The following is a 567,234-nucleotide window of genomic DNA, read 5'->3' as shown; positions in this document are numbered from 1 at the left end:
GTGAGTGCATGCTTCTTTAGTAAGGGAGTCACAAAGTTTCACGATGGAAGTCATCAAATTAAAAAAAATGTCTTGTCATCTCTTGCATTCTCATTTTGAAATGTTATGTAGGATAGGACGGATACGTTTAGGTGAAGCCATTGCTGTTACACTGGGTCAGCTTGGTTTTGTCACTAGCAAGAAGACTCTTTACAACCTCATGCTTAGCCAATGAATCTACTAGTTTACATTAACAAAATTGTTATCAGTCATTTATAAATATCGAAAACTACCTCAAACTGAAATAGTTTCTCTTTATTAAACAACCAGATGAATGCCCGGGTGAAAAAAGGTCTGTGCAGAATACTTATTTTTATTTAGCATATACAATTTTACCATTCTAACATTTAAACTTCATATCAGGAGAAAAGTGTTTTTGTGCTGTTCACATGAATCAAGAGAAAAAATAAGCAGTCAGTTCGTGGAATTCTGTGTATAAAAATTTTACTGTTGCGGCAGAAACTCGTATTCAAAGTTTTGATGGACAATATTTGCGCCTTTCGAAACTAATACAAATGTAAAAATGAGATATCGGACTGTCATTGTCTGACCAAATGGAGAAAGAATGTAAAGGCAATTCCTACTCCAGACAATACAATTGCCCATGTGAAACACATTTAGCTTTTACAAATTTACTGAAACCGGAAATAGGAGTGTAACGGCACATTTGAAACTGAAACGGCACATTTGAAAATTTCAAAATAAATTGATCGGTAATGGTGAAAAAATTATCTTTTAAAATTTTCTAAAAAATAACAATAGTAAAAGGTAATATTAATTAATAATAATGTGCATATTTAGCGTGTGCAATCGCGATAAGGATATACCTATAGTATATGTAAGAGTGTTGGTTATGATAAGAACGGCGTAGCCTAGTAGTTATGTGTGTTTGTAGACTTGCGATTTAAATGCCGCGAGTTGAAATCTTCTGCAAAGCGGATTTTTGATTGCTAGATTTTAATCGCTATAACTGGACACACGGATGAAAACAAAAAGACAAACACTAATATTTCAATTTATAGACTATCGCTCAAAGTTGGTTGTTTTTTATTATATTTCTTGTTATTTTCTTGTTATACATGCACATTGTTTTAAACTCTGAGTGTTGCTATTTCTCTACATGCATATTCATAATTGGGTTACACTTCACAAGTGTATCTTTTGTTACCTTTATTGTTATGGGACATGCGAAAGAAACAAATAAGGAAAATACTACTCACAAATTTATCAACCTCATCAATTGGGTTATAATATTATGACAAAGTTTGAGTCTCTGTCAATAATCATTAAATGCTGTGATAATAATGTCGAAGACAAAGCTGTTTGTGCTGCTGTATTTCTTACAAAATTAACATGAGTATAAACAGCCAATGAAATTCATTTTTGCAATGTGTTATGCTGGTTCATTGCTGTTCAGAGTAAGAATTGGAGGTCGGTGTTGCTGCAGAGCATGGATAATCTTGGTGTTCACAATTTATTTTCATCTAGTTAAAGCCAATGCTTTGTAGTCAGCAAGTAGTAGTTTCACCAAGTAGTCTCATGGACACTAATTTATTGGTTTAGGAAGTAGATATGAAACTTTTGTATAAGCACAGGTTTAAATGCAGCAGTGAGGTCATCGAAGGGATGACTCGAGAATAGATGCTAGTTAACTTTTGGTATCACCAAGTTTCGTACAATTACATTATGAATGTACAGGTTCATCTCTGGTATCAGTTAGTATCATATGTGGATGCTATGAGTGTACAGGTTCATCTCTGGTATCAGCTAGTATCACATGTGTATGCTAGGAGTGTACAGGTTCATCTCTAGTATCAGTTAGTATCACATGTGTATGCTATGAGTGTACAAGTTCATCTCTAGTATCAGCTAGTATCACATGTGTATGCTATGAGTGTACAGGTTCATCTCTAGTATCAGCTAGTATCACTTGTGTATGCTATGAGTGTACAGGTTCATCTCTGGTATCAGCTAGTATCACATGTGTAGGCTATGAGTGTACAGGCTCATCTCTAGTATCAGCTAGTATCACATGTGTATGCTAGGAGTGTACAGGTTCATCTCTAGTATCAGCTAGTATCACATGTGTATGCTATGAGTGTACAGGTTCATCTCTAGTATCAGTTAGTATCACATGTGTATGCTAGGAGTGTACAGGTTCATCTCTAGTATCAGCTAGTATCACTTGTGTATGCTATGAGTGTACAGGTTCATCTCTAGTATCAGTTAGTATCACATGTGTATGCTATGAGTGTACAGGTTCATCTCTGGTATCAGCTAGTATCACATGTGTATGCTAGGAGTGTACAGGTTCATCTCTAGTATCAGCTAGTATCACATGTGTATGCTATGAGTGTACAGGTTCATCTCTAGTATCAGTTAGTATCACATGTGTATGCTATGAGTGTACAGGTTCATCTCTAGTATCAGCTAGTATCACTTGTGTATGCTATGAGTGTACAGGTTCATCTCTAGTATCAGTTAGTATCACATGTGTATGCTATGAGTGTACAGGTTCATCTCTAGTATCAGTTAGTATCATATGTGGATGCTATGAGTGTACAAGTTCATCTCTAGTATCAGTTAGTATCACATGTGTATGCTATGAGTGTACAGGTTCATCTCTAGTATCAGTTAGTATCACATGTGTATGCTATGAGTGTACAGGTTCATCTCTAGTATCAGCTAGTATCACTTGTGTATGCTATGAGTGTACAGGTTCATCTCTAGTATCAGTTAGTATCACATGTGTATGCTATGAGTGTACAGGTTCATCTCTAGTATCAGTTAGTATCATATGTGGATGCTATGAGTGTACAAGTTCATCTCTAGTATCAGTTAGTATCACATGTGTATGCTATGAGTGTACAGGTTCATCTCTGGTATCAGCTAGTATCACATGCGTATGCTATGATTGTACAGGTTCATCTCTAGTATCAGCTAGTATCACATGTGTATGCTAGGAGTGTACAGGTTCATCTCTAGTATCAGTTAGTATCACATGTGTATGCTATGAGTGTACAGGTTCATCTCTAGTATCAGCTAGTATCACATGTGTATGCTATGAGTGTACAGGTTCATCTCTAGTATCAGTTAGTATCACATGTGTATGCTATGAGTGTACAAGTTCATCTCTAGTATCAGCTAGTATCACATGTGTATGCTATGAGTGTACAGGTTCATCTCTGGTATCAGCTAGTATCACATGTGTATGCTAGGAGTGTACAGGTTCATCTCTAGTATCAGCTAGTATCACATGTGTATGCTATGAGTGTACAGGTTCATCTCTGGTATCAGCTAGTATCACATGTGTATGCTAGGAGTGTACAGGTTCATCTCTGGTATCAGCTAGTATCACATGTGTATGCTATGAGTGTACAGGTTCATCTCTAGTATCAGATACTAGTATATGGATACACCAGAACAAGCAGGTTATTTTTGGCACTATTAGTGGTTGACGGTCAGCACAACCTTGTATCATATAGTTACGGTATAAGATTGCTGGCTCACCTATTATAGCATCACTTTATATCATGTGAAAATGTTTGGAGCATGACGCTACTCAGGTATGACAGGTGGAGACTACAAGTGTGTAACTAAAACAATGTACAATTTTAATTATGTTTGAATAAATAATCAAATCTGGAACAAGATTTTATCGTAACTATAAATTACCTTGCTAGTTTTACACATTGCTGAGGAGTGAATCTGCAAAGCAGCTCATGAGAACTGCTGGGGCATCAGCGCGCAGAGGAATGATATGTAACATATTTTGCTGATACAACAGATCATTGATCCGGGTGTTTTGACATAATCCGCTTGCGGATGATGTTCATGCAGTACGTTCGACCCCTGCTACTTCGAATTTCATTTCCACAAACTTCCGGTCATGCGAACAACAGCTGTGGTCCAGGCGATTGTCCGATGCAGCTGTCTGCCTGAAAAATGACAACTTTGACCAATAGGTGGCTCTCCAGACATACGATGTGTACGTGAGTTTTCCGTCAGAGTGTTGTACTGTAATCTTCATTTATTATTCTTATTTTATTAATACTATTTAAATAATTATTAACACGATTTGCTGTTAACATACTGTACCCTCTCGCAGGTATAACCATGTTTCACCATCTCGTGTATACTGTATACGAATATTGTACCAGGTTGTAGTCTAGGAGTATCTGCGTGACAATATAGGCTGTTCAATATGCCGTACCGTACTCAAGTTTTAATATCCGGTCATGGCCCAGTCAGTATTAGTACAAGGGGGATTAGTACAGACGAGGGATGTCTGGAGTTGAAACTGAAACACTGTCTTCAGAGGAACTAGAGAACTTGCAGAATACAGCACAGTTTATCCTGTCACTGCCAGGAATATAATACATGGTAGTATGTAACCTTTCCATGATATTCCATCATTGCTTTGAGCCGATCTACTGTATGTAGCAGTTTAGATTTTATTTTCTTGATAAGTTTAAAAGAATCATCAGAGCAAAGACCAGTCTTGGCAGACATTTGATGTACTCAGCTAGCGCTGTACTCTGGGTGTTAAGATTAAAAACATTGCTCGTATTGGTGGCTACTCAAATGCAAAACTGATGGAATGTGGTACTAACATAGGCATAAAGACAAGATAATATATTTGTCTTGGTTAAACATTTTCACCGCTTGACCAATGTGACCAGTGACAGCATTTGTGTCCAATCTGAACAAGGCTAATCTACATTTAAAACACTGTATGAACAGAGTGTGTTGATACCCTTAGTGTGATTGCTTTCTGTTGACAATAACAACATACTTTAACAGGTGTACTGTGCCAAAAATATTTGTAGATATTTTCCTCAAATTACTAGTGACTCAAATGAAATATTTTTGGTAAGAGTGTAAAGTTAATCAATGATATTTTATGGTGTTAGCTGGAGACTACAGTATTATAAGAGGTAATTGCCAATTGAAACAGAGACTACACGTACAAGTAAAGGTAGGGCCACACTTATCGTGTAATTTCAACTAATCTGGGAAGTTCCATTCGTATGAAATTTCTGACCTGCTACGCGGAGTTTCTCCACCACGGATTCGTACGAAACTAACTTTCAACTAGCCAATCAGAATGCGGTGATAAATTGAAGCCGATTCCGTTTCAATCATTTGCTTCAGTACAAACAGAAAAACCAAAGAAAACGACCTTCAACATTCAACTAACCTTTTCAACCGACCAATCAAACAACGATTCGTAGGAATTTCTGACGTTTTGTCCAATTCAGGATTCGTTCATCGTGCGCAACCAACGATGGACGAATTCGTCCAAATGTCAATTCGTACGAATCGTTTCATCCAAATTTCGCCGATTTCGTGAGAATTTTGTCTCGTGTGGCCCTACCTTTAGTCTTAAAATCAGATATATGAATAATTAATTTTTACACCAGAAGTGTTGATTAATGGAACTTTGTAGCACTATTTCAAACCTATTGCTGCCTTGGCTAGTCAGCTAGATTGCTATACACCCAATTAAGTTAATAGCTTAAATCAAACTAAAAAAAAGTTGTATATAAATGATGCAATGGATTATCATTAAAGCAAGAGCTACTGGAATAACATGAATTGTAATTGGTCAAGCACACTTTATGTAAAACAAACACACGTTTAGGGCAAACTAGGTGATACATTTGAGATAAATATTGTTGGTCTAAAATGCAAGTGAAACTAGGTTTGCTACATTAGCATGAAAGTCTACTGTTTAAATCACACTTCTTGGCTGCAACTTGTTTCCTATTAATTAACTTCTATATGTATTGTAAGTTCGTCAATTTTTTTATAGAATTTTTCACGTACTATTTGTGGGTGTTTCGGAATACGAGAATTCCGTGTTTATAATTTACATAATTCAAGAATTTCACTTTTAGTCTGGAAACATTAGAGCATTCCTTTTACTTCCTGTGTTTGTGGGCAATATAGATGCCGTTGTCAGTTGGTATTTAATTTTTTTTCTCGGAAGGGTTTAAAAGAAATAAGATATTTCATATCCTATATGAAATATAGGATTTTGTATTGCTCATATTTCATATCGCTTCATATAGGACATGATACTGGGTAATTCTGGCATTCAACGCTATCTTTGTTTCATTTATATAAGACATCAAACTTGGTACAGCAGTTATGGTTTTAAAATATGTTTTTTTGTTTATTCACAACGGAGACAACAAATTTATCTTGGCATTAATCATCTATTTAACCACCACCTTTGTTAATCTGCACAATAAATTTGATCGTTCCCAAGATAAAGCTCCGCATAATGCATAACAGCTCCAGGAGTTTATGAGACTTCGTTGCCACGAATATAAGTTTTAAGCGTTCGCTTTTGAATATACTGATTATGTTTGGATTCACCGGCTAGAAGTTGTCTGGGAATAAAGATTTTTGCCAAAACAGAATTAGCCACCTCTTGGTCAGTGTTCACAAACACTAAGGACACCTTTTATGTCCAAGCTCGACGTGTCTCCTCTCTCGGCATATTCAAGTCAACATTGGCTGATTTCTAGGAGAACATATTATCTAAGTGTAGCCACTGGAACATCTTTGGCAAGTTTATACAGCAAGTCATTGTTTCCTTTTGAATCTGTTTGGTGTACGATTGAGGATAGCATTATTCAGATATACTCACATATAAAGTCAACTAAAATTCAACTCAGTTAAAAGGTTTTACATCTTAACATAGTTACATCAAATTCTGAACTTAAAGCTTAGATTTATCACAGAAATAGCGAAGAACAGTTTTTTGGGTACAACACCAGTTTCTTTGTCGAGGCCTTTGCTTTTCGTGGCTTGCATCTCTAAAACAATTGAAATTTTCAGCTATAATAATTAAGGCCATAAAAATGCTTACAAATAACTTCTTGCAAAAAATTTTGGTTTCTCATAATTATGCTAATCCTTGATGTACATGGAATCTCTGATAAGGATCACATGTGTGTGAGAATTGTTCAGATTGCTTCACCACGCATAATTCTACGCATGGAGGCTGATGGATTGTGAGACATTGACCAAGCATAAATAAAGTTGCCCTCAAGTAGGAGTGGTCGGGCCTTCAGGAGCTTGGCCAAGATTGTCCTAGCAATGGCCATGTCAAGTAGGTTATTAATCATACATCCACTTTTCTAATGAAGGTCATTGAAACTCTCTCATTTACGAGTTGACAAACTTAGAATTTTCACTATTCTTAATTGTTCCACGAGATTATACCAGAGGCACTGGCGGTGGAGCTGGTTGACACAGAAGTCGAGGAGCCTAGCTGGCGTAGAGAGATGAATGATGTGACCAGAGAGATGTGACAAGTTGGATATCTAGGTATCTCGGTTTGATTGATGACCACACGCGGTAGCTCAGTCATTCACAGTTAAAAACAGGCGACAGGCGCTAGAGGCTTGCACGAAGCTATCCGTCAGGCAGTGCGCCCTATTGAAAGGATTAACTTTGCAGTTCCGTTGCTAACATTTTTTTCCCAAACAAGTGCTCACTATGAACATAACTTGTTTCCGTCACTTTGTTAGTCATCCGTGATATGCTGTGCAAATCGGGATATGTTTATGAGAATATGAATTTTAAGGAGTTATGTTTGTAGAGATAACAATCTTACCTCCGCATGTCATGAGTAATCTTTAAAAAACATTCAGTTTTATTTTGATGGCGAATCTTGTGAGTCAGTGGCAGAAGTGGACATGACACTCGCAATTTAAAGCACCTGCTCCACTAGCTTATGAATCAAATTGGTCCGCAGGAACTATTCAATACTGTTGCTGCCATCAATTATGTGGAGTCTCAAAAGAAATACACCCAACAGTCACTTAACTTCTGATTATCTAAATCTATTAACCTGACTCAGTCCAACAGAAAACCATGCAATCTTTACGGAATCAGGCACTTTGTTGAAACTGAGAAATTGAAGGAAAGAGAAAGGATAAGAAGTATAAAAAAAGATAAAAGTACAGTAAAAAATAACAGATAAATGAGAAAAACAGAAAAAAAACTACAAATGAGATAAAAAGAAAATATTTTTATTTCGTTTTACTGTTGTATAATCTAACAAAAACAATTGTAAGCTTCTGAAGGCATGGCAATACGCAGTGAAGCTAGCATTATTCTAATGCCCCCACCTCATTACCATGTAATGTAGTACTATTGTATAATACTCTGTTTAGTCATAATTAAATGGAAAAACATGGTAATCGGAGCAATCAATTTTCCTGCAGTTTATATTTTCACCTGCTGAAGTCAATGGAAATTCAGCGACTCAGCTAAGCAGACGCATTTTCTTGACTTCAACTCCCAGGGTTCTGAACTGCAAAGTGCACGAGGGGACACGAGCGCCGTCTTTGATTTCAATTCACTCTAGCGAAATTGGAATTTCTTTTTGTCGGACAAGCATACGCGTTTGAACTGATTGATCAGATAAGTATTTGTTCTAACGAGTCATTACTATTGAGGCTGGGCTGCAACGCAGCCCGCTTCATTAACAGCGGTGCCTTTTATTTAATTCTATAATCCACTTATCTTAAAGCAATTGAATATTTATTTATATGCCTTTTCTTTGGCATAAGTGTGTTTCATATCGCACACGCTTATGACTCTAGGGGCGGGCTGAGTATTTGTTAGAGCTTGTCTGTGATTGGATGTATTCAAGTGGAACTTGACCTTACGTTACTACTGTCGTGTGCAATATGTTTTGGATTTACCCTTTTAAACATAATTTACTTGCACCTACCACCAGTGAACAGAGCATTTGCGTGACAAGTAGCTGAATGAGAAGAAGGTCATTCTCATTTTTTTGAAATATCGATGAATTTATAACAACTGTGATTATGGTTTACTTTTCGATCATCAACATATTTATTCTTCTCGTATCTTTGCAAAGTTTTACAAACGCACGCAAAAATATTTTAAGAGGCACACGATGGTGGTAAGTGCAACACTTATATTGTATGTAAATATATATAATTTATGCTTGTTTTATCAAACATAAGATGTAACATTGCCCTTTTTATTGTATATCTCTCTTGCTGGTTGAGCACTTATAACATTAATATTCATACCAAAGACATCAAATGAGAAAAATGTCTGGTACCCAGTACATCTCATTATCTGAAATGTAAATTTAAAACAATTTACATACTGAGCTTAGAAGTTGATGTTACCCATCAACAGGTGTTTGCTATCACGCTGTCTTTTCACAGGACTCTGGCACAGGATTACCAATCACCTCAAACATATTTGGAGACAAATGAAGTTTCATCAGGAATGATGAATGACTACAACTCAGTTGAATATAATAGCGTAAACACACAGAAATTAACAAAAAAACAGCGTAAGTTAGTAGAGAAGAATTCTGGATCGTTGGAAGCGGTGGCGCAGGGAGCGCTTCAAGCTATTAAGGAGTGCCAATATCAATTTAGAACGAGACGATGGAATTGCTCGACGACCGAGGCTAACATCGGTGGTTCTATATTTGGTCGAATTCTTGATATTGGTAAGTTAGTTTGTATCATACGAGTAGTTTCTGTGTTCTAATTTCGGCAGAAATTAAAATATTGTAAATTAAATGAGACTTCATTAGGTAGCATTAAACAGACTGAAAGCTGGCAGCACTTGGTGATACCTATTAGTTTGCCCTTTGTAACATGCTGAAACTAGCGATAGCTAAAATTTATAGCAATTCCTATTGGAACCATCATTTCTCTTGACAGATATCCAGTTCCAAAAAATGTTTCGTATATTTATCATGCGTAACTGACGGGCTGGAAAATAACAGTTTCTAATGACTTAAGTCGCCAGTTGGCAAGGCAGATGCGATTTATATTACACAAATAGTTTTTTGTCATAATTAGATTAAACTATGTTTATACAGAGATTTATCACCGTGACAAGTTTGATAAAGTTATATAATCTATGGTCGTCCTTATCAGATTTCTTGAAGTTGCTAATGCAATGATAATTACTTTAAACGATTCAGCGCTGAACCATGGTCAAGTTATTTTAGTTCAAAAAACCGACCACCTGAAGGTAGATTTGAAACAAAAACTTTTAGGCTGAATTGCTTCTAAACATTTGTCACATAATTACCATGTATATTGAGAGTACAGTTTAGCCAAAGAAAACAACAATACAGGCCGATTATTTTGGTCACCATGTCAACATTATTTTATGAGCTAACGAAGACAATAGAGTCGCGATGGCCGGCTATAGGGTGTTCACCAAACAAGAGCAATTATTTAATATGCATATATTCCTAATTCTGGTTAGCTACAACATGTTTTAAAGTGAATTGGCTCATTAAATATGGATACAGAATTTCATTGTCTCCTGACCGCTAGTGACATTGTTGACCCTTGCAAAGAACTTCCTGTCCGGCTTTTTAAAATCTTTGGCAAATCATAGGCAAAAAACAGCTTGACGTTGTTACCAAGACTATAATTTCAGTGGGATAGGTTTCCTTTTGCTACTAGGTTTTTATTTCAATCGCAAGGCTGTTCAAAGATGACCTTTTCGCTTTTATTTTATTTTCACTTTTATGAAGAGTATTCTGTTAGAAAGAGGATTACAATCAATTATATTGTATTGAACTATCATAACTGTATTAGTCAGTATTAATGTATAAAAACTGTTACGATACTTGCAGGTTGTCGAGAGACAGCGTTCATTTACGCCATAACGTCAGCAGGCGTGGCGCATGCGGTGGGGAGAGCTTGTAGCGAAGGCCGAATACACACGTGCTCATGCGATTATCGAATGGAGCAACCTACAGGTGAAGACTGGAAATGGGGTGGATGCAGTGACAATTTTAAATTCGGTTATAAATTTTCTAAGCAGTTCATAGACTCTATAGAGCAAGGAGAAGATTTGCGATACATGGTCAACAAACAGAACAACGAGGCAGGGCGCAGGGTGAGTTTATCTGCGTATATACCTGTCAACCGCTTTGTAATTTGTCATGTATTTTTGGCAGTGTGTGCGTTTGAGCTTCCTATGCCTAAAACCTTAAAGTTAAGAAGAAGTCTTGTCAAACAGAACAAATAATATACATGTTTTTATCGTCAGCTTAATTTGAATCATAAAAAAATGTTTTAATTGGTGGGAAAAAACACGCTTTGCTGGACCTGAATCATTCTCCAGTTTCTCACTATGATTGCATAATTTACTTTGGTCTGACAGTGAATGCCATGAAGATTATTAGCATTTGACGACTTTCTTTCAATTTATTTTATTATCTTTAAACAGGTTGTTTGAGTAATTTTTAATAACTTGAAAAATGTTAGTTCTTTGAAGTCACTTTAATGGAGTTTTTTATAACACCTTTAGAGCAATCTGAAATATCCATAGTATGTTATAATCAATCACTATTAATCAATTCTATTGATCATTATTGTCAAGCAAATATTTGTATATAATTATTTTACACGTACTAAAAATACGAATTTAATATTCATTCAATCATAAAGCTCTAAAATGAATTGCTAAAATAACGCTTTTGATGTCTCCAAAGCTAACAAAAGTGTTCTAAAAAAAAAAGTATGACAGTTAGATTTTTGCTCAATTTTTTAAACATTAATTTCTACATAGTTAGCAACTTTCTGTGAGAAAACAGCAAATGTGAAACAGAAAATCTAAGCAAGTTTGGTTTGTCCGCAAAAGAACCAAAAGGCAATCCCTTTTCGACAAATGCTATTCACCTGTATCCCTGTTTTATTCACATATGACAATAGACAGTGGTATTTCTTTTGAGTTGCTGCTAAAATGTTCCATCCCGTAGATTCATTTTAAAGGATCGGTGTTTTGAGTTGAGTATCTCTATAAAGAGGCTGGCATAGCACCCGTTTGTCGAGTGTGTATTTTGCCTCTAATATAATATTATCAGTATGAGTGATCTTCGTGTCATCTAGTGTACTTCTCATCATCCCTCACCTGTTGCACATGTTCACACTCCGCTTTTGTTCTATGAAATCAGTTTAAGAGAATTCGTAACTTTGTAATCTGAGTGGATAGCCTTTCTTGATTCAACATTCAATGGCGTCTATTGTTGAAAATCAACAGTCTCAATATTCTCATCGCGAAGACTGACGAACGATATCACAGAGAATTACATTTACTCTGAACACGCACAGGATGTTTTCATGTTCGGCGTTTGGTCACATCTGTCTTGTACTTGAGCTAGTGATCGCACCAGAAGTTGAAGCAATAAATCGAGACAGGACGACATGGAACAGTTTAGGGCATTCGTCGTCACATTTGTTGGCTCTGACCAGCCTTCTAAGCGTTCAAAAACCCAAAGTATTTTGAACATTTTGACAAAGTGTGAATCTTGGGTGATTAGTTGCTATGACAATCCTTTGATCTTACACGGGAGAATTTTGCACCATATTTGTCAGTCTGGTTGTATATACTGAATAATGAGAATTTTTGTTAAAACCATCAAAAGATTTTAATATTTTTATCTTGAGAGAGACATCGGTGACTCGGGTTAGCGGAGAACTCCCGTATCTTCATAAACTCAATCATTCACTAATTAATCTTTGTTCTCTGTAATCTAATCTGTTTATTGATTCATTGAGAAATCTCTACCTGCTTTCCCTCGTTTACTCCAGTTAATGTGTCGGTGAAATATCTTGTCTGGTCTATCATCTCGCCATCCACTTGGCGTGTTTGTCTCTGGCATATACAGAGTTTCCTCCACAATGGAACAGTAGGATAGCGAGTTGCATACATAAATAATGCCATCATCATTTTTATAGTTATGTATACTTCAAAAAACTAATGGATTAATCTTTCTGATGGTTTTCTGAGACAGGTGCTAGGGTGAGCAAAAAGTCATGCCATGTTTTCTTTTTTAATGTAAACAATCATCTTTATCTGTGTTTGATCTAAGCTTGGAATAAAATGTTTGAAAGAAAGGTAGAATCTATCGGAATTGTTTAATCATATGGTCAACATGTTTGATAGGAACTCCAATCAATTGAACTCTTAGATTTTGGGTAATGTTGGTTAGTCAATGAATGCCAAGGTTCCATATCATATAGATCATCTCTATGTACTTATTCTACCAATTTGGTATTTGTAAGTAGTATGCGTTTTATGACAGGTAGACTGCTTTTGTAACTAACTGCATTTTAGCCAAGAGCCTTGTGATCTAAACACTCCTGAAAATATAAAGTTTTTGCTTTTCAATTCTTTTTTGAAACCCCCAAACTACTACCAATCTTATAACAACTTTTTAACAGTTTAGTAGTGTTCTAAAAATGCTACAAGTTATAGTAAACTGAAGTGTGATATATGATTTACTCTTAATCAAAATCGTTACCTAATTCGCCATGACACTCGGTCGGTATAACCACAGGAGCTGTTCTAAGTAGAACAACATGTACTTATTTGTTTCCTCTAAAGACTTGTATTGGCTGAATCATTTTCCAGTAGCAATCGCAAACATTCTAGAACATTCCTCCACTCCCATTAGTGAGATGAAATTCTGTTAGATGACGAGCTTATACACAGATGATGGATTATTACAATCGCTAAATGATGAAATATTTCGCTTAAAACCTGTCTGAACTCGCTTCACTGTCAGTGGATCTTCACACCAGAAGCTTTCATCACTAATTTGTTAAATTGAATCAACAAGTTTAAATTAACTTGTAACCGTTACATCTCTGAGCTCATATCTTCTATTAGAACTAATTTGAAGGTTTTTCATTGAGGTAAATTAAATGAAAACTCATAGATTATATTATCATATTATTATATTTACTTATTATTATATCATACACAAGCACAACTGCGTGTTGTTCTTAAGGCAAGCTGTCTAAGATAATATTTGTGGCATTGCAGCATGTGGTCAGTGAAACGACACAGCAGTGCAAGTGCCATGGAATGTCAGGCAGCTGTACTATGCGAACCTGCTGGATGAGAATGCCATCATTCAGGCAGGTTGGCGAACTGCTCAAAGAAAAATTTGATGGTGCAAGCAAAGTGTACGCCGGTAAGTTGATGCTAATCTTTGCTGCCTCTATTTATAGGTACACCATTTTCTCGCTGCTTCAATTCCCTGACTCACAACCTTATCGTTAATCTACTAACATACAGATGCTTGTCTACCGCGGTGTCTTACGCCTTAATAATTCAATTTCATTCGAATAATGCGAGAAATTTCAAATATCTCGAATATCTGGGGTAGGTGTTAATAGCTATACGTTAAAAGTTATTAATGCTTTGATGAAGCAGACCCGTTGAGAAATAAAAGCCAGTGCCGCCTATCAACAAAGTGTCTCGTTCACAATTAGTATGTTTCACAACAGTCAACCTTTTTATTTGTGTGTAGAGGTTAGTTGCAGGTAAAACAATGGCTTAAAGAGAACAATGAAAATAAGGCGGTTAGCGTTAAAAGAGACTTGAAACGTTTTCAAGCAATGCCGACCTAAAAGGGCTCTAACTTGTTTAGACCGATCAACTGTGTTTACGTTCACATTTGTATTATATTTATTCTACTCATAGTTTGAAAGAAATTGTCAAAAACAATATAGTTTAAGCGTTTCATTTTCCTTCTAATTGGCTACAAACAATGACAAATATCTTTAGAACTTTGTGTTGTTTAATTAACTGCGCTCTATGTCTCCTCGCTGCCTATTGGTTACTAACATTATAACTTTGTACTGAGTGGCTGTGCTGCGTTCTTGTGTGTGCCCAACGTTTGTATAAAACTCTTGGCTTTAGGTAATGACTGGGATTCTGGTGCCAACAAGGTTTCTTCCAACAGTAACCGACCTAGTCGGTCGTCCAACGGTAGATCAGTATCTTCCAATCGCATACGCGACAATGCTCTTGCTAAACCAGGTTGGTTTGCTTGTTTTGTAACCCTCTGAATGACAAGGTTCTTCATATAATGCTCGCACACTAGGCAAAGAAGCGAGGCTCAGACCATGTGTTTGGGTGATTTATTTCTTTGGCGCTAATAACGTCGCTTATATATGCTATCTTAAAATGTGAAACAATGAAGCAAAATATTGAATATAAAATTAAAGCATAAAATATTATACAATATTTAAATCTAATACATGTTGTGTACTTCATTCATAACAAAGTGTAAAATAACGTATAATGTATACTTTATAGTAAAATATAAAGCCTTGAAAAGCAATTTAATATATCATCAATAATTAGTATATTATAATTAGTAATAGTAGTATTCTTATATAACATCAGTTTACAGCTTTCACATATTAAATGCTCTGTTGGAAATATGGAATTGTCTTCTTTATATTGATAATTTTATGTGAGGATAGCCTTTAGTAACCTCAGGCTAATTACGTTATTTTATAGAAAATCACGCTAAGAAAAGTAAGAAGAACAAATTTAACTTCATTCCCGTAGACGAAAGCCATAAAACTCCGACGAGAAAAGATATGGTCTATTTTGAAGATTCACCAGACTTCTGCTCGTCTTCGTCGGAAAACAAATACAACTTTGGAGGTTTGTGGCTGATTATGCATTGCAAAAACAATATTTGGTTGTTAATTACCTAATTTATTGGCTTTCATATTTATTACATAATAGCGATGATTAAGCAATAGTCATGGTCTGTCTCTACAGAGTACTTTTAATGTCAATTTTTGGTATTAAAATGGCCTGTTGAAACACTATTACAGCAATAAAAATGCACTAAAAGTTCTTTTTTTGATTAACGTGAATGTTTGTGAGACTGTACGAACAAGTTCTGGAATAAAACTTTGAAATAAATCTATGTTTTTGTAGGAAAATTTCATAATGCTAATTAAAATATTTTTGGAATCTATAGCAACATGTAATAGTATGACAAATGCCTGCGTGCTTATAATGGAGATTCGCTCTCTTTTGCATTCCGTAAAACTTTCAGCTTGTGTTCATCGAGAAGAGTGTTATAAAACTGTATGGCAATTCTGTAAAAACCATGAATGACTTTAACATTTTATTTTCTGCCTCGTAAAATCAATGTTTTTAAGCTAATAAATGGAAAACACGGTCACCTCCAGAGAACATCACCTTAGTATTTAGTGGCAAAATTCTGGCCTGACCACTCTCAAGGTGTGTAATACTTCATCGTGATCATTGTAGAATATTTAATTTGTCTGTAAAAATACCCAAGGTTAAAATAGCGTACACTTGAAAGGGAGGAAAAAAGACAAGCACTCTAGCTAGTAACAAAGTCATTTAAACTGTTGAATATTATTAAATACGCAATTGAGTTTTTAGGAAATATGTTAGACTTTGAAATGTCTTATCTTCCGTTATAAAAAGGGAAATATGTGATAAATTAGAAATAGCGCTTAGTACAAATTTTCACGTTCAGCAGTAGGGTGAATTATTGTTGTTCCAAGGTTAAAACATGTATTATTTATCATACTTAATAACGAAAAAGTAATGTTCAGGCTAGCTGATTGCACTGATGCCATAAACCATGTACACAAATGCAGGAGTTCAAAGTTGATTGTGTATAGAAAGTTACTAACATAAGGTTGACCTAATAAGCAGTGCTAAAAACACAGCCATCACACTCCGTCCGTTGAAAACGAATAACGCTTGATACGTGTTATTTTAGGAACATCGGGGAGAGAATGTAATGAGACATCTTTGGGTATAGATGGCTGCAGTCTCATGTGCTGTCAAAGAGGTTATAGGACAGAAAAGTATATAGCCCAAACGCGATGCAGTTGTATATTCAAATGGTGCTGCGAAGTCGAATGTCAAGTATGCCCAGAGGAAAGGGTTCGCCACATATGCAACTGATGTCGATAGCGTTTCATATTAATCCTTCCAGGTGTTATCATCTTCTTTTCTTACCGGTGACTAAGCAAAGAGTGGGCCAGTGCCCAGCAAAAGCCATAGTCACTGTTATACTATGAATGGGAGAGCGCAACTCTTTAAAATAATTGGCAACCTGATAACTTGAATTTGTCTTCTCTCATTCCATGACAATAATACTCATTATATAGGGATGACAGAGTGTTGATGCTTATACACGGCCTAACTTTATCTTTTTTATATGCAGTTGTATGCGAATGTGTTTCGTTTTCTCAAAATCATTTGTGCAGAATAGTCTTATAAAAGTAACTCAAGAAATAATCATTAACTGCGACTGCATAGCTTGTAGAATCTCCACACCATCATTGTAAATAGTTTCAAGTTTTTGCATAATGCCACGGCCTTTGCTTGCTTATGTTATAATTCAAAATCACTGTTATTTGTAAATTTTATTTATTTCTAATGATCAACTTTTCGAGGTTATATTATATGCTCTAGATGGATGCAGCATTACTTCACGCTAGCCGTAACATGAACTGCGCCTAATGCTATATATTTATGCTGCAAACATTGCCTGTTATTCTCTTTTGATGGACTAGTCACAGTTGACTTTTACAGTTGGCAAATTAGCTAGATATTATTTCCTGATTGTATTGTTTTTCTGCATTGCTGTGTTAGCCTGCTAGCAATCTATAAGACTTATGACCTCTATGACAACCTGATTTCTGAGGTATGACCTTTGTTACTACAATAAATTTTTATATTTTTGTGATTAAAACTTGCCTTTGGAGTTTTCTTCTCTTGACTTGGTACGCTATTATACAGAACTTCCTTGAATTAAAGGCCCATGAATATCACGTCTCACTCTTACTTTTTATAGATAACTAAGCATACTCAGAAGGCAGCATAAGCTACTTTTATCTATAAAACGATACAAGAAGAATCTACCTGTTCAGATAATTTATTGGAAATCAAGCTAAAAAAACAAAAGTTTTAAAGCCGCAAGTTGCAGTCATTTGGTACTATTGACAGACCAATTATGATCATAATTTTCTCATCATTTGTCACTGATACATAAGAGTTGTCTTCTAATCGGAATAGATAACTCTAAAGTTTTTAACAAAGAATTTCTATGAACCCATTTCTATGGCTAACTGCATAGACCTATTAACTATACTAGACTGGGCAATGCGAAGCCACGGTTTCCTACATAAATAGCCACATTCTTTGCGACGTAACGTCAACGCTTTGTTCACTTGCAGCTGGTCAGGCAAGCGAGTCATCATTGTTTACATTGAAAAAATGACAGAGAAAGCGTTGTTGCTACATGTAATTTGACATAACTACTAAAGTAAACAAGATATTGGTTTAAAATTTTAGATGCAAAGCTTATACACTATGCATTTCCTACCCTGCAAATTTGTAAACATAAAGTTGAATATTTCATATGTAAAGTGCCAGTAAAAATGTATATTGATCTATTAAAAAAATATTGCAAAATTATCAATGTTGCCCTATGCTATGGGCTAACATGGCAGATAGCTAGGTGTACAAACTGATTTCAAATGCATACACACTGGTAAATGGTACACTAATTGCAGTTGCCATGAACATAAATGTTGGGCCTTAAGTGTTATGCAAACAGCATCAGAAAAATCGTAGAAAACAAACGACAAATGGTACACTTTTCTAGACATATTGTGACAGGCTACACATGACTAAAGACGACCAGTCGGCTGAGCTTTGATCTAAGATTACTCTTGTTAGCTGCTACCTTTGTAGCCTCATGGTGAATTCTTATTCTGACATATCTGGATGTGATAGTTTTAACTAACGCTGCGCTGTGACTTGAGGATGGAAATTCCTGATGCAAATTGCTTTGTAAAACCAATAAAAGAGTCTTAGTGACTACCAGCTTGTGTATGTCTGCAGTGATTCCTTGTAAGTTGACGCACTGCCAAATGATCTGTTCTGAGCCTAGACATATCTTTGTGATGACAGGATGAGGTGTAAACAGACCACCTCTATCTTTTACACTGATTAGCGTCGCATCATCCCTGGTGCGTAAACCTGAACAGGAGGCTCTAAAGCTGGTGCAATCATTGCAGTTGAGTTTTAAGCTCCGTACCACATAACCTGCTAAATAAATATCATATGTTAATATTATTATAAAAAGTATATGTATCAACCGTAAAATAAATTTACCTACATCTCACTGATTTGCTGCAGTATTATTTCAAGCCACTCTGCTACCTGTATATCTGTTCTATACACTAACAATAAGTGAAAGTAGCTAATACCAAAATACATGTACATACCTAAATCATGTACCACAATATGGGCAGTCATGCAGTTTAGCACATGCAGCAAGGCTGCAATGTGTGCCAGATCTCTTGTTTTGTAGAAAATTTGGAGGAATTGGTTGTATTTACCTACTAATGTACTCCACTATGTCCGAGACAGATTTTGACAGATCGATTTCCAGCCGTTCGCTTGATTCCAAATAATCATGGAAGTTATCGTCACTTTCTACATGAATTTTTCTTCGTTTAGATGAGAGAAGTAGGGAGCAGGAGCCATCTGGGCTATCACAATCAAGACAGTTAGCACTCGTGCTAGGTGTGATGTCTGTTTTCACTAGTCGAGCTTTCAGTGCAGATTTGAAGCTACAGACATCTGGATTATTGTTGAAACCTCCCTTGGCCTGAATCTTTGAGGGCAGTGTTTCTATATGCTCTTGTCCAAGCTTGTACAGAAGTAGATACTTGGCCTCTCGAAATGTTTGAAAAATTTAATTCCCTATTCCAAGGTACGAGGTACGCTTATGTAGAGGGTCGGGAATGATCTCTTCAGATTGCTTGGCGGCTGTTGGCTCTTCATAGCAAAGTGAAGGTTCCAGGACTGGCTCATCTCGGTCTGGTGGAGATGATTTAGATAGTGTTGGTCGGCATAACAGTCAGCTATGTTTTAGTTGAGTCGGTTGTAAATATTTTGGCAGAGAATCAAATACCCTTGGTACAGCAGTAGGCTTTAGCATGGCAGCCATCGTCAGACCAGAAGGTCTGCAGGAGATCACTGCCGAGCGCAGAGTATTTGGAAGGCATCCAGTCCTTACGTTTCACGGCGTCTATCCACTTGTTACATATGTCTAGGTGTTTTTCTTCCGATGAAAAGGTGTGAAAACTGAGTTAATTATCTTTTGCTGGGGTATTAGAACAACCAAATGCACAGCAAAAAATTTTACTTTTGTCCTGCAAAATAATCAGTAAATAATTGCATTCTTGTGAGACCATCATAAAGTAAAAATCTTTTCGTTGGGTTTAACTACAATTCTAAATATAGCACAGCCATCACCATACTCATTTACTAGCCTATGTCCACCTGCCATGGTGGTGAAAAACTTCATGAAATGGGCAACACTTCGTCTACTTCGTGGTTGGCACCTCTTTGTGCGAAGCAACTTTTCAAATATTAGTGCCAGCAATGAACTTCAAGAAAACATTTTGGAAAAAAACTATTATTTGTATGCATATCTCGGAAAAACCCGCAAGATTTCTTGCTCTTCATATCTAGGTACCTCTCACAACCACACTTGAAAATAATTGGAGTAAAATTTACCTTCGAATCATTTCCAGTGCTGGTAGTTGCTCCACTCTCCATGGCTTCCTACTTAAAACTATGGCCTGGACTAGGCAAAGTGAACAAAACAACAAAGTGAACATAAACCTATTTTCTGATGCTGTTTGCATAACACCTAAGACTCAACATTTATATTCATGGCAGACTGGAATCAGTGTACCATTTACCAGTGTGTATGCATTTGAAATCAGTTTGTACACCTAGCTATCTGACATGTTAGCCCATAGCATAGGGCAACATTGATAATTTTGCAATATTTTTTTAATAGATCAATATACATTTTTACTGGCACTTTACATATGAAATATTCAACTTTATGTTTACAAATTTGCAGGGTAGGAAATGCATAGTGTATAAGCTTTGCATCTAAAATTTTAAACCAATATCTTGTGTACTTTAGTAGTTATGTCAAATTACATGTGGCAGCAAAGCTTTCTCTGTCATTTTTTCAATGTAAACAATGATGACTCGCTTGCCTGACCAGCTGCAAGCGAACAAAGCGTTGACGTTACGTCGCAAAGAATGTGGCTATTTAAGTAGGACACAATGCTGAGCCGTGATGCATTGGATTGCCCAGTCTAGTATAGTTAATAGGTCTATGGGCTAACTGTTGCTTTTTCCCCTTTTTTGTTTTACTATTGTTGTATGGCCTAATTTGAAAAACCTTTCTATTTGTGAAATGAAATTATTGCCAATAAAGTACTATAGATATATAACTCATAGAGCTTGTTGAAGGGACAACTCTTAAATACTTATGGTTCTGTCGGTTACTTTGGGGAAAGATCAGAGTTTTAAATTCGCTAAAGCTATAAACATATTAATCTATTTTCACCAATAAAAAATTAATGTACTGACTGTAATAAGAAATTGAGCTACATTTTAGGTTTTTTGTCTATGAACTCCAAAACGACTCCGGCTATAATTTTTTTTTATTAAATAAAAAATCCAGTAGAAAATGAATCAAGTTTATTAAAATACTAAAGAGATAACTAAAGTATTAATTTTATATTATACTAAATGAATGCCCGGCGTTGCACGGGTAATAAAATAATTACCCAAAAAATTTGATTGATTTACCTGGTAAGCTAGTAATTTAAGCTAGTCTAAATCTTTACTATAATAGCAGCCGTTAAGCTAGCTTGACGCGTAGTTACGTTATGCGTAATGTCAAGCTGACCAATAATATTTTCGCACGCGCTGAATGAACCTCTTCCCTACTATACCATAGGATGACAAGAACAGCGTAGATCATTGGGTAGCTCGCAGGTCTGCAGACCCGGAGGGTGTCAGCTCAAATCTAGTGTGGAGCACATTTTCATATCTAAAACTTAATTGCTATAACTGGACAGATGACAGGTAGACACTGAGATTTATACATAATTATGTAGATTAATTAATTATAAACTCTTGTTTTGTAAGATTTTACTTTCACCAACTTGTATCCTATCAGGTTATATTAGTAAAGAAATCTAAAACACTATGTCTATGATAATACAAAATTGGTTTTTGGTTTAGAAAGGCTTTTTGCAAATCCAAACTCTCTCACACTACAGACCTTCTTTGCTGTTGTCTAGGACTTGTCTAGGCTTGTCTAGGACTTGTTGATAATAGGAAAATATCTAATCTCACATGTTTAAGCTGACTGAGGCATATATGCTGTGCCTATAAAAAACTTACTTTCCCCGATTAATTCTTTTTCTAGTATTAATTAAAGATTATAAAACACAAGAAAAAATGGTTGTTTCCATTTTCATGATCACACTCAACTCGTATAAGTCATCCAACATGTTTGCAGTGTTTGTAATTTTTGTGTAGCTTTTTTGGGACTGAAGTGAACGGCTCAAATTGAAAAACAGCCATCAATAAATTAAAAAATATTTAAAAGAAAATTTTTTTCTGGTCAATGATACTAGTAAGAGGTTTTTTCATGGGTAGCTGACCGAAATATCTCCAAGCTCAATAAACTAGGAGATTATGTTTCATGCATATATTTGAAATGAAAATGCTCAAATTGTATTGCATGCGATTTCACCTTTGGGTGGTGTTCAATAAAGCCAGAATTTGCTGAAAAGAGGAGAAAAATTATTTTTTAGTGAGTTAAAAATAAAATAAAGTTGCATCATACAGTGTCTCTTTATCAACTAAACAGATCATAAATCAGCTGTAAAAGTGCAAGGAAGGATAATTCCAACTACTACAAGTTTATGACTAGCTTATCACTGAACCATTTTGACAAAATAGACCAAGTATTTTAAACACTTTTTTAGCCATCATGAATATTGTGGAACAATGCTGACACTAATAAATGCTGACAAGAGTAGAAATTGAGAGAGATGCAGCAAAGCAAACAATATGGAAATATAGGACTGTCAAAAATTTGGCAAAACGACAGATTAATTATAAACTACAATTAAATGATGGCTGCAAAAGCCGGCTGTCAGAAGTGCTTTGATAGGAGTAACAAAGGTCTGTCGTTATAGATACAGAATTGAATTATCCTTGATGTCTGCCATAGAAACCCTGTCTAGCATAACGTTAACTTGTTCAGCATAAGTTTTAACACTTCACAGTGGACACCAAACAGTAGACAAGCTTGGCAAGTGATTGTTATGTGGCAGACAAAATGTTTACATGATAATGTAAAGGCACACAAAGAGAGATTGTGCTTTGTCAACAAAGTAGGAGACAGAAAACAGCAGCACAACATTAATGCTGGTTGGAATACCGATATAAAACAAAGCTATAAAACCAATACACATATTTTAAATAAATAAAAATAATACTATAATGGCCAAAGATCTTTCAGTCTTCTTTGGTAGGTTGAAGGAGAGCCTCAGTCTTTACGTGTCTTCTTGGAAGAGTGAGCGGACAATTCCAACGCAATGTTGTGTCTATTTACATAAATGTACTGTCACATTCACGTGGCAAATATCACATACCACTTCACAGCACCAAACAAATTTGCAGCTGCATTTCTTTTTTATTTCAAAAGTTTTTCTCTCAAAACCTCTGTTGCAGCACAAAATGTCACACGCATCGGTACCAAAATGGTTGTAGGATGTGCCATTGCAGAACCTTCCGACTGTTCCATTAGTGCCATACTTTTTATTCGGCACGCAAAAATCTGGTGACTCTTCTGTATAAACCAGATCTTGTGTAGTTGGTGGCTTTATAGTTGCTTTTTCTGGTATCAATGTTTTACCATCATTGTCACCGATAACTTTTGGTGCTCCATCATATCTCTCTCGCAAACTTTTACCAACATCAGAAAATTGAGGCATGTTAAGCCAACACGTTCGGAGAGTACAGGAACCAGACAGTCCATGACATTTACAACTCTTCTTCATGTTCTCTGTAATTGCCTGAAAAATTTGTTCATGAATCAGTTCTTATGTTTTACAAAAACAATCAACAATTGCCTACAAAAGGCTTTACGAAACGACTATACAACATAATAAGCTGGGGTGATGAGCTATCAAACAAATAAAATCGTATGTGTGTCAGTGAAATTTTAATAAGGCTTTGCATAAACACAGAGACATTGGCAATAATCCTGCATAAATAGTATGCTAACAGAAACCAACAGATAAATACAACAGTTTTTTAAATATACATTTACTTGCGCCCACAAATTTATATATGCCGGTGTACATATAATTTTTTCCTCACTCCGGTTAATCCAACTGGATGCTAATGTTTACTCGAGCTCGGGTTTCCTACCAAAAACCGGAAATTTGAGCCCTCACTAATAGCGGGCTTTTCTGCAACTGACCTGGGTTGAATATTGCCAGTATTTGGGTAAGCCACATTTGATGTGCAGGTGCTATTGCTCTCCCTTGCTAGGTACCCATTGCTCCAATGACTATTGGAATTACAGTTGTGACTATATGCGGGCACCTTTCAATCCTCTATTCAAGTGGGAGATATTTTTTCTCTTTTTCCTTTTTTTGCTGGTTATATTGTAGTCTTTGAGTGCTGCTGTATTAATAGTAGCAGCTCTCTTGCTCTCCTTGTCTACCACCACGACATGCGACTGGTTTGATATCTGTATCTAGACAGATGAGCACATCTTGGCAAATCAGTCATATATCACGGTGGCGAACAAGGAGAGCAAAAGGGCTACTGCAATGGATACATCAGCACTCAGAGACTACAATATAGCCAACAAAGAAAAGAAAAAAGTGGAGAAATATCTCCCACTCGGAAAGAAAATTGGAAGCTGCAGACATATAGAAATAACTGTAGTTCCAGTAGTCAATGGAGCATTGGGTGCAATAGCACCCGCACATCAAATGTTCTTTGCTTAAATACCGGCAACAATCAACTCAAGCAAGTTGCACAAAAGCTTGTTATTAAGAACGGCTAAGATCTGTAGTTGAGCGCTGAAAGTCCCAGGTCTTTAGTTAGAGACCTGAGAGTTTGAGTAGACATTACCAGTCACTTGAATTGAGTGAGAAAATAATTACATATTTAGAAAATATAGATATTCTTGAAACAAATTTGTAGTGATTGACTAACAGCCAAGTGCTCTTTATATTTCATATAATAATAGTATATATATTATATATAGGCTATTGTAAATTTGCAATACACATAGCGTATCGAGTTCTCTTTCTATATTATTCTTTATAAAACTATAGTGTATTTAACAATAATCTGTTTATTTATTAACATATTTTTAACAATCGATATGTTTTATGATTTGAGATTGTTTTGATGTATGAGGTGATCTGACTGCCAGGATGTTTCAAGAGTAAAATTGATAAAAACCTGATCACAATTAAAATGCTCAGAAGAAAAATGTGTGCCAATTGATGTGATTAGTTGCAAGCGTTGCGATAGCTGATATTGACTATTGCATTCAAGTTACAGCTTTACACGTCTCTGTTCTGTCAGTCTCTGCAACTATAGACGTCATAATCACACTTCTGCTTAATTTGAGCATTTTAACCGCAGTTTAGCTTTATTAATTTTAATTTTAGAACGTCTTGGCCATCAAACTGTCTCAAACACCAAAAACAATCGCAAATGGTAAAAAAATACCGATACTTTCTGATAAAATCAACAAAACTTTTGTGTAAGCTCATCTTTAGAAAAGGTAAGACCCATTACTGAAACAACATGCAACTTTGTACTATAATAACATATTAAACGCAGAAAATAGATTTCTGACTAAAATTATTTGAGACGGAATGTCTTAAAATTTAAGTCTAGCATTTTAACAACATTAGTCATTTCACTCGAGAACAAAAGTTGACAATTTTTATAACTAAAACGCTATTAGTGTCATTTCAGACAAGTGTGAGTATCTCAGCTATGAAACCATTTTTCAGTTGGGAACAAAATTGTGATGTTACAACAAGTAATTTGTCCAGACCAACTAAACTAAATAGCCCTAACAATTATGCTTTTGATTGGTTAAACTTGATTGCTGTTCTTTTTTGTCAGCAGTAGATATAGTCCCTTTTTATCAAACCTAGTCCTTTGGTGATCTGGTGCGCCGTAAGAGATTGTCAAGTGAAATAACTAACCGCACAATCTTTTCAACATATGGTAAGTTTGTACAGGTGGGAGAGGGTCGGTCTACTAAACTGAAAGTCAGGAGTTTGAATCCTATTGCAAGCAATTTCTTTTGCAACCTCTCAGCGAGGCTTTGGGCACTCAAATGGGCTTTTATTATGAGAAGATCATGCTCGGGCAGACAAATGGCTCTTATTATAATAAAGATCATGTCCGGGCAGATGGATGGACACTGCTCTTGTTATAGTAAACACTGTTTTCAAAAGAAATTATTATTTTCTTTAGGCTAATATACAAACTATATCTACACATTATATTATTTTTTATAGTTGCAGGGTGCATTATGGGAGACACGAGTTTCAACTGGCAGGGTAGTTAACAGAAATATATTTGTCTCTATTAAAAACAAGCATGATTAAAAGTGTTAATTAAATTGAGCCAGGTGCCTCAAATATCTTCTGCAGACACCGAAGGGGTGGATTTGATAAATGAGTTTTTACCTAACCACAAAAACTCTCAGTATAAAATAATATGCATTAGTAGGTGAGAAACCTTTTTCTAAACAGTCTCTCTTGTGCAAGAGTATGGAGTATAATGACTACTGTATCTAAACAGTCTCTTTTGTGTAAGAGTATGGAATATAATGACTACGTATCTAAACAGTCTCTCTTGTGCAAGAGTATGGAGTATAATGACTACTTTATCTAAACAGTCTCTTTTGTGTAAGAGTATGGAATATAATGACTACGTATCTAAACAGTCTCTCTTGTGCAAGAGTATGGAGTATAATGACTACTGTATCTAAACAGTCTCTTTTGTGTAAGAGTATGGAATATAATGACTACGTATCTGAACAGTCTCACTTGTGCAAGAGTATGGCGTATAATGACTACTGTATCTAAACAGTCTCTTTTGTGTAAGAGTATGGAATATAATGACTACGTATCTAAACAGTCTCTTTTGTGTAAGAGTATGGAATATAATGACTACGTATCTAAACAGTCTCTTTTGTGTAAGAGTATGGAATATAATGACTACTGTATCTAAACAGTCTCTTTTGTGTAAGAGTATGGAGTATAATGACTACTGTATCTAAACAGTCTCTTTTGTGTAAGAGTGTGGAATATAATGACTACGTATCTAAACAGTCTCTCTTGTGCAAGAGTATGGAGTATAATGACTACTGTATCTAAACAGTCTCTTTTGTGTAAGAGTATGGAATATAATGACTACGTATCTAAACAGTCTCTCTTGTGCAAGAGTATGGAGTATAATGATTACTGTATCTAAACAGTCTCTTTTGTGTAAGAGTATGGAATATAATGACTACGTATCTAAACAGTCTCTCTTGTGCAAGAGTATGGAGTATAATGACTACTGTATCTAAACAGTCTCTTTTGTGCAAGAGTGTGGAATATAATGACTACGTATCTAAACAGTCACTCTTGTGTAAGAGTATGGAATATAATGATTACTGATGATAAGTTGAATTTGAAGATAGCCAACATAACAATATTAACTATTCGATCAGCAAACTTTCTGAATTCTTAATAAATACCATTTTTGTCATCTGGAAACCATGAAAGTTTGATAGCAGTTTGATTAAGTATGTGTTGGATAATGTCAGCTTCTTATCACCAAGAGATAACTTTCTATGCCTTATTTAGAAAAGTAATATTTTAGCGATATTAGGTTTTCATGGCGTATGCATTGACAGTATGAGAGCCATATGTACTATATATAGACCATATGTACTATATATAGACCATATGTACTATATATACACCATATGTACTATATATACACCATATGTACTACAGTCTACAACCGTTTAATTGTTTCGATCTGTGAATGTCAAAAAAGAATATCTGTAAACCATGCCCATGATTTTTAGTTTAAACCAAAATTAAGAGCAAGATGTGAAATAAAACTATAATCATCAGCATCAGCTGATACATCTCAGCTGTACTGAAACGATGAAAAGTTTAAAAGTTTATCATTTTCAGATCGAAATCCCTTCTTGCAATTGCTATATACGATGTAATATTTCATATAAATGCTAAATAGCAATGCAGATAAATTTTCAAAAAGATTTATTTACACAAATATTTCTTTGCACAAACCTAATAGAATTATAATAAATTATCATATAAAGCCTATATTTGAAATTATTGGAGCATATAAGTTTAAATGGAGCTATACTTAATATATACATGTAGATATACATGAGAAGTTTAATCGTTTCAAGTGGCCATAAAGACAAACCTGCATAGGTAACCATGTCAAAATAACTTATGCCCCATGCTGTCAAACATATTGCAGTTATTACTGTTACTATTTGAATGCTCATTAGGTTGGAAACCATCTCATGCTACCAAACATATTGCTGTTATTAGTTGAATCCTTATACACTTAAAAACCATTCTACGCAACCAAACAGATTGCTGTTAGTATTTGACTGCTTATGTACATGTGAGTAGTGAGAATCTATCAGGCTGGTTCCTTTTTGCTGTTTACCACCTTCCGGAACTAAAAAATGCACGGAGAAGTGACACTCGCCTATTAGAAAATTTGCTTGCTCTCTCTATCTATGAGATGTTTAATTGCATTCGCTATGAGAATATTTAGCCTGCAGCAACCAGCCAAGTATCAATATTAATATTGTCAGTCCTTATCAGACGAACACGACGCCTTATTACGATCGACTACAATGATTAATTATGGAAAAGAGCAAACAAAGCCGCGATATGGTGAAATTTATTGCTACCGTGCTTCCGACTGTTACCTCTGACGTGGCTGTCATTTCTCTCCCTATTCTGTCATTTGTCAACTATAGGTTAGTTGTCATCTCTTGTCAACTATAACTGCTGACTAGACAACTAACCTGTTTGTTGAATCAATAATTCTTAAAAGTGCAAACCTCCTCGATATTGTTTTTATGAGTTTAAAGTTATTTTACAATTTTAACTTCACATTTAGCATACAAGCTTCACGATGGAATACAACATGTGATGTGACTTATATGAAACTTGGTTTTAGCAAATCCAAGCAGCCTTGGTGGTGCCTGACTAGCATTATTGTTTCTTTGTGACATTCAGGACTAACAGCGGATAGTACCAGCTTCTGAAGCCCAGGCTATGTGAAAATCTCTGATCAATAGCCAGACCTGCTGATGCAAAATGATTTTTCTGTAATTTATTTGAGACAATGAAATACTACTTGGTTTAAACCTGTTGTTTTACAAAATGTAATCAATTTTACCGCCAACAACTAAATGTAGAATATGACGAGAGACAATAAATACGTGGAATATATTTCAAACATTTCACTCTGAGATAGTGTTTTTGGTGTTATCTGCATCCAAATGGTCAAAGGAAGCAATTTTTTGGTATCATGTTTTTAAATCTTATTGTATAGAACAACTCATAGCAAGTTAACTACAACTGGTTGCGCGCTACAAGCGTTGTTGGTAGGACAAATACTAGGTCTTTTATGTTTGGACATGAAAGTTTTCGAGATTTTGTGACAAAAAAGATAGAATATATGACTAAGCTTGCTGCTTGTTGCCAAGGGTTTGGCCGGATACAAACGGTGTTAGGCATGCCATCTGTGAAATATATGGCTATACTCAAGCCAGTTGCATATGCTAATCAAGACTTTATATAAGTATTCATTCTCATGTCCTTCTTATTGAAACTACAGATCAATTCATCTTATCTCGAATTGTATAACGATTAATTAGGGAGGAAGAACTGAGTGGTATGCTTAGCATTTTCATTAGAGACCTTACAAGGGCCAAAAGAAACGGTTTTCCAGACAGAAGTTGACAGCGGTGACCTTAGGTAACAAATCGTCTACTTATTCATTCAGTTTTTTTCTATAAAGTTCACTGCATTAATTACGGTTCTTGGAAAATCGAATTGTGTTGCTCGATAGAATAGCTAAGGAAGACAGCCTTATCTTAACTTACCGCTAAGTAGCAGTAAGGAAAGGTAGGTAAGTAGCAGCGCCGCTGAAGGTTTAGATTCTAAGTTTATAATCCCCATTTATAGCCATACTTTGATGACAATAGCTTTTTTGCACAATGACATTTCTCGTTCCAACGAAATACGCATTTCTGATAATCCAACTTTTTTATTTAAACAATTTAATCAGCTAAATTTTAATCTGTTACGTCTAGTAACATTAACGGACTAGGGCAAATCATCGACGATTACAAATAACTTTTTAATAGAAGTGAAGAAAACATAATTAATCTAGATTACATCGAGTTTGACACAAAAGAAGTAATTTTATGGCGAGTGATAATAAAAACCGGGAGTCCAAATGACTGCTTTTTGTGAATCAACTAATTGTTACGTGGCAACCGACAAGTTACAATGTGATGTATTCCTTTGATATTACCTCATTTGCCTAATTTTATGAAACAAAACCTTGTGATGTGAGGTATTTGGATCAACAAAATACTTTGGCTCTCATGCAGTGTTCCACATTCTGTGTCATCACATGATTAATGATTAAACCTGCCTCAACACTGAGGCTGCAAAATAATGTGTTGGGAAAAAAGCAAAAGGAAATACATTCTGGTTTTGAATTAGTTTAATTTTCAAAAACGTTTTATGTATTTGTGTTTTTATATGAACAGCCTATGACTTTCACACAAAAAAGCAAATTTATGTAGCACTGGTAAAAACTACGCCACTAAAATATTTCTTAAAATATGTTAAGTAACACTATAGCTTTAGTTTTTGATTTGAAAAAGTGCTCACACATTTTTGAAGGCATTTTTTACCATTACTAGCAATGCCTGAGTGTTCTGTTTATATATGTATTTGTTTAAAAACGTCATGATAGGCTCTGCAATGCGAAGTTCTCTAACCCTTGTCACAACAATTGTCCTATAGTTTTTATTTGTTGAAATAATTTTATATTCTTACAGTTCAGAACTCAAATAATTAAAAAGTGTTAACAGTTAAACTTTGGCCAATCACTCTTGAGTCTCATAATACCTTTTTAACAAGACAACTCTTAAATCACAAAAGGGAATTACTAATCTCAAAAACTACGCAGCCAACAATTCGACGATGCCCTTGTAATTGCCATCAGGATTTAATTGTGACAACCAAAATTTGGTAGAACTGGCTCGTTCCTACATCAGTGATGCCAATTAGCGAGAATTTAATCATACCTCGGATTCAATCGAGTTCAAAATCACAGAATCAGGCAACACGCTAGCAGGTTGGTAAGAGATATATGAAGAATTGGTTCATGATAAAGAGAGCCTATAGACTGCCCTATTGATTGAATGTTAATGACTTAGCTAACCTAAATATTTTTAATAATATAAATTTATACTATATTATTATATAAAAAGTTATAATTTTTTTAATAAAGTGATCGACCCTATCTATGGTCCTTTATTAGTCTTAGAAACAGGTATAAGAGCTGAACAGTTATGAATGATGAATTGGGTTTTTCGTTAAAGAAAAGCAACGTAAGATTTTGGAAGAGAAAAATAATGCATATGTATTTTAAAAAGGTAGTAACTTTTATACAAAAGTAATGGTTGCCTCTGTTCATGTAGATATGATTATGCAGTATGGCCAAATCACGTTAATATATAAAAGTGATTTGGCCATATTGCGTATACTAAATACAGCCACTCATATATGATGAGTGGCTGTATTAAACTTCCTGATTGCAAACATCGGCTCTGTCTGGCACTAATTGCGATTTTTGTTTATTCATTTGGTACTTTTTTATGGCAGGCCCTATAAGATTTTTTACAATACTTTGCTATTTATTTTAATACTAAACTACTTATATTTTGTTGAAAAATTATAAAAACTAAAAATATTTTATTTACTATTTAGTTCTCATTACATAATAATTTTGTTTTATTCATTGACAAGATCTATTAAATCCTATTATAATTTTTTGATTCAAACATCTGTGTAAAACCTTAACAAAATAACTTACCAGTCTTCCAGCCTCATTGTTGTGATTTCGAATTAGCCCTTTGATATCTGTGCTTATGTGTTTCGTCTTTGTAAATTGTTTGGATTTGTTATATCCGAAAATGATATCATCGCTACAGCCGCCCCACGACCACATCTCATCTTCTGAAACATCTCGTATTGTCCTGTCGCAGTGGCATTGCCAAAGCACACCCATGGAGCAGGCTTGAGTTACCGAATATAAGATGCCGGCAGCAGTTATTGCATTTAAATAAGCAGCTTCTCGAGTATCTACAGAATAGTTTCAACATATTTCATCAGTAGAGAATATTGTTTACAAACAGTAAATGTAGAAATTAAAACAATTTCTATAAACCGCTAACTTAATACATAAAACATTAGCTAGTTATTATAAAGTATTATTTTAAACCAGAACATAGTTACATTTTACTTTACTGTTTGTAATTTTATTTTACTACTCTGTATTTTATTCCGCTTTTATTTTTGTCACGTGGTCTAATTTGTTTTTAGCATTGTAGACCAATGATAACAAAATGTATATCTTTCTAGATCCATTTTGAAAAGAAGATTTATTTAACACTTTATTTTACCCGAGTATTTCCCGCAAAACTAGATCAAAGGAGTAATTATACATTGCGCATTTAAAATAAATAATCTTTTCTCAGGAGCTTATATTCTCACAAACAACAACATAAGGCACGCGGCTGATAATTTCTGGTTGCTCGCACAACTAAGGTGACCCAGATTTTGTTGCCAGGAATATTTTTCTACATCATTGACAAAATAAAATTTTTGACGCAATTAATTAAAGATAATTAGCTGTGTCAAATACGTGTTATTTAGCATGAAAACATAAAAACACGTTGAACTTATAATGAAATATTTTTAATGTTGAGCGCTGTACAAATATTCATTTTTCTTAATATATTACACTATATTCTAGTTTTCAATTGAAAAAATAAAGGACCCAATTTTCATGACATTTTTTTTTTATTTTAATCATACAGCGGAATTAAATAATGTGATCACAATTAATATTATCAGCTAAGATTTTGCAAGAATAAAACTTTTATGCATTTAAGTGAGCTCAAGACCAGGCTTAAGATAACATTTTAGCAAATCATTTAACTGTAATGCCATGATTTAGTATGAGGTCCTATGACAGCTACATTTAGTACTGATACTATAACAGGCAGTATTTTAAAGATAGTCATAAAATCTTTTGATATTTGACTGGTTGTCATAACATAAAGTACATGTATTATGTTTAAAACAAATTGCTCTGTAAAACCCATTGCCTTTCAGACATCAAACATAAAATAAAAAAATGGAAAAGTCAGTAAGCATCCAATTGATGACTAGGCACTTTAGAACAGGCTATCATACTTTTAAGAAAAATATTAAAAATGCTGGCATGCCCAGTTTAGCTTGAATCTTGTTGGGCTGAGCAAGGGTATGCAGGCGAGCTTTTGTAAGAAATCTTAAGCAGTTTTAGTGCTAGCCCGCTTTAAGCCTGCTCCAACTATGGAAAAACTCTTTGTAAGCAGTGGAAGGCTTTGGAAAGTTTAAGAAAGCCTTAGAGGTTTGAAGAGAGCTGTGAAGGGCTGTGTAAGACTGTGGAGGTATGTGAAGGTTTGTGGAGGGCTATGGAGGGTTGTGGAAATCTGTGAAGATTTGTGGAAGGCTGTGGAGAGCAGTGGAGAGCTGTGGACAGCTAGGGGAAACTGTGGAAAGTTGAGGAAGATTGTGGAGGGCTGTGAAGAACTGTATTCTGATCGTTATCTGATAGATCTAGACTGTTGCTGAACATTAGTCCTTAATCTTATTACCAAACAGTATATCTGCGGCCATTAAGACAACTGGGTGCAGTGACTAGATTAAATATCATGAGAGAGTCTCTTCTGAACCCAACCGCATGGGCAAAACTTTGGCTTCTAATTCATCATTGCAAATATAATGCATAATTAATTTTTTCCCGTACTTGCGAGCTGACCGCGAAACATCGAAATTAGGGTTCACGGGGCAGTAGATGTGAGACTGCTAGGTGTGAAAAGGTAATAGATGTACATGTTGATCGTTTATCAAGTGTACAGTTGGCATGGGTGGCGAACCTTTCATTCATCAGATTAATAGTCCAACTGACAATTTACAACCACCGTTTGGAAGACATTTTATTTGATCTTAACAAGCTTAGTTCAGCGTCTGATTAGGCCTAATAATCATATCAGAATGCTGAATAATTATAAAGCTGTTTTTAACAAAACTGATTGTATTTCGTTAATGAATGCTTTTGAAATAAACAACCTATAGTTAAAATTTGAGTTCCAGCCAGTTCCAATTTTACCACAAATGAGTCAGAAAGTTTAACTTGGTTGTGAACTCAAGTTTCATTTGTCTTGTACTTCTGATGATTTAAAGACATCCCATTAGCTGATGCAATGTTTTCAGTGCACTAAATGATTTATTCTCCCAGCAATATTTGTTGTCTAGCTTTTAACAGGCTTTATCAAAAACAGATTGTTGTGTTTTTGGTACAAAGCGTTTGAGATGGCATCGATAAAGTACTAACATTCAGTATCAATACAATATTATTTTTCGCCAAGTATTTTAATTAGCACAAAAACACTCATAGCATCAAAAAAAGGGCCATTTCCAAAGATTAAACTGAATTAAACTTTTCGAATGTTTAAAAAAAATCAATTTTTCAACTTTGGCTCTAATGCCAAATATATTGATTGTGGCGCCAGTGACAAATTCACTCTGTAAAGCCGCCATTTGTAGCCATGGTTTTCAAGCTTGTCTACATCTACTATTTTTGTCACTACTACAAGAATTTTTGAAACCTGGGAGATGAAGTGGCACTCACTGAGTCAATTGTACAAAGGTTAAAAATTAAAGAACCATTCAGTTGGGCTATAAACAGATTACATCATTTTCCACGTAAAACAGACTTACTCTGATGTATGCTTTGTCCTATTTAGAACCCTACAGTAACTTTTGAACAAACATTTGTACTTATATAAAGCTTGGTTAAGTAAGAAATGGTTCATCTAATTCCCATGACAGGCATTGGATTTTGTCAATTAGTTTTTTAACTGCTGCCTGTACACAAGAAACAGGAATGATTCTTACATCCTCTAGTATTGATTTGTTTGTAAAAAAGACAGATTTGAATGTCCTGACAAGAAGAAACAAAAATATTCAAGATCTCAGAAGGAAACATTTATTTTGAAAGAATCTCTCTGATCATCTGCCGAATATACCAGCACTATCAGTCTGCCTTTAGTGTCTAATCTTTAATCATATAAACAAAGATCTGTAACTGGTAGAATCTATTTTACACTTTTCTTTGCTAAGAAGCTATATTTAAAATCACCAATCAATCTTATTTTAGCATTACGATCAGACTACATGAATATTTATACAATTCTTCATCACCAAATCAAAAGGAAGCAGAGAGTTGCGAGCTTTCACTCTCGTCTGACTGTATGGCTGTTAGAATTTGCTAGTAGCTATCTAAGATAACTTTGGCACTTAACAAGTTTTCTAATACTATCACAATTATTGTCTTATCATTGTTTTATCGATGTTGAGAGCGATCTTTGCTCCATAAATAAACAATGAATTTTAATTTTGCGATGAGCATATGCTTCCGATTCATAGAACTTATGAAATGATGACTCATTGACAAAAAACTGTAACAAGGTTTGTGTTACTAGTAAAGTTCTCTTAGCAACCGTATAATAGCGCGACTCTAAACATGTATGCATCACATTTCAGATGACGGACGGCTTGCCTTACCAAAGTAGAGGCATGTTTGAGATAAATATAACAAGAAATGGCCAAGAATATACATTGCTTAATGGATAGAGACTCTTTCAGTGGCTCATAGGTCAATGGTTTTGGCTTTTAATCAATTAGAGGATATTGTTCGGTTTATGAGGGTAATATTGTGATTTCTAATGATATATTGGAGTGAAGTTCTTATCATAATATCAGCTACAGTGCTAGGATATAATTATTAACTGGCCCAGTTTTTAGTTTTTACTTCAGCTACTAAATGAGCATATTTGCTGCAAACTGAATCAATGATTCAGTTTGCCCCAGATAAATGATTGATTTAATTCTAGATGAATGATATAACGGCTATTTGATTTAATAACTTGTTCTAAAACCACGCAAGAAAATGATGACTATATCATGAAATAAAATTGTTTTGTTTATAGAGAGCCATGTAAGACTGCACGGTTTTTATATAGCCTTATATCTCAAGCTTTGATAAGCCATGTAAAATGTCATGTTTAGTCCTTGCTTGCTTCACAAGTGTGTTGTATTATCTCTCACCTGTTTTCATTATGCGCCGAAAAGATGAATGAGTTGTGGTGCAATTCCATCTATGATCAGCGAAATTCTGTTGACAAGTTTCAATGGCTAACTGTTTTCCCATTTCTACCTCTCGTCTCAGTTGGGGTTGCTTTCGGCATGGATTCTTTTTGGACATGTTTGCCTTACGACTCTTCTGGCAGACCTCGTTCGTGTCTAGATTGTAACTACCGGCCGACAGCAAACCACTGCTGACAAAACAGAGAAGAGACAAGCTGAAATGTAGTGAGAAAATGCTTCATCATGTTAACATCTATCCAAGGTTACAATAAATGCAACAATGTTGTCCCACATTCATACCTTTTCTGTTCTCTCGAATTATGAAAGCAAAAACAGCAAAAAGGCAAAAACTTACACATTTGTAAAAACGCTGTGATAGAAAGTGAGATCACCTTAATATAAAACTCATTTCAAATCCTAGCGTAACGATTTATCTTGACAGATCTCTCATTCTTCTAGGCACTCAAAATCTAGCCATTCATGGAAAAACTTAGCTTGAAAGGAAGCGCAATGACCTATCGATAATATTCGCAATTAATTAAACACTATAGTGTAGAACAGATCCAAATGCTCTCTAAACTGTAGCCATGTTGTCTACTGATGCATACATATGTGTTGAGTCAGGAGGCAACCTAGAAACGTAAGTTGTCCACAGAGTATATGACAGAATTTCAAACAGGAAACATTAAAGCCTTTAATAATCATTTTCAATCTTCCTTTATAATTTAACCCAAATGTCATACAAAAGGTTTTAGTTGATCGAGAGGTTTTGTTAGAATTGAAACTTTTTGCAAATAGCTCATTTAAGGGTGCCCCTCATTTCTTGGTGGTCCTTATTTCTGAGTGGTCTTTCTTTCTGGGTGAACTTTAGTATGGATATTTTGGATGTCATATCAATAGCTGACCGAATATTGCATTTAAAGTAGCGTAACAAGAACATAACTTTTTCATAGTGATTACAAAGTTAGGCTAAGATATTTAAAAAGTTAACTCCTCACTCACATTCGAAAATCATAAATAATGCTCCTTTAGTTTATAAAATTTACATACGTATCTATTAGAGTACATGAAACAGTTACTAGTGGTATAAAATATATCAATGACATCTTTTATAACTGGTGAGGCTGATAGTTTTCATATTTAACAATACCTGCATGTAAACTAAACCAATGCCTGTCAGCAAAGGCTAATATTGAAATTGGTTTTGTAGATATAAAATTCTGTCAATGAATACATTTTATATTTACTAGTATACTGGCAGTGCGGAGCGCCATGAAAAATCATCAGGTGTAATAAATATAAACACAATCATTCTTCTATTAAGTGAGGTGGATGAGTGGTGCAGTTAGTGGCATACTTTGCAAAAGGGCACACCTGAGTTCAAGTCCCATGCGAGGAAACCTTTTTTCCAAATGCTTTTAGTGTGGCTTCGAACAGACGAAGGACAGACTAATAGGCAGACAGACGGACAGACACGGCTTTTGTTATAAAAAAGATTCTCATTCTAGTTCCATAAAGTAATTTTATAATTTTTTTAAAAGTCCTTATTTTACTCAAGCATAAGCATGTAAGCAGAGTCCGGAAAAGACCTGACCAGTTTATGAGCAGCCCGCTTTGTCTGAACATCTAGCGACATCCTTCAAGGCAAAATGAAGTTATTTGTTTGCTCTTGGGTTGGACCTTAGTGATTATCTAGAGCTACGCTCTCACCACTTGAAATAAGCTGCAGTCTAGGTTACCATGGCATACTTGGATATTTTATCCTCTTGTTCCACTATAGTAATGACCAAACTAAAAGTAGCGTGTGACAGATATCTGTACAGCGATCTCCATTTTGTCATTCCTGAGCTTTAATTATCAGATCAGATTTGTAGATAATATGGTGACTTTACAAGCCAAATCAGAAATCAGCAAAGTCTTTATTCGAATGTTTTGAAAAGTTCAAATTTATTTTTTGAAAGCGGGCTAGTATTTTCTATCTTTGAAGACTCAGCCATGAGCTGTACTCTGACATCATGAGAAGAGAAAAGGTATCTAGGCTCATAAGATGCATGAAACCACGGCATTGTGTACGGCTATAATTATACCCGAGTGTACGGATTCTTTGACTGATGACCGTTCAGTTGCGCAGGTGTGGATCTTATGTCATTAGAAGAGAGAGTTACGGATGAGATTCAAAAACCTCACACAAAGATTGATTATTCACAACTAGTTAATATTAGAACGGAGTAATGAAGATCTCAAAACTGGAAACGACGAGGAGGTCTACAGCCCATCCAGGGCAGCAGACAACTAATACAACCTCGATAAATTAGATATTGTTTTTTCTGAAAAAAACTGCGTCTCAAGAAACACAAGAGCTCTTAATAACAATTACAGAATCTGGGTAGTTGTTTCCGCATTGCGCTCTGCCACTCTTTAATTTGCTCACAAGAAGTCCTCAAAAGCATACGGTATGCTATGCTATATAGTGCTTAATAAGTTAGACTGAGAAACAAGGAAACTGTAATTCTCTGAGTTGATGTTGCTTTTGGATTACCTGAGAAGATTAACTCCGAATAAAAGGAGAAAAAGGAAACGAGTGGAGTAGTCTGCTCTCATGATCCTACGTGTATTGCAGGAGCTCTTATTGCTGGGAAAAATGGTCTTTTATTTCCTTTACAGCAGAGAAGAGGACGCCATCAAGTTAGCGTTAGTTTAATTTGAACATGTCATCTGTTTTACATAGGTCTAGGATGTCTACAAATAAAAATAATACATTATAAAGTTTCATTAAAAAGAATTTGCTGCAGCCGTGAGGCTCATATAACAAATCTTGCATAAACAATTACGGTAAATAGTTGCACCACCACAATTTATTCAAAACTTACGTACAGTAGATGAAAGTCTACTTTAAATGTAGGTAACCCATTAAAAAATGCTGCCGGCCAGACACCCTGAATCAGCAGCCTATTTATGCTTTTTTCTATACAAAGAAGTTCTGTAGAGCGACGACATACCTGGGTGAAATGAGATGAGTTGTAATAATGGGGAGAGCAAAGATGTATTTTCCCTCTGGGTCATTCGCCTCGAGTGTACACGAGTTGACTAATTAGTATTTGACTTTTAGGTTTTTATAAATATCGCTGTAAAGCTCCTTTTACCTTCTTGTTGCTTTACCTTTCAAACCTACAATACTATCAATTCGGCTCAGTAGCTTCGAACGCAGCCAGTTACGATTACATTCACTAGTCACGTGGACGTTCTTTTGACAAGCCCTGATTTTTGATTAGCCTCAGAATGAACTCACTTACAACAAGGGTGCATAATCAATGCTCCAAACCGATGACCATAAATCAAGGGCTATCAGACAAACCGGACACATCAAAGGCTGTAGTACAAACAAATAAATTGTAGCTATAGAGCACAGGTTGATGACGAGTTATTGATAATTCTGTGTACATAATCTGATTTTCACTGGTACTTTGTCTCTCGTTGAAATAATAAAGTTGATAGGAAAGATGAGAGAGATATTGTATTTACAACTCGATTCGTTGTTCAGGAGAATTACCATGCCCAATAACTATCGCTTTTATCTGCGACACACCTTGACATCTTATGGAGATATAGAGGCTGTCGATTCATAAACGCGCATGCTTTACCAATGCTTCTTCAGTTTTGTAACAAATCGATTATCAGCGTTACTCATATTACCTACTCTCATGTTACATCATCATCGCTGGCTGTCAATCGACAGTTTTTCATTGTTTTCACTTAATGCACTTAAATTGGGAAGGTGAGCTGATTCTCGTGTAGCAAGATTTACGTGCTTTATATCTTGACTAGCTGCTCCATCTAATATCACCTCTGCTAGCGATCAAAAAGGTCAGAAGACTGAGACAAGCCTATGAACATGTTAGCCAATGTCTAAAATGTGCAGTAAATGTTTTCTAGTCTAGACAAACTGCTTTTTGCTGCAATTACAGCTGCATGAACTAAACAAACAGAGAGCAGCATCACTGCCATGGCTACAAGTTGACTATAGATTGACTGCATTTTGGTCAAACGTTGGCTACATCCTGTTTAAATCTAAGTGGATGCAGATCACATGTTGACTATACACTGACTATATGTTGACTATATGCATACAGCATACTACACATACAGCATACTACACATACATCATACTACACATACAGCATACTACACATACAGCATACTACACATACAGCATACTACACATACAGCATACTACACATACATCATACTACACATACAGCATACTACACATACAGCATACTACACATACAGCATACTACACATACAGCATACTACACATACAGCATACTACACATACATCATACTACACATACAGCATACTACACATACAGCATACTACACATACATCATACTACACATACAGCATACTACACATACAGCATACTACACATACATCATACTACACATACAGCATACTACACATACAGCATACTACACATACAGCACACTACGCATACAGCACACTACGCATACAGCATACTACGCATACAGCATACTACACATACAGCATACTACACATACAGCATACTACACATACAGCATACTACACATACAGCATACTACACATACAGCATACTACACATACAGCATACTACACATACAGCATACTACACATACATCATACTACACATACAGCATACTACACATACAGCATACTACACATACATCATACTACACATACAGCATACTACGCATACAGCATACTACACATACAGCATACTACACATACAGCATACTACACATACAGCATACTACACATACAGCACACTACACATACAGCATACTACACATACAGCATACTACACATACATCATACTACACATACAGCATACTACACATACAGCATACTACACATACAGCATACTACACATACAGCACACTACGCATACAGCATACTACACATACAGCATACTACACATACAGCATACTACACATACATCATACTACACATACAGCATACTACACATACATCATACTACACATACAGCATACTACACATACAGCATACTACACATACATCATACTACACATACAGCATACTACACATACAGCATACTACACATACATCATACTACACATACAGCATACTACACATACAGCATACTACACATACAGCACACTACGCATACAGCACACTACGCATACAGCATACTACGCATACAGCATACTACACATACAGCATACTACACATACAGCATACTACACATACAGCATACTACACATACAGCATACTACACATACAGCATACTACACATACAGCATACTACACATACAGCATACTACACATACATCATACTACACATACAGCATACTACACATACAGCATACTACACATACATCATACTACACATACAGCATACTACGCATACAGCATACTACACATACAGCATACTACACATACAGCATACTACACATACAGCATACTACACATACAGCACACTACACATACAGCATACTACACATACAGCATACTACACATACATCATACTACACATACAGCATACTACACATACAGCATACTACACATACAGCATACTACACATACAGCACACTACGCATACAGCATACTACACATACAGCATACTACACATACAGCATACTACACATACATCATACTACACATACAGCATACTACACATACAGCATACTACACATACATCATACTACACATACAGCATACTACACATACAGCATACTACACATACAGCATACTACACATACAGCATACTACACATACAGCATACTACGCATACAGCATACTACACATACAGCATACTACACATACAGCATACTACACATACAGCATACTACACATACAGCATACTACACATACATCATACTACACATACAGCATACTACACATACAGCATACTATACATACAGCATACTACACATACATCATACTACACATACATCATACTACACATACAGCATACTACACATACAGCATACTACACATACAGCATACTACACATACAGCATACTACACATACATCATACTACACATACAGCATACTACACATACAGCATACTATACATACAGCATACTACACATACATCATACTACACATACATCATACTACACATACAGCATACTACACATACAGCATACTACACATACAGCATACTACACATACAGCATACTACACATACAGCATACTACATATACAGCATACTACACATACAGCATACTACACATACAGCATACTACACATACAGCATACTACACATACAGCATACTACACATACAGCATACTACGCATACAGCATACTACACATACAGCATACTACACATACAGCATACTACACATACAGCATACTACACATACAGCATACTACACATACAGCATACTACACATACAGCATACTACACATACAGCATACTACACATACAGCACACTACACATACAGCATACTACACATACAGCATACTACACATACAGCATACTACACATACAGCATACTACACATACAGCATACTACACATACATCATACTACACATACAGCATACTACACATACAGCATACTACACATACAGCATACTACACATACAGCTTACTACACATACAACATACTACATATACAGCATATTAAGCAACCCATAAAGTTGGTAAAACAACATAGACAATCACAGAGACATTTTACGGCTTGTGGCTAGGTTAATATTTATTTCTAAACATTATTAGCCACAAACCGTTTAATTTCTCTGTGAATGTTTGCGCTAATTTACTAACTTTAAGTGTTGCGTAGTTTCCTGTCGCAGACTTGCGCTTATTAATAAAAAATAAAGTTTTTTGTCTTGGAGCTGGAGTTGATCCACGTTTATGTAGCACCAAATCACACTCCCAGCCAGACTCATAAACCTACTTGCTGTTTGCTAAGTATACAAATGAAAAGATGAAAACACAATAAAATTACCTTGTCAAAAATTGGAAACCAAAAAACCTAGGTTTTTAAAACGGATGTTTGACAATTAAATTAAGCAATAATTAAACAACATGTTACTTTACGACAATAAATCATGCAGTGCTTACTGAAATGTGTCCTGCCAACAATAAATTCTTTGTTTGCTGGGAAAATGCTGCATCCTGTTTCAGTGAACTTCAGTGTGTGCAGCTAGCGCTGCTGGGTTTAGTATACGTAAACGTAAATATAATATTTATAATATTTCACCAATTTTATTTATGGAAAACTCAACACTGACAGTATAATTAAGTAGAAGTAATAGAGTGTATCTATATGACAGTCGCAGTTACATCACCAAAATTAGCTAAATAGGATACGGCAACAAAAATTTTAGGTGAATCTAATATTTTTAAGAAATTGATTACACTATTTACAGGAAGTACCTTATTTATAGTTGCGCATAGATATCAGTTTAAAACTTCCAATAATTATGTTAAACAATTTGTTTTTGAGTAAAGGTTTTCACCTACCATTTTCAAATGAATTTCTCTGACGATTTGTGAACTACTCAAATTTGAGTAACTGCTGTAAAAACTACTGATTTGAGCTGCTCAAGTTGAACACACCAGCTAGTTGTCATCTGTTTCGCTTAATATACTAACAATACAATAGCTAATGAGCCTTCAGTAACACGCCTCAGTTCCAAAAAGAATGATACAAAAGTGCTAAACATCTAACATAGAGAGTTCAAATAGCATTCACAGCACTGTGAATACATCCCACCGACTCAGACAAACACAAATGAATAGGTATAAGGCTACATAACAAAGTCTAAGATGTTGAGTATAATATATCAGAGGATTGATGAGTAGAAGGTGATTTTTGCTTGACAGACGAGACACCTGTCTCACTTTACCATAGTTTTGTGGTGTCTATGCTAAGCGTATCCCCACCTTCTCTCCTCTGCTTTTTTCTAATTGTTCCTATCTTTCTGTTTATGCTGTAGGGTTACTCTCTATCCGCCTAGCCATTTTGCGCCTATTCTCACCCTTCATCATTAAATTGCATACCTCCTTTCCATTTATGGTAATCAGGTAGTAGTTTGGCAGAAGAATGAGCAGTACTTATATATCTATTGTATGTTTGGCTCGTGTAGTGATGCGCCTTATTTACATATTCCGCTTTAACATGGAGTTATTGAAGGAAAACTCATTCACAGTTAGTGTCACGGGTTTGCCAAGTATTAAGTTGACTCCATGGCCCTTGGCTCTATAGCTTGTTCGTAATATGATATTTGGTTGTGTGAGCTTTCACGTTTGCGCTAACAGCGCAAGTGAGCAAGCCATCAGAAATTAAAGACATTAAAACTAGAGCTTTGCTGCTTTTGTGTATTGTTGGCTAAAATTATTCTTTGAAGTTGTAGAAAAACTGCCACCTTTACGTATGAAATGGCTAAAAATTCTTGCGAAAATCAAAATGTAATCTACGACAGTTTTTGATATAGTTAGCCTTAAAATGGTTGAGTGTTTGCAAACAGGATGAATGACAGTTATTCCTGTATTTGCAGTAAAAACTGCCACAGTAAAAATTTTTATCTGCCAGAAAAACAAAACATCGGCATGCTCATTTCCTAGGCTCTCATGTCGATTGAGAAATATGCTGAAATCAATAATCTATGAAAGAGGCCATGATAAAATTACTATAAAAAGCGCAATCAATGAGCCATCACTTTACCATGACTAACAAATGAACAACGCTTTTATCAGAATATTTGTCAATTTAAGATAATATGTTGTGCTTCAAATAGATGGATAGATAGTTAGATATATAGATAGATGGATATATATATATATATATATATATATATATATATATATATATATATATATATATATATGGATATATAGATAGATATATAGATAGATAGATGGATAGATGGATAGATGGATAGATGGATAGATGGATAGATGGATAGATGGATAGATGGATAGATGGATAGATGGATAGATGGATAGATGGATAGATGGATATATAGATAGATATATAGATATATAGATAGATATATAGATAGATAGATAGATAGATGGATGGATAGATAGATATATAGATAGATATATAGACAGATAGATATATAGACAGATAGATAGATAGATATAGACTTAATTACCACTGGTCAATGAGGTTTAAAGCAAATTAGATCATGGAACAAAAAATAAAATAAATAATAGTAAAATAAATCATGTATATTAAGAGAAAAGGCTCTTTTTGCATAACTCTGTTCTATAATGTATATTGGCAAGGTGTTGGTGTCTGGTATGAGATGTAGTAGTTTTTCTGGAAAAGTAGGAATGAAATGGATGGTCAGGTAGATCGGAAATGTGATTTGCCCATCTAGAGAGCAAATATCTAATAACTCAGTCACTAATAGGAATGAGTCAGCAGATTCTATAGTTGCAAAAGCTTTTTCTCAACAGGCCTATACTCATTTTAAAGCTTGTGCTTTCATGACAGTTTCGTATCTTAACAATTGCCAGAATTTTACAACAAAGAATATGACATCCCCTTAGAACACATACAGGATAATGCTTTTATATGTCACAGTAAGTTGACCAATGGCTAGCTAGCTTTAGCGATGCTACAGCATATATGGCGAGATGGTTGGTTACATTTATGCGGTACAACCAATCGTAACTGCGTGCTTCTTGCTACAGATGTAAGCTTTCTTCTCCAGCTTACGAAACAGGAAACACTAACAAACAAATTGAGGAAAAAGCTAAATCAGATATGAGATCTTCTGAATTTCTTGGAAAAGTTCACAAGACACATAATAATATGGTTTTAGCCTAAAACCTTTTCCACCACGCACTCTTATCCAGAGTTTAGGCTGAATTATTATATTATATCCATGGTTAGCACAGGAAGTCAACTACCTAAATATAAAATCTTCTACCATCTGGCACGTTGAAACTACTGAATAATTGATGTTTTGAAGTAAAAATACGCTTAGGTCCGTTCTACTTACCACCTGAATAGAGTTAAGATGAACTTGGTGTGTACGTCCTGTGGTTATCACAAGTATGCATGCAAATGAAAGACCAGCATGCTGATGAGCTAGTAGAAATAACCATTAACATCATCTTCATTCTTGGCTATGTCAATGAATCAATCAAACTGATGTCCTCCTAATTTCCAACGGAAATGCATATCTGGTCATTAGCACCCCAACAATGCTTTTCTTCTTAAGACAAGACCTCTACTTCTCTTGCTATTACATATATGCATATAAATAGATGAGAAATCATCGGTATTCCGTTATCTTGAAGTACCTCGTAAAACCGTGCAGAAGTTCCATGTATGAGTAAAGTTATATGGTATTCTGTTGCTTAATTAAACAGAGAAAAGAATGAAATAGCAGGCCATACATTTTCTTCCAAAGATATTTAAGAATTTTGTACCAAGTCGGAGCCCTAATGCAGTAAATATATTTCTGGTTTCTTTCCCAAGACAGCCCTGGCTTGCTCATAAAATATGCTGTAACTCTCTATAGAAGTGTTTAATAAACAATTAATATAAGCAAAGAATTAAAAGAAACAAAATCTTATAAAACAATTAAACAATGTTACCATCACAATTAATTTTTAATAAGACTAACGTATTTTTTATCTCAAAAGTATGAGTTGTTACAAAAAGGAGCTAGTTAGTTTCCATCTAAAAGCTAATATCTTTTGCAATATCTGCAAAAACAAACCTAACATTATCTCTAGTCTTGTTGGTCATCACTACCGATAGTGAGGAAAAATAATGTAGATATCTCGAGTTATAAGACTTGGGGGCTCCCTTGACACCAACGATCATCAAACATTAAACTCTAGTGCACTTTAACCACCAGTTCTCTTTGGTGAAGGTGGAGCCAAACTAGGGATAGCTAGGTACGTGTACCTGAATCAGTCAGTTATAATTAATGTACTAAAATGTTGCAGATACAGTGACCCTGGCCAGTACGGCAACAACACTTATTAGATGATTGTTAGAAGTGGTGGAGTAAAAGAGAGAGACATCCGTTGAGATTATTTTTTAAATGTTCAACCATAGATCCAGGGTAAACTTTACAAGTTTCAAACGATGTTGACATTGTGTAACTAGATTTAAAATGCTATTAAACTTGGCTTATGATTTCCGGATAACTCAAATTATCAATAAAAAATACATAACACTGATAAGATAATAAAAAAATTAATCGTTGCACTAACTAATGGAAATAAGACTATTAGAAGCTTCTGGAAAAAATATAATATCACACAAAACTTGATTACAAGCTTTGACATGAGAGTATATTTTAAAACGACCAAAGCAATTCTGGCTCGCAACTTTAAAAGCAACTGATTGTCTATGTTTAACAACCAGAAAATGCCAGACATCTTTTCAAACATTTAAGCGAGTAATCGTTATGCTTGTATCTGAGTTTATAAGGATGTGACTCCTGTTACAAGCAGATGAAAAAACTGATAAGACGTCTGGCAATATTTCGACATATGCTAAATGTCTTGACAATATTAAAATTCAACCAATAGATATCTTCTCCCAGGCTTGTTATTTGACATTACGTCAAGAGTTAGTTAAGGTGTGAGGGCCTGAGGCTTGCACCTTTGGTTTGATATTTTTTATGTATATCATGTTAAACTGTACAGGAAGCTCTTTGCTTCTCCTTTCAAGATGGCTCGAGTCACTTTTCCTCTCTAATGTCAGCTAAGAAAAAAGCTAAAAATATGTTCAAAAATGATACACAAGCTTTCAGATGTTTGTATATTTTCAAGTGTAGACCACAATTGTTTCCGTTTTTAGATATGCATAGATCCTTTTTGACGTTGGATGCATGAAACTATTTTAAACAGTTAAAAGTTTGTTGAACGAAATGAAGCACAGATGAAGGAAATTTCTACAGCTGATAATGAAATTAGAAATTCTCATCTGTACAGAACATCCTTATTTGCCGATAGGGTAACATTTGCATGAAGCGAAGAATTTACCAGCCAACAAGGTTTAAGCATCTGCTTATCAACAACAAGGTACCAAACTATGCGAGGCTTTGCAAGTTGATTGAAGTGTTTGGTTCGCACAAGAATTTGAATTTTCAAAGATCTGTTCGGGTACATAAAACATTTTTGTGATTTATTAAAATACACTCTAGACAGTATTGGCAACAGCAGAGAAGTAATGTGGCTGCAATATGCTATTTCTAATCATGTTTTTCATTTTTGAATGCTCTGGGTATAAATTAGGTCACATATCTAATTTTAGAGGTTGATGTTAGGTCACCTGAGACCACAGACTACTTCAAACGTGCAGCAAGCATCTGCAGTGACTTGCATCACTCTGCAGGTTTCATGCTTGAAGGTGCTGCTCTTTTTGCATAGCACAAACAGTACAAACATCCAGTTACTAGCTTTGTGTTGAAATATTACCATCTACATGCAGGTATTTTTGTATGGTATACTTTTTTGTAATCTATGACCTATATTTTTATTTCAAACCTTGAAACTGTAAACTTGCCAGCATTAACTTGTTAAAGTTAATTGTATACGTTTTCTTTTTAACCTTGTAAATGCTAAAATTAACTTTGTAACTGTAAACCTGTTAACATTAACTTGTTAATGTTAACATAAGTTTGTTAAGTTGTTAAGTTTGTTAACATTAACTTGTTAATGTTAATTAACCTGTTAAGGTTAGTTGCATGTTTTTATTAATCTTGAAACTGTTAAAAATAATGTTGTCGTTGTAAACCTGTTAACATTAAACTGGTAATATTAACTTGTAAAGTAATTGTAAATGTTTTCACTTTAACCTTGTAAATGTTTAAAGAAACCTTGAAGAACGAAAGAAAGATCTTTGTGCTGCATGGAGTTATCTTACCATTTCAAACGATTGAACTTTGACTGCTATACAACAGCAAACAAATCATAATCCTTGAAAAATATGGATTTTGAATTAATGAATATGTTTACTTAAAATAGAACATTATTTTAGCAAGGAATCATGTATAGATAATGATGTGTTGTAAATATAGAATAATAATATTGTTACTGTAGATATTTTTTGCCCTTTGTTTTGGCAACAAAGCAGAAACAGCAAGTTGAATTGTAACAAATATTGACAAAATTATAATAAAAGTTGACTATAACAAACCTTATCGACAAAGAATCCGGTAATCTAATACAAATATGCCTTTTAAATATATATCTGCCTTTTTGACCCTTCATGAACGTTTAAAAAGTACCAATATTTTTATATTTCAGATACAAAATTGATAAAAAAGCCATGATTTTACAAATACTGTAATGATGCAGTTATGAGAACAATAAACAATAACATTATATCAGGTGAGACTGCCCTTTTTCATAATAGTCAAGTGTTACTACTTTAATACTTAAATTAAAGCATCTAAAAGTTCTATTCCTTTACATTTTAACTCATTATTTGTGTTCTTTACTGACAAACCACATTCATCTGTCTATACTGGGGCTGCGGAGTGGTCCTCGGTAAAGAAAGCAGTAATTCTGTATTGCATGTAGTCAGATTCTTGACTTGATTAATGTTGGTGTGTACGGGTGATCCTGTCACGAGGTTTGGAAATACATCTGAAAGAGTAAAACATGATTATTCTTCTAAACTACTATGTTCAAACTGAGAAGGTTTTTATTTTTATTGCGAAAGCGAAACATAAAAACACATTAGGAAAACAAGTAATGAAACCAATTTAAAGACTGCCAAGTTGACCTTAGTTGACCTTAGCAGAAGACATCAAAAAACTTTTTAAAAACTTAGGGAATATATGCAATTTTATATAAAATTATCAATGATGTATCATTTTGTTAGGCAACACCTTATTTTGGCGGGCACAACATCTTTTTAAAATGTATCAACACCAGCTAAATGGATGAACACAAAAAACTAATTTAAACCATTACAAATGTAAAAGCGTATATGATGTTTAGGTAAAGCAATGAGACAAACTCATAAAAGATTTAAGACTTCACACAATGTTCGGAAATCTAATATATATTTGATCTATACATAATTAAAAACCAAATTCTACCGGCGTCTAACTATTGGAAATGCATAGAAAACTAATACAGTGTTAGCAGTAACTAAATATTACTAAGCAGAAGTGGTAGTTGATATTAGAATAAAATTAAAAAACTGTCAGCAATTAACAAAAATCTTTCTATCAAATAAAAAATTTGAGTTTTCGACAATAGAAAATAAAAAAGTGTTTTTGTCTCTCCACTTATTTGCTCTATTCAAAGCCAAAACTAAGCCTAATAAAGCAAGTAACAGAAGATAGTTTTTATTACTGTAGACAGTAAGTATTCAGTAGAATATTAGTAAGTACACAGTGGATATATTGTAATACTGCTAAGTGATAATACACACCATACCTTGACCTTTGCAACGATCCAGGCTTTCCATAATTAACACTAATACACAACACCGTTACCTACCTTTTAGCCGTCTGTATTGTAGTGCTAAACCCACTGACCTACTTTGGGATTGTTATGTATGATTACCAGTGTACTGTAATGATACTTTATAAATTTAGCTATTAGTTGCACCTCGTGAGCTATAATATTGTGTTGTTTAGGTAAAATATTGTGTTGGTTAGGTATAATATTGTGTTGTTTAGGTGTAATATTGTGTTATTTAGGTATAATATTGTGTTGTTTACCTATAATATTGTGTTGTTTAGGTATAATACTGTGTTGTTTACGTATAATATTGTGTTGTTTAAGTATAATATTGTGTTGTTTACGTATAATATTGTGTTTTTTAGGTATAATATTGTGTTGTTTAGGTATAATATTGTGTTGTTTAGGTATAATACTGTGTTGTTTAGGTATAATACTGTGTTGTTTACGTATAATATTGTGTTGTTTACGTATAATATTGTGTTGTTTACGTATAATATTGTGTTGTTTAGGTATAATATTGTGTTGTTTAGGTATAATGTGAATAAGAAAAATCGTAAATGTTTATTGACTTCAGATTTCATCAGCTTATAAAAATACTTTTTAAATTAACTCTTGGTTGCCCAGGTACTGACTCCTCTAAATATGAAGTGAGGTTTATTTTTACAATGCACAGTTCAAAGGATTAGAAATGCTTTGACCGAGATAGTGACCTCAAGTCAAAACTTTCAGTTAAAAGACCATAAAACATAAACAAATTGTTAAGTTTTTCATGTTGAAAGTTTCTCACAGACATGAAACAATAAAAGCAAAAAACAGAAAATTTATGCTAGTACAATTTTAAAACTGATTGTTTATTTTGAGCTGCAGCAGACTGAAGTCTGATGAATTATTGATAAGGCATGCGACAATAATTGGACTCGATCTCACTTGCAGAAGGTGCTTTAAAGAATCACAAATAGTGGAGTTAATAGGCGTGATAACAAGGCATGCTAATTCTTATATGCATCAGGAAACTACTGCGATGCATATATTGGCTATTGCATACCTCGCGGTAACTGCAGGTCAGGTGTGCACGCAATTTGTGTGTTTACTGATTTGCAGACCTTTTAAGAACCACCACAGGTGTATTATCATTAGTTCTTACCTCTAAATCTCTTGCGTGAGTATAGGGGGTGTTTGAAAAAAGTAAGTAAGTTTTTACAATTCAAAATATACTGAAGTAAACTGAAAGTTTGAATCATTGTTTTAGGATTTTTATTACCTTTGTGAAAATGTATAGAAATATGTGAATCAACGGTGTTTTTAAAATAACCTTTTGTCTAGTACTTGTATTGGTGTATCTAATTGCGCATCACATATTTTACTTAGACTTGAAAGTGGTAATGCAGGATTAGGGTTGGGGTACTGAGAGCCCCGTGACCTTATCACATGTTAGTAGTGAGAGAACAACCGACATAATTGATATAAAGTAATTGAAAAACAGATGAGGAATTATGTAATCTGCAAAAAAAGATGACCGACTTCATTGAGAAATGTCTGAACAATTGATTTTCAAGACAATTTTATTTATCAATTATTTGCTGTGTGATTAAAAAAAAACGTTTTTAATAATGAAATTAAAGCCGCATTACAGACAAAAGAAGACAACTCCAATAGGTAATAACCAATCCGACGACAACAACTTCTTCCCCACAAATGCTCATAAATTATTGAACAGGCTGAAAGAAGACAGCAATTTGCGTCAGTGACCAGAATGGGCAGGCATAAACACCAATGAAGCCATTAGTCACAGAAGTTACTGGCTATAATCAGTTGATGATATTAACCAATAACACACCGCAAGCTTGATGTAAGATAAATTCTCTTAAACTGAATTGCACACAAACATTCATTAATTAAATGCCATTATATTCAAATTTTGCACTAGGTCCTGAGCAAGTTAACATAACTAAAAATAACAGAATTCCAAATTTACCCAAAATAACATGAATCGCCCACTAATTTGTAATTTAAAACCTGATAATATGAGTGGCTGAGGTATTTTACGAGTAACGCTGAGGGAGGCACAATGTTATTTTTGCAAAGGGAGGTCTTTAAATAGCTTAAGGGAGGAATATAGAATGAGGAAAAGGAGGCGCAGTTGATGTTACGTGATCTCCTTGCATTGAGAAAAACTAACTAAAAGCTACAATTTTTTGGCGAAAGAAGCGCAAAGAAAATCAATGAATCATCGTACTTATACTGGTTACCGCTATTGCGAGGCTAGAGACGATTTAAGGCATATGTATTATAGCATATTATAGTATATTATATTAAGCGACTTGTTATAAAACTCTAGCATGGATTCCGATGAGCAAGTAAGATGTTCTAAATAGTTTAGAAAGTACCAGATGGCACTAAGTATACAAAATTAGCACTCGGGTAAAAGTACTTGCGAAAGATGATTTTCGTCTGACCAATAAGACGCCTGACACAAACATGATGAACAGTTTGGTAACGATACCATTCCCATTACATTTCCTTTATAAATTAGCCACTAAAATTAATGAGATAGCCTACTTGACAAAGTGCATCATGCATTGTCAGGGACAACTACGGCCCCCAACAGGGGAGTTTTATTAATACTGCATTGCTTATGTTCCTACTAGTTGGAAGTTGCATGTTTACTATTTTGATTTGCATGCTTGCTTGATATTAATCATTGACATTCTTGTTTAGGATGCGCTTAGTGGGCGATAAGAGCATGGTATGGGTCTCTGCTGACTAACCAATCCTCACTGTTCATCTAGGGAGGATTTGAAAAACAGTTAGTTTGAAATTTGGCTTTTTTTATATGTTAAATACATTGCAAAGTTATAGAGCCTCAGGCTATAAATTGCTGTGTTATATAGCCTGAGGCTATACATTATTTAGTTATATAGCCTGAGGCTGTACCTTACTGAGTTATATAGCCTGCGGCTATGCATTGTTGAGTTATATAGACTGAGGCTATACGTTACTGAGTTGAATGAATATGAACTTCATTTACGAGCAGTACACAAAGGCTATAAGGTCATAGAAATTATGATAAATTGATGAAGGTGATTGCTGTCAATGAAGGAAAGAATAAAATAGTTATTTGCTCATCAGAGAGTGCGGCAGTACGTATCAAATGTGTCACTCAATCTTGTGTGGTCTGGAGGACTGGCGAGGAGGGATATGACGCTTAAATGATGTTGTGGAGTGTGTTTGACCTTGAGCGCATATTTTGCACACATCCCCTCTGGATAGGTGTTTAGCTCTGCAATGTTTGCCATATACAACTGCTCAGTATTATAGAATTCTATCCATGGGTATATGATACGGAGGCAGGGCTTTGATGCCTCTCTAGTAGGTATTTTGATTGTTGTAAAACAGCTACACCAAGCTGGAGCTGCATAAGACAGTATTGGAATAATCCGTCCTTGAAAAGAATCGTAGAAGGCTTTACAAGAGTTACATAGCCTGAGGCTATACATTACTGAGCTATGTAGACTGAGGCTATATATTACCTAGTTATATAGTCAGAGGTTATACATTACTTAGTTATATAACATAAGTCTATTATAAATAATATATTACTGTGCATGCTTTACAACCATGTCAAGAATCTCCTATATTCATTGTTGAGGATGAAGCACTCAAGTGATGTTCACGAAAGTATAATTCGTGTTGAAGAAAAGTTCCAAGGTGCTCTAGTTTATAACATGTCATTGAATTGACCTTTTTATATACTGCCAGCTATCGAACTCTATTATATATGTCTTGCAGACCTGCCCAACTTGCCCCAACTTGCCCAACTTGCCTCAACTTGCCCAACTTGCCCCAACTTGCCCCAACTTGCCCCAACTAGAGCTATGAGAAGTACCCACCAATATACAAGTATAGCATTTTATTGTAGTGTAAGGTGTTCACCTCTAGTGCAATTTTACAGAGAAATTGAATTTTTTTATCAATATGTTGAATCATTTTCCAGATGAATTTAGCCGACATTATTAAACATTGCAGCAGCCTTGAGAATATTGCAAAAACCAATACTAGTTAGCTGAAAACAAGTGAATCACAACAACCTTTGAGGTTTAAGTTTGACAGGGACATCACTACATCTTTAAACGTTATTAAAACATGAAAGAAAAGCAAAAAACTTAAAAAATTTTCAAAAGTAAGTATCAATCTAAGTGGCCTGGTTGGTTATAATAGTAATAAAGTGGGAAGTTTTCATAGTTTTTGCTCATTTTGAACAGTTTTGAAAAATGTGCGCATCACCAAAGCAATAACATAAGCGAAGGGAGCTCCGGGAATGTGAAACCTGCATGTATGCTGTTATAAAAACAGCTACTCCTTAAAGCTGAATAGCTGAAAGAACATAGTGTTGCTAAAGAATACCTTGAAAAACGAAATTGTAGAAGTTGAGGCTAGTTATTTAAAAACATTAAAGTCAGCATCGGCAGCATTGTAAGCCATGTCATACTATAGAACATTTATATATTGTAAGTCATGCCAGACTATCAAGCGTTTATATATTGTTACACGATGTTGTTTGTTACTGAAATCATACAGAGTATGCGGCTAAATAATAGAGGTATCAGAAACTCCTACGCTACAGCTTCTTGCCCCCCCTTCTCTGTGCTCTCTCACCTATATATGTGCAATTCTTCTATTCTTTAACTATGGTCTCCAATTGCATATTTTAAGTAGAAAATAAGCATGACAAGGATTTTATGGCACTGTGGAGATCTATGGACTGATGTCTCTTCAAGCTCCATGACAAGGGAGGCATAATCAATTGGAGAAATGTTCAACTGCTGCTCGCAGCCAAAGAATACGAGTATGCTTTGTTTATTTGGCCATTTATCACTATATGAGAGGAATGCTGCATTCAATAACTCACACGGGGTTACACTCAAAATCAAATAGAATATTGTGTAAGGATGCTAGATGCTAGCGCTGCCATAAAAAAAGCCTTCCACAGTTTCCAACACAGTTTGAAAAACTGCGCCTTATATTATTTCATGAAAACAGCAAATGATTTTGATCTTGCGTGAATACTGTTGGATAAGTAAAACTCGCCTTTAGAAAACATGATGAACCATCAATCACCAGAAAACGAGCAAATACAAATACTAAAGTTATCGATTAGATAATTCTTTACGATGTCACAAATATTAGACTGACTCTGTTGCACATGTATGCATGTTGATGAATTTGTTACACTGAATATAAACTAATAGTTTGTTTAGTACTGTTATAGACCTCACATCAGACTAGCATTACAGTTGACACTGTTATAGACCTCACATCAGACTAGCATTACAGTTGACACTGTTATAGACCTCACATCAGACTAGCATTACAGTTGACACTGTTATAGACCTGGTATCAGACTAACATTACAGTTGACACTGTTATAGACCCCACATCAGACTAACATTACAGCTGACACTGTTATAGACCTGACATCAGACTAACATCACAGCTGACACTGTTATAGACCTGAAATCAGACTAACATCACAGCTGACACTGTTATAGACCTGACATCAGACTAACATCACAGCTGACACTGTTATAGACCTGACATCAGACTAACATCACAGCTGACACTGTTATAGACCTGACATCAGACTAACATCACAGCTGACTCTGTTATAGACCTGACATCAGACTAACATCACAGCTGACACTGTTATAGACCTGGTATCAGACTAACATTACAGTTGACACTGTTATAGACCTGACATCAGACTAACTTTACAGCTGACACTGTTATAGACCTGACATCAGACTAACATCACAGCTGACACTGTTATAGACCTGAAATCAGACTAACATCACAGCTGACACTGTTATAGACCTGACATCAGACTAACATTACAGTTGACACTGTTATAGACCTGGTATCAGACTAACATTACAGTTGACACTGTTATAGACCTGACATCAGACTAACTTTACAGCTGACACTGTTATAGACCTGACATCAGACTAACATCACAGCTGACACTGTTATAGACCTTAAATCAGACTAACATCACAGCTGACACTGTTATAGACCTGACATCAGACTAACATCACAGCTGACACTGTTATAGACCTGACATCAGACTAACATCACAGCTGACTCTGTTATAGACCTGACATCAGACTAACATCACAGCTGACACTGTTATAGACCTGACATCAGACTAACATCACAGCTGACTCTGTTATAGACCTGACATCAGACTAACATCACAGCTGACACTGTTATAGACCTGACATCAGAACTAACATTATAACTCCATTATTAATTTTCTTAACTCCAAATCTTTAGAAGAAAAGGATTTTAATTTTTGCTGAACGTTAGTCTTCTGTTTACAATGTCTTTTTTTAAATTATGTCTCAATGCCGCTTTTGCAAACAATTTTTGTAGTCATATTTCAAGCTTCAACTTCATCTAGGGTTTTCTCCAGTATGCATTATATGTCAGTTATTGGAATAGAGATAGCGCAACATAAGCTGAAGTGCTTGAATAAAAAGCAAAGCAACTTATAATCACATGTTTTCCTACACACTAAATACTTTAAAATGCTCTACTTTGAAACATAGACATATAACACTAAGCCTAGTTTGATAAAGGTTGTAAGCCTTTGCTCTAATGTTGAACAGGCATTTGAATTCTATTTTCTGGTTTGTAATAAACATGAAAGTTGTCTAATGGGTGGAGCAAGTTGTGACAGTTAAATCAAGTAGCAAAGTTGACAGTTAATTTAGGCCTATTTGTAAATTTGTTTGGAGGTTTTGGCATATAAATAAATGTTTTGCCATCAGAACAAGCAAAACATTTTTCGTTTCTGTCAAGCAATTAGCTATGATATATAAGTGCAGGAGGTTGAAGCATTAGGGGTACTTTATTCAAAACTATAGCTACAACATTCAGGATTAGTAGAACGATATTGAAATCTTACAGCAGGCTGATCACATGCATTGCAGTTTCTGATAAGCTTCACAAAGGTAAAAAAAGGTCATAGGTCAACAAAATTGTGGTGCATGAAAGATAAATGGCCTTTTTCACCAATTTCAATCTTTTGAAAAAATGTCATTGTACCAGAACTCTTCTAGGTAGCTACAAGAAAACCCCGTTTAAATCTGGTTGTATTTAGCTCACAAGCCTTACTTTAGATATCATTTGCATTAAAAACTAGAGCTAGAATTAAAATCCCTTCCAAGTTACTAACTAGTCTAGTTAATTTAAACAATTTTCAAAATGGGTTGAATTGATTGAGAAAGCAAAACTGTTTAATTTGCATTATGCGTTATGTTTCAAGTTGATTTGCTACCCAGAGTGATAGGCGTTTAAAATAAGGTTTTTTATGCTGATATTACAGTGGATAGTGGTTCTATATGCTATATCGTCAGATATTTACTTGAACTCATTGCTCAGTGTGCTAACAGAGTGACATTGCTTTGTGAAAAAATAGACAACTCTAATTTATGGAGGTAGTCGTTGCAGCTTCAGCTATTCTTGCGAACACCCACATTATTATACTTGTGTGTGTGTTGTGTGCGTGCGTGTGTGTGCATGCGTGCGTGCGTGCGTGCGTGTGTGTGTGTGTGTGTGTGTGTGTGCGTGTGTGCGTGTGTGCGTGTGTGCGTGGTGTGTGCATGTGTGTGTACATGTGTCTGTATATGTGTGCATGTGGATGTGCACATCTACATGATGTGCACATGTCTATGCACATGCTTGTGTGCATGTGTGCATGTGTGCGTGTGTGCGTTTGTGCGTGTGTGCGTGTGTGTTAGTCTGCGTAAGTGTTTCAATAATTTTCAACAGATACATATTATCTGTGCCTCCCTCCAAGTCGTTAGAAAAATTTGGTTTCAAAACTCTGTCTGGTTACCAGCTTCTTCAACATCAACCTACAGAGTAAATTGTTGAAAATGAAAAAAAAAGTGTTCGATATTATGTGCACCAGCTTAATGAACTCCTGCTAGAAGAATATTTAATATTAAGAACAGCCCCAGTGTAATATTATTTAGTATTAAAGTACAATATAAGATAAAAAAGAAGTTAACAAGATAAGGTAGTAGAAAATCACTTAATTTTGAATTTAGGTTCAAAAAAATTTCCAATAACCAGAGAGCAGTGTCGAGGCAATTAGCAAATTTTATCATAACTCATAACTATTTGCAATTTGTGATTTATTTTCATCAACAAAATTAGTTAAGCAAAATAAAAAAAGCTGGAAGAGTGATGAAGCCTTTAATACGCAATGGCAAAGCTAGTCGGGGTGTTGGGCTTGTCGTCGTCGGTTTTATTCACCTGTTAAAAGATGCAACCTAAGTTCTCTCTTAAAACTGGCCACCTTCTCTATGCCTTTAATAGACTTATGGAGTTGGTTCCAAAAAGTGGCCTTATGAAAATCCCCCCTGCGATGGCCTGTGCCGGAAGAAGATTGTGGAAGATTTAAACAGATTTTGAGCATCGGGTTTGATATATTGTGCGAGGGATGTAACTACAATAAAATTTTTGATGGGCTAAAAGTATATAATGCGATATGAATACATGTATAGTGAACTGATAGGTAGTATAGATGATGATTTGAAAAGAGGTTTGGTGTGGGTGAGACGGGGTTTTTTTGTGAATGGCCCTTATCATGCGTTTTTGAAGTGTTATTAAATTTGTAAGATGGGTGGGAGGTGCATTGCCCCATGCCTCAATGCAATATGAAAGTTTGGAATTAACCATGGAATTGTATAATAAAAGCACAGGTTTGCAGGGTAAATATTCAGATGTGCGGTAGAGTAAGCCTGATAAAGGTCTCAATTGTTTTAGTAAATATTCGATATGTTTTTCCAAGTGAGATTAGAATCAGTGAAAATACCTAAGAATTTAGTGTGATCTGTCTAACAAATTGGTTTGTTGAAAATGAAAAAGGGATGAGTGTTAGCTAGATGGAATTTACTTTGGTGGTTTTTAGTAACATGAAATTAGTCTTATCAACATTTAAAGTAAGTTTGTTAGACCCATCTACTGACCCATCTTCAAGAGGATGCTTTCTCTTTAGTTGGTTTGGTTTCTTAACACAGTTTAGGGTGATTGACCATAGTTCTATTTTGCCTTTAGCATAATCCAATGAAGCAAACTTCCAAAACAGAGACAGAAAATTGCAAAATATTTCACAAAGAGAAGCTAATGACTGCTGACACCCCATGTGTTGACTAACACCACAATCATTCATATTAAGTGGTGACCTCCTCATTGTAATATTAACATCTTATCGATAGAAAATAAAAAGAAGAAATATTGTGAAACTTTCTGCAATTCATGCAAATATCCGAACTTACATATACTTTTTACATCTGCACGCTTTGAACTTAAAAACAACTGTTAGTGAGTAGGTAGTGATGTTAACTCAAGCTCGGGTCTCCTACCAAAAACCTGAGTGTTTGATTACTTGTCTCAAGATCTTAGTCTTTACCAATAGCGTGCTTTTCCGCCACCGACTTGTGTTGATTGTTGGCGGTATTTGGGCAAGGAACATTTGATGTACAGGTGTTATTGTACCCAATGCTCCAAAGACTACCCAAATTTCCATTGTTCTTATACGTATACATCCAGATAAATATATGTACTAGCCAAATGCCTGGCGTTGCATGGGTAGTAGAATAACTACCCAAAGAATTTGAGTAACATACCGCACAAACTATGAGTTTCAATCGTTACTAAAATAATAGCCATGTTTAAAAAAAGCTTAATAAATGTTACATTAACGTGTAATGATCTATCATGCTGGTTAATAAACCTAAGCGCTCCAAGTGCGAGTATTTTAACCAATATAATCACAATCATTCATTATAGAGGTACCGAGATCAAATCCTCTGCAAAGCAGATTTTTCATTGCTAGATTTCCATCGCTATAGCTGGAAACAGATATAAGTAATAAAAAGACCAACAAAAATCAAACACTGAGATTTATATATATAAATACTTATATATATTTATATGTTTCAACTGAATCTGATTGGTTGGTGGTAAACCAGATTTCCATGCATTTGTAGAAAATACACAGAGTACACTTAATTTGTACGAGTCATGGTGTTAGACCAATCACCGTAACCTACCATCAAATTCTTGTTGTTTTTGGTCACCATTAGGCTTTATTTATTTCTACGTACCAAAAACTCTGCATTTTAGAACATATGGTATGAGACAATTAAAACTCTATAAGCAGTGCAAGGTTTATGTTTTGATAGTACTCAATGTATTTGATAGTACTCAATGTGTTTGATAGTACTCAATGTGTTTGATAGTACTCAACGTGTTTGATAGTACTCAACGTGTTTGATAGTACTCAATGTGTTTGATAGTACTCAATGTGTTTGATAGTACTCTATGTGTTTGATAGTACTCAATGCGTTTGATAGTACTCAATGCGTTTGATAGTACTCAACGTGTTTGATAGTACTCAATGTGTTTGATAGTACTCAACGTGTTTGATAGTACTCAACGTGTTTGATAGTACTCAACGTGTTTAATAGTACTCAATGTGTTTGATAGTACTCAATGTGTTTGATAGTATTCTATGTGTTTGATAGTACTTAATGTGTTTGATAGTACTCAACATGTTTGATCGTACTCAGTGTGTTTGATAGTACTCAATATGTTTGATAGTACTCAATGTGTTTGATAGTACTCAATGTGTTTGATACTACTCAACATGTTTGATAGTACTCAATGTGCTTGATAGTATTCTATGTGTTTCATAGTACTCAATGTGTTTGATAGTACTCAATGTGTTTAATAGTACTCCAGATTCACACGCCAACTTCAACTCAAAAGGGAAACAAACTCTGAAAAGAGTACGACTGGCGGGATATCACTACTTGAAGGAGAGTGTCCCTGAGAAAAAAAAGCACAATTTGGTAGAAAGCACAACTCCAAATAAAATACAATTTAGAGGAGAGCAGAACTCAGAGTGCACAAATCCAAATGAGTACAACTCAGGAAATAGCCCAACTCAAAACAGTGTATACATTAAAATACATAACTAAGAAGAATGTAAAATTCGAAGAGCATAACACACAGAAAAACACAATTCAAATAGGATGCTAGATAGGGTTTTAATTAGGATTTTGTTGAAAGTTCGTATCTTCTTAATAATTTTCATGATCAAAAGAAACTTTGCAAAGTTTTAAAATAATGTATAGAGAAAGAATATGTAAAGAAAAAATAGTGCGCATCATGAGCAAGGTAAATAATAAAGATGCCAGAGTTTCATTTCCTTGTTAAATACATGACCGACAAAATACGGATATTGACTAAAAATAGTCTGAAATCCTGCATACTGCTGAATTAGATGGGGTTGTGCTTAAAGAATATTGCCTTAGAACCAAAAGTTTTTCACCATGTTCACCTAAATATATATGTGTGTTGCATTATTTGCCAGCCATATCTGCAGGATATATAGCTTCTAGCTTCTAAGCTTCTAACCTTTAACAATCTAATCATACTTCTTTGTTTTAGGAAGTATGTCACGTGACCCTTTTTTACCTAAAGAAGAGCTGTACAACCAAGACTTCTTTTATTCTGTTCAAGTATTTGACTCTCTTGGCTGGCGAAACTTCCTTTACATTTATATAGGCACAATAACAAGCTATAAAAAAGAGTAAATTCTTCTTTTATATGCAATCGTTACTATAATAGGATCTGTGTCCATCTGTCTGTTTAAAGCCAAAGTTAAAAAATAGGAAAAAATTTTACATTGAGCAGGATTCGAACTCATACACTATATTTTTAACACAGCAATAACTGGCAAGGGATAACTTGTAATGTAAAACATTAATATGAAGTTGCCTTCTCAATAAAGAATAAATAACTCTAATTTGGAACATTGTTTAAGAATATATTTAACATACCTGCATGTATTGTAACTGTCACGTTTTAGCTTTTTCTGGCTACTTAAAACTAAATATTTTCAAAGCTGAAATGTTCATACATCATCGAATATAATTTATTTGGATCAATCTTGTTTTAATTTTAATTATTTTGTTTGCTACGCATCAGTAACTAATTTTTTTATATATTTTATCAAAGAGAACTATGATAGCTGTTTTCAACTTTTGTATGCATAGTGTAGCGTGGACTATAAAAGCGAGTGGGAGAGTTTGGAGTTCTAATAAATTTAATTATATCCTGAGCTATATTTCAGTAAAAATAATATTACATAATTGTTGCTTACAGCAAGAATTACAATTGTTAATGATATTAGAGCAAAATATATAAAACAGTGAAGTTTCCAGAAACAATAACACTATAAACAAATGTGTGTCACACAATGTCTATGGATAATGAAGTATTCCTCATGCACAGATCGGCGAGTAGATAAACACTAAATAAATGCATCTTCCACAGTGTTCAATTCTGATGAAATGACATAAGTATAAATAATCAAATGTTTGACTAAATGATAACAATTGGCCTCCACCGGGTCCCCAGGCCATCGAAGTGTGGATAAATACACTAAACCCTCATTTGTAGCTGTTAACTGATTAACCCAGACCATACCTTCCTAGATACGTAAAAATTCTTGGAAGAAATACAAATAAACTCATATCTAATAAAGCCACTTTTCAATAACCGTAAGTGTTTTTCTCTTTTTCTTACGTTCATGAGACTTTTTTAAACGTTGAGGGCTGAGGGTATTTAAGAGGCATGATGAAGGGTGCCACACGCACTTTGCACTTTTACAAAACGTAATCAGAAAACAGCCACCACCATGACTTCTATCTTACTGGGTGAGAATATGAGAGAGATTAATGTATTTTGTGTAGTTTATTTCTTTGTATAGTCTGATGATTTACCTAGCACTGCAACTAAAGTGCTTTTGCTGCTAACATATCGTTTCCTGCTGGATAGGTTGTTATTGTCACCAGTCTACTAAAAAGATGATCAAGTTCATTTTACTCTCAACTGAAAACATTTAAAGTTTTCATGGTAAAGTATTCGTAGCAGAAGATTAATTGCACTGATTTGGTTAGCTAGTTGGACCAAAAGCTGATGATTATGACAACTTTGAACAGCTATGGCAGTAATTATGTCAGCAATTGGTCTGGCACCTACCTATATTTTGCCTAGAGTGAGTTGGCAGATAACTTATTATCACCAAACAATTTTCAAAATGAGTCTGACATAGATTCAAGTCAATACAAATATTTTCCTATTATTGTTATCTTACAGCCAAGAGACCATTAAAAACTAGGAGTTGTGCTATCATTCAGAGAGCATTACGATTATGAGGCAGCAAGTTTTAACAATATGAACAGGTAAATAAAATAGTTAATGAATTGTAAGTCATAACGATAGATCTGGAAGCGCAGTTCTTTTTTAAAATTATACATTGAGTCTAGTTATGAGCTGTTGCCTACTCAGAATCACGAGGAACAGGCAGTTCTATTGCTATACACAGAACGTGTAGTCGACGATTGCTGCAAGTGTTAGGCGTAACGATTGCAGCAAGAACTTGGATATTATTAACAGAATATTTCATAGGCTGAAACAGTTATAGGTGCGCACATGTATGCTGCAATAATATACAAAGCATTTCATTTAAATGTTCTACACCTATCATTTTATGTACTATATATAATTGTGGAACTCTCAATCATCCATAAGAATCTTTTGCTTCAGATGTAAGAATTCGCAGATTGTGAAAATGCAAAGGCATAAAATCAATAATTAAGTTATTGCGATGTCAAACCCAGTCATACCTGATCGGTTTTTTCAAATAATTAAATATCTGAAAAGTTCACAAAAACATGCAAAGACTGACTCATTTTTTATTTTGCTCAACAACAATATAAAGTGCTATGTTTTTGTGTCTTTTTTAAACGTTAATATCACATCAGGCTACACCATGCCACATCATATAACATATCCCATAATATCGCATCATATAATGTCACTTCATATTACATCATAGTATATCATATCACATCATATCATATCAAATGGTGTCATACATGACATCACAACATTTTACCTAACCTCACAAAACTATCTAAAAAACTGTGTCAGAGCCGAGAAACGAACGCAAACAAATAAAATCACAAACTGTATGTCTTATTATTTCTGAAGGAAATAATGATCGAGACCACTGACTAAATCTATGAAAGGCTTTAATACATTTGCTTCTTGTTGTAGAGATAAACTTCTTCTATACAGTTTAATAATTATTCAGTATTACTTTGTGACACCATCCTGCTATCCACTATGTAGCTAAACTATTTTAACAGCCTCACCTTTTCTATTCCTTGAAAGTTTATTCTATCAAGACAGCTGTGAGTAAGGCATGATGCTAATGGAACTGCCTAAGTTCAATAATTGGGACAATCCCATACGGCACTTGAACTAAAGAACTGCTCTTTGTATGCGCGCAGAGTTACTTATGCTGACATGTCCCATATATTGTAGTAGGGCATTACGAATCATCGAAGTATCTAATCATGGCTGTTAACTGTTTCAAAGAGAACCTCATTTGCATTGTGAAAGAGTACTGAGCAACTAAGAACAGTCTGTTGGACAAAACAACTGAGGCCTTTGAGGCCATCTCTGAACGGTAGGTAATACTAACCTTTCATATTGTTTTATAATTGGCTGATGAACTATTATAGTATGAGCAGCCTTATAAATGAATCTGTATGTGAAAAAGAGACAAATGATGAATAGGAATAGGAATACATTTGCCTCCTCTTCCTTTTGCCTGCACATCCTTGTCTGCTCCTTCTTATATCTGCTCCTTCTTATACCTGCTCCTTCTTATACCTGCTCCTTCCTATACCTGCTCCTTATTATACTTGCTGCTTCCTATACCTGCTCCTTATTATACCTGCTCCTTCTTATACCTGCTCCTTCTTATACCTGCTCCTTATATCTGCTCCTTCTTATATCTGCTCCTTCTTATACCTGCTCCTTCTTATACCTGCTCCTTCTTATATCTGCTCCTTCTTATATCTGCTCCTTCTTATACCTGCTCCTTATTATACCTGCTCCTTCTTAAACCTGCTCCTTCTTATACCTGCTCCTTATTATACCTGCTCCTTCTTATACCTGCTCCTTCTTATACCTGCTCCTTCTTATATCTGCTCCTTCTTATATCTGCTCCTTCTTATACCTGCTCCTTATTATACCTGCTCCTTCTTAAACCTGCTCCTTCTTATACCTGCTCCTTCTTATACCTGCTCCTTCTTATATCTGCTCCTTCTTATACCTGCTCCTTCTTATACCTGCTATTTCTTATATCTGCTCCTTCTTATATCTGCTCCTTCTTATACCTGCTCCTTCTTATACCTGCCCCTTTTTATACCTGCTTCTTCTTAAACCTGCTACTTCTTATACCTGCTCCTTATTATACCTGCTCCTTCCTATACCTGTTCTTTCTTATACATGTACCTGCTTTTTCTTATACCTGTTCATTCTTATACCTGCTCCTTCTCAAACCTGTGCCTTCTTATACCTGCTCCTTCTTATATCTGCTCCTCATTATACCTGCTCCTTCCTATACCTGTTCATTTTTATACCTGCTTTTTCTTATACCTGCTCCTTCTTATACCTGCTCCTTCTTAAACCTGTGCCTTCTTATACCTGCTCCTTCTTATATCTGCTCTTTCTTATACCTGTTCTTTTTTGGATTTTATTTTTTCTGATTTTCCTTTGCCGTTTGTGGTGATGAAAAAATGTGATTACAAAGACAAATTCTCTACATTTGTTGTACTTCGTTGAAAAACTGTGATTGCATTTAGACATTGCATATACATGTATGTTGATAATATAACATGATATGATAATTCATAAATCCAATTTTTTCGTTTTAACTGGTAAGAGAAACGGTGCTTTGCCAATTGCATTATTGTGGAAAATGAGTCAAAGAAAATTTTTGTGATGACTTGAATATACCGCCTATACCCTAGGTAATGTATCATTTTCTGTTTGTTTTCATTTTGCTTAATTATAGTAACCATGAGACACACTTTCCAACACGTAATGTTACCTACCAGATATAGAAAGAAGATATTTATTAATACAACGCAGTCCTTGCTTAAAATTCAAAAATGCTAGCAGCATTGCATCTGTTGTGTTAGAATTTGTCCCTGGCGAGTCACCCCTCTAAAGTTTACTCTTCCTAATTACTAATGTGAATGCTCAGATTCTGAACACCTGGATGGCCTTGCTGAACAGGAAAGTTAACATGGCTACAGATTTATGGATATATCTGCCACTTTCACAGCAGCAGCTGTGTCAAGTTTAGCCACATACTTCTAAAGCCGAACAACTGCTTTATATTTACATGTGTTTATGGGTTTAACAGAGTTACATAAATCAACATGGATAGGATTTTTAAATATTTTTGGTAGCAAAAGTATTTTAAACTTTAAAAGTGTCTCTCACTGCAAATTTGACTGCTAGCGTACCGGTATATATTCATACACTAGCTGAACAGCCAGCGTTGCACAGGTAATACAAAAGGTTTTAGCACAGAAAATTCATTTTTTATCTATATTTATATATTTCTCAAAGTTGGTCCTGCGTATGTGTGCGTGTCCATCTATAGCTACTAAAATCTTGGATTGGAAATTCTGGGTTCTGATGGATTTGAACTCACAGTAGATGCGACCACAAGTTTTTTTTATCCAGGGGCTCTATACCGCTGAACTATACAAGGCATATTGATCAAAGATATTATCATATACCGTATAGCGTATGCACACGCTAAACGATGTATTATTTGAAACTTTACGAGTTTTATTAACTCTATGAAACACGATGCTTTTTTGTATTCTTGAATGTCTAATTTTTTATTTTTTTGAGTTCAATCGCTATATTGCGGTCAAGGCCAACTCTTTTCATGCATACAATTGTATTATCTCCTTAGGAAGAGCCTCGGAATTACCTCACCGTGCGAACAGACGAAGACAGTACGATATCTCATTTTCACATTTGTACTAGTATCGAAAGGTACCAGTATCGTCGTATTCAGAGTTTTGATGGATAGCTTCTGACAAAACAGTAACCTTTCTTAACCTTAGTAATCGACAAGTAATTGTTATTTTTAATTCAACATATTCATGATTTTCATTTTGTTTTCACAGTTCGTATTAATTATATCATTATCGAATCATCTTTTATTGTAACTGGAGCAAAACAGACTTAATTTAGCTATTACTTGCCAATTATTTCATGTTTACTTTTAAACCCTTTATAGTTGTTTAATTTTTTTTAAATTATTTGACATGCGCAAAACATTTTTTCATCCCACGACCAAACGAGCGGGAGCGAAGTTTGAGAGTTTTTATGATAAATGCATGTGCACAGAACTTACCAAAATTATTCGACAACAACGTCGCAAACCCTTGTCTCGAAATCTCATCAACAAATTTAACCATCACTTTGTAGAGTCGTTAAAGTATAATAATGATACAAAACACATATAAGTCTATTTAAATATGTTACCAAGTCTTTGTAAATTGTCGACAGTCTCTTAAAACTTACCCATCTGATCGGATTATACACAAATAGACAGATTAATTTTGCCAAAAATCGTCACAAAACGCTTGAAAAGCTTGGTTTAATAAAAGTTAAGACCAGCAAACGAAACACCGAGTGACAGAGAATAGAACCATTAAGTCGTGCGCACTTCACGAAAAAATAACGTGTACATTTGACCAGTCTATAGCATTGTCGAATTGCTGAAGGTTTCTGTAATTAACGTAGAAGTACAGAAATCATTTCCTTTTGCCGATTTTAAAGTAACTGACATTTTGGAAACTTTTGAGTGCTTTGGTATTCTAACTGATGTCCAACGCAGTGTAAGTAAAGGAAATGACGATGATATTTTTTTCTAACGATTCTTATGAGATTATTACAATATTTAATTATAAGTTTGGATGACTACAGAATAATGTCTATACGTAGTGCAGATTTTCTAAAAATCTATATAAATATCACAACTTCTTGATATTGCTAGCTATTACGTTTTGAAATGTAAACAAAATTGTGCATTGGTTTTATATTATTACTATGTTAATAATATTGGTTATTCTAATAATATCAGTGCATTTTACTTCTAATATTGGCCAATATTGCATTTCTCCTATTGCAGGGGGAGAGACATAAACATATAATCTTTTCCTTTCATTATTGCTATTTGTTGTATATAATAACACCCACACCCAGTTCATTATAGCTACCATTGCAGTTATCCTATTGCACTGCAGTGCCATTTGACTGCTAATATTGCATTTCTCAACCATCAGTACCCTTTCTTTTTTTCCAATATCTCTTTGGTCGTGGGCTGTATGACAGTGGAATTCCTAGTGGTATGAATTTTGAAAGTTAGAATAGCAGATGTTGTTATATGTTGAATGCAAATAAATGTAGTTATATGTTAAGTACAAATAAATTTTCTGTCCGAAGACTTTTATTACCCGGGCAACGCCGGGTAGTACAGCTAGTTTAACACGAAGAATATTTAGCATTTTAACTTTTAAATGAAGGTGTTTATTTATTTAAATATTTGATTATTTTTGTATGTGGCAAGTGTGTTTGAACTGGGTAACACTTATTCTTTTGCAGTTGGAAAAAATTGGCAGAAAAAATATCAATAAACTATAGATGTTGGAATGTGAAGTAATAGCAATTAATGAATAGATAAATTCTGTTCTACTGTAATGATTGCCAATAAAACATATTTGATAGCTACAATTAATACTAACTGAGAAATAAAAATAAAAATCATGAGTATGTTAAATTAATAATAACAATGAGTACATAGGAAGGTGTGTATAAAAATGACTGTTGCTGTAGAAGCTATCCATCAAAATTTTAAACGCAGCGATGCTGGTACAATTGTAAAAATGAAGTATTGTAGTTAAATACATTACTGAAGCACTCAAGGGTAAACAATGTTCTTTGTCTGACCGAGCGGAGAGAACTTAAATCATAAATTATCTATAAATAATTCGAGAATTGAATAAATGAAAAATATATATGATAGCTCAAGCCCATATAATAATATATACATATATAAATGTGTGTGAATGCGTACGAGCATGCATACCTGCTTGCGCGTGTTAGTGTGTGTGTTAGTGTGTGTGTTAGTGTGCGTGTGCGTGTGCGTGTGCGTGTGTGTCGCTGTTTCAATCTGATTGAGTTCTCCTCCCACTAAACTATTCACTGAAAAATCAGTAGTGTACATGCAATTTTTCAGCAATCTTGCAAAAATGTTTGTGAGTTTATACATTATTATATAAAAATCAAATGAACAAATGCACATGCAATGTATATCCAATCACCCACACAAACACATGCACGATCATGCGCATGCATATGCCACGCACAAACATGGATTGTGTATACGCACCCCCGCATGCACACACATACATGCACACCTGCACCTACACATGCATGCACACACATACATGAACACTTGCACCTACACATGCATGCACACACATACATGCACACATGCACCTACACATGCATGCACACACATACATTAATACATGCACCTACACATGCATGCATACACATACATGAATACTTGCACCTACACATGCATGCACACACATACATGAATACTTGCACCTACACATGCACGCACACAAAAACATGCTAATTCTCCTTCTTTATGTAAATAAATGACATTAAAACCTCTTTCACACTTTAGGTTAAGGATATTTTTCAAATATTGTTTTCAGCAGGAAGAAATGCCTTTTGATCCAGAACCACCTGAAGAAGAGAGAGATGAACAGGAGCACATCACACCTGAACAGGTGTCTGATTCATCAGAGGACAGCGAGCCTTGGTTCCAATAACATGCAAAGGAACCAAGAAACAAGCATGAACTTGACATGTACATGTAAGTTAAGAGTGTAGTGATGTACCGGCCCTTTTCCTTGTAGAAACCAGGCAAGTTGTTGTTTGAGCTAACCCAAGGTCAACACAAGGTCAAAAGAGGAGTGACATGTAAGTTTTAACAATTTAACACAGTAACCAATTTTGCCTACTTGGATTTATCCTTAAACCAGTTAAAGGAATGTCTTGTTTGGTTTTTCTTTTGTGTGATGAACTGTTGACCTGGCGATACCTACGTATTGTTTATGCGTATAATTTTTATAATGAAAATTGAAAATTGCAGATTCTTTATTTGCTGTTTTTGGCTTATTTAAATGTCAGGAAGTTTATCTCTATTATTGCAACGACCTGTTTTATGCTACATACTTAACTAATACCTACTTGGTGCCTGGCAGTTTGCTGGACTCAAAGAGTAGGTAACTCCCCAAAACTTCAAAAAGATGTAGATGAACTAACCAGTTGACAATGTCCAACAATCAAATGAAGTGGCCCCATTTTAAGGTACATACGTTGATCACTGGTCTCTGCTGTGGTCGTCCCTTTACTGGCACTCTCTTTTTCTCTCTTTTTTTCTCTCTCTCACTTTCTTTCTCTCTCCCCCCTCTCTTTCTCCTCTCTCTCTCTCTCTCTCTCTCTCTCTCTCTCTCTCCCTCTCTCTCTGTCTCTCTCTCCCCACTCTCTTCCTCTCTCTCCCTCTCTCTCCCTCTCTCTCTTTCTCTCTCTCCCTCTCTCTCTCCCTCTCTCTCTCTCTCCCCTCTCTCCTCTTTCTCCCTCGCACTCTTTGTCTTTCTCTCTCTCTCCCTCTCTCTCTCTCTCCCTCTCTCCCTTCTCTCCTCTTTCTCCCTCTCTCTCTCTCTCTCTCTCTCTCTCTTTGTCTTTCTCTCTCCTCTCTCTCCCTCCCTCCCTCTTTCTCTCTCTCTCTCTCTACCCTCTCTCTCTCTCTCCTCTCTCTCCCTCTCTCTCTCTTTCTTTCTCTCTCTCTCTCCCTCGCTCTCTCTCCTCTCCTCTCCTCTCCTCTCCCTCTCCCTCTCCCTCTCCCTCTCCCTCCCTCTCCCTCCCCTCTCTCTCCTCTCTCCTCTCTCTCTCTCTCTCTCTCTCTCTCTCTCGCTCAGATGTGCGGAAAGAAAGCTGTGAGAAATGCTTGAGCAATCTATAAACTAACCAAGCTTGATTTTTAGTTCTGTCAGAGATCTATAATATAATACAATAGGTTTCTCAGTTTAGTTACAACTGTCAACCACAGTTGACAGATGCTTGCCTGAACTTAGTTGGTAATAAAAGTTAAATTGGTTTTAAACTTTACTGACTTTTAGGCACTTGCCTTAGAAATGTAATTTTGCTCACATTGATTAAGAGTGAACAAAAACCTCTGATCAATACATAGATATCTCAAGAATTACTTGGAATGTACATACAATTATATGAGCGCTAAAATAAAAAATGATTTGATACTGATACAATTAATACGAACTGAGAAACAAAATAACAATTATGAATTTGCTGAATTAATAATAACAGAGAGTACATAGAAGTGTTTGTATGAAAAAAATTACTGTTGCAGCAGAAGCTATCCATCAAAACGTTCAATATGACAATGTTGGTATTGTTTTTATATCAAGCATTAGGCCATCTTAGAGAGTTCCTAAAACCCTCTAACTACAGCATATGACCTTGAGATAATGCTCTGTGGAGAAGCTTAAAACTTATAATCAGTTGATATTCACTATATAACTGTAACAACATGGACTGTGTTTGTCCTTGACCTGCATTACTGCTTGTATACAAGCTGGGCAAATAATTATTAATTGTTCCATGAGAAAATAGCTCCAGATTTTAGTGAAGCTGCCTGCTTGTAAACATTTTCATATTTTGTTGCTGTTGAGCTTCCATTTAGGTAGGCAGCATGCCTTTGAATGCACAAAAACCTGACAGCGCTCAAACATGTGTACATTGACAACATAAATGCAGTAATAGTATGATAGAAACATCACTCAAAGTACATCTTGTTCTGGTCTAGGTTCAACATAGAGGACTCTGTAGGTCAACGGCCTGAATCAGGCCAGCTGCTCTCTATTCAGTGTGAATACGCTTTCTGTATTATCTCAATTGTGGGTTGTGTTTGCTGCCTGTAAAAAGAACCAATGGCTATACTCTTCTAAAGAGGACTCATTTCGTAGTTATAGATTTATTTATCTTAGTCATAGTGAGAAGTAGTTTCATCCTAAAGTATGTTGAAAAAGTGGTTTTAATGCTGTTTTTGTTTGTTTTTGTTGAAGATCTGACAAGACTAGCAGATTGCTAAAGGCGTGACGCAAAAACTGGTAAAACGACCAAAGTACTGGTTACATGGGATCAGACGTGACACGTCACCTAAATGATTCAGATTCATCACAGGCTTGTTTCATTTTTATTATCTTTGACCTTTGACATTATTCATTGTAAACATTTTATTATCAGAGGTGTCAAAGTTCTCTGGACTCCTTTACACTAACATCACACTGCTTGAAAAAAGCGCCATTAATTAAATAGTAACTTTTATCAAGTAACTGTTAATAACTGCTGATGAGATTCAGTCTTTACACTTTATAAAGTTATAATTGTACTATTTCTATCAAAGTGATTAGCTAAAAGTTCTCTTCATCTGTATTCACTACGCAGCTTATTATCAATTCATCAGAGAATATAAATGTAAAAGTGGGACCACCATCTTGTTAGCATAATGATGTATTAATGGTTTTCACTTATGCTATGATGGCTTCAAACTACCATTAAAACTAGAGCTAAGGCTAAGGTGTGCGTTCCATTGTTGTGTCAAACTTCACCTTCATAGTAGTGAATAGTCACAGTTTATATAATGCTTTTATACTACTTGTACATGACACTATACGCTATGAGAGCTGTAAAGGAGGTTTTCCAGTTGAGTTAACAAGGATACATGTAGATAAACTGGTCAGCTTTGGTATAAAGTTTAGTTAGATTGTGAGCTCTGAGGATGTAGACTGGAGACTGGAATAAAACTTAACAAAAGTTCAATTACTTATTTCTATATTAACTGCAGTAATTAATATTCATGCCAGATAAATAAAAATATGGCTACAAGGAAAATTAGTAGATAAAAATCAATCCCCAGAATAATTTATTTGTAGCTTTGCTAAATAAGATATTTAAAATTAATAGTCAGACCTAGAAAAATAAATGGTCAACAGGTAAGCAAGCGAGTTGAAAAGCACAGACTAAATTGGAAAATGTATAAACACTCATGCCTAGGAACAGGATAATTTTTCATTAATGCTTTTTACTTACGCTATGCTTTTTAAGCTGGGACCAAGACTTTCTTCAACTCTCATGTAGATTGACCGAATTTCTTTGAGAAAGGTAGCTTTTCCATGCTGTAATGTCCAGGAAAAATTAAACTAGACCGAATTTTTATCATCTATAAATGTTTTATGAAAACTAGACTAGCTATATATGAATAGGTGCACAATGGTAAGTAGTGTGCAGCAAAACATATGGCACATGTACACTAAAACATACAGCATATGTGCAGCAAAACCTACAGCATATATGCAGTAAAAAATATAGCTTAAGTGCACCAAAACAAATGAAATATATGCAGTAAAACATGGCATATGTGCAGTGAAATATATGGTGTACCTACAAGAAAACATATAGCGTATGTGCAGTAAGACATATGGGGTATACACTAGGCTGTATGTGGTAAGCTGTAAGTTGTAAGTCATAAGCTGTATGCTGTATTGCTTACAGGGTATTTACCATACTATGGAATAATTGAGCACGTACTTACTACAACTGCCAATCTTTAGCGAATATTAGTTACGATGCCCACACTTCAGGCTTCAATTAGCATGCTTGAACTAATTTAAATTAAAAATAATCTAGAAAAAAAATTATTAAGAGAAAAATATGTGCCCAGACTTCTCGACAAAGTTATAAATAATATGTCTATATAACATAAACTTAAATAAACTTATAGCACACACAGAAATAAGCAAGCACTTTCATTTAAAAGCTAAAACGGTGAATGTTGTATATGTTGATTAAAAATAAATGCTCTATGCAAAAACTTTTTTATTACCCATGCACTGTAGGCATTCACCCAGTATAATAGTGAATAATCCATAGGGAATTGAAGGCTGTAGTAATAAAAAGTCTATAAACTGAAACATACAATAGTGGATGTAGCATGTTGGTGTCGCAGAATAAAAACAATGTTTTTCATGTGTGTAGAAAGATAAATACAAATATTCTGAGTATAGTTTATGGAGTATCTTGAAGCCTGTAATATAAATGTAGAAACGAGTAATTCCTATCCTTTAGTTTCTACTTAGTTGTACAAGTTAATCGCTCAACAAATGCTTTGAGTTGATCATGTTATCTGGCATCATTCTATTATGGAAACTCTACACTGCATTGCCACTACTCTTGTCTGTGTTTTGGCAGCTGATCACCTACACGTGTATAAGATCTTTTGATTATGACCATTATACTTTATTTTAGGCATGTTAAACTTTTTTCTCTATATCTGGCGTTTGAGATAGTTTATGGCTTATTATTCACTACTAGCTGAATGCCTGGTATGGCCCGGGTAATAGAAGGTCCTTTTACACAAAAGTTTATTTTTATTTAACATATACAACATTTTTCATTCTAACTATTACGAGAAAAAATAAAACAGCAGTAAAGGTGTTTAAATGTGAAATAATTAGCAAGTAATGGCTAAACAAAGTATGTTTTACTACAATGATTACAATGAAAAATGATTTGATACTGACACATTTAATACGAACTGACAAAACAAAATAAAAATCATAAATATATTGAATTAATAATAACAGAGAGTACAAAGAAGTGTGTGTATGAAAAAGATTATTGTTGCAGCAGAAGCTGTCCATCAAAACTTTGAGTATGACATTGGTATAAACATAGAGCAGTTAAGCACACGAGAGCACTTTTTTGAACCAATGGAGAAAAAACGTAGTGGCAATTCCTACTCCAGATAATACAATTGTCTACGAGAAAACTATTTAGATTTTAAAGAATTTGTAATTGACCTTAGGAGAATTTATGTTTATAGAGCTATTATACTCACATTATAGCCTTGACTGTGCTTGCGTTTAACCCTACAGCTTTGACCATATTATTCAGTTTTATGCTAGAGACCAGGTAATACAGTTGAATCTTGATAACACACAAACTGATAAAATATCGATAGAAGAACATTACAAGGAAAACCATGATCGCTTACTGTATGTAAGAGATGGTACTTAGAGAGCGATGTTATTTTACAATGAGATTGTGTAGCACTTTATCATCATCTTAAATTGCCTTCTTTCAGAGGACATTTAACAGCTTTTACTTCCGCAATCACATCACCCTTACAATCACGAGTTCAACTTGGTAGAACATACATTTCTCTTTTGTACTCTTAGCTAATCATATAAATTCTCTCTTATTATGGTCCCTCTAATTAAATCTCTGCTTTGAGAACCTATAATAAAATATGTTAAGGTAAAAATGTATTACAATGAAAAACGCTTTTCGTTACAGGAAGCAATTTTTTGAAAAAAAGGGAGTAGATAGAGCTAAATTTAAATTGTTAAATAAAATATAACAAAACATAGCAAACACAAATAATGAGTCACAGCTGAATTCTTCTCTCCATTTTTTGTAAATAGGACAGTTTGTGGCCTTCAACTGGTTGTTGAGTTTAAAATAACCAAGCTTGATATAATAGAACTGAACAATTATTTGACAGAGTGGGTGGCAATCCAGACGGCAAAAAATGTGAAGCACAATGGCCACATTCAAGTTGTCATCAAGACATGCTCATGAGGATTTCATTGCCATTGGTTACTTAAGGGGATTAATTCCGGCCCAGAAGATGTATATAATATAAGTATATATACATGTATGTAGCTGTATATATATTCCAAGAACTAATATTTGCGAGATGAATTGAAAGCTTGTGAACTCATGCTAAACTGTTATAGCAAAATTCTTTACAGACTCTGAACTAATTTTGTTTCCAGTTGATGAACCTTGGCTTAATAGAGCTCAACTAGGGGGCATCTGGGAGTCAACATCTCTTGTGGGTTTTGCTCTACAATTGAGGGCTACTAAAATTTATAGCAGTAGCGTCACTATTAGGAGTGTTATGCTGCCCAAATCATTTGTGGGGCGAACATTTTACGCTGAGAAGGCAAGCGGCAGTTGAGATCAAAGGGTAGAACCACACCACAGGATCTCCACCATCTGTTAGGTGAAATCAGCAGAGGTCAGACAAAGGTAAACCTGTACTAAAAGACATATGGACAGCAGCATTTTCTGAAGCATATTATTTAACTGCTTGTTGACATTATTTTATATTACGAATAATTGCAATATAAATAATTTATATTCATGCATGCTTCATGAAAAGTTAACATCTGAGAGGCTGCTTGTTCATATAAACAAGTTGACACTAATTTGGGGTGAATGAAACTGACAATACTAGCCATCAAACTCAATAGGTAATATAGTACAACATTATATAATAATACATATCAATATATAATAATATATAATAGTATATATAATATACTAAGTAATATATCACTTAATTAAATTATTGTCAAGGTTGGTTTATTGGCGTTGTCTATTAAGATGATTTGCATAATTTAACTGTTAAAGTATTGTGCCACAATTTTTAACAATTTTTAAAATGTCATTAAACTTTTGAGTTTGCTTCCCTTAAAGTTTAAACCTTCTTGAAACTCACTAAGCTATGCATTGAATTATTGTACAGCTATGCTGTCAGCACATTCCACTTGTACTTGTCACAAGTGATTCCTTATGTAAAACTGGAAAATCTCATAAGTTACTACTGAACAAACTGGCGGTTTTGTTTGTAACTTGTGAAAAAGTGTCATGCTGAAGTTTTGTTTTTTTCCTCAACACAGATGTATAAAATAAGTTAGTAAGTTGATACCAAATAAAAAGCAATTAAAAAATTGCTTTCTGTAAAATTTTAATATTTGAAGGCATTGCTAAGTGGAAGTCACATCATATAAAGTTGCTATTTAGTTTGTTCATCTTTTAGTTAAATACTAAACATGATAAAATATATACTATAAAGGTATATCAGAAGAATTGCAGTGCAATAGACTAAGAGGTCCTGGATCACAGTCTACATCTCTTATTATAGTAGTGTCTACTACTAATATCTAGTTGCAGTTATTTAGTTGCTGCCTTAGAAGTTAGGAAATTGGAATTAGGAATAGGATTTTCGGCAAATAGCTTATTGCCATTTTCATTATTTCGTTGTAATCAGTACACCAACTGCCAAATTTTAATTTTGACAGAAATTTTTGTTGATACTGTATGGCGGAAAAATGCAGAAAAAACATAAGATAAGCATAAAGATAAACGTTTAGATTTATATATATAGATTAAGGATATTTATTGTCCAAAACTCGGTACCAGCACTGACCGTGTCTGTCAACGGTGCAGTCGGTGCAGCCAACATGTCTCTCTGCAGGTCGAAGCTTTTTAGCAGAAGTTGTTTAATATCTCCTTTGCCATATTGGCTTGATGGGTCTCTGGCAGGTCTCCGTAGATTACCACTGTCACCCGGACGCTGATGCTTCAACCCGAACCACATGCTCCTGGAGAGTACCATCTCTTAAGGATTCTCAGTTCAGCAACAAGCCCTGAGCACGTCAAAGATGGTTTTACTTGGTTGGCTTGTTCGCAGTCCTCCACCACCTGCCTTAAGGCTCAGCACACTAATATGCGCCAATATGCGCTGGAACTCGCCCAGTACGTCGATGCTGAGCTATATCACTAGACTTTCTCTATCAGAACTTTAAAACGCTCGAGACGTATTTTGATTGGTTGTTTTCCCAGAATACAATGCTCCGGCTGCTAATTTTGTGCGTCAATGTTTCCCAACATACATCCACAACATTTTGTTATTTTGTTAGAATTAATACATCATCAAAATGAACACTGAATCCTTCATAGATTTAATAACGGCACACCCAATTTTGATGACATAACACACAAGAATTACAAAGATTCCCAGTTGAAAACCAACATTTGAGAGTCAGTCTCTGTGCAGGTTGACCACCTTGAGAATGATAAATATTTATTATTTTAAAAATTGAATAATACTATACAAAAAATTATATATAAAAACTAGAGCTGCACAACGATTAAAAAAATTGATCGCGATTAATAACTGGTCTGAATCAGTTAATCTTCGATTAATCTTAGAATTAATCTAGCAAAAACCTGCATATTCAAAAACAAATAATACAGCTACATATAGATTAATTATATTTTAAACAATTGTTAGCAGTAGTACATGTTATGTACAATGTACATAAGTTAAAATGTAATAATTATTGTGCGTATGAAAACTGTCTATGAAAGTCTATAATTAAGCCAGCCAAGAGTTGGGGCAGCACAGTTTATTCACATTATCTGAATAAAGAAATGCCCTCTTCCTACACACAATATTGCCAGCTTTAGAGAATAGCCGCTCACAGGGGACAGCAGTGCCGGTAGTCAGTAGTATTAGTTATTGTCTGCGACAGCTGGTGATGATTTCTGCGTGGTAGGATGAGAATTAGTTAAAATATATCTTAATGATAATGTGCTGTGGCGGTAAGCAAATTCTTTCTGGCATATACTGCACTTCACTTTTTTGTTTACGCTTCCAACAACTTACAGAAATGCGCTACCTAGGGTGGAAGACATATTTCTGCTTTCATGTTCCAATAAAGTGTCAATCTTATATTACTAATATTCTGAAGCTGAAATATGGTTGTGATTTTTTTGAAAAATGAAAATACATGTATAATTTACTTAAAGAGGTTTTTAAAAATAAACAAAAATAAACTGTATGATATTAAATAATACTGAAATCACTTTTGTTGCAAATACATAGAAACGTGTTCAAACAACTAACAACATGGCCGCTTACAGCTAGATCGGCATGGCGCCTGTGCATTGTATTGTATAAACAAGTTTAATGTTAGCGACTCACTGTGTTTTCATTGTGGAGTGCAAAATAATTGTGGTTTAATTTATTGGTAAGAAAGTGTTGCTTGTCATAATATTTGTTAGTAACTTAAATGGTAGTAACCTGCTACGTTAGTATAACGTATGGTACTAAACAGTACAAAGGAAAGGAACCACATCAAGATCATCACCTCGGTTGCATTTTAATTAAAGATTAATTGGCTCAACTCAGTTAATCGTTTATTTGTATTAGTTGCGTTAATCGTTTAATTAACGCGATCATTGTGTAGCTCTAATAAAAACCATAAAATATTCTTAAAATACAAAAGTGTTTTTTTTTTCTTATGTTTTATCGTAGTGTGCAATTCATAAAAGTGAGATAAGCCTGATAACAAAAAAGGAAGTTGTTTACGTTGTTGTCTAACAGACACCATATTTCCCTAAATTTATTTAAAACTTCGAAGAAACTGGTGATACGGAATTTTCTTGGCCGTTTGGCACATGCCAGCAATGTCTCTATGCTTCTTTGCACATGTCTCCATGTTTGCACCTTCAGAGCCTCTCAGAGCTGAAGCATTTTGACTGCTTCATGAGGAACCGAACTACTTTGGAGTACAAGGTAATATATATATACTTGAATATATATATATATATATATTTGAATATATATATATATCGCCTTGTACTCACAAGTAGTTCGGTTCAATATATATATATTTGAATATTTATATTCTATATATATATTTCTCAAACTTTGTCATATGTAGGTTTGTAGGATTGATTGTCCGGCTATAGATCTTAAAATCTTGCAATAAATTTTCCTTACCGAAGAAGTTTCGATTTCAGACCCTGCCATTCACCAGTCTGACGCCTTACCCATTAGACTACAGAAATCGAATTGCTAGCTTGCCAATATAAGTCATTATATGAGAGCAAATATCTAACTGCTTTGCGTATGACACGGGTCATAGCATAACATCACGAGAAGCTGTTCGCTCACATTATTAAACTGACTAATAGCGAGCAACTCTCACTACTTCCCATTGTTTATAAGACAAAACACTTTCTCATGATATGTAGTTTGAAAGTTAGAATGGCAAATGTTGTTATATGTTAAATACAAATCAATTTTTTTTTCAAAGACTTTTATATTACTCAGGCAACGCCGAGTGGCACAGCTAGAATATATATATATATATATATTCCTTAAAGTATGTGTGTGGACATGTGTGTCCCTCCGGCTATAGATCTTAAAATCTTGATATTAAAATTCTGTGTTCTGATGGATTTGAACTCACGGCGAATGCATCGGCAAGGTTCTTCTCCTGGCGCTCTACCACTGAGCCAGCACAACATAGTGATCAGTTACTTTATCATATACTGCATGCCCCATGAGCGTGCTAATTATTTTAGCTTTGCGTCCACAAGTTACGATGCTTCTGTTCAAAAATATTTTTGGACTTTGAGCATATAAATATCCTTTAAGTATATAATATCCTTTAGGTATATAATATGTAATGCGATGCTTATTTGTCTTTTTTCGTTAGGGCTAATTTATTCGGGCCCACGATATCGACAACAATTTATCTGAAACTTAAAATTTTGCGATTTGTGTACTGGTTATATACAGTGGAACCTTGACTCTTGGACACTTCGGTTCTCAACCAACTCAGTTATCAACCAAAGATTTTGAGATTTGTTCGTCTCAAATCTTGAACATAAATTCGAGAGCATGCGCATTGAAATTGGAACAGCTCCGAAAACAGCATGAAAACATTCGTTAATAAATGGAGAAGCAATTTAAGCTTCATAAATTCATTAACAAAAAGAGGAACCATCCCGGGCGAAGATATTTACTAAATAGATTTGCTAGAGAGATAACCCTTCCAGTCGAGTTACCGTAAATTATTTTGGAGAAGGAATCTCCTTCAAAGATGTGAAGTAAACGTGCCATTGCTGTTTATATTTTCCTTTTCCTACGATTTTTGACGCAACTGATCTGTTGCATTTTCCTCTGTTTCATTATTAATTTCTGCAATTTTGGTCATTTTATCTTAACCTTTAATATCTTTAATGTTTTAAGAACAAAACATAAAGAATGTTTACTTTTGTTTTCTTTTTCGATCATCATAAGTAGAAAACCTTTGATTGAAATTAAACACGATCTACATCTACACGTTTCTATGTATAGTATGCAGCATACAGTACAGTTTATGATGTAAAATGTAAAATACTTTACCGAAGTTGTTTTCTCGCCTTGGAATGGATTAAAATTTACATACATTCATTTCAATGGAAAAAATTGTATCGGATCTCGTACAACTCGGTTTTTGAACCAAGGTTCCACTGTACATCATTAAAAGATATACGTCGCTGAAAGTTATTAAATTTTAAATTTGCAGTGGTTTGAAAACCCTTACAATTGTTTTATTTATTTTTAATTTAATTGTCCCTCATCAAAGTTTTCCTCATGATATGAAATTTGAAAGTTGCTGTTGTTTGACAAAGTTTGAAAACCTTTAGAGTTGTTTTTATTTTCTCTTTTAATTTATTTCAACTAAACAAAACATTTCTCTCATGATAATTATGTAATTTGAAAGTTAGAATGGCAAATTTTGTTATATGTTAAATACAAATCAATTTTCTGTCCAAATAACTTTTTATTACCCGGGCAACGCCGGGTAGCACATCTAGTATATATATATGTGAATAAATATACCGTATGCATTCAGCAGACGACTGCAAGCAATGCGTCTTTTCCACGTTCCGTCATTCATTTCTTTTTGGAGTTCCTTATATACTATCATCACTTATAAGCCTCATCTTTACTCTAGAAGGGCCAACTCGGTAAGAGCTTGGCCTTTTGAAGGCCAAGTCAGGAGAGGGCCGGTTTTTCGATGGCCGACTCGGTAAGAGGTTGGTCTTTCAACTGCTAACCCGGTGGTAGCTTAGCCTCTCTATCTTTGGTTCGGTAGTCGCTGGGTCTCTCCATCTAATGATATGTGCCTGACTATTAGTGCTTCTGGTTGAGTTGAGAGCTGACTCGGTCTTTTTTCTCCGGTGCTCTTCTAGTTCAGAGAAGCTGAGCAGAGGTCTTAGTTTGAGCAATGATATACAGCCCCCAAGGATAGGCGACGGCTATCATATGGGCGCGGTTTAATGATCGCGCTCTGTTAGGTTTGTGCTAGCCTGGGTTTCGGAGCTAACACAATTTTCGCGGGACGGTCGCGTTGCCTTGTAAGGTTTTTGAAAACACGACTCGCTGTTATCATGTCATTAGCTCATTCAGTCAGTATGCCCACGGTTCAAAATAGCAAACTTTGAATTTCTACAATGTAGGGGTAACACCTAACTAAAAAAATGAATCCATGGAAAATAAAACATTTCAATTTATCTACTTTTACTAATTTTGAAATCTGTAGGTGTCGTAGTATATGCTTAAAGTTGAATATAATTTACCCAAAATCACTTGAACAACAGCCCTTTTTTCCTAGTTTTTGATCAATATTTTGCCACCCCTAATATGAAATGACAAAATATTTCACCGTTGTCACATTGTTTTACTTGGTAAATAAGATGGAACAGCAGGCAAAGCTGTGGAGTGTAGTTTTCATACTCAAAATCTAAATATAAAACCGAATTTAGGCTATTTTACGATTGCGACTATTAATATAATGAATGCTTGTGAGTGGCAACTGACTGATCATAACAGGGACAATATTGGGCAACTATATTTATTTGACAGCAAAATGAAACCATCAGACCAGTAAAATAACCGCTATTGTTCATAATATTTGTAAATTTACAAGGGGCTTTATTCAGCGTATTTGTTTGTTTGGGTGCTGTGTTCAAGCTCATCCCAACAGAACTCGATCATTAAGCCCTGCTGCCTACGTGGTGCCCGTTGCTTATCCTTGTGGGAGCTGCATATCATTGGTTTGAGCACGATCATATGATCATGAAGGCTCTCACCGGCCCTTGGTCCTGGTGTCCTCTGCTATTACAATAGGTAATATATATTATCACTTATTCCAATTACCGTGCCAAGTTCTAATAATTGGCATAGCTTAATAAAATTCTTTGCATAAGTTAGCTCTTAAAGTATGGTGTCCCAATTTTTGAACTCTATTAACAGTCTTAAATAGAAGCCAACTGTGGTGACTGTCAACAGCCTTGCTGCCCAATAAGAGAATGTTCCTAACCAATTTGATTGTTTGTTTCCTATACTCAACTTCAATATGAATTGAAAGGAGCATAGATGATAGCCAGGTGGCTAAGTAGAGGAAAAGAAAAAACTAGTAACAAATAATTTTACGTGATAAAATTATAATTTTATCATGGTTCTCTGATCTCAAAGACCAATGTGAAATAGTGTCAAGTCATTTCTACATACAAATAGAGTCTTAACGTACGCCATATGTTTTACTGCACAAATGTTTTATGTTTTACTGCAAACATGCCATATGTTTTACCGTAAATATGCAATATGTTTTACTGTGAACATGCCATATGTTTTACTGCACATACGACAGGGCTGGGCAAAGTGCGGCTCTAGAGCCACACGCGGCTCTTTGCAAATTTTGTTGCGGCTCTTTCAACTCTGAAAATTCAAACTCTTTTGACTTATATAAAAATATCCTTATAATATACTGTACAAAACTACATGCATTGTGACATATTAGGCTTATTTAAATGTGCACTATTACTGCATTATTATATAGTCCAAAAATGCATCATGAGTCACAATTCATGGCATTATGCACACGTAGCTTTTCCGATGTAATAACGCCTGTTGCTTACCTAATGATGACAAAATTAGAATGCTCTAGAAATGTTCATCAGGAAGTCATTTCATCATGATTTCATAATGCTGGCTTATATAAGATGCTGCCTCTTATTTGAACATGTCATTTGCACTTAAGCCAATTAATGCAGTGGGGGTAGCAATGGCATCTTCAACAAAATGAACCATTTCCAGAATTACATTGAGAGCCTCACAAAGTAAACGAAATAGAAACAAATCTACAAGAGAATTCCAAAATGAGTGGACTCTGGAACTTGCATTTATTTTTAGGCATGGCAAACCACAATGTCTGTTGTGCCAGGAAATGGTCTCCGCTAACAAGAAACACGAACATCAAACGACATCATGAGACGAAGCACAAAGAGTTTACTGCAACATCTCCACTAAGATCTGTAGCTAGACATCAAAAGGTAGATAAACTTCAAAAATCACTAAGTGTTTCAGAAAATATGCTAGCTTCTTTTACAGCTGCTGATAAACCTGCTACAGAAGCTCCTCTACGAGCCTCAAAGATTCCAGCCAAAGCAATGCTTCCCCATTCTCGCTCAATTTCAGGCGTCATCAGTGATTACAAAAAAGGCACTGCTGTACCAGTGATCTAAACCAACTTAAATAGCACTGCAGCAGCATATTTATACGCAGTGCTATCTTATTCTAGTGGTTGAAAAGTCTTGTTCAATTCAACACAGTTTATCAGCCATGTTGAGAAACATTCAGCATGTCTGAAAACAACCATGCATACTTAGTACTCTGGAACATTGCAACAATTCTCCGTCTTTCACTATGCTGTGTTTAGTGATTAGATGGTGCTGTCGCTAGTTGAATAAGTATAAGACTTCATATAACAATAAGTATAACACTTCTTCAACTTGCCGGTGCTGCCGGCTTTTGAAGTGTTATAATAAGGATATAGCAGCAGTACTGCATTGAAAAGAAGAATAATTGTGAAATGGCTATCTTACTATATTTCTTTTTTTACAACTTTCTTTTTCTTTCTTTATTTTTCCTCTGCTGCAAAGAACTAGTTTAAAGTTTGTGGTTTATAGAAGATTGAACGTGAAAGTTGAGAGCTTTTATATGATATTTTAGTTTATGAATGAGTGAGTGAGAGGATCTTATCCTCCTAATAAGTATGAGTTTTTATACATCTTCCAATTTAGTCTGTGCTTTTCAATTCGCTTATCTGTTGACAATTTATTTTTCTAGGCCTGACTAATTGATTATCTTATTTTAGCAAAGCTACATGTAAATGGTTCCTGTAATTAATTTTTATCTACTAATTTTTCTTGTAACCAAATTTTTATTTATCTGGCATGAGTATTAATTACTGCAACTAATATAGAAATAAGTAATTGAACTTTTGTTAAACTTTATTCCAGTCTCCAGTCTACATCCTCAGAGCTCACAATCTAACTGAACTTTATACAAAAGCTGACCAGTTTATCTACATGGATCCTTGTTAACTCAACTGGAAAACCTCCTTTACGGCTCTCATAGCATATAGTGTCATGTACAAGTAGTATAAAAGCATTATATAAACTGTGACTATTCACTACTATGAAGGTGAAGTTTGACACAACAATGGAACGCACACCTTAGCCTTAGCTCTAGTTTTAATGGTAGTCTGAAGCCATCATAGCATAAGTGAAAACCATTAATACATCATTATGCTAACAGGATGGTGGTCCTACTTTTACATTTATATTCTCTGATGAATTGATAATAAGCTGCGTAGTGAATACAGATGAAGAGAACTTTTAGCTAATCACTTTGATAGAAATAGTACAATTATAACTTCATAAAGTGTGAAGACTGAATCTCATCAGCAGTTACTATTTAGTTAATGGAACTTTCTTTGTCAAGCAGTGCGATGTTAGTGCAAAGGAATCCAGAGAAATTGGACAGATACAATGTTTAGAAGGATTAATGTCAAAAGTTAATGATAACAAAGATAATCATTGATAATCAAGTGTGTAATGAATCATTTATACAAGAGGCAGCATGTCACGTCTGATCCCAAGTAACCAGCGTTTTACTAATTCTTGCGTCACGTCTTTAGCAATCTGCTAGTCTTGTCAGATCTGCAACAAGAACAAACAAAAACAGTATTCAAAACTGCTCTTTCAAAATACTGCAGGATAAAAACTACTTCATTCAAGGATAAATAAATCTATAACTATGCAATGCGTCCTTTTTAGATGGTTGTAGCTATTGGCTCTTTCCATAGGCAGCAAACCCAACCCACAATTGAGATATTACAGAAAGTGTTTGCACACTGAATAGAGAGCAACTGGCCTGATTCAGACCTTTGACCTACAGAGTCCTCTATGTTGAAGCTAGACCAGGACAAGGTGTACCTTGAGCGATGTTTCTATGAGTACTATTACTACATGTATGCTGTCAATGTACACTGTCAGCGTACACTGTCAACGTACACTGTCAACGTACACTGTCAACGTACACTGTCAACGTACACTGTCAACGTACACTGTCAACGTACACTGTCAACGTACACTGTCAACGTACACTGTCAACGTACACTGTCAACGTACACTGTCAATGTAACCATGTCTAAGCACTGTCAGGTTTTTGGGCATTCAAAGGCATGCTGCCTACCTAAATGGAAGCTCAACAGCAACAAAATAGGAAAATGCTTACAAGCAGACAGCTTCACTAAAATCTGGAGTTATTTTCTCATAGAACATTTTATAGTTATTTGCCCAGCTTGTATACGAGCAGTAATGCAGGTCAAGGACAAACACAGTCCATGTCGTTACAGTTTTATAGTCAACTGTCAACTGATTATAAGGTTTAAGCTTCTCCACAGGGCATTATCTCAAGGTCATATGCTGTTGTTAGAGGGCTTTTAGGAACTCTCTAAGATGGCCTAATGCTTGACATAAAAACCTATTTTATCGCTAATATAATTGTGTGTAAATTCCATCTAATTCTTCAGATATGTGTTTATAAGAGATTTATGTTCATTCTTAATCAATGTGAGCAAAATTAAATTTCTAAGGCAACTGCTTAAAGTCAGTTAAGTTTAAAACCAATTTAATTGTTATTACTAACTAAGTTCAGGCAAGCATCTGTCATGGTTGACAGTTGTAACTGAACTGAGAAACTCTGCTGTATTATAGTTTAAAACTCTGGCGGGACTGAATCGGCTGACAGCATTGAAAAATCTGAAATTTTTCATTATATACGAATATAATTGTGACGGGATAACTCCCATATTGACTGGAATTGGTTGACAACAGTAGTTTATTTGAAACCTGTACCCTGAAATATGATATTTAAAAATAGAATAATAGTATTGTAAATAATAGTATTGTAATAAAACAATTCAAGCAAAATGAGATATTATAAAATGCTAATACTATAATATAATACATGTGCTTACTAATCTTAATATTAACTGAAATTAGTTCCCTTGAGTACACAGTTTAAAACAAGATAGATAGAAGTAGATAATAGATAAAAGTAGAAAAGGAATTAAAAACTCACAATTTCTGATCTCTTCCAGTCTTGTAGATACATAGAAAGTAGATGATTGTTTAGAATGATATAATACACATAGGAGTCTTTAGTCTACTTTTCAACCAGCTTCAGCTGGCAGCTAGCCTTTCACTGTCTTCTCCCTTTGAGCTATCATGTTCTATTGAACATGACCTATGACCTCATGATGAGTAGGTTTGATACCAAATATGGTCGCTAGAAAAGCTATCACATCAATGCTATGCATGACATGACACATAATAGTACTGACAGAAAATACTACTGATAGATAATACTGACAATAAGATAATACTGATAGAAAAGCTATCAAACCAATGCTCTGTATGTCGTGACACATAATAATACTGACACAATAATAATATATATTATGTATATTATTATATCTATTTATAATAATGTACATATAATAAGTATATATATAAAGTATATAGATTTCATAAATGGATATATGAAGTATTGCAGCCAACAACGAATTTATGTACATGTAGGTATCACCATGTCAACAGTCCATTATACAAAGGGAAGACCAGGCAAGGCAAATATTTAATGAAAGTAATTGTTATGAAATTGTTAAAATTCTCACGTCACACCTCATTTGACCTCGTGTAGCTTCAAATAATAACTAGCCTGGTTTCTACAAAGCAAAGGGCTGATCCATCACTATGCTCTTAACTTACTTGTAGATATCAAGTTCTCGCTTGTTTCTTGGTTCCCTTGCATATTGTTGGAACTAAGTCTCAGTGTTATCTGGTGAATCAGACACCTGTTCAGGTGTGATGCACTCCTGTTCATCTCTCTCTTCTTCAGGTGGTTCTGGATCAAAAGGCATTCCTTGTTGCTGAAAACAATATTTGGAAAATATCCTTGACCTAAAGTGTTAAAGAGGGTGTGTTATTATCTATTTGCATAAAAAATGGCTACTCTGTATGTTTTTGTCAAGGGTGCGTGTGTGAGTGCATGTGTTCGAGCGTCTGAATGTGCATATGAGTCTGCGCAGGCACAGAGCTATGAGTTGTGAGCACGCATGTGTGTATGTGACCGCATGTGCATACATTTATTTATTTGATCACTATGAGAAATTGTGTGCACATTAATCACCTTTTACCAAAGATTTTAGTGGGAGGAGAGCTCTATCACATTAAGACATTGGTATGCTTTACGTGTTAGAAAAAAATATTATGGTTACGAAAGTGTTAGGCACTCTATATATGTCTCAAAGTTTGTGGATATGTATGTGTGTCCCTCCGGTTATAGCTATTAAAATCTTAGAATAAATAATCTGTACCGAAAAAGATTTGTTCACGGACCCTCCCGATGGTCAGTCCAACATCGTACCAGTTAGGCCACAGAGATCAATTTGCTTGCTAGCTGATATATGTTGCTATAAGGGAGCAAATACCCAACGGCTTTGAGTACAACGCAGGGTGATTGCACAATGTCACAGAGACTAATGGTTATCATTAGTAAGCTTACTAAAAATTTTCATTGGCATTGTGCCGAGCTAATAGCAAGTGGCAGGCAAATCTTGTTACTTCTCATTGTTTATAAACTGATTTTTAATACCCGGGCAACGCCGGGAAGCACAGCTAGTAAGGAAATAAAGGAAAGCTGAAGCATTATTTAGGGAACACGCAGTGTACTTAAATCATTGTAAGCATTTTAAGCAATAATGCAATTGGCACAGTGCCATTTCATTGACTCACTTTAACAATAAAATAAATTCACGAAGCAAATTGCTGAAGTTGTGTTGATATTATGTATAGACGATGATGAATTCCAGTTTTTCATCACCACTGATTAAGTAGATCTATTTATGCATCTGCCAAAATACAAAATAACTTGCAATTAAGTTGAGTGAATATGGCATGGATACATACATCATATAAGAGATAGATACATCATACAACAAATGCATACATCATATGACAAATACATACACCATATGACTGATACATACACCATATAGCATAGGTGTAACATATATGAAATAAATACATAGAAATTCATGTGAAAAAGGAAGCAATAGAAAGATAATAAGCTAAAGGCAAGACGTACCAGAACAGAACTTAATACTTTATGTAGTATTTACTAGTTTTTAGACAAAAATAATTTTCTTTTTTCTTTTCTGGCTTATAGAATTACCTGTAGATGAAATAACAGCTTATAACTAGCAGAAAGAAAAAGAAAATTGTAAAAAATAACTAAGCAAAGCTTTTTTTAAAATAAGGAAGTTTTTTTATTTAAATTATTTGCTTGTTTTCAATTCTGTTCTCACAAATATATTTTAGTTAAGCATAATTTAATAAATGTGTCTTCATTCTTAAGGCTAATTTAAAACTTGAAGGCTAAGGTTATTTTGGCATTCTCAATGTGTATGTTAAAGAAAAACACATGACAAGATATTAAAATATATGTTTGGTTAATTGGGGTGTGGATAAAATCATTTTTAGTTCTCTGCATGTTCATAGAATTGGAGTTATTCTTTACACGCTGCTTTAGGCTATAAGTGAGCAACAAGGTATCTACTCTATCCAAAACCTGTAAAAAAACAATGCGGCTTAGCAGGCACCAACCCACGTTTGTTATAAAGCAAGCGTTAGGTTATCATAGCCTAAGGACATTAATATAAAATTTTTATAAAGATCTCAGATGACTTTTGTTGACGCTTTGCCATTCACACACTTACATACTGTCAAGGAACCTTGTTTCTTGACATCACGAAAAACTGCTATCATAAAGATCATTCTGCATGGCGGAGAAGTGGTCAATTAGTGAAGGTAATGGAGTGTTGGTCTACCAAGATGAATGACATGAATTCAAATCCTACAGAAAGCATTCTTTTGTGAAGCAGTTTCATTACTACCCTTACTATTTTTATACATCTATATACAAACATGCTTGCAAAAAAACAAGTGCAAAAAAGCAGGGCAAAAATTCGGAGCAAAAAAAAATGCAGGCGAAAAGAAGGCGGGCAAAAAGGAAGCTGGAAAAAGGAGGCAGATGAAAGCAGAAAGCAAAAAGTCTGGTTATAATTAATGTAGCTTTCATAAACAATTTGTCATATTAAAATACAACAATGGGTACATGTAAAAGTTTTCTGAGTGGCTCATTTATTTTCTCAGCAAAAGCAACTGCCGGTAGGCCTACACATTTATTCACAAGTTGTATTTCCGATCAAGCACATATACATACTGTGGTAGAGCCAAATATATATTCGATACCGGACTATTTGATCAGAAAAGGAGAAGGCTCTCAGGCTACACCTACAGACATTGGAGTGAGTACCGGCTTCCTTGCTTATGCGTGCATACTTGGTGGTCTTGTATGATGTAATATGTAACGTACAGACTACAAACACCTATTGAGGAGTTGTCTTTCTCAGCAACCACACATGCATTCCTGTTATTCATAAGGCTGATTATCTGACAATGGTTTATCATTTTATAGCATACTACAAAATTATATGAAAGGTGGTTTACACTTACCGTTTGTTCAATAGTGCTAAAGGTCTCAACAGGCCTTCCTAACTGCCTTAAAAACTCCACAAGCAAAGCAGTTTATATAACGTAGTTAATCTCAGCTGATTGGCTGACAACCATTATCAATTAATGGTTGAAATTTCCAATCAAGTACATTATGGACAGAGGAGGAGTAGTCCATACATTGACGCCTTGTAATTTCCAACTATTTGCGCCCTAACGTTTAGTGAACTCTATTCATGAGCCTACTAGTTAAACTGCATTCTCTAGTTTTTTGCTTGCCTCAGCATGTTTTATTTAAATTCTATCAAGATCTTGGTGACTGACTGGCTGTTTGCCAGCTGTATATTGGCAGTTATTCCAGCAAGTTGAGCATGACAAACTCCCATAAACTGTAACAGTAACAACAGAAGACCTGAACTCAGTGAACTACCTAATAACTCCTTGCTATCATAGACTGTGCTCTGGTCTTCATGCCAAACCTATCTTTATGATTACATGCTTGGGTTTTTCTCACTTGAGCACTAGGTAGGTTTTTGACATCTGCGTGATTTTGTTGTTTACAGTAACTTGGTAAATTATATCTTTGTCTAAATGATTTCTTTGAAGCGGACAGTCATTTGCTTTTTACACTTCATATTTTTGCATTTTAATTGGTGGTTTTTTGCATGGTAGTTTTTATTGTTTGCATCTATTTCTGCTTTCCCCGGGGTTTTTTGTATGAATAGCTAAGCTTTAAAGCGATTCTGTTGAATGATGTGTGTAAGGGGTGATTTGCGGGGAAAAATCTTTTGACTATGCTGAGAAATCTTTTACCCAAAATTATTAGGACATTGGTGCTGAAAGAGAATTGAACCATGTGATATGTCACGTGCCTTGCGTTTTTCAGCTTTGGTTTTGCGAGGAGTGCATGTGAGTCGGTAGTTATAGCCATTTCTAGTCAGCGCCTCTCAGTATGGTCATGACACATTTTTGATTTGTAACTCATTTGAGGGTAGGGCGGATGGTCACTTCTTAATGTTCTCTGGGACGTTTTTCAAAATTATGTTTTCAAAAAAATTGCTGTGCGTGTGGACATAGAGACTGGTGTTGTCTGGTTTGTGTCTGGTTTGGTTTGTCTGGTGTGGTCTGGCATAATTTGTGGCAATTATCTTCAGACTCAGGGTTACATCCAGTAAGTTTATAATTTGTTTGTTTGTTTCAATGGCAATTTTAAAATTGTTTTGTTTGAATATTTTACGACTTTTCCTAATTTGTTTATTTTGTCTTTGCGTTCCTTTACATACATGTACAGTGAGTCTATCATCTCTATACATGTACAGTGAGTCTATCATCTCTATACATGTACAGTGAGTCTATCATCTCTATACATGTACAGTGAGTCTATCATCTCTATACATGTACAGTGAGTCTATCATCTCTATACATGTACAGTGAGTCTATCATCTCTATACATGTACAGTGAGTCTATCATCTCTATACATGTACAGTGAGTCTATCATCTCTATACATGTACAGTGAGTCTATCATCTCTATACATGTACAGTGAGTCTATCATCTCTATACATGTACAGTGAGTCTATCATCTCTATACATGTACAGTGAGTCTATCATCTCTATACATGTACAGTGAGTCTATCATCTCTATACATGTACAGTGAGTCTATCATCTCTATACATGTACAGTGAGTCTATCATCTCTATACATGTACAGTGAGTCTATCATCTCTATACATGTACAGTGAGTCTATCATCTCTATATAGCCACATATTGATAGCCAAATCCTCAAGTAGTTGTGCCAGCATATAAACTCCTATTAATTTGTCTCTGAACCGTCACAACTACCTAATGTCATGTCGAATAAGGAGTCAGTGTTTCCCTCCTTGTTCATGGTTGGTTTTTGTAAAACAACCAATTTTTTAGTATGCTTTGTAATGGGATTTTATCCTCTGTTGCACGCGTCAAGTTGTCAGCCAAAAGGAGTGTGCTTTCTAAGAGTCTCTCATTGACGAAGGGATAAAAGTTGTATATATCAAAAGATATAAATGCATGTATTTCTTGTTTTGTATATTTCTGAACCTATCTATCACCTTGCTAGCATTGAGCAATAAATTTATTTATTTATAAATGTGTTGCTTTACTTACTTTGTTCTTTGTTGGAGTTAATCTATATAAATAAATCTCATAGTTTGTCATCTTTCAACGTCTGGTCTGTCTAGCTAGGGCAATTAATATCTAGTGATGACAAATCTGTACCACAGAAGATTTGATCTCGGAACCTCCCGTTCACAAAGCGATAACCTAACCAATTAAGCTACACGAGATGCAATGGATTCGTTGGGTGATATGAATCATTACATATCTCGCTTAAAATACACGTAGCACTCTGTATTAGGCTTACTAATAAAGCTTACTCTCACGGCTCTTACTAGAAAGTTTAGCAATACGGATACCAGCTTACTCAAATTAGCCATTGGCATTGTGCCAGGCTAATGGCAAATGGCTGATAACTACCTTACCTGCCACTGTTTAAAAACAATTTTTGATACCCGTGCTACACCGGGCATTCAGCTAGTTTGTCTGTCTGTCCATCCGTCTGTCCGCCTGTCCAGTTATAGCGATAAAGTTTTAAGAATAAAAAATCTGCTGCGAACTGAATTTGAACTCACAACCTCTAGTTCTGCTGACAGGCATTTATTCAATGCACTACACTGTCCAATTGATTATACCATAGAATAAATATGGCAAGGACGTTTTACACATGCAAATCTTTCATAGCTTTACACTCAGCACTGCAGCTAAAAGACTGTGCGAAGCCATACCAGAAGAAAAATGCGTGCCCATACATAAAGAAAATGTGTAAAATCACATGACCAACAAGACTAGTGCAATCAGTTTAAAGCTGTTGTCAGCACAGCAGCTGGTACAACATAAATTACACAGAACTAAACACAGAACACAAAAATAAACTACCAGTAAACACTTTTCATTTAAAAGTTAGAACAGCAAATGTTGTATGTTGATTAAAACAAAAAATTTTGCAAGAGAATCTTTATTACCTGTGTAATGCCGGGCATTCAGCTAGTCTTTGCTATAATAAGAGCCATTCCTACTAGTCTCTATGTCTGAAGCCATGCTAAGAGCATTACAAAAAAGATCATCACACACGGAAATCAAACCCAGACTTCCAGCGAAGCACGCTACCATCTACGCCAATCAGACACCTTTCCACATCCAAGAATAAGTGTGCACATAGTTATTACGCATGATAATGTCTCAGCCGGTAGACAACCAATGTGCTAGTGCATATATATTTGTACTATGGTGATACTAAGAAGAATAGAGTGAACGAGATCAAACAACTACAGTAGATACAAGAAGTATGAGATAAGTATAACTGGAAGTTGTTCGCTCAAAACAGCAACATTAGAAAAATATCATCAAAGAGCGCTTTAATATTTATAAAAAAGAATAATTAATAGGTGTTATATTAATAACATTACCAAGGTGATTACCTTGGTAATGGATCAAAAGTAACTTTGTATTTCTCTCCCCCCCCCTCGGCGTATTTGCATATTTTATGTAAACAGTTAGTTTAATAGAGCTACATGTACATAACTCTACATTGACGGGAGTTTAAATATTAAAATACTTTTGATAACAAAGCCAATATGCCGTTACCCAGTTGTCATCTACAGACACTTCTGAAACCTTTCTGTTGCATCCACCATAACAACCATCATGTGCCCTCCCCCTGCTTAAGCGCGCCCTACTATAGGGAGCGAGTCCACCCCCTTAGCCAAACGACTGTTTCTTGGAGCAGAGATTTTTTGATAACATTCGGAACATGTATAATAATAATTATTATTATTGGCAAATTCAGGAACTTCATCGCAGCTAAGACGTTTTGTCACCAATTGAACAATGACCTGATCTTTTTTGATGCTGTGACAATATGTGCATGCCACTCTGTGGTATGCATAAAACATTGTGAGTGGATGAACAAGCCAATTTGAGTAAGAAAATCCATATATAGTTTATGTTTGATATTTAATACATGTCTTAGCTTTGCTGATTAGGGGCAAGTTGATTTTGTCCTTTCCTATTTGCTTACGTAGAACTGTGGTAAAAATGTCAGGCCATAGTCGCACACACCGTCAACAGTATTCAGAGTGCATGCACTCATGCATGTAGCGTCCACAATATTCAGAGTGCATGCACTCATGCATGTAGCGTCCACAATATTCAGAGTGCATGCACTCATGCATGTAGCGAGAAGATGCAAATGAAAGTAAAATAAACTTTCTGCTCGATGTAATTTCTGTTGCTAACTCTATTGAATTACCAAATGAACCTGTCTATAGCTCATTCATATACATGTCTATGAATGAGCTACAACATGATTCATAACGTGTCATCTTTCCCATGAATCAAGATCCTGCTAACATGACCATCGCGGAGACTTTCCATCTGAAAAAAGATTTCCACATCAGTCTGTCAGGCCTCAACATTCTATCCGTTATTTCTTTCTCAAAATATGATTTAATACTGCAGAATACCAATGCAGTCAACAATAAGTATTATGCATTCAAAGCCATCTGCATTTGGTTGCCAAGAACACACACAGCTATGCAGGCAGCAGCCAATAGTTTGAATTGCAACATTCTCAGCAGTCAATCCATCTTCCTTGCTTACCGCAGGGCAGGACATGGCATCTGGCACACTTAGCTGATATCCTCCTCACAGCCAGACAACTTTCTACTTGATACTGCCTTATATTACATCTGCCAACTTTCTTACAATTACAAAATTCTGTGCATGCAACAGACAACTAAAATGTTGGCCAATGTAGGGCTAAAACCCATCTGCATTTATATATGTATATTTATGTATACAAACACATAGGCAACGGCTTCACCAAAGAAAATCCCGGAACAACCGAGGAGCAAGACCAAAACGCAAACGTACATGCAAGTACATGCATACGCATGTGCGTATGCATGTAAGTGTATATGTATATGCGTATGTATGAATATATATATGTATATATATACATATATATATATATATATGTAAATGCGAATGCACAGCACATACATATGTACATACATACATACATACCTATGTACATTCAACGTATGTACCATGCATACATATGTAGATACATACATCGGTATGTATCTACATATGTACATGGCTATTTACATATGTAGGCAGTGAACACTGGACAATGGACAGCAGACAGTGGACAATAGACAGCAGACAGTGGACACTGGAAAATGGACAGCAGACAGTGGGCACAGGACAATTGCTAGCAGACAATGGACCAGTGGCAAAAAGTTCATCTGTACTGTGAAGTCACTATTCTACAATATTGATTGTACAAGGAAGGCAGGCTAGATTTGTCATCAAGCCGATTAATTCAATGCTAGAAGTGATGAATGATGATTGTGCGATTTAACCCGAGTTCTCAGTTCACAATGTAGGACAATTCTCATTGTTTTCACTTTATTGCGTAAACAAATGTTAAACCTGCAGTGAGAAACAGACTACCAAAATTATAGCATAACAAGGTGCCATGAGAAGTGCCAAAATTACAAATTACGAAATTGATTACTAAAGACAATGGGACGTTAATGTCATTGCTTAGACAGATTGTGGTTTTAAGTATTATTAAGTGCCTGTGCTAAGGAATGCTTATATAGAGTAGTAACGTGACATTTCACTAGACAGGCCAAGAACTCTGTGTCAACAACAACGCATAAATTTGATTCTCTTCTCACGGAAAACCAAGAATGACCAAAAAAAAACTAAATTTCTTACAACTTGAAAGCAATGATATAAACCCCCACAGGGTAGGCGGAGGCTATCATATGTGCGGGGCTTAATGATTGAGCTCTGTTAGGATTGTGCTAACCTGGGTTTTGGGGCTAACACAATTCTCGCGGGGGGGGGGGGGGGGGGGGGGGGTCGCGTTGCCTTGTTAGGTTTTTGGGTCTAGATTTTTATCACTCACATGCGTCGATCGCGAATAATACCTGATTTCCAGTTAATAGTACAAAACAACAAAACCTGTAACCAGCAAGCATAATTTTCTCTTTCCTACTTTAATTTTAGCAATATACTAGGATCCATGGAAAATAAAACATTTCAAATTACCTATTTTTACCTATTTTCAGATTGGTAGAGGTCGTAGTATTTGCTTAAAGTTAAATATAATTTACCCGAAATCACCTGAACAACGTCCTTTTGCCCTAGTTTTTGATTAATATTTTGCCACCCCTAATATAAAATGACAAAGTCTTTCATCGTTTCACATTGTTTTACCTGGCCAATAAGATGGGACAGCAGGCAAAGCTGTGGAGTGTAGTTTTCATACTCAAAATCTAAATATAAAACCTAATTTAGGATATCTTACGACTGCGACTATTACCATCGTAAATGCTTGTGAATGGCAACTGACTGATCATAACGGTGACGACATTGGGCAACTATATTTATTTGACAACAAAATGAAACCAACAAATCAGTAAAATAACTACTATTGTTTATAATATTTGTAAATTTACAAGTGGGTCGATTCAGCATATTTCTTTGTTCTGGTGTCATGTTCGGGTTGATCCTAACAGAGGCCGATTATTAAGCCCCGCTCATATGATAGCCGTCGCCTATCCTGTGGGATTCTGTGGGAACAACTTATATCATTGATGAAAGCAAGTTACTTGTTCAGGTCTTTTGTACCAAGATCTGATTCATTGGCCTTTTTCCAGGCCACCAACAAACACATGGAGTTATTCTATGTCATTATAGACATCTACCATAAGCGTTATTAAAACTGAATTAGAATTAAATTCGTGTATTGGTAATAATTAATTCTAACAGCTTCCTGAGATTTCACGAGGATAATAATTTGCTGCAATAATCTCACTTTGTGCTGAGTCATTACATTTTAACTTGATTTAATGTTTATAACAAATTTTAATTTCAATTTAAATGGTTTTTAATATTGTATGTTCTCTAAGTATGTGTGACCTCGAAGCAATGTTATGGGACATCCAGGTGTTATTTTTATGTCTCATCAGTACCGAGTAAACAGCTGACCAAGGCAGTTGCCTTACTTTATATCTGTTAATACCTTCGTGCAATAAATAAACAGGTGCAAATTCCACATTATAACGCATAAACATAAAACTCACTTTGGTATCCCAGTTATTCTTATAAATTTCTCATGAGAAATGTTTTTTTCATTTAGACTATTGGTGTACAATTAAACCGTAAGAGTACTATTAGACTGTTGGTGTACTGTTAGTGTACTATTAGACATTCATAATGGTTCAAAGGATTTCTTCAGGATTTATGAAATATAGAATACTCAGAGAAGTCTACTGCTATGGCCCGAGGAATGACTGAGTATCTTGCAGTTAAGGGGCTCGTCCATTCATCATATCAGTATTTCTTTTAAGAAATAATGATACGATGAATGGATGAGTACTGTACCTGTACTGTAAACTGTACTGCATGCTGTACTGAACACTGTACTGCACACTGTACTGTAAACTGTACTGCACATTGTACTGAACACTGCACTGCACACTGCACACTGCACTGCACACTGCACGCTGTACTGCACACTGTACTGCACACTGTACTGCACACTGTACTGCACACTGTACTGCACACTGTACTGCACACTGTATACTGTAAACCGTACTGCACACTGTACTGAATACTGTACTGTACATTGTATTGTACACTGTACATTGTACTGTGCACTATACTGTACTCTGTACTGTTCTCTGTACTGTACCCTGCACTGTAAACTACCCTGTACACTGTACACTCTGGGCACTCTACTTATGAGACACTAATGGAAAAATTTTGAGAACATGACTAGACACGTTGTGTTAACGTTCATCCATTGCCAATGTTTCTGGAAGCTTCACATTTAATACCAGATGCTCTGAATTACTTGTAATAACAAAGTAATCATAGGAAATTAGAAAATCCCAAAAATAGGTGAGACAAAAACCGACACAAAACCCAATATTTTATTTCGTTGTTCATGTTGTACTACATACACTGTTATTTATTATTATCGAAAGTGTATGCAACTTTATGATTCTTAGTCAGGTTGACTGTGTACATGTATACACATTATGTTATCTTGTGTTAAAATGTATTGTATTGTACTGTATTCTAGTACAGTACAATTGAATATTTGGCTTTCCCAAAAAAAACATTTTATGTTTGGAATACTATGCTAAGGAGTATTTCATCCTGAAATGTACAGAATGATCGGCCAACGCCTTTCTCTTTAACTCATTATTGATAGAGTACTAGGTTTATTTAAAAATTCATTGCTACTAGAGAAAAAATCAGCTAAAACTGCTCTGTTAAATAAATAGCCTGGCTTTGCTGTCTGGTGGAAATCTTGCTGTCAACCAGGCACTTCGATCATTGTACTCTGTTTGGTAGTTACTTGGCTCGAAAATATTTTTGCTAAATAGTCTAGCTGGATCAAGGGGGACAACTATTGTTGGGGCCACTAAAGAAACCTTATGTGTCAGAGGACCACTCACATTTTTTTATTGTAAAAACTTTAAAAGCTTTAAATTAAATACTTTGCATAAGTGGCACAGATAATTGGAAAAAATAAAGCACTTTGTAAATATTTATATTAGATTATGTGAAATTGTGGTGTATAGGTTAAATAAGAAAACAAAAACAATTATTGAATCAGTGCGTGTGTTTTTATACAACATTGTTAGATATACTTATAGCATCCAAAACTGCATTCAACTTTAGCACATTGTAACAAAATTCCAAACTCCAACCAATTGCAACTCAGATTATAGATTGTTTATAGGCTAACTGTAAACAAAACATATCAACTTTGAAAGAAAAATTCCTTTCATCTTTGAATGCATATTTATTTAAGGCTCTACAACAGCTTAGAGATAAGCAATAGCAGCTTTCTAGCAGCAACGTCGGAAGTCCAAATTTTGCTACTAAATAGCTCTGTATTTCCACACTTAAGAGTCGTGTGCGCTCAGCTGTAAAAGGGTTAACCTTCACTCATTTACGCGGCTACACTCATACAATAGTCAAATAGTGAAATGTTTTTTAATTATTGCATTTATGACTGGCCTCACATGGGCCAGACAGGGACGCACAAAAAGTCAAATGTGGCTAGTGGGCTGTTGTTTGCTCAGGTCTGGGCTAGATATTCGTTGTCATCACATCTGTATCTAGTTGCGATCTTACAATTGTGAGTGGAATAGTTTAATCTGGCTGCCTGCTACAGAGTTGGGCTATAAAATTTGGTAACAATCTGTCAACCATTGAGAAGTAATGGTTATATATAGTGATATATGGTGGTTATCTATTTTAGTAGGCCTGTTATGGCATGTTCTAGCAGGAAAATTACACGGCGTCAGAAAAAGCAGTTCAACGGCAAAGAAAAGAGTTGTCTTTGCAGCAGACAAGAACTACGCATATATATACTCTAGTTTTAAATGGTTTGATGAAACCATCCATTATTTTCTTTTCAGTTATAATATCTTATTATAACTATTATAGTTATTATAATATAATAACTTTTACTACTTCTAAAAATGTTGAGTCTGTTGCAAGTTGTGTTATCAATTGTACTAGGAATATGAAGAATATATCACAATTTTATTTATCACATGACCTTTATAATACATAGCAGGCTAGCAAAACAAACAAACCTTTTCAATTTATTAGTTTGGAGTTGTGTTTTTAAAATCTGTTAAGGAGCAACAACTCTTATGATTCGTGCAGTTTTTCTTGATGAGTTGTCTTTTCTCTACTAGCTGAGAAAATAACTCTACAAATTCACCTTACAACTGCAAAGATATAAAGCTTGTTTTTGTGCGGTGTTGCTTTAGTTACAAAGGAGTTGTGTCTCCTGTTTCACACATTGCTCACATTTCACTTCACAACACCAAACAGCGACACACTTACATCTAGTCAATACTTCTTTTATAACATATTTATAGCCTCTACCACAGCAGAGAACGCTGCAGGTATTATTAGTACGGCTACACTCACGCCCTGATGTACCTGGTCCATAATCACTTGGACTACAAAAATTTGGACTAGAATCAATGTATACCATATCCAATAACCTAACCTTTTCATTGTCTACAGAATATAAATTTTTAAATAACATATAGTTTTCTTGTCGCCCTGGAATACGCCATGTATTGAGCGTGTTTCTGAGTTCATTGACCTGCTTAGCAGATTCGTATGCCTTCTTTAGATCGATAGCAATTACACTCAACGAAACAGTCTTACTCCAGCATGACTTGACAAGACAGTGAGTGACCAATCCAGGACAGGTGCACACTTTTTCCGACGTTTCTTCGACCATCTACAATACCGAGAGAAATCATGCTAGTAATTTTTATTTCTAAAATCTTATTTGTTTTGGGACATAAACTTTTATGCCAACTTGTTTACTGAATATTTGCTTGAAACTAAATTAGAAATTTGGAGCATTTAGAACTATAAATACTGACAAATACTCTAGATGTCTTGTGTGCCATGAGAGATCATCATGTGTGCCGATAAAGCACAGGGAGTAAGTAGCGGTGCAATTATCAGGTGATGTAAAAGCTGCTGACCGGTGAAGGTATTTGTGTCGGTCTATTTATCCGAATGTCGCGAGTTCAAATCTCATACAATGCAATATTTTTCCTTATTTCTAACTGTGGCTTTTGACAGATGGAGAGATGAACAGACGAACTGAGAAAAAGACGGATAGACGAACAATTATATACCGTTCTTATCATAGCAAAGATTATATTTCAACTTAAATATAAGTTTTCTGAGCAAAAATTTTAATAGTTAATTTGATTGCTTGCCATGCATTTACAATTAATGTGTAAATTGAGTAACAAGTTCATAAGTTATTCAACTGAAGTCAGTTGTGTGTTGAAACATGATCAGCAACAGAAGGCCTCTGACAAGCCCTCTAAGGTAAGTAGAGAAACTCTTTCAATAAACAGCGTAAGTTGATTTTTTTAAACTAGTTCCAGTGCTTTGTTTCAGGCTACTGACTACAAGAATTTTAACTCTGCTGTTCTGTAGTCTTTATTCTTTCTAATAAACCAATAGCCATGCTATTAAGGATAATTTTAGCAGTGCATTGTGGGTAGCTTAAAAAAATTTATTTTGTTCTGTTTACACACTTTTTATATTAGTGTTAGTATTGCAGTAGCTTCCACAGCTAATCTCAAGGTATGATGTCATAACAATATAAAAGCTGTCATCAGTATTTGTAAGCAGTCAAAATGAAATGAAGAAATGACATGGCAAGCAAAGATACGACTGTAAATATGATAGGAACAGAGTTTAGTAAAGTAGCAGTCGTCAATAAGAGATAGAAAAAGACTGAAGACTTACCCTGCATTTAGTTGAGTTCAATGGATCACAACAACATAGCATAAAACATGCAAGTGTTTCTAATGAAAATAACAATTTAGAATGAAAATAACAAACAAAGATTATGATACACTGACCTTGATGCCAAGGTTTGTGTTGTGTAGCGAGACAGCCCGGGAATACCTGTTGAAATCTGTACGGTGCGATGACTCCTTAGTTCGTAGGAAGCGTTTAGCCACCTTCTGTCCATACTTTACAGACCCATCGCACCCGTCCCGACCAAGATGGCAAGAACATGATTGAAGCTGACCAAGGTCACAAGCTCTAGCTATTGCAACAGCGAGTGCAGCAGCAGTCAAAGCCTCAAGAAATGCCTTTTCTTTGAAATCTGTTTTGATTGTATAATTATAGTAGATAATAGTATGTTAGCAAAAAATGACAAAAAGTATAAATTTGGAATATGGTTGATGATTTCCTAGACATTAGGTATGATTTGAGCAGTTTCCTAAAGCAATCACACATTTAATGTATTGCCAAACTATAGAGTGTGATCTATAAATTTGTTTGATAGAATCAGGTGTTTGAGAATCAGCATAAAATAATCAGTTAGTTTACTTTAGTAAATAAGCTCAGGCTAAAACTTTCTGCACTTTAAAGCTTTCATAATAAATTCTAGCTCAGCACAAAGTTTGAAAAAGTTCTGCACAGACCTTTTTTACATCAAAAGTTTAGATACAGTGAAAATTCTCAGCAAAAACAATCTCTTGAGATTCTTCATATCCATGACAAGAGAAGACAACTTTAGCAAAGCTCCCGCTAATCTCTCTAAAGGTACTTTACTTATTAATCAAAACCTTACTTTAATTTTGAACATCTGAAGCATACAGATTGGCTTTGAAAAAACAACACTAATCTCATTGGTTTGTGTTTGTTACATCACACGTTGCAGCCGAACCTTGACATGCAAAGTTTCATTCCGAAATTTTTCTTGTGTGTCCAAATTTTTGTATATCAAAGCGACCAGTTCGATGAGAATAAACCTATTTGGTGTAATTTTTTTGACGGCTCAAAAGCTTAAAACTAAATAATTCTAACTAAAGCCTTAGGCCTTTAAAACAAATACCGTACATTGTATATAAAACTACACAAAATAAATAAATGTAAAGAAAACTAAACCACTTGTAAGAAATTCATCCAATATAGTAATAATCGATAAAAAAGAGTTTTATCGTCTCTTTGTCTTCATTTAAATTAGAGGCGAATAGAGATGTAGCCTCAGTACTACAAGAGACAGAAAAAGGGACTTAGGTAGTAGCCACCCTAAATTATGGAAGTAGTTTAGCGTATACAACTTGAACTTGAAATTTACATAATTTATATATTTTTGGTTTTCATAATTAATATTCTTCATTTTCAATTTCTATGCCTAGTTTTATGTATTATTCTTACTATTTTTAGGCTTTCTTTTTCCATTACAAGTTTTACGTTTTCCTCATAACAGATACTAAACAGAGCTTCTCAGAGTTTTTAAAGAAATGATTTCTTGTTTTAGTTCCAAGTAAAACATTGCCTTTTTCCTTTTCGCTCTTACTCTCACTTTCACTAGACATTCCTTTAGACTAGACAGCCTTTACTACACAAGGTATGAAGTATTATTAAATATTATTGTTACATTGCACAGCTAAACCACGTGAACAAAGACTGTAAACATGCACTTATTTACAAAACTATAATATATTTTGAACAATTTTGGATGTAAAATTTTGAAAACTACTTTGTATGTTAAAACCGTTATTTTATCAGATTTCATGTTTGTTGTTGAAAAGTTTGTACATAAAGGTGATAGCAAGTCGACTGTGGTGTTATGTCTTACAGAAGAAGTATTATACAAAGACAATATCTTTTATAACATGTCAAGTGAGTGGCTCAACATTACCAAAACAAGATAACGAAAGCACGCCAGCTGTCAACAGCACAAGATTGATATAATATTTTGCGCCAAGGACACTCGTCACGCTTTCACAACATTTCAAAAATCTTTTAGCACTTTCATCAAATATTGATATTTCAATCAACCGTCTCGACCCTTATCACAGATCAGATCTTTGAAAACATTGTATACACACTCCTGCAAATTTAAAGTGCTACATCACATCCTTTTAGCAAAAAAGCAAAGCTGATAACTTGTGTGTACTTTGCTTCACGTATCAAAGCAAATAATATAAAAAAAGTTTAGTAAGTATAACAAACCAATAATTGGAAAATGGTCAATGATTTTGAAAGGCTTCAGTTTACATAAAAAGGTGCTACATTTGCAGACTTATCAGTTTAATAAAAAATGGAAGAATGATTCAGTTGGCAAAATTCCAATTAATTTAGTGTAGGCATTGCCAGCTATCCTATACGCTATACAGATAACGGGTTGATAATAGGTTGGTAACATTAGCAGAGAAAAAAACTTGTAGTAATATACTACACAATGGTTTTTCAACAAATGTTATTCACATAGTTTGAGTGTCTAGGAAATTATATGACCTTCAAATTTATTATCAGCTAATAATAACACGGATGGCCTCCCATCCATGGCAGACGTTCTGATAAAAAATGTGTAAGATGGATGGGACACACGCGCAGGATGGGTCATGAACCATTGCCTAGACAACTATTATATTCACAACTCTATGAAGAAAAAAGAACTCGGGGTAAGCCCAGACTTAGATGCGAAGATGTTGCTAGCCATAACATTAAGTTGATGGAACTAGACACAAGCAGATGGCAAAGAAATTTATTACAGAGCTGCATGGAAGTCAGTGATAAACTCCAAACCATAATACAGTCATTGTCAGAATGGTCAAACGCAAAAAAAAGATTAGCCAATCTCTGAACCCAAGTATTTTCTAACTGGAAAAGTGCGCCCGTGATCTTGAACAATTATCTTCTTTTACAACCTGTAACATCCGCTCTAGATCTCTTTTAGCTATGATCAACCCATAATTGTTTTACGACCAGTAACAGTTTTAGTCTCAGAGTATTATCTCAAGTGCTACCTCAAACAGCTGAGTCATGTGGCTGAGTAACTTCTGACTCATTCGGGTGACTCAAGTGCCTTAATCAAACTGTCTTCTCATCAGAATTCACTAATTTTAAACATAATCCGACTAGAACAAGAACTACAAGTTGAAAGTATATACTTTTATTTTATGGTTTGGCTAATATGTTTAATATCATTTCAGAGTGATTAGCACAAAATATATATTAGAATTTTTTGGTAGGAGAAGCTTATGGCTAAACATTTTTGTTTTATAAATGATTTACTAAAATCAAAACTAAAAGACACTAAGGCAGTTTATTGTCAAACAATCTTTTTTGACATTATATACTAACGCGATTTATTATCTTATTGATAGATTGAAGCAAAAACAGTTAAGACAACCTGTCTGCCAGGAATCTATATAAATCCAATTTCAACTTATCTGGTATCTTAAAAATGTTTTAAATACTTGAGTTGTTAAAGTTTCCTTTTGCGGGTTTTCTATTTTGACACAAGTTTTAGCCTTTGAAACTTGTAATATAAGCGTGTGCAATGTTTAACTTCTTAACGCCTTATTGCACCGTAACAGACAGTAAAATGTTAGTGCGAACATAAATAAATTTTATTAATTAAATTGTGTATTGCTTTCTGATTTTAAACCCAACACAATATTTATCAATGTACATAACCTCTTCAAAAGCACCCACCTCTTGTAAGTATTTGAACTCTCGAGGAACGATTCTGGCAGCTCCATCTCTCATTCTCAAATTGTATCCGGCACTCTTCATTCGAGTCTCTGTAAGCTGTTATAAGTGTATGAGGCATTCCAGGATCTCTTTTACATAATTTATATTGCCTTTTAGAAAGAATCAACTTTGATCTCATGTCTAGGCAAAGTCTGCGGGCTGCCTTGCGGATGTTTCTATTGCGAACCTGTTTAGTGTGACCAGTTCTGTCAGCTCCTTCATATGTAAGAGTTGAATGAAAAGTTTGGTCATGGCTGCTATAAGCTAGCTTGTGTAACTCTTCCAGAGGTTGAGGGTCTGTTAGCAGCAGCCTTACAAGTGTGTAATAAAATAGCAAAATTAGTGCAATACAAATATTATTGGACAAATGACAAAATTAAAAGCTATTATTTATTGAAAAAGTATAAAAGTTTATTTTGCTGAATATCCAACTATATAAATGTCTGATTTCTGAAAAAAATGTGCCAGAACAACATTTTTCAACACCAATGAATTTAGTAAATACAATTTTATCAAATTTCTCAACAGTGAGTTTACTAAAGATAATTATACTAACCATACAAAAGCCAGATATGGCTTTATTCTTACGAAATATAAAAAGGACGAATGTTGTTAAAACCTTTTTGTGTGAAAGGTCAAGCAATTGAAAGCCATTGTTTGACAACAATTACATAAATCTGTAGCTTTGTGGTGCATCGCCATGGTAACAAGGAAACTCTTAAGAAATTTAATACCTTGCCTAAAGCTTTTTGAGTTTTTTTTTAAACTCATTTATCAACTAGAAAGCCTGATCATCAATCTCTATTTCCATTAATTTGCTTTTGAGCTTCTCCTAAGATGCTCCATAAATCTTTTTCCTCTCTTAGGATCTACTGTGTAAAAATGTTTAAACTGTCTAACAAAATGGATGCTAGTAACATGAACAATAACAAAAAGTTTGACGCTAAAGTATATGGTCTTTTCTTTTGATTTTTAACTTTAAAATTGACAACTTTTTCAAAAATCATTTGAGTTTGCTAAAATCTGTAAATAAATTGCTTTGCTCAAAAAAGAAGATATTCGTAAAACTACAATTACATTGTTATGCTTGCCTGGTGATAATCTAACTGTCACACAACAAATATTTTTACACATTTACATTTACCTGGACACTTTATTCTATTTTAGGCTAAAACCTGCTCATGCGAAGTCTAAGTTCATGATAAATGAGATTTCGAAGTTGTTTCATTTTGAGCGGTTTTTAGTAAAACATTTTTAATGGTATAATTCAAATGACAACTAACTCTTTTTAAAATTCTTATATGAAACTAATCAACCAGTACACCTTTAAATTTTCTATCTGAAAATCTTATCATTTGACTCTACGAAATCAAACTGTTTATTATGCAAACGAGTTCTGTTAAAAATACCTACTTCTACAATATCAAGGGAACAAAACTTTAGCTAGTGTATATACATGACCTTGCTACTGACAAGCTCCAGCTTTGACAAAAGAGGAAAGAGAAAGACTCTCACCCAAAGGAACCTTCTGATAGGCTAAAGAGAAAGGAGAAGCAGACGGCGAGCCCAAATAGAGACAAACTAGATGCCATCACTCTCAGGAATAGTCCAGATGACTGACTAGTGTTGTTATATATTATCTCTAGTCCTTTACAATGCAAACATCTTCATCTAACAGCATCCAATAGGCAGCAAAGGATGCCAATAAAAAACTGTTGAGATGTGATCACGTTCAGACTCTATGAAATTTTAACGCGGTTGTTTGGCTACTTGTTGATAAGAGAGAAAGAAACTATCTCGACAACGTGATGTGAATAGCTCTCTGTTTATTACCAGTTCCAAAAAAAATTTCCGATATAGTTTGCGATTGAACAGCATTTACGCTTTAAGTTGATTTGTAATTACTGCATGGTAACTGTTACTTGGTTGATGGTATGCTTGTCAGATGGAGAACGAAGATACAGTGATAAAAATCTATAAAAATAGGAGATACTAGACACTGCAGTGTAGCTGAAAATTTTTTAGTTTCCTTCTTTTTATAACACTACCTGATATCACCTCGTTTAGTAGTCACAGAGAACGCGAGTTAAAAAGGCTGTAGAAGATATTACTCTAAGAGCTGAGGCCTCAGATTGTTATCAGCAGATCGGCTGTTGAACATCCATGAAAAATGCTAGTGCTGGTAGTGCTGCTACAGGCATCTGATCTGTTTTTGTGCTGCACACTAAAGACCTTCACACATAATCATCCTATCCTACAAACTTTTTATCAAATAAGTTAAAATTCTGTCTCGACATCTAATAAAAATCTCCAAGTATGAAGTCTGTTGCTTTTTTTAAATACTGCAGTTTTTAAATCTGTAAATATTCAGGCAGTTCATTTTTACATACATGTACGTAGTTTGTTTCTACATTGCTAGAATAACGCTAAACAGTGCTTCATGTCCTTTATTTTTTAGTTTTAAAATCATGGGTTTAAAGAAAACTAGTGCAAGTGGTAGCGGTGAGAAAAGAAAGAATTCAATGCTTTTCTTAGAATAAAAACAAAAATTATAAAAACCTGTTAGTAGGCATCTTTGGACCAATTTATTAAAAATCGACGGAGTCAGCTAGTAATTGTTGTGAGAAGGAAAGTTAGAATAATAGGAACAATAAAAATTGAAAACAAGAAGTAGAGATTTAAAAATTTTTAATTAAAGGCAAAGTATAAAAAATATCGAATATAAATACAAATAAACATAAATAATGCAATTTAAGGTTCACGTAGTCTAATTTAGACTAGCTCTGTAGCTCTATGAACACCTCTATGAACACCTCACTGTACTCTTTATCTGTATCCTGTATCTCTGAGGCTACATTTCAATTTGTTTTGCTTTAACTTTAAAATAAGATGAAAATATAGTTTTTTTTAATATTACTTTATCTACCTAATTTTTAACCCAAAATTTAGTTTTTAAATTTACTTTTACTTTCAGAGGATTTGTTTTTATGTTATTTGTATTACTTGTCTTATTTGAGTTGCAGAACAAAGCAACCAAAATATGATGTATTCTAACTTGTTGGAAACCTTTTTTCCGATTTATGGCAAGTTTGAGACATGAAGCAAATATTAGGCAGATTAATTTGGTATGTTAAGGCTTGGCTGCATTAGCAACTTACAATGTTGAGAAGGTGGGGAGCACAACTCCTTCTCTTCCTACCAAGAATAATCGCTTCATGTTGAAAGATATGAAACATGTTTGTAAAAGCTTATGGAAAATTTTAAAATGATGAGGACACATGTCCTCTGATGTCAGGCCAATCCTGTTTCAATGAATAATTTTTCACTTGCAGTAAAGAAATTCTCACAACTTGCAGAATGTACAGCGATAAAAAAGTGCTCTCTTTAATTAGTAGAAGTATGCCTGTGTTTGAGAGATTAGGTTGTACCTTGTTGGCCTCTATATGCTTAGGCAGAAATGTGTGCGTTTGTGTGCATACGAGCGCATGTGTGTGCGTGTACCTGTGTGTGCGCATGTGCACACACACATACGCACACAGAGGTGCACGCATATATCATTGTACACCATTAAAGATATATCATTGTAGGAATATCATTGCAGACCGAACTTGCAACAGGCACCAAAATGCTACATGCTAAAAGTCATGTTACAATCTCGACTAGGTAAGAGCACGCAATTCTAGGCTACAATGGAACATTTTACTCTGCCTAGATATGTCTGCGTATGAAATACACAGTTATTATTTTATTTTAATCTTGCATATTGCTGCAACCAACTTGAAAGCTTTTTGCATAGCCAGACACCTGATTGACTCAGTTTATTTTTCTAAAGAAGCTAGTAGAGACTTATACAATATTAATTCAACTGCCAAATGCGAACGCTGTCAATCTGGAAAGATGCATCATCTCCTTGCCATGTTGGGTACCAGAGATTCTTTGATTTCCAAAACTTTTCTGGGCCGTTGCTGTCAGAGTTTCTCCAGGGCTTGTTGTAGTTAGCATTCGAGACTCCGTCTGGGAAGAATCCATTTGTGCCTCCAACAGCCAAGTTGATGATGAGGTAGAACTGCAAAGCATCCGTGCATGACTGTATAAATCATTTCAGTAGTAAACACATAGAAGTGTTTGTAAGGTAAAACGTTATTAATGCTGAAGGGTTGGCGTATTCAATGTGTGTATAAAACATTTTGGATGACAGTAACGCCTACACTTTTCTACTAAGTGTGATATATGATAACCATATGCTTACTGAATTACAACTATAGAATAACTTTATCACAAAAATAAAGCATGAAAACTAATCTATGAATATTGATCTATAATTATTGATAATTACGCTGTAAGTAAATGTTTTATAGATAAGGAATTTTACCGGATGATCAAAGGGAGCATTTTTGGAATTTCCCCAAATGTTTGCTCCTGGCAGGTTTCCCCATCTGAAGAATCCTTGACTCGGGGTTGGGAAATCTACTATCTTTTCATCATTCAAGTATAACCTATACAAACAAAGCAACAACTGAGGATGCAAGATTAACACCAATTATATACATAGATGGCAGCAAGAGGGAGACATTAACAAACTGAGCTAAACCAATAAAAGAACAAAATGGTTTTGAGTAGAGTGTAAGTACTAATACTAGGTAAAGTCATAGAGGCAATTATGTATAGTCATAAAGATAACTATAGGCATAGAAGTAACTATAGTCATAGAGGTAAATATAGTCATAGAGGTAAATACAGTCATGGAGGTAACTACGGGCATAGAGATAACTAAAGGCATATAGGTGAATATAGTTATAAGTAGCTATAATCATATAGAGGTAACTATAGTCATAAAGCTAACTATAGACCTGAAGGTAACTACAATCATAGCGGTAAGTATCGTTTGAGGTAACTATAGTTATAAAGGTACCTATTGGCATATAGGCAACTATAGTCACAGAGGTAAATAAAGTTAGAGTTAATTATAGTCATAGAGGTAACTATATTCATAGAGGTAAATATAGTCATAGACATAAATATGGTCATAGAGGTAACTATAGGCGTAGAGATAACTAAAGGCATAGAGGCAACTATTTAATCATAAAAGTAACTATAGGCATTGTAGCAGGACAGGTATCCAGCCTTAAATTTCTTTCTATCAAATCAACTCACGTGGACTTGTCTGCACACTGACAAGTTTGGTAAGAAATAATTACACTCATATACATAAACTTTATAATTTAGGGCAGAATAAAACAGAGGAGTTGTCATTGGCTCTCATGTCAAGTGATTGGCACATTAGCAATTTTAAAGCCAATTTTCATCATTTTTATATTCAAACACATAAACTTACTTCATCCCTGCTTCAGTCCAATAGAATGTGTATTTGTTGAATCTGTCTGCAAGTGTTCCAATGCGTGATTTGGTTTGCTTACTTGTCATGGTATATCTGTTGACATTTGCAGTTCCCCAGTGCAGTGTTGTACCCATGTACTCGACACCGAGGTTACCATAGTGTCTATTTCCTCTGCTTTCCATCATGTCTATCTCTCCAGATCTTGGCCAACCACCATAGGTATGTGACTTTGGGTACATCCAAAGAGCTGCCCAAAAAAATTGAGCCAAGTTGAATATTGACAGATTTATTTGGAGGTATTGATTATATTCAGCTAATCTACCATTATTTAGCAGTACCATCGCTAAAAAAGGTTTGTTAGAGGTGCATTTCAACTATGGGGATCGTTGTGAAGTTAATAAAAAATGCTTTCTTGTTTTTTCAATATATTGTCCAATTATCTGTAAAATGCAGTTTAAACATTTGCATTGTTTACTTTTTAAATATAAAACATGCTCTCACTTTACAAGTAGGTCTTGTCACATTTTTGCCCAATTTCATTCAAACTTTACTCGCATATGCTCCGAACTTTCCATCAGGTCGCTAAAAGTATTTGGGCTATGTCATTAAAAATGAAAGAAATTCAGGGCATCCCCAGACTTACCGCTAGTGAAAAAGTAAATAGAGCTCATTATGAACTTCAAGATTAAATTGTGTCACTTACCAGGCCAGAGCCAGTCTCCTCTTGGTGCCTTGGCAACGATTTCCACTTTCCCATATTTGATGGTAGCCTTAGAGGTTATTCTGCCAGACATAACAGGGTTGAGAACACCATTCTTACCCTCTCGCAAGCACCCATAGCTAGCGGACTGAGTACAAGTGCCATACATTGCTGCAAATACAGTTAAGGTCGCTCAGTCTAGATTTACCGAAGATCTAAAAAAAAGGATAATTGTTTTAAAACTGTGCAAAGAGAGAATCGTTACTTGGTAATATTACCTCTCATATCCCATCTTCCAGAAGTAAGAAAACTTTCTCCATATTTGTCAGCGGTTAGGGTCTGTAATAAAAAAATATATTTTAAGATTAAAGCTTGACTGTAGTTAGTGGAATATGTTCTGTACTTATGAGTTTTAGTTACCATATTTATTTTAGTACAATGCGCAAAGATCTGTACTGATGTTCAATCGTATCGAACGTGTCATGCACCAGTAAATAGAAGTAAATGGAGTACAGATGCCTTTCAGATATTGGGAAAGCTAATGAAAGGCAGGAATACGGACACAAAGCTAAGATTGCTGAATTGTTATGTGTACTGCATCCTTACATCTGACAGTGATTGTTGGACAATATCAAGTTAGATGGTACAAAGACTGTAAGTAATAGAAGTGTGGTTCCTTAGGCAATCGTTTAGAATATCATGGCTGGATCACATCACAAATTTTGAAGTATTAAAAAAAGCGGAGAGAGAAAAAAACCTAATCAAAACAATCAATAAAAGACAGCTAGAGTTTTTTTGGGTACATAATGGGACAGGGTATAGAGAACTTGACGGTATAAGAAAAAATTGAAGAGAGGTGAACAACGAAGAGAGGGAGAGAGAGAGAGAGAAAGAAAGAGAGGAAGAGAGAGAGAGAGAGAGAGAGAGAGAGAGAGAGAGAAAGAGAGGGAGAGAGAGAGGGAGGGAGAGAGAGAGAAAGGGAGAGAGAGGGGGAGAGAGGGAGAAAGAGGGAGAGAGAGGGAGAGAGAGAGGGGGAGAGCAAGCATTGTTGAAAAGAACAAGAGATAGGAAGTGGTGGAGAACCATGACCACCCACGTTCCCACAGGGCATGTCACTTAGTGAAAGAGAATTACAGGTAGTCACATAGCATGCTGTTGCCCAATAAAGCCTTACCCTTACTACAGCGCTCCTTGCAATCATTATTAAAACATGATTTACGAAACAAGTTTTTGTAACAACTCTAAATAGTGATAATACCGCTTGTTGCTTTAATTCACAATTGTGCAATTGCTATTCTACGTACACTTGTCTTTGTGAGCATGTCTTTGCCATTTTACTCATAAATGACATTCGCTAGTAATATTTTATTCAGTTACCCCAGATATTGTAAATCTAATTCACAGTAAAAGTGTTCTTTCCGTACATTATGTTTTGTTTAAGATGGAAGTTATTGTTACATTCTATCCTAGGTCTGTTCCAAGAAAAAAGGGTGTTAAAAACATTCTACCTATTTTCCAACACAAGTGAGTGTTATAATGGAAAAAAATACAGGAAGTCATAGCATAAATAATAACTAGTATCAAGCCATGACATTAGCTACATGTTGAGGTGTGTCACTACTTTACAGGACCTATAGTTTAACTCACTAAATGTAGCGGAGCTTTGGATTTCTCAAATCAGCTGGCAGCTATCCTAGACAGCCAAGTGTTTAGGTATCAAGATATCATCAGGTTATAGGATACTGGACACAAGCAAGCTTAACTAGGCGTTGTGTACAAACATACTTACTGGCTTGATGTGGAGAGCTCCCTTTCTAGTAAACGTGTTTTGTGCTAAGTTGGTGTAGGCCTGAAACTCCCAGTTCTAAAACAATAACCAAAAGTTTAGCATTGTTAAGTCATACTAACAGAGACTCTCAGGCTGTGTGTTTATACATACTCTAGTAGTAGTATTCTTTTAGTGCAGTCTCAGGTTTATAATAGTGAACAATTTTATGTTTCCATATGTTTCAAAAGGATGCACTAGTTTAGAAAAAATCCTGTCTTATGTTTTTTGTTTTATAATTTTCATTGTTTTGCAAATAGCTAGTTTCAGTAAAAAAAGGAAAACTCACACAAAATTAAGATTTGTTTGCAAACTTCTAATCTATTAAACCAAACTTTCACATACAAATACATATAGCATATATTTAGTTAGAAAAAAAATTACAATGGAAGAAAGACCCAAAGTTGCTCATGTGTTTTATTTCTTATTGTTCTGACCCCAGCTATAGAACGGTGCTCTTTCACTATAATTATATAGAGCTCAGGAGTTAGCTGCTCTCATAATCTTACTAAAAGTATAAAGCTTTTATCATGTTATAATAAAAATATTAATGAATTGGATAAACTAAACATAGCTAGAATATTTTGTTGCAAGTTTAGAGGTCATATAAAGGTTACATGAGTTTTATACCCTTCCTTGTACGTTTACTTCATCAATAAATAACGCATGACGTCACAAACCACTGTAATGCGTATGCAATCACTTTATAAAATGCATGGAGTTATCCACCACTTTATTTGTAAAAGTAGGCTTTGGTACTCACCCCGCCACCCCATAAAGTGACATCCTGGTTCCACTTGCTCGTATCGAATGGTCCATCAAATGTATCTTCTAGCACAAGACTAAGGCCCCTGTTTCCTAGTTCTTTGTTGTCTAAAGCTGTGCGCCCTGCTACAGCGTGCAATACATTGCACCCAACAAGCAGGCCTCTAAAAAATATGAAAGAATCACAAGTAAATATTTTTCAAGAATTCACAGATTTATAACATGCTTTATAGCTTTCTGTAAAACTGAGAGCGAAATTGGAAAATTTAAGCAGACCTTATTGGTCTATGTGAATAACCAATCAGCCTTAAAACTTTTTAAACTGTGATTAACCAATCTCCTAGAAAAACTTTTATAATAAAATAATTATGCAGTACAAAAATATTCTACTCAAAACAACAGATATAAGTAGGCAAAAACTGCATGCTTTTCATAATACATTATGTTTTGCTTATTTTGTAACATTTGCGATTGAGTCACGCCTGTATTTTAACAACTTTCTTATTAAACTGTTAGTACTTACATAGCCAATGAACTCTTGTTAAAGTAATACAAAAAACATAATGCAAACTTGAATAGCTCAAATAATATAAAAGGCCTTTTTAATTAATCAAGGATAAACAAAATAAAATAAACTCACAAAAGTAAAATTAGAGGACGCATGGTTCTCAGCAAAACTCGTCTGCACAGACACAATGAGATCCGGAATACGAGTGACTTGACATGCTCACATTCTCCAGCTAGTGGGGGAACTGCACCAGCTGTTCTCTAATCACCATTCATTTGAGTTGATATGGTCTTGGTAAGGCTGAGAGTAAACCGTTTGGAGTTTTTAATCCATTATGCCATGGTCAATCAATTGACCTCTCCGCATTATAAAGGGGTGAAGACGTTAGCAGATTAATAAAATGTCTGCGAATACCAGTTTACCAGCACTGTATGAAATGGTGGGATCACATGTAATCTACTGAGCTGATATATTCCTAGTAAGAAAATGGCACTCAGAATAGCCCTATGTTTGCTTTAAGATAGATATCCATTTCAGTAGCTCTATATAAAAGCTGTGGTAGGAACCTGAGGCATTGGTAAGCTCTTTGAACTTTAGGGTTATAAAATTAGATTGTGTAAAAAACGGCATCATAATTGTTTCATCTTTTTCTAGTTCAGTAGATCCCTGAGGTACAGCAATAATCCGTTTTGGGATCAAGGTCGTAAGGTGAAATCGCCGTATGGCAAGGTCTCTTAACATTTATGCTTTCTGATATTTCTCTTTTGGAAAAATGCAAAGAAGCCTGTTTCTTGCAGCTCCTCGAAATATTTCTGAAATAACCCGTGCACCTGTCATTAACAGTGCCCATAAGACAACTTGTAAGACTTTTGTGGGTGTTTTTGTGCAATAAATCTATAGCAAGGTTTTGAGACCAACTAATAGCTTTCCTTATTTTTGCCGACATCTGACCTTTTTTCTGTCTTCTCCTTATTTGAGTTTCTTTACTACTTCCAGCTTTGTTTTCATAGTAATCATTTTCTTTGGTTTTTTATTTACTATCACTAGAAACTTTTGAACTCATGACTAACGAATTAAATGTTAATATAAGACCTGAAAAGCACGATGTATAATTATACTATATCGTACACACTCACACAAAATAAACACTGTTCAATCTTTTGCTGATTTTTCACTTAGCTTGCCGTAAACAACAGATGACATCTCAGATTGCTTTCAGAATACACAGTTATAAATTTATTATAACCTGGTATATCTCTGCAACCAACTTGAAAGCTTTTTGCATAGCCAGACACCTGATTGACTCAGTTTATTTTTCTAAAGAAGCTAGTAGAGACTTATACAATATTAATTCAACTGCCAAATGCGAACGCTGTCAATCTGGAAAGACGCATCATCTCCTTGCCATGTTGGGTACCAGAGATTCTTTGATTTCCAAAACTTCTCTGGGCTGTTTCTGTCGGAGTTCCTCCAGGGCTTGTTGTAGTTAGCATTCGAGACTCCGTCTGGGAAGAATCCATTTGTGCCTCCAACAGCCAAGTTGATGATGAGGTAGAACTGCAAAGCATCCGTGCATGACTGTATAAATCCTTTTAGTAGTAAACACATAGAAGTGTTTGTAAGGTACAAAGTTATTAAGGCCTAAGGTTTGGTGTAATCAACGCATGTATAAAACATTTTGGATGACAGTAACACCTACACTTTTCTACTAAGAGCGATAAATGATAACTATATGCTTACTGAATTACAACTATAGAATAACTCTACCACAAAAATAAAGCATGAAAGCTAATCTATGAATATTGATCTAAAATTATTAATAATTACGCTGTAAGTAAATATTTTATAGATAAGGAATTTTACCGGATGATCAAAGGGAGCATTTTTGGAATTTCCCCAAATGTTTGCTCCTGGTAGGTTTCCCCATCTGAAGAATCCTTGACTCGGGGTTGGAAAATCTACTATTTTTTCATCATTTAAGTAAAACCTATACAAACAAAACAACAACTGTAAATGCGGTAATAACACTAATTATATACATATATAAGTCAACTAGGAGAAGCCTTCACAAACTGATTTAAATCAATGTAAATACGGAAGGGATTTAAGTAGAGTGTGAGTAGGACTACTAGGTAAAGTCATAGAGGTAACTATAGGCATAGAAGTAAATATATTTAGAAGCAACTATAATCATAGAGGTAACTATAGTCATAGAGCTAACTTATTATAGGCATAGAGGTAACTATAGTCATAGAGGTGAATATAACCATAGAGGTAACTATAGGCATTGTAGCAGAACAGGTATCTAGCCTTAAATTTCTCTCTACCATATCAACTCACTTGGACTTGTCTGCACTCTGGAAAGTTTAGTAAGAAATAATTACATTCGTATACATAAACTCCGTAAATTATAACATAATAAAACAGAGGAGTTGTCATTGGCTCTCATATCAACTTTAGCAATCTAAAGCCAATTTCCATCATTTCTATATTCAAACACATAGACTTACTTCATCCCTGCTTCAGTCCAATAAAACGTGTATTTGTGGAATCCGTCTGCGAGTGTTCCACTGCGTGATTTGGTTTTCTTACTTGTCATGGTATATCTGTTGACATTTGCAGTTCCCCAGTGCAGTGTTGTACCCATGTACTCGACACCGAGGTTACCATAGTGTCTATTTCCTCTGCTCTCCATAATGTCTATTTCTCCAGATCTTGGCCAACCACCATAGGTATGTGACTTTGGGTACATCCAAAGAGCTGCCCAAAAAATTGAGCCAAGTGGAATATTGACAGATTCAATAGGAGGTATTGATTATATTCAGCTAATTTATCATTATTTAGCAGTACCATCTCTAAAAAAGGTTTGTTAGTGGTGCATTTCAACTATGGTGATTGTTGTGAAGTTGATAGAAAAATACTTTCTGGCTTTCTCAATATAATGTCCAATTATCTGTAAAATACAGTTTAAACATTTGCACAGTTTAATTTTTAAATATAAAACATGCTCTCACATTACAAGTAGGTCTTGTCACATTTTTTGACCAATTTCATTCAAACTTCACTCTCATATGCTCCTAACCTTGCGTTGGTGCAGTAAAAATATTTTGTTTCAAAATCCATCTAGCTCATGAGAACCATCCTCTTAAACAAAGACCTGCGCGCTATCTGATTGCAAATAAAAAAGATTTCAGGTATCGCAGAACTTACTGCATGTAAACTAATAAACACAGCTCGTTGTATACTTCAAGAAGAAATTGTGTCGCTTACCAGGCCAGAGCCAGTCTCCTTTTGGTGCCTTGGCAACGATTTCTACCTTCCCATATTTGATGGTAGCTTTAGAGGTTATTCTGCCAGACATAGCAGGGTTGAGAAAACCATTCCTACCCTCTCGTAAGCACCCATAGCTAGAGGACTGAGTACAAGTGCCATACATTGCTGCAAATACAGTTAAGGTCGCTCAGTCTAGATTTACCAAAGATTAAAAAAAAGGATAACTGTTTAAAAACTGTGCAAAGAGAGAATCGTTACTTGGTAACATTACCTCTCATATCCCATCTTCCAGAAGTGAGAAAACTTTCTCCATATTTGTCAGCAGTTAGGGTCTGTAATAAAAATATATATTTTAAAATTAAAGCTACTGTCATTATTGAAACAAATCTTGTAGTTATGAGTCTCGGTTACCAAGTTTATTCAATTGAAATGTCCAAGATTTTATACTTATGTTCAATCAAAAGTTAAGCCTGGTTTCCATATGACAGTGCAATGATCGTGCGCGGCCCAGTGATCGTGTGCAATGCTTTTCTTGGGCCGCGACGCAGTGTTTCCATATCACGCGTAGGCGCCATGCTTGCATTGGACAGGGTGGATAATTTTCTTACTTTTTCGTAGGAGAGACATATTTCTTCGGAAAAACAGCCCTCTGTCGCGAAATTGCGCTGTCATATGAAAACCAGGCTTACTCTTTTGTACGGGAGACCGATTTCTTCGGAACACATCCCTCCATTCGAATTGTGGGATAGATTGAAAAGGTCTAGCGGTGCACTGTGGGATACATCATCGCGCGCACCCATCGCAAGGATCCATTCTGTTGGATCCTTGCGGTTAGCGTACACACGTCGCGCGATCGTCATGCGTTGACGTTTCCATGTTACAGCTGGCCTACGCACGACGTCATGCGCCTTGTTGCGCGCCTTGCGCTGTCATATAGAAACCAGGCTTTAAGGGAGCGTGTCATACGCAAGTAAATATGGTAGTCACATAGCACACTGTTTCCCGATACATCCTTATCGTGGCTACAGTGTGCAATCATCATCAAAACAAGATATACAAAACAAGTTTATGTATCAGCGCTATATATGGGTAATGCTGTTTGTTGATTTCATGCACAATTGTGCAATTGCTATTTCACGTACACTTGTATTTACGAGCTTGTCTTTGCCATTTTGCTCATAAATGACAATTCACTAGTAATGTTTTATTCAGACACCCCAGATATGGTAAATCTAAGTCACAGTAAAAGTGTTTTGCACATAATGTCTCATTTAAGATGAAAGTTGTTGTTACCTAGCTTCTATCCTAGATCTGTTCCAAGAAAAAAAGTGTAAAAAAACATTTTATTAATTTTCCGACATGAACGGGTGTCATACTATTCTGGAAAAATACAGGAAGTCATAACATAAATAGTAACTGGTATCAAGCCATGACATTAGCTACCTGTTGAGGTGTGTCACTACTCTACAGGACCTATAGTTTACTTGACTAAATGTACAGAGTTTTGGATCTACCAACTCCTCTGGCAGCTATCCCAGACAGCCAGGTGTTTAGGTATCTAAATGTCGTCAGGTCATAGGATACTGGACACAAGCAGGCTTAATTAGGCGTAGTGTACAAACATACTTACTGGCTTGATGTGGAGAGCTCCCTTCTTGGTAAACGTGTTTTGTGCTAAGTTGGTGTAGGCCTGAAACTCCGAGTTCTAAAACAATAACCAAAGGCTTAACAATGTTAAGTCATCCTAACAGAAACTCATAACAGTCGCTTGATGATCCTTTATGTTCATAACAAAGAAATATTTTAGAGGGGATGCTGCCGTATGTTTCAAAATGGTAAACTATTTTAAAAGGTTTACTGTCTTGTTTCAAAATGGTGAACTATCTTAGAAGAGGTGCGGCCCTATGTTTCAAATGGTGAGCTATTACAGAAGAGGTACTGTTGTATGTTTCAAAATAATGGGCTGTTTTAAAAACAGTTACATGTATGTAGTTGCAAAAGTCAAGAAAAGCTTAAAGAAAATTGAGATTTCGCTTTTGGAAATTTCTAATCTATTAAACCAAACTTTTACATAAAAGTAAATACATTTTGTTACAAAAAAATACAATAGAAAGAAGACCCAAAATTACTCATATATATTAGTTTGAATTCTTCTGAACGAAGCTGCTGCCGGGCATACCTCGATTCTAATTATAGAGAGTTCAGGAGTTAGCTGCTCTCATAATCTTACAAAAAGCAGAAATCTACCATCATGTTATAATAAAAATACAAATGAATTTGATAAACTTAACATAGCTAGAATAATTTGTTTGAAGCTTAGAGGTCATATAAAGGTTACATGGGTTTGATCTCCTCGCTCGTATGATCACTCCATCAATAATTAATTCATTGCATCACATACATGGGAACAGCTGTAATGCTTATGAAATCACCTCATAAAATGCATAGAGTTATCCACCACTTCTTTTGTAAGAAAATTTTTTGGTACTCACCCCGCCGCCCCATAAAGTGACATCCTGGTTCCACTTGCTCGTATCGAATGGTCCATCAAATGTATCTTCTAGCACAAGCCTCAAGCCTCTGTTTCCTAGTTCCTTGTTATCTAAAGCTGTGCGTCCTGCACTTGATGACACTGAGTTTCCTGTGGACACTGGGTTAACAGGTTCTACAGGGTTCACAGGATCTACCGATGAACTTCCACTGGATGCCACCCACCTTTATATATAAAAAGACTTATGTTAAAACACAAGATTTGATGTGTTTTTTGGTAACTTGGATAACATCAATTGTTAGTGAGGGAGACCTATTCAGGCTATATACTGAAAAACTTGGAATTTGATATGGTTGAGGTGTTATTTATATATTGCAGACATAAACTCAGCAGTGTGGTGTATAACGTTAGCCAGTATGTAGTCACTGAAAGAAAATTGCTTTTTATAAACAATTTTAAATGCAGAATAGCTATAGGTAAACAAGGACACAATTAAACCACAAATACTTTTAGCTGTGTTTTTTGTTCTCAAAAATTGTTTCCAGAAATATGTCTGTTAAAGGTTGACTTGCAACAAAATTCACATTACCGTTGTTTGATATGAAAATATTCACCATGTCTTACTCTGTTGTGTTGTAGATGCAAAATATGTAGAAATGTGATTACAAGCTCTTAAAAGCTCAAAAACGAACAGAAAATCGCAGCCACACGAGACAGCCGTAGTTTGGAATCTCTTTCCAAAATGACTCAAATGTGACGTAGTTGTGAGAGATGGTTTCTGCTTACACTTTCATGCAACCTTCTTCGTCGAAATATTTTTACAAATACATGTATACTTCACGCATTCAATAAAATCATGTCTATTGTTCTTACGCATCTGTTTTATCGTCATCGTAATGCTGTCACTTTTAGCAGTGATATCCTATAACTTACCATAAAAATTTGTTTAATTTTTTAGCCTTAGCTTGAAGGAGTACATATCATTGTCTAATAATCATGACTAGCCTGTTGGTCACTTGTGATAATCGAAAAGTGTTGCAGAAATTATTTGCGAAGTATTGGGTCACATGATCAAAGTACAACTTGCCGATTAGACCAAACCAAAACAAAACTGTAAAGTAGCGAGCATCTATATTTGATACGGGGTCTTCGGTAAAACCCAAAGTGTTTGTCATAAACTAGTGCTACGATAAGTTTTATATTGAGCTTCTTATTGGCCTTTCAATTCACGTGAGAAAATTACGTGACAAGGCAATAACCAAATTTCATGGCTACGTCATCGAAATAAAGAGATTCCAATCTTCGGCGGCTTTTCGTTTTTGAGCTTTTAAGAGCTTGTAATCACATTTCCAAATATTTTGCACCTACAACACAATAGAGTAAGACATGGTGAATCTTTTGATACCAAATAACTGGAATGTGAATTTTATTGCAAGTCCACCTTTAAGCTTTAATATTAAGTACTTTATGATATCATTAATAACTTCTCGCTTCTGGGTTCAACGACTTGTAATCAATACTGAATTTTTTCTAATTTTGTAAAGCTTGATATTCATATTGAAATTTTATAGTACTGCAGTCCAATATTTAAACAAAAATAAAAACAGAAAAACTACGCTAACAGTTAAAAGCTATCTATAGCAGCACTTCTAGTTGTTGTTAGCAAAGTCACTATATAGCTGTTTGTGCAGTTATTAAATAGAAAGACCAAAACTCTAAGTACCACAGATGACTCATGTGTTGCACAAAGGTTTGAACAGAACTGCAGCTCTCTATTCAACTAAACTCTGAAACTATCTTTGATAGAGCAGTAACGATATGGAGTAACAGTAATTTTAAAAATATGCTGATTTTTCAGTGATCAAAAATCACCGGCAGCTATTACCTCTGATTAGTTAGTGACTGCCCCAGGCCATTGATTACCATATATATCCAGTAGTTGACAACTCCTCCTTTGGCATCCACGTATCTGTTCTCATGCACCCATTTGTTACCTGATATAGAGAAGAGACAACTCCGTATTTATACATATTTTAGCTGCAGTATGTACATACTCTACTGCAAGTATCTGATTATACTTTGACTAGGAATATTCAAAATGTTCAGCACTAACTCTACAAAATGTAAATAGAATTGAAGGAATACTTGGTAATCAATCAGGGATGAGAATTCCTATACTAACAAGGCTCTTTGACAGAGCAGGCATTTAATTGAAACCTAAAGTTTTCAATGTCAGACATTCTCGCTGCCAACATTCCACTAGACAGGTTTTCATGACAAGCTAGCAACTATACTGGTTATCATCAAATAGTCATCAGCACCAGTTATCATCAGTTAGTCATCAGTATCAGTTATCATCAGTTAGTCATAAGCACCAGTTATCATCAGTTAGTCATCAGTTTTAGCTATCATCAGTTAGTTATCAGTACCAGTTAGCCATCAGTTAGTCATCAGTACCAGTTATCATCAGTTAGTCATCAGTATTAATTAACCATCACTTAGTCATCAGCACCAGTTAGCCATCACTTAGTCATCAGTACCAGTTAGCCATCAGTTAGTTATCAGCACCAGTTAGCTATCAGTTAGTTATTAGTACCGGTTAGCCATCAATTAGTCATCAGTACCAGTTAGCCATCAGTTAGTCATCAGTACCAGTTATCATCAGTTAGTCATCGGTTTTAATTAACCATCACTTAGTCATCAGCACCAGCTAGCCATCAGTTAGGCATCAGTACCAGTTATCAACAGTTAGTCATCAGTACCAGTTAGCCATCAGTTAGTTATCAGTACCAGTTAGCCATCAGTTAGTCATCAGTACCAGTTAGCCATCAATTAGTCATCAGTATTAATTAGCCATCAATTAGTCATCAGTACCAGTTATCATCATTTAGTCACCAGGACCAGTTATCATCAGTTAGTCATCAGCATTAATTAGCCATCACTTAGTCATCAGCACCAGTTAGCCATCACTTAGTCATCAGTACCAGTTAGCCATCAGTTAGTTATCAGCACCAGTTAGCTATCAGTTAGTTATCAGCACCAGTTAGCTATCAGTTAGTTATCAGTACCAGTTAGCCATCAGTTAGTCATCAGTATTAATTAGTCTTCAGTTAGTCATCAGTACCAGTTAGCCATCAGTTAGACATCAGTACCAGTTAGTCATCAATAAGTCATCAGTACCAGTTAGTCATCAGTTAGTCATCAGTACCAGTTAGCCATCAGTTAGTCATCAGTACTAGTTAGCCACCAGAATCCTTACCTGTTTTAGAGCGAATGTCATAATTCCATCGACCAGCTTGTACGCCTTGCAGTTCTTTGTTCACGGAGTAGTGGACCGCAGCAAGGCTAGCTCCCGCTACATCTAAGTTTATAAGCAAACAGTAATTTGACAGATTAAGATGAGAGTATATTATTTTATTATTTTATTTTTATATAAATACACTACAGTCAAACATGGATAACTCGTCCACGGATAGCTCGAAAAAATGGTTAATTCGAACATTTCCTTTGGTCCGTTCCCACGTAATGATAAATTGCTATAGATAACTCGAATTCAACACTGTTAATTCGAACTGTTTTTTTGCCCAACAGCTACCGAAACGGTTGTTTTCGCTTTAGAAAATCACTTTATTCAAAGCCATAGAGGTAAACTTCATCTTTTCGTAATTCATAAGCGTCGTTATTACCACCATCGGCAAAATATTTTTGTCAACGACTTTTCTAAAAGTTTGGTGAAATTTGATTTATACAGCGATACGATGAATAGCACGGGCTAGCCGGGTCACGCGCGCAAGAATTTTCGCCACGCACATACAAAACAAAAATCGCATGTTGTTTTGTATGTGCGTGGCGAAAATCCTTGAGTGCGTGACTCGGCTAACCCGTGATGAATAGTTTTCCGACGTTGATTCCGTGTTGAATTAACGTCGGAATGTTGAATGTTTAAAACGTCTTAAAAAATGTTGTAATTAAACGTATACGTTGTCTGAGCTACAAAAAACTATTCATCGTTTGACCTAAACACAGAATACGTGTGTACATTCAATAAGTATCTATTAAAAAAGCGTGAGTGATATAGAATGTACCGTAAAACCTCGTAAAACTTCTAATTGAACTGCCTCGGAGTGTTGCTCTGGCCTGCTCTTAACGAATCCCAGGTAAAGTAAAGTAATCTGCATAAACTTCAAGAAAAAACGGCAAAATTGATGGTGGGTAAAACCCCAAAAGAAAAAAATGTCTTTTCTTTTGAGCATTTCAACAACGATCAAGTTTTGCCAATGTCAATCTAAAAAACGTCCTGGCAATAACATCACCTCAAACAACAAACCAATCTCAAGTGATAGAAAAATCTCTATACTTTTTCATGAAAACGTTTTAAACTTTACATTAGAAGCATTTAATTTGAAACAAGCCATTTGTGCTTTTGATTTATATTATAGTTTGTATATGTACATGTATCTACTAATAAATAAGTAAATATATGGACTTGTGACAGTGCTCTGATAACTTGAATGCTCTGATAATTCGAACACTTTTGCTCGGTCCCTTGAAGTTCGAGTTATCCATGTTTGACTGTATATATATTTTCCCAACTATCTTATTATTCTTAAAAACAAAAAACCTTTTTGATGCAATAGGTTTGAATATAAATGTTGATAATTGGATACTTTGACTTTTCTTCGTAGAATTTTATAGCTTTTTGTTGCATTTGTAAATGGAACTAAGGCTATCAACATTTACATCAACATTCAACAGTTATTTGTAAAAACTTATAGAAACATTATGGCTCAGCAGCTATCTTCACTCTGAGCTGTTCAAATTAATATGCATTTTAAATTAATATGCATAATCTTAATAATCTCCAGGCGTCATCTATTTAATGGCTATGTCAAGGTTTTTATGAGATGGTTACAAAATGAATATTGACACAATTCTTTTGATCATCAGGTTATCATTTCTTGTTAATATGATTATTAACTTTGCATATTTACTTGATCATTGATTTATAAAAACCCTTGGTGTTTAAACTGATGGCTGCTCAAAAAATTACAAGCTAAATAATAAACATGTCCTATGAATAGCCAAATATATATGAGAAGTTACCTACTCTTGATATATGTAATAAAAAAGAAAAGGCAACTTCAAATACACAACTGTACTCACCGTCTATTTCTATCCTGATTCCTTTAGGTTGCAAAAGGGAAAGAATGACTTTAGTATTCAATGTGTTGCATCCAACAAGCAGACCTCTAAAAATATAAAAGCATTACAATCAAATATTTTCCAAAAATATCACAAATGTATATAACGGCATTTCATAATTATATAACTTTCTTTAAAACTGAGAGCACAATTGGAATAGTTAAGCAGACCTTGTTTTGATTGTATTTGTCTATGTCAGTAACCAATCAGCATCAGAAGTTTTTTAACTGTGATTAGTCATCCACCTAGTAAAACTTTTACAATAACATAATTATGCGGTACCAAGAGCTTCTACTCAAATGCCAAAACAATAGATTAGGCACTCACAAACTGAATGCTTTAAATAATACATTATTTTATTTTTTGCTTTTTGTAGCATTTACAATTGAGACACACTTGTAATTTGATAACTTTCTTTGTAAACTTTTATAACTACATAACAAATTAATTGTTATTTAAGTAATACAAAAAATATAAGGCATATTTGAATAATTCGAAAAGTATAAAAGGCCTTTTTAATGAATCAATCATAAATCAAATAAAGTGAACTCACAAAAGTAAAATTAGAGGACGCATGCTTCTCAGCAAAACTCGTCTGCACAGACACAATGAGATCCGGAATACGAGTGACACGACATGCTCACCTCCTCCATCTAGTGTGGGAACTGCACCAGCTGTTCATTAATCACCTTTCATTTGAGTTGATATGATCTTGGTAAGGCAGAGAGTAAACAGCTTGGAGTTTTTAATCCATTACACCTATTAGTTGTCCTGAGCTTCAAATACTTCCTACCATGAAAACCGTTCAAAATTATGTTTTCATAGATCATCTCAAGGTAAAAAAAGCTCTGGGTTGTTAAGATAATTATTAAGCTAGAAAATGGTAACAACATGGCAGCCATTATATTGCAAAGTAATAGATTGAACCTGCAAACACCCACGCCTGCTCCACTTCTCTCCTTTTTATTCGTCTATACATATATTTTTCAAAGTTTGCCGTTTGTTTGCTGTCGTCTGTTTTTTAGTATGTCCAGCTATAGCTATTAAAATTTTGGAGCTAAAATATTATATCTTGCTGGATTTGAATTCACGAGGATTGCGAACGCAGTTTTGTTATTCAGCACTTTACCACGAGACCACAGAAATTCTTGCAAGTTATAGCTTTTTCTATATAACACCTTTTTCATTTTCACACTCAAAGTGACGTGTTAATTGAAAATCTATGAACTCTTTTAGCTCCATGAAACGCGATGCCTTTTCGCCCTCTCCGTACTAAGGCTAATTTGTTTTTAGCAAAACGATATCAAAAATAGATTCTTTCGAATTAAAATTTGGCAATTAAATCTCAGTTCAGTCATCCGTTATAATAAAAATGGGTTTGTAAACAGATCAGTGATAAAATTTTAGTTAAAAGATTATTAAAGTCCATACGCACCCTTCTTTCAAGTATGTGTTTAGTAAACTAAATTCATATAAGTTATATTCAGAGTTTATGTTACACGTCTGTCTTGAAGGTAAAAACTTTGCATGTAGTACATTGTAATGCTACATTTTTTGCAGATTATACCCACAAAATACACTGAAGTTATTGTAGGTAATTATAGTTACTAAGGTTAACATATTGTTTTGTTACTATTTTTTAACAATGAGGATTTTTAAAAGACGGTGATTGCATTAGATAATTACTTTGGGTTTCTATACCACTCTATACGTCTATGCGATATTTTCACCTTATGATGCTAACACTGAAACAAACTAAAATCATATAATTGTACCCCAAATAATCTTTTATTGTAATCGTAGCAAAACAGACTACATTTAACTATTACTTGCTAAGGATTTCATATTTACATTCAAACACATTTACAGTTTTATTTTTCCTCCTAATTTATTTCAACAAAGCACTTCTTTCATGATATGAAATGAAATTTAAAAGTTGGTGTTGTTAGAAAAAGTTTGAAAACCTTTACAATTGTTTTCTTTTTCCTCTTAAATCATTTGAACAGCATAAAAATATTTTCTCATGATATGAAGATTAAAACTCACAATGGTAAATGTTGTATATGTTAAATAAAAATAAATTTTCTGTTCAAAGACTTTTTTATTACCCGGGCTCACAGCGTGTTGGATTTTAACTCACGGAGATTGTAACCGTAAAGTTCAAACTACACATTTAACCACCGAGCTATACAGTCCTTAGCATTCCAGTGCTCTCATCATATACCCTATACCGTGTGCACACGCTAAATGTGCACTTTTGATTATTAACTAATGTTACCTTTTGCATTTGTTAATTTTTGAAATTGTTTAAAAACTAATTTTTGCTACCATTAATTTTTTTTAATTTGTAGTTTTCAAATGTGCCGTTACAGTTCTATTTCCAGTTTTTGTAAGATTTGATTGCTGAATCTGTAACGGCTAATACTTTTCATGGGAACAATTGTATTATCTCGAGTAGGAATAGCTCCTGCATTCTCTCTCCATTCGGTCAGACAAAGTACCAGACAAAAACAGTCCGGTATCTCATTTTTACATTTGTACCAGTATCAAGAGGTACCAGTATCATCATATTCAAAGTTTTGATGGATAGCTTCTTGTGGAACAGTAACCTTGTTTATACACACAAACTTTTATGCAAGAAATGTTATTATTAATTCAACATAATATTATTCAGGATTTTTATTTTGTTTTCTCAGTTCGTATTAATTTTATCATTATCAAATCATATTTTATCGTAATCATTGTAGCAAAACAGACTAATTTAGCTATTACTTGCTAATTATTTCACATTTACATTTAAAACTTTTTATAGTCGCTTTAATTTGTTTGACCTGCACAAAACATTTTTTTCATGATATGTAGCTTGAAAGTTAGGATGATAACTGTAATTATATTTTAAATAAAAATAAATTTTTTGTGCAAAGGCTTTTATTACTCGAGCAACACCAGACATTCATCTAGTAAATATACAAATCTCAGTGTCTGTCATTTGTCTGTTGATCTTTTGTAATCCGTGTGTCCAGTTAAAGCGATAAAGTCTTAAGAACAAAAAAATCTGCTTAGCACTGGATTTGAAGTGAGAACCTCCAGGTCTGCAGGCAGACATACTATCCACTAGTTTAGGCGGCTACATTGCTATACAATAGGATAATTGTAATCATACTCATTACATCAGTTAAAATACTCACGCTTCAATTGTTTGGAAAAATACTACTAGCAGGCTTGCAGATCAGGATTGCGTGAGAGATCAATACAAGTAACGTAACGAATATTAAGCTGGTTTTAGGCACTTATTGTAGTATTGGTTCAGACTAGCTTAAATTACTAGCTTAAGTTACTCCAATTTATTGGGTAATCATTTTATCACACCGGCAATGCCGGGCATGCATCTAGTCACAATAAACCATAAGAAATACCAGTTGTTGATTGAAGAAGATTGAAAGTTGTTAGCAACTGTGTAACAAACTTTGCCAATTATTAAGAGCACAGACTACACATGTACATCACAGCTTTGATTAATAAAAAGGAAGAAAGAATGTCTGATCATTTCATGGAATAGTTGCACAGAAAATTGATGACTCATCCATTTTGCTTTTTTGTCAAATCAAATATCAAATCATTAAATAATGTCATAAAAAAGTTTTGTCACGAAAAAAATTGAAAAAATTGTTTGAATAGCTGCAAAAGTAAATGTGAGATCAAATACGGTAGATGTTCAGTATTCCGCTCTGTAAGTTCAGTCCACCAGTTCGCACATGAAGCTGAGAATTAGGGACCTGAGGCTTGCACTAGAAAATGCATTTGAAGAGCTTGTTAATGCGAGCAGGACCTACTTAATAAAAAGGTGGGTATGTTAGGTAGCACAACTTTTGCTATTTCGTAGATAATTTTAAACATTATAGATGGTAGCTGTGTGTTGTCTACACATTCAATCAATTGATATCTCTCTGCATTACCTACATTGCCGAGGGGGTAGGGTGACATGAAGCCATGAATAAAGTTCTTGTGAACCCCATTTGAGCGTATGAAACGATGATGTATGAAACGGTGTGATCACTTGTAATCTACTTAGCTAATATCTTTATAATAAGAAAATATCACTTAACTTATAGCTCTATGCTTGCTGCACGATAGCCATTTCAATAGCTCTATAAATATACAAATATGGTAGCGAACTGAGGCCTTGGAAGTTTCTTGATTTGCAAGGTTATAAAATTACAGTAGATGGTGTGAGAAACAAAGTTATTTTATGAGTTTGTTCTTCATTTATCACTTTTCACAGTCAGCGCCACACACTTTGGCAAACAGATGATAAGGTTTACCATAGCAACATACAATATTGTTGAAATGGTAAGTTTTTACAAAAATCTCTTCGTGCAACATGGAGTCTGTGTCAGATCAAATTTCACATACTTTACTTTCAATGGTAATAAAGATCTGACATTACAGTTAGCGTTGAAACATTCAGCCGGGCTGATGCCGTATCCAGCCAACTGTACAGACCTTCTCGTGACTCTAGATAGTTTACCAGAAAATGTACAAAGCAACCAAATTCTCAACAACTTGCATCTGGTTATTTACCCCGATGAAAACTGCTTGCTTATTCACATTTCAACAGATCGCAATTCCTTCCAACATACCAGCGTACCATCTGATTTGGTATCATCTAGCGAAAAATTAGAAATTTCAGCAAATAACCAACTAGATGTAGCACCAAGCCAAGATTGTTATATCACCTCAACTCCAGTTGAGTCTCCAAGACTCACGCAAAAGGCGATCAGTACGAGACGCTGTAGCAACACTCCAGCAGTGGAAGAGAAAAAGTTAAATTTCTCTAGCATAGCTCTTACATCTAGTTCACAGAAACAAATGCCAGACAGAAATAACAACAATGGACATCGAAGAAGGCCTTCAATAGATGTATTGGAAAGCTTTTAGAGCACCTGCTAGGCCTGTCACTTTTATTACATAGCTTCTAAAAATCTAAACTCACGGCATTCTAGTCATAAGTGCATCAAATGTGCAATATTCTTTAATAATTACTTTATTGTAATTCTGTATTTGTTTCAACAAATTTCACAAACTATTCACATTAGTTTTTCTAGCTATCTCGCATCACTGTAGCTGCCACATTTTTACGCTGTCAACCTGCATGGCAGCATCGTCACCCTTCCAGGTTGGCTGCCACAAATTTCGGCCATTCCAAAACTTTTCTAGAGCATTAGTATCTCGATTAGACCATGGTTTTGAATATCCAGCATTTGATACACTGTCGGGGAAGAAGCTGTTTGTTCCACCGACAGCGACATTCATGATCAAGTAGAACTGAAACATAATTAGAGATAGCCAGTGAGCTAGAGTATAAAAACTTTCAAGTGAGAACAACTTCTTTTGTTGAATCTAGACAAAGGTGACAGAGTAATTAATACTAGGTAGCCCAAAAAATATGTAAGCTGTTTAGTAACTTCTTCGTCATACTGACAATATTAATGCTGTTGTTATATTATATCAAGTATATGTTATATTAATTTAATATTAATCTATATATATATATATATATATATATATTAAATGTATAATCCTATATTATATTAACATATATATATTAAATGTATAATTATATATTATATTAATCTATATATATTAAATGTATAATCATGTATTATATCAATCTATATATATTAAATGTATAATCATATATTATATTAATCTATATATATTAAATGTATAATCATATATTATATTAATCTATATATATATATATTAAATGTATAATAATGTATTATATTAAATTATATCAACTGGTACATAAGTAACCTATAGAGTAAACCTTATATTGGTTGCCAGTGGATTATGTAATTAATGAGTCATTATACCTTTTATTGTACGTTATGTCAGAAAAAAATTAAAGTTGCAAAAAGTTATTCAATGTGAGTTTCAACCAGTTTAGGTACATAGAGCTGAATAAATATATATATTGCGATTACCGCTAAAGCAAATAGATCATCAAAAAGATGAGATGTTGAACTTTTTGTGTAGAAAAAAGTGGCCAATACCGCAAGATTTGTCAGCACTTTACTGTAGAAAATTGAAAGTTTTCAAACTTTATGTATAAAGTGCTAAATTCCCTTAGATAATAGGCAATAAACAAAAAGGTTATGTTGTGTTTTCTTAACTGAAGTCTTTTCATCAGAAAATTTCTGTAAGACACAAAATTAGAACTAAAAATATGTTAGTGTTTGAATGCTCTATTTCTCAGAAACCGCCCTGCATTTTTATAGTTGATTCTACAGCTGTTATTATTTCTAATTTGTTATTCTTGTATATTTGAAAGCTAAACAGCAACTGACTTACTACATAAGTGAGACAAAAGAGTAAAAGGATTATTACATAAGAATTACATAACAGATGAGCAAGTCATTATGAACAAAGAGTCTGACAACGGCTATATACAAATACAAAATAATGACTGTGGTCAAAGTCAACAACTAGTACATATTCAACATATTTAACATGTTTTACATAGTCAACAAAGCGATACAGATACAAAATAGTGTATACTAACTTGAAAATCATAACATAACTCCTAATATGGACAACTGAATGATGTTAACCATAGCTCCTACTCAAGTGCAGGGCTTCAACTCGCCCTCTCCATCTAACAGCAGGCATCGCTCCACCACACTCTACCGCTAGTATAAAATAGACATAAGAAAGTGCTATACCTCTGAGTCAAACGGTCCATTTTTATGTGGCCAGATGCTGCTTCCTGGAAGGTTACCCCACCTGAAGAAACCTTGGCCTGGTGTAGCAAACCTCGTGATGTGATCACCATCCAGATAAAAGCTATCAAAAATGAATGAAGTTGTTAGACTTTGGATTAGCACCATATCGTACAAGTAATGTACTAGTAATGTAATCGTACAGTACAAGTAATTCTATATTATATTAAATCAAAGAAGCTAATGCAACTGCTCCGTTTGTTATGAAAAACTGATTGAACAAGGCTTATCCAATGTTTGGCTAACACGCTAACAATAGCACAGGCACATTATTCCGCTGGTTTAAAGGTACTTTTTAGTAGAAGTGAATAAAACATTTTGTTTAAGTCTGAAGCTTTTTAAATATCATAATTTATACTAGAAATTCCCTTGTCATACAGCCCACGACCAAAGTGATATTGGGAAAAAAGAAAGGGTACTGATGGTTGAGAAATGCAATATTAGCAGTCAAATGGCACTGCAGTGCAATAGGAGAACTGCAATGGTAGCTGTAATGTACTGGGTGTTATTATGTACAACAAACAGCAATAATGAAAGGAAAAGATTATACATGTACACGTATGTTTATATCTCTCCCCTGCAATAGAAGAAATGCAATATTAGAAGTAAAATGGCAAGCTGCTGTGTAATATACACAGTTTAAAAGTTGGTTGTGTTGAATGTAAAATGGTGTTGACAGCGATCTGTAACCAAAGTGAAGAAATGGGTCATGATCGCAGAAATCATGGTTAAGTCAGGTGTGCAAGATTTAGAGTTATCTACACTAGCAGAAGAAGAAAATTCTCAGTTATTTTGCAAAAAAAATTTGATTGCAGCTTAATTACAGCAGATTTTATGGTCAATAAACTGAATGCATGTTTACCATTAGTGCAAAAACATAGTTCCGAGAAAACTGGTGGTAAAGTTTGAAAAATGAAAACCAATGCACAATTTGGTTTACATTTCAAAACGTCATAGCAACCAATATCAAGAAGTTGTATTTTTGTATTTATATGCAAAAAATTACGCTGAATTAAAAAAATCTAAACAGCTTTTAGTTAGTTGTCACAGAGATTGATGTTTAACTATAAGAGAATGTAGGCCTATTACTTAATTTTGCAGATATTAAAAATGGCTTGGCAGTACCGCGATATTGGGCACAGCCGCAGTATCATCTACAAAATCTTTAGAAAAATAATAACAGTAACATATTGCACACCATCGGTCACTATATACTTCGATGTTGTAAATTCGAATGATTATTCTTATAATTAAATCTTATAATAATCTTATAAAATTAAATAATTATTTTTATAATTAAATATGGTAATAAACTTATAAGAATTGTTAAAAAAATATCCTCGTCATTTCCTTTATTTTTACTGCTTTGGACATCAGTTAGAATACCAAAGTACTTATTATAAGTGTCCAAAATGTCAGTAACTTTAAAATCGGCAAAAAAAAAACGATTACTTTTCAGTACTTCTACGTTAATTACAGAAACCTTCGGCAATTAGACAATGCCATAGACTGGTGTGATGTGCACGTTTTTCTCGGGAAATGCACACGACTTAATGGTCCTACTCTCTGTCGCACGGCTTTATCGGCGTTTCATTGGCCGGTCTTAATTTTGATTCAAAAAAGCTTGTCAGGTTTTAATGGCGATTTTAGGCCAAATTAATCTGTCTAGTTATGTATTATCCGATCAGATGGATAAAGTTTAGGATATTGTCTACAATTTTCAAAGACAATTTTCAATGTGTCTTGTAACGTTATTACACCTAAACGACTCCAAACAAAAATGATTAAATTTGTTGATGAGGTTTCGGTACAAGGGTTTGAGTACAGTGTTGATGAATAATTTTCGAAACTTGTGTGCGCATATGCATTTATCATAAAGCTCCCAAGCACTCGCTTTGCTCGTGTTTGGTTGTGGGACAAAAAAAAGTGCTGAATTGCTTTAAAAAATGATTGCTTTATATTACTGTTCACTTAGTTTCTGACAGAGTTGATCTTACTCCATTCCATTTTGGTCCCAGTAGAGTGTGTATCTGTGATAACCATCTGCTAGGGTTTGGCTCGCTACTTTCTTGTGAGCTGTCGTCATGGAGTACTTGTTGATGTGCTCTGTTCCCCAGTGCAGGGTGCTGCCCATATATTCAACTCCTAAATCACCGAAGTGCCTGTTTCCTCGAGACTCCATGATGTCTATTTCTCCTGACTGTGGCCATGCGCCATACTTGCCTGCTCCATTTCGATCGCCGTAGTTTGGAAGCATCCAAAGTGCTGTTAGTAGGAATACATATGCTTGTAATTGATACATTTTTGCAAACCGTTTAATAATAAAATGGAAAATACATGTTTATCTTCATTAAAATTATGGTAATCAAGGAGATTAATAAAGAAGTCAACACAACATGAGAGGACAAAGCTCCATCAACAGTTTATTAAACAATAAAATAGCAGTTTCATCGAAACACAATCTATAAATTGCACTTTTTAGGTAGGGTTTATTTTAATAATTTAGTCATTTAATCTTATGATGATGAGAAAATTATAAAAGTTTTTGGTGCTTATTCAGATAATAGTTACTCATATCTATAGTTATCAGGAAAACCTAACCCGGATATTTTTACATAGGCCTACTAAAAAATTACCTAATTGCTCATTAGTTGTTGTGGTTTAAAATTCTATTTAATAAATTTAACTTTGGCTTAATAAAATAAATGTTGATTCATTTGAATAATTACAAATAAGAAATAACAGCCAATTTAAATAAGAACATAATGATATTGATTGTAAGTATGAAGAAAATTAGGCTTATACTGCAGCAGCTGTTCATTGCAAAATGTAACACAAAATTGTGCAATTGCTGCATTTCTGACCTGCAGTATAAGTTTTCATCGTCTGACATTCACAACTACATATTGTTAAAACAACTTAAACTTTACCATACTTTAACTGCTTTATGCAGTTAAGAATGAGAAGATTTTACATGGGTGTTAATCAAGAGATTTCCATTTCTCCGGCTCTAGTCACTCAAATTAGCTTACGATTGTTAGTCATAATTTTGAAACAAATTAATTTAGGTAAATTATAATTTATGGTATAAAAGCATGGGTATTTTTGGACCTCCAGCTAAAAAAATTTAACTACTAAGAAATTAAAAAATGTAGTTTTGTTCATGAAATCAGCTGAAAAAAATTTCATAGCACAGAAAAAAGTTTTTAATATGAGTCTGTAACTTTGACAAAAAACTAATTTTCATTTAATTATATCCGTTTATCAAGTAAGATTTTTAAAGACAACCATCAAAAGTAGAATTATTTTATCGGAATAATAAAAGTCTGTTCAGCTCATTATCCGAATAAAGTCATTCAGATAATGTTAGTCAATAGAATCTTAGTAAAAGCTTAAAATAATGAGAACAAGTTGTCTCTACAAATTAAGTAATAATTTATTTCGTAGTAATTTAAGCCCATTGATTGTTATAGAAACAGCATCTGGGAGTCTACATATTCCAGGATAAAAGCAAGTTATACATGGAAGCGTATCATACCTGGCCATAACCAATCGCCTCTTGGCATTTTAGCTAGAATTTCCACCTTGCCATAGCGAATACCCTTGCGAGATCGCAGTTTTGCTGACAAAATAGGGTTCAGGAATCCATACTTGCCTTCTCTCAAACAACCATAAACAGCGCTCATTGTGCACGTCCCGTACATTTCTATAGGAAACAAGGTTACATGAATCATTATAACCTCCTTATTTTAACCTCCTTAGACACATCCTGTGCAGCTGCTAGTTAGTAGCGTGCTGGCCAATTGCTTTCAATAGAGTCTTTCATATTTACTCCACACCTTTTCATATATATCACTCTTCAAAAGTAAGTACTTCGTACTTCGTAAGTACAAAAGTAAGTACTGGTAATACTTCTTAAGTATTACCAATTACTAAGTTTAAGATAAAAACCCTTGTCAGGCCTCAAAACTTAATGCACTAGTTTACTATCTAAAATACTGAGTCATTTCAGATCTGTATTCAATTAGTTTTATTCGTACTTGATCTTCAGTGTTTATTTTAGACATATTCTCATATTTAAATATACTGATCTTCATCATCAGCTTCAGTATAATAACAGCAGACTTACGCTTGACATCCCATCTACCAGTTGTTAGAAAGTTTGCTCCGTATTTGTCTGTCGTCATGGTCTAAAAGTAGAAAGTATTTTACTGAAAGGTATAATAGTGTAAACCATCAAATATGATCTTTTTGTCTACAAAGTAACTTAAAGTCTTACTGTTATTCATTATAACCACATTATTATTTTGTCGTTAGTATATAATATTTAATTATTAATTAGAGTGTGTGTTTTGCTGTTACCCTACATAAACATGCCTTAGCAGAAAGTTTAACAGAAAATGGTATCACATGAAATAAATTAAAAACGTAAGGAAATAAACTTACTGGTTTAAGGAAAAGGGCTCCATTTTTTGTGAAACTGTTTTCTGGCAGGTTAGTATAAGCCTGGAACTCCCAGTTCTATAAGATAAAGAATTATACGATATTTCTCAGTGATGTCTTGGCAGTGTTTATCAAACCTCAATAAAGTTAAAAGCCAATAGAGTGAAAATAGAGTGATAGTCTTATCCTAGTTAAAATATACCATAGAATCCAAATTATGTGTGCAAAATTATACTGCAGCATATAATACAAGCTAGAATAAATTATGTTACAGTGCGGTATAACAGCAGGATATACATGCAACGTGACATGATATACATTCAACATGACATGATATACATGCAGCATGACATGATATACATGCAGCATGACATGATATACATGCAATGTGGCATGATATACATGCAGCGTGACAAGATATACATGCAGCATGACATGATATACATGCAATGTGACATGATATACATGCAGCATGACAAGATATACATGCAGCATGACATGATATACATTCAGCATGACATGATATACATGCAGCATGACATGATATACAAGCAGCACAACATGATATACTGTACATGTAGCGCGACATGATATACATGCAGAACAACATGATATAAATGCAGCATGACATGATATACATGCAGCATGACATGATATACATGCAGCATGACATGATATACATGCAGCATGACATGATATACTGTACATGTAGCGCGACATGATATACATGCAGAACAACATGATATAAATGCAGCATGACATGATATACACGCAGCATGACATTATATACATGCAGCATGACATGATATAACTGCAATGTGACATGATATACATGCAATGTGACATGATATACATGCAATGTGACATGATATACATGCAGCACAACATGATATACATGCATCATGACATGATATACATGCAGCGTGACATGATATACATGCAGCGTGACATGATATACATGCAGCGTGACATGATGTACATGCAGCACAACATGATATACATGCAGCGTGACATGATATACATGCAGCGTGACATGGTATAATATACTCGAAAATACCACAAGGTTTGGTCAGCTGCAAGATGACAAACTATAGCGTCATATAATATACTATAATAATATATAATGTATATAACATACATGTATATATAATATTATACATTGTATCTAATAATTATATTATAATATTATTTATAATTATTATAGTATTTTTATAATTATATAATATATAATAAAACATAGCAAAGCATAATTGAGTTTGATCTGATTTATAAAAAAGATACAGGCCTAACATAGTATAACTTATTCTAATGTTATATAGCATTATATTATAAGTATTGAAATATAATATAATGTAATAACTATACGTAATAAAAATTGAATGTATCATATATCATTATGTATTGTATAAAAACTATGGAAAGAAATAATATTAAGCGAAATGTCCATCAAGTATATTTAGGCAATGTAATAAAACTAAAATGCAATTTACCAAACTATAAAGTAATACAGATTAAAACACAGCAAATTTTAAAACAAGGCTTTGTAATAAAAAGCTAATAAAATATTAAAGATAATGGGCTTTACATAATATAACAAAATGCATCACAAAAAAGTGTATTCTGACTTAACATAACCTATGTAATAGAGTTCAGGAAATGCTAATCTCTATTTTTAGTAGTAAGTTATAAAACCTCAGTATGATTTATAAAGCTACTCACTCCACCTCCCCAGAGAGACACCTCATGCTCCCAAATACCCGTATTTAGTTTTCCATTGAATTCATCATCCACCACCAGCTTCAGTTTTCTACCATTCCAAGTTTCATCTCCACCAGAGCTTGGTGGGTTTACTGGGTCTAATGGCTTTACTGGATCTACTGGTTTGACGGGATCAACTGGTCTGACCGGGTCAACTGGCTGAGAAGAGCCACCTGTAGCTACCCACCTAAAGATAATTGAGACTTGCTGTCAGAAGGTGTCTCAGTTGAATTTTTAGTCTGTTACAAATGTCCTACATGAATTTAGTAAAAAAAACTCTAATTTCAAATACAAATATCTCAATCTGACATGAACCCTCAGTACCTTGTACTTCGGTTCATTGCGTCTGCGAGGTCGTCACAGAGACCTGTACAAATGCACCTGCACTCCGATGCTTTCTCATGTACGCTTATTGATTTTGGTGACCTGCGGTAGTTGCATGCAGCAGTGGTAATTACAAAAATGGAGCTGTACCGCAGCGAAGGTTCTGTGAGGTCTGATGAGGCCTGAGTTTTCATACTCTTGGTGAGGTCTGTTTTGGAACCGAGATAATTTTAGCAATTTTGCACATAACACAAACAATCTGCTCACAAAGAGCATGATTTACAATGTTACTTATGGAGATACATAAATCTTCATGACAGAGTTTGGTGATCGACGCCTGGAAGTCCACGCTGTGCAATAATCTTTTGTTATACATATACCTGAGATATTTTTGACCTGGTTATTTGAGAATTTATCTGGATTGTTGTTAGGTACTCTACTAAAGGCTGGTTCACACTATGTCGCCGTATCTCGGCGTTGATGCAACAATACTTCGGTGATTGTCGATGATGACAATGTTCACACTAGCACAAAGCCATCCGCGTTTGTATCAGGGAACAGTCGTCGAGATTACGTTCTCATATATAACGCAGTCACTGGAGCGTCAGCGATGGGCGTGGCCTAATTAATAACAGACCATTGAGACGCGCGTAAACATTCGCGTTTCGGTTTAGTAGCAAAAGCTAGTACCACGCGCATCGACTGATCGCTTTTGTTGAAGATGGATAGAAAATTAAAACTAAGAAAAGTAATTGTCTTAGCATTGCTCAGACGAAGCAACCGACTTAGACAACAGCAGCAGCAGAGCTTTACACCTGAAAAGGCATAAAAGAAGATGGTAGGTGCGTCCAGCCTAGAAGAGAAGAAATCAAGAAGGACAATTTAACGCACTCTATTATACATTGCGCAATGAGAACTGAAATGTTTTTTTCGGTGAGTAAATGTACATAGGCCTTACAAGAATATTTTCATAAATTTATCATAAACAAAACAAGTCAGTATAAAAATGTTGTCGTGTGTCTCTGGTCCCTGCTAGTCCAACGAGTGTAATATAGTCCTGCAGCAATTATCATAAACAGAATCCAGATCCAGAAACCACGCTATCCGCGATTGCGAATTGTCTTCGCCGAAATGGTTCACATTACACGTACTGTCGTCGATGCTCCGCGAACTATCGGGAAAGTTTGACAGCTACAAACTTTCCCGACGTGTCCGCGATGCTTCGTCGATGCCATCGATTCACGGTTCACATAATCGACGATGAACGCCGAAAGGGAAACGCCGAGATACGGCGATATAGTGTGAACCGGCCTTAAAGGCCGGTTCACACTATATCGCCGTATCTCGGCGTTTCCCTTTCGGTGTGTAGGAGTTGTAGTTGGGTACTCTACTGAGGTGTGTAGGAATTGTTGTTAAGTACTCAACTGATGTGTGAAGGGATTGTAGTTGGGTATTCTACTAAGGTGGGTAAGGGTTGTAGTTGGATACTCTACTGAGGTGTGTAGGAATTGTAGTTAAGTACTCAACTGATGTGTGAAGGGATTGTAGTTGGGTATTCTACTAAGGTGGGTAAGGGTTGTAGTTGGATACTCTACTGAAGTGGGTAGGGATTGTAGTTGGGTACTCTACTGAGGAGTGTAGGAGTTGTAGTTAGGTATTCTACTAAGGTGTGTAAGGGCTGTAGTTGGATACTCTACTGAGGTGGGTAGGGATTGTAGTTGGGTACTCTACTGAGGAGTGTAGGGGTTGTAGTTAGGTACTCTACTGAGGTGTGTAGGAATTGTTGTTAGGTATTTTACTGAGGTGTGTAGGGATTGTTGTTGGGTATTCTACTGGGGTGTGTAGGGATTGTAGTTAGGTATTCTACAGAGGTGTGTAAGGGTTGTAGTTAGGTACTCTACTGAAGTGTGTAGGAATTGTAGTTGGGTATTCTACTGAGGTGTGTAAGGGTTGTAGTTGGGTACTCTACTGAGGTGTGTAGGAATTGTTGTTAGGTATTTTACTGAGGTGTGTAGGGATTGTTGTTGGGTATTCTACTGGGGTGTGTAGGGATTGTAGTTAGGTATTCTACAGAGGTGTGTAAGGGTTGTAGTTGGGTACTCTACTGAGTTGTGTAGGAATTGTTGTTAGGTATTTTACTGAGGTGTGTAGGGATTGTTGTTGGGTATTCTACTGGGGTGTGTAGGGATTGTAGTTAGGTATTCTACAGAGGTGTGTAAGGGTTGTAGTTAGGTACTCTACTGAAGTGTGTAAGGGTTGTAGTTGGATACTCTACTGAGGTGTGTAGGGATTGTAGTTAGGTATTCTACAGAGATGTGTAGGAATTGTAGTTAGGTATTCTACTGAGGTGTGTAGGGGTTGTAGTTAGGTACTCTACTGAGGGATGTAAGGATTGTAGTTGAGTATTCTACTGAGGTGTGTAGGAATTGTTGTTAGGTATTTTACTGAGGTGTGTAGGGATTGTTGTTGGGTATTCTACTGGGGTGTGTAGGGATTGTAGTTAGGTACTCTACTGAGGGATGTAAGGATTGTAGTTGAGTATTCTACTGAGGTGTGTAGGGATTGTAGTTAGGTATTCTACAGAGATGTGTAAGGGTTGTAGTTGGGTACTCTACTGAGGTGTGTAGGGGTTGTAGTTGGGTACTCTACTGAGGTGTGTAAGGGTTGCAGTTGGGTACTCTACTGAGGTGTGTAGGAATTGTAGTTGGGTATTCTACTGAGGTGTGTAAGGGTTGTAGTTGGGTACTCTACTGAGGTGTGTAGGAATTGTTGTTAGGTATTTTACTGAGGTGTGTAGGGATTGTTGTTGGGTATTCTACTGGGGTGTGTAGGGATTGTAGTTAGGTATTCTACAGAGGTGTGTAAGGGTTGTAGTTGGGTACTCTACTGAGTTGTGTAGGAATTGTTGTTAGGTATTTTACTGAGGTGTGTAGGGATTGTTGTTGGGTATTCTACTGGGGTGTGTAGGGATTGTAGTTAGGTATTCTACAGAGGTGTTTAAGGGTTGTAGTTAGGTACTCTACTGAAGTGTGTAAGGGTTGTAGTTGGATACTCTACTGAGGTGTGTAGGAATTGTAGTTGGGTATTCTACTGAGGTGTGTAGGGATTGTAGTTAGGTATTCTACTGAGGTGTGTAGGGGTTGTAGTTAGGTACTCTACTGAGGGATGTAAGGATTGTAGTTGAGTATTCTACTGAGGTGTGTAGGGATTGTAGTTAGGTATTCTACAGAGATGTGTAAGGGTTGTAGTTGGGTACTCTACTGAGGTGTGTAGGGGTTGTAGTTGGGTACTCTACTGAGGTGTGTAAGGGTTGTAGTTGGGTACTCTACTGAGGTGTGTAAGGGTTGTAGTTGGATACTCTACTGGGGTGGGTAGGGATTGTAGTTGGGTACTCTACTAAGGTGTGTAAGGGTTGTAGTTGGGTACTCTACTAAGGTGTGTAGGGGTTGTAGTTGGGTACTCTACTAAGATATGTAGGGGCTGTAGTTGGGTATTCTACTGAGGTGTGTAGGAACTGTAGTTAAGTACTCAACTGATGTGTGTAGGGATTGTAGTTGGGTATTCTACTGGGGTGTGTAGGGGTTGTAGTTAGGTACTCTACTGAGGTGTGCAGGGGTTGTAGTTAGTGTAAGGTGAGGTGTGTAAGAATTGCTTTGGTGCTGCCAGGTTGCTGTAGTACTCAATAACCTTGTTTGCGATCAAAAATCTGAAATTTGCATAGTTTATTCTCAATAAGTTTATGGGTTGTCGGTTTAGCTTTCACCCAGTTTTCAATCCCCTCGACAATATTAGTTTATCGACATTAATTATTAATTATCATTGATAATAATTTATTGATTATATCGATTAAACCTTAAAGTTTGTTAGTAAAAATTAAATTTATGTGTTTATATGATCTTGGAAGTGTTGCTTCTGTGGCTGCCATTTTATGCATGTGTCAAGTGAGACAAGGTTCAGTCATGTCTTAGTCAGAGAATTCGTACAGCTCACAGATGTCACCAGATCAGCCTAACCGGCTTGGAAACTAAATCATGATGTATACATGTGTATTATAGGAGCTTGAGATGGGAAGACTAGAGTAGCTTTGAACTGGTCGCACCTCAAACTTTTGAGCCTATAAGAAGCTCTTTTAAGAACTGCATTGGATGCTCCACTATACATATTTTGCTGAAATACCAGTCATCAATATTTTTCAGCTCCTGGACTATTGTGACGAATTATATAGTTTCATCTTTGTATGCTTACTGGTTGAGCAAGCATTTTTTTCGATTACACAAAATCCTTTACTCCAGTCGTAACCGACCCGTTCACATTTTAGTGACAAAATCACAGAGATATTACTTTTGCTAACACGCTATTAATGTGTATATACTATATACTTACTTTTGATCTGTCACCTGCTTCCCTCCTCCATTGACAAGAGCATAGACCCAGTAATAAACTGTGTCTCCATTGTTCACCTTCACATGTCTGTTTTCATGAATCCATTTGTTACCTAGAGAAGTGACCATCTAATACAGAATACAGCTTGGAAAAAATCAGAATTAAAACATTTTAATACTGGTACTATTGAGAAAGTTTTAATAAATTTGTTATGGCAATGCGGCCAAATATTTTTTTAATATAACTTCATCATTTATTTTATAATTTAACCAAGAATTATACATTTTTAACTTTTTGCACACAGTTGCTAAAAATACAGCCGCCTCAAAACACTTGCAATGCAAATGCTACATATATGCAGATTTCTATACAAATTTTACTTGTGAATGCACCAGGTTGTGCGGAGTTGTGCTCACCTGTCTTTGCACGCAAATCATAATTCCACTGTCCAGCTCGTACACCATGAAGAGGACTGTTTATACTATAGTGCACTGCAACCAGTGTTGCTCCGGGAATATCTTTAAGACACACACAAATGGCGTCAATATATAGCTTGTTATATTAAAAATAATCTTCGATGCAAATTTGATAAACATTGGCATTATATAATATTATATGATATTGTACTGAATAGACGGCAAATCTGCAGTCAGAAGGATTCAATTGAGGCTTAGAATTAAATGAGGATCTTGATATAATACAAACAAACAGTTTTTACAAAGCAACCTCTTCTCCAATTTCATTTGTAACTAACAGTGCTGAAGTAAGCAAATAGCTATTTTTATTTTACATATTGTTATGTTGTATTAATTGTACCACATTATTTTATGTTAAATTATGGTGCATTTTATTATATTGTATTATTCTACATGTATTATATTATATTAATATGTATATATTATTCTATATATATATATTATTTATATCGAATATATATTCTATAAATATATATTATATTTTGGCTTATTTTATTTTATTATATTGCATCATATTACGTTTGACTTGAAGGTTGACTTGCAACAAAGTTCACATTACAGTTGTTCGGTATCAAAAGATTCACCATGTCTTACTCTGCTGTGTTGTAGGTGCAAAATATGTGAAAATGTGATTACAAGCTCTTAAAAGCAAAAAAAAACGAACAGCTAATTGCAGCCATCACAAAAACGCCGTAGATTGGAATCCCTTTTCAAAACGGCTCAAATGGGACGTAGTTCAACACGATGGCTTCTGTATACACTTTCACGCAACCTCATTCGTTGAAATATTTTCACAAACATACTTCAAGAATTCAATAAAACCATGTATATTGTCCTTACGCCTCAATGTTATCATCATTGTAATGCTGTCACTTTGAGCACTGATATCTCAAAACCTACCGTAAAAATTCGTTTAATTTTTCAACCTTAACTCGAAGGAGTGCATATCATCTTCTGATAAACATGATGAGCCTGTTGGTCACCTGTGATAGTCGAAATGTTCTCCAGAAATTTTTTGCGCTATTTGGCAGGAAGTATGGGTCACATGATCAGATTGTGACTAGATGATTAAACCAAGCCGAAACAAAACTGTAAAGTAGCGAGCATCTATATTTGATACAGGGTCTTTGGTAAAACCCGAAGTGTTTGTCATAAACTAGTGCTACGAGACGTTTTATAATGAGCCTTTTATTGGCCTTTCATTTCACGTGATAACATCATGTGATCAAAAACAATAACCGCAATGTTTGAGTATGTCATCGAGATAAAGAGACTCCAATCTACAGCGTTTTCAGGATGGCGGCAGATTAACTGTTCGTTTTTGAGCTTTTAAGAGCTTGTAATCACATTTCCGCATATTTTGCACTTACAACACAACAGAATAAGACATGGTGAATCTTTTGATATCAAATAACTGCAATCTAAATTTTTTTGCATGTCAACCTTTAAGCAATTCTCTATATCTTTGTTTTTAATATAATTATGTATACTATTGATCAAGTAACATATATATTTTTTAAACTAATGCCTTGAAAAACTCACCTGATATCTCAAAACGCAATCCTTTCGGGCTAAGTAAAGAAAGCTTCCTCTCATAGATGCCTTGACTCAATCCAATAATGGCGGCTCTAAAAGCATTAATTAACCAGAATAACCAAAATCTGTAACTGATACGAGTGACTAGAGAAAAGAACTTCTCATAAACATCAAAGGCAGCCACTTCTAGCCTAGAGCTAGTTAAGCAAGTATTTTGTTAAACTTGGTTGTGTTCATGTTATTTATATAAGTGCTATACAAAGAGCATGTTCCATTCATCAGCATTGCACTGCTTGCTCATGACCTTCAGGTTTTTATAAATACACACTACAGGTGAAGATAACTCTTGTACTACTTGCTTTGTAAAGCCTCGGTTCCAGTTTTCAAAAAAATGTTTTAATGTTCATCTGATAACAATAGATAATGACAAACATAAATTCTCTCATCTTTGTTAGACCTAAAACATTAAATATGATTAATATTCATTGTCTTATATTTTTAGAATACTAATAAGAAAATATGGAGCTGTTTACATGAGTATTTACAGATGTAATAAAAATGAAGCCTTATGAACTTTAAGATTACTAAATGTTGGGGTTTTAAAGCTACTAAGCTACTTTCAAGGTTACAAAAGCTTTTAGGTTTTAAGGTTACTTACAAGCCAACCAAGAAGAGCACCTGTCGCGCCATGTCAGCGAAAGAAACTGCTAGATCATGCTAAAGATAATGTGGCGTGAACTTGTGTGACTCAACAGATGGTTGGCTACATTATGTTCTTAATTGCTTGCTTTCGCAAGTCTAAACAGCTTTGGATGCCACCTTCAAATTTGACGAATTCTTTTTAGGTGTTTCACTAAGGATGAAATGTGTTGATGTCATCTATTGTGACTTAGCATTGGAGAAGTCAATGCGCAGGCAACAATAAGTTTAATACAGCTTAACTCTTGCTATAAACTGCTATATCGGTTGCTTTCTGTGCGAATAGAACTATAAAACTTAAGCAGTTTGTAGAACCTGTTCTATTTTTGCAGTCTTAGAAACAATACATGTACTTGGTTTGTTAAAACCACAGGCTACATGAGCGAGTAACATCATATTCATAAATAAAATACAATTGGAATTGCATATTTATTGCTTAAATTCAGTGCGCATAGTTTATTGACTTAAAAATTTCTTTATTTTTCAACATGAAAACATCAATTGTAAAGTAAATAATCATAAGATGTTGATGAAAAAAGAATTTTCCACATGTCTAACTCAATTACTGCATAACTTTGATAGAGTCTAGATGGAGTCCCCATGCAGTCTACATATACTAGTTGACTAGAGATTTACACATTCATTTTAGATGTTGATAATTTGATCAATGTTTCATATAACATATTTATTCCTATGGGACATTACAGGATATTAGAGGATAGTAGAAGATATTAAAGAGTATTAGATAATAATATAGTATATTAGAGTAGATTAACAAAATTTGAAGGTATTGCATTTATAAACTAGAGAAATAAATTAACAAGCCACCAGGACTAGGGCACGTAGGCAAAACAACTCACATGATGATTGGGTTAGATTGATGAGAAACAGCGCGTGTGGATGATATATGCTTTATCTCAAACATGTATCCCAGCTTTGTAACACGGCATGTACCAGTGCACGCTTTATAATTGTCATAGATTTTAGCATGTGAAGGATAACCTAAATGTACTGATAAATCCTACTCGCATGCCATTAGGCTGCCAGGTATGTCAAAAAGACAACTCCAAAATTTTAGAATAGTTGAACCTTGATCGACATCATAGGGCTACCTTGCAGTTGGTGCATTGTCCACCTCTTGTAACAAGGGCACATAAACTTGGCTAATAGTTGCAATAAATTTCTTTTGAAATTTATTCTGACTTTATTATTATTGAACTTTAACATTCCTTTTTGCAGTGACAGGTGTGGGTAACTTCAAATATTTACAAGAGCTATTTTCAGGATCCAAGTTAGTATGTCTGCTATCCCTGTATAAAGTATAGCTACATGTATCGTCAGTCTATGAAAAAAATATCTACGTTTGGACCCATTGCTGGTCACGAGGCTGCTGAACGGCAATTACATAAGGTTGGTAAGAGGATTGTGCCTAGAGTAACTCTTGCAACCTAACTAGTCTTTGAGTACCGGCACAACATCTTGCTGGTTGATGAGTAGGCAGTAAATCTATCATCTATCTTATCTTAAAATATCCTGCGACCGTCAATTTCAACCCCTATTCTTAAGAGTAGCTATGCATTGTGGGAACACTGATTAATTGAGCCATCCAATTACTGAAAACTTGACACAAGCGTTGAATAGTAAAAAGTTGTCCTCTCTCAAATGTACATCTTTTTAGCTGTTTAGCGAAATTTATCAAACAATACAAATGATTTTTTGTGATCATACTAAAATGAAGTCCAATCTGTTTCCAAGATGATTTTAGACAGTCGGTGATTCTATATGTTATGAAAATAAACAGCATTTGGAGTTCTACCGGTATCTGATGACATAAGCAGTTTTTAGAACTGTTAGCGTGTAGGTGTACAGACGACACTCTACTAGGTTATAAAGTAGTTCACCAGCTGGTGAATCTCACACAATTTGTCTCATAAAGTTTCTGCTTCTCTTGCTGCTAGAGCACTTACTCTTACTGACATGGCGCGACAGGTGCTCCTCTTGGTGGGCTTGTGAGTAGTTTTTATCTTTTGGTTTATCTGACTACCTCTACACTGCTGAAGTTGATTTTAAATAGTACAAAGGACACTCGTGTTAGACTATATCAATAAAAGTAATATCAAACACAAAAATATTTATTGCACTCTACTACATTAATTTTAATAAGTGTTTTTATGTTAAAACATACCTTTTAAAGTACATTTTGGTTAATTTTCTATGGTACATGATTGTTACGTGCATCCAGAATAATCCTTGAGATCTAGGTCAACAATCTAGGTCAACACATGTACTAGTTCTTAAGGTTGTATTGATATCTTGATTTGGCAGCATTATTAAGCTGTGGTGTTGCTTTACCAAGTATTATTAAATGAGTTTTTGTCACTGTTGTTTACGTGTTTCTTCAATAGCAACCTCCTTAATCATTTTAACAACGACAAATTAAATAAGCTATATTAGCATGCTAAATAAAACAATTGCTTAGCTTATAACACACTATAGTGCAGTCTACAAAATGCATGAGATTAAACGTAGAGCTTTTGTAAAACTAAAGGAAGACAGATTTCTTTTAGAATATTTTTTATATGGCACTATATTGTACTCTTTATATGCATGCACAGAAGATTGAGCAGAAATACGCATTACCGCTTTCGTAAAAGAAATACAAAAAGTGATCGTGCAAAAGCGTTTTTAAGCGGGAATTATTTTAGATCTTGCCAGTTGATAGCACACGCAACGGGTTCTCACTTTTAGCGACAATCATCAATCTGATTATTTAGATGCCTGGCAGCAAGTGGTTCTGCCCAACAGCTGAATGCATCAAGATATGCTTCCGGAGATGAAACATGGAATGGTAGAACATTGAGGCTGGTGGTAGATGATGAATTTAACAGTGGACTCAGCACTGGTATTTGGGAACACGAGGTGTCTCTCTGGGGTGGCGGAGTGAGTATCTATAGATCACACACTAGCTGTCTCACTCATTTGATGGACATGTGCACTCAATAGATCTACATGTACACTCAATAGATGGACATGTACACTCAATATATGTACATGTACACTAAGTATATAGACATGTACATTCAATAGATCTACATGTACACTCAATAGATGTACATGTACACTCAATAGATCTGCATGTACACTCAATAGATCTACATGTACACTCAATATATATACAAGTAAAATAAGTAGATAGACATGTGCACTCAGTAAATGTAGTTGTACATGTACATTCACAAGATGTGCATATACACTCAATAGATGTAGATGTACACTCATTAATACTATATCATATAGATAGGCAATGTCATCAAATGTTATCCTTGTATTAAGACATAGTTGTTCATATACTAAATTGCAATATATTACTTGTTCAATTTTTTCTGTAATACTTAATAATGTGTTGCTGCAACATGTAAAATGCCTTTTAATGTTTTTAAGTAATATAATAAAGTTATGTGTTAAGAAATAATTTAATATACAATAACTGCACAATACAATACGCAATAATATAGTATATAGTACAATCCGCAGGTACAAAAACAATAACTCCAAGTATAATTTCAATTTGATTATAATATTTAAATTCATATTGTATTACACTAACACATAATATGATCTCTTATGTATTGGTGTATAAATCTTCATTATTTTATGTTATATTATGGTATTTTAGTATATTGTAATGTAATATGTTATAACCTAGTTAGTTGCAAAAGATTTTATAGTATATATTGCATCATATTATTATTAAACCTGATTATTAAGCATTATCTTCTATTATGTACAACCATCATATTTACTCTATTGACTGATAACTTTATTGTATTTTAATAAACACTCAAGACACGACTGGAATATATCATATAATTCTACATGTTGCAGTGGACTAGCCATTGAGGTATTTCATAGGATATTATATCATGTCATGCTGCATATACATCATGTTATGTTATACCATGTTATTCTCGCTTGTATTACACACTGCAGTATATTTTTGCGCACATAATTTGGATTTTATAGTATTCTTTAACTATGATATTTACTCTATCGGCTGTTAACCCTATTGAGGTTTGATAAACACTGTCAAGACATCACTGAAATATATCATATAATTCTCCATCTCATAGAATTGGGAGTTCCAGGCTTATACTAACCTGCCACAAAACAGTTTCACAAGAAATGGAGCCCTTTTCCTTAAACCAGTAAGTTTAGTTCCTTGTTTCATTTATTTCATGTGATACCATTTTCTGTTAAACTTTCTGCTGACTTCATGCTGTACATGTTTATGTAGGGTAACAGCAAGAGACACACTCCAATTAATAATTACATATTATGTATTAACAATAAAATAATAATGTGGTTATAATGAATAACAGTAAAACTTCAAGTTAGTTTGTAGACAAAAAGATCATATTTGATGGCTTACATTGTTATACCTTTCAGTAAAATACTTTCTACTTTTAGACCATGACGACAGATAAATACGGAGCAAACTTTCTAACTACTGGTAGATGGGATGTCAAGCGTAAGTGTGCTGTTATTATACTGAAGCTGGTGATGAGGATCAGTATATTTAAATATGAGAATATGTCTAAAATAGACACTGAAGATCAAATATGGATAAAAATAATTTAATTCAGATCTGAAATGACTCAGTCTTTTTAGCTAGTAAATTAGTGCAGGAAGTGTTGAGGCTTGACAAGAGTTTTCATACATTGCTTTATTATTTTATACAGAAATGTACGGAACGTGTACCATGAGCGCTGTCTATGGCTGTTTGAGAGAAGGAAAGTATGGATACCTAAACCCGATCTTGTCAGCAAAACTGCGATCTCGCAAGGGCATCCGCTATGGCAAGGTGGAGGTTGTAGCCAAAATGCCAAGAGGAGATTGGCTCTGGCCAGGTGAGAAGCGCTAGCCCCTCATCACATTTATGCCTATGATATTTTAAGCTTATTTGTAGGTAAAGCCCTTTTAAAAATTCCTATATCATTCACTCATGTTTTATAAACGGGTTGGTAATAAACAGGTGCCGCCTTCTATAAACAACTATAAACAAATTTGAAGATTCTATTATCCAGATAATTAAAATTAGAACCAGCTAATCTTATATAACATTTTGGCATCTTGTTTCTTAAACTTCTTAGTTAGGTAAATCATTTACTAAGGGTTCATAGGTGTGCATTATCTAGATAATATCATGGATGTATATAAATGACTACAATTCTGACTTACACTTTCTTATTCAGGTAATAAAAAGTATTGTTTTCAGTTAATTTATTACCACTTCACTTAGTAGGAATAAAGCTTGTAAAGAATGTAAGATGTAACATCACTCAGGTACTTCTCGTTCTCAAGCATGACTTACTCTGTTAAATAGATGTAGTTGAAAATTATATAAGCTATTGTGCTGATAACTCCCAGTGCTTCGAGTCGTGCCCAGACACAGCTTGGTATCAAACTAAGCAATACCTTATTATGAACTAAATCAAGAATGAGTGAATGAGCTAACAGCCTTTCTTATTAACTTCATACTATGGAAGTATTAAATAACTTGAATATGTTTTATTCTTTAGTATCATAACAAACCACTTATTGTATAATTTATACTAGTATACTGGCGGTCCACACGCCGTGAGAGATCGTCATGTGTAATAACTATCTACATTATCCATCGAGCGCGCATACAGTAGCATGCTTGGCTAGGAAGCTAAATATCTGGATTTGATTTCTGTGTGGTGCAATTCTTTTTGCTAACGCTCTTAGCAAGGTTTCGGATGGACATGGCTCTTATTATAGTAAATACTAGATGAATGTCTGGTGATGCTCGAGTAAAAAGAAAAGTTTTTGCACAAAAATATTTTATTTAACACTAGCTGAATGGTCAGCATTGCTCGGGTAATAAAATCTGTCCGTACAGAAAATCTATTTTTATTTAACATAATAACAGTCCCTATTCTAACTTTCAAGCTTCATATCATTAAAAAAGTGTTTTGTGCAGTTTAAATAAATTAAGAGAAAAATAAAAGAACTGTAAAGGTGCTTAAATGTAAATATGAAATAATTAGCAAGTAATGGCTAAATAAACTTTTTTTGCTATGATTACAATGAAAAATGATTTGGTAATGAATGATACCGTTAATACAAACTAAGAAAACGAAAGAATCCTGAAATAGTTGAATTAATAATAACAATTAGTGCATAGAAGTTTGTGTAAAAAAGTTTTACTGTCGCAGCAGGAGCTATTCATCAAAACTTTGAATACAACAATACTGGCGCCCCTTGATACTGGTACAAACGTAAAAATGAAATATCGACCGGTCTTTGTCTGGTACTTTGTCTGATTGAATGGAAAGAGAATGTAGAGGAGATTTCTTGTCAAGATAATTCAATTATTCTTATTCTTTATTATAATCAAAAGTACAAATTTAGTCGTTGAACCTTAGGAAAAACTGAAAATAGAATGTAACGGCACATGTAAAATTGGAACAGCACATTTAAAAGTTTTAAAAAAAAACCAAACGCCAAAAGTAATACAATAGACCCTCGCCATATGATTTTAATTTGTTTCAGTGTTGGCATCGTAAGGCGAAAATGTCATATAGAGTGGTATAGGAACCCATAGTAATTATCTAATGCAAACACTCTCTGCTAAAAATCATCAAAATTTTATATACGCTCTGTACATATTTAAAATTAGCAATGAAACAATATGTTAGCTTTAATAACTATAGTTAACAACAGTAACTTTAGTGTATTTAGTGGTTACGATCTGCAATAAAATGTAATATTACAATGTACTACGTGCAGTACATACCGTGGAGAGTTTTTACTTTCGAGACGGACTTATAACATAAATTTTGAATTTAACTTAAATGGCTTTGGCTTACTAAACACACACTTAAAGCTAAGTTATAGTATGTATTTTAGTAAACTAAACTTCAACTTTGTCATAGGCTAAAATTTTATCACTTATCTGTTTTCGGTTTTGTTTTTGCTATAACTTATAACGAATAACGGTGAACTGAGATAGCAAGCATCGTATGTTTTTCAGAGGTTGTGGTAGAGGTTGCAACAAATAATATATCAGTATTTTTGTTATTTCACTGTAATCAGTACACCTACTGCTAAATTTTAATTTCAAGATCAATTTTTGTTGATATCGTATGGCAGAGAAAGTCGAAAAAACTTTGTTTTAGTATGGCAAGGACAAAAAAAACATCGTGTTCCATATTGTAAGGCAAAAAAATCTTATTACAAGGGCATCATAACTTAAAAAACACACTGTATTAATTAGTAATATAAGGTTCACATTTAGTGCACATTTAGCGTGTGTAATTGTGAAAAGGATATACAGTAAGGGATAAAAGCGGTGGGTGGGATAAGAATGGCTTATGCTTGTGGTTATTTTAGCAGACTTGTGATTTGAATGTCGTGAGTTCCAACCCATTATAAAGGTGGTTTCTTGTCATTAAAACTTTATCGTTATAACTGGACAGACGAATGACAGATGACAGACAAAGACTAAGATTTATATATGTAGATACGGTAAAAGTTGGCGAATGTGATGTCAAACAAAGTAACTTTTTTTACTTCATTTTTATCAGTGACTCTGCTGAGATAGTTTGACAGAGCCAAACCGTATTCGAAAATTGCTAATAAGGCTAGGAAGCTGAGTAGTAATAAACCTGATTAATTATAACTGCCCTCTGCACACTCTCTCCCATGACCTTTGCAAATTATTGGCTATTGAATGAGCAGAGTTGCCCTCTCCTTAAATATCTGGCTCGCCAAAGCTGTCTTTTATATTATGGCTTGTGATAGAGCTAGATAGTTGGTCGTTGAAGCAACTCTTGTCAGATAGAATAACAGCTATATGCCACAACAGTAATGTGTGCCACAAAGCTATGTTTACCATCAGAGTCGTTATCTTTTTGCAAAAGTATAGACAACTCTGGTCATTTGAGAGAGAGAAGCATATTTGAGCATGCAGTTTATGTTTTTTTTGTAATAGTATCATTTACTAACATGTTATCCGAACGAATCAACTTTTTTAATGTTTTTTTAAAGTTAAATGTTAAACACTCTCTGTTGCAACTTTCTTGCAGCAATTTGGATGCTGCCAAATTATGCAAGCCGAAATGGAGAAGGAAAGTATGGTGGTTGGCCGAGGTCAGGAGAGATCGACATTATGGAGGCTAGAGGAAACAGACACTATGGCAATCTGGGAATTGAATATATGGGCAGCACCCTTCACTGGGGAACCTCGAGTGGTACCAACCGATACTCCATGACATCGTCTCACAAAAAAGTAGCCAGCCAAACCTTGGCTGATGGCTATCATAGATACACACTCTACTGGGATGAAAATGGAATGGAGTAAGAAACCATCTGTGTTAAAAAATTTGTTATTCTCATTTATATTGTGATTATCATTATAATCATAAGCAAACTAATTTGTTTTTAGCTTTTATCTAGACAGTGATCACGTCGCGCGATTTGCCACTCCGAGCCAAGGCTTCTTCAGATGGGGTAACCTTCCAGGAGGCAGCATCTGGCCAAATAAAAATGGACCGTTTGATGCCGAGGTATAACTTATCATGACAGTTATTTTAAATTAGTATGAGTCAGATTTAGAGTGATATAACATATAGAAAGACTGTGCTTTAAGGAAAAGAAGCCATTTGTCATTGATGAGCATTGAAGCGCTATTAATAACTTAGAGCCAAAGCTAGTTACTATCCCTGTGTTTCCATACTATATAACGCAACTGCTTAATATAGATGACCTCGGCTGACGCATGCACACCCTTACCGTTTCAACAATTTGGAGTTGCACTACTTACGTAGATCTTTTCAAAATTTGCCATGTATCCCTTAAAAACAAAACTCATTAAAGTAGACTGGTTTTCTCACGACGAATGCTTTGGCACAAATTTAGTGAAACAAATTGGCGTCCAATGAATTCGGATTTTACCGTTTCTATGATTCAGGGTAGAAGCAACTTCAACCCACTCAAAACATAGAAACACAATATAAGTAAAAATAAAAATTATTATTGTTTTTTATATCAACAAGAATGCAGACTGGTATTGTAGACTGGTTTTCTCACGGCGAATGCTTTGGCACAAGTTAAGTGAAACAAAATGGCGTCCAATGAATTCGGATTTTACCGTTTCTATGATTCAGAGTCATACCTGCCAACTCTCACACATTGGGCGTGAGACTCACGCAATCACCCCAAAGAAAAAATGGAAATGCGTGAGATTTTTGCCATAATTTCCACAATTTTATATATACTATCATTGATACATCAATTGCCCCAAAACCAAATCTCACGCATTGCCCCACTCTTGGGTTGGCAGGCCTGTTCAGAGTAGAAGCAACTCCGACCCACTCAAAACATAGAAACACAATATAAGTCAAAATATAAATTATTATTGTCTTTTATATCAACGAGAATGTATTTAATTTAATTAAAGTAAAACGCCGTGAATGAAAACTTTAAAAAATGACCAGAAGCATACTACGAGGAAGTAAAATTGCTTTGAATGATCAACGATTTAAGGCAGAAATGCATTTCTGCTAAGTTAGCCTCTGAAAAGCTTTTTATATTAAATTTTTGATTTAGTTTTATATACATACTATGAAAAATGTTACATTTGAGTTTTCTAGAATTACATGGATATGTTTATAACTTGTATTTTTATAAGTAAACATCAATAAAATGATGTTTTTTGTTATATGCCAAAACAAAAACTAAAAATTAAACATTGTTAAACTTAATGTATATATAAATAATTTACATGTATATATGCGGCAAGTTTTACATATTATGAAAAGTTGTTCTCTCTTGGATATGCATGCGCGTTAGCTCAGTAACTCAGTAGCTATATCTAATGGAGTTTATTAATTTCAGTTCTACTTGATCATGAACGTCGCTGTTGGTGGAACAGCTGGATACTTCCCTGACGGTGTGTCAAATTCTGGTGGTCAAAAACCATGGTCTAATTCAGACACAAATGCTCCAGAAAAGTTTTGGAAAGCACGATATCAGTGGCAGCCAACTTGGCAGGGAGACGATGCCGCCATGCAGGTTGACAGCGTAAAAATGTGGCAGCTGCAGTAATAGGCTAGAAAAATGGCCTAGGGAAACTACTATGAATATATTTGTAAAATTCATTGAAATAAATACATTATTACAAAAATAAATAAATAAAAAGACTAAAATATGTTATTGTTAAAGAATATTGCTCATTTAATGCACTTATGACTAGAATGCAGTGAGCTCAGATTTTTAGAAGCTATGTGGTAAAAGTGGCATGCCTAGCAGGTGCTCTAAAAGCTTTCCAATACATCTATTGAAGGCCTTCTTCGGTGTCCATTGTTGTTATTTCTGTCTGGCATTTGTTTCCGTGAACTAGATGTAAGAGCTATGCTTGAGAAATTTAACTTTTTCTCTTCCACTGCTGGAGTGTTGCTACAGCGTCTCGTACTGATCGCCTTTTGCGTGAGTCTAGGAGACTCAACTGGAGTTGAGGTGATATAACAATCTTGGCTTGGCACCACATCTGGTCGGTTATTTGTTGAAATTGCTAATTTTTCGCTAGATGATACCAAATCAGATGGTACGCTGGTATGTTGGAAGGAATTGTGATCTGTTGAAATGTGAATAAGCAAGCAGTTTTCATCGGGGTCAATAACCAGATGCAAGTTGTTGAGAATTTGGTTGCTTTGTACATTTTCTGGTAAACTATCTAGAGTCACAAGAAGGTCTGTACAGTTGGCTGGATACGGCATCAGTCCAGCTGAGTGTTTCAACGCTAACTGTAGTGTCAGATCTTTATTACCAGCGAAAGTAAAATATGTAAAATTTGATCTGACACAGACTCCTGGTTGCACGAAGAGATTTTTGTAAAAACTTACCATTTCAACATGATTGTATGTTGCTATGGTAAACCTTAATATCTGCTTGCCAAAGTGTGTGGTACTGACTGTAAAAAGTGGTAAATCAGGAACGAGCTCATAAAATTCCTGTCTGGCATGAATACGGTTGGTTGACTGGCTGGTTGTGTTGACCTCCATTAAATGATGAAACTTCCATGGGGATCTTGCAAACATCTGTGGAGCCATTTCTAATTTCGACATTTGTAAGTCTTTGTCCAGAAGAAATAGCGTAACAGATATTGAGGGTGTCAGCATCATATCAGGTTTGACCTTTGACATGCGTTGCTGCTTCAGGTCACCTTTGTCTGTCTACAAGTATCAAATGTTTTAATTATAATCAATTGTAGAAAACCATTTTATGCTTAACTTTTTTCATATCACCATTATTTGCAGATTGTAATTAAAACACTGTGGTTCTTAACCTGGGTTCGATCGAATCCTCAGGGTGCGGTTGGTTAGTCTTAGAGGTTTGTTAGAGGTCTCTCAAAAAGGGCAGCAGAAGTCACACTGATTTGTAAGGTCATGTCTTTATAAAAAGATATGTAATTTGTTGCGCGCTCATGCATTGTAATGGTTTTATTCTGTCATGTTTGGTGGTGATAATGCACAGCTCAATTTGCACACCAGTAAAACATATACCCATGTCTTGAATATGAAAAATCATAGTCTATTTTTCAATAAAGAATGTTTCAGTGAAAGCGCATATGAAACTGGTGGGATTCAGTATGTCTAACAAGGTTAGTAGACGCCATCTTAACTAGATATAACATTCAACAGATAGAATTATCGATATGTTTATGTATACAGGCCCTAACAGGGTGATTAAAACTTTGTACTATCAATGGTGGCTTAACACAACAATCAGCCACATTATTTGTATAATCAATAAAAAGTGTGCACGGTTACAGTGGCTACATACCATGAACTATTAAATTCCACATAGTGTTGACATGGTGAGAGATTACCGCAGATGTAAGAAAGACCCATGCTGAGTTTTTAAAGTAGCGTATTGTTTTTCGAAAACTTTATCATCAGTTGAACAACCATTACACAATTCTTTATCAAAGAAACTAAATATTTAAACATTTACGTTTGTGCATATATTTTCACTCTTGAAGGAAACAAATCTGCTATTGATCATGAGTGAAATGCAAATGAAAAGGGACTCTCTTGCAAATATGTATAATGGAGTCAAATTTCTACGCAATGTGAATCAACTCTTTTGGTTAGTCACGTTTGAAGATCAACATGTTTTTGTTAGAAGCAGTGTGTCATAAATACGTCACATATGCCTAGGTGCTTCTTAGTGGTTAAATAAATGACACCTTTTGTAGGTGTCCTTCAACCTCACAACTATGCAAGGTTTCTGTTCCGATGAGCACTTTTTCACTTCCATCATGATATCACCTGAGGAAGTATTTTCTAAAAGCTTGTTTGTTTTGACTTAAGGTACACTACACCTTATAGAAATGTTGAAATTATAATTTTGTAGTTTTAAGGATTATTGAGTTTTTAGGTGGGAAACTGGTTGTGGGAGGAACCTGTCGTGAGAGGAAATAGTAGTTAGAGGAACTGGTATATGAGAGAAACTGGTCGTGAGAAGATTCTGTCAGAGGCAGAACTGGCTGAGAAGTACTGGCTGTGAGAGGAGCTGGCCATGAGAAGTTTGATTTGACCAATCAGGGTTATGGAGACTGTGATTCCTAGGTTCATGTTATAATATTGTTAATGATAAATATATTCAGTTATTCCTATTTTCAAACGCTTGTATCTATTTTTGATTGAATCAGACTTAGTAGATTAAGTAAAAGAAAGACTTATCTGAATATAATCTACTTACAATTTTTCTCAACGTGTAAAAATAAACTTTTTGTGATCAAGTGAAATACACTTAGTACCCAGTAACCACCTGATGAGAGCAGATCTATGTCTGCTTGAAACATTTTTGTAGTGATTGATTAACAGCTAAATGCTTTTTTATATTTTATATTATAATAGTATATATATTAAGTATATATATTATATTTTAGGGTCTGCTAGTCTCTACCGACTGAGCTTAATTTGGTTGCAGTCATTAAGTAGTTTTGGTGCGGTAGGTAAGATAAAAAATCTACCAAGTCATCTATAAAAGTCAGATGAAGGCCAGATAAAGGCCAGACAAAGGCCAGATAAATATCACATTAAGATCAGATTTGCATGCTTCAATGATCCTTTTATTCTGGTTCTCATCAATGTCAGTGTAAGAGATTAATGACAGGAATGGTATGGAGAAGTTGTAGAAAACTGTTGTAGGCAACCTTATCAATAGAATCACAAAATCTTATAGTTACTAGTCACTATGTTTCCATGATGCGCAGTGCTTCGGAGTTGCGCTATCTCCGAATCATGGAAACGACGTCTTCGCACTGAAATCACTGCGCACTGATCAGTGCGAAGCCAGTGCAAATTCGCAGCAAGGAAACAGCGACTGCGCAGTGACTGCGCATAGCTCTCATGCCGTGGAGACGGATTCTTCAAGGGCCATAAACTAGTACAAAGGTTGTCCTGCTAATCTGGTTTTTTTCTATTCTTCCGATCTTCTTTCACCTAAATTGAATACTTACTTTAATATATTACTTAAAAATACTTATTAAAAATTTATTACTTTGTAAAAAGTGTGTTAAGGTTTGTAAAACCTTGTGAATGTGTATTGTAAATAAAAGTATAATGACGACAAAATCATAAAAAGACCGTTTATGACGTTCGGTATCCGTGATCGATTCTATTTCTCCATCAGGCGATTCGATTTATACAACTTCTCTTCTCTGGCTAATTTGCTAAAAACCACTGCGTAGCATGGAAACGTACAATCCCCTCGACTTCGGACGGTGCTGCTTCACAGTACTGCGCACCATGGAAACATAGTGAATGAGTCCTTCTAGCTTATTTTGCATTTATCAAAACAGAATACCCTTAGAGAAAGAGAACCCGATATGTACTGTACCTACCTGTCCAAGTGAATGAATCTGTGATTTATCTTTGGTTACATGCAGGGGTGCTGTCGCGTCTTCTGCATCAATACATAATTGTTTGAGAACATCTTGAACAGCTTTACGCCGACTCTCTGATAAGTATAAGTGTAAAGCTATGGAGGGCGAGTCTCTCTCCTTATCCATGAATACAGCTACATGCTTCCATCCAAGACATCAATTTTTTCTGAAGAGACAGCATAATCAAAATAATACCCAATGATGATGTGAAGGTATTAGGACTTGCAGGCCTAGACAGCAAACAGAAATAAATGCCATTATGTTACCTATTTGTTGGCAGCGTAATTCTATAATTTGCTTACAATGCTCAGCGTCATACTGCCAAGCTTAGTACCACATAAATCTGTTCCTTCCATTTTAAAGCATATCAATTAAAGCTGTTTGGTGAGCTGTCACAATAGAATTGTGCCAATTTCATAGAGTTAACCAAAAAACGACATAATTTTTGTTATAAGAACAACATCAAACACTAAACATGTACCATTAGCAGATTGAGGCGATAACTATTAATTGATAAAAACTTGAGAAAGGTCACAAAAAATGTTTTTTCTACAGTTTGAACATGTTGGTAGTTCAAGCAATTGATGTTGCCACTAAACTGTCACACCAGTGCTGCATTTACTGCAAAGTGACAAAAGTATATAGTTAAGTTAACTTTGTGAAAATGAAACATTGATTAGGGAGGTCTAAGTCTCTTAGGAAATGCTGCCATAAGTGGTTTACATTCTGATGGTTGACAATGCCCTCAGGCGAAATGAGTGCTAGCTGCTAAAAGCGTACATGAGGCTTGCTAATTATTCCATGTAAAATCACAAACAAAGAATAAAATACCAAGGGAAAACAATGCTCATTAATATTATAACACCACTACAATGTAATAGCATTTATTATGACTGAACGTATATTGAACTCCATATGTGCGGGCGCCAGTGCACTCTGTGACGGGCTTTATCGAGAGCGACCTGAGGAAAATAACTATTACACCCTGTACATGTATAAATAATATGATGATCATGTATATATAACATGATGTGCATGTATATATAACATGATGTACCTATGTTTATCACACGATGTACATGTATATATTACATGGTGTACATGTATATATATATATATATATATATATATATATATATATATATATATATATATATATATATATATATACATATATATATATATATATATACATATATATATATATATATATGTATATATATATATATATATATGTATATATATATATATGTATATATATATATATATATGAACATATATATATATATATATATATATATATTTATATATATATCTCATGGTGTACATATATATAACTTGTTATAAATGTATATATAACATAATGATCACGTATATATAACATGATGTATATACATGTATATACAATACGCTGTACATGTATATATACATGTATACACATGTATATATAAAACACGCTGTGCATGTATATATAACACGCTGTACATGTATATATCTTTGGTTTTTACTATAATAAACCAGACCAATACAAAAATATTTAGACAATTTTAGCATTTTGTGTGACTTTGTCTTTTTTATATATGGTTTTGACACAAAATACATATATTTTATGTATCATGAAAAGGTAAGTTACTTTACCCTCTGTGCAATAATACAATCTTATACCTTAAACTGAAAAACTGAAACCATTTATTTATAACAACTTCAGCCTTATTTTAAAGTAACTGCATTTTTACAATCCTTTAAATGCTTTGCAGCCACCACCTACCTTGCTTAGTCATGCATTCAAAGTGAAAGAAAATATTAATTATATTTGTATTACGAAGTGTTTAGTGATAAGCGTAAGGCATGTGTTGACAGTTGCTTGGTAATATTGCCTAATCAGCAAACAAGCATCAAAGTGCTGATAAGTCTCAATAGAAAAGTAAACAGCTTGGATTTCATTGCTGCCATTTACGACAGCAGCCTTTTCAAGGACTCTTCAGTTCTAATTAGCATGGTAAAATGCGTGATTATAAGCACTGCTGTCAGGGTGGCCATTGTTGTTCACTAGCTAGGGTATTGAATCTCACATAAGATAAGTAAGTACATGCCATGTGTTAATCACAAACGCTTGGTGAGGGCAAACTCATTGCATAGTTGGGCAGCAAACAACTCCTTTGCTGCCAAAACTTACAGGCGAGTTTAAAGAGGATTTAGACAAAAGGTTACAGAGAAAGACGATTTGTGTCTGGTAAGAAACTTTCAAAAAGAGGAGGAAAAAAAAGAGTACCAACTAGTACAGTCATTTTATATATGCAGATGTTAGTTATGAGTTTTTTGAAAATGCAACAGCAAAGTAGCATGTTTAAATAAAATCTGAGAGTATGATGTAAAAGACTGCAGTGAGTTTAGCTGTTTGATGGATCTTAGCAAACAGCTGTGCAGTGAGTATTGCAATGTTCGAACGTGAGGAAACAACTCTGTAACTACTAGAAATATATCTAAAAACTTGTTTTTTCAATTATTTAAAATTTTCACATCATTAAAAAAAGGCCATGAAGTTAGTTGCTGCTTAATTTACATTAATATCTAAATACACGCGTGTAACTGCAGACACAGCTGAGCCCCTGAAGAGCAAGAGATGATAAACCTTAAAAGGTTTTGCTGCTATTACATGTAGTGTTAAAGCGAAATACATAGCAACCATTAGCTATGCTATGGTATACATCTTACAATTTGCAGATGGCTATATTCTTTACTCTGCAGCATTCAAAAGTAAAGACAATGATTCCTCCTTCACATAGATTACTCGATTGTAGTTTGAATGATAGCCACTCTGGAGTCGTATTTCACTTTGTACAAAGTTTATCAGATCAAACCTGAATACCGCGTGGGCACTGGTGATATGAAGGTATGCAAGAATTACTTGATGAAACTCCACCGTCTTTAGGTTAAAAGCTGTAGCAATACCTTTTTTAAAAAGTTTGCATTTAGGGGAAGGCTATACACTCTATAAGTACCATTATTTTTCCTAAATATTTATGAATACCTATGTATGTATTTGCATTAATTTTCATAATAAAATCCTTTATTTTATGTGCCTTGCTCATCAAGCTTCTAATAAAATTTATGAACCATAAAAATTACTAAAATTATAAAATGGAACATAAGGAGCTAAAATTAAACTTTCCAGAATTCGCAAGCTGTTTGAGAATATATAGATAGTCAGATGTTGGCTTAGTAAGTTCTGTTATTGCTCCATCTGAGCATAGAAGCCAGCACTTGGTATTGAAACATGGATTTTAAATATTACTGATGGCGAGAGTTTCAGGTGAGAATGTAACTAATTTGAGTTTTCTACCAATTTTAGACACTTTTAGATGCAATGTTTAACATGACTCAAGTTCTCCAGGTTTTCTAACACAACTTCATAATTTAAACTAATGTAGCTCTCAATAGCATGAGGTACTGTAATGATAACTCCCAACGCATCACACCATACCCAGTAACGTCTAGAAAACTTCCAGCTCCACTAATGAGTGGGAAAAACAAACTCATGTTGACATTGTGCTACAAAGTTGACCTGTGAAATATGTTATGTAGTGTTGACGTGCAAAAATCAGCATACAAGTCCTCACTTTAGCTGTGGTGCTTCATGAACAAGTATAGAGTTTAACTTCCATAGAAATCTTACATTTAGATTTTAATACAATCAATGAGAGTATCTATTGTGGCAGAAATACATAAAGTCTTGCCAACGAAACAGGAACCTTTCAGAAGCAACTTTATACCAATTTAGGCAATACCTTACTATGAACTAGGTCAAGAATGAGTGTATGAGCTAACAGTCTTCCTTATTGACATCATCCTATGTAAGTAGTAATAAAATGTTTTACTCTTTAGTATGTATCATAATAAATCACATATTATATTAGTAAACCCGATGTCAAAAAATAAAAGTGTCCATGCTCAAATTGTGACACAACAACGATAAGTGCACAAGTTCACTTACTTATACTTGCTGCTATTAAGTTAACTCTTATCTCTCCTGCAGTTGCTCTAAACATGAATTACATTTGATCGACTCTAGTTTCCCATAAAGCCGTCCGCAGTCGGTCTCATAATTACCTCCTCGAAGTACCTCGCAGTAGTAAATGTCTAGAGGTCTATGACAGGTGGCTACATGTGACAAAGCACATCTGTTATAGGGGCTATATAGCTATTGATTTATGTAAACCTGCGAAGCCTTGAAAACACTAGTTCTTTTGTGTAGACCATATTAGTCATCGGCTAATCGTTAATATCCCTGCAGAGCGACGCATGAAGCTTGACTCAATATTCTCAGCTAGTTGGATATTGTTAGGACGGAAGGTCTAGGAACAGTTGCGGGAAGAGATTTCTAGTTCAACTAGTTGAGAAGGCAAATTTTGTTGCGAAATGTGACACCAGTCATATATCTGTCTCGGTGTTTGCAAACGAATTCCGATGTTATTTCAACTTTTTTTCAGTAAACATGTAAATAATGCATAAGGAACTGATGTTCTTGATGGTAAATAATGCAGAAATCTATCAGGCTGGCAATTTAAGCTAGTTATACATCTATGTTACTCGTCATACTGTATGCAAATCAAATTATTAAGACTCAACGTAATTGGCATGCTGCCAAAACTAGACCAGGTGTATGTTAAAGCACTTTTGATTGTACATTCAGAGAATTATGGGTAATGAAACAGACTTTCAATGAAGCAGATTTTTAGCTATTTGACAACTTTTAGTGCTGTCTCTAATTCACTTGTTTGTTTGTACACAAACTTAATCTTACCCAACACAACCCTGTTATATAAATGAAAACTAAATTAACATCAGCTTTATGAAGTTTGCTGAAGTTTTAAAACAACAGAACATATCAGACATATTTTATTAGCTTCAGAAGCTAAATGTAAGATTTGCTCTATTATTTCTCAAATATGCAAGTACCTAAGATTAAGAATTCGTACATGTATATTTTACGCAAAAATGAAGTGGAGTTGAAATCTCTGTAAGTTGTCATTTATTTTGTAAGTTGCTGCAGTATATTCTTATTTACTACCCTTTTTGCTCTTGATTTACTCATGTTGCCTAACTAAGGCAGCAGCATGCTATCAGATTACAAAAGCAACTGTAATCATCTACCAGCACTATGTTAACAGCAATAGAATAGCAGCTGCTCTTAACTCAGCATACTGATGAACCTACATATGAATGTACAAAATAACGCACCCAGCTTCACTTACATTAAGATGTCAATCACGTCCTGCAGCTTATGTACTGGCATCAACTCCAGTTAATTATCGAGCTGCATACCAACTGTTCAACTAGTCCGGCTGCTTCATTTGCTCAGAATAAACAAACTCTTCCCCTTTGCAGTCGAGTTTATACTGTCAATATTGTGGATGGAAATTTCACGCTTCATTTCGTCATATCAGAAAAGCGCTGCGGATTGATAGAAAAGGTAATGAATAGACGCGCGGTGTGGTGAATAGCCACTCCGTGTATCCTTCATCGGTGAACACAGGTAAAGCTTTCGGCGTTTTTTCATACAATTGTGATTCGATTACGCATATATTACAGGTTGTTATGAATATGCATGAGCTAGATAGGAGAGGCTTGCCATTCCTTTTTCACAGCAGAAGAGCTCTTTGAAGGCATTGCAAGTAGCTTTGAATACCTTATTAGAGACTTGAATACCTTATATTTAAGTCCTCTGAAAGAAAACTTAAATATAAGTTTAACATTTTCCTTACCAATAAGATTTTAGCACATTCATTGTGAAAGGCTGATAAATGTCTGGCATTCCTTTCAGGGCACTACCAGTTGAATCTACATTCTGACATACTCTAGAGATCAATGTTTACTCTCTCGCTTTTAGACTTTCTGTTCGATTTCTCATAATTGATAAGTTTAGAAATAGTTTCATGTTCCCAGTTTCTGCCACTATTAATATCAGTTAGCTAAATTGACCTCTTGAATAATTTGTGGGAAATCTCAATGTACATATACATTGCTGCATTTGACAGCGTTGATTGTGTCAAGCACATGTTAGATGTGTGTGGTTGGTGTGTCTGGTAGCATATGGGCATGTCCATAAATAATAATTTGACGTTTAGAGTTATTTGATGCCACTACCTATGCATATTTGCTCCAATTATAGAATTCTTTAAATTAATTGATGCAGTATTTTTTTGGCTTTCAGATAATGTAAAATCTACTGCTTTAAAAATAGTAATTCCGGAGTTATGAAATGCAACATGCCGAAATAATGGGACATTTTGTGATGTCCCATTATTCATTTTCAATAATTAATTATAACGGTAGAAATATTGTAATAACAATAGTTATTTATGGTAAGCACTCAACAGGTTTGGCGCATGATATTACGAGCATAAATACCTAGTGTTACCAAATAATGTCTGTAAGAAAACTTGACATGAAAGTAACTCCATCTACGTATTACCAGTAGTGAAAATATCTTTGTTACTAGTCTAGTTCCATTGAAAAGCTTAAATTTATCTAGGGTTCTATGCAGTATAGTTTGAGCTCTTGTTTTAAGCTACGATAGGTGTAGAGACATACATAGCAATGTACAATGTACAATGTACATGTACTTCTGATCCTGACCTGAAGCTTCCGAGTCGCGAATAACTGCAGTAACAGCAAAAATACAAGTCAAAGTGTTGATAAAGTCTTTAAAAGTTGTTTTTTTAAATCTCGGACTGACAGGCTCTGCATTTCATTCTGCGTATAAATACATGCAGTGCGCTAACTGATTGTGCTTCTGAAAGTTGCGATTGCGAGATGTTGATGATGCTAATAAATGTTTTTACAATAAAAATGTGCTCCAGGTGAGGCTCGAACTCACAGCCTCTGCATCTCATACTGTTTATAAGTACAGCGCACTAACCGATTGCACCACTGGAGCTTGTGATTTGGGTACTTGTGACAAAAGTTTTCCATTGCCACATTCTACTAACATTATGTTTTGTAACACAATAAAAATGAGCTCCAGGTGAAACTCAAACTCCCAGCCTCTGCATCTCATACTGTTTATAAGTACAGCATGCTAACCAATTGCACCACTGAAGCTTGTGATTTGGGAACTTGTGACAAAAATTTTCCATTGAGACGTTCTTCTAGCATTATTTTTTTCTAACTTAATAAAAATGTGTTCCAGGTGAGGCGCGAACTCACAGCCTCTGCATCTCATACTGTTTATAAGTCCAGGGCACTAACCGATTGCACCACTGGAGCTTGTGATTTGGGAACTTCCCATCAGAGGTTTTCATGACGATTTTCTACCAACAATATGTTTTTTAGAACTATCAAAATGTGCTCCAGGTGATGCTCGAACGCACAGCCTCCGCATCTCGTACTGCTTAAAAGAACAGAGCGCTAACCGATATCACCACTGAAGTTTGTGATATTGGTAATTTTGGCGAAACTATTCCACTGCGATTTTCTACCAACAATAAGTTTTTGTAACGCAATAAAAATGTGCTCCGGGTGAGGCTCGAACTCACAGCCTCTGCATCTCATACTGTTTATAAGTACAGCGTGCTAACCGATATTACCACTGGAGTTTATGATATTGTTCTTTATGGCGAAAATATTCCACTGCGATTTTCCATCAACAATATGTTTTTGTAACGCAATAAAAATGTGCTAAGGGTGAGGCGCGAACTAACAGCCTCTGCATCTCATACTGTTTATAAGTACAGCGCACTAACCGATTGCACCACTGGAGCCTGTGAATTGGTTAATTGTAACAAAATTTTCCTATTACGACTTTCTACTAACATTATGTTTTGTAACACAATAAAAATGTGTTCCAGGTGAGGCTTGAACTCACAGCCTCTGCATCTCCTACTGTTTATAAGTACAGCGTGCTAACCGATTGCACCACTGGAGCTTGTGCTTTAGATATTTGTGACAAAATTTTCCCATTACGACTTTCTACTATCATAATGTTTTGTAACACAATAAAAATGTGCTCCAAGTGAGGCTCGAACTCACAGCCTCTGCATCTCATACTGTTTATAAGTACAGCGCACTCACCGATTGCACCACTGGAGCTTGTGATTTAGATATTTGTGAGAGAAATTTCCCATTGCGACTTTCTACTAACATTATGTTTTGGAACACAATAATAATGTGCTCCCGGTGAGGCTCGATCTCACAGCCTCTGCATCTCATACTGTTTATAAGTACAGCGCGCTAACCGATTGCACCACTGGAGCTTGTGGTTTAGATATTTGTGACAAAAATTTGCCATTGCGAAGTTTTACTAACATTATGTTTTGTAACACAATAAAAATGTGCTCCAGGTGAAGCTCGAACTCACAGCCTCTGCATCTCCTACTGTTTATAAGTACAGCGTGCTAACCGATTGTACCGCTGAAGCTTGTGCTTTAGATTTTTGTGACAAAGTTTTCCCATTACGACTTTCTACTATCATAATGTTTTGTAACACAATAAAAATGTGCTCCAGGTGAGGCTCGAACTCACAGCCTCTGCATCTCATACTGTTTATAAGTACAGCGCACTCACCGATTGCACCACTGGAGCTTGTGATTTAGATATTTGTGATAGAAATTTCCCATTGCGACTTTCTACTAACATAATGTTTTGTAACACAATAATAATGTGCTCCAGGTGAGGCTCGATCTCACAGCCTCTGCATCTCATACTGTTTATAAGTACAGCGCGCTAACCGATTGCACCACTGGAGCTTGTGGTTTAGAAATTTGTGACAAAATTTTCCCATTACGACTTTCTACTAACAATACGTTTTGTAACACAATAAAATTGTGTTCCAGGAGAGGCTTGAACTCACAGCCTCTGCATCTCCTACTGTTTATAAGTACAGCGCGCTAACCGATTGCACCACTGGAGCTTGTGCTTTAGATATTTGTGACAAAATTTTCCCATTACGACTTTCTACCAACATTATGTTTTGTAACACAATAAAAATGTGCTCCGGGTGAGGCTCGAACTCACAGCCTCTGCATCTCATACTGATTATAAGTACAGCGCACTAACCGATTGCACCACCGGAGCTTGTGGATTGGGTACTTGTGACAAAAATTTTCCATTGCGACTTTCTTCTAGCATTATTTTTTCTAACTTAATAAGAATGTGTTCCAGGTGAGGCGCGAACTCACAGCCTCTGCATCTCATACTGTTTATAAGTACAGCGCACTCACCGATTGCACCACTGGAGCTTGTGATTTAGATATTTGTAACAGAAATTTCCAATTGCGACTTTCTACTAACATTATGTTTTGTAACACAATAATAATGTGCTCCCGGTGAGGCTCGATCTCACAGACTCTGCATCTCATACTGATTATAAGTACAGCGCGCTAACCGATTGCACCACTGGAGCTTGTGGTTTAGATATTTGTGAAAAAAATTTGCCATTGCGAATTTTTACTAACATTATGTTTTGTAACACAATAAAAATGTGCTCCAGGTGAAGCTCGAACTCACAGCCTCTGCATGTCATACTGATTATAAGATCAGCACACTAACCATTTGCACGACTGGAGCTTGTGATTTGGGTACAAATCACCAACTTTTTCCATTGCAAATTTTTACTAACACTATGTTTTGTAACACAATAATAATGTGCTCAAGGTGAGGCTCGAACTCACCTTGAGCACATCATGTTTTGTTTTGCATCTCATACTGTTTATAAGTACAGCGCACTAACCGATTGCGCCACTGGTGCTTGTGGTTTAGAAATTTGTGACAAAATTTTCCCATTACGACTTCCTACTATCATAATGTTTTGTCACACAATAAAAATGTGCTCCAGGTGAGGCTCGAACTCACAGCCTCTGCATCCCATACTGTTTATAAGTACAGCGCGCTAACCGATTGCACCACTGGAGCTTGCGGTTTAGATATTTGTGACCAAATTTTGCCATTGCGAATTTCTACTATCATTATGTTTTGTAACACAATAAAGTTGTGCTCCAGGTGAGGCTCGAACTCACAGCCTCTGCATGTCATACTGAGTATAAGATTAGCACACTAACCATATGCATGACTGGAGCTTGCGATTTGGGTACAATTCACCAAATATTTCCATTGCGAATTTCTACTAACATCATGTTTTGTAACACAATAATTATGTGCTCCAGGTGAGGCTCGAACTCACAGCCTCTGCATCTCATACTGTTTATAAGTACAGCGCACTAACCGATTGCACCACTGGAGCTTGTGGTTTAGATATTTGTGACAGAATTTTCCGATTACGACTTCCTACTAACATTATGTTTTGTAACACAATAATAATGTGCTCCAGGTGAGGATCGAACTCACAGCCTCTGCATCTCATACTGTTTATAAGTACAGCGCACTAACCGATTGCACCACTGGAGCTTGTGATTTAGATATTTGTGACAAAAATTTCACGTTGCGAATTTCTACTGATATTATGTTTTGTAACACAATAATAATGTGCTCCAGGTGAAGCTCGAACTCACAGCCTTTGCATCTCATACTGTTTATAAGTACAGCGCGCTAACCGATTGCACCACTGGAGCTTGTGGTTTAGATATTTGTGACAAAAATTTGCCATTGCGAATTTCCACTAACATTATGTTTTGTAACACAATAAAGTTTTGCTCCAGGTGAGGCTCGAACTCACAGCCTCTGCATCTCATACTGTTTATAAGCACAGCGCACTAACCGATTGCACCACTGGAGCTTGTGGTTGAGATATTTGTGAGAAAAATTTGCCATTCCGAACTTCTACTAACATTAAGTTTTGTAACACAATAAAAATGTGCTCCAGGTGAGGCTCGAACTTACAGGCTCTGCATCTCATACTGTTTATAAGTACAGCGCACTAACCGATTGCACCACTGGATCTTGTGGTTTAGATATTTGTGACAAAAATTTGCCATTGCGAATTTTTACTAACATTATGTTTTGTAACACAATAAAAATGTGCTCGCGGTGAGGCTCGATCTCACAGTCTCTGCATGTCATACTGATTATAAGTTCAGCGCACTAACCATTTGCACGACTGGAGCTTGTGATTTGGGTACAAATCACCAAATTTTTCCATGGCAAATTTCTACTGACACTATGTTTTGTAACACAATAAAAATGTGCTCCAGGTGAGGCTCGAACTCACAGCCTCTGCATCTCATACTGTTTATAAGTACAGCGCACTAACCGATTGCGCCACTGGAGCTTGTGGTTTAGATATTTGTGACAAAAATTTTCCATTGCGAATTTCCACTAACATCATGTTTTGTAACACAATAAAGTTTTGCTCCAGGTGAGGCTCAAACTCACAGCCTCTGCATCTCATACTGTTTATAAGGACAGCGCACTAACCGATTGCACCACTGGAGCTTGTGGTTTAGATATTTGTGACAGAATTTTCCGATTACGACTTCCTACTAACATTATGTTTTGTAACACAATAATAATGTGCTCCAGGTGAGGCTCGAACTCACAGCCTCTGCATCTCATACTGTTTATAAGTTCAGCGCGCTAACCGATTGCGCCACTGGAGCTTGTGGTTGAGATATTTGTGACAAAAATTTGCCATTCCGAATTTCTACTAACATTATGTTTTGTAAAACAATAAAAATGTGCTCCAGGTGAGGATCGAACTCACAGTCTCTGCATGTCATACTGATTATAAGTTCAGCGCACTAACCAATTGCATGACTGGAGCTTGAGATTTAGGAACAAATCACCAAATTTTTCCATTGCGACTTTCTACTAATATTATGTTTTGTAAAACAATAAAAATGTGCTCCAGGTGAGGTTCGAACTCACAGCCTCTGCATCTCCTACTGTTTTTAGGTACAGCTCACTAACCGATTGCACCACTGGAGCTTGTGATTTAGATATTTGTGACAAAAATTTCCCGTTGCGAATTTCTACTGATATTATGTTTTGTAACACAATAATAATGTGCTCCAGGTGAAGCTCGAACTCACAGCCTCTGCATCTCATACTGTTTACAAGTACAGCGCGCTAACCGATTGCGCCACTGGAGCTTGTGGTTTAGATATTTGTGACAAAAATTTGCCATTGCGAACTTCCACTAACATTATGTTTTGTAACACAATAAAGTTTTGCTCCAGGTGAGGCTCGAACTCGCAGCCTCTGCATCTCCTACTGTTTTTAGGTACAGCTCACTAACCGATTGCACCACTGGAGCTTGTGATTTAGATATTTGTGACAAAAATTTCCCGTTGCGAATTTCTACTGATATTATGTTTTGTAACACAATAATAATGTGCTCCAGGTGAAGCTCGAACTCACAGCCTCTGCATCTCATACTGTTTATAAGTACAGCGCGCTAACCGATTTCACCACTGGAGCTTGTGGTTTAGATATTTGTGACAAAAATTTACCGTTGCGAATTTTTACTAACATTATGTTTTGTAACGCAATAAAAATGTGCTCCAGGTGAGGCTCGAACTCACAGCCTCTGCATATCATACTGATTATAAGATCAGCACACTAACCATTTGCACGACTGGAGCTTGTGATTTGGGTACCAATCACCAAATTTTTCCATTGCAAATTTCTACTAACACTATGTTTTGTAACACAATAATAATGTGCTCCAGGTGAGGCTCGACCTCACAGCCTCTGCATCTCATACTGTTTATAAGTACAGCGCGCTAACCGATTGCGCCACTGGAGCTTGTGGTTTAGATATTTGTGACAAAATTTTCCCATTACGACTTTCTACTATCATAACGTTTTGTAACACAATAAAAATGTGCTCCAGGTGAGGCTCGAACTCACAGCCTCTGCATCTCATACTGTTTATAAGTACAGCGCGCTAACCGATTGCGCCACTGGAGCTTGTGGTTTAGATATTTGTGACAAAAATTTTCCATTGCGAATTTCCACTAACATCATGTTTTGTAACACAATAAAGTTTTGCTCCAGGTGAGGTTCGAACTCACAGCCTCTGCATCTCATACTGTTTATAAGGACAGCGCACTAACCGATTGCACCACTGGAGCTTGTGGTTTAGATATTTGTAACAGAATTTTCCGATTACGACTTCCTACTAACATTATGTTTTGTAACACAATAATAATGTGCTCCAGGTGAGGCTCGAACTCACAGCCTCTGCATCTCATACTGTTTATAAGTACAGCGCGCTAACCGATTGCACCACTGGAGCTTGTGGTTGAGATATTTGTGACAAAAATTTGCCATTCCGAATTTCTACTAACATTATGTTTTGTAAAACAATAAAATTGTGCTCCAGGTGAAGCTCGAACTCACAGTCTCTGCATGTCATACTGATTATAAGTTCAGCGCACTAACCAATTGCATGACTGGAACTTGAAATTTAGGTACAAATCACCAAATTTTTCCATTGCGACTTTCTACTAATATTATGTTTTGTAAAACAATAAAAATGTGCTCCAGGTGAGGCTCGAACTCACAGCCTCTGCATCTCCCACTGTTTTTAGGTACAGCTCACTAACCGATTGCACCACTGGAGCTTGTGATTTAGATATTTGTGACAAAAATTTCCCGTTGCGAATTTCTACTGATATTATGTTTTGTAACACAATAATAATGTGCTCCAGGTGAAGCTCGAACTCACAGTCTCTGCATCTCATACTGTTTATAAGTACAGCGCGCTAACCGATTGCACCACTGGAGCTTGTGGTTTAGATATTTGTGACAAAAATTTGCCATTCCGAATTTCTACTAACATTATGTTTTGTAACACAATAAAAGTGTGGTCCAGGTGAGGCTCGAACTCACAGTCTCTGCATGTCATACTGATTATAAGTTCAGCGCACTTACCAATTGCATGACTGGAGCTTGAGATTAAGGTACAAATCACCAAATTTTTCCATTGCGACTTTCTACTAACATTATGTTTTGTAAAACAATAAAAATGTGCTCCAGGTGAGGCTCGAACTCACAGCCTCTGCATCTCATACTGTTTTTAAATACAGCTCACTAACCAATTGCACCACTGGAGCTTGTGATTTCGGTATTTGTGACAAACTTTTCCCATTGCGACTTTCTACTAACATTTTGTTTTGTAACCCAATAAAAATGTGGTCAAGGTGAGGCTCGAACTTACAGCCTCTGCATCTCATACTGTTTATAAGTACAGCGCACTAACCGATTGCACCACTGGAGCTTGTGCTTAAGATCTTTGTGGCAAATTTTTCCAATTGCGACTTTCTACTAACATTATGTTTTGTAACACAATAATAATGTGCTCGCGGTGAGGCTCGATCTCACAGCCTCTGCATCTCATACTGTTTATAAGTACAGCGCACTAACCGATTGCACCACTGGAGCTTGTGATTAGGGTACAAATCACCAAATTTTTCCATTGCAAATTTTACTGACACTATGTTTTGTAAAACAATAAAAATGTGCTCCAGGTGAGGCTCGAACTCACAGCCTCTGCATCTCATACTGTTTATAAGTACAGCGCGCTAACCGATTGCGCCACTGGAGCTTGTGGTTTAGATATTTGTGACAAAAATTTTCCATTGCGAATTTCCACTAACATCATGTTTTGTAACACAATAAAGTTTTGCTCCAGGTGAGGCTCGAACTCACAGCCTCTGCATCTCATACTGTTTATAAGGACAGCGCACTAACCGATTGCACCACTGGAGCTTGTGGTTTAGATATTTGTAACAGAATTTTCCGATTACGACTTCCTACTAACATTATGTTTTGTAACAGAATAATAATGTGCTCCAGGTGAGGCTCGAACTCACAGCCTCTGCATCTCATACTGTTTATAAGTACAGCGCGCTAACCGATTGCGCCACTGGAGCTTGTGGTTGAGATATTTGTGACAAAAATTTGCCATTCCGAATTTCTACTAACATTATGTTTTGTAAAACAATAAAATTGTGCTCCAGGTGAAGCTCGAACTCACAGTCTCTGCATGTCATACTGATTATAAGTTCAGCGCACTAACCAATTGCATGACTGGAGCTTGAGATTAAGGTACAAATCACCAAATTTTTCCATTGCGACTTTCTACTAACATTATGTTTTGTAAAACAATAAAAATGTGCTGCAGGTGAGGCTCGAACTCACAGCCTCTGCATCTCATACTGATTATAAGATTAGCACACTAACCATTTGCATGACTGGAGCTTGTTATTTGGGTACAATTCACCAAATATTTCCATTGCGAATTTCTACTAACATCGTGTTTTGTAACACAATAATAATGTGCTCCAGGTGAGGCTCGAACTCACAGCATCTGCATCTCATACTGTTTTTAAGTACAGCGCACTAACCGATTGCACCACTGGAGCTTGTGGTTTAGATATTTGTGACAAAAATTTCCCATTACGACTTTCTACTATCATAATGTTTTGTAACACAATAAAAATGTGCTCCAGGTGAGGCTCGAACTCACAGCCTTTGCATCTCATACTGTTTATAAGTACAGCGCGCTAACCGATTGCGCCACTGGAGCTTGTGGTTTAGATATTTGTGACAAAAATTTGCCATTGCGAATTTCCACTAACATTATGTTTTGTAACACAATAAAGTTTTGCTTCAGGTGAGGCTCGAACTCACAGCCTCTGCATCTCATACTGATTATAAGTACAGCGCACTAACCGATTGCACCACTGGAGCTTGTGATTTAGATATTTGTGACAAAAATTTCCCATTGCGAATTTCTACTGATATTATGTTTTGTAACACAATTATAATGTGCTCCAGGTGAAGCTCGAACTCACAGCCTCTGCATCTCATACTGTTTATAAGTACAGCGCGCTAACCGATTGCGCCACTGGAGCTTGTGGTTTAGATATTTGTGACAAAAATTTTCCATTGCGAATTTCCACTAACATCATGTTTTGTAACACAATAAAGTTTTGCTCCAGGTGAGGTTCGAACTCACAGCCTCTGCATCTCATACTGTTTATAAGGACAGCGCACTAACCGATTGCACCACTGGAGCTTGTGGTTTAGATATTTGTAACAGAATTTTCCGATTACGACTTCCTACTAACATTATGTTTTGTAACACAATAATAATGTGCTCCAGGTGAGGCTCGAACTCACAGCCTCTGCATCTCATACTGTTTATAAGTACAGCGCGCTAACCGATTGCACCACTGGAGCTTGTGGTTGAGATATTTGTGACAAAAATTTGCCATTCCGAATTTCTACTAACATTATGTTTTGTAAAACAATAAAATTGTGCTTCAGGTGAAGCTCGAACTCACAGTCTCTGCATGTCATACTGATTATAAGTTCAGCGCACTTACCAATTGCATGACTGGAGCTTGAGATTAAGGTACAAATCACCAAATTTTTCCATTGCGACTTTCTACTAACATTATGTTTTGTAAAACAATAAAAATGTGCTCCAGGTGAGGCTCGAACTCACAGCCTCTGCATCTCATACTGTTTTTAAATACAGCTCACTAACCAATTGCACCACTGGAGCTTGTGATTTCGGTATTTGTGACAAACTTTTCCCATTGCGACTTTCTACTAACATTTTGTTTTGTAACCCAATAAAAATGTGGTCAAGGTGAGGCTCGAACTCACAGCCTCTGCATCTCATACTGTTTCTAAGTACAGCGCACTAACCGATTGCGCCACTGGAGCTTGTGCTTTAGATATTTGTGGCAAATTTTTCCAATTGCGACTTTCTACTAACATTATGTTTTGTAACACAATAATAATGTGCTCGCGGTGAGGCTCGATCTCACAGCTTCTGCATCTCCTACTGTTTTTAGGTACAGCGCACTAACCAATTGCATGACTGGAGCTTGAGATTAAGGTACAAATCACCAAATTTTTCCATTGCGACTTTCTACTAACATTATGTTTTGTAAAACAATAAAAATGTGCTGCAGGTGAGGCTCGAACTCACAGCCTCTGCATCTCATACTGATTATAAGATTAGCACACTAACCATTTGCATGACTGGAGCTTGTTATTTGGGTACAATTCACCAAATATTTCCATTGCGAATTTCTACTAACATCGTGTTTTGTAACACAATAATAATGTGCTCCAGGTGAGGCTCGAACTCACAGCATCTGCATCTCATACTGTTTTTAAGTACAGCGCACTAACCGATTGCACCACTGGAGCTTGTGGTTTAGATATTTGTGACAAAACTTTCCCATTACGACTTTCTACTATCATAATGTTTTGTAACACAATAAAAATGTGCTCCAGGTGAGGCTCGAACTCACAGCCTTTGCATCTCATACTGTTTATAAGTACAGCGCGCTAACCGATTGCGCCACTGGAGCTTGTGGTTTAGATATTTGTGACAAAAATTTGCCATTGCGAATTTCCACTAACATTATGTTTTGTAACACAATAAAGTTTTGCTTCAGGTGAGGCTCGAACTCACAGCCTCTGCATCTCATACTGATTATAAGTACAGCGCACTAACCGATTGCACCACTGGAGCTTGTGATTTAGATATTTGTGACAAAAATTTCCCATTGCGAATTTCTACTGATATTATGTTTTGTAACACAATTATAATGTGCTCCAGGTGAAGCTCGAACTCACAGCCTCTGCATCTCATACTGTTTATAAGTACAGCGCGCTAACCGATTGCACCACTGGAGCTTGTGGTTTAGATATTTGTGACAAAAATTTTCCATTGCGAATTTCCACTAACATCATGTTTTGTAACACAATAAAGTTTTGCTCCAGGTGAGGTTCGAACTCACAGCCTCTGCATCTCATACTGTTTATAAGGACAGCGCACTAACCGATTGCACCACTGGAGCTTGTGGTTTAGATATTTGTAACAGAATTTTCCGATTACGACTTCCTACTAACATTATGTTTTGTAACACAATAATAATGTGCTCCAGGTGAGGCTCGAACTCACAGCCTCTGCATCTCATACTGTTTATAAGTACAGCGCGCTAATCGATTGCACCACTGGAGCTTGTGGTTGAGATATTTGTGACAAAAATTTGCCATTCCGAATTTCTACTAACATTATGTTTTGTAAAACAATAAAATTGTGCTTCAGGTGAAGCTCGAACTCACAGTCTCTGCATGTCATACTGATTATAAGTTCAGCGCACTAACCAATTGCATGACTGGAACTTGAAATTTAGGTACAAATCACCAAATTTTTCCATTGCGACTTTCTACTAATATTATGTTTTGTAAAACAATAAAAATGTGCTCCAGGTGAGGCTCGAACTCACAGCCTCTGCATCTCCCACTGTTTTTAGGTACAGCTCACTAACCGATTGCACCACTGGAGCTTGTGATTTAGATATTTGTGACAAAAATTTCCCGTTGCGAATTTCTACTGATATTATGTTTTGTAACACAATAATAATGTGCTCCAGGTGAAGCTCGAACTCACAGTCTCTGCATCTCATACTGTTTATAAGTACAGCGCGCTAACCGATTGCGCCACTGGAGCTTGTGGTTTAGATATTTGTGACAAAAATTTGCCATTCCGAATTTCTACTAACATTATGTTTTGTAACACAATAAAAGTGTGGTCCAGGTGAGGCTCGAACTCACAGTCTCTGCATGTCATACTGATTATAAGTTCAGCGCACTTACCAATTGCATGACTGGAGCTTGAGATTAAGGTACAAATCACCAAATTTTTCCATTGCGACTTTCTACTAACATTATGTTTTGTAAAACAATAAAAATGTGCTCCAGGTGAGGCTCGAACTCACAGCCTCTGCATCTCATACTGTTTTTAAATACAGCTCACTAACCAATTGCACCACTGGAGCTTGTGATTTCGGTATTTGTGACAAACTTTTCCCATTGCGACTTTCTACTAACATTTTGTTTTGTAACCCAATAAAAATGTGGTCAAGGTGAGGCTCGAACTTACAGCCTCTGCATCTCATACTGTTTATAAGTACAGCGCACTAACCGATTGCACCACTGGAGCTTGTGCTTTAGATCTTTGTGGCAAATTTTTCCAATTGCGACTTTCTACTAACATTATGTTTTGTAACACAATAATAATGTGCTCGCGGTGAGGCTCGATCTCACAGCCTCTGCATCTCATACTGTTTATAAGTACAGCGCACTAACCGATTGCACCACTGGAGCTTGTGATTTGGGTACAAATCACCAAATTTTTCCATTGCAAATTTTACTGACACTATGTTTTGTCAAACAATAAAAATGTGCTCCAGGTGAGGCTCGAACTCACAGCCTCTGCATCTCATACTGTTTATAAGTACAGCGCACTAACCGATTGCGCCACTGGAGCTTGTGGTTTAGATATTTGTGACAAAAATTTTCCATTGCGAATTTCCACTAACATCATGTTTTGTAACACAATAAAGTTTTGCTCCAGGTGAGGCTCGAACTCACAGCCTCTGCATCTCATACTGTTTATAAGGACAGCGCACTAACCGATTGCACCACTGGAGCTTGTGGTTTAGATATTTGTAACAGAATTTTCCGATTACGACTTCCTACTAACATTATGTTTTGTAACACAATAATAATGTGCTCCAGGTGAGGCTCGAACTCACAGCCTCTGCATCTCATACTGTTTATAAGTACAGCGCGCTAACCGATTGCGCCACTGGAGCTTGTGGTTGAGATATTTGTGACAAAAATTTGCCATTCCGAATTTCTACTAACATTATGTTTTGTAAAACAATAAAATTGTGCTCCAGGTGAAGCTCGAACTCACAGTCTCTGCATGTCATACTGATTATAAGTTCAGCGCACTAACCAATTGCATGACTGGAGCTTGAGATTAAGGTACAAATCACCAAATTTTTCCATTGCGACTTTCTACTAACATTATGTTTTGTAAAACAATAAAAATGTGCTGCAGGTGAAGCTCGAACTCACAGCCTCTGCATCTCATACTGATTATAAGATTAGCACACTAACCATTTGCGTGACTGGAGCTTGTTATTTGGGTACAATTCACCAAATATTTCCATTGCGAATTTCTACTAACATCGTGTTTTGTAACACAATAATAATGTGCTCCAGGTGAGGCTCGAACTCACAGCATCTGCATCTCATACTGTTTTTAAGTACAGCGCACTAACCGATTGCACCACTGGAGCTTGTGGTTTAGATATTTGTGACAAAACTTTCCCATTACGACTTTCTACTATCATAATGTTTTGTAACACAATAAAAATGTGCTCCAGGTGAGGCTCGAACTCACAGCCTTTGCATCTCATACTGTTTATAAGTACAGCGCGCTAACCGATTGCGCCACTGGAGCTTGTGGTTTAGATATTTGTGACAAAAATTTGCCATTGCGAATTTCCACTAACATTATGTTTTGTAACACAATAAAGTTTTGCTTCAGGTGAGGCTCGAACTCACAGCCTCTGCATCTCATACTGTTTATAAGTACAGCGCGCTAACCGATTGCACCACTGGAGCTTGCGGTTGAGATATTTGTGACAACAATTTGCCATTCCGAATTTCTACTAACATTATGTTTTGTAACACAATAAAAATGTGCTCCAGGTGAGGCTCGAACTCACAGTCTCTGCATGTCATACTGATTATAAGTTCAGCGCACTTAGCAATTGCATGACTGGAGCTTGAGATTTAGGTACAAATCACCAAATTTTTCCATTGCGACTTTCTACTAACATTATGTTTTGTAAAACAATAAAAATGTGCTCCAGGTGAGGCTCGAACTCACAGCCTCTGCATCTCATACTGTTTTTAAGTACAGCTCACTAACCAATTGCACCACTGGAGCTTGTGATTTCGGTATTTGTGACAAACTTTTCCCATTCCGACTTTCTACTAACATTTTGTTTTGTAACCCAATAAAAATGTGGTCAAGGTGAGGCTCGAACTCACAGCCTCTGCATCTCATACTGTTTATAAGTACAGCGCACTAACCGATTGCGCCACTGGAGCTTGTGCTTTAGATATTTGTGGCAAATTTTTCCAATTGCGACTTTCTACTAACATTATGTTTTGTAACACAATAATAATGTGCTCGCGGTGAGGCTCGATCTCACAGCTTCTGCATCTCATACTGTTTATAAGTACAGCGCGCTAACCGATTGCACCACTGGAGCTTGTGGTTTAGATATTTGTGACAAAAATTTGTCATTGCGAATTTTTACTAACATTATGTTTTATAACACAATAAAAATGTGCTCCAGGTGAGGCTCGAACTCACAGCCTCTGCATGTCATACTGATTATAAGATCAGCACACTAACCATTTGCATGACTGGAGCTTGAGATTTAGGAACAAATCACCAAATTTTTCCATTGCGACTTTCTACTAATATTATGTTTTGTAAAACAATAAAAATGTGCTCCAGGTGAGGTTCGAACTCACAGCCTCTGCATCTCCTACTGTTTTTAGGTACAGCTCACTAACCGATTGCACCACTGGAGCTTGTGATTTAGATATTTGTGACAAAAATTTCCCATTGCGAATTTCTACTGATATTATGTTTTGTAACACAATAATAATGTGCTCCAGGTGAGGCTCGAACTCACAGCCTCTGCATCTCATACTGTTTATAAGTACAGCGCGCTAACCGATTGCACCACTGGAGCTTGTGGTTTAGATATTTGTGACAAAAATTTGCCATTGCGAATTTTTACTAACATTATGTTTTGTAAAACAATAAAAATGTGCTCCAGGTGAGGCTCGAACTCACAGTCTCTGCATGTCATGCTGATTATAAGTTCAGCGCACTAACCAATTGCATGACTGGAGCTTGAGATTTAGGAACAAATCACCAAATTTTTCCATTGCGACTTTCTACTAATATTATGTTTTGTAAAACAATAAAAATGTGCTCCAGGTGAGGTTCAAACTCACAGCCTCTGCATCTCCTACTGTTTTTAGGTACAGCTCACTAACCGATTGCACCACTGGAGCTTGTGATTTAGATATTTGTGACAAAAATTTCCCATTGCGAATTTCTACTGATATTATGTTTTGTAACACAATAATAATGTGCTCCAGGTGAGGCTCGAACTCACAGCCTCTGCATCTCATACTGTTTATAAGTACAGCGCACTAACCGATTGCGCCACTGGAGCTTGTGGTTTAGATATTTGTGACAAAAATTTGCCATTGCGAACTTCCACTAACATTATGTTTTGTAACACAATAAAGTTTTGCTCCAGGTGAGGCTCGAACTCACAGCCTCTGCATCTCATACTGTTTATAAGTACAGCGCGCTAACCGATTGCACCACTGGAGCTTGTGGTTGAGATATTTGTGACAAAAATTTGCCATTCCGAATTTCTACTAACATTATGTTTTGTAAAACAATAAAAATGAGCTCCAGGTGAGGCTCGAACTCACAGCCTCTGCATCTCATACTGTTTATAAGTACAGCGCGCTAACCGATTGCACCACTGGAGCTTGTGGTATAGAAATTTGTGACAAAATTTTCCCATTACGACTTCCTACTATCATAATGTTTTGTCAAACAATAAAAATGTGCTCCAGGTGAGGCTCGAACTCACAGCCTCTGCATCTCATACTGTTTATAAGGACAGCGCACTAACCGATTGCACCACTGGAGCTTGTGGTTTAGATATTTGTGACAAAAATTTGTCATTGCGAATTTTTACTAACATTATGTTTTATAACACAATAAAAATGTGCTCCAGGTGAGGCTCGAACTCACAGCCTCTGCATGTCATACTGATTATAAGATCAGCACACTAACCATTTGCATGACTGGAGCTTGAGATTTAGGAACAAATCACCAAATTTTTCCATTGCGACTTTCTACTAATATTATGTTTTGTAAAACAATAAAAATGTGCTCCAGGTGAGGTTCGAACTCACAGCCTCTGCATCTCCTACTGTTTTTAGGTACAGCTCACTAACCGATTGCACCACTGGAGCTTGTGATTTAGATATTTGTGACAAAAATTTCCCATTGCGAATTTCTACTGATATTATGTTTTGTAACACAATAATAATGTGCTCCAGGTGAGGCTCGAACTCACAGCCTCTGCATCTCATACTGTTTATAAGTACAGCGCGCTAACCGATTGCACCACTGGAGCTTGTGGTTTAGATATTTGTGACAAAAATTTGCCATTGCGAATTTTTACTAACATTATGTTTTGTAAAACAATAAAAATGTGCTCCAGGTGAGGCTCGAACTCACAGTCTCTGCATGTCATGCTGATTATAAGTTCAGCGCACTAACCAATTGCATGACTGGAGCTTGAGATTTAGGAACAAATCACCAAATTTTTCCATTGCGACTTTCTACTAATATTATGTTTTGTAAAACAATAAAAATGTGCTCCAGGTGAGGTTCAAACTCACAGCCTCTGCATCTCCTACTGTTTTTAGGTACAGCTCACTAACCGATTGCACCACTGGAGCTTGTGATTTAGATATTTGTGACAAAAATTTCCCATTGCGAATTTCTACTGATATTATGTTTTGTAACACAATAATAATGTGCTCCAGGTGAGGCTCGAACTCACAGCCTCTGCATCTCATACTGTTTATAAGTACAGCGCACTAACCGATTGCGCCACTGGAGCTTGTGGTTTAGATATTTGTGACAAAAATTTGCCATTGCGAACTTCCACTAACATTATGTTTTGTAACACAATAAAGTTTTGCTCCAGGTGAGGCTCGAACTCACAGCCTCTGCATCTCATACTGTTTATAAGTACAGCGCGCTAACCGATTGCACCACTGGAGCTTGTGGTTGAGATATTTGTGACAAAAATTTGCCATTCCGAATTTCTACTAACATTATGTTTTGTAAAACAATAAAAATGAGCTCCAGGTGAGGCTCGAACTCACAGCCTCTGCATCTCATACTGTTTATAAGTACAGCGCGCTAACCGATTGCACCACTGGAGCTTGTGGTATAGAAATTTGTGACAAAATTTTCCCATTACGACTTCCTACTATCATAATGTTTTGTCAAACAATAAAAATGTGCTCCAGGTGAGGCTCGAACTCACAGCCTCTGCATCTCATACTGTTTATAAGGACAGCGCACTAACCGATTGCACCACTGGAGCTTGTGGTTTAGATATTTGTAACAGAATTTTCCGATTACGACTTCCTACTAACATTATGTTTTGTAACACAATAATAATGTGCTCCAGGTGAGGCTCGAACTCACAGCCTCTGCATCTCATACTGTTTATAAGTACAGCGCGCTAACCGATTGCGCCACTGGAGCTTGTGGTTGAGACATTTGTGACAAAAATTTGCCATTCCGAATTTCTACTAACATTATGTTTTGTAAAACAATAAAATTGTGCTCCAGGTGAAGCTCGAACTCACAGTCTCTGCATGTCATACTGATTATAAGTTCAGCGCACTAACCAATTGCATGACTGGAGCTTGAGATTAAGGTACAAATCACCAAATTTTTCCATTGCGACTTTCTACTAACATTATGTTTTGTAAAACAATAAAAATGTGCTGCAGGTGAAGCTCGAACTCACAGCCTCTGCATCTCATACTGATTATAAGATTAGCACACTAACCATTTGCATGACTGGAGCTTGTTATTTGGGTACAATTCACCAAATATTTCCATTGCGAATTTCTACTAACATCGTGTTTTGTAACACAATAATAATGTGCTCCAGGTGAGGCTCGAACTCACAGCCTCTGCATCTCATACTGTTTTTAAGTACAGCGCACTAACCGATTGCACCACTGGAGCTTGTGGTTTAGATATTTGTGACAAAACTTTCCCATTACGACTTTCTACTATCATAATGTTTTGTAACACAATAAAAATGTGCTCCAGGTGAGGCTCGAACTCACAGCCTTTGCATCTCATACTGTTTATAAGTACAGCGCGCTAACCGATTGCGCCACTGGAGCTTGTGGTTTAGATATTTGTGACAAAAATTTGCCATTGCGAATTTCCACTAACATTATGTTTTGTAACACAATAAAGTTTTGCTTCAGGTGAGGCTCGAACTCACAGCCTCTGCATCTCATACTGTTTATAAGTACAGCGCACTAACCGATTGCGCCACTGGAGCTTGCGGTTGAGATATTTGTGACAACAATTTGCCATTCCGAATTTCTACTAACATTATGTTTTGTAACACAATAAAAATGTGCTCCAGGTGAGGCTCGAACTCACAGTCTCTGCATGTCATACTGATTATAAGTTCAGCGCACTTAGCAATTGCATGACTGGAGCTTGAGATTTAGGTACAAATCACCAAATTTTTCCATTGCGACTTTCTACTAACATTATGTTTTGTAAAACAATAAAAATGTGCTCCAGGTGAGGCTCGAACTCACAGCCTCTGCATCTCATACTGTTTTTAAGTACAGCTCACTAACCAATTGCACCACCGGAGCTTGTGATTTCGGTATTTGTGACAAACTTTTCCCATTCCGACTTTCTACTAACATTTTGTTTTGTAACCCAATAAAAATGTGGTCAAGGTGAGGCTCGAACTCACAGCCTCTGCATCTCATACTGTTTATAAGTACAGCGCACTAACCGATTGCGCCACTGGAGCTTGTGCTTTAGATATTTGTGGCAAATTTTTCCAATTGCGACTTTCTACTAACATTATGTTTTGTAACACAATAATAATGTGCTCGCGGTGAGGCTCGATCTCACAGCTTCTGCATCTCATACTGTTTATAAGTACAGCGCGCTAACCGATTGCACCACTGGAGCTTGTGGTTTAGATATTTGTGACAAAAATTTGTCATTGCGAATTTTTACTAACATTATGTTTTATAACACAATAAAAATGTGCTCCAGGTGAGGCTCGAACTCACAGCCTCTGCATGTCATACTGATTATAAGATCAGCACACTAACCATTTGCATGACTGGAGCTTGAGATTTAGGAACAAATCACCAAATTTTTCCATTGCGACTTTCTACTAATATTATGTTTTGTAAAACAATAAAAATGTGCTCCAGGTGAGGTTCGAACTCACAGCCTCTGCATCTCCTACTGTTTTTAGGTACAGCTCACTAACCGATTGCACCACTGGAGCTTGTGATTTAGATATTTGTGACAAAAATTTCCCATTGCGAATTTCTACTGATATTATGTTTTGTAACACAATAATAATGTGCTCCAGGTGAGGCTCGAACTCACAGCCTCTGCATCTCATACTGTTTATAAGTACAGCGCGCTAACCGATTGCACCACTGGAGCTTGTGGTTTAGATATTTGTGACAAAAATTTGCCATTGCGAATTTTTACTAACATTATGTTTTGTAAAACAATAAAAATGTGCTCCAGGTGAGGCTCGAACTCACAGTCTCTGCATGTCATGCTGATTATAAGTTCAGCGCACTAACCAATTGCATGACTGGAGCTTGAGATTTAGGAACAAATCACCAAATTTTTCCATTGCGACTTTCTACTAATATTATGTTTTGTAAAACAATAAAAATGTGCTCCAGGTGAGGTTCGAACTCACAGCCTCTGCATCTCCTACTGTTTTTAGGTACAGCTCACTAACCGATTGCACCACTGGAGCTTGTGATTTAGATATTTGTGACAAAAATTTCCCATTGCAAATTTCTACTGATATTATGTTTTGTAACACAATAATAATGTGCTCCAGGTGAGGCTCGAACTCACACCCTCTGCATCTCATACTGTTTATAAGTACAGCGCACTAACCGATTGCGCCACTGGAGCTTGTGGTTTAGATATTTGTGACAAAAATTTGCCATTGCGAACTTCCACTAACATTATGTTTTGTAACACAATAAAGTTTTGCTCCAGGTGAGGCTCGAACTCACAGCCTCTGCATCTCATACTGTTTATAAGTACAGCGCACTAACCGATTGCACCACTGGAGCTTGTGGTTGAAATATTTGTGACAAAAATTTGCCATTCCGAATTTCTACTAACATTATGTTTTGTAAAACAATAAAAATGAGCTCCAGGTGAGGCTCGAACTCACAGCCTCTGCATCTCATACTGTTTATAAGTACAGCGCGCTAACCGATTGCACCACTGGAGCTTGTGGTATAGAAATTTGTGACAAAATTTTCCCATTACGACTTCCTACTATCATAATGTTTTGTCAAACAATAAAAATGTGCTCCAGGTGAGGCTCGAACTCACAGCCTCTGCATCCCATACTGTTTATAAGTACAGCGCGCTAACCGATTGCACCACTGGAGCTTGTGGTTTAGATATTTGTGACAGAATTTTCCGATTACGACTTCCTACTAACATTATGTTTTGTAACACAATAATAATGTGCTCCAGGTGAGGCTCGAACTCACAGCCTCTGCATCTCATACTGTTTATAAGTACAGCGCGCTAACCGATTGCACCACTGGAGCTTGTGGTTGAGATATTTGTGACAAAAATTTGCCATTCCGAATTTCTACTAACATTATGTTTTGTAAAACAATAAAATTGTGCTCCAGGTGAAGCTCGAACTCACAGTCTCTGCACGTCATACTGATTATAAGTTCAGCGCACTTACCAATTGCATGACTGGAGCTTGAGATTTCGGTATTTGTGACAAACTTTTCCCATTGCGACTTTCTACTAACATTTTGTTTTGTAAAACAATAAAAATGTGCTCCAGGTGGGGCTCGAACTCACAGCCTCTGCATCTCATACTGTTTTTAAATACAGCTCACTAACCAATTGCACCACTGGAGCTTGTGATTTCGGTATTTGTGACAAACTTTTCCCATTGCGACTTTCTACTAACATTTTGTTTTGTAACCCAATAAAAATGTGGTCAAGGTGAGGCTCGAACTTACAGCCTCTGCATCTCATACTGTTTATAAGTACAGCGCACTAACCGATTGCGCCACTGGAGCTTGTGCTTTAGATCTTTGTGGCAAATTTTTCCAATTGCGACTTTCTACTAATATAATGTTTTGTAACACAATAATAATGTGCTCGCGGTGAGGCTCGATCTCACAGCCTCTGCATCTCATACTGTTTATAAGTACAGCGCGCTAACCGATTGCACCACTGGAGCTTGTGATTTGGGTACAAATCACCAAATTTTTCCATTGCAAATTTTACTGACACTATGTTTTGTAAAACAATAAAAATGTGCTCCAGGTGAGGCTCGAACTCACAGCCTCTGCATCTCATACTGTTTATAAGTACAGCGCGCTAACCGATTGCGCCACTGGAGCTTGTGGTTTAGATATTTGTGACAAAAAATTTCCATTGCGAATTTCCACTAACATCATGTTTTGTAACACAATAAAGTTTTGCTCCAGGTGAGGCTCGAACTCACAGCCTTTGCATCTCATACTGTTTATAAGGACAGCGCACTAACCGATTGCACCACTGGAGCTTGTGGTTTAGATATTTGTGACAGAATTTTCCGATTACGACTTCCTACTAACATTATGTTTTGTAACACAATAAAAATGTGCTGCAGGTCAGGCTCGAACTCACAGCCTCTGCATCTCATACTGTTTTTAAGTACCGCTCACTAACCAATTGCACCACTGGAGCTTGTGATTTCGGTATTTGTGACAAACTTTTCCCATTCCGACTTTCTACTAACATTTTGTTTTGTAACCCAATAAAAATGTGGTCAAGGTGAGGCTCGAACTCACAGCCTCTGCATCTCATACTGTTTATAAGTACAGCGCACTAACCGATTGCGCCACTGAAGCTTGTGCTTTAGATATTTGTGGCAAATTTTTCCAATTGCGACTTTCTACTAACATTATGTTTTGTAACACAATAATAATGTGCTCGCGGTGAGGCTCGATCTCACAGCCTCTGCATCTCATACTGTTTATAAGTACAGCGCACTAACCGATTGCACCACTGGAGCTTGTGGTTTAGATATTTGTGACAAAAATTTGCCATTGCGAATTTTTACTAACATTATGTTTTATAACACAATAAAAATGTGCTCCAGGTGAGGCTCGAACTCACAGCTTCTGCATGTCATACTGATTATAAGATCAGCACACTAACCATTTGCACGACTGGAGCTTGTGATTTGGGTACAAATCACCAAATTTTTCCATTGCAAATTTCTACTGACACTATGTTTTGTAACACAATAATAATGTGCTCCAGGTGAGGCTCGACCTCACAGCCTCTGCATCTCATACTGTTTATAAGTACAGCGCACTAACCGATTGCGCCACTGGAGCTTGTGGTTGAGATATTTGTGACAAAAATTTGCCATTTCGAATTTCTACTAACATTATGTTTTGTAAAACAATAAAAATGTGCTCCAGGTGAGGCTCGAACTCACAGTCTCTGCATGTCATGCTGATTATAAGTTCAGCGCACTAACCAATTGCATGACTGGAGCTTGAGATTTAGGAACAAATCACCAAATTTTTCCATTGCGACTTTCTACTAATATTATGTTTTGTAAAACAATAAAAATGTGCTCCAGGTGAGGTTCGAACTCACAGCCTCTGCATCTCCTACTGTTTTTAGGTACAGCTCACTAACCGATTGCACCACTGGAGCTTGTGATTTAGATATTTGTGACAAAAATTTCCCGTTGCGAATTTCTACTGATATTATGTTTTGTAACACAATAATAATGTGCTCCAGGTGAGGCTCGAACTCACAGCCTCTGCATCTCATACTGTTTATAAGTACAGCGCGCTAACCGATTGCGCCACTGGAGCTTGTGGTTTAGTTATTTGTGACAAAAATTTGCCATTGCGAACTTCCACTAACATTATGTTTTGTAACACAATAAAGTTTTGCTCCAGGTGAGGCTCGAACTCACAGCCTCTGCATCTCATACTGTTTATAAGTACAGCGCGCTAACCGATTGCGCCACTGGAGCTTGTAGTTGAGATATTTGTGACAAAAATTTGCAATTCCGAATTTCTACTAACATTATGTTTTGTAAAACAATAAAAATGCGCTCCAGGTGAGGCTCGAACTCACAGCCTCTGCATCTCATACTGTTTATAAGTACAGCGCGCTAACCGATTGCACCACTGGAGCTTGTGGTTTAGGAATTTGTGACAAAATTTTCCCATTACGACTTCCTACTATCATAATGTTTTGTCACACAATAAAAATGTGCTCCAGGTGAGGCTCGAACTCACAGCTTCTGCATGTCATACTGATTATAAGATCAGCACACTAACCATTTGCACGACTGGAGCTTGTGATTTGGGTACAAATCACCAAATTTTTCCATTGCAAGTTTCTACTGACACTATGTTTTGTAACACAATAAAAATGTGCTCCAGGTGAGGCTCGAACTCACAGCCTCTGCATCTCATACTGTTTATAAGTACAGCGCACTAACCGATTGCGCCACTGGAGCTTGTGGTTTAGATATTTGTGACAAAAATTTTCCATTGCGAATTTCCACTAACATCATGTTTTGGAACACAATAAAGTTTTGCTCCACGTGAGGCTCGAACTCACAGCCTCTGCATCTCATACTGTTTATAAGGACAGCGCACTCACCGATTGCACCACTGGAGCTTGTGGTTTAGATATTTGTGACAGAATTTTCCGATTACGACTTCCTACTAACATTATGTTTTGTAACACAATAATAATGTGCTCCAGGTGATGCTCGAACTCACAGCCTCTGCATCTCATACTGTTTATAAGTACAGCGCGCTAACCGATTGCATCACTGGAGCTTGTGGTTGAGATATTTGTGACACAAATTTGCCATTCCGAATTTCTACTAACATTATGTTTTGTAAAACAATAAAAATGTGCTCCAGGTGAGGCTCGAACTCACAGCCTCTGCATCTCATACTGTTTATAAGTACAGCGCGCTAACCGATGGCACCACTGGAGCTTGTGGTTTAGAAATTTGTGACAAAATTTTCCCATTACGACTTCCTACTATCATAATGTTTTGTCACACAATAAAAATGTGCTCCAGGTGAGGCTCGAACTCACAGCCTCTGCATCCCATACTGTTTATAAGTACAGCTCGCTAACCGATTGCACCACTGGAGCTTGCGGTTTAGATATTTGTGACCAAATTTTGCCATGGCGAATTTCTACTACCATTATGTTTTGTAACACAATAAAATTGTGCTCCAGGTGAGGCTCGAACTCACAGCCTCTGCATGTCATACTGAGTATAAGATTAGCACACTAACCATTTGCATGACTGGAGCTTGTGATTTGGGTACAATTCACCAAATATTTTCATTGCGAATTTCTACTAAGATCATGTTTTGTAACACAATAATTATGTGCTCCAGGTGAGGCTCGAACTCACAGCCTCTGCATCTCATACTGTTTATAAGTACAGCGCACTAACCGATTGCACCACTGGAGCTTGTGGTTTAGATATTTGTGACGGAATTTTCCGATTACGACTTCCTACTAACATTATGTTTTGTAACACAATAATAATGTGCTCCAGGTGAGGATCGAACTCACAGCCTCTGCATCTCATACTGTTTATAAGTACAGCGCACTAACCGATTGCACCACTGGAGCTTGTGATTTAGATATTTGTGACAAAAGTTTCCCGTTGCGAATTTCTACTGATATTATGTTTTGTAACACAATAATAATGTGCTCCAGGTGAAGCTCGAACTCACAGCCTCTGCATCTCATACTGTTTATAAGTACAGCGCGCTAACCAATTGCGCCACTGGAGCTTGTGGTTTAGATATTTGTGACAAAAATTTGCCATTGCGAATTTCCACTAACATTATGTTTTGTAACACAATAAAGTTTTGCTCCAGGTGAGGCTCGAACTCACAGCCTCTGCATCTCATACTGTTTATAAGTACAGCGCGCTAACCGATTGCACCACTGGAGCTTGTGGTTTAGATATTTGTGACAAAAATTTGCCATTGCGAATTTCCACTAACATTATGTTTTGTAACACAATAAAGTTTTGCTCCAGGTGAGGCTCGAACTCACAGCCTCTGCATCTCATACTGTTTATAAGTACAGCGCACTAACCAATTGCACCACTGGAGCTTGTGGTTGAAATATTTGTGACAAAAATTTGCCATTCCGAATTTCTACTAACATTATGTTTTGTAACACAATAAAAATGTGCTCCAGGTGAGGCTCGAACTCACAGTCTCTGCATGTCATACTGATTATAAGTTCAGCGCACTTACCAATTGCATGACTGGAGCTTGAGATTTAGGTACAAATCACCAAATTTTTCCATTGCAACTTTCTACTAACATTATGTTTTGTAAAACAATAAAAATGTGCTCCAGGTGAGGCTCGATCTCACAGCCTCTGCATCTCATACTGTTTATAAGTACAGCGCGCTAACCGATTGCACCACTGGAGCTTGTGATTTGGGTACAAATCACCAAATTTTTCCATTGCAAATTTTACTGACACTATGTTTTGTAAAACAATAAAAATGTGCTCCAGGTGAGGCTCGAACTCACAGCCTCTGCATCTCATACTGTTTATAAGTACAGCGCGCTAACCGATTGCGCCACTGGAGCTTGTGGTTTAGATATTTGTGACAAAAATTTTCCATTGCGAATTTCCACTAACATCATGTTTTGTAACACAATAAAGTTTTGCTCCAGGTGAGGCTCGAACTCACAGCCTCTGCATCTCATACTGTTTATAAGTACAGCGCGCTAACCGATTGCGCCACTGGAGCTTGTGGTTTAGATATTTGTGACAGAGTTTTCCGATTACGACTTCCTACTAACATTATGTTTTGTAAAACAATAAAATTGTGCTCCAGGTGAAGCTCGAACTCACAGTCTCTGCATGTCATACTGATTATAAGTTCAGCGCACTAACCAATTGCATGACTGGAGCTTGAGATTTAGGTACAAATCACCAAATTTTTCCATTGCGACTTTCTACTAATATTATGTTTTGTAAAACAATAAAAATGTGCTCCAGGTGAGGCTCGAACTCACAGCCTCTGCATCTCCTACTGTTTTTAGGTAAAGCTCACTAACCGATTGCACCACTGGAGCTTGTGATTTAGATATTTGTGACAAAAGTTTCCCGTTGCGAATTTCTACTGATATTATGTTTTGTAACACAATAATAATGTGCTCCAGGTGAAGCTCGAACTCACAGCCTCTGCATCTCATACTGTTTATAAGTACAGAACGCTAACCGATTGCGCAACTGGAGCTTGTGGTTTAGATATTTGTGACAAAAATTTGCCATTCCGAATTTCTACTAACATTATGTTTTGTAACACAATAAAAGTGTGGTCCAGGTGAGGCTCGAACTCACAGTCTCTGCATGTCATACTGATTATAAGTTCAGCGCACTTACCAATTGCATGACTGGAGCTTGAGATTAAGGTGCAAATCACCAAATTTTTCCATTGCGACTTTCTACTAACATTATGTTTTGTAAAACAATAAAAATGTGCTCCAGGTGAGGCTCGAACTCACAGCCTCTGCATCTCATACTGTTTTTAAGTACAGCTCACTAACCAATTGCACCACTGGAGCTTGTGATTTCGGTATTTGTGACAAACTTTTCCCATTGCGACTTTCTACTAACATTATGTTTTGTAACACAATAAAAGTGTGGTCCAGGTGAGGCTCGAACTCACAGTCTCTGCATGTCATACTGATTATAAGTTCAGCGCATTTACCAATTGCATGACTGGAGCTTGAGATTAAGGTGCAAATCACCAAATTTTTCCATTGCGACTTTCTACTAACATTATGTTTTGTAAAACAATAAAAATGTGGTCAAGGTGAGGCTCGAACTCACAGCCTCTGCATCTCATACTGTTTATAAGTACAGCGCACTAACCGATTGCGCCACTGGAGCTTGTGGTTTAGATATTTGTGACAAAAATTTACCATTGCGAATTTCCACTAACATTATGTTTTGTAACACAATAAAGTTTTGCTTCAGGTGAGGCTCGAACTCACAGCCTCTGCATCTCATACTGTTTATAAGTACAGCGCACTAACCGATTGCGCCACTGGAGCTTGTGGTTTAGATATTTGTGACAACAATTTGCCATTCCGAATTTCTACTAACATTATGTTTTGTAACACAATAAAAATGTGCTCCAGGTGAGGCTCGAACTCACAGTCTCTGCATGTCATACTGATTATAAGTTCAGCGCACTTACCAATTGCATGACTGGAGCTTGAGATTTAGGTACAAATCACCAAAATTTTCCATTGCGACTTTCTACTAACATTATGTTTTGTAAAACAATAAAAATGTGCTGCAGGTGAGGCTCGAACTCACAGCCTCTGCATCTCATACTGTTTATAAGTACAGCGCACTAACCGATTGCACCACTGGAGCTTGTGATTTAGATATTTGTGACAAAAGTTTCCCGTTGCGAATTTCTACTGATATTATGTTTTGTAACACAATAATAATGTGCTCCAGGTGAGGATCGAACTCACAGCCTCTGCATCTCATACTGTTTATAAGTACAGCGCACTAACCGATTGCACCACTGGAGCTTGTGATTTAGATATTTGTGACAAAAGTTTCCCGTTGCGAATTTCTACTGATATTATGTTTTGTAACACAATAATAATGTGCTCCAGGTGAGGATCGAACTCACAGCCTCTGCATCTCATACTGTTTTTAAGTACAGCTCACTAACCAATTGCACCACTGGAGCTTGTGATTTCGGTATTTGTGACAAACTTTTCCCATTGCGACTTTCTACTAACATTTTGTGTTGTAACACAATAAAAATGTGGTCAAGGTGAGGCTCGAACTCACAGCCTCTGCATCTCATACTGTTTATAAGTACAGCGCACTAACCGATTGCACCACTGGAGCTTGTGCTTTAGATATTTGTGGCAAATTTTTCCAATTGCGACTTTCTACTAACATTATGTTTTGTAACACAATAATAATGTGCTCGCGGTGAGGCTCGATCTCACAGCCTCTGCATCTCATACTGTTTATAAGTACAGCGCGCTAACCGATTGCACCAGTGGATCTTGTGGTTTATGTATTTGTGACAAAAATTTGCCATTGCGAATTTTTACTAACATTATGTTTTGTAACGCAATAAAAATGTGCTCCAGGTGAGGCTCGAACTCACAGCCTCTGCATCTCATACTGTTTTTAAATACAGCTCACTAACCAATTGCACCACTGGAGCTTGTGATTTCGGTATTTGTGACAAACTTTTCCCATTGCGAATTTCTACTGATATTATGTTTTGTAACACAATAATAATGTGCTCCAGGTGAAGCTCGAACTCACAGCCTCTGCATCTCATACTGTTTATAAGTACAGCGCGCTAACCAATTGCGCCACTGGAGCTTGTGGTTTAGATATTTGTGACAAAAATTTGCCATTGCGAATTTCCACTAACATTATGTTTTGTAACACAATAAAGTTTTGCTCCAGGTGAGGCTCGAACTCACAGCCTCTGCATCTCATACTGTTTATAAGTACAGCGCGCTAACCGATTGCACCACTGGAGCTTGTGGTTTAGATATTTGTGACAAAAATTTGCCATTGCGAATTTCCACTAACATTATGTTTTGTAACACAATAAAGTTTTGCGCCAGGTGAGGCTCGAACTCACAGCCTCTGCATCTCATACTGTTTATAAGTACAGCGCACTAACCAATTGCACCACTGGAGCTTGTGGTTGAAATATTTGTGACAAAAATTTGCCATTCCGAATTTCTACTAACATTATGTTTTGTAACACAATAAAAATGTGCTCCAGGTGAGGCTCGAACTCACAGTCTCTGCATGTCATACTGATTATAAGTTCAGCGCACTTACCAATTGCATGACTGGAGCTTGAGATTTAGGTACAAATCACCAAATTTTTCCATTGCGACTTTCTACTAACATTATGTTTTGTAACACAATAAAAATGTGCTCCAGGTGAGGCTCGAACTCACAGCCTCTGCATCTCATACTGTTTATAAGTACAGCGCGCTAACCGATTGCACCAGTGGATCTTGTGGTTTATGTATTTGTGACAAAAATTTGCCATTGCGAATTTTTACTAACATTATGTTTTGTAACGCAATAAAAATGTGCTCCAGGTGAGGCTCGAACTCACAGCCTCTGCATGTCATACTGATTATAAGATCAGCACACTAACCATTTGCACGACTGGAGCTTGTGATTTGGGTACAAATCACCAAATTTTTCCATTGCAAATTTCTACTGACACTATGTTTTGTAACACAATAAAAATGTGCTCCAGGTGAGGCTCGAACTCACAGCCTCTGCATCTCATACTGTTTATAAGTACAGCGCGCTAACCGATTGCGCCACTGGAGCTTGTGGTTTAGATATTTGTGACAAAAATTTTCCATTGCGAATTTCCACTAACATCATGTTTTGTAACACAATAAAGTTTTGCTCCAGGTGAGGCTCGAACTCACAGCCTCTGCATCTCATACTGTTTATAAGGACAGCGCACTAACCGATTGCACCACTGGAGCTTGTGGTTTAGATATTTGTGACAGAATTTTCCGATTACGACTTCCTACTAACATTATGTTTTGTAACACAATAATAATGTGCTCCAGGTGAGACTCGAACTCACAGCCTCTGCATCTCATACTGTTTATAAGTACAGCGCGCTAACCGATTGCGCCACTGGAGCTTGTGGTTGAGATATTTGTGACAAAAATTTGCCATTCCGAATTTCTACTAACATTATGTTTTGTAAAACAATAAAAATGTGCTCCAGGTGAGGCTCGAACTCACAGTCTCTGCATGTCATGCTGATTATAAGTTCAGCGCACTAACCAATTTCATGACTGGAGCTTGAGATTTAGGAACAAATCACCAAATTTTTCCATTGCGACTTTCTACTAATATTATGTTTTGTAAAACAATAAAAATGTGCTCCAGGTGAGGTTCGAACTCACAGCCTCTGCATCTCCTACTGTTTTTAGGTACAGCTCACTAACCGATTGCACCACTGGAGCTTGTGATTTAGATATTTGTGACAAAAATTTCCCGTTGCGAATTTCTACTGATATTATGTTTTGTAACACAATAATAATGTGCTCGCGGTGAGGCTCGATCTCACAGCCTCTGCATCTCATACTGTTTATAAGTACAGCGCACTAACCGATTGCACCACTGGAGATTGTGGTTTAGATATTTGTGACAAAAATTTGCCATTGCGAATTTTTACTAACATTATGTTTTATAACACAATAAAAATGTGCTCCAGGTGAGGCTCGAACTCACAGCTTCTGCATGTCATACTGATTATAAGATCAGCACACTAACCATTTGCACGACTGGAGCTTGTGATTTGGGTACAAATCACCAAATTTTTCCATTGCAAATTTCTACTGACACTATGTTTTGTAACACAATAATAATGTGCTCCAGGTGAGGCTCGACCTCACAGCCTCTGCATCTCATACTGTTTATAAGTACAGCGCACTAACCGATTGCGCCACTGGAGCTTGTGGTTGAGATATTTGTGACAAAAATTTGCCATTTCGAATTTCTACTAACATTATGTTTTGTAAAACAATAAAAATGTGCTCCAGGTGAGGCTCGAACTCACAGTCTCTGCATGTCATGCTGATTATAAGTTCAGCGCACTAACCAATTGCATGACTGGAGCTTGAGATTTAGGAACAAATCACCAAATTTTTCCATTGCGACTTTCTACTAATATTATGTTTTGTAAAACAATAAAAATGTGCTCCAGGTGAGGTTCGAACTCACAGCCTCTGCATCTCCTACTGTTTTTAGGTACAGCTCACTAACCGATTGCACCACTGGAGCTTGTGATTTAGATATTTGTGACAAAAATTTCCCGTTGCGAATTTCTACTGATATTATGTTTTGTAACACAATAATAATGTGCTCCAGGTGAGGCTCGAACTCACAGCCTCTGCATCTCATACTGTTTATAAGTACAGCGCGCTAACCGATTGCGCCACTGGAGCTTGTGGTTTAGTTATTTGTGACAAAAATTTGCCATTGCGAACTTCCACTAACATTATGTTTTGTAACACAATAAAGTTTTGCTCCAGGTGAGGCTCGAACTCACAGCCTCTGCATCTCATACTGTTTATAAGTACAGCGCGCTAACCGATTGCGCCACTGGAGCTTGTAGTTGAGATATTTGTGACAAAAATTTGCAATTCCGAATTTCTACTAACATTATGTTTTGTAAAACAATAAAAATGCGCTCCAGGTGAGGCTCGAACTCACAGCCTCTGCATCTCATACTGTTTATAAGTACAGCGCGCTAACCGATTGCACCACTGGAGCTTGTGGTTTAGGAATTTGTGACAAAATTTTCCCATTACGACTTCCTACTATCATAATGTTTTGTCACACAATAAAAATGTGCTCCAGGTGAGGCTCGAACTCACAGCTTCTGCATGTCATACTGATTATAAGATCAGCACACTAACCATTTGCACGACTGGAGCTTGTGATTTGGGTACAAATCACCAAATTTTTCCATTGCAAGTTTCTACTGACACTATGTTTTGTAACACAATAAAAATGTGCTCCAGGTGAGGCTCGAACTCACAGCCTCTGCATCTCATACTGTTTATAAGTACAGCGCACTAACCGATTGCGCCACTGGAGCTTGTGGTTTAGATATTTGTGACAAAAATTTTCCATTGCGAATTTCCACTAACATCATGTTTTGGAACACAATAAAGTTTTGCTCCACGTGAGGCTCGAACTCACAGCCTCTGCATCTCATACTGTTTATAAGGACAGCGCACTCACCGATTGCACCACTGGAGCTTGTGGTTTAGATATTTGTGACAGAATTTTCCGATTACGACTTCCTACTAACATTATGTTTTGTAACACAATAATAATGTGCTCCAGGTGATGCTCGAACTCACAGCCTCTGCATCTCATACTGTTTATAAGTACAGCGCGCTAACCGATTGCATCACTGGAGCTTGTGGTTGAGATATTTGTGACACAAATTTGCCATTCCGAATTTCTACTAACATTATGTTTTGTAAAACAATAAAAATGTGCTCCAGGTGAGGCTCGAACTCACAGCCTCTGCATCTCATACTGTTTATAAGTACAGCGCGCTAACCGATGGCACCACTGGAGCTTGTGGTTTAGAAATTTGTGACAAAATTTTCCCATTACGACTTCCTACTATCATAATGTTTTGTCACACAATAAAAATGTGCTCCAGGTGAGGCTCGAACTCACAGCCTCTGCATCCCATACTGTTTATAAGTACAGCTCGCTAACCGATTGCACCACTGGAGCTTGCGGTTTAGATATTTGTGACCAAATTTTGCCATGGCGAATTTCTACTACCATTATGTTTTGTAACACAATAAAATTGTGCTCCAGGTGAGGCTCGAACTCACAGCCTCTGCATGTCATACTGAGTATAAGATTAGCACACTAACCATTTGCATGACTGGAGCTTGTGATTTGGGTACAATTCACCAAATATTTTCATTGCGAATTTCTACTAAGATCATGTTTTGTAACACAATAATTATGTGCTCCAGGTGAGGCTCGAACTCACAGCCTCTGCATCTCATACTGTTTATAAGTACAGCGCACTAACCGATTGCACCACTGGAGCTTGTGGTTTAGATATTTGTGACGGAATTTTCCGATTACGACTTCCTACTAACATTATGTTTTGTAACACAATAATAATGTGCTCCAGGTGAGGATCGAACTCACAGCCTCTGCATCTCATACTGTTTATAAGTACAGCGCACTAACCGATTGCACCACTGGAGCTTGTGATTTAGATATTTGTGACAAAAGTTTCCCGTTGCGAATTTCTACTGATATTATGTTTTGTAACACAATAATAATGTGCTCCAGGTGAAGCTCGAACTCACAGCCTCTGCATCTCATACTGTTTATAAGTACAGCGCGCTAACCAATTGCGCCACTGGAGCTTGTGGTTTAGATATTTGTGACAAAAATTTGCCATTGCGAATTTCCACTAACATTATGTTTTGTAACACAATAAAGTTTTGCTCCAGGTGAGGCTCGAACTCACAGCCTCTGCATCTCATACTGTTTATAAGTACAGCGCGCTAACCGATTGCACCACTGGAGCTTGTGGTTTAGATATTTGTGACAAAAATTTGCCATTGCGAATTTCCACTAACATTATGTTTTGTAACACAATAAAGTTTTGCTCCAGGTGAGGCTCGAACTCACAGCCTCTGCATCTCATACTGTTTATAAGTACAGCGCACTAACCAATTGCACCACTGGAGCTTGTGGTTGAAATATTTGTGACAAAAATTTGCCATTCCGAATTTCTACTAACATTATGTTTTGTAACACAATAAAAATGTGCTCCAGGTGAGGCTCGAACTCACAGTCTCTGCATGTCATACTGATTATAAGTTCAGCGCACTTACCAATTGCATGACTGGAGCTTGAGATTTAGGTACAAATCACCAAATTTTTCCATTGCAACTTTCTACTAACATTATGTTTTGTAAAACAATAAAAATGTGCTCCAGGTGAGGCTCGATCTCACAGCCTCTGCATCTCATACTGTTTATAAGTACAGCGCGCTAACCGATTGCACCACTGGAGCTTGTGATTTGGGTACAAATCACCAAATTTTTCCATTGCAAATTTTACTGACACTATGTTTTGTAAAACAATAAAAATGTGCTCCAGGTGAGGCTCGAACTCACAGCCTCTGCATCTCATACTGTTTATAAGTACAGCGCGCTAACCGATTGCGCCACTGGAGCTTGTGGTTTAGATATTTGTGACAAAAATTTTCCATTGCGAATTTCCACTAACATCATGTTTTGTAACACAATAAAGTTTTGCTCCAGGTGAGGCTCGAACTCACAGCCTCTGCATCTCATACTGTTTATAAGTACAGCGCGCTAACCGATTGCGCCACTGGAGCTTGTGGTTTAGATATTTGTGACAGAGTTTTCCGATTACGACTTCCTACTAACATTATGTTTTGTAAAACAATAAAATTGTGCTCCAGGTGAAGCTCGAACTCACAGTCTCTGCATGTCATACTGATTATAAGTTCAGCGCACTAACCAATTGCATGACTGGAGCTTGAGATTTAGGTACAAATCACCAAATTTTTCCATTGCGACTTTCTACTAATATTATGTTTTGTAAAACAATAAAAATGTGCTCCAGGTGAGGCTCGAACTCACAGCCTCTGCATCTCCTACTGTTTTTAGGTAAAGCTCACTAACCGATTGCACCACTGGAGCTTGTGATTTAGATATTTGTGACAAAAGTTTCCCGTTGCGAATTTCTACTGATATTATGTTTTGTAACACAATAATAATGTGCTCCAGGTGAAGCTCGAACTCACAGCCTCTGCATCTCATACTGTTTATAAGTACAGAACGCTAACCGATTGCGCAACTGGAGCTTGTGGTTTAGATATTTGTGACAAAAATTTGCCATTCCGAATTTCTACTAACATTATGTTTTGTAACACAATAAAAGTGTGGTCCAGGTGAGGCTCGAACTCACAGTCTCTGCATGTCATACTGATTATAAGTTCAGCGCACTTACCAATTGCATGACTGGAGCTTGAGATTAAGGTGCAAATCACCAAATTTTTCCATTGCGACTTTCTACTAACATTATGTTTTGTAAAACAATAAAAATGTGCTCCAGGTGAGGCTCGAACTCACAGCCTCTGCATCTCATACTGTTTTTAAGTACAGCTCACTAACCAATTGCACCACTGGAGCTTGTGATTTCGGTATTTGTGACAAACTTTTCCCATTGCGACTTTCTACTAACATTATGTTTTGTAACACAATAAAAGTGTGGTCCAGGTGAGGCTCGAACTCACAGTCTCTGCATGTCATACTGATTATAAGTTCAGCGCATTTACCAATTGCATGACTGGAGCTTGAGATTAAGGTGCAAATCACCAAATTTTTCCATTGCGACTTTCTACTAACATTATGTTTTGTAAAACAATAAAAATGTTGTCAAGGTGAGGCTCGAACTCACAGCCTCTGCATCTCATACTGTTTATAAGTACAGCGCACTAACCGATTGCGCCACTGGAGCTTGTGGTTTAGATATTTGTGACAAAAATTTACCATTGCGAATTTCCACTAACATTATGTTTTGTAACACAATAAAGTTTTGCTTCAGGTGAGGCTCGAACTCACAGCCTCTGCATCTCATACTGTTTATAAGTACAGCGCACTAACCGATTGCGCCACTGGAGCTTGTGGTTTAGATATTTGTGACAACAATTTGCCATTCCGAATTTCTACTAACATTATGTTTTGTAACACAATAAAAATGTGCTCCAGGTGAGGCTCGAACTCACAGTCTCTGCATGTCATACTGATTATAAGTTCAGCGCACTTACCAATTGCATGACTGGAGCTTGAGATTTAGGTACAAATCACCAAAATTTTCCATTGCGACTTTCTACTAACATTATGTTTTGTAAAACAATAAAAATGTGCTGCAGGTGAGGCTCGAACTCACAGCCTCTGCATCTCATACTGTTTATAAGTACAGCGCACTAACCGATTGCACCACTGGAGCTTGTGATTTAGATATTTGTGACAAAAGTTTCCCGTTGCGAATTTCTACTGATATTATGTTTTGTAACACAATAATAATGTGCTCCAGGTGAGGATCGAACTCACAGCCTCTGCATCTCATACTGTTTATAAGTACAGCGCACTAACCGATTGCACCACTGGAGCTTGTGATTTAGATATTTGTGACAAAAGTTTCCCGTTGCGAATTTCTACTGATATTATGTTTTGTAACACAATAATAATGTGCTCCAGGTGAGGATCGAACTCACAGCCTCTGCATCTCATACTGTTTTTAAGTACAGCTCACTAACCAATTGCACCACTGGAGCTTGTGATTTCGGTATTTGTGACAAACTTTTCCCATTGCGACTTTCTACTAACATTTTGTGTTGTAACACAATAAAAATGTGGTCAAGGTGAGGCTCGAACTCACAGCCTCTGCATCTCATACTGTTTATAAGTACAGCGCACTAACCGATTGCACCACTGGAGCTTGTGCTTTAGATATTTGTGGCAAATTTTTCCAATTGCGACTTTCTACTAACATTATGTTTTGTAACACAATAATAATGTGCTCGCGGTGAGGCTCGATCTCACAGCCTCTGCATCTCATACTGTTTATAAGTACAGCGCGCTAACCGATTGCACCAGTGGATCTTGTGGTTTATGTATTTGTGACAAAAATTTGCCATTGCGAATTTTTACTAACATTATGTTTTGTAACGCAATAAAAATGTGCTCCAGGTGAGGCTCGAACTCACAGCCTCTGCATCTCATACTGTTTTTAAATACAGCTCACTAACCAATTGCACCACTGGAGCTTGTGATTTCGGTATTTGTGACAAACTTTTCCCATTGCGAATTTCTACTGATATTATGTTTTGTAACACAATAATAATGTGCTCCAGGTGAAGCTCGAACTCACAGCCTCTGCATCTCATACTGTTTATAAGTACAGCGCGCTAACCAATTGCGCCACTGGAGCTTGTGGTTTAGATATTTGTGACAAAAATTTGCCATTGCGAATTTCCACTAACATTATGTTTTGTAACACAATAAAGTTTTGCTCCAGGTGAGGCTCGAACTCACAGCCTCTGCATCTCATACTGTTTATAAGTACAGCGCGCTAACCGATTGCACCACTGGAGCTTGTGGTTTAGATATTTGTGACAAAAATTTGCCATTGCGAATTTCCACTAACATTATGTTTTGTAACACAATAAAGTTTTGCGCCAGGTGAGGCTCGAACTCACAGCCTCTGCATCTCATACTGTTTATAAGTACAGCGCACTAACCAATTGCACCACTGGAGCTTGTGGTTGAAATATTTGTGACAAAAATTTGCCATTCCGAATTTCTACTAACATTATGTTTTGTAACACAATAAAAATGTGCTCCAGGTGAGGCTCGAACTCACAGTCTCTGCATGTCATACTGATTATAAGTTCAGCGCACTTACCAATTGCATGACTGGAGCTTGAGATTTAGGTACAAATCACCAAATTTTTCCATTGCGACTTTCTACTAACATTATGTTTTGTAACACAATAAAAATGTGCTCCAGGTGAGGCTCGAACTCACAGCCTCTGCATCTCATACTGTTTATAAGTACAGCGCGCTAACCGATTGCACCAGTGGATCTTGTGGTTTATGTATTTGTGACAAAAATTTGCCATTGCGAATTTTTACTAACATTATGTTTTGTAACGCAATAAAAATGTGCTCCAGGTGAGGCTCGAACTCACAGCCTCTGCATGTCATACTGATTATAAGATCAGCACACTAACCATTTGCACGACTGGAGCTTGTGATTTGGGTACAAATCACCAAATTTTTCCATTGCAAATTTCTACTGACACTATGTTTTGTAACACAATAAAAATGTGCTCCAGGTGAGGCTCGAACTCACAGCCTCTGCATCTCATACTGTTTATAAGTACAGCGCGCTAACCGATTGCGCCACTGGAGCTTGTGGTTTAGATATTTGTGACAAAAATTTTCCATTGCGAATTTCCACTAACATCATGTTTTGTAACACAATAAAGTTTTGCTCCAGGTGAGGCTCGAACTCACAGCCTCTGCATCTCATACTGTTTATAAGGACAGCGCACTAACCGATTGCACCACTGGAGCTTGTGGTTTAGATATTTGTGACAGAATTTTCCGATTACGACTTCCTACTAACATTATGTTTTGTAACACAATAATAATGTGCTCCAGGTGAGACTCGAACTCACAGCCTCTGCATCTCATACTGTTTATAAGTACAGCGCGCTAACCGATTGCGCCACTGGAGCTTGTGGTTGAGATATTTGTGACAAAAATTTGCCATTCCGAATTTCTACTAACATTATGTTTTGTAAAACAATAAAAATGTGCTCCAGGTGAGGCTCGAACTCACAGTCTCTGCATGTCATGCTGATTATAAGTTCAGCGCACTAACCAATTTCATGACTGGAGCTTGAGATTTAGGAACAAATCACCAAATTTTTCCATTGCGACTTTCTACTAATATTATGTTTTGTAAAACAATAAAAATGTGCTCCAGGTGAGGTTCGAACTCACAGCCTCTGCATCTCCTACTGTTTTTAGGTACAGCTCACTAACCGATTGCACCACTGGAGCTTGTGATTTAGATATTTGTGACAAAAATTTCCCGTTGCGAATTTCTACTGATATTATGTTTTGTAACACAATAATAATGTGCTCCAGGTGAGGCTCGAACTCACAGCCTCTGCATCTCATACTGTTTATAAGTACAGCGCGCTAACCGATTGCGCCACTGGAGCTTGTGGTTTAGATACTTGTGACAAAAATTTGCCATTGCGAACTTCCACTAACATTATGTTTTGTAACACAATAAAGTTTTGCTCCAGGTGAGGCTCGAACTCACAGCCTCTGCATCTCATACTGTTTATAAGTACAGCGCACTAACCGATTGCACCACTGGAGCTTGTGGTTGAGATATTTGTGACAAAAATTTGCCATTCCGAATTTCTACTAACTTTATGTTTTGTAACACAATAAAAGTGTGGTCCAGGTGAGGCTCGAACTCACAGTCTCTGCATATCATACTGATTATAAGATCAGCACACTAACCATTTGCACGACTGGAGCTTGTGATTTGGGTACAAATCACCAAACTTTTCCATTGCAAATTTCTACTAACACTATGTTTTGTAACACAATAATAATGTGCTCCAGGTGAGGCTCGACCTCACAGCCTCTGCATCTCATACTGTTTATAAGTACAGCGCGCTAACCGATTGCGCCACCGGAGCTTGTGGTTTAGATATTTGTGACAAAATTTTCCCAATACGACTTTCTACTATCATTATGTTTTGTAACACAATAAAAATGTGCTCCAGGTGAGGCTCGAGCTCACAGCCTCTGCATCTCATACTGTTTATAAGTTCAGCGCGCTAACCAATTGCACCACTGGAGCTTGTGGTTTAGATATTTGTGACAAAATTTTCCCATTACGACTTTCTACTAACATTATGTTTTGTAACACAATAAAAATGTGCTCCAGGTGAGGCTCGAACTTACAGCCTCTGCATCTCATACTGTTTATAAGTACAGCGCACTAACCGATTGCACCACTGGAGCTTGTGATTTAGATATTTGTGACAAAAATTTCCCGTTGCGAATTTCTACTGATATTATGTTTTGTAACACAATTATAATGTGCTCCAGGTGAGGCTCGAACTCACAGCCTCTGCATCTCATACTGTTTATAAGTACAGCGCACTAACCGATTGCACCACTGGAGCTTGTGATTTAGATATTTGTGACAAAAATTTCCCGTTGCGAATTTCTACTGATATTATGTTTTGTAACACAATTATAATGTGCTCCAGGTGAAGCTCGAACTCACAGCCTCTGCATCTCATACTGTTTATAAGTACAGCGCGCTAACCGATTGCACCACTGGAGCCTGTGGTTTAGATATTTGTGACAAAAATTTTCCATTGCGAATTTCCACTAACATCATGTTTTGTAACACAATAAAGTTTTGCTCCAGATGAGGCTCGAACTCACAGCCTCTGCATCTCATACTGTTTATAAGGACAGCGCACTAACCGATTGCACCACTGGAGCTTGTGGTTTAGATATTTGTGACAAAATTTTCCCATTACGACTTTCTACTATCATTATGTTTTGTAAAACAATAAAAATGCGCTCCAGGTGAGGCTCGAACTCACAGCCTCTGCATCTCATACTGTTTATAAGTACAGCGCACTAACCGATTGCACCACTGGAGCTTGTGATTTAGATATTTGTGACAAAATTTTCCCATTACGACTTTCTACTAACATTATGTTTTGTAACACAATAAAAATGTGCTCCAGGTGAGGCTCGAACTTACAGCCTCTGCATCTCATACTGTTTATAAGTACAGCGCACTAACCGATTGCACCACTGGAGCTTGTGATTTAGATATTTGTGACAAAAATTTCCCGTTGCGAATTTCTACTGATATTATGTTTTGTAACACAATTATAATGTGCTCCAGGTGAAGCTCGAACTCACAGCCTCTGCATCTCATACTGTTTATAAGTACAGCGCGCTAACCGATTGCACCACTGGAGCCTGTGGTTTAGATATTTGTGACAAAAATTTTCCATTGCGAATTTCCACTAACATCATGTTTTGTAACACAATAAAGTTTTGCTCCAGATGAGGCTCGAACTCACAGCCTCTGCATCTCATACTGTTTATAAGGACAGCGCACTAACCGATTGCACCACTGGAGCTTGTGGTTTAGATATTTGTGACAAAATTTTCCCATTACGACTTTCTACTATCATTATGTTTTGTAAAACAATAAAAATGCGCTCCAGGTGAGGCTCGAACTCACAGCCTCTGCATCTCATACTGTTTATAAGTACAGCGCACTAACCGATTGCACCACTGGAGCTTGTGATTTAGATATTTGTGACAAAAATTTCCCGTTGCGAATTTCTACTGATATTATGTTTTGTAACACAATTATAATGTGCTCCAGGTGAGGCTCGAACTCACAGCCTCTGCATCTCATACTGTTTATAAGTACAGCGCACTAACCGATTGCACCACTGGAGCTTGTGATTTAGATATTTGTGACAAAAATTTCCCGTTGCGAATTTCTACTGATATTATGTTTTGTAACACAATTATAATGTGCTCCAGGTGAAGCTCGAACTCACAGCCTCTGCATCTCATACTGTTTATAAGTACAGCGCGCTAACCGATTGCGCCACTGGAGCTTGTGGTTTAGATATTTGTGACAAAAATTTTCCATTGCGAATTTCCACTAACATCATGTTTTGTAACACAATAAAGTTTTGCTCCAGGTGAGGCTCGAACTCACAGCCTCTGCATCTCATACTGTTTATAAGGATAGCGCACTAACCGATTGCACCACTGGAGCATGTGGTTTAGATATTTGTGACAGAATTTTCCGATTACGACTTCCTACGAACATTATGTTTTGTAACACAATAATAATGTGCTCCAGGTGAGGCTCGAACTCACAGCCTCTGCATCTCATACTGTTTATAAGTACAGCACGCTAACCGATTGCACCACTGGAGCTTGTGGTTGAGATATTTGTGACAAAACTTTGCCATTCCGAATTTCTACTAACATTATGTTTTGTAAAACAATAAAATTGTGCTCCAGGTGAAGCTCGAACTCACAGTCTCTGCATGTCATACTGATTATAAGTTCAGCGCACTAACCAATTGCATGACTGGAGCTTGAGATTTAGGTACAAATCACCAAATTTTTCCATTGCGACTTTCTACTAATATTATGTTTTGTAAAACAATAAAAATGTGCTCCAGGTGAGGCTCGAACTCACAGCCTCTGCATGTCATACTGATTATAAGATCAGCACACTAACCATTTGCACGACTGGAGCTTGTGATTTGGGTGCAAATCACCAAATTTTTCCATTGCAAACTTCTCCTGACACTATGTTTTGTAACACAATAATAATGTGCTCCAGGTGAGGCTCGACCTCACAGCCTCTGCATCTCATACTGTTTATAAGTACAGCGCGCTAACCGATTGCACCACTGGAGCTTGTGGTTTAGATATTTGTGACAAAAATTTGCCATTCCGAATTTCTACTAACATTATGTTTTGTAAAACAATAAAAATGTGCTCCAGGTGAGGCTCGAACTCACAGCCTCTGCATCTCATACTGTTTATAAGTACAGCGCACTAACCGATTGCACCACTGGAGCTTGTGGTTTAGAAATTTGTGACAAAATTTTCCCATTACGACTTCCTACTATCATAATGTTTTGTCACACAATAAAAATGTGCTCCCGGTGAGGCTCGAACTCACAGCCTCTGCATCCCATACTGTTTATAAGTACAGCGCGCTAACCGATTGCACCACTGAAGCTTGCGGTTTAGATAGTTGTGACCAAATTTTGCCATTGCGAATTTCTACTACCATTATGTTTTGTAATACAATAAAAATGTGCTCCAGGTGAGGCTCGAACTCACAGCCTCTGCATGTCATACTGATTATAAGATCAGCACACTAACCATTTGCACGACTGGAGCTTGTGATTTGGGTACAAATCACCAAATTTTTCCATTGCAAATTTCTACTGACACTATATTTTGTAACACAATAAAAATGTGCTCCAGGTGAGGCTCGAACTCACAGCCTCTGCATCTCATACTGTTTATAAGTACAGCGCACTAACCGATTGCACCACTGGAGCTTGTGGTTTAGATATTTGTGACAAAAATTTTCCATTGCGAATTTCCACTAACATCATGTTTTGTAACACAATAAAGTTTTGCTCCAGGTGAGGCTCGAACTCACAGCCTCTGCATCTCATACTGTTTATAAGGACAGCGCACTAACCGATTGCACCACTGGAGCTTGTGGTTTAGAAATTTGTGACAAAATTTTCCCATTACGACTTCCTACTATCATAATGTTTTGTCACACAATAAAAATGTGCTCCAGGTGAGGCTCGAACTCACAGCCTCTGCATCCCATACTGTTTATAAGTACAGCGCGCTAACCGATTGCACCACTGAAGCTTGCGGTTTAGATAGTTGTGACCATATTTTGCCATTGCGAATTTCTACTACCATTATGTTTTGTAATACAATAAAAATGTGCTCCAGGTGAGGCTCGAACTCACAGCCTCTGCATGTCATACTGATTATAAGATCAGCACACTAACCATTTGCACGACTGGAGCTTGTGATTTGGGTGCAAATCACCAAATTTTTCCATTGCAAACTTCTACTGACACTATGTTTTGTAACACAATAATAATGTGCTCCAGGTGAGGCTCGACCTCACAGCCTCTGCATCTCATACTGTTTATAAGTACAGCGCGCTAACCGATTGCACCACTGGAGCTTGTGGTTTAGATATTTGTGACAAAAATTTGCCATTCCAAATTTCTACTAACATTATGTTTTGTAAAACAATAAAAATGTGCTCCAGGTGAGGCTCGAACTCACAGCCTCTGCATCTCATACTGTTTATAAGTACAGCGCACTAACCGATTGCACCACTGGAGCTTGTGGTTTAGAAATTTGTGACAAAATTTTCCCATTACGACTTCCTACTATCATAATGTTTTGTCACACAATAAAAATGTGCTCCCGGTGAGGCTCGAACTCACAGCCTCTGCATCCCATACTGTTTATAAGTACAGCGCGCTAACCGATTGCACCACTGAAGCTTGCGGTTTAGATAGTTGTGACCAAATTTTGCCATTGCGAATTTGTACTACCATTATGTTTTGTAATACAATAAAAATGTGCTCCAGGTGAGGCTCAAACTCACAGCCTCTGCATGTCATACTGATTATAAGATCAGCACACTAACCATTTGCACGACTGGAGCTTGTGATTTGGGTACAAATCACCAAATTTTTCCATTGCAAATTTCTACTGACACTATATTTTGTAACACAATAAAAATGTGCTCCAGGTGAGGCTCGAACTCACAGCCTCTGCATCTCATACTGTTTATAAGTACAGCGCACTAACCGATTGCACCACTGGAGCTTGTGGTTTAGATATTTGTGACAAAAATTTTCCATTGCGAATTTCCACTAACATCATGTTTTGTAACACAATAAAGTTTTGCTCCAGGTGAGGCTCGAACTCACAGCCTCTGCATCTCATACTGTTTATAAGGACAGCGCACTAACCGATTGCACCACTGGAGCTTGTGGTTTAGAAATTTGTGACAAAATTTTCCCATTACGACTTCCTACTATCATAATGTTTTGTCACACAATAAAAATGTGCTCCAGGTGAGGCTCGAACTCACAGCCTCTGCATCCCATACTGTTTATAAGTACAGCGCGCTAACCGATTGCACCACTGAAGCTTGCGGTTTAGATAGTTGTGACCATATTTTGCCATTGCGAATTTCTACTACCATTATGTTTTGTAATACAATAAAAATGTGCTCCAGGTGAGGCTCGAACTCACAGCCTCTGCATGTCATACTGATTATAAGATCAGCACACTAACCATTTGCACGACTGGAGCTTGTGATTTGGGTACAAATCACCAAATTTTTCCATTGCAAATTTCTACTGACACTATGTTTTGTAACACAATAAAAATGTGCTCCAGGTGAGGCTCGAACTCACAGCCTCTGCATCTCATACTGTTTATAAGTACAGCGCGCTAACCGATTGCGCCACTGGAGCTTGTGGTTTAGATATTTGTGACAAAATTTTCCATTGCGAATTTCCACTAACATCATGTTTTGTAACACAATAAAGTTTTTCTCCAGGTGAGGCTCGAACTCACAGCCTCTGCATCTCATGCTGTTTATAAGGACAGCGCACTCACCGATTGCACCACTGGAGCTTGTGGTTTAGATATTTGTGACAGAATTTTCCAATTACGACTTCCTACTAACAATATGTTTTGTAACACAATAATAATGTGCTCCAGGTGATGCTCGAACTCACAGCCTCTGCATCTCATACTGTTTATAAGTACAGCGCGCTAACCGATTGCATCACTGGAGCTTGTGGTTGAGATATTTGTGACACAAATTTGCCATTCCGAATTTCTACTAACATTATGTTTTGTAAAACAATAAAAATGTGCTCCAGGTGAGGCTCGAACTCACAGCCTCTGCATCTCATACTGTTTTTAGGTACAGCTCACTAACCAATTGCACCACTGGAGCTTGTTGTTTAGATATTTGTGACAAAATTTTCCCATGACGACTTCCTACTATCATAATGTTTTGTCACACAATAAAAATGTGCTCCAGGTGAGGCTCGAACTCACAGCCTTTGCATCCGATACTATTTATAAGTACAGCTCGCTAACCGATTGCACCACTGGAGCTTGCGGTTTAGATATTTGTGACCAAATTTTGCCAATGCGAATTTCTACTACCATTATGTTTTGTAACACAATAAATTTGTGCTCCAGGTGAGGCTCGAACTCACAGCCTCTGCATCTCATACTGTTTATAAGTACAGCGCGCTAACCGATGGCACCACTGGAGCTTGTGGTTTAGATATTTGTGACAAAATTTTCCCATGACGACTTCCTACTATCATAATGTTTTGTCACACAATAAAAATGTGCTCCAGGTGAGGCTCGAACTCACAGCCTTTGCATCCCATACTGTTTATAAGTACAGCTCGCTAACCGATTGCACCACTGGAGCTTGCGGTTTAGATATTTGTGACCATATTTTGCCATTGCGAATTTCTACTACCATTATGTTTTGTAATACAATAAAAATGTGCTCCAGGTGAGGCTCGAACTCACAGCCTCTGCATGTCATACTGATTATAAGATCAGCACACTAACCATTTGCATGACTGGAGCTTGTGATTTGGGTACAATTCACCAAATATTTCCATTGCGAATTTCTACTAACATCATGTTTTGTAACACAATAATTATGTGCTCCAGGTGAGGCTCGAACTCACAGCCTCTGCATCTCATACTGTTTATAAGTACAGCACACTAACCGATTGCACCACTGGAGCTTGTGGTTTAGATATTTGTGACAGAATTTTCCGATTACGACTTCCTACTAACATTATGTTTTGTAACACAATAATAATGTGCTCCTGGTGAGGATCGAACTCACAGCCTCTGCATATCATACTGTTTATAAGTACAGCGCACTAACCGATTGCACCACTGGAGCTTGTGATTTAGATATTTGTGACAAAAGTTTCCCGTTGCGAATTTTTACTGATATTATGTTTTGTAACACAATAATAATGTGCTCCAGGTGAAGCTCGAACTCACAGCCTCTGCATCTCATACTGTTTATAAGTACAGCGCGCTAACCGATGGCACCACTGGAGCTTGTGGTTTAGATATTTGTGACAAAATTTTCCCATGACGACTTCCTACTATCATAATGTTTTGTCACACAATAACAATGTGCTCCAGGTGAGGCTCGAACTCACAGCCTTTGCATCCCATACTGTTTATAAGTACAGCTCGCTAACCGATTGCACCACTGGAGCTTGCGGTTTAGATATTTGTGACCAAATTTTGCCATTGCGAATTTCTACTACCATTATGTTTTGTAACACAATAAAATTGTGCTCCAGGTGAGGCTCGAACTCACAGCCTCTGCATGTCATACTGAGTATAAGATTAGCACACTAACCATTTGCATGACTGGAGCTTGTGATTTGGGTACAATTCACCAAATATTTCCATTGCGAATTTCTACTAACATCATGTTTTGTAACACAATAATTATGTGCTCCAGGTGAGGCTCGAACTCACAGCCTCTGCATCTCATACTGTTTATAAGTACAGCGCACTAACCGATTGCACCACTGGAGCTTGTGGTTTAGATATTTGTGACAGAATTTTCCGATTACGACTTCCTACTAACATTATGTTTTGTAACACAATAATAATGTGCTCCAGGTGAGGATCGAACTCACAGCCTCTGCATCTCATACTGTTTATAAGTACAGCGCACTAACCGATTGCACCACTGGAGCTTGTGATTTAGATATTTGTGACAAAAGTTTCCCGTTGCGAATTTTTACTGATATTATGTTTTGTAACACAATAATAATGTGCTCCAGGTGAAGCTCGAACTCACAGCCTCTGCATCTCATGCTGTTTATAAGTACAGCGCGCTAACCAATTGCGCCACTGGAGCTTGTGGTTTAGATATTTGTGACAAAAATTTGCCATTGCGAATTTCCACTAACATTATGTTTTGTAACACAATAAAGTTTTGCTCCAGGTGAGGCTCAAACTCACAGCCTCTGCATCTCATACTGTTTATAAGTACAGCGCGCTAACCGATTGCACCACTGGAGCTTGTGGTTGAAATATTTGTGACAAAAATTTGCCATTCCGAATTTCTACTAACATTATGTTTTGTAACACAATAAAAATGTGCTCCAGGTGAGGCTCGAACTCACAGTCTCTGCATGTCATACTGATTATAAGTTCAGCGCACTTACCAATTGCATGACTGGAGCTTGAGATTTAGGTACAAATCACCAAATTTTTCCATTGCGACTTTCTACTAACATTATGTTTTGTAAAACAATAAAAATGTGCTCCAGGTGAGGCTCGAACTCACAGCCTCTGCATCTCATACTGTTTTTAAGTACAGCTCACTAACCAATTGCACCACTGGAGCTTGTGATTTCGGTATTTGTGACAAACTTTTCCCATTGCGACTTTCTACTAACATTTGGTTTTGTAACACAATAAAAATGTGGTCAAGGTGAGGCTCGAACTCACAGCCTCTGCATCTCATACTGTTTATAAGTACAGCGCACTAACCGATTGCGCCACTGGAGCTTGTGCTTTAGATATTTGTGGCAATTTTTTCCAATTGCGACTTTCTACCAACATTATGTTTTGTAACACAATAATAATGTGCTCGCGGTGAGGCTCGATCTCACAGCCTCTGCATCTCATACTGTTTATAAGTACAGCGCGCTAACCGATTGCACCACTGGATCTTGTGGTTTATGTATTTGTGACAAAAATTTGCCATTGCAAATTTTTACTAACATTATGTTTTGTAACGCAATACAAATGTGCTCCAGGTGAGGCTCGAACTCACAGCCTTTGCATGTCATACTGATTATAAGATCAGCACACTAACCATTTGCACGACTGGAGCTTGTGATTTGGGTACAAATCACCAAATTTTTCCATTGCAAATTTCTACTGACACTATGTTTTGTAACACAATAAAAATGTGCTCCAGGTGAGGCTCAAACTCACAGCTTCTGCATCTCATACTGTTTATAAGTACAGCGCGCTAACCGATTGCGCCACTGGAGCTTGTGGTTTAGATATTTGTGACAAAAATTTTCCCTTGCGAATTTCCACTAACATCATGTTTTGTAACACAATAAAGTTTTGCTCCAGGTGAGGCTCGAACTCACAGCCTCTGCATCTCATACTGTTTATAAGGACAGCGCACTAACCGATTGCACCACTGGAGCTTGTGGTTTAGATATTTGTGACAGAATTTTCCGATTACGACTTCCTACTAACATTATGTTTTGTAACACAATAATAATGTGCTCCAGGTGAGGCTCGAACTCACAGCCTCTGCATCTCATACTGTTTATAAGTACAGCGCGCTAACCGATTGCGCCACTGGAGCTTGTGGTTGAGATATTTGTGACAAAAATTTGCCATTCCGAATTTCTACTAACATTATGTTTTGTAAAACAATAAAAATGTGCTCCAGGTGAGGCTCGAACTCACAGTCTCTGCATGTCATACTGATTATAAGTTCAGCACACTAACCATTTGCATGACTGGAGCTTGAGATTTAGGAACAAATCACCAAATTTTTCCTTTGCGACTTTCTACTAATATTATGTTTTGTAAAACAATAAAAATGTGCTCCAGGTGAGGTTCGAACTCACAGCCTCTGCATCTCCTACTGTTTTTAGGTACAGCTCACTAACCGATTGCACCACTGGAGCTTGTGATTTAGATATTTCTGACAAAAATTTCCCGTTGCGAATTTCTACTGATATTATGTTTTGTAACACAATAATAATGTGCTCCAGGTGAGGCTCGAACTCACAGCCTCTGCATCTCATACTGTTTATAAGTACAGCGCGCTAACCGATTGTGCCACTGGAGCTTGTGGTTTAGATATTTGTGACAAAAATTTGCCATTGCGAACTTCCACTAACATTATGTTTTGTAACACAATAAAGTGTTGCTCCAGGTGAGGCTCGAACTCACAGCCTCTGCATCTCATACTGTTTATAAGTACAGCGCACCAACCGATTGCACCACTGGAGCTTGTGGTTTAGATATTTGTGACAAAAATTTGCCATTGCGAACTTCCACTAACATTATGTTTTGTAACACAATAATAATGTGCTCCAGGTGAGGCTCGAACTCACAGCCTCTGCATCTCATACTGTTTATAAGTACAGCGCGCTAACCGATTGCACCACTGGAGCTTGTGGTTGAGATATTTGTGACAAAAATTTGCCATTCCGAATTTCTACTAACATTATGTTTTGTAAAACAATAAAAATGTGCTCCAGGTGAGGCTCGAACTCACAGCCTCTGCATGTCATACTGATTATAAGATCAGCACACTAACCATTTGCACGACTGGAGCTTGTGATTTGGGTACAAATCACCAAATTTTTCCATTGCAAAGTTCTACTAACACTATGTTTTGTAACACAATAATAATGTGCTCCAGGTGAGTCTCGACCTCACAGCCTCTGCATCTCATACTGTTTATAAGTACAGCGCGCTAACCGATTGCGCCACTGGAGCTTTTGGTTTAGATATTTGTGACAAAATTTTCCCATTACGACTTTCTACTATCATAATGTTTTGTAACACAATAAAAATGTGCTCCAGGTGAGGCTCGAACTCACAGCCTCTGCATCTCATACTGTTTATAAGTACAGCGCACTAACCGATTGCACCACTGGAGCTTGTGATTTAGATATTTGTGACAAAAATTTCCCGTTGCGAATTTCTACTGATATTATGTTTTGTAACACAATTATAATGTGCTCCAGGTGAAGCTCGAACTCACAGCCTCTGCATCTCATACTGTTTATAAGTACAGCGCGCTAACCGATTGCACCACTGGAGCTTGTGATTTAGATATTTGTGACAAAATTTTCCCGTTGCGAATTTCTACTGATATTATGTTTTGTAACACAATTATAATGTGCTCCAGGTGAGGCTCGAACTCACAGCCTCTGCATCTCATACTGTTTTTAAGTATAGCACGCTAACCGATTGCACCACTGGAGCTTGTGGTTGAGATATTTGTGACAAAAATTTTCCATTGCGAATTTCCACTAACATCATGTTTTGTAACACAATAAAGTTTTGCTCCAGGTGAGGCTCGAACTCACAGCCTCTGCATCTCATACTGTTTATAAGGACAGCACACTAACCGATTGCACCACTGGAGCTTGTGGTTTAGATATTTGTGACAGAATTTTCCGATTACGACTTCCTACTAACATTATGTTTTGTAACACAATAATAATGTGCTCCAGGTGAGGCTCGAACTCACAGCCTCTGCATCTCATACTGTTTATAAGTACAGCACGCTAACCGATTGCACCACTGGAGCTTGTGGTTGAGATATTTGCGACAAAAATTTGCCATTCCGAATTTCTACTATCATAATGTTTTGTAACACAATAATAATGTGCTCGCGGTGAGGCTCGAACTCACAGCCTCTGCATCTCATACTGTTTATAAGTACAGCACGCTAACCGATTGCACCACTGGAGCTTGCGGTGGAGATATTTGTGACAAAAATTTGCCATTCCGAATTTCTACTAACATTATGTTTTGTAAAACAATAAAAATGTGCTCCAGGTGAGGCTCGAACTCACAGTCTCTGCATGTCATGCTGATTATAAGTTCAGCGCACTAACCAATTTCATGACTGGAGCTTGAGATTTAGGAACAAATCACCAAATTTTTCCTTTGCGACTTTCTACTAATATTATGTTTTGTAAAACAATAACAATGTGCTCCAGGTGAGGTTCGAACTCACAGCCTCTGCATCTCCTACTGTTTTTAGGTACAGCTCACTAACCGATTGCACCACTGGAGCTTGTGATTTAGATATTTGTGACAAAAATTTCCCGTTGCGAATTTCTACTGATATTATGTTTTGTAACACAATAATAATGTGCTCCAGGTGAGGCTCGAACTCACTGCCTCTGCATCTCATACTGTTTATAAGTACAGCGCGCTAACCGATTGTGCCACTGGAGCTTGTGGTTTAGATATTTGTGACAAAAATTTGCCATTGCGAACTTCCACTAACATTATGTTTTGTAACACAATAAAGTGTTGCTCCAGGTGAGGCTCGAACTCACAGCCTCTGCATCTCATACTGTTTATAAGTACAGCGCACCAACCGATTGCACCACTGGAGCTTGTGGTTGAGATATTTGTGACAAAAATTTGCCATTCCGTATTTCTACTAACTTTATGTTTTGTAACACAATAAAAGTGTGGTCCAGGTGAGGCTCGAACTCACAGTCTCGGCATAGCATACTGATTATAAGATCAGCACACTAACCATTTGCACGACTGGAGCTTGTGATTTGGGTACAAATCACCAAATTTTTCCATTGCAAAGTTCTACTAACACTATGTTTTGTAACACAATAATAATGTGCTCCAGGTGAGTCTCGACCTCACAGCCTCTGCATCTCATACTGTTTATAAGTACAGCGCGCTAACCGATTGCGCCACTGGAGCTTTTGGTTTAGATATTTGTGACAAAATTTTCCCATTACGACTTTCTACTATCATAATGTTTTGTAACACAATAAAAATGTGCTCCAGGTGAGGCTCGAACTCACAGCCTCTGCATCTCATACTGTTTATAAGTACAGCGCACTAACCGATTGCACCACTGGAGCTTGTGATTTAGATATTTGTGACAAAAATTTCCCGTTGCGAATTTCTACTGATATTATGTTTTGTAACACAATTATAATGTGCTCCAGGTGAAGCTCGAACTCACAGCCTCTGCATCTCATACTGTTTATAAGTACAGCGCGCTAACCGATTGCACCACTGGAGCTTGTGATTTAGATATTTGTGACAAAATTTTCCCGTTGCGAATTTCTACTGATATTATGTTTTGTAACACAATTATAATGTGCTCCAGGTGAGGCTCGAACTCACAGCCTCTGCATCTCATACTGTTTTTAAGTATAGCACGCTAACCGATTGCACCACTGGAGCTTGTGGTTGAGATATTTGTGACAAAAATTTTCCATTGCGAATTTCCACTAACATCATGTTTTGTAACACAATAAAGTTTTGCTCCAGGTGAGGCTCGAACTTTATGTTTTGTAAAACAATAAAAATGTGCTCCAGGTGAGGCTCGAACTCACAGTCTCTGCATGTCATGCTGATTATAAGTTCAGCGCACTAACCAATTTCATGACTGGAGCTTGAGATTTAGGAACAAATCACCAAATTTTTCCTTTGCGACTTTCTACTAATATTATGTTTTGTAAAACAATAACAATGTGCTCCAGGTGAGGTTCGAACTCACAGCCTCTGCATCTCCTACTGTTTTTAGGTACAGCTCACTAACCGATTGCACCACTGGAGCTTGTGATTTAGATATTTGTGACAAAAATTTCCCGTTGCGAATTTCTACTGATATTATGTTTTGTAACACAATAATAATGTGCTCCAGGTGAGGCTCGAACTCACTGCCTCTGCATCTCATACTGTTTATAAGTACAGCGCGCTAACCGATTGTGCCACTGGAGCTTGTGGTTTAGATATTTGTGACAAAAATTTGCCATTGCGAACTTCCACTAACATTATGTTTTGTAACACAATAAAGTGTTGCTCCAGGTGAGGCTCGAACTCACAGCCTCTGCATCTCATACTGTTTATAAGTACAGCGCACCAACCGATTGCACCACTGGAGCTTGTGGTTGAGATATTTGTGACAAAAATTTGCCATTCCGTATTTCTACTAACTTTATGTTTTGTAACACAATAAAAGTGTGGTCCAGGTGAGGCTCGAACTCACAGTCTCGGCATAGCATACTGATTATAAGATCAGCACACTAACCATTTGCACGACTGGAGCTTGTGATTTTGGGTACAAATCACCAAATTTTTCCATTGCAAAGTTCTACTAACACTATGTTTTGTAACACAATAATAATGTGCTCCAGGTGAGTCTCGACCTCACAGCCTCTGCATCTCATACTGTTTATAAGTACAGCGCGCTAACCGATTGCGCCACTGGAGCTTTTGGTTTAGATATTTGTGACAAAATTTTCCCATTACGACTTTCTACTATCATAATGTTTTGTAACACAATAAAAATGTGCTCCAGGTGAGGCTCGAACTCACAGCCTCTGCATCTCATACTGTTTATAAGTACAGCGCACTAACCGATTGCACCACTGGAGCTTGTGATTTAGATATTTGTGACAAAAATTTCCCGTTGCGAATTTCTACTGATATTATGTTTTGTAACACAATTATAATGTGCTCCAGGTGAAGCTCGAACTCACAGCCTCTGCATCTCATACTGTTTATAAGTACAGCGCGCTAACCGATTGCACCACTGGAGCTTGTGATTTAGATATTTGTGACAAAATTTTCCCGTTGCGAATTTCTACTGATATTATGTTTTGTAACACAATTATAATGTGCTCCAGGTGAGGCTCGAACTCACAGCCTCTGCATCTCATACTGTTTTTAAGTATAGCACGCTAACCGATTGCACCACTGGAGCTTGTGGTTGAGATATTTGTGACAAAAATTTTCCATTGCGAATTTCCACTAACATCATGTTTTGTAACACAATAAAGTTTTGCTCCAGGTGAGGCTTGAACTCACAGCCTCTGCATCTCATACTGTTTATAAGTACAGCGCACTAACCGATTGCACCACTGGAGCTTGTGATTTAGATATTTGTGACAAAAATTTCCCGTTGCGAATTTCTACTGATATTATGTTTTGTAACACAATTATAATGTGCTCCAGGTGAAGCTCGAACTCACAGCCTCTGCATCTCATACTGTTTATAAGTACAGCGCGCTAACCGATTGCGCCACTGGAGCTTGTGGTTTAGATATTTGTGACAAAAATTTTCCATTGCGAATTACCACTAACATCATGTTTTGTAACACAATAAAGTTTTGCTCCAGGTGAGGCTCGAACTCACAGCCTCTGCATCTCATACTGTTTATAAGGACAGCGCACTAACTGATTGCACCACTGGAGCTTGTGGTTTAGATATTTGTGACAGAATTTTCCGATTACGACTTCCTACTAACATTATGTTTTGTAACACAATAATAATGTGCTCCAGGTGAGGCTCGAACTCACAGCCTCTGCATCTCATACTGTTTATAAGTACAGCACGCTAACCGATTGCACCACTGGAGCTTGTGGTTGAGATATTTGTGACAAAAATTTGCCATTCCGAATTTCTACTAACATTATGTTTTGTAAAACAATAAAATTGTGCTCCAGGTGAAGCTCGAACTCACAGTCTCTGCATGTCATACTGATTATAAGTTCAGCGGACTAACCAATTGCATGACTGGAGCTTGAGATTTAGGTACAAATCACCAAATTTTTCCATTGCGACTTTCTACTAATATTATGTTTTGTAAAACAATAAAAATGTGCTCCAGGTGAGGTTCCAACTCACAGCCTCTGCATCTCATACTGTTTATAAGTACAGCGCGCTAACCGATTGCGCCACTGGAGCTTGCGGTTGAGATATTTGTGACAACAATTTGCCATTCCGAATTTCTACTAACATTATGTTTTGTAACACAATAAAAATGTGCTCCAGGTGAGGCTCGAACTCACAGTCTCTGCATGTCATACTGATTATAAGTTCAGCGCACTTACCAATTGCATGACTGGAGCTTGAGATTTAGGTACAAATCACCAAAATTTTCCATTGCGACTTTCTACTAACATTATGTTTTGTAAAACAATAAAAATGTGCTGCAGGTGAGGCTCGAACTCACAGCCTCTGCATCTCATACTGTTTTTAAGTACAGCTCACTAACCAATTGCACCACTGGAGCTTGTGATTTCGGTATTTGTGACAAACTTTTCCCATTCCGACTTTCTACTAACATTTTGTTTTGTAACCCAATAAAAATGTGGTCAAGGTGAGGCTCGAACTCACAGCCTCTGCATCTCATACTGTTTATAAGTACAGCGCACTAACCGATTGCACCACTGGAGCTTGTGCTTTAGATATTTGTGGCAAATTTTTCAAATTGCGACTTTCTACTAACATTATGTTTTGTAACACAATAATAATGTGCTCGCGGTGAGGCTCGATCTCACAGCCTCTGCATCTCATACTGTTTATAAGTACAGCGCGCTAACCGATTGCACCACTGGAGCTTGTGGTTTAGATATTTGTGACAAAAATTTGCCATTGCGAATTTTTACTAACATTATGTTTTATAACACAATAAAAATGTGCTCCAGGTGAGGCTCGCACTCACAGCTTCTGCATGTCATACTGATTATAAGATCAGCACACTAACCATTTGCACGACTGGAGCTTGTGATTTGGGTACAAATCACCAAATTTTTCCATTGCAAATTTCTACTGACACTATGTTTTGTAACACAATAATAATGTGCTCCAGGTGAGGCTCGACCTCACAGCCTCTGCATCTCATACTGTGTATAAGTACAGCGCACTAACCGATTGCACCACTGGAGCTTGTGGTTGAGATATTTGTGACAAAAATTTGCCATTCCGAATTTCTACTAACATTATGTTTTGTAAAACAATAAAAATGTGCTCCAGGTGAGGCTCGAACTCACAGTCTCTGCATGTCATGCTGATTATAAGTTCAGCGCACTAACCAATTGCATGACTGGAGCTTGAGATTTAGGAACAATTCACCAAATTTTTCCATTGCGACTTTCTACTAATATTATGTTTTGTAAAACAATAAAAATGTGCTCCAGGTGAGGTTCGAACTCACAGCCTCTGCATCTCCTACTGTTTTTAGGTACAGCTCACTAACCGATTGCACCACTGGAGCTTGTGATTTAGATATTTGTGACAAAAATTTCCCGTTGCGAATTTCTACTGATATTATGTTTTGTAACACAATAATAATGTGCTCCGGGTGAGGCTCGAACTCACAGCCTCTGCATCTCATACTGTTTATAAGTACAGCGCACTAACCGATTGCGCCACTGGAGCTTGTGGTTTAGATATTTGTGACAAAAATTTGCCATTGCGAACTTCCACTAACATTATGTTTTGTAACACAATAAAGTTTTGCTCCAGGTCAGGCTCGAACTCACAGCCTCTGCATCTCATACTGTTTATAAGTACAGCGCACTAACCGATTGCACCACTGGAGCTTGTGGTTGAGATATATGTGACAAAAATTTGCCATTCCGAATTTCTACTAACATTATGTTTTGTAAAACAATAATAATGTGCTCCAGGTGAGGCTCGAACTCACAGTCTCTGCATGTCATGCTGATTATAAGTTCAGCGCACTAACCAATTGCATGACTGGAGCTTGAGATTTAGGAACAAATCACCAAATTTTTCCATTGCGACTTTCTACTAATATTATGTTTTGTAAAACAATAAAAATGTGCTCCAGGTGAGGTTCGAACTCACAGCCTCTGCATCTCCTAATGTTTTTAGGTACAGCTCACTAACCGATTGGACCACTGGAGCTTGTGATTTAGATATTTGTGACAAAAATTTCCCGTTGCGAATTTCTACTGATATTATGTTTTGTAACACAATAATAATGTGCTCCAGGTGAGGCTCGAACTCACAGCCTCTGCATCTCATACTGTTTATAAGTACAGCGCGCTAACCGATTGCGCCACTGGAGCTTGTGGTTGAGATATTTGTGACAAAAATTTGCCATTCCGAATTTCTACTAACATTATGTTTTGTAAAACAATAAAAATGTGCTCCAGGTGAGGCTCGAACTCACAGCCTCTGCATCTCATACTGTTTATAAGTACAGCGCGCTAACCGATTGCACCACTGGAGCTTGTGGTTTAGAAATTTGTGACAAAATTTTCCCATTACGACTTCCTACTATCATAATGTTTTGTCACACAATAAAAATGTGCTCCAGGTGAGGCTCGAACTCACAGCCTCTGCATCCCATACTGTTTATAAGTACAGCGCGCTAACCGATTGCACCACTGGAGCTTGCGGTTTAGATATTTGTGACCAAATTTTGCCATTGCGAATTTCTACTACCATTATGTTTTGTAATACAATAAAAATGTGCTCCAGGTGAGGCTCGAACTCACAGCCTCTGCATGTCATACTGATTATAAGATCAGCACACTAACCATTTGCACGACTGGAGCTTGTGATTTGGGTACAAATCACCAAATTTTTCCATTGCAAATTTCTACTGACACTATGTTTTGTAACACAATAAAAATGTGCTCCAGGTGAGGCTCGAACTCACAGCCTCTGCATCTCATACTGTTTATAAGTACAGCGCGCTAACCGATTGCGCCACTGGAGCTTGTGGTTTAGATATTTGTGACAAAAATTTTCCATTGCGAATTTCTACTAACATCATGTTTTGTAACACAAGAAAGTTTTGCTCCAGGTGAGGCTCGAACTCACAGCCTCTGCATCTCATACTGTTTATAAGGACAGCGCACTCACCGATTGCACCACTGGAGCTTGTGGTTTAGATATTTGTGACAGAATTTTCCGATTACGACTTCCTACTAACATTATGTTTTGTAACACAATAATAATGTGCTCCAGGTGATGCTCGAACTCACAGCCTCTGCATCTCATACTGTTTATAAGTACAGCGCGCTAACCGATTGCATCACTGGAGCTTGTGGTTGAGATATTTGTGACACAAATTTGCCATTCCGAATTTCTACTAACATTATGTTTTGTAAAACAATAAAAATGTGCTCCAGGTGAGGCTCGAACTCACAGCCTCTGCATCTCATACTGTTTTTAGGTACAGCTCACTAACCTATTGCACCACTGGAGCTTGTGGTTTAGATATTTGTGACAAAATTTTCCCATGACGACTTCCTACTATCATAATGTTTTGTCACACAATAAAAATGTGCTCCCGGTGAGGCTCGAACTCACAGCCTTTGCATCCCATACTGTTTATAAGTACAGCTCGCTAACCGATTGCACCACTGGAGCTTGCGGTTTAGATATTTGTGACCAAATTTTGCCATTGCGAATTTCTACTACCATTATGTTTTGTAACACAATAAATTTGTGCTCCAGGTGAGGCTCGAACTCACAGCCTCTGCATCTCATACTGTTTATAAGTACAGCGCGCTAACCGATGGCACCACTGGAGCTTGTGGTTTAGATATTTGTGACAAAATTTTCCCATGACGACTTCCTACTATCATAATGTTTTGTCACACAATAAAAATGTGCTCCAGGTGAGGCTCGAACTCACAGCCTTTGCATCCCATACTGTTTATAAGTACAGCTCGCTAACCGATTGCACCACTGGAGCTTGCGGTTTAGATATTTGTGACCAAATTTTGCCATTGCGAATTTCTACTACCATTATGTTTTGTAACACAATAAAATTGTGCTCCAGGTGAGGCTCGAACTCACAGCCTCTGCATGTCATACTGAGTATAAGATTAGCACACTAACCATTTGCATGACTGGAGCTTGTGATTTGGGTACAATTCACCAAATATTTCCATTGCGAATTTCTACTAATATCATGTTTTGTAACACAATAATTATGTGCTCCAGGTGAGGCTCGAACTCACAGCCTCTGCATCTCATACTGTTTATAAGTACAGCGCACTAACCGATTGCACCACTGGAGCTTGTGGTTTAGATATTTGTGACAGAATTTTCCGATTACGACTTCCTACTAACATTATGTTTTGTAACACAATAATAATGTGCTCCAGGTGAAGCTCGAACTCACAGCCTCTGCATCTCATACTGTTTATTAGTACAGCGCGCTAACCAATTGCGCCACTGGAGCTTGTGGTTTAGATATTTGTGACAAAAATTTGCCATTGCGAATTTCCACTAACATTATGTTTTGTAACACAATAAAGTTTTGCTCCAGGTGAGGCTCGAACTCACAGCCTCTGCATCTCATACTGTTTATAAGTACAGCGCGCTAACCGATTGCACCACTGGAGCTTGTGGTTGAAATATTTGTGACAAAAATTTTCCATTCCGAATTTCTACTAACATTATGTTTTGTAACACAATAAAAATGTGCTCCAGGTGAGGCTCGAACTCACAGTCTCTGCATGTCATACTGATTATAAGTTCAGCGCACTTACCAATTGCATGACTGGAGCTTGAGATTTAGGTACAAATCACCAAATTTTTCCATTGCGACTTTCTACTAACATTATGTTTTGTAAAACAATAAAAATGTGCTCCAGGTGAGGCTCGAACTCACAGCCTCTGCATCTCATACTGTTTTTAAGTACAGCTCACTAACCAATTGCACCACTGGAGCTTGTGATTTCGGTATTTGTGACAAACTTTTCCCATTGCGACTTTCTACTAACATTTGGTTTTGTAACACAATAAAAATGTGGTCAAGGTGAGGCTCGAACTCACAGCCTCTGCATCTCATACTGTTTATAAGTACAGCGCACTAACCGATTGCGCCACTGGAGCTTGTGCTTTAGATATTTGTGGCAATTTTTTCCAATTGCGACTTTCTACCAACATTATGTTTTGTAACACAATAATAATGTGCTCGCGGCGAGGCTCGATCTCACAGCCTCTGCATGTCATACTGATTATAAGATCAGCACACTAACCATTTGCACGACTGGAGCTTGTGATTTGGGTACAAATCACCAAATTTTTCCATTGCAAATTTCTACTGACACTATGTTTTGTAACACAATAAAAATGTGCTCCAGGTGAGGCTCGAACTCACAGCTTCTGCATCTCATACTGTTTATAAGTACAGCGCGCTAACCGATTGCGCCACTGGAGCTTGTGGTTTAGATATTTGTGACAAAAATTTTCCATTGCGAATTTCCACTAACATCATGTTTTGTAACACAATAAAGTTTTGCTCCAGGTGAGGCTCGAACTCACAGCCTCTGCATCTCATACTGTTTATAAGGACAGCGCACTAACCGATTGCACCACTGGAGCTTGTGGTTTAGATATTTGTGACAGAATTTTCCGATTACGACTTCCTACTAACATTATGTTGTGTAACACAATAATAATGTGCTCCAGGTGAGGCTCGAACTCACAGCCTCTGCATCTCATACTGTTTATAAGTACAGCGCGCTAACCGATTGCGCCACTGGAGCTTGTGGTTGAGATATTTGTGACAAAAATTTTCCATTCCGAATTTCTACTAACATTATGTTTTGTAAAACAATAAAAATGTGCTCCAGGTGAGGCTCGAACTCACAGTCTCTGCATGTCATGCTGATTATAAGTTCAGCGCACTAACCAATTTCATGACTGGAGCTTGAGATTTAGGAACAAATCACCAAATTTTTCCATTGCGACTTTCTACTAATATTATGTTTTGTAAAACAATAAAAATGTGCTCCAGGTGAGGTTCGAACTCACAGCCTCTGCATCTCCTACTGTTTTTAGGTACAGCTCACTAACCGATTGCACCACTGGAGCTTGTGATTTAGATATTTGTGACAAAAATTTCCCGTTGCGAATTTCTACTGATATTATGTTTTGTAACACAATAATAATGTGCTCCAGGTGAGGCTCGAACTCACAGCCTCTGCATCTCATACTGTTTATAAGTACAGCGCGCTAACCGATTGTGCCACTGGAGCTTGTGGTTTAGATATTTGTGACAAAAATTTGCCATTGCGAACTTCCACTAACATTATGTTTTGTAACACAATAAAGTGTTGCTCCAGGTGAGGCTCGAACTCACAGCCTCTGCATCTCATACTGTTTATAAGTACAGCGCACTAACCGATTGCACCACTGGAGCTTGTGGAGGAGATATTTGTGACAAAAATTTGCCATTCCGAATTTCTACTAACTTTATGTTTTGTAACACAATAAAAGTGTGGTCCAGGTGAGGCTCGACCTCACAGTCTCTGCATATCATACTGATTATAAGATCAGCACACTAACCATTTGCACGACTGGAGCTTGTGATTTGGGTACAAATCACCAAATTTTTCCATTGCAAAGTTCTACTAACACTATGTTTTGTAACACAATAATAATGTGCTCCAGGTGAGTCTCGACCTCACAGCCTCTGCATCTCATAATGTTTATAAGTACAGTGCGCTAACCGATTGCGCCACTGGAGCTTTTGGTTTAGATATTTGTGACAAAATTTTCCCATTACGACTTTCTACTATCATAATGTTTTGTAACACAATAAAAATGTGCTCCAGGTGAGGCTCGAACTCACAGCCTCTGCATCTCATACTGTTTATAAGTACAGCGCACTAACCGATTGCACCACTGGAGCTTGTGATTTAGATATTTGTGACAAAAATTTCCCGTTGCGAATTTCTACTGATATTATGTTTTGTAACACAATTATAATGTGCTCCAGGTGAAGCTCGAACTCACAGCCTCTGCATCTCATACTGTTTATAAGTACAGCGCGCTAACCGATTGCACCACTGGAGCTTGTGATTTAGATATTTGTGACAAAAATTTCCCGTTGCGAATTTCTACTGATATTATGTTTTGTAACACAATTATAATGTGCTCCAGGTGAGGCTCGAACTCACAGCCTCTGCATCTCATACTGTTTTTAAGTATAGCACGCTAACCGATTGCACCACTGGAGCTTGTGGTTGAGATATTTGTGACAAAAATTTTCCATTGCGAATTTCCACTAACATCATGTTTTGTAACACAATAAAGTTTTGCTCCAGGTGAGGCTCGAACTCACAGCCTCTGCATCTCATACTGTTTATAAGGACAGCGCACTAACCGATTGCACCACTGGAGCTTGTGGTTTAGATATTTGTGACAGAATTTTCCGATTACGACTTCCTACTAACATTATGTTTTGTAACACAATAATAATGTGCTCCAGGTGAGGCTCGAACTCACAGCCTCTGCATCTCATACTGTTTATAAGTACAGCACGCTAACCGATTGCACCACTGGAGCTTGTGGTTGAGATATTTGTGACAAAAATTTGCCATTCCGAATTTCTACTATCATAATGTTTTGTAACACAATAATAATGTGCTCGCGGTGAGGCTCGAACTCACAGCCTCTGCATCTCATACTGTTTATAAGTACAGCACGCTAACCGATTGCACCACTGGAGCTTGTGGTTGAGATATTTGTGACAAAAATTTGCCATTCCGAATTTCTACTAACATTATGTTTTGCAAAACAATAAAAATGTGCTCCAGGTGAGGCTCGAACTCACAGCCTCTGCATGTCATACTGATTATCAGTTCAGCGCACTAACCAATTGCATGACTGGAGCTTGTGATTTAGGAACAAATCACCAAATTTTTCCATTGCGACTATCTACTAATATTATGTTTTGTAAAACAATAAAAATGTGCTCCAGGTGAGGTTCCAACTCACAGCCTCTGCATCTCATACTGTTTATAAGTACAGCGCACTAACCGATTGCACCACTGGAGCTTGTGGTTTAGATATTTGTGACAGAATTTTCCGATTACGACTTCCTACTAACATTATGTTTTGTAACACAATAATAATGTGCTCCAGGTGAGGCTCGAACTCACAGCCTCTGCATCTCATACTGTTTATAAGTACAGCACGCTAACCGATTGCACCACTGGAGCTTGTGGTTGAGATATTTGTGACAAAAATTTGCCATTCCGAATTTCTACTAACATTATGTTTTGTAAAACAATAAAATTGTGCTCCAGGTGAAGCTCGAACTCACAGTCTCTGCATGTCATACTGATTATAAGTTCAGCGGACTAACCAATTGCATGACTGGAGCTTGAGATTTAGGTACAAATCACCAAATTTTTCCATTGCGACTTTCTACTAATATTATGTTTTGTAAAACAATAAAAATGTGCTCCAGGTGAGGTTCCAACTCACAGCCTCTGCATCTCATACTGTTTATAAGTACAGCGCACTAACCGATTGCGCCACTGGAGCTTGCGGTTGAGATATTTGTGACAACAATTTGCCATTCCGAATTTCTACTAACATTATGTTTTGTAACACAATAAAAATGTGCTCCAGGTGAGGCTCGAACTCACAGTCTCTGCATGTCATACTGATTATAAGTTCAGCGCACTTACCAATTGCATGACTGGAGCTTGAGATTTAGGTACAAATCACCAAAATTTTCCATTGCGACTTTCTACTAACATTATGTTTTGTAAAACAATAAAAATGTGCTGCAGGTGAGGCTCGAACTCACAGCCTCTGCATCTCATACTGTTTATAAGGACAGCGCACTAACCGATTGCACCACTGGAGCTTGTGGTTTAGATATTTGTGACAGAATTTTCCGATTACGACTTCCTACTAACATTATGTTGTGTAACACAATAATAATGTGCTCCAGGTGAGGCTCGAACTCACAGCCTCTGCATCTCATACTGTTTATAAGTACAGCGCGCTAACCGATTGCGCCACTGGAGCTTGTGGTTGAGATATTTGTGACAAAAATTTTCCATTCCGAATTTCTACTAACATTATGTTTTGTAAAACAATAAAAATGTGCTCCAGGTGAGGCTCGAACTCACAGTCTCTGCATGTCATGCTGATTATAAGTTCAGCGCACTAACCAATTTCATGACTGGAGCTTGAGATTTAGGAACAAATCACCAAATTTTTCCATTGCGACTTTCTACTAATATTATGTTTTGTAAAACAATAAAAATGTGCTCCAGGTGAGGTTCGAACTCACAGCCTCTGCATCTCCTACTGTTTTTAGGTACAGCTCACTAACCGATTGCACCACTGGAGCTTGTGATTTAGATATTTGTGACAAAAATTTCCCGTTGCGAATTTCTACTGATATTATGTTTTGTAACACAATAATAATGTGCTCCAGGTGAGGCTCGAACTCACAGCCTCTGCATCTCATACTGTTTATAAGTACAGCGCGCTAACCGATTGTGCCACTGGAGCTTGTGGTTTAGATATTTGTGACAAAAATTTGCCATTGCGAACTTCCACTAACATTATGTTTTGTAACACAATAAAGTGTTGCTCCAGGTGAGACTCGAACTCACAGCCTCTGCATCTCATACTGTTTATAAGTACAGCGCACTAACCGATTGCACCACTGGAGCTTGTGGAGGAGATATTTGTGACAAAAATTTGCCATTCCGAATTTCTACTAACTTTATGTTTTGTAACACAATAAAAGTGTGGTCCAGGTGAGGCTCGACCTCACAGTCTCTGCATATCATACTGATTATAAGATCAGCACACTAACCATTTGCACGACTGGAGCTTGTGATTTGGGTACAAATCACCAAATTTTTCCATTGCAAAGTTCTACTAACACTATGTTTTGTAACACAATAATAATGTGCTCCAGGTGAGTCTCGACCTCACAGCCTCTGCATCTCATAATGTTTATAAGTACAGTGCGCTAACCGATTGCGCCACTGGAGCTTTTGGTTTAGATATTTGTGACAAAATTTTCCCATTACGACTTTCTACTATCATAATGTTTTGTAACACAATAAAAATGTGCTCCAGGTGAGGCTCGAACTCACAGCCTCTGCATCTCATACTGTTTATAAGTACAGCGCACTAACCGATTGCACCACTGGAGCTTGTGATTTAGATATTTGTGACAAAAATTTCCCGTTGCGAATTTCTACTGATATTATGTTTTGTAACACAATTATAATGTGCTCCAGGTGAAGCTCGAACTCACAGCCTCTGCATCTCATACTGTTTATAAGTACAGCGCGCTAACCGATTGCACCACTGGAGCTTGTGATTTAGATATTTGTGACAAAAATTTCCCGTTGCGAATTTCTACTGATATTATGTTTTGTAACACAATTATAATGTGCTCCAGGTGAGGCTCGAACTCACAGCCTCTGCATCTCATACTGTTTTTAAGTATAGCACGCTAACCGATTGCACCACTGGAGCTTGTGGTTGAGATATTTGTGACAAAAATTTTCCATTGCGAATTTCCACTAACATCATGTTTTGTAACACAATAAAGTTTTGCTCCAGGTGAGGCTCGAACTCACAGCCTCTGCATCTCATACTGTTTATAAGGACAGCGCACTAACCGATTGCACCACTGGAGCTTGTGGTTTAGATATTTGTGACAGAATTTTCCGATTACGACTTCCTACTAACATTATGTTTTGTAACACAATAATAATGTGCTCCAGGTGAGGCTCGAACTCACAGCCTCTGCATCTCATACTGTTTATAAGTACAGCACGCTAACCGATTGCACCACTGGAGCTTGTGGTTGAGATATTTGTGACAAAAATTTGCCATTCCGAATTTCTACTATCATAATGTTTTGTAACACAATAATAATGTGCTCGCGGTGAGGCTCGAACTCACAGCCTCTGCATCTCATACTGTTTATAAGTACAGCACGCTAACCGATTGCACCACTGGAGCTTGTGGTTGAGATATTTGTGACAAAAATTTGCCATTCCGAATTTCTACTAACATTATGTTTTGCAAAACAATAAAAATGTGCTCCAGGTGAGGCTCGAACTCACAGCCTCTGCATGTCATACTGATTATCAGTTCAGCGCACTAACCAATTGCATGACTGGAGCTTGTGATTTAGGAACAAATCACCAAATTTTTCCATTGCGACTATCTACTAATATTATGTTTTGTAAAACAATAAAAATGTGCTCCAGGTGAGGTTCCAACTCACAGCCTCTGCATCTCATACTGTTTATAAGTACAGCGCACTAACCGATTGCACCACTGGAGCTTGTGGTTTAGATATTTGTGACAGAATTTTCCGATTACGACTTCCTACTAACATTATGTTTTGTAACACAATAATAATGTGCTCCAGGTGAGGCTCGAACTCACAGCCTCTGCATCTCATACTGTTTATAAGTACAGCACGCTAACCGATTGCACCACTGGAGCTTGTGGTTGAGATATTTGTGACAAAAATTTGCCATTCCGAATTTCTACTAACATTATGTTTTGTAAAACAATAAAATTGTGCTCCAGGTGAAGCTCGAACTCACAGTCTCTGCATGTCATACTGATTATAAGTTCAGCGGACTAACCAATTGCATGACTGGAGCTTGAGATTTAGGTACAAATCACCAAATTTTTCCATTGCGACTTTCTACTAATATTATGTTTTGTAAAACAATAAAAATGTGCTCCAGGTGAGGTTCCAACTCACAGCCTCTGCATCTCATACTGTTTATAAGTACAGCGCACTAACCGATTGCGCCACTGGAGCTTGCGGTTGAGATATTTGTGACAACAATTTGCCATTCCGAATTTCTACTAACATTATGTTTTGTAACACAATAAAAATGTGCTCCAGGTGAGGCTCGAACTCACAGTCTCTGCATGTCATACTGATTATAAGTTCAGCGCACGTACCAATTGCATGACTGGAGCTTGAGATTTAGGTACAAATCACCAAAATTTTCCATTGCGACTTTCTACTAACATTATGTTTTGTAAAACAATAAAAATGTGCTGCAGGTGAGGCTCGAACTCACAGCCTCTGCATCTCATACTGTTTTTAAGTACAGCTCACTAACCAATTGCACCACTGGAGCTTGTGATTTCGGTATTTGTGACAAACTTTTCCCATTCCGACTTTCTACTAACATTATGTTTTGTAAAACAATAAAAATGTGCTCCGGGTGAGGCTCGAACTCACAGCCTCTGCATCTCATACTGTTTATAAGTACAGCGCGCTAACCGATTGCGCCACTGGAGCTTGTGGTTTAGATATTTATGACAAAAATTTGCCATTGCGAACTTCCACTAACATTATGTTTTGTAACACAATAAAGTTTTGCTCCAGGTGAGGCTCGAACTCACAGCCTCTGCATCTCATACTGTTTATAAGTACAGCGCACTAACCGATTGCACCACTGGAGCTTGTGGTTGAGATATTTGTGACAAAAATTTGCCATTCCGAATTTCTACTAACATTATGTTTTGTAAAACAATAAAAATGTGCTCCAGGTGGGGCTCGAACTCACAGCCTCTGCATCTCATACTGTTTATAAGTACAGCGCGCTAACCGATTGCACCACTGGAGCTTGTGGATTAGAAATTTGTGACAAAATTTTCCCATTACGAATTCCTACTATCATAATGTTTTGTCACACAATAAAAATGTGCTCCAGGTGAGGCTCGAACTCACAGCCTCTGCATCCCATACTGTTTATAAGTACAGCTCGCTAACCGATTGCACCACTGGAGCTTGCGGTTTAGATATTTGTGACCAAATTTTGCCATTGCGAATTTCTACTACCATTATGTTTTGTAACACAATAAAATTGTGCTCCAGGTGAGGCTCGAACTCACAGCCTCTGCATGTCATACTGAGTATAAGATTAGCACACTAACCATTTGCATGACTGGAGCTTGTGATTTGGGTACAATTCACCAAATATTTCCATTGCGAATTTCTACTAACATCATGTTTTGTAACACAATAATTATGTGCTCCAGGTGAGGCTCGAACTCACAGCCTCTGCATCTCATACTGTTTATAAGTACAGCGCACTAACCAATTGCGCCACTGGAGCTTGTGGTTGAAATATTTGTGACAAAAATTTGCCATTCCGAATTTCTACTAACATTATGTTTTGTAACACAATAAAGTTTTGCTCAAGGTGAGGCTCGAACTCACAGCCTCTGCATCTCATACTGTTTATAAGTACAGCGCACTAACCGATTGCGCCACTGGAGCTTGTGGTTGAGATATTTGTGACAAAAATTTTCCATTGCGAATTTCCACTAACATCATGTTTTGTAACACAATAAAGTTTTGCTCAAGGTGAGGCTCGAACTCACAGCCTCTGCATCTCATACTGTTTATAAGGACAGCGCACTCACCGATTGCACCACTGGAGCTTGTGGTTTAGATATTTGTGACAGAATTTTCCGATTACGACTTCCTACTAACATTATGTTTTGTAACACAATAAAAATGTGCTCCAGGTGAAGCTCCAACTCACAGCATCTGCATCTCATACTGTTTATAAGTACAGCGCGCTAACCGATGGCACCACTGGAGCTTGTGGTTCAGAAATTTGTGACAAAATTTTCCCATTACGACTTCCTACTATCATAATGTTTTGTCACACAATAAAAATGTGCTCCAGGTGAGGCTCGAACTCACAGCCTCTGCATCCCATACTGTTTATAAGTACAGCTCGCTAACCGATTGCACCACTGGAGCTTGCGGTTTAGATATTTGTGACCAAATTTTGCCATTGCGAATTTCTACTACCATTATGTTTTGTAACACAATAAAATTGTGCTCCAGGTGAGGCTCGAACTCACAGCCTCTGCATGTCATACTGAGTATAAGATTAGCACACTAACCATTTGCATGACTGGAGCTTGTGATTTGGGTACAATTCACCAAATATTTCCATTGCGAATTTCTACTAACATCATGTTTTGTAACACAATAATTATGTGCTCCAGGTGAGGCTCGAACTCACAGCCTCTGCATCTCATACTGTTTATAAGTACAGCGCACTAACCGATTGCGCCACTGGAGCTTGTGGTTGAATAATTTGTGACAAAAATTTGCCATTCCGAATTTCTACTAACATTATGTTTTGTAACACAATAAAAATGTGCTCCAGGTGAGGCTCGAACTCACAGTCTCTGCATGTCATACTGATTATAAGTTCAGCGCACTTACCAATTGCATGACTGGAGCTTGAGATTTAGGTACAAATCACCAAATTTTTCCATTGCGACTTTCTACTAACATTATGTTTTGTAAAACAATAAAAATGTGCTCCAGGTGAGGTTCGAACTCACAGCCTCTGCATCTCCTAATGTTTTTAGGGACAGCTCACTAACCGATTGGACCACTGGAGCTTGTGATTTAGATATTTGTGACAAAAATTTCCCGTTGCGAATTTCTACTGATATTATGTTTTGTAACACAATAATAATGTGCTCCAGGTGAGGCTCGAACTCACAGCCTCTGCATGTCATACTGATTATAAGATCAGCACACTAACCATTTGCACGACTGGAGCTTGTGATTTGGGTACAAATCACCAAATTTTTCGATTGCAAATTTCTACTGACACTATGTTTTGTAACACAATAAAAATGTGCTCCAGGTGAGGCTCGAACTCACAGCCTCTGCATCTCATACTGTTTATAAGTACAGCGCGCTAACCGATTGCGCCACTGGAGCTTGTGGTTTAGATATTTGTGACAAAAATTTTCCATTGCGAATTTCTACTAACATCATGTTTTGTAACACAAGAAAGTTTTGCTCCAGGTGAGGCTCGAACTCACAGCCTCTGCATCTCATACTGTTTATAAGGACAGCGCACTCACCGATTGCACCACTGGAGCTTGTGGTTTAGATATTTGTGACAGAATTTTCCGATTACGACTTCCTACTAACATTATGTTTTGTAACACAATAATAATGTGCTCCAGGTGATGCTCGAACTCACAGCCTCTGCATCTCATACTGTTTATAAGTACAGCGCGCTAACCGATTGCATCACTGGAGCTTGTGGTTGAGATATTTGTGACACAAATTTGCCATTCCGAATTTCTACTAACATTATGTTTTGTAAAACAATAAAAATGTGCTCCAGGTGAGGCTCGAACTCACAGCCTCTGCATCTCATACTGTGTATAAGTACAGCGCGCTAACCGATGGCACCACTGGAGCTTGTGGTTTAGAAGTTTGTGACAAAATTTTCCCATTACGACTTCCTACTATCATAATGTTTTGTCACACAATAAAAATGTGCTCCAGGTGAGGCTCGAACTCACAGCCTCTGCATCCCAAACTGTTTATAAGTACAGCTCGCTAACCGATTGCACCACTGGAGCCTGCGGTTTAGATATTTGTGACCAAGTTTTGCCATTGCGAATTTCTACTACCATTATGTTTTGTAACACAATAAAATTGTGCTCCAGGTGAGGCTCGAACTCACAGCCTCTGCATGTCATACTGAGTATAAGATTAGCACACTAACCATTTGCATGACTGGAGCTTGTGATTTGGGTACAATTCACCAAATATTTCCATTGCGAATTTCTACTAACATCATGTTTTGTAACACAATAATTATGTGCTCCAGGTGAGGCTCGAACTCACAGCCTCTGCATCTCATACTGTTTATAAGTACAGCGCACTAACCGATTGCATCACTGGAGCTTGTGGTTCAGATATTTGTGACAGAATTTTCCGATTACGACTTCCTACTAACATTATGTTTTGTAACACAATAATAATGTGCTCCAGGCGAGGATCGAACTCACAGCCTCTGCATCTCATACTGTTTATAAGTACAGCGCACTAACCGATTGCACCACTGGAGCTTGTGATTTAGATATTTGTGACAAAAGTTTCCCGTTGCGAATTTCTACTGATATTATGTTTTGTAACACAATAATAATGTGCTCCAGGTGAAGCTCGAACTCACAGCCTCTGCATCTCATACTGTTTATAAGTACAGCGCGCTAACCAATTGCGCCACTGGAGCTTGTGGTTTAGATATTTGTGACAAAAATTTGCCATTGCGAATTTCTACTAACATTATGTTTTGTAACACAATAAAGTTTTGCTCCAGGTGAGGCTCGAACTCACAGCCTCTGCATCTCATACTGTTTATAAGTACAGCGCACTAACCGATTGCACCACTGGAGCTTGTGGTTTAGATTTTTGTGACAGAATTTTCCGATTACGACTTCCTACTAACATTATGTTTTGTAACACAATAAAAATGTGCTCCAGGTGAGGCTCGAACTCACAGCCTCTGCATCTCATACTGTTTATAAGTACAGCGCACTAACCGATTGCACCACTGGAGCTTGTGGTTGAAATATTTGTGACAAAAATTTGCCATTCCGAATTTCTACTAACATTATGTTTTGTAAAACAATAAAAATGTGCTCCAGGTGAGGCTCGAACTCACAGTCTCTGCATGTCATGCTGATTATAAGTTCAGCGCACTAACCAATTTCATGACTGGAGCTTGAGATTTAGGAACAAATCACCAAATTTTTCCATTGCGACTTTCTACTAATATTATGTTTTGTAAAACAATAAAAATGTGCTCCAGGTGAGGTTCGAACTCACAGCCTCTGCATCTCCTACTGTTTTTAGGTACAGCTCACTAACCGATTGCACCACTGGAGCTTGTGATTTAGATATTTGTGACAAAAATTTCCCGTTGCGAATTTCTACTGATATTATGTTTTGTAACACAATAATAATGTGCTCCAGGTGAGGCTCGAACTCACAGCCTCTGCATCTCATACTGTTTATAAGTACAGCGCGCTAACCGATTGTGCCACTGGAGCTTGTGGTTTAGATATTTGTGACAAAAATTTGCCATTGCGAACTTCCACTAACATTATGTTTTGTAACACAATAAAGTGTTGCTCCAGGTGAGACTCGAACTCACAGCCTCTGCATCTCATACTGTTTATAAGTACAGCGCACTAACCGATTGCACCACTGGAGCTTGTGGAGGAGATATTTGTGACAAAAATTTGCCATTCCGAATTTCTACTAACTTTATGTTTTGTAACACAATAAAAGTGTGGTCCAGGTGAGGCTCGACCTCACAGTCTCTGCATATCATACTGATTATAAGATCAGCACACTAACCATTTGCACGACTGGAGCTTGTGATTTGGGTACAAATCACCAAATTTTTCCATTGCAAAGTTCTACTAACACTATGTTTCGTAACACAATAATAATGTGCTCCAGGTGAGTCTCGACCTCACAGCCTCTGCATCTCATAATGTTTATAAGTACAGTGCGCTAACCGATTGCGCCACTGGAGCTTTTGGTTTAGATATTTGTGACAAAATTTTCCCATTACGACTTTCTACTATCATAATGTTTTGTAACACAATAAAAATGTGCTCCAGGTGAGGCTCGAACTCACAGCCTCTGCATCTCATACTGTTTATAAGTACAGCGCACTAACCGATTGCACCACTGGAGCTTGTGATTTAGATATTTGTGACAAAAATTTCCCGTTGCGAATTTCTACTGATATTATGTTTTGTAACACAATTATAATGTGCTCCAGGTGAAGCTCGAACTCACAGCCTCTGCATCTCATACTGTTTATAAGTACAGCGCGCTAACCGATTGCACCACTGGAGCTTGTGATTTAGATATTTGTGACAAAAATTTCCCGTTGCGAATTTCTACTGATATTATGTTTTGTAACACAATTATAATGTGCTCCAGGTGAGGCTCGAACTCACAGCCTCTGCATCTCATACTGTTTTTAAGTATAGCACGCTAACCGATTGCACCACTGGAGCTTGTGGTTGAGATATTTGTGACAAAAATTTTCCATTGCGAATTTCCACTAACATCATGTTTTGTAACACAATAAAGTTTTGCTCCAGGTGAGGCTCGAACTCACAGCCTCTGCATCTCATACTGTTTATAAGGACAGCGCACTAACCGATTGCACCACTGGAGCTTGTGGTTTAGATATTTGTGACAGAATTTTCCGATTACGACTTCCTACTAACATTATGTTTTGTAACACAATAATAATGTGCTCCAGGTGAGGCTCGAACTCACAGCCTCTGCATCTCATACTGTTTATAAGTACAGCACGCTAACCGATTGCACCACTGGAGCTTGTGGTTGAGATATTTGTGACAAAAATTTGCCATTCCGAATTTCTACTATCATAATGTTTTGTAACACAATAATAATGTGCTCGCGGTGAGGCTCGAACTCACAGCCTCTGCATCTCATACTGTTTATAAGTACAGCACGCTAACCGATTGCACCACTGGAGCTTGTGGTTGAGATATTTGTGACAAAAATTTGCCATTCCGAATTTCTACTAACATTATGTTTTGCAAAACAATAAAAATGTGCTCCAGGTGAGGCTCGAACTCACAGCCTCTGCATGTCATACTGATTATCAGTTCAGCGCACTAACCAATTGCATGACTGGAGCTTGTGATTTAGGAACAAATCACCAAATTTTTCCATTGCGACTATCTACTAATATTATGTTTTGTAAAACAATAAAAATGTGCTCCAGGTGAGGTTCCAACTCACAGCCTCTGCATCTCATACTGTTTATAAGTACAGCGCACTAACCGATTGCACCACTGGAGCTTGTGGTTTAGATATTTGTGACAGAATTTTCCGATTACGACTTCCTACTAACATTATGTTTTGTAACACAATAATAATGTGCTCCAGGTGAGGCTCGAACTCACAGCCTCTGCATCTCATACTGTTTATAAGTACAGCACGCTAACCGATTGCACCACTGGAGCTTGTGGTTGAGATATTTGTGACAAAAATTTGCCATTCCGAATTTCTACTAACATTATGTTTTGTAAAACAATAAAATTGTGCTCCAGGTGAAGCTCGAACTCACAGTCTCTGCATGTCATACTGATTATAAGTTCAGCGGACTAACCAATTGCATGACTGGAGCTTGAGATTTAGGTACAAATCACCAAATTTTTCCATTGCGACTTTCTACTAATATTATGTTTTGTAAAACAATAAAAATGTGCTCCAGGTGAGGTTCCAACTCACAGCCTCTGCATCTCATACTGTTTATAAGTACAGCGCACTAACCGATTGCGCCACTGGAGCTTGCGGTTGAGATATTTGTGACAACAATTTGCCATTCCGAATTTCTACTAACATTATGTTTTGTAACACAATAAAAATGTGCTCCAGGTGAGGCTCGAACTCACAGTCTCTGCATGTCATACTGATTATAAGTTCAGCGCACGTACCAATTGCATGACTGGAGCTTGAGATTTAGGTACAAATCACCAAAATTTTCCATTGCGACTTTCTACTAACATTATGTTTTGTAAAACAATAAAAATGTGCTGCAGGTGAGGCTCGAACTCACAGCCTCTGCATCTCATACTGTTTTTAAGTACAGCTCACTAACCAATTGCACCACTGGAGCTTGTGATTTCGGTATTTGTGACAAACTTTTCCCATTCCGACTTTCTACTAACATTATGTTTTGTAAAACAATAAAAATGTGCTCCAGGTGAGGCTCGAACTCACAGTCTCTGCATGTCATGCTGATTATAAGTTCAGCGCACTAACCAATTGCATGACTGGAGCTTGAGATTTAGGAACAAATCACCAAATTTTTCCATTGCGACTTTCTACTAATATTATGTTTTGTAAAACAATAAAAATGTGCTCCAGGTGAGGTTCGAACTCACAGCCTCTGCATCTCCTACTGTTTTTAGGTACAGCTCACTAACCGATTGCACCACTGGAGCTTGTGATTTAGATATTTGTGACAAAATTTTCCCGTTGCGAATTTCTACTGATATTATGTTTTGTAACACAATAATAATGTGCTCCGGGTGAGGCTCGAACTCACAGCCTCTGCATCTCATACTGTTTATAAGTACAGCGCGCTAACCGATTGCGCCACTGGAGCTTGTGGTTTAGATATTTATGACAAAAATTTGCCATTGCGAACTTCCACTAACATTATGTTTTGTAACACAATAAAGTTTTGCTCCAGGTGAGGCTCGAACTCACAGCCTCTGCATCTCATACTGTTTATAAGTACAGCGCACTAACCGATTGCACCACTGGAGCTTGTGGTTGAGATATTTGTGACAAAAATTTGCCATTCCGAATTTCTACTAACATTATGTTTTGTAAAACAATAAAAATGTGCTCCAGGTGGGGCTCGAACTCACAGCCTCTGCATCTCATACTGTTTATAAGTACAGCGCGCTAACCGATTGCACCACTGGAGCTTGTGGATTAGAAATTTGTGACAAAATTTTCCCATTACGAATTCCTACTATCATAATGTTTTGTCACACAATAAAAATGTGCTCCAGGTGAGGCTCGAACTCACAGCCTCTGCATCCCATACTGTTTATAAGTACAGCTCGCTAACCGATTGCACCACTGGAGCTTGCGGTTTAGATATTTGTGACCAAATTTTGCCATTGCGAATTTCTACTACCATTATGTTTTGTAACACAATAAAATTGTGCTCCAGGTGAGGCTCGAACTCACAGCCTCTGCATGTCATACTGAGTATAAGATTAGCACACTAACCATTTGCATGACTGGAGCTTGTGATTTGGGTACAATTCACCAAATATTTCCATTGCGAATTTCTACTAACATCATGTTTTGTAACACAATAATTATGTGCTCCAGGTGAGGCTCGAACTCACAGCCTCTGCATCTCATACTGTTTATAAGTACAGCGCACTAACCAATTGCGCCACTGGAGCTTGTGGTTGAAATATTTGTGACAAAAATTTGCCATTCCGAATTTCTACTAACATTATGTTTTGTAACACAATAAAGTTTTGCTCAAGGTGAGGCTCGAACTCACAGCCTCTGCATCTCATACTGTTTATAAGTACAGCGCACTAACCGATTGCGCCACTGGAGCTTGTGGTTGAGATATTTGTGACAAAAATTTTCCATTGCGAATTTCCACTAACATCATGTTTTGTAACACAATAAAGTTTTGCTCAAGGTGAGGCTCGAACTCACAGCCTCTGCATCTCATACTGTTTATAAGGACAGCGCACTCACCGATTGCACCACTGGAGCTTGTGGTTTAGATATTTGTGACAGAATTTTCCGATTACGACTTCCTACTAACATTATGTTTTGTAACACAATAAAAATGTGCTCCAGGTGAAGCTCCAACTCACAGCATCTGCATCTCATACTGTTTATAAGTACAGCGCGCTAACCGATGGCACCACTGGAGCTTGTGGTTCAGAAATTTGTGACAAAATTTTCCCATTACGACTTCCTACTATCATAATGTTTTGTCACACAATAAAAATGTGCTCCAGGTGAGGCTCGAACTCACAGCCTCTGCATCCCATACTGTTTATAAGTACAGCTCGCTAACCGATTGCACCACTGGAGCTTGCGGTTTAGATATTTGTGACCAAATTTTGCCATTGCGAATTTCTACTACCATTATGTTTTGTAACACAATAAAATTGTGCTCCAGGTGAGGCTCGAACTCACAGCCTCTGCATGTCATACTGAGTATAAGATTAGCACACTAACCATTTGCATGACTGGAGCTTGTGATTTGGGTACAATTCACCAAATATTTCCATTGCGAATTTCTACTAACATCATGTTTTGTAACACAATAATTATGTGCTCCAGGTGAGGCTCGAACTCACAGCCTCTGCATCTCATACTGTTTATAAGTACAGCGCACTAACCGATTGCGCCACTGGAGCTTGTGGTTGAATAATTTGTGACAAAAATTTGCCATTCCGAATTTCTACTAACATTATGTTTTGTAACACAATAAAAATGTGCCCCAGGTGAGGCTCGAACTCACAGTCTCTGCATGTCATACTGATTATAAGTTCAGCGCACTTACCAATTGCATGACTGGAGCTTGAGATTTAGGTACAAATCACCAAATTTTTCCATTGCGACTTTCTACTAACATTATGTTTTGTAAAACAATAAAAATGTGCTCCAGGTGAGGTTCGAACTCACAGCCTCTGCATCTCCTAATGTTTTTAGGGACAGCTCACTAACCGATTGGACCACTGGAGCTTGTGATTTAGATATTTGTGACAAAAATTTCCCGTTGCGAATTTCTACTGATATTATGTTTTGTAACACAATAATAATGTGCTCCAGGTGAGGCTCGAACTCACAGCCTCTGCATGTCATACTGATTATAAGATCAGCACACTAACCATTTGCACGACTGGAGCTTGTGATTTGGGTACAAATCACCAAATTTTTCGATTGCAAATTTCTACTGACACTATGTTTTGTAACACAATAAAAATGTGCTCCAGGTGAGGCTCGAACTCACAGCCTCTGCATCTCATACTGTTTATAAGTACAGCGCGCTAACCGATTGCGCCACTGGAGCTTGTGGTTTAGATATTTGTGACAAAAATTTTCCATTGCGAATTTCTACTAACATCATGTTTTGTAACACAAGAAAGTTTTGCTCCAGGTGAGGCTCGAACTCACAGCCTCTGCATCTCATACTGTTTATAAGGACAGCGCACTCACCGATTGCACCACTGGAGCTTGTGGTTTAGATATTTGTGACAGAATTTTCCGATTACGACTTCCTACTAACATTATGTTTTGTAACACAATAATAATGTGCTCCAGGTGATGCTCGAACTCACAGCCTCTGCATCTCATACTGTTTATAAGTACAGCGCGCTAACCGATTGCATCACTGGAGCTTGTGGTTGAGATATTTGTGACACAAATTTGCCATTCCGAATTTCTACTAACATTATGTTTTGTAAAACAATAAAAATGTGCTCCAGGTGAGGCTCGAACTCACAGCCTCTGCATCTCATACTGTGTATAAGTACAGCGCGCTAACCGATGGCACCACTGGAGCTTGTGGTTTAGAAGTTTGTGACAAAATTTTCCCATTACGACTTCCTACTATCATAATGTTTTGTCACACAATAAAAATGTGCTCCAGGTGAGGCTCGAACTCACAGCCTCTGCATCCCAAACTGTTTATAAGTACAGCTCGCTAACCGATTGCACCACTGGAGCCTGCGGTTTAGATATTTGTGACCAAGTTTTGCCATTGCGAATTTCTACTACCATTATGTTTTGTAACACAATAAAATTGTGCTCCAGGTGAGGCTCGAACTCACAGCCTCTGCATGTCATACTGAGTATAAGATTAGCACACTAACCATTTGCATGACTGGAGCTTGTGATTTGGGTACAATTCACCAAATATTTCCATTGCGAATTTCTACTAACATCATGTTTTGTAACACAATAATTATGTGCTCCAGGTGAGGCTCGAACTCACAGCCTCTGCATCTCATACTGTTTATAAGTACAGCGCACTAACCGATTGCATCACTGGAGCTTGTGGTTCAGATATTTGTGACAGAATTTTCCGATTACGACTTCCTACTAACATTATGTTTTGTAACACAATAATAATGTGCTCCAGGCGAGGATCGAACTCACAGCCTCTGCATCTCATACTGTTTATAAGTACAGCGCACTAACCGATTGCACCACTGGAGCTTGTGATTTAGATATTTGTGACAAAAGTTTCCCGTTGCGAATTTCTACTGATATTATGTTTTGTAACACAATAATAATGTGCTCCAGGTGAAGCTCGAACTCACAGCCTCTGCATCTCATACTGTTTATAAGTACAGCGCGCTAACCAATTGCGCCACTGGAGCTTGTGGTTTAGATATTTGTGACAAAAATTTGCCATTGCGAATTTCTACTAACATTATGTTTTGTAACACAATAAAGTTTTGCTCCAGGTGAGGCTCGAACTCACAGCCTCTGCATCTCATACTGTTTATAAGTACAGCGCACTAACCGATTGCACCACTGGAGCTTGTGGTTTAGATTTTTGTGACAGAATTTTCCGATTACGACTTCCTACTAACATTATGTTTTGTAACACAATAAAAATGTGCTCCAGGTGAGGCTCGAACTCACAGCCTCTGCATCTCATACTGTTTATAAGTACAGCGCACTAACCGATTGCACCACTGGAGCTTGTGGTTGAAATATTTGTGACAAAAATTTGCCATTCCGAATTTCTACTAACATTATGTTTTGTAACACAATAAAAATGTGCTCCAGGTGAGGCTCGAACTCACAGTCTCTGCATGTCATACTGATTATAAGTTCAGCGCACTTACCAATTGCATGACTGGAGCTTGAGATTTAAGTACAAATCACCAAATTTTTCCATTTCGACTTTCTACTAACATTATGTTTTGTAAAACAATAAAAATGTGCTCCAGGTGGGGCTCGAACTCACAGCCTCTGCATCTCATACTGTTTATAAGTACAGCGCGCTAACCGATTGCACCACTGGAGCTTGTGGATTAGAAATTTGTGACAAAATTTTCCCATTACGAATTCCTACTATCATAATGTTTTGTCACACAATAAAAATGTGCTCCAGGTGAGGCTCGAACTCACAGCCTCTGCATCCCATACTGTTTATAAGGACAGCTCGCTAACCGATTGCACCACTGGAGCTTGCGGTTTAGATATTTGTGACCAAATTTTGCCATTGCGAATTTCTACTACCATTATGTTTTGTAACACAATAAAATTGTGCTCCAGGTGAGGCTCGAACTCACAGCCTCTGCATGTCATACTGAGTATAAGATTAGCACACTAACCATTTGCATGACTGGAGCTTGTGATTTGGGTACAATTCACCAAATATTTCCATTGCGAATTTCTACTAACATCATGTTTTGTAACACAATAATTATGTGCTCCAGGTGAGGCTCGAACTCACAGCCTCTGCATCTCATACTGTTTATAAGTACAGCGCACCAACCCATTGCGCCACTGGAGCTTGTGGTTGAAATATTTGTGACAAAAATTTGCCATTCCAAATTTCTACTAACATTATGTTTTGTAACACAATAAAGTTTTGCTCAAGGTGAGGCTCGAACTCACAGCCTCTGCATCTCATACTGTTTATAAGTACAGCGCACTAACCGATTGCGCCACTGGAGCTTGTGGTTGAGATATTTGTGACAAAAATTTTCCATTGCGAATTTCCACTAACATCATGTTTTGTAACACAATAAAGTTTTGCTCAAGGTGAGGCTCGAACTCACAGCCTCTGCATCTCATACTGTTTATAAGGACAGCGCACTCACCGATTGCACCACTGGAGCTTGTGGTTTAGATATTTGTGACAGAATTTTCCGATTACGACTTCCTACTAACATTATGTTTTGTAACACAATAAAAATGTGCTCCAGGTGAAGCTCCTACTCACAGCATCTGCATCTCATACTGTTTATAAGTACAGCGCACTAACCGATTGCGCCACTGGAGCTTGTGGTTGAGATATTTGTGACAAAAATTTTCCATTGCGAATTTCCACTAACATCATGTTTTGTAACACAATAAAGTTTTGCTCAAGGTGAGGCTCGAACTCACAGCCTCTGCATCTCATACTGTTTATAAGGACAGCGCACTCACCGATTGCACCACTGGAGCTTGTGGTTTAGATATTTGTGACAGAATTTTCCGATTACGACTTCCTACTAACATTATGTTTTGTAACACAATAAAAATGTACTCCAGGTGAGGCTCGAACTCACAGTCTCTGCATGTCATACTGATTATAAGTTCAGCGCACTTACCAATTGCATGACTGGAGCTTGAGATTTAGGTACAAATCACCAAATTTTTCCATTGCGACTTTCTACTAACATTATGTTTTGTAAAACAATAAAAATGTGCTCCAGGTGAGGTTCGAACTCACAGCCTCTGCATCTCCTAATGTTTTTAGGGACAGCTCACTAACCGATTGGACCACTGGAGCTTGTGATTTAGATATTTGTGACAAAAATTTCCCGTTGCGAATTTCTACTGATATTATGTTTTGTAACACAATAATAATGTGCTCCGGGTGAGGCTCGAACTCACAGCCTCTGCATGTCATACTGATTATAAGATCAGCACACTAACCATTTGCACGACTGGAGCTTGTGATTTGGGTACAAATCACCAAATTTTTCGATTGCAAATTTCTGCTGACACTATGTTTTGTAACACAATAAAAATGTGCTCCAGGTGAGGCTCGAACTCACAGCCTCTGCATCTCATACTGTTTATAAGTACAGCGCGCTAACCGATTGCGCCACTGGAGCTTGTGGTTTAGATATTTGTGACAAAAATTTTCCATTGCGAATTTCTACTAACATCATGTTTTGTAACACAAGAAAGTTTTGCTCCAGGTGAGGCTCGAACTCACAGCCTCTGCATCTCATACTGTTTATAAGGACAGCGCACTCACCGATTGCACCACTGGAGCTTGTGGTTTAGATATTTGTGACAGAATTTTCCGATTACGACTTCCTACTAACATTATGTTTTGTAACACAATAATAATGTGCTCCAGGTGATGCTCGAACTCACAGCCTCTGCATCTCATACTGTTTATAAGTACAGCGCGCTAACCGATTGCATCACTGGAGCTTGTGGTTGAGATATTTGTGACACAAATTTGCCATTCCGAATTTCTACTAACATTATGTTTTGTAAAACAATAAAAATGTGCTCCAGGTGAGGCTCGAACTCACAGCCTCTGCATCTCATACTGTGTATAAGTACAGCGCGCTAACCGATGGCACCACTGGAGCTTGTGGTTTAGAAGTTTGTGACAAAATTTTCCCATTACGACTTCCTACTATCATAATGTTTTGTCACACAATAAAAATGTGCTCCAGGTGAGGCTCGAACTCACAGCCTCTGCATCCCATACTGTTTATAAGTACAGCTCGCTAACCGATTGCACCACTGGAGCCTGCGGTTTAGATATTTGTGACCAAGTTTTGCCATTGCGAATTTCTACTACCATTATGTTTTGTAACACAATAAAATTGTGCTCCAGGTGAGGCTCGAACTCACAGCCTCTGCATGTCATACTGAGTATAAGATTAGCACACTAACCATTTGCATGACTGGAGCTTGTGATTTGGGTACAATTCACCAAATATTCCCATTGCGAATTTCTACTAACATCATGTTTTGTAACACAATAATTATGTGCTCCAGGTGAGGCTCGAACTCACAGCCTCTGCATCTCATACTGTTTATAAGTACAGCGCACTAACCGATTGCACCACTGGAGCTTGTGGTTCAGATATTTGTGACAGAATTTTCCGATTACGACTTCCTACTAACATTATGTTTTGTAACACAATAATAATGTGCTCCAGGCGAGGATCGAACTCACAGCCTCTGCATCTCATACTGTTTATAAGTACAGCGCACTAACCGATTGCACCACTGGAGCTTGTGATTTAGATATTTGTGACAAAAGTTTCCCGTTGCGAATTTCTACTGATATTATGTTTTGTAACACAATAATAATGTGCTCCAGGTGAAGCTCGAACTCACAGCCTCTGCATCTCATACTGTTTATAAGTACAGCGCGCTAACCAATTGCGCCACTGGAGCTTGTGGTTTAGATATTTGTGACAAAACTTTGCCATTGCGAATTTCTACTAACATTATGTTTTGTAACACAATAAAGTTTTGCTCCAGGTGAGGCTCGAACTCACAGCCTCTGCATCTCATACTGTTTATAAGTACAGCGCACTAACCGATTGCACCACTGGAGCTTGTGGTTTAGATATTTGTGACAGAATTTTCCGATTACGACTTCCTACTAACATTATGTTTTGTAACACAATAAAAATGTGCTCCAGGTGAGGCTCGAACTCGCAGCCTCTGCATCTCATACTGTTTATAAGTACAGCGCACTAACCGATTGCACCACTGGAGCTTGTGGTTGAAATATTTGTGACAAAAATTTGCCATTCCGAATTTCTACTAACATTATGTTTTGTAACACAATAAAAATGTGCTCCAGGTGAGGCTCGAACTCACAGTCTCTGCATGTCATACTGATTATAAGTTCAGCGCACTTACCAATTGCATGACTGGAGCTTGAGATTTAAGTACAAATCACCAAATTTTTCCATTTCGACTTTCTACTAACATTATGTTTTGTAAAACAATAAAAATGTGCTCCAGGTGAGGCTCGAACTCACAGCCTCTGCATCTCATACTGTTTTTAAGTACAGCTCACTAACCAATTGCACCACTGGAGCTTGTGATTTCGGTATTTGTGACAAACTTTTCCCATTGCGACTTTCTACTAACATTTTGTTTTGTAACACAATAAAAATGTGGTCAAGGTGAGGCTCGAACTCACAGCCTGTGCATCTCATACTGTTTATAAGTACAGCGCACTAACCGATTGCACCACTGGAGCTTGTGCTTTAGATATTTGTGGCAAATTTTTCCAATTGCGACTTTCTACTAACATTATGTTTTGTAACACAATAATAATGTGCTCGCGGTGAGGCTCGATCTCACAGCCTCTGCATCTCATACTGTTTATATGTACAGCGCGCTAACCGATTGCACCACTGGATCTTGTGGTTTATGTATTTGTGACAAAAATTTGCCATTGCGAATTTTTACTAACATTATGTTTTGTAACGCAATAAAAATGTGCTCCAGGTGAGGCTCGAACTCACAGCCTCTGCATGTCATACTGATTATAAGATCAGCACACTAACCATTTGCACGACTGGAGCTTGTGATTTGGGTACAAATCACCAAATTTTTCCATTGCAAATTTCTACTGACACTATGTTTTGTAACACAATAAAAATGTGCTCCAGGTGAGGCTCGAACTCACAGCCTCTGCATCTCATACTGTTTATAAGTACAGCGCGCTAACCGATTGCACCACTGGAGCTTGTGGTTTAGATACTTGTGACAAAAATTTTCCATTGCGAATTTCCACTAACATCATGTTTTGTAACACAATAAAGTTTTGCTCCAGGTGAGGCTCGAACTCACAGCCTCTGTTGTGATTTCGGTATTTGTGACAAACTTTTCCCATTGCGACTTTCTACTAACATTTTGTTTTGTAACACAATAAAAATGTGGTCAAGGTGAGGCTCGATCTCACAGCCTCTGCATCTCATACTGTTTATAAGGACAGCGCACAACCGATTGCACCACTGGAGCTTGTGATTTAGATATTTGTGACAAAAGTTTCCCGTTGCGAATTTCTACTGATATTATGTTTTGTAACACAATAATAATGTGCTCCAGGTGAAGCTCGAACTCACAGCCTCTGCATCTCATACTGTTTATAAGTACAGCGCGCTAACCAATTGCGCCACTGGAGCTTGTGGTTTAGATATTTGTGACAAAACTTTGCCATTGCGAATTTCTACTAACATTATGTTTTGTAACACAATAAAGTTTTGCTCCAGGTGAGGCTCGAACTCACAGCCTCTGCATCTCATACTGTTTATAAGTACAGCGCACTAACCGATTGCACCACTGGAGCTTGTGGTTTAGATATTTGTGACAGAATTTTCCGATTACGACTTCCTACTAACATTATGTTTTGTAACACAATAAAAATGTGCTCCAGGTGAGGCTCGAACTCGCAGCCTCTGCATCTCATACTGTTTATAAGTACAGCGCACTAACCGATTGCACCACTGGAGCTTGTGGTTGAAATATTTGTGACAAAAATTTGCCATTCCGAATTTCTACTAACATTATGTTTTGTAACACAATAAAAATGTGCTCCAGGTGAGGCTCGAACTCACAGTCTCTGCATGTCATACTGATTATAAGTTCAGCGCACTTACCAATTGCATGACTGGAGCTTGAGATTTAAGTACAAATCACCAAATTTTTCCATTTCGACTTTCTACTAACATTATGTTTTGTAAAACAATAAAAATGTGCTCCAGGTGAGGCTCGAACTCACAGCCTCTGCATCTCATACTGTTTTTAAGTACAGCTCACTAACCAATTGCACCACTGGAGCTTGTGATTTCGGTATTTGTGACAAACTTTTCCCATTGCGACTTTCTACTAACATTTTGTTTTGTAACACAATAAAAATGTGGTCAAGGTGAGGCTCGAACTCACAGCCTGTGCATCTCATACTGTTTATAAGTACAGCGCACTAACCGATTGCACCACTGGAGCTTGTGCTTTAGATATTTGTGGCAAATTTTTCCAATTGCGACTTTCTACTAACATTATGTTTTGTAACACAATAATAATGTGCTCGCGGTGAGGCTCGATCTCACAGCCTCTGCATCTCATACTGTTTATATGTACAGCGCGCTAACCGATTGCACCACTGGATCTTGTGGTTTATGTATTTGTGACAAAAATTTGCCATTGCGAATTTTTACTAACATTATGTTTTGTAACGCAATAAAAATGTGCTCCAGGTGAGGCTCGAACTCACAGCCTCTGCATGTCATACTGATTATAAGATCAGCACACTAACCATTTGCACGACTGGAGCTTGTGATTTGGGTACAAATCACCAAATTTTTCCATTGCAAATTTCTACTGACACTATGTTTTGTAACACAATAAAAATGTGCTCCAGGTGAGGCTCGAACTCACAGCCTCTGCATCTCATACTGTTTATAAGTACAGCGCGCTAACCGATTGCACCACTGGAGCTTGTGGTTTAGATACTTGTGACAAAAATTTTCCATTGCGAATTTCCACTAACATCATGTTTTGTAACACAATAAAGTTTTGCTCCAGGTGAGGCTCGAACTCACAGCCTCTGTTGTGATTTCGGTATTTGTGACAAACTTTTCCCATTGCGACTTTCTACTAACATTTTGTTTTGTAACACAATAAAAATGTGGTCAAGGTGAGGCTCGATCTCACAGCCTCTGCATCTCATACTGTTTATAAGGACAGCGCACAACCGATTGCACCACTGGAGCTTGTGGTTTAGATATTTGTGACAGAATTTTCCGATTACGACTTCCTACTAACATTATGTTTTGTAACACAATAATAATGTGCTCCAGGTGAGGCTCGAACTCACAGCCTCTGCATCTCATACTGTTTATAAGTACAGCGCACTAACCGATTGCACCACTGGAGCTTGTGATTTAGATATTTGTGACAAAAATTTCCCGTTGCGAATTTCTACTGATATTATGTTTTGTAACACAATTATAATGTGCTCCAGGTGAAGCTCGAACTCACAGCCTCTGCATCTCATACTGTTTATAAGTACAGCGCGCTAACCGATTGCGCCACTGGAGCTTGTGGTTGAGATATTTGTGACAAAAATTTGCCATTCCGAATTTCTACTGATATTATGTTTTGTAACACAATGAAGTTTTGCTCCAGGTGAGGCTCGAACTCACAGCCTCTGCATCTCATACTGTTTATAAGGACAGCGCACTAACCGATTGCACCACTGGAGCTTGTGGTTTAGATATTTGTTACAAAATTTTCCGATTACGACTTCCTACTAACATTATGTTTTGTAACACAATAATAATGTGCTCCAGGTGAGGCTCGAACTCACAGCCTCTGCATCTCATACTGTTTATAAGTACAGCGCGCTAACCGATTGCGCCACTGGAGCTTGTGGTTGAGATATTTGTGACAAAAATTTGCCATTCCGAATTTCTACTAACATTATGTTTTGTAAAACAATAAAATTGTGCTCCAGGTGAAGCTCGAACTCACAGTCTCTGCATGTCATACTGATTATAAGTTCAGCGCACTAACCAATTGCATGACTGGAGCTTGAGATTTAGGTACAAATCACCAAATTTTTCCATTGCGACTTTCTACTAATATTATGTTTTGTAAAACAATAAAAATGTGCTCCAGGTGAGGCTCGAACTCACAGCCTCTGCATCTCCTACTGTTTTTAGGTACAGCTCACTAACCGATTGCAATACTGGAGCTTGTGATTTAGATATTTGTGACAAAAATTTCCCGTTGCGAATTTCTACTGATATTATGTTTTCTAACACAATAATAATGTGCTCCAGGTGAAGCTCGAACTCACAGCCTCTGCATCTCATACTGTTTATAAGTACAGCGCGCTAACCGATTGCGCCACTGGAGCTTGTGGTTTAGATATTTGTGACAAAAATTTGCCATTCCGAATTTCTACTAACATTATGTTTTGTAACACAATAAAAGTGTGGTCCAGGTGAGGCTCGAACTCACAGCCTCTGCATCTCATACTGTTTATAAGTACAGCGCACTAACCGATTGCGCCACTGGAGCTTGTGGTTTAGATATTTGTGACAAAAATTTGCCATTCCGAATTTCTACTAACATTATGTTTTGTAACACAATAAAAATGTGCTCCAGGTGAGGCTCGAACTCACAGTCTCTGCATGTCATACTGATTATAAGTTCAGCGCACTTACCAATTGCATGACTGGAGCTTGAGATTAAGGTACAAATCACCAAATTTTTCCATTGCGACTTTCTACTAACATTATGTTTTGTAAAACAATAAAAATGTGCTCCAGGTGAGGCTCGAACTCACAGCCTCTGCATCTCATACTGTTTTTAAGTACAGCTCACTAACCAATTGCACCACTGGAGCTTGTGATTTCGGTATTTGTGACAAACTTTTCCCATTGCGACTTTCTACTAACATTTTGTTTTGTAACACAATAAAAATGTGGTCAAGGTGAGGCTCGATCTCACAGCCTCTGAATCTCATACTGTTTATAAGATTAGCACACTAACCATTTGCATGACTGGAGCTTGTTATTTGGGTGCAATTCACCAAATATTTCCCTTGCGAATTTCTACTAACATCGTGTTTTGTAACACAATAATAATGTGCTCCGGGTGAGGCTCGAACTCACAGCATCTGCATCTCATACTGTTTTTAAGTACAGCGCACTAACCGATTGCACCACTGGAGCTTGTGGTTTAGATATTTGTGACAAAACTTTCCCATTACGACTTTCTACTATCATAATGTTTAGTAACACAATAAAAATGTGCTCCAGGTGAGGCTCGAACTCACAGCCTCTGCATCTCATACTGTTTATAAGTACAGCGCGCTAACCGATTGCGCCACTGGAGCTTGTGGTTTAGATATTTGTGACAAAAATTTGCCATTGCGAATTTCCACTAACATTATGTTTTGTAACACAATAAAGCTTTGCTTCAGGTGAGGCTCGAACTCACAGCCTCTGCATCTCATACTGTTTATAAGTACAGCGCGCTAACCGATTGCGCCACTGGAGCTTGCGGCTGAGATATTTGTGACAACAATTTGCCATTCCGAATTTCTACTAACATTATGTTTTGTAACACAATAAAATTGTGCTCCAGGTGATGTTCGAACTCACAGTCTCTGCATGTCATACTGATTATAAGTTCAGCGCACTTACCAATTGCATGACTGGAGCTTGAGATTTAGGTACAAATCACCAAAATTTTCCATTGCGACTTTCTACTAACATTATGTTTTGTAACACAATAAAAATGTGCTCCAGGTGAGGCTCGAACTCACAGCCTCTGCATCTCATACTGTTTTTAAGTACAGCTCACTAACCAATTGCACCACTGGAGCTTGTGATTTCGGTATTTGTGACAAACTTTTCCCATTCCGACTTTCTACTAACATTTTGTTTTGTAACCCAATAAAAACGTGGTCAAGGTGAGGCTCGAACTCACAGCCTCTGCATCTCATACTGTTTATAAGTACAGCGCACTAACCGATTGCGCCACTGGAGCTTGTGCTTTAGATATTTGTGGCAAATTTTTGCCATTCCGAATTTCTACTAACATTATGTTTTGTAACACAATAAAAATGTTCTCCAGGTGAGGCTCGAACTCACAGCCTCTGCATGTCATACTGATTATAAGATCAGCACACTAACCATTTGCACGACTGGAGCTTGTGATTTGGGTACAAATCACCAAATTTTTCCATTGCAAATTTCTACTGACACTATGTTTTGTAACACAATAATAATGTGCTCCAGGTGAGGCTCGACCTCACAGCCTCTGCATCTCATACTGTTTATAAGTACAGCGCGCTAACCGATTGCACCACTGGAGCTTGTGGTTTAGATATTTGTGACAAAATTTTCCCATTACGACTTTCTACTATCATAATGTTTTGTAACACAATAAAAATGTGCTCCAGGTGAGGCTCGAACTCACAGCCTCTGCATCTCATACTGGTTATAAGTACAGCGTGCTAACCAATTGCGCCACTGGAGCTTGTGGTTTAGATATTTGTGACAAAATTTTCCCATTACGACTTTCTACTATCATTATGTTTTGTAACACAATAAAAATGCGCTCCAGGTGAGGCTCGAACTCACAGCCTCTGCATCTCATACTGTTTATAAGTACAGCGCACTAACCGATTGCACCACTGGAGCTTGTGATTTAGATATTTGTGTCAAAAATTTCCCGTTGCGAATTTCTACTGATATTATGTTTTGTAACACAATTATAATGTGCTCCAGGTGAAGCTCAAACTCACAGCCTCTGCATCTCATACTGTTTATAAGTACAGCGCGCTAACCGATTGCGCCACTGGAGCTTGTGGTTTAGATCTTTGTGACAAAAATTTTCCATTGCGATTTCCACTAACATCATGTTTTGTAACACAATAAAGTTTTGCTCCAGGTGAGGCTCGAACTCACAGCCTCTGCATCTCATACTGTTTATAAGGACAGCGCACTAACCGATTGCACCACTGGAGCTTGTGGTTTAGATATTTGTGACAGAATTTTCCGATTACGACTTCCTACTAACATTATGTTTTGTAACACAATAATAATGTGCTCCAGGTGAGGCTCGAACTCACAGCCTCTGCATCTCATACTGTTTATAAGTACAGCGCGCTAACCGATTGCGCCACTGGAGCTTGTGGTTGAGATATTTGTGACAAAAATTTGCCATTCCGAATTTCTACTAACATTATGTTTTGTAAAACAATAAAATTGTGCTCCAGGTGAAGCTCGAACTCACAGTCTCTGCATGTCATACTGATTATAAGTTCAGCGCACTAACCAATTGCATGACTGGAGCTTGAGATTTAGGTACAAATCACCAAATTTTTCCATTGCGACTTTCTACTAATATTATGTTTTGTAAAACAATAAAAATGTGCTCCAGGTGAGGCTCGAACTCACAGCCTCTGCATCTCCTACTGTTTTTAGGTACAGCTCACTAACCGATTGCACCACTGGAGCTTGTGATTTAGATATTTGTGACAAAAATTTCCCGTTGCGAATTTCTACTGATATTATGTTTTGTAACACAATAATAATGTGCTCCAAGTGAAGCTCGAACTCACAGCCTCTGCATCTCATACTGCTTATAAGTACAGCGCGCTAACCGATTGCGCCACTGGAGCTTTTGGTTTAGATATTTGTGACAAAACTTTGCCATTCCGAATTTCTACTAACATTATGTTTTGTAACACAATAAAAGTGTGGTCCAGGTGAGGCTCGAACTCACAGTCTCTGCATGTCATACTGATTATAAGTTCAGCGCACTTACCAATTGCACGACTGGAGCTTGAGATTAAGGTACAAATCACCAAATTTTTCCATTGCGACTTCCTACTAACATTATGTTTTGTAACACAATAATAATGTGCTCCAGGTGAGGCTCGAACTCACAGCCTCTGCATCTCATACTGTTTATAAGTACAGCGCGCTAACCGATTGCACCACTGGAGCTTGTGGTTTAGATATTTGTGACAAAAATTTCCCATTGCGACTTTCTACTAACATTTTGTTTTGTAACACAATTATAATGTGCTCCAGGTGAAGCTCGAACTCACAGCCTCTGCATCTCATACTGATTATAAGTACAGCGCACTAACCGATTGCACCACTGGAGCTTGTGGTTTAGATATTTGTGACAAAACTTTCCCATTACGACTTTCTACTATCATTATGTTTTGTAACACAATAAAAATGTGCTCCAGGTGAGGCTCGAACTCACAGCCTCTGCATCTCATACTGTTTATAAGTACAGCGCGCTAACCGATGGCACCACTGGAGCTTGTGGTTTAGAAATTTGTGACAAAATTTTCCCATTACGACTTCCTACTATCATAATGTTTTGTCACACAATAAAAATGTGCTCCAGGTGAGGCTCGAACTCACAGCCTCTGCATCCCATACTGTTTATAAGTACAGCTCGCTAACCGATTGCACCACTGGAGCTTGCGGTTTAGATATTTGTGACCAAATTTTGCCATTGCGAATTTCTACTACCATTATGTTTTGTAATACAATAAAAATGTGCTCCAGGTGAGGCTCGAACTCACAGCCTCTGCATGTCATACTGATTATAAGATCAGCACACTAACCATTTGCACGACTGGAGCTTGTGATTTGGGTACAAATCACCAAATTTTTCCATTGCAAATTTCTACTGACACTATGTTTTGTAACACAATAAAAATGTGCTCCAGGTGAGGCTCGAACTCACAGCCTCTGCATCTCATACTGTTTATAAGTACAGCGCGCTAACCGATTGCGCCACTGGAGCTTGTGGTTTAGATATTTGTGACAAAAATTTTCCATTGCGAATTTCCACTAACATCATGTTTTGTAACACAATAAAGTTTTGCTCCAGGTGAGGCTCGAACTCACAGCCTCTGCATCTCATACTGTTTATAAGGACAGCGCACTCACCGATTGCACCACTGGAGCTTGTGGTTTAGATATTTGTGACAGAATTTTCCGATTACGACTTCCTACTAACATTATGTTTTGTAACACAATAATAATGTGCTCCAGGTGATGCTCGAACTCACAGCCTCTGCATCTCATACTGTTTATAAGTACAGCGCGCTAACCGATTGCATCACTGGAGCTTGTGGTTGAGATATTTGTGACACAAATTTGCCATTCCGAATTTCTACTAACATTATGTTTTGTAAAACAATAAAAATGTGCTCCAGGTGAGGCTCGAACTCACAGCCTCTGCATCTCATACTGTTTATAAGTACAGCGCGCTAACCGATGGCACCACTGGAGCTTGTGGTTTAGAAATTTGTGACAAAATTTTCCCATTACGACTTCCTACTATCATAATGTTTTGTCAAACAATAAAAATGTGCTCCAGGTGAGGCTCGAACTCACAGCCTCTGCATCCCATACTGTTTATAAGTACAGCTCGCTAACCGATTGCACCACTGGAGCTTGCGGTTTAGATATTTGTGACCAAATTTTGCCATTGCGAATTTCTACTACCATTATGTTTTGTAACACAATAAAATTGTGCTCCAGGTGAGGCTCGAACTCACAGCCTCTGCATGTCATACTGAGTATAAGATTAGCACACTAACCATTTGCATGACTGGAGCTTGTGATTTGGGTACAATTCACCAAATATTTCCATTGCGAATTTCTACTAACATCATGTTTTGTAACACAATAATTATGTGCTCCAGGTGAGGCTCGAACTCACAGCCTCTGCATCTCATACTGTTTATAAGTACAGCGCACTAACCGATTGCACCACTGGAGCTTGTGGTTTAGATATTTGTGACAGAATTTTCCGATTACGACATCCTACTAACATTATGTTTTGTAACACAATAATAATGTGCTCCAGGTGAGGATCGAACTCACAGCCTCTGCCTCTCATACTGTTTATAAGTACAGCGCACTAACCGATTGCACCACTGGAGCTTGTGATTTAGATATTTGTGACAAAAGTTTCCCGTTGCGAATTTCTACTGATATTATGTTTTGTAACACAATAATAATGTGCTCCAGGTGAAGCTCGAACTCACAGCCTCTGCATCTCATACTGTTTATAAGTACAGCGCGCTAACCAATTGCGCCACTGGAGCTTGTGGTTTAGATATTTGTGACAAAAATTTGCCATTGCGAATTTCCACTAACATTATGTTTTGTAACACAATAAAGTTTTGCTCCAGGTGAGGCTCGAACTCACAGCCTCTGCATCTCATACTGTTTATAAGTACAGCGCACTAACCGATTGCACCACTGGAGCTTGTGGTTGAAATATTTGTGACAAAAATTTGCCATTCCGAATTTCTACTAACATTATGTTTTGTAACACAATAAAAATGTGCTCCAGGTGAGGCTCGAACTCACAGCCTCTGCATCTCATACTGTTTATAAGTACAGCGCACTAACCGATTGCACCACTGGAGCTTGTGGTTGAAATATTTGTGACAAAAATTTGCCATTCCGAATTTCAACTAACATTATGTTTTGTAACACAATAAAAATGTGCTCCAGGTGAGGCTCGAACTCACAGTCTCTGCATGTCATACTGATTATAAGTTCAGCGCACTTACCAATTGCATGACTGGAGCTTGAGATTTAGGTACAAATCACCAAATTTTTCCATTGCGACTTTCTACTAACATTATGTTTTGTAAAACAATAAAAATTTGCTCCAGGTGAGGCTCGAACTCACAGCCTCTGCATCTCATACTGTTTTTAAGTACAGCTCACTAACCAATTGCACCACTGGAGCTTGTGATTTCGGTATTTGTGACAAACTTTTCCCATTGCGACTTTCTACTAACATTTTGTTTTGTAACACAATAATAATGTGGTCAAGGTGAGGCTCGAACTCACAGCCTCTGCATCTCATACTGTTTATATGTACAGCGCGCTAACCGATTGCACCACTGGATCTTGTGGTTTATGTATTTGTGACAAAAATTTGCCATTGCGAATTTTTACTAACATTATGTTTTGTAACGCAATAAAAATGTGCTCCAGGTGAGGCTCGAACTCACAGCCTCTGCATGTCATACTGATTATAAGATCAGCACACTAACCATTTGCACGACTGGAGCATGTGATTTGGGTACAAATCACCAAATTTTTCCATTGCAAATTTCTACTGACACTATGTTTTGTAACACAATAAAAATGTGCTCCAGGTGAGGCTCGAACTCACAGCCTCTGCATCTCATACTGTTTATAAGTACAGCGCGCTAACCGATTGCGCCACTGGAGCTTGTGGTTTAGATACTTGTGACAAAAATTTTCCACTGCGAATTTCCACTAACATCATGTTTTGTAACACAATAAAGTTTTGCTCCAGGTGAGGCTCGAACTCACAGCCTCTGCATCTCATACTGTTTATAAGGACAGCGCACTAACCGATTGCACCACTGGAGCTTGTGGTTTAGATATTTGTGACAGAATTTTCCGATTACGACTTCCTACTAACATTATGTTTTGTAACACAATAATAATGTGCTCCAGGTGAGGCTCGAACTCACAGCCTCTGCATCTCATACTGTTTATAAGTACAGCGCGCTAACCGATTGCGCCACTGGAGCTTGTGGTTTAGATATTTGTGACAAAATTTCCCCATTACGACTTTCTACTATCATTATGTTTTGTAACACAATAAAAATGCGCTCCAGGTGAGGCTCGAACTCACAGCCTCTACATCTCATACTGTTTATAAGTACAGCGGGCTAACCAATTGCACCACTGGAGCTTGTGGTTTAGATATTTCTGACAAAATTTTCCCATTACGACTTTCTACTATCATTATGTTTTGTAACACAATAAAAATGCGCTCCAGGTGAGGCTCGAACTCACAGCCTCTGCATCTCATACTGTTTATAAGTACAGCGCACTAACTGATTGCACCACTGGAGCTTGTGGTTTAGATATTTGTGACAAAGTTTTCCCATTACGACTTTCCACTAACATAATGTTTGTAACACAATAAAAATGTGGTCCAGGTGAGGCTCGATCTCACAGCCTCTGCATCTCATACTGTTTATAAGTACAGCGCGCTAACCGATTGCGCCACTGTAGCTTGTGGTTTAGATATTTGTGACAGAATTTTCCGATTACGACTTCCTGCTAACATTATGTTTTGTAACACAATAATAATGTGCTCCAGGTGAGGCTCGAACTCACAGCCTCTGCATCTCATACTGTTTATAAGTACAGCGCACTAACCGATTGCACCACTGGAGCTTGTGATTTAGATATTTGTGACAAAATTTTCCCATTACGACTTTCTACTATCATTATGTTTTGTAACACGATAAAAATGCGCGCCAGGTGAGGCTCGAACTCACAGACTCTGCATCTCATACTGTTTATAAGTACAGCGGGCTAACCAATTGCGCCACTGGAGCTTGTGGTTTAGATATTTGTGACAAAATTTTCCCATTACGACTTTCTACTATCATTATGTTTTGTAACACAATAAAAATGTGGTCAAGGTGAGGCTCGAACTCACAACCGCTGCATCTCATACTGATTATAAATACAGCGGGCTAACCAATTGCGCCACTGGAGCTTGTGGTTTAGATATTTGTGACAAAATTTTCCCATTACGACTTTCTACTATCATTATGTTTTGTAACACAATAAAAATGCGCTCCAGGTGAGGCTCGAACTCACAGCCTCTGCATCTCATACTGTTTATAAGTACAGCGCACTAACCGATTGCACCACTGGAGCTTGTGATTTAGATATTTGTGACAAAATTTTCCCGTTGCGAATTTCTACTGATATTATGTTTTGTAACACAATTATAATGTGCTCCAGGTGAAGCTCGAACTCACAGCCTCTGCATGTCATACTGTTTATAAGTACAGCGCGCTAACCGATTGCGCCACTGGAGCTTGTGGTTTAGATATTTGTGACAAAAATTTTCCATTGCGAATTTCCACTAACATCATGTTTTGTAACACAATGAAGTTTTGCTCCAGGTGAGGCTCGAACTCACAGCCTCTGCATCTCATACTGTTTATAAGGACAGCGCACTAACCGATTGCACCACTGGAGCTTGTGGTTTAGATATTTGTGACAGAATTTTCCGATTACGACTTCCTACTAACATTATGTTTTGTAACACAATAATAATGTGCTCCAGGTGAGGCTCGAACTCACAGCCTCTGCATCTCATACTGTTTATAAGTACAGCGCGCTAACCGATTGCGCCACTGGAGCTTGTGGTTGAGATATTTGTGACAAAAATTTGCCATTCCGAATTTCTACTAACATTATGTTTTGTAAAACAATAAAATTGTGCTCCAGGTGAAGCTCGAACTCACAGTCTCTGCATGTCATACTGATTATAAGTTCAGCGCACTAACCAATTGCATGACTGGAGCTTGAGATTTAGGTACAAATCACCAAATTTTTCCATTGCGACTTTCTACTAATATTATGTTTTGTAAAACAATAAAAATGTGCTCCAGGTGAGGCTCGAACTCACAGCCTCTGCATCTCCTACTGTTTTTAGGTACAGCTCACTAACCGATTGCACCACTGGAGCTTGTGATTTAGATATTTGTGACAAAAATTTCCCGTTGCGAATTTCTACTGATATTATGTTTTGTAACACAATAATAATGTACTCCAGGTGAAGCTCGAACTCACAGCCTCTGCATCTCATACTGTTTATAAGTACAGCGCGCTAACCGATTGCGCCACTGGAGCTTGTGGTTTAGATATTTGTGACAAAAATTTGCCATTCCGAATTTCTACTAACATTATGTTTTGTAACACAATAAAAATGTGCTCCAGGTGAGGCTCGAATTCACAGCCTCTGCATGTCATACTGATTATAAGTACAGCGCACTTACCAATTGCATGACTGGAGCTTGAGATTAAGGTACAAATCACCAAATTTTTCCATTGCGACTTTCTACTAACATTATGTTTTGTAAAACAATAAAAATGTGCTCCAGGTGAGGCTCGAACTCACAGCCTCTGCATCTCATACTGTTTTTAAGTACAGCTCACTAACCAATTGCACCACTGGAGCTTGTGATTTCGGTATTTGTGACAAACTTTTCCCATTGCGACTTTCTACTAACATTATGTTTTGTAACACAATAATAATGTGCTCCAGGTGAAGCTCGAACTCACAGCCTCTGCATCTCATACTGATTATAAGTACAGCGCACTAACCGATTGCACCACTGGAGCTTGTGGTTTAGATATTTGTGACAAAACTTTCCCATTACGCCTTTCTACTATCATAATGTTTTGTAACACAATAAAAATGTGCTCCAGGTGAGGCTCGAACTCACAGCCTCTGCATCTCATACTGTTTATAAGTACAGCGCGCTAACCGATTGCACCACTGGAGCTTGTGGTTTAGATATTTGTGACAAAATTTTCCCATTACGACTTCCTACTATCATAATGTTTTGTCACAATAAAATTGTGCTCCAGGTGAGGCTCGAACGCACAGCCTCTGCATGTCATACTGATTATAAGATTAGCACACTAACCAATTGCATGACTGGAGCTTGTTATTTGGGTACAATTCACCAAATATTTCCATTGCGAATTTCTACTAACATCGTGTTTTGTAACACAATAATAATGTGCTCCAGGTGAGGCTCCAACTCACAGCATCTGCATCTCATACTGTTTATAAGTACAGCGCACTAACCGATTGCACCACTGGAGCTTGTGTTTTAGATATTTGTGACAAAGTTTTCCCATTACGACTTTCCACTAACATAATGTTTGTAACACAATAAAAATGTGGTCCAGGTGAGGCTCGAACTCACAGCCTCTGCATCTCATACTGTTTATAAGGACAGCGCACTCACCGATTGCACCACTGGAGCTTGTGGTTTAGATATTTGTGACAGAATTTTCCGATTACGACTTCCTACTAACATTATGTTTTGTAACACAATAATAATGTGCTCCAGGTGATGCTCGAACTCACAGCCTCTGCATCTCATACTGTTTATAAGTACAGCGCGCTAACCGATTGCATCACTGGAGCTTGTGGTTGAGATATTTGTGACACAAATTTGCCATTCCGAATTTCTACTAACATTATGTTTTGTAAAACAATAAAAATGTGCTCCAGGTGAGGCTCGAACTCACAGCCTCTGCATCTCATACTGTTTATAAGTACAGCGCGCTAACCGATGGCACCACTGGAGCTTGTGGTTTAGAAATTTGTGACAAAATTTTCCCATTACGACTTCCTACTATCATAATGTTTTGTCAAACAATAAAAATGTGCTCCAGGTGAGGCTCGAACTCACAGCCTCTGCATCCCATACTGTTTATAAGTACAGCTCGCTAACCGATTGCACCACTGGAGCTTGCGGTTTAGATATTTGTGACCAAATTTTGCCATTGCGAATTTCTACTACCATTATGTTTTGTAACACAATAAAATTGTGCTCCAGGTGAGGCTCGAACTCACAGCCTCTGCATGTCATACTGAGTATAAGATTAGCACACTAACCATTTGCATGACTGGAGCTTGTGATTTGGGTACAATTCACCAAATATTTCCATTGCGAATTTCTACTAACATCATGTTTTGTAACACAATAATTATGTGCTCCAGGTGAGGCTCGAACTCACAGCCTCTGCATCTCATACTGTTTATAAGTACAGCGCACTAACCGATTGCACCACTGGAGCTTGTGGTTTAGATATTTGTGACAGAATTTTCCGATTACGACATCCTACTAACATTATGTTTTGTAACACAATAATAATGTGCTCCAGGTGAGGATCGAACTCACAGCCTCTGCCTCTCATACTGTTTATAAGTACAGCGCACTAACCGATTGCACCACTGGAGCTTGTGATTTAGATATTTGTGACAAAAGTTTCCCGTTGCGAATTTCTACTGATATTATGTTTTGTAACACAATAATAATGTGCTCCAGGTGAAGCTCGAACTCACAGCCTCTGCATCTCATACTGTTTATAAGTACAGCGCGCTAACCAATTGCGCCACTGGAGCTTGTGGTTTAGATATTTGTGACAAAAATTTGCCATTGCGAATTTCCACTAACATTATGTTTTGTAACACAATAAAGTTTTGCTCCAGGTGAGGCTCGAACTCACAGCCTCTGCATCTCATACTGTTTATAAGTACAGCGCACTAACCGATTGCACCACTGGAGCTTGTGGTTGAAATATTTGTGACAAAAATTTGCCATTCCGAATTTCTACTAACATTATGTTTTGTAACACAATAAAAATGTGCTCCAGGTGAGGCTCGAACTCACAGCCTCTGCATCTCATACTGTTTATAAGTACAGCGCACTAACCGATTGCACCACTGGAGCTTGTGGTTGAAATATTTGTGACAAAAATTTGCCATTCCGAATTTCAACTAACATTATGTTTTGTAACACAATAAAAATGTGCTCCAGGTGAGGCTCGAACTCACAGTCTCTGCATGTCATACTGATTATAAGTTCAGCGCACTTACCAATTGCATGACTGGAGCTTGAGATTTAGGTACAAATCACCAAATTTTTCCATTGCGACTTTCTACTAACATTATGTTTTGTAAAACAATAAAAATTTGCTCCAGGTGAGGCTCGAACTCACAGCCTCTGCATCTCATACTGTTTTTAAGTACAGCTCACTAACCAATTGCACCACTGGAGCTTGTGATTTCGGTATTTGTGACAAACTTTTCCCATTGCGACTTTCTACTAACATTTTGTTTTGTAACACAATAATAATGTGGTCAAGGTGAGGCTCGAACTCACAGCCTCTGCATCTCATACTGTTTATATGTACAGCGCGCTAACCGATTGCACCACTGGATCTTGTGGTTTATGTATTTGTGACAAAAATTTGCCATTGCGAATTTTTACTAACATTATGTTTTGTAACGCAATAAAAATGTGCTCCAGGTGAGGCTCGAACTCACAGCCTCTGCATGTCATACTGATTATAAGATCAGCACACTAACCATTTGCACGACTGGAGCATGTGATTTGGGTACAAATCACCAAATTTTTCCATTGCAAATTTCTACTGACACTATGTTTTGTAACACAATAAAAATGTGCTCCAGGTGAGGCTCGAACTCACAGCCTCTGCATCTCATACTGTTTATAAGTACAGCGCGCTAACCGATTGCGCCACTGGAGCTTGTGGTTTAGATACTTGTGACAAAAATTTTCCACTGCGAATTTCCACTAACATCATGTTTTGTAACACAATAAAGTTTTGCTCCAGGTGAGGCTCGAACTCACAGCCTCTGCATCTCATACTGTTTATAAGGACAGCGCACTAACCGATTGCACCACTGGAGCTTGTGGTTTAGATATTTGTGACAGAATTTTCCGATTACGACTTCCTACTAACATTATGTTTTGTAACACAATAATAATGTGCTCCAGGTGAGGCTCGAACTCACAGCCTCTGCATCTCATACTGTTTATAAGTACAGCGCGCTAACCGATTGCGCCACTGGAGCTTGTGGTTTAGATATTTGTGACAAAATTTCCCCATTACGACTTTCTACTATCATTATGTTTTGTAACACAATAAAAATGCGCTCCAGGTGAGGCTCGAACTCACAGCCTCTACATCTCATACTGTTTATAAGTACAGCGGGCTAACCAATTGCACCACTGGAGCTTGTGGTTTAGATATTTCTGACAAAATTTTCCCATTACGACTTTCTACTATCATTATGTTTTGTAACACAATAAAAATGCGCTCCAGGTGAGGCTCGAACTCACAGCCTCTGCATCTCATACTGTTTATAAGTACAGCGCACTAACTGATTGCACCACTGGAGCTTGTGGTTTAGATATTTGTGACAAAGTTTTCCCATTACGACTTTCCACTAACATAATGTTTGTAACACAATAAAAATGTGGTCCAGGTGAGGCTCGATCTCACAGCCTCTGCATCTCATACTGTTTATAAGTACAGCGCGCTAACCGATTGCGCCACTGTAGCTTGTGGTTTAGATATTTGTGACAGAATTTTCCGATTACGACTTCCTGCTAACATTATGTTTTGTAACACAATAATAATGTGCTCCAGGTGAGGCTCGAACTCACAGCCTCTGCATCTCATACTGTTTATAAGTACAGCGCACTAACCGATTGCACCACTGGAGCTTGTGATTTAGATATTTGTGACAAAATTTTCCCATTACGACTTTCTACTATCATTATGTTTTGTAACACAATAAAAATGCGCGCCAGGTGAGGCTCGAACTCACAGACTCTGCATCTCATACTGTTTATAAGTACAGCGGGCTAACCAATTGCGCCACTGGAGCTTGTGGTTTAGATATTTGTGACAAAATTTTCCCATTACGACTTTCTACTATCATTATGTTTTGAAACACAATAAAAATGTGGTCAAGGTGAGGCTCGAACTCACAACCGCTGCATCTCATACTGATTATAAATACAGCGGGCTAACCAATTGCGCCACTGGAGCTTGTGGTTTAGATATTTGTGACAAAATTTTCCCATTACGACTTTCTACTATCATTATGTTTTGTAACACAATAAAAATGCGCTCCAGGTGAGGCTCGAACTCACAGCCTCTGCATCTCATACTGTTTATAAGTACAGCGCACTAACCGATTGCACCACTGGAGCTTGTGATTTAGATATTTGTGACAAAATTTTCCCGTTGCGAATTTCTACTGATATTATGTTTTGTAACACAATTTTAATGTGCTCCAGGTGAAGCTCGAACTCACAGCCTCTGCATGTCATACTGTTTATAAGTACAGCGCGCTAACCGATTGCGCCACTGGAGCTTGTGGTTTAGATATTTGTGACAAAAATTTTCCATTGCGAATTTCCACTAACATCATGTTTTGTAACACAATGAAGTTTTGCTCCAGGTGAGGCTCGAACTCACAGCCTCTGCATCTCATACTGTTTATAAGGACAGCGCACTAACCGATTGCACCACTGGAGCTTGTGGTTTAGATATTTGTGACAGAATTTTCCGATTACGACTTCCTACTAACATTATGTTTTGTAACACAATAATAATGTGCTCCAGGTGAGGCTCGAACTCACAGCCTCTGCATCTCATACTGTTTATAAGTACAGCGCGCTAACCGATTGCGCCACTGGAGCTTGTGGTTGAGATATTTGTGACAAAAATTTGCCATTCCGAATTTCTACTAACATTATGTTTTGTAAAACAATAAAATTGTGCTCCAGGTGAAGCTCGAACTCACAGTCTCTGCATGTCATACTGATTATAAGTTCAGCGCACTAACCAATTGCATGACTGGAGCTTGAGATTTAGGTACAAATCACCAAATTTTTCCATTGCGACTTTCTACTAATATTATGTTTTGTAAAACAATAAAAATGTGCTCCAGGTGAGGCTCGAACTCACAGCCTCTGCATCTCCTACTGTTTTTAGGTACAGCTCACTAACCGATTGCACCACTGGAGCTTGTGATTTAGATATTTGTGACAAAAATTTCCCGTTGCGAATTTCTACTGATATTATGTTTTGTAACACAATAATAATGTACTCCAGGTGAAGCTCGAACTCACAGCCTCTGCATCTCATACTGTTTATAAGTACAGCGCGCTAACCGATTGCGCCACTGGAGCTTGTGGTTTAGATATTTGTGACAAAAATTTGCCATTCCGAATTTCTACTAACATTATGTTTTGTAACACAATAAAAATGTGCTCCAGGTGAGGCTCGAATTCACAGCCTCTGCATGTCATACTGATTATAAGTACAGCGCACTTACCAATTGCATGACTGGAGCTTGAGATTAAGGTACAAATCACCAAATTTTTCCATTGCGACTTTCTACTAACATTATGTTTTGTAAAACAATAAAAATGTGCTCCAGGTGAGGCTCGAACTCACAGCCTCTGCATCTCATACTGTTTTTAAGTACAGCTCACTAACCAATTGCACCACTGGAGCTTGTGATTTCGGTATTTGTGACAAACTTTTCCCATTGCGACTTTCTACTAACATTATGTTTTGTAACACAATAATAATGTGCTCCAGGTGAAGCTCGAACTCACAGCCTCTGCATCTCATACTGATTATAAGTACAGCGCACTAACCGATTGCACCACTGGAGCTTGTGGTTTAGATATTTGTGACAAAACTTTCCCATTACGACTTTCTACTATCATAATGTTTTGTAACACAATAAAAATGTGCTCCAGGTGAGGCTCGAACTCACAGCCTCTGCATCTCATACTGTTTATAAGTACAGCGCGCTAACCGATTGCACCACTGGAGCTTGTGGTTTAGATATTTGTGACAAAATTTTCCCATTACGACTTCCTACTATCATAATGTTTTGTCACAATAAAATTGTGCTCCAGGTGAGGCTCGAACGCACAGCCTCTGCATGTCATACTGATTATAAGATTAGCACACTAACCATTTGCATGACTGGAGCTTGTTATTTGGGTACAATTCACCAAATATTTCCATTGCGAATTTCTACTAACATCGTGTTTTGTAACACAATAATAATGTGCTCCAGGTGAGGCTCCAACTCACAGCATCTGCATCTCATACTGTTTATAAGTACAGCGCACTAACCGATTGCACCACTGGAGCTTGTGTTTTAGATATTTGTGACAAAGTTTTCCCATTACGACTTTCCACTAACATAATGTTTGTAACACAATAAAAATGTGGTCCAGGTGAGGCTCGAACTCACAGCCTCTGCATCTCATACTGTTTATAAGTACAGCGCGCTAACCGATTGCGCCACTGTAGCTTGTGGTTTAGATATTTGTGACAGAATTTTCCGATTACGACTTCCTGCTAACATTATGTTTTGTAACACAATAATAATGTGCTCCAGGTGAGGCTCGAACTCACAGCCTCTGCATCTCATACTGTTTATAAGTACAGCGCACTAACCGATTGCACCACTGGAGCTTGTGATTTAGATATTTGTGACAAAAATTTCCCGTTGCGAATTTCTACTGATATTATGTTTTGTAACACAATAATAAAGTGCTCCAGGTGAAGCTCGAACTCACAGCCTCTGCATCTCATACTGTTTATAAGTACAGCGCACTAACCGATTGCACCACTGGAGCTTGTGGTTTAGATATTTGTTACAAAGATTTGCCATTCCGAATTTCTACTAACATTATGTTTTGTAACACAATAAAGTTTTGCTCCAGGTGAGGCTCGAACTCACAGCCTCTGCATCTCATACTGTTTATAAGTACAGCGCGCTAACCGATTGCGCCACTGGAGCTTGCGGTTGAGATATTTGTGACAACAATTTGCCATTACGACTTTCTACTATCATTATGTTTTGTAACACAATAAAAATGCGCTCCAGGTGAGGCTCGAACTCACAGCCTCTGCATCTCATACTGTTTATAAGTACAGCGCACTAACTGATTGCACCACTGGAGCTTGTGGTTTAGATATTTGTGACAAAGTTTTCCCATTACGACTTTCCACTAACATAATGTTTGTAACACAATAAAAATGTGGTCCAGGTGAGGCTCGATCTCACAGCCTCTGCATCTCATACTGTTTATAAGTACAGCGCACTAACCGATTGCGCCACTGTAGCTTGTGGTTTAGATATTTGTGACAGAATTTTCCGATTACGACTTCCTGCTAACATTATGTTTTGTAACACAATAATAATGTGCTCCAGGTGAGGCTCGAACTCACAGCCTCTGCATCTCATACTGTTTATAAGTACAGCGCACTAACCGATTGCACCACTGGAGCTTGTGATTTAGATATTTGTGACAAAATTTTCCCATTACGACTTTCTACTATCATTATGTTTTGTAACACAATAAAAATGCGCTCCAGGTGAGGCTCGAACTCACAGCCTCTGCATCTCATACTGTTTATAAGTACAGCGGGCTAACCAATTGCGCCACTGGAGCTTGTGGTTTAGATATTTGTGACAAAATTTTCCCATTACGACTTTCTACTATCATTATGTTTTGTAACACAATAAAAATGTGGTCAAGGTGAGGCTCGAACTCACAACCGCTGCATCTCATACTGATTATAAATACAGCGGGCTAACCAATTGCGCCACTGGAGCTTGTGGTTTAGATATTTGTAACAAAATTTTCCCATTACGACTTTCTACTATCATTATGTTTTGTAACACAATAAAAATGCGCTCCAGGTGAGGCTCGAACTCACAGCCTCTGCATCTCATACTGTTTATAAGTACAGCGCACTAACCGATTGCACCACTGGAGCTTGTGATTTAGATATTTGTGACAAAAATTTCCCGTTGCGAATTTCTACTGATATTATGTTCTGTAACACAATTATAATGTGCTCCAGGTGAAGCTCGAACTCACAGCCTCTGCATCTCATACTGTTTATAAGTACAGCGCGCTAACCGATTGCGCCACTGGAGCTTGTGGTTTAGATATTTGTGACAAAAATTTTCCATTGCGAATTTCCACTAACATCATGTTTTGTAACACAATGAAGTTTTGCTCCAGGTGAGGCTCGAACTCACAGCCTCTGCATCTCATACTGTTTATAAGGACAGCGCACTAACCGATTGCACCACTGGAGCTTGTGGTTTAGATATTTGTGACAGAATTTTCCGATTACGACTTCCTACTAACATTATGTTTTGTAACACAATAATAATGTGCTCCAGGTGAGGCTCGAACTCACAGCCTCTGCATCTCATACTGTTTATAAGTACAGCGCGCTAACCGATTGCGCCACTGGAGCTTGTGGTTGAGATATTTGTGACAAAAATTTGCCATTCCGAATTTCTACTAACATTATGTTTTGTAAAACAATAAAATTGTGCTCCAGGTGAAGCTCGAACTCACAGTCTCTGCATGTCATACTGATTATAAGTTCAGCGCACTAACCAATTGCATGACTGGAGCTTGAGATTTAGGTACAAATCACCAAATTTTTCCATTGCGACTTTCTACTAATATTATGTTTTGTAAAACAATAAAAATGTGCTCCAGGTGAGGCTCGAACTCACAGCCTCTGCATCTCCTACTGTTTTTAGGTACAGCTCACTAACCGATTGCACCACTGGAGCTTGTGATTTAGATATTTGTGACAAAAATTTCCCGTTGCGAATTTCTACTGATATTATGTTTTGTAACACAATAATAATGTACTCCAGGTGAAGCTCGAACTCACAGCCTCTGCATCTCATACTGTTTATAAGTACAGCGCGCTAACCGATTGCGCCACTGGAGCTTGTGGTTTAGATATTTGTGACAAAAATTTGCCATTCCGAATTTCTACTAACATTATGTTTTGTAACACAATAAAAATGTGCTCCAGGTGAGGCTCGAATTCACAGCCTCTGCATGTCATACTGATTATAAGTACAGCGCACTTACCAATTGCATGACTGGAGCTTGAGATTAAGGTACAAATCACCAAATTTTTCCATTGCGACTTTCTACTAACATTATGTTTTGTAAAACAATAAAAATGTGCTCCAGGTGAGGCTCGAACTCACAGCCTCTGCATCTCATACTGTTTTTAAGTACAGCTCACTAACCAATTGCACCACTGGAGCTTGTGATTTCGGTATTTGTGACAAACTTTTCCCATTGCGACTTTCTACTAACATTATGTTTTGTAACACAATAATAATGTGCTCCAGGTGAAGCTCGAACTCACAGCCTCTGCATCTCATACTGATTATAAGTACAGCGCACTAACCGATTGCACCACTGGAGCTTGTGGTTTAGATATTTGTGACAAAACTTTCCCATTACGACTTTCTACTATCATAATGTTTTGTAACACAATAAAAATGTGCTCCAGGTGAGGCTCGAACTCACAGCCTCTGCATCTCATACTGTTTATAAGTACAGCGCGCTAACCGATTGCACCACTGGAGCTTGTGGTTTAGATATTTGTGACTAAATTTTCCCATTACGACTTCCTACTATCATAATGTTTTGTCACAATAAAATTGTGCTCCAGGTGAGGCTCGAACGCACAGCCTCTGCATGTCATACTGATTATAAGATTAGCACACTAACCATTTGCATGACTGGAGCTTGTTATTTGGGTACAATTCACCAAATATTTCCATTGCGAATTTCTACTAACATCGTGTTTTGTAACACAATAATAATGTGCTCCAGGTGAGGCTCCAACTCACAGCATCTGCATCTCATACTGTTTATAAGTACAGCGCACTAACCGATTGCACCACTGGAGCTTGTGTTTTAGATATTTGTGACAAAGTTTTCCCATTACGACTTTCCACTAACATAATGTTTGTAACACAATAAAAATGTGGTCCAGGTGAGGCTCGAACTCACAGCCTCTGCATCTCATACTGTTTATAAGTACAGCGCGCTAACCGATTGCGCCACTGTAGCTTGTGGTTTAGATATTTGTGACAGAATTTTCCGATTACGACTTCCTGCTAACATTATGTTTTGTAACACAATAATAATGTGCTCCAGGTGAGGCTCGAACTCACAGCCTCTGCATCTCATACTGTTTATAAGTACAGCGCACCAACCGATTGCACCACTGGAGCTTGTGATTTAGATATTTGTGACAAAAATTTCCCGTTGCGAATTTCTACTGATATTATGTTTTGTAACACAATAATAATGTGCTCCAGGTGAAGCTCGAACTCACAGCCTCTGCATCTCATACTGTTTATAAGTACAGCGCACTAACCGATTGCACCACTGGAGCTTGTGGTTTAGATATTTGTGACAAAGATTTGCCATTCCGAATTTCTACTAACATTATGTTTTGTAACACAATAAAGTTTTGCTCCAGGTGAGGCTCGAACTCACAGCCTCTGCATCTCATACTGTTTATAAGTACAGCGCGCTAACCGATTGCACCACTGGAGCTTGCGGTTGAGATGTTTGTGACAACAATTTGCCATTCCGAATTTCTACTAACATTATGTTTTGTAACACAATAAAAATGTGCTCCAGGTGAGGCTCGAACTCACAGCCTCTGCATGTCATACTGATTATAAGTTCAGCGCACTTACCAATTGCATGACTGGAGCTTGAGATTTAGGTACAAATCACCAAATTTTTCCATTGCGACTTTCTACTAACATTATGTTTTGTAAAACAATAAAAATGTGCTCCAGGTGAGGCTCGAACTCACAGCCTCTGCATCTCATACTGTTTATAAGTACATCGCGCTAACCGATTGCACCACTGGAGCTAGTGCTTTAGATATTTGTGGCAAATGTTTCCAATTGCGACTTTCTACTGACACTATGTTTTGGAACACAATAATAATGTGCTCCCGGTGAGGCTCGATCTCACAGCCTCTGCATCTCATACTGTTTATAAGTACAGCGCGCTAACCGATTGCACCACTGGATCTTGTGGTTTAGATATTTGTGACAAAAATTTGCCATTGCGAATTTTTACTAACATTATGTTTTGTAACGCAATAAAAATGTGCTCCAGGTGAGGCTCGAACTCACAGTCTCTGCATGTCATACTGATTATAAGATCAGCACACCAAACATTTGCATGACTGGAGCTTGTGATTTGGGTACAAATCACCAAATTTTTCTATTGCAAATTTCTACTGACACTGTATTTCTACACTATATTTTGTAACACAATAATAATGTGCTCCAGGTGAGGCTGTTTATAAGTACAGCGCGCTAACCGATTGCGCCACTGGAGCTTGTGGTTTAGATATTTGTGACAAAGTTTTCCCATTACGACTTTCTACTATCATAATGTTTTGTAACACAATAAAATTGTGCTACAGGTGAGGCTCGAACTCACAGCCTCTGCATCTCATACTGTTTTTAAGTACAGCTCACTAACCAATTGCACCACTGGAGCTTGTGATTTCGGTATTTGTGACAAACTTTTCCCATTGCGACTTTCTATTATCATTTTGTTTTGTAACACAATAAAAATGTGGTCAAGGTGAGGCTCGAACTCACAGCCTCTGCATCTCATACTGTTTATAAGTACAGCGCACTAACCGATTGCACCACTGGAGCTTGTGGTTTAGATATTTTTGAGAAAATTTTCCCATTACGACTTCCTACTATCATAATGTTTTGTCACACAATAAAAATGTGCTCCAGGTGAGGCTCGAACTCACAGCCTCTGCATGTCATACTGATTATAAGATCAGCACACCAAACATTTGCATGACTGGAGCTTGTGATTTGGGTACAATTCACCAAATATTTCCTTTGCGAATTTCTACTAACATCATGTTTTGTAACACAATAATAATGTGCTCTAGGTGAAGCTCGAACTCACAGCCTCTGCATCTCATACTGTTTATAAGTACAGCGCGCTAACCGATTGCGCCACTGGAGCTTGTGGTTTAGATATTTGTGACAAAAATTTTCCATTGCGAATTTCCACTAACATCATGTTTTGTAACACAATAAAGTTTTGCTCCAGGTGAGGCTCGAAGTCACAGCCTCTGCATCTCATACTGTTTATAAGGACAGCGCACTAACCGATTGCACCACTGGAGCTTGTGGTTTAGATATTTGTGACAAAATTTCCCCATTACGACTTTCTACTATCATTATGTTTTGTAACACAATAAAAATGCGCTCCAGGTGAGGCTCGAACTCACAGCCTCTACATCTCATACTGTTTATAAGTACAGCGGGCTAACCAATTGCACCACTGGAGCTTGTGGTTTAGATATTTGTGACAAAATTTTCCCATTACGACTTTCTACTATCATTATGTTTTGTAACACAATAAAAATGCGCTCCAGGTGAGGCTCGAACTCACAGCCTCTGCATCTCATACTGTTTATAAGTACAGCGCACTAACTGATTGCACCACTGGAGCTTGTGGTTTAGATATTTGTGACAAAGTTTTGCCATTACGACTTTCCACTAACATAATGTTTGTAACACAATAAAAATGTGGTCCAGGTGAGGCTCGATCTCACAACCTCTGCATCTCATACTGTTTATAAGTACAGCGCGCTAACCGATTGCGCCACTGTAGCTTGTGGTTTAGATATTTGTGACAGAATTTTCCGATTACGACTTCCTGCTAACATTATGTTTTGTAACACAATAATAATGTGCTCCAGGTGAGGCTCGAACTCACAGCCTCTGCATCTCATACTGTTTATAAGTACAGCGCACTAACCGATTGCACCACTGGAGCTTGTGATTTAGATATTTGTGACAAAATTTTCCCATTACGACTTTCTACTATCATTATGTTTTGTAACACAATAAAAATGCGCTCCAGGTGAGGCTCGAACTCACAGCCTCTGCATCTCATACTGTTTATAAGTACAGCGGGCTAACCAATTGCGCCACTGGAGCTTGTGGTTTAGATATTTGTGACAAAATTTTCCCATTACGACTTTCTACTATCATTTTGTTTTGTAACACAATAAAAATGTGGTCAAGGTGAGGCTCGAACTCATAACCGCTGCGTCTCATACTGATTATAAATACAGCGGGCTAACCAATTGCGCCACTGGAGCTTGTGGTTTAGATATTTGTGACAAAATTTTCCCATTACGACTTTCTACTATCATTATGTTTTGTAACACAATAAAAATGCGCTCCAGGTGAGGCTCGAACTCACAGCCTCTGCATCTCATACTGTTTATAAGTACAGCGCGCTAACCGATTGCACCACTGGAGCTTGTGATTTAGATATTTGTGACAAAAATTTCCCGTTGCGAATTTCTACTGATATTATGTTTTGTAACACAATTATAATGTGCTCCAGGTGAAGCTCGAACTCACAGCCTCTGCATCTCATACTGTTTATAAGTACAGCGCGCTAACCGATTGCGCCACTGGAGCTTGTGGTTTAGATATTTGTGACAAAAATTTTCCATTGCGAATTTCCACTAACATCATGTTTTGTAACACAATGAAGTTTTGCTCCAGGTGAGGCTCGAACTCACAGCCTCTGCATCTCATACTGTTTATAAGGACAGCGCACTAACCGATTGCACCACTGGAGCTTGTGGTTTAGATATTTGTGACAGAATTTTCCGATTACGACTTCCTACTAACATTATGTTTTGTAACACAATAAAGTTTTGCTCCAGGTGAGGCTCGAACTCACAGCCTCTGCATCTCATACTGTTTATAAGTACAGCGCGCTAACCGATTGCGCCACTGGAGCTTGCGGTTGAGATATTTGTGACAACAATTTGCCATTCCGAATTTCTACTAACATTATGTTTTGTAACACAATAAAAATGTGCTCCAGGTGAGGCTCGAACTCACAGCCTCTGCATGTCATACTGATTATAAGTTCAGCGCACTTACCAATTGCATGACTGGAGCTTGAGATTTAGGTACAAATCACCAAATTTTTCCATTGCGACTTTCTACTAACATTATGTTTTGTAAAACAATAAAAATGTGCTCCAGGTGAGGCTCGAACTCACAGCCTCTGCATCTCATACTGTTTATAAGTACATCGCGCTAACCGATTGCACCACTGGAGCTAGTGCTTTAGATATTTGTGGCAAATGTTTCCAATTGCGACTTTCTACTGACACTATGTTTTGGAACACAATAATAATGTGCTCCCGGTGAGGCTCGATCTCACAGCCTCTGCATCTCATACTGTTTATAAGTACAGCGCGCTAACCGATTGCACCACTGGATCTTGTGGTTTAGATATTTGTGACAAAAATTTGCCATTGCGAATTTTTACTAACATTATGTTTTGTAACGCAATAAAAATGTGCTCCAGGTGAGGCTCGAACTCACAGTCTCTGCATGTCATACTGATTATAAGATCAGCACACCAAACATTTGCATGACTGGAGCTTGTGATTTGGGTACAAATCACCAAATTTTTCTATTGCAAATTTCTACTGACACTGTATTTCTACACTATATTTTGTAACACAATAATAATGTGCTCCAGGTGAGGCTGTTTATAAGTACAGCGCGCTAACCGATTGCGCCACTGGAGCTTGTGGTTTAGATATTTGTGACAAAGTTTTCCCATTACGACTTTCTACTATCATAATGTTTTGTAACACAATAAAATTGTGCTACAGGTGAGGCTCGAACTCACAGCCTCTGCATCTCATACTGTTTATAAGTACAGCGCACTAACCGATTGCACCACTGGAGCTTGTGGTTTAGATATTTGTGAGAAAATTTTCCCATTACGACTTCCTACTATCATAATGTTTTGTCACACAATAAAAATGTGCTCCAGGTGAGGCTCGAACTCACAGCCTCTGCATGTCATACTGATTATAAGATCAGCACACCAAACATTTGCATGACTGGAGCTTGTGATTTGGGTACAATTCACCAAATATTTCCTTTGCGAATTTCTACTAACATCATGTTTTGTAACACAATAATAATGTGCTCTAGGTGAAGCTCGAACTCACAGCCTCTGCATCTCATACTGTTTATAAGTACAGCGCGCTAACCGATTGCGCCACTGGAGCTTGTGGTTTAGATATTTGTGACAAAAATTTTCCATTGCGAATTTCCACTAACATCATGTTTTGTAACACAATAAAGTTTTGCTCCAGGTGAGGCTCGAAGTCACAGCCTCTGCATCTCATACTGTTTATAAGGACAGCGCGCTAACCGATTGCGCCACTGGAGCTTGTAGTTTAGATTTTTGTGACAAAAATTTTCCATTGCGAATTTCCACTAACATCATGTTTTGTAACACAATGAAGTTTTGCTCCAGGTGAGGCTCGAACTCACAGCCTCTGCATCTCATACTGTTTATAAGGACAGCGCACTAACCGATTGCACCACTGGAGCTTGTGGTTTAGATATTTGTGACAGAATTTTCCGATTACGACTTCCTACTAACATTATGTTTTGTAACACAATAATAATGTGCTCCAGGTGAGGCTCGAACTCACAGCCTCTGCATCTCATACTGTTTATAAGTACAGCGCGCTAACCGATTGCACCACTGGATCTTGTGGTTTAGATATTTGTGACAAAAATTTGCCATTGCGAATTTTTACTAACATTATGTTTTGTAACGCAATAAAAATGTGCTCCAGGTGAGGCTCGAACTCACAGTCTCTGCATGTCATACTGATTATAAGATCAGCACACCAAACATTTGCATGACTGGAGCTTGTGATTTGGGTACAAATCACCAAATTTTTCTCTTGCAAATTTCTACTGACACTGTATTTCTACACTATATTTTGTAACACAATAATAATGTGCTCCAGGTGAGGCTGTTTATAAGTACAGCGCGCTAACCGATTGCGCCACTGGAGCTTGTGGTTGAGATATTTGTGACAAAGTTTTCCCATTACGACTTTCTACTATCATAATGTTTTGTAACACAATAAAATTGTGCTACAGGTGAGGCTCGAACTCACAGCCTCTGCATCTCATACTGTTTTTAAGTACAGCTCACTAACCAATTGCACCACTGGAGCTTGTGATTTCGGTATTTGTGACAAACTTTTCCCATTGCGACTTTCTATTATCATTTTGTTTTGTAACACAATAAAAATGTGGTCAAGGTGAGGCTCGAACTCACAGCCTCTGCATCTCATACTGTTTATAAGTACAGCGCACTAACCGATTGCACCACTGGAGCTTGTGGTTTAGATATTTTTGAGAAAATTTTCCCATTACGACTTCCTACTATCATAATGTTTTGTCACACAATAAAAATGTGCTCCAGGTGAGGCTCGAACTCACAGCCTCTGCATGTCATACTGATTATAAGATCAGCACACCAAACATTTGCATGACTGGAGCTTGTGATTTGGGTACAATTCACCAAATATTTCCTTTGCGAATTTCTACTAACATCATGTTTTGTAACACAATAATAATGTGCTCTAGGTGAAGCTCGAACTCACAGCCTCTGCATCTCATACTGTTTATAAGTACAGCGCGCTAACCGATTGCGCCACTGGAGCTTGTGGTTTAGATATTTGTGACAAAAATTTTCCATTGCGAATTTCCACTAACATCATGTTTTGTAACACAATAAAGTTTTGCTCCAGGTGAGGCTCGAAGTCACAGCCTCTGCATCTCATACTGTTTATAAGGACAGCGCACTAACCGATTGCACCACTGGAGCTTGTGGTTTAGATATTTGTGACAAAATTTCCCCATTACGACTTTCTACTATCATTATGTTTTGTAACACAATAAAAATGCGCTCCAGGTGAGGCTCGAACTCACAGCCTCTACATCTCATACTGTTTATAAGTACAGCGGGCTAACCAATTGCACCACTGGAGCTTGTGGTTTAGATATTTGTGACAAAATTTTCCCATTACGACTTTCTACTATCATTATGTTTTGTAACACAATAAAAATGCGCTCCAGGTGAGGCTCGAACTCACAGCCTCTGCATCTCATACTGTTTATAAGTACAGCGCACTAACTGATTGCACCACTGGAGCTTGTGGTTTAGATATTTGTGACAAAGTTTTGCCATTACGACTTTCCACTAACATAATGTTTGTAACACAATAAAAATGTGGTCCAGGTGAGGCTCGATCTCACAACCTCTGCATCTCATACTGTTTATAAGTACAGCGCGCTAACCGATTGCGCCACTGTAGCTTGTGGTTTAGATATTTGTGACAGAATTTTCCGATTACGACTTCCTGCTAACATTATGTTTTGTAACACAATAATAATGTGCTCCAGGTGAGGCTCGAACTCACAGCCTCTGCATCTCATACTGTTTATAAGTACAGCGCACTAACCGATTGCACCACTGGAGCTTGTGATTTAGATATTTGTGACAAAATTTTCCCATTACGACTTTCTACTATCATTATGTTTTGTAACACAATAAAAATGCGCTCCAGGTGAGGCTCGAACTCACAGCCTCTGCATCTCATACTGTTTATAAGTACAGCGGGCTAACCAATTGCGCCACTGGAGCTTGTGGTTTAGATATTTGTGACAAAATTTTCCCATTACGACTTTCTACTATCATTATGTTTTGTAACACAATAAAAATGTGGTCAAGGTGAGGCTCGAACTCATAACCGCTGCGTCTCATACTGATTATAAATACAGCGGGCTAACCAATTGCGCCACTGGAGCTTGTGGTTTAGATATTTGTGACAAAATTTTCCCATTACGACTTTCTACTATCATTATGTTTTGTAACACAATAAAAATGCGCTCCAGGTGAGGCTCGAACTCACAGCCTCTGCATCTCATACTGTTTATAAGTACAGCGCACTAACCGATTGCACCACTGGAGCTTGTGATTTAGATATTTGTGACAAAAATTTCCCGTTGCGAATTTCTACTGATATTATGTTTTGTAACACAATTATAATGTGCTCCAGGTGAAGCTCGAACTCACAGCCTCTGCATCTCATACTGTTTATAAGTACAGCGCGCTAACCGATTGCGCCACTGGAGCTTGTGGTTTAGATATTTGTGACAAAAATTTTCCATTGCGAATTTCCACTAACATCATGTTTTGTAACACAATGAAGTTTTGCTCCAGGTGAGGCTCGAACTCACAGCCTCTGCATCTCATACTGTTTATAAGGACAGCGCACTAACCGATTGCACCACTGGAGCTTGTGGTTTAGATATTTGTGACAGAATTTTCCGATTACGACTTCCTACTAACATTATGTTTTGTAACACAATAATAATGTGCTCCAGGTGAGGCTCGAACTCACAGCCTCTGCATCTCATACTGTTTATAAGTACAGCGCGCTAACCGATTGCGCCACTGGAGCTTGTGGTTGAGATATTTGTGACAAAAATTTGCCATTCCGAATTTCTACTAACATTATGTTTTGTAAAACAATAAAATTGTGCTCCAGGTGAAGCTCGAACTCACAGTCTCTGCATGTCATACTGATTATAAGTTCAGCGCACTAACCAATTGCATGACTGGAGCTTGAGATTTAGGTACAAATCACCAAATTTTTCCATTGCGACTTTCTACTAATATTATGTTTTGTAAAACAATAAAAATGTGCTCCAGGTGAGGCTCGAACTCACGTCCTCTGCATCTCCTACTGTTTTTAGGTACAGCTCACTAACCGATTGCACCACTGGAGCTTGTGATTTAGATATTTGTGACAAAAATTTCCCGTTGCGAATTTCTACTGATATTATGTTTTGTAACACAATAATAATGTACTCCAGGTGAAGCTCGAACTCACAGCCTCTGCATCTCATACTGTTTATAAGTACAGCGCGCTAACCGATTGCGCCACTGGAGCTTGTGGTTTAGATATTTGTGACAAAAATTTGCCATTCCGAATTTCTACTAACATTATGTTTTGTAACACAATAAAAATGTGCTCCAGGTGAGGCTCGAATTCACAGCCTCTGCATGTCATACTGATTATAAGTACAGCGCACTTACCAATTGCATGACTGGAGCTTGAGATTAAGGTACAAATCACCAAATTTTTCCATTGCGACTTTCTACTAACATTATGTTTTGTAAAACAATAAAAATGTGCTCCAGGTGAGGCTCGAACTCACAGCCTCTGCATCTCATACTGTTTTTAAGTACAGCTCACTAACCAATTGCACCACTGGAGCTTGTGATTTCGGTATTTGTGACAAACTTTTCCCATTGCGACTTTCTACTAACATTATGTTTTGTAACACAATAATAATGTGCTCCAGGTGAAGCTCGAGCTCACAGCCTCTGCATCTCATACTGATTATAAGTACAGCGCACTAACCGATTGCACCACTGGAGCTTGTGGTTTAGATATTTGTGACAAAACTTTCCCATTACGACTTTCTACTATCATAATGTTTTGTAACACAATAAAAATGTGCTCCAGGTGAGGCTCGAACTCACAGCCTCTGCATCTCATACTGTTTATAAGTACAGCGCGCTAACCGATTGCACCACTGGAGCTTGTGGTTTAGATATTTGTGACAAAATTTTCCCATTACGACTTCCTACTATCATAATGTTTTGTCACAATAAAATTGTGCTCCAGGTGAGGCTCGAACGCACAGCCTCTGCATGTCATACTGATTATAAGATTAGCACACTAACCATTTGCATGACTGGAGCTTGTTATTTGGGTACAATTCACCAAATATTTCCATTGCGAATTTCTACTAACATCGTGTTTTGTAACACAATAATAATGTGCTCCAGGTGAGGCTCCAACTCACAGCATCTGCATCTCATACTGTTTATAAGTACAGCGCACTAACCGATTGCACCACTGGAGCTTGTGTTTTAGATATTTGTGACAAAGTTTTCCCATTACGACTTTCCACTAACATAATGTTTGTAACACAATAAAAATGTGGTCCAGGTGAGGCTCGAACTCACAGCCTCTGCATCTCATACTGTTTATAAGTACAGCGCGCTAACCGATTGCGCCACTGTAGCTTGTGGTTTAGATATTTGTGACAGAATTTTCCGATTACGACTTCCTGCTAACATTATGTTTTGTAACACAATAATAATGTGCTCCAGGTGAGGCTCGAACTCACAGCCTCTGCATCTCATACTGTTTATAAGTACCGCGCACTAACCGATTGCGCCACTGGAGCTTGTGGTTTAGATATTTGTGACAAAGATTTGCCATTCCGAATTTCTACTAACATTATGTTTTGTAACACAATAAAGTTTTGCTCCAGGTGAGGCTCGAACTCACAGCCTCTGCATCTCATACTGTTTATAAGTACAGCGCGCTAACCGATTGCGCCACTGGAGCTTGCGGTTGAGATATTTGTGACAACAATTTGCCATTCCGAATTTCTACTAACATTATGTTTTGTAACACAATAAAAATGTGCTCCAGGTGAGGCTCGAACTCACAGCCTCTGCATGTCATACTGATTATAAGTTCAGCGCACTTACCAATTGCATGACTGGAGCTTGAGATTTAGGTACAAATCACCAAATTTTTCCATTGCGACTTTCTACTAACATTATGTTTTGTAAAACAATAAAAATGTGCTCCAGGTGAGGCTCGAACTCACAGCCTCTGCATCTCATACTGTTTATAAGTACATCGCGCTAACCGATTGCACCACTGGAGCTAGTGCTTTAGATATTTGTGGCAAATGTTTCCAATTGCGACTTTCTACTGACACTATGTTTTGGAACACAATAATAATGTGCTCCCGGTGAGGCTCGATCTCACAGCCTCTGCATCTCATACTGTTTATAAGTACAGCGCGCTAACCGATTGCACCACTGGATCTTGTGGTTTAGATATTTGTGACAAAAATTTGCCATTGCGAATTTTTACTAACATTATGTTTTGTAACGCAATAAAAATGTGCTCCAGGTGAGGCTCGAACTCACAGTCTCTGCATGTCATACTGATTATAAGATCAGCACACCAAACATTTGCATGACTGGAGCTTGTGATTTGGGTACAAATCACCAAATTTTTCTATTGCAAATTTCTACTGACACTGTATTTCTACACTATATTTTGTAACACAATAATAATGTGCTCCAGGTGAGGCTGTTTATAAGTACAGCGCGCTAACCGATTGCGCCTCTGGAGCTTGTGGTTTAGATATTTGTGACAAAGTTTTCCCATTACGACTTTCTACTATCATAATGTTTTGTAACACAATAAAATTGTGCTACAGGTGAGGCTCGAACTCACAGCCTCTGCATCTCATACTGTTTATAAGTACAGCGCACTAACCGATTGCACCACTGGAGCTTGTGGTTTAGATATTTGTGAGAAAATTTTCCCATTACGACTTCCTACTATCATAATGTTTTGTCACACAATAAAAATGTGCTCCAGGTGAGGCTCGAACTCACAGCCTCTGCATGTCATACTGATTATAAGATCAGCACACCAAACATTTGCATGACTGGAGCTTGTGATTTGGGTACAATTCACCAAATATTTCCTTTGCGAATTTCTACTAACATCATGTTTTGTAACACAATAATAATGTGCTCTAGGTGAAGCTCGAACTCACAGCCTCTGCATCTCATACTGTTTATAAGTACAGCGCGCTAACCGATTGCGCCACTGGAGCTTGTGGTTTAGATATTTGTGACAAAAATTTTCCATTGCGAATTTCCACTAACATCATGTTTTGTAACACAATAAAGTTTTGCTCCAGGTGAGGCTCGAAGTCACAGCCTCTGCATCTCATACTGTTTATAAGGACAGCGCGCTAACCGATTGCGCCACTGGAGCTTGTAGTTTAGATTTTTGTGACAAAAATTTTCCATTGCGAATTTCCACTAACATCATGTTTTGTAACACAATGAAGTTTTGCTCCAGGTGAGGCTCGAACTCACAGCCTCTGCATCTCATACTGTTTATAAGGACAGCGCACTAACCGATTGCACCACTGGAGCTTGTGATTTAGATATTTGTGACAGAATTTTCCGATTACGACTTCCTACTAACATTATGTTTTGTAACACAATAATAATGTGCTCCAGGTGAGGCTCGAACTCACAGCCTCTGCATCTCATACTGTTTATAAGTACAGCGCGCTAACCGATTGCGCCACTGGAGCTTGTGGTTGAGATATTTGTGACAAAAATTTGCCATTCCGAATTTCTACTAACATTATGTTTTGTAAAACAATAAAATTGTGCTCCAGGTGAAGCTCGAACTCACAGTCTCTGCATGTCATACTGATTATAAGTTCAGCGCACTAACCAATTGCATGACTGGAGCTTGAGATTTAGGTACAAATCACCAAATTTTTCCATTGCGACTTTCTACTAATATTATGTTTTGTAAAACAATAAAAATGTGCTCCAGGTGAGGCTCGAACTCACGTCCTCTGCATCTCCTACTGTTTTTAGGTACAGCTCACTAACCGATTGCACCACTGGAGCTTGTGATTTAGATATTTGTGACAAAAATTTCCCGTTGCGAATTTCTACTGATATTATGTTTTGTAACACAATAATAATGTACTCCAGGTGAAGCTCGAACTCACAGCCTCTGCATCTCATACTGTTTATAAGTACAGCGCGCTAACCGATTGCGCCACTGGAGCTTGTGGTTTAGATATTTGTGACAAAAATTTGCCATTCCGAATTTCTACTAACATTATGTTTTGTAACACAATAAAAATGTGCTCCAGGTGAGGCTCGAATTCACAGCCTCTGCATGTCATACTGATTATAAGTACAGCGCACTTACCAATTGCATGACTGGAGCTTGAGATTAAGGTACAAATCACCAAATTTTTCCATTGCGACTTTCTACTAACATTATGTTTTGTAAAACAATAAAAATGTGCTCCAGGTGAGGCTCGAACTCACAGCCTCTGCATCTCATACTGTTTTTAAGTACAGCTCACTAACCAATTGCACCACTGGAGCTTGTGATTTCGGTATTTGTGACAAACTTTTCCCATTGCGACTTTCTACTAACATTATGTTTTGTAACACAATAAAAATGTGCTCCAGGTGAGGCTCGAACTCACAGCCTCTGCATCTCATACTGTTTATAAGTACAGCGCGCTAACCGATTGCACCACTGGAGCTTGTGGTTTAGATATTTGTGACAAAATTTTCCCATTACGACTTCCTACTATCATAATGTTTTGTCACAATAAAATTGTGCTCCAGGTGAGGCTCGAACGCACAGCCTCTGCATGTCATACTGATTATAAGATTAGCACACTAACCATTTGCATGACTGGAGCCTGTTATTTGGGTACAATTCACCAAATATTTCCATTGCGAATTTCTACTAACATCGTGTTTTGTAACACAATAATAATGTGCTCCAGGTGAGGCTCCAACTCACAGCATCTGCATCTCATACTGTTTATAAGTACAGCGCACTAACCGATTGCACCACTGGAGCTTGTGTTTTAGATATTTGTGACAAAGTTTTCCCATTACGACTTTCCACTAACATAATGTTTGTAACACAATAAAAATGTGGTCCAGGTGAGGCTCGAACTCACAGCCTCTGCATCTCATACTGTTTATAAGTACAGCGCGCTAACCGATTGCGCCACTGTAGCTTGTGGTTTAGATATTTGTGACAGAATTTTCCGATTACGACTTCCTGCTAACATTATGTTTTGTAACACAATAATAATGTGCTCCAGGTGAGGCTCGAACTCACAGCCTCTGCATCTCATACTGTTTATAAGTACAGCGCACTAACCGATTGCACCACTGGAGCTTGTGATTTAGATATTTGTGACAAAAATTTCCCGTTGCGAATTTCTACTGATATTATGTTTTGTAACACAATAATAATGTGCTCCAGGTGAAGCTCGAACTCACAGCCTCTGCATCTCATACTGTTTATAAGTACCGCGCACTAACCGATTGCGCCACTGGAGCTTGTGGTTTAGATATTTGTGACAAAGATTTGCCATTCCGAATTTCTACTAACATTATGTTTTGTAACACAATAAAGTTTTGCTCCAGGTGAGGCTCGAACTCACAGCCTCTGCATCTCATACTGTTTATAAGTACAGCGCGCTAACCGATTGCGCCACTGGAGCTTGCGGTTGAGATATTTGTGACAACAATTTGCCATTCCGAATTTCTACTATCATAATGTTTTGTCACACAATAAAAATGTGCTCCAGGTGAGGCTCGAACTCACAGCCTCTGCATGTCATACTGATTATAAGATCAGCACACCAAACATTTGCATGACTGGAGCTTGTGATTTGGGTACAATTCACCAAATATTTCCTTTGCGAATTTCTACTAACATCATGTTTTGTAACACAATAATAATGTGCTCTAGGTGAAGCTCGAACTCACAGCCTCTGCATCTCATACTGTTTATAAGTACAGCGCGCTAACCGATTGCGCCACTGGAGCTTGTGGTTTAGATATTTGTGACAAAAATTTTCCATTGCGAATTTCCACTAACATCATGTTTTGTAACACAATAAAGTTTTGCTCCAGGTGAGGCTCGAAGTCACAGCCTCTGCATCTCATACTGTTTATAAGGACAGCGCACTAACCGATTGCACCACTGGAGCTTGTGGTTTAGATATTTGTGACAAAATTTCCCCATTACGACTTTCTACTATCATTATGTTTTGTAACACAATAAAAATGCGCTCCAGGTGAGGCTCGAACTCACAGCCTCTACATCTCATACTGTTTATAAGTACAGCGGGCTAACCAATTGCACCACTGGAGCTTGTGGTTTAGATATTTGTGACAAAATTTTCCCATTACGACTTTCTACTATCATTATGTTTTGTAACACAATAAAAATGCGCTCCAGGTGAGGCTCGAACTCACAGCCTCTGCATCTCATACTGTTTATAAGTACAGCGCACTAACTGATTGCACCACTGGAGCTTGTGGTTTAGATATTTGTGACAAAGTTTTGCCATTACGACTTTCCACTAACATAATGTTTGTAACACAATAAAAATGTGGTCCAGGTGAGGCTCGATCTCACAACCTCTGCATCTCATACTGTTTATAAGTACAGCGCGCTAACCGATTGCGCCACTGTAGCTTGTGGTTTAGATATTTGTGACAGAATTTTCCGATTACGACTTCCTGCTAACATTATGTTTTGTAACACAATAATAATGTGCTCCAGGTGAGGCTCGAACTCACAGCCTCTGCATCTCATACTGTTTATAAGTACAGCGCACTAACCGATTGCACCACTGGAGCTTGTGATTTAGATATTTGTGACAAAATTTTCCCATTACGACTTTCTACTATCATTATGTTTTGTAACACAATAAAAATGCGCTCCAGGTGAGGCTCGAACTCACAGCCTCTGCATCTCATACTGTTTATAAGTACAGCGGGCTAACCAATTGCGCCACTGGAGCTTGTGGTTTAGATATTTGTGACAAAATTTTCCCATTACGACTTTCTACTATCATTATGTTTTGTAACACAATAAAAATGTGGTCAAGGTGAGGCTCGAACTCATAACCGCTGCGTCTCATACTGATTATAAATACAGCGGGCTAACCAATTGCGCCACTGGAGCTTGTGGTTTAGATATTTGTGACAAAATTTTCCCATTACGACTTTCTACTATCATTATGTTTTGTAACACAATAAAAATGCGCTCCAGGTGAGGCTCGAACTCACAGCCTCTGCATCTCATACTGTTTATAAGTACAGCGCACTAACCGATTGCACCACTGGAGCTTGTGATTTAGATATTTGTGACAAAAATTTCCCGTTGCGAATTTCTACTGATATTATGTTTTGTAACACAATTATAATGTGCTCCAGGTGAAGCTCGAACTCACAGCCTCTGCATCTCATACTGTTTATAAGTACAGCGCGCTAACCGATTGCGCCACTGGAGCTTGTGGTTTAGATATTTGTGACAAAAATTTTCCATTGCGAATTTCCACTAACATCATGTTTTGTAACACAATGAAGTTTTGCTCCAGGTGAGGCTCGAACTCACAGCCTCTGCATCTCATACTGTTTATAAGGACAGCGCACTAACCGATTGCACCACTGGAGCTTGTGGTTTAGATATTTGTGACAGAATTTTCCGATTACGACTTCCTACTAACATTATGTTTTGTAACACAATAATAATGTGCTCCAGGTGAGGCTCGAACTCACAGCCTCTGCATCTCATACTGTTTATAAGTACAGCGCGCTAACCGATTGCGCCACTGGAGCTTGTGGTTGAGATATTTGTGACAAAAATTTGCCATTCCGAATTTCTACTAACATTATGTTTTGTAAAACAATAAAATTGTGCTCCAGGTGAAGCTCGAACTCACAGTCTCTGCATGTCATACTGATTATAAGTTCAGCGCACTAACCAATTGCATGACTGGAGCTTGAGATTTAGGTACAAATCACCAAATTTTTCCATTGCGACTTTCTACTAATATTATGTTTTGTAAAACAATAAAAATGTGCTCCAGGTGAGGCTCGAACTCACGTCCTCTGCATCTCCTACTGTTTTTAGGTACAGCTCACTAACCGATTGCACCACTGGAGCTTGTGATTTAGATATTTGTGACAAAAATTTCCCGTTGCGAATTTCTACTGATATTATGTTTTGTAACACAATAATAATGTACTCCAGGTGAAGCTCGAACTCACAGCCTCTGCATCTCATACTGTTTATAAGTACAGCGCGCTAACCGATTGCGCCACTGGAGCTTGTGGTTTAGATATTTGTGACAAAAATTTGCCATTCCGAATTTCTACTAACATTATGTTTTGTAACACAATAAAAATGTGCTCCAGGTGAGGCTCGAATTCACAGCCTCTGCATGTCATACTGATTATAAGTACAGCGCACTTACCAATTGCATGACTGGAGCTTGAGATTAAGGTACAAATCACCAAATTTTTCCATTGCGACTTTCTACTAACATTATGTTTTGTAAAACAATAAAAATGTGCTCCAGGTGAGGCTCGAACTCACAGCCTCTGCATCTCATACTGTTTTTAAGTACAGCTCACTAACCAATTGCACCACTGGAGCTTGTGATTTCGGTATTTGTGACAAACTTTTCCCATTGCGACTTTCTACTAACATTATGTTTTGTAACACAATAATAATGTGCTCCAGGTGAAGCTCGAGCTCACAGCCTCTGCATCTCATACTGATTATAAGTACAGCGCACTAACCGATTGCACCACTGGAGCTTGTGGTTTAGATATTTGTGACAAAACTTTCCCATTACGACTTTCTACTATCATAATGTTTTGTAACACAATAAAAATGTGCTCCAGGTGAGGCTCGAACTCACAGCCTCTGCATCTCATACTGTTTATAAGTACAGCGCGCTAACCGATTGCACCACTGGAGCTTGTGGTTTAGATATTTGTGACAAAATTTTCCCATTACGACTTCCTACTATCATAATGTTTTGTCACAATAAAATTGTGCTCCAGGTGAGGCTCGAACGCACAGCCTCTGCATGTCATACTGATTATAAGATTAGCACACTAACCATTTGCATGACTGGAGCTTGTTATTTGGGTACAATTCACCAAATATTTCCATTGCGAATTTCTACTAACATCGTGTTTTGTAACACAATAATAATGTGCTCCAGGTGAGGCTCCAACTCACAGCATCTGCATCTCATACTGTTTATAAGTACAGCGCACTAACCGATTGCACCACTGGAGCTTGTGTTTTAGATATTTGTGACAAAGTTTTCCCATTACGACTTTCCACTAACATAATGTTTGTAACACAATAAAAATGTGGTCCAGGTGAGGCTCGAACTCACAGCCTCTGCATCTCATACTGTTTATAAGTACAGCGCGCTAACCGATTGCGCCACTGTAGCTTGTGGTTTAGATATTTGTGACAGAATTTTCCGATTACGACTTCCTGCTAACATTATGTTTTGTAACACAATAATAATGTGCTCCAGGTGAGGCTCGAACTCACAGCCTCTGCATCTCATACTGTTTATAAGTACCGCGCACTAACCGATTGCGCCACTGGAGCTTGTGGTTTAGATATTTGTGACAAAGATTTGCCATTCCGAATTTCTACTAACATTATGTTTTGTAACACAATAAAGTTTTGCTCCAGGTGAGGCTCGAACTCACAGCCTCTGCATCTCATACTGTTTATAAGTACAGCGCGCTAACCGATTGCGCCACTGGAGCTTGCGGTTGAGATATTTGTGACAACAATTTGCCATTCCGAATTTCTACTAACATTATGTTTTGTAACACAATAAAAATGTGCTCCAGGTGAGGCTCGAACTCACAGCCTCTGCATGTCATACTGATTATAAGTTCAGCGCACTTACCAATTGCATGACTGGAGCTTGAGATTTAGGTACAAATCACCAAATTTTTCCATTGCGACTTTCTACTAACATTATGTTTTGTAAAACAATAAATATGTGCTCCAGGTGAGGCTCGAACTCACAGCCTCTGCATCTCATACTGTTTATAAGTACATCGCGCTAACCGATTGCACCACTGGAGCTAGTGCTTTAGATATTTGTGGCAAATGTTTCCAATTGCGACTTTCTACTGACACTATGTTTTGGAACACAATAATAATGTGCTCCCGGTGAGGCTCGATCTCACAGCCTCTGCATCTCATACTGTTTATAAGTACAGCGCGCTAACCGATTGCACCACTGGATCTTGTGGTTTAGATATTTGTGACAAAAATTTGCCATTGCGAATTTTTACTAACATTATGTTTTGTAACGCAATAAAAATGTGCTCCAGGTGAGGCTCGAACTCACAGTCTCTGCATGTCATACTGATTATAAGATCAGCACACCAAACATTTGCATGACTGGAGCTTGTGATTTGGGTACAAATCACCAAATTTTTCTATTGCAAATTTCTACTGACACTGTATTTCTACACTATATTTTGTAACACAATAATAATGTGCTCCAGGTGAGGCTGTTTATAAGTACAGCGCGCTAACCGATTGCGCCACTGGAGCTTGTGGTTTAGATATTTGTGACAAAGTTTTCCCATTACGACTTTCTACTATCATAATGTTTTGTAACACAATAAAATTGTGCTACAGGTGAGGCTCGAACTCACAGCCTCTGCATCTCATACTGTTTATAAGTACAGCGCACTAACCGATTGCACCACTGGAGCTTGTGGTTTAGATATTTGTGAGAAAATTTTCCCATTACGACTTCCTACTATCATAATGTTTTGTCACACAATAAAAATGTGCTCCAGGTGAGGCTCGAACTCACAGCCTCTGCATGTCATACTGATTATAAGATCAGCACACCAAACATTTGCATGACTGGAGCTTGTGATTTGGGTACAATTCACCAAATATTTCCTTTGCGAATTTCTACTAACATCATGTTTTGTAACACAATAATAATGTGCTCTAGGTGAAGCTCGAACTCACAGCCTCTGCATCTCATACTGTTTATAAGTACAGCGCGCTAACCGATTGCGCCACTGGAGCTTGTGGTTTAGATATTTGTGACAAAAATTTTCCATTGCGAATTTCCACTAACATCATGTTTTGTAACACAATAAAGTTTTGCTCCAGGTGAGGCTCGAAGTCACAGCCTCTGCATCTCATACTGTTTATAAGGACAGCGCGCTAACCGATTGCGCCACTGGAGCTTGTAGTTTAGATTTTTGTGACAAAAATTTTCCATTGCGAATTTCCACTAACATCATGTTTTGTAACACAATGAAGTTTTGCTCCAGGTGAGGCTCGAACTCACAGCCTCTGCATCTCATACTGTTTATAAGGACAGCGCACTAACCGATTGCACCACTGGAGCTTGTGATTTAGATATTTGTGACAGAATTTTCCGATTACGACTTCCTACTAACATTATGTTTTGTAACACAATAATAATGTGCTCCAGGTGAGGCTCGAACTCACAGCCTCTGCATCTCATACTGTTTATAAGTACAGCGCGCTAACCGATTGCGCCACTGGAGCTTGTGGTTGAGATATTTGTGACAAAAATTTGCCATTCCGAATTTCTACTAACATTATGTTTTGTAAAACAATAAAATTGTGCTCCAGGTGAAGCTCGAACTCACAGTCTCTGCATGTCATACTGATTATAAGTTCAGCGCACTAACCAATTGCATGACTGGAGCTTGAGATTTAGGTACAAATCACCAAATTTTTCCATTGCGACTTTCTACTAATATTATGTTTTGTAAAACAATAAAAATGTGCTCCAGGTGAGGCTCGAACTCACGTCCTCTGCATCTCCTACTGTTTTTAGGTACAGCTCACTAACCGATTGCACCACTGGAGCTTGTGATTTAGATATTTGTGACAAAAATTTCCCGTTGCGAATTTCTACTGATATTATGTTTTGTAACACAATAATAATGTACTCCAGGTGAAGCTCGAACTCACAGCCTCTGCATCTCATACTGTTTATAAGTACAGCGCGCTAACCGATTGCGCCACTGGAGCTTGTGGTTTAGATATTTGTGACAAAAATTTGCCATTCCGAATTTCTACTAACATTATGTTTTGTAACACAATAAAAATGTGCTCCAGGTGAGGCTCGAATTCACAGCCTCTGCATGTCATACTGATTATAAGTACAGCGCACTTACCAATTGCATGACTGGAGCTTGAGATTAAGGTACAAATCACCAAATTTTTCCATTGCGACTTTCTACTAACATTATGTTTTGTAAAACAATAAAAATGTGCTCCAGGTGAGGCTCGAACTCACAGCCTCTGCATCTCATACTGTTTTTAAGTACAGCTCACTAACCAATTGCACCACTGGAGCTTGTGATTTCGGTATTTGTGACAAACTTTTCCCATTGCGACTTTCTACTAACATTATGTTTTGTAACACAATAAAAATGTGCTCCAGGTGAGGCTCGAACTCACAGCCTCTGCATCTCATACTGTTTATAAGTACAGCGCGCTAACCGATTGCACCACTGGAGCTTGTGGTTTAGATATTTGTGACAAAATTTTCCCATTACGACTTCCTACTATCATAATGTTTTGTCACAATAAAATTGTGCTCCAGGTGAGGCTCGAACGCACAGCCTCTGCATGTCATACTGATTATAAGATTAGCACACTAACCATTTGCATGACTGGAGCCTGTTATTTGGGTACAATTCACCAAATATTTCCATTGCGAATTTCTACTAACATCGTGTTTTGTAACACAATAATAATGTGCTCCAGGTGAGGCTCCAACTCACAGCATCTGCATCTCATACTGTTTATAAGTACAGCGCACTAACCGATTGCACCACTGGAGCTTGTGTTTTAGATATTTGTGACAAAGTTTTCCCATTACGACTTTCCACTAACATAATGTTTGTAACACAATAAAAATGTGGTCCAGGTGAGGCTCGAACTCACAGCCTCTGCATCTCATACTGTTTATAAGTACAGCGCGCTAACCGATTGCGCCACTGTAGCTTGTGGTTTAGATATTTGTGACAGAATTTTCCGATTACGACTTCCTGCTAACATTATGTTTTGTAACACAATAATAATGTGCTCCAGGTGAGGCTCGAACTCACAGCCTCTGCATCTCATACTGTTTATAAGTACAGCGCACTAACCGATTGCACCACTGGAGCTTGTGATTTAGATATTTGTGACAAAAATTTCCCGTTGCGAATTTCTACTGATATTATGTTTTGTAACACAATAATAATGTGCTCCAGGTGAAGCTCGAACTCACAGCCTCTGCATCTCATACTGTTTATAAGTACCGCGCACTAACCGATTGCGCCACTGGAGCTTGTGGTTTAGATATTTGTGACAAAGATTTGCCATTCCGAATTTCTACTAACATTATGTTTTGTAACACAATAAAGTTTTGCTCCAGGTGAGGCTCGAACTCACAGCCTCTGCATCTCATACTGTTTATAAGTACAGCGCGCTAACCGATTGCGCCACTGGAGCTTGCGGTTGAGATATTTGTGACAACAATTTGCCATTCCGAATTTCTACTAACATTATGTTTTGTAACACAATAAAAATGTGCTCCAGGTGAGGCTCGAACTCACAGCCTCTGCATGTCATACTGATTATAAGTTCAGCGCACTTACCAATTGCATGACTGGAGCTTGAGATTTAGGTACAAATCACCAAATTTTTCCATTGCGACTTTCTACTAACATTATGTTTTGTAAAACAATAAAAATGTGCTCCAGGTGAGGCTCGAACTCACAGCCTCTGCATCTCATACTGTTTATAAGTACATCGCGCTAACCGATTGCACCACTGGAGCTAGTGCTTTAGATATTTGTGGCAAATGTTTCCAATTGCGACTTTCTACTGACACTATGTTTTGGAACACAATAATAATGTGCTCCCGGTGAGGCTCGATCTCACAGCCTCTGCATCTCATACTGTTTATAAGTACAGCGCGCTAACCGATTGCACCACTGGATCTTGTGGTTTAGATATTTGTGACAAAAATTTGCCATTGCGAATTTTTACTAACATTATGTTTTGTAACGCAATAAAAATGTGCTCCAGGTGAGGCTCGAACTCACAGTCTCTGCATGTCATACTGATTATAAGATCAGCACACCAAACATTTGCATGACTGGAGCTTGTGATTTGGGTACAAATCACCAAATTTTTCTATTGCAAATTTCTACTGACACTGTATTTCTACACTATATTTTGTAACACAATAATAATGTGCTCCAGGTGAGGCTGTTTATAAGTACAGCGCGCTAACCGATTGCGCCACTGGAGCTTGTGGTTTAGATATTTGTGACAAAGTTTTCCCATTACGACTTTCTACTATCATAATGTTTTGTAACACAATAAAATTGTGCTACAGGTGAGGCTCGAACTCACAGCCTCTGCATCTCATACTGTTTATAAGTACAGCGCAGTAACCGATTGCACCACTGGAGCTTGTGGTTTAGATATTTGTGAGAAAATTTTCCCATTACGACTTCCTACTATCATAATGTTTTGTCACACAATAAAAATGTGCTCCAGGTGAGGCTCGAACTCACAGCCTCTGCATGTCATACTGATTATAAGATCAGCACACCAAACATTTGCATGACTGGAGCTTGTGATTTGGGTACAATTCACCAAATATTTCCTTTGCGAATTTCTACTAACATCATGTTTTGTAACACAATAATAATGTGCTCTAGGTGAAGCTCGAACTCACAGCCTCTGCATCTCATACTGTTTATAAGTACAGCGCGCTAACCGATTGCGCCACTGGAGCTTGTGGTTTAGATATTTGCGACAAAAATTTTCCATTGCGAATTTCCACTAACATCATGTTTTGTAACACAATAAAGTTTTGCTCCAGGTGAGGCTCGAAGTCACAGCCTCTGCATCTCATACTGTTTATAAGGACAGCGCGCTAACCGATTGCGCCACTGGAGCTTGTAGTTTAGATTTTTGTGACAAAAATTTTCCATTGCGAATTTCCACTAACATCATGTTTTGTAACACAATGAAGTTTTGCTCCAGGTGAGGCTCGAACTCACAGCCTCTGCATCTCATACTGTTTATAAGGACAGCGCACTAACCGATTGCACCACTGGAGCTTGTGGTTTAGATATTTGTGACAGAATTTTCCGATTACGACTTCCTACTAACATTATGTTTTGTAACACAATAATAATGTGCTCCAGGTGAGGCTCGAACTCACAGCCTCTGCATCTCATACTGTTTATAAGTACAGCGCGCTAACCGATTGCACCACTGGATCTTGTGGTTTAGATATTTGTGACAAAAATTTGCCATTGCGAATTTTTACTAACATTATGTTTTGTAACGCAATAAAAATGTGCTCCAGGTGAGGCTCGAACTCACAGTCTCTGCATGTCATACTGATTATAAGATCAGCACACCAAACATTTGCATGACTGGAGCTTGTGATTTGGGTACAAATCACCAAATTTCTCTATTGCAAATTTCTACTGACACTGTATTTCTACACTATATTTTGTAACACAATAATAATGTGCTCCAGGTGAGGCTGTTTATAAGTACAGCGCGCTAACCGATTGCGCCACTGGAGCTTGTGGTTTAGATATTTGTGACAAAGTTTTCCCATTACGACTTTCTACTATCATAATGTTTTGTAACACAATAAAATTGTGCTACAGGTGAGGCTCGAACTCACAGCCTCTGCATCTCATACTGTTTTTAAGTACAGCTCACTAACCAATTGCACCACTGGAGCTTGTGATTTCGGTATTTGTGACAAACTTTTCCCATTGCGACTTTCTATTATCATTTTGTTTTGTAACACAATAAAAATGTGGTCAAGGTGAGGCTCGAACTCACAGCCTCTGCATCTCATACTGTTTATAAGTACAGCGCACTAACCGATTGCACCACTGGAGCTTGTGGTTTAGATATTTTTGAGAAAATTTTCCCATTACGACTTCCTACTATCATAATGTTTTGTCACACAATAAAAATGTGCTCCAGGTGAGGCTCGAACTCACAGCCTCTGCATGTCATACTGATTATAAGATCAGCACACCAAACATTTGCATGACTGGAGCTTGTGATTTGGGTACAATTCACCAAATATTTCCTTTGCGAATTTCTACTAACATCATGTTTTGTAACACAATAATAATGTGCTCTAGGTGAAGCTCGAACTCACAGCCTCTGCATCTCATACTGTTTATAAGTACAGCGCGCTAACCGATTGCGCCACTGGAGCTTGTGGTTTAGATATTTGTGACAAAAATTTTCCATTGCGAATTTCCACTAACATCATGTTTTGTAACACAATAAAGTTTTGCTCCAGGTGAGGCTCGAAGTCACAGCCTCTGCATCTCATACTGTTTATAAGGACAGCGCACTAACCGATTGCACCACTGGAGCTTGTGGTTTAGATATTTGTGACAAAATTTCCCCATTACGACTTTCTACTATCATTATGTTTTGTAACACAATAAAAATGCGCTCCAGGTGAGGCTCGAACTCACAGCCTCTACATCTCATACTGTTTATAAGTACAGCGGGCTAACCAATTGCACCACTGGAGCTTGTGGTTTAGATATTTGTGACAAAATTTTCCCATTACGACTTTCTACTATCATTATGTTTTGTAACACAATAAAAATGCGCTCCAGGTGAGGCTCGAACTCACAGCCTCTGCATCTCATACTGTTTATAAGTACAGCGCACTAACTGATTGCACCACTGGAGCTTGTGGTTTAGATATTTGTGACAAAGTTTTGCCATTACGACTTTCCACTAACATAATGTTTGTAACACAATAAAAATGTGGTCCAGGTGAGGCTCGATCTCACAACCTCTGCATCTCATACTGTTTATAAGTACAGCGCGCTAACCGATTGCGCCACTGTAGCTTGTGGTTTAGATATTTGTGACAGAATTTTCCGATTACGACTTCCTGCTAACATTATGTTTTGTAACACAATAATAATGTGCTCCAGGTGAGGCTCGAACTCACAGCCTCTGCATCTCATACTGTTTATAAGTACAGCGCACTAACCGATTGCACCACTGGAGCTTGTGATTTAGATATTTGTGACAAAATTTTCCCATTACGACTTTCTACTATCATTATGTTTTGTAACACAATAAAAATGCGCTCCAGGTGAGGCTCGAACTCACAGCCTCTGCATCTCATACTGTTTATAAGTACAGCGGGCTAACCAATTGCACCACTGGAGCTTGTGGTTTAGATATTTGTGACAAAATTTTCCCATTACGACTTTCTACTATCATTATGTTTTGTAACACAATAAAAATGTGGTCAAGGTGAGGCTCGAACTCATAACCGCTGCGTCTCATACTGATTATAAATACAGCGGGCTAACCAATTGCGCCACTGGAGCTTGTGGTTTAGATATTTGTGACAAAATTTTCCCATTACGACTTTCTACTATCATTATGTTTTGTAACACAATAAAAATGCGCTCCAGGTGAGGCTCGAACTCACAGCCTCTGCATCTCATACTGTTTATAAGTACAGCGCACTAACCGATTGCACCACTGGAGCTTGTGATTTAGATATTTGTGACAAAAATTTCCCGTTGCGAATTTCTACTGATATTATGTTTTGTAACACAATTATAATGTGCTCCAGGTGAAGCTCGAACTCACAGCCTCTGCATCTCATACTGTTTATAAGTACAGCGCGCTAACCGATTGCGCCACTGGAGCTTGTGGTTTAGATATTTGTGACAAAAATTTTCCATTGCGAATTTCCACTAACATCATGTTTTGTAACACAATGAAGTTTTGCTCCAGGTGAGGCTCGAACTCACAGCCTCTGCATCTCATACTGTTTATAAGGACAGCGCACTAACCGATTGCACCACTGGAGCTTGTGGTTTAGATATTTGTGACAGAATTTTCCGATTACGACTTCCTACTAACATTATGTTTTGTAACACAATAATAATGTGCTCCAGGTGAGGCTCGAACTCACAGCCTCTGCATCTCATACTGTTTATAAGTACAGCGCGCTAACCGATTGCGCCACTGGAGCTTGTGGTTGAGATATTTGTGACAAAAATTTGCCATTCCGAATTTCTACTAACATTATGTTTTGTAAAACAATAAAATTGTGCTCCAGGTGAAGCTCGAACTCACAGTCTCTGCATGTCATACTGATTATAAGTTCAGCGCACTAACCAATTGCATGACTGGAGCTTGAGATTTAGGTACAAATCACCAAATTTTTCCATTGCGACTTTCTACTAATATTATGTTTTGTAAAACAATAAAAATGTGCTCCAGGTGAGGCTCGAACTCACGTCCTCTGCATCTCCTACTGTTTTTAGGTACAGCTCACTAACCGATTGCACCACTGGAGCTTGTGATTTAGATATTTGTGACAAAAATTTCCCGTTGCGAATTTCTACTGATATTATGTTTTGTAACACAATAATAATGTACTCCAGGTGAAGCTCGAACTCACAGCCTCTGCATCTCATACTGTTTATAAGTACAGCGCGCTAACCGATTGCGCCACTGGAGCTTGTGGTTTAGATATTTGTGACAAAAATTTGCCATTCCGAATTTCTACTAACATTATGTTTTGTAACACAATAAAAATGTGCTCCAGGTGAGGCTCGAATTCACAGCCTCTGCATGTCATACTGATTATAAGTACAGCGCACTTACCAATTGCATGACTGGAGCTTGAGATTAAGGTACAAATCACCAAATTTTTCCATTGCGACTTTCTACTAACATTATGTTTTGTAAAACAATAAAAATGTGCTCCAGGTGAGGCTCGAACTCACAGCCTCTGCATCTCATACTGTTTTTAAGTACAGCTCACTAACCAATTGCACCACTGGAGCTTGTGATTTCGGTATTTGTGACAAACTTTTCCCATTGCGACTTTCTACTAACATTATGTTTTGTAACACAATAATAATGTGCTCCAGGTGAAGCTCGAGCTCACAGCCTCTGCATCTCATACTGATTATAAGTACAGCGCACTAACCGATTGCACCACTGGAGCTTGTGGTTTAGATATTTGTGACAAAACTTTCCCATTACGACTTTCTACTATCATAATGTTTTGTAACGCAATAAAAATGTGCTCCAGGTGAGGCTCGAACTCACAGCCTCTGCATCTCATACTGTTTATAAGTACAGCGCGCTAACCGATTGCACCACTGGAGCTTGTGGTTTAGATATTTGTGACAAAATTTTCCCATTACGACTTCCTACTATCATAATGTTTTGTCACAATAAAATTGTGCTCCAGGTGAGGCTCGAACGCACAGCCTCTGCATGTCATACTGATTATAAGATTAGCACACTAACCATTTGCATGACTGGAGCTTGTTATTTGGGTACAATTCACCAAATATTTCCATTGCGAATTTCTACTAACATCGTGTTTTGTAACACAATAATAATGTGCTCCAGGTGAGGCTCCAACTCACAGCATCTGCATCTCATACTGTTTATAAGTACAGCGCACTAACCGATTGCACCACTGGAGCTTGTGTTTTAGATATTTGTGACAAAGTTTTCCCATTACGACTTTCCACTAACATAATGTTTGTAACACAATAAAAATGTGGTCCAGGTGAGGCTCGAACTCACAGCCTCTGCATCTCATACTGTTTATAAGTACAGCGCGCTAACCGATTGCGCCACTGTAGCTTGTGGTTTAGATATTTGTGACAGAATTTTCCGATTACGACTTCCTGCTAACATTATGTTTTGTAACACAATAATAATGTGCTCCAGGTGAGGCTCGAACTCACAGCCTCTGCATCTCATACTGTTTATAAGTACAGCGCACTAACCGATTGCACCACTGGAGCTTGTGATTTAGATATTTGTGACAAAAATTTCCCGTTGCGAATTTCTACTGATATTATGTTTTGTAACACAATAATAATGTGCTCCAGGTGAAGCTCGAACTCACAGCCTCTGCATCTCATACTGTTTATAAGTACCGCGCACTAACCGATTGCGCCACTGGAGCTTGTGGTTTAGATATTTGTGACAAAGATTTGCCATTCCGAATTTCTACTAACATTATGTTTTGTAACACAATAAAGTTTTGCTCCAGGTGAGGCTCGAACTCACAGCCTCTGCATCTCATACTGTTTATAAGTACAGCGCGCTAACCGATTGCGCCACTGGAGCTTGCGGTTGAGATATTTGTGACAACAATTTGCCATTCCGAATTTCTACTAACATTATGTTTTGTAACACAATAAAAATGTGCTCCAGGTGAGGCTCGAACTCACAGCCTCTGCATGTCATACTGATTATAAGTTCAGCGCACTTACCAATTGCATGACTGGAGCTTGAGATTTAGGTACAAATCACCAAATTTTTCCATTGCGACTTTCTACTAACATTATGTTTTGTAAAACAATAAAAATGTGCTCCAGGTGAGGCTCGAACTCACAGCCTCTGCATCTCATACTGTTTATAAGTACATCGCGCTAACCGATTGCACCACTGGAGCTAGTGCTTTAGATATTTGTGGCAAATGTTTCCAATTGCGACTTTCTACTGACACTATGTTTTGGAACACAATAATAATGTGCTCCCGGTGAGGCTCGATCTCACAGCCTCTGCATCTCATACTGTTTATAAGTACAGCGCGCTAACCGATTGCACCACTGGATCTTGTGGTTTAGATATTTGTGACAAAAATTTGCCATTGCGAATTTTTACTAACATTATGTTTTGTAACGCAATAAAAATGTGCTCCAGGTGAGGCTCGAACTCACAGTCTCTGCATGTCATACTGATTACAAGATCAGCACACCAAACATTTGCATGACTGGAGCTTGTGATTTGGGTACAAATCACCAAATTTTTCTATTGCAAATTTCTACTGACACTGTATTTCTACACTATATTTTGTAACACAATAATAATGTGCTCCAGGTGAGGCTGTTTATAAGTACAGCGCGCTAACCGATTGCGCCACTGGAGCTTGTGGTTTAGATATTTGTGACAAAGTTTTCCCATTACGACTTTCTACTATCATAATGTTTTGTAACACAATAAAATTGTGCTACAGGTGAGGCTCGAACTCACAGCCTCTGCATCTCATACTGTTTATAAGTACAGCGCACTAACCGATTGCACCACTGGAGCTTGTGGTTTAGATATTTGTGAGAAAATTTTCCCATTACGACTTCCTACTATCATAATGTTTTGTCACACAATAAAAATGTGCTCCAGGTGAGGCTCGAACTCACAGCCTCTGCATGTCATACTGATTATAAGATCAGCACACCAAACATTTGCATGACTGGAGCTTGTGATTTGGGTACAATTCACCAAATATTTCCTTTGCGAATTTCTACTAACATCATGTTTTGTAACACAATAATAATGTGCTCTAGGTGAAGCTCGAACTCACAGCCTCTGCATCTCATACTGTTTATAAGTACAGCGCGCTAACCGATTGCGCCACTGGAGCTTGTGGTTTAGATATTTGTGACAAAAATTTTCCATTGCGAATTTCCACTAACATCATGTTTTGTAACACAATAAAGTTTTGCTCCAGGTGAGGCTCGAAGTCACAGCCTCTGCATCTCATACTGTTTATAAGGACAGCGCGCTAACCGATTGCGCCACTGGAGCTTGTAGTTTAGATTTTTGTGACAAAAATTTTCCATTGCGAATTTCCACTAACATCATGTTTTGTAACACAATGAAGTTTTGCTCCAGGTGAGGCTCGAACTCACAGCCTCTGCATCTCATACTGTTTATAAGGACAGCGCACTAACCGATTGCACCACTGGAGCTTGTGATTTAGATATTTGTGACAGAATTTTCCGATTACGACTTCCTACTAACATTATGTTTTGTAACACAATAATAATGTGCTCCAGGTGAGGCTCGAACTCACAGCCTCTGCATCTCATACTGTTTATAAGTACAGCGCGCTAACCGATTGCGCCACTGGAGCTTGTGGTTGAGATATTTGTGACAAAAATTTGCCATTCCGAATTTCTACTAACATTATGTTTTGTAAAACAATAAAATTGTGCTCCAGGTGAAGCTCGAACTCACAGTCTCTGCATGTCATACTGATTATAAGTTCAGCGCACTAACCAATTGCATGACTGGAGCTTGAGATTTAGGTACAAATCACCAAATTTTTCCATTGCGACTTTCTACTAATATTATGTTTTGTAAAACAATAAAAATGTGCTCCAGGTGAGGCTCGAACTCACAGCCTCTGCATCTCCTACTGTTTTTAGGTACAGCTCACTAACCGATTGCACCACTGGAGCTTGTGATTTAGATATTTGTGACAAAAATTTCCCGTTGCGAATTTCTACTGATATTATGTTTTGTAACACAATAATAATGTACTCCAGGTGAAGCTCGAACTCACAGCCTCTGCATCTCATACTGTTTATAAGAACAGCGCGCTAACCGATTGCGCCACTGGAGCTTGTGGTTTAGATATTTGTGACAAAAATTTGCCATTCCGAATTTCTACTAACATTATGTTTTGTAACACAATAAAAATGTGCTCCAGGTGAGGCTCGAATTCACAGCCTCTGCATGTCATACTGATTATAAGTACAGCGCACTTACCAATTGCATGACTGGAGCTTGAGATTAAGGTACAAATCACCAAATTTTTCCATTGCGACTTTCTACTAACATTATGTTTTGTAAAACAATAAAAATGTGCTCCAGGTGAGGCTCGAACTCACAGCCTCTGCATCTCATACTGTTTTTAAGTACAGCTCACTAACCAATTGCACCACTGGAGCTTGTGATTTCGGTATTTGTGAAAAACTTTTCCCATTGCGACTTTCTACTAACATTATGTTTTGTAACACAATAATAATGTGCTCCGGGTGAAGCTCGAACTCACAGCCTCTGCGTCTCATACTGATTATAAGTACAGCGCACTAACCGATTGCACCACTGGAGCTTGTGGTTTAGATATTTGTGACAAAACTTTCCCATTACGACTTTCTACTATCATAATGTTTTGTAACAAAATAAAAATGTGCTCCAGGTGAGGCTCGAACTCACAGCCTCTGCATCTCATACTGTTTATAAGTACAGCGCGCTAACCGATTGCACCACTGGAGCTTGTGGTTTAGATATTTGTGACAAAATTTTCCCATTACGACTTCCTACTATCATAATGTTTTGTCACAATAAAATTGTGCTCCAGGTGAGGCTCGAACGCACAGCCTCTGCATGTCATACTGATTATAAGATTAGCACACTAACCATTTGCATGACTGGAGCTTGTTATTTGGGTACAATTCACCAAATATTTCCATTGCGAATTTCTACTAACATCGTGTTTTGTAACACAATAATAATGTGCTCCAGGTGAGGCTCCAACTCACAGCATCTGCATCTCATACTGTTTATAAGTACAGCGCACTAACCGATTGCACCACTGGAGCTTGTGTTTTAGATATTTGTGACAAAGTTTTCCCATTACGACTTTCCACTAACATAATGTTTGTAACACAATAAAAATGTGGTCCAGGTGAGGCTCGAACTCACAGCCTCTGCATCTCATACTGTTTATAAGTACAGCGCGCTAACCGATTGCGCCACTGTAGCTTGTGGTTTAGATATTTGTGACAGAATTTTCCGATTACGACTTCCTGCTAACATTATGTTTTGTAACACAATAATAATGTGCTCCAGGTGAGGCTCCAACTCACAGCATCTGCATCTCATACTGTTTATAAGTACAGCGCACTAACCGATTGCACCACTGGAGCTTGTGTTTTAGATATTTGTGACAAAGTTTTCCCATTACGACTTTCCACTAACATAATGTTTGTAACACAATAAAAATGTGGTCCAGGTGAGGCTCGAACTCACAGCCTCTGCATCTCATACTGTTTATAAGTACAGCGCGCTAACCGATTGCGCCACTGTAGCTTGTGGTTTAGATATTTGTGACAGAATTTTCCGATTACGACTTCCTGCTAACATTATGTTTTGTAACACAATAATAATGTGCTCCAGGTGAGGCTCGAACTCACAGCCTCTGCATCTCATACTGTTTATAAGTACAGCGCACTAACCGATTGCACCACTGGAGCTTGTGATTTAGATATTTGTGACAAAAATTTCCCGTTGCGAATTTCTACTGATATTATGTTTTGTAACACAATAATAATGTGCTCCAGGTGAAGCTCGAACTCACAGCCTCTGCATCTCATACTGTTTATAAGTACCGCGCACTAACCGATTGCGCCACTGGAGCTTGTGGTTTAGATATTTGTGACAAAGATTTGCCATTCCGAATTTCTACTAACATTATGTTTTGTAACACAATAAAGTTTTGCTCCAGGTGAGGCTCGAACTCACAGCCTCTGCATCTCATACTGTTTATAAGTACAGCGCGCTAACCGATTGCGCCACTGGAGCTTGCGGTTGAGATATTTGTGACAACAATTTGCCATTCCGAATTTCTACTAACATTATGTTTTGTAACACAATAAAAATGTGCTCCAGGTGAGGCTCGAACTCACAGCCTCTGCATGTCATACTGATTATAAGTTCAGCGCACTTACCAATTGCATGACTGGAGCTTGAGATTTAGGTACAAATCACCAAATTTTTCCATTGCGACTTTCTACTAACATTATGTTTTGTAAAACAATAAAAATGTGCTCCAGGTGAGGCTCGAACTCACAGCCTCTGCATCTCATACTGTTTATAAGTACATCGCGCTAACCGATTGCACCACTGGAGCTAGTGCTTTAGATATTTGTGGCAAATGTTTCCAATTGCGACTTTCTACTGACACTATGTTTTGGAACACAATAATAATGTGCTCCCGGTGAGGCTCGATCTCACAGCCTCTGCATCTCATACTGTTTATAAGTACAGCGCGCTAACCGATTGCACCACTGGATCTTGTGGTTTAGATATTTGTGACAAAAATTTGCCATTGCGAATTTTTACTAACATTATGTTTTGTAACGCAATAAAAATGTGCTCCAGGTGAGGCTCGAACTCACAGTCTCTGCATGTCATACTGATTATAAGATCAGCACACCAAACATTTGCATGACTGGAGCTTGTGATTTGGGTACAAATCACCAAATTTTTCTATTGCAAATTTCTACTGACACTGTATTTCTACACTATATTTTGTAACACAATAATAATGTGCTCCAGGTGAGGCTGTTTATAAGTACAGCGCGCTAACCGATTGCGCCACTGGAGCTTGTGGTTTAGATATTTGTGACAAAGTTTTCCCATTGCGACTTTCTACTATCATAATGTTTTGTAACACAATAAAATTGTGCTACAGGTGAGGCTCGAACTCACAGCCTCTGCATCTCATACTGTTTTTAAGTACAGCTCACTAACCAATTGCACCACTGGAGCTTGTGATTTCGGTATTTGTGACAAACTTTTCCCATTGCGACTTTCTATTATCATTTTGTTTTGTAACACAATAAAAATGTGGTCAAGGTGAGGCTCGAACTCACAGCCTCTGCATCTCATACTGTTTATAAGTACAGCGCACTAACCGATTGCACCACTGGAGCTTGTGGTTTAGATATTTGTGAGAAAATTTTCCCATTACGACTTCCTACTATCATAATGTTTTGTCACACAATAAAAATGTGCTCCAGGTGAGGCTCGAACTCACAGCCTCTGCATGTCATACTGATTATAAGATCAGCACACCAAACATTTGCATGACTGGAGCTTGTGATTTGGGTACAATTCACCAAATATTTCCTTTGCGAATTTCTACTAACATCATGTTTTGTAACACAATAATAATGTGCTCTAGGTGAAGCTCGAACTCACAGCCTCTGCATCTCATACTGTTTATAAGTACAGCGCGCTAACCGATTGCGCCACTGGAGCTTGTGGTTTAGATATTTGTGACAAAAATTTTCCATTGCGAATTTCCACTAACATCATGTTTTGTAACACAATAAAGTTTTGCTCCAGGTGAGGCTCGAAGTCACAGCCTCTGCATCTCATACTGTTTATAAGGACAGCGCACTAACCGATTGCACCACTGGAGCTTGGTGCAATCGGTTAGTGCACCAAGCATCTCAGCTTGGTTATAACAGAATCTGCATCTCAGCTTATTTATAACAGAATTTTCCGATTACGACTTCCTACTAACATTATGTTTTGTAACACAATAATAATGTGCTCCAGGTGAGGCTCGAACTCACAGCCTCTGCATCTCATACTGTTTATAAGTACAGCGCGCTAACCAATTGCGCCACTGGAGCTTGTGGTTGAGATATTTGTGACAGAAATTTGCCATTCCGATTTTCTACTAACATTATGTTTTGTAAAACAATAAAAATGTGCTCCAGGTGAGGCTCGAACTCACAGCCTCTGCATCTCATACTGTTTATAAGTACAGCGCGCTAACCAATTGCGCCACTGGAGCTTGTGGTTGAGATATTTGTGACAAAAATTTGCCATTCCGATTTTCTACTAACATTATGTTTTGTAAAACAATAAAAATGTGCTCCAGGTGAAGCTCGAACTCACAGTCTCTGCATGTCATACTGATTATAAGTTCAGCGCACTAACCAATTGCACCACTGGAGCTTGTGATTTAGATATTTGTGACAAAAATTTCCCGTTGCGAATTTCTACTAACATTATGTTTTGTAACACAATAATAATGTGCTCCAGGTGAGGCTCGAACTCACAGCCTCTGCATCTCATACTGTTTATAAGTACAGCGCACTAACCGATTGCGCCACTAAAGCTTGTGGTTGAGATATTTGTGACAAAAATTTGCCATTCCGAATTTCTACTAACATTATGTTTTGTAAAACAATAAAATTGTGCTCCAGGTGAAGCTCGAACTCACAGTCTCTGCATGTCATACTGATTATAAGTTCAGCGCACTAACCAATTGCATGACTGGAGCTTGAGATTTAGGTACAAATCACCAAATTTTTCCATTGCGACTTTCTACTAATATTATGTTTTGTAAAACAATAAAAATGTGCTCCAGGTGAGGCTCGAACTCACAGCCTCTGCATCTCCTACTGTTTTTAGGTACAGCTCACTAACCAATTGCACCACTGGAGCTTGTGATTTAGATATTTGTGACAAAAATTTCCCGTTGCGAATTTCTACTGATATTATGTTTTGTAACACAATAATAATGTGCTCCAGGTGAAGCTCGAACTCACAGCCTCTGCATCTCATACTGTTTATAAGTACAGCGCGCTAACCGATTGCGCCACTGGAGCTTGTGGTTTAGATATTTGTGACAAAAATTTGCCATTCCGAATTTCTACTAACATAATGTTTTGTAACACAATAAAAGTATGGTCCAGGTGAGGCTCGAACTCACAGTCTCTGCATGTCATACTGATTATAAGTTCAGCGCACTTACCAATTGCATGACTGGAGCTTGAGATTAAGGTACAAATCACCAAATTTTTCCATTGCGACTTTCTACTAACATTATGTTTTGTAAAACAATAAAAATGTGCTCCAGGTGAGGCTCGAACTCACAGCCTCTGCATCTCATACTGTTTTTAAATACAGCTCACTAACCAATTGCACCACTGGAGCTTGTGATTTCGGTATTTGTGACAAACTTTTCCCATTGCGACTTTCTACTAACATTTTGTTTTGTAACCCAATAAAAATGTGGTCAAGGTGAGGCTCGAACTTACAGCCTCTGCATCTCATACTGTTTATAAGTACAGCGCACTAACCGATTGCACCACTGGAGCTTGTGCTTTAGATCTTTGTGGCAAATTTTTCCAATTGCGACTTTCTACTAACATTATTTTTTGTAACACAATAATAATGTGCTCCCGGTGAGGCTCGATCTCACAGCCTCTGCATCTCATACTGTTTATAAGTACAGCGCACTAACCGATTGCGCCACTGGAGCTAGTGCTTTAGATATTTGAGGCAAATTTTTCCAATTGCGACTTTCTACTAACATTATGTTTCGTAACAAAATAATAATGTGCTCCCGGTGAGGCTCGATCTCACAGCCTCTGCATCTCATACTGTTTATAAGTACAGCGCGCTAACCGATTGCACCACTGGATCTTGTGGTTTAGATATTTGTGACAAAAATTTGCCATTGCGAATTTTTACTAACATTATGTTTTGTAACGCAATAAAAATGTGCTCCAGGTGAGGCTCGAACTCACAGCCTCTGCATGTCATACTGATTATAAGATCAGCACACCAAACATTTGCATGACTGGAGCTTGTGATTTGGGTACAAATCACCAAATTTTTCTATTGCAAATTTCTGCTGACACTGTATTTCTACACTATATTTTGTAACACAATAATAATGTGCTCCAGGTGAGGCTGTTTATAAGTACAGCGCGCTAACCGATTGCGCCACTGGAGCTTGTGGTTTAGATATTTGTGACAAAGTTTTCCCATTACGACTTTCTACTATCATAATGTTTTGTAACACAATAAAAATGCGCTCCAGATGAGGCTCGAACTCACAGCCTCTGCATCTCATACTGTTTATAAGTACAGCGCACTAACCGATTGCACCACTGGAGCTTGTGGTTTAGATATTTGTGACAAAATTTTCCCATTACGACTTCCTACTATCATAATGTTTTGTCACAATAAAATTGTGCTCCAGGTGAGGCTCGAACGCACAGCCTCTGCATGTCATACTGATTATAAGATTAGCACACTAACCATTTGCATGACTGGAGCTTGTTATTTGGGTACAATTCACCAAATATTTCCATTGCGAATTTCTACTAACATCGTGTTTTGTAACACAATAATAATGTGCTCCAGGTGAGGCTCCAACTCACAGCATCTGCATCTCATACTGTTTATAAGTACAGCGCACTAACCGATTGCGCCACTGTAGCTTGTGGTTTAGATATTTGTGACAGAATTTTCCGATTACGACTTCCTGCTAACATTATGTTTTGTAACACAATAATAATGTGCTCCAGGTGAGGCTCGAACTCACAGCCTCTGCATCTCATACTGTTTATAAGTACTGCGCACTAACCGATTGCACCACTGGAGCTTGTGATTTAGATATTTGTGACAAAAATTTCCCGTTGCGAATTTCTACTGATATTATGTTTTGTAACACAATAATAATGTGCTCCAGGTGAAGCTCGAACTCACAGCCTCTGCATCTCATACTGTTTATAAGTACAGCGCACTAACCGATTGCGCCACTGGAGCTTGTGGTTTAGATATTTGTGACAAAGATTTGCCATTCCGAATTTCTACTAACATTTTGTTTTGTAACCCAATAAAAATGTGGTCAAGGTGAGGCTCGAACTCACAGCCTCTGCATCTCATACTGTTTATAAGTACAGCGCGCTAACCGATTGCACCACTGGAGCTTGTGGTTTAGATATTTGTGACAAAAATTTACCATTGCGAATTTCTACTACCATTATGTTTTGTAACACAATAAATTTGTGCTCCAGGTGAGGCTCGAACTCACAGCCTCTGCATGTCATACTGATTATAAGTTCAGCGCACTTACCAATTGCATGACTGGAGCTTGAGATTTGGGTACAAATCACCAAATTTTTCCATTGCGACTTTCTACTAACATTATGTTTTGTAAAACAATAAAAATGTGCTCCCGGTGAGGCTCGATCTCACAGCCTCTGCATCTCATACTGTTTATAAGTACAGCGCACTAACCGATTGCACCACTGGAGCTTGTGGTTTAGATATTTGTGACAAAAATTTTCCATTGCGAATTTCCACTAACATCATGTTTTGTAACACAATAAAGTTTTGCTCCAGGTGAGGCTCGAAGTCACAGCCTCTGCATCTCATACTGTTTATAAGGACAGCGCACTAACCGATTGCACCACTGGAGCTTGTGGTTTAGATATTTATAACAGAATTTTCCGATTACGACTTCCTACTAACATTATGTTTTGTAACACAATAATAATGTGCTCCAGGTGAGGCTCGAACTCACAGCCTCTGCATCTCATACTGTTTATAAGTACAGCGCACTAACCAATTGCACCACTGGAGCTTGTGGTTGAGATATTTGTGACAGAAATTTGCCATTCCGATTTTCTACTAACATTATGTTTTGTAAAACAATAAAAATGTGCTCCAGGTGAGGCTCGAACTCACAGTCTCTGCATGTCATACTGATTATAAGTTCAGCGCACTAACCAATTGCACCACTGGAGCTTGTGATTTAGATATTTGTGACACAAATTTCCCGTTGCGAATTTCTACTAACATTATGTTTTGTAACACAATAATAATGTGCTCCAGGTGAGGCTCGAACTCACAGCCTCTGCATCTCATACTGTTTATAAGTACAGCGCGCTAACCGATTGCGCCACTGTAGCTTGTGGTTTAGATATTTGTGACAGAATTTTCCGATTACGACTTCCTGCTAACATTATGTTTTGTAACACAATAATAATGTGCTCCAGGTGAGGCTCGAACTCACAGCCTCTGCATCTCATACTGTTTATAAGTACAGCGCACTAACCGATTGCACCACTGGAGCTTGTGATTTAGATATTTGTGACAAAAATTTCCCGTTGCGAATTTCTACTGATATTATGTTTTGTAACACAATAATAATGTGCTCCAGGTGAAGCTCGAACTCACAGCCTCTGCATCTCATACTGTTTATAAGTACAGCGCACTAACCGATTGCGCCACTGGAGCTTGTGGTTTAGATATTTGTGACAAAGATTTGCCATTCCGAATTTCTACTAACATTTTGTTTTGTAACCCAATAAAAATGTGGTCAAGGTGACGCTCGAACTCACAGCCTCTGCATCTCATACTGTTTATAAGTACAGCGCGCTAACCGATTGCACCACTGGAGCTTGTGGTTTAGATATTTGTGACAAAAATTTACCATTGCGAATTTCTACTACCATTATGTTTTGTAACACAATAAATTTGTGCTCCAGGTGAGGCTCGAACTCACAGCCTCTGCATGTCATACTGATTATAAGATCAGCACACTAACCATTTGCATGACTGGAGCTTGTGATTTGGGTACAAATCACCAAATTTTTCCTTTGCGACTTTCCACTAACATTATGTTTTGTAAAACAATAAAAATGTTCTCCCGGTGAGGCTCGATCTCACAGCCTCTGCATCTCATACTGTTTATAAGTACAGCGCGCTAACCGATTGCACCACTGGAGCTAGTGCTTTAGATATTTGTGGCAAATTTTTCCAATTGCGACTTTCTACTAACATTATGTTTTGTAACACAATAAAGTTTTGCTCCAGGTGAGGCTCGAACTCACAGCCTCTGCATCTCATACTGTTTATAAGTACAGCGCGCTAACCGATTGCGCCACTGGAGCTTGCGGTTGAGATATTTGTGACAACAATTTGCCATTCCGAATTTCTACTAACATTATGTTTTGTAACACAATAAAAATGTGCTCCAGGTGAGGCTCGAACTCACAGCCTCTGCATGTCATACTGATTATAAGTTCAGCGCACTTACCAATTGCATGACTGGAGCTTGAGATTTGGGTACAAATCACCAAATTTTTCCATTGCGACTTTCTACTAACATTATGTTTTGTAAAACAATAAAAATGTGCTCCCGGTGAGGCTCGATCTCACAGCCTCTGCATCTCATACTGTTTATAAGTACAGCGCACTAACCGATTGCACCACTGGAGCTTGTGGTTTAGATATTTGTGACAAAAATTTTCCATTGCGAATTTCCACTAACATCATGTTTTGTAACACAATAAAGTTTTGCTCCAGGTGAGGCTCGAAGTCACAGCCTCTGCATCTCATACTGTTTATAAGGACAGCGCACTAACCGATTGCACCACTGGAGCTTGTGGTTTAGATATTTATAACAGAATTTTCCGATTACGACTTCCTACTAACATTATGTTTTGTAACACAATAATAATGTGCTCCAGGTGAGGCTCGAACTCACAGCCTCTGCATCTCATACTGTTTATAAGTACAGCGCACTAACCAATTGCACCACTGGAGCTTGTGGTTGAGATATTTGTGACAGAAATTGGCCATTCCGATTTTCTACTAACATTATGTTTTGTAAAACAATAAAAATGTGCTCCAGGTGAGGCTCGAACTCACAGTCTCTGCATGTCATACTGATTATAAGTTCAGCGCACTAACCAATTGCACCACTGGAGCTTGTGAATTAGATATTTGTGACAAAAATTTCCCGTTGCGAATTTCTACTAACATTATGTTTTGTAACACAATAATAATGTGCTCCAGGTGAGGCTCGAACTCACAGCCTCTGCATCTCATACTGTTTATAAGTACAGCGCGCTAACCGATTGCGCCACTGGAGCTTGTGGTTGAAATATTTGTGACAAAAATTTGCCATTCCGAATTTCTACTAACATTATGTTTTGTAAAACAATAAAATTGTGCTCCAGGTGAAGCTCGAACTCACAGTCTCTGCATGTCATACCGATTATAAGTTCAGCGCACTAACCAATTGCATGACTGGAGCTTGAGATTAAGGTACAAATCACCAAATTTTTCCATTGCGACTTCCTACTATCATAATGTTTTGTCACAATAAAATTGTGCTCCAGGTGAGGCTCGAACGCACAGCCTCTGCATGTCATACTGATTATAAGATTAGCACACTAACCATTTGCATGACTGGAGCTTGTTATTTGGGTACAATTCACCAAATATTTCCATTGCGAATTTCTACTAACATCGTGTTTTGTAACACAATAATAATGTGCTCCAGGTGAGGCTCCAACTCACAGCATCTGCATCTCATACTGTTTATAAGTACAGCGCACTAACCGATTGCACCACTGGAGCTTGTGTTTTAGATATTTGTGACAAAGTTTTCCCATTACGACTTTCCACTAACATAATGTTTGTAACACAATAAAAATGTGGTCCAGGTGAGGCTCGAACTCACAGCCTCTGCATCTCATACTGTTTATAAGTACAGCGCGCTAACCGATTGCGCCACTGTAGCTTGTGGTTTAGATATTTGTGACAGAATTTTCCGATTACGACTTCCTGCTAACATTATGTTTTGTAACACAATAATAATGTGCTCCAGGTGAGGCTCCAACTCACAGCATCTGCATCTCATACTGTTTATAAGTACAGCGCACTAACCGATTGCACCACTGGAGCTTGTGTTTTAGATATTTGTGACAAAGTTTTCCCATTACGACTTTCCACTAACATAATGTTTGTAACACAATAAAAATGTGGTCCAGGTGAGGCTCGAACTCACAGCCTCTGCATCTCATACTGTTTATAAGTACAGCGCGCTAACCGATTGCGCCACTGTAGCTTGTGGTTTAGATATTTGTGACAGAATTTTCCGATTACGACTTCCTGCTAACATTATGTTTTGTAACACAATAATAATGTGCTCCAGGTGAGGCTCGAACTCACAGCCTCTGCATCTCATACTGTTTATAAGTACAGCGCACTAACCGATTGCACCACTGGAGCTTGTGATTTAGATATTTGTGACAAAAATTTCCCGTTGCGAATTTCTACTGATATTATGTTTTGTAACACAATAATAATGTGCTCCAGGTGAAGCTCGAACTCACAGCCTCTGCATCTCATACTGTTTATAAGTACCGCGCACTAACCGATTGCGCCACTGGAGCTTGTGGTTTAGATATTTGTGACAAAGATTTGCCATTCCGAATTTCTACTAACATTATGTTTTGTAACACAATAAAGTTTTGCTCCAGGTGAGGCTCGAACTCACAGCCTCTGCATCTCATACTGTTTATAAGTACAGCGCACTAACCGATTGCGCCACTGGAGCTTGCGGTTGAGATATTTGTGACAACAATTTGCCATTCCGAATTTCTACTAACATTATGTTTTGTAACACAATAAAAATGTGCTCCAGGTGAGGCTCGAACTCACAGCCTCTGCATGTCATACTGATTATAAGTTCAGCGCACTTACCAATTGCATGACTGGAGCTTGAGATTTAGGTACAAATCACCAAATTTTTCCATTGCGACTTTCTACTAACATTATGTTTTGTAAAACAATAAAAATGTGCTCCAGGTGAGGCTCGAACTCACAGCCTCTGCATCTCATACTGTTTATAAGTACATCGCGCTAACCGATTGCACCACTGGAGCTAGTGCTTTAGATATTTGTGGCAAATGTTTCCAATTGCGACTTTCTACTGACACTATGTTTTGGAACACAATAATAATGTGCTCCCGGTGAGGCTCGATCTCACAGCCTCTGCATCTCATACTGTTTATAAGTACAGCGCGCTAACCGATTGCACCACTGGATCTTGTGGTTTAGATATTTGTGACAAAAATTTGCCATTGCGAATTTTTACTAACATTATGTTTTGTAACGCAATAAAAATGTGCTCCAGGTGAGGCTCGAACTCACAGTCTCTGCATGTCATACTGATTATAAGATCAGCACACCAAACATTTGCATGACTGGAGCTTGTGATTTGGGTACAAATCACCAAATTTTTCTATTGCAAATTTCTACTGACACTGTATTTCTACACTATATTTTGTAACACAATAATAATGTGCTCCAGGTGAGGCTGTTTATAAGTACAGCGCGCTAACCGATTGCGCCACTGGAGCTTGTGGTTTAGATATTTGTGACAAAGTTTTCCCATTGCGACTTTCTACTATCATAATGTTTTGTAACACAATAAAATTGTGCTACAGGTGAGGCTCGAACTCACAGCCTCTGCATCTCATACTGTTTTTAAGTACAGCTCACTAACCAATTGCACCACTGGAGCTTGTGATTTCGGTATTTGTGACAAACTTTTCCCATTGCGACTTTCTATTATCATTTTGTTTTGTAACACAATAAAAATGTGGTCAAGGTGAGGCTCGAACTCACAGCCTCTGCATCTCATACTGTTTATAAGTACAGCGCACTAACCGATTGCACCACTGGAGCTTGTGGTTTAGATATTTGTGAGAAAATTTTCCCATTACGACTTCCTACTATCATAATGTTTTGTCACACAATAAAAATGTGCTCCAGGTGAGGCTCGAACTCACAGCCTCTGCATGTCATACTGATTATAAGATCAGCACACCAAACATTTGCATGACTGGAGCTTGTGATTTGGGTACAATTCACCAAATATTTCCTTTGCGAATTTCTACTAACATCATGTTTTGTAACACAATAATAATGTGCTCTAGGTGAAGCTCGAACTCACAGCCTCTGCATCTCATACTGTTTATAAGTACAGCGCGCTAACCGATTGCGCCACTGGAGCTTGTGGTTTAGATATTTGTGACAAAAATTTTCCATTGCGAATTTCCACTAACATCATGTTTTGTTATCATCATTGTTATCACCACTAACAATAAAGTTTTGCTCCAGGTGAGGCTCGAAGTCACAGCCTCTGCATCTCATACTGTTTATAAGGACAGCGCACTAACCGATTGCACCACTGGAGCTTGTGGTTTAGATATTTATAACAGAATTTTCCGATTACGACTTCCTACTAACATTATGTTTTGTAACACAATAATAATGTGCTCCAGGTGAGGCTCGAACTCACAGCCTCTGCATCTCATACTGTTTATAAGTACAGCGCGCTAACCAATTGCGCCACTGGAGCTTGTGGTTGAGATATTTGTGACAGAAATTTGCCATTCCGATTTTCTACTAACATTATGTTTTGTAAAACAATAAAAATGTGCTCCAGGTGAGGCTCGAACTCACAGCCTCTGCATCTCATACTGTTTATAAGTACAGCGCGCTAACCAATTGCGCCACTGGAGCTTGTGGTTGAGATATTTGTGACAAAAATTTGCCATTCCGATTTTCTACTAACATTATGTTTTGTAAAACAATAAAAATGTGCTCCAGGTGAAGCTCGAACTCACAGTCTCTGCATGTCATACTGATTATAAGTTCAGCGCACTAACCAATTGCACCACTGGAGCTTGTGATTTAGATATTTGTGACAAAAATTTCCCGTTGCGAATTTCTACTAACATTATGTTTTGTAACACAATAATAATGTGCTCCAGGTGAGGCTCGAACTCACAGCCTCTGCATCTCATACTGTTTATAAGTACAGCGCACTAACCGATTGCGCCACTAAAGCTTGTGGTTGAGATATTTGTGACAAAAATTTGCCATTCCGAATTTCTACTAACATTATGTTTTGTAAAACAATAAAATTGTGCTCCAGGTGAAGCTCGAACTCACAGTCTCTGCATGTCATACTGATTATAAGTTCAGCGCACTAACCAATTGCATGACTGGAGCTTGAGATTTAGGTACAAATCACCAAATTTTTCCATTGCGACTTTCTACTAATATTATGTTTTGTAAAACAATAAAAATGTGCTCCAGGTGAGGCTCGAACTCACAGCCTCTGCATCTCCTACTGTTTTTAGGTACAGCTCACTAACCAATTGCACCACTGGAGCTTGTGATTTAGATATTTGTGACAAAAATTTCCCGTTGCGAATTTCTACTGATATTATGTTTTGTAACACAATAATAATGTGCTCCAGGTGAAGCTCGAACTCACAGCCTCTGCATCTCATACTGTTTATAAGTACAGCGCGCTAACCGATTGCGCCACTGGAGCTTGTGGTTTAGATATTTGTGACAAAAATTTGCCATTCCGAATTTCTACAAACATAATGTTTTGTAACACAATAAAAGTATGGTCCAGGTGAGGCTCGAACTCACAGTCTCTGCATGTCATACTGATTATAAGTTCAGCGCACTTACCAATTGCATGACTGGAGCTTGAGATTAAGGTACAAATCACCAAATTTTTCCATTGCGACTTTCTACTAACATTATGTTTTGTAAAACAATAAAAATGTGCTCCAGGTGAGGCTCGAACTCACAGCCTCTGCATCTCATACTGTTTTTAAATACAGCTCACTAACCAATTGCACCACTGGAGCTTGTGATTTCGGTATTTGTGACAAACTTTTCCCATTGCGACTTTCTACTAACATTTTGTTTTGTAACCCAAGAAAAATGTGGTCAAGGTGAGGCTCGAACTTACAGCCTCTGCATCTCATACTGTTTATAAGTACAGCGCACTAACCGATTGCACCACTGGAGCTTGTGCTTTAGATCTTTGTGGCAAATTTTTCCAATTGCGACTTTCTACTAACATTATTTTTTGTAACACAATAATAATGTGCTCCAGGTGAGGCTGTTTATAAGTACAGCGCGCTAACCGATTGCGCCACTGGAGCTTGTGGTTTAGATATTTGTGACAAAGTTTTCCCATTACGACTTTCTACTATCATAATGTTTTGTAACACAATAAAAATGCGCTCCAGATGAGGCTCGAACTCACAGCCTCTGCATCTCATACTGTTTATAAGTACAGCGCACTAACCGATTGCACCACTGGAGCTTGTGGTTTAGATATTTGTGACAAAATTTTCCCATTACGACTTCCTACTATCATAATGTTTTGTCACAATAAAATTGTGCTCCAGGTGAGGCTCGAACGCACAGCCTCTGCATGTCATACTGATTATAAGATTAGCACACTAACCATTTGCATGACTGGAGCTTGTTATTTGGGTACAATTCACCAAATATTTCCATTGCGAATTTCTACTAACATCGTGTTTTGTAACACAATAATAATGTGCTCCAGGTGAGGCTCCAACTCACAGCATCTGCATCTCATACTGTTTATAAGTACAGCGCACTAACCGATTGCACCACTGGAGCTTGTGGTTTAGATATTTGTGACAAAGTTTTCCCATTACGACTTTCCACTAACATAATGTTTGTAACACAATAAAAATGTGGTCCAGGTGAGGCTCGAACTCACAGCCTCTGCATCTCATACTGTTTATAAGTACAGCGCGCTAACCGATTGCGCCACTGTAGCTTGTGGTTTAGATATTTGTGACAGAATTTTCCGATTACGACTTCCTGCTAACATTATGTTTTGTAACACAATAATAATGTGCTCCAGGTGAGGCTCGAACTCACAGCCTCTGCATCTCATACTGTTTATAAGTACAGCGCACTAACCGATTGCACCACTGGAGCTTGTGATTTAGATATTTGTGACAAAAATTTCCCGTTGCGAATTTCTACTGATATTATGTTTTGTAACACAATAATAATGTGCTCCAGGTGAAGCTCGAACTCACAGCCTCTGCATCTCATACTGTTTATAAGTACAGCGCACTAACCGATTGCGCCACTGGAGCTTGTGGTTTAGATATTTGTGACAAAGATTTGCCATTCCGAATTTCTACTAACATTTTGTTTTGTAACCCAATAAAAATGTGGTCAAGGTGAGGCTCGAACTCACAGCCTCTGCATCTCATACTGTTTATAAGTACAGCGCGCTAACCGATTGCACCACTGGAGCTTGTGGTTTAGATATTTGTGACAAAAATTTACCATTGCGAATTTCTACTACCATTATGTTTTGTAACACAATAAATTTGTGCTCCAGGTGAGGCTCGAATTCACAGCCTCTGCATGTCATACTGATTATAAGTTCAGCGCACTTACCAATTGCATGACTGGAGCTTGAGATTTGGGTACAAATCACCAAATTTTTCCATTGCGACTTTCTACTAACATTATGTTTTGTAAAACAATAAAAATGTGCTCCCGGTGAGGCTCGATCTCACAGCCTCTGCATCTCATACTGTTTATAAGTACAGCGCACTAACCGATTGCACCACTGGAGCTTGTGGTTTAGATATTTGTGACAAAAATTTTCCATTGCGAATTTCCACTAACATCATGTTTTGTAACACAATAAAGTTTTGCTCCAGGTGAGGCTCGAAGTCACAGCCTCTGCATCTCATACTGTTTATAAGGACAGCGCACTAACCGATTGCACCACTGGAGCTTGTGGTTTAGATATTTATAACAGAATTTTCCGATTACGACTTCCTACTAACATTATGTTTTGTAACACAATAATAATGTGCTCCAGGTGAGGCTCGAACTCACAGCCTCTGCATCTCATACTGTTTATAAGTACAGCGCACTAACCAATTGCACCACTGGAGCTTGTGGTTGAGATATTTGTGACAGAAATTTGCCATTCCGATTTTCTACTAACATTATGTTTTGTAAAACAATAAAAATGTGCTCCAGGTGAGGCTCGAACTCACAGTCTCTGCATGTCATACTGATTATAAGTTCAGCGCACTAACCAATTGCACCACTGGAGCTTGTGATTTAGATATTTGTGACACAAATTTCCCGTTGCGAATTTCTACTAACATTATGTTTTGTAACACAATAATAATGTGCTCCAGGTGAGGCTCGAACTCACAGCCTCTGCATCTCATACTGTTTATAAGTACAGCGCGCTAACCGATTGCGCCACTGTAGCTTGTGGTTTAGATATTTGTGACAGAATTTTCCGATTACGACTTCCTGCTAACATTATGTTTTGTAACACAATAATAATGTGCTCCAGGTGAGGCTCGAACTCACAGCCTCTGCATCTCATACTGTTTATAAGTACAGCGCACTAACCGATTGCACCACTGGAGCTTGTGATTTAGATATTTGTGACAAAAATTTCCCGTTGCGAATTTCTACTGATATTATGTTTTGTAACACAATAATAATGTGCTCCAGGTGAAGCTCGAACTCACAGCCTCTGCATCTCATACTGTTTATAAGTACAGCGCACTAACCGATTGCGCCACTGGAGCTTGTGGTTTAGATATTTGTGACAAAGATTTGCCATTCCGAATTTCTACTAACATTTTGTTTTGTAACCCAATAAAAATGTGGTCAAGGTGAGGCTCGAACTCACAGCCTCTGCATCTCATACTGTTTATAAGTACAGCGCGCTAACCGATTGCACCACTGGAGCTTGTGGTTTAGATATTTGTGACAAAAATTTACCATTGCGAATTTCTACTACCATTATGTTTTGTAACACAATAAATTTGTGCTCCAGGTGAGGCTCGAACTCACAGCCTCTGCATGTCATACTGATTATAAGATCAGCACACTAACCATTTGCATGACTGGAGCTTGTGATTTGGGTACAAATCACCAAATTTTTCCTTTGCGACTTTCCACTAACATTATGTTTTGTAAAACAATAAAAATGTTCTCCCGGTGAGGCTCGATCTCACAGCCTCTGCATCTCATACTGTTTATAAGTACAGCGCGCTAACCGATTGCACCACTGGAGCTAGTGCTTTAGATATTTGTGGCAAATTTTTCCAATTGCGACTTTCTACTAACATTATGTTTTGTAACACAATAAAGTTTTGCTCCAGGTGAGGCTCGAACTCACAGCCTCTGCATCTCATACTGTTTATAAGTACAGCGCGCTAACCGATTGCGCCACTGGAGCTTGCGGTTGAGATATTTGTGACAACAATTTGCCATTCCGAATTTCTACTAACATTATGTTTTGTAACACAATAAAAATGTGCTCCAGGTGAGGCTCGAACTCACAGCCTCTGCATGTCATACTGATTATAAGTTCAGCGCACTTACCAATTGCATGACTGGAGCTTGAGATTTGGGTACAAATCACCAAATTTTTCCATTGCGACTTTCTACTAACATTATGTTTTGTAAAACAATAAAAATGTGCTCCCGGTGAGGCTCGATCTCACAGCCTCTGCATCTCATACTGTTTATAAGTACAGCGCACTAACCGATTGCACCACTGGAGCTTGTGGTTTAGATATTTGTGACAAAAATTTTCCATTGCGAATTTCCACTAACATCATGTTTTGTAACACAATAAAGTTTTGCTCCAGGTGAGGCTCGAAGTCACAGCCTCTGCATCTCATACTGTTTATAAGGACAGCGCACTAACCGATTGCACCACTGGAGCTTGTGGTTTAGATATTTATAACAGAATTTTCCGATTACGACTTCCTACTAACATTATGTTTTGTAACACAATAATAATGTGCTCCAGGTGAGGCTCGAACTCACAGCCTCTGCATCTCATACTGTTTATAAGTACAGCGCACTAACCAATTGCACCACTGGAGCTTGTGGTTGAGATATTTGTGACAGAAATTTGCCATTCCGATTTTCTACTAACATTATGTTTTGTAAAACAATAAAAATGTGCTCCAGGTGAGGCTCGAACTCACAGTCTCTGCATGTCATACTGATTATAAGTTCAGCGCACTAACCAATTGCACCACTGGAGCTTGTGATTTAGATATTTGTGACAAAAATTTCCCGTTGCGAATTTCTACTAACATTATGTTTTGTAACACAATAATAATGTGCTCCAGGTGAGGCTCGAACTCACAGCCTCTGCATCTCATACTGTTTATAAGTACAGCGCGCTAACCGATTGCGCCACTGGAGCTTGTGGTTGAAATATTTGTGACAAAAATTTGCCATTCCGAATTTCTACTAACATTATGTTTTGTAAAACAATAAAATTGTGCTCCAGGTGAAGCTCGAACTCACAGTCTCTGCATGTCATACCGATTATAAGTTCAGCGCACTAACCAATTGCATGACTGGAGCTTGAGATTAAGGTACAAATCACCAAATTTTTCCATTGCGACTTTCTACTAATATTATGTTTTGTAAAACAATAAAAATGTGCTCCAGGTGAGGCTCGAACTCACAGCCTCTGCATCTCCTACTGTTTTTAGGTACAGCTCACTAACCGATTGCACCACTGGAGCTTGTGATTTAGATATTTGTGACAAAAATTTCCCGTTGCGAATTTCTACTGATATTATGTTTTGTAACACAATAATAATGTGCCCCAGGTGAAGCTCGAACTCACAGCCTCTGCATCTCATACTGTTTATAAGTACAGCGCGCTAACCGATTGCACCACTGGAGCTTGTGGTTTAGATATTTGTGACAAAAATTTGCCATTCCGAATTTCTACTAACATAATGTTTTGTAACACAATAATAATGTGCTCCAGGTGAAGCTCGAACTCACAGCCTCTGCATCTCATACTGTTTATAAGTACAGCGCGCTAACCGATTGCACCACTGGAGCTTGTGGTTTAGATATTTGTGACAAAAATTTTTCCATTGCGACTTTCTACTAATATTATGTTTTGTAAAACAATAAAAATGTGTTCCAGGTGAGGCTCGAACTCACAGCCTCTGCATCTCATACTGTTTTTAAATACAGCTCACTAACCAATTGCACCACTGGAGCTTGTGATTTCGGTATTTGTGACAAACTTTTCCCATTGCGACTTTCTACTAACATTTTGTTTTGTAACCCAATAAAAATGTGGTCTAGGTGAGGCTCGAACTTACAGCCTCTGCATCTCATACTGTTTATAAGTACAGCGCACTAACCGATTGCGCCACTGGAGCTTGTGCTTTAGATCTTTGTGGCAAATTTTTCCAATTGCGACTTTCTACTAACATTATGTTTTGTAACACAATAATAATGTGCACGCGGTGAGGCTCGATCTCACAGCCTCTGCATCTCATACTGTTTATAAGTACAGCGCGCTAACCGATTGCACCACTGGATCTTGTGGTTTAGATATTTGTGACAAAAATTTGCCATTGCGAATTTTTACTAACATTATGTTTTGTAACGCAATAAAAATGTGCTCCAGGTGAGGCTCGAACTCACAGTCTCTGCATGTCATACTGATTATAAGATCAGCACACCAAACATTTGCATGACTGGAGCTTGTGATTTGGGTACAAATCACCAAATTTTTCTATTGCAAATTTCTACTGACACTGTATTTCTACACTATATTTTGTAACACAATAATAATGTGCTCCAGGTGAGGCTGTTTATAAGTACAGCGCGCTAACCGATTGCGCCACTGGAGCTTGTGGTTTAGATATTTGTGACAAAGTTTTCCCATTGCGACTTTCTACTATCATAATGTTTTGTAACACAATAAAATTGTGCTACAGGTGAGGCTCGAACTCACAGCCTCTGCATCTCATACTGTTTTTAAGTACAGCTCACTAACCAATTGCACCACTGGAGCTTGTGATTTCGGTATTTGTGACAAACTTTTCCCATTGCGACTTTCTATTATCATTTTGTTTTGTAACACAATAAAAATGTGGTCAAGGTGAGGCTCGAACTCACAGCCTCTGCATCTCATACTGTTTATAAGTACAGCGCACTAACCGATTGCACCACTGGAGCTTGTGGTTTAGATATTTGTGAGAAAATTTTCCCATTACGACTTCCTACTATCATAATGTTTTGTCACACAATAAAAATGTGCTCCAGGTGAGGCTCGAACTCACAGCCTCTGCATGTCATACTGATTATAAGATCAGCACACCAAACATTTGCATGACTGGAGCTTGTGATTTGGGTACAATTCACCAAATATTTCCTTTGCGAATTTCTACTAACATCATGTTTTGTAACACAATAATAATGTGCTCTAGGTGAAGCTCGAACTCACAGCCTCTGCATCTCATACTGTTTATAAGTACAGCGCGCTAACCGATTGCGCCACTGGAGCTTGTGGTTTAGATATTTGTGACAAAAATTTTCCATTGCGAATTTCCACTAACATCATGTTTTGTTATCATCATTGTTATCACCACTAACAATAAAGTTTTGCTCCAGGTGAGGCTCGAAGTCACAGCCTCTGCATCTCATACTGTTTATAAGGACAGCGCACTAACCGATTGCACCACTGGAGCTTGTGGTTTAGATATTTATAACAGAATTTTCCGATTACGACTTCCTACTAACATTATGTTTTGTAACACAATAATAATGTGCTCCAGGTGAGGCTCGAACTCACAGCCTCTGCATCTCATACTGTTTATAAGTACAGCGCGCTAACCAATTGCGCCACTGGAGCTTGTGGTTGAGATATTTGTGACAGAAATTTGCCATTCCGATTTTCTACTAACATTATGTTTTGTAAAACAATAAAAATGTGCTCCAGGTGAGGCTCGAACTCACAGCCTCTGCATCTCATACTGTTTATAAGTACAGCGCGCTAACCAATTGCGCCACTGGAGCTTGTGGTTGAGATATTTGTGACAAAAATTTGCCATTCCGATTTTCTACTAACATTATGTTTTGTAAAACAATAAAAATGTGCTCCAGGTGAAGCTCGAACTCACAGTCTCTGCATGTCATACTGATTATAAGTTCAGCGCACTAACCAATTGCACCACTGGAGCTTGTGATTTAGATATTTGTGACAAAAATTTCCCGTTGCGAATTTCTACTAACATTATGTTTTGTAACACAATAATAATGTGCTCCAGGTGAGGCTCGAACTCACAGCCTCTGCATCTCATACTGTTTATAAGTACAGCGCACTAACCGATTGCGCCACTAAAGCTTGTGGTTGAGATATTTGTGACAAAAATTTGCCATTCCGAATTTCTACTAACATTATGTTTTGTAAAACAATAAAATTGTGCTCCAGGTGAAGCTCGAACTCACAGTCTCTGCATGTCATACTGATTATAAGTTCAGCGCACTAACCAATTGCATGACTGGAGCTTGAGATTTAGGTACAAATCACCAAATTTTTCCATTGCGACTTTCTACTAATATTATGTTTTGTAAAACAATAAAAATGTGCTCCAGGTGAGGCTCGAACTCACAGCCTCTGCATCTCCTACTGTTTTTAGGTACAGCTCACTAACCAATTGCACCACTGGAGCTTGTGATTTAGATATTTGTGACAAAAATTTCCCGTTGCGAATTTCTACTGATATTATGTTTTGTAACACAATAATAATGTGCTCCAGGTGAAGCTCGAACTCACAGCCTCTGCATCTCATACTGTTTATAAGTACAGCGCGCTAACCGATTGCGCCACTGGAGCTTGTGGTTTAGATATTTGTGACAAAAATTTGCCATTCCGAATTTCTACAAACATAATGTTTTGTAACACAATAAAAGTATGGTCCAGGTGAGGCTCGAACTCACAGTCTCTGCATGTCATACTGATTATAAGTTCAGCGCACTTACCAATTGCATGACTGGAGCTTGAGATTAAGGTACAAATCACCAAATTTTTCCATTGCGACTTTCTACTAACATTATGTTTTGTAAAACAATAAAAATGTGCTCCAGGTGAGGCTCGAACTCACAGCCTCTGCATCTCATACTGTTTTTAAATACAGCTCACTAACCAATTGCACCACTGGAGCTTGTGATTTCGGTATTTGTGACAAACTTTTCCCATTGCGACTTTCTACTAACATTTTGTTTTGTAACCCAAGAAAAATGTGGTCAAGGTGAGGCTCGAACTTACAGCCTCTGCATCTCATACTGTTTATAAGTACAGCGCACTAACCGATTGCACCACTGGAGCTTGTGCTTTAGATCTTTGTGGCAAATTTTTCCAATTGCGACTTTCTACTAACATTATTTTTTGTAACACAATAATAATGTGCTCCAGGTGAGGCTGTTTATAAGTACAGCGCGCTAACCGATTGCGCCACTGGAGCTTGTGGTTTAGATATTTGTGACAAAGTTTTCCCATTACGACTTTCTACTATCATAATGTTTTGTAACACAATAAAAATGCGCTCCAGATGAGGCTCGAACTCACAGCCTCTGCATCTCATACTGTTTATAAGTACAGCGCACTAACCGATTGCACCACTGGAGCTTGTGGTTTAGATATTTGTGACAAAATTTTCCCATTACGACTTCCTACTATCATAATGTTTTGTCACAATAAAATTGTGCTCCAGGTGAGGCTCGAACGCACAGCCTCTGCATGTCATACTGATTATAAGATTAGCACACTAACCATTTGCATGACTGGAGCTTGTTATTTGGGTACAATTCACCAAATATTTCCATTGCGAATTTCTACTAACATCGTGTTTTGTAACACAATAATAATGTGCTCCAGGTGAGGCTCCAACTCACAGCATCTGCATCTCATACTGTTTATAAGTACAGCGCACTAACCGATTGCACCACTGGAGCTTGTGGTTTAGATATTTGTGACAAAGTTTTCCCATTACGACTTTCCACTAACATAATGTTTGTAACACAATAAAAATGTGGTCCAGGTGAGGCTCGAACTCACAGCCTCTGCATCTCATACTGTTTATAAGTACAGCGCGCTAACCGATTGCGCCACTGTAGCTTGTGGTTTAGATATTTGTGACAGAATTTTCCGATTACGACTTCCTGCTAACATTATGTTTTGTAACACAATAATAATGTGCTCCAGGTGAGGCTCGAACTCACAGCCTCTGCATCTCATACTGTTTATAAGTACAGCGCACTAACCGATTGCACCACTGGAGCTTGTGATTTAGATATTTGTGACAAAAATTTCCCGTTGCGAATTTCTACTGATATTATGTTTTGTAACACAATAATAATGTGCTCCAGGTGAAGCTCGAACTCACAGCCTCTGCATCTCATACTGTTTATAAGTACAGCGCACTAACCGATTGCGCCACTGGAGCTTGTGGTTTAGATATTTGTGACAAAGATTTGCCATTCCGAATTTCTACTAACATTTTGTTTTGTAACCCAATAAAAATGTGGTCAAGGTGAGGCTCGAACTCACAGCCTCTGCATCTCATACTGTTTATAAGTACAGCGCGCTAACCGATTGCACCACTGGAGCTTGTGGTTTAGATATTTGTGACAAAAATTTACCATTGCGAATTTCTACTACCATTATGTTTTGTAACACAATAAATTTGTGCTCCAGGTGAGGCTCGAATTCACAGCCTCTGCATGTCATACTGATTATAAGTTCAGCGCACTTACCAATTGCATGACTGGAGCTTGAGATTTGGGTACAAATCACCAAATTTTTCCATTGCGACTTTCTACTAACATTATGTTTTGTAAAACAATAAAAATGTGCTCCCGGTGAGGCTCGATCTCACAGCCTCTGCATCTCATACTGTTTATAAGTACAGCGCACTAACCGATTGCACCACTGGAGCTTGTGGTTTAGATATTTGTGACAAAAATTTTCCATTGCGAATTTCCACTAACATCATGTTTTGTAACACAATAAAGTTTTGCTCCAGGTGAGGCTCGAAGTCACAGCCTCTGCATCTCATACTGTTTATAAGGACAGCGCACTAACCGATTGCACCACTGGAGCTTGTGGTTTAGATATTTATAACAGAATTTTCCGATTACGACTTCCTACTAACATTATGTTTTGTAACACAATAATAATGTGCTCCAGGTGAGGCTCGAACTCACAGCCTCTGCATCTCATACTGTTTATAAGTACAGCGCACTAACCAATTGCACCACTGGAGCTTGTGGTTGAGATATTTGTGACAGAAATTTGCCATTCCGATTTTCTACTAACATTATGTTTTGTAAAACAATAAAAATGTGCTCCAGGTGAGGCTCGAACTCACAGTCTCTGCATGTCATACTGATTATAAGTTCAGCGCACTAACCAATTGCACCACTGGAGCTTGTGATTTAGATATTTGTGACACAAATTTCCCGTTGCGAATTTCTACTAACATTATGTTTTGTAACACAATAATAATGTGCTCCAGGTGAGGCTCGAACTCACAGCCTCTGCATCTCATACTGTTTATAAGTACAGCGCGCTAACCGATTGCGCCACTGTAGCTTGTGGTTTAGATATTTGTGACAGAATTTTCCGATTACGACTTCCTGCTAACATTATGTTTTGTAACACAATAATAATGTGCTCCAGGTGAGGCTCGAACTCACAGCCTCTGCATCTCATACTGTTTATAAGTACAGCGCACTAACCGATTGCACCACTGGAGCTTGTGATTTAGATATTTGTGACAAAAATTTCCCGTTGCGAATTTCTACTGATATTATGTTTTGTAACACAATAATAATGTGCTCCAGGTGAAGCTCGAACTCACAGCCTCTGCATCTCATACTGTTTATAAGTACAGCGCACTAACCGATTGCGCCACTGGAGCTTGTGGTTTAGATATTTGTGACAAAGATTTGCCATTCCGAATTTCTACTAACATTTTGTTTTGTAACCCAATAAAAATGTGGTCAAGGTGAGGCTCGAACTCACAGCCTCTGCATCTCATACTGTTTATAAGTACAGCGCGCTAACCGATTGCACCACTGGAGCTTGTGGTTTAGATATTTGTGACAAAAATTTACCATTGCGAATTTCTACTACCATTATGTTTTGTAACACAATAAATTTGTGCTCCAGGTGAGGCTCGAACTCACAGCCTCTGCATGTCATACTGATTATAAGATCAGCACACTAACCATTTGCATGACTGGAGCTTGTGATTTGGGTACAAATCACCAAATTTTTCCTTTGCGACTTTCCACTAACATTATGTTTTGTAAAACAATAAAAATGTTCTCCCGGTGAGGCTCGATCTCACAGCCTCTGCATCTCATACTGTTTATAAGTACAGCGCGCTAACCGATTGCACCACTGGAGCTAGTGCTTTAGATATTTGTGGCAAATTTTTCCAATTGCGACTTTCTACTAACATTATGTTTTGTAACACAATAAAGTTTTGCTCCAGGTGAGGCTCGAACTCACAGCCTCTGCATCTCATACTGTTTATAAGTACAGCGCGCTAACCGATTGCGCCACTGGAGCTTGCGGTTGAGATATTTGTGACAACAATTTGCCATTCCGAATTTCTACTAACATTATGTTTTGTAACACAATAAAAATGTGCTCCAGGTGAGGCTCGAACTCACAGCCTCTGCATGTCATACTGATTATAAGTTCAGCGCACTTACCAATTGCATGACTGGAGCTTGAGATTTGGGTACAAATCACCAAATTTTTCCATTGCGACTTTCTACTAACATTATGTTTTGTAAAACAATAAAAATGTGCTCCCGGTGAGGCTCGATCTCACAGCCTCTGCATCTCATACTGTTTATAAGTACAGCGCACTAACCGATTGCACCACTGGAGCTTGTGGTTTAGATATTTGTGACAAAAATTTTCCATTGCGAATTTCCACTAACATCATGTTTTGTAACACAATAAAGTTTTGCTCCAGGTGAGGCTCGAAGTCACAGCCTCTGCATCTCATACTGTTTATAAGGACAGCGCACTAACCGATTGCACCACTGGAGCTTGTGGTTTAGATATTTATAACAGAATTTTCCGATTACGACTTCCTACTAACATTATGTTTTGTAACACAATAATAATGTGCTCCAGGTGAGGCTCGAACTCACAGCCTCTGCATCTCATACTGTTTATAAGTACAGCGCACTAACCAATTGCACCACTGGAGCTTGTGGTTGAGATATTTGTGACAGAAATTTGCCATTCCGATTTTCTACTAACATTATGTTTTGTAAAACAATAAAAATGTGCTCCAGGTGAGGCTCGAACTCACAGTCTCTGCATGTCATACTGATTATAAGTTCAGCGCACTAACCAATTGCACCACTGGAGCTTGTGATTTAGATATTTGTGACAAAAATTTCCCGTTGCGAATTTCTACTAACATTATGTTTTGTAACACAATAATAATGTGCTCCAGGTGAGGCTCGAACTCACAGCCTCTGCATCTCATACTGTTTATAAGTACAGCGCGCTAACCGATTGCGCCACTGGAGCTTGTGGTTGAAATATTTGTGACAAAAATTTGCCATTCCGAATTTCTACTAACATTATGTTTTGTAAAACAATAAAATTGTGCTCCAGGTGAAGCTCGAACTCACAGTCTCTGCATGTCATACCGATTATAAGTTCAGCGCACTAACCAATTGCATGACTGGAGCTTGAGATTAAGGTACAAATCACCAAATTTTTCCATTGCGACTTTCTACTAATATTATGTTTTGTAAAACAATAAAAATGTGCTCCAGGTGAGGCTCGAACTCACAGCCTCTGCATCTCCTACTGTTTTTAGGTACAGCTCACTAACCGATTGCACCACTGGAGCTTGTGATTTAGATATTTGTGACAAAAATTTCCCGTTGCGAATTTCTACTGATATTATGTTTTGTAACACAATAATAATGTGCCCCAGGTGAAGCTCGAACTCACAGCCTCTGCATCTCATACTGTTTATAAGTACAGCGCGCTAACCGATTGCACCACTGGAGCTTGTGGTTTAGATATTTGTGACAAAAATTTGCCATTCCGAATTTCTACTAACATAATGTTTTGTAACACAATAATAATGTGCTCCAGGTGAAGCTCGAACTCACAGCCTCTGCATCTCATACTGTTTATAAGTACAGCGCGCTAACCGATTGCACCACTGGAGCTTGTGGTTTAGATATTTGTGACAAAAATTTTTCCATTGCGACTTTCTACTAATATTATGTTTTGTAAAACAATAAAAATGTGTTCCAGGTGAGGCTCGAACTCACAGCCTCTGCATCTCATACTGTTTTTAAATACAGCTCACTAACCAATTGCACCACTGGAGCTTGTGATTTCGGTATTTGTGACAAACTTTTCCCATTGCGACTTTCTACTAACATTTTGTTTTGTAACCCAATAAAAATGTGGTCTAGGTGAGGCTCGAACTTACAGCCTCTGCATCTCATACTGTTTATAAGTACAGCGCACTAACCGATTGCGCCACTGGAGCTTGTGCTTTAGATCTTTGTGGCAAATTTTTCCAATTGCGACTTTCTACTAACATTATGTTTTGTAACACAATAATAATGTGCACGCGGTGAGGCTCGATCTCACAGCCTCTGCATCTCATACTGTTTATAAGTACAGCGCGCTAACCGATTGCACCACTGGAGCTTGTGATTTGGGTACAAATCACCAAATTTTTCCATTGCAAATTTTACTGACACTATGTTTTGTAAAACAATAAAAATGTGCTCCAGGTGAGGCTCGAACTCGCAGCCTCTGCATCTCATACTGTTTATAAGTACAGCGCGCTAACCGATTGCACCACTGGAGCTTGTGGTTTAGATATTTGTGACAAAAGTTTTCCATTGCGAATTTCCACTAACATCATGTTTTGTAACACAATAAAGTTTTGTTCCAGGTGAGGCTCGAACTCACAGCCTCTGCATCTCATACTGTTTATAAGTACAGCGCACTAACCGATTGCACCACTGGAGCTTGTGGTTGAGATATTTGTGACAAAACTTTGCCATTCCGAATTTCTACTAACATTATGTTTTGTAAAACAATAAAATTGTGCTCCAGGTGAAGCTCGAACTCAAAGTCTCTGCATGTCATACTGATTATAAGTTCAGCGCACTAACCAATTGCACCACTGGAGCTTGTGATTTAGATATTTGTGACAAACTTTTCCCATTGCGAATTTCTACTAACATTATGTTTTGTAACACAATAATAATGTGCTCGCGGTGAGGCTCGATCTCACAGCCTCTGCATCTCATACTGTTTATAAGTACAGCGCGCTAACCGATGCCACCACTGGAGCTTGTGATTTGGGTACAAATCACCAAATTTTTCCATTGCAAATTTTACTGACACTATGTTTTGTAAAACAATAAAAATGTGCTCCAGGTGAGGCTCGAACTCACAGCCTCTGCATGTCATACTGATTATAAGATCAGCACACTAACCATTTGCATGACTGGAGCTTGTGATTTGGGTACAATTCACCAAATATTTCCCTTGCGAATTTCTACTAACATTATGTTTTGTAACACAATAATAATGTGCTCCCGGTGAAGCTCGAACTCACAGCCTCTGCATCTCATACTGTTTATAAGTACAGCGCACTAACCAATTGCACCACTGGATCTTGTGGTTTAGATATTTGTGACAAAAATTTGCCATTGCGAATTTTTACTAACATTATGTTTTGTAACGCAATAAAAATGTGCTCCAGGTGAGGCTCGAACTCACAGCCTCTGCATGTCATACTGATTATAAGATCAGCACACCAAACATTTGCATGACTGGAGCTTGTGATTTGGGTACAAATCACCAAATTTTTCTATTGCAAATTTCTACTGACACTGTATTTCTACACTATATTTTGTAACACAATAATAATGTGCTCCAGGTGAGGCTGTTTATAAGTACAGCGCGCTAACCGATTGCGCCACTGGAGCTTGTGGTTTAGATATTTGTGACAAAGTTTTCCCATTACGACTTTCTACTATCATAATGTTTTGTAACACAATAAAATTGTGCTCCAGGTGAGGCTCGAACTCACAGCCTCTGCATCTCATACTGTTTTTAAGTACAGCTCACTAAATAATTGCACCACTGGAGCTTGTGATTTCGGTATTTGTGACAAACTTTTCCCATTGCGACTTTCTACTATCATTTTGTTTTGTAACACAATAAAAATGTGGTCAAGGTGAGGCTCGAACTCACAGCCTCTGCATCTCATACTGTTTATAAGTACAGCGCACTAACCGATTGCACCACTGGAGCTTGTGGTTTAGATATTTGTGAGAAAATTTTCCCATTACGACTTCCTACTATCATAATGTTTTGTCACACAATAAAAATGTGCTCCAGGTGAGGCTCGAACTCACAGCCTCTGCATGTCATACTGATTATAAGATCAGCACACCAAACATTTGCATGACTGGAGCTTGTGATTTGGGTACAATTCACCAAATATTTCCTTTGCGAATTTCTACTAACATCATGTTTTGTAACACAATAATAATGTGCTCTACGTGAAGCTCGAACTCACAGCCTCTGCATCTCATACTGTTTATAAGTACAGCGCGCTAACCGATTGCGCCACTGGAGCTTGTGGTTTAGATATTTGTGACAAAAATTTTCCATTGCGAATTTCCACTAACATCATGTTTTGTAACACAATAAAGTTTTGCTCCAGGTGAGGCTCGAAGTCACAGCCTCTGCATCTCATACTGTTTATAAGGACAGCGCACTAACCGATTGCACCACTGGAGCTTGTGGTTTAGATATTTATAACAGAATTTTCCGATTACGACTTCCTACTAACATTATGTTTTGTAACACAATAATAATGTGCTCCAGGTGAGGCTCGAACTCACAGCCTCTGCATCTCATACTGTTTATAAGTACAGCGCGCTAACCAATTGCGCCACTGGAGCTTGTGGTTGAGATATTTGTGACAGAAATTTGCCATTCCGATTTTCTACTAACATTATGTTTTGTAAAACAATAAAAATGTGCTCCAGGTGAGGCTCGAACTCACAGTCTCTGCATGTCATACTGATTATAAGTTCAGCGCACTAACCAATTGCACCACTGGAGCTTGTGATTTAGATATTTGTGACAAAAGTTTCCCGTTGCGAATTTCTACTAACATTATGTTTTGTAACACAATAAAAATGTGCTCCAGGTGAGGCTCGAACTCACAGCCTCTGCATCTCATACTGTTTATAAGTACAGCGCGCTAACCGATTGCACCACTGGAGCTTGTGGTTGAGATATTTGTGACAAAAATTTGCCATTCCGAATTTCTACTAACATTATGTTTTGTAAAACAATAAAATTGTGCTCCAGGTGAAGCTCGAACTCACAGTCTCTGCATGTCATACCGATTATAAGTTCAGCGCACTAACCAATTGCATGACTGGAGCTTGAGATTTAGGTACAAATCACCAAATTTTTCCATTGCGACTTTCTACTAATATTATGTTTTGTAAAACAATAAAAATGTGCTCCAGGTGAGGCTCGAACTCACAGCCTCTGCATCTCATACTGTTTATAAGTACAGCGCGCTAACCGATTCCACCACTGGAGCTTGTGATTTGGGTACAAATCACCAAATTTTTCCATTGCAAATTTTACTGACACTATGTTTTGTAAAACAATAAAAATGTGCTCCAGGTGAGGCTCGAACTCACAGCCTCTGCATGTCATACTGATTATAAGATCAGCACACTAACCATTTGCATGACTGGAGCTTGTGATTTGGGTACAATTCACCAAATATTTCCATTGCGAATTTCTACTAACATTATGTTTTGTAACACAATAATAATGTGCTCCCGGTGAAGCTCGAACTCACAGCCTCTGCATCTCATACTGTTTATAAGTACAGCGCACTAACCAATTGCACCACTGGATCTTGTGGTTTAGATATTTGTGACAAAAATTTGCCATTGCGAATTTTTACTAACATTATGTTTTGTAACGCAATAAAAATGTGCTCCAGGTGAGGCTCGAACTCACAGCCTCTGCATGTCATACTGATTATAAGATCAGCACACCAAACATTTGCATGACTGGAGCTTGTGATTTGGGTACAAATCACCAAATTTTTCCATTGCAAATTTTACTGACACTATGTTTTGTAAAACAATAAAAATGTGCTCCAGGTGAGGCTCGAACTCACAGCCTCTGCATGTCATACTGATTATAAGATCAGCACACTAACCATTTGCATGACTGGAGCTTGTGATTTGGGTACAATTCACCAAATATTTCCATTGCGAATTTCTACTAACATTATGTTTTGTAACGCAATAAAAATGTGCTCCAGGTGAGGCTCGAACTCACAGCCTCTGCATGTCATACTGATTATAAGATCAGCACACCAAACATTTGCATGACTGGAGCTTGTGATTTGGGTACAAATGACAAGCTCCACAATCACAAAATTTGGTGATTGTGGTACAAATCACCAAATTTTTCTATTGCAAATTTCTACTGACACTGTATTTCTACACTATATTTTGTAACACAATAATAATGTGCTCCAGGTGAGGCTGTTTATAAGTACAGCGCGCTAACCGATTGCGCCACTGGAGCTTGTGGTTTAGATATTTGTGACAAAGTTTTCCCATTACGACTTTCTACTATCATAATGTTTTGTAACACAATAAAATTGTGCTCCAGGTGAGGCTCGAACTCACAGCCTCTGCATCTCATACTGTTTTTAAGTACAGCTCACTAACCAATTGCACCACTGGAGCTTGTGATTTCGGTATTTGTGACAAACTTTTCCCATTGCGACTTTCTACTATCATTTTGTTTTGTAACACAATAAAAATGTGCTCCAGGTGAGGCTCGAACTCACAGCCTCTGCATGTCATACTGATTATAAGATCAGCACACCAAACATTTGCATGACTGGAGCTTGTGATTTGGGTACAATTCACCAAATATTTCCTTTGCGAATTTCTACTAACATCATGTTTTGTAACACAATAATAATGTGCTCTAGGTGAAGCTCGAACTCACAGCCTCTGCATCTCATACTGTTTTTAAGTACAGCTCACTAACCAATTGCACCACTGGAGCTTGTGATTTCGGTATTTGTGACAAACTTTTCCCATTGCGACTTTCTACTATCATTTTGTTTTGTAACACAATAAAAATGTGGTCAAGGTGAGGCTCGAACTCACAGCCTCTGCATCTCATACTGTTTATAAGTACAGCGCACTAACCGATTGCACCACTGGAGCTTGTGGTTTAGATATTTGTGAGAAAATTTTCCCATTACGACTTCCTACTATCATAATGTTTTGTCACACAATAAAAATGTGCTCCAGGTGAGGCTCGAACTCACAGCCTCTGCATGTCATACTGATTATAAGATCAGCAGACCAAACATTTGCATGACTGGAGCTTGTGATTTGGGTACAATTCACCAAATATTTCCTTTGCGAATTTCTACTAACATCATGTTTTGTAACACAATAATAATGTGCTCTAGGTGAAGCTCGAACTCACAGCCTCTGCATCTCATACTGTTTATAAGTACAGCGCGCTAACCGATTGCGCCACTGGAGCTTGTGGTTTAGATATTTGTGACAAAAATTTTCCATTGCGAATTTCCACTAACATCATGTTTTGTAACACAATAAAGTTTTGCTCCAGGTGAGGCTCGAAGTCACAGCCTCTGCATCTCATACTGTTTATAAGGACAGCGCACTAACCGATTGCACCACTGGAGCTTGTGGTTTAGATATTTATAACAGAATTTTCCGATTACGACTTCCTACTAACATTATGTTTTGTAACACAATAATAATGTGCTCCAGGTGAGGCTCGAACTCACAGCCTCTGCATCTCATACTGTTTATAAGTACAGCGCACTAACCAATTGCACCACTGGAGCTTGTGGTTGAGATATTTGTGACAGAAATTTGCCATTCCGATTTTCTGCTAACATTATGTTTTGTAAAACAATAAAAATGTGCTCCAGGTGAGGCTCGAACTCACAGTCTCTGCATGTCATACTGATTATAAGTTCAGCGCACTAACCAATTGCACCACTGGAGCTTGTGATTTAGATATTTGTGACAAAAGTTTCCCGTTGCAAATTTCTACTAACATTATGTTTTGTAACACAATAATAATGTGCTCCTGGTGAGGCTCGAACTCACAGCCTCTGCATCTCATACTGTTTATAAGTACAGCGCGCTAACCGATTGCGCCACTGGAGCTTGTGGTTGAGATATTTCTGACAAAAATTTGCCATTCCGAATTTCTACTAACATTATGTTTTGTAAAACAATAAAATTGTGCTCCAGGTGAAGCTCGAACTCACAGTCTCTGCATGTCATACCGATTATAAGTTCAGCGCACTAACCAATTGCATGACTGGAGCTTGAGATTTAGGTACAAATCACCAAATTTTTCCATTGCGACTTTCTACTAATATTATGTTTTGTAAAACAATAAAAATGTGCTCCAGGTGAGGCTCGAACTCACAGCCTCTGCATCTCCTACTGTTTTTAGGTACAGCTCACTAACCGATTGCACCACTGGAGCTTGTGATTTAGATATTTGTGACAAAAATTTCCCGTTGCGAATTTCTACTGATATTATGTTTTGTAACACAATAATAATGTGCTCCAGGTGAAGCTCGAACTAACAGCTTCTGCATCTCATACTGTTTATAAGTACAGCGCGCTAACCGATTGCGCCACTGGAGCTTGTGGTTTAGATATTTGTGACAAAAATTTGCCGTTCCGAATTTCTACTAACATAATGTTTTGTAACACAATAAAAGTATGGTCCAGGTGAGGCTCGAACTCACAGTCTCTGCATGTCATACTGATTATAAGTCCAGCGCACTTACCAATTGCATGACTGGAGCTTGAGATTAAGGTACAAATCACCAAATTTTTCCATTGCGACTTTCTACTAACATTATGTTTTGTAAAACAATAAAAATGTTCTGCAGGTGAGGCTCGAACTCACAGCCTCTGCATCTCATACTGTTTTTAAATACAGCTCACTAACCAATTGCACCACTGGAGCTTGTGATTTCGGTATTTGTGACAAACTTTTCCCATTGCGAGTTTCTACTAACATTTTGTTTTGTAACACAATAATAATGTGCTCGCGGTGAGGCTCGATCTCACAGCCTCTGCATCTCATACTGTTTATAAGTACAGCGCGCTAACCGATTGCACCACTGGAGCTTGTGATTTGGGTACAAATCACCAAATTTTTCCATTGCAAATTTTACTGACACTATGTTTTGTAAAACAATAAAAATGTGCTCCAGGTGAGGCTCGAACTCACAGCCTCTGCATCTCATACTGTTTATAAGTACAGCGCGCTAACCGATTGCACCACTGGAGCTTGTGGTTTAGATATTTGTGACAAAAGTTTTCCATTGCGAATTTCCACTAACATCATGTTTTGTAACACAATAAAGTTTTGCCCCAGGTGAGGCTCGAACTCACAGCCTCTGCATCTCATACTGTTTATAAGGACAGCGCACTAACCGATTACACCACTGGAGCTTGTGGTTTAGATATTTGTGACAGAATTTTCCGATTACGACTTCCTACTAACATTATGTTTTGTAACACAATAATAATGTGCTCCAGGTGAGGCTCGAACTCACAGCCTCTGCATCTCATACTGTTTATAAGTACAGCGCGCTAACCGATTGCACCACTGGAGCTTGTGGTTGAGATATTTGTGACAAAAATTTGCCATTCCGAATTTCTACTAACATTATGTTTTGTAAAACAATAAAATTGTGCTCCAGGTGAAGCTCGAACTCAAAGTCTCTGCATGTCATACTGATTATAAGTTCAGCGCACTAACCAATTGCATGACTGCAGCTTGAGATTTAGGTACAAATCACCAAATTTTTCCATTGCGACTTTCTACTAATATTATGTTTTGTAAATCAATAAAAATGTGCTCCAGGTGAGGCTCGAACTCACAGCCTCTGCATCTCCTACTGTTTTTAGGTACAGCTCACTAACCGATTGCACCACTGGAGCTTGTGATTTAGATATTTGTGACAAAAATTTCCCGTTGCGAATTTCTACTGATATTATGTTTTGTAACACAATAATAATGTGCTCCAGGTGAAGCTCGAACTCACAGCCTCTGCATCTCATACTGTTTATAAGTACAGCGCACTAACCGATTGCGCCACTGGAGCTTGTGGTTGAGATATTTGTGACAAAAATTTGCCATTCCGAATTTCTACTAACATTATGTTTTGTAAAACAATAAAATTGTGCTCCAGGTGAAGCTCGAACTCAAAGTCTCTGCATGTCATACTGATTATAAGTTCAGCGCACTAACCAATTGCATGACTGCAGCTTGAGATTTAGGTACAAATCACCAAATTTTTCCATCGCGACTTTCTACTAATATTATGTTTTGTAAAACAATAAAAATGTGCTCCAGGTGAGGCTCGAACTCACAGCCTCTGCATCTCCTACTGTTTTTAGGTACAGCTCACTAACCGATTGCACCACTGGAGCTTGTGATTTAGATATTTGTGACAAAAATTTCCCGTTGCGAATTTCTACTGATATTATGTTTTGTAACACAATAATAATGTGCTCCAGGTGAGGCTCGAACTCACAGCATCTGCATCTCATACTGTTTTTAAGTACAGCGCACTAACCGATTGCACCACTGGAGCTTGTGGTTTAGATATTTGTGACAAAACTTTCCCATTACGACTTTCTACTATCATAATGTTTAGTAACACAATAAAAATGTGCTCCAGGTGAGGCTCGAACTCACAGCCTCTGCATCTCATACTGTTTATAAGTACAGCGCGCTAACCGATTGCACCACTGGAGCTTGTGGTTCAGATATTTGTGACAAAAATTTGCCATTGCGAATTTCCACTAACATTATGTTTTGTAACACAATAAAGTTTGCTTCAGGTGAGGCTCGAACTCACAGCCTCTGCATCTCATACTGTTTATAAGTACAACGCACTAACCGATTGCGCCACTGGAGCTTGCGGTTGAGATATTTGTGACAACAATTTGCCATTCCGAATTTCTACTAACATCATGTTTTGTAACACAATAAAAATGTGCTCCAGGTGAGGCTCGAACTCACAGTCTCTGCATGTCATACTGATTATAAGTTCAGCGCACTTACCAATTGCACTACTGGAGCTTGAGATTTAGGTACAAATCACCAAAATTTTCCATTGCGACTTTCTACTAACATTATGTTTTGTAAAACAATAAAAATGTGCTCCAGGTGAGGCTCGAACTCACAGCCTCTGCATCTCATACTGTTTTTAAGTACAGCTCACTAACCAATTGCACCACTGGAGCTTGTGATTTCGGTATTTGTGACAAACTTTTCCCATTCCGACTTTCTACTAACATTTTGTTTTGTAACCCAATAAAAATGTGGTCAAGGTGAGGCTCGAACTCACAGCCTCTGCATCTCATACTGTTTATAAGTACAGCACGCTAACCGATTGCACCACTGGAGCTTGTGATTTAGATATTTGTGACAAAAATTTCCCGTTGCGAATATCTACTGATATTATGTTTTGTAACACAATAATAATGTGCTCCAGGTGAAGCTCGAACTCACAGCCTCTGCATCTCATACTGTTTATAAGTACAGCGCGCTAACCGATTGCGCCACTGGAGCTTGTGGTTTAGATATTTGTGACAAAAATTTGCCATTCCGAATTTCTACTAACATTATGTTTTGTAACACAATAAAAATGTGCTCCAGGTGAGGCTCGAATTCACAGCCTCTGCATGTCATACTGATTATAAGTACAGCGCACTTACCAATTGCATGACTGGAGCTTGAGATTAAGGTACAAATCACCAAATTTTTCCATTGCGACTTTCTACTAACATTATGTTTTGTAAAACAATAATAATGTGCTCCAGGTGAAGCTCGAACTCACAGCCTCTGCATCTCATACTGTTTATAAGTACAGCGCACTAACCGATTGCACCACTGGAGCTTGTGGTTTAGATATTTGTGACAAAATTTTCCCATTACGACTTCCTACTATCATAATGTTTTGTCACAATAAAATTGTGCTCCAGGTGAGGCTCGAACGCACAGCCTCTGCATGTCATACTGATTATAAGATTAGCACACTAACCATTTGCATGACTGGAGCTTGTTATTTGGGTACAATTCACCAAATATTTCCATTGCGAATTTCTACTAACATCGTGTTTTGTAACACAATAATAATGTGCTCCAGGTGAGGCTCCAACTCACAGCATCTGCATCTCATACTGTTTATAAGTACAGCGCACTAACCGATTGCACCACTGGAGCTTGTGGTTTAGATATTTGTGACAAAGTTTTCCCATTACGACTTTCCACTAACATAATGTTTGTAACACAATAAAAATGTGGTCCAGGTGAGGCTCGAACTCACAGCCTCTGCATCTCATACTGTTTATAAGTACAGCGAGCTAACCGATTGCGCCACTGTAGCTTGTGGTTTAGATATTTGTGACAGAATTTTCCGATTACGACTTCCTGCTAACATTATGTTTTGTAACACAATAATAATGTGCTCCAGGTGAGGCTCGAACTCACAGCCTCTGCATCTCATACTGTCTATAAGTACAGCGCACTAACCGATTGCACCACTGGAGCTTGTGATTTAGATATTTGTGACAAAAATTTCCCGTTGCGAATTTCTACTGATATTATGTTTTGTAACACAATAATAATGTGCTCCAGGTGAAGCTCGAACTCACAGCCTCTGCATCTCATACTGTTTATAAGTACAGCGCACTAACCGATTGCACCACTGGAGCTTGTGGTTTAGATATTTGTGACAAAGTTTTCCCATTACGACTTTCCACTAACATAATGTTTGTAACACAATAAAAATGTGGTCCAGGTGAGGCTCGAACTCACAGCCTCTGCATCTCATACTGTTTATAAGTACAGCGAGCTAACCGATTGCGCCACTGGAGCTTGTGGTTTAGATATTTGTGACAAAGATTTGCCATTCCGAATTTATACTAACATTATGTTTTGTAACACAATAAAGTTTTGCTCCAGGTGAGGCTCGAACTCACAGCCTCTGCATCTCATACTGTTTATAAGTACAGCGCGCTAACCGATTGCGCCACTGGAGCTTGCGGTTGAGATATTTGTGACAACAATTTGCCATTCCGAATTTCTACTAACATTATGTTTTGTAACGCAATAAAAATGTGCTCCAGGTGAGGCTCGAACTCACAGCCTCTGCATCTCATACTGATTATAAGATCAGCACACCAAACATTTGCATGACTGGAGGTTGTGATTTGGGTACAAATCACCAAATTTTTCCATTGCAAATTTCTACTGACACTGTATTTCTACACTATCTTTTGTAACACAATAATAATGTGCTCCAGGTGAGGCTGTTTATAAGTACAGCGCGCTAACCGATTGCGCCACTGGAGCTTGTGGTTTAGATATTTGTGACAAAGTTTTCCCATTACGACTTTCTACTATCATAATGTTTTGTAACACAATAAAATTGTGCTCCAGGTGAGGCTCGAACTCACAGCCTCTGCTTCTCATACTGTTTTTAAGTACAGCTCACTAACCAATTGCACCACTGGAGCTTGTGATTTCGGTATTTGTGACAAACTTTTCCCATTGCGACTTTCTACTATCATTTTGTTTTGTAACACAATAAAAATGTGGTCAAGGTGAGGCTCGAACTCACAGCCTCTGCATCTCATACTGTTTATAAGTACAGCGCACTAACCGATTGCACCACTGGAGCTTGTGGTTTAGATATTTGTGAGAAAATTTTCCCATTACGACTTCCTACTATCATAATGTTTTGTCACACAATAAAAATGTGCTCCAGGTGAGGCTCGAACTCACAGCCTCTGCATGTCATACTGATTATAAGATCAGCACACCAAACATTTGCATGACTGGAGCTTGTGATTTGGGTACAATTCACCAAATATTTCCTTTGCGAATTTCTACTAACATCATGTTTTGTAACACAATAATAATGTGCTCTAGGTGAAGCTCGAACTCACAGCCTCTGCATCTCATACTGTTTATAAGTACAGCGCGCTAACCGATTGCGCCACTGGAGCTTGTGGTTTAGATATTTGTGACAAAAATTTTCCATTGCGAATTTCCACTAACATCATGTTTTGTAACACAATAAAGTTTTGCTCCAGGTGAGGCTCGAAGTCACAGCCTCTGCATCTCATACTGTTTATAAGGACAGCGCACTAACCGATTGCACCACTGGAGCTTGTGGTTTAGATATTTATAACAGAATTTTCCGATTACGACTTCCTACTAACATTATGTTTTGTAACAAAATAATAATGTGCTCCAGGTGAGGCTCGAACTCACAGCCTCTGCATCTCATACTGTTTATAAGTACAGCGCGCTAACCAATTGCGCCACTGGAGCTTGTGGTTGAGATATTTGTGACAAAAATTTGCCATTCCGATTTTCTACTAACATTATGTTTTGTAAAACAATAAAAATGTGCTCCAGGTGAGGCTCGAACTCACAGTCTCTGCATGTCATACTGATTATAAGTTCAGCGCACTAACCAATTGCACCACTGGAGCTTGTGATTTAGATATTTGTGACAAAAATTTCCTGTTGCGAATTTCTACTAACATTATGTTTTGTAACACAATAATAATGTGCTCCAGGTGACGCTCGAACTCACAGCCTCTGCATCTCATACTCTTTATAAGTACAGCGCGCTAACCGATTGCGCCACTGGAGCTTGTGGTTGAGATATTTGTGACAAAAATTTGCCATTCCGAATTTCTACTAACATTATGTTTTGTAAAACAATAAAGATGTGCTCCAGGTGATGCTCAAACTCACAGTCTCTGCATGTCATACTGATTATAAGTTCAGCGCACTAACCAATTGCATGACTGGAGCTTGAGATTTAGGTACAAATCACCAAATTTTTCCATTGCGACTTTCTACTAATATTATGTTTTGTAAAACAATAAAAATGTGCTCCAGGTGATGCTCGAACTCACAGCCTCTGCATCTCCTACTGTTTTTAGGTACAGCTCACTAACCGATTGCACCACTGGAGCTTGTGATTTAGATATTTGTGACAAAAATTTCCCGTTGCGAATTTCTACTGATATTATGTTTTGTAACACAATAATAATGTGCTCCAGGTGAAGCTCGAACTCACAGCCTCTGCATCTCATACTGTTTATAAGTACAGCGCGCTAACCGATTGCGCCACTGGAGCTTGTGGTTTAGATATTTGTGACAAAAATTTGCCATTCCGAATTTCTACTAACATTATGTTTTGTAACACAATAAAAATGTGCTCCAGGTGAGGCTCGAACTCACAGTCTCTGCATGTCATACTGATTATAAGTTCAGCGCACTTACCAATTGCATGACTAGAGCTTGAGATTAAGGTACAAATCACCAAATTTTTCCATTGCGACTTTCTACTAACATTATGTTTTGTAAAACAATAAAAATGTGCTCCAGGTGAGGCTCGATCTCACAGCCTCTGCATCTCATACTGTTTATAAGTACAGCGCGCTAACCGATTGCACCACTGGAGCTTGTGATTTCGGTATTTGTGACAAACTTTTCCCATTGCGACTTTCTACTAACATTTTGTTTTGTAACCCAATAAAAATGTGGTCAAGGTGAGGCTCGAACTTACAGCCTCTGCATCTCATACTGTTTATAAGTACAGCGCACTAACCGATTGCGCCACTGGAGCTTGTGCTTTAGATCTTTGTGGCAAATTTTTCCAATTGCGACTTTCTACTAACATTATGTTTTGTAACACAATAATAATGTGCTCGCGGTGAGGCTCGATCTCACAGCCTCTGCATCTCATACTGTTTATAAGTACAGCGCGCTAACCGATTGCACCACTGGAGCTTGTGATTTGGGTACAAATCACCAAATTTTTCCATTGCAAATTTTACTGACACTATGTTTTGTAAAACAATAAAAATGTGCTCCAGGTGAGGCTCGAACTCACAGCCTCTGCATCTCATACTGTTTATAAGTACAGCGCGCTAACCGATTGCACCACTGGAGCTTGTGGTTTAGATATTTGTGACAAAAGTTTTCCATTGCGAATTTCCACTAACATCATGTTTTGTAACACAATAAAGTTTTGCTCCAGGTGAGGCTCGAACTCACAGCCTCCGCATCTCATACTGTTTATAAGGACAGCGCACTAACCGATTGCACCACTGGAGCTTGTGGTTTAGATATTTGCGACAGAATTTTCCGATTACGACTTCCTACTAACATTATGTTTTGTAACACAATAATAATGTGCTCCAGGTGAAGCTCGAACTCACAGCCTCTGCATCTCATACTGTTTATAAGTACAGCGCGCTAACCGATTGCGCAACTGGAGCTTGTGGTTTAGATATTTGTGACAAAAATTTGCCATTCCGAATTTCTACTAACATTATGTTTTGTAAAACAATAATAATGTGCTCCAGGTGAGGCTCGAACTCACAGTCTCTGCATCTCATACTGTTTATAAGTACAGCGCGCTAACCGATTGCGCCACTGGAGCTTGTGGTTTAGATATTTGTGACAAAAATTTTCCATTGCGAATTTCCACTAACATCATGTTTTGTAACACAATAAAAATGTGCTCCAGGTGAGGCTCGAACTCACAGTCTCTGCATGTCATACTGATTATAAGTTCAGCGCACTTACCAATTGCATGACTGGAGCTTGAGATTAAGGCACAAATCACCAAATTTTTCCATTGCGACTTTCTACTAACATTATGTTTTGTAAAACAATAAAAATGTGCTCCAGGTGAGGCTCGAACTCACAGCCTCTGCATCTCATACTGTTTTTAAGTACAGCTCACTAACCAATTGCACCACTGGAGCTTGTGATTTCGGTATTTGTGACAAACTTTTCCCATTGCGACTTTCTACTATCATTTTGTTTCGTAACACAATAAAAATGTGGTCAAGGTGAGGCTCGAACTCACAGCCTCTGCATCTCATACTGTTTATAAGTACAGCGCACTAACCGATTGCACCACTGGAGCTTGTGGTTTAGATATTTGTGAGAAAATTTTCCCATGACGACTTCCTACTATCATAATGTCTTGTCACACAATAAAAATGTGCTCCAGGTGAGGCTCGAACTCACAGCCTCTGCATGTCATACTGATTATAAGATCAGCACACCAAACATTTGCATGACTGGAGCTTGTGATTTGGGTACAATTCACCAAATATTTCCTTTGCGAATTTCTACTAACATCATGTTTTGTAACACAATAATAATGTGCTCTAGGTGAAGCTCGAACTCACAGCCTCTGCATCTCATACTGTTTATAAGTACAGCGCGCTAACCGATTGCGCCACTGGAGCTTGTGGTTTAGATATTTGTGACAAAAATTTTCCATTGCGAATTTCCACTAACATCATGTTTTGTAACACAATAAAGTTTTGCTCCAGGTGAGGCTCGAAGTCACAGCCTCTGCATCTCATACTGTTTATAAGGACAGCGCACTAACCGATTGCACCACTGGAGCTTGTGGTTTAGATATTTATAACAGATTTTCCGATTACGACTTCCTACTAACATTATGTTTTGTAACACAATAATAATGTGCTCCAGGTGAGGCTCGAACTCACAGCCTCTGCATTTCATACTGTTTATAAGTACAGCGCGCTAACCAATTGCGCCACTGGAGCTTGTGGTTGAGATATTTGTGACAAAAATTTGCCATTCCGATTTTCTACTAACATTATGTTTTGTAACACAATAATAATGTGCTCCAGGTGAGGCTCGAACTCACAGCCTCTGCATCTCATGCTGTTTATAAGTACACCGCGCTAACCGATTGCGCCACTGGAGCTTGTGGTTGAGATATTTGTGACAAAATTTTGCCATTCCGAATTTCTACTAACATTATGTTTTGTAAAACAATAAAATTGTGCTCCAGGTGAAGCTCGAACTCACAGTCTCTGCATGTCATACCGATTATAAGTTCAGCGCACTAACCAATTGCATGACTGGAGCTTGAGATTTAGGAACAAATCACCAAATTTTTCCATTGCGACTTTCTACTAATATTATGTTTTGTAAAACAATAAAAATGTGCTCCAGGTGAGGCTCGAACTCACAGCCTCTGCATCTCATACTGTTTTTAAATACAGCTCACTAACCAATTGCACCACTGGAGCTTGTGATTTCGGTATTTGTGACAAACTTTTCCCATTGCGAGTTTCTACTAACATTTTGTTTTGTAACCCAATAAAAATGTGGTCAAGGTGAGGCTCGAACTTACAGCCTCTGCATCTCATACTGTTTATAAGTACAGCGCACTAACCGATTGCACCACTGGGGCTTGTGGTTTAGATATTTGTGAGAAAATTTTCCCATTACGACTTCCTACTATCATAATGTTTTGTCACACAATAAAAATGTGCTCCAGGTGAGGCTCGAACTCACAGCCTCTGCATGTCATACTGATTATAAGATCAGCACACCAAACATTTGCATGACTGGAGCTTGTGATTTGGGTACAATTCACCAAATATTTCCTTTGCGAATTTCTACTAACATCATGTTTTGTAACACAATAATAATGTGCTCTAGGTGAAGCTCGAACTCACAGCCTCTGCATCTCATACTGTTTATAAGTACAGCGCGCTAACCGATTGCGCCACTGGAGCTTGTGGTTTAGATATTTGTGACAAAAATTTTCCATTGCGAATTTCCACTAACATCATGTTTTGTAACACAATAAAGTTTTGCTCCAGGTGAGGCTCGATCTCACAGCCTCTGCATCTCATACTGTTTTTAAGTACAGCGCACTAACCGATTGCGCCACTGGAGCTTGTGCTTTAGATCTTTGTGGCAAATTTTTCCAATTGCGACTTTCTACTAACATTATGTTTTGTAACACAATAATAATGTGCTCGCGGTGAGGCTCGATCTCACAGCCTCTGCATCTCATACTGTTTATAAGTACAGCGCGCTAACCGATTGCACCACTGGAGCTTGTGATTTGGGTACAAATCACCAAATTTTTCCATTGCAAATTTTACTGACACTATGTTTTGTAAAACAATAAAAATGTGCTCCAGGTGAGGCTCGAACTCACAGCCTCTGCATCTCATACTGTTTATAAGTACAGCGCGCTAACCGATTGCACCACTGGAGCTTGTGGTTTAGATATTTGTGACAAAAGTTTTCCATTGCGAATTTCCACTAACATCATGTTTTGTAACACAATAAAGTTTTGCTCCAGGTGAGGCTCGAACTCACAGCCTCTGCATCTCATACTGTTTATAAGGACAGCGCACTAACCGATTGCACCACTGGAGCTTGTGGTTTAGATATTTGTGACAGAATTTTCCGATTACGACTTCCTACTAACATTATGTTTTGTAACACAATAAAAATGTGCTCCAGGTGAGGCTCGAACTCACAGCCTCTGCATCTCATACTGTTTATAAGTACAGCGCGCTAACCGATTGCGCCACTGGAGCTTGTGGTTAAGATATTTGTGACAAAAATTTGCCATTCCGAATTTCTACTAACATTATGTTTTGTAAAACAATAAAATTGTGCTCCAGGTGAAGCTCGAACTCAAAGTCTCTGCATGTCATACTGATTATAAGTTCAGCGCACTAACCAATTGCATGACTGCAGCTTGAGATTAAGGTACAAATCACCAAATTTTTCCATTGCGACTTTCTACTAATATTATGTTTTGTAAAACAATAAAAATGTGCTCCAGGTGAGGCTCGAACTCACAGCCTCTGCATCTCCTACTGTTTTTAGGTACAGCTCACTAACCGATTGCACCACTGGAGCTTGTGATTTAGATATTTGTGACAAAAATTTCCCGTTGCGAATTTCTACTGATATTATGTTTTGTAACACAATAATAATGTGCTCCAGGTGAAGCTCGAACTCACAGCCTCTGCATCTCATACTGTTTATAAGTACAGCGCGCTAACCGATTGCACCACTGGAGCTTGTGGTTGATATATTTGTGACAGAAATTTGCCATTCCGATTTTCTACTGACATTATGTTTTGTAAAACAATAAAAATGTGCTCCAGGTGAGGCTCGAACTCACAGTCTCTGCATGTCATACTGATTATAAGTTCAGCGCACTAACCAATTGCACCACTGGAGCTTGTGATTTAGATATTTGTGACAAAAGTTTCCCGTTGCGAATTTCTACTAACATTATGTTTTGTAACACAATAATAATGTGCTCCAGGTGAGGCTCGAACTCTCAGCCTCTGCATCTCCTACTGTTTTTAGGTACAGCTCACTAACCGATTGCACCACTGGAGCTTGTGATTTAGATATTTGTGACAAAAATTTCCCGTTGCGAATTTCTACTGATATTATGTTTTGTAACACAATAATAATGTGCTCCAGGTGAGGCTCGAACTCACAGCCTCTGCATCTCATACTGTTTATAAGTACAGCGCACTAACCGATTGCGCCACTGGAGCTTGTGGTTTAGAAATTTGTGACAAAAACTTGCCATTCCGATTTTCTACTAACATAATGTTTTGTAACACAATAAAAGTATGGTCCAGGTGAGGCTCGAACTCAGAGTCTCTGCATGTCATACTGATTATAAGTTCAGCGCACTTACCAATTGCATGACTGGAGCTTGAGATTAAGGTACAAATCACCAAATTTTTCCATTGCGACTTTCTACTAACATTATGTTTTGTAAAACAATAAAAATGTGCTCCAGGTGAGGCTCGAACTCACAGCCTCTGCATCTCATACTGTTTTTAAATACAGCTCACTAACCAATTGCACCACTGGAGCTTGTGATTTCGGTATTTGTGACAAACTTTTCCCATTGCAAGTTTCTACTAACATTTTGTTTTGTAACCCAATAAAAATGTGGTCAAGGTGAGGCTCGAACTTACAGCCTCTGCATCTCATACTGTTTATAAGTACAGCGCACTAACCGATTGCACCACTGGAGCTTGTGGTTTAGATATTTGTGAGAAAATTTTCCCATTACGACTTCCTACTATCATAATGTTTTGTCACACAATAAAAATGTGCTCCAGGTGAGGCTCGAACTCACAGCCTCTGCATGTCATACTGATTATAAGATCAGCACACCAAACATTTGCATGACTGGAGCTTGTGATTTGGGTACAATTCACCAAATATTTCCTTTGCGAATTTCTACTAACATCATGTTTTGTAACACAATAATAATGTGCTCTAGGTGAAGCTCGAACTCACAGCCTCTGCATCTCATACTGTTTATAAGTACAGCGCGCTAACCGATTGCGCCACTGGAGCTTGTGGTTTAGATATTTGTGACAAAATTTTCCATTGCGAATTTCCACTAACATCATGTTTTGTAACACAATAAAGTTTTGCTCCAGGTGAGGCTCGATCTCACAGCCTCTGCATCTCATACTGTTTTTAAGTACAGCGCACTAACCGATTGCGCCACTGGAGCTTGTGCTTTAGATCTTTGTGGCAAATTTTTCCAATTGCGACTTTCTACTAACATTATGTTTTGTAACACAATAATAATGTGCTCGCGGTGAGGCTCGATCTCACAGCCTCTGCATCTCATACTGTTTATAAGTACAGCGCGCTAACCGATTGCACCACTGGAGCTTGTGATTTGGGTACAAATCACCAAATTTTTCCATTGCAAATTTTACTGACACTATGTTTTGTAAAACAATAAAAATGTGCTCCAGGTGAGGCTCGAACTCACAGCCTCTGCATCTCATACTGTTTATAAGTACAGCGCGCTAACCGATTGCACCACTGGAGCTTGTGGTTTAGATATTTGTGACAAAAGTTTTCCATTGCGAATTTCCACTAACATCATGTTTTGTAACACAATAAAGTTTTGCTCCAGGTGAGGCTCGAACTCACAGCCTCTGCATCTCATACTGTTTATAAGGACAGCGCACTAACCGATTGCACCACTGGAGCTTGTGGTTTAGATATTTGTGACAGAATTTTCCGATTACGACTTCCTACTAACATTATGTTTTGTAACACAATAATAATGTGCTCCAGGTGAGGCTCGAACTCACAGCCTCTGCATCTCATACTGTTTATAAGTACAGCGCGCTAACCGATTGCGCCACTGGAGCTTGTGGTTGAGATATTTGTGACAAAAATTTGCCATTCCGAATTTCTACTAACATTATGTTTTGTAAAACAATAAAATTGTGCTCCAGGTGAAGCTCGAACTCAAAGTCTCTGCATGTCATACTGATTATAAGTTCAGCGCACTAACCAATTGCATGACTGCAGCTTGAGATTAAGGTACAAATCACCAAATTTTTCCATTGCGACTTTCTACTAATATTATGTTTTGTAAAACAATAAAAATGTGCTCCAGGTGAGGCTCGAACTCACAGCCTCTGCATCTCCTACTGTTTTTAGGTACAGCTCACTAACCGATTGCACCACTGGAGCTTGTGATTTAGATATTTGTGACAAAAATTTCCCGTTGCGAATTTCTACTGATATTATGTTTTGTAACACAATAATAATGTGCTCCAGGTGAAGCTCGAACTCACAGCCTCTGCATCTCATACTGTTTATAAGTACAGCGCGCTAACCGATTGCGCCACTGGAGCTTGTGGTTTAGATATTTGTGACAAAAATTTGCCATTCCGAATTTCTACTAACATAATGTTTTGTAACACAATAAAAGTATGGTCCAGGTGAGGCTCGAACTCACAGTCTCTGCATGTCATACTGATTATAAGTTCAGCGCACTTACCAATTGCATGACTGGAGCTTGAGATTAAGGTACAAATCACCAAATTTTTCCATTGCGACTTTCTACTAACATTATGTTTTGTAAAACAATAAAAATGTGCTCCAGGTGAGGCTCGAACTCACAGCCTCTGCATCTCATACTGTTTTTAAATACAGCTCACTAACCAATTGCACCACTGGAGCTTGTGATTTCGGTATTTGTGACAAACTTTTCCCATTGCGAGTTTCTACTAACATTTTGTTTTGTAACCCAATAAAAATGTGGTCAAGGTGAGGCTCGAACTTACAGCCTCTGCATCTCATACTGTTTATAAGTACAGCGCACTAACCGATTGCACCACTGGAGCTTGTGGTTTAGATATTTGTGAGAAAATTTTCCCATTACGACTTCCTACTATCATAATGTTTTGTCACACAATAAAAATGTGCTCCAGGTGAGGCTCGAACTCACAGCCTCTGCATGTCATACTGATTATAAGATCAGCACACCAAACATTTGCATGACTGGAGCTTGTGATTTGGGTACAATTCACCAAATATTTCCTTTGCGAATTTCTACTAACATCATGTTTTGTAACACAATAATAATGTGCTCTAGGTGAAGCTCGAACTCACAGCCTCTGCATCTCATACTGTTTATAAGTACAGCGCGCTAACCGATTGCGCCACTGGAGCTTGTGGTTTAGATATTTGTGACAAAAATTTTCCATTGCGAATTTCCACTAACATCATGTTTTGTAACACAATAAAGTTTTGCTCCAGGTGAGGCTCGATCTCACAGCCTCTGCATGTCATACTGTTTTTAAGTACAGCGCACTAACCGATTGCGCCACTGGAGCTTGTGCTTTAGATCTTTGTGGCAAATTTTTCCAATTGCGACTTTCTACTAACATTATGTTTTGTAACACAATAATAATGTGCTCGCGGTGAGGCTCGATCTCACAGCCTCTGCATCTCATACTGTTTATAAGTACAGCGCGCTAACCGATTGCACCACTGGAGCTTGTGATTTGGGTACAAATCACCAAATTTTTCCATTGCAAATTTTACTGACACTATGTTTTGTAAAACAATAAAAATGTGCTCCAGGTGAGGCTCGAACTCACAGCCTCTGCATCTCATACTGTTTATAAGTACAGCGCGCTAACCGATTGCACCACTGGAGCTTGTGGTTTAGATATTTGTGACAAAAGTTTTCCATTGCGAATTTCCACTAACATCATGTTTTGTAACACAATAAAGTTTTGCTCCAGGTGAGGCTCGAACTCACAGCCTCTGCATCTCATACTGTTTATAAGGACAGCGCACTAACCGATTGCACCACTGGAGCTTGTGGTTTAGATATTTGTGACAGAATTTTCCGATTACGACTTCCTACTAACATTATGTTTTGTAACACAATAATAATGTGCTCCAGGTGAGGCTCGAACTCACAGCCTCTGCATCTCATACTGTTTATAAGTACAGCGCGCTAACCGATTGCGCCACTGGAGCTTGTGGTTGAGATATTTGTGACAAAAATTTGCCATTCCGAATTTCTACTAACATTATGTTTTGTAAAACAATAAAATTGTGCTCCAGGTGAAGCTCGAACTCAAAGTCTCTGCATGTCATACTGATTATAAGTTCAGCGCACTAACCAATTGCATGACTGCAGCTTGAGATTAAGGTACAAATCACCAAATTTTTCCATTGCGACTTTCTACTAATATTATGTTTTGTAAAACAATAAAAATGTGCTCCAGGTGAGGCTCGAACTCACAGCCTCTGCATCTCCTACTGTTTTTAGGTACAGCTCACTAACCGATTGCACCACTGGAGCTTGTGATTTAGATATTTGTGACAAAAATTTCCCGTTGCGAATTTCTACTGATATTATGTTTTGTAACACAATAATAATGTGCTCCAGGTGAAGCTCGAACTCACAGCCTCTGCATCTCATACTGTTTATAAGTACAGCGCGCTAACCGATTGCGCCACTGGAGCTTGTGGTTTAGATATTTGTGACAAAAATTTGCCATTCCGAATTTCTACTAACATAATGTTTTGTAACACAATAAAAGTATGGTCCAGGTGAGGCTCGAACTCACAGTCTCTGCATGTCATACTGATTATAAGTTCAGCGCACTTACCAATTGCATGACTGGAGCTTGAGATTAAGGTACAAATCACCAAATTTTTCCATTGCGACTTTCTACTAACATTATGTTTTGTAAAACAATAAAAATGTGCTCCAGGTGAGGCTCGAACTCACAGCCTCTGCATCTCATACTGTTTTTAAATACAGCTCACTAACCAATTGCACCACTGGAGCTTGTGATTTCGGTATTTGTGACAAACTTTTCCCATTGCGAGTTTCTACTAACATTTTGTTTTGTAACCCAATAAAAATGTGGTCAAGGTGAGGCTCGAACTTACAGCCTCTGCATCTCATACTGTTTATAAGTACAGCGCACTAACCGATTGCACCACTGGAGCTTGTGGTTTAGATATTTGTGAGAAAATTTTCCCATTACGACTTCCTACTATCATAATGTTTTGTCACACAATAAAAATGTGCTCCAGGTGAGGCTCGAACTCACAGCCTCTGCATGTCATACTGATTATAAGATCAGCACACCAAACATTTGCATGACTGGAGCTTGTGATTTGGGTACAATTCACCAAATATTTCCTTTGCGAATTTCTACTAACATCATGTTTTGTAACACAATAATAATGTGCTCTAGGTGAAGCTCGAACTCACAGCCTCTGCATCTCATACTGTTTATAAGTACAGCGCGCTAACCGATTGCGCCACTGGAGCTTGTGGTTTAGATATTTGTGACAAAAATTTTCCATTGCGAATTTCCACTAACATCATGTTTTGTAACACAATAAAGTTTTGCTCCAGGTGAGGCTCGAACTCACAGCCTCTGCATCTCATACTGTTTATAAGGACAGCGCACTAACCGATTGCACCACTGGAGCTTGTGGTTTAGATATTTGTGACAGAATTTTCCGATTACGACTTCCTACTAACATTATGTTTTGTAACACAATAAAAATGTGCTCCAGGTGAGGCTCGAACTCACAGCCTCTGCATCTCATACTGTTTATAAGTACAGCGCGCTAACCGATTGCGCCACTGGAGCTTGTGGTTAAGATATTTGTGACAAAAATTTGCCATTCCGAATTTCTACTAACATTATGTTTTGTAAAACAATAAAATTGTGCTCCAGGTGAAGCTCGAACTCAAAGTCTCTGCATGTCATACTGATTATAAGTTCAGCGCACTAACCAATTGCATGACTGCAGCTTGAGATTAAGGTACAAATCACCAAATTTTTCCATTGCGACTTTCTACTAATATTATGTTTTGTAAAACAATAAAAATGTGCTCCAGGTGAGGCTCGAACTCACAGCCTCTGCATCTCCTACTGTTTTTAGGTACAGCTCACTAACCGATTGCACCACTGGAGCTTGTGATTTAGATATTTGTGACAAAAATTTCCCGTTGCGAATTTCTACTGATATTATGTTTTGTAACACAATAATAATGTGCTCCAGGTGAAGCTCGAACTCACAGCCTCTGCATCTCATACTGTTTATAAGTACAGCGCGCTAACCGATTGCACCACTGGAGCTTGTGGTTGATATATTTGTGACAGAAATTTGCCATTCCGATTTTCTACTGACATTATGTTTTGTAAAACAATAAAAATGTGCTCCAGGTGAGGCTCGAACTCACAGTCTCTGCATGTCATACTGATTATAAGTTCAGCGCACTAACCAATTGCACCACTGGAGCTTGTGATTTAGATATTTGTGACAAAAGTTTCCCGTTGCGAATTTCTACTAACATTATGTTTTGTAACACAATAATAATGTGCTCCAGGTGAGGCTCGAACTCTCAGCCTCTGCATCTCCTACTGTTTTTAGGTACAGCTCACTAACCGATTGCACCACTGGAGCTTGTGATTTAGATATTTGTGACAAAAATTTCCCGTTGCGAATTTCTACTGATATTATGTTTTGTAACACAATAATAATGTGCTCCAGGTGAGGCTCGAACTCACAGCCTCTGCATCTCATACTGTTTATAAGTACAGCGCACTAACCGATTGCGCCACTGGAGCTTGTGGTTTAGAAATTTGTGACAAAAACTTGCCATTCCGATTTTCTACTAACATAATGTTTTGTAACACAATAAAAGTATGGTCCAGGTGAGGCTCGAACTCAGAGTCTCTGCATGTCATACTGATTATAAGTTCAGCGCACTTACCAATTGCATGACTGGAGCTTGAGATTAAGGTACAAATCACCAAATTTTTCCATTGCGACTTTCTACTAACATTATGTTTTGTAAAACAATAAAAATGTGCTCCAGGTGAGGCTCGAACTCACAGCCTCTGCATCTCATACTGTTTTTAAATACAGCTCACTAACCAATTGCACCACTGGAGCTTGTGATTTCGGTATTTGTGACAAACTTTTCCCATTGCAAGTTTCTACTAACATTTTGTTTTGTAACCCAATAAAAATGTGGTCAAGGTGAGGCTCGAACTTACAGCCTCTGCATCTCATACTGTTTATAAGTACAGCGCACTAACCGATTGCACCACTGGAGCTTGTGGTTTAGATATTTGTGAGAAAATTTTCCCATTACGACTTCCTACTATCATAATGTTTTGTCACACAATAAAAATGTGCTCCAGGTGAGGCTCGAACTCACAGCCTCTGCATGTCATACTGATTATAAGATCAGCACACCAAACATTTGCATGACTGGAGCTTGTGATTTGGGTACAATTCACCAAATATTTCCTTTGCGAATTTCTACTAACATCATGTTTTGTAACACAATAATAATGTGCTCTAGGTGAAGCTCGAACTCACAGCCTCTGCATCTCATACTGTTTATAAGTACAGCGCGCTAACCGATTGCGCCACTGGAGCTTGTGGTTTAGATATTTGTGACAAAATTTTCCATTGCGAATTTCCACTAACATCATGTTTTGTAACACAATAAAGTTTTGCTCCAGGTGAGGCTCGATCTCACAGCCTCTGCATCTCATACTGTTTTTAAGTACAGCGCACTAACCGATTGCGCCACTGGAGCTTGTGCTTTAGATCTTTGTGGCAAATTTTTCCAATTGCGACTTTCTACTAACATTATGTTTTGTAACACAATAATAATGTGCTCGCGGTGAGGCTCAATCTCACAGCCTCTGCATCTCATACTGTTTATAAGTACAGCGCGCTAACCGATTGCACCACTGGAGCTTGTGATTTGGGTACAAATCACCAAATTTTTCCATTGCAAATTTTACTGACACTATGTTTTGTAAAACAATAAAAATGTGCTCCAGGTGAGGCTCGAACTCACAGCCTCTGCATCTCATACTGTTTATAAGTACAGCGCGCTAACCGATTGCACCACTGGAGCTTGTGGTTTAGATATTTGTGACAAAAGTTTTCCATTGCGAATTTCCACTAACATCATGTTTTGTAACACAATAAAGTTTTGCTCCAGGTGAGGCTCGAACTCACAGCCTCTGCATCTCATACTGTTTATAAGGACAGCGCACTAACCGATTGCACCACTGGAGCTTGTGGTTTAGATATTTGTGACAGAATTTTCCGATTACGACTTCCTACTAACATTATGTTTTGTAACACAATAATAATGTGCTCCAGGTGAGGCTCGAACTCACAGCCTCTGCATCTCATACTGTTTATAAGTACAGCGCGCTAACCGATTGCGCCACTGGAGCTTGTGGTTGAGATATTTGTGACAAAAATTTGCCATTCCGAATTTCTACTAACATTATGTTTTGTAAAACAATAAAATTGTGCTCCAGGTGAAGCTCGAACTCAAAGTCTCTGCATGTCATACTGATTATAAGTTCAGCGCACTAACCAATTGCATGACTGCAGCTTGAGATTAAGGTACAAATCACCAAATTTTTCCATTGCGACTTTCTACTAATATTATGTTTTGTAAAACAATAAAAATGTGCTCCAGGTGAGGCTCGAACTCACAGCCTCTGCATCTCCTACTGTTTTTAGGTACAGCTCACTAACCGATTGCACCACTGGAGCTTGTGATTTAGATATTTGTGACAAAAATTTCCCGTTGCGAATTTCTACTGATATTATGTTTTGTAACACAATAATAATGTGCTCCAGGTGAAGCTCGAACTCACAGCCTCTGCATCTCATACTGTTTATAAGTACAGCGCGCTAACCGATTGCGCCACTGGAGCTTGTGGTTTAGATATTTGTGACAAAAATTTGCCATTCCGAATTTCTACTAACATAATGTTTTGTAACACAATAAAAGTATGGTCCAGGTGAGGCTCGAACTCACAGTCTCTGCATGTCATACTGATTATAAGTTCAGCGCACTTACCAATTGCATGACTGGAGCTTGAGATTAAGGTACAAATCACCAAATTTTTCCATTGCGACTTTCTACTAACATTATGTTTTGTAAAACAATAAAAATGTGCTCCAGGTGAGGCTCGAACTCACAGCCTCTGCATCTCATACTGTTTTTAAATACAGCTCACTAACCAATTGCACCACTGGAGCTTGTGATTTCGGTATTTGTGACAAACTTTTCCCATTGCGAGTTTCTACTAACATTTTGTTTTGTAACCCAATAAAAATGTGGTCAAGGTGAGGCTCGAACTTACAGCCTCTGCATCTCATACTGTTTATAAGTACAGCGCACTAACCGATTGCACCACTGGAGCTTGTGGTTTAGATATTTGTGAGAAAATTTTCCCATTACGACTTCCTACTATCATAATGTTTTGTCACACAATAAAAATGTGCTCCAGGTGAGGCTCGAACTCACAGCCTCTGCATGTCATACTGATTATAAGATCAGCACACCAAACATTTGCATGACTGGAGCTTGTGATTTGGGTACAATTCACCAAATATTTCCTTTGCGAATTTCTACTAACATCATGTTTTGTAACACAATAATAATGTGCTCTAGGTGAAGCTCGAACTCACAGCCTCTGCATCTCATACTGTTTATAAGTACAGCGCGCTAACCGATTGCGCCACTGGAGCTTGTGGTTTAGATATTTGTGACAAAAATTTTCCATTGCGAATTTCCACTAACATCATGTTTTGTAACACAATAAAGTTTTGCTCCAGGTGAGGCTCGATCTCACAGCCTCTGCATGTCATACTGTTTTTAAGTACAGCGCACTAACCGATTGCGCCACTGGAGCTTGTGCTTTAGATCTTTGTGGCAAATTTTTCCAATTGCGACTTTCTACTAACATTATGTTTTGTAACACAATAATAATGTGCTCGCGGTGAGGCTCGATCTCACAGCCTCTGCATCTCATACTGTTTATAAGTACAGCGCGCTAACCGATTGCACCACTGGAGCTTGTGATTTGGGTACAAATCACCAAATTTTTCCATTGCAAATTTTACTGACACTATGTTTTGTAAAACAATAAAAATGTGCTCCAGGTGAGGCTCGAACTCACAGCTTCTGCATCTCATACTGTTTATAAGTACAGCGCGCTAACCGATTGCACCACTGGAGCTTGTGGTTTAGATATTTGTGACAAAAGTTTTCCATTGCGAATTTCCACTAACATCATGTTTTGTAACACAATAAAGTTTTGCTCCAGGTGAGGCTCGAACTCACAGCCTCTGCATCTCATACTGTTTATAAGGACAGCGCACTAACCGATTGCACCACTGGAGCTTGTGGTTTAGATATTTGTGACAGAATTTTCCGATTACGACTTCCTACTAACATTATGTTTTGTAACACAATAATAATGTGCTCCAGGTGAGGCTCGAACTCACAGCCTCTGCATCTCATACTGTTTATAAGTACAGCGCGCTAACCGATTGCGCCACTGGAGCTTGTGGTTGAGATATTTGTGACAAAAATTTGCCATTCCGAATTTCTACTAACATTATGTTTTGTAAAACAATAAAATTGTGCTCCAGGTGAAGCTCGAACTCAAAGTCTCTGCATGTCATACTGATTATAAGTTCAGCGCACTAACCAATTGCATGACTGCAGCTTGAGATTAAGGTACAAATCACCAAATTTTTCCATTGCGACTTTCTACTAATATTATGTTTTGTAAAACAATAAAAATGTGCTCCAGGTGAGGCTCGAACTCACAGCCTCTGCATCTCCTACTGTTTTTAGGTACAGCTCACTAACCGATTGCACCACTGGAGCTTGTGATTTAGATATTTGTGACAAAAATTTCCCGTTGCGAATTTCTACTGATATTATGTTTTGTAACACAATAATAATGTGCTCCAGGTGAAGCTCGAACTCACAGCCTCTGCATCTCATACTGTTTATAAGTACAGCGCGCTAACCGATTGCGCCACTGGAGCTTGTGGTTTAGATATTTGTGACAAAAATTTGCCATTCCGAATTTCTACTAACATAATGTTTTGTAACACAATAAAAGTATGGTCCAGGTGAGGCTCGAACTCACAGTCTCTGCATGTCATACTGATTATAAGTTCAGCGCACTTACCAATTGCATGACTGGAGCTTGAGATTAAGGTACAAATCACCAAATTTTTCCATTGCGACTTTCTACTAACATTATGTTTTGTAAAACAATAAAAATGTGCTCCAGGTGAGGCTCGAACTCACAGCCTCTGCATCTCATACTGTTTTTAAATACAGCTCACTAACCAATTGCACCACTGGAGCTTGTGATTTCGGTATTTGTGACAAACTTTTCCCATTGCGAGTTTCTACTAACATTTTGTTTTGTAACCCAATAAAAATGTGGTCAAGGTGAGGCTCGAACTTACAGCCTCTGCATCTCATACTGTTTATAAGTACAGCGCACTAACCGATTGCACCACTGGAGCTTGTGGTTTAGATATTTGTGAGAAAATTTTCCCATTACGACTTCCTACTATCATAATGTTTTGTCACACAATAAAAATGTGCTCCAGGTGAGGCTCGAACTCACAGCCTCTGCATGTCATACTGATTATAAGATCAGCACACCAAACATTTGCATGACTGGAGCTTGTGATTTGGGTACAATTCACCAAATATTTCCTTTGCGAATTTCTACTAACATCATGTTTTGTAACACAATAATAATGTGCTCTAGGTGAAGCTCGAACTCACAGCCTCTGCATCTCATACTGTTTATAAGTACAGCGCGCTAACCGATTGCGCCACTGGAGCTTGTGGTTTAGATATTTGTGACAAAAATTTTCCATTGCGAATTTCCACTAACATCATGTTTTGTAACACAATAAAGTTTTGCTCCAGGTGAGGCTCGATCTCACAGCCTCTGCATGTCATACTGTTTTTAAGTACAGCGCACTAACCGATTGCACCACTGGAGCTTGTGCTTTAGATCTTTGTGGCAAATTTTTCCAATTGCGACTTTCTACTAACATTATGTTTTGTAACACAATAATAATGTGCTCGCGGTGAGGCTCGATCTCACAGCCTCTGCATCTCATACTGTTTATAAGTACAGCGCGCTAACCGATTGCACCACTGGAGCTTGTGATTTGGGTACAAATCACCAAATTTTTCCATTGCAAATTTTACTGACACTATGTTTTGTAAAACAATAAAAATGTGCTCCAGGTGAGGCTCGAACTCACAGCCTCTGCATCTCATACTGTTTATAAGTACAGCGCGCTAACCGATTGCACCACTGGAGCTTGTGGTTTAGATATTTGTGACAAAAGTTTTCCATTGCGAATTTCCACTAACATCATGTTTTGTAACACAATAAAGTTTTGCTCCAGGTGAGGCTCGAACTCACAGCCTCTGCATCTCATACTGTTTATAAGGACAGCGCACTAACCGATTGCACCACTGGAGCTTGTGGTTTAGATATTTGTGACAGAATTTTCCGATTACGACTTCCTACTAACATTATGTTTTGTAACACAATAATAATGTGCTCCAGGTGAGGCTCGAACTCACAGCCTCTGCATCTCATACTGTTTATAAGTACAGCGCGCTAACCGATTGCGCCACTGGAGCTTGTGGTTGAGATATTTGTGACAAAAATTTTCCATTCCGAATTTCTACTAACATTATGTTTTGTAAAACAATAAAATTGTGCTCCAGGTGAAGCTCGAACTCAAAGTCTCTGCATGTCATACTGATTATAAGTTCAGCGCACTAACCAATTGCATGACTGCAGCTTGAGATTAAGGTACAAATCACCAAATTTTTCCATTGCGACTTTCTACTAATATTATGTTTTGTAAAACAATAAAAATGTGCTCCAGGTGAGGCTCGAACTCACAGCCTCTGCATCTCCTACTGTTTTTAGGTACAGCTCACTAACCGATTGCACCACTGGAGCTTGTGATTTAGATATTTGTGACAAAAATTTCCCGTTGCGAATTTCTACTGATATTATGTTTTGTAACACAATAATAATGTGCTCCAGGTGAAGCTCGAACTCACAGCCTCTGCATCTCATACTGTTTATAAGTACAGCGCGCTAACCGATTGCGCAACTGGAGCTTGTGGTTTAGATATTTGTGACAAAAATTTGCCTTTCCGAATTTCTACTAACATTATGTTTTGTAACACAATAGAAGTGTGGTCCAGGTGAGGCTCGAACTCACAGTCTCTGCATGTCATACTGATTATAAGTTCAGCGCACTTACCAATTGCATGACTGGAGCTTGAGATTAAGGTACAAATCACCAAAATTTTCCATTGCGACTTTCTACTAACATTATGTTTTGTAAAACAATAAAAATGTGCTCAAGGTGAGGCTCGAACTCACAGCCTCTGCATCTCATACTGTTTTTAAGTACAGCTCACTAACCAATTGCACCACTGGAGCTTGTGATTTCGGTATTTGTGACAAACTTTTCCCATTGCGACTTTCTACTAACATTTTGTTTTGTAACACAATTATAATGTGCTCCAGGTGAAGCTCGAACTCACAGCCTCTGCATCTCATACTGATTATAAGATTAGCACACTAACCATTTGCATGACTGGAGCTTGTTATTTGGGTACAATTCACCAAATATTTCCATTGCGAATTTCTACTAACATCGTGTTTTGTAACACAATAATAATGTGCTCCAGGTGAGGCTCGAACTCACAGCATCTGCATCTCATACTGTTTTTAAGTACAGCGCACTAACCGATTGCACCACTGGAGCTTGTGGTTTAGATATTTGTGACAAAACTTTCCCATTACGACTTTCTACTATCATAATGTTTTGTAACACAATAAAAATGTGCTCCAGGTGAGGCTCGAACTCACAGCCTCTGCATCTCATACTGTTTATAAGTACAACGCGCTAACCGATTGCACCACTGGAGCTTGTGGTTTAGATATTTGTGACAAAAATTTGCCATTGCGAATTTCCACTAACATTATGTTTTGTAACACAATAAAGTTTTGCTTCAGGTGAGGCTCGAACTCACAGCCTCTGCATCTCATACTGTTTATAAGTACAGCGCGCTAACCGATTGCGCCACTGGAGCTTGCGGTTGAGATATTTGTGACAACAATTTGCCATTCCGAATTTCTACTAACATTATGTTTTGTAACACAATAAAAATGTGCTCCAGGTGAGGCTCGAACTCACAGTCTCTGCATGTCATACTGATTATAAGTTCAGCGCACTTACCAATTGCATGACTGGAGCTTGAGATTAAGGTACAAATCACCAAAATTTTCCATTGCGACTTTCTACTAACATTATGTTTCGTAAAACAATAAACATGTGCTGCAGGTGAGGCTCGAACTCACAGCCTCTGCATCTCATACTGTTTTTAAGTACAGCTCACTAACCAATTGCACCACTGGAGCTTGTGATTTCGGTATTTGTGACAAACTTTTCCCATTCCGACTTTCTACTAACATTTTGTTTTGTAACCCAATAAAAATGTGATCAAGGTGAGGCTCGAACTCACAGCCTCTGCATCTCATACTGTTTATAAGTACAGCACGCTAACCGATTGCGCCACTGGAGCTTGTGGTTTAGATATTTGTGACAAAATTTTCCCATTACGACTTCCTACTATCATAATGTTTTGTCACACAATAAAATTGTGCTCCAGGTGAGGCTCGAACTCACAGCCTCTGCATCTCATACTGTTTATAAGGACAGCGCACTAACCGATTGCACCACTGGAGCTTGTGGTTTAGATATTTGTGACAGAATTTTCCGATTACGACTTCCTACTAACATTATGTTTTGTAACACAATAATAATGTGCTCCAGGTGAGGCTCGAACTCACAGCCTCTGCATCTCATACTGTTTATAAGTACAGCGCGCTAACCGATTGCGCCACTGGAGCTTGTGGTTGAGATATTTGTGACAAAAATTTGCCATTCCGAATTTCTACTAACATTATGTTTTGTAAAACAATAAAATTGTGCTCCAGGTGAAGCTCGAACTCAAAGTCTCTGCATGTCATACTGATTATAAGTTCAGCGCACTAACCAATTGCATGACTGCAGCTTGAGATTAAGGTACAAATCACCAAATTTTTCCATTGCGACTTTCTACTAATATTATGTTTTGTAAAACAATAAAAATGTGCTCCAGGTGAGGCTCGAACTCACAGCCTCTGCATCTCCTACTGTTTTTAGGTACAGCTCACTAACCGATTGCACCACTGGAGCTTGTGATTTAGATATTTGTGACAAAAATTTCCCGTTGCGAATTTCTACTGATATTATGTTTTGTAACACAATAATAATGTGCTCCAGGTGAAGCTCGAACTCACAGCCTCTGCATCTCATACTGTTTATAAGTACAGCGCGCTAACCGATTGCGCAACTGGAGCTTGTGGTTTAGAAATTTGTGACAAAAATTTGCCTTTCCGAATTTCTACTAACATTATGTTTTGTAACACAATAGAAGTGTGGTCCAGGTGAGGCTCGAACTCACAGTCTCTGCATGTCATACTGATTATAAGTTCAGCGCACTTACCAATTGCATGACTGGAGCTTGAGATTAAGGTACAAATCACCAAAATTTTCCATTGCGACTTTCTACTAACATTATGTTTTGTAAAACAATAAAAATGTGCTCCAGGTGAGGCTCGAACTCACAGCCTCTGCATCTCATACTGTTTTTAAGTACAGCTCACTAACCAATTGCACCACTGGAGCTTGTGATTTCGGTATTTGTGACAAACTTTTCCCATTCCGACTTTCTACTAACATTTTGTTTTGTAACCCAATAAAAATGTGGTCAAGGTGAGGCTCGAACTCACAGCCTCTGCATCTCATACTGTTTATAAGTACAGCGCACTAACCGATTGCGCCACTGGAGCTTGTGGTTTAGATATTTGTGACAAAATTTTCCCATTACGACTTCCTACTATCATAATGTTTTGTCACACAATAAAATTGTGCTCCAGGTGAGGCTCGAACGCACAGCCTCTGCATGTCATACTGATTATAAGATTAGCACACTAACCATTTGCATGACTGGAGCTTGTTATTTGGGTACAATTCACCAAATATTTCCATTGCGAATTTCTACTAACATCGTGTTTTGTAACACAATAATAATGTGCTCCAGGTGAGGCTCCAACTCACAGCATCTGCATCTCATACTGTTTATAAGTACAGCGCACTAACCGATTGCACCACTGGAGCTTGTGGTTTAGATATTTGTGACAAAGTTTTCCCATTACGACTTTCTACTAACATAATGTTTGTAACACAATAAAAATGTGGTCCAGGTGAGGCTCGAACTCACAGCCTCTGCATCTCATACTGTTTATAAGTACAGCGCACTAACCGATTGCGCCACTGGAGCTTGTGGTTTAGATATTTGTGACAAAGATTTGCCATTGCGAATTTCCACTAACATTATGTTTTGTAACACAATAAAGTTTTGCTCCAGGTGAGGCTCGATCTCACAGCCTCTGCATCTCCTACTGTTTATAAGTACAGCGCGCTAACCGATTGCGCCACTGTAGCTTGTGGTTTAGATATTTGTGACAGAATTTTCCGATTACGACTTCCTACTAACATTATGTTTTGTAACACAATAATAATGTGCTCCAGGTGAGGCTCGAACTCACAGCCTCTGCATCTCATATTGTTTATAAGTAGAGCGCGCTAACCGATTGCGCCACTGGAGCTTGCGGTTGAGATATTTGTGACAGAATTTTCCGATTACGACTTCCTACTAACATTATGTTTTGTAACACAATAATAATGTGCTCCAGGTGAGGCTCGAACCCACAGCCTCTGCATCTCATACTGTTTATAAGTACAGCGCACTAACCGATTGCACCACTGGAGCTTGCGATTTAGATATTTGTGACAAAAATTTCCCGTTGCGAATTTCTACTGATATTATGTTTTGTAACACAATAATAATGTTCTCCAGGTGAAGCTCGAACTCACAGCCTCTGCATCTCATACTGTTTATAAGTACAGCGCACTAACCGATTGCGCCACTGGAGCTTGTGGTTTAGATATTTGTGACAAAGATTTGCCATTGCGAATTTCCACTAACATTATGTTTTGTAACACAATAAAGTTTTGCTCCAGGTGAGGCTCGATCTCACAGCCTCTGCATCTCCTACTGTTTATAAGTACAGCGCGCTAACCGATTGCGCCACTGTAGCTTGTGGTTTAGATATTTGTGACAGAATTTTCCGATTACGACTTCCTACTAACATTATGTTTTGTAACACAATAATAATGTGCTCCAGGTGAGGCTCGAACTCACAGCCTCTGCATCTCATATTGTTTATAAGTAGAGCGCGCTAACCGATTGCGCCACTGGAGCTTGCGGTTGAGATATTTGTGACAACAATTTGCCATTCCGAATTTCTACTAACATTATGTTTTGTAACACAATAAAAATGTGCTCCAGGTGAGGCTCGAACTCACAGCCTCTGCATGTCATACTGATTATAAGTTCAGCGCACTTACCATTTGCATGACTGGAGCTTGAGATTTAGGTACAAATCACCAAATTTTTCCATTGCGACTTTCTACTAACATTATGTTTTGTAAAACAATAAAAATGTGCTCCAGGTGAGGCTCGAACTCACAGCCTTTGCATCTCATACTGTTTTTAAGTACAGCTCACTAACCAATTGCACCACTGGAGCGTGTGATTTCGGTATTTGTGACAAACTTTTCCCATTGCGACTTTCTACTAACATTTTGTTTTGTAACCCAATAAAAATGTGGTCAAGGTGAGGCTCGAACTCACAGCCTCTGCATCTCATACTGTTTATAAGTACAGCGCGCTAACCGATTGCACCACTGGAGCTTGTGGTTTAGATATTTGTGACAAAAATTTACCATTGCGAATTTCTACTACCATTATGTTTTGTAACACAATAAATTTGTGCTCCAGGTGAGGCTCGAACTCACAGCCTCTGCATGTCATACTGATTATAAGATCAGCACACTAACCATTTGCATGACTGGAGCTTGTGATTTGGGTACAATTCACCAAATATTTCCATTGCGAATTTCTACTAACATCATGTTTTGTAACACAATAATAATGTGCTCCAGGTGAGGCTGTTTATAAGTACAGAGCACTAACCGATTGCGCCACTGGAGCTTGTGGTTTAGATAGTTGTGACAAAGTTTTCCCATTACGACTTTCTACTATCATAATGTTTTGTAACACAATAAAATTGTGCTCCAGGTGAGGCTCGAACTCACAGCCTCTGCATCTCATACTGTTTTAAGTACAGCTCACTAACCAATTGCACCACTGGAGCTTGTGATTTCGGTATTTGTGACAAACTTTTCCCATTGCGACTTTCTACTAACATTATGTTTTGTAACACAATAATAATGTGCTCCAGGTGAGGCTCGAACTCACAGCCTCTGCATCTCATACTGTTTATAAGTACAGCGCACTAACCGATTGCACCACTGGAGCTTGTGGTTTAGATATTTGTGAGAAAATTTTCCCATTACGACTTCCTACTATCATAATGTTTTGTCACACAATAAAAATGTGCTCCAGGTGAGGCTCGAACTCACAGCCTCTGCATGTCATACTGATTATAAGATCAGCACACCAAACATTTGCATGACTGGAGCTTGTGATTTGGGTACAATTCACCAAATATTTCCTTTGCGAATTTCTACTAACATCATGTTTTGTAACACAATAATAATGTGCTCCAGGTGAAGCTCGAACTCACAGCCTCTGCATCTCATACTGTTTATAAGTACAGCGCGCTAACCGATTGCGCCACTGGAGCTTGTGGTTTGGATATTTGTGACAAAAATTTTCCATTGCGAATTTCCACTAACATCATGTTTTGTAACACAATAAAGTTTTGCTCCAGGTGAGGCTCGAAGTCACAGCCTCTGCATCTCATACTGTTTATAAGGACAGCGCACTAACCGATTGCACCACTGGAGCTTGTGGTTTAGATATTTATAACAGAATTTTCCGATTACGACTTCCTACTAACATTATGTTTTGTAACACAATAATAATGTGCTCCAGGTGAGGCTCGATCTCACAGCCTCTGCATCTCATACTGTTTATAAGTACAGCGCGCTATCCGATTGCGCCACTGGTGCTTGTGGTTGAGATATTTGTGACAAAAATTTGCCATTCCGATTTTCTACTAACATTATGTTTTTTAAAACAATAAAAATGTGCTCCAGGTGAGGCTCGAACTCACAGCCTCTGCATCTCATACTGTTTATAAGTACAGCGCGCTTACCGATTGCACCACTGGAGCTTGTGGTTTAGATATTTGTGACAAAATTTTCCCATTACGACTTCCTACTATCATAATGTTTTGTCACACAATAAAAATGTGCTCCAGGTGAGGCTCGAACTCACAGCCTCTGCATCTCATACTGTTTATAAGTACAGCGCGCTAACCGATTGCACCACTGGAGCTTGCGGTTTAGATATTTGTGACCAAATTTTGCCATTGCAAACTTCTACAACCATTATGTTTTGTAACACAATAAAATTGTGCTCCAAGTTAGGCTCGAACGCACAGCCTCTGCATGTCATCCTGATTAAAAGATTAGCACACTAACCATTTGCATGACTGGAGCTTGTTATTTGGGTACAATTCACCAAATATTTCCATTGCGAATTTCTACTAACATCATGTTTTGTAACACAATAATAATGTGCTCCAGGTGAGGCTCGAACTCTCAGCCTCTGCATCTCATACTGTTTATAAGTACAGCGCACTAACCGATTGCACCACTGGAGCTTGTGGTTTAGATATTTGTGACAAAGTTTTCCCATTACGACTTTCCACTAACATAATGTTTGTAACACAATAAAAATGTGGTCCAGGTGAGGCTCGAACTCACAGCCTCTGCATCTCATACTGTTTATAAGTACAGCGCGCTAACCAATTGCACCACTGGAGCTTGTGGTTTAGATATTTGTGACAGAATTTTCCGATTACGACTTCCTACTAACATTATGTTTTGTAACACAATAATAATGTGCTCCAGGTGAGGCTCGAACTCACAGCCTCTGCATCTCATACTGTTTATAAGTACAGCGCACTAACCGATTGCACCACTGGAGCTTGTGATTTAGATATTTGTGACAAAAATTTCCCGTTGCGAATTTCTACTGATATTATGTTTTGTAACACAATAATAATGTGCTCCAGGTGAGGCTCGAACTCACAGCCTCTGCATCTCATACTGTTTATAAGTACAGCGCGCTAACCGATTGCACCACTGGAGCTTGTGGTTTAGATATTTGTGGCAAAATTTTCCCATTACGACTTCCTACTATCATAATGTTTTGTCACACAATAAAAATGTGCTCCAGGTGAGGCTCGAACTCACAGCCTCTGCATCTCATACTGTTTATAAGTACAGCGCGCTAACCGATTGCACCACTGGAGCTTGCGGTTTAGATATTTGTGACCAAATTTTGCCATTGCAAACTTCTACAACCATTATGTTTTGTAACACAATAAAATTGTGCTCCAAGTTAGGCTCGAACGCACAGCCTCTGCATGTCATCCTGATTAAAAGATTAGCACACTAACCATTTGCATGACTGGAGCTTGTTATTTGGGTACAATTCACCAAATATTTCCATTGCGAATTTCTACTAACATCATGTTTTGTAACACAATAATAATGTGCTCCAGGTGAGGCTCGGACTCACAGCCTCTGCATCTCATACTGTTTATAAGTACAGCGCACTAACCGATTGCACCACTGGAGCTTGTGGTTTAGATATTTGGGACAAAAATTTGCCATTGCGAATTTTTACTAACATTATGTTTTATAACACAATAAAAATGTGCTCCAGGTGAGGCTCGAACTCACAGCCTCTGCATGTCATACTGATTATAAGATCAGCACACTAACCATTTGCACGACTGGAGGTTGTGATTTGGGTACAAATCACCAAATTTTTCCATTGCAAACTTCTACTGACACTATGTTTTGTAACACAATAAAAATGTGCTCCAGGTGAGGCTCGACCTCACAGCCTCTGCATCTCATACTGTTTATAAGTACAGCGCGCTAAACGATTGCGCCACTGGAGCTTGTGGTTTAGATATTTGTGACAAAATTTTCCCATTACGACTTTCTACTATCATAATGTTTTGTAACACAATAAAAATGTGCTCCAGGTGAGGCTCGAACTCACAGTCTCTGCATGTCATACTGATTATAAGTTCAGCGCACGAACCAATTGCATGACTGGAGCTTGAGATTTAGGAACAAATCACCAAATTTTTCCATTGCGACTTTCTACTAATATTATGTTTTGTAAAACAATAAAAATGTGCTCCAGGTGAGGCTCGACCTCACAGCCTCTGCATCTCATACTGTTTATAAGTACAGCGCGCTAAACGATTGCACCACTGGAGCTTGTGGTTTAGATATTTGTGACAAAAATTTCGAGTTGCGAATTTCTACTGATATTATGTTTTGTAACACAATTATAATGTGCTCCAGGTGAAGCTCGAACTCACAGCCTCTGCATCTCATACTGTTTATAAGTACAGCGCACTAACCGATTGCGCCACTGGACCTTGTGGTTTAGATATTTGTGACAAAAATTTGCCATTGCGAATTTCCACTAACATTATGTTTTGTAACACAATAAAGTTTTGCTCCAGGTGAGGCTCGAACTCACAGCCTCTGCATCTCATACTGTTTATAAGTACAGCGCACTAACCGATTGCACCACTGGAGCTTGTGGTTTAGATATTTGTGGCAAATTTTTCCAATTACGAATTTCCACTAACATTATGTTTTGTAACACAATCAAGTTTTGCTCCATGTGAGGCTCGAATTCACAGCCTCTGCATCTCATACTGTTTATAAGTACAGCGCGCTAACCGATTGCGCCACTGGAGCTTGTGGTTTAGATATTTGTGACAAAATTTTCCGATTACGACTTCCTACTAACATTATGTTTTGTAACACAATAATAATGTGCTCCAGGTGAGGCTCGAACTCACAGCCTCTGCATCTCATACTGTTTATAAGTACAGCGCGCTAACCGATTGCGCCACTGGAGCTTGTGGTTTAGATATTTGTGACAAAATTTTCCGATTACGACTTCCTACTAACATTATGTTTTGTAACACAATAATAATGTGCTCCAGGTGAGGCTCGAACTCACAGCCTCTGCATCTCATACTGTTTATAAGTACAGCGCACTAACCGATTGCCCCACTGGAGCTTGTGGTTTAGATATTTGTGACAAAATTTTCCCTTCACGACTTCCTACTAATATTATGTTTTGTAACACAATAAAAATGTGCTCCAAGTGAGGCTCGAACTCACAGCCTCTGCATCTCATACTGTTTATAAGTACAGGGCACTAACCGATTGCACCACTGGAGCTTGTGGTTGAGATATTTGTGACAGAAATTTCCCATTGCGACTTTCTACTAACATTATGTTTTGTAACACAATAAAAATGTGCTCCAGGTGAGGCTCGAACTCACAGCCTCTGCATCTCATACTGTTTATAAGTACAGCGCGCTAACCGATTGCACCACTGGAGCTTGTGGTTTAGATATTTGTGACAAAACTTTGCCATTGCGAATTTTTACTAACATTATGTTTTGTAACACAATAAAAATGTGCTCCAGGTGAGGCTCGAACTCACAGCCTTTGCATGTCATACTGATTATAAGATTAGCACACTAACCATTTGCATGACTGGAGCTTGTTATTTGGGTACAATTCACCAAATATTTCCATTGCGAATTTCTACTAACATCGTGTTTTGTAACACAATAATAATGTGCTCCAGGTGAGGCTCCAACTCACAGCATCTGCATCTCATACTGTTTATAAGTACAGCGCACTAACCGATTGCACCACTGGAGCTTGTGGTTTAGATATTTGTGACAAAGTTTTCCCATTACGACTTTCCACTAACATAATGTTTGTAACACAATAAAAATGTGGTCCAGGTGAGGCTCGAACTCACAGCCTCTGCATCTCATACTGTTTATAAGTACAGCGCGCTAACCGATTGCGCCACTGTAGCTTGTGGTTTAGATATTTGTGACAGAATTTTCCGATTACGACTTCCTACTAACATTATGTTTTGTAACACAATAATAATGTGCTCCAGGTGAGGCTCGAACTCACAGCCTCTGCATCTCATACTGTTTATAAGTACAGCGCACTAACCGATTGCACCACTGGAGCTTGTGATTTAGATATTTGTGACAAAAATTTCCCGTTGCGAATTTCTACTGATATTATGTTTTGTAACACAATAATAATGTGCTCCAGGTGAAGCTCGAACTCACAGCCTCTGCATCTCATACTGTTTATAAGTACAGCGCACTAACCGATTGCGCCACTGGAGCTTGTGGTTTAGATATTTGTGACAAAGATTTGCCATTGCGAATTTCCACTAACATTATGTTTTGTAACACAATAAAGTTTTGCTCCAGGTGAGGCTCGATCTCACAGCCTCTGCATCTCCTACTGTTTGTAAGTACAGCGCGCTAACCGATTGCGCCACTGTAGCTTGTGGTTTAGATATTTGTGACAGAATTTTCCGATTACGACTTCCTACTAACATTATGTTTTGTAACACAATAATAATGTGCTCCAGGTGAGGCTCGAACTCACAGCCTCTGCATCTCATATTGTTTATAAGTACAGCGCGCTAACCGATTGCGCCACTGGAGCTTGCGGTTGAGATATTTGTGACAACAATTTGCCATTCCGAATTTCTACTAACATTATGTTTTGTAACACAATAAAAATGTGCTCCAGGTGAGGCTCGAACTCACAGCCTCTGCATGTCATACTGATTATAAGTTCAGCGCACTTACCATTTGCATGACTGGAGCTTGAGATTTAGGTACAAATCACCAAATTTTTCCATTGCGACTTTCTACTAACATTATGTTTTATAAAACAATAAAAATGTGCTCCAGGTGAGGCTCGAACTCACAGCCTTTGCATCTCATACTGTTTTTAAGTACAGCTCACTAACCAATTGCACCACTGGAGCTTGTGATTTCGGTATTTGTGACAAACTTTTCCCATTGCGACTTTCTACTAACATTTTGTTTTGTAACCCAATAAAAATGTGGTCAAGGTGAGGCTCGAACTCACAGCCTCTGCATCTCATACTGTTTATAAGTACAGCGCGCTAACCGATTGCACCACTGGAGCTAGTGGTTTAGATATTTGTGACAAAAATTTACCATTGCGAATTTCTACTACCATTATGTTTTGTAACACAATAAATTTGTGCTCCAGGTGAGGCTCGAACTCACAGCCTCTGCATGTCATACTGATTATAAGATCAGCACACTAACCATTTGCATGACTGGAGCTTGTGATTTGGGTACAATTCACCAAATATTTCCATTGCGAATTTCTACTAACATCATGTTTTGTAACACAATAATAATGTGCTCCAGGTGAGGCTGTTTATAAGTACAGAGCACTAACCGATTGCGCCACTGGAGCTTGTGGTTTAGATAGTTGTGACAAAGTTTTCCCATTACGACTTTCTACTATCATAATGTTTTGTAACACAATAAAATTGTGCTCCAGGTGAGGCTCGAACTCACAGCCTCTGCATCTCATACTGTTTTAAGTACAGCTCACTAACCAATTGCACCACTGGAGCTTGTGATTTCGGTATTTGTGACAAACTTTTCCCATTGCGACTTTCTACTAACATTATGTTTTGTAACACAATAATAATGTGCTCCAGGTGAGGCTCGAACTCACAGCCTCTGCATCTCATACTGTTTATAAGTACAGCGCACTAACCGATTGCACCACTGGAGCTTGTGGTTTAGATATTTGTGAGAAAATTTTCCCATTACGACTTCCTACTATCATAATGTTTTGTCACACAATAAAAATGTGCTCCAGGTGAGGCTCGAACTCACAGCCTCTGCATGTCATACTGATTATAAGATCAGCACACCAAACATTTGCATGACTGGAGCTTGTGATTTGGGTACAATTCACCAAATATTTCCTTTGCGAATTTCTACTAACATCATGTTTTGTAACACAATAATAATGTGCTCCAGGTGAAGCTCGAACTCGCAGCCTCTGCATCTCATACTGTTTATAAGTACAGCGCGCTAACCGATTGCGCCACTGGAGCTTGTGGTTTAGATATTTGTGACAAAAATTTTCCATTGCGAATTTCCACTAACATCATGTTTTGTAACACAATAAAGTTTTGCTCCAGGTGAGGCTCGAAGTCACAGCCTCTGCATCTCATACTGTTTATAAGGACAGCGCACTAACCGATTGCACCACTGGAGCTTGTGGTTTAGATATTTATAACAGAATTTTCCGATTACGACTTCCTACTAACATTATGTTTTGTAACACAATAATAATGTGCTCCAGGTGAGGCTCGATCTCACAGCCTCTGCATCTCATACTGTTTATAAGTACAGCGCGCTAACCGATTGCGCCACTGGTGCTTGTGGTTGAGATATTTGTGACAAAAATTTGCCATTCCGATTTTCTACTAACATTATGTTTTTTAAAACAATAAAAATGTGCTCCAGGTGAGGCTCGAACTCACAGCCTCTGCATCTCATACTGTTTATAAGTACAGCGCGCTTACCGATTGCACCACTGGAGCTTGTGGTTTAGATATTTGTGACAAAATTTTCCCATTACGACTTCCTACTATCATAATGTTTTGTCACACAATAAAAATGTGCTCCAGGTGAGGCTCGAACTCACAGCCTCTGCATCTCATACTGTTTATAAGTACAGCGCGCTAACCGATTGCACCACTGGAGCTTGCGGTTTAGATATTTGTGACCAAATTTTGCCATTGCAAACTTCTACAACCATTATGTTTTGTAACACAATAAAATTGTGCTCCAAGTTAGGCTCGAACGCACAGCCTCTGCATGTCATCCTGATTAAAAGATTAGCACACTAACCATTTGCATGACTGGAGCTTGTTATTTGGGTACAATTCACCAAATATTTCCATTGCGAATTTCTACTAACATCATGTTTTGTAACACAATAATAATGTGCTCCAGGTGAGGCTCGAACTCTCAGCCTCTGCATCTCATACTGTTTATAAGTACAGCGCACTAACCGATTGCACCACTGGAGCTTGTGGTTTAGATATTTGTGACAAAGTTTTCCCATTACGACTTTCCACTAACATAATGTTTGTAACACAATAAAAATGTGGTCCAGGTGAGGCTCGAACTCACAGCCTCCGCATCTCATACTGTTTATAAGTACAGCGCGCTAACCAATTGCACCACTGGAGCTTGTGGTTTAGATGTTTGTGACAGAATTTTCCGATTACGACTTCCTACTAACATTATGTTTTGTAACACAATAATAATGTGCTCCAGGTGAGGCTCGAACTCACAGCCTCTGCATCTCATACTGTTTATAAGTACAGCGCACTAACCGATTGCACCACTGGAGCTTGTGATTTAGATATTTGTGACAAAAATTTCCCGTTGCGAATTTCTACTGATATTATGTTTTGTAACACAATAATAATGTGCTCCAGGTGAGGCTCGAACTCACAGCCTCTGCATCTCATACTGTTTATAAGTACAGCGCGCTAACCGATTGCACCACTGGAGCTTGTGGTTTAGATATTTGTGGCAAAATTTTCCCATTACGACTTCCTACTATCATAATGTTTTGTCACACAATAAAAATGTGCTCCAGGTGAGGCTCGAACTCACAGCCTCTGCATCTCATACTGTTTATAAGTACAGCGCGCTAACCGATTGCACCACTGGAGCTTGCGGTTTAGATATTTGTGACCAAATTTTGCCATTGCAAACTTCTACAACCATTATGTTTTGTAACACAATAAAATTGTGCTCCAAGTTAGGCTCGAACGCACAGCCTCTGCATGTCATCCTGATTAAAAGATTAGCACACTAACCATTTGCATGACTGGAGCTTGTTATTTGGGTACAATTCACCAAATATTTCCATTGCGAATTTCTACTAACATCATGTTTTGTAACACAATAATAATGTGCTCCAGGTGAGGCTCGGACTCACAGCCTCTGCATCTCATACTGTTTATAAGTACAGCGCACTAACCGATTGCACCACTGGAGCTTGTGGTTTAGATATTTGGGACAAAAATTTGCCATTGCGAATTTTTACTAACATTATGTTTTATAACACAATAAAAATGTGCTCCAGGTGAGGCTCGAACTCACAGCCTCTGCATGTCATACTGATTATAAGATCAGCACACTAACCATTTGCACGACTGGAGGTTGTGATTTGGGTACAAATCACCAAATTTTTCCATTGCAAACTTCTACTGACACTATGTTTTGTAACACAATAAAAATGTGCTCCAGGTGAGGCTCGACCTCACAGCCTCTGCATCTCGTACTGTTTATAAGTACAGCGCGCTAAACGATTGCGCCACTGGAGCTTGTGGTTTAGATATTTGTGACAAAATTTTCCCATTACGACTTTCTACTATCATAATGTTTTGTAACACAATAAAAATGTGCTCCAGGTGAGGCTCGAACTCACAGTCTCTGCATGTCATACTGATTATAAGTTCAGCGCACGAACCAATTGCATGACTGGAGCTTGAGATTTAGGAGCAAATCACCAAATTTTTCCATTGCGACTTTCTACTAATATTATGTTTTGTAAAACAATAAAAATGTGCTCCAGGTGAGGCTCGACCTCACAGCCTCTGCATCTCATACTGTTTATAAGTACAGCGCGCTAAACGATTGCACCACTGGAGCTTGTGGTTTAAATATTTGTGACAAAAATTTCGAGTTGCGAATTTCTACTGATATTATGTTTTGTAACACAATTATAATGTGCTCCAGGTGAAGCTCGAACTCACAGCCTCTGCATCTCATACTGTTTATAAGTACAGCGCGCTAACCGATTGCGCCACTGGAGCTTGTGGTTTAGATATTTGTGACAAAATTTTCCGATTACGACTTCCTACTAACATTATGTTTTGTAACACAATAATAATGTGCTCCAGGTGAGGCTCGAACTCACAGCCTCTGCATCTCATACTGTTTATAAGTACAGCGCACTAACCGATTGCCCCACTGGAGCTTGTGGTTTAGATATTTGTGACAAAATTTTCCCTTCACGACTTTCTACTAATATTATGTTTTGTAACACAATAAAAATGTGCTCCAAGTGAGGCTCGAACTCACAGCCTCTGCATCTCATACTGTTAATAAATACAGTGCACTAACTGATTGCACCACTGGAGCTCGTGATTTGCGTGTTTGTGATTTAGGACCTTTTGATCAGAACTTCTCATGGCGATTTTCTACTAACAATATGTTTTTGTAACACATTAAAATTGTTCTCCAGCTTATACTCGAATTCACAGCCTCTGCATCTCATACTGTTAATTAGTACTGCGTGCTAACCGATTCTTCCACTGGAGCTTGTGATTTTTGTATTTTTGACCACAATTTCCCCTTGCCATTTTCTACCAACAATATGCTTTTTTAACACAATAAATTTCTGCTTCAGGTGAGGTTCAAACTCACAGCCTTCGCATCTCATACTGTTTATAAGTACAGCGCGCTAGCCGATTGCAACACTAGAGCTTGTGATGTCAGCATTTTGTCAACAATTTTCATCACAAACATTTGCTAACAAAATTATTTGAAGTTTTGTGGAAATCGTTTGAGTTAGAGCCAAAGCTCACCTTATTCGCTCAATGGAGCCAGAAGAACATCTGTTCGTAGTGTAAATATCTTGGGCATATTTTTGGTAATAATAATTTGCTCTTGCCCATACAAGCAGACATCACTTACCCATATAAAAAGATTTTCTCAAGTACATATAAGTACATAACTTGAAACCCATTAATCTACCAAAGGTTGTAGATATTAGCTCATTAGAAACAGAACTGTTTCAACTACATGTTAGATGTGGGTGACAGTGAAGATTCTTTTATAATGAAGCCATAAAAACAGCAACTTTGGCTGTCTTTTAAAAAGTCACCACTTTGAAGTTGACAACTCCCTTAGCGTACAGATCTAAAAGTGCTAGAATTGATCCAAGTCCTACAATGTCCGCACATACATGTACAGTCAAACATGGATAACTCGGCCACGGATAGCTCGAAAACATGGTTAATTCGAACAGTTTCTCTGGTCCGTTCCCACGTAATGATAAATTGCTATAGATAACTCGAACTCAACACTGTTAATTCGAACTGTTTTTTTCCCCAACGGCTACCGAAACGGTTGTTATCGCTTTAGAATATCACTTTTTTCAAAGCCATAGAGGTAAACCTCATATTTTCGTAATTCATAAGCGTTGTTATTACCACCATCGGCAAAATAATTTTGTCAACGACTTTTCTAAAGGTTTGGTCAAATTTGATTTATACTGCTATACGATTAATAGCACGGGCTTGCCGGGTCTCGCGCGCAAGGATTTTCGCCACGCACATACAAAACAAAAACAGCATGTTGTTTTGTATGTGCGTGGCGAAAATCCTTGAGTGCGTGACCCGGCTAGCCCGTGACGAATAGTTTTTCGACGTTGATTCCGTGTTGAATCAACGTCGGAATGTTGAATGTTTAAAACGTCTTAAAATTGTTTTTATTAAACGTATACGTTGTTTTAGCTAAAAAAACTATTCATCGTTTGACCTAAACACAGAATACGTGTGTACATTCAATAAGTATCCATTCAAAAAGCGTGAGTGATATACAATGTACCGTTAAACCTCGTAAAACTTTTAATTGAACTGCCTCGGAGTGTTGCTTTTAACGAATCCCAGGTAAAGTAAGGGATTTTTCTTTGGTAACTTTTTCTTGAAGTTGCATAAACTTCAAGAAAAGTCGGCAAAATTGATCGTGGGTAAAACGCTCAAAAGAAAAAGATGTCTTTTCTTTTGAGCATTTCAACAACGATCAAGTTTTGCCAATGTCAATCTAAAAAAACGTCCTGGCAATAACATCACCTCAAACAACAAACCAATCTCAAGTAATAGAAAAATCTCTATACTTTTTGATAAAAATGTTTTAAACTTTACATTAGAAGCATTTAATTTGAAACAAGCCATTTGTGCTTTTGATTTATATTATAGTTTCCATATGTACATGTATCTACTAATAAATAAGTAAATACATGGACTTGTGACAGTGCTCTGATAACTTGAACACTCTGATAATTCGAACACTTTTGCTCGGTCCCGTGAAGTTCGAGTTATCCATGTTTGACTGTATTTGGTTTTTCCCGCATTCAAACTTGTCGATAATATCACCAAAGTTGACTTCCTGAATTATCTGTAGATGTTAAACACATCTTATACAATGTTTGTTTCGGAAGAGCTCAGATACGCATCCGCTAGGATATTTTTACTCATATCATGATGCTTATGTATTTGTGGGGCTGTTCCAATTTTTCTCTAAAGGTTGTCTTGCAATTAAATTCACATTACAGTTATTTGTTATCTAAAGATTCACCATTTCTTACTTTGTTGTGCTGTAGGTGCCCAATATGTGGAAATGTGCTTACAAGCTTTTAAAAGCTCAAAAACGAAAAGCCGCCATAGATTGGAATATCTTTATTTCGATGACGTAGCCATGAAATTTGGTTTTTGTCTTGTCACGTGATGTTCTCACGTGAATTGAAAGGCCAATAAAAAGCTCAATATAAAACTTATCGTAGCACTAGTTTATGACAAACACTTCGGGTTTTATAAAAATAAAGAAATATAACAATAACAAATATAAATCTTCGCTACTTTGCAGTTTTGTTTCGGTTTGGTCTAATCGGGAAGTCGTAATCTGATCATGTGACCCAATACTTCGCAAATAATTTCTGCAGCACTTTGCGATTATCACAAGTGACCAACAGGCTCGTCATGATTATCAGACAATGATATGTACTCCTTCAAACTAAGGCTAAAAAATTAAACGAATTTTTACGTTAAGTTATAGGATACCACTGCTAAACGTGGCAGCATTACGATGACGATAAAACAGACGCGTAAGAACAATAGACATGGTTTTATTGAATGCGTGAAGTATATTTGTGAAAATATTTAGACGAATGAGGTTACATGAAAGTGTAAACAGAAACCATCTCTCACAACTACGTCACATTTGAGCCGTTTTGGAAAGAGAATCCAAACTACGGCGGTCTCGTGTGGCTGCGATTTTCTGTTCGTTTTTGAGCTTTTAAGAGCTTGTAATCACCTTTCCACATATTTGGCACCTACAACACAACAGACTAAGACATGGTGAATCTTTTCATATCAAATAACTGTAATGTGAATTTTGTTGCAAGTCAACCTTTAAGTTCCTTCTGTGAACCCAGCCCATAGAGTAGTGTTTATAGAAGCTGATAAAGTTCTTATATTGTTGTTAAAACAATACTTATAGGCAATAGTCATGCATTCACACACTGCCAATATAATGGATTCAATAATCAGCCTTCCATACTATGCTGATAAAGTGTAACAGCATTAGAAGGTCATCTGGAGTAGAATGCTCATTGACACTGTCATTGACTAGTGTCTCATTTTACTTGCTTGAAATTTTTGAAACGCAATGTGTTTTAGGTACTTCCCTCAGATTTCGGTAATCGGCAATGAAGAGCCTCGAAGGTGAGCTAGATTTTTTTTGGTAGGTTTTTAGGTTTTGAAGCAACTTTACTCTGTTAGAAACAATAGTTGAGCAGCCAAAATACATGCTATTATAAAGAACCTGCGTAAAAGCCAGAATTGCTAAAATAGTTGAGTGATTGATGCTTGTTGTCTTGTTCTGCATAAAACATGAGGTTCCAACCTACTAAAATGTAAAAACAGTGTGTAACGTTAATTTCAACTCGAACAGCACGTATGTGAGCCGATTCTACATAATCAGCCTTCATTTTGCATTCATAATGTACTTTCATTTTTTTTTATTAAAAGTTTATTAATAAATCTTTTTGTGAATTAAAAACAAAAACTTGTAATAGGAGAAAGTGTACTGACAGTTGTATATATTCTATGAAAAATACTGTAATTGCGCAGAAATATATATAGGTATACATATTCATATTCATAATAAAAATAAGAAGTTATTTAACAAAATAGTTTAGCCTTTTTCTGAGTAATTGCATAATAGTCTACAGCATTTGTGTGAATTCCAATCTTTTAAGCAGAATATAATTTTTTTAAATAAGATTTTTATTGAACCAATATTATGATATTGTAATTATTCATCTTGAGAGAGATATAGTTGAAGAAATTAAACTGTTGAACCTTCTTTACATCTAGTTAGGCTATTTTGTATTCATGAAATGGCTATAATTAAGTACATGTATCTGTCAATGCAGAAGCCTCACTAAATGTAGAAAACCAATTAGAAGTTGTTTTAACCATGATGTGCTGACAACTCTATAATTATTAACACTGTATTGAGCGACACCTAATATGCTTGTCAGGCTTACTACATGTAGTTGCACAAGCCAAATAATTTTACATAACTGTAACAACAGCAAACTTTATATAAATTTATTTTCTTAATAACCAAATTACTGTTTGCATCTATTGCTAGTTGACTGTTAGGTCATTTAACGGGTAATAACAAGTCTTTCCGATTATTTATGATTGTCAGCCACAGTTTAGCCAGTTAGCAATATTTTTAGAAGCGATAAAAGTCAATAAAAATTCAATAAAAGCAATAAAATCCAAAAGCCTCATTGTTTGTGGATACCTACCCAAACTCCGATATTTAAATTGTCAACTTTTCTATTTAATTACCTGTCAGTAATGGCTAGGAGTTTAAACCAAAGTATTTGACGTATAAAGGACAATTAAAAAAGTTTACCTTCAGAAGTTTTTTACGCCAACCCTACTTCGACTGCTAGATTGATATTTTGAAAAATGTGAAAGGAATTTGTTGCTACAAGGTTTTGGTTGTACTAGAGTTTGTACGTAAAAGTTATCACGACAACTCTTTTGGTATTTATAGTATATCTATCACTTTTTTGGATCCATACCCACTGAAGTTGAAATCATCAGTCTGTGGTTTAGGTTCAAGCAAATACATTGGACATCAATTCATGCAAATGTTGGACTCTACATAAAAGTGATTTCTATCGTACAACTGTAGTCTTGCGTTCAACTTGGCTTTCACTTGTCACATTATTCTCACATTATTGTCACTTATTTTTTAATCCAATGACCTACTTTTGGTTCATGTCTGCTCCTGACCTGAACACAGCTTTATTATATCAATGTGATGGCTCTCCTACATGATAATTGACCAAGTTCAAGCAATCCAGTAAACAAAGTAGGCAAAAACAGTAAGCAAAGTAAAAACAGATGATTACCTTGATGGTTGACAATGAATGGTAGTATGAGACCAATAAAAACCATATGCTGATAGAAATGATTAATCTTGAGAAAAAATGTACATGTTGTTACATAATATTGCAAAAAACCACCGCATCAACGCTCAAACTATCGATGTATTGCAGTATGTAAAAACTAAAAGAAATGCTTTTAAACATAAAAAATGAAAATTATAAATTAAATGTAGGCCTTTGAAATAACAGATAAAATAATAAATTATGTATAAACTAAATTAACTTTGAACTTCACTTAGTTTAATCTACAGTAAGTTAAGCTGTATGTCTATACCATGGTTTCTACTTGAGCTTTTAATCAGCTATAAGCTTATACTAATGAACAAGTGACAATATATCCTACCATTAACAACTTTTAATCAGCTATAAGCTTATACATATGAACAAGTGACAATATATCCTACCATTAACAACTTTTAATCAGCTATAAGCTTATACTAATGAACAAGTGACAACATATCCTACCATTAACAACTTTTAATCAGCTATAAGCTTATACTAATGAACAAGTGACAATATATCCTACCATTAACAACTTTTAATCAGCTATAAGCTTATACTAATGAACAAGTGACAATATATCCTACCATTAACAACTTTTAATCAGCTATAAGCTTATACTAATGAACAAGTGACAACATATCCTACCATTAACAACTTTTAATCAGCTATAAGCTTATACATATGAACAAGTGACAATATATCCTACCATTAACAACTTTTAATCAGCTATAAGCTTATACATATGAACAAGTGACAATATATCCTACCATTAACAACTTTTAATCAGCTATAAGCTTATACTAATGAACAAGTGACAACATATCCTACCATTAACAACTTTTAATCAGCTATAAGCTTATACATATGAACAAGTGACAATATATCCTACCATTAACAACTTTTAATCAGCTATAAGCTTATACATATGAACAAGTGACAATATATCCTACCATTAACAACTTTTAATCAGCTATAAGCTTATACTAATGAACAAGTGACAACATATCCTACCATTAACAACTTTTAATCAGCTATAAGCTTATACATATGAACAAGTGACAATATATCCTACCATTAACAACTTTTAATCAGCTATAAGCTTATACATATGAACAAGTGACAATATATCCTACCATTAACAACTTTTCTTCTTATACTTTATTCACTATTCTTCCAATGATGTAATTTTAGCGTAGCTATGTTAACAAATAAGCTAGCTTAGAAATAGCATTATGGGTAATCATAAGACATTCCTATGCAGAACATTCATCACATCCTCCATCATTCAGAGCAGACTTACAGTGTCAACAGTGCGAAAATGGGTATTATTTCTTTGAATGTTTTCATGCCTTTGCTGTGATTACTAATGATTGTTACTTGTACAACTCTGTATTTGTGTACACTTGTACTTGCACAAGTTTTTTGTACTTGATTAAAATCAACTTTACCTAAAATTGTTCAAAGACTGCAATCACACTACATTAGTTCCTCTAGTATATTCTTAAGAAGTAAATAGTTTTCTGAGAAGCTGGTTGTAATCGAACCTTGCAACGCTTTGTTGTATTACATTCACTATGAATGAAGAAGTCATATTGGCTCAGTTGGTACGTTCGCAAAAACATGGTTTTATCCAAAGGCATGGGTCTGAGCCGGAGTTTTCAACTTTTCATGTTTTAGCAGATCAAGGTTTTGTAATTAGTTGACTTAAGCTTGAATATAAAAAACAAAAGTAGAGTTTATTGCTATGCTAAAATGAGCAAGTTTACAAAAACATTAAGTGTGTCCATTTATTATCTACCAAAAGAGTTCTCTTGCGCTGTGTTAACTTGCTTAGGTAGCTACTAGTTTTACTAAGCTTAAGCTAAACAATTAAGGACTAGTGTTTCTGAACATAAAACTCCAGACCCTGTACAACAAGTTGAATAATGACATCAAAATTAAGGAAAATCTTATCCTGCACTGATCTGAGCGTTGAATTTCTGAGTATTGGTAAAGCAGTAAACGCAATTTTGCTTACGTAACTTAAACATATGGCAAAATGGTAGTGGAGATGCCGGGGATTGAACCCGGGGCCTCACACATGCAAAGCGTGCGCTCTACCACTGAGCTACATCCCCTCTGTTAAAAATTTGAGCACAATTATAGTATTTTATCCCAAGAACATTTAGCTTTTACGTAAAAACAAGTAGGTGTGACATAAGTATTAATATATCTGATAATGTCCCACATGCTATTAATCGTTGAGCTGGTAACTGGACTTTTGGGCGACAGTCACTAGGGCGACAGACAATTAGGCGACACTTTCGGTTCAAAAGGCGACAACTTCAGGCGGAAAGGCGACACGGCAGAGAAACCGTCGACAATTCTAGACTAAAAGGCGCCATAACAAATTGATTTGCTGTTTGGTTGAAGGCAAGGTAATGTACTGACAAACTATGAGATGCTGTCGTTGTGTGCAATGCTTGCGTATATTTTTGAAACGTAGCCTTGACAGTGTTAATGTTTTTTTACAGAATTTTTTATTAATCGAAATTTCAACATGTATTTTTAAACGCCATTGGTGGGATCGGGATTTCTCTGATTATGCTAGCCCAGACAGTTAACAAAATAATAAGTTTTTTTTTCTAAAAATGCATCTAGCTTATTCAATTAAAACACCAAAACTTGTTTTTGTATCAGCATGTTTGTTCCAAACTGTTCGAAAAGTCACATTCTCGGCTGAATTGTCGACAATCTTGTCTCTGATTATTGAAACTTGAGAGTTATCTTGTTTCGGATTGGTGAAACTTTAGAGTTATTTTACCTCAAGAAAAAATAGTTTTATGGTTTCGATCGTCGAAATTAACAGTAGCTGGGAGAAGAGTTTGCTCTTTGTGTGAGATGAAAAGACAATTCCCTATTATTGTGTTTTCTCATTTACTTGTGGAAATAATGATTTCCTTATCCTTGTTTCTTTACAATTATAATAATTATTCAATGTCATTATAATGCAGACTCAATAGGCTAAATTGCGGTTCACACTGATCTATATTTGTTGAGATTTTATTTGAGTATGAAGAATGAAAGTTTTTTCTGACATAGGTGTCTAAGATATATCCATATTTTACTAACTTCTGCAGCTTGTTGCAAGAAGACTAAACAGCATCACAGAAAGATTATGGAGAAATGATCCATTCCAAAGCATAGAAATCAACCGGTCCTGATGCCATGTTACCCTAGAGTCACTTGGGATATTTGACCGAATTACCCTTGTCACAGATCCCGATGGCACACACAACCTGTAGTTTGAGACAATGAGGAGTGATCAACACCTCAAAGACCTTTGTGATATATACTCAGTTGCAGGTTAATGCTGCCGTGTGCCACATCATGGCATCTTTTTTATACACGACTGTTTTAACAAAGGACAGACTTCAGAAAAGATGGGAAGATATTACATAGGCAGCCATCGGCTTGAACTTTAATATCAACTTTATTAAATAGTGGTGTAGGGAATTTCCTGCAATTATTTTTGTGTATGATTGGAAGTGCAAGTGCATTCGAGCACCTGCGAGTCACTGTTTACAATTATACTCCTGTAATTCAAATTATCTTTTCATGTAAGTTTTAGAATTAGTAGAAAGTAATATTCAGTTGCCAGTTTATAACCGTGAACCTGATCTCGTCATTCTAGATAGGAAAGAGAAGTTCTATCGCTAGATGGGTTTATCTACATAGTATCAATCAGAATAAAGTCATTGTAAAAAAAATTAATGCTGCAAACTATTGATATACGTATTTTTAAAAGTTATATATGATAAAGATCAGCTTTAATATTTGTATAAATGTACCAAAAAGCAAATTTATTAAAATGTATAAAGCTAAACTCATATGTATGTATTTATTTTCATACTGCAATCAGAACAAGAATATACATTAATTTGAGATCTACTACTGAGGGTCCTAATGCATGATACATGAGCCAAAGGTAGTATAATGACTCATCAACAGCCGCATGCTAGTGACTCAAGAATGCATCGCTTCAAAGGGGTTGAAAAAGTTGGTACATCTATGATGTCATAAATTAGGCGGTAAGGAATCTCAGACTCTTGCCACACTGATAAGCAACTTGCCAGTTTTTCCAGGCATTCAAGAAAGAAAGTGAAAAGGAAAATAGTGACTGGCTAAATGACTTCTGAGCGTGTTGACAGACTAAAGTTAAATTTGTGGAAAAGGATGAACAGAAGAATAGTTGGGCGATTAAAGACAAATTAATCTCAGCAGTTTTTTTAAATAACAACTATCTCAATTAAATAAATATTTGGTACATTCATTAATACAATATGAAATTCTACTGTGTGAAAGAATAATGTAATCAGATTAATAGCATTAATGAGGATATAAGCAGGTAATAGATGCCAAGGAAATAAGGTGGAGCAATGCGTAAAAAGTATGCTAATGCAAGATTTCCGATTTGGGCATCAATAAAGTTGGTGTCTTGTTAGTGTTCACTACTAATTCACAACGACATAACAGGCCATAGCAGGACTTAATATTTTGAATTAATCTTGCCCTCAGAATTGTCGCCTCAATGTCCAGAATTGTCGCCTGTTTGTCTGCTGTGTCGCCCTTCCGTCTGAAGTTGTCGCCTTTCGAACCGAAAGTGTCGCCTAAGTGTCTGTCGCCCTACTGACTGTCGCCCAACCGTCCATAATTCGTTGAGCTTACTTTTTAACTCCTCTTTCTATTTCTTACTTTATCGATAGAACAGTTTATCGTCGTACGTTTATGAATGTTTCGCTAAATTTACGATCTAACAGGATTCAAAAATCTACGATTAAGGTCAAGGATACACTATTTCCGGTCAAAAAGTTAGCTACAAATTTGTGGTAACCCCATTGTATAAAACACTCATCTTTTAATTGGTAAATTGCACGGACCTAAAAGCACTGGTCATTTTATGTTGCTGTGTGTTTTGATAGTTTATGATCTGCAAGAACTAGATTTTCGGCTAGAAGTTTGCTGTTCATAAAAATAAGCGCAATTGATTGCCAGTTTAGACATGTGTTTCTAATATCTATTTCCCATTACATGTAACTTTTCATGCCATTCGGTGTATATGAAATTTAATTGGTTCAATAAAATTATTTCTACGTTTTTTCTGGCACTTTCGTATGTAGTGATGGTGTTAAAAACCGTTTCAAGGCTAACTGTCAGCACTAAGTAGGCATAGATGCGCTAGCAATCGTCAAGTCGATTGGTATTTTGTATCAGAAGTCTATTGAAGAAGCAAGCAAGGAAATTATGTTACTTAAAAATGTATGTTTTGTCGTATTGATATTTTGCTAATACCATTGTCACTTAATAGAATGAATAAAGTAAGAGTACCTTTATCTAGAAAGGCATCTTTGTCACGCTGAGCATACTGCGATAGAGTTGAGTATTGCGTTGATAGATTTTGAGAATGCCTGATAGACCTAAGAAGCTGAAAATCTTGAGTCACTTTTTTGCATTTCTTATTGTATTCTGGTATAGACAAATATGACCAGAGCACGTTTGTAATACTGTTGTGATAGTATGAACATGGTACATTGGTCTTAAAAGACATCATCAAAAGACATGATTTTAAAGTTTTTAACACCAGGCTATCCTGGACTAAGGTTTTCAATGGCGAATTGATAAGTTTATCTAGTTATTGCTTTTGCATGATATATAGATCATTGATTTTGTGCGTGTCAAAATATTTAAGTATAGCTCATCAATAGTTTCTTTAAATAAAATAACTTAGAAAGGAAATATGTATTAGAAGTTGATAAATGACACAATGATTTAAGAGATTTATGATGACGCAATAGTGTTTGTGGTTCATATATCAGCAGTTAATCATAGAAGTACATGAAAACCATAAATAAACTTAGTAAGTTTTGCAATTAATCAACACATTTCATGGCAATCTAATGTAATATTGAAAACAAAAATTTTTGTCGATATATAATTAGAAACTAATTTTATAATGGCAGCCGTTTTTTGGTCAGTCAGAAGTACCCTTGTTATTTTAACAATACTTCAGTAACTAATGGTTCAATCTACTTGAAACTTCGAGATTATATTGAAAATGTATACTGGACAAAGCGACCAAAATTTCATAATCCTATGTAAACCAGAAGTAGGAAAGTGCGAAATGAACTAATGTTCTGTTGGCAGCCATTTTTCATTTCTTGATGAGTTAGAAGTGCCCTCAGTATTTTGGCAATATCTCAAAAACTAATAATACAATCGACTGGAAACTTCAGAATTGTACTGAAAAGGTACACCTTACAAAGCGATCAAAGTTTTGTAATCCTGCGTCAACCGGAAGTACGGAAAAGCAAAGTGAAACTTTGAAACCGAGTTTAGTCTAGCGAATGATCAGGTGGGAAACATTTTTTTGAATTATTTCAGACCCATGCTTCACAGTGTCAACTATACAAGCTATGTCATTCTTCATGTAATTTTCCAGTAAACATCATTGAGCTTAAGACTAATGCTGGTAAAGCCAGTACATTAGACAACTACTCTGTGATTTCACTGCTGATGTGTTACAGTGGTAGATCACAAATTGCATTGAGTAAAACTATTATCCGATGTAAAACAGCTGTTAGAAAATTGCAGTTTTGTTATCGGTGCTAACTTAGCAATATATTACCGTTTTTCAACTAAATATGCTTATGCTAGCCTCGCTATATGTTGTTCAAATTCAGCTAGCACTAACACATGTATTGCTCATCATTTGGTTTGTTCGATAGCAAAAAAGGTCTATTTTTCAACACTTTTTTTAGAGTGGTGCTTTATTAGAGGTGGCATTCGAAAAAGGGTGGTGTTGTATCTTTCAAACACCTCGTCAGAATATTGAGAAAACAAATTTAACCATTTCACGGGTGAATCAAATCTTGCCTATATTTTGCACTCCTATATAGGCGGAGCGACATTAAGCCTTTGGGTTGAAGAAGTTTGCTAACTTGCTATCTATTGCTTGCAATTAGCCTACGGTGGTATTATAGTCTGCGTGGAAATTGGCTGGAGCTTTCAAGTTTTTATTTTGTTCTAAATATTAAAGTATTTTTTATTTCATAACTTTTTTTAACAATGTTGCATAAAAGCTCATTGCATTCATTGATATGTTTGCTAGAGTTTGCAGCCAAAACAGGCTTTTTATGTGCAGTGGAAAAGGAGTTATGAGCGTCGATCCATTGTATGCTGAGCTCATATTACCGCAATGATGCTATCAAATAATATGTTATAAATCTACAAATTTATAAGTTATATAAGAATTTATCATAGATTATTATAATAATAATAATCTGTCAAATGCTACCAATATATGTTCAGGAACAAGTGACATAAAGCATATTTATAATACATTAAAAAGCAAAAATTTTAAAACAAAAATGTTAGCATCGTTTGTACAGCCAGTTGTGCTCTGACTCTTGTTTTTGTTTGTAACCATTCCATATTCTTCTGGCTGTTCAATACCTTTCACAGTGTTTTCTGACCTCAACTTCTCTTCTGCGCAGCTGAGCTAGTCGATATTAGCGTCCAGAAAAATTTTTAGCACAGCAAAACTTTTACGCTATGCACTATAAAATATATGTATACACTTTTCCCTCAAATAAAGAGAGATCGAGTGTAATCAAAATTTTATCCTCAAAATATGTAGTAGCGCAGATTCCATGATAAAGGCAAAAACTTTTTTCACATACATCGAAATATCAGGACCGCATTTAAGAAGGAACTATTATTAGCCTGATATATTATTAGCCTGATACAGTTACTAATTGTTTCTATGGTGTTGCATTCAAAGTTTTAACAATAAAACTCTAAAGACTTGGAGTTGGAAAATGGGCTTCGATACGAACAGAAACAACAATTAAATTGATCGTTATTGATGTAATCGAGTCATTATTAGTACAGTTTTGTAGTCACTTTTGTACAGATCGCATGTTATTATGGGTTTGTTAAGATCAAGAATGTCAACTAGTGGCGATCAAATAAAAGTGGCATTTAAGTAGAAGTGGCGTTCAATTAAACAGTGGCGCTCTATTTTTCTCCAATAGTGACACCCAAATAAAGGTAGCGTTCAAATAAAGGTGGCGTTCAAATAATGGTGGCGTTCTAGTGAAGGTGACGTTCTAATAAAGGTGACGTTCAAATAAAGGTGGCCTTCAAATAAAGGTGGCGTTCAAATACATGTTTTAAAGTATATATATGTATATACCGTAAAACCTTTATTTGAAGCGCCACCCTTCAATTGAACGCCACCTCCGTTTGACCACCACTTGGACCTTTGATCTTTTCAAACCCATAATAGTCAGTGATCAGCAAAAAGGTTTCCATAAAATTGCACTAATAATAACTTGGTTACATCAATACCAATTAATTCTTTTGTTTTTTCTGTTCGAAATGAAGTTCGTTTTCCAATTTCAAAGCTTTTCGGTTGTTTTGTTAAAAATTTGAAAGCTTTACCATAGAAATAATTAAAACTGTATCAGACTAATAGAAGTTCTTTGTTCTACGGGGTCTTGATACTTTGGCGTGTGTAAAAAATGGTTTACATTTACAATGGTATAAGAATGTCTAGTTTTAGGCTAGAAGTTTTGCTTAGCGCTCATCCCACTAAAAGTTTCTCATTATTTGTGCGAAATGCGTAAAAGTTTTGCTCTGCTAAAAAAATTGTTCAGACGCTGTAGCTGACTGCCCTTTGTGTTAAATTAATTAGTCCAGTGCAGTATGTCACCTGAAGTCTAGTGGGCTATTTTGGGCTGATTCATGCTTCCAAATCTGGCCGGTTTCGTCCGGATTGATGCTTTCAGCACTCTTTGCTTTGGGTGCCATCAATGGATCAGCAATTATATTGGTGCAATTTCTGGAGCTTGGCTTAGTGACTCTTGAAATTGGATGGGTTTATGTCCCATTTTATTGCCTCTGCTTTGGCGTTGTCTGTGGGAATCGGTGCACCAGATGTTCAGCTCATGACAGTAACCCTTAGACCATTTTTTATAACTTCTTACATGCTTGGTACATCATATAAATACACGGCAGCAACTCACCCAGATCAGTCTCTACTAATCACCAAAATGGCAACGTTACAAAGTTCGCTCTTGAAAACTTCATTTATCAATTTATGAACATGATACTTTTATTATAATAGAGACTTCGATATACAAGCACTTATACCTGTTGGATAAATATTTTAAATACCTTCAAGTACTAACAAGGCTCCAATGAGAGGAGAATAGAGGTTTGTTAATTTTTATTTTATATGACATATACATCTGATTTTATTTACCTTTAGTAATATCCGCATATTCTATTTGCATGTTTTATTCATACATTTTATCCACTGCTCACACCATCATAATCATATTTTACTTTTTATAATTTCTAGTTTTTACGGGATTTACTGGTCAATAAACCGATTATCTGTGTCCAAAAAGCAATCTCCAAAAATTCAATATGGGCCTCAGCCACAGACGCTATAATTGACTAGTTCAGCAGTGCAGAAGAAGAGTTGAAGACATTGTGGAAGGTATTGAACAGCCAGAAGATGTTCGTTCCATCGAATGCAACAATCACAACATGACTGGCCAAGCAAATGATGCGAATATTTTTGTTTTAAAAATGTTAATTTTGGTTTTTGCATATATTATAAGCATAATCCATTTTTGTCACTTGTTCTTAAAAATATATTTGTAGCATTTGATAGATTATCATTGTACAACCTATAAATTTGCAAATTTCTAGCATATTATTTGATAGCATCCTTGCGTTTATCTTAACTCGGCTTACAATTGATCGGTGCTTATAACTCCTTTTCTATTGCGCATAAAAAGCCAGTTTTGGTTGCAAACTTCGGCAAATATGACAATGAGCGCAACGAGCTTTTATGCAACATTGTTAAATATAATTATAAAATGAAAATATGCCTTCAAGTCTCAAATGAAATAAAAGATTCAAAGCCCTAACAAATTTCAAAGCAGGGCACAGACTATAATATCATTGCAGGTTATTTAAAAGCAATAGATATTAACTAATAGAGCTATTTCTCGGCTTCCCAATGCATGTTTTTTAGAGATCTTTAATAAATTCGAGGAAAGCTAGCAGGTTTATTGCATCCAGAAGAGTTAATGTTGCTCCATCAGAAGGAGAGTGTAAAATATAGGCAACATTCGCTTTGCCTGTAAAAAGGTTAAGTTTAGCTTCCCAAAATTCTGACGAGCTATTTGAAAAGTACAACGCCAGCCTCTATTTGACCCCCACTATAGGGAAAGAGTTGAAAAATAGAGCGCCACGGTGTTCAAATAGAGGTTTTACGGTATATATATATATTTACTATGCTTACAACTTCTTGTATATATGTTATATAATTATATATATACAAGAAGTTATACATACACATATATATATCCTTTTATTTATATATTTAAGTAAGTATATACATACATTTAGGCATATTTAAATGCGTCACTTTCATATGGCTCACAACAGAAGGTAGTGGTAGTTAAACTAACTGGCATACCTGGTAAGCTTCTCACAAGATGCTTAGATATGCTTGTATACTCATATTAGTAGCTTTGAAGTTTCTCAAAACAGCTTACATTTTAGAAACAATGTCTGGCATAGTCTGGAGTGTAAAGAATGGTGACTTGAAGGCTGTGATGCAAATGGTTGATGAGGTGAGTCAATGCTTTGTAACTTGTAGCGCTGCATTTGTGAATCTGTTTGTTTTTAAGCAGTTCAATGTAGTCATGTGTGTTCAAACAGAAAAGTGGCTGTCACTTGATAAAGCATTTTATCAAAATTATTACTTTTCATCTTTGCAGTGGGGATGTTGTTAATTCTATTCAACTTTTTGTTAAAATTTTATTAAGTTTTTTCCAATGTTGATCTGTATCTAGTCCTATAGTGTTGCCTCAATTTTTTGGAGTTTTAGGGGTGATGTTTGATAAAACTGTTTCTTTTGAATTTTGAAAATCTCTCTTTTTGGTATTACAGTTTTTAGTTTTGGGATTGTCTTAGCTCTTTTTATTTGACTAGCAAATTTTTTTTCATAGTTTTACCTAAAAGTAAAGATTCCAATCAACATCGATCAATAGGGTCCCAACTCTTTGTGTCTTTTATAACTTATTCTTATTGCTCTTTCATTGTTTTATTCTCTGACAGGGCGCTAGTGTGAATGAAATGTCAGAAGGCAGATATCCATTGCATTTTGCAGCTGATTACGGCCAACTTGAAGTTCTCAACTACTTGATCTCTAAAGGCGCTGATGTTAATGTATGTAATCTCTATATTGACCTTTAGTTGTAAGTCTCCAAAACCATACTGAAGCCTGAAGCACACATATTTTTGTCAATGTGTTGTCTGTTTGTACGAATGTTCTTAAACTGTAATACATGTACAGTAACCTCTATGCTAGTTGTGGTGCATCGCAGACTTTAACTAGAGCTTCATTGTTGTCATTTTAGGTTCCACATTTCACTAGTTGCTCTATGTAGTCTACATTCACCATCTATGGATTATTGAACCTGTTTTAGGATTTGTTGGGCAATAATTCATGCAGGTTATAGCCTTACACTATATATACACATCGATGGAAAATTACATATACTATATACACACATCGATGGAAAATTTTATATGAAAGAATTTGACACTACAGTCAAACCTCTAGCCTACATATGAAGTCAATGTGTTCTTAGATCTGCTTTATATGTTAAAACCTTTGTATGTTAGAGAAATATTTTTATAAGCATAGTAATTTGTTCAATTCGTTCTTACAATAGCTCTCTAATAAAGGTACATGTACTTACTACAGCAAAACAAAGGCATTATGTAAAACTATGTAAAAATCTAAACTATTCGAGTAAAAAAGCTGAATTAATAAAGTAAAGATAAATAAAAAGCTCATATTTTTACATTACTTTTGAGGCATAACGCAGGTTTCTGCTTGGCCATGTGTAGTCCTTTGAGACACATAACGCAGGTGTCTGCTTGGCCATGTGAAGTTTCAAAGGTAAAGGTAGTAATTGAGATCTGTAGTGTGATTTAGTCTATCTTACTCTATGTGAAATTTACACTCACTTACCTTATATATTTGTTAACATTGTTATATACTTGTTAACATTGTTATATATTTGTTTTATTTTTATACCATATTCACTCTAACATACAAACAGCAATTGTTTGAAGAATTTCAAACATCGGATGTTGGAAACTACTTAAGCTGTAGTCAAATATTTCCTAGATTTTTATGTCCTATGTTAGAAAACATATCCATATTTATATTGAGCTGATATGTGTTTGTCTTTACTCAGGGGGAACTAGGGCTAATCCTAGGGCATGCTCTAAACTTTTTCATCGATAAATAAAAACTGTCTTCATGGTGTGTTGGCAGGCTGAAGACAAATATGGGATAACACCTCTTCTGAGTGCAATATTTGAAGGTCATGAGTCTTGTGTGGAGGCCCTGTTGAAAAAGGTAAGTGCTTGTATTAGATGTACACCAAGCTATTGGTGGTTCTATTTATGCCCGTATTGAAAGGAGGTATGGCAGTAGCACTGTTATTGTAAGTTTCTACTAGCATGTGCTGCATGCTGATCGGCATGGGAATTCCATTACATATTTGGCACCGACTGGCATCCCAGTGTTGTATATAGACAACTAGTAATGCCACTATATGTATAGAGATATCGATAAATGTATTCCCATGCGGTGTGAGTTGTTATTGCTTATTCATATGCCAAAACTGACAGCTCAGTCCAGGGGAGGGAGCATTCAGAAAATTATTACCTATGAGAATTATGTCAATTTTCAATTATCAATTAGTAGGTATCCAGTGTACATGAATGACCAGCTTGGTATCAGCTCTTTGGTATTGTTATGAGGATTCAGAGCTGCAATATTTGGTGCATCTCCGCAACTACTAAACTTAGCACTAATTGCTAGTCACTCACACTTGTGAGTTGAAACACTGTACTAGGACTACCTGAGTATTTCAGTGTATGAATGTTCAGATGCCTAATGGGTCCTCACCTCTGATTATCACCAGTTCTTGCGATGTATTAAATATGTGTTGTCTACGAGCGCTGTATGAAATTCATTCCTTCCTACCCTCACAAACTATTAGAACTTTAATCTATTTATTAAGCTACACTCGGACTGTCATATAGAGTTGTTAAATAGTTTGTATCATTCATCCATACATAAGTTGGTGGCAGCATTAGAGAGAGGGGAGGCTTGAGACATCTAAGGAGAAAATTAGAATGTACAAGTTGAGACACGCAAGCCCTTTTTTATCGTTGTATCCTGTGTCATTGTATAACATACGCTTTGTTACTATTAGTAATAATTTAGTCATTGCACATTATTACTTGTACATGAAACTAACGAATAGATTTCTAGTGACTGATTCTGTAGCAGTTTTATATGAATTTTTGTTAAAATTTCTCAGTTTTTCGCTGTCTAAGAAATGTTTGTGCCATTCTAGGCTTCTTGTGTGAAGTCTATTTGCGTTGTTGGTGAGACTAGTGAAGTGGCAATCAGGAACACATATATAGTACCATCGGTATCACTATAGTCTACAGGTATCACTATAGTCTACAGGTATTACTACAGGTATTGCTACATGTATTACTACAGGTATTGCTACAGGTATTACTACAGGTATTGCTACAGGTGTTGCTACCGGCTTTATTACATGTATTGCTACGGGTATTGTTACATGTATTGCTACAAGTATTGCTACAGGTATTACTACAGGTATTGTTACATGTATTGTTACAGGTATTGCTACAGGTATTACTACAGGTATTGGTACATGTATTGTTACAAGTATTGCTACAGGTATTGCTACAGGTATTGGTACATGTATTGTTACAGATGGCTTAAAGTTGGGTTTTGGTTTATTTTAAAATAAAATTAAATACATTTACATTAATCAAATCATTGAGTGAGTTTCACACAACCTCATACAAATCTGTGGGTATAATAAATATCTAGCACAGATATACCAACTTAATCTGGTGTTAGTTTATTTTTGTGTCAATATTTAGAGTTTTTTTGTTTTCATTGTAATGGTTTCCATGATAATTTAAACTTGTTTCATTTGTTTACTATGCTTGTTTATTACGAGAATCTGAGGTCCTTGGTTAGATTTAGAGCTACAAGCACATTTATGGTTTATTTCTTTGCATTGTTAATATCACAGGCTAAATTCTTATTCATGTCATAGTTGAACGCAGCAGTAACTCCTTTGGATAATTTTATGTTGTTAGTTTAAAAATGAGGGGCAAATGGAAGCATATCAGAAGAAGACAACTAATAAGACAGCTAATAAGAAAACAACTCCTTATTAGTTTGGCCCACATTAGCGTTCTTACTTAAACCATAACTGTCACGTACAACTTTTATCGTATTTTTTAGGTAAATCAGACACGCTGATTCCGATTTTGTTCTTAAAGATTGTCCCACTAACTTTCAGACTAATGAAGGCTTGTTTACAGCGTTTTAATATCACTTTATATATCATTTAATATCATTTATCGTTGTACTATCATTCTAAATCGGACTAAACATCCCTAACTTCCATTTCTAAAAAGCTAGGCTACGTCACATATTTATAGGCGGAGCTTGTTATGCCGATCGTGTTGTTTTGAGACCGATATTGAAACGTTTTAAAAAAGCTTTTATGACTTGAAAGTTAGTGGACCAATCTTTATAATGAGTACAAAATCGGAATCAGCGTGTCTAGTTTACTCTAGAAAAAAACGATAAAAGTTGTACGTGGCAGTTGTGGTTTAAACTGCAACTAAACATCTGCAAGCACTGGAGTGTGCTGAAGGTTTTTGGCATTTTTAAAAAAGTAGATTTTTGTGATCAAAGTCTTTCAAGCTAAATTCCAGTTTGTCTATCGTTTACACGATTGAATGCTTAAGTACACATTTATTCCTGTTTTAGACACCGCACACCATACGAGTCTTCATAGAAAAAAATTTGAAAAGTCACACGGTTTGCATTTTTTAAAGTTAGCTAACAACCAGCGATGGAGCACTTGTGATTGCATAACAGTCAAGTCTATTTCATTAATAAATAGTGAGACGTTGGAAGCTTTACTGATTTGTAAAATGTTGCTAGAGCAACATAACATGGCTTAGAGATATCATAATAAGGCTCACTAGTCTTGGATTACCTTCAGAAATACAGGATATGTCAGTGGCAGAGTATTTGCGTTTGGTTACCATTACCAGTTTATATAATTATATTAATCATATAGTTATATAAAACATTAAATATGTTTTATATACATTAAATATGTTTTATAAACATTAAATATGTTTTATAAACATTAAATATGTTTATAAACATTAAATATGTTTTCTAAACATTAAATATGTTTTATAAACATTAAATATGTTTTATAAACATTAAATATGTTTTATAAACATTAAATATGTTTTATAAACATTAAATATGTTTTATAAACCATACAACTATTAAACTCTGCAAGCGAGTAAGGATTACCAGATGATTGCACTAGTGTGTTATTTCATATTAAAATAAAACTGAATTTTTTGACCATCGTTTGAATGCACAAACTTCACTTCTGTTACACCTTATGTCAGAATAACAGCATGTCCTTTGTCACATCGCTTGTGAGTAATACATGTCTCTTGTAGACACCATAATCACTGAATGCTCTTTCTCTCAATAGATACATGTGAATGAAGAGATATGTTACATTGGCTTGTAGTAGCTGTTAATATTTCATCGTGTTGTGCTATCGCTGATTGGGTTTCTTGTCTTGCTCTATGCTGACTGTTTTAGGGTGCGGATAAGAACAAAAAGCATGATGGTCGAACATATTACGAATGTGCCGAGACTGATGCTGTAAAACTGCTGCTGAAATAGGCTGCTTATAAATACGTCCCGCATAGCTAGAAAGCTTAGATGATAGTCAATTAAGGATTAATGGAACGAGTGGAGCTCTTTCCATCTGCTGAAGACATCGCTGCTTTTAAATACTTTACTCATTGTATCAGTTTATATGTTTATATCTATTTTTGCATTTCATTAAATACATGTGTACAAACAAAATAGATTTCACATTCATAATTGTACATGATGAAGTAAAAAGATCATTTAGGTTTGAGCAAGTTACATTGAGCAATAACAGTGGCCAGGCAATTTAGCAAAAGTTTCACAACGTTGACTCTGAAAAAAAGAAGGCAAGGTGCTAAGCAAATTACGATTTCGCTGCTTTGTGATTCTTTTTCAATCCAATCAAGAACATTCTTTACGCCTTCACTGCTAATTTTGATCGGATTTTTCGAGGAAGAGGTGTTGACAGCTCCTCTAGCCTTGGAGTAACCTGAGCATATCTAGCTGCTTTGGACACTACATATGGGTCCCATCCATCATCCCTAATCATAGTTCGGCTTCTGGGCCGAGCCAGTTGGCAAACCCGTAGGGTAGCATTTATTTTTAAAGCTTGTTCTTCAATCGGCCACCTTCAACAAGCGATACATAAATTCAGTGTAGTGCATAGCATTAAGTAATTTTGCTTACCTTTCGCAGAAGACTATAGTTACTATGGAAACTCATTCCAGAAACACATTATTATCGATTATGCAAAAGTTATCGATACAGTGACTAACACAGACTCTTATAGTATACTGTTCATCAAAGAATCTGTACCTTCATATATATATATGTAAGTACTTGTAGAATGATATTCTGTGTTACTCAGTAGTTTGTTGATGCTAAATCATGTACTGTGTAGGGGTAAGAAGTGTACGTCAAAACCAAATGAAACTTATAAAGTTTGACTGCTGCACTAGAGAACAGCATCAATTTAGCAATAACAACTGTAGCAACACCTCGACGCTTCCTAAAACTATCCGGTCAATTCTAAGTAGTTATTTATTCTTTTATGGAGATCAAACAGGCCGATGTTTAAACAAGGCTGAATGAAGTTCAGTTGTATCTATTGTCTACATTAACTACTCATATTTCCTTTTGTTTTCGATTTTGGTTTAGACTCAACCGTGTATAGAATTTATTTTTTATCCATTGCGCAGTGTCACACTTTCTGTTCAGGATACAATGGCGCTGAAAAGCCACTTCAAAACTGCGTGTGTGTATATATTCGCTTTACCTGACAGGCCTTTCAGGCTGGAAAGATGCAGAGACGATTTTATGTTCTGCTAATGACTCCACACGAGGCGTGGCTGTTGTTGTCTTCGCAGCTTTACTAACTGGCTGAGGAAGAAAGTCATAGAATTGATCAGGGTTGAGCCACTTGCGTTGTTTGGTCCAAAGTTCTGTCTTAGACCTAGAAGATAGTAAAGAGACGACTTCATTTTTAAAGCTTTTTACAACCTGATATCATTCTTGTATTACTTCTTAGGCGCTCCTAGTAATTAGTAAAATGAAAAGATGTTTGTATCTAAAAATATTTTTCAAAGCTTAACACAATTATTTATGTATCACATATGCGACCATGTCCAAAATTGCTTTTATATTGTGAGAGTTTTGCTAGTGGGTCAATGGCAATGTTTCAAATTTAAAAACATTATATTCCAATGTTTCATGACAAAATCTATTGCATATGTGTACTTGTCTTAAAATATTTTTATCAGTTCAGTTTATTCATTTTAGAAATAAGCTTTTTAATTTTCAAGTATATTTATGTGTAAGCAATCACAAAGTATAAATGACGCTATTAGTGAACAGTAATCGATAATTATACTATTTGATGTATTTAAATCTTTTAACAATTATATACATTGTATATAAAATTAATTCCACTTTTATTCTGATCGTTGCATAGCAATGCGTTGTTTCAACCTAAAAACTACCAGCAGATGTATTCTGATTAAAATCACATCGCTGTTTTAGGAAGCAAACTCTTACTTTAAATAAAGAGTTATAAATACTTCAAGTTTCTATTGATTACTGTTTTAGCTTTTAACTTGCTAATTATTCAAACATTTTATTAGTTTTCTTGTGATTGTTTGAATAATGAGTGTGTATACTGTTTCCTTGGCTCACCAGGTGCCAATGTCAGCGCCACGTACTACTGTAAGATGATGTAATTATTAGGTAGATACAACCAAAAAATGGTTCTAGCTATAAAAAAATTAAGATTATAATGAATAACAGTTATTAAACTAGCAACTCTAGAGACATAGTGATAACCCATGTTTCCTGGCAAGCGTAGAAACACACAAACCTTTACTCATATTTAAAGCCGACTAACTATGTCAGATTTAGAATCAGCTAGACCATTTATTGGAACAGTAATGTCTATTGTTGCTAGACATGTGTGATATAATGCTCAGAGAAAGTGATACATGTGGTCATGGAAACTTCTGTTCTGTCTAATGCAGAAAATCGCTCATACATAAATAATTTTTAATAGTAGTAATGGTTTTACTTGTGCAAGTGACATTGCTCCATCTATTGCACACCATGCAATTTCAACTCTGTCTTAAACCACCAGCTTTTCAGAGTTGCCGCTTACTTAAAGGTTTTACAACAATTTATGAGTTCGTTTACTAAAAATATATCAAAGAAATTAGCAGTCGGGCTGTCATTAATAGTAGACAATTATATTTTGATAACGCTCTCTCACTAAGATAAAAACCTCATTTTTCAAGCTTTATGTAGCTGAACAGTATTATATGATACAAAGAAAGAAAAGGAACTTTTTTGGAGCAATCTGTGGAAGTCTCTTACACGACATCTTGTTAACTTATACAACAAATAGACTCTTTCTTCAACAAGTCACATACATGTATAATTAAAAACATTGCGTCAGATTTGTTAGTGCATGCATACTTTATACCGTCTATGTCAGTTCATAATATTAACCCTGATAATATACTACTAGATGACGTAGTGCCTACTTAGCTAAGGTGTTTATCCTTTCCGTCGATTCTGGAACATTCTCGCTTGTTTGCATCGGAAGATCTCGATCATACGCATAATGCGTGTGCGCCTCTTTGTGTTCTGACAGTGCCTCTATTCTTGGACTAGCCTCTGGAATATTTTTACTTGTTTGTTTGATCTCTTTGTAAAATGGTTCTCTAGCAAGGTAACGGTTCCTTTCTCTACAATACAAGAAAAACATCATTAAATTCATATCACCGACACACTTGTCTCTTGTTGTCTATTACTAAATATAAAGTGTTAATTGACTAAGGCACTTGTCTGCTGTTGTCTATCTATATATTTCTCAAAGTTTGTATATAGGTATGTGGATAGGTGTGTAGTTCCAGCTATAGTTATTAAAATCTTCGAATACAGACTTCACATCGTAGAAGACTTGATCTCGGACCCTCCAGCTGGCCGGAGCCAACTTTGCCAATTCTGCCACACTAGCTTGATGGAATCATTGGACGATATAATTATGTCGTTATATGGGAGCAAATACACTACAACTCTTCTTCATGACACAAAGTCATGATAATGGGTAGCTCTTATTAATAAGCTTACTCAAATTATCCATTGGCAATGTTCCAGGCTAATAGTAAGTGGCAGGCAACTCTCATTACCTCTTATTGTTTACAAGCTGATTTTCAACACTCGGGCAACACCGGGTAGCACAGCTAGTTACTAATTATAAAGTGTTAGTCGATTTATGTTCCTGACACACTTATCTGTTGTTGTCTATCACTAACTATAAACTGTTATTGACACATGACAGAGGTCAGACTTACTCATGCAATTAAGTTTTCTAACAGGTTTGTGTTACATGAGTCATTCACTCAGAAGCTTTAAAACAATTTATAAGGGCATTCACTAAAATATATCTCAAAAGAATTACTTGTTGGGGTGCTGAGGTTTACAATTACTTCTATGTAAATAGTCATTCATAATAGAAAATTACATTATTGAACAAGTTTTTCACCTAGATGGAATACCAGCTCTTCTAAACATTATGTAACCAAACGGCATTTCTACAAAAACTGAATGGTCCTCATAAATAAGATGTGACTTTGAGAGAGATATTTCTCTCCTATAGCTATTGCTAAAATTGATCTAAAAGGTTAGCAAGGTTCCATGTGGACTCTAGTTTTATTGTTGCTTAGTGTTCAGTTAGAGTAACATGTAGTTACTGGAGCATAGTCTAGTGGTGATAGAGTAAATGAGTGTAGTAATACACACACATGTAGTTTTGGTAATTATTAACATGAGATACTTTGTATTATTCTCAAATCTGAGTGGCTGTTATGTCATAAGTAATTTTCTCACAATTGATCATTCTCCTTTACCAATAAGGTAAATTTTATTAGCGTCACTAGAAAGTGTTTTAGCAATAGCAACATTAGCCTTTCCACAAAAGATATGTCGATATCACATCGCGTCATATTGGTGGTGACACTGCATGAAAAGTCTCAGGGTGCAATTCATAATATCCTACACAGAGGGTTTGACTTGTCACTTGCTGAGATATTTAAGCACTTCTCAGCAGTGTATTATTTCAGTTAAGTACAGAAATAGTGTATTTGTATTGTCTCATCATTTTGTGGAAGTTTCTTACAATGCCTAAGTAAAATGGATTTGATACAACTGGTCTAAATCCAATTGGTCTACATAATTGACCAATTCGTCCAAAAACATTTAGCCTAAAACCGATTTGTCCAGTATAATACTTGGTTTAATAAATATCACTCACAAATTGAGGTAAATGGGCCATTAGATAAGTTAATTTTAGACAAATTAGCTTTGAACCAATTGGGCTTATTGTTGTTAGACCAATTGTAATGATATAATGTATGGATAATGATATATGTATGGATTATACCTATCTAGAATATCAACTTGCTTGGTTGTACCATTCTAGACCTTTAGCATTTCTTATACTCCTGGGATAACTCTACTGGGTAACTCTATAGATTATGATAAACAGCTGACTAGATAAATAGATTACGCTTGTGATAAATAGTTAACTCCTCTAAAAACCATTTTGTAATCATATTGATAGTTTTGAAATTATATGTTACCGAAGATGCTCCATCAAATCAACATTAAGACATAGTCCATTTGTTCAATAGAAACATTTGTATGATATAGTAGAGAGTAAAATGCAATTTTTGCCAACATAAAGTTGGGTTAAATGTACAGTTTATAACCTCATCTCTGTAGCACCTTAACGCTTATGCTGCCTTAAAGTAGAAGGTTATGTCAGGTGATCAGCATGAATGCTGCAGTAGACAGCAGTAAAAGCATGTAATCTTCAGTAATTACTGGTATGTATATTTTTTACTTGTCTCTTCGTAATCATGAGCTCAATGATTGTCAAAAATTCTGTTTTAAATACAAAAATAAATCTTTCTCCAAAAATAGTGCAATAGAAACTAGACTTTTTTTTAGATATAATTAGTAAATAACAAATATGTAGAAACCAGATATTAAATCAAAATCTTAAAAACAGAAACTATTATTTAGCATTTATTAAAACAAATTTTTTTGTGTAAGTGTTGTAGATCCAGTGTATAGCTGATACAATTTTTCAATTTGTATGCACCAGCTCCTGAACCATGTTTTCAATCAAACGATGCAGTTTTAAGTCTGCTCTGCAAATATGGGTAAGTGCGTATACCTTGGCTGCAGGGTTGCAAGTTTTCGTAAATCAGCACAACATGAAGTAAAGTTGTGCTTTTATTTCTTACCTGTTGAATCTGTATTCTCCAACAAGCGAGCGATGTTTAGCGAGACCTTCTAGTCGAGGAGTCATAGCTAAAATATGCATTGAAAATTTTACATAAGAGTTGTCATTCCATTATAAACATAATAATTTGTTCAATATGTTGGCAAACATGGCGCTAATACAATTAGCCTTAGATAGGACCAGTTTGTAATACACGAGTTGAAGAGAACATACTATTACCAGCTATGTCTCAAGCAATTCAGAATGTATTACATTTCAACGCTGCCACATTTTATGATTTCACTATTAGATTGTAGCAGTTCAATAACAAACAAAAATATTTTTTGAGAGTAAAAGCAAAACCATGAAAGTTATTGCCTCGCATATTTTCTTAGGAGTCTTTTACATAATATGTGTATTCCAATATTCCTCAATTTTTTTATTTATGAGCCAATTGGAAGATAATTGACAGAAATGCGGGTTGTTATACAATAATATAGCCTTTACATTATATAAACATAGTAACATGCAGTTATATATATGATTGTACAAAAAATGCAATATTTTGATACTAAATTAATTTAGGTTAGGAATGCAATATATTTAAATTCTGGGTATTAGTCATTTTTGTGAGTCCTAATGATGTTATGTTAGTTCTTTTAATGATAGCAAATGGTGGCATATTGGTGATCCTGCTGATATTAAATTATGGCATATAAGTCAGTCTGGTAATACCAAACCATTGTATGTTACTTACTTATTTAAGTGATACAAAATGATGGCGTGTTTGTCATTTGGTCGATACCACATCTATATACATGTATATATTTCTCAAAGTATGTCTGTCTTCTGTATGTATATACGTGAATATGTTGGTATGCATTCAGGCTATAGATCTTAAAATAAATATTCTATACTGAAAAAAAATTCGATCTCAGACCCTGCCATTTACCAGACCGATGCGCTATCCACTAGTCCACAAAAATCCAATTGCTAGCCTGCCAATATAAGTCATATCAGAGCAATACCCAACTGCTTTGCGTACGACGCGGGTCATACCATAACGTCACGAAAAGCTGTTCGCTCACATATGTACAGGCTCAAACGTACTGGCTGATAGCGCGCGGGCTAATAGCCAGCAACTCTCACTACTTCTCCTTGTTTATAAGACAAAACATTTTTCTCATGATATGTAGTTTGAAACTTAAAGTGGCAAATGTTGTTATATGTTAAATACAAATCAATTTTCTGTTCAAAGACTTTTGTATTACCCGGGCAACGTCGGATAGCACAGCTAGTGATAGCATAAAAGGGATTTTGCTGGTACCAAATGATGAAAGGTTAGCTATGGTGCTGATATCAAAGGTAGCATGTTAGCCAATTTAGTGATAACAAAGGATGACATGTTAATCATTTTAATGAGAGCTACATGTATTAATAATAAAGCGATGAGAGTTGGCCTCAAAAAAGCTGAACTCAGTAATCTCAAATAGATCTATTTCAACAATGGATGAATAATAAAGCGTACCCATAACTGTGGGTGGTCCCAGTGGTTCTCTGTCAACCCAATACACACTTCGCCTAAAAGTAAAAATCAGGTTCATGACATCGTCAGGTGCTGCGGCCTGTCAACTAATCAGTATTGTTTGGCTGGTGAACAGTTTAAATGGAGCCTGTCTATGCATCTTTAAGGAGGCAATGAACTGAATTGAAAGCCAGCCAAATCAATAATCTTGTTTGGATTTTAAACAGAATGAAAAGTTAGACTCGGATAAGATAAGCGCAATGGTATGGCTCTACAAGCTTCTCTAAAAGCAAATCTACTGAGTGCTTACTCCTGAAAATGTGATGCGAGTGTAACCTTTTGTTCTAGGTCCAGGTCAGTAAGTTTAAAAATGGCGGAGTAGCCAGTGTGTTACACATTTGGCTATAGTGCTTAGCATAAACTGTTAACCACTTAAGGTTTGTCTACAATCAGTATCTTTATGTTTTTGTGACTTTTCTGCTTTTATATAAAACTCACAAAAGCTTTTTAAAAGATACAAAAAGGAATATAATATGCAAGCAAAAATGATAATTGTGAGCAAGACTGTACTTGTCTGAAGACAATAAGGAGCACGAAATTCACAGTTTGTCAAGCTTCAGCTTTTTCTGTAGCATGAAACAGCATCTGACTGATTCTACTGTTTTTCGATTTTGAATGATAAATGATTTGTGCAACTGCAGTGTTTAACATTAGGAAAAATGTCTGTAGCAGCGGTTAAGAAAAAACAGCAGTCTGTTTATAAGTTTACCTCAAAAATGACCTGAAAATGCATATTTATGGCAGCCAAGTGTGGCTCTGCTAACTGACATACGATGTCTATAGACTGCCTACATTACATTCTGGTTGAACTTCAGAAGGCATCACACCCTAAATTACAATATATTTGTTGTCTGTCTATGAAGAGCAGTTGTAGATAGCAATTTACTCAAGCTGCATTTCATGTATGATGTGTGCGGCGAAATCACAAAGCAAATATGCTTACGCCAAAAATATACAGATAAAACACCGAGTGACCAAGAAGTTGTCATCTATTACTGAGCCTTAAAGTTTATTGCTTTTACAAACACCCAATGTGCCTCCCTTACATTCTTCAGGTTTTGGTTAGATTTAGCTTTGAGTAAAAAAATGTGGAAAGAAACAAATAAAAATGAGTAGATATACTTAATGTATATAATAATATATAATATAATAATGCATAATGATATAAATATACTTTAATGGAGTTGGATAAACATTTTCTAACTCTTAGACTTATGATATATCATAGTGCTTATCAATAAAATTTGATTTGATTTTTAAATGCCCTATTTCTTATATCCAGATTGTTTGCTGTAAGTTTCACATGCTATGATTGCAAGGTATTGATTATAAAATAAAAAACTTGTTTCTATATGATAACTATATACTAATAAACAACATTTGCAAAGGTATCATTAGAGAGAAATAAGAATATTTTCATAGGTTTGCACGTTTTACATGTTCCAGCCTGTTAAGGACTTAAATACTGTAGTTTGTGTAAGAAAAGGTAAGTTGACCACTAGTGGACCATGGAGTGTCAGAAAGTAAACTTATGTGTAGCCTTAGTCCAAGCTATTGGCACACCCTTGAGGTTTTGGAGATGGTTTTAGGGCTGCTTTGAAGCAGTACTTGCTGGAGTCTCTAGAATAGATTTATTCTGATTTCTTTTGCTTAGACAACTTTGTCTTCTTCATTACTGATCTCATCTGTTAACTCAGGCCCTGCACCTCGAATAGCCATGCTACTGCTCATATGGGCCCTCATTGCACCTTACTTTTTTGCTCATCTTGTTATGTTATGATTTATTGTAAAATAAAACAAACAAACCCTTGTGAGAGTCAAAACTAAAAGAGTTCTCTGACACGGCAGATATCTAATGTCAGCATGAGAAAAGTGTAATGAAACTTTAATAAAATTGAAATCACTAATCTCGAATGAGACTCAGGAGAAAAAGCATGTTATCTAGTTTCCAACAGCAATTGGGTGTCTCTCTGGTCAACAAAGCTATCATTGCCACCATTGCTACCACACCTCAGCTGGTTCGTAGGTCTCCACAACATTGGGCCTTAATTGTGCACAACGCTAGCTTGCAACAGGAAGATACAGTCTACACAAAAAATATTGGGAAATTGCAGGTGGCTGACATCTAGTATCGTTATCTACTCTATGTGGTGAAACAGTCTAGCTATTGGGGCTTACAAGATTACAGCAGTGAGGAATAAGTTTACAACAGTATTATGTAGGGTCTCTTCAGTGACTGAGAGGTTCACAACAATCGGAACACTTCTTTTTGCTGGATTAGTAATAATATTTTGTTTATCAGGGCATCATTATTTCAGCTGCAGCCATAACTATTTGTGGGCAGCTCACCGGCTATTGTGCTATAGAAATGATTCATTGTAGAAATAACAAAAAGACTAAAATGAAGTCTAGTTCAACTGGATGAAATGCTTTCAATTAAAAAAGAAGTTTCACAAAAAAAACTCCTTAACAAACAATCATTGGCAATATTATATTATTTATTATATTATTATATTATACATACAATTGTTTACCAAAGCAGAACAAAAGCTAGAGTTTGGTGCAACTCTGCCAGCTTTGAGTAGTTTGTAATTATTTTTGGATCCATCTTTTCATTGTACAGAGTTCAACCTGAACTTTAGTGTTTCCTAAATAGTCTGACCCAAAGAGGCTCGGCAGCAATTAGTGTTAAAGGTTGACTTGCAACAAAATTCACATTACAGTTATTTGGTATCAAAAGATTCGCCATGTCTTACTCTATTGTGTTATAGGTGCCAAATATGTGGGAATGTGATTAAAAGCTCGTAAAAGCTCAAAAACGAACAGAAAATCGCAGCCACACGAGACCGCCCTAGTTTGGATTCGTTTTCCAAAACGGCTAAAATGTGACGTATGTGTGCTAAAATGGCTAAAATGTGTGCGAGATAGTTTATGTTTACACTTTCATGCATCCTTATTCGTCGAAATATTTTCACAAGTATACTTCACGCTTGCCATAAAAACCATGTCTATTGTTCTTACGCGTCTATTTTATCGGCATCGTAATGCTGCAACTTTGAGCACTGATATCTCAAAACGTAGCATAAAAATATGTTTAATTTTTTAAACTTAGTTTGAACGATTGCATATCATCCTCTGAAAAAAATGATGAGCCTTTTGGTCCGCTATGATGGTCGAAAATTGCTGTAGAAATTGTTCGCGCCATATGGCGGGAATTGTAAGTCACGTGATCAGATAATGTTAGTTTCAGTTCAAATTTGATCTATCGCAAATAGCAGACACGCTTTCTCGTATTAAACTTCAATTCGTCATAATGTCTAACGCGCCACGTCGTGTTTGTGCAGCTGCCAACTGCCAAGCTGAGAAGCACCTTTTTTCTTGGCCAAGAGCAGAGAATAGACCAGACCTTCACCGGGCGTGGAGCAACTGGGTGAAGCTGGATGTTACAAACTTTATTTATTCGCCTGCTCACTCTTACCTTTGTTTCCGCCATTTCAAAGACGACATGTTTTCTAACCTGTTTGCATACTCCACATGTCACCAAAGCACGTGAGTAATTTATTTTATGAACTACTTGTATTAGTAGTAGTAACTCGGGATATTTTCTAGTATTCTCCTAATACTACTGTATTAATCTATATTTAATATTAAAATATTAATGTCATTTAATTGTAATATGATATTATTAGTATTTTATCGTTTTAATTACGTGTATTAGTCTTATTATAATAACAAAACTAATTCATACTGCATATCTATCTGTAAAACGTAATATATTAATCTATGATTGATAAAATAATGTTATAAGTTTCACGATTAATTTCGCCAAATTTCTTAACCCCACTCACTTATAGATATGTTATATAAAATACTTATTGTCATTTTCTGGCATCATCGTTAATAGCATATTAATATTTTTATCATTCACACATCTTACAGTGGTTGTCACCTACATTTATTTAGTTTGAAGCTCGATCGAACTAAGGCAGTTCCATCCATTCGTTTCCGGAGTGAGGAAAGCTCCCGTGTCGTCCTGACACCTCGGAAGAGAAAGTTGGAGGATGCTGCAATGACTAAGAGGGACCACCGCATTGTGCTGCGCCAGACATTGACCGAGTACAGGGAGTACGATGATACTTATGTTTATATGTTATTAACAATGCACGTTCACTATTGACTTATTCAAATATTCATATCCCTGAGACGAGCTTTTGCTAAGATATTCCTCAGTTGTCAGTTTGTAGTGAATCCGATCTTTTCGTCATACATGTTTAATCTTTTCGAACCATTTAATTTCGTCATTTACAATATATTACACAAGACATTTGCAGAGCTCCTTCACTTACCAGTATGTTATTTGTGTAGTTGCAGACCTACTGCTGCGGCTACTGCTGCGGCTACTGCTGTCCAACCATGCCAGTCAATTCCTCCACCAGGGAGAAAGTTGCCTCTGCCGGTGCTGATTGTGGCTAACCACAAAGTGTCGCAAGGTGTGTTTAATGGGTGATAGACCCAGTTAGTTGTTCATCCCATTGGTGCTGTTGGTTTTTGTTCTGGTGTTGGTTTGTTTTGGTTTAGACATGACAATTTATAGATGCGTCATACATGAAGCTCATTATCGCTATGACACACCAATTGTTTCATCAGTTTATATTCTTCCGGTCGTTTGATGGCTATCGGTGAGCTATTGTTTGTTCTGTCGGACTATTTGACTGATGATAATTTGATTGGCACAAGGTCTCCCTTATTGTATCGGCAATGGAGTTTCAAATTTTTTTTACTCAGGTACTAACACGGATCGAAACGTTCGGCCCCACTTTCAAAGTAAGGGGGTGCAAGCAGACTTTCCTTACCCTCAGCTTAAAAGGTGATATAAACTGTTATACTATAGGCTGATTTTTGATTAGGAAATTGGTGCAAGGAATTATAGTGATCTCTGATGGATTGGTAAACGTCCGCTTGACATCTAATTTCTACGTCTAATTTTAATATATTTAATCCTATAGTAGTTCGTAGTTCATTCACCAATATGATTCTATGTGTTACTTAATTGTTGAGTTAATCTTTTAATCATAGCAAAGAATGTACAAGACGGTGCTCTATGAGTCTGCCATCTACCGAGTCATGGAGGGCTGAAAGGGAGGACGAAGTGATGGTGGAGGAATTCCTCGAAAATGTAAAATTTTCATTTCTTCGATTACCAAAAACGGTGATGTCGCCATATGCTATGTCCCTTGGATACTAGTTGCCGCTAGGATACTCTAAGCCATAAGGCCTTTAAATTTAGCAGAGCTGTTAAAAATTGTAAATAAAGAAGAAATTATGAGCATTCAACTCTGACAAGGTGGTTTTTAAATAAAGTTTTTTGGTCCAAAAGTAAGCCTCCTTTGGCAAATGTGGAATATTGGTGTGTCAAACAACACTAATCTACAGCTTTGAAAAAGAAACACTTGATGTACTACATGCGCAACCTTCTCAATATTAATTGAACAGGAAGATGAAGATTCATTGGCATTAGATGATGAAGAGTTTGTGCCAACCACTGAAGACTGGGAAGAGTTTGAGCGCTATGTTGGCCAGCGTCAAACGCTCTCCAATTACATGTAAGATAGAGCTGAACTTAACCAAACTTGACAAAATATAAAGAATATCCAGAGTTATTACTCACATTTTGATGTGAGTAATACTCACATTATCATGGATTCTGATAAGGTTTTGTAAAATCTGTGTCATGATTGGATGGCTATATATTTATTCTTTTTTGGATCGAGCAAATATGATATAATAACAGGAAATGATGTTGTACAAATCTTATTGCAAGTCAAATATTGTGTTGTGATTTCAGACCGGAATCCTTCTTCAAAGAGGAGAAAATAATAGTGAGTGTGACAGCACTCCAGCGACTATTTTACTGTCACGTCTGCGCCCTCCCTTGCTCATTCACGATGGTGCGAGAAGGCGGATGGGTAGAGTTCGAGGTTTCATGTGCCTCCTGTCACCAATCCTACACTTGGGAGACAACTGCCAGGGTGAACAGAGCACACGTCATCAACCCCCTGCTGGCAGCTGCATCACTGTTTTCTGGCGGATGCCTTACGCAGAACCTCCGTTTTCTGACGCTCCTGAACATCGCGATACCAAGCCACAGCGTTTGCCTCTACCAACAAAGAGAATACTTACATGGTGTGAGTGTTAATAAATATTTACCCATAAACTTGAAAAATGTGAGTGAAAGCTTGGCACATTAATTGTGCATTGATTCTTCATTCTTAGACTAATGATAATGATACAAATAAATCTTGTTTAATGAAGTTTTACAATATTTTACAGTGTATTGCTGAGCAGTACACCCTGCATAATGAGGGATTGATGGCAGCAATTGATTGGGAGCTCGATTTGGCAGGTGACGGTAGATGCGACAGTCCAGGGCATTGCGCACTATACGGGGCCTACACTCTTATGGATCAGAGCTGCGGTTTAATAGTCAGCAGCCATCTTGTCAAGGTAAAACTTTGACAGTTTTTACTTCAAAGCCTGACAGAAACCCAAATGTTTTAGTAGTTATCAATACATAAACATGAAGTTCTGATCCAGCTAAAAAATTTATCCAGATAATGTGAAAGTGATTATTGTTGGTCGTAACTTGCTTTACTTTGCAGTCAACGGAGACCACCAGCTCTAACGCCATGGAGCTGGAGGGCTTCAAGCGGTGCCAGTCCGATCTAATTTCGCACGGCCTGAGCGTGAGGTCAATTACGACGGACCGGCACTTGAGTGTAGGAAAATACATACGAGAGGAGTGGGCCGATGTTTGTCATTATTATGATGCATGGCACATCGTGAAAGGTAGTAATGATTAATAATGGAGCATAAAAACTAGTTAATCATAACAAAAACGCAGCAATTATGCACTGCAAACTGATATAATGTCTTTACTGTTGTAGGACTAAAAAAAAAGCTCTACAATCAGGCGAAGACTGCCGCCTTTCGACTTCTGGCTGAACCAGGTAATAAAGAGCCAGCTGGCAACTGGATCAAGGCCATCATAAATCATTTATGGTACTCAATAAACCATACAGATGTGCCAGATGAACGTGAGGCACGATGGCGACAGTTACTCCCCCACATGAGAGATGACCACCGTCTGTGTGACCACCCTCCACTGAAGAAGCTTTGGATTAGACCTGGTATGTAACCTAATATTCGATCAATTAACTTTAGCACAGATTTTGGTCTGTTGACATTTACAAATATTACAGGAACCAAACTTGACGCTTGGCTCAGTCAAGAATTATCATCCAAACGGCTGATTAGTGATCTCAGGAAAGCAGGCGTGCAGAATACGGCAGAGCTTGAATCATTCCACAAACAGCTCAACCACTTTGCTCCAAAGATGGTTGGGTTCTCTTATGATGGAATGAATTCAAGGTGAGTGCAGATTTAATAAACAAAATTGTTCAATGGTAACGTTTTCCTATGTACAGTTGGAATTGTTTTTCACAGACTTCGGCTAGCTGTGATGTACCACAACGAGAACGCCACCCGCTCGTTCAAGTTTGATCGTTTGGGCAATCAGCAATATGTAATGGCACGAAGCAAAGACAACAAGCTGACACAGACGGCAAAAAGAAAGAAAGTCAACCCAACATATGGTAAAAATATATTAAGAAATTAATTACATATGAACCATCAACTTATTTCAAATTGCTTACAGAAGAATTGTCTTACAGAATTCATTGGGGAACTGATGACTCGGTTAGAGAACCACCTTTCTGCCGGTACGAAACCAGACAATCAGCGTTTGCAGCCTCCGTCGCTCTACTCAACAGGTCCTCAGGAAACACGGGAGGAAACTATTGCGAAGTGCCAGGTGTCATCACGCGGCATTCTCCGGAGGAATTGAGAATTCCAGCTCAACTCTAAAGACCGCTTTGAGGCTTCGAAGCCAGAATGATAGTAGGTGGTACTCATTCCCCGGCGACGAGGTTCTCAGAGTGGGCGCCCAGGTAGGGAACCCCAGCCATGAACGCAAACTTTGACGAAGTGCTGGGGCTTAGTAACCGATGGTAAGCGGTGAAACCAATATGCGTTCCTCTATGTATTTGTTTTTATTTTATAAAATCAGTGATGGCAGATTTATGCACGTTAAGCATGTGATTTTAAATATGGAAGCAATGTAACAGCAGTTTACTAACAAAAATTAGTTTGTTAGCCACATGGTGTGTAGTCACCATGTGGCTTAGCCTGAGTATAAGTAAAATAATAAAATGACATTGCAATAAAAATGAGTACCACCTACGATATAGAGTTGATCTAGAATTCTCAAAGTCGTTGAGTCTCTTCATCGCCATAGCAGAAGCCCTTGAAGATGTAGTCTGCAAACTCTTCTTCATCATCTGTTGGTGGGAAAAGAGCCCGAATCTTAGACACCAGGCAGGCAGGTAGAGGCCGTCGCTCACCGCGACGAATTTGCGGCATAAGCCAAAACACAAGATTGCGGTATGCACATAACCTTTTCCGAGCATTTGGCGATGGCTCTCCAAATGGGAATAGATTATCTACCAAAACAATTATTGAAAAACAATAATTGCTGATCATCAAAATAATCTCGATCTTTATATAATAAAATCATAAAACTAATACACTCTCAAATGTAGTAAGTGTACAAGCCAAATATAAGTTCTCCTTGTGTTCCACGAGTTCAGAATATGTGTGTTCAACCGATGCATTAAATGTGTAACACAAGAATTGTAGATAATGCTTGACACATTAGCATAGCTTTGGTGTTGTTGGCTGGATTGAATGGAAATCTAACTCACTATGATATCGCAGGTAATTATTCCACCCCAACTCAAGGGGTGCAGGCGCTACCAGTTCGTCCACACCAGGATGCGTACACAGGCATTCATGCTCCCCGCGGTCATGGAGACGATGCGCAAACTCAGCATCGTGACAGCACAAACATTCAGGAAGAGATGGCATATCTTGACAACGCTTGCAGACACACCACTCTGTAGCCGGTGGTATTAGCTCCTAAAGAAATGAACAGATATGTCTATGCAACCATAGCAAATACATCAGGTCGATGTTATCCAACAGTATATCAGTGCAGCATTAGATTTAAATATTAAAATTGTTAATGTTGTCATTCGAGAAAAATCTGCAATTATTTTTTCGCAATATTGAAGCGATAATTATCATCATTAAAATCATATATAATAATATTCGTTCTATCACTCTCAAGCTAAAACTATTACTACTAGCTAGCTTGGCACATAAGAGCTGGCTAATGGCGGTGCTTACTTGCTGGGAGGTTTGATTCTGTTGAGGATCTTCTTCTTCAGATAGAGCGTCAGGCTCGAAACGCCAGGGTCTTAACTCTTCAGAATTTGACATTTTTTATGATCGCAACTAAGACATGAATTGTCGAACGGAATGGCCAAGCCGAAACTGTAAAGTAGCGAGCATCTATATTTGATACGGGGTATTAGGTAAAACCCGAAGTGTTTGTCATAAACTATCGCTACGATAAGTTTGATATTGAGCTTTTTATTGGCCTTTCAATTCACGCGAGAACATCACGTGACAAGACAATAACCAAACCGCGCGGATGCGTCATCAAAATCAAGAGATTCCAATCTACGGCGGCTTTTTGTTTTTGAGCTTTTAAGAGCTTTCAATCACATTTCCACATATTTGGCACCTACCACACAACAGAGTAAGACATGGCGAATCTTTTGATACCAAATAACTGTAATGTGAATTTTGTTGCAAGTCAACCTTTAAGCCAGCACCCTGTTAGTAGCAATCAAACAAGCCTTAACATCTTGGGAATTGAAAGCTAATAATAAATCACGAGTACTACCTTGAGCTTGTTTTCCTTCAGTAATGAGTTATGTGATGGTGCTTACCTATCGTTGACATGACCGGCTGGTATCGGTTTGTGTTTAGCTAAATGGTCTATCCTTCTCTCTTCTGCTCCTGGAATAGGTGGTAAATATGATACCCGTTTTTTCATGACTTTTTCTGACATGTCGCAGGTAACACGATAGCGTTGCTTGTACCAAGGACACTGCGCCAAGTGTGAGGCATCAATAAGGAGAGGTGATGCCAATTATGTATTTAAAAGTATATCAGTAGACAAGAATAAGTGTAAATGAGTACATGAGCTGTCGGTGCTTTTAATCTAGCGCAATTAGAGCTTAGCTGTTTATTTTATAAACATCTTTAGCAGAGCCTATAAACTCACTGAATGGTTGCATAACTTACACATTCTTTAGCTTGAAAACCTAAAAACAACTCAACTGAGTTTATTAACTTCTGTTATATGATACGAGAGCATAGAACCAATGCTCGCTAGTGTTAACTAACTGTTGCTGTATAGCTTTGGTCTCTATTACCCATCAAACTTCTCTTAGAGTTACAAAAATGTGATACTAACCACCCATGTCCTATTCTAGCCCCTATCATCAGTTAGCAAAATACAGTATTCCCCTTTCTCTTTAGCTAGAAACATGTGTTACTTCCCAGGTTAGACTAATAAATAGTCAGCAATGACTTTAGTGATACTACTTACACATGAAGCTGCTTACCTGCTACCGCCATCGTGAGTAGCTGGACAACTAAGCGTGTGTAGAGAACATGCCTTGTTGCTATGCACTAGGGCTGCCTCTCAGGTTGTGCACTGCGATCACTCGCTCACTCGCGTATCAAATATTGCATTTATTCTGCTTGATGTGGCTATTTATTGTGCTTATAATACTGTTACCTCTATAGTAACAACCTAATCTATACATGATGAAAGGGTCGGTATTGTCTCTCACCGCAGCTGGCTATGATTCAGTCTTATGTCTAATTCATACGTCTGACGGGAGAAAATCAATGGACAGTCAACAACTGACACTTTATTTTGACACAGCGCACTTTACATTAAAATATTGGCGTTTGTTGACTGAATGCATCTTTAGTATGTATTGTGGTGACACAGTTGAAGCTTCGAGTTAATTATCTTCTTTTGAAATGCGTATGCGTCCTAGTTTCTGCCAGTTTTAATGCAAATAGAAAATTAAAACTAACAATGAGAACCGGAAAATCTTTAATTTCGTCTCTGAAAATAATACCAATCATTCTACTATTGACTACTAGACATTGCAATGTTTAAGCTTGGTGTCTTGATTAGTTTAATTATAATAGTATGATTTGATAACTCGCTAGTGCTTTCTTAAATTCTTCCCATTGATTTCACATTGACAAAACTATATTTATTATTTTGCAATAATCTTTTCAAAATAACAAATACTTGCATGCAATAGCAATACAATGAACAAGATGAAGAATATACGGATGACAAGGGATTCGAATAAACAGCAAATGGTATATCTTTAAAGGCCATACTCCTTCATATAACTCAGGCTTTATTTTGGTAAGGTGAAGGCCAGAGTAGACCGTCGATGACAAAAGCGTGTTAATCGTCATGTAATACTGCACTGTCCATTTTCATTGTGTCTTCTCTGTGCATCGCCACCGTTGCGGCGATATGCTTATTTGTGTCCCACCTACAAGTCATATACCATATTTTAACATACATCATTGTACAGCTCGGGTATCATTGCAAGCACCCTAAAGTAGTTGTCATTTTTTGTTGTGACCTTGAAGGGCTTAACAACGAGCGCCTCGGACTAAGTGTCACAGCTCCATCTCAAGTGGTTTCGAATTTGTTTTCTAGCACTTAAAACTGGACTATAGTTGTAATAGAATGCCTCTATAAGTGTCTATTGAAATGGAGCAGCATACAATTGTAAGAGTCAACAATCAGAGCTATTGATGAATCTATTGATGCAAGATAATTACAATAAACAGTCAGCGTCTCTCTAACTTGTTTGAGTTCTTGGTAGATTGAAGGGTAATATTTCATGTTTGGCAACGGTTTGTTGTAACAACAGCGTGTCAGGAGAGGTAATATCTAATGAATTTGAAATGGCTTATACACAGTTGGCTAGGATTGCAGCTATCATCAGGGTTCAAAGTCACTTCTGGTATATCACTTAATTAGATTATATTTGATTATTACTGTAGTCGATACTAGTATGAGTGTAATCTTGTGTTTACCAGCTGTCAATTTTAATTCATTGAGCAAATAAAACATATTGAAACAAGGTATTAAGGTAAAGGGAATATCTTTAATTAATGCATTCAAACGTGTCATATAGGCCTAGATCAATAATTTTATAAAATAAAATTTACTGAAAATTGCAACGTTTTAATGACTTTGAAAAATTGTTGCTAGTTATTGGAAAGTTAATTGTACGTTTAAAGCAGACCTCCATCATCTTTTAAAAGACAAAATTTAACTTTTCTTCTTCGAATCTTAAGCTGTAAAATCAGGAGATTCTTTGTAGCTCCGCCACTCAATTACAACTGAGGTTGCAATCGTATGCACATAGCTTTCTACTGCTGATGACATAATTTAGATAGTGAAAATCATGACTCATACCAGCAGCACAAGATGTTTAAATTGTTTGTTTCATATACAGAGTTAAGATACAGCTGCCACTAAAAGCCATAATCCAAAAAACAACCTGTTAAGAGATTCTCAGTTTACTTTATTTACCAGTGACTTGAATGTTAATAACTTTAATGAACCACAAGGGCGGTTAATGAACCACCCGATATTCAACAGCAAACAGAGAGTTGGCTAAAGAAACTATTGATATAAGGTTTTAATGCACCTTGACAGCGCTTACATGTATATTTGAACAGTCAACAATGTATAGATTATAGTTTAGCACAGGAGCTAAAGGCTTGGAAGAATCTTTCAACTGTCAGATTATTTACTCAAACTTTAAAAGTTGGCAACAAAAGACCTTTTGAAATTGAACAGAACTTTTGCTGCCAACTTAATTGCACACAAAGTGGTAAAGGTTGTTCTTAGAGCTAATAAAAGAAAGATCTGATTAAAGTAGGAAAATATGGTAAATATGGCAAATGATAGGCGTTGAAATTCGAAACATACTATTAGCAATAAACAACCATTTATGTGAAGGTTTCTGTTTGGTTTCTGACACCAAACAGAAACCAAACAAAAACCTTGGCTTCCATCTGGTTTCTGAAACCAAGCAGAAACCTTGGCTTCTGTTTGGTTTCTGTCTATTTTGTTCGGTTTTTGTTTTACAATAAACAACCGTTTATGTAAAGTTTTCAGCTTGGTTTCTGACACCAAACAAAAAACAATGTTTTTGTTTGGTTTCTGTTTGATCTAAAATGTAACAAATAATATGAGCTAACAACCTGTTTATTTTAGTCACTTTTTGTTATAAAATTGTTTAAACGATTTGCTTAAGAGTATTTTGGTAGGCCTTTGTTGTACGCGTAAGTAATATCATAAAATTATTTTGTTAAGTAATGCAGAAAGTAACTAAAGTAAACTCTGTACATAAAATAAAAATTTAAAAGCAAGTGAATTCACTAAAAAACCAATTGTATTGTTTTAGCCACGCTACTAAAGTATGTAGTGCCGTCTAGGTATGCAAGCCAGGTAGAAATCAAGAAAGACAAATCTGCTAAATCACAACGCATACCATAACGGCACTACAATTTAAGCAGTGGCAAATCTTCTCTTAGTCATTAGATTATTTTTATTTTGACATAATCATGTAAACATATCATATCCAAAACTTGAATCAAACCAAAATCATGATGATTTAACTGCAATCTTCTCCATCCTTTTGGCAAAGCAGCAAGCCCTCGCCACTCAGATCGGATATTGGGATCTTCAAAAACGACACTTAAGGTGGATACTAACTACTCACAGACATGGCACGCTGGGTCATTATATGAACTGTCATATGTGTGCTACTAACAGTGTATACAGTGTCACAAGCCTCTAATTTAAACTGATGTGACACATTTCAGCATTAGTGACATGACGTGACAGGTGCCCAATGTTGCTAATCACGCCTGCCATAACACAAGTACATGTAGACACGCTACTTCTTATTTAAATAAGCCTTGTGTTTTGAGACTAAGCCCAAAGTTTGACTGTGGGGATTATGTAGGTGAATAATCGATTTGGTGCAGCTTGCAATTCAGTTCAAGATCCGGTTTCAATGAGGTTGAAAACCAGAAACACAAAGCATCATGCAACAAATAATTGATGCAGCAACCAAGAAAGAAGAAACTCTGCCTATATCAAAAGTGACCAAGATATGGTTCTACGGCTGAATTCTAAGTACAACTTTCGGACATTTAATGAAATTTCACCAAATTTTGTCTAATTTTTTAATAGAATATTTGCTAAACTTTGTTTGTGTAAGTTCCATGTTTAACACTTTGCCGCCAGGTCTGTACACACAAGCAAGCTCCCTCATCCTAGATCGTATTAATAACTTTTCATCTACTGTGAAAGTACTTAGATTAGCACAATTGTTTTTGAACTGAATATATTTTTTATCCTTCAAGCTGGTAGAGCTCAATGAGAAAACTGAAACCAAATACAGTAAATCTTTTTCACACCTATTGAAAAATGTGATTCTTTAAAGGTAACTGAAGATACATTACATAATGGTTGTTGTATGCCAAGCCTGATAGAGTGCGTATATTTTTTATGAATAGAAACAAATAGTTTTATTATAAAGTACTTAAAAAATAAACTTTCTAGTTTTATCTATTTTTTATCATTTATTATCAAAAACTTCAATTATTGTGTCATTAGAAACTACTGCTCTGTAAGCAGCCATTTTTCACTTTACAGTCGATAAGAAGTGCTCTCGATATTTTGGCAATATCTCAAGAACTAATTGTCCAATAGAAATTGTCCAATTGTCCAATAAAAATTGTTCAATTGTCCAATAGAAATTGTCCAATTGTCCAATAGAAATTGTTCAATTGTCCAATAGAAATTGTCCAATTGACTTGAAACTTCAGAATTACACTGAAAACTTATGACACAAAAAGCACCCAAATTTCATAATTCTATGTAAACCAGAAGTGTAAATAAAATAATCAAAACTATTAAGCTGAGTTTACTCAGGCATAGAATCAGGTGGAAAGATAATTCCTCCAATAATCTCAGGTCCAGGCTTCAAAGTGTTAAAAGAATTTCCCCAAAAAACACGCAGAATTTCCAGTATAAAAATTAAAGAAATCTTGGTCATTAGTGATATGGACTAAGTTTTTTAAACATTACCGTAAGAGATTTTCACCTGCAATAAATGCATGCATTAAAGTTATGGAACAAGTCTATATCAAGGTCAGTAAGGTGCGAGCAAGAAGTTGCTCTAGCTTATTCTAGCCATGGCTTCTTCAATTGTGTTGTCAACAGAATTTAAAATTAACTGAACTGACTAGAAAGGTAGCACAAAAATGAACTCTAAATAGCACTCATGTATACTTGATATAATTTTTAAAAAAGAGTATTTTATCGCATATGGAAAACTAGACATACTTTGGTCCTCGTTCTTTCACGATGGTTGGTTCGCGTTTCTTCTTTTTAATAGTGATTGTTGTGTAAAGGGGTGGAAGAGACTCCCCAAGAAAGGGTGGATTAGTCACATCAGTAATTATCAGCACGTAAGTACCTAAAAATATCATATTTATGTTATGCCAATCATGAACAGCGTTTACTTTTTTGCTGATAGCCACAATGTACGTATATGTCTGTGGCATACAGCTTGAAGCCAACAATAATTTACTATAGTGCAAATATTGATTGCTGAATTTAGAAAGAGACCATGGTATAATTGACACAATGTCATGTACTTTAGAAAGAAACTTGGGTCCAATAAATGATATGCACGTCTGTTAGGAATTCTATTCAACTGACATCAGCGGCCATCTTGAATAAATCCTCAAGGTCATGGTTGACATCTTCTAGGCAATAATTTTTTATTTGAATTGAAATGTAGGTGTTAACATAGCATAATATTACCATAAAGTGAAATATTTTTAAATAATGCTATTTAGTCTTTGAGAGCAAAAGTTTTTTTTTTGGACAAATATACACATCTTACAAATGCTTGGATTTTTTATACATACGGCTTTTAATTTTTAATAGAAAATAGGTGTTTATAGAAATAAAAGTGTTGTGTCTTTTAATAGCGGCGTTTGAATAAAAATATATATAACAGCATAACATATTGACTCAAATTTTCTGTCATGTATTAAAAAACTGATATGTAGAGATGATCATAAGAGAGGTTTGACTGTAGCTTAAATTTATAAATACATATACTTTAATAGGATGACACAAAGTGGGGGCGGGTGACAACAGCCCTGCTTTCAATAATAAACAAGCTTGATGTATCAAAAACTTTGCCACTTTTAAAGTTGATCCATGAAAGTTAAATAATTCTGATCTGTGAGACAAGATTTTTATAAAATTAAAACTCTTGATTTAAACTAATTTCTAGGCCTGATAACATCATATACACTCTATAAACTATATACTCTAGGCTGTTGCTACTATATTGTTACTATAAAGAATGCAAGTTTTTAAAAACAAACTAAAATAGGCATTTCAATCGAATTAAATCTCATGTTGAATATCAACTCAAAGTTTGATACCGTAAATAAGCATAGGCTACAACTGATTGTATTCAGAAAATGAGACAAGCAGATAAGACCTCTACTCTTAAACTTGTACATGTATTGGATTTAGTACTATTATTTAAGTACGTATTTATTAGAGTCATTAACAGGTCATCCATAAAAATATGGTCATCTAGATAAATAGTTATATTCAAACAATGATTATCTAAATAAAATTGAGCTTTAATAGCCCTCTTTTGATGAATCTATATTATTCAGATAATATATATTATTCAGATAATATATTATTCATATAATAGATATTTATTTACATCTAGCTTTAAAATCGATCATTGATTATTCTGATTATTATTCTACCAAGAAGTTTATCTTTTTCAAACAGCATGTCTTGCTAACTTTTAAACCTGCAATGTCTTTGTGTCTTCCCTACGAAGGTAATGTTGCTGGATCAGTGTGATTATAGCAAGCTATCAAAGCAACTGCAACCCATTCATTACTTTAGCAATGGTCTAACCAGAGGCCTTTGTTATAGTTTCCATGGTTGATACAGTCTAGGAATAGTGAGAGCCATACCTGTACGACATATAGTTTCTTGTTCACTCTTTCCTGTAGTCTTATTCACACCAGTTTTAGAATCTGGAAGAAGCACTTTGGTGCAGGTGAAAAGCAAAAGAAATAAGTGAAACCGTGAAAACAGAAAATGAGTGTAGAACAAATAAACAGCCTAAATATATACTTTTTGTGGATAAACAGAAGAGAACAGCATTTACAAAATTTGGTATAATATACTGAGGAAGTTTTTTTGGCTATCAAAAGGCATTTCGATGAACAACTGTTTTTGTTAAAGTATTCAGTTGTAAATTAAATGTCATTTTAATTTTTATACATTTTATGGAAACCTAAGTATACAATTTTAATTAATCTTATTGCCAATGAAAATTAATTTTATAATCTTAACAAAAAATGCATAGTATTTACGGAGAGCTAGTGAGAAGTATTATTTTGTAAATAAAAGGTCGCCATTTTATTACCAAGTTCATATTTTTAATTTTTTGCTATTGTTTAGTAAAAGATTTTTAAAAGTAAATTTTTAGCCATCGTTAGCACGCCTCTAGTTTCACTGTTAACTTACACTGTTAACTTGGGCAAACTTGCATGCAATCAACTGATCGCTAATATCGGTTTTGAATATATAAATAACAGGCTATTGAAGCCAGCTGTATTGCTGAGTAGAGAATCATTTGCAAGCGAGTAAATCTCGCCGAACCAATAAACAAATGGAAACATAAGAAAGAGTCAGCAGCCAGGTAGAACTTATCTGTACCTGAGCCAGCTGTCTTTGCTGCTGCTGGTTTCTTTGCGGCTGCTTTAGCTTTGAGATCTGTACCAGACTTCTCTGACAGTTGCTGAAAGGGTCTGTATAATGGAGGAGGGGGAAGTAGCATTAGAGAGGAGAATAGACAGCAACCTTCGCTGACTTTTTGGTTCTGAGGAGCCTGATGAGTTAGAATATCTTCAGAGTCTACAATTCCATCAACATGCTGATGTTGCTGTCGATTCGACAGCCCGTTTTTAGCATAGGATTATTTTAGCCTAGTATTGTATGATACTATTAACCAGATCTATCATCAACTCTAATCGCTTATTTGTGGCCTTGACCTATTGTTTGAAATTATACCTAGAAATCATTAAACAGATTAGTTATAATAAAATCTATTTGAATATTTAGTCAGGTGACAGCCCATAGTTGCCATTTTTAAGTGTCGCTTTTTACACTAATGTTGATGATGTCTTCTGACAAGCTTTCTTTTCCCAACGTTAGCGTAAGTTCAGAAAATAGCACATGGTTAGTGGGCTACAGGAAGGTAAGTATAAGATGTTGCAGGCCCCTATCATGATCAATAATAATTATCTTAAAAAATTTCCCACATTTTGTGGCTGATGTAAAAGCAGCTACTTTTGTGCTACTCACAAAATGGCTAATAGACATTGTAGAGACACAATAGAGAGCTTATTTTATTGGTAGACCATAGTATAAGTTATTTTTAGGACTGAAAGAAAGCAATATTTTAAAATTAACCTATAAGTAAGTGTGATTCTCATAAAGCTAGTAGTTAATCAAGACTCAGCATTTAACTTTGAGTTGATGATGCAGTCATGCGATCCAGGCATGCAAGCACACAATCAATTTTTGTGTAATAATAACTTTGTAAAATAATAATTTTTACTTAATAATAATTTTTGTGTAATAATAAGTTTTGTGTAATAGCTGAGCTCAAACCAAAGGAACAAGTCCCGTACTTAGGGTTTTAAACTTTTTTTTGATAAAATCGTACAGGAAAATATTTCTACAGACCAATGTATATACTTAGACTTGATGCAAATTTAAATTCATATTTTATGCTTGCTTTAAATATATTTAATCATAGAATGTTGACCACAAATATATGCCCTACAATTTATTTGACAAAGCTTGTAATGAATAAAAGAAATATGGTTTTATACAAGCTTATCCAGATTTTTTGATTGACCTACCGGAGTTACGCGGAGTAGCTGACTGTATGTCTTTCTCCTCAGATGACTTCTCTGTAGAACTTGCTTGTGCTACAACCAAATTGATAATGCAATACATGGTTATAAATTAAACCTATTCGAGGGATCACCGATGTACGACGAGAAGGTAGACAACTCCCCGTTTTTGGTTTGTGCTTATGCTTTAAAATAAACAATGCAGTGAGTGAGACACGGATAAAACACGAATGGCAGAAGATCCTTCTTAACCTCTAAGATTATACATGGACCCATTTTCTAGAGAACCAACTGCCAACCAATCTGCAGTGTAACTGCCGAGTAAATTTTTAAATAATTATAATACATAATATGCGATATAATGAATAATAATTTATAATAGATGATGTGTTAAACAATAATTTGTAATATATAATTATATAATTACTTAGTAAATTTCTAGGTAATTAAAATATATAAGACATGATATATTGAATAATAATTTATAGTTTCTGATATAATGAATAGTCATTTATAATACATGATATGTTGAATAATAATTTATAATATATGATATACTAATTAGAAATTTGTAATTTCTAGTCGCAAATGCAATTGTTTTATTTATTATCTAGTAGTATTGTGCCACGCGTAAAAACTTTAAGGAACTCGTGCGAACCAAAGTGAGAAGACCACCAATGCTTAGTTAACCCAATGTGAAAAGAAGTGTTTAGTTAGAAAACAATAATCATTTTTAGCATGAGACAATCTAACTGTGCTGCCAGTCACTAACAACATCATCATTAAAAGCCTGCACTGCAGTAGAGCTGTCTTTTGTTAGCAACTGATAGATGCATCAATGAAGTCGGAAAAGCGCTAAAATAGATCTTACCATTTTCACCAGTTGATTCCTCTTGTTCAAGATTCGTGTCAGTCCGAGAAAGTGTGGAGAGGTCAGTGTCTTGAGCTGTCATGTGAACAGGCTGGTCAGTGAGAGGATAAGGAAGCACCGTGTAGCCCCTAAACCAGCGATGATGATTTCATTTATTTTATATGCAGCAGTTTATTACTAAAATTATGTGTTAAGGTGACATAACATCAGCGATGTAATTAGCTTTTTGAACATATAATTCTGCAATAATGTATTTTTGGACAAAAATACAATGAGTGTATCACAAGATAGTAGAGTTTCAAATGCGTGTATATGCTGTCCTCAATGGTTGCATCTTGTGGTACCTATCAATACATACAAAGTGAAGTATTAGCAATCTCATTTCATTTATTTTTAAATTCTAAGGAAACTGCTTTAGATCAATGAATGACCTTGAACTATTTACAAACACTTAAAAAAGATAATTATGACCAATCCAAATCAGAAATAATAGAAGCATGCGGCAAAATTATTTAATATGAGGCTATGTTTGTTGCTATTTGATTGTATCATAGATGAAGGGTCTAGTATTTAGATTGCAGAAATGCTTTCACTATTAAGCCTAGATAACATATACTGTTCTAGTATTTGGTTAGGATGTATGGATGACTACAATGAATAAAGTTCTTGTCAGTTGAGATTCACTTTATTCGTTTAATTGTGCCAATAGTTAGGAGATACCCTCCAAACATTAGTACGACTTGCTCCAGTTTAAGTAGGTGAGATATTAATGACTAGCTGTTGTGAATCATATCGCATTTGTTAATTTGAATGTTTCTTTTGTTGAAAAGTTGAAAACTTACACTCTCGAGTGATCCTTTGATGTGGCCTCACAAACCAGCTAATAAACATTGTTTGAAGATCAACTGTTTATGTTAGCTAAAGTCATAAATAATCTAAATGCTTGTGACAAAAACCTAAGCTTGTTACTTTAATGAGAGATAATGATATTGTTTGCAGCAAATCTTAAACATATATGACCAAGTTTTTTGGGAAAGCTGACCTTGATATTTGTTAAAAGCTTGGATGACAAGTTGTTGTCATGCAAGCTTTTACTAAATATCTGTGTTAGCTATGTTTTTCTTGAGAGATGTCTTACTAATGTTTCCCTATAGCCTAAGACTACACAGTGTAGCTTTGAAACAACTCAAATGATGTTAGACTAAGTTTTCTACTCACATGGGTGTCTGAATGAGATTTTCTTCTACATCCTCAATAGCTTCAAATAAGTTGCTGTCTTTACTGGGAGGTCTCGGTACATATTTATATCCAGCTGTCACTTTCAACTCTCGGCCATCGTCTGAGTTAATAAATAAATAATCAATTCAACATTATGAAAAAAAAAAATGTGAAAGATTACTTTCCGTGACCTTATGTGGTTTCTGTATAATTATTAAAGTTGTAAAACACCCTGAAAGTGCATAAAATTGCATAAAGACTTGCACTTTTGAAATCAGTATAACATGCCTATTGGAAAATAGATTTTTACTCTGTATAAAAAACTTTTTAGGAGAATTTAAGAAGTTATCTCCTTTTGCTTCAACTAATTTCACTTGTTTCTGAGAACATTAATGAAATGCCCACCTTTAACAATCTCTCCATCGTCATCCACTGTCTGTACATCTATACTAAAAGGCTCGCCCTGCGTAATTGTTATACCTTTTGATGAATCAATTTCTGTGAACTGCATTTTAGTTGCTCTCTGAGCGGGCTTTCCATTTACCCACAATCCTGAGTAGACAAATCCTGATGCATGCAGCATAACTCCCTCTCCATTAAAAACGTCGTTGATCCACTGACCCTAAAAAACATTAATCGCCAATAATAATTAGTAGTTTTTACTGGTGTCAGTACATATACCAATACTTAAATACTTATATACCATCTTAAATAACAAAAAGTTAAATAAATAAACAGCTTTAAAATATATATAAATATCATCCTCCAGTTTAAGTTGATGAAATTATGTAAAGGCAGGCACCAAGCTGAAGATAAGGATAAATCATAATAGACGGAAGGCAGAGTATGATTAACATTCACTGCTCATATTCTCTTTGTAGGAAAATACACCATGTGCTCTTAGCTACATTGGTAGATTTTACTAGATGCCTTTTCTCAATATAATATTATTTACATTTTAATCTGTTATAAATAGCATTCCACACCACATAGTATAGATTGGTATCTAAGCATTACTCTGTTATAGATAGCATACTAAATCACATAGTATAGATTGATATCTAAGCATTACTCTGTTATAGATATCATACTAAATCACATAGTATAAATTGATATCTAAGCATTACTCTGTTATAGATAGCATACCATACCACATAGTATAGATTGATATCTTAGCATTACTTTGTTATAGATAGCATACCACACCACATAGTATAGATTGATATCTAAGCATTACTCTGTTATAGATAGTATACCACACCACATAGTATAGATTGATTTCTAAGCATTACTCTGTTATAGATAGCATACCACACCACATAGTATAGATTGATATCTTAGCATTACTCTGTTATAGATAGCATACTAAATCACATAGTATAGATTGATATCTAAGCATTACTCTGTTATAGATAGCATACTGAATCACATAGTATAGATTGATATCTAAGCATTACTCTGTTATAGATAGCATACCACACCACATAGTATAGATTGATATCTAAGCATTACTTTGTTATAGATAGCATACTAAATCACATAGTATAGATTGATATCTAAGCATTACTCTGTTATAGATAGCATACCATACCACATAGTATAGATTGATATCTTAGCATTACTCTGTTATAGATAGCATACCACACCACATAGTATAGATTGATATCTTAGCATTACTCTGTTATAGATAGCATACCACACCACATAGTATAGATTGATATCTAAGCATTACTCTGTTATAGATAGCATACTAAATCACATAGTATAGATTGATATTTAAGCATTACTCTGTTATAGATAGCATACCACATCACATATTATAGATTGATATCTAAGCATTATTTTGGCTAAAAGCCAAGTGATCTCAGGTTGTTATTAGACAGCATTATTTTCCTTATGATACAAACTACATAGCTCAAGGGTTCTAACAAAATTCCCATTAGAACTTTCAATACATTGTAGACTAAACATGCTGCAGGTTTTGTACAATGGTCAGATTGGAAGTTTTTTGACAAGCACAAACATGTTCTTGGTTATTTAACAGTTTTTAAACATAACTCAGCTTAAACCAAGATATATATTATTAAACAAAGCATATACACGTATGCAGGTTGTTGGTATCCAAAGTGTCAATAAAACCTAACATCCTACTCAACATGCATATATATTTAAGTACAAAAATGTATGACGGTGCACTTACATCAAACACAGATCCATCGATCATCTTGAACACTCCTTGACCATGTCTTTTACCATTGATATATCCTCCTTCATACTCCGAACCATCACTGCAAGACAGAAAGTAGCCATAAACACCCGGTACCAGCTTACTAAGAACTATTAGCACCATTTACTGCTGAGTAGCAATGTCGGTAAGACAACAAAAGTAGAAAAAGAAAAAAGGCCAACCCAACTTATCCTATCAGATACTTATAAAAAATGTCTTCAACAGACCTCATATCTGATATACATGTACATATCATATCAAATATTGTTGCAGTTGATCCAAAGATGAACACTTTTTGACAAAATGTATTTTGTTTTTTTTTTCAAATATTTGCCCAAGTTCTTTTTTTCTTTAATATCAGCGGCATCCCATAAGAAAAACATTTTTTTACTGCGCAAAAGACAATTTTTTTACAATTAGAATTAAAGGTATAAAACATCCTTTGGGTACAAAAATGGTGGTAATAGAAGTGCTCTGTTGGTTGATTCAGAAAAACTCGACTCAAGTTGGTTATTCATATAAAAATTGTTAACTTTTAAGGAAGCTAGCATCATCATGGCCAATTTAGTAATTGTAAAGTTTTTAAACATTTCAAAATCACAGAAATAATTGACATGCTGTGGTTAAAAAATTAGTTATAATTTTAGTTACTCCAGACACCAAGCTAGTTTAAGGTTACCTATAAATGTTCTTTCCGTCTCCATGGCGTCTATTTTTATAAAATTCACCCTCATAGAGAGAACCATCTGCTTCAGTCAGTCTCCCCTTACCTTGAAGATGCAGTGTAAGCAATAGAGGCAGATATCGTATGCATTACATGTCAGTTTGGAAATGGTGAACTCTGATTGATTGCTACCAATGTAAACAAAAGCGTTCAGGAGTGTACTTTCGAACCATTTTTAAAAACCTGTTTTAAAAAGCATGAAAACATTCAATATTTCAATTCAAAATACAGATTAAACAGAAATGAGGAAAAATTTTTGCTGTTTTATATTAGCTTTATTATTTGCTACAAGAAGTGTGTCTAGACAATTTCTTGTAATATCATTGTGTTCTCTTAAGTAAAAGGAAAAACAGGAAACTAACAAAAACTTTTGATAAAACCTCAAAGCTCACCATCACGTTGGTTATGTTTCCAGTGACCTTCATAAACTGAACCATCTGAGTATCGCATTACACCATTTCCCTCTATCTCTCCAAGGTAAAACTCTCCTGAGAATGTGTTACGAGTTCGTGCAAAGTACTTGAAACCGTGGCCTGTTATTTCGCCATCTTTGAATTCTCCTTCATAAAATGATCCATCCTTCATAACGAGCTTGCCGTGACCTGTAACAAATACGTATGACTAGCATCATATTTTTTTAAGCAAATGAGAAGTGTGAAGCAAAACCATTTTGTATGTACTATTACAATGTATTAATCAGCTAAAGCACAAAAGTGTCCTTCTAATAACGCTGCAAGAATTTTGTAGAAAGTAATAGTCAGATTGCATATTATTTATCACAATTTGTTTGAGTCTAACCAGTTTTTGGTTACACAATTAGTTACAGCCTCCAAACATCACTTGAGAATAACACACAACAAATATTAAATCATTTTTATTAGCCTACTCTCATTTGAGTTGAGTCGCTGCATGCATAAGTTTGCCAGCATGTGGTTAGCATTTTGTAATTAAGTATATGAACTTACCATGCATTTTTCCTGCTTTCCATTGCCCTTCATATTTGTAGAATTTGTTTTCATATTTGTATACTCCATACCCTGTTTAAAGTTTCAATAAACAAAATAATTATGTAATGTAATTTTTCTGCGTTGCTTCTAGCCAACCCTTGATGGGAATAGCAAACAGGAGCGAATTTGAGTATCAAAATTCTTGCTTTTGTTCAAGTTTTGATTAATGTAGTTGTATAAAATTTTATTGCTAAATATAGGCCAATATAATTGCACGCTATTAAGAGTACGAGCAGCATCAGAGTATGTGTGCAAAAAGCGCTCATGCTTCATTGTACATATGATAAGAAAGATCTTGTAGCAAACTGGATGGAAAAAGCTTTACAAAGACAAAAACCAATTTAGACTGATAGCTTTATTATTATTAAAAAACTTTGATACGCCAAATACGACTGTGACTTATATTTGATCTATTATCGCATTCAGTCAAGTTACAGTAGCATTAACATTGCCCACTTCCATAAAGATAAATACTTTGCTGTAACAATTGATACCACATTTGACAAGGTGATTAGAGGTATTTGAATGCATATGCAATACATACAAGCAAAAAACTATTTAGTCATGCTCAAAGCAGAAAAGTTTACAACGATGCGTTCTTTCGTTCCCGTATCAAGTTAGTTCAGAAGGGTTGAAGTGAAGCCAGAACGATAACAAGTAAAATATGGTACGTCGAGGAATTAATCATGCATAAATTTTTGCTAGTGTATTCTGTATAATCAATCAAGCAGCTAAAATTACCGTCTCTTAGATGGTTGCGTCTCTCTCCAACGTATTGGTCTCTGATTTGATTGGAAGCCATTCCATATGGGTTCTCTATGTGCTTTGCAGTCGCCATGTTGTTGACATGTTGTTAGGTATGAAGCATTTTTTACAAGTGTATTTATGCAAATAATTTTGTTTTGTTTAAAAAATAATTTTTAAATTTTCACAAAAATTTAGCAACAGTTTTTAGAAATTTGTGTAAGAAAAAAAATCCAAGCGGATGCTCATGCTTGTTTCCGTTTCTGTAGAATTGAAGCGAAACTCCAAAATCTGTATGAGATCAATGAAAGTTTTTTTTTATAATAACTTTGTTGGCGTAAACTGCTAGTGATATTTGAGGTATGATTAAATCGAAATATTTTGAACTAATCTATTATTATAGTAATTTTGTATTCACTTTGTTAATTTTGATAATACCTTGGTGGTTCTTTGGTATAACTCTTATTCATGTATTCAAACTGGTGTCTGGTTTGCAGGCTAAGAATATTTAGTCGTCTCAAGTACATTCACTCGCTTTCATCTATTCAGTCTCTTTGTGCTCATCTGTTCTGCTTTTTTATCAATTAAGTTTGGCTGGTTTAGACATGCTAACAGGCAGTGAATGTAGGCATTCGCTATGCTCAAGCTGCTCCAGCTTACTCTAAGTTTTATTCGGTTGTTATTATTAAGTATATATAATTCAGAGCAATTAAATGAAAGCTAATGGAAAGTGCTCACACTGTTTGAATGTCTTTGGCATAGCCTAACAATGGAGTTTTTTGTTGTCAAACCAACAACATCTTCCAGTCTGATACATTAATATCAGATGCAAGAATCACTAGCATGAGTCATTGGCACTAAATAATCGACAAACTCTAAGCAAAAGCAAAGTAGCACAGTAATTCATACAAGTCACTTGTCTAAAAAATAAATTAAAAAAGTTAGACAGATTTGTGCTGTCATTTATTTAAATTAAATAGCCATAGCTTGTTGATTTATTGTAACCCGTGAAGGGTAATCACATAGGTAATTAGACCCTTGTGGAGAGTTCACTTTGGAACTCATTTGCACAACTTTTTTAGTTTTATAATGTTTTTTCTCAGCCTCGTCGCCCTGCTTTACCTCATGGCTACTTTGTGTATAGCAACAAGAAGATTTTTGTAGGTATTCATTCAGTGACATATTTTGGAATATAACTATATATGCTTTATTTTCTAAAAATGTGTTGTAGGTTTTATAAAAGAAAACTCATTCTTTTGGTTACCTATTTAAAAAGGTCTGTTCTACAAACTGGCTAGTACGTAGTTCCTATAGTTACGATTAATAAAGTTTCTGATTGTCGTGCTCACAGGTGTCCTTTAGCGGGGATATTGCTGAAGCCGAGACCGGGCCGTGGTCTACACACACATAAAACAACAAAGGTCCACGTAGTTCTGAGCAAAAACAAAAGTATCCATCAAAATATCTCACCAATCCGATGAGCAGCACACACAAAAACTAAACCAATCGACAGCGCCACCCATCATGTCAAAATATTCCAAGTTTCAAGTCATGTCTTGCACAACTCACCTTATGGTTTGTCAAAACTTGTCCCAAAGTCCCTATTAACTTGAGACTGTCCAATATCCGTTTTAGAAATGGTTGCCGCTAGCCTAGCCTAACGTTCTGATTCAACATCTTAGTAACTATCGGGGCATTGCTGAGTGCTCCTGATCTTTTTTAATCTTTCTTAAGCATGCAAGAACCAATCAAAATCGGATTAACGCTATTGTAAACAAAACTTAAGAGGGACTCAAAAAGATTGGGAGAACTCAGCAATGCCCCGATAGTTACTAAGATGTTGAATCAGAACGTTAGGTTAGGCTAGCGGCGACCATTTCTAAAACGGATATTACACAGTCTCAAATTAATAAGGACTTTGGGACAAGTTTTGACAAACCATAAGGTGAGTTGTGCAAGACATGACTTGAAACTTGGAATATTTTGACATGATGGGTGGCGCTGTCGATTGGTTTAGTTTTTGTGTGTGCTGCTCATCGGATTGGTGAGATATTTGGATGGATACTTTTGTTTTTGCTCAGAACTACGTGGACCTTTGTTGTTTTTTGTGTGTGTAGACTACGGCCCGGTCTCGGCTTCGGCAATATCTCCGCTAAAGGACACCTGTGGTCGTGCTAATAGCTTTTAATCAGTTTAAAAAGTTGTAAATGGACCTTAAATAGGTGACGGGTTGGCTGATTAATTCTTACCCAAGTGAATTGAGGAAGCTGAGATTTGGTACTAATGAAAAGGCATCTGCTGGGTCTTCACTTTGATATATTTAAAATAGTGGACACAGATTTTTTGAATTGTGCCTGCAGAGCAGTTTGTTATGATTTACCCATTTTAATCACATATGATTCTGTATATATGATAAATTTTCGACTGTTGTTTGTTATTGTTTGTTTTATGGTACCCATATGTACATTTACCCATACCCATATGAAATTAAGTATTACATCAGTAGTATCATGTCCTTTTAAAATTCTGCATATGATATGTAATGCAAGAAATACATTATTGTAATTGTTGTCGTGGAAAGGTGGGTTTAGTTTGATAAAAGAAGATAGTCACTTGTAAATACAAGGTAATCAGCAAAGAATATGGTAAAAGTACAACTTGGAATGCTAGTCTTAATCCTATTTGATGGAGCTAGGTTATACTCAAGCATGTGCCAGATTTTGTAACCCATATCTGCTATTGGTTTTACTTGAATAAAAGCTGAAAGTCATCTCTTTAAAACTTTTTTTAAATCTACCAAAAGATTTTATGTGTAAGTCTAAAAATCTTCTTACTGCCATGCTAATTCCTGAATTGAAAAACTCTTAGCCCAGTTACTCAATTTAGAAGTATTATGTCTACTTGATCTCGAAAAAGTGTCAACATCGGTGAGAACAACTGGAGTTTCATCCTAATATTTCATTTTAAGTTATTAGAAGTTGTGAAGTCTTGGCTATAAATATTTTTCAAAACTGTTTTAATTAGCTAGAATGGAATGATTAAACATACTGGTGCTATGCTCATAAAATTTCAAGCAAATATGTTTTAGACGAAGAACTGGCAAACTGTAAAAAATTTTAAATATACATAGTTCTAAAAAGGACATGTAGAAGTTATCTAACTAAAAATCAAATATTGATATTGATGTAGGTTTACAAAAGCGTTATTGGCTGATGTTAATTCTGACTGGGACTTTGGGTGAAGAGAGCGTTTTTGAATGTTGTTCTCCATTATATATGTGCATACATAATGTATAGCGAATATATATAAAATTTACTAGTTGTGATAAAATGTGTAAAACACATTAAAAATAAAAACAATAATTGGACTTTTGACAAACCTAAAAATTTCAAAAAATCTATTCTATTTATATTTTCTTCATTGTGAGTGCTGATAGGGAAAAATGTGCATTAAAAAGTCACCATAACAGTTTTAATAAAGAAAGGCTATGCAAAACTAGGATGAATAACTCATTTTTGCGCGTTTGTTTAGTAAATTTATACAAATACAGAACCTGGCATTCATAGCAGTTATGGTCATACCCAAACAAGATGAGGATGAGTAATAATAATGAGTAATTCATTTGGCACTCACTGAATTTAGATGGAGTTTTCCAATCCTCTTCCCCCTACAAGCTACACTCAGCAAACATCACAAGATGAAACTCAGCCGCTGACTAATGAAGATTTTAGAAAGCTGATGATGACTCCACGAGTTGGAGGACCAGCTCAGAATGCTCGTGTCTACCAAAAACAGAGGTGGGCTTTAGTTAATGCAATCACAGTCATATAGCAACTTTTCCTCTTTGTATTTGTTTTGGAAAAGGGAGATTCTGTATAAGGATTGGGGACAGGAAGAACATATTGCTGATTCACTTTATTACTGAACTTTATTACTATAATTAGTCTGTTTATCAGAGTAAATCTTTTAGTAATTATGGTCAGCTATTAGGAAAATAATTTTTTTTAAATGTACTCATTTTTTTCTAGTTGATTATTGCTGCAGATCCTGCAGCACCGTATGATCAGCTAATTCAGGCCTAGACAGATACAGTGTTGATATTTTTTATGCTTGCACAGCTATAAAAATGTTCACTGTATTTCAGCTCTCTTTAAATAACTTTGTGATATTCTTGATTTGTTCCTCATCACCTGTCTAAGAATTTTTATTATAATTTTGCTGGCACTGCTCTTGTGTTTAGCATCATTTTAGTAATCAGCATATTTAAGCCTGGTTTCTATATGACAGTGCAATGATCGTGCGCGGCCCAGTGATCGTGCGCAATGCATTTCTTGGGCCGCGATGCAGTGTTTCCATATCGCGCGTAGGCGCCATGCTTGCATTGGACAGGGTGGATAATTTCCTTACTTTTTCATATGAGAGACATATTTCTTCGGAAAAAACAGCCCTCCGTTGCGAAATTGCGCTGTCATATGAAAACCAGGCTTACTCTTTCGTACGGGAGACCGATTTCTTCGGAGCCACAGCCCTCCGTTTGAATTGTGGGATAAGTTGAAAAGGTCTAGCGGTGTATTGTGGGATACATCATCGCACGCACCCATCCCAAGGATCCATTCTGTTGGATCCTTGCGATCAGCGTACGCAAGGATCTAAGAGATACGTTTCCATATCACAGCTGGCCTACGCACGACGTCGTGCGCCTTGTTGCGCGCCTTGCGCTGTCATATGGAAACTAGGCTTTAGTAATCAGATAGCCCACAAATTCGCGTTTGAGGTGCTGGTTCTCACAACCAGACAGAGATTTGAGACCAAATATTTTCTGCAATTTGGCGGTATGTATGGAGCGTACGCACGTAGAGTTTGGATAAAATCGGCCTAAAAATGTGGAAGCGTACAGTGTTTACACAGACTGACAGACATACACACAATAACAGAATGGGATTTATTAATTTAGCATTACAGAGTGGCGTGTAAACAAATTGGTGCAGAAGTGTCTGTTTGCAGAGAATTTTCACATTTTAAAGTTACATTCCAAGATCAGAAGTATATTTAGTTCAAAGTATATTCATAGTTACCTATTAGCTGTGTAGGACCAGGAGTGTTTAAATCAAAAATGCCTTTTTGGAATTTTAATTCATTTATAAATACAAAAACCTCCTAGAGAACAACTGTAACATGTCAGCTAGCTATTTTTTTAGACTGTATCCAGCTTCCCACAGCATTTTCATTCAATATGAAGCTATTTTGTATTGTTAATGCAATGTCAAATTACTGTTGTGTTATTTTAGAATTTTACTCATGATAATTTTGTTTTTAGTTCAACGAACGAAGAAGAAGGTCAAAAGTCTACCGCGGATGAGAGGAAAAAAAGAAAGCTGTATGTAGCTTATCACAACCTGTTACCAAGTTTTGTAACTTTCCAGGTTCGGTTTAACAATTGAATGCGATGATTGAGTTCATCAACTTGTTGGCAGGTGTCCCTAACTTCTCTGCATTGATGTATTGACAGTTATTACGCAAAGCTGAAGAAACTGGAAGACGAGAAGAAAAAAGAATTAGACAGTAAATACAGAGACAGGGCAAAGGAGAGGCGAGAAGGAAAAGCAAATGAAGATCCAACGCAAGACATTAGTACTACTGCGGACTACAGGGCCGTTGCCCCTGAAGTGAAAGTGTGAGTAGAAATAAGTAACAAGCTTTGCAGGCTATCATTTGACTGTGGTGTGTAAGTAGTCAGCTCTGTTTCCACTATTAGCTAATGTATTTACATGTACATGTGTTCATTAGTGCTCTGGCAACTTTTTTTGTCATGAAATATGTTACTATTAGTTTTTGATGATAGCAACTCTTACAGAAATTTATCCTTGATTAAATTTACTGTATATTGATGAAAAGCATGTTTTCCAAATGACCTGATTTACTGTATGTATAATTGAAATGTATGACAGCCCAGACCAGTTTAATGATTTTTGACTATTAACACTTATCTAGCTCACCCAACAAGTGCCATGTCTTACTAGCTCCTTCATTTGCTAGGTTTATCCTGTCCATCCTTATATGAGTGAACGATATCATACTGAGGTTATATTGGATTATTATAAGCTAGGCTGTCCATCCTTATATGAGTGAACGATATCATACTGAGGTTAGATTGGATTATTATAAGCTAGGCTGTCCATCCTTATATGAGTGAACGATATCATACTGAGGTTATATTGGATTATTATAAGCTAGGCTATTCTAAAATCATTATATCTTTGATGTTAGAACAGCCTAGCATCCAAAAAATAGAATGTTTTATTTCGTTTAACCACATATGAATACTTTGCTGTAACAGTTGATACCATTTTTGTGGAGAGAATGACAGTGAGGATCAGAGGTATTTGAATGCATATACAATACATCAAGCATAAAACTATTTAGTCATGGTCAAAGCAAAAAATTTATCTGTCGTAAAATACTATAAATAAAATGATTTATTCTCTCTGTTGTAAAATGAAGATTTATATATATGAAGGCTGAAACTAAACTTGCAAACTCTATTTCGGGACTACTAAATTATTTTAGGACTATTAGGTCTATTCTATGTAGATAGGTCAGCTACCACTATCTCACTGGTTACGTCTAGCTACTCAAATACAATAAGCTATTGTTTATTGTCATGTTAAAGTGGCAAAACAAAAGGTTTTCTCTTTCTACTTAGTATTTGAAAATAGAGGATCAAAAATTAATATAATGTCTTAATCAATTATTCTATCAAAACATTTTCGAGCACAATTCTATTGGGCAATCATTTTGATTGACAAGTTTGGTTTTCTGCTTCATTCAAGTCTGAATTCTGAGCTCATATTCTGCGTTGGTTTACTGTTCTCTCATGTCTCATCTTAGTGGTACAACACAGGCGGAGAAGAGGAAGAAGATTATCGAGGAATCAAAGTTTTTGGGAGGAGACATGGAGCACACTCACTTGGTTAAAGGCCTCGACTATGCTCTGCTCGACAAGGTCAGGGCTGAGATAACGAGCAAGGAGACTCATGATGAAGATCTTGAAGCGGTAATAGAGAACCCGGAGGATGTCGAGCTGTATGTTTGATTAAATGTTTTTCCATTATATTGTTTAGTTTTTGTTGATGTCTTGTATGGCTGGTCCTTATGGTGACTCATTAGCAAGGGGTTCAATAGCATAAATTTAAATATGAAAAGTTGCCTGTGAAGTTAATTTTTTTAATTGTTAAAAAAGCTGCATTGAGGACCTAATCTAGAGTATCACTCGTAAAGTTCCTTTTTATGCGTAGGTCTTGCGTTTGCGTGTAAATATGCTGTAATTTTGCTACGATTCGCATAAAAATTTAACTAAAATATTTTAAGATAGTATAGTAGTTATAATGAGGAAGAGAGTAAAAGTATTTGTGAAGCAAAGAAAGTATAAAACAAGTGGCAGTTGCGAGGCTGAGCTGAAGATAAAATGTAATAGATATCAAATATAATATAAACAAGAATTATAGTCGTAGTATCGGTCATAGTCGTTATTATAGTTGTATTTATATTAGCTTTCTATCCGTACTGCAACCTCCACCTATGCACCGTCCCTTTCTTGTATCAGCAAAGCTGCACCTCAATTTGTTTATCTTTAACTCAGAAGGTTTATTTATTTATTCTCAAATTTAAAATTTAATATTTTGCATTTAGTTCCATAGTTTTGTAAAATAAACTTATTTTAATTATGATATGTAATTACTATGAAAAGAAATGAATGAAATATAATGTATCCTTTTAATGAATGGTTACATCAACATATAAACATATCATCGAATAAAGTGAATATCGGACTGGCTTAATTTCACACTTCGAGACTGAATTGTGTATGTTTAATGGTTGATGCTTGGTAAGTTTGTATATCATGATGGAGAGGTATCAGCTCTTGAAATAATTTGTTTCGCATTGTTTTTGGTTTGATTATAAAAACTGTGAGATGTCGGTGGCAACTCTGTTGTCAAGAGTTTGTTTCAAGAAGTAATATTCTTTCTGTGTCTAGGGATGAAGAGGAAGGAGAGGAGGCAGAACTGAGTGGTAGACTCGGTGAGTTATATGCTCTTGTTATAAACTTTAGAAATTATATTATTGTTTTGATTCAGCCGCAAATGGAAACCTTCAGGTCATTGGTCACTTTATTGTATAAAATTATTCCTTAAATTCAAAGTTTAGGGTGGTTAACTCGCTAGTTCGCTCAACTAACAAGTGCTTGTTATATAGATTGGTGTTCTTCTATTGTTTCATGACGACAAGTGTTGCCAAGTTCATAAAAGAAAAGTAGCAGTAGGTAATTTTCAGATATTTTGCGGCAGATTATTTTTTAAGGTTTTTTGTAGTTAAAGCATTGAATGACTTAATCAGAGATTTGTAAGAAGCTAGGTTTTAAACCACTCGAACAACTGTTTTAAATTTCTCATGCTGTCTTGACAGCAAAGAGTGTGTACAAAGTACTCTTCAAGAACAAGCTCCCACAAAAGAATGACATGTTTGTACCAGGCAGGATGGCTTATGTTGTTGATCTTGAAGACGATTTCCCTGAAAGTGATATTCCTACAACAGCGATTAGGTCAAAGGTCGCTATACGCTTCATGCTCTGGTAGCAAAGTTGTACTATTTGATGTTGTTTGCTTCTTTTGTATTTGATATTGCAATTAAAAATTTGGGTTCAATGTGGACTTTGTGTAAGAAAATCATGTATAATCACTGAATATTATATAGAACCCTAACTTACATGATGATAAATGATTTGCTATACCTGCGTATGTTAGATTTGTCTGCTCATGATTTGGAGATTCTCATTACATTTTCTGTCTTTATAAAGGGAGTTGTCTGCTGAATGAACTGTGATTATACAGTAATCCCTCGCTACTTTACAGAAAAGCGTTTGTGGCTTCAGTACTTCATGCGATAAAAATTATTCATTCAAAAGTCTTTAGAAATTCGAAATATATAAAAACTAAAATACTATATATCTCTCTTCTGCTCTGGCCCGGTGAGATCCCTCCAGGAACATCGTCGGGATAGCAGTGGCCGTAGTTCACTGTTTATCTTGTTACTTTTCATCAAGCGCAAAAGTTTAAAGTGCAAAGTGCTTGTGACATCCTTTATCAGGCCTCTTAAACACCCTCGACTCTCAAAATAGTCTAATGAACATAAAAAAGAGGAAAGTGTTTACAATTAAAAAAAAACTGACTATTAGTTTTTAGTTTTTATTTCACAAATTTTCGCTTATCTCAGAAAGTGAGGGGATGCTGTAGTATTTACAATGACAGTTAAACTGGAATAGTTTCCTTGAAATTGTTTTGTGGTTTTGGGCTATGTATATCACTTTTTCTGCTTCATGATCACATGATTTAATGCCTATATATATATATATAATTTATACGATTCTTGATGATGATCATGAGTGTACTAATTCAACAGTGTTTACATTTTCAAACCATTTAAAAATCTTGAATTTTATGTTAAACTTTGGATTTTTGTATACCGCTTTTATAATTGATGATTATATTGCCTGAGAAGCAGCTTGGACACTTCTACGATGATTCTATGAGTCTGGTTTCACTTGTTACTATCAATTCTGGTTTTTACACTTTTACAAATATCTTAAAACGTAACATCTAAATTTTATTATGAACAAAATACCTCAAGATGATTGCATTTTATGTTTAAGGTGAACTAAAAGTGTTCAGCATATGCACCCTAGTAGATTAAGGTGATTATTTCTATATTTCAGTTTCAAGTCTATAGCATATCATATGTTCCCTCTTGTAGGCTGACTGCCCGGCAGCACCTGAGACAGCAACTCTCACCACCAATGATATCGTTATCAATAAACTCACTCAGATACTCTCATACTTGCGGCAGGGCCGAAGGGATAAGAAGAAAAGGAAAGAGAAAGGTAACACCTTCTTCCTATTGCGTACCCTTCTCGTGTTTTCTTTTCACAGAATCTTTTTTAATTTTGATTTTGTTAGCCAACTAGTTTGTATGTGTGTATTGTATCATTTGCCAAAAATTATAACTATGATTCGTCAAGTTTTGACAACTCCATATTTGAGTTTTTTTATGCATGTTATTGATGATCTCAATTTAGTGGTATATATTTTATCACTGTTGAGTTTACTGAGTTCTAACGTTATAAAAAAATTTGAAGTTTAAAAAAGCTGTTATTTTGATATGATTTATGGTAGTGGCTGGAGAAATTAAGAGCAGATGCCACACAGCCCTATATGGATCATAGTTGATTTGCTTAGCTTTGACATTTCCAATTTTAATCTTTCCAGTGCTAACTTCATCGAATGTTTTCTCTTATTATAAGTTGAGTTTTAAGAATACATTAGCTGAAAATACAGTGGCTGTGTCTAAAATACAATACAGGGGCTGTGTCTAAAATACAATACAGGGGCTGTGTCTAAACTACAATACAGTGGCTGTGTCTAAAATACAATACAGTGGCTGTGTCTAAAATACAATACAGGGGCTGTGTCTAAAATACAATACAGTGGCTGTGTCTAAAATACAATACAGTGGCTGTGTCTAAAATACAATACAGTGGCTGTGTCTAAAATACAATACAGTGGCTGTGTCTAAAATACAATACAGGGGCTGTGTCTAAAATACAATACAGTGGCTGTGTCTAAAATACAATACAGGGGCTGTGTCTAAAATACAATACAGTGGCTGTGTCTAAAATACAATACAGGGGCTGTGTCTAAAATACAATACAGGGGCTGTGTCTAAAATACAATACAGGGGCTGTGTCTAAAATACAATACAGGGGCTGTGTCTAAAATACAATACAGTGGCTGTGTCTGGTTTCAGTTTGAGTGATTCAATATTATGTTTAATGAAAAAAAGTTGCAATTCTGGTTGAAAAAAAATTCAACCAGACATTTTATGTGAATAATTAGTATATTACCTGCATTTTGGAAAGTTTGTTTTTGTTAAGGAAATTATTTTGCTTTTACTGCTGTTTAGTTTTAAATTTTATATAGAATAAATGTAGAGATCTCAACAATTATTTGAAATCAATCAGGTTACCATATTCACTTCGCTTACAAAATAAGATATGGTTTTCTAACTCAAGATAATAAGCTTTTGCTTAGTTATTTTCATTTTATGAAGCATACCATTAGCAGAGCTGTCCTCGTTGTAGGTAAAAATTTAACCAAACTGTAAATTGAAAAGAAAATTCAATGAGTACACAACTTCTATAGGCTATACGTATGCTGGTCCAAGGTCTATGTATCTTCCTAAGCGTAGCGGAAGGTCAGACAAAATTTCAACTCAGTAGGACTTGTTATCAGAGGGCTCTGTGAGGTGCCCACTACACACAGGCTGGTGTTTTATTATCAGGCTGCACTAGTCAAAGTTTTACTGAATATGAAATCAGACTGATTCATATATGATTATTTAGATGATAAAATCATGGTTTTCCAATCACACCTGTGCAATTTCAAATGGGACAATAAAATTGTCTGGCATAGGTGTCAAAGTTTCCATTTATATTAGCTGGCACTATAATTTTGGTGCAATGCTTCCAGCAACTCTCCAGTATGCAAAGAGTTAATAACGCTAGCAGCATTAGCCAATAAGGTGCAAAGGATTCAAAAAATAATAGAGTAGAAATACAAATCTTTTTCATTGATCGTTTCTTATTACTTCTCTAGTTTGTTTACATCTAATTTAGTTTTTTGACATTTTAAATAATTCATTCGTTTTGATACTATGAGTTGTTACCTGCGTTATTTATTATTATTAAATTATTATTTATTAAAGAGTTGATGGTAGCTGGTTAAGGAATGAAGACAGTGTATTTTATGGTAATTTAACATACAACAGTTTGGACATACACAGCAGATCTCAGAATAAATTGTATTTAAATTGTATGTAAAAGAATTTCCTGTATAGGATTAGCTGTTCACCTGTTCTTTCAGGAGTTGTCTTCTTATTGTGTAGTATGCGCGTACAGTTTTGTTAGTCTGGTATTATTTGGATGCTTTCGAAATTGTGAAGTGTACTTATCTAAAAACTCGAAGGCTGTGTCTATTTTTAATGTTTGATGCCAATAATACGCCTGATTAGACAACTGTGTACATTAAAGGTTGACTTGTAACAAAATTCACATCACAGTTATTTGGTATCAAAAGATTCACCATGTCTTACTCTGTTGTGTTGTAGGTGCCAAATATGTGGAAATGTGATTACAAGCTTTTAAAAGCTCAAAAACGAAAAGCCGTCGTAGATTGGAATCTCTTTATTTCGATGACGTAGCCATGAAATTTGGTTATCGTCTTGTCACGTGATGTTCTCACGTGAATTGAAAGGCCAAAAAAAAGCTCAATGTAAAACTTATCGCAGCACTAGTTTATTACAAACACTTCGGGTTTTACCGAAGACCCCGTATCAAATACAGATGCTCGCTACTTTACAGTTTTGTTTCGGTTTGATCTAATCGGCAAGTCGTAATCTGATCATGTGACCCAATACGTAGCAAATAATTTCTGCAGCACTTTCCGATTATCACAAGTGACCAACAGGCTCGTCATGATTATCAGACAATGATATGTACTCCTTCAAGCTAAGGCTAAAAAACTAAGCGAATTTTTACGGTAAGTTACAAGATATCACTGCTAAAAGTGACAGAATTTCAATGACGATAAAACAGACGCGTAAGAACAATAGACATGATTTTATTGAATGCGTGAAGTATATTTGTGAAAATATTTTGACGAATAAGGTCGCAAGAAAGTGTAAACAGAAACCATCTTTCACAACTACGTCACATATGAGCCGTTTTGGAAAGAGAATCCAAACTATGGCGGTCTCGTGTGGCTGCGATTTTCTGTTCGTTTTGAGCTTTTAAGAGCTTGTAATCACATTCCCACATATTTGGTACCTACAACACAACAGAGTAAGACATGGTGAATCTTTTCATATCAAATAACTGTAATGTGAATTTTGTTGCAAGTCAGCCTTTAAGGAAATTTATGGATGAACAGAGACTTTCTTGTTGACCTAAAATGAATTAAAGATGGAACAAAGCAAATAGACAGAACAATACTGCAGGCGAACCCTTTGGCTATGGAACAGTGGATATTGTCGATTTGAATATTTTTGTGAATGCATATATTTATGTTTGCAAAAATACAACAAAACAGCGGGCAAGCAAAGAAACTAATTTGTACACGGTTGTATATTTACTTACCAAATCATAGCCTATATCGTTAAAGTTTGGAATGTTTTCTTTTTTAGAAAAAGCAAATGAGGCTGCAACAAAGGAGTTGATGAAACCAAAGGATGATATTGAGTGAGTATCTTTGTGGTGGTTGTGTAATTATTGATATCTCTATGGCTGTGGAATTCTTAGTATCTCTTTGGTTGTGGAATTCTTAGTATCTCTATGATTGTGGAATTATTAATATCTCTATGGTTGTGTGATTATTAATATCTCTATGGTTGTGGAGTTATTAATATCTCTATGGTTGTGGAATTATTAATATCTCTATGGTTGTGTGATTATTAATATCTCTATGGTTGTGTGATTATTAATATCTCTATGGTTGTGGAGTTATTAATATCTCTATGGTTGTGGAATTATTAATATCTCTATGGTTGTGGAGTTATTCATATCTTTATGGTTGTGTAATTATTAATATCTTTATGGTTGTGGAATTATTAATATCTCAATGTTTGTGGAATTATTAATATCTTTATGGTTGTGGAATATCTAATATCTCTATGGTTGTAGAATTCTTAAACATCCAAAGGCAAAAGCACACTTAAAACACTATTGAGCAGATTCGTCAGCATTGATATTGCTGCAGATGGCAGCAGTAGACGTTAGCAAATGTCTGTGTATTAGGATTACATGAAATTTTCCCCTTCTCATTCGTTGTGGTTGCCGAGCATTTCGTGTGAGAATATGCTTTTAAACGAAACTCAGATACACCAAAAATATTTTTCAAGTGAGATTAGTAAAAATGAATTCTAAAAAGTATCAATCCATGTTGCAAATTTCAAAGAAAAATTGACCCTGTAAATGTCAAGTACAAAGAATTTCATTTGTGTTTAATACCCCCAGTGTGTTTCACAAAACATTTGTTTTAGTTTAGAAAATTTAGGTTCCAGTGGGTTTTCCAGAAGGTTCCAGTGGGTTTTGTGTCAATTCATCTCCTCATTTAACACGTTACTGACAAGCTTTATGCTTATCTTCTTTTTTATTCCACTAGGTCATCAGCTGCCGGTGTTTTCGTTTGTTATAGCTTTCTATAATTCTGTCCAACACATTGCGCCGTTCTTCCGCCTTGTGAAATGACATAGGGCTTATTAGGTGCTTCTCTTCATTCTGATTGGTTACTGCAACAAACACTATAGCTCAAGTTCACATAGGTGTATGACCAGTTTCTGTGTAAGCAAAAGTACATTTATTTACCTGCTTTATTGATCACTTGTGTTTGTCGTAAAGCAAGTCTAACTTGATATGTTTCTGATACCAGCATGTAACGGAAACAAAACGTTTCAGAAGGATTTTGCTTTGTAGGAGTCTTACTTACTCATGACTATTATAGTACCTTGGAAATCTGACTTTAAAAGATTTTGTTCACAATTAGTTCATTAAATACTTATTGTGAACTCTAGCTTTAATGGTATGATAAAAAATCTATAACTCACATTTTCAGTGCATATAATACAGTTTTGTTGAAATTTTACAGCAATCATTATGCTTGTTAGACCAAAGTCAATTAGCATTTAATCCCTTTTGTAAGTTTACAACAGTATCCCTGCTATTCTGGTTAGATAATGGTTAGATTTCCACACAGTTTGTGAAGTAAATTGAGTTTGTGGCAAAATATGGTATTTATGAACTTTTAATATGCATATTTGTTAAATTGAACTATACATATGTTAACTTAGCAAGTTCAAGGTTAAGCCTATTTTATTCGCGCAGCAACAATCATGATGATACTGTCAGTAATTGTGTTTTGGACAGCATTAGAACGAAAAAAGCAGTGTAATTTGTCTTTTTTTTAGTGGGTTTGGGAAGCATATACAGTCAAACATGAATAACTCGAACTTCACGGGACCGAGCGAAAGTGTTCGAATTATTAGAGCGTTCAAGTTATCAGAGCACTGTCACAAGTCCATGTATTTACTTATTTATTAGTAGATACATGTACATATATAAACTATAATATAAATCAAAAGCACAAATGGCTTGTTTCAAATTAAATCCTTCTAATGTAAAGTTTAAAACGTTTTTATCAAAAAGTATAGAGATTTTTCTATCACTTGAGATTGGTTTGTTGTTTGAGGTGATGTAATTGCCAGGACGTTTTTAGATTGACACTAGCTGCATTACCCGCCTACAGTAACAGATTCACGGGCAGCATAAGGTTTATTGAGAGTTGGATTTCATACTGTAAAACAACTCCAAATATGCAGTTACATCTGCCTCTCTCCTTCTCTCCGTCTCTCCCCTCTCTCTCTCCCCTCTCTCTCCCTCCTCCTTCCCCCTCTCTCCCCCTCTCTCTCCCTCTTTCTCTCCCTCTCTCTCTCCCCCCTCTCCTCCTCGCTCTCCCTCTCTCTCCCCTTCTCTCCCTCTCTCTTTCCCTCTCTCCCCCCTTTCTCTCTCCCTCTCTCGTCCCTCTCTCTTCCTCTCTCTCTCCCCCTCTCCTCCTCGCTCTCTCCCTCTCTCTCCCCTTCTCTCTCTCCCTCTCTCCCCCCTCTCCCTCTCTCTCTCCCTTTCTCCCCCCTCCTCTCTCTCCCTTTCTCTCCCCCCCCCCTCTCTCCCTTTCTCTCCCCCCCCTCTCTCTCCCTTAGTTCAACGCAACACTTGCGGATAGACAACATTTTTGGTTTTTCTGTCGGGCGTATGAAGAAACAGTTTTCGGCGTGTGCCTACTTTTGAGCAGGCGACGTATAGCTGGTCATGGCTGATGCAGGGTGACAGTAAGTCGATAGCAGCTGCACTCTTTCTTTTCACAATAGCGTATCGCAACCCTCGGAGTACTCGTGAAAGTTCTGTAATAGTAAGTTACATTAGGCCTACTCGTAGCTGGAAAAAAATTAGTAACTCGGCTGCCGAAGGAAATGAACATGACCCACTATCACGAACAGCGGCAAATCCAACGTTATTAAGTAGTGGAGATGTGGCAATTCATATACAATACAACATCGTATAAGAAACACTTACCTTTTTGATGTGGAAATTTAGTAGGTGAGAAATGCGTTTTTCTAGTGGCTCCAAGAAACAAACGTTTACGTGACCTTCTCGGTACACGTTGGCAGTAAATATTAATTGCATGTAAATAACTACTCGTTAATTTATTTTATTTAATAAATAGTACATTTGTATAGCTGTATAGACACCTTTGTATAGGCCGCAGAACTCAGGAAGGCGCTTTTTAACACGGCAGAAAATTTGCTGTTTAAAAAGCGTGCTAACCGGGGATTTCGGTTAATGCGCCCGAGCGGTGAAAGAAAAACAACAGAATCGCCACACCTTTATATAAGCCGCTTGGCTCAAATCGTCAGAGAAAAGTAGCGGCTAATAGTCCATATTACGAAGTTACGATATTTAGTATTCATATTAGTTCAGTTGGTTTCGTTCGACCGAATGGAAAAAGAAAGACCGCTCTATAATTTATTTACTGTTACTACACATATTAATTCAGTTCGCTTCGTACGACCGAAATTCGTACGACGATAAAAGGAAAGACCGCTCTATAAGGCGGACACTCAATTAAACAGACAGACAACGATTGCCGTTTATATAGTAGATAGAGAACAGCGTTTTTCTAGTGGTTGCAAGAAACAAATGTTCACATGACCTTCCCGGTACACGTTGGCAGTAAATATTAATTAGATGTAATTTACTACTCATTAATTTATTTAAAGAGTAGTAAATTTTATTTAATTCACTACTAATATTTACTACTAATTTAATTTTACTACTTACTCATATTAATTAAGTTTGCTTCGTACGATCGAATCTGTTACAATCTTGCCACAATCAATACTCATAGAGGATCTATTCTTCAGCCCTGAACCCTTGTATATAGTACATATCAATCAATTTATCTTTGTATAAGCTATCCTGCATTACTTATTTGAAGTCATCCTCTCATGTAAATTTTCTTTTAACTTTTACACAAATAATCTCAAACTAAATATGAATTGTTCACTACTATCTTGCATTCAGGATTCTTCTACAGTTTCCGTTTTATTGGATAATATGCCTGCAAATAGAGGCTTTTTGTTATTTTGTTATCAGCAAAATAAAAGATTACTAACTAACGATCGAATCGAAAAAAAAGACCGCCATATAATTTATTTATACTGCTCATATTTGGGAGTTATCGGTGACTCAATATATCGAGAAGACAACTCATACTATTAGCATATCAGTATTTATCGTCCATCCCTACGATGAATAGCAGGTTACGTATTATAATAGAGGTTAGAGCGGTTAAAAACCACAGAATAGACACGCCCTTATATAAAAGTAGTGGCTAATAGTCGGAAAAGTACGGTACTCTATAAAGCGGACAGACAGATACACAACGATTGCCGTTTATATAGTAGATTGGCAAAACTTGATCGTTGTTGAAATGCTCAAAAGAAAAGACATCTTTTTCTTTTGAGCGTTTTACCCACGATCAATTTTGCCGATTTTTTTTGAAGTTTATGCAAAGATTACCTCACTTTACCTTGCTTCCGAAGGGCGATTGCTAAGCGGATGTTTGGTATAAATCAAATTTCACCAAACCTTTAGAAAAGTCGTTGACAAAAATATTTTGCCGATGGTGGTAATAACGACGCTTATGAATTACGAAAATTTGAGGTTTACCTCTATGGCTTGGAATAAAGTGATTTTCTAAAGCGATAACAACCGTTTCGGTAGCCGTTGGGCAAAAAACAGTTCGAGTTAACAGTGTTGAGTTCGAGTTATCTATAGCAATTTATCATTACGTGGGAACGGACCAAAGAAACCGTTCGAATTAACCATGTGTTTGAGGTATCCGTGGGCGAGTTATCCATGTTTGACTGTATGTGTATGTCAGTAGATTACCTTTAGCTTTTATAATATTTAGGAAGGGTTTGAAGGGAGAATGTATTAGGAAGGGTTGTGGGAGAATGTATTTGTTTATCTCATGTATCGGCTAGCAAGACTGGCTCGCCATTGCTGTTCTGTGATTCTCTGAAAACTGTGACTTGTTGGTGAAGTATGGCGCTGCTACCAGTATTGTATTTCATTCAAATTCACACTGGCAGCAACTGCTGCTAGCTGTATGAGCACTCGTGACCTCACAGGTGTCGTTCTTCAAGTTATTGAAATAGTATCGACTTTCATAGCCGCAAGCGTTAACAGTGCACTTTGAAAAGTGGTTTGTGAAAATCGGAAAAATAATAAAGGCTCGCTGAATATGGCTTTGTGCTCTGTAAATGTTTGCGTGGTTTATTTGACGTGGGTTGAAGAAGGTGTTGTTATTATAAAATCAATTCCTATGGTGGTATATTATCATGCTGTGTAGTACTTTGGGCAGTATCCTTTTAATCTAGTTTTTTACTGCTTCGTAGATGGCATGCGTAAAAGGAGTTTCCCACGTATTTATTTTACAATGGTGATTATGCAGCTTCATGTAATAGAACAAAACATTTGTTATAAAAATAAGTATCTAACAGCTATTATGTTACAACAATGTTTAATGTTGAAGGAAAGACTTTCTAGTAGACCTGCTAAAATAGTTTTATCATTTTGTACAAGGTGTCACTTAGTGAACGCACTCCTCTGGTGGCCATGGTTTCTATAAAGGAGATGAGAAAGTCTTTTCACATACAAAGTTGTGGCTGTCGGTATATAAACTAGGCTTATGACGCATTAGAACTTCACTGTGTATCTCAGTGCAGTGCGCAGTAATTTTGCAGTGTATTACATTTTAATGCTCAATAAACATTTACTGCTACTGTAACTGTGTTCTTACCGCGAATCGCCCGCTGTGATCTACTGCGCATTTATTTCTATGACGCATTACAGGAAATCCATCAATTCATGCACACTGCATGGCTGTGACATGCTTGCTATTGCACTGCTAATACAACTACATAGATATCTAGGCAAAAATTTGCCGCAACTGTAATGCATTTTACATTTGGTCATCAGTAAGTATTTATCAAGGCACAGTTATGTTTTTTTGTTATGGTCACAACCCTGATATAGACACATAAAAGTCTGCAGCCAAGAATCTGAAAGTAGAATTGGTACTGCTATGACTGATCAGTCAGAAATATGCTGGGTGTGTTTGGACTGCATTTGTATGAGGCAATCTTATTATGTCAACATTCTGTGTGATTGACATTCTATGTTAATTCTCTGTTGTAACCTTGTTGTAGCATATTTGAAGATAAATATACTGCAGCTAACACTGGTGCCTCTGATAAGGGAAGGGACCGGAGTGCCCGGGAAGAGAAACACAGACCCTCTGACAGACATCGCGGTGACAATAGAGATCGACATGATAGAGGTCGGGATAGGTAAGCTGCTATGTCTCTTACACAATTTATTAACAGAAATAAAAAAGAATTGGAGATACATTTGATATATTTAAATCTTGTTATTTTGATTAGTTAATGCATTCGTATTTTTGTGAAACTCTTATTTATCAAACTCTATGGTAAAATTCTGTTAAAGTATAAAGTTGCACTGAAAATTCATGTTTAGTACATTTAGTTCGTCAAATCTCTTGTTATTTTCGCTGTTATTGACACCAGTTCTTAAAGAGAAATCTTTTGATGTTAGGTTTTCTCCAGTATTCATGTTTCTTTTGTCTGTATATTTTTAAAAACAGTAAAGTCGAAATGGCAAGTAAATTAGATACAGAGATATAAAAATGTTAGTTACAGGATTTTTATGATGGTGTTTACTGGTTCTGTGAGCATATAACCAATTGGATATATTAATTACTGTCAAAATTTGTCTTTTCAAAATGCTGAAAACATTCTGTAGTGTAAATAGTTCATAAAAGCTTCTGACATTGTTAATAATCTATATTTCTCTAAGTTTGTGTGTCTGTGTATGTCCAACTATAGCTATTAAAATCTTAGAATGAAGAGTCTGTATCGCGGAACATTTGATCTCGAACCCTCTTATTCGCCAGTCCAATTTCTCACTAATTACGCCACCCGAATTTGATGGATTTATTAGGCGATATATGTCGTTATATGGGTGCAAATATGCTACCACTCTCCGTTACGGCGCAACGTTATGGAGAGCAGTAGCATAATTTTATGCATGCTCAATCGTGAGAGCAAGTGATTAGCTCTTATTAGTAAGCTTACTCAAATTAGCCATTGGCAATGTGCCCGGCTAATAACAAGTGGCAGGCAACTACATTACCTCTCGTTATTTATAAGCTGCTTTTTACTACCCGGGCATTTCACTAGTACAATATATTTATTTTCATCCCTATATTATTATTGATAATATGGAACAAACCTGGATAGTTTTGGGGCATTTCGATTGTTAATATTAATAATCAGCAAGAACATAGCACAGACCCGTCAGATGAATACACTTGATATAACAGTTTCAACAGTTCTTAGTTCCAGTTTACTAACTGATGGCTAGTTTGTCGTTTGCTGTCTGTCCAGCTATAGCCATTAGAATCTAGTAATGAAAATTATGCGAAGATTTGAACTCACGAAGATCATCCTTTTCGCGATTGCGCACGCTGGTTTATTAATTAACACAGTGCGCCCATGGATTACGTGGTCCTGTTATAAGATTTTTTCACTTCACTCTATGAAACAATGATTTTCTTCGTAGGGCAAATTTGTTTTCCGTCATACGATATCAACAAAAGTTTCTCTCAGAATTAAAATTTGGCAGTTGGTGTACTGATTACAACGAAATAACAAAAATGTCAATATGATATTCGCCGAAATCCCTCGCACAACTTGTAAAAGTAATATACGTTTCTCGCTATCTCAGTTCAGCGTTGTTCGTAATAGGTTATAGTGAAAACGAATTCGAAAACAGGTAAGTCATAAAATTTTATTTAAAAATTGGATTTTAGTTTCGTAAAACACATACTAAAACTTAGCTTCAAGTACATGTATGTGCTTAGTAAGCTAAATTCATTTAAATTAATTTTGGGGTGTTTTAAAGTTAGTTTTTTACCATTACATGTACATCCTGTTTTTCTAATTGGTAATTTTCAAATGTGCCGTTACACACATATTTCCTGGCTTGGTAAATCTGTAAAAGCTAGATGATTTTCACGTGGGCAGTTGTATTCTCTGGAATACAGAAATTAAGTTTGTAGGAATTGCCTCTACATTCTCTCTTCGTTCGGTCAAACAAAGAAAGTCCGATATCTCATTTTAACGTTTGTATCAGTGTCGAGTGGTACCAGTATTGTCCATCAAAACTTTGAATACAACGAGCTTCTGCTGCAAAATTAACCTTTTTTTATACACAAACTTCCATGAACTCATTGGTTTTTTTTCCTAATTTATTTGAACCATACAAAAACACTTCTCATGGTATGAAGTTTAAAAGCTAAAATGGTAACAGTCACCCATTAGTATAAATACATCATTGCATTTCAATCTCTTGTCTACCTTATTACTTGTAAGACTATCATAACGTGTACGCAGGCAATTATACTTCACTCCGTAGAGCCTTACCATAATATGAGTAGATAACTCCAGCGTAATGATACCGCGAACAAGGCAAAAGATGAGCCCTCCCACAAAGGGCATCTCAGCCTTTTTCCGCAACATCCAATAAAATAGTGTGTGCATCTTCCTTTACTTCACAACAGGAGGGATGACAGGGATGATAAAAATGACAGAAAGCGGTCATACTTTGACAAGCCTGTTGAGAGGTCTGATATGGATATGACAACAGAAAAGGACCGCAAGGAAAGCACAAGCCAATTCATCAAAGGACTGAGCAAACAGTATGAACAAGTAAGCTATTGTGAACAGGCTGAATTACATGTATGCCGGTTGACAAAAGGTCCTTTAAGATACTTGTGCCTCAAAGTCTAAATAGTTTAGGCAAGTTATGAATCATATTGCCGGCCGGTATTTACTGATCACAGGTTCTTACTATGGGTTCACAAATGTCTTTGATCTGAACAAAAACACACACTAATTCATCCAGGCCTTAAACACAACAAGCCTGATGCCCTTGTTGTCTTCTGTATATCTAGGCCCTGCGTTTTAGTGGTTATGATGACATATGGCTATTCACTTAGTTTCTATACATCAATAGTGTAGCGACACCTGGATGTACCAGTGCCGAAGCGCTAAGCTGGTCTGAAAAGCCGATCACATTTCCATAGGGGCTATAGTAGAGCGATGGCTGTCCGACGCCATATGAAGCAACAGGGGATCAAGACATGCGCACGCACAAATGTATTGCCACTGATCGCTAACGCTGTTTCCATGGCACAAAGATAGCGCTTCGTATGGGTGTTTCACTTTCAAACAGCGACACTGAATCACGGTTGTTTCCATGATGGTATTGCAGTGCCACATGGAAGTATGTTAGTACGCTGTCGCTATTATTGTGTCGCTATGGAAACTTAATAATTGTGGGTGTTATGAAGGTTGTAGGAATGTTGTTTTGATTTGCTGAGTATTGGACGAGAATGCACTTCCTGCTAACCATGGTGCTGTCGCTCAGTGCTGCCAGTTATTTAGTGGCTTTTTGTGTTATTAGAGTATTGTTATTAGAGTAAGGCTGATGTGAAGGTTGTCAGCTTTATATTCTTTTGCACGTCATTATTATTATTGTAGAAATGGAATGAAATAGATTCAAAAAAGACAAAGGAAGATGGAAAATCTTCAAAAAAATCCGGGAAGAAAAAACCGGAGGTTGACAGTTACGCTGAGTGTTATCCTGGGTATGTCTCTGGTTGTTTGTTTATGCTGGAATGGCTAGATGTATATTATAGTACAGTGTGACATCGATGGTTGCGTTATAAAGTTATAGGGGTGGAAGTTATAACATAGATATGACAGCGTATACCATAGCTGACAGGTAGGTTATAATACATACCATAGTTAGGAGTGGTGTCATAGACATAGCGGTGGATGTTGTAGAATGGACGAGGCAGCAGATGCCATAGATGATTCAGATGAAGAGGCCGACTATACCAAGATGGACATGGGCAACAAGAAGGGACCAGTAAATAGATGGGACTTTGAGAATGATGAACAGTATCAGGAATACATGTCGAAGAAAGAAGCTTTGCCCAAGTAAGTCATTGATAAATTCACCTGCCTAAGATATAAACACTTAGCATCCTTTCACGCATGCTTGCTTGTAACTGTAGTAGTAGTCTTTGAGTTGCTCAACTGTTCTTCCTCTGCCATTCTCTGATTCTTCATCAAGTATTCAGGTTGTCTAACTTTTGTTTTTAGTATAAAGCAAAAGATTGCATTTATTTCTGTTTCAATGAATGAGAATCACAGCTCAGTATTACTCTGTTTCTTGTCAGTATTGAGGCTGAATTGTGGGATATTTTGATATGAACAAACAAATGTTTGGAATGTTCAGCACTGATGATGACTTACATTATTTATCGTATGTTAGAGATTTTCATCTTCTGGTCTACATTTTTTTGTGTCTTAAAACTGAATTAGGAGCTGACTCTTTTGTTTTTGACCTCTGCACAATCGGCCTATTTCAACATCTCATCTTTTTACGTCTGGTTATGCAATAGTTCGTATACAACCATATAATGAAATATTAACAATCAGGCTATTTTTGTAGTTCAAGGTCGGTTAAAGCGCTGTAATCGTATGGTACACTAACACATGTAACATTATTTTTATGACAACATTACTTCGAATAAAAACAAATTCGTCTCTCTTTTAATCATTTTCATTAAATGCATTAATTCGGTCGCTGAAATGCGTCATAATTCGCCGAATTACGTTAGTCTGATCTGGTCAATAGTAAATATTTACATAGAATATTTTCTAATAAATACATATTTACATACACCTAAATATTTTCACTAATGATTGTTAAGAGCTTTGCATATTTTTTATAAGTATGTAATCCTTTTTCTATACGCGACATCCTAGCCGTATTAGACACACAATTCTCTTACCATTTTCTTAATTGTTGAGTCCTGCAATAATCCTAAGTAGCAACTATTGAATTGGATCGTTGTAGAGCTGCCTTCCAGTATGGGGTTAAGATGTCAGATGGAAGAAAGACAAGGCGAGCGGGACCAAAGGATGAAAAGGCCGCTCTCGATAGGGAGTGGCAAAAAATCCAGAACATCATGTCAAAAAGATCTGGAGAGTCGGCTTCTAAACGCCCTAAATATTAACTGCTTAGTTCACCAGATATTAAATACTCTTTGCACCATATGCTAAATTCTTATGGCAGTGCCTAATGTCAATTGTATATGCTATTCCCATCTCATGCTGCATTTCAACTGATTGTGCCCAGGCATATTTAGCATACATGTAGTTGGGTTCAAAGAGTGATCTTATCCGTAACTCAGTGGACTGGTAGACCGCTACTATGGTTGTAAATATTGTATATACTCAACAAGTCGCTCAATAAAAATGCTTGCTGATAATGTGCTCCAATCTTGCTTATTCCTCAACACGTAACTACAGAATTTACTTGTCAAATATTGATTAACGAGCTCCTTCCTTTTGTCATTTTATCAAGTAGTCGGGGCTGGTACAATGTTCCTATCTGAATCTCATTTGCAGGCTCAAGTTCGCGATATAAACCTCTTCATTGTGTCCTCCACCTCCTTTTCTGTTTTTTTTATTTAGACAAGGTTGGTAAATAATTTTAATTTTTCTGTGCAACTATGTCTGTAATAACATATGTAAAAAGTTAACTCCAGACTTTAAAAAGGATGACTATTTGAATTGTGGTTGTTTCTGTGTAATAGTTTGGTTCTTTTATTAAAATTGTTCATAATTGGATTTGGCTGCAATTCTATCAGCCAATAGTGGTGCAGAAAAAGGAGTTGCTGCGACTTTTCACATATCATTTGGCAATAATTTAACTGAGAAAGCTTTATGGAGAATATGTTACAGACAGCAGTCTAGGGGTTATTATGTGCCCCAACATTTTTATAACGCTAATACAAAAATATAGGTTTCCAGTTCATACCGTTTACTGCCTCATAATACGTTTTTTTTCCTAAATGTCGATGTACATTTTTCAACGAGCAAACAATTTATTCCAGATGTGGAACTATGCTGGCTTTATGCAACAATTGAATGCAATAATCCTACTCAAGAATTTAGTTCAACAGTAAAAATTTTGCTTAGGAAGTCACAGTTAGTTAACATTTGTGAGTATGTAAGTTACACTATATGGACCCTGCAGGCTAAGAGAAAGCCTGTAATACCGATGCCTGGTCTTCAGACCAGCTTATCTTGCGATCAGAGTTCAGGCAAGCGAGATGATGCGTGTAAGATTAAAAGCGGTTTTCCGCCAGTCGGTAAGTGCATGACATGGTAGCAAGTCTTACTCGGTGTCTGTGAGAATGATAATCGTTCCATTTTACTTGAACATTTAAAACTGGTTTCGATAGTTTTACAATAATGCTATGCAATAGTGGACTGCAATGGCGTACATGATCGTTCATGTTTAAAAACTGACTGATTCCATAGCTTTTTAAACCTTCAAAACGGCTGATATATTAACTAAATACATATAAACCTTTAATTATTATCATTTGAATGGCGGTAAGTCATTGCTAGCAGTATCTAAGGAGGCATCACAAAAGCTGTCAAACACTCGGTCTTTAAATTGTCAGCAAATTTGAGTTAGTTGAGAGACCAGACTTGTGCTTCGCTAGGTGAAATGTAGTGCATCTGTTACACCGTTAGCAAAGAGAGTATTTGGTTGACCTTGTCATGTAGCACCTTATATGACTGGTTTCAGTTTAGAGGGCTCTAAAACGCTGCAATTTTTTTTATAAATAAGTATGATTTCTAATATTTCATCAAAATTGGTCCGGTAATTTAGAAGTAGAACACTTTTTTTCCAATTAAAAAACCATTAAAAACAACTAATTATGTTTTATTGATTGAATGCTTGTAGGCTTATTTACTATGTTTTGTCTACTATATGAGAGTTTTTTAATTTATTCCCATTTGGATAACTGTATCTTGAACCTACACACATTTTAATCTTGCATAATTTCTGCTTACACGCACTATATATGAACAAGTAATATGTTTGAAATAATGGTAGCATGCAGTATCATGAACACATTTTTAGAACCAGAAGGGATTACATAAGCTAAAAGAATGGGATACTATTTTGATTGGTCAATCCAACCAGTTCAATAGTTCATCAATTAGATAGACGACAGGTAGTTAGTGAACTGTGTTAATTATAGCGGCTATTGGCTAAAACATTCGGCAGACATAAAAAAAACTTGAACTAAATAGCATGCTATGTATGTGATGTAGGTTTCGGAGTTGTCTTTCTATCTTCTACTAAATAGGAAAGTAGGCACCTATCACGGGATGCTGGACGGTGCCAATTGCTCTCTTTTGCTCTGTGCCAATTAGAGCCAAAAAAATGGCACACAAACTCATTGCAAGCAATATTTATATGGGCTGGTGTTGAGGCAATTGATGTGTGTTGTCAGGTAGGACTGTTGGTGTTTGATCTGTTTTACGTGGATTGCAGGAACGATAGCGGTGATGTCAGTTGCTGTGGTCGTCTTTGCCATACTCCTATGCTTCCGTGCAACCCTGAAATCTAAAGTTGAACCATTTGTCAGCATGAACTCAGGACGCGGCTCCCCAGGACGCCAAACACCTATACAATCAGTCAAAAATTCAAAGCACGATGCAAATAAATTTCCAAAAATAGAAAAACCCGCACAATATTATGACAGGTTTGTAAAGATTACCATAAGAATTTTATAGATATGATGTATAAAAAGCATATTCTCAAGCCAAAATGCACTTAAACTATATGTTGTCAGTTGTCACACAGAAATGCGAGCAAAATCTTTAGCTCACAGCTTGTAACAAATCTCTTTTATTTCCGGCTATAGTCTGTTTATAGTTTTTCTTTGTCATTCATTTCTCTACTAGATGAATGCCTGGCCTTGAACGGGTAAGAAAAAAGAGTTTTTGCATAAAACATTATTTTCAACTGGCTAAGTTTCTTTCCCTGATGAATGTGAGCAACTTAAGCTAGTCTAAATGTTTACTAAAATGATAGACGTTATTATGACTTGGGCCAGCATTACGAAAAAGGATTGTGACATGATCTCTCATGCAATCATGATTTTTAAGCATGCTAGCTGAAGCGTGAAGTGTGCTATTTTAACCAATTAGTATTTAAGATTGGTAGTTGTGATATGTATGACCACAATTATTGCTGCTTAGTGTAGTGGATAGACTTGCTTGTCTGAAAACATGGAGGTTTTGAGTTTAAATCCAACTCGAAGGGGATTTGAACTCGGAACATGCACCTCGAGTGGGATTTTTCATCCTTATAACCTTATCACTATTACTGGCTTATCTACGCTAGCAGTCCTATGCACCGTCAGACATCGTGAGGTGTAATGAGTATGCGCACAACTATTCCAGTATGTGGAAAAGTGGCAGCATAACCAAGTGGTTATAAGTGGTTAGCATGTCAGTCTATGAAGCCGAAAATTTGAATCTGATTCTCATGCGATTCATTAATTTTTTTCCTTACATCTAAGCATGTCTTCGGATAAACAAACAGGGGTCTAATTATAGAAAAGATTATTTTTTATTCACAAGTGTAATGAAACACATAGACATAAACTACATTCAAGTTCCTAAAATTCTATATAATAACCAAATCAAGTGGGTTATTGTATAGGCTACAGAAAGTTGAAGTTGGTCAATGTAGGATAAAAGTGACTAACTGTCTTTTCTTGGAGCATTTATTCGGCACTTGCACCCTAAATTTTGGATCATAGTAGTATCTATTTATTGAAAATGATACTACTTGTGTATCCTAACATCTAATGATACTAAGTATAGCTAATGCTAGCAGTGAGCCTGATGAAGTCCAAGTTTTCTTTCACTTTCTATCAGATAGCAGCAAGTGAGTGTTAAAGAAGAAGCTATTGAAAATGTGCCATATTAGAAAACTTCATCTGAACAAAAAACTTGGAAACCTAAAACTTTGGCTCCATATGAGCGAGTTAAAAAAACAATGCATGGGCAATAGAAATGCTATGTAATCTGTCAATCTGTTTGCCTTTGAAGAGCTGCTATAACCCAAGTTCACAGTTGGCCAACACAAATTACTTGACCCCCAATAGCTGGATTAAACTTTCGATGTGGCCAATTTTTCTATATTAAAGTTTTCATCTGATTCATGACTGACTTGTACAAAAGAAGTGAAATTCATTATAAATATATTTGTACGATAGTGATGTTTTTGTAAGTGTTTCACAGGCATACGCCGCTTTGCATACTATTGACTGGTGTGCTGCAAGTGTTGAGGCCCAACGGTTCTACAACTACATTTAGACAATTGTCTGGCTTATTATGCATGTTAAGACAGCACATTCTACACATGCATCTAAGGCTATTGGTAGAAGTAGAGAAGTGCCTCGATTAGCTGACAGAGAAAAAGTCATTTTCAAACATTGAGATAATCTGGGCATAAAAACTTTTTGACTTGAGCTGGAATGATGAATAAGAGAATGTTTATACAAGTAAACATAATAAATAAATGTATTGAGTCGTTGTAGTGAATGTAGTCTAGCAACTAAATGATTGCATCCCTTTTTCTCTTTTTCCCTCCCTCCCTCCCTCTCTCTCTCTCGCAGTCAGTCAAGGCTGCTAAGACTGTCTATTGTTGTAGTTTGTATGTGACGGCAGATCGTCAATCAGCTCGATTACAAGCAGTTTTTTGCCATAATTCTGTGTTGAACTACCTCCATTAAATTCCTCTTAGCTATTACATCTTTGTAGGGGTGCCTAGGCCTTTCTTGATTTCACTTACCATGGTGCGGAAACCAATTTTCGAGCTTTAAAACCTGAATAATTTATCAACTACAAAATAGTCAGTCATTACTTATTCAACTAACATATCTAAAAATTGTGAAAAAGGAGTGCAATTGTAGTTTTTTGTTATGAATTTCCTGTTGCACTCGTTTTTTTCAGGGTTCTGGGAAAATGGGTAGAGGATTTAGACTTGGGCGATGAGACAATTCAAGATGTTATATCCGTAGTCAACCCAGATCCTGGTGGAATGCCTAACATTCCATACAATGAAAATACTACAACAGATGTTCCCATGCCATCAGGTATGCTCATGTTATATATGGTGATGTTATACATGGAGACAATAATTTTGAATTTGAACAATGAACACTTATTCAAAGATTCTACCGCTGAAAGCAATGCTCATGTTATTTTAGGCAGCAATATATCTTAACCAATTTAGAATGCTGTGCAAAGGTCGACTGTAGGGAAGGTTCCAAATAGTTGCATCTATCTTACCAACCTGTTTCGTACCATTTTTCTGCACTTCTATTTCAATTTAGAGCAAAACCTGATAGTTCAACTATAGCTTAAATAGAAACTTTAGTCAGACACGTAAATTTTGCACTTTTCAACTTTGTCGTGTTTATTTGTAGTTGCTCTGATCAAGTATATTTGTAGTCTTGTATATGAAACAAAATCTTTCAATAATAGCTTTTTAACAACCTCACTTATTATAGCCAACACATTTACATGCAAGATTAGTCAAAAACTCTGATTATACAACAAAGTAACTGCTCATAATGCTGCTCTTGTAGGATCCTACTTGATACAAGCAAATCCTGCAGCGCAAATTATGATACCAGCTCATTATGCTACCCGACGGGCATTAATTCACTACGGATCAACTGCACTACCTGTCTATACTATCCCCATGCCAGTGCCAGTATATAACACAAATCCTGGTGGACAAAGAAACTCTATTATTTGTAATCAATTAGGACTTAATACAGGTCCATACTGGCCAGAAATGCAAATGAGAGGTATGGCACAAGGCCCTGGAGGGATGGGGCCAGGTATGGCACAAAGCCCTGGCGGGATGGGGCCAGGTGGGATGGGACCAGGTGGCATGGGACCGGGGATGTTTTCAAATACGAATAGTATGGGTCAATGGATACATTCAATTAACAGATCAAAGAGCCAAACATACACAACATACTCCGGGCTGGCATAGCTATGGGTTTTCAGACTAGAAGATGAACTGACAATGACCTGCGTCAGCGAGAACAAGCAGGTGTATCAATGAAGAGTTTTACAGACAATTTCCTACAACCGTGTATTTTTAGGGTGCCCACTAACATTAATCACTAATAGTGATTGTACAATAATATAATATGCAATAAAATTTGCCTTGATCTACAACCTACTTCAGTTGATCAACTAAGTGGCAGTAATGGATTTGTTTGAAAAAGAAAACATACTTTTAGTTTACTAAAGAGAATGTACTAAAATTTTAAGGAATACTAATCTTGGAAAACTGCAGCACCAAATCTATTATCTTTGACTAAACAATCTTCCTGGGCATCACCTATCAGCCACTCTGAGTTGTTGCTCATAGCAATTTTATGCAATTCATTTTTCACAAGCAGCCAATCACGGTCCAGCTTTGATGTAACAATTCTGTCATCCTTTTGTCTTGGTTCATCACATTTTTCCTCTCCTGTAAGCCAACTGAATGTGTCCCTTGGCAGTTTAACTCCAACTTTAGCGCTTTCTGATATCAACCCAAGCTGCAGCCAACTGTTATCGTCAGTTTGGAAGCCTTGCCAGGAAGACCGTACCCAACTGTCATTCGAGTCGTTAGTAGAAGAATTCATGCCAGATCTTTTCTCATGCCACTCACTCATCTCAGTGTCCAACTGAACAGAGTTTGCAGAAACTGATGTTACATTTGTGTTACCCGGAATTAACCAATCATCAGTTACTGCATGACAGTTAGAAGTTCCAAAGATTCCTTGAGTCTTCAGATCTGTGGGGCATCCAGCAGCGGCATAATGGTAACCAAATGACTCGGCAGCAAAAGCTTCCATCGGCTCTTCCGATGCGCACGACACAATCGACTCGACAGACCTTCGTCGATGGTGATGATTAAGCTCCTCAGCGTCATCACTTTTGCAAGTGGCTACCCACTGTGACACATTATGCGGTGAATCATGCTGGAATATAGACTCCTTCCCTACTGATCTATCGGCAGATACTATACTCATGCTGCTGTCCTCAGATGTGCTGCCTGATAGAATGACGCAAGAGCTATGTAGAGAAGATGTGACATCAGATATCATTGTGCCGTCATCGCTACCAGAAGGTTGTCTCCTCCGGTACCCCTAAAATATATGCTACAGGATGTAAGTCTAGAAATAAAGGAGATCTACCGCGATCGACAAAACAATCGCTCAATAAACTTACATAGACAAAGGAAATGTTCAGACCTGTGAGGTGTTTAAAAGAAAAGCAAGATAGCATGAATAATGCGCTTTGATCAGTCATGTACATGGCCAAACCTCTCTAAGTGATCAATATTGGTAGAATGTAAAGCAATGATATGTGTCAGTTGACCAGTACTACTTCACAAGACTGATCTCGTTTAAATGTAATCCAAAATGGCTCATTTCCATTAATTAGCTGATTATATCCTCCAGGCAACTAGCAATAGTATATACTCTATTATTTTCCTGATCATGCATTCTAACAGATTATCTATGACTAACTTTCGATAAAATCTAAAGCTGTGATAATCACCAGTTGCTTCATGGCACCTGAAACGATCAACCTTATTAACCAAATTCCCAAATTTCTGTGTCAGAGTCAGTAGCAACAAAAAATAACTCTGCCTCGTTAGTCTGTACTGGCAACCATAATTATTGTTTTGATACGTTAGGACTACTTTTTGACACAATTGAGTCAATCTTTCATGACAAACTTTCTTTAATGAATTTATAATGTTCTTGACAAGAGAGATTTTTCAAGCTATCAATTCAACTGCATCGATCAACTTTCTTTCAATTTATTGTCGGATAGATTTGCATGGACAATGGCTTTATGAACAATGTGAAGAGCATTTGCATATTTAATATCAGCAATCTTTACATACATCTTCCTTCTGAAGTTGCCATATAGCGATGTGGGAGAGGTCAAGGTTTCATCACAATACCAATAAACTAGTGCAGATGTGGTTGGTAAACAGATTTGTTTCATGTTCACGAAGAAAATGATTGGACTTAATGTGTATCCTCCCAAGAAAAGCTTATTAGCGAGCATCATTATGATGTAATCAGCATAGTATCAAAGTATGATGACTCCAACTAAAAACTCGCGCAAATACTACATCAACTAGCAGCAGATTTGATCACTGCTACAGCAGGGGGTTCACTCTCAGCTTTCATCCCCAAAGGGCTAGGCGAAAAAAAAACACGTTTTTAGGGGTATTTTTTTGTTGGTCTGACACTAGTGTTTTCAAAAAAAGGGTATGTTTTATAGCTTGGTACATGAATAGCCCTTTTCTACACAGTGGAAAGGGGTATTCATGAGCAAAAAAAGGGTAATTAGTCTGTAGTGATGAAGGAGTAGTTTTTTTATTAATGTGTAAATCAGTGGAAAGGGTGCATTTTATCACATCTCAGACTAGCCTTGGGGAAGAATTGAAGAGAGTGAACCCCCTGGGACTGCTACAAAGCGACCCTGACCCTGCACAGCAAAGCTGGTGATAAGGCCTTCATACTTTAGACTTGATGCAGTCTATAACAAGCATAACAATCTGTTAATGAATTCATGAGCTATATCCACCAAACCACAGCAGTGAGTTACTGAGGTCGCTCACACTGACCTTCTCCAGCCACTCGTCCGCATCCCGCGCAGAAAGACTCTGCACTGAATGATAGGGACGTGGGCAGACGAGACTACTTGGAGTTGTCTCCTTCCTCAGCCATAGTCCCGCTGCCTCAGCCTTAACATGGGCAAAAATGCTGGGAGTCTCGGTGTCTGTAATATGATGAAACCTTAAAAATCATCAAGTAGTATGCTTATCTACTAGTAAACTGCAGATATCCTCGCGAATTGCTACTGACCACTTGATCAATCACAAGAATAGCCAAAAAAGGCTAATCTTTTGTATTTTCCCGCCAAGCATGCAAGCCAGTAATAATTGACATGAAAATTAGCAAAAAAATCATGTATCAACGGTGAAGCGAAGTTTCCAAATCAACATTCTCAAACTCTAAGATTTTGTCTGCTAATGGTACTTGCGTTTGCAAAAGCATATCACTCTTTTTATAACACTCATGGTGAAAATTCTGAGTGAGACTATGCAACTTATGTTAGACGCATAAGGAAGATATTTGTTGACACAAGCTCTACATGGCTGGAATCCACCAACAGAATGTGACTTGAGCATAGTCAATTCATTTGCGACATTTTGGTCAATGAGTCAAGTCAAACCAACATGTTGGTCTGAGTAATAATAGAGCATGCACTAAGTTATTGCTCAGATCCATATTAGATGATAATTATGCTGACGAACTTCAATAACCATAGTGGAAAATTCAGAAAGGACATCATGGCATTCATATGACTGAGCGTTATTCTAATTGGTAAATTTCTTTTTCAACCAAATGGCAAATACTTGTTTCCTAATACCCTTTTTCAACTTTTGGAAAAGATTTACAATATGCATGAGCTATCCATTTCGTCCGTATGTATAGCCAAAGTTTTAGTTGAGAGTGAATACATAATTAGAGAGGCAATGAACTAAATTGCATAATCATCTACATGAACTCCAGTCTCCAGCTGGTTTAGCTTAACAGCTTAGCGTAAATAACTTATAACTTGCATAATTATATGCAAATATCATGCATGTAAATTTTGTTCACTTACTTTTTGTCATGTTTCTCAAAAGTTATCTACTGATCAAGTAGTGGAACTGAGTTGCCTGTATCCTACCATCTCAGTAATTTATGACATCTGTACAGCATTGTGCGGTTGTAATGGAAGCGTGTAGGTACATTGCTACACTGAACTAACATCAAGCATTTGCGATACGAAAACCTACACATGTAGTTATCATAATTAACCTCCTGCACATACCAGTTTTATTTAAACTACTCGATAGCTTATTGTATACAGCCATCATGCTACATGCAAGATCGATATATAAAGTTTTGTTTATAAAGCAGCAATCGCTGGCTGTAATGAATTAATTATATCAATAATGTATCACTCCGAAAGATAACTTATATTGAAAGGCACATTTGAAGATAAGTTACGCAAGAAATGAATATCATTAACTCTAAAATGGTATGGCTAATGAGGTAATAGCCATTTTTTGCTTCGTGCTACAAAGGTCATGACCCAATGACCCAATTAGAAAAACAATTTAGCACGAGGAAGACCAACACGTGTTGAAGGGCCACTTGTGATTATTCAACGCATGAGTTCCCTTGAAACAGTAACATGGATAATGCAGCTCCAGATAAAGACAGCTAGTGAATATTCTGAATTAGTACTATCAAATGCAAGTTTAATAAATCAAATAAAACACTCCATAGCCAACGCATCCACAATCTACCTCCGTAACAAGATGAAAACAACAAACGGCACTCACCTTGACAAGTCTCGATGCTATCATGTATCAGCCACTCAGTAGAGATAAATTCCTGTGGAGGTCTTGAACTCTCAAAATGGTTGTTAGACGGTGTAAGCAGCCACTTAGTAACAGAGTCCGTTTCACTCTGTAATAATCCACAATAATCCAGCTATTGAAGCAGACTTTTTAGCATTTACTCTCTTCATAAAAACAAATAAAGTTGAATATCAATAGCTATATAATCTTCGGTTCAATTTAATACGGCTTCATGGTCAGCTCTAGTTTCTCGAGTGGATGCTTCTAAATTCTTATCAATAAACAGCAGAATGCATTCAATGACTACTTACGCTAGGTGCCGAGTTAGAAGTCATCGGTGTATAGACCATCAGTGGTTGCTGGTTTCTTTTGATGTTTTTTGTCAGGAGGTCATTAGCTGCAGCAAACTCATGACTAACTTCATCCGCTGACAGCATATCAATATCGTCAAACCTTAAATATGGAAATAATGAATCTTGTCTGAATGAGTATCGAACTCAAGACCATTTTGGCAAGAGTAAAGCTCAAGTAGTAAAAACACGGACATACTCCTATATAATAAAGAATATTCTGGTCACTTACTTCTCTAGGCATTCACCACAAGGATGTGGACTCTGAAGACAATTCCGGAGACAGCCGAGTACTTGACTCAGCTTGCTCAGCTGTGTCACCAAAGCATCATCCTTGCTGTGCAACAGCTTGTCCACTTCAACCAGTAGGTGCACTTCTTCCGACTGCATCGAGTTCCTTTCCATCACATATGCATTGAGAATTCTTTGCTTAGCCTGTGTTGAAGTAATCAGCCAAATATGCACCACAAAATCAGCAAAGCTATACAAGAAACATTCTTTTGAAATCGAAAAAATTGGAATTTAAACACTTTGAAGTGTATGAATACAAGAATGATTTTCAACACAAAATAACAGTAGCTAACCTCATAAGCTTTCTGAACTAAACTTTGGCGAACTCCCTGTAAAGACTTGATCGCACTTTCCACTTTCTCAATGCGCTGACACACAATCATACGAATAGTCTCAGTATCTTCCATGACCCTAATAGGAGGCTGTGTCAGACGGTGTTGTTATGACAAATTCGCTACAATGAAAAACCAAAAAGCATAACGTCTATAAACAATTGTTGTGAAAAGCAAATAAGGCAAGTTACAGGGTTAAGGAGATCTATATCTAGTGCACCTAAAGCTCTCAAACTACTTGCATATAAATCCTTTATTAGACCTATTTTGGAGTATGGATGCCAGGTGTGGGACCCGTACAAGAGATACGAGGTTGACCAGGTTGAGGCGGTTCAGAGAAAGGCTGTAAGATTTATTTGCAATGTTAAAGGTCGCGATATTGGTATAACTGGCTTAATTAAAGACATGAACCTGGAGACGTTAGAGGAACGTAGAACCAACTTGCGTAAATGTTTGTTATATAAAATGATCAGAGACGCCTGTTCCGAGTCTCCAGGAGCAATATCACACAAGTTTCCTGAGCTTTTTAGTAAAAATAAAAATGAAGATCATTGTACCACTAGAAGTCAGCGTGCCTCGCAGCCCATGAATTTAACCGCAAATAACAACAAGTACCATAATAGCTTCCTTCCGAGAACTATACGAGATATGAAACTCGGAGATATATATGTCATACAATAAGCTTTTTTATTTTTTGTTTTTGAGGTTGTAATTTTAGTCTATACTTTTGATTGTACAAACTTGAGGCCTGCACAATATATTCATATGAATATCTGCAGGATCTATTTATACCGATACCGATACCGAAGGAACACAAAACTAGGGCTAGATCAAAAAAGATTATTAATGCTAGGTTCGTCAAAAACAGTCTGCTTCCGTCAGGAGAGTACAAAAATTGATTGATAACCCAGAAACCCCTACGATTTGGTGATCAGAATAGCGTTCAGCTAAATAACGTAGACGTTTTTGCAAAATAGCAACTTTGTAGGTCATGGTTAGCACAAATACATAGGACCACGTACATGTACTTGGGTCTGGTAATCAAAACTAAGATTGAACTTAATGCATACAAAACAGTCAAATTGTAAAACGAAGGTTTATTACATTCTGTACTAACTGCTACTGCCTCGTCCGTTAACTGCCCAAGTAGTTACGAGAAAACTGCATGCAACTGTTCACTGATGATGAAATGTAAAGAAATAATCGCAGATCACTTCTATTACAACTATTGAGAATTCATTCAACTGTATTCATTTAATGATAAACGTTTCACAAAAACCAATTCGCAAGCGTAAAAAATAACGATTAACTTACAACTTTACCTCTTCGGTCACAGAAACTGTGTACGTGACCCAGTATGGGCCCATCATTTTATATGCGGCTCGAGAATGTTGACTCGTTAATAGGCTGGTATCTATGTTGTACCGCGATTGATCGATTCGACAAATACTATTCGAAATTAAAAAGTTGCAGCGGTGTGTATTGCCATCACACTTCCGAATTAAGTGAGCACTAAGTAGCTCTGCTTTCTAATTTTATTTTAGTAAGAAAATTTAACGCATGCACACAGCGAAAAACAAAAATCAATATATCCAGTATACTGAATCATGCAAAGCCACATAGTAAAATAGATATATGTATTTAGGATCACGGGCTGGATCACCCTACAATCGATTGTAGAGTAAAATTGCTCGAGCGCTTGCGGTGACTGTCTGTCGAAATTCTGTTAAGCAATTTATGACAAATTGCTTAACAGTTAGCGCAAATTTTGTTTTTAGAAATAAATGCATAGTTTACTACGCTGCATAAATGTAATGCCAACAAAGCTTTACCATTAGATCAGTAGGCCTGTTACTCCAACTGAATTTATGTAACTTTTCTTGTATATGTTTTGCAATTGAGACCATGTAGTTCCTGAATGATGATAAATCTATTTTTGCTACCAATTTTAAACTAAAAAGATATTAATTTGCATGAAGCAAAATTATTTGTTGTAAAACTTCTACAGCTGGGTTGGCTGGCTATTAGTTACAAAAATTCATCGACTATAATTTTTGAAGATAGAATAAGCAGTGCTCTTTTAAAAAGTTGCTCTTGGGTTGTTACTCACTGCCAAGAGATAACGTGGACCTGATTGCAGTATGCCAATATAATACAGGAAGTTGGCCAAAGCTGCTCCGTAACCGGGGCAGCTTTGGCCACCACTTGGGCACAAATGGCTACTCCATGAACTGTTCAGACTTTTTAGTTACTGTTACATATTTGTATTTACTAACTATTCAGACATATCAAGGTAGCTAATTATTGTATCTAAAACATTATATAAGGCTCGTTGAACTAAAACATGACGTTTTTCGTAACAAAATAGGGTAATAATGTAAATGGCTAGCCAATAGTCCACGAATCACTGTCATTTTTTATCAATAATTTGAAATAATTTGATATAACAATATCAAATGAAATCTGCTTGCAGGTTCCGGCTGTGCCACCCACTATAGTTGGCTTAGGTATCAGCATATCAATGTCCTTGACGTCTACCGTAGCCACATCAGCTGGGTCTGGCGCTACGAAATTACTACCGTGTCTTGCCAAGAAGGAAACAGTGGCTGTATCTTCATCAGCATCAACATCTAAAATTGATGCTGCAAAATGTTTAGCATTTTTCTTACTGTGTACCGCGACCACCACATAGTTTGATATGACCAAATCGCTGCTCTGGATGATTGTTGAATTAGGAGGTAGATCTGCTTCACTTGTTGGCTCATCACTGTCAGAGAGAGAGTAACTGGCATTTGCTCCTCTTCACTGCTAGATTCAATTTCAATTAGTAAATTAGTTGAAATTTTTAGTCCTTGAACTGAAGAAAACAAAGTAGCAAGTTTTGTGTTTAGAGAAAACTAGTCGTCAGCAATTTTTTGTTAGAACATCACTGTCGCAAGTCTCTGATCGCCCACAATTGATCAGTTATTATTGCCTACCTTTTCTGTTTGGTCTCTCCCCTTTTTTCCATGTCTAATCCTAGCCTCCTATTCTAGCTGCCTCTTTGTAGGTGTGTCAGTCAGGATTGCTGTTTTTCTTCTATTCCTTCCACCATTTGTTTTCCATGGACCAATCTTGAGAAATGGACATATCTGCTCTGGGGCCACCATGATGTCACTTGTAACAACTTCACTCTCACTGTATGAGCAACTAGATTGATCTGATGGTATTGGCTGTTCCAGAAATGAGAGAGATCTCACATGATGCTGCATCTGGATTTGGACAGGGAAATTCCTGGGCGTCTGAACCCTGATGTTATATTTGAGATAGTCATTGCTACTGGGCATGCTTTTCTTAATCATTTCTTAAACCTTTATTTTCTCCACCCTGAAGGGTTCGCCGCACCAATAGTGCCGGTTGATGCTCTTGAAAGCATGTGGCTTTTAAAATTTACCCCGGGAAAGATTAGAAATGGTGGAATAAATCCTCCAGAAGCATTTACTGCTCCGATCATAGTCACCAGCATTCCACGCTCCGCTTCCATTATTTGGCCAACTTGGTGAGCTTTTCGGTCAGCTAAAACCTTTGAAAGCTTACGTACTGTAGTCAATCCTGTTCCGTCCATGTTCCAAATATCACTAGCCTGGAAACCATCACTGTCTCAAAGTTGTCATAAAAATCACTGGCATTTTTTTTCCTAAAGCTTTTTCCACGGCTTAAACTACATGTAGTAGCCTCTGGCTTTCGGCATGAAATATTCTGATGCTTCTTCAGGAAACCAGTCATCCAGTCATCGCCAGATGACTGGCGATGACATCCGTCTACCACATCCGTCTACTAGATGGATTAAGATTTATTTTGTTAGCTTGTTTATTGATAATTCATATCGCATAGTAACACTCTAAAAACTAAACATGCTGTTAGCAACCAGAAGTTATCACTAAAAAAAGCCGGCGACTTGCTACTAGCAAAATGTAAAAATGAAAGCTAACACAAATACAAAACATATTCGCTAGACACTACAATATCTAAAATGGTGAAAAAACGCATTTAAAAAGGAGAACTATACATACATTTATTAGTGCTTTTGACTACTTTTGGAAATGGGCTATAAAAATAATACTGTGTATTGCTTTTTCTTAACCCACCCTTACATATAAACATTTACAATATAAACAACTATGTGTTGCTTATGAAATCCACGAAGTGCTCACGAGAAAATAAAAATTAAGAAAAAACAATAAAAAATGAATATTTGTCAAATATTTGCATAAATGTTTATTTTACCTGGTTATTGGGACTTCTGCTCCTGAACCTCTGCGCACAGCGTCTGAAAATTGGGGCTGTGCAAAGTCACTTTTATCTTTACACAAGACTAAGCTGTCATCTGTGAGGTGTGAATGGTGTTTGTTTTAATGTAGTTCATGATGGAAAATAGCTGCTCACATGCATATGTGGGTCCAAAGATAGGCAGGACTCCAAAGGTACATTTCTTCATATTCATGTAGATGTTGGGGATGGCATTCCAGGTTTCAAACAAGAGTTTGTCCGGTCTTGGAAGGTTCTTAATATCACTCCATTTGTGATTTTGTGTAAGAGTGGACTTCTAATGGGCTGCATCTTGAAAATCATCTGTCAAGCTTTTGAATTTAGATACCCACATGTTTATGTGAGCAGCTATGTCAGCCAACTTTAGCTCTAAATCAGGTTGACTTACACCTGCAAATGCAGTCACATTCAGCAGAGATGGATCGATGTTCAGGGGAGTGATGGCAGAGGCCAATGTGGTTTTTTCCTTTCTGAACTCACGGAATCGTTTCTCAAACGATGCTTGCATTGCAGTTATTGCAGACTGCAAATACTCTGAATTGATCAGCTTGTGATCTTGTTTGAAAACCCTTAAAGCACATGAATTACATATTTTTTTATTGTATATTTCAAAACATCACAGTCTTGGCTTTCCAATGAGCTATTGTTTGCCATGGTGAGACAGACATTGGTTGGTGTTTATAGGATTTCCCCAGAGCCCTACCACAAAAATGTTTACTGGCATAGGCTGGGAAATTGTGATGTCACAATTTTTTTATGCGGTGTTGTGTGCTCTTACCGCCTATTTAATTGCTTACCGCTTATATTTATCAACTACGATAATGACGCTAGTGTCAGGCGAAGATAGGACAACTCCAGAGAGCCAATGAAAATGACAAAGGAATCAGTGTCATTAGTTCTCCATGTACAGATTATTTCTATGATAAATAACTCAGATTCCAAGCACCATACTATATTTTCCCGATGATATTATGCACTAGCCCTATCATTTTATTGTGATGTTGAGGGTCGCGACTGAGACTAATTAGTTTCAAGCATTGCGTGATCTCGCGAAAGCGCGATTGACATGTAGTCCTAGGGCTACGCCACCGCAGGTCACAATTTAATCGATGTGATTTCATTACCTTTCTCAACGACAGTATATTTATTGAAGCATAATTAATTAACCCAGGACATGTGTTTGTATTGGTCGGGCGATAGCACGATCTCGGGCATTGTTGATTATCTAGAATTCTAGTTTGTTATTAGCGCTCTCTGGGTTTAATAGCACCGATTGTCACAGAAAAGCGCAGCCTCAATGGCAGCGAAAACGATCGACTACCTAAAGCTAAATAATAATTGTGACATCACATTTTGAGAACCTGAACCAAGTGTTTTTTTTGCAGGACATACTTTTGACATCCTGTTTTTCATAGTTGTATTATTCTTTTTGTATTGCATATAGGCTCATTCAAAAGCCAAGACTCTGATGTATTGAAATATATAATAAAAAAATTATGTAATTTATGTGCTTTAAAGGTTGACTTGCAACAAAATTCACATTATAGTTATTTGGTATCAAAAGATTCACCATGTCTTACTCTGCTGTGTTGTAGGTGCAAAATATGTACAAATGTGATTACAAGCTCCTAAAAGCGCAAAAACTAACAGTTAATTGCCGCCATCATGAAACCGCCGTAGATTATGACCAATTTATTTATCTGGCGTAGTCAAACGATTTGGTTATTGTTCTGACACGGGTTGTTCTCACGTGAATTGAAAGGCCAATGAAAGGCTCAATATAAAACTTCTCGTAGCACTAGTTTATGACAAACACTTCGGGTTTTACCTAAGAGCCCTTACCAAATATAGATGCTCGCTAGCTTACAGCTTCATTTCAGTCTGGTCTAATCATCTAGTCGTAATCTGATCATGTGACCCATACTTCCTGCCAAATGGCGCGAACAATTTCTGCAGCGTTTTTTTCACAATCTCTTACTGGTTTTTTAAACTCCGCGAATAGGTATTCTGAAATCTTAAAGAATGATTCCTTCACATATTCTTCATCTGTGAACTGTTTCCCAATCCTGGTTATTTCCTGAGCGGTCACAAAACCTGCATATGTCGTTGAATTTGCAGACATCACTCGCTTTTTGAATTTATTTTATGTCAGATTAGCCTTTTGTATTAGTTCCTTAACAGATTTTGTTCTTTTTTTCAGGATAATTTTCAGCAAAGACTATTATTGAAATGTCTTGCGACTTTTGATCATTTATTGTTGACTAGTTTTTTCCACATATTAGGCATACTGGTAAGCCACTCTCGTTAGAGATAAATGCAAGTGAATCCGCCCAAGCTTTATTGAATGTTATATTTTCTTCAGATATTTTTCTTTTCTTACATTTCTCTATATTTGGCCTTGTTAAGGTTAAAAGTTGCAGCAAATGGATGGCGTTCTGGCAGGAGTATCGAGTTTTACGAGTATGACATTTATTTTGAACGATGAAAAACAATAAAATGTACTTGCATTATTAATATTTCAAGGTCTTAATAACTTTCCAATTTAGATCTAAAGTGGTAAAAAATAACTAACACAACTAAAATACACAGAAATACTTTTTTAATCCTTTGAACCCTGGCTGTTCTTGTCAATGTGTGTCAGTATTCCTGGGCAATTTGTCCAACAGGTTTTGAAACTTCATTAAATATATCTAAATACGCACATAATCTAATGATATTTGGATTATGATACACTGGTAAAAAGAGTCCTGCAATACACAGCAAATTGTCACCAAATATAAACCGATGTGTTTCACAGTTCTTCGGACTAAAACCATAAAAATTCGTACGATTTTAAAAACTTCTAAAATCTTCACAGCAGCATTATATCTATCGAGCACACGTTCATCATCGTTTTATGAGTCACAATAATCTGCAAAACTATGGTTAGTATCATATAATTCTTCATCTACGTCACAATCAGCTATGCCTTACCAACAAACGAGTTGTATCAATTTTTTTTACAATTTTGTCCTAGTTAAATTGTTATTACAAAGAAAGAAGTAAATAAAGATATTTTAAAATGGTTAAAAATGAAGGTATAATTTTTAGTTTAAAGCCCTGTGCAAAAATTAATTTGTTTGGTTTATGCTGTTACTTAGAAACAGCATTTGAATATTGAGCCATGTGGACGCTGGTATTCCTGGTATTTATGTGGATGCATGATATTCTATGTGGATGCTGGTATTTCGTTAGTGTTTTTGACACACCCTACTCAATGCCAGAATATCGCCCGGCAAAGTTCAAAAGGTTAAAAGTAATATATTTTCATAAGCCACGTGGAGCCGCAGTGCAAAGATAAAAGAGCCGCATGCGGCTCCAAAGCCGCAGGTTGCTGAACCCTGCTTTATAGCTACCCAATCTGTTTAGTGCACTATTTCACGCCAAATTAAAATGGTTGAACCTTTCGGCCACACATTAATTTATCTTAGAGTTGGTAGCCCTGAAAAAAGATGAGGGTGCGAAAAAATGCAAAAGAATGGGCTGTGAGAAGGGAACTAAAAACAAAAATGATTGTTAACCACTCGTCACTGTTTTTTTGCACAAGTGGCAAAAGGGACGGTATAGAAATTAGTCTCAACGGGCCCTAATGAAGAGGCAAAGAAGAGAGTAAAATGATTGACAACATGCTGTTTGGTCGGAGCCAACATTTTTCACGCTAGGCAATCGTAATAGGAAGTTTGTAATTTAGCATTCTTGCGAATACTCACATCAAATTTCAAGTTTTTTTTTGTGGCTCACCGTTTTTCCATACCGTCTGCATATATAGCTTTGGTGTGACTGGTTTTGATGTACTCTATGGTTTTCACAGACAAAAACTGCAAGTACAGATTTGAACAGTGAAGTTAATATCAAATGTTCTAGGCCTCCTTGGGAAGTATGCATGTACTAGTAAAATATAAACACCGTTTATGACAAAAGTTATGCTTATACAAAATTCATGTTGCACAAACACACTAATAACATTGTTAAAATACAGCTAGTTTTTGTGGTCATGGTCATGAAACACTTTAATTTCAGCAATTGCACACCTGGTTGTTGTGAGCTTGCCTGCTTTCTGTGAATGAGTTTAGTTGTTAAATGCAGTTTCATTGGTGCAGTCAGATTTAACATTATGCCAATCAAATACAAGTTTTGGGCTGATTAAAATATTATATGTATTTGATCCTTACCCTAAAAATTGGCTGCATTGCAACAAAATCAATGCCAGCATAGCATTGTTCAGAGCATCATGTCATCATTAGACTTTAAGGATACAAAATACAAATAGCAAAATAATGATGTTTAAAACCCTATTTCTATATAACATAAGCCTATTTTGTTGCATGAATACAAAATATGAGAAATATTACAATGTGTAGTTGCTGGAAAGAAATCAGTGACTATTGAAAAAAAGTTTTGAAGCCGCTCAATGGTCACACAACGGTTTTTGTGAGTAAATTGTCACCTTGTGAGACCAGATAACCCATAATTGGATTTGTTTCCTGAAGGTTGTAAACCCATTTACTGGAGACACAGTTCTATAATTTTTCTATTTGAAAAATAGGGTAAACGTAGCTTACTCAGGCCTACGTACCTGAGTGAAGAATAGAAGTTCGATGTATGTGTGATATATATTTGTGATGTATACATATTTGAGATGTATATGTAACATGTAATATATAGCATTGAAAAATCTGTATTCATTTTTTGGGTTTTTATATTTTATATTTCCTACATTTTAACTTTAACTATCATATACCTGCTTCTCCACTATCGCTTGTTTCAGGCACTCGTTTTTCTTCTCATCATCTTCACATTAGGTACTATGTTTGTGTTAAGTTCACAGAGTATGGAAGTTGATAGACTGAATAATTATTGGGACTGTCAGTTTATTCTTTTACTTCTGTTGTACACATTAAGCCAGAGAGTTAAACGTGATTGTGATTACTACTCAGATATAACGATTATCTGTGCATGATTACCAAAATAATAATTCACAAGAAACCAGATGTGAGCCCACATATGGTTTGTATAAAAACGAATGATGGGAGAATAACTCAAGTCCTGAACATCTCCTTTCAAATAAAATTGAAATAAACAGATTAAACGGTTGAAATGTTTTAAGTTGTCTAGTATTCAACAAAGAGTAACACATGTATGTTCAAGTGCTATCGGATCATATCTATCTTCCCTTATCATAGTCATTGCACTTCGCTGGCATACGGGTATTGCGTTGAGATCGGTGACCTGGATTGTTGGCTGTGTCACCTAGAGGTGTGGTTGTTTCGGTTGGTGGGATTTTGCTGTAGTGAGAGGCACTTGATGTTGCAGCTTCTGCTGTCTCAGAAACTACTACTGGAACTGTGATTTTGTGCATCTTGCCTGGGGAATCCATATCGTGCTGTTCAATGTTCAGAGGCTCATCGAGTTGTATGGTGGCTTTTCTGAGGTCTACTCTGTTGCGTCGGAAAATGTTGCCACTGTCCTTGTTGAGCTCTGCATATAATTTGTCAGACATGGCTTCCAGCACCTTCCCTTTACTCTACTCGGCTTTAATACCTTGAGTCTCCGTATCAGTACTGGCGACCCGATCTTCAATTCAGGTAGATCAGTTGCCGTTTTGTCAGTATCGTTGTGTCACTAACTTTTTCTTTCCTTTTCTTAGAGTACCATTTTCTTGTTCTGGCTATGCGTCGAGGCACTGATAGGAAGTATTGATCTGCTGGATCTACCCATCATTCTTTGGGTACGAGATGTGGACATGCCAACGGTGGGTGTTTTCCTGTATTCAAGTATTGTCACGAATGGGTCTTCTGCTCATCTCAAGAACCATTTGAATATCTTCACTGCTACTTCTGCTTTCCAATTTGATTGGCCATTCTCTAGAGAGCTCGTTGCATGCTCGAATCCCCGACTGTTGCTGAAGTTAGCCAATTCCACGACTGTGAACTGAGGTCCGTTATCTGATTGCACAATCATGGGAATACCATAACTACCAAATATTCTCTTGCACACCTTTATGACAGCTTTTGTCCTGGTATCTTTTTGAGAATCATACTCAAAAAATAAACTGAAGTAATCGCCAAGATTGTAGCTTGTTTGTCAGAGTATTAAACTCAGCTCTTTATTTACTATTAAGATTCAATAACATTACCATACACTACTCAAAGGAATTTACAACTGACTGCCCAGTTATTCATCAGCACTAACAACATAGATAAGATATGTGGTTACAGCAAGAAGACATAAAACAGACATAAGACATAAAACAGACATAAGACATAAAACAGCATCTGTGGTTACATACCGATGGCTATTCCTAACCAATATGCACTTGCAATCTCAGGGCATCTCCCACTAAATATTCACATCACAACTATGATGTAGTCTTTTCCTTTATGAGTGAGCAGGTCCATGCCTACTTTGACCTATAAAGCTGCCGGTATGTCATGGTTTTTTTGCCCTGAGCTGGACCATCCATTACAAAGCTTACACAATAATTTATGTGGGATGTGATGTCTATTGCCATGCTTGGCCAATATGCACATGACCTGGTTCTTTTTAGAGTTACAGCTGTACCTTGATGACTAGTGTGCAGCTTCTGTAGAATTTTGAGCCTGTATGATTTTGGGAAAACTAATAGGGGCCCTTTGTAGATTATCCCATCTAACTGGTCTCTGAGATGGAAATAGTGTTCAATGGCTGTAGAAATCTGATCCTACCTGTGCCATCCACCAACTATTAGTTCCTAGACTTCTTTGAGTTCGACCTCAGTTTGTGTTGCTGTCTGGATTTGCTTATGAGTTTCTATGCTGATTGGTATATCTTGTTGAGGATTAGCTATATTTGGATCAGAAAGGAGATTCTGTATTTGGAAGATCTGTCCGACTGGCACAGCGTTAGTCATCAGGATATCTGTGGGCCATCTGGAGAGCATGTCGGCAGCAATCTGCTGGTTACTGCGGCCGTGAACCAACTTTGATGGATATCTCTGCTTGCTAATAACAAGGATTGGAACTTCTTAGGAGCTTTGAGCAGAGATTTGTTCCAGATAGGTGTAACCGGTGTATGATCAATATGTATGTGAAAATCTGGGTTATCAAAGGCATATTGATCGAAGCGCTGCATTGCGAACATTATTGCCAGCAATTCCAGCTCAATTAATGCATAGTTTTTCTTACTCTGTCAGACTGCAGGATGTAAGTGCCACAGATTTGTTGTACTGAATTAGAGCAGCTCCTAGTCCATGAGTACTAGCATCACGTTGCATGGTAACTAGATGATTTACTTCAAAGTTCTGGAATAACATCCCATCTCAACTAGCCATTTGCAATTGCTAGTTGCTTGAGGGCATAGAGTTATCTCTCCCTAAAGTGATAACTACACGAGCATTTCCGGTGCCAACAAGGAACGTTTAGGCCACGCCCCTTTTTTGTGCTAGTCAGTCGTAGTAATTGACTAGATCAATAACATCAGCCATGAGAAGGGTTAAACAAGGATCATGAATTTCCAGTTAAGATAGTAATTATTGGTCATATTAAAGAAATAATGATTATAGTTTATTACTTTAATATATGCTTATTATTTAAAGCAATTCAATACCTACCAGGGATCGCTAAACATATTATGGAAATGTTTACTTTGCCATATCCATTTCCATAAACATAAATATTTCCATAATTTTAGGGAAATGGATATGGAAATTTTATTTTAGAAATATGGAAATGGAAATAATATGGAAATGATTTATAGAAAAGCTATGGAAATGGAAATAATATGGAAATGAAGTAGGGAAATGTTATGGAAATGGAAATAATATGGAAATGAATTATGGAAACTTTATGGAACTGGAAGTAATATAGAAATGAAGTAGGGAAATGTTATGGAAACGGAAATAATATGGAAATGAATTATGGAAATGTTATGAAAATAGAAATAATATGGAAATGAATTATGGAAATGGAAATAATATGGAAACGAATTATGGAAATGTTATGGAAATGGAAATAATATGGAATTGAAGTAGGGAAATGTTATGGAAATGGAAATAATATGAAAATGGATTATGGAAATGGAAATTGTGACATACACATAATCCCTGATACCTACATGACTTGCAGAGGCACTGAATAGATAGTGTTAAGTAAGTGAGTTAATGCAATCAGTTACTCATAGATAAGATAGTCATACTGGGGTTGTATTACATTAGTGTGATGGGAAGCTATCGACTGCCATCAACTATGAGCTGTACTACCCGAGCTGCCCAAGTAATAAACAAGTCTTTGGACAGAAAATTTATTTTTATATAACATTTACCATTCTAACTTTTAAACTTCATATCATGAGAAAATATTTTTAAGCAGTTCAAAGGAATTAAGAGGAAAAAGAAAACTGTAAAGGTTTTCAAGCTTTTTCAAACAACTGCAACTTTTAAATTTCATATCATGAAAGAAGTATTTTGTTGAAATAAATTAGGAAAAAAATAAAATTGTAAATGTGTTTAAATGTAAAATAATTAGCAAGTAATGGCTAAATATAATCTGTTTAGCTATGATTACAATAAAAAATTATTTAATAAATAAAGTAATAAAAAAGTCTATTTTATTTTTAAATAATTATAATTTAGTATAATTAAGTATAATTTATTTCTATCTAACATATAACAACATTTGCCACTCTAACTTTTGAAATTTTTGCTTGCTTACATCAAGCAAAGATGTCCACTAAGCAGTGGACATCTTTGATCAAGCTAGTGTATGTATTTGATTGATATGTATTGAAATCTAATATTATATGCAAGGGCTGTTTGTGAACTGTGGTGTCAATGAATCACTCTATCATCATACAATGTCAATACTTTCAGTTGATGGCAGTCGATTAGCTTCCCATCACACCAATGTAATACAACCCCAGTATGACTATCTATCTTATTTATGAGTAACCAATGATATACAGCCCCCCATGTGTGGGGGCTGTATATCATTGGAGTAACTGATTGCATTAACTCACTTACTTAACGCTATCTACTCAGTGCCTTTGCAAGGCATGTAGGTATTGAATTGTTTTAAATAGTAAGCATATATTAGAGTAATAAACTATAATCATCATTTCTTTAATATGAGCAATAATTACTATCTTAACTGTGGAGCACAAAAAAGGGGCGTGGCCTAAACGCTCCTTGTTGGCATCGGAAACGCTCGTGTTGTTGAAGGCACAGTTATCACTCTAGGGGGGAGATAACTCTATGCTTGAGGGTATGGAATGCCTTCCCCTGATCTTCTTGCAAGGCGAAAATCTTCTTTAGCTGCTCCAAGTAGCCTTCTCAAAGGTTCGGTCTCGGCTAAGCAGTTATGTATAAACTTTAAGAGATAGTTTATATGTCCTAAAAATCACCAAACGGCATTGCTATCCTGGTGAGTCTCAATATTCTCGATTGCTCTTGTCTATACCTTTCTAAACACCGTCTTTTGAGATTATGTGACCAATGTAAGTAGATTTTGATTGTGATCTGCAGTGGCATCTTCAGTAGTATCTCCTTTTCTCGATACTAGAATGTCATCAGCTACAATTATAACACCTTTGAGGCTAGCAAGGACATCCATCAGCCTGCTTTAACATTCTTCTAGACTGGATGACAGTCCAAAAATCATTCTGAGCCATTTATATTTCTTGAAGGGTGTTCAGAAAGTTGTTAGGGCACTTGACTTCTCGTCCAGTTTGAATTGAAGGAAACCCTCTTTGGCGTCACAAAGAGAGAAAACTTTGGCACCATCCAGTTATGGTAGAACATCCATAGTGTAGGCATAGGAAAATGGTTTTTTCGAATAGCCTTATTTAAGTTCGCTGGGTCAATGCAAAGTCTTTGTTTACCGTTTGGTTTTCTCATTGCTAAGGCATTGCTGATCTACGGCGTAAGCTTTTGCACCTTTGCGATCATATTTGCATCAGTGAGTGGCTGGAGTTGACCTTTCAGATTGCTTCTCATTGATAGGGCTATTTTTTTGCTTTGACACTGTGTTAGGGTGACCTTTGGGCCTATCTCTATGCGGTATTCGCCTGGTAGGCAACCTATTCCACTGAATACGGTTTGTGTTTCTGGAGAAGGCGGTTGATGTCTGTAAACTCATCGTGACTAATGACCTTAACCCATTTTTTGTTTGCCAATAGTAGTCCCAGGTTCAGGTAGGCATCCAATGAAAACAGGCTCATGTTAGATGACCTTACTACAAAGAATTTGAAAAGTTGACCCATTAGTTACAATTTGAAAAGTTGAAATCATTGCCTCACATCTTCCACCCGGCTTTGTTTTTATGCCATCGTACAGCTGTAGACTGGGCAGCTTCTTATTAGACACGGGCGGTCCCCCCAGTAAATCATAGTTTTTGATGCTTAGCACATTACAAAAAGCTCCTGTGTCCAATTGATATTCTATCGCTCTGACTCCTATCAGTTTGGATGATGGAAGTAAGCTTTTTGCCTCTACATATTACGTGTATGAACAGCAATGACTCAGCTGAGTCACTGTCGTGCTCATCTAGCTGTTCGACGGTCACCTGGTGTCGGGCATCTAGCTGCAGTTACTGATAGTCCTCTTTCCTCACTTGCGGCACCATGTTTGTGTTAGGTTCACGGAGTATGGAAGTTGATGGGCTTAATAATTAGTGAGACTGTCAGTTTATTCCTCAACTTCTGTCATAGACTTCAAACCAGAGAGGTAAAAGTGATTCCGCTTGCTTCTCAAATTTAACGATTTTCTGCACATGATTACCAAAAGAATAATTCACAAGAAACTGGATGTACGCCCACATATGATTTATATAGAAACAAATGATGGGAGGATAACTCAAGTCCTGAACACTAAACGATTTGATATGCTTTTTAAAGAATTGATCTGCACACATTTGCTCAATCTTTTCTATAGCTTTTTGCTTTAGTCCTACAAAAGGTACTGTTGCTTTTCTTTATTTTACTGCCACTACTACAAAGGCTAGTTTTTGTGTGGTTCAACATTTTAAGACTTTCAAATCTGAAAAGAGAAAGTATGGAGCACTGTTTAATTCTATTGAACACTGTGGAACCAAGGAGAAGCAGAACTGCATACCTTTGTTATAATTTACAAGACAGCAAGGTCTCAAGAAACTTCGGGCATTGTTTGTCATGAATTACTTTGGATGTAGTACCAAAAAATTACTTATTGTGTGCATTTTATGTTGAAAATGAGTATGCTAAGGTGATCATAATTTGAGGTCTAGCTGTATTTGTTGACATCATAGATGCCTGGTTTATTTTTGTTATTTTTACTCCAACAAGCCTCCAGTCATATATTAAACACTTGCGCGTATATTGCGAGTCCGCAAGTGTGCTGAGACCTTTTTTATACTTCATATTACTCCTGCGATAATTGACAATGTTATTTCACATTCTTGTATGGCTTTTGTCGCAAACTTATGAAAAACATAACTACAACCTTTTGAAAATATTTTGTTCTCTCTAGCAAAACATCTCAACGCAGATAAACATAGACGCTCTTCCTATCCGGTGCTTCTACCTTCAAGCTGTTCAAAGGTTCGCTCTGTGGCAGATATTTCTAAATAATTGTATCAAAAATTATATAAATTCTATTCTATCAATTTCTATTTTATCTCATTCACCAGATGAATAATTATTAAGAGGGCCGATAGCAGTTTGTATTAACAATAATTCAAAGGTCTCTCATGAAGCAATGTTTTGGTACAGCTTTGAACTTTACTTGCGGAAAGTCCAAGATTTCGTTCATTTTTAATCAGATAGATGGGTGTTTAAGAGGCTGGTTCTCAGGAACTAGATGGAGTTTTAAAATCAAATATTTTTAGAAATTTGAAAAAGAATCAGAATTCTCAAGAATCAGACACCGTTTTGCAGCCAAATAGTTTTTGCGTTCTCGTGGAAGGCACAGAGCATATACGTTAGAAATTTGGATGAAATTGGCAAATAAAAGGAAACGCATATTTACGCAGACCAACGCACTCACATACACACATAATGAACTAGTGGTGTATATCAATATGGATGTTAACGACATGCGTAGACATCATTAACATTTATATTAATAGGTGTTAATGACGCCTATGATTAGAACATTGTACTCCATGTTACACGCAGTAGTGTAATATAGAGTACAATGTTTAAGCTTTTTCAAGCAAAGGACATTCTTCAAGCAAAGGAAAATTTTCCACATGTGCTCATGCGCTTAATTAAAAGTTCTGTATCGAAAATTAACTTTCTAGTTTCATTTTAAATGAAGGCTCATCAAGGGTTAGCTAAGGGTTGTCAATCTGTTTATTTGTTTGCTGCAACAATGGTGGTGATGTTACAGTCCTCATCACATAGGGCCATACATATAACGTCAAATTATTGGTTGAGACCATAAATATTTTTCAAGTTGTGGCCAATCGTCCACGATATTTTTTAGCCAATAACATTAGGACTAATGCTTCAAATGACCTCGCATTTGATGGCTGTAAAAAAGACTCCTGCATAACATGGTATTAAAAGATTGTCATACTGTAACACGCTTCAGTTGAACCCTCAAGTCTAATCGCGGAAGGGTTGCTATTGCTAGTGGTAATGTGACTTGCCAGTTGCCTACATCTTTAAATCTTTACAAACATGAATGCCACTATTAAAAGTGTGGCCATGAAATATTTTATGTATATAGTTTGATTTTAATAAATTAAGAAAGCATATCAAGGCCATAAGTAGATCAACATTGTTCTATTGGCCCATTCTGAAAGGTGTGCCTCCAATAAAAATCAAACTTGTAACACATCAACGAATCCACCTAACTTGAATGAAATGTGAGGATGTTTTCTAGCAACCCTAGATTTTCAGTCAAAATATCATGTTTCTTCAAAATAAATCAATTTACGAGTAAATATAGCAATAATATATATATAAATGTCTTATGTTTGAAGGACTTTTGCTGGCATCTCGTTTGCTTAGAAAGCTTTGTCATTAGCAAGCCGTGTTTAATAAGTTGTTGGCATGAGCAATTGAAAACAAATGGAGCTTTGAATCTTTGGTTTGAATGTGAAGATTTTTGTGGTTCCCTGAATATCTTGATGAGAGCAGAAACTTGACCACAGCTGAAGAGAGCTTTGGCTGCAGCTGCTGACAGTTTGATCAAGTGACTGAGTGTTTCCTTTTAGGTAGATCATGTCGTCAGCAGACACAGCCAGTACTCTACCATCTTCAAACGTTTCTTCTAAGAGCTCCAATGACCCTACCCCTGACTCTGTGCAAAGTCAGTCATCAACATTCGATACACAGCCACTTTCAACTCAGGAAGACCTTGACATACCCGGGGATGCTTGGGGTCAGCTGTCCGTTATCGGGGGCATTACTTATGGTGAGTGACACTACGCACAAACTCAAATTTCTGATGTTTTTCAGTTTATTTTTACATGCTGGATATAGAAGTTCAACTCCGCTGCATACATGAAGAACGTGTTTATACAAGTAGAGGTTCAGGCGTGAGCTTGTTCAATGATTTTAAAACCTGTTTCTCAAGTGCCTGTTCAAGTGTTTTAAGTATAGCTCTGTACCATAATTATGGCTCACTAAGTGTCTTGAACGACGTCTGGAATTGTTTGTTTTGAGTTTGCTAATTCCCTTCTTTACGCAAATGAAACTAGATTTGAGCAAGCATTCTAGAACCACCATTTTGAATACATACTTTGATGCCATAGAATAACAAATTATAGAGTTTAACATATTGCCATTATTGTGGTTTTCTGAAAATAATATCATTAAAATTAGAAAAAAGTTTTTAGAAATTAAAACGTTTGTAAGTGGATAACGGTGGTGTTTTAAGACTATAAACAACTTTCATTTTTGACAAAAATATTCTTGTCAGTTTTAAGAACATAAGTTGTTGGCTTTCTTTGTCATTGTTTGATCAATCACTAGTATTTTAGATATTAAAGTGCTGGTTTTTCCTTGTCTACTTGTTTGTTAATCACAATCTTTTCGGCGTTTGGAAATAGCACTATGTATTTTTAAGCGAAATTGCCTAAAGTTCTCTGATAAGTAGATTTCATTTCCAAATGTTTATTAGATTGAAATAAAATGATTAATTTTACTATCTGTGAGAGATCAACCTTTGCAAGAATAAAGCTACAAAAGCCTTTTGTAGAAAAAAGCAAATCCAAACTCGTAACATTCATCTTCTCAATAGCGTAAAAATGGATGAGTAATACCGCAATACACGAGCAACTGATAAGGGTGGGGGTGGGTAGTATCAAACACTGTTGTCTGCCCACCCGAGCTTCATCATTTTTTAACCAAATTGTCACGATGTATCACAAAAAATTCACTTATCCACTGACTTGAAGAGGTAGTTGGATGCGCTTTGACTGTTGGCTTGAGACATAATTAGGAACTCTGTAACTCTTCCTGGAAGGAGATTTAGGCACTTTTCGGGCTGATATAGACATTTATCTATGAATAAAACTGTGCATAACAGGACTGCCCAAACTATCCTGCTGAACTTGCTCAGCGTAACTCCTCTGGTTGTTTTAGTTAAGGCTCACATTAATTGCAAATGTTTTTAGTTGAAGTTTATTGGTACTAGTACCTTGGCAATCTACTGCGCTGGGAGAAATCATTAGGTGCGTCAATGAAGCGCAGAGAATAGCCGGTGCAGGTGTAAATGTATCAGGTTGCTAAGCTGAATGTCATAAGTTCAAATCGTGAATGATGCAATTCTTTTTCCAATTGAGGCTTCGGGCTGATGAAAGGACACGGCTTTTATTATTGTAAAGTTATTGTGAATTGTTGTTGTTGTATTATATTATTGACCTAGTATCTTGTTATTGTTTGCTATAAATCACTCTATTCCAGCAACTGCACTTGACTACCGTAGTTGAACATGTTTCAGATCTGGTTGACAAGTTGTACATTGTGGGGAGAGCTGCTGGTTCCAATATACAATTAACTACCAAAATGGAGCCGATAAGAAAATACTCATTGTACAAAAGCTGCTCTAAAAGTCAGTTTAAAATCTATATTGTAAGTACGTTAATCTGTCTGCTTATATATTATGTGCTTGTGCATAGTATACAAGTAGCAATTAGCCCGCTTTTTTCTTTAATACTTTGAAATTTGGGTATTTACTAAGCTATAGCTTATTGAAGTGATAATTTCATTGAACTGGTCATTCTTAGTAAACTTAGACTATTGAAGTGTGCATCCAAAGGCTAAAATAACCTATGGATTACTACTAGCTAGCACTATTATCTAAGACTGACTACACTAAACTCTCCCATCTGATATGAGACGTGTATAACATCATGTCAGAAAAAACCTGTTAACAGTTAAAAAACCTGTTGCTAGTTTTTTCAAATGCATCTAGTAAGGTTTGACTGGTTCCTTGACTTCAGTTTAGTACAAGGCAAACATTGGTTTACAGTGTGATGAATGCTGTTCTTATAAAAATATTTTAGGAAGCTAGAAGTGCTGGCAGCTTCATTTTCATTGAAGATTTAAGTACAAATGGTACGATAGTCAACAATGACATGATGGGTAGGTTTTCAGGTTTATTTATGGCATGCACTTCATTGGATGGAAAGAATTATAATATGTGCAAAGCTTTGTGCTTCTTGTTTCAATTTCTTCCTACTCTACAATTGTTTCAGTTTGTTTAGCCAATGAAGGCTCAAGCCAGCAAGTTCAGCTATGCTCATTCGTTCTCCAAATGATGTCTCTCTGGGCTTCATCGTCTGACGAATTTATTACCTATAATTCATGGAATAAATTAAATCATTTATATATTTTTGTGCAGACACTTGTTGGAAGGTGTCACCTGTATCTGTAGACAACCGTGTATTTTGTAGGAAAAGGCAAGTTTTCGGTGCTAAAAAATGGAGACGTAATCAGTTTGGTGAAGAAAGAATTTAAAGGTAACGAACATCGTTATAGCTAACCAGTTGTGAGCGTTGTAGTGTCTTGGTTCTAGTTCATCAAACGCAAACATTTAAAGTTCATGGTATTATTGTCCAGAGGAAAGCATAAATATGTTACTGTAAGAACTTCCTGCTTGCTTTAAAGATGTCTTGGTCAACAACTAGTAGCAACTATAAACTTGTTGCTACGACTAACAAAACAAACATTCCCTTTGCAGTACAGTCACACCTCAAGATACGAGTGCTCCAACATATGAGATACAAGCTGAATTTTGAGCAAATTTTTGCCTTGAGATACAAGATAAATTCTAGATACGAGCGTACAAGCTGCTTCTCAATGCAGCTGTCAGGTGGCCAAGTAGGCAAGTATGCTGCTTTCGAGAACAGCGTCGTTCGGTCTTTCTCATCGGATCAGTTTGAAACAGTTTTAAAATGGCTGGCTAAAAGCCATAGTGAAAGAGAGGCAAAAAGCGCTAAGCCGGAAGACGATAATAAAAAATGAAAATGAAGACAAAATTAGAATCAAGTTTAGCGTATGATAACATTTTTAAGTGTTTGTATAGTAAGCTAAATTCATTTGAGCTAAACTTCAAGTTTATGTTATGTTACGAAGCGTCACAAATGTGTAGCGTACCGATCATGTTGCCGTCAAGTCTCAGACGCCGCCGTTAGCCACTTCGTCTGTCTCGAAAGTAAGAACTCCATACAGTAAGAATGTCCATATTAATGTTACATTTTATTGCAGATCATAACCACTAAATAGGTATTTGTTATTTTGTGAGAGTCGATAGGGAATTGCAACAATTAAAAACATGTTTTCCGTTGTAATATCCTGTTTTTATATGTTTTCTAAAAGGATAGGCACAGATTAATTTGTATTTAGTTATTTCATACAGGAACTATTGCTTTGAGACACGAGAAAATTGACATACAAGCTCGGTCCCGCAACGCATTTAGCTCGCATGTCGAAGTATGATTGTTAATCATGGCCAGTTTAAATTTGGTGCTTAGTTGAAGAAGCACAGGCTAACAAGATTAGAAACGCTCACTCTCTTCTTTTGTTAAAACTGTTCAGGTTTCTGTGTATAGTAGTATGGTGTTACTTGTATGTTATTATCATGGGTCAATACATGTAGTTAATAAATTCTAAAATAGACCTACTGGTTTTTCAGGATTAGAGAGTTGTCTCATCAAAAAAAGGTAGTATGTATTTAAATATGTTATCGAAAATGCTGGTGTTCTGATCATCATTCAACTTATTGAACAATAAAGATAAATACAATAAAGAATTCCAGTTTTTCTTCAATAGAACCTTTATGAATAACCTATAAAGCTATGTGTGTGTTTAACTCATGTGCTTGTGTGTTTAACTTATGTACTTGATGTGTGTGTAAATTCTGTTGTACACCTATACTTGAAGTTCTTGCTGGGCTGTGCTCAGTGTAGACAGCCTGTTAACACCATTCTATTAAGCACAGGCTTTTGTGTAGATTCACCATAGTTCAGGAAATTTGAAACTCCAGCATTTTGTAACTGGCTAAAATTAAAATGTACACGCAGATTGGTCCAGGGCCTGAAAAACTACTACGTTCTCAGCTAGTTTTTTTTAATGACTAGCCTAGAGTATAGTAGTTCTTCCTGAAGTATATATAGAATTAAGCATTATTTTTTAACATGCAAGTCCGAGTTTTTTATTCTTCGAACCGTATTTTTCTATTTTTGGAGTAAAGATCTTTTGCTAGCTGTAAAGAATGTGTAGAAGTGTAAAGCAGAAGTGTAAACACATTGTAGAATATTTCTTTATTTGGTGCACTAGTAAGTGTACCGATAATGTCTAGTGAAACTAGCATGGAAATTGACCTGGTATGACTCTGCTCACACATCATTCGAATGTAATTTTAGAAGTTTACAAATTGAAGGAGTGATATTATTAGAAGGGATCGAAGGAGAATAGTGAAACTAGTTCTTTTTAACTCTCATCTATGATTCAGCTTTATTCGCTAAGTTAACTGAGAACAACTATCCTATTTTACACAATAGTTTTATACACGAGGTCAGAACGCTGCCAATTCATTGGTCGAAGGCTCTAAGCAGCGACGCAAGGTTTTTTGGCATTGAATACCTAGTTGTACAAGACGGGAGCTGTTATTCAAGCTGTGGCCTAATATACGTGTACATTTTTGGTCAGTTACAAGAACACTGATGCAACAAACAATCTGAAATTGGATGGTTTTACGTCAAAGACTCTGCTTAATAGCTTGGTGTTAGCAGGTTGTTTTATTTTAACATGGCCGATAGGACCTTCAACTTGTGTTCAGCTTGCGTTAGACTTCTGTGTTTGACTTGTGTTCATGTTATGTTTAACTTGTTTGTTAACTCACATATTCTCATGGTAGTCTTTAGCTAAAAAATCATTTATTTATTTATTTACTTATTTGTGTAATCACTAATTTGTCCTACAAAAAAAGTTTACTGGTAAAACAAGGTAGTGTACAGATATTCTTTGGCTGGTAACTCTAACTCGCATTCTCCTTCTGTTAATCGAGTGTTCTGCTACAGTAACTGGTTTATTTCTCTGCAGCCTTCCTCTTCACTGAGTGCAACGCGAAGGAGAAAAACGATGGGTTTCCTTTGGAAGTCCGATCCAAGTATATGTTCATAGAGGATTTGGGAAAGTGAGTAAACATATGAATTAGATTGCTTGTGCACTGTTTTCTATTTATATAGAGTTTACATTCAGGTACAAAATTATTTGTAATATTGTTTCTAATTCTGGCAAATCATATCATTTTATGTAATGTTGGCAGGTACACACAGTGCTCCATAAAACTTACTAGAAGTTGGGTGCTATGGTAATATTTAGAGTTGTTCTACCTTTGAAACATTTCCTGCATTACAGAGCAAGTTGTAATGTTGTTTGATGATTTTCATGTGTGTTAAATGTGGTGTGTAGGCCCCAAGGTCACATCTATTGTTATACGCATGGATCTAGCCTTAGAACCCTATTTTGTAATGAATATAGCTTGTGGTTGTTCACTAGCCAGTTGACAATGTAATTTGTTTGTTCAATTTATGAACTTGTTCAATTCTCTTTCTTCCTATAGAGGTGCATTTGGTACAGTGAAGTTGGCAATTCGTCGCTCTGACAAGCTGAGGGTTGCCTGTAAGTGTATCCCTAAGACAGACAAATTGGCCAGCACGCAGAACTCACAGGTTAGCAGGATTTTCTTTACAGAATAAGGGGCATGAGTTCAAACCTTCCAGACACATTCTCTACTTAATAATCACATGTTGGCCAATGATACCAATTTTTCTCTTCATTCACCTTTGCGATCTTGCTGCAAGAGCTGCGGTACTGTCGCTAGTCTCTATGTAAAATAATGATGCTCTATTCCTTTAGTAGATTTTGAAGTAAAAGTTAGAAGTTAATGCGTCTGTGATTTTGATCAGGTCCATTAATATCAGTACACAGTGCTGCGGTCAACAAATCAGTCAAGATTTGTTGTAGCAAGAATTTTAAAAAGATTGCCTGGCTCCTTGAATCCAGTTTGTAGAGTAGCTTTTAAACTTTGTTAAGTATTTACATTGCATGGTCTCATATCATGCTCGTTATGACCATGTGAGCAACTCAAATATTAACTCCTAGTCTATTTCTGTCTTGTTAATTCTGTAGGATCTGATGAAGGAGGTAGAAATCATGAAAAAACTAGACCATGTAAGTGTTATAGTAAGTCTGTTTATGGCTTGCTCTAGGCATGATATGTATGCTCCCATATACTGCATATGTGTATATTTTAGTGCAAGCGTATGTATGTACGTATGCGTATATTTGACATGTATATTTATGTTTGTGTACATTTGAATATATGTATAATTATATATGCATGAATTTGAATACCATAAAACCTCTATTTAAATGCCATGGCGCTCTATTTTTCAACCCTTTCCTTATAGTGGCGTTTTGTTAGGGATGGCGTTCAAGTATTATTTGATTAGTTCGTCAGAATTTTGGGAAGATAAATTAAATTCTTTCACTGGTGAAGCGATGCTAATGTCGCTTCTATTTTGCACTCTCCTTCAGGTGGATCGACATTAATGCCATCGGCCTCAGCATTTTTGCTGAACCATTTTTCATATACGTCGTGGAATTATCAGAACGAGATAAACAAGGGCCTACTTTGGTTATCAAATATTATTGCGATACAGTTATTAATTATTTTGATGGCGTCACTTTCAAAATAAATGAGAAAAGCTTTGGAGTTAGAAAATGGTCATATCGTTTTTAAATTTTAAAGATTTTTTTAACATTTTAAAGTTAGAATACGCCATAACAATGGCTCATATTACGTCGTAAAATGTTCCTGTCGAGTATTTTCATTTAATGATCAAACGCTTTAAAATCTTCAGGTACGATTAAAAACCACATTATCCACGAATCTGAAAATAATGGATAGGATTTCGACCTTATTGACTTCAAATCAGCATGTACATGTGGTTCTGATGATTGTGACAATAGATCTTCTCAGGAGGTACGCTGTTATTAAAACCATGGTGACCACTACAGCAAAAACAAAAGAGTTACCTGTTATTGATGTAACTGAGTCTTTATTAGTATTACTGTGGACATTTTTCTACTGGTCACTTACTATTACTGGTTCGTGAAGATCAAATAATGTCAAGGTGACGGTCAATTAAAGGGTGGCGCTGTATTTTTCAACCCTTCTATAGTGACGTTCTATTAGAGGTGGCATTCAATTAAATGTGGCATTCAAATAGAGGTTTTACAGTCTGTTTATATCTGATTATGTGTGTATTTGAATATGTTTATATTTGGGTATGTGATTTTATATCTGATTATGTGTATATTTGATCATGCGGATATTTGATTATGTGATTTTATAATTGAATATGTTTATATTTGTTTGCTGTGATAAGTGTGAAACCAATAAGATTCTTTCAGGGTTTCTTTAGGCAGTTAATGCAAGTGTACATTGAAATTGCACTTGCTTATGTTGTTTGATGTCTACAATATATCTACAATATTCACATAGTCATTGAATACTCAAATAGTTTTAGTAGACCAAATCAATCTGATTTGATTTGCTGTTTGTAACTCTCAATCACCTTGTTTTCAGCCCTGCATAATCAAAGTCGTTCATGTTGTTGATACAGAGCCAATGCTCTTCCTATTTATGGATCTGTAAGTATCTACTTCATGTACTTTTTCTCCTAATAATTATTCATTCGACCTACTTACCTTTTCGTCTCAGAAGTTGACTTACTTATGCATATGGTGTCTAACCTCGGCAATCAGCTATCTTATCTATAATACTTTGCCAACTTAATAATTCATCTTGTAACCTATATACATTCCCTTAACAATTAGAAACATAATCTATGTACATGTAATTAGGCACCTGGCTTATATCCTTTTTCACCTTAGTAGGTAGCTCCTTTACCCAAATACCTTATCATCTTAGTAATTAGCTACTTAGATTCTAAAATATCTTTTCTGTATAGGCTGCAAGCACTAGCAATAGGCTTGCGGGTCTATCCTGGTGAAATGGGATATTACTTTTGAGAGATGTTTATAGCTGCGAGGAACCACAGACAAAACCTTAGATAGGTATACGCATGTATAGGTGAAGGTCATCACTTGCCAAACTTCACGAGGAGGTCGCTAGCGTCACACAGCCAATATGAGAACCATGTTACACACTTGTTCATGTTAGTCATTAGACTATCAACCCATATAGGCCCTACTGTTACACAGGAGTACCGTAAGTCCTCATGCTCAAGCCGTGCTGCTTGTGCTCAAAAACAGATGACTCACGAAAAAAAAAAATCCTCCAACAAGCCGCATATGCCTACAGACCGCGGCTAATGACTGATGTTTTGTCATCCTTGACCCCTTCGGGAGCGAGGGTGTTGAGACGGGCTTCGCTATACCCCCCTCGTTCTCTTGAATAAGAAAACAGCTACATCAGTACACGTGAAAAGAATTTTCTTTCACTTCCAAGTTCGAATTAAAGTTCCTAAACCCTTGCATTAAGAACTTACTTGCCATGTCTCAGCTAGATTTTTATTGCACTGTTAGAGGGCTTCACGTTTATGAAAATATGCCGGTCAAGAATGAAAAGGTGTTAATAACCTATGACTGTGGTGAGTTAAACATGAGCGATAAATTCTTCTTTAGTCTAAAGTATTCCATAAACATGACCTTGAAAAAAAAACGAGTAGGTTGCCAAACCCCGTACCTAAAAGTGTATCATGACTGCGATTTTATGGTTATAGCGCGAAACTGAGCAGAGACCACATTTATTGAGAAGCAGCCCTGAGCCCCACGTAACTTTTAAAAACTTGGCTTTAGCTACGGCCTATGACCTTGAACCAGAAGCCGCGCCCAACGACAAGCCGCACGGCTTGAGCATAAGGACTTACGGTAGTCATGTTTATACCATCACTTTCTCCGTGCTCTCTTTCTCTCACACTTATCACATGCATCAATGGTTTAAGCAAATGATTAGCTAGCAGCTCTTGTCCTCTCACTCTATACCAGACTGTACAGATGGATACATCTTGCATGCCATTGTTTTGCATTCTTGTCTTCTTACTTGAGTGTTCACATTTTACATTTGGTTCCACAAGTTACCATGTTTGAACTGTCCATGGCGAAATCTATTTGAAGGAAATGTTAGGGCGGTAAAGTACGTATTTTATAGGCATGTTTGTGTAAATTATCAAAATGAAATTGTACATTTGTGCATATGCAGGAGCTAGCGTCAGAGAAGCGCCTGAATCATTGTGATTATAGCTGTGGCTGGCTCTTCCTTCAGCTAACTGAACAACATGCTGTAGTTGACGCTCTATTATCACATTGTATTTTTATTGAAGGCTTTTGTACAACCTTGTCTACAATAGCCTAATATTCATGACATAGATAGTCCTACATCGCTAAAATTATTAGCCCATTTTTATCAAACTCTGTTTGTCATTTATTATGGATAATATTACAATAATATATATATAATATAATAATAATATTTTATTTTTATTTTATCAATAAAAAGTCAGCAAAGTTTATTACTACTTAATTTTGAGTTGTTTTTCATCAAACTTGTTTAAATATTAAAAAAACTGCAAATGCAAAATCTCTCATATTTAATTTCGTTAGAGTTAGAAAAATGAAGTTTTGCTGTGCATAATCAAAGGAAGCATTGCATAGACAGCAATAAAATTGCATAGTCGACAGCATTTGAACACATCCTTGCGTGAAAGCCAACCGAGGGAAGCAAATCTAAATATGGTAGCTAAAATAATAAATAGAATAAATGGAAATATAAAAAGATGATTGTATACATTTTATAGAATTCTTATTTCTGATCGTTCATAAGAATCCTCTGCTGTAATTGCCATGTTCTGCAACTGCAATGTCAAGGTTTTTGATGTGATACACTTCCTGTTGTTAAGTTCTATGTACTGCATATAGTCATAATTTATCACACGACTTTACAACATTTTGATGAGCTGTCATCTAATTACCGCTTTTACGCGTTACTTCCTGTTTCTCATTCCATCAAGGTTTGCTGTCTCTTGATGCAGGGTAGAGGGTGGTGATCTGTTGACTGCTATCAAGAGATTGCGGAGGCTGGATGCCGCTGATACACAAAACATATTTTACCAGACTTGCCTGGCAGTGCAGGTGAACCCGACCATGTGCAACATTGAACAGCTGCTGTGTCTAGGATGAGGGAGCTTATTACTGTTGTTGCAAGTAGCCTGCAGATTTGTAGTGCGGATGTAAAGTTTTGAAAAACCTCATTAGTTTGAATGCTGATGTATGAGTTCAGTGAAACCGCGTCTGCACAGCCAGGGCAGTAGAGTGGTCGTGGCCATTTCGGTTTTTATAAATGCACAGGAATATTAGGTTGAACAAGTTTTATAAAAACTGGTACCCTGGCAGTCTGGTGTGTCGTGAGAGATCGTCAGGTGTACCAGTAAAGCACAGAGAATAACTATGTACACAATAATTCTAAAATTCTAGACAGTGAAGGATCAGTGTTGTAGGTAGTGTGACGGCCGCCAAAGCTTGATCCTGTATGATGCAATCTTTTTTCCAAGCTCAAACCATGACTTCAGACTGATGGATAGACACGCCTCTTGTAATACTAAAGATTATTTGTGCACACACACTTCAGCAACGAGTTTTAACTTGAGAAGAAAAGGCAGTTCAAAGCTGTAATTTGATGAGGGCATTCTATGGCACCAGATTCTAACAGCAACCAATATGCTCATTCATAGCTTTAAGCTCGTTCAGTACAAAATTGAAGTTTTTTTCTAAAAAATTTTATAATACAACTATCGATATTGCTGATAGAATTTATCAGCAATATCGATAGTTGTATTATAAAAATTACTACTATATATTTAATATATAGTAGTAAGTTGCTAGATATTTCATCTGTCATTGCTAAAACATAGAAAACAGTCTGTTTGTTGGGTAAAAGTCCTACTCTATATACAAGTCGTTTACATATCGTTTCGTTGACGATTTCGATGTGCATGCACAGCTCTGACGATTCTGTGAATTTCGACCGAATAATTCTGAGTTTTTTGTTCATTTCGTGATTTCAGTCGAAACCAACAAAAAAATTGGGATGTATGGCTGTACCTTCACTCTATATACAAGTCGGTATTTTTATGCACACCAGAAATCAATCTACTTAATAAAGTCCGAAGCAGCAACTCAGCTATTTTGACACTCTCGAGGTATATCTATACGATTATTGCTGCCAAATAGCTGCATAAGTTGCTGTTGTAGTCCAAATTTTCCGTTTGAGCTAACTTGAAGCAATCATGGCAGCCTGTGTTGAGATACATGTAAATTGGTAACAAAGCTTTCATATAGAACCGATTCTCTATAAGCAATTGCCTTCTTGATTAGTATGATTGGCATTGTCATAGTTGACTAGGGATCAATCCTGGTTTTGGGACGACTCCTTTTTATTAATTTTTTAGTGGCTTGGCGGAATAAAATTCTTTAAACTTCCCAAAATAAAAGATAGATTTAAGATAGTATTTATTCGCTTATGTAAATGTGAGCTCTTATTACAACAGACTAGTCCCCGGTAGTCTAGTGTGCCATGAGAGATCGCCAGGTAGAATAACTATATGATAGGATTGTTGGCTTATCATGCTGAAAGTTGTGAGTTCGAATCTCGAACGAAGCAATCTTTTTCCAACCTCTAACCTTGGCTTCGGGCAGTCGAATGGACATGCCTTTTATTGTTCTAAATGATCATGTGATTTAACAATGTTTCAATGTTGAGTCAATCAGTATTCACATCTTCTCATTGCAGTATTTACACAAAAACAATGTTGTACATCGAGACCTTAAACCTGAGAATATTCTTCTGACATCCATGGCGACTGACAGACAGATTGTTAAGGTAAGTCTTCACTTTCTGTTTGTATAGAAAGCCAGAAATTCCTAAAGCTGTACTACATTTATATTAATAAAGCCCACTTCGTCATTGTGTCTGCATCTGTTAGTCTGTATAGACACTACGAGTTTTCACATTTTGACAGTTTCATTCAAACTCACACACATGTGATCACCTGTGCCTTTCACCACATCTCAGACAACATTCGGTTATTAAACTCTCTCTGGTCGCTGGGCACCAGATTCTTAGACACTATCTCCAGGCTATCAAAATTAATTTATTAAAAATTTAAAAATTATTAATTATGAAAAAAGAAAAAAATTCCAGGGCATCACCTTGCTTATTACTAAGCTTTAATAAGAATTATGTTTAATAATTTATATTTTAAAATATAATTTCTATCATGCTTATACCATTGGTGATCTTGCTTCGGTCTCCATTTAATTACATCAGTTTTCTTGCTAATATGTTGATAGTAATGTGCATGAGATTGTGGAAAGGTCATTTTTATACTGGCCTCAAGGAATTTAAGCGATCAAGCGTTTTACATGGATGTTGTACTTTTTGAATCGAGTTGCAATGAACAGCCTTTAGAGTGTCATAAGGTGAGGGGGTAGCTATTTGTACAGTTTGTTTCACGTAGTGCATAGGATGGTCTTGTGAAGTACACCAAAGAAATGTGTGCATGAACAACAGATGAGAGCATTTCTACCATATCTCCCATGTAAATTTACTAAATAAAGCCACCTGTGTAAATAATGCGATATACAATTATCTACCCTTGTAACTGCCATGAATAGCCACTCATAACAGTGTTTAGAAACACTAAAATTTATGCTAAACGTATAAATCATCCATTTAGTCATGTTTATTTTAGTTTGAATTTAGTCATGTAAGCTTTTTAACATACCTTTTACTTCCTCAAAAGCAGCTCTGGAAAATTGAATTTTTTTTTAAACAACATCTTTATTAAGACATTTTGAAGCAGGCAGGAGATAGGGCGAGACAGATTTGGCTGAATATGATATTTCATTTTTTGTTGCTGTAATACACAATATACCAATGTTTATTAAACTGTTCTAAATCGATATAGCAGGTTTAGAGCTTCACAGTGGTTTAATAGATTTATGAAAGGTTGAGAAGAGTTATGAGAAAAAGACATCAGTGATTAGGTAAAAACCTGAGCATGTCGCCACAGTTTTACACATTTCTATAGGTTGAATTCTTCGACTCTGCACTCACTATTAGTACTCACTAATCTAATAGTGTTTGTTCTAGTAAAGTCTGGTATCCAGTTATAACTAATTGTTACCATTTGTTACCAATTGCTACTGGTTAATACCAGTTGTTACCAGTTAATACCAGTTAGTAACAGTTGTTACCAATTAATACCAGTTGTTACCAATTATTACCAGTTGTTACCAGTTGTACATGAGAATAGCACACGAGTTATCATGTGATGTCAATATTTCTGATTAGACCTTTTCCACCATTTCTATTTGAATTTTAAAACTAAAATTTTGTATATTCAAAGGTTGAGATAAGTCAGTGCTTGAAAATGTGCAACCATGAACAGAACAACCTTCCTTTTTTGTCGATATTTTCCTTTGATTACAGTTTGAATACATATTATAGACCCCTTCCATGCATTGAGGAGACACTCAATATCCATGTTTCATCCCATTTTCTTATGTTAATCAGAGTATTGGTTCTGCTGCAGGTGACAGATTTTGGGTACAGCATCATTACCGCCACGTCATCACTACTTCAGACCATATGTGGCACCTCACTTTACTTAGCTCCAGAGCTTGTCAACATGGCGGTGTTTGGAGCCGGTGAATTAGACAATAGCAGTACACAAGTTGGCTACACGAAAGCTGTGGATTGTTGGTCTCTCGGTGTCATCTTGTATGTTTGGTATGTGAGCATTTTCACTCGTAGTGTCCGAGGCCAGTTATGAGTGCCAGAATCATTCATGTATACACCTATACTTGGACACCTAGAATGCAGCCGTTGTACAACAAACAAGTGGTTTTTATGCCAAGATGGTTCACTCTATGCGCTGAGCTGACTGCAGCTACTGTGATGTGGTTAATATTTTACACTAGACTAGTTTTTCCTTACCAATTTGTAAAGTGATATGTCCATGCTAGTAGCATGAGATATTATCTATCTCTCAGTAGAACTAGTCATATATCAAACTGCATATCAAGATGCTGCTCATCTTGTTATCTGGTTCTCATGAATTAACCTAATCAGCTGGTGCTGATATACACTTAGGGATGTATTTAAAGTTTTATATCAATTCTATCCATATTTCTTCATCTACAACATATTCTTATTACATTCTTCGACTTGGCAGCGCCAGCCATGTTTTTATAGGTCAGTGTATGCTATCGGTAAGTTGCATCTAAGTTGGCAATGCTGCCTGCATTAGTGTAGTGTTTATGGGTTCATAGAGCAGTCTTTGCCATTTCTTACAGGTCTATTCTTCTATAGAGCTGTCTGATACTTTCAAAAGGTCTGTGGTCATAAAAATTGATTGTGTTTTTATATACCTTCCATGAATAGATGCATGCATAGACAGGATACTACTTTACTCATTGCTCAACACTTTGATACATAGTCTTGTATACACAAGCAAGTCCTCTGACCCTTGACCTATTAACAACTTTCCACCGACTGAAAGCATTTAGGAAAGTACAATTCTTTCTGAACCGAATACCATATGGAAGCTAGAAGCTTGTAGAATGCAATAAAAGAAACATAAATTAAATGGAGTAAATAGTTCTTATTTTACACTTTCTCAAAAATTAATTTTTCAGAGGTAGCTGAAGAAATACAGGTAAGGATTGCAGTACACCAAATCTTATGCTTTGTTTTTTTATGAATAAAAAACAACAAGGTTTAGTATAAAGTTCTTGTTGCTGATGACATGAAACTTTCTAGCTTTGTCTATTTCTGAGCCTTCCTTATCAAGAACCTCATCCAGTGTGTCAGTAGAAACTAATGTCCTATCAAGCAACCAGTTTTCATTTTTCAGCCAGTTTGAACTGCCCTCAGTATTTTGGCCACATATCGGGAATTAGTAGTCTAATTGATTTTAAAGTTCAGAATTCTACTAAAAACACATCACACGCAAAATGACAAAAATTTCATATTCCTACCTAAACCGGAAATGGGTAAAACAAAGTGAGACTAAGCAGCTTAATTTCCTCAGGCATAGGATTTGATGAGAAAGCAACTCCCTAACTCTTGGGCCCAGGTTTCAGAGTGTTAAATCCCTTTCTAAATGTCAGGCCAACCTATTTTTATTCCGTAACGTTTGGCAGCTCCTTCCTTGAGTTACTCATGCGCAACAAGCACGTAGCAGACCTTTAGGGTTACCTAGCGATCATCTGAGTTATACAATTATTATGTAGCACGACTGGTCAGCCTGCATTTACACCACAGAGAAAGGATATGCCCCTTCATACTCAAATACTTACAGGCAGCTACAAGCTGAAGGACTGCTACTGGGAATATCTGGATGACGGTAAGCTCTAGTGTCTTCACTAGCCGCTACTTTGTTATGGCTAATGTTATATGCTAATGATTATGGCATATAGGACAGATTCTATTATTGGCTAACGAATATATTCCAACAAAACCAGCGGATACCATCAGAGGCTTTAAAGTATAACCATAATTTGGTAGAGGTCTGTTGGGGATGGTTACATATAGGCAGCGGTTGTATATTATGAACATGTAGTGGCAGCAAACTGTAAAATTTCACCAGATATTATTGGCAAAGGACGCAAAGGATGGGGCTGTATTGTGACAAGGGTTCTTGGAAGATCGCCATTGATATAAGCAGGATATGTAAAGGATGACCCTAGTCTGGCGTCAGTTGCTGATAATGACCATGTTTTTTGATGAGACTGTCAGAAATTACTATCTTTGAGTTTGATCAACGGCAGTGAGATGATTACAATTCAAAGGTCTGGCTTTATACTCCTGAAACGCGTTGTTGAAGTGTCGTTTCAAAACAAACATATTGGTCTGTGTCGGTAAAGATAAAACTCATGTATTTGTGATTGGCTGAAATAGTTGATTAAAATGATATCTGTTCAGTTTTATTCACTTCCAATATAAGCTAGTGTCGCCCATGATCGGCTTTTGAATGATCATGACAGCGTGGGTGCGCACAGAAAACTATTTATGTGGGGACAAAGATATTTTCAATTGTAATACGTATATGTGAAAGTCTCTAGCATACATTAGAACTGTTTATAAAGCACTTCAGATAATTTTTTTCAGTAATTGAATATGTTATAATCCTTTTTATAGTTTAATTTATGTCATAAACTTGAAGTATTTGTGTATTTGGCGATTTTCATTGTTGACATGCGCTTTTTCTTTTAGCAAAATGTAGCAATGCAAATACCTGAAGTTGTTATCACAAATTGTTAATGATCCGTGTTATAATACTAATATCCTGACAATACTTCAATAGCGGTACTTGAAAATCCAGAAAGGCCATCGCGGCCACTTGGTCAATGTATTTGTCCAGCATATTTGTGTGTATTCGGAGCATCTGGTCACTGACATATTTTATGAGAAGACAACTCCTTGATTACCGGCAAGAAATGTTGATGAACAAAAAAGGTTTTAAATTATGTCTTTTCTATTGTTAATTTTTAGCCAAGGATCTGGTTGGCAAGCTGATGACTGTTGACCCTAAACAAAGGATTACTTTAGATGATGCCTTGGAGCATCCTTACTTCAAGGTTGGTCTTCTGACTGACTTTTTCTGATGACAGCGCTAATAGAGTAGTAAAATTTTTCTTACTTGGACATGAGCCAGCCTCGTATGTATGATATACTTTTATTTTATTGACCTGCAGCTCTGTGCGCAGAAAAATAATATTAGCTGCCAACTGTACTGCTCAACAATTTAAATACATGAGATTTTTAGATGTTATTAAAACTTTCTTATATTTTGTGGTTACTCGATGAATAGAATATAATAGAACCAAGTCTGTATTTTCAAAATATTTCCCATCATCTTGTTTACACTTTTGGAATCCCAAATCACCTCGTTCTGCTATGCAATGTCAGGTAACAACAGATAATCCTTACTCGTATTTTTGCTTTAGAAAATACTTTGCGTTCACTGCTATATTCTGGTGCCATAGTATGTAGAATATTCACCGTCCTCTGGTTTATGTCTCTAAAATTTACACCTCTGCCTATGATTGCCATAGCATAAAGATTTTGAGAGTGTATCGATATTTACAGATCGTTTAGGACATTAACACAGTATTTTGAAGACTGGTAACTAGTACATGTTAACTAAAAGGTTGCTTGTGTTGAGCTGGATCAACAGACAACTTCTTTTGAATACTAAATTTTTAGACTCATTTGTTTGTGCATTTAATTACGGTGGATTTCCGTAATTGAGCAGACAAATCTCAATTTTTACTTCGGTTTGTTATTTTGTCGAATTTTATTTTTATAGTTATTTTTTATAGTTTGTAATTTTTAGAATTTTATTGAGTAATTTGTTATTGCATATAACTACATGTATATGTTTTGCAGTCTCACAACATTCTGCTTTGGCTGGCACCTGTTTAAATATAGAAAGATTTACAAAAACTGTTTTGAGATGAAAAAGATGATTTCTAATGTAATTGAAAAGTTTGTCTTTTTGTAATATTCACAAAGCCATACTGAATTTTAGGATGATCAGCTTGTACAATCAGTCCATAGGTTACTATCTGAAGAGCAGGGATTTCCTTTTGAGAGAAATGCTTGTGAGCCTGATGATCGGCCAGCCAAGGTTAGATGCTTTGAATGCCAACTTGTTGTTATTATATTTATTTATTCATTTCAGCTCCCCTTGGCACTCTTCTAATATCATGATATTCTGGTCAGAAAGATTTGGCATGCTCTTACTTCTCTAATGCCAACACACGGCTGATCTGTGTTTTGTTAATATTTATGGTATTAGGCAATTATGACAACTAGTGCCACCCGTGAAAATTTCACGGTTATGTATTTTTTGTTTAGTTTCAGTTCTTTAACACAGCTATTCAACAGCTCATGTTAGTCTTCGGGTAACAAAGAAAAACCCATGGTGACTTTTCCCTCATTTTAATTTTCCGCCATGGTTACTTTTTCCTAGTTTTATATGTATTTGTTTTAATTTTAAATCATGAATTTGCTAATAAGACTTTCAAGCGTCTTCAAACAGTAAATAATTGAAGGTTATTATTTGCAAAGAAGGTTAGTTAAATTTGGGCAAAACTATACAGAGCCTTTGTATCCGTAATAACATAATTTTCCTATCTAATTATGGAAAAGCTTAACACACGTCAAACAAACACACACGGTAGTCTCCTGGCAATCTGGTGTGCTACGAGTGATCATTAGGTATGTCGTTGACACGCAGATAATGACAATTTACACAGTTATTATTCTGAGACACCAGAAGGTGGTCGGTTGGTGCAGGTGTTAGAGACTCGGACTACCAAGCTAAATGTCGAGCGATTGAATCCAGCTTATAACAATCTTTCATCTCAACTTGTAACCACTGCTGAAGAGCATGACATACAGCGAACACACACATTCTGTTGTATTAATATATAATATATATTAATACATAGATGTTAATTAGCCTGGGAGTAAAGAGTAGGAGAAATAATGCTGATATAACAGGCACTGGTTCATTTATCCGAGTTTTTCCCCTTTACAAAGCATTTTAGTCGTACGGTTGTGGTTTAAAGAAGGGGAGACAACTGCAAGTTCTGCATATTCCATGCATAGAGTTATCTCCCCCTAGAGTGATAACTACACTAGCGTTTCCGGTGCCAACAAGGAGCGTTTAGGCCACGCCTCTTTTTTGTGCTAGTCAGTCGTAGTGATTGACTAGATCAATAACATCAGCCATGAGAAGGGTTAAACAAGGATCATGAATTCCAGTTGAGATAGTAATTAATGCTCATATTAAAGAAATGATGATTATAGTTTATTACTTTAATATATGCTTATTATTTAAAGCAATTCAATACCTACCAGGGATTGCTAAACATATTATGGAAATGTTTACTTTTTCATTTCCATGAACATAAATATTTCCATAATTTTAGGGAAATGGATATGGAAATTTTATTTTACAAGTATGGAAATGGTATGAAAATGGAAATAATATGGAAATGAATTATGAAAATGGAAATTGTGACATACACGTAATACCTGATACCTACATGACTTGCCAAGGCACTGAATAGATAGTGAGTGAAAGTGAAGGTAATGCAAGCAGTTACTCATAGATAACATACATAGTCATACTGGGGTTGTATTACATTGGTGTGATGGGAAGCTAATCAACTGCCATCAACTATGAGCTGTACTACCCAGTGTTGCCCAAGTAATAAAAAAGTATTTGGACAGAAAATTTATTTTTATATAACATTTACTATTCTAACTTTTAAACTTCATATCATGAGAAAATATTTTTAAGCAGTTTAAATGAATTAAGAGGAAAAAGAAAACAACTCTAAAGGTTTGCAAGCTTTTTCAAACAACTACAACTTTTAAATTTCATATCATGAAAGAAGTGTTTTGTTGAAATAAATTAGGAAAAAAAATAAAACTGTAAATGTGTTTAAATGTAAAATAATTAGCAAGTAATGGCTAAATATAATCTGTTTAGCTATGATTACAATGAAAAATTATTTAATAAATAAGGTAATACAAAAGTCTATTTTATTTTTATATAATTATAGTTAGTAGAATTAAGTATAATTTATTTTTATTTAACATATAACAACATTTACCAATTTAACTTTCAAACTACATATTATGAAAAATGTTTTGTGTAATTGAAATAAATGAAGAGAAGAGAGAAAATAAAAACAACTGTAAATGTTTTCAAGCTTTTTCAAACAACTACCACTTTTAAACTTCATATCATGAAAGAAGTTTTTTGTTAAAATGAATTAAGAAGAAAAATGAAACTGCAAATGTGTTTAAATGTAAAATAATTAGCAAGTAATGCTAAATATAATCTGTTTAGCTATGATTACAATAAAAAATTATTGTAATCATAGCTAATTTTTATTACTTTATTTAATAAATAAAGTAATTCACAACTACTTTTTATTACTTTATTTAATAAATAAAGTAATAAAAAGTCTATTTTATTTTTAAATAATTATAATTTAGTATAATTAAGTATAATTTATTTTTATCTAACATATAACAACATTTGCCAATAACTTTTAAACTTTTTGCTTGCTTACATCAAGCAAAGATGTCCACTAACTAGTGGACATCTTTGCTTCAAGCTAGTCTATTTATTTGATTGATATGTATTGAAATCTAATATTACATGCAAGGTCTGTTTGTGAACTGAGGTGATAATGAATCACTCTATCACCATACAATGTCAATACTTTCAGTTGATGGCAGTCGATTAGCTTCCCATCACACCAATGTAATACAACCCCAGTATGACTATCTATCTTATCTATGAATAACCAATGATATACAGCCCCTCATGTGTGGGGGCTGTATATCATTGGAGTAACTGATTGCATTAACTCACTTACTTAACACCATCTATTCAGTGCCTTTGCAATGCATGTAGGTATTAAATTGCTTTAAATAATAAGCATATATTAGAGTAATAAACTATAATCATCATTTCTTTAATATGAGCAATAATTACTATCTTAACTGGAAATTCATGATCATTCTCATGGCTGACGTTATTGTTCTGTCGATCACTACGATTGACTAGCACAAAAAAGGGGCGTGGCCTTAACGCTCCTTGTTGGCACCGGAAACGCTCGTGTTGTTGAATGCACAGTTATCACTCTAGGGGGAGATAACTCTATGATTCCATGAAACTTATTATGGAACAGATACCTTAATTTTAATCAGGAGTCATGCTCCCATGGAATAGTTTAAAAGCATTATGTAAGCAACAGTAAAAATGTGTAGTAATCATTATTTGAACACAATTAATAAAATAGCAGACCGAGGGAGACAAATTCGAAATTGGTTTTAACAAAATTAATTAAAAGGTTATCATTATGTAAAGCTTGTTAAATTATAATGTCAAACTTTTAAAGGAATTTATACCGCCACTTCATGGATCTATGCTGTTACTAATTATTAATACTTAGCACTAAATGGTTACTAGAGGCAAATTCAGTTGATATAAACTTCTTCAACAAGCCCCTTATAATTAGCTTAAATTGACTATAGAGATTTATACTACTGCCATTTTAATTAGGCAGAAAGTCAACTTTTTGAGTCATAATTTGGCCTTAAAGGTCTTGTTTGGCCACGTCCGGATGAAACAACCTTTTATGGAAAGGCACTAAATTTTAGGCTGTGCGAAACACCAGTTTTCTTATACATGTAAAATATACCTGGATGCTTGGCCACAGCTCGAGAAACAACCATGGTGTTGACGAGTCATTTGATGACATAAAAAACGAATTGCGTATTATTGTTTACAAAATGCCTGAATTCCTAATTTCTTAATTGCATCAACCAATATATTGCTATTGTAAAGATCTTTTGCTATCAGTATGTGCAGAGAATTTCAGTGGTGCATTCACGCAGAAACTGATAACGTTTTGTGGAACTAGCACGAGAGTTGACCTTCAACAACAACTTCTGCCCACACATCTTTTAACGTTAAAAGATATTTTACTTTTTGCAAATCTACAAGCTCATTGAAAGAGTGATGATATTACAAACAATGAAATTATATGCGAGTGAAAGTAGTCCGTTATCTACCTCAACAGTGGTAACAACAATATACATGTAACTAAGAAATTGGACTGTCAGTCTTTGCACGATTGTTCCACTATACATACAAGGTTTGAACACTGTTTATTCCACTGTCCCAAACAATAGGCTTAACCTTTAGCCGAACTGCTCAGTTATCCTGTTAGTTATCATTGTTAAGGCAGATAACAAGATCTTTTCAAACTCACCCATTTGGCCATGCAAGAAGGAAAGACTTGTTTAGGCTGTACCCAAACTTGTAGGCTGCACCGTAACTGCAGTATTATTGCTTTGCATCGTCAACTTTTCTTCTTTTTGCTGATCAATTTCACTGGTTTTGTAGGTCATGATTGCGGTAATTTTACAATAAATAGATGAAAAGCGCATATCTGCGACATTCATTTACAAATATTTGCTTTTTTTTTAACAGCAGTCTATTTTGCAAAGCAAAACTAATAACAAATATTTTGTACGCCTAGGATAAAGCGGAACAACAAAATATTTTTACTATAAAAAAGGTACTACTCCTTCATCGTCTATCTGTACCCAGGGGTAAAGGTTACGATGAAAAATAACTTTTGTCGATACTCCAACTCGTGACATTCAGATCGGTGGACCGATGCTGTAACACCTGCACCAATTGATTGCCTCTAAGTTTATATAAACAATTGCGCAGCTACCTATTATTTGTTTTATCGACACATCTGACGATCTATCACGACGAACTAGAATTTCATACAAGTTGTATAGTATATATATATATATATATAGTAGATATAACGTTGTACGCGTGTCATTTTTTCTTTTGCAAGTGCAGCGAGATAAATTAACATTAACATCGAATTTGAGAACTCGCCTGATTTGGCACTTTACGTTATGTGGAATTTTTTACGTAGTATGAAGCAAAAACTTAACATAAATTCTTTACGTTATGGGAGGTATATGTTATAGGAGGTGTATGTTATAGGTGTATGTTATAGGAGCGTCCACTGTATTACTCTTTCAATGGGTTTGTATATTTGTGAAAAACAAGATATGCTGGCGATGTGTGGGACTGATTTTGTAGGCAAGGTCCAATCTTGAGCTAGTTCCAATAAATTATATTGATCCTTGCATGAATGCACCATTGAAATGCCGCGTACACACTGCAAACAAAATATGTTTATGTCAGAAATAAATAGTGATTGGTTGAGGCGTTATGGAAACTTAGACTAGCATGTTATAAACAATAATGTGCAATTATTTTCAGGCATCGAATGACTGGTCAAAACCATAGTTGTTTAATGAGCCATGGCCGAACATGCATTGCATTTTACTTGCACATGTATAAAAAAATTGTTACTTCAAATTTACTTCAAATGCCCTGAAATTTTGCTAATTTTATATTAAAAGATTGCATAACAACATGGTTTTACCAGATTGTTTCACCTGAACATGTCCAGAAAACATGTTCAAATAGGACCTTGAAGTTGGATGTGAGGATGTGACTGATGATACTACTATGACTCTGGAGTGATCAGAAAATGCAATATTACTCAAGTTCTGATAAATCAACTAATAATTACATATTGTTGGTAACTCTTTTAAAGGTTGACTTGCAACAAAATTCACATTACAGTAATTGGGTATCAAAAGATTCACCATGTCTTACTCTGCTGTGTTGTAGGTGCAAAGTATGTGGAAATGTGATTACAAGCTCAAAAACGAACAGTTCATCGCCGCCATCACCAAACCGCCGTAGATTGGAATCAATTTATTTTTCTGACGTACTCAAACGATTTGATTATTGTTTCGACACGTGATGTTTCACGTGAATTGAAAGGCCAATAAAAGGCTCGATATAAAACTTCTCATAGCACTAGTTTATGACAAATACTGCGGATTTTACCGAAGAGCCCTTACCAAATATAGATGCTCGCTAGTTTACAGTTTTGTTTCGGCTTGGTCTAATCGTCTAGTCGTAATCTGATCATGTGACCCATACTTCTTGCCAAACAGCGTGAATAATTTCTGCAGCATTTTTTCGACTATCCCAGGTGACCAACAGGCTTGTCATGTTTATCAAAGGATGATATGCACTCCTTCGAGCTAATGTTAAAAACTTAACCGAGTTTTTACAGTGGGTTTTGAGATACCAGTGCTCAAATGACAGCATTACAATGATGATGAAACAGACGCGTAAGGACAATTATAGACATGGTTTTGTTGAATGTGTGAAGTGTATTTGTAAAAATATTTCGACGAATGAGGTTGCATGAAGGTGTAAACAGAAGCCGTCTTGTTCAGTTACTACGTCCCATTTGAACCGTTTTGGAAAGGGATTCTAATCTATGGCAGTTTCGTGATGGCGGCAATTAACTGTTCGTTTTTGAGCTTTTAAGAACTTGTAATCACATTTCCACATATTTTGCACCTTAAACACAGCAGAGTAAGACATGGTAAATCTTTTGATACCAAATAACTGTAATGTGAATTTTGTTGCGAGTCAACTTTTAAATCAACTGAAGCATACATTGGGTGTTTTTTTCTGCAGAAAGCTCGTAGAGATGATGTTATGGATGAGGGCAGTCATACAAACTGCATCACACCTTTGTTGTCTCATGATGAAGAAACAATCCTAAATGAGGATGCTTCTATGCCTGAAACTGGTCTCCCTGGCTGCGCTTCTTCTGCAGATATGGACACAACGTCAGCAGCAGGCAAAAACAGCTACATGTCCACTTCTTCAAATCCTTAGGACTGTTTTATTGCATTTTTTCTCTAGTCATTGCCAGAAACATTTTTTGTTGTTGTTTTCATTCCGAATTATTCATATCTTTGTATCGTGCCATTGCTTTTTAGCTTTAGTACGGGTGGTTTTATACGCTAACTTTGAGCATGGTAATTAGAAATAGTTTGCAATCTTTCAGTAATAAAATTACTGTATATACCCAGCTTTATAATATGTGGCAGGCCACTTTTGTAGCTTCTCATAACCTGCTATCTGGTACAACGCGGATGTTATGGCCTATCAATAAAAATAAGAAATGTAAGAATATTTTGATCATTATTCAGCACGATGACTCATAAAATGTATAGCTAATTTTCACTTGCCAGCTTGTATGGCCGTTGACCAGTTATATATGGTCGTTGATCGGTTGACGTTGTATGATTGTATGGTTATTTCCAATTGCTAATTGGTCAACGATCAGTTAGCAATTGGAAATAACAAACCTGCAAAAATAACTGATGATGGCACGCAGGGCAATCACTTGTTTTTTTACTGAAACTTTAGGTAGTGGTGATTATCGAGACGTCCCATAAGCTGTTTTATAAATACAACGTTTGGGCACCCTCAATTAATACATACACAGGCAGACCTGCCAACCCTGGAGTGGGGAAAGGAGCAAGAGTGTATTTTGGGGCAATGAAAACGCGAGGATTTGATAAGTGGGGTCAATTTTCATAGCGTATAAAAACACCACAGCGAAAGATAATATAACTCAATATGGAAACTACACGTCGTGGAGGTTATTGATAGATGAGAATGCCTCAAATAGGTTTATACTTAGTTGTTTATGAGTAGTAAGTATATGATTACTACTTCAAGATTGGGGCAAAAAACAGGTTTGCTTGGGTAAAAGGGGCAATTGCGTGACATGGGCGTAAGATGCGTGAGGCATGGGGCAATTGCGTGAGAGTTGGCAGGTATGTACGCAGGTACATACTGAGCTAAACGAATAACGCGGAGTAAGTTTCGAAGTTGTCTATACATGGAACTCGTTTACTATAAAATAGAAACATTACTCGCTAATACACAGTTAGGTTAATCGACGACTCGATACACTCAGTGTCCTATGCGACACTGAATAACCTTTTGTCTACACTCCGCTAGTTTATATTTTCGCTAATATACCGAAGCCATTACGGCAGTTTGTAAGAAAATGGGCAAGGTAAAAGCGTGACACCTTTTAAGTTTGCCACTAATCTTTCATCCGCTGTAAATAAAATTGAACAGTAAACCTAAATTGAAATGTTTTAAAGCAGGTTTAAGATTTATCTGAGTACTCAATATATATGTGGCCTTATATCGAGTGTTTAATTCGCATCGCTCAGTTCTTGTAAAAATACTAGTTTGATTTTTCCGTCTTTGATTAATACGTTAAAATTTAGTTAGTTGCTTATTGTGGTTACAAAGAAGTAGTGATTGGAATTGACTATCTATTTTGGACCAAAATCAACTGCTGATGTTAGCGTGTTTTATTCTCGATATATCCTGCAAATAATAGTTTAGCTATTTTAGACTCAGTCGGGCCTATAGTGAATGTTGTGAATATTTACTCAAAATGTTAACGTTGATTAACAAACCCAAATTAAAATAATATGTAGTATAGGTGTGTGTATTTCAAAAGATAATGGCTTTTTACCTTTAGCTCACAACATGGCCAATATTTTGATCATTTTTATAAGTTATCTTTTTCAACCGATATCAATGAAATAGTTAACGGCCCTACTTGGCTATTAAACTTGAACCTTCAGTTCTTTCAAGCAGCTTAACTGTGCTTTAGTGCAGAAGATGATTTTAAAAATTACGTTCAGTTTTGTTAACTGTTTTTTGTGCTTCTGTAGAATTTACTGCTTGCTCATCGGCTGTGCAATCAGGAGGGTAGCAAGGCTTGGTGAGATGCCCTTCAAGCTTTAGCTTTTCATGTTATAGCGGTCATGTGACATGTTGAAAGGCAATTAGATATGATGCAATATCTATGTAAAACTGGGAAAAATTCGTAAGCAGTGTATTTTAACTGGGATGCTGTAAGTCATGTAACAACATACAACCTGGCTATATCAAGTTTAATAAAATCATTTATTTAACTTGACTGATTCACTAAATTACTACTTTAAATAAATAGACTTACAGTTTAAATCATAAGATAAGATAAATCATTATCAGTGATCAAAAACATGACATGTACAGTATTTTATATGCCACATTCTTACTTATGCTTTTATTCTTCACGTGGTCTTTTACCTCAAGATAAAACTGATTCTGATGTTCAATTTGGTAGTTTTTTTACATCTCTACTGCACAAGTTCAAATAGCTTTGTTCAAAATACAATAAGCTACATGAATTTAGAATAAATAAATAAAAACAGCTTTTAGATGCCCTAATCAAATACAGCGAATCCTGCCATATGATATTAATTCATTCTGGTGTTGTCATTGGCTAAAATGTTGTACAGATAGGTATAGAACCCCTTAATAATTATCTAATGTGAACACCCCCTGGTGAAACTTCAAAATTTTACATACATTTTATATATCTACTGTACATATTAAAATTAGTAACAAGGTAGTATATTAACTTTTTAATTATAGTTACTTACAGTAACTTTAGTGCATTTAGTGGTTATGATCTGCAATAAAATTTAAGATTACTATGTACATTTTATGCGGTACATTACTCTATACGTACTGTACCGTATAGAGCTCTTACCTTCAAGACATACGTATAACATAAACTTTGGATTTAACCTAAATGAATTTAACTTACTAAACACACACTGAAAGCTAAGTTTTAGTATGTATTTTGCTAAATTAAACTTTAATTTTACCATCTTTTTAATCTCTATTACCTGTTGTCAGTTTCATTTTTTCTATAACTTATAACGAATAATGCTGTACTGTGAGAAAGTGAGCATCATATCTCTTTCTGGCGTTGTGGGAGGCGTTTTAGCAATTTTGTTATTCTGACGTGTTTAGCTCACCGACCGCCAAGTTTGAATTTCGAAAGACATTTTTGTTGATGTCGTTTGGCAAAAAAGCTGTATAGAGGGGATGGAAAAACATTGTGTTCCACATTTTTGTGATGGCTGCCAATAACTGTTCGCTTTTAAGAGCTTGTAATCACATTTTTACATATTTTGAGCCTACAACAGAGTAAGACATAGTGAACTTTTTGATACCAAATAATCGTAATGTAAAGTTTGTTTCAATTCAACCTTTAAGCATTTTTGAATATTATCATTTTTAGTGGTTCATCATATATATAATGTTTTATGCCTACAAATTATCACACATTGTTTATATTGCGCATTCAGCCAGGCTATATGTTGAGTTGTCTGCAAATATTTTATACTAGCTGTGCTACCCGGCGTTGCTCGGGTAATAAAAAAGCCTTTGGACAGAAAATTGATTTGTATTTAACATGTATATATAACAACATCTGTCATTCTAACTTTCAAACTACATATCATGAGAGAAGTGTTTTGTGTAATTGAAATAAATTAAGAGAGGAAATAAAGGCAACTGTAAAGGTTTTCAAACCTTGTCTAACAACTGTAACTTTCTAACTTCATATCATGAGGAAATTATTTTGTGCAGGACAGGTTCTTTTCTTTGGAGGCATTAGACAATGTGTAACTTCTGAGAATAAATTTATTTAACAGATTTAAAAAAAAATTATGACAGAATATGGTAGTATTTTGTAGTTGAAATTGTATTAGAACAATGTCTGCCGAAAATGGTTGAAGGAAAAATTAATATTAATAATTAAGATTAGAAACTAATTAAGTAATAATAACAGTGTTGGAAAATGAATAATGTTTAAACTTCAAACACGATACTCAAATTATGTTTAAAAAATGCAAATAAAACTATGAAATGAAAACGATAATGCAACAAACTTTAAAACTTATATTATAAGCTTCAAAATTTATAAGAAGTTTATAAATGTAATAAGAGAATGTAAATCTATCTATTTCTCAAAGTTTGTAAATATAAGAAAGTGAGAAATAACTGATACTTTTAATCTTAAACGATAAACCTTACAGGAATCTTACAAATATTTGTCGTGAAATGTGAAATTAATTATGAATTACTAATTTGTTGGGTTGGAAAGAAAGTTGTGTAAGCTAATACACAAAGCGAGTATTGATGAGAACCTTTGTGAAACATGTGTATAACGAACAAAATATTCGTCTGTTGAGGAAAATAATTTGTGCTTGTTAATATACTATACGGATATTGAAATACACGTTAGATAACAAATTGAAAAATATTCTTACAAACAAAGATGTTTTAATTTGGACTAAAAGAAATAACGTAAAAATATTTTTTAAACGAACAAAAATTTTGTTCGTATTTAATGATTTTGGAACGCAAGGTACTAAATCAGAATCCAAAAAAAGGAAAGTCTTCTGAGCAGCTGGAATAAATTAGTAGCGAACTAATTGTAGATGTAAAATAAATAGCAAGTATGTAAACTACAAAATGTCAATGCAACGTATATCTTTTGGTAGCACATAGAATCAGTACAAAAATCGCTAAGTTTTAAGTTCGAGGTAAATTATTAGCTTTAACGAAAAAAGACGAAGAAGCATCGCATTGCATAAACTTAGGTCCCAAAATATTTCTGAACAGGGGATCCTAACGTGTGGGCGCGCTGCTGAAATAGTTAGCATGCTCATGGTTTATGCCGTATATGAAAACATCTCTGGTCAATATGCCGTTCTAGCTCAGTAGTAGAGCGTCCGGGTAATAAACTGGTCAATTCGTCGTGAGTTCAAATCCATCAGAAGGTGGAATTTTAATTTAGCAAGATTTTAATAGCTATAACCGCAATGCAGACAGGACATACCTGGAGAAATATATATTTTGATACACTATTTTGATACACTATTTTGATACACTATTTTGATACACTATTTAGGAGCTATAATATTCTCTGTTCTGCCTTGAAACGTTGCTTCATTATATAAACAAAAATAGCTCTTGTTAAAAGGGATAGTAAGGTTTTGGCAAAACTATTTTGCTATATGCCAACCTATTAACTATTTAAAAATTCAGCATTCAATCATGTACAAGTGAGTAGGATCATTTAGTTACTATGCATCACATCGCTCAAACCATACATGTAAGTCCTACGTAGTCATATTTTATTGCGCTTGTTTACTCCATCATTGCAACAAAAAAGGTCGTATCATAATCTTAGATCAGCCGTAAAAAGAGTAAAGTGAGTGGTGTTAAGCTCACTAACAAGAAGACAACTAAACTTGCAAAGCGAGGTCAGTTAGACCACCAGAAAAAGCGGCGGAAGGAAGCTTTAAAGACCAAGCAGCAGGCAAAGGCTACCAAAGGTGGGAAAGGTTTCCTATATCATCTCACTAGGATCTAGTACCATCGAGAGTACCATAGTAAAATCCATTTTCCTTTGTGCATCACTCATGTTTCAGTCTGTCAACGACCTTACCGTGATCATCCTGCACAAGTTTTCACTTGGTGCCAGCACACATTACTAATACTAGTATGTTGGCAGTCCATGCGACGTGAGAGATCATAATGTGTAGTAACTATGTGCACAATTATTCTTAGATGTGGCAAAGTTGTGGTGTGGGGCAAATGGTAGTGTGATTGGCTAGGAATCTAAATAGCTGAGTTTGATTCCTAGGCAGTGCAATATTTTTTTCCAACGCTCTTAGCTTGGCTGCGGACAGATGAACGGACATGGCTCTTATTATAGTAAAGATTAGTGGTCTTTTAGTGTCTCTTAGCTAACTCTGTTGTTGCTCTACCATGATTATTACCATGTGCTTTGTATGGGGTATTACATGCAATACAGTGTCAGATCATTCGAGGTTCCCCACTTTTGCACCATTCATAGGATTATCCTAAAGTATGTTTTTCTTAGCTGAAAATGCAGCTCGGTCAGTAAAGAGTTGTGGAACAGAGTCTGTGATTGAAGATGAAGGCTACTATGAGAAGGCTGATGTGGGATTTGCTCGCTCATTACTAAAGTAAGAATATGCCATCTTGGCGATGCTAGTCTCTTGTCGCGGGTAACTTATGTTATGTCGAAGTCACTGTTAGCTTTGATAAAAATATTTTTTACTTTTCATCTATGATTACTATTAAGTGAATTAGGCAAACGCAGCTCTGGTTAGCTGTCAATACTGATCGTGTTTATCATCCTAGCACTCCAGTTAAAGAGGTATGGTTTTTTCTACACGTTCATACTATCCAGTACCAAGGAGAAAAGCTCTTCACTCTTTTTTATATCAAGTTATCTATATAAATGTCAAAGTTTGTCTGTTGTTCGGTCTGTACCAATGAATAGTCCGTCTCACAGAAGATTGGATCATGGAACCTCCGGTTCTTCAGGCAATGCGCTAACCCATTGAGCTACTCAAGATGCGATGGATTCATTGGGCGATATGAGTCACTATCTGGGTTAAAATATACATAGTACTCTGCGTTACACTACGCGCAATGTCACTAAAGCTTGCTCATGCGGCTCTTATTAGTAAGTTTATCAATACAAATACTAGCTTACTCAAATTAGCCATTGGAAATGTGTCAGACTAATGGCAAGTGGCAGGCAACTACATTACCCGCTACTGTTTGTAAGCTGTTTTTAATACCCGTGCAGTGCCAGAAATTTGGCTAACTATTTTATAAAGACACGCTCATCTTCTGTAAAATACATGTAGCTTGTTAGATTACCACATATTGTATTTTTAGTGTTAATACTTCCATTATACGAGATACAAAGGCTCTCTATGTATTTTTTTATATTTTTTGATTAAAGAGATGGAGAAAGTCGACGTAAAAAGAACCGAAAAGCTGATGACGACGTTGAGGCCTTGTTCAGCAGTAACAAGCGGGCCAAGCAATGGTTGAGTGAGGATTCCAAGCCTTTACTGCCCATTAAAGAGAAGAACAAACTCATAGAACGATCCCAGAAGATAGAGAAACCCTTTTTCCAAGCAGGTGCGTTTCATCATTAAACTTGCTTTTTATGGAAACAAAAAAGTCGAAATCTTTTAGATGTCTATTTTAGGTCTTGAGACTATAAATAGTCTTCTGTGAATTTTAGTTTTTGTTCTCTGTGCTACTACAGTTTGTTCTCTGCTGCCACTACAGTTTGTTCTCTGCTGCCACTACAGTTTGTTCTCTGCTGCCACTACAGTTTGTTCTTTGCTGCCACTACAGTTTGTTCTCTGCTGCCACTACAGTTTGTTCTCTGCTGCCACTACAGTTTGTTCTCCGCTGCCACTACAGTTTGTTATTTGCTGCCACTACAGTTTGTTCTCCGCTGCCACTACAGTTTGTTCTCCGCTGCCACTACAGTTTGTTCTCCGCTGCCACTACAGTTTGTTCTCTGCTGCCACTACAGTTTGTTCTCTGCTGCCACTACAGTTTGTTCTCTGCTGCCACTACAGTTTGTTCTTTGCTGCCACTACAGTTTGTTCTCTGCTGCCACTACAGTTTGTTCTCTGCTGCCACTACAGTTTGTTCTCCGCTGCCACTACAGTTTGTTATTTGCTGCCACTACAGTTTGTTCTCCGCTGCCACTACAGTTTGTTCTCCGCTGCCACTACAGTTTGTTCTCCGCTGCCACTACAGTTTGTTCTCCGCTGCCACTACAGTTTGTTCTCCGCTGCCACTACAGTTTGTTCTCCGCTGCCACTACAGTTTGTTCTCTGCTGCCATTACAGTTTGTTCTCTGCTGCCACTACAGTTTGTTCTCTGCTGCCACTACAGTTTGTTCTTTGCTGCCACTACAGTTTGTTCTTTGCTGCCACTACAGTTTGTTCTCCGCTGCCACTACAGTTTGTTCTCCGCTGCTACTACAGCTTGTTCTCCGCTGCCACTACAGTTTGTTCTCTACTGCCACTACAGTTTGTTATTTGCTGCCACTACAGTTTGTTCTCCGCTGCCACTACAGTTTGTTCTCTGCTGCCACTACAGTTTGTTCTTTGCTGCCACTACAGTTTGTTCTTTGCTGCCACTACAGTTTGTTCTCTGCTGCCACTACAGTTTGTTCTCTGCTGCCACTACAGTTTGTTCTCTGCTGCCACTACAGTTTGTTATTTGCTGCCACTACAGTTTGTTCTTTACTGCTACTACAGTTTGTTCTGCTGCCACTATAGTTTTTTCTCCGCTGCCACTACAGTTTGTGGTTAGCCTTTTTATTAGTCAGCTCCCGCCGTTATTGACTAGTTGCACATGCATCTACAGTCCAGAGTGCCTGCCGACAATATGTTGATGTTCCATTTATTGTGTCTATTAATAACACCAAAAATCTGATAATTACTAAACCGACATAGCTATAAAGTTTAAAATAAAACTACAAAATTATTGAAGCACTGCACTAAGTGTTATAATAGACATGAAGATTAAAATACAATAGACGCTCCGATAACGTAAATTCTAGATAACGCATAGTGTCAAGTAGGGGCATCTTCTCAAATTTGATTTGAATGGTAACACATCTCGTATGTATAGTGTTTGATCTATTATATATCTAATTTCCATGACATTTTAATTCAAAGCGATAGATCGTCAGATGTGTCGACAAAACAGAGAATAGGTATCTACATAGTCGGTATTAAATACATGAGGGCGATGGATTTTCCTGGTGTTACAGCGTCGATCTAGCAATCTGAATGTCACGAGTTAAAAGTATTGCCAAAAGCTATCCTGTATACCACCTTGTATTTCCACCCTCGGTACAAATAGGCGATGAACAGTTGGACACCACTCTTTTTATAGTAAAAATGATTTTTGTTCATTTTATTGTAGACATATAAAATATATGTTGTTGGTTTTACTTTTCAGAATAAACTTCGCTGTCTAGGAATATAAACAAATTGTTGTAAATGGGCATCAGATATAAGTGTTCCCCATCAACTTATTGTAAAATTACCACAATCAGAGTCTATAAAACTAGTGAAAATGATCAGAAAAAAGAGACAAGTTGTTGATGCAAGCTAACAACATTACAGTTATGATAAACAACATTACAGTTATGATACAGCCAACAAATTAACAGCTAAATCTTGTTTTTTCTTTTTTATGACCAAAGGAGGGAGTTTGGAAAGGTCTCGAAATGGATTAGGCAGTTTACGTGTATTTTACTGTTCGTTTAACTTAGCATCCCTACAACGTAAACTTTCCTAGAACAGTTTATTTACATTGTAGGAGCATTTACTTTGTTAGATACAGGAAGTAGCTTTATGAGTTCTTTAACCTCTGTGAAATCTATTATCTTCATCGTTAATGTCAGAATTCATGTATTTTTAAATGTCACTTGGTCTTCAATTCTTGCAGGCTCAAACCTCTTTGTAAAAATGTCTCTCTTTCCAATATTTAAATGTTTATACGGTATTAATGGTCGAAACAGATGAACCACTCGATGACGATCATGTCATGCAGGAAGAGGACACACCCACACCTTTACCCGAGCTGTCCGTCATTGAACTCCATGTACAGCGAGTGAACAAACTAAGGCAAAGAAAAGCGGTTATTGCAAGCATGTCTTGTGCCATCATAGAGAATCCGGAAGAAAATGTAAGGCTGAGTACTGTAGAGGTTGTGCTTGTGTAACCTTTTATATTCGCCACATTTCTTCTTTTTCCTTAAATATGTTTATCCCTAAAAGTGTTTTCATTGGCTTGATTTATGCAGTTGATCCAAGTGAGCCTAAGTAAGTTACCCTACTTGTTCTTTTGGCTCTTGTCATTTCCTAGATGAAGAAGCTAAGAGCGCTGCGTGAGTTTTGGAATGAGTCAGATCTAGATATTAGAAGTGGCAGCAGGAGGTTGGTACTGCTTTCTCTCACTGAGATATACAAGGATATTCTACCGGACTACAATATTCGGTAAGCAGAGAATATGCTATTATGATTTGCATTTCCTTATGACTAGTTTTTTCTGCGTATATATCCTCGTACTTTCTGTTTGACAGTGTGGCAACGCAGTCCGAAAAGCAACAAGCTTCAGGTAAAGATACGAAGCAGCTAAGACAATTTGAGGAGAACCTGTTGTTTAACTACAAGCTCTATTTACAGATACTGGAGGAGTGCATAGGTGGGTCATCTACCTTACGCTCTACTAAGATAAATTTCTTTACAAGCATGGCACACAGTTGCTGGGAGGGTCATGTACTTCAGAACCTCTATACCAACTGTGAATCCTAAAATTTTCTTTCATTTTCCTGTGAGGCGTGGTGTTGCAGTATTGCGTTTAGGATTAATATGTTTGTCTACTTAGTTTTTATGTACATTGTCAGACTGCTGGCTCATTTTTCTGCAACGTTTCGTTGTCATTTTGTCGTTGTTGAGTACATTTAACAATGATTATTCTCGCCAGTAGCGCTTGTAAGCTTGCCTCATTGATTGTATAGACATTATGTTTCATAGATATATAGCAACTCATGTGCATTCTCTTGCCGTTTTAGTGAGATAACCTTCTTGTACTGTTTTCACCAGCTCCATTGTTACTGGCTTAAAATTCTGGCTTTTATGACATATTCTCTGGGTTGAGTTTTATAATTTGTTTTATGAGATTGGGCTGCCCTGTAGACGATCCTTTAAAGCATATGATGGAATAGCTGACACATATCCCATGCGTTATCTTGTATCCATACATATTCTATCCCATGAGTTATCCTGTATCCATACATATTCTATCCTATTGTTTATCTTGTATCCATACATATTCTATCCTATTGGTTATCTTGTATCCATACATATTCTATCCTATTGATTATCTTGTCTCCATACATATTCTATCCTTTTGGTTATCTTGTATCCATACATATTCTATCCTATTGGGTAGCTTGTATCCATACATATTCTATCCTATTGGTTAACTTGTATCCATACATATTCTATCCTATTGGTTAACTTGTATCCATACATATTCTATCCTATTGGTTATCTTGTATCCATACATATTCTATCCTATTGGGTAGCTTGTATCCATACATATTCTATCCTATTGGGTAGCTTGTATGCATACATATTCTATCCTATTGGTTAACTTGTATCCATACATATTCTATCCTATTGGTTATCTTGTATCCATACATATTCTATCCTATTGGTTAACTTGTATCCATACATATTCTATCCTATTGGTTTATCTTGTATCCATACATATTCTATCCTATTGGTTATCTTGTATCCATACATATTCTATCCTATTGGTTATCTCGTATGCATACATATTCTATCCTATTGGTTATCTTGTCTCCATACATATTCTATCCTATTGGTTATCTTGTATTCATACATATTCTATCCCATTGGGTAGCTTGTATCCATACATATTCTATCCTATTGGGTAGCTTGTATCCATACATATTCTATCCTATTGGTTATCTTGTATCCATACATATTCTATCCTATTGGGTAGCTTGTATCCATACATATTCTATCCTATTGATTATCTTGTATTCATACATATTCTATCCTATTGGTTATCTTGTATTCATACATATTCTATCCCATTGGGTAGCTTGTATCCATACATATTCTATCCTATTGGGTAGCTTGTATCCATACTTATTCTATCCCATGGGTTATCTTGTATTCATACATATTCTATCCTATTGGTTATCTTGTATCCATGCTTATTCTATCCCATGGGTTATCTTGTATCCATACATATTCTATCCCATGGGTTATCTTGTATCCATACATATTCTATCCCATGGGTTATCTTGTATCCATACATATTCTATCCCATGGGTTATCTTGTATTCATACATATTCTATCCTATTGGTTAACTTGTATCCATACATATTCTATCCTATTGGTTTATCTTGTATCCATACATATTCTATCCTATTGGTTATCTTGTATCCATACATATTCTATCCTATTGGTTAACTTGTATCCATACATATTCTATCCTATTGGTTATCTTGTATCCATACATATTCTATCCTATTGGGTAGCTTGTATCCATACATATTCTATCCTATTGGGTAGCTTGTATGCATACATATTCTATCCTATTGGTTAACTTGTATCCATACATATTCTATCCTATTGGTTATCTTGTATCCATACATATTCTATCCTATTGGTTAACTTGTATCCATACATATTCTATCCTATTGGTTTATCTTGTATCCATACATATTCTATCCTATTGGTTATCTTGTATCCATACATATTCTATCCTATTGGTTATCTCGTATGCATACATATTCTATCCTATTGGGTAGCTTGTATCCATACATATTCTATCCTATTGGGTAGCTTGTATGCATACATATTCTATCCTATTGGTTAACTTGTATCCATACATATTCTATCCTATTGGTTATCTTGTATCCATACATATTCTATCCTATTGGTTAACTTGTATCCATACATATTCTATCCTATTGGTTTATCTTGTATCCATACATATTCTATCCTATTGGTTATCTTGTATCCATACATATTCTATCCTATTGGTTATCTCGTATGCATACATATTCTATCCTATTGGTTATCTTGTCTCCATACATATTCTATCCTATTGGTTATCTTGTATTCATACATATTCTATCCCATTGGGTAGCTTGTATCCATACATATTCTATCCTATTGGGTAGCTTGTATCCATACATATTCTATCCTATTGGTTATCTTGTATCCATACATATTCTATCCTATTGGGTAGCTTGTATCCATACATATTCTATCCTATTGATTATCTTGTATTCATACATATTCTATCCTATTGGTTATCTTGTATTCATACATATTCTATCCCATTGGGTAGCTTGTATCCATACATATTCTATCCTATTGGGTAGCTTGTATCCATACTTATTCTATCCCATGGGTTATCTTGTATTCATACATATTCTATCCTATTGGTTATCTTGTATCCATGCTTATTCTATCCCATGGGTTATCTTGTATCCATACATATTCTATCCCATGGGTTATCTTGTATCCATACATATTCTATCCCATGGGTTATCTTGTATCCATACATATTCTATCCCATGGGTTATCTTGTATTCATACATATTCTATCCTATTGGTTAACTTGTATCCATACATATTCTATCCTATTGGTTTATCTTGTATCCATACATATTCTATCCTATTGGTTATCTTGTATCCATACATATTCTATCCTATTGGTTATCTCGTATGCATACATATTCTATCCTATTGGTTATCTTGTCTCCATACATATTCTATCCTATTGGTTATCTTGTATTCATACATATTCTATCCCATTGGGTAGCTTGTATCCATACATATTCTATCCTATTGGGTAGCTTGTATCCATACATATTCTATCCTATTGGTTATCTTGTATCCATACATATTCTATTCTATTGGGTAGCTTGTATCCATACATATTCTATCCTATTGGGTAGCTTGTATCCTTACATATTCTATCCTATTGGTTATCTTGTATCCATACATATTCTATCCTATTGGTTATCCTGTATCCATACATATTCTATCCTATTGGTTATCTTGTATCCATACATATTCTATCCTATTGGTTATCTTGTATGCATACATATTCTATCCTATTGGTTGTCTTGTATCCATACATAATCTGGTTGATGTCTTGCAGGTAAATCAGCGGATAAGAAACTGAGAGAGAAGGAAGACACTAACACTAAGGTGAGCTGTAGTTGTCTTCTGTATCAATACAAGCATTGCATTATCAGCTACGATATTGCGTTGTGGCTCTTCGAGTAACAGATATTAGACTGCTGCTTTGAAGGAAGGAAAGCTGCAATGGGAATAGTTCGGTTTTTATGTACTCAAAATCGCTTATAATCCCACGATCAAACACGAGCGGAGCGAATGTTTGGGAGCTTTATGATAAATGCATATGTGCAAACAACTCATGAAAATTATTCATCAACCGCCGTCCCAAACCCTTGTACCGAAATCCCATCAAAAAATTTAACCATTTTTGTGTAGTCATTTAAGTTTAATAATGATACAAAACACATATAAACCTATTTAAATATGTTACCAAGTCTTTGAAAAGTTGAGACAATATCCTAAACCTTACCCATCTGATCGGATAATACATAACTAGACAGATTAATTTGGCCTTAAATCGATATTAAAACCTGACAAGCCTTTTTTATTCAAAATTAAGACCGGCCAACAAAACGCCAATAAACCCGTGCGACAGATAGTAGAACTATCAAGCCGTGCGCATTTCATGAGAAAAACGTGCACATTTCACCAGTCTATGGCATTGTCCAATTGCCGAAGATTTCTGTAATTAACGTAGAAGTACTGAAAGGTAATCATTTCTTTTTTGCCGATTTTGTTATTCGATTTAATTATTCGATTTTATAAGATTATTATAAGATTTAATTATAAGAATAATCATTCGAATTTACAAGATCGAAGTATATAGTGGACCGATGGTGTGCAATATGTTACTGTTATTATTTTTCTAAAGATTTTGTTGATGATATTCCGGGTGTGCCTAATATCGCTGTACTGCCAAGCCGTTTTTAATATCTGCAAAATTAAGTAATAGGTCTACATTTTCTAATAGATATACAGCTATTTCTATGACAACCAACTAAAACCTGTTTAGATTTTTAAATTCAGCATAATTTTTTGGATATAAATTCAAAAATCTAAATAAATATTGCAACTTCTTGATATTCTATGGCATTGTCCAATTGCCAAAGGTTTCTGTAATTAGCGTAGACCGTTTGAGTCGTAGACCGATTTATAGGTACGAAAATGTGGTACACAGTTTATCAGCCTGTTTTTTGTCCAATTACCGAAGGTTTCATTAAATTACCTAGAACATTAGCCAAATTTCTTTACATCTTATGTACAAGCTAGGGCCGAACTACATTGCCCCTTTATGACAAGAATATTTCTTTATTTTACTCCAGTTTGCAAAAAACTTCCAGACGTGTGGATGCTGATGCTTGCTTTCTGTTACAGATCGCTGTCAAAACCATTCTATATTCAACACAACCAACTTTCAAACTGTGTATATTACACAGCAGCTTGCCATTTTACTTTTAATATTGCACTTCTCCTATTGCAGGGGAGAGATAGAAACATAATCTTTTCCTTTCATTATTGCCGTTTGTTGTACATAATAACACCCAGTACATTACAGCTACCATTGCAGCTACCATTGCAGTTCTCTTATTGCACTGCAGTGCCATTTGACTGCTAATATTGCATTTTTCAACCAGCAGTGCCCTTTCTTTTTTCCAATATTACTTCGGTCGTGGGCTGTATGACAGGGGAATTTCTAGTTGTTACTAGTATGATAGTATCGCATTGTCACAATGTAGATGTAGTCAGCTGTTTTTGCCGCTTCATCCATGCTGATCAGTCATACAGGTGCTTGCTACTTTGACACTTGTTCCAAGCTAATCAGTCATGTTGTTGTTTGTTACTTGCCACTTATGCTGATCGGTCATGCAGGTGCTTGCTACTTTGGCACTTGTTCCATGCTAATTAGTCATGTTGTTTGTTACTTGCCACTTTATGCTGATCGGTCATGCAGGTGCTTGCTCTGGTCTTGTGTTGTAGGTCTTCCGTTTGCTCGCTGTCAAATGCATGTGTCAGGTGTTTGTAAAAAGGCCAACATTCAACTTCAGCAAGAACATTGTAAATGTCCTGATTCCTCTGTTGGCTGTACACAACCAGGCGGTGAGTTATATGCGCTAGACCGTATTAGCTTACCTAGTATATACAAGCTACGTGGTGTGACTCATTTCAGTTGGAAGACCTAATGATATGTTGAGAAGGGCGTTGTGTACAAAAGTATTAGTCAAAATCAGCATACTGATGAGCTATCACTAAAGCTTTTCTCTGTTACATCCTTGAATGCACCTCGGTATAATCTAGTCATCTTTTACAAGGAATCAATATTGATGTTGGTGTTGTTATACATAATATGTAATCTGCCAACAAGTGTTAGTGTAGCAGAGTAAATTCATTTTTATTTGCAAACATTAATTGTTTGTCTACAGTCGACTTTTGTGTCATATTTTGTTTGTTATTAAAATTTGTGTTCAACTATTTAGTTGAAATGGTTACTGACTTTTTTTGCATTGAGTGCTTCTTGACAGATTATTACACCTATATGCGCTGCAGTAGAACAGATATTCAAAGATGACAAGAAGGGGGAGATAAGCCTTGATGTGAGTGCATATGCTTTACATTTAACATCGAATGCCTGGCTTCGCTTTGGTGAAACACTATTTTCTTTTTGTAGTGCATTTCGCCTGTTGGCTGTTTAATCATTTTTACACATATTATGTTTGGTCTGCATATCTCAGCATGCCTGTTATGTTCTGCTGGCCATCAAACGTATGACATGATAAGCTGATATAGGTTATGGTCGCTGATGATTAGCATTGGATGTCCTAATGACAAGTATCTGCAGCTTCATGTCATGACCAGTTGTTAAAGGCACTGTAGACAGGTTTAATAATGTGCATGTCATGACAATATAGAGCTATAGGCGTGTGTCATAAGTTATACATGATAACTAATAATGAAGACGTCATAGGCACTTCGTGTCACTACTCTCCATGATGAAGGAGAGAGGTGTTATAGATGGACGTCATAAACTTCATATCAATAGTTCGGAAGATGCTACAGAAACATTTCTGTTACTACACGACAAGGCAAGAAGGTGCTATTGATAGGTGTCAGCTGCTACTTTTCATGACATGGATAGAATGTAGACAAGTCTGACAAGTGTTTGTTGCTTTATGTTATGACAACAGGGGGAGGTGCTATGGATGGGTTTATATTGTCGGTTTTTACAAAGGGTAGTCTCTGTAGTCAGGATTTTGTTGCTATTGTCGACAATCTTGAGGCTACTAATAATGACAAAGAAGGAAAGTTGTCTAGATAACCTGTTGTTTGTAGATTGTGAGATGCATCTGTAGAACAGTCAAAACCAGAAACTTTAATGTCGACCCAATGGTAAGTCCAGCAGTTAGTTGATACTGGCTACTCCAGCCGCCATGTTTGATTTCATGGTGAGAAACATTTAGAGAAGTACCAGCTCTTGGGAAGAAAATCCTGAATTGTGCACAAATTCTTTATAAAATAACGTGAAGAAGAGCAATTTAACCATTTTTCCTAAAGAGTTCCACTTTTTAAGGTTGACTTGCAACAAATTCACATTACAGTTATTTGGTATCAAAAGATTCACTATGTCTTACTCTGCTGTGTTGTAGGTGCAAAATATGTAGAAATGTGATTACAAGCTCTTAAAAGCTCAAAAACGAACAGTTAATCGCAGCCATCACGAAACTGCCGTAGATTAGATTCTCTTTCCAAAACGGCTCAAATGGGACGTAGTTGTACAAAATGGCTTCTGTTTACACTTTCACACACCCTCATTCGTCGAAATATTTTCACAAATATACTTCACGCATTCAATAAAACCATGTCTATTGTTCTTACGCGTCTATTTCATCGTCGTTGTAATGCTGTCACTTTCAGCATTGATATCTTGTAACCTACCGTGAAAATTCGTTTAATTTTTTAACCTTAGCTCGAAGAAGTACTTATGATTGTCTGATAAACATGACGAGCCTGTTGGTCACCTGTGATAATCGAAAAATGCTGCAGAAATTATTCGCGAAGTATGGGTCACATGATCAGATTACGACTAGACGATTAGACCAAGCCGGAACAAAACTGTAAAGTAGCGAGCATCTATATTTGATACGGGGTTTTTGGTAAAACCTGAAGTGTTTGTCATAAACTAGTGCTACGAGAAGTTTTATATGGAGCCTTTTATTGGCCTTTCAAGTCACGTGAGAACACCACATGGCAAAACAATAACCAAATGTAATGACTACGTCAGAGAAATAAACTGATTTCAATCTACGGCAGTTTTGCGATAGCGGCGATTAACTGTTCGTTTTTGAGCTTTTAAGAGCGTGTAATCACATTTCCACATATTTTGCACCTACAACAAAACAGAGTAAGACATGGTGAATCTTTTGATACCAAATAACAGTAATGTGATTTTTGGTGCAAGTCAACCTTTAAAAAAGATCTTTGATTCATTAAGCGGCTTGTCCGAGTCCAATTGAACTGGAGGATAGACAACTTCTAAGAGGTTGACACTTAAAAAAATATTGTTATACTTAAAATAGTATGTTTTGTGCTCAAGTATAGTTTACCATAGCAAGTCATGTGTACTTAAATACAGACCCAACACATAGATACTATATCAAATTTTTGATATATTTTTAATCCTAAATATTTGTTCGAACTGTTTGGAAGATGGTGAATCTTTTGTTATTTTCATGGAAGTAATGATTATATGAAATTACAGGCTTTGAAAACATTTTTGGCTCTACGTATAAAGGAGATAAATACAGAAGAGGATCGGCAAAAGAAGTTGACACACAAGGAGAAGATGAAGCAGTGGTCTCGAAAGGAGCGCAAGGTGAGGTCTACCATCTTACCAGAGTTCCTCCCCATCTGTAGAAAAGGAAGGAGACGGAGAGATATGTTCCAAATAGAGACCACCGTTGAAGGCTGCTTGTTAAAACACTGATTAATATTTCATGTTCTTTAGTTGGATAAACGAAAGAAGGAACTGAATAAGCAATTGGAGGATGCTGCTCTTGAAGTGAATAAAACAAAGATTCTCCAAGCGGTAGGCTTTACCTCGGTCGTATGATGGATATCTTTGAAATCTTTTGTTGTCCATAAGTTGCAGGTATCAATAGAATTAAAAAAATTTTCGTTTGGTAATTTTTCTGTCTGTATGATCAGATTTTACAGTGGAGACATCATCACTTATCATCAGCAAAACATGACTGTTCTCCAATCTGAACAGCTCAAGCGAAGACACAACTCCTGGTTAAGCACATTTCATTTCTTGGTATCCTGCTCACCACTATTTTCGCAATGTAAAGGACTGTCTTTGTATGAGCCTAAGAGTATTTGTGAATTATGTTTTAGGCCTGTTTTACCCGCATCACGTGAATAATGTTATACACAGAATAAATTATGTAAAATCACAAGTGTATTACATTTTAGCTGCTTTCATTTTGGGCATAGAATTAATGTCATTTCCTATGCTTCTCTGCCCAGTTCAATAGCAATATATAAAACAATATACACATTTGCTTCAAATTTGATTATGGTTACAAGTTGGTGCATGATTTCTGAGCATACATGTATCCTTAAATCTAAGCATCATTTTTTTTACAGCGTACAGACACCATTTCTGCTATTTTCACTCTGTATTTCATGATCCTGAAAAAAGCCCAGGGATCTGTACTGTTATCATCAGTGCTGGCTGGCCTTGCCAAGTAAGTCGTGTTGGTATGAAACTAACGGTGATCTACTAGCAGTGTGTCAAGGTATAGCGTACTCTACGCTAAATACTGAGTCCTTTCCATGTTTGTCTCTACTAGGATATGCTATATAATATACCGATTGAAGCGAGTATGGGTTGTGCAGTAGCGACATGGTATACAATCTGTCGTTTTAGCAGCGTTACAAAATGCCTTTCATACTTTAGTCATAGCTATCTTTCTGCTGTTGATAGAGCTCATGCCTGATCTGGCATTTACTTCCCTCAATTTAATAGCAATTTGCTTTACTTGTTATACTTACGGCTACTCCCTTTAGATTCCTTGATACAGTTGAGATTTGTTTATGAAGCGTGTTGAGTCATGGATTTGGTCTTAAAACCTGTTTATGTTACTTCTACTCTGATGTTATATGTGACTGTTCTTCTCGGTAATTTAGAGCTCTCCCAGGGATAGAGAATCAAATGTTGCTTATCACAGCATGTTAGACTGCTAGCACCATCCATCAAGTTTCTTCTCCTACTGCATATTCCATGATAGTAAGCTAGTTATTCTTTACACAGGTTTGCACATCTGATCAATGTTGACTTCTTTGATGATCTCTTCAGAGTGTTTAATGAAATCTCCCAGCTAGACGTAAGTATCAGGCATAAGTGTAAACACTCAGTAACTCCAAGAGTTCTTACCATGTGAATCAATGCATCTTGCTGATGGCATAAATAGCTAGCGAATGGATAATTTTAATTAATTATATTAAATTTTATAAGAGGGAATCACTATTTACGCAGGTCCTGTCACTGGCTGACACGCTCAACATCACAGAGACAGCGTTTACGATACTCTCAGGGCAGGGAGAAGCCCTTAATATTGATCCACAGCATTTCTACACGCACCTCTACAAGGTCTTGCCTCAGCTACACACAGGTACAGGTTCTTCTTGTACATGTAGGCCTGAATTTAATGTCCCAGGGAGCATTGCATATCCTTAATGATTGTGAATATTTGAAACCGAGAACCAATTTCCTGTCTTCACCCAAGAAGCTGGTAATCATGGATAGACAAAGAATATTTCCCAGATTTGTATCCTAAATATTTATGAAAGATTGTGGAATAACAAGCATGTTTAGTTGTGTGAATGAAGAGCCACAATAACCAGATCATTTAGTATGGCTCTGGTGACAATAACCAGATCAGTTAGTATAGCTCTGGTGACAATAACCAGATCAGTTAGTATGGCTCTGGTGCCAATAACCAGATCAGTTAGTATGGCTCTGGTGACAATAACCAGATCAGTTAGTATAGCTCTGGTGACACAAATAGCTCTAGTTATGCTCAATTTTCACACTGTGTAGGTAGACCATCTTGCCTAAACGGTGCTATATACAGTGGAACATTGGTTTCTCGACCAACTCGGTTTTCGACCAAAGATTTTGAGATTCTTTCGTCGCGGAACTCGAACATAAATTCAGTTCTCGACCAAACCGGAGCAAGCGCGTTGGAATTAGAACAGCTCCGGAAACAGCATGGAAACATTCGTTAACAAACGGAGAAGCAGTTTACGCTTCATAAATGCTTTACAAAAAGGAAGGAACCATCTGGGACGACGTCTCCTTTACCGAAGGAATTTGCTAGGGAGATAACCCCTCCTGTCGAGCTACCCTAAATGGTTTTAGAGGAGGATGCTCCTTTAAAGATGTGAAGTAAACGCGCCAATGCTGTTTATATTTTCTTTTTCCTACGATTTTTGATGTAACTAACCTGTTACATTTTTTGCTGTTTCATTATCAATTCCTGAAATTTTTAGTATTGTATCTTAACCTTTAATGTTTTTGATGTTTCAAGAACCAAACATACAAAATTTTTACTTGTTTTCTTTTTTCATCATCATAAATAGAAAACCTTTTATTAAAATTAAACACAATCTATATCTACCCGTTTTTATTTATAGTATGCAGTATACAGTACAGTTTATGGTGTAAAATGTTGATAAGTACTTTACCGAAGTTGTTTTTTCGCCTTGGAATGGATTAAAATTTATATAAATTTGTTCTAATGAGAAACATTGTTTCAGATGTCGAACAACTCGGTTTTCGAACAACCTTCTGGAACTGATTATGTTCAAGAACCGAGGTTCCACTGTATGTATATAGTGCTGTGTAGGTCGACCATCTTGTCTAAATGGTGCTGTACATGTACATGGTGATGTGTAGGTAAGGTAGAGCGTCTTGTATCATTCGCGTTGCCTAGGTAAGGCAAGTTAATATAAAGATGCTGCATAAGAGCATTCAGTTTAAATGCTGTTGTTAGTCATTTTTTGTCGCTAGATTTTAGTTGTCTGTGACTTCCACACACTTATTTCTCATCTAATTCTCTCTGTTCCTTTAGCTGAGGATTCTGATCTCATATCAAAGGTGGAAGGCCTGATGAAACTTATGTTTTTTGACAGAAAAAAGAAGGTTAGTCTAATAATCTTGTAGTTTTTTCACCTTATTTGTTGGTTTTATCGATTGTCACATGCAAAGGTCTCCGACTACTGCTGTTCACCTTGTACAATTCTATCAGTGTGATAAGATTCTACCATCAATGGTTTTGCTCACACATTTATATGAGCTCCTAGCCAGAAAATCATAATTTTCCTCCCCCCAGAAAGTGATCAGTTTCATTACAGATGTATGCCTGCCTGTGGCGCATCGGCATCAAATCTTAGTCGTATCTCTCTATCGTCTATCTAGTGTTTAATTATAAGAATAGTTAATCGAATTTATCGGAAGGTTTCTGTAATAAACGTAGACCGTTTGAGGCGTAGACCTAATTAATATACATAAACATATGTATCTGTGTAGTGAAATGAAATGCGTTTTTCTCGTGAAATTGCACATTTCATGAGAAAAACGCGCTTATTTCACCAGTCTATGGCATTGTTTACTTGCTAAGGTTTCTAATATTTTTGTTAGATTTAATTATAAGAATAATTAATCGAATTTATCCGAAGGTTTCTGTAATAAACGTAGACCGCTTGAGGAGTAGACCGATTTACAGGTACGAAATTGTGGTACACAGTTTATCAGCCTATGTTCAGCATCAAATCTTAGTAGTATCTCTCTAATGTCTATCTAGTGTTTATTATTGTCATAGGTAACAAATGCCAGAGTGTTGGCCTATACGAAGAGACTAGTTCGCATCTCCATCCACATGCCTCCTGAATCAGCTCTCATACTTCTAACGTCTGCTAGAAAAATGTTCACGGTAAGTACTCAGCTACATGCTCACATGATTCACACTGATAACTGTAGCAGCTCCATAATTGGTTGATTGCTAAACAAGATCTTGTGAATATATCCTAAATCATATTATTGTGAACCTTGCAAGGATGGTTGTTTCCCTGTGTTAGTTTTAGTAGCCATTTTATTCTGTTTTTGGTATCTAGCGTCTTGTGACGTCTGATAAGTGATAACACAGATATTCTGTTAGTGTCAGTAACATCACAGTTATTTTTCACCTGTGCTGCTCTACAGGCGGTTATGAGTATTATTCATAAAAAAAAACATTTACGATTGGATGAGACTACAAATATTTACCCACAAATGTTTCTGTTATAATGAATAGGATTTTTCCAAGATATTTGTAATCCTTGTGTTGTTATCTGTTGTAGACATTTCCATGCACAGACGTGTTGCTGGATGTTGAGAATGTAGGCAGTGGTGTATACAGGCCAGACATTGATGAGCCCGAGTACTGTAATGCCCATAATACGATGGTTCTGTATGAACTGCATTTGCTTATGGTAAGTACATCGGCTGGCCTTTTTCCTTGTGTTGCCTAATGTTGTTGTGTTTCACCAACACCTAACTGTTCCTGCTTCGTTTGAAACAAAAATTAAATTTCATAGAACAATTGTGACAAGTGTTCAAGGTTATAGTACGATCACAGCGGTAGGTTCGTTGTTGTAGCTTCACACCGATGAGGCAGTTAAACAGTGCGCTAAACTCATGCTCAAAGCTTCCCCAGAACATGACAAGGAGTCGAAGATGAGATGCAATTTCTGTCAGCAGTAAGTATATCATATATAGATCACATAAATATATATGTAGATTGTACACTGAATGTACTTTGACTCATATGTCTCTACTGAGATTGTATAAATCAATTTATCAAGACTAGAATATGATTTAGGTATCTGAGATGAGCGCTTTTTACAGTTTTCTCAATTCCATATCTATTATCAGTAAAGAGATTTGGTGGGAGCTTTAGTTAGACATTTTTTCACAAGTTTTGACATTTTTCATGTACTGTAGAACTCCTGAGGATCTCATCAACTGTCTCCAGGAACAGGAAAATGTGAACCGTAAAACTTCTGGCAAAGCAAACCGTAATAAAAAAGTAAATATAACTTCATCATCTAACGTGTCTGAACTAAAACATGCATGTTAGATCTTTCATAATTTTGTAGGTAAGGATGCGGCTAGTTACCTCATGTAGTTTTTAATGGTTTATAAAACCTGTGCTTGCCTTCAGTCAAAAGGTTTTACAGGATCTTTATTATTAGTAGATTCAAATTGATATTTAAATCTGCTGGTCGAGCCAGTGATGCTGTAATGCTGACTCACATAATGATAATTCATAGTTTTTTGTAAGTCGTTTCTCAGTCTTATGCTATGCCAGGCTTTCCTCTAATCAAATGTGTGATTTGAATTGCCCACAAAAATACATAATACTCGGTTTTCGTATGTCCAAATGCAGATACATTTTGAATCACCGAAAATTCTCAAAAGCTTCAGATGACTCTTTCTTGTGTAGTTTCTGATATGACATGCTTTGTAAGTTTTGTTCAGCATCTCGATTAACAAAAAGGTTCAGAAGCCTCGGGTGATCCTCTCAGATCTTAACCGACTGACAACCTTTTACAAGTGCATCTTGCGCAGAAGGCAAACGACTTCTGATCGTTGTACAAGGGAAAGCTAATATGCGTATTAAATTTGTTTCAGGACTGGTTGGTATGATGAAACCGTCATAAATGCATTATAATTCATTTAATGTTTCATATTCCAAAAATCTGCAATAACTCCCAATAGTTACTGTAGATACATATAGTTATAAGGCCCATATATTATGAGAGATTTAAAAGCCAGATTAACATTGAAATTATCGGTACGAGGTCTTCATTGTCGCTTTACTTAGTTAGGCAAGGTGTAGCCTTAGACATATGTGTTGAGGTGGTGATAGAGATATACGAGGGGTGATCATAAAGTTCCCAGAATCGTTTTCCTAATCAAATATAAGACCGTGTGCAGTTGTTTTGATTGTTCCATGTTGTTAAGCAGCACGGAATTTCCCCATAGCCAAAGTTTTACGTCTGCAAGAGCACCTGCAAGAGCTTCTACAGTGAAGTTATAGTAGGCAATGCCAAGGTCATTTTTTATCGTTCGTCAAATTTTTCCAAAGTGAATTATGTAGAAGAGCAACGCGTTTGTGTAAAGTTTTGTGTAAAACTTGGAAAGTCTGGTGCTGAGACACTCCAAATGTTACGGACAGCTTATGAAGACTCTGCCCTTAAGAAAACAGTCTATTATGAATGGCACAAAAGATTTAGAGAGGGAAGAACAAGTATTAAAGATGGTGACCGCATGGGCAGACCGGCAACTTCAAGGACCACAACTGCCACAGACCTTGTGAGGCAGCAGCTGATGGGAAATAGGCGATTGACTATACGTGCAATATCAGCAGAAAGTGGGCTTTCTTATGGTACATGTCATCTTATTCTTACTGAAGATTTAGGCATGAGAAGGATCTCTGCAAAGATGGTACCCAAACTGCTCACTGACGACCAAAAAGAAAAAAAAATTGGCTGTTGTATTGTACTAAAAGATGCTTTAGCACAAGATCCTTTCTTACAAAAGTTGTGACTGGGAGTGAAAGTTGGGTCTATGGATATGACCCAGAGACCAAATCACAAAGTTCTCAATGGAAATCACCTGGCTCTCCTAGGCCTAAGAAGGCTATGTCTCGTTCAAATGTAAAAACCCTGCTGATAACGTTTTTCAGCATCAGAGGTGTGGTACACTTTGAATTTCTGCCACATGGTCAAACTGTGAATCAGCATGTGTACAAAGACATTCTGATAAGACTTAGGGACAGTATCAGAAGGAAACGTCGAGATTTGTGGCTCTCAGGTGACTGGTACCTGCACCATGACAATGCTCCGGCTCACACTTCATTGATGGTACGTCAGTATGTGGCAAAAAATAAGGTGACTGTGCTTAACCATCCCCCTTATTCACCTGATTAGCACCATGTGAATTCTACCTATTCCCCAAAATCAAATTGACAATGAAAGGTGAAAGATTTGACGACATACCAACTATTCAAGAAAATGTGATGAGACAACTCCGAAGCCTCACAGAAAGTGATTTCCAGCATTGCATGGATCAATGGAAACACAGATGGGACCAGTGCATAGCAAGCTCAGGCAATTACTTTGAAGGGACAGTTTAAATTAGGTAATTACGATTAACGGTTTTTGTGTACTGAGACAATTCCTGGAACTTTACGATCGCCCCTCGTATGTATAAAGTACATGTACCTCACTCAAACTTAAGATATGTTAACTTTAACCATTTTTTAGACTTGCTTTTTTTCATCACATTGAATCTCTTTTGTTGGAAAATATTTCGGGGATATATTCAAATTTTATGTTGTGTTGGTAAAATTGTATGCTTTGAGGTTTGACTTTGTGTACAAGACAACTGTCTCATTGATTAACTGAACACCAAATAGTGATTACTTTTTAGCGCGTTACTGCTAAAAACCAGTTTATTTGCTTATGATTATTCCTTTTGTTGTATTTTTTATGTCAGGCATTGCTATGGTTATTTATAATATACAATAAAAATCCTGACCAGAGTGAATGGTAGCCGTAGCAGCAAGAAAAATTTAAAAACCAATGCATCCCTTTTAACTGAAACTAGGAATTGGAGAAAAAATATGAGCTAACATATCCAAATCAATTATCCCACGACCACACGAGCGGAGCGGAAGTGTGGGAGTTTTTATGATAAATGCATGTGCACACAACTTACGAAAATTATTCATCAACAATGAGACGAACCCTCGTCAAGAAATTTCATCAAAAAATTTAAGCATCGGAATTTAAAGTCGTTAAAGTATAATAACGATACAAAACACATTTAAACCTATTTAAATATGTTACCAAGTCTTTGTAAACCTACGATAATATCTTAAAACTTGCCCATCTGATCGGATTATACACAAATAGACAGATTAATTTGAACGAAAATTGCCACAAAAAGCTTGAAAAGCTCGGTTTAATAAAAGTTAAGACCGAAAATTGAAACGCCAATAAAGCCGTGCGACTGCTTGTAGAACTATTTAGCAGTGCGCGATTCACGAGAAAACCGTGCTTATTTCATCAGTCTATGGCATTTTTTACTTGTAATCGAATTTATTCGAAGGTTTCTGTAATAAACGTAGCCCGTTTGAGGCGTAGACCGATTTACAGGTACGAAATTGTGGTACACAGTTTATCAGCCTGTGTTTTTTGTCCAATCACCGAAGGTTTCATTATTTGAAACGTTAGCCGAAATTCTTTACAACTTATGTACAAGCTAGGGCCGAACTACAACGCCCCTTCATGACGAGAACATTTTTTATTTTGCTACAGTTTTATACCCTAGGACACTTAAGTATTCGCGGCATCTAACTTTCGCGTTTTCGCGGAGTCATCATCACGCGAAAAATTCATGCGCGAAACTAAACTATCATAACGAACTAGCGAAAATTCGAAATTAAATAGCTATGTTCTACACAGGCCTGTATTCACTGGTTGCAAGTTGGGGGGCTAATGTTAGACGACTAGTTATGAACATCTGGGGTGTGGAGAAGGAGGGGGGGGGGTGCTGTAAGCTCCCAACAGGTTTCACTTATGTAGGGCCTCAGCCGGGCCTCTCACGTGAAGTTTTAAAAAATTTTATTGGCAAGTATCAACATTTTTCTATTTTTTGAGATTTGCTTTGTTTTAGCTGATGTGACTGACAAACGTTTTAAAATTAAAACAGGCAAAACTTGTATGCAGTTAAAAAGCTCAGAAAGAAGACATATTTTTCTTTTAAGCGTTTTAACAAAGATCATTTTTGCCGATTTTATTTCAAGTTCATTAAGTAGGATATGGGCAAGCAGATGTTTGCTAAAACTTGATATTTTGCAAACCTTTATAAAAGTCGTTAACAAGAATATTTTGCCGCTGATGAAGATAATAATGACGCCTAAGAACTACTAAAAGTTGATGTTTGTATCTATGGCTTCGAATAAAGTGATATTCTACAGCGATAAAAACCTTTCTATAGCCGTTGGACTATGAGATTCCTAAAAAGTTGGGGCGTCTTAGCCGGCCAGCTGTCCAAGGGAATACGGCCCTGTAGTTCATTGATATCCACAACAAAATCGTGATATTAGAAATGCAGATAATTTTGTGTGTGATTGGAGCTAATTGGGAAATTTCTAGTAAATTCGTTAATACACCGAATGAGCAGCATGGCAAAGCAAATTAAGATAACAAGTTTTTTTTGGAAAAGCCAAGACAAACGAAGAAGATGATGATATCAGTTTAGTCACCGAATTTGTAACTGATGAGGATGAAAGTCTGGTAGGTGAAGTCATACAATTAAATAATACTTATTGTAGTGATGAATTTTACTGCCAACCAAAAACGATAACAACCCTCACCAGGTCCAACCATGTTATACAGTTCTGGTTGTGATGTTGGTTGTTATCTATTTTCTTTTTTATGAGACATGTACTGTATTTGATTTTTTTTAAATTTGAAATATTGTGAACTCAAAACGTGCCATGGCCATCGCTTGCTATAAATACTTGAGATCTAATATTGGTACCATATCGGTCACGACGGAAAGGACCGAGTCGTCATTGATAGTCCAAGAAACAAATGGCAGCAAGCGATCACGTTGAATTATCGATTTCTGCCATACATTTATACCTGCGGGTTACAAATACAAACTAGTCGCAAATATAAAAACTTTTTTTACTAGAGGACCGGACCTGAGGAATCTAATTTGTTTGTTCCACTGTATTTATTTTCACATCACTATATTTTCGCACTCATCAGAGCTGCGAAATTAAGTTGCAGCGAAATTTTACTCTGTGTGCTACTCACGAAACTAAATACTAGCGAAATATAAGTGTCCTAGGGTACGCGTGAATGCTCTTACTCGCTTTCTGTTAAAGATCGCTTATCAAAACCATTCTACATTCAACGCAACCAACTTTCAAACTGTGTATAGTACACAGTAGCTTGCCATTTTACTTCTAATTTTGCATTTCAGAGTTAAAATAAACATATTTCTTTATTGTTGTTGAATTACATACATTACAGTAAATTAGGCCTACAGCTTTATAACACTTTTATAACAGCTTTTATTTTGCTGCAGTTTGCAGAAATCTTCGAGACGCATGAACGCTCATAGGTTTTCTATTATTGCTGTATTACTATATTAACAATATTGGTTATTTTAATAATATCAGTGCATTTTACATATAATATTGGCCAACATTGCATTTCTCCTATTGCAAGGGAGAGATATAAACGTGTAATATTTTCCTTTCATTGTTGTTGTTTGTCATGACCAAACACTTTTTAAATAAATTTTCTAAAAACCTATATAAATACCACAACTTCTCGATATTGCTACCTATGACGTTTTGAAATGTAAACAAAATTGTGTATTGTTTTTCTATTATTACTATATTAATAAAATTGATTATTCTAAGAATATCAGTGCATTTTACTTCTAATATTGGCCAATATTGCATTTCTCCTATTGCAGGGGGAAAATATAAACATCTTTTCCATTCATTATTGCTTATTGTTGTATATAATAACACCCACACCCAGTACATTACAGCTACCATTGCAGTTATCCTATTGCACTGCAGAGCCATTTGATTGCTAATATTGCATTTCTCAACCATCAGTACCCTTTATTTTTTTGCCAATATCTCTGGCCATCTCTTTGGTCGTGGGCTGTATGACAGTGGAATTTCTAGTTTAAAATATCTAAGTGAGGCTGGTTATTATAAATAATAAGCTCTTAAGGATAATAATAAGTTGGGCTAACTGTATTCCTAACGACACTCTTGCCTACCCACGGCTAGACTTACCTTATTAGTTCAGCTGTATAGGTCTATATGATGCATTTGTTTTAATGTCAGATGTAAATAACTGCAGTATTAATCATTCTACTTCGAGCTGCAGAACAAATTACACAATGTAATTATTAACATTCTGACATCTAAATTATATATCAGAATGGGTCAACTTTGTATCTCTATGCTGTAATGTAGCATAAAAACAGTTTCTGGCTTTCATAGCGCTATCTGTAGTGAAGTGTTCTAGCCATAGAGATGACCCGCGTTGAACCATTTCAAATCATGTCTCTATTTTGTTTACACAGGAAGAAGGCTCTACAGATTTGAGAAAACATTACATCAAGAAATCGTGAGAAATATTTATTGGAGGATTGTGTCAACCGTAGCACACTGATGGGAAAACACGCATTCACAAAATTGTTGTGTTGAAAGTACGTTTTGCAATAAAATATTAAAAAAATAATCTCATTCACCGATGCACAAGTCTCGAAAATGTCTGGAGGTAAGCCATGAAAAGTGAATAAAATGAACAGTATGCTATATGTCTAAACCAGAATGCACAGCTATGTTGCTGACAATAATTGTCTAAAAATGTTTAGAGCTAACAGGAGTATTACGCATCAACAAAGCACCCAAAACCTAGGCTAGAGATTACAATCCATATAAATGCATATAAAAATGCGAAGCATGTCATATTTGGAAGTTTATACCTGTGCCGTTTGTCCTCACGGTGAATCCTTTTTCATTCCCAACTCCTCTATCTCAGCGTCGGAGTCATTATCGTCGTCATCATAAATACTTCTCGGACTCTCTGGCCGAGAGCTAGCTGGTGAGGTGGCGCAACTAAAGGGTCGCGGAAATTTCTGCTCTTTCTCCTGTTGATACATGGGGATGGGTTATGAACAGTGTGGTATTACTTCAAATAGGGAATGTTCTCTTTTGCATTAACATTTGAAATTGGCATTTATTGATGTTCACAACTGGTTAGTTAGTGGTGCCCATTGTTAGCAGCACAAACTTCACTAGTGACAGATCTTTGGCAAACACATTGACAGAACCGTCACTCATATTGTGTAGCCATAAATTGGTTAAATTCTCTGATTATTAATAACTGATTATCTACAATGCTTGAAGACCAAATAAATACAAAACAGCATCCAAGATGTAAGTGACTATTTTAGAAGATGTGTAAATAACAGATAGCTGTAGTTTTAAAGTCATCTAGGTAGTGTAGGCAATGTAATATAGCGTATAATGTGTAATATAGCGTATAATGTGTAATATAGCGTATAATGTGTAATATAGCATATAATGTGTAATATAGATTATGTGTAATATAGATTATGTGTAATATAGATTATGTGTAATATAGATTATGTGTAATATAGATTATGTGTAATATAGATTATGTGTAATATAGATTATGTGTAATATAGATTATGTGTAATATAGATTACGTGTAATATAGATTATGTGTAATATAGATTATGTGTAATATAGATTATAATGTGTAATATAGATTATAATGTGTAATATAGATTATAATGTGTAATATAGATTATAATGTGTAATATAGATTATAATGTGTAATATAGATTATAATGTGTAATATAGATTATAATGTGTAATATAGATTATAATGTGTAATATAGATTATAATGTGTAATATAGATTATAATGTGTAATATAGATTATAATGTGTAATATAGATTATAATGTGTAATATAGATTATAATGTGTAATATAGATTATAATGTGTAATATAGATTATAATGTGTAATATAGATTATAATGTGTAATATAGATTATTATATGTAATATAGATTATTATATGTAATATAGATTATTATATGTAATATAGATTATTATATGTAATATAGATTATTATATGTAATATAGATTATAATAGGTAATATAGATTATAATATGTAATATAGATTATAATATGTAATATAGAATGGATAAGCTTGTCTACTGGTAGGCGTAACAGTCAGAGTTCAGCTGAAGCTAACCTCTGACTCATCGTTAAGGCTCCATCCGGTCATTACATCGCTGACCGTGACATCAGGGAAACACTTGTGAATTGCAGCGTTCCGTGCTTTCCTGTAGTACTGCAAACAAATGTACGAAATGTTAGTGAAAAATTGCTTGTTCTATTTAATCGTACGTCATCACAATCATACTTGTAATTCCAGGGTTGCTATAGTGTTACACTACTGTATATACCAAAGATGAGCTGAAATGAACAAATAGAATGTGCATACACGGGCTCTCCATAGAAGATACTGCTTATATCTGTCAGATCAACTAGGAAATGTCCTACTATAAATAATAAACAAGTTTTATCGTTATCAGACATAATATCTTACCAAGCTAATAGGAGGCCAGTCCACAGTCTATGATGTTTAGTTTTCTAGCATTTCATCATGTACAGTGAACCCTCTAATACAGTGGACCCTCGCCATACGATTTTAATTCGTTCCAGGGGAAGGTGAAAATGCGTTATAGAGAGCTATAGAAACTTGTAGTAATTACCTAATACAAACACCCTGGCAAAAAAATTCGAAATTTTATATACACTGTACGTACTGTACATATTAAAAATTCGTAACAAAATAATTGGTTAACTTTAAATAAAACGTTAACTTTAGAAATTATAGTTTATAGTAACTTTAGTGTATTTAGTGGTTATGATCTGTAATAAAATGTAATATTACTATGTACTACGTGCAGGATGTACCGTAGGGAGTTCTTACTTTCGAGACAGATGCATAACATGAATGTTGAATTTAACTTAAATGAATTTAACTTACTGAACACATATTTGAAGCTAAGCTTATGTATTTTACTAAATTTTACTAAACTTCAACTTTGTCATCGGCTAAAATTTTATCACTTTTCTGTTTCCGCTTCTGTTTTTACTATAACTAATAACGAATAAAGCTGGTCTGAAAGATCGCGAGCATCGTATTTCTTTCATGCGTTGTAGGAGGGATTTAGGCAAATGGCATATCAGCATCTTCGTTTTCCGACATATTTAGAACACCGATTGCCAAATTTGAATCTTGAAAAAAATTTTTGCAGATACATGGCAAAAAATTCCGTAAGGTGAGTTTGAAAAAAAACATTGTGTTCCACATCATAAGGCAAACAAATAGTTTAACAGGGTCATTATAACCTGAGGGCACACTGCATGTAACGATTTTCAGCAGTCAGGAAAAGAAGAATAGTGTCAGAGTTGTACTTAGCTTAGCTACTCAGGTATAGTTAGAATAAAATCAGAAATTCCCATAGCTAGAACGTAGGTGGTTATATGGTTTATAAAGGTGGTCAAGGTAATACTATCACCTTGGCCTGACTGAATAAAAGTAGTCATTTGCAAAACAAAAGCTCAATAAAAGCAATCATTAATGAAGTGCAAGCTTAAACTACCAACTGCCAGGAAGACTGACTTTTGTAACAATTATTCATTTTCTTTAAAAGTTACGCAAAAGTAAATTTTCAGAAGTCAGCTATGCAGTTTAAAAGCTAAGTCAGTTTAAAAAATTAAATTTTTTCTAAAAAAAAAAACTGCAAAATTACATGATGAAAATTGTTTTATAGATTGCTGAAGGTTTTTTTCTGGTATTCTTTTAATTAGGTAACTGATATTGACTCAGATCAACTTGTACCAGCCGTGGGACAACAACTCCTTCAATAAACTGCTTCATCACACCATTTAACAAGTGAATGACTCACTCGTACACGTTGCTTATTCATCTAAATTTTATCAACTGATAACCCAATTTTCTAAAGCATATTATGAATGCAACTCTTATATATGCCCGTCACAGATACGAACCACCCCGAGGTTTCTCCAGTCAAGCAGGTCACTGAGTCGCTCCGTCCTGTTTCTCATGATGATTCTCTGACGTCTTGTCAACCGAGTAAAGTCATACATCATCTGTATTTTTAATTATTGAAATTGATTATACTGAATATGAGAACATCATTCATTATTCCATAAGAGCTTATTACGTTATGCAGCACCTTATACAAACAAGATCAGAACAGGGTATATTAAAGAGACTAATATGTACTATTATGTACAGTATAAAACGCTTGAAAACACCAAAGTATAGCTTCATAAAATATTAATTCAGACTGCACAAGAAAGGATATGAAAGTCTAAGTTGACTTGTTGAGCCAAGTCCTGTTTGCCAATCTATGTATCTATACTATCTGCGTGTACAGATGAGGAATGACATGAAAACAAGGGGTGTACAAGACACTTTCATTTCCTAAATATGCACAAACACCATCTATACCAAACACAGATGTATACCAAGTACAGACATATACCAAGTACAGATGTATACCAAGTACAGATGTATACCAAGTACAGATGTATACCAAGTATAGATGTATACCAAGTACAGATGTATACCAAGTACAGATGCATACTAAACATAGATGTATACCAAGTACAGATGTATACCGAGTACAGACATATACCAAATACAGATGTATACCAAGTACAGATGTATACCAAGTACAGATGTATACCAAGTATAAATGTATACCAAGTACAGATGTATACCAAGTACAGATGCATACCAAGTATAGATGTATACCAAGTACAGATGTATACCAAGTACAGACATATACCAAATACAGATGTATACCAAGTACAGACATATACCAAGTACAGATGTATACCAAGTACAGACATATACCAAGTACAGACATATACCAAGTACAGATGTATACCAAGTACAGATGTATACCAAGTACAGATGTATACCAAGTACAGATGCATACTAAGTATAAATGTATACCAAGTACAGATGTATACCAAGTACAGACATATACCAAATACAGATGTATAGCAAGTACAGATCTGGTATACCAAGTACAGACATATACCAAATACAGATGTATACCAAGTACAGACATATACCAAGTACAGATGTATACCAAGTACAGATGTATACCAAGTATAGATGTATACCAAGTACAGATGTATACCAAGTACATATGTATACCAAGTACAGATGCATACTAAGTATAGATGTATACCAAGTACAGACATATACCAAGTACAGACATATACCAAGTACAGATGTATACCAAGTACAGATGTATACCAAGTATAGATGTATACCAAGTACAGATGTATACCACGTACAGATGCATACTAAGTACAGATGTATACCAAGCACAGATGTAAACCAAGCACAGATGTATACCAAGCACAGATGTATACCAAGTACAGATATATACTAAGTACAGACGTATACCAAGTACAGATGTGTACTACGTACAGACGTATACTCCTGAAATATTTTTATTACTATTGAAGACCTCAATCTAATTAATAGTTTATTTAAAAACCTTGTCTCATAGAGTTCAACTATAAATATGAAGATAATTATAATCTGTTGTATAAACTAATAATATAAAAAGCAAGAGCAGATAGTAGTGCTAAATAAAGTCATTATTATTTTACAGCAAATAACTTTATACACTTTAACTACAGTAGAACCACATTCGCCACATTTCAGATGTATACGAATGAAATGTGGCGAATGAAAAACCTTGAAAAGAAAATTTCCAAGCTATGAAACAACTTTTTAGAGAAATATTGCCCCGAATTATAAAAGATGCTTCTAGAGGCGAAAAGCAGCAAACAGAAAATTTAAAAACATGCTGCACGCTGTTCAAGCGAATGAGTAGCTCGGTTTGAAAATAGCACGCCTGAGCTACACTGCCATTGGCTGCCATCCAGCAACTTTCTTACTAGTTGGCCAACACCAAAGGTAAACAAACATACCTTCCATAGTTTTTATTCGTTATTTCTCTGCTCTCTCTTTTTCCATGTGTATGTTTTTTATTTATTATGTAGTAATACGATACATTTATTTGTTGAAACCTTTAACAATTATTTATAATTTTCACAAATATTATGCCTGAGTTTTGCGGGGGTCTTGGAACGGATTAGGGCATTGATATGGTAAAATTTGTTCCTACTTACAAAGTTTTCTGCTCATGAAATGGCTTGTGGAACAAATTACTTTTGTAAGCAAAGTTTCTCCTGTACCTCAATATAAACCAAATATAACTTACACGTACTTCAAGTCAACTATTCTACTCACAGTAATATATAATACCGTGACCTTATCCTAACGTCTTCCATTTAGCTAGACAATATGCCACCACACAACTGCCCCACCTGTGCCAGCTGATTGACTGACTCTTCCGGTGATTTTGTCCTCCGGTCCACAACAAATATACCGTAGGAAACTGGGTCGGTCACATGATCCACCATGAAAGAACCAAAGCCAGAGAGATTCGTAGAAATATTAGGAATGCCCATCACAGTGCATTCAGCTACAACAGTTGAATAATTTTTCTGATTTCCGTGTATGATATGTCATACCTGCTGCAACTATCAAAGTGGTAGCAAGTTTGGAATGAATTTATTGTTTAAAACTTTTAAAAAGGTTTTTAGGAACTGAGTTGGCCAACAGATCATCAGAGTTAAAGCAATTGAACATAATCTATTCATACCAGGTGTGTAGCCCCACGGCTCGTAGTATGATGAAAATACTCCAAGATGGCAACCACGGACAAACTCTTCGTAGTCCATACCCAACAGCGGGTTGGTGGAAGACAAGAACTCAGGATGAAATACAATCTACCCAGATAAAAGTTTCAAAATTATTGAATTATGTTCGGTAGTAATGAAGCAAACGATGCAATTTATCATGCAATGTTATTTTTTATACACCATGGGTCGACAATTTCCATTTTTTTAGGTATAACATCGCATTGTTTCCTATTTGCATGTATATTCAACTTTGGTCTTTATACACGCCATAAATACATTCTCACCTTGACCCTGTCATGGCGGTTGTTAAAAAGACCAACTTGGCGAATGGCTGACAGGATCTGATCATTGTGATCATCTACTACATTGTGAGTACAGATGGGAGGAAGACCAGGTTTCTGCAAAATACAGCAAAATGTATCTTGACACTGAAATACTGCGCACAGATATGATAGTATTCAAGAATGAACAAACAAATCCATAGATTCAATATTAAATGCAGTGATACAATTGATACCTACAGATATTTTAGCAAGTAATCTTACACTAAAGCATATGTGTCTAAAAAGCATACATTTTTTCACAAAGCTCCTGGAGATGTACAAAAAATAAGCTGCGTGACATTACCGTCATTTGACAAGTAGATAGTTTTGTTGTCAACTTTTGTACTTACTAAAAACTTACAGCACTTGTACTTACTTAACTATATTACATTTATGGATGTATCAACATACTAGTGGTGATTAAATAATCCTTTGCTGAGCACAGTAAACTGTTTTGTTGACTGCTACACAAACAGCAATTTACAGCAATGCAGACATAGGCTGTAGCTTAAAGTTATCACTGCTGCTATGCTGCCATTATTACTACAGAATAATCTCAGCGCTACCATTAAAAACTAGTGACTGTCATGCAACAGCGGTTCTCAGTCTATCTCACTGTTACAATGTGACAATTAGAACGGAGTCACAATAAGTCTAACAGACCAACAAAGACCGCTAGACTGGCTTTCAAATTAGACTTGTATCGACCTTTCAGACAACATTGAAAGTCCAGTATCTGCTGCTTCACCTGCTAGCACTTGTCACAGTCCATAGAAGTTCTAGAGAACCATGACTTGACAGTTACTGTTACACAAAAAACTTCATTGAGAAGTTACCAGGTCAAACTAGCACAGACTGGTTAAAGTACGTGAGAGTTAGGGGTAAAGAGGTAAAGGCCAGTAACAAGATTAGATGCAAAGAAAAGCAATTTTTTTCCCTAAAGAGTTTCACTCTTAAAAGAAATCTTTGATGACATTGAGCTGTTTGTACAGCTGTCAGTATGTTAGTGTTCATACCTGAGAGTTATAGACACATCCTTTGAGTTTTAGAATATCTTCACGACTCAACAAGGCGTCTGCTGTTGGTATTTCTCCTCTACAGGATTAGAACACACCTTATAATAAGAGAGGAGCCGGCCCTAACTAGACTGCCATAAAAACTTTATTTCAATGTGACAGCATTTCAGAACTAGTTTGATTAAGGACAAATCCCAGAGTTCCACAAATTGAAGAAGCTAGTAATTGCAGATTTCCACTAAAGTTACTTTACAAGTTTAAAATGTTGATAATAAAACTGGAAAGAATACATTCACACTATATAATAAGCATAAGTGAGTCCATAATACCATGTTCAGTGTGTTACCCAAAACTAGTCCAATTAACATAAAGCTGTGACTTTGGCTCTTCCCCGATTTACACTCATAAATAAACATAACCCGCTGACATGTTAACATAGTGAAGGCAGCTAGGCTATAATACGCATAATCCTTGTATAGAATTTTAACAATATTATTATAGCGCATAAATTTGTAAATAATAAAATTCACAACTATAAAAATTTGAAACTAAATTTTAGTAACAGGAAACAATGGCAAAACAAGCCTAGGTGCAAGATCCATAACTTAGAGTAAACATTGCTCCATACCATACACAGGTTAAACATTGACAACCCCTATGTACTGACAAATTTTTTACACAACAGCCAAAACTATTACTTTTTCAAAGCTTCTAGTGGCAAAACAGATTATTTGTCAACCACATACATAGTATAAACTTACACATGAAAATCTCCTCTTCTCAATGGGATATTTTATTCAGCTATAAATGCATGCAAAGAGCTGCAAGTTATTCATAATATCCAATATCTAACTTCATTGAAAACTCATTTTGCATACTCTTGCCATTTCAATATTTTTACCAACACAAAATTGCAATAATAAGTTACAAAGCTCACAACATAGCAACTCATGAAGTCAAAATAAACTTTTTGGAGTATTCAACCAAATCTTAACATAACTTCAACTGTAAAACTCGGCTTAAATAAATGAGAGGGAAACTTAGATATGTTTTGAATGTTGACACAGAGTTACGAAATGCATTAAGCTAGACCAGAAAGCTCCAGCTTTTCGCTCTAAAAACTATCAAAGTCAAAAACAGATATTCGACAATCTAGTTAAAAGCCATTAACAGATAAGCAATAAACATTGCTCTTCAGCATAGTTTGAAAGTATGTAAGCATTCGGTACAGTGAGAAAATCATGCCATGACATTTTTCCAAGCCATGAGGTAATAATCAATATTTTTTTAGCGATTAGTTTGCCCAGATGTTTTCTTGTGGGGGCGCATTTGAGTGTTCCGCTGCAGCAACAGCAAAAAGCTTTTAAAAAGGTAAGTACAAAGCTTCCACAAAAAGTAATGCACAAAGCTCCATAGCCATATATAACTTTAGATAGCTTTATATAACACAAACACAATTTTGAAGTGTCTGCGCAACTCTGAATAACTTAACTAAGTCAACTAACTAAACTCAACTAAACTAATATAATTTAGACGAGACTGTTTGTTAATTGTATTTAGGCAGAAATTGACGAGAGTTCAACTTCAGAATGTGATGTGTCACACTGCATGTGTATATAAACAGCATCAATTTAGCTTCTTAAAATGATTGTTTGATTCCAGCCCACGTAAAAAGCTTAGAGCATTACCTGAGCACATGCTCTAAGATGACTTTGCCAGCATTCTTTTGTACTTTCTCCACTGTGTCTCTCATCTGTTTGGCTATAGCCTGACCTCTCAGAGATTCTACATTAAAGTTGTTTGTCTTGCACGGGAAAATGAGAAAGACCACTACAGTTGTGTTGACCTTGGCTTGCTGAATAAAATGTACAACACTATTTTAGTTAGAAATTGTATTCACAAAAACCTCAAAGAACATATAAGAAAGCATTGCTACCTGACAATGCTTATCCACATTTTTAAAATGATCTCGGAAAACTAAATTTTAGTCAGAAATGTAGAGCAAAAATAAAACGAACAATAAATTCCTTTTTTCATGACAAATTTGTTTGGTGCAACAAATAAGCATTGAAAAGGTGCAAAACAATGCAAATTTGATGAAAAAAGATATGATTTTCTTTTGCATTATTCTACGATATGTTTATCACTCAACTTAATGTTATAATAATTCATTGTCATTAGTAATAATAGCTAAAAAAAATATCTATTTATACACATACAAATATGTATTACACAAAGAGTAGTCCAAGAATATAGCCTAGCATGTAAATGTTATCTACATGATTATAGATTCTTACCTGCATGTAATAATTGAGGCGAGCCAGGGACTCAATAAACATGTCAACTCCCTTATTTTTAAACTCATAGCGACCAGCGGAGAAAAAGTAGAGAGTGTTATCTAAGTCGAAATCAAAGTGACTGCAGAAGAGAAAGACGCATCAATACATGGTCATTTTGGCTGTTTCACCAGAGATGTTTTAAAGTTACTTCAAGCCGCTCATATCATCAAGAAAAAGGTGATTATGTGAAATTCAAGCAACATAAACATTAAGCAGACAATAACATGTGAGCAGCATTCACTACGGAGTATATTAGATTTAAAAGGATACACAACTGTTCACAATACATGATGTACCTCTATACCAAGGGTAGCCCCAACTGTAACAGCTACTACTGCTATCATTATAGTTCTCGACCAAGCTATACACCACAGACATACACAACTGACATACCATCAGAGAAAAATATAAGCTCTACGTACTAAGTAAAAGTTCTGAGGCTAGATAACAGGCTAACTCAGTGACTCACCCGTGAAAATGACCTTTCACGAACTCATGAATCCTTTCCTTGCTCTGTGCGTGCAAGTTTTGAAATTCATGTAGTGCGCTATATCGTGTGACATTCAAGCCATTTGGAGTTATGCTATCTGCAAAAAGAACACATTCCAAAAATACTTGAAAGTTTCCATAGCGATATATCACTTCGATAAGCAAACTTTATCATCAAAGGAGCAATCTGATAAATGTAATAAATTATGAATACGGTCATGAATTTACTAGACAATACTGTACTATAATTCACAACATTAACAAAATTGAAAAAATTTTCCATTTAAACACACGCACAAGAAGTTCCATTAGGAGTTTAATCACAGATAGCCGAACATTACAAAACATTCTGAAAGTTGGAGTTGCTCCATCCACAATGTAGAATAAAGTGTGAAAACACAACTCCCAAACTGTGAGCTGTTAATCTACCAGACACTTTTAAAAAGTGTTTCAAACAGCAAAGAAGTAAACTTTTAAACATGTCTAGTTATCGAAGACACCAGAATATACCTGCTTGAAAGTGCGTAATAAAAGTGAACTGACAAGAAAAGGTGATCTTGATGCGACCGATTGACCCCAATAAATTACCAACAAATTCTGTTAGTATTTGTCCCAGAGTGATCCGGAGGTCAAAATTAAATAAAACATCAAACAGACCTGACTATTGTGATTATGCCTGGAGGTACAAAGCTAACAGCAGTAGAATGTGGTAGGCAATTACTTTAATCAGGAGCTCTATTAGGTGATATCTAAATCAGCCACAACAATCAGCATATACCATAAACTTTCAATAATATATTATTGGCCACAGATAAAGATTAGTCTAAGTATGACAGGACATGCCAGATATTGTTGAACACCTACGGTTGTTGAACTACCTACGGTTGTTGTTGAACACCACCTTGCAACTGATGTATGTGCAATAAAAACACTTTGCTAGTCATAGAAGAGTATAACAAACATTCAGTCAGGACATTTGTTGAATTCAAACAGACTAACAGAGCCTGATGAGATGAATTTTGAGTGAAATGCAATAATATTACTAGCTAGTAGGGCTGCCTTTTCTCAAATCAGATACTAATAATAGTTTTTAGCCTTTTAATCTTTCTACAACTAAAAACGAATTATAAATGAACAAGTAGATACACAGTGCTATGAGGGTGCTAAGAGGGTTGAGACCTCTCAGCGCACTGCTTAATGATTATTAGAAGTAAGCATTCCTAAATTCAAACAAGTCTGGTACACTTGTCAGTACGCCACAAAAACTGGAATAGTGGACACCAGGTTGTGGCCATCATACATTGTAGACATAACAGCGCTAACAATTTCTCTCGACTAAACTTTACTTAAAAGTGCATGACTTGTAAAACAAAAAAGCTTATAACAGAGATTTTTATCACAAGCATCATGATACCAGCTTCAGAACAATCAAATGAAAAAAACAATTTAATGTCGAGCTTATTTTTCAGAGTTATATCTTCAATGTGATAGAACACAACTCCAAAACTATGAAGCACAGGTGTTTTGTAAGCTAAAATACCTGGTGTTCGCCCAATAAGGTATTTTGATTCTATAGCTGTAATATTGGAGACAGTAGTGAATATGTGAGTGCAGTGCGCTGCCGCCCTTTCCATGCAGTATCTGTGATAAATGCCTCGGTCTCCGGCTTCCTTGTCCAGTTCAAACTGTTTAGTATATAGAATTTTTGACTTCAATTCAAAATAATACGAAATACAAACAGTCTCAACTTGCAAAATAGTGTGAAGTTCACCTTTTCTAAATAGTTGTAAAAATCCACATCACCAGCGCATAGAAATCGTCCGAGTAGCGTAGCATGTGTTGTAAAAAGAGTTGCCACGTCGACATGGGTCGTCCGAAGCATGATTAGTCCAACACCCGACATCCATTCGTGAAAGTGGGCTACAATCTGTGGTCTTGGCACGCTGTTCACTCTCTTTCTAAACTGCAAAGAATCAGTACTAATATCGATTATACATGCCACTGATGTAAACAAGAATGGCCAACCTGTCAGACCTGGGATCTTGTACCATGCATTTTGACCCAGCAATATTACTGGAATTACAGCCAAACCTTATCTTAGGATGACCACTTTCTCGTACAGGTTTTAAAAATACTGTACAACAAAAGATTTGAGCCAATATTTGATTAAAGACAAAGGAAATAAATTCCAACATGAAGTCCAGAGTGTCTTGAAACAAGTCAGTAGATGTGTTCATAGTTCTCCTAATGCTCAAAAAACCTTAAACGATGCTTCATAACATCCTTTGTTAATTTCAAAATTAACAAAGGATGTTAATTTGTTGATGTCAATACTTCCCTCGCCCTAGATTTCAGGAAATCTAGGGCGAGGGAAGTAATAATAAAAACTATAAAAGGCAGTATTTTTCTCAAAACAAAAACAGGAAATTATAAAACAAGAAGATAAAAAAACATACTCGGCTGAATTATCCAAGATTTCTAGTAATTATGAAGATTTATCTAGTTGCTATTGCTAGAAAATTGCTAGCATTTCTTTTGACAGATCGACTCTCTTCGAGTAATTGTGTTGACACTATTTGTAATAAGGTCACTTAGTCATTGACTCTGCTCCAGTTTTGCTGGCAATACCTTAATTCAAAATCTACCATAACCTTTGTTACCAGTTCATCTTCCGCCCTATTATTACTAGCATACACATTTATGATAACCTTGCTTTAAGATATGTCACTAATGATTTAATTCTGTTGCCAAAAAGTGCATTCCAACTAATTGCAAATCTACAACATATTTTAGCATATTTTATTCCAAATACTTGCATCTTTTGACTGTCTGAGCTAAATGCTCATTTTGCATCGATTAAAATTTTAAAAACTTTCGTAAAAGCGGATAACTCCTTATCGGCCCAACACTAATATAGATACACTTTGTTGCTTGGGAAGTTGTACATACGTGCTGGTAGCACTGCAAGTGTCGATATTAGAGTATTGACGGAGATATATAGTAGATACAGTCACAGATAATCACATGGGCTAATACCATAGGAGTAATTCAGTTGCCAAGCATTTTAATCGCATTTCGAAGCTTGCCAAAATTATTGACAACTTGAAGGTGAAATTAAATCAATACAGCTAACTCTCATGTCTGCTGATGCAGCTCTTGTATGACACGCACAGCTGAGGGAATGAAGAATACATATAATGTATATTCACCTGAAAATTTGCATATCATTTGCAGGCAAATATTTGCGCATATCAAAATTTTAAGGTATGGAAAAATCAAAAGGAGTATAGGAACGATATCACACCAACAGCCCTATTAATAACATAGCAATGATGACCTACAACAGCCATAGTGACACTGTCTCAGATCAAAACTAGCTTTCCGCACCTTACCTCAGAAATGAACCAGCAGGTCATGAATCCAAAGAGCAGACAATCATTAGATTCAACATCATCCCATGGAATGCCGATACGACACTTGTCGAACAGTTCCTTCCTCCACTCCATGAGTTTATGAGAAGCAGAGGAGACATCAAAAAGGATGACATTGGGATAACCATCAATGAGCCAACGACCAAACACAACCTAACAAATTCCAACAAGCAGCGGGTATCACGCGTGCACTTTTGAGGACAATCAGAGAGACTGTAGTTCTCTATGTCAGCAACTATCTGTTTAGTGAGTCCGCAATCGTGATTCCATAGAATGATTACAGTAACTCGCCAGACGTCCACTTTGAATGAACAATATATCATGTTAACTAAGTTCAATGAGCTAAATAATTCACCATTGTAAACTATTTATATGTAAATAGTTAACATGCAGAATTGATCAATTAAATTCAAAGAATTACATAACCTGGAATTGTGATTTATAAAATAGTACGCTTATACAACAATAGAGCAATCAAACAGCAAATATCCAACACACAACTTTGCAAACTCTATTTCTTAGTACGTATTACCTTGACACTTGAAATAGAGGTCAACTTTTTAAAAGTGCAAAAGCACCTGCTGACACTACTGTAAACAAGTTAGCCATTATTAGCACGTGAAACAAGTATTACTCCTAGACATGAATAAGTTACAATGTTGTTATCAGTCAGCAATGTGAACTAATTGTAACACTTTTGTCTTTGCTGCCTTAATAAACATAATTATCACCGACCTATTTATCTGACAGCATTTTACAATATATGAGACTTTGTAAAAATATAAAAACCCATCGCCTCCTTAGACGACAGCGATGCCGTATTGTTAAAAGGTCTGAATGCGTAATCAATCCATCAATCAGTTTGCATATCTCTACAAATAGTAAAGCCGGCACGATAGCTTTGTACATGACATCGGTGCATGGTGTCCGGCAAGGTGAGACCAAATTATTTTATGTGTCAAATACTTCGCTTGCGATTTATCATTTCAAAACTAAAATTTACATAAGCTATAAAGAGAAGAGAATTGAAGTGTCACAGATGTCAAGGCATCATGCATAGATGACATGATATGACAAGTTCTGTATCGGAGCAGTCGCTGTGATGTAGTACCAGTTATACAGCTGCTATGCTTTAGTCTTGTTGGCTGCCATTCTAAAACTCGCTGACCAACCAGAATAAGATACCACGCTAAGTGAAGGACTCTTTAGCACACAATAGTTGATATAAAAACTGATGAAATAATATATGAATCAAATAGTTTAGCAAACTAGTAATTGAATGTGCACTGCAATCATTAATTAATTTCTAGTATGCATAAAAATGCAGTCAAGGCTATATTATCAACCTATGAGAGCACTCAATACCAACAGGACCCCAACAATAGATCGAGTACCTTCAGATCGTGAGATCGCATCTGTTCAAGAGTATCAGCGATGGCATAATTGGATGGCTTTTCAATGACCTCGACTTCTAGTTTGGCACATTTCTCATTGTACGGACCGAGGAGGCAGTACTGCTCCCCATACTCAGATGCTGTCTCAGCAGCTTTTGTCCTTATCACAGTGTAGATTCCTCCAACTGGGTGCATAGAAATCAATGCTCAAACATTCTTTCAAGCAATTTGGATGTATTTTAGACCAAGATAACCTGTGCTATGTTTAGTGAGCTAGACAAGCCTATACCGAGAGACCCTACTTAAAAAGGCTGTCAGGCCATAATAATCACTGATTTTTCACTCTTGGTTGGCGAGAAGCTGCCTCAACTCTTTCTACCACAAACCAAAAAATCATTCAAGACTTCAGATTTCCCGTAAATAGCATGTACTGGTTTGTAATCATGGATATATCAAATATTGGGAAAGTAAAAATATTTTTGCGAAGTATAATATAAATTAAAATTGTTTTAAATTTTAAATTAGTTGCAACAATATAAGATTTAACTGCAACTAATATAAGATTTAAAACAATTTAGATGATTGAGGTTCGGACGCAGCGCAGGTTGTATAAAGTCATAAATCAGCCATTTTGAAGTTAAAACTTAAAGCATGGAAGTGGAGCCAACTTTAGATGTTTATAAATAAGAAATTATCTAAAATAGTAAAACATGCAAGTGTATGTCGTTCATAAAGAACAGCTACAAGCAGATCAAAGCCGGTGCATAGCAGCCTTAAACTGTAAACATGTATAAAGATAAACCCTATAGTTTAAAAAGCTGATAGACATGCAAGTCAAATTATTACAGTGACTCAAAGCGCATCATCTCTTACCTTACAAGTGAATAGTATTGTATATTTGAACTTGGGGTTTATCTTTAGTCAAAATATTTTTCATTGGTTTCTTTCATCCATCAACGATTGTTACATATTTATTCTTTAGACTTAAAAGGAAGACAAGAAATAATGATAATCTTTATATTTAGTGTGTATCTTAGTGTTTGTTTGTCTGTCCGTCTGTCTGTCCACCTGTCGGTCCAGCTATAGCGATAAAACTTTGAGAATGAGAAATCGCTCCAGTTCTGCGGAAAGCAATTTATCCAATACATTACACTGTCTAACTGGCTATACCATACAATAAATTGGGCACATACTTGGAACACATGCCAATCTTTCATGACTTCACATTAAACACTGTAGCTTTATGTGTAAAGCCATACCAGAAGAAAAATCCGTGAAGCCGATACCAGAAGAAATATGCATGCCCATACAGCCGGTACAGTATGAATGACAGAGAAATAAACACAGTAGACAGAAATAAACAAACATCTTCATTTAAAAGTTAGAATGGTAAATGTTGGATAGGTATGGTGATTAAAACTAAATTCTCTTTGCAAACTTTTGTATTGCCCGTGCAACACCGGGCGGACATTCATCTAGTACCTTTATAGCTTTAAATATAGAAATATGAAAAGTCTAGGATATCATTATGTCAGCACTTATTTCAACCACTAATCCTAACCTTTGCAATGCATACTATAATAAGAAACCTGTCCATCCATAGACAAAGTTGGGGGTTGAAAAAAATGAAAAAATATTGCACCATCTGGGATTCAAACTTGCAACATTCGGCTTCCCAGCCCAAAATTGTTTACCTTCGCATTCCACTTTTTCAAAATATTTGTGGACATACTCATTCTCTGTGTTTTATTGGCACATCTGACAAATTCTCAAAGGACATTAGAAGCCCAGGGTAATAGTACTACTAATATTGAAGTCTTGTGCGCATTCCAAGCCTCACCTATCATCATTGTGACCAATACTTGTCGGTCAAGGACTTATACAGATCCGATTACGAGACCATCCATCTGACAGATGCTTAAATATGTCACTTAATACATTTCTTTATGTATCTCATGAGTTACACAAACAGCAAACTTGATTAACTAAAACAAATAACATAAAATAAATATACTCAACGATTTTAAAATTCCTCAAACTCACCTTTATTTGCCACTTCCCATGCTGCCTCAAACAGCCATTTATTCTGATCAGCCGGAGACCGCCCACCTGATGACGTCTCTCCATCGAAGTCTTCACTTGCAACTGGATTTATACCTTTCAAGAGTTTAAGATTTCTTCCATAGCTGCTACTACGTTTCCTGAAGCTGTTGTTTGATGCCATGCCCTAGCGGTGCAGACACTACAAACAGTCATTCTACATAAATTTTGTGTAAATTTCATATTTTTGTATACAGTATGTCAAACCATGGTGAAATGGTTCCTAAAAATATTTTTGAATAACAACATACATGGCGTGTTAAAGCAATTTGTTTGGTTTATATATTCTGTGTTAAGCAGTTTCTGCAGATGCTTTATCAAAGTAAGACCATTACTTAACTATTATATATCATTCTATGAACATTAACATAAAATGCTCTCTGTGAGTTGTAATTCTGGTTGTGGGTCGTAGTCAGAACCTTACCAACTTGTAGCCAGTGAGTTCTTTTCTAGAGATATACATGATGATTAGCCTTACAATCCAAGGAGCTCAATGAAAACATCACTAGCAAAAGCGAACTATGGAGACGCAAGCGGACAAGTAGAACCAACATTTAGTCTCATCACGAAGATGATGGCAAGGATTGACTGAATAAACCAAACTAAAATTAAGCTGTTATCAGCACCAAATAATTGCTATTATATCTCCTAGAAATTTTCTGAGAGGTTAATTCATTGAAGAACAAACTTTTAAAAAGTAAATATAGGAGGGAGTTTTGATACTAAAAAACAGCAAAAGAATTCAAATTCGAACAATTACATCTCTGCAATAATGTGGAAAGCTAACCAGGCACTATGAATTATGAGTTGTGGACCTCTTTTTGTACCACCCAAAGACCATTTTGACTGACAAACACCCAAAACTTTTTTCAAAGATCAAACTTCAGACCAACTTGTGGTGAATTATAGATACTGTAGCTTAAAAAAATACTTTCGTTACATTAAACAGTAATGAGAATACCAGCTGACCTAATATGTACATGAAAATGGACAATTATGTCTTTGTGATATCTTGATATTCTTATTTTTTACATTCACCATCTGCAATGCAGACATCTACATGCTTACAAATACATTTACAAACGCATGATATTAAAAAACAGATTTAGATTACCGGAAATTTTCATTAGAAAGTCGTGATGCGAGTCAAAAATACGATACAGAACAGGCCAGACCTATTCACGGGGTTTTAGTTTCCTAAAATTGGTAAACATCTGTTTAGGAATGTTTTCATATTATAGATATGTGAACTGTAAAGCTAGTATGAATAATCTTATTTAAGAAAGTCAATATCAATATAATTCATGTTTCATTGCATCAAATATCAGACTTTTCCCCATAAACTATGTTAATATTTCAGACCAGATTGGCACATTACGAGTTTTGCTCCGAGACAAACATTATTTTTGTAATATGCAGCATTGCTTACAGACGTGATTAGTTATGGTCAGGTTAATGTAAACCAATATCGCTAGAAAATTTACACTACAATATCAAAAATCATAAAGATTTTAATATATTATCACATAACATGCGTCAGTGCGACAAACATCGCCAAGTCTCATTCAATATACTTTTATTTACCTAAAATTAATATTTTGCTTAATGTTAGGTATGTAAAGCGTATCTATTGGTAGAGTATGTATGATGGTCGAAACCGTAGCGTTCAGTACAATGGTTGTTACATAACCAACAACTGATACAAATAACATATATAAATGTACCACTGCATATGCTAAAAATATTTAATTTAATTACTAACTAAACTATGCACAAACAGTAACGCTAAACAATTAAAATTAGTCCGGCTAACGAATGTTGCTGACCGGTGCAGCTCACCTGTGCAAATTTGCACTCGTAATTGCGTTCGTAGAAACAAATGTTACAACTTGAGGCGATCAACAAATAAGCTATTGGTCAGTTAATCACAGCCCAATGCTCCAACTCTAAAACGATTCGTCACCAAGAACAATCACGCGGCGGGAATATGCTCACATGACACCAATCAACCGTGGTGACCAGAATAACACGTGCATGTAGTCTGTTTATAAATGCGGCAAGTATTAGATATTGCACAATTAGTTTCTGTATCTTGTTGGTTTTTAAACTAACAAACAAATGGTTTTTATATTCTCAAGACCAAATAATTAAGATTGTGTTATTAACACTAAACAAAAATGTTAGCCACTTTTCTCGTTAGGGAGAAGTAAAAGTATTATATTGTTGTTAATTAGAAACGTACGTGGAGAAACTGGTTAGAAAACAAATGTTACCTGGCAAGTAGAATGCTAGACAATCGGCACATATGCAACAAAAAGCAGGCAAAAAAGGTGCGTGGAGACGACTACTAAGGAACATTTTTGTGGATTCTATATTTAGTTTAGGAAGGGCCAGCCATTTTAAGTAGACTGTTTGAATACTGACAAGCTACAACCCCAACTGGTAATTATCAAAACGTAACATAGTGACAGCAGGTTGGTGATACTCTTAGGAGAATAAATCCACGTCTTTTTGCTACTACTACAGCTCGGTAAGATTAAGGATATACAGCCCCCACATGGGTGGCTGTATATCATTGGTAAGATCTGATGTATGTGGTGGAATTTGCTGGTGCTTTAGCGTACAGCCATTATTCTAAATGTTTTTAAACTTTTGTTCATTTGTCAATAACCAGACTGATTATCTCAGTCTGGTTTGTGTTGCTGGAGCTTACCCATTGGCTGGAGTTTATTGTCATTTTAATCGTTATTTTTTTATTGCTTTTTACTTACATGGATGCACTGGTTTTGTCTCCTTCTGGTGAATTGTGTGTCGACTCTGGCAATGTGACTGAAGGGTGGAGGAAATAGAGAAAAGTCTTCAAAAACTATTTGGTTGCTATTTACTTAGTTGCTGCTCCTGCTGGAAAAGATAGAAATTTTTCTGCTGGTAATGCTGCTATCTGGTTAAAACAGATTGGCATGTTGGGGCATTTTATTGGTGAGGAGGCAAGGAAGATACTGGATCAATTTTATTTTGATGATAATACTGCTGCTGAGAGGCTCCCTGATGTACTTGCAATGTTGAAAGCAAACTTTAACCTGAAATGTAGTAAGCTTTAAGAGTGGTGTGTATTTTGGTCTCTCTCACACATTTTGAGGGCGAAGGCATCAATATGTTTGAGAAGCGTATGCAAACACAGGTAGTTAAGTGTGAATTTGGGAAAATGAAGGAGATGATGATGCTCTGTAGGTGTGCCATTGGCATAAAGAATACCAAGATCAGAGAAAAGTTGCTCATGGATCCCGAGGCAACATTAGTGCGTGTAATTAATCTCATACGAGCATCACAAATACAGTTGCATAGCATGAATACTAACAAGTTGATTGATACAATTGCCATGATAAAGATGGAAATTCCCTTCCACTCTTGCACCACAAAGATTCAAATGCAAATTCTGCACATTCGAGCATGTCAAAGGTAAGTGTCCCGCTTATGGCAAAAACTCAGAAATGTTGGCCAAAAAATTATGTTGAGAAAACCTGCACCAACAAAGAAGTTGGTAGGGTAAATGCAAGTAAGAACAAGGCAACTGTTTTCAATGATTACTTCATGGGTATGATAGAAAGAAATGAGCAATTAAGGTCCTGGACTAAGTGCTATACCCTCACAAACAAAAACTATGAACATGAAGTGACATTCAAGATCGACAATGGTGCTGAGGCCAATGTTCTTCCCGTGGAAATAGACAGAGACTCAATGCTGACATCCACCCTAGCCCAGTTGGTTTGACATCATATACAGGTCACAAGATAGACAATGCAGGAAGAACGAAACTCTCTGTAAAGCAAGGCGACACACAAGCTAATGTGTAGTTTGAGCTAGTTGATGCCAACCTCCATCCTATGTGGGGATTGAGCTCATGTATGGACTTTAGTCTTGTCTTATGCATGGATGCTGTAGGTACAGAAGACCTCCTCATTGAGTACTGTGATTGTTTCACTGGTATGGGATGCTTGGAACGGGAGCACACTATCATGATTGATTCCAACATAAACTCGTCATCAACAGCGAAGAATACCACGGGCTATAAAGGAGGTCAAAGCAGAGCTAAATCAGATGGAAATTAATGGAATTATATCGAGAGTGGATCAACCAATAAAGTGGGTCAACAGTATGGTGGTTGGGTGGTTGTTGAAAAACAAATGGAGAAGTCAGCATTTGTTTAGACCTAAGAGAACTGAGTATTGAGAGAGCACTATCACATACCGACATTGGATGACTTAGCCCACAAGTTCGCAGAGATGACCAAGTTTGCTCTGTTTGATATGAAACTAGGGTACTGGTATGTGACACTAGATAAAGACAGTAGACTACTGATAACATTTTGGTCACCATATGGAAGATTTGCCTTCAACCGTCTGGTGTTTGGGATTGCATCAGCCGCTATAGATTTCGAAAATGAGTTGAAGAGGTCTTTGGCCATCTAAAAGTGAGCCTATATTTGATGACATTATTACTTGCAAAAAAGACCAAAAAGATTTTCACCAAACTAGCAAGAAGCTGCTCGAATGTACAAGGAAGCACAACATTGAGTTCAACCCTGAAAAGGCTCAGCTGAACAAAACAGAAATAACTTATTTTGGCCACATTGTTTTGCCAAGTGGACGCAAGCCCAGCCCTAAGAAGATAGAGGCTATAGTGGAAATGCAAACTCGCCGACAAGCATGGGATACAGAGGCTGCTTGGGATGCTCAATTTTTTTCTAGGATTTATCCCTGACATAGCAGTCATAACCAAACCAATTTGTGCACTTCTCAAAGCTGATGCAGAATAGTTTTGAGGACCTGAACAAGACAAAGCCATGAAAACTAGAAAAGAAAAACTCACCAGTCAGCCTGTACTACAGTATTACGATATCCAAAAGCCAGTACTACACTGCAAGTAGATTCATGTTAGGCCGGTTTAGGTGCTGTTTTACTAAATGATGGCCATCCCATAGCCTTTGTCTTTACGGCTGTCACAGAAACAGAGCAAAACTGACTGCAAATAGAAAAAGAACTGCTAGCCATTGTCTTTTATTGCGAAAAGTTTCAGCGCTACATTTATGGACAGCAAGCTGATATGCAGACAGACCAAAATTTGTTGGTTGCGATTGTACAAAAATGACTACACAAGGTCTCACCTTGACTAAAGAGGTTGCTACTGAGACTACTCCAATATCATATTCAGCGCGTCTCCTATGTGCTAGTCTTTATATTTAGCTGACACATTCTCTCAAGCATACATTGCTGGTGAATCCGGAGAAAGTCCAGAAGAAGTGATCATAATCCACACTATCTAGATGGAATTGCATGCAAAGGAAATATTGGTTGATGTCTACGCTTAGGACTTTGTGATGCAAGAGTTAACCAGTGCTATAGTAAGTGGGTGGATCTGGAAATGTAAACGTCAAGTACCAGCTAATTTACACCCATATTGGGCTGTGCAGGATGAGCTCCTTGTTTAAAATGGTCTGATGTACCAGTGTTCGCAGCTTGTCATACTTCTAAAATTGAAAAAACAATAGTGAGAAGCAATTAAGAAAATAATAATAATTGTCTTTCAATTGTGCATCAGGGACATCTAGTGACACACAAATGCAGGAAAAGAGCTCGCCAAAGCATTTTTTGGCCTGGAATATCCTTTGACATAAAGGAGATGGTTGCTCGCAGTTCATTATGTCAGTAGTTTGCTAATCAGCAGCACAGGGAACCTCTTATCTCATATGAGGTGTCATCTCTACCATGGCTTAGACTTGAGATAGACATTCTGGAATATCACAACAAAAGTTTTTTGGTTGTTGTAGAATATTACTCATATTTTCCAGAGTTGAGGCAGCTCAAGTAAAAGAAGAGTGAAAATGATGTAGCTGCACTAAAGTCTATATTTGCTGTTCACGGAATACCAGCTGAGATTGTAGTTGACTACATGCCATTTTTCAGTGCTTGACTGTTTACTTTTGCTAAGGACTAGGGATTTAACATTGTCACTTCTAGTCCCAGATATTCCCGCTCTAATGGCATGGCTGGGCACTATGTACAAACGGTGAAGCAGTTTTTCAAAAAAACTAATGGTAATCATTGGGATATTTATGCTGCATTGCTGGTTTACAAACAGACACTGCTGGCTGGTTTGCCCTTTAGTCTAACAAAACTATTATTCAGTCGCTGCATTCGTTGTCCATTGCCTTTAACTACGGCAGCTATGCAACCACTGGTACTGGATGCCCGGTTGCGCATGACCGTCAAGCACAAACGCTAACGAGCTCAGGACTGTAGACAGTGTGTATGTTCGCACACTTGGTGGCAGCCATTAGAACCCTAAATGATAGTGGCAAATCATGACCAGTCGAGATCATACATTGTAAAAACTGGGTCTTCCCAGGTGAGGCGCAACAGAGCTCATCTGAAATTAAACAGGAGTGCTGATGCTAGAGATGCTGAGATGTCAGAGGCTGGAGAACAATGTTAACATGCAGCATGGAGATCAACGGCTGAAGCCGAAATGTCAGTGGCAGGTGCAGTAACCCCTCGGAAGAGTTGTCGAAGCAACAAAGGGCTTTGCCATGAAAGTTCACCGAGTTCCAAATGGAGTAACCGGTGGTCTAATTCAAGCATAATTAATTCACCATTTTGTTCTTGTTCCTTTTGTTCAATTTGTATTTCAAGAATTTTCCAAGTAACGGGGATGTATTATTGCTCATTAGAAATGTACACGGAAAAACACGGTTGGAAAACTTATGTTACCTGGAAATTATAATCCTAGACAATTGGAGCATGCACAACAAGAAGGAAATGAAAACAGGCGCATGTAGACAACGACTACTAAGTAATGTTTTTATAGATTCCATAGTTAGTTTTGGAAGGGCCAGCCATTTTAAGTAGACTTTTTGAATACTGACAAGCTACAATACCAACTGGTAATTATCAAGGCGTAAAAAAAAGTACACATAATATCATAGAAAGCATCTGATGGTAACTATATTTTAAAACCTTGTGTATACTGCTTTTGTCATTAATATATTATATGTTGCAGCTAGCCACATGAATACAAATTCATATATGACCAAACTTCCACATCTGTCTTTTGTGACGTTCAGTTTACGAAAGAGTTGTCTTCTCAAAAATATTTTTAGAACCAGAGCAAATAACTCCTTTTACATTTACTTTAACTCGCTTCGCAGCTTAGTATAAGACTAGGCAATCACATATGTAACACAAGTAAGGAGCTTTTGCAGCTTTTTGCGGCCAAGTAAAGAGGATTCAAGGCTCTGATCAGCAACATATATTTTTGGAAATCATCAGCTGTTATCTTCAACAATTCGGAAAAAAGAAGGCTGAATAAGGAAAAGTGTCTTATTGGCTTAAAGTTTGTGCAACTCTTAAGCACTCACTCACTTTGCACATGCAATACAACAATACCATACAACACTCATAACAGTAAATTCTCAGACATCTCCCAAGTTCTTACATAGTTTACATTTACATCACAACGATGCCATACAGTTTCTTTTAACTAGACCAACAGTTTAACGTATTTGTCTTGCTATTCTGTTGTTCATTCTGATTGTTGGTATAAACAAGAAGCACCTAAAATTACAATGTAGCTGTGTTTAAAACTTTATGACACAAGTTTACAAAATTATGCATATAAGTGCTTAGAATTTGCAGTCCCGACATGGAACATATCTCTCGAAAAACAACCTATAATTGTTTAAGCACAACATAAGATGCTGTTTGATGAACTGAGGTTAACGTTAATGTCTTTTTCATGAATCTTTGCTTTTTGTGTGATATCACGCGCTCTATAAGAGTCAGACTCTAGTAGAGTTATCTAAATATGACTAAAAATAGATTTACTTGGTTTTACTTTTATCACGACTTGGTAACACGAATTAAAGTTTCAGTTGTTTCAGTTATTAACTCAAAATTTTCATCAAAACACCACAACAACTAAAGGCTAGTCTGTAAAAAAATATTTTCAGACAGCAAATATTTTACTAAGACAGAATTGCTGAAGTATTGACCCTTCATGCATACCGAAAGCTAGACAAGTAACAAGGATAAAGATTAAACCATCATCATTTAAGATGAAAACTTAGCAGTAATAAAATTAAAAGTCTGAAAGTTTGTAGCAAACCTTTCATAATGCTTCCTTAATTTTTTAGACTAAAAGAAGTGATTACAGTCTGTGGCAAAAGAATATTGTTTATTTCCTGTGTAAATATTACACTATGTCATAATATAAAAATATAAATTTCAATGCATGTGTCAATACATATTGAAACACAGACTATATTTATTCTATAACAACATGAAGTCAATTAATATATGCTTACGAGTTAAAAATGTAAATTTTAATAACTACAAAAAGCTTGCAAATATTACTTTATTTTAGAGTTGTCAGCTCTCTAACAAAGGTCCTAAGAAGCAGCTATTCATGAGTGGTTTCTCTTAGTTGGTATCTGACATTGAGATATCATTAGTCACATCAAGTGTGTTTGATGCATGCTAAAAACGTATTGTTGCATCCGTTCACTAATTTTCGATAGAGTATTTACTGTGTTAGTCACATGGTATCATTCAACATAATAAGTGGAAGATAACTCCAAGTTTATTGCCAAAATTAGGACTAAACACACCCTTATGTGCATGCCCAAGAAACATGATCCACAAAAAAGAAAAGGCAGAGTTACTGGTGCAAAGATAGATATATATGTAGATGGTAAAGATGATAAGGTTGGTGAATCAGTAGAAAGGTAGATAGATTAGTAGGAAGGTCGGTAGATCAGTAGGAAGGTAGGTAGATCAGTAGGAAGGTAGG

General features: G+C 37.0%; 16 protein-coding genes and 174 non-coding genes across 197 annotated transcripts; 6 read left to right on the top strand and 184 right to left on the bottom strand.

The window, feature by feature from the left end:
- Positions 1 to 8,335: 8,335 nt before the first annotated feature.
- On the top strand, positions 8,336 to 17,686 carry LOC137385564 (protein Wnt-1-like). The gene is made up of 7 exons (XM_068072049.1): positions 8,336 to 8,989; positions 9,264 to 9,556; positions 10,706 to 10,971; positions 13,906 to 14,056; positions 14,788 to 14,907; positions 15,394 to 15,543; positions 16,649 to 17,686. Exons 1-7 carry the CDS (start codon positions 8,892 to 8,894, stop codon positions 16,834 to 16,836), a joined length of 1,266 nt encoding a protein of 421 aa, XP_067928150.1. The 5' UTR covers positions 8,336 to 8,891; the 3' UTR covers positions 16,837 to 17,686.
- Positions 17,687 to 22,561: 4,875 nt separating this feature from the next.
- Positions 22,562 to 39,529, bottom strand: LOC137392275 (protein Wnt-6-like). 2 transcript variants are annotated; one of them, XM_068078947.1, is made up of 5 exons: positions 39,371 to 39,529; positions 38,911 to 39,110; positions 36,333 to 36,562; positions 31,990 to 32,258; positions 22,562 to 23,852 (listed from the first exon to the last, which is right to left on the bottom strand). In XM_068078947.1, exons 2-5 carry the CDS (start codon positions 38,970 to 38,972, stop codon positions 23,382 to 23,384), a joined length of 1,032 nt encoding a protein of 343 aa, XP_067935048.1. In that variant the 5' UTR covers positions 38,973 to 39,110; positions 39,371 to 39,529; the 3' UTR covers positions 22,562 to 23,381. The 2 variants fall into 2 exon arrangements, with proteins under 2 accessions (XP_067935048.1, XP_067935055.1); XM_068078954.1 differs by having other exon boundaries at positions 36,333 to 36,559.
- Positions 39,530 to 110,550: 71,021 nt separating this feature from the next.
- On the bottom strand, positions 110,551 to 116,023 carry LOC137404437 (beta-1,3-glucan-binding protein-like). Its single transcript, XM_068090643.1, has 8 exons — positions 115,973 to 116,023; positions 115,331 to 115,496; positions 114,532 to 114,606; positions 113,021 to 113,081; positions 112,746 to 112,913; positions 112,040 to 112,289; positions 111,077 to 111,200; positions 110,551 to 110,770 (listed from the first exon to the last, which is right to left on the bottom strand). Exons 1-8 carry the CDS (start codon positions 115,993 to 115,995, stop codon positions 110,561 to 110,563), a joined length of 1,077 nt encoding a protein of 358 aa, XP_067946744.1. The 5' UTR covers positions 115,996 to 116,023; the 3' UTR covers positions 110,551 to 110,560.
- A 1,154-nt stretch (positions 116,024 to 117,177) lies between these two features.
- On the bottom strand, positions 117,178 to 123,579 carry LOC137392816 (beta-1,3-glucan-binding protein-like). The gene is made up of 8 exons (XM_068079151.1): positions 123,490 to 123,579; positions 121,606 to 121,828; positions 120,744 to 120,818; positions 119,385 to 119,445; positions 119,111 to 119,278; positions 118,351 to 118,600; positions 117,704 to 117,827; positions 117,178 to 117,397 (listed from the first exon to the last, which is right to left on the bottom strand). Exons 1-8 carry the CDS (start codon positions 123,528 to 123,530, stop codon positions 117,188 to 117,190), a joined length of 1,152 nt encoding a protein of 383 aa, XP_067935252.1. The 5' UTR covers positions 123,531 to 123,579; the 3' UTR covers positions 117,178 to 117,187.
- An 8,327-nt stretch (positions 123,580 to 131,906) lies between these two features.
- On the bottom strand, positions 131,907 to 147,198 carry LOC137389016 (beta-1,3-glucan-binding protein-like). The gene is made up of 11 exons (XM_068075475.1): positions 147,167 to 147,198; positions 146,515 to 146,600; positions 144,913 to 145,014; positions 144,497 to 144,608; positions 139,751 to 139,976; positions 138,035 to 138,109; positions 137,718 to 137,778; positions 137,127 to 137,294; positions 135,586 to 135,853; positions 133,532 to 133,652; positions 131,907 to 132,131 (listed from the first exon to the last, which is right to left on the bottom strand). The coding sequence occupies exons 1-11, from the start codon at positions 147,196 to 147,198 to the stop codon at positions 131,922 to 131,924; spliced, it is 1,461 nt and encodes a 486-aa protein (XP_067931576.1). The 3' UTR covers positions 131,907 to 131,921.
- Positions 147,199 to 150,002: 2,804 nt separating this feature from the next.
- On the top strand, positions 150,003 to 157,353 carry LOC137386102 (beta-1,3-glucan-binding protein-like). Its single transcript, XM_068072784.1, has 7 exons — positions 150,003 to 150,147; positions 151,338 to 151,412; positions 151,675 to 151,735; positions 151,947 to 152,114; positions 155,319 to 155,589; positions 155,678 to 155,798; positions 157,129 to 157,353. Exons 3-7 carry the CDS (start codon positions 151,678 to 151,680, stop codon positions 157,336 to 157,338), a joined length of 828 nt encoding a protein of 275 aa, XP_067928885.1. The 5' UTR covers positions 150,003 to 150,147; positions 151,338 to 151,412; positions 151,675 to 151,677; the 3' UTR covers positions 157,339 to 157,353.
- A 13,659-nt stretch (positions 157,354 to 171,012) lies between these two features.
- On the bottom strand, positions 171,013 to 171,097 carry Trnai-uau (transfer RNA isoleucine (anticodon UAU)). Its single transcript is given in 2 exon segments — positions 171,013 to 171,048; positions 171,060 to 171,097. It is a non-coding gene; the product is annotated as a tRNA-Ile (tRNA).
- Positions 171,098 to 173,144: 2,047 nt separating this feature from the next.
- Trnat-ugu (transfer RNA threonine (anticodon UGU)) lies at positions 173,145 to 173,229 on the bottom strand. Its single transcript is given in 2 exon segments — positions 173,145 to 173,180; positions 173,192 to 173,229. It is a non-coding gene; the product is annotated as a tRNA-Thr (tRNA).
- A 735-nt stretch (positions 173,230 to 173,964) lies between these two features.
- Trnai-uau (transfer RNA isoleucine (anticodon UAU)) lies at positions 173,965 to 174,049 on the bottom strand. Its single transcript is given in 2 exon segments — positions 173,965 to 174,000; positions 174,012 to 174,049. It is a non-coding gene; the product is annotated as a tRNA-Ile (tRNA).
- Positions 174,050 to 174,292: 243 nt separating this feature from the next.
- Trnai-uau (transfer RNA isoleucine (anticodon UAU)) lies at positions 174,293 to 174,377 on the bottom strand. The gene is given in 2 exon segments: positions 174,293 to 174,328; positions 174,340 to 174,377. It is a non-coding gene; the product is annotated as a tRNA-Ile (tRNA).
- A 1,226-nt stretch (positions 174,378 to 175,603) lies between these two features.
- On the bottom strand, positions 175,604 to 175,688 carry Trnai-uau (transfer RNA isoleucine (anticodon UAU)). The gene is given in 2 exon segments: positions 175,604 to 175,639; positions 175,651 to 175,688. It is a non-coding gene; the product is annotated as a tRNA-Ile (tRNA).
- Positions 175,689 to 175,931: 243 nt separating this feature from the next.
- On the bottom strand, positions 175,932 to 176,016 carry Trnai-uau (transfer RNA isoleucine (anticodon UAU)). The gene is given in 2 exon segments: positions 175,932 to 175,967; positions 175,979 to 176,016. It is a non-coding gene; the product is annotated as a tRNA-Ile (tRNA).
- Positions 176,017 to 176,423: 407 nt separating this feature from the next.
- Positions 176,424 to 176,508, bottom strand: Trnal-uaa (transfer RNA leucine (anticodon UAA)). The gene is given in 2 exon segments: positions 176,424 to 176,459; positions 176,471 to 176,508. It is a non-coding gene; the product is annotated as a tRNA-Leu (tRNA).
- Positions 176,509 to 176,587: 79 nt separating this feature from the next.
- On the bottom strand, positions 176,588 to 176,672 carry Trnai-uau (transfer RNA isoleucine (anticodon UAU)). The gene is given in 2 exon segments: positions 176,588 to 176,623; positions 176,635 to 176,672. It is a non-coding gene; the product is annotated as a tRNA-Ile (tRNA).
- Positions 176,673 to 177,243: 571 nt separating this feature from the next.
- Positions 177,244 to 177,328, bottom strand: Trnai-uau (transfer RNA isoleucine (anticodon UAU)). Its single transcript is given in 2 exon segments — positions 177,244 to 177,279; positions 177,291 to 177,328. It is a non-coding gene; the product is annotated as a tRNA-Ile (tRNA).
- An 899-nt stretch (positions 177,329 to 178,227) lies between these two features.
- Trnal-uaa (transfer RNA leucine (anticodon UAA)) lies at positions 178,228 to 178,312 on the bottom strand. The gene is given in 2 exon segments: positions 178,228 to 178,263; positions 178,275 to 178,312. It is a non-coding gene; the product is annotated as a tRNA-Leu (tRNA).
- Positions 178,313 to 178,391: 79 nt separating this feature from the next.
- Trnai-uau (transfer RNA isoleucine (anticodon UAU)) lies at positions 178,392 to 178,476 on the bottom strand. The gene is given in 2 exon segments: positions 178,392 to 178,427; positions 178,439 to 178,476. It is a non-coding gene; the product is annotated as a tRNA-Ile (tRNA).
- A 2,210-nt stretch (positions 178,477 to 180,686) lies between these two features.
- On the bottom strand, positions 180,687 to 180,771 carry Trnai-uau (transfer RNA isoleucine (anticodon UAU)). The gene is given in 2 exon segments: positions 180,687 to 180,722; positions 180,734 to 180,771. It is a non-coding gene; the product is annotated as a tRNA-Ile (tRNA).
- Positions 180,772 to 181,178: 407 nt separating this feature from the next.
- Trnal-uaa (transfer RNA leucine (anticodon UAA)) lies at positions 181,179 to 181,263 on the bottom strand. Its single transcript is given in 2 exon segments — positions 181,179 to 181,214; positions 181,226 to 181,263. It is a non-coding gene; the product is annotated as a tRNA-Leu (tRNA).
- A 79-nt stretch (positions 181,264 to 181,342) lies between these two features.
- On the bottom strand, positions 181,343 to 181,427 carry Trnai-uau (transfer RNA isoleucine (anticodon UAU)). The gene is given in 2 exon segments: positions 181,343 to 181,378; positions 181,390 to 181,427. It is a non-coding gene; the product is annotated as a tRNA-Ile (tRNA).
- Positions 181,428 to 182,654: 1,227 nt separating this feature from the next.
- Trnai-uau (transfer RNA isoleucine (anticodon UAU)) lies at positions 182,655 to 182,739 on the bottom strand. The gene is given in 2 exon segments: positions 182,655 to 182,690; positions 182,702 to 182,739. It is a non-coding gene; the product is annotated as a tRNA-Ile (tRNA).
- Positions 182,740 to 183,310: 571 nt separating this feature from the next.
- On the bottom strand, positions 183,311 to 183,395 carry Trnai-uau (transfer RNA isoleucine (anticodon UAU)). Its single transcript is given in 2 exon segments — positions 183,311 to 183,346; positions 183,358 to 183,395. It is a non-coding gene; the product is annotated as a tRNA-Ile (tRNA).
- A 735-nt stretch (positions 183,396 to 184,130) lies between these two features.
- Trnai-uau (transfer RNA isoleucine (anticodon UAU)) lies at positions 184,131 to 184,215 on the bottom strand. Its single transcript is given in 2 exon segments — positions 184,131 to 184,166; positions 184,178 to 184,215. It is a non-coding gene; the product is annotated as a tRNA-Ile (tRNA).
- A 571-nt stretch (positions 184,216 to 184,786) lies between these two features.
- On the bottom strand, positions 184,787 to 184,871 carry Trnai-uau (transfer RNA isoleucine (anticodon UAU)). The gene is given in 2 exon segments: positions 184,787 to 184,822; positions 184,834 to 184,871. It is a non-coding gene; the product is annotated as a tRNA-Ile (tRNA).
- Positions 184,872 to 185,278: 407 nt separating this feature from the next.
- Trnai-uau (transfer RNA isoleucine (anticodon UAU)) lies at positions 185,279 to 185,363 on the bottom strand. The gene is given in 2 exon segments: positions 185,279 to 185,314; positions 185,326 to 185,363. It is a non-coding gene; the product is annotated as a tRNA-Ile (tRNA).
- Positions 185,364 to 185,770: 407 nt separating this feature from the next.
- Positions 185,771 to 185,855, bottom strand: Trnal-uaa (transfer RNA leucine (anticodon UAA)). Its single transcript is given in 2 exon segments — positions 185,771 to 185,806; positions 185,818 to 185,855. It is a non-coding gene; the product is annotated as a tRNA-Leu (tRNA).
- Positions 185,856 to 185,934: 79 nt separating this feature from the next.
- On the bottom strand, positions 185,935 to 186,019 carry Trnai-uau (transfer RNA isoleucine (anticodon UAU)). The gene is given in 2 exon segments: positions 185,935 to 185,970; positions 185,982 to 186,019. It is a non-coding gene; the product is annotated as a tRNA-Ile (tRNA).
- A 1,227-nt stretch (positions 186,020 to 187,246) lies between these two features.
- On the bottom strand, positions 187,247 to 187,331 carry Trnai-uau (transfer RNA isoleucine (anticodon UAU)). Its single transcript is given in 2 exon segments — positions 187,247 to 187,282; positions 187,294 to 187,331. It is a non-coding gene; the product is annotated as a tRNA-Ile (tRNA).
- Positions 187,332 to 188,230: 899 nt separating this feature from the next.
- Positions 188,231 to 188,315, bottom strand: Trnai-uau (transfer RNA isoleucine (anticodon UAU)). Its single transcript is given in 2 exon segments — positions 188,231 to 188,266; positions 188,278 to 188,315. It is a non-coding gene; the product is annotated as a tRNA-Ile (tRNA).
- A 79-nt stretch (positions 188,316 to 188,394) lies between these two features.
- On the bottom strand, positions 188,395 to 188,479 carry Trnai-uau (transfer RNA isoleucine (anticodon UAU)). The gene is given in 2 exon segments: positions 188,395 to 188,430; positions 188,442 to 188,479. It is a non-coding gene; the product is annotated as a tRNA-Ile (tRNA).
- Positions 188,480 to 189,213: 734 nt separating this feature from the next.
- On the bottom strand, positions 189,214 to 189,298 carry Trnai-uau (transfer RNA isoleucine (anticodon UAU)). Its single transcript is given in 2 exon segments — positions 189,214 to 189,249; positions 189,261 to 189,298. It is a non-coding gene; the product is annotated as a tRNA-Ile (tRNA).
- Positions 189,299 to 190,689: 1,391 nt separating this feature from the next.
- Trnai-uau (transfer RNA isoleucine (anticodon UAU)) lies at positions 190,690 to 190,774 on the bottom strand. Its single transcript is given in 2 exon segments — positions 190,690 to 190,725; positions 190,737 to 190,774. It is a non-coding gene; the product is annotated as a tRNA-Ile (tRNA).
- Positions 190,775 to 190,853: 79 nt separating this feature from the next.
- On the bottom strand, positions 190,854 to 190,938 carry Trnai-uau (transfer RNA isoleucine (anticodon UAU)). Its single transcript is given in 2 exon segments — positions 190,854 to 190,889; positions 190,901 to 190,938. It is a non-coding gene; the product is annotated as a tRNA-Ile (tRNA).
- Positions 190,939 to 192,821: 1,883 nt separating this feature from the next.
- Trnai-uau (transfer RNA isoleucine (anticodon UAU)) lies at positions 192,822 to 192,906 on the bottom strand. Its single transcript is given in 2 exon segments — positions 192,822 to 192,857; positions 192,869 to 192,906. It is a non-coding gene; the product is annotated as a tRNA-Ile (tRNA).
- Positions 192,907 to 193,476: 570 nt separating this feature from the next.
- Positions 193,477 to 193,561, bottom strand: Trnai-uau (transfer RNA isoleucine (anticodon UAU)). The gene is given in 2 exon segments: positions 193,477 to 193,512; positions 193,524 to 193,561. It is a non-coding gene; the product is annotated as a tRNA-Ile (tRNA).
- Positions 193,562 to 193,640: 79 nt separating this feature from the next.
- On the bottom strand, positions 193,641 to 193,725 carry Trnai-uau (transfer RNA isoleucine (anticodon UAU)). Its single transcript is given in 2 exon segments — positions 193,641 to 193,676; positions 193,688 to 193,725. It is a non-coding gene; the product is annotated as a tRNA-Ile (tRNA).
- Positions 193,726 to 195,608: 1,883 nt separating this feature from the next.
- On the bottom strand, positions 195,609 to 195,693 carry Trnal-uaa (transfer RNA leucine (anticodon UAA)). Its single transcript is given in 2 exon segments — positions 195,609 to 195,644; positions 195,656 to 195,693. It is a non-coding gene; the product is annotated as a tRNA-Leu (tRNA).
- A 735-nt stretch (positions 195,694 to 196,428) lies between these two features.
- Positions 196,429 to 196,513, bottom strand: Trnai-uau (transfer RNA isoleucine (anticodon UAU)). The gene is given in 2 exon segments: positions 196,429 to 196,464; positions 196,476 to 196,513. It is a non-coding gene; the product is annotated as a tRNA-Ile (tRNA).
- A 735-nt stretch (positions 196,514 to 197,248) lies between these two features.
- On the bottom strand, positions 197,249 to 197,333 carry Trnai-uau (transfer RNA isoleucine (anticodon UAU)). The gene is given in 2 exon segments: positions 197,249 to 197,284; positions 197,296 to 197,333. It is a non-coding gene; the product is annotated as a tRNA-Ile (tRNA).
- A 243-nt stretch (positions 197,334 to 197,576) lies between these two features.
- Positions 197,577 to 197,661, bottom strand: Trnai-uau (transfer RNA isoleucine (anticodon UAU)). The gene is given in 2 exon segments: positions 197,577 to 197,612; positions 197,624 to 197,661. It is a non-coding gene; the product is annotated as a tRNA-Ile (tRNA).
- Positions 197,662 to 198,888: 1,227 nt separating this feature from the next.
- Positions 198,889 to 198,973, bottom strand: Trnai-uau (transfer RNA isoleucine (anticodon UAU)). The gene is given in 2 exon segments: positions 198,889 to 198,924; positions 198,936 to 198,973. It is a non-coding gene; the product is annotated as a tRNA-Ile (tRNA).
- Positions 198,974 to 199,052: 79 nt separating this feature from the next.
- Trnai-uau (transfer RNA isoleucine (anticodon UAU)) lies at positions 199,053 to 199,137 on the bottom strand. The gene is given in 2 exon segments: positions 199,053 to 199,088; positions 199,100 to 199,137. It is a non-coding gene; the product is annotated as a tRNA-Ile (tRNA).
- Positions 199,138 to 201,020: 1,883 nt separating this feature from the next.
- Trnai-uau (transfer RNA isoleucine (anticodon UAU)) lies at positions 201,021 to 201,105 on the bottom strand. Its single transcript is given in 2 exon segments — positions 201,021 to 201,056; positions 201,068 to 201,105. It is a non-coding gene; the product is annotated as a tRNA-Ile (tRNA).
- Positions 201,106 to 201,675: 570 nt separating this feature from the next.
- On the bottom strand, positions 201,676 to 201,760 carry Trnai-uau (transfer RNA isoleucine (anticodon UAU)). The gene is given in 2 exon segments: positions 201,676 to 201,711; positions 201,723 to 201,760. It is a non-coding gene; the product is annotated as a tRNA-Ile (tRNA).
- Positions 201,761 to 201,839: 79 nt separating this feature from the next.
- Positions 201,840 to 201,924, bottom strand: Trnai-uau (transfer RNA isoleucine (anticodon UAU)). Its single transcript is given in 2 exon segments — positions 201,840 to 201,875; positions 201,887 to 201,924. It is a non-coding gene; the product is annotated as a tRNA-Ile (tRNA).
- Positions 201,925 to 203,807: 1,883 nt separating this feature from the next.
- On the bottom strand, positions 203,808 to 203,892 carry Trnal-uaa (transfer RNA leucine (anticodon UAA)). Its single transcript is given in 2 exon segments — positions 203,808 to 203,843; positions 203,855 to 203,892. It is a non-coding gene; the product is annotated as a tRNA-Leu (tRNA).
- Positions 203,893 to 204,627: 735 nt separating this feature from the next.
- On the bottom strand, positions 204,628 to 204,712 carry Trnai-uau (transfer RNA isoleucine (anticodon UAU)). The gene is given in 2 exon segments: positions 204,628 to 204,663; positions 204,675 to 204,712. It is a non-coding gene; the product is annotated as a tRNA-Ile (tRNA).
- A 735-nt stretch (positions 204,713 to 205,447) lies between these two features.
- Positions 205,448 to 205,532, bottom strand: Trnai-uau (transfer RNA isoleucine (anticodon UAU)). Its single transcript is given in 2 exon segments — positions 205,448 to 205,483; positions 205,495 to 205,532. It is a non-coding gene; the product is annotated as a tRNA-Ile (tRNA).
- Positions 205,533 to 205,775: 243 nt separating this feature from the next.
- Positions 205,776 to 205,860, bottom strand: Trnai-uau (transfer RNA isoleucine (anticodon UAU)). Its single transcript is given in 2 exon segments — positions 205,776 to 205,811; positions 205,823 to 205,860. It is a non-coding gene; the product is annotated as a tRNA-Ile (tRNA).
- Positions 205,861 to 206,267: 407 nt separating this feature from the next.
- Positions 206,268 to 206,352, bottom strand: Trnai-uau (transfer RNA isoleucine (anticodon UAU)). Its single transcript is given in 2 exon segments — positions 206,268 to 206,303; positions 206,315 to 206,352. It is a non-coding gene; the product is annotated as a tRNA-Ile (tRNA).
- Positions 206,353 to 212,171: 5,819 nt separating this feature from the next.
- Positions 212,172 to 212,256, bottom strand: Trnai-uau (transfer RNA isoleucine (anticodon UAU)). Its single transcript is given in 2 exon segments — positions 212,172 to 212,207; positions 212,219 to 212,256. It is a non-coding gene; the product is annotated as a tRNA-Ile (tRNA).
- A 3,850-nt stretch (positions 212,257 to 216,106) lies between these two features.
- Positions 216,107 to 216,191, bottom strand: Trnai-uau (transfer RNA isoleucine (anticodon UAU)). The gene is given in 2 exon segments: positions 216,107 to 216,142; positions 216,154 to 216,191. It is a non-coding gene; the product is annotated as a tRNA-Ile (tRNA).
- Positions 216,192 to 216,598: 407 nt separating this feature from the next.
- Trnai-uau (transfer RNA isoleucine (anticodon UAU)) lies at positions 216,599 to 216,683 on the bottom strand. Its single transcript is given in 2 exon segments — positions 216,599 to 216,634; positions 216,646 to 216,683. It is a non-coding gene; the product is annotated as a tRNA-Ile (tRNA).
- Positions 216,684 to 216,926: 243 nt separating this feature from the next.
- On the bottom strand, positions 216,927 to 217,011 carry Trnai-uau (transfer RNA isoleucine (anticodon UAU)). Its single transcript is given in 2 exon segments — positions 216,927 to 216,962; positions 216,974 to 217,011. It is a non-coding gene; the product is annotated as a tRNA-Ile (tRNA).
- A 735-nt stretch (positions 217,012 to 217,746) lies between these two features.
- Trnal-uaa (transfer RNA leucine (anticodon UAA)) lies at positions 217,747 to 217,831 on the bottom strand. The gene is given in 2 exon segments: positions 217,747 to 217,782; positions 217,794 to 217,831. It is a non-coding gene; the product is annotated as a tRNA-Leu (tRNA).
- Positions 217,832 to 219,714: 1,883 nt separating this feature from the next.
- Trnal-uaa (transfer RNA leucine (anticodon UAA)) lies at positions 219,715 to 219,799 on the bottom strand. The gene is given in 2 exon segments: positions 219,715 to 219,750; positions 219,762 to 219,799. It is a non-coding gene; the product is annotated as a tRNA-Leu (tRNA).
- A 1,440-nt stretch (positions 219,800 to 221,239) lies between these two features.
- On the bottom strand, positions 221,240 to 221,324 carry Trnal-uaa (transfer RNA leucine (anticodon UAA)). Its single transcript is given in 2 exon segments — positions 221,240 to 221,275; positions 221,287 to 221,324. It is a non-coding gene; the product is annotated as a tRNA-Leu (tRNA).
- Positions 221,325 to 224,355: 3,031 nt separating this feature from the next.
- On the bottom strand, positions 224,356 to 224,440 carry Trnai-uau (transfer RNA isoleucine (anticodon UAU)). The gene is given in 2 exon segments: positions 224,356 to 224,391; positions 224,403 to 224,440. It is a non-coding gene; the product is annotated as a tRNA-Ile (tRNA).
- A 79-nt stretch (positions 224,441 to 224,519) lies between these two features.
- Positions 224,520 to 224,604, bottom strand: Trnai-uau (transfer RNA isoleucine (anticodon UAU)). The gene is given in 2 exon segments: positions 224,520 to 224,555; positions 224,567 to 224,604. It is a non-coding gene; the product is annotated as a tRNA-Ile (tRNA).
- A 79-nt stretch (positions 224,605 to 224,683) lies between these two features.
- Trnai-uau (transfer RNA isoleucine (anticodon UAU)) lies at positions 224,684 to 224,768 on the bottom strand. The gene is given in 2 exon segments: positions 224,684 to 224,719; positions 224,731 to 224,768. It is a non-coding gene; the product is annotated as a tRNA-Ile (tRNA).
- A 243-nt stretch (positions 224,769 to 225,011) lies between these two features.
- On the bottom strand, positions 225,012 to 225,096 carry Trnai-uau (transfer RNA isoleucine (anticodon UAU)). Its single transcript is given in 2 exon segments — positions 225,012 to 225,047; positions 225,059 to 225,096. It is a non-coding gene; the product is annotated as a tRNA-Ile (tRNA).
- A 1,555-nt stretch (positions 225,097 to 226,651) lies between these two features.
- Trnai-uau (transfer RNA isoleucine (anticodon UAU)) lies at positions 226,652 to 226,736 on the bottom strand. The gene is given in 2 exon segments: positions 226,652 to 226,687; positions 226,699 to 226,736. It is a non-coding gene; the product is annotated as a tRNA-Ile (tRNA).
- Positions 226,737 to 227,471: 735 nt separating this feature from the next.
- Trnai-uau (transfer RNA isoleucine (anticodon UAU)) lies at positions 227,472 to 227,556 on the bottom strand. Its single transcript is given in 2 exon segments — positions 227,472 to 227,507; positions 227,519 to 227,556. It is a non-coding gene; the product is annotated as a tRNA-Ile (tRNA).
- Positions 227,557 to 227,799: 243 nt separating this feature from the next.
- Positions 227,800 to 227,884, bottom strand: Trnai-uau (transfer RNA isoleucine (anticodon UAU)). The gene is given in 2 exon segments: positions 227,800 to 227,835; positions 227,847 to 227,884. It is a non-coding gene; the product is annotated as a tRNA-Ile (tRNA).
- Positions 227,885 to 228,291: 407 nt separating this feature from the next.
- On the bottom strand, positions 228,292 to 228,376 carry Trnai-uau (transfer RNA isoleucine (anticodon UAU)). Its single transcript is given in 2 exon segments — positions 228,292 to 228,327; positions 228,339 to 228,376. It is a non-coding gene; the product is annotated as a tRNA-Ile (tRNA).
- Positions 228,377 to 229,275: 899 nt separating this feature from the next.
- Trnal-uaa (transfer RNA leucine (anticodon UAA)) lies at positions 229,276 to 229,360 on the bottom strand. Its single transcript is given in 2 exon segments — positions 229,276 to 229,311; positions 229,323 to 229,360. It is a non-coding gene; the product is annotated as a tRNA-Leu (tRNA).
- Positions 229,361 to 231,079: 1,719 nt separating this feature from the next.
- Positions 231,080 to 231,164, bottom strand: Trnai-uau (transfer RNA isoleucine (anticodon UAU)). The gene is given in 2 exon segments: positions 231,080 to 231,115; positions 231,127 to 231,164. It is a non-coding gene; the product is annotated as a tRNA-Ile (tRNA).
- A 407-nt stretch (positions 231,165 to 231,571) lies between these two features.
- Positions 231,572 to 231,656, bottom strand: Trnai-uau (transfer RNA isoleucine (anticodon UAU)). The gene is given in 2 exon segments: positions 231,572 to 231,607; positions 231,619 to 231,656. It is a non-coding gene; the product is annotated as a tRNA-Ile (tRNA).
- Positions 231,657 to 232,555: 899 nt separating this feature from the next.
- On the bottom strand, positions 232,556 to 232,640 carry Trnal-uaa (transfer RNA leucine (anticodon UAA)). The gene is given in 2 exon segments: positions 232,556 to 232,591; positions 232,603 to 232,640. It is a non-coding gene; the product is annotated as a tRNA-Leu (tRNA).
- A 2,539-nt stretch (positions 232,641 to 235,179) lies between these two features.
- On the bottom strand, positions 235,180 to 235,264 carry Trnai-uau (transfer RNA isoleucine (anticodon UAU)). The gene is given in 2 exon segments: positions 235,180 to 235,215; positions 235,227 to 235,264. It is a non-coding gene; the product is annotated as a tRNA-Ile (tRNA).
- Positions 235,265 to 236,819: 1,555 nt separating this feature from the next.
- Trnai-uau (transfer RNA isoleucine (anticodon UAU)) lies at positions 236,820 to 236,904 on the bottom strand. Its single transcript is given in 2 exon segments — positions 236,820 to 236,855; positions 236,867 to 236,904. It is a non-coding gene; the product is annotated as a tRNA-Ile (tRNA).
- Positions 236,905 to 238,951: 2,047 nt separating this feature from the next.
- On the bottom strand, positions 238,952 to 239,036 carry Trnai-uau (transfer RNA isoleucine (anticodon UAU)). The gene is given in 2 exon segments: positions 238,952 to 238,987; positions 238,999 to 239,036. It is a non-coding gene; the product is annotated as a tRNA-Ile (tRNA).
- Positions 239,037 to 239,935: 899 nt separating this feature from the next.
- On the bottom strand, positions 239,936 to 240,020 carry Trnal-uaa (transfer RNA leucine (anticodon UAA)). The gene is given in 2 exon segments: positions 239,936 to 239,971; positions 239,983 to 240,020. It is a non-coding gene; the product is annotated as a tRNA-Leu (tRNA).
- A 2,867-nt stretch (positions 240,021 to 242,887) lies between these two features.
- Trnai-uau (transfer RNA isoleucine (anticodon UAU)) lies at positions 242,888 to 242,972 on the bottom strand. Its single transcript is given in 2 exon segments — positions 242,888 to 242,923; positions 242,935 to 242,972. It is a non-coding gene; the product is annotated as a tRNA-Ile (tRNA).
- A 1,555-nt stretch (positions 242,973 to 244,527) lies between these two features.
- Positions 244,528 to 244,612, bottom strand: Trnai-uau (transfer RNA isoleucine (anticodon UAU)). Its single transcript is given in 2 exon segments — positions 244,528 to 244,563; positions 244,575 to 244,612. It is a non-coding gene; the product is annotated as a tRNA-Ile (tRNA).
- Positions 244,613 to 248,299: 3,687 nt separating this feature from the next.
- On the bottom strand, positions 248,300 to 248,384 carry Trnai-uau (transfer RNA isoleucine (anticodon UAU)). The gene is given in 2 exon segments: positions 248,300 to 248,335; positions 248,347 to 248,384. It is a non-coding gene; the product is annotated as a tRNA-Ile (tRNA).
- A 2,539-nt stretch (positions 248,385 to 250,923) lies between these two features.
- Trnai-uau (transfer RNA isoleucine (anticodon UAU)) lies at positions 250,924 to 251,008 on the bottom strand. Its single transcript is given in 2 exon segments — positions 250,924 to 250,959; positions 250,971 to 251,008. It is a non-coding gene; the product is annotated as a tRNA-Ile (tRNA).
- Positions 251,009 to 252,674: 1,666 nt separating this feature from the next.
- Trnai-uau (transfer RNA isoleucine (anticodon UAU)) lies at positions 252,675 to 252,759 on the bottom strand. The gene is given in 2 exon segments: positions 252,675 to 252,710; positions 252,722 to 252,759. It is a non-coding gene; the product is annotated as a tRNA-Ile (tRNA).
- Positions 252,760 to 253,605: 846 nt separating this feature from the next.
- On the bottom strand, positions 253,606 to 253,690 carry Trnai-uau (transfer RNA isoleucine (anticodon UAU)). Its single transcript is given in 2 exon segments — positions 253,606 to 253,641; positions 253,653 to 253,690. It is a non-coding gene; the product is annotated as a tRNA-Ile (tRNA).
- Positions 253,691 to 255,081: 1,391 nt separating this feature from the next.
- Positions 255,082 to 255,166, bottom strand: Trnai-uau (transfer RNA isoleucine (anticodon UAU)). The gene is given in 2 exon segments: positions 255,082 to 255,117; positions 255,129 to 255,166. It is a non-coding gene; the product is annotated as a tRNA-Ile (tRNA).
- A 79-nt stretch (positions 255,167 to 255,245) lies between these two features.
- On the bottom strand, positions 255,246 to 255,330 carry Trnai-uau (transfer RNA isoleucine (anticodon UAU)). Its single transcript is given in 2 exon segments — positions 255,246 to 255,281; positions 255,293 to 255,330. It is a non-coding gene; the product is annotated as a tRNA-Ile (tRNA).
- Positions 255,331 to 256,884: 1,554 nt separating this feature from the next.
- On the bottom strand, positions 256,885 to 256,969 carry Trnai-uau (transfer RNA isoleucine (anticodon UAU)). Its single transcript is given in 2 exon segments — positions 256,885 to 256,920; positions 256,932 to 256,969. It is a non-coding gene; the product is annotated as a tRNA-Ile (tRNA).
- Positions 256,970 to 257,704: 735 nt separating this feature from the next.
- Positions 257,705 to 257,789, bottom strand: Trnai-uau (transfer RNA isoleucine (anticodon UAU)). Its single transcript is given in 2 exon segments — positions 257,705 to 257,740; positions 257,752 to 257,789. It is a non-coding gene; the product is annotated as a tRNA-Ile (tRNA).
- Positions 257,790 to 258,524: 735 nt separating this feature from the next.
- On the bottom strand, positions 258,525 to 258,609 carry Trnai-uau (transfer RNA isoleucine (anticodon UAU)). The gene is given in 2 exon segments: positions 258,525 to 258,560; positions 258,572 to 258,609. It is a non-coding gene; the product is annotated as a tRNA-Ile (tRNA).
- A 2,375-nt stretch (positions 258,610 to 260,984) lies between these two features.
- On the bottom strand, positions 260,985 to 261,069 carry Trnai-uau (transfer RNA isoleucine (anticodon UAU)). The gene is given in 2 exon segments: positions 260,985 to 261,020; positions 261,032 to 261,069. It is a non-coding gene; the product is annotated as a tRNA-Ile (tRNA).
- A 243-nt stretch (positions 261,070 to 261,312) lies between these two features.
- Trnai-uau (transfer RNA isoleucine (anticodon UAU)) lies at positions 261,313 to 261,397 on the bottom strand. Its single transcript is given in 2 exon segments — positions 261,313 to 261,348; positions 261,360 to 261,397. It is a non-coding gene; the product is annotated as a tRNA-Ile (tRNA).
- A 1,554-nt stretch (positions 261,398 to 262,951) lies between these two features.
- On the bottom strand, positions 262,952 to 263,036 carry Trnai-uau (transfer RNA isoleucine (anticodon UAU)). Its single transcript is given in 2 exon segments — positions 262,952 to 262,987; positions 262,999 to 263,036. It is a non-coding gene; the product is annotated as a tRNA-Ile (tRNA).
- Positions 263,037 to 264,099: 1,063 nt separating this feature from the next.
- On the bottom strand, positions 264,100 to 264,184 carry Trnai-uau (transfer RNA isoleucine (anticodon UAU)). The gene is given in 2 exon segments: positions 264,100 to 264,135; positions 264,147 to 264,184. It is a non-coding gene; the product is annotated as a tRNA-Ile (tRNA).
- A 2,700-nt stretch (positions 264,185 to 266,884) lies between these two features.
- Trnai-uau (transfer RNA isoleucine (anticodon UAU)) lies at positions 266,885 to 266,969 on the bottom strand. The gene is given in 2 exon segments: positions 266,885 to 266,920; positions 266,932 to 266,969. It is a non-coding gene; the product is annotated as a tRNA-Ile (tRNA).
- Positions 266,970 to 267,212: 243 nt separating this feature from the next.
- Trnai-uau (transfer RNA isoleucine (anticodon UAU)) lies at positions 267,213 to 267,297 on the bottom strand. The gene is given in 2 exon segments: positions 267,213 to 267,248; positions 267,260 to 267,297. It is a non-coding gene; the product is annotated as a tRNA-Ile (tRNA).
- A 1,554-nt stretch (positions 267,298 to 268,851) lies between these two features.
- On the bottom strand, positions 268,852 to 268,936 carry Trnai-uau (transfer RNA isoleucine (anticodon UAU)). The gene is given in 2 exon segments: positions 268,852 to 268,887; positions 268,899 to 268,936. It is a non-coding gene; the product is annotated as a tRNA-Ile (tRNA).
- Positions 268,937 to 269,999: 1,063 nt separating this feature from the next.
- On the bottom strand, positions 270,000 to 270,084 carry Trnai-uau (transfer RNA isoleucine (anticodon UAU)). The gene is given in 2 exon segments: positions 270,000 to 270,035; positions 270,047 to 270,084. It is a non-coding gene; the product is annotated as a tRNA-Ile (tRNA).
- An 896-nt stretch (positions 270,085 to 270,980) lies between these two features.
- Positions 270,981 to 271,065, bottom strand: Trnai-uau (transfer RNA isoleucine (anticodon UAU)). The gene is given in 2 exon segments: positions 270,981 to 271,016; positions 271,028 to 271,065. It is a non-coding gene; the product is annotated as a tRNA-Ile (tRNA).
- Positions 271,066 to 272,455: 1,390 nt separating this feature from the next.
- Trnai-uau (transfer RNA isoleucine (anticodon UAU)) lies at positions 272,456 to 272,540 on the bottom strand. Its single transcript is given in 2 exon segments — positions 272,456 to 272,491; positions 272,503 to 272,540. It is a non-coding gene; the product is annotated as a tRNA-Ile (tRNA).
- A 1,063-nt stretch (positions 272,541 to 273,603) lies between these two features.
- Trnai-uau (transfer RNA isoleucine (anticodon UAU)) lies at positions 273,604 to 273,688 on the bottom strand. The gene is given in 2 exon segments: positions 273,604 to 273,639; positions 273,651 to 273,688. It is a non-coding gene; the product is annotated as a tRNA-Ile (tRNA).
- An 896-nt stretch (positions 273,689 to 274,584) lies between these two features.
- On the bottom strand, positions 274,585 to 274,669 carry Trnai-uau (transfer RNA isoleucine (anticodon UAU)). Its single transcript is given in 2 exon segments — positions 274,585 to 274,620; positions 274,632 to 274,669. It is a non-coding gene; the product is annotated as a tRNA-Ile (tRNA).
- Positions 274,670 to 275,881: 1,212 nt separating this feature from the next.
- Trnai-uau (transfer RNA isoleucine (anticodon UAU)) lies at positions 275,882 to 276,130 on the bottom strand. Its single transcript has 2 exons — positions 276,093 to 276,130; positions 275,882 to 275,917 (listed from the first exon to the last, which is right to left on the bottom strand). It is a non-coding gene; the product is annotated as a tRNA-Ile (tRNA).
- A 1,718-nt stretch (positions 276,131 to 277,848) lies between these two features.
- Positions 277,849 to 277,933, bottom strand: Trnai-uau (transfer RNA isoleucine (anticodon UAU)). Its single transcript is given in 2 exon segments — positions 277,849 to 277,884; positions 277,896 to 277,933. It is a non-coding gene; the product is annotated as a tRNA-Ile (tRNA).
- Positions 277,934 to 278,981: 1,048 nt separating this feature from the next.
- Positions 278,982 to 279,230, bottom strand: Trnai-uau (transfer RNA isoleucine (anticodon UAU)). Its single transcript has 2 exons — positions 279,193 to 279,230; positions 278,982 to 279,017 (listed from the first exon to the last, which is right to left on the bottom strand). It is a non-coding gene; the product is annotated as a tRNA-Ile (tRNA).
- A 1,212-nt stretch (positions 279,231 to 280,442) lies between these two features.
- On the bottom strand, positions 280,443 to 280,691 carry Trnai-uau (transfer RNA isoleucine (anticodon UAU)). The gene is made up of 2 exons: positions 280,654 to 280,691; positions 280,443 to 280,478 (listed from the first exon to the last, which is right to left on the bottom strand). It is a non-coding gene; the product is annotated as a tRNA-Ile (tRNA).
- Positions 280,692 to 282,409: 1,718 nt separating this feature from the next.
- On the bottom strand, positions 282,410 to 282,494 carry Trnai-uau (transfer RNA isoleucine (anticodon UAU)). The gene is given in 2 exon segments: positions 282,410 to 282,445; positions 282,457 to 282,494. It is a non-coding gene; the product is annotated as a tRNA-Ile (tRNA).
- Positions 282,495 to 283,557: 1,063 nt separating this feature from the next.
- On the bottom strand, positions 283,558 to 283,642 carry Trnai-uau (transfer RNA isoleucine (anticodon UAU)). The gene is given in 2 exon segments: positions 283,558 to 283,593; positions 283,605 to 283,642. It is a non-coding gene; the product is annotated as a tRNA-Ile (tRNA).
- A 732-nt stretch (positions 283,643 to 284,374) lies between these two features.
- Trnai-uau (transfer RNA isoleucine (anticodon UAU)) lies at positions 284,375 to 284,459 on the bottom strand. Its single transcript is given in 2 exon segments — positions 284,375 to 284,410; positions 284,422 to 284,459. It is a non-coding gene; the product is annotated as a tRNA-Ile (tRNA).
- Positions 284,460 to 285,507: 1,048 nt separating this feature from the next.
- Trnai-uau (transfer RNA isoleucine (anticodon UAU)) lies at positions 285,508 to 285,756 on the bottom strand. Its single transcript has 2 exons — positions 285,719 to 285,756; positions 285,508 to 285,543 (listed from the first exon to the last, which is right to left on the bottom strand). It is a non-coding gene; the product is annotated as a tRNA-Ile (tRNA).
- Positions 285,757 to 286,163: 407 nt separating this feature from the next.
- Positions 286,164 to 286,248, bottom strand: Trnai-uau (transfer RNA isoleucine (anticodon UAU)). The gene is given in 2 exon segments: positions 286,164 to 286,199; positions 286,211 to 286,248. It is a non-coding gene; the product is annotated as a tRNA-Ile (tRNA).
- An 899-nt stretch (positions 286,249 to 287,147) lies between these two features.
- Positions 287,148 to 287,232, bottom strand: Trnai-uau (transfer RNA isoleucine (anticodon UAU)). The gene is given in 2 exon segments: positions 287,148 to 287,183; positions 287,195 to 287,232. It is a non-coding gene; the product is annotated as a tRNA-Ile (tRNA).
- An 896-nt stretch (positions 287,233 to 288,128) lies between these two features.
- On the bottom strand, positions 288,129 to 288,213 carry Trnai-uau (transfer RNA isoleucine (anticodon UAU)). The gene is given in 2 exon segments: positions 288,129 to 288,164; positions 288,176 to 288,213. It is a non-coding gene; the product is annotated as a tRNA-Ile (tRNA).
- A 79-nt stretch (positions 288,214 to 288,292) lies between these two features.
- Trnai-uau (transfer RNA isoleucine (anticodon UAU)) lies at positions 288,293 to 288,541 on the bottom strand. Its single transcript has 2 exons — positions 288,504 to 288,541; positions 288,293 to 288,328 (listed from the first exon to the last, which is right to left on the bottom strand). It is a non-coding gene; the product is annotated as a tRNA-Ile (tRNA).
- Positions 288,542 to 290,259: 1,718 nt separating this feature from the next.
- Positions 290,260 to 290,344, bottom strand: Trnai-uau (transfer RNA isoleucine (anticodon UAU)). The gene is given in 2 exon segments: positions 290,260 to 290,295; positions 290,307 to 290,344. It is a non-coding gene; the product is annotated as a tRNA-Ile (tRNA).
- A 1,063-nt stretch (positions 290,345 to 291,407) lies between these two features.
- Trnai-uau (transfer RNA isoleucine (anticodon UAU)) lies at positions 291,408 to 291,492 on the bottom strand. The gene is given in 2 exon segments: positions 291,408 to 291,443; positions 291,455 to 291,492. It is a non-coding gene; the product is annotated as a tRNA-Ile (tRNA).
- Positions 291,493 to 292,224: 732 nt separating this feature from the next.
- On the bottom strand, positions 292,225 to 292,309 carry Trnai-uau (transfer RNA isoleucine (anticodon UAU)). The gene is given in 2 exon segments: positions 292,225 to 292,260; positions 292,272 to 292,309. It is a non-coding gene; the product is annotated as a tRNA-Ile (tRNA).
- Positions 292,310 to 294,013: 1,704 nt separating this feature from the next.
- On the bottom strand, positions 294,014 to 294,098 carry Trnai-uau (transfer RNA isoleucine (anticodon UAU)). Its single transcript is given in 2 exon segments — positions 294,014 to 294,049; positions 294,061 to 294,098. It is a non-coding gene; the product is annotated as a tRNA-Ile (tRNA).
- Positions 294,099 to 294,997: 899 nt separating this feature from the next.
- Trnai-uau (transfer RNA isoleucine (anticodon UAU)) lies at positions 294,998 to 295,082 on the bottom strand. Its single transcript is given in 2 exon segments — positions 294,998 to 295,033; positions 295,045 to 295,082. It is a non-coding gene; the product is annotated as a tRNA-Ile (tRNA).
- Positions 295,083 to 295,978: 896 nt separating this feature from the next.
- On the bottom strand, positions 295,979 to 296,063 carry Trnai-uau (transfer RNA isoleucine (anticodon UAU)). Its single transcript is given in 2 exon segments — positions 295,979 to 296,014; positions 296,026 to 296,063. It is a non-coding gene; the product is annotated as a tRNA-Ile (tRNA).
- A 4,476-nt stretch (positions 296,064 to 300,539) lies between these two features.
- On the bottom strand, positions 300,540 to 300,624 carry Trnai-uau (transfer RNA isoleucine (anticodon UAU)). The gene is given in 2 exon segments: positions 300,540 to 300,575; positions 300,587 to 300,624. It is a non-coding gene; the product is annotated as a tRNA-Ile (tRNA).
- A 1,063-nt stretch (positions 300,625 to 301,687) lies between these two features.
- Positions 301,688 to 301,772, bottom strand: Trnai-uau (transfer RNA isoleucine (anticodon UAU)). Its single transcript is given in 2 exon segments — positions 301,688 to 301,723; positions 301,735 to 301,772. It is a non-coding gene; the product is annotated as a tRNA-Ile (tRNA).
- An 896-nt stretch (positions 301,773 to 302,668) lies between these two features.
- Positions 302,669 to 302,753, bottom strand: Trnai-uau (transfer RNA isoleucine (anticodon UAU)). The gene is given in 2 exon segments: positions 302,669 to 302,704; positions 302,716 to 302,753. It is a non-coding gene; the product is annotated as a tRNA-Ile (tRNA).
- A 1,704-nt stretch (positions 302,754 to 304,457) lies between these two features.
- On the bottom strand, positions 304,458 to 304,542 carry Trnai-uau (transfer RNA isoleucine (anticodon UAU)). The gene is given in 2 exon segments: positions 304,458 to 304,493; positions 304,505 to 304,542. It is a non-coding gene; the product is annotated as a tRNA-Ile (tRNA).
- Positions 304,543 to 305,605: 1,063 nt separating this feature from the next.
- On the bottom strand, positions 305,606 to 305,690 carry Trnai-uau (transfer RNA isoleucine (anticodon UAU)). The gene is given in 2 exon segments: positions 305,606 to 305,641; positions 305,653 to 305,690. It is a non-coding gene; the product is annotated as a tRNA-Ile (tRNA).
- Positions 305,691 to 306,913: 1,223 nt separating this feature from the next.
- On the bottom strand, positions 306,914 to 306,998 carry Trnai-uau (transfer RNA isoleucine (anticodon UAU)). The gene is given in 2 exon segments: positions 306,914 to 306,949; positions 306,961 to 306,998. It is a non-coding gene; the product is annotated as a tRNA-Ile (tRNA).
- A 1,756-nt stretch (positions 306,999 to 308,754) lies between these two features.
- Positions 308,755 to 308,839, bottom strand: Trnai-uau (transfer RNA isoleucine (anticodon UAU)). Its single transcript is given in 2 exon segments — positions 308,755 to 308,790; positions 308,802 to 308,839. It is a non-coding gene; the product is annotated as a tRNA-Ile (tRNA).
- Positions 308,840 to 308,918: 79 nt separating this feature from the next.
- Trnai-uau (transfer RNA isoleucine (anticodon UAU)) lies at positions 308,919 to 309,003 on the bottom strand. Its single transcript is given in 2 exon segments — positions 308,919 to 308,954; positions 308,966 to 309,003. It is a non-coding gene; the product is annotated as a tRNA-Ile (tRNA).
- A 1,719-nt stretch (positions 309,004 to 310,722) lies between these two features.
- On the bottom strand, positions 310,723 to 310,956 carry Trnai-uau (transfer RNA isoleucine (anticodon UAU)). The gene is made up of 2 exons: positions 310,919 to 310,956; positions 310,723 to 310,758 (listed from the first exon to the last, which is right to left on the bottom strand). It is a non-coding gene; the product is annotated as a tRNA-Ile (tRNA).
- Positions 310,957 to 313,821: 2,865 nt separating this feature from the next.
- Trnai-uau (transfer RNA isoleucine (anticodon UAU)) lies at positions 313,822 to 313,906 on the bottom strand. Its single transcript is given in 2 exon segments — positions 313,822 to 313,857; positions 313,869 to 313,906. It is a non-coding gene; the product is annotated as a tRNA-Ile (tRNA).
- Positions 313,907 to 314,805: 899 nt separating this feature from the next.
- Trnai-uau (transfer RNA isoleucine (anticodon UAU)) lies at positions 314,806 to 314,890 on the bottom strand. The gene is given in 2 exon segments: positions 314,806 to 314,841; positions 314,853 to 314,890. It is a non-coding gene; the product is annotated as a tRNA-Ile (tRNA).
- A 3,196-nt stretch (positions 314,891 to 318,086) lies between these two features.
- Trnai-uau (transfer RNA isoleucine (anticodon UAU)) lies at positions 318,087 to 318,171 on the bottom strand. The gene is given in 2 exon segments: positions 318,087 to 318,122; positions 318,134 to 318,171. It is a non-coding gene; the product is annotated as a tRNA-Ile (tRNA).
- Positions 318,172 to 318,250: 79 nt separating this feature from the next.
- On the bottom strand, positions 318,251 to 318,335 carry Trnai-uau (transfer RNA isoleucine (anticodon UAU)). The gene is given in 2 exon segments: positions 318,251 to 318,286; positions 318,298 to 318,335. It is a non-coding gene; the product is annotated as a tRNA-Ile (tRNA).
- A 4,476-nt stretch (positions 318,336 to 322,811) lies between these two features.
- Trnai-uau (transfer RNA isoleucine (anticodon UAU)) lies at positions 322,812 to 322,896 on the bottom strand. Its single transcript is given in 2 exon segments — positions 322,812 to 322,847; positions 322,859 to 322,896. It is a non-coding gene; the product is annotated as a tRNA-Ile (tRNA).
- An 899-nt stretch (positions 322,897 to 323,795) lies between these two features.
- On the bottom strand, positions 323,796 to 323,880 carry Trnai-uau (transfer RNA isoleucine (anticodon UAU)). The gene is given in 2 exon segments: positions 323,796 to 323,831; positions 323,843 to 323,880. It is a non-coding gene; the product is annotated as a tRNA-Ile (tRNA).
- A 2,381-nt stretch (positions 323,881 to 326,261) lies between these two features.
- Positions 326,262 to 326,346, bottom strand: Trnai-uau (transfer RNA isoleucine (anticodon UAU)). The gene is given in 2 exon segments: positions 326,262 to 326,297; positions 326,309 to 326,346. It is a non-coding gene; the product is annotated as a tRNA-Ile (tRNA).
- A 79-nt stretch (positions 326,347 to 326,425) lies between these two features.
- Positions 326,426 to 326,510, bottom strand: Trnai-uau (transfer RNA isoleucine (anticodon UAU)). The gene is given in 2 exon segments: positions 326,426 to 326,461; positions 326,473 to 326,510. It is a non-coding gene; the product is annotated as a tRNA-Ile (tRNA).
- A 4,476-nt stretch (positions 326,511 to 330,986) lies between these two features.
- Positions 330,987 to 331,071, bottom strand: Trnai-uau (transfer RNA isoleucine (anticodon UAU)). The gene is given in 2 exon segments: positions 330,987 to 331,022; positions 331,034 to 331,071. It is a non-coding gene; the product is annotated as a tRNA-Ile (tRNA).
- Positions 331,072 to 331,970: 899 nt separating this feature from the next.
- Positions 331,971 to 332,055, bottom strand: Trnai-uau (transfer RNA isoleucine (anticodon UAU)). Its single transcript is given in 2 exon segments — positions 331,971 to 332,006; positions 332,018 to 332,055. It is a non-coding gene; the product is annotated as a tRNA-Ile (tRNA).
- A 2,210-nt stretch (positions 332,056 to 334,265) lies between these two features.
- On the bottom strand, positions 334,266 to 334,499 carry Trnai-uau (transfer RNA isoleucine (anticodon UAU)). The gene is made up of 2 exons: positions 334,462 to 334,499; positions 334,266 to 334,301 (listed from the first exon to the last, which is right to left on the bottom strand). It is a non-coding gene; the product is annotated as a tRNA-Ile (tRNA).
- Positions 334,500 to 335,398: 899 nt separating this feature from the next.
- Positions 335,399 to 335,483, bottom strand: Trnai-uau (transfer RNA isoleucine (anticodon UAU)). Its single transcript is given in 2 exon segments — positions 335,399 to 335,434; positions 335,446 to 335,483. It is a non-coding gene; the product is annotated as a tRNA-Ile (tRNA).
- Positions 335,484 to 335,726: 243 nt separating this feature from the next.
- Trnai-uau (transfer RNA isoleucine (anticodon UAU)) lies at positions 335,727 to 335,811 on the bottom strand. Its single transcript is given in 2 exon segments — positions 335,727 to 335,762; positions 335,774 to 335,811. It is a non-coding gene; the product is annotated as a tRNA-Ile (tRNA).
- Positions 335,812 to 339,851: 4,040 nt separating this feature from the next.
- Trnai-uau (transfer RNA isoleucine (anticodon UAU)) lies at positions 339,852 to 339,936 on the bottom strand. Its single transcript is given in 2 exon segments — positions 339,852 to 339,887; positions 339,899 to 339,936. It is a non-coding gene; the product is annotated as a tRNA-Ile (tRNA).
- A 243-nt stretch (positions 339,937 to 340,179) lies between these two features.
- On the bottom strand, positions 340,180 to 340,264 carry Trnai-uau (transfer RNA isoleucine (anticodon UAU)). Its single transcript is given in 2 exon segments — positions 340,180 to 340,215; positions 340,227 to 340,264. It is a non-coding gene; the product is annotated as a tRNA-Ile (tRNA).
- An 899-nt stretch (positions 340,265 to 341,163) lies between these two features.
- Positions 341,164 to 341,248, bottom strand: Trnal-uaa (transfer RNA leucine (anticodon UAA)). The gene is given in 2 exon segments: positions 341,164 to 341,199; positions 341,211 to 341,248. It is a non-coding gene; the product is annotated as a tRNA-Leu (tRNA).
- A 79-nt stretch (positions 341,249 to 341,327) lies between these two features.
- Trnai-uau (transfer RNA isoleucine (anticodon UAU)) lies at positions 341,328 to 341,412 on the bottom strand. The gene is given in 2 exon segments: positions 341,328 to 341,363; positions 341,375 to 341,412. It is a non-coding gene; the product is annotated as a tRNA-Ile (tRNA).
- Positions 341,413 to 343,618: 2,206 nt separating this feature from the next.
- Trnai-uau (transfer RNA isoleucine (anticodon UAU)) lies at positions 343,619 to 343,703 on the bottom strand. The gene is given in 2 exon segments: positions 343,619 to 343,654; positions 343,666 to 343,703. It is a non-coding gene; the product is annotated as a tRNA-Ile (tRNA).
- A 79-nt stretch (positions 343,704 to 343,782) lies between these two features.
- Trnai-uau (transfer RNA isoleucine (anticodon UAU)) lies at positions 343,783 to 344,016 on the bottom strand. Its single transcript has 2 exons — positions 343,979 to 344,016; positions 343,783 to 343,818 (listed from the first exon to the last, which is right to left on the bottom strand). It is a non-coding gene; the product is annotated as a tRNA-Ile (tRNA).
- Positions 344,017 to 344,915: 899 nt separating this feature from the next.
- On the bottom strand, positions 344,916 to 345,000 carry Trnai-uau (transfer RNA isoleucine (anticodon UAU)). The gene is given in 2 exon segments: positions 344,916 to 344,951; positions 344,963 to 345,000. It is a non-coding gene; the product is annotated as a tRNA-Ile (tRNA).
- Positions 345,001 to 346,554: 1,554 nt separating this feature from the next.
- On the bottom strand, positions 346,555 to 346,639 carry Trnai-uau (transfer RNA isoleucine (anticodon UAU)). Its single transcript is given in 2 exon segments — positions 346,555 to 346,590; positions 346,602 to 346,639. It is a non-coding gene; the product is annotated as a tRNA-Ile (tRNA).
- A 407-nt stretch (positions 346,640 to 347,046) lies between these two features.
- On the bottom strand, positions 347,047 to 347,131 carry Trnai-uau (transfer RNA isoleucine (anticodon UAU)). The gene is given in 2 exon segments: positions 347,047 to 347,082; positions 347,094 to 347,131. It is a non-coding gene; the product is annotated as a tRNA-Ile (tRNA).
- Positions 347,132 to 348,193: 1,062 nt separating this feature from the next.
- Trnai-uau (transfer RNA isoleucine (anticodon UAU)) lies at positions 348,194 to 348,278 on the bottom strand. The gene is given in 2 exon segments: positions 348,194 to 348,229; positions 348,241 to 348,278. It is a non-coding gene; the product is annotated as a tRNA-Ile (tRNA).
- Positions 348,279 to 349,341: 1,063 nt separating this feature from the next.
- Positions 349,342 to 349,426, bottom strand: Trnal-uaa (transfer RNA leucine (anticodon UAA)). Its single transcript is given in 2 exon segments — positions 349,342 to 349,377; positions 349,389 to 349,426. It is a non-coding gene; the product is annotated as a tRNA-Leu (tRNA).
- A 242-nt stretch (positions 349,427 to 349,668) lies between these two features.
- On the bottom strand, positions 349,669 to 349,753 carry Trnai-uau (transfer RNA isoleucine (anticodon UAU)). The gene is given in 2 exon segments: positions 349,669 to 349,704; positions 349,716 to 349,753. It is a non-coding gene; the product is annotated as a tRNA-Ile (tRNA).
- Positions 349,754 to 349,996: 243 nt separating this feature from the next.
- Trnai-uau (transfer RNA isoleucine (anticodon UAU)) lies at positions 349,997 to 350,081 on the bottom strand. Its single transcript is given in 2 exon segments — positions 349,997 to 350,032; positions 350,044 to 350,081. It is a non-coding gene; the product is annotated as a tRNA-Ile (tRNA).
- A 1,882-nt stretch (positions 350,082 to 351,963) lies between these two features.
- Trnal-uaa (transfer RNA leucine (anticodon UAA)) lies at positions 351,964 to 352,048 on the bottom strand. Its single transcript is given in 2 exon segments — positions 351,964 to 351,999; positions 352,011 to 352,048. It is a non-coding gene; the product is annotated as a tRNA-Leu (tRNA).
- A 242-nt stretch (positions 352,049 to 352,290) lies between these two features.
- On the bottom strand, positions 352,291 to 352,375 carry Trnai-uau (transfer RNA isoleucine (anticodon UAU)). Its single transcript is given in 2 exon segments — positions 352,291 to 352,326; positions 352,338 to 352,375. It is a non-coding gene; the product is annotated as a tRNA-Ile (tRNA).
- A 243-nt stretch (positions 352,376 to 352,618) lies between these two features.
- Positions 352,619 to 352,703, bottom strand: Trnai-uau (transfer RNA isoleucine (anticodon UAU)). Its single transcript is given in 2 exon segments — positions 352,619 to 352,654; positions 352,666 to 352,703. It is a non-coding gene; the product is annotated as a tRNA-Ile (tRNA).
- A 1,391-nt stretch (positions 352,704 to 354,094) lies between these two features.
- Positions 354,095 to 354,179, bottom strand: Trnal-uaa (transfer RNA leucine (anticodon UAA)). Its single transcript is given in 2 exon segments — positions 354,095 to 354,130; positions 354,142 to 354,179. It is a non-coding gene; the product is annotated as a tRNA-Leu (tRNA).
- A 242-nt stretch (positions 354,180 to 354,421) lies between these two features.
- Trnai-uau (transfer RNA isoleucine (anticodon UAU)) lies at positions 354,422 to 354,506 on the bottom strand. Its single transcript is given in 2 exon segments — positions 354,422 to 354,457; positions 354,469 to 354,506. It is a non-coding gene; the product is annotated as a tRNA-Ile (tRNA).
- A 243-nt stretch (positions 354,507 to 354,749) lies between these two features.
- Trnai-uau (transfer RNA isoleucine (anticodon UAU)) lies at positions 354,750 to 354,834 on the bottom strand. The gene is given in 2 exon segments: positions 354,750 to 354,785; positions 354,797 to 354,834. It is a non-coding gene; the product is annotated as a tRNA-Ile (tRNA).
- Positions 354,835 to 356,389: 1,555 nt separating this feature from the next.
- Positions 356,390 to 356,474, bottom strand: Trnai-uau (transfer RNA isoleucine (anticodon UAU)). Its single transcript is given in 2 exon segments — positions 356,390 to 356,425; positions 356,437 to 356,474. It is a non-coding gene; the product is annotated as a tRNA-Ile (tRNA).
- A 1,882-nt stretch (positions 356,475 to 358,356) lies between these two features.
- Trnal-uaa (transfer RNA leucine (anticodon UAA)) lies at positions 358,357 to 358,441 on the bottom strand. The gene is given in 2 exon segments: positions 358,357 to 358,392; positions 358,404 to 358,441. It is a non-coding gene; the product is annotated as a tRNA-Leu (tRNA).
- A 242-nt stretch (positions 358,442 to 358,683) lies between these two features.
- On the bottom strand, positions 358,684 to 358,768 carry Trnai-uau (transfer RNA isoleucine (anticodon UAU)). Its single transcript is given in 2 exon segments — positions 358,684 to 358,719; positions 358,731 to 358,768. It is a non-coding gene; the product is annotated as a tRNA-Ile (tRNA).
- A 243-nt stretch (positions 358,769 to 359,011) lies between these two features.
- Trnai-uau (transfer RNA isoleucine (anticodon UAU)) lies at positions 359,012 to 359,096 on the bottom strand. The gene is given in 2 exon segments: positions 359,012 to 359,047; positions 359,059 to 359,096. It is a non-coding gene; the product is annotated as a tRNA-Ile (tRNA).
- A 1,391-nt stretch (positions 359,097 to 360,487) lies between these two features.
- Positions 360,488 to 360,572, bottom strand: Trnal-uaa (transfer RNA leucine (anticodon UAA)). Its single transcript is given in 2 exon segments — positions 360,488 to 360,523; positions 360,535 to 360,572. It is a non-coding gene; the product is annotated as a tRNA-Leu (tRNA).
- Positions 360,573 to 361,142: 570 nt separating this feature from the next.
- Positions 361,143 to 361,227, bottom strand: Trnai-uau (transfer RNA isoleucine (anticodon UAU)). The gene is given in 2 exon segments: positions 361,143 to 361,178; positions 361,190 to 361,227. It is a non-coding gene; the product is annotated as a tRNA-Ile (tRNA).
- Positions 361,228 to 362,618: 1,391 nt separating this feature from the next.
- Trnal-uaa (transfer RNA leucine (anticodon UAA)) lies at positions 362,619 to 362,703 on the bottom strand. Its single transcript is given in 2 exon segments — positions 362,619 to 362,654; positions 362,666 to 362,703. It is a non-coding gene; the product is annotated as a tRNA-Leu (tRNA).
- A 242-nt stretch (positions 362,704 to 362,945) lies between these two features.
- On the bottom strand, positions 362,946 to 363,030 carry Trnai-uau (transfer RNA isoleucine (anticodon UAU)). The gene is given in 2 exon segments: positions 362,946 to 362,981; positions 362,993 to 363,030. It is a non-coding gene; the product is annotated as a tRNA-Ile (tRNA).
- A 243-nt stretch (positions 363,031 to 363,273) lies between these two features.
- Trnai-uau (transfer RNA isoleucine (anticodon UAU)) lies at positions 363,274 to 363,358 on the bottom strand. Its single transcript is given in 2 exon segments — positions 363,274 to 363,309; positions 363,321 to 363,358. It is a non-coding gene; the product is annotated as a tRNA-Ile (tRNA).
- Positions 363,359 to 364,421: 1,063 nt separating this feature from the next.
- Positions 364,422 to 364,506, bottom strand: Trnal-uaa (transfer RNA leucine (anticodon UAA)). Its single transcript is given in 2 exon segments — positions 364,422 to 364,457; positions 364,469 to 364,506. It is a non-coding gene; the product is annotated as a tRNA-Leu (tRNA).
- Positions 364,507 to 364,749: 243 nt separating this feature from the next.
- Trnai-uau (transfer RNA isoleucine (anticodon UAU)) lies at positions 364,750 to 364,834 on the bottom strand. The gene is given in 2 exon segments: positions 364,750 to 364,785; positions 364,797 to 364,834. It is a non-coding gene; the product is annotated as a tRNA-Ile (tRNA).
- Positions 364,835 to 365,569: 735 nt separating this feature from the next.
- Trnai-uau (transfer RNA isoleucine (anticodon UAU)) lies at positions 365,570 to 365,654 on the bottom strand. Its single transcript is given in 2 exon segments — positions 365,570 to 365,605; positions 365,617 to 365,654. It is a non-coding gene; the product is annotated as a tRNA-Ile (tRNA).
- A 4,313-nt stretch (positions 365,655 to 369,967) lies between these two features.
- Positions 369,968 to 370,052, bottom strand: Trnai-uau (transfer RNA isoleucine (anticodon UAU)). Its single transcript is given in 2 exon segments — positions 369,968 to 370,003; positions 370,015 to 370,052. It is a non-coding gene; the product is annotated as a tRNA-Ile (tRNA).
- A 79-nt stretch (positions 370,053 to 370,131) lies between these two features.
- Positions 370,132 to 370,216, bottom strand: Trnai-uau (transfer RNA isoleucine (anticodon UAU)). The gene is given in 2 exon segments: positions 370,132 to 370,167; positions 370,179 to 370,216. It is a non-coding gene; the product is annotated as a tRNA-Ile (tRNA).
- Positions 370,217 to 370,950: 734 nt separating this feature from the next.
- On the bottom strand, positions 370,951 to 371,035 carry Trnai-uau (transfer RNA isoleucine (anticodon UAU)). Its single transcript is given in 2 exon segments — positions 370,951 to 370,986; positions 370,998 to 371,035. It is a non-coding gene; the product is annotated as a tRNA-Ile (tRNA).
- A 79-nt stretch (positions 371,036 to 371,114) lies between these two features.
- On the bottom strand, positions 371,115 to 371,199 carry Trnai-uau (transfer RNA isoleucine (anticodon UAU)). Its single transcript is given in 2 exon segments — positions 371,115 to 371,150; positions 371,162 to 371,199. It is a non-coding gene; the product is annotated as a tRNA-Ile (tRNA).
- Positions 371,200 to 372,754: 1,555 nt separating this feature from the next.
- Trnai-uau (transfer RNA isoleucine (anticodon UAU)) lies at positions 372,755 to 372,839 on the bottom strand. Its single transcript is given in 2 exon segments — positions 372,755 to 372,790; positions 372,802 to 372,839. It is a non-coding gene; the product is annotated as a tRNA-Ile (tRNA).
- Positions 372,840 to 373,246: 407 nt separating this feature from the next.
- Trnai-uau (transfer RNA isoleucine (anticodon UAU)) lies at positions 373,247 to 373,331 on the bottom strand. The gene is given in 2 exon segments: positions 373,247 to 373,282; positions 373,294 to 373,331. It is a non-coding gene; the product is annotated as a tRNA-Ile (tRNA).
- An 898-nt stretch (positions 373,332 to 374,229) lies between these two features.
- Positions 374,230 to 374,314, bottom strand: Trnav-uac (transfer RNA valine (anticodon UAC)). The gene is given in 2 exon segments: positions 374,230 to 374,265; positions 374,277 to 374,314. It is a non-coding gene; the product is annotated as a tRNA-Val (tRNA).
- Positions 374,315 to 374,393: 79 nt separating this feature from the next.
- On the bottom strand, positions 374,394 to 374,478 carry Trnai-uau (transfer RNA isoleucine (anticodon UAU)). The gene is given in 2 exon segments: positions 374,394 to 374,429; positions 374,441 to 374,478. It is a non-coding gene; the product is annotated as a tRNA-Ile (tRNA).
- Positions 374,479 to 376,332: 1,854 nt separating this feature from the next.
- On the bottom strand, positions 376,333 to 376,417 carry Trnai-uau (transfer RNA isoleucine (anticodon UAU)). The gene is given in 2 exon segments: positions 376,333 to 376,368; positions 376,380 to 376,417. It is a non-coding gene; the product is annotated as a tRNA-Ile (tRNA).
- Positions 376,418 to 376,496: 79 nt separating this feature from the next.
- On the bottom strand, positions 376,497 to 376,581 carry Trnai-uau (transfer RNA isoleucine (anticodon UAU)). The gene is given in 2 exon segments: positions 376,497 to 376,532; positions 376,544 to 376,581. It is a non-coding gene; the product is annotated as a tRNA-Ile (tRNA).
- A 734-nt stretch (positions 376,582 to 377,315) lies between these two features.
- On the bottom strand, positions 377,316 to 377,400 carry Trnai-uau (transfer RNA isoleucine (anticodon UAU)). Its single transcript is given in 2 exon segments — positions 377,316 to 377,351; positions 377,363 to 377,400. It is a non-coding gene; the product is annotated as a tRNA-Ile (tRNA).
- Positions 377,401 to 377,479: 79 nt separating this feature from the next.
- Trnai-uau (transfer RNA isoleucine (anticodon UAU)) lies at positions 377,480 to 377,564 on the bottom strand. Its single transcript is given in 2 exon segments — positions 377,480 to 377,515; positions 377,527 to 377,564. It is a non-coding gene; the product is annotated as a tRNA-Ile (tRNA).
- Positions 377,565 to 386,201: 8,637 nt separating this feature from the next.
- Trnaa-ugc (transfer RNA alanine (anticodon UGC)) lies at positions 386,202 to 386,273 on the bottom strand. Its single transcript has one exon. It is a non-coding gene; the product is annotated as a tRNA-Ala (tRNA).
- Positions 386,274 to 388,981: 2,708 nt separating this feature from the next.
- On the top strand, positions 388,982 to 400,257 carry LOC137386103 (myotrophin-like). Of its 4 annotated transcripts, none has more exons than XM_068072785.1 (5): positions 388,982 to 389,060; positions 394,777 to 394,847; positions 395,335 to 395,445; positions 396,566 to 396,649; positions 399,995 to 400,257. In XM_068072785.1, exons 2-5 carry the CDS (start codon positions 394,782 to 394,784, stop codon positions 400,076 to 400,078), a joined length of 345 nt encoding a protein of 114 aa, XP_067928886.1. In that variant the 5' UTR covers positions 388,982 to 389,060; positions 394,777 to 394,781; the 3' UTR covers positions 400,079 to 400,257. The 4 variants fall into 4 exon arrangements, with proteins under 4 accessions (XP_067928886.1, XP_067928887.1, XP_067928888.1 ...); XM_068072786.1 differs by having other exon boundaries at positions 389,004 to 389,024; XM_068072787.1 differs by lacking the exon at positions 388,982 to 389,060 and adding an exon at positions 389,435 to 389,454.
- A 42-nt stretch (positions 400,258 to 400,299) lies between these two features.
- On the bottom strand, positions 400,300 to 418,105 carry LOC137386101 (sperm microtubule associated protein 2-like). Its single transcript, XM_068072782.1, has 7 exons — positions 418,002 to 418,105; positions 417,321 to 417,390; positions 407,353 to 407,405; positions 405,847 to 405,913; positions 403,078 to 403,281; positions 401,325 to 401,501; positions 400,300 to 400,677 (listed from the first exon to the last, which is right to left on the bottom strand). The coding sequence occupies exons 1-7, from the start codon at positions 418,012 to 418,014 to the stop codon at positions 400,464 to 400,466; spliced, it is 798 nt and encodes a 265-aa protein (XP_067928883.1). The 5' UTR covers positions 418,015 to 418,105; the 3' UTR covers positions 400,300 to 400,463.
- LOC137385461 (uncharacterized) lies at positions 413,154 to 416,817 on the bottom strand. Of its 2 annotated transcripts, XM_068071926.1 has the most exons (4): positions 416,713 to 416,817; positions 416,229 to 416,442; positions 415,709 to 415,967; positions 413,154 to 413,566 (listed from the first exon to the last, which is right to left on the bottom strand). In XM_068071926.1, the coding sequence occupies exons 1-3, from the start codon at positions 416,803 to 416,805 to the stop codon at positions 415,732 to 415,734; spliced, it is 543 nt and encodes a 180-aa protein (XP_067928027.1). In that variant the 5' UTR covers positions 416,806 to 416,817; the 3' UTR covers positions 413,154 to 413,566; positions 415,709 to 415,731. The 2 variants fall into 2 exon arrangements, with proteins under 2 accessions (XP_067928027.1, XP_067928028.1); XM_068071927.1 differs by lacking the exon at positions 415,709 to 415,967.
- Positions 418,106 to 418,759: 654 nt separating the features above from the next.
- LOC137385830 (MORN repeat-containing protein 1-like) lies at positions 418,760 to 433,332 on the bottom strand. Of its 2 annotated transcripts, XM_068072402.1 has the most exons (13): positions 433,272 to 433,332; positions 432,489 to 432,560; positions 431,916 to 432,125; positions 431,479 to 431,569; positions 430,773 to 430,860; positions 428,978 to 429,194; positions 428,573 to 428,693; positions 427,355 to 427,482; positions 426,490 to 426,558; positions 425,279 to 425,476; positions 424,528 to 424,590; positions 422,852 to 422,984; positions 418,760 to 418,964 (listed from the first exon to the last, which is right to left on the bottom strand). In XM_068072402.1, the coding sequence occupies exons 1-13, from the start codon at positions 433,330 to 433,332 to the stop codon at positions 418,874 to 418,876; spliced, it is 1,542 nt and encodes a 513-aa protein (XP_067928503.1). In that variant the 3' UTR covers positions 418,760 to 418,873. The 2 variants fall into 2 exon arrangements, with proteins under 2 accessions (XP_067928503.1, XP_067928504.1); XM_068072403.1 differs by lacking the exon at positions 424,528 to 424,590.
- A 201-nt stretch (positions 433,333 to 433,533) lies between these two features.
- LOC137385829 (protein Red-like) lies at positions 433,534 to 457,921 on the top strand. The gene is made up of 14 exons (XM_068072401.1): positions 433,534 to 433,634; positions 436,917 to 437,071; positions 438,592 to 438,651; positions 438,784 to 438,948; positions 440,163 to 440,357; positions 441,310 to 441,353; positions 441,738 to 441,880; positions 443,082 to 443,208; positions 446,565 to 446,619; positions 452,706 to 452,846; positions 455,138 to 455,285; positions 456,120 to 456,226; positions 456,426 to 456,581; positions 457,507 to 457,921. The coding sequence occupies exons 2-14, from the start codon at positions 436,917 to 436,919 to the stop codon at positions 457,664 to 457,666; spliced, it is 1,656 nt and encodes a 551-aa protein (XP_067928502.1). The 5' UTR covers positions 433,534 to 433,634; the 3' UTR covers positions 457,667 to 457,921.
- A 5,700-nt stretch (positions 457,922 to 463,621) lies between these two features.
- LOC137392507 (uncharacterized) lies at positions 463,622 to 470,340 on the bottom strand. 2 transcript variants are annotated; one of them, XM_068079015.1, is made up of 7 exons: positions 470,272 to 470,340; positions 468,911 to 469,071; positions 468,559 to 468,761; positions 468,288 to 468,429; positions 467,959 to 468,085; positions 466,186 to 466,340; positions 463,622 to 464,686 (listed from the first exon to the last, which is right to left on the bottom strand). In XM_068079015.1, the coding sequence occupies exons 2-7, from the start codon at positions 469,022 to 469,024 to the stop codon at positions 463,826 to 463,828; spliced, it is 1,602 nt and encodes a 533-aa protein (XP_067935116.1). In that variant the 5' UTR covers positions 469,025 to 469,071; positions 470,272 to 470,340; the 3' UTR covers positions 463,622 to 463,825. The 2 variants fall into 2 exon arrangements, with proteins under 2 accessions (XP_067935116.1, XP_067935115.1); XM_068079014.1 differs by having other exon boundaries at positions 470,264 to 470,317.
- An 8,755-nt stretch (positions 470,341 to 479,095) lies between these two features.
- LOC137389000 (uncharacterized) lies at positions 479,096 to 479,759 on the bottom strand. The gene is made up of 2 exons (XM_068075474.1): positions 479,701 to 479,759; positions 479,096 to 479,348 (listed from the first exon to the last, which is right to left on the bottom strand). Exons 1-2 carry the CDS (start codon positions 479,757 to 479,759, stop codon positions 479,096 to 479,098), a joined length of 312 nt encoding a protein of 103 aa, XP_067931575.1.
- Positions 479,760 to 486,470: 6,711 nt separating this feature from the next.
- Positions 486,471 to 511,454, top strand: LOC137398290 (myosin light chain kinase A-like). The gene is made up of 15 exons (XM_068084400.1): positions 486,471 to 486,665; positions 488,196 to 488,326; positions 488,761 to 488,839; positions 489,151 to 489,216; positions 491,801 to 491,894; positions 492,324 to 492,432; positions 492,893 to 492,934; positions 494,355 to 494,419; positions 496,822 to 496,921; positions 498,579 to 498,668; positions 500,383 to 500,579; positions 502,085 to 502,197; positions 503,346 to 503,431; positions 504,385 to 504,483; positions 510,982 to 511,454. The coding sequence occupies exons 1-15, from the start codon at positions 486,473 to 486,475 to the stop codon at positions 511,183 to 511,185; spliced, it is 1,668 nt and encodes a 555-aa protein (XP_067940501.1). The 5' UTR covers positions 486,471 to 486,472; the 3' UTR covers positions 511,186 to 511,454.
- Positions 511,455 to 512,294: 840 nt separating this feature from the next.
- On the top strand, positions 512,295 to 541,151 carry LOC137385263 (nucleolar complex protein 3 homolog). Its single transcript, XM_068071700.1, has 22 exons — positions 512,295 to 512,380; positions 516,419 to 516,563; positions 517,115 to 517,220; positions 518,012 to 518,193; positions 520,610 to 520,776; positions 520,956 to 521,086; positions 521,173 to 521,294; positions 524,806 to 524,855; positions 526,764 to 526,883; positions 527,306 to 527,377; positions 528,114 to 528,170; positions 529,540 to 529,653; positions 529,786 to 529,866; positions 530,427 to 530,527; positions 531,094 to 531,166; positions 531,319 to 531,454; positions 532,916 to 532,986; positions 533,666 to 533,776; positions 534,183 to 534,314; positions 534,481 to 534,581; positions 534,826 to 534,910; positions 541,015 to 541,151. The coding sequence occupies exons 1-22, from the start codon at positions 512,372 to 512,374 to the stop codon at positions 541,060 to 541,062; spliced, it is 2,214 nt and encodes a 737-aa protein (XP_067927801.1). The 5' UTR covers positions 512,295 to 512,371; the 3' UTR covers positions 541,063 to 541,151.
- Positions 541,049 to 560,271, bottom strand: LOC137385264 (glycogen [starch] synthase-like). Its single transcript, XM_068071701.1, has 16 exons — positions 560,230 to 560,271; positions 558,334 to 558,532; positions 556,291 to 556,475; positions 554,858 to 555,049; positions 553,237 to 553,428; positions 553,006 to 553,150; positions 551,446 to 551,563; positions 550,935 to 551,055; positions 550,326 to 550,492; positions 548,638 to 548,716; positions 547,583 to 547,696; positions 547,259 to 547,385; positions 546,921 to 547,078; positions 544,551 to 544,652; positions 542,722 to 542,820; positions 541,049 to 541,584 (listed from the first exon to the last, which is right to left on the bottom strand). The coding sequence occupies exons 2-16, from the start codon at positions 558,512 to 558,514 to the stop codon at positions 541,435 to 541,437; spliced, it is 2,130 nt and encodes a 709-aa protein (XP_067927802.1). The 5' UTR covers positions 558,515 to 558,532; positions 560,230 to 560,271; the 3' UTR covers positions 541,049 to 541,434.
- Positions 560,272 to 567,234: the final 6,963 nt, after the last annotated feature.

The sequence above is a fragment of the Watersipora subatra genome, chromosome 1, assembly GCF_963576615.1.
Source record: "Watersipora subatra chromosome 1, tzWatSuba1.1, whole genome shotgun sequence".
NCBI classification, from domain to species: Eukaryota; Metazoa; Bryozoa; class Gymnolaemata; order Cheilostomatida; family Watersiporidae; genus Watersipora; species Watersipora subatra.
Note: the sequence above shows the minus strand (reverse complement) of the source record. Positions and strands in the feature narration are given on the sequence as shown.

Excerpts from the sequence above, each read along its gene's own strand:
- LOC137385564 (XM_068072049.1), top strand. The coding sequence starts at position 8,892 with ATGGTTTACTTTTCGATCATCAACATATTTATTCTTCTCGTATCTTTG. Across the intron at positions 10,972-13,905 it reads ACAACGAGGCAGGGCGCAGG|CATGTGGTCAGTGAAACGAC; the intron begins GTGAGTTTATCT and ends GTGGCATTGCAG. Across the intron at positions 15,544-16,648 it reads AAACAAATACAACTTTGGAG|GAACATCGGGGAGAGAATGT; the intron begins GTTTGTGGCTGA and ends GTGTTATTTTAG.
- LOC137392275 (XM_068078947.1), bottom strand. The coding sequence starts at position 38,972 with ATGAGAGCAGACTACTCCACTCGTTTCCTTTTTCTCCTTTTATTCGGA. Across the intron at positions 32,259-36,332 it reads TCGGCGCATAATGAAAACAG|ATACTCGAGAAGCTGCTTAT; the intron begins GTGAGAGATAAT and ends ACTATTCTGTAG. Across the intron at positions 23,853-31,989 it reads ACAATGAGGCTGGAAGACTG|GCAATTACAGAGAACATGAA; the intron begins GTAAGTTATTTT and ends CAAATTTTTCAG.
- LOC137404437 (XM_068090643.1), bottom strand. The coding sequence starts at position 115,995 with ATGCGTCCTCTAATTTTACTTTT. Across the intron at positions 112,914-113,020 it reads TGGAAGATGGGATATGAGAG|CAATGTATGGCACTTGTACT; the intron begins GTAATATTACCA and ends CTGTATTTGCAG. Across the intron at positions 110,771-111,076 it reads ATGCTCCCTTTGATCATCCG|TTCTACCTCATCATCAACTT; the intron begins GTAAAATTCCTT and ends GATGCTTTGCAG.
- LOC137392816 (XM_068079151.1), bottom strand. The coding sequence starts at position 123,530 with ATGGTAATCAATGGCCTGGGGCAGTCACTAACTAATCAGAG. Across the intron at positions 121,829-123,489 it reads CAGTCACTAACTAATCAGAG|GTGGGTGGCATCCAGTGGAA; the intron begins GTAATAGCTGCC and ends TTATATATAAAG. Across the intron at positions 117,828-118,350 it reads TGGACTGAAGCAGGGATGAA|GTTTTACTTAAATGATGAAA; the intron begins GTAAGTCTATGT and ends TTGTTTGTATAG.
- LOC137389016 (XM_068075475.1), bottom strand. The coding sequence starts at position 147,198 with ATGGCGCGACAGGTGCTCTTCTTGGTTGGCTT. Across the intron at positions 145,015-146,514 it reads ATTGCGTTTTGAGATATCAG|ATATTCCCGGAGCAACACTG; the intron begins GTGAGTTTTTCA and ends TGTGTCTTAAAG. Across the intron at positions 133,653-135,585 it reads TGGGACCAAAATGGAATGGA|CTTTTATCTGGATGGTGATC; the intron begins GTAAGATCAACT and ends CATTTTTGATAG.
- LOC137386102 (XM_068072784.1), top strand. The coding sequence starts at position 151,678 with ATGACGACAGATAAATACGGAGCAAACTTTCTAACTACTGGTAGATGG. Across the intron at positions 151,736-151,946 it reads TGGTAGATGGGATGTCAAGC|AAATGTACGGAACGTGTACC; the intron begins GTAAGTGTGCTG and ends TATTTTATACAG. Across the intron at positions 155,590-155,677 it reads TGGGATGAAAATGGAATGGA|CTTTTATCTAGACAGTGATC; the intron begins GTAAGAAACCAT and ends ATTTGTTTTTAG.
- LOC137386103 (XM_068072785.1), top strand. The coding sequence starts at position 394,782 with ATGTCTGGCATAGTCTGGAGTGTAAAGAATGGTGACTTGAAGGCTGTG. Across the intron at positions 394,848-395,334 it reads TGATGCAAATGGTTGATGAG|GGCGCTAGTGTGAATGAAAT; the intron begins GTGAGTCAATGC and ends ATTCTCTGACAG. Across the intron at positions 396,650-399,994 it reads TGGAGGCCCTGTTGAAAAAG|GGTGCGGATAAGAACAAAAA; the intron begins GTAAGTGCTTGT and ends TGACTGTTTTAG.
- LOC137385461 (XM_068071926.1), bottom strand. The coding sequence starts at position 416,805 with ATGTCAAATTCTGAAGAGTTAAGACCCTGGCGTTTCGAGCCTGACGCT. Across the intron at positions 416,443-416,712 it reads AGAATCAAACCTCCCAGCAA|GAGCTAATACCACCGGCTAC; the intron begins GTAAGCACCGCC and ends TCATTTCTTTAG. Across the intron at positions 415,968-416,228 it reads TAATTACCTGCGATATCATA|ATAATCTATTCCCATTTGGA; the intron begins GTGAGTTAGATT and ends TTGTTTTGGTAG.
- LOC137386101 (XM_068072782.1), bottom strand. Across the intron at positions 405,914-407,352 it reads GGGACCACCCACAGTTATGG|CTATGACTCCTCGACTAGAA; the intron begins GTACGCTTTATT and ends TGCATATTTTAG. Across the intron at positions 403,282-405,846 it reads GGAGAATACAGATTCAACAG|AGAAAGGAACCGTTACCTTG; the intron begins GTAAGAAATAAA and ends CTTGTATTGTAG.
- LOC137385830 (XM_068072402.1), bottom strand. The coding sequence starts at position 433,332 with ATGGCTTCCAATCAAATCAGAGACCAATACGTTGGAGAGAGACGCAAC. Across the intron at positions 432,126-432,488 it reads GAAAGCAGGAAAAATGCATG|GTCACGGCAAGCTCGTTATG; the intron begins GTAAGTTCATAT and ends TATTTGTTACAG. Across the intron at positions 418,965-422,851 it reads GTGAAAGAACGAGGACCAAA|GTGGGACACAAATAAGCATA; the intron begins GTATGTCTAGTT and ends TATGACTTGTAG.
- LOC137385829 (XM_068072401.1), top strand. The coding sequence starts at position 436,917 with ATGGAGTTTTCCAATCCTCTTCCCCCTACAAGCTACACTCAGCAAACA. Across the intron at positions 441,881-443,081 it reads CAACAGCGATTAGGTCAAAG|GCTGACTGCCCGGCAGCACC; the intron begins GTCGCTATACGC and ends TCCCTCTTGTAG. Across the intron at positions 456,227-456,425 it reads TACGCTGAGTGTTATCCTGG|AATGGACGAGGCAGCAGATG; the intron begins GTATGTCTCTGG and ends TGGATGTTGTAG.
- LOC137392507 (XM_068079015.1), bottom strand. The coding sequence starts at position 469,024 with ATGGAAGATACTGAGACTATTCGTATGATTGTGTGTCAGCGCATTGAG. Across the intron at positions 468,762-468,910 it reads TAGTTCAGAAAGCTTATGAG|GCTAAGCAAAGAATTCTCAA; the intron begins GTTAGCTACTGT and ends ACTTCAACACAG. Across the intron at positions 466,341-467,958 it reads TAGCATCGAGACTTGTCAAG|ACACCGAGACTCCCAGCATT; the intron begins GTGAGTGCCGTT and ends ATCATATTACAG.
- LOC137389000 (XM_068075474.1), bottom strand. The coding sequence starts at position 479,759 with ATGGATGGTCCAGCTCAGGGCAAAAAAACCATGACATACCGGCAGCTT. Across the intron at positions 479,349-479,700 it reads CGGCAGCTTTATAGGTCAAA|TTTATTTTTTGAGTATGATT; the intron begins GTAGGCATGGAC and ends CGATTACTTCAG.
- LOC137398290 (XM_068084400.1), top strand. The coding sequence starts at position 486,473 with ATGTCGTCAGCAGACACAGCCAGTACTCTACCATCTTCAAACGTTTCT. Across the intron at positions 488,840-489,150 it reads AGTCAACAATGACATGATGG|GAAAAGGCAAGTTTTCGGTG; the intron begins GTAGGTTTTCAG and ends TGTATTTTGTAG. Across the intron at positions 496,922-498,578 it reads AGACTTGCCTGGCAGTGCAG|TATTTACACAAAAACAATGT; the intron begins GTGAACCCGACC and ends TTCTCATTGCAG.
- LOC137385263 (XM_068071700.1), top strand. Across the intron at positions 528,171-529,539 it reads ACTTTAATGTCGACCCAATG|GCTTTGAAAACATTTTTGGC; the intron begins GTAAGTCCAGCA and ends ATGAAATTACAG. Across the intron at positions 531,167-531,318 it reads ATGAAATCTCCCAGCTAGAC|GTCCTGTCACTGGCTGACAC; the intron begins GTAAGTATCAGG and ends CTATTTACGCAG.
- LOC137385264 (XM_068071701.1), bottom strand. The coding sequence starts at position 558,514 with ATGGCATCAAACAACAGCTTCAGGAAACGTAGTAGCAGCTATGGAAGA. Across the intron at positions 547,386-547,582 it reads ACCGCCATGACAGGGTCAAG|ATTGTATTTCATCCTGAGTT; the intron begins GTGAGAATGTAT and ends TTATCTGGGTAG. Across the intron at positions 547,079-547,258 it reads GCCGTGGGGCTACACACCTG|CTGAATGCACTGTGATGGGC; the intron begins GTATGAATAGAT and ends CAACTGTTGTAG.